The sequence below is a fragment of the Penicillium paradoxum genome (assembly GCF_028828445.1).
Source record: "Penicillium paradoxum strain IBT 22861 chromosome Unknown utg000005l_segment0_segment0, whole genome shotgun sequence".
NCBI lineage: Eukaryota > Fungi > Ascomycota > Eurotiomycetes > Eurotiales > Aspergillaceae > Penicillium > Penicillium paradoxum.
In genome coordinates this window covers 3487943-3971207 of record NW_026643183.1, presented here as the reverse complement: position 1 = coordinate 3971207, position 483265 = coordinate 3487943, and the positions used below count along the sequence as shown (strand labels likewise).

The following is a 483265-nucleotide window of genomic DNA, read 5'->3' as shown; positions in this document are numbered from 1 at the left end:
AGTTTCTATATAATAGGAAAGTGAAGCCTATTAGGGATATAGTATTTAATAAAACTCGTAAATATACCCCTAATTATAATAGATATTAGCTTATTCTAATACTAATATAGTAAGAGCCTTAGGAAATTACTATAGAAGAGTTTAACTAGGTACTTAATCGTGTGATAGCTAGTTAAGAGACTAGCGAAATAGAAGAGAGAGATTATCGAGATCTATAGGAAGCTTAGTCTAATAATCTATAAGAAACTTAGTACTATAATTAGTAAGGATCTTAGTAAGAATCTTAGTAAGGATCTTAATAAGAAAACTAGTAGAATATATAGTAGAACTCTCCGTAGAGGGAGATAGCTAGTAAAGTTAGTTAGCGAGATACTACCCTACTTTAGGGGGTAGACTAGTAAGTAGTCCTACCCTCCCTAAAAACTATAATTATATAGTAAATACCTAAGATCTATAAGCCCCGAGCTCCGCTAGGCGTATTTCCGGACGAACCCCTTCCTCCGCTCCCTATCACGCCGCCGTAAGAACCCTATACGTAGGATCACTATACTACCCCTAGTTAGGGGGTAGATATACTAAAGGATCTAGAGGATCTAGTTAGCGACTAGGCTTAGAATAATAAAGCTATTCCTACTATAGAAGATAAGCTAGAAAATAAGCTAGAAAGATAATTATAGGCGGAACTTCTCGCCCTAAGTAGACAAATTATAGGAGATATTAATACTAGTAATATTATTAGTAGAAAACGAAGACGTTAAGCTAGGTAAGATAAAGACTATATCTATATAATAAGATCTACCGATATAGAGGAAGACCCTTCTATACTACTATATACTTTCGCTATAGGACTATATACTAAGAAACCTAAAATCAAACGTTATTAAGATAATCTCCCCCTAGTCCTAAAATACTATAAAGATATTATAAACTATCTATTTTAGGAAGGCTTTCTCGTAGTAATAAGGAAGGAGATTAACTCTCTAATAGAAAAGGAAACCTATAAGATTATAGAAAGACTAAAGGATAGAGGTAAGTAAATACTACCTCTTATATAGGTATTCACCTATAAATACGATTAGGATAGTTATCTAGTTAAATTTAAAGCTCGTATATACGTACGGGGAGATCTAGAGACTATTTCGCACGAAGAAAAGAGAGCTACTACACTAGTAGTAAGGACTATAAGGATAATCTTCGCCCTTATTACCGTATTTAATCTTAACCTAAGATAGCGGGATACTATCACTACCTTTTTAAATAGTATACTAGAAAAAGAGGTCTATACCTAGATACCTAATAGATTTAGACTACCCGGAAAATACTAGAAACTCCGCCGCGTACTATATAGTCTACGGATCTTACCTAGACTTTAGTAATAGGAAGTAGCTAGTATATTTCGTAAGCTAGGACTATAATAAGCCCTAGAAGACCCCTATATCTTTATTAGAAATAGACTAATAGTCTTTTTCTATATTAATAATATCCTAATTACCTACTATAATAGTAGAGAGGCGCGAGAAAGGGCTATATAGCTAGAACGAGATCTAGAAGTATACTAGGAACTAACCGATTACGGAGAGATAGTATAGTTTCTTAATATCCGTATTATTAGAGATAGGTAGTAAAAGAAACTATAGCTTTATTAAGATAGCTATATAGTAAGTATCGCTATACGATATAATCTTATAGATAGACTAGCGGTATATACCCTAATACCTATCGAAGAGCTAACTCTATATTAGGATATAGCTATAGCCTAAGAGATCCTATTATACTAAAAGAAGGTAGGATCTACTAGATATACTACTACGATTATAAGACTAGATACTATAAAATCGACTACTCGTCTAGTATAATATTTAATAAACCCGGGCCCCTAGCACTATTAAATAGCTAATAGAGTTATTACCTACCTTAATTCTACCCGCTATCTCGCTATTAAATATAGTATAGATTCTAGAATAGACTCTATATAATTTGCTAGTAATACCTTATATAGGGATTATCCCGATAGAAAGAGCTCCGCTAGTTATATCTACTAGGTGTACGGCGGGCTAGTCGACTAGAAGGCTAGTAAGTAGCCTATAGTCACCACCTCTACCACTAAAGCTAAGCTCCTCGGTCTCTTAGAGACTATAAAATAGCTACAATAGTGGCGTAGACTTCTTAATACCCTTAGTTTTGTCCCTTCCTATTAACTAAGCATTGATTGCGATAATTAGCGCACTATCAGTCTTCTAACTAGCGAGGATACGGCGTTCGAGACGAAATTGCGATATATTAATATTTATCGGCACTGGCTTAGATAGGAAGTTAGGGAAGGAAGAATTAAGGTAAAATAGGTGCCGACAGCTAGTATAGCTGTAGACGGACTTACAAAGTTGCTTACTAGGCAAAAGTATGAAGCTTTCCTTAAAATGTTGAGGATGACAGATATAAGCTATCTGATAGTAGGAGCTATTTAACAGTATAGGTCATTTGATTAACAAAGGGAGAGAAATAGTATGCCGACTTAGGTATAGGAAGCAGCTAGACCATACTGGCCTAGCTGAGGGGGTGTGTCGGAGCATGAGATCGGCATACCGGAAGTTTAGTTTATCCTGTCTACGCAGTATTTTTGATATTAGTCAGATAGTCATATTTCCTGCTAGAATAGTGGATACAGAAAGACAGAGATTTCAACTCCCTTGATTGGACCCCTACTATACTGAATACCACGTCAGTTAACATTTGTCATCGGCCTGAGGCATCAGAACGAGAAATCACGGCCACATCGGAGCTCAGCACAGCCACAGAGATCTCAAGATGTCTCTATCTGATGCTTGCTGAAGTTAAGCCGTGTCGCACAGGCTTCGAGCAGAACAAAGATATCACAAACTAGGAGCTATAGAAGCAAGCTAAACCAAGTCCAAACCATAAGCTACCCCTCAAGAATGTCACTTGCTTTCCACAGGTCAAGGCCATCGTTGATCCCATGCTATTTGAATCTCAATTTCTCGGTTTTTCTTCAATTGAACCTTCGAGTCTTCTCAGTTGACGTGTCAGTTGAAGCGTCAATTTAATCAGTGCAATATCTTCTCGACCTCTTCATTCCCGTGTCCTAGCGCTCTTCTCACATAAAGCATCCGTTGCCGTGGTCTTCACCAGTTCGCCTCTCACCAACAATTATCTTGGATTCTGCTCCCTTCCATAATCCTGGAGAAATTCAACAAAGCTCAGCGCCATTTTCATGTGCGAGGTTCCATGCTAGATTCCATCTCGCATCTATCCTCCTTACTCCTCGAAGTTCCGTTACCATTTGACTTGCCAACCAATGCTGAATACGGCTACATCATCTACTGAGCCACGCACCACCTGTTGTTTCTGAAACAATCGAAGGTCAGTACTCTTATGATCTCTCTTCTCGGGATATGGCAGGAGCGCTCGTGCTTTAAATGGCATTCTATCCTAACTTTATCATTGTAGGTATTCTCAAGCGCTCGCTACCATGAAGAACGAGGCCGAGGCTCCTTTGAGCCTTCCAAGCTGGTTTCCAAAGCTTGAGGGTAAATCCAACTGGTCTTCTTGGAGGAAAGGCCTCCAAGAAGCTTTCCAAACTGTGGACCCCATATCCTGGGACATACTCATGAACAAAGCGGGCGACGTCATCAAGCCAGAGCCTATCATTACCACAGATGGGGATAGCTGGAGAGATCAATCCATGGAAAGCTCCATGGGTAGTTCCTTGGACATTGATAGCTCTGATTATTCGGACTCTGAGGTTGTCGAAGTCCACGACGTTGACCAGGCGCTGTTCTCTCAGCGAGGTCCCCGCGTATTCTACCGAGGTCCCACCGAAAATCCACGAATCCTAAATATTCGTGCCCGCGATCTCCTTGTCTCTGGTCTTGGTGAGGGGCCATTGTCAGAGATCCAGCAAGTCACAAATGCACACGAAGCTTATATCAAGCTGGAAAGCCTGTATGGCAAGACTTCGGCTCAGTCCGTGCACATTGCATGGGAGAAGTTCAGCAGAGTTCGTTATTCTACCAGGGGTCTTACCCCGGCTGCATTCGTCGATCGCTTCAAGAAGAGCCTCCAAGATGTCAAAGACCAATGTGTGGAAGTCCCTCCAACCGTGGAGCTTGCCCAGTTTCAACAGGCAATCAAGCCTAATCCGCACTCGACCACATTCATGGCAGATTTGAAAGTGGACATCTACGATCCGAGGCTTATGGAACTGGTCTACCAAAGTTTTTTGAAGAATCAATCGCAATGATGATATTCTCGATTATCTATGTGTACCCCTCTTATGGAGACAGGCCTGTTTAGATGTTCATTATTCATTTTATGATTCCCTACAGCCGTCACCCTGCGTTTTGCTACCTGCATCTGTACTTGTATTCTATCCTCAGTGGCCATTGGTTCACAGAATCCAACAATATCTTTTACCCAAAGTCCTGGGCACGTTTAGCGAAATGGGCGCTATCACCACACTGATCACTGGTTGAGTTTGAACCAGTATCCGCATCATAAAGAATACATAGTTTCTTACTAGATAATCATGGAAATTCCAAATTCTTTACCTTCCAGCATATTGTTTCCTCTCGATTCAAATCTGATGTAGCTGCAATGGCACAGGAGCAAAGTGCTCTACCTTGAATGTCTACCATGTACTCTTAGTTAACCCTACCCCCTCCCAGGTATTATCCAAATACAGCCTAGATGCACACTTGGTGCTGCCAAGCTATTTTATTTATTGATATTATTCAACTACCGTCTATATTAAATCCAGATAACGGGGGAAAGAATAGAAAGGTTGTGTAAAATTCGGTCATTCGCTACAGTATAATGCAGGCAACGCGCTTTGGATAAAATATCCATCCTTTAGAGATCAAGGATCAATGGGAGTCAGGAGATGCCCAGTCGATATATTTAAAGGGGGACTTGGGTTATTTAGAACATATTGTCCTCATAGATCAATTAAATATCTCGCAATTTCTGTTGAGTTTCACTTTCTACTTCTTACCAGATAGATCTGAGATCTTCTGAAATTCCGACCTATCAATGAACAGCCTAAGGATCTTCCTTCTTCATATAACCGTATAGCTTTATTACGGTAGCCCATTGGCATATGCTATCAAGTCTCTTTTTCTTTCTGGAAACCCTCACGTCAACTGCTTAAAAGGCCCAGCCAGAGCATCGTTGATAGTGATAGAAAGGCGAAAACACCATTTGGGACTGATGACTGAGGCTATCTAGTGGACTTTGGTGATTTCCTGCAGTTTGTCTGCAGATCGTCCTCTCCATTGCCAGATTACCCCCCGTCGCTTTGACAAGCCGGTTTATCGACCTGCTACTCCTTTCTATGCGGCAAAAAGCGATCGATATCGATGTGCCAGCTCGAAATCATTTCTGGGACACAGCCTTTTTCCTATCAGCCATCCGATTACAACTACCAAACTCGATAGTTCCTGCTTGTCAACGATCGTCCTCTCCGTACTATCTCGTCACCCAACCATCAAAAACTCGTCGGACTGCGGTTTTTCTTCTCTTCAAATCCACCTTTCCTACGACTACAGGCCTCAGTTTAACTTCTGCTCCCTGTTCTATCGCTTTCCTACCCTCCACTCTCATGGCTATCAAATCAATCATAACAGATGGTGCGTGACACTGACCGTTCTCGTGTAATCTGACGCAGCAACACTGTTTCTAATCATTTCCAAACAGGCAAACTCTCATCCGATTCTCCCACAATGAAGCTCATCCCAAACAGTATCGCCGTGTTTGTCCCAGTCTTGCAAGGTGCTTCGAACTGGAAGACTTGGCAGGAAAAGTTCCAAACTGTCACCCGCACCACCAATCCACTCTACTGGGAAATCTTCATGGGAAATCTGACTGTTCCTGTCTACGATCCATACACTTCAGTCGCGATTGACAAAATGGCTAGCAAACATAAACTTCCAGCAGAAGTCTTCACGCGCCCGGTATTCGAGGCGTACCTAGAACTCGACGATCTAATTAAACAGCAGCTACGTTCCGACTACGATGCCTCGGTAGAAATCTGGAACTGCCATGTCACAGGGGCTCGCGACTACCTGACGTTCGCTCTTGGGGAGAAGCCTGCTCTTCAAATAAAGGAAATTGCTGATCCCCGCACCGCATATCTGAAGTTGGAGGCACTTTACTCCAATTTGCAGATCAAGCCGAACTTCAATGCATGGAAAAAATGGATGAATCTTCGCTATGAGCGTACCCATCCCGTGGCATTCGTTCGTCGATTCAAGAAGCTTGTACGGGATGTCCGAGACCAAGGTATTCAAGTCAGTGGTGATGTTGAGCTAGCTCAATTCAGATCGGTCATCATGCAGAGGCCAAGCTGCTTGCAATTTGCAGCCAACCTGCGTGTCGATTCCCAAATGGATGATCACATGAATTCCGTCTACACTCGGTTTATCCGACAACAGCTCTATCAAAAGTAAGTTTGTTTAAATCCGATAGGCTCAGGTTCTTTGGATTTGTGATGCTGGAAATTTCGCAATGATACCTCGCTCTTTGCTTTTTCTTTGTTCATTTAGATACCCTGTCCCCAGGAAGTACGACAGAGAAATCTTCCATCTTTACACCAAAACGGGTTGTGTTACCTGAAGGCCAGCATTCCATGCAGCCCAACTTGGCTGTCCTATCGAATCATTTGCGGCTTGAAGTCCATCTCTGTGTCTTGACATATCGATCAGCCGTTTTATGGGTATGATTTCAAGGTTAGAATGAATATCATCCAAGATTACTAGAATGAGGTTATCAGCCCGAGGAATGAGATACAACTGCATTCATTGAATTCTGTGTAATATGTCTAATGATTGGTCCATATCAGGGGCTCGTAGACTAGCACCTCTAACGCTCAAGATTATTGGCACTTTTATCATGGATGGCATAAAAAGCTATAATGCAAGATTATTTCAGCTAGAACAACCATTCAAGTCATGCCCATGAGAACAAAAATTCGAGAAAATCCTAATCAAAATACTGTTCCACATATTTGTTCTTACTGCATCAAAAAGATCCATATCAATCTCCTTTCCACAAAGGCAGGTCCTAACCAGCTAGACATTGCGTATGAAACCGCTGCAGGGCTTTCACATGCTCATGACACTGTGATGGTTGATGATCCACTGCTCTCGTATCCCTCAGTGTTAACGATTTGATAGTTATGGGAGCCAAGGCTCATTCCAAGAGAAGCCCAAGCGTTGAAATGGTTGGCGGTTGTGACTGTTCCGCTAGTGCGCTTGGTTCGACGAATTGACCAGTACTGATCGAAGGTTGCAGTTCCGACAATGGAGGGCTGGTTCACCTGCTGGTGGGTGTAGATGTCGTAGACAGATCCGTCGCTGGTCACGGTTCCTTTGTAAGTCAGGCTGCTAGAGGGGTTATAGGTCCCATAACTCTCCAAGATGTAATATTCGACAAGAGGGCTCGTCGTCCAGCCGTAGACAGCGAGGTAAGCGTTACCCGAGGGGTTGAAGGAGCCGGAGAAGTTGATGTTCCTGTAAAATCATATTCTTCAGTAAATAGTCAATCGAAGATTAGATGGGCCTAACAAGCTGAACATACCGAGAAGTGCCAGTAGCCCAGCCTTTACCGGAGGTAAAGGATCCACAGTTTGTCCAGCTTACGCTGTATTGACCCGAAGCACCGTTGGTGTAAGAAACACTGCCACCCCCGTTGGTCCAGAAGGAATAGAAATAGCCATTGTTCGTTCCTTGCTCGCTATCGGTGATGCTTTCTCGCTTTTCCAAGTCGCTGGGGAGCGCAAAAGCGCTCACAGCTGCGCAGGCAGCCACGAAGAGGTTTGAAAGAGAGACCATGATGAAAGCTCAGGTTTTGGGAATAGGTTGAAAAGAAAAAGTGAAGGTTCTTGTCTCTTCATAGGCACCTTCGTTGGGAAAGGATGTTCCTTTTATATTGCCCAGCTCGTGTGGGGCAAGTGGGTTCAAACAGTTTCATGCCTCGAATGTCTTATTTTGATTTATCCAGAAAGCCATTTATCCCAAGCTCGTCTGAATTGAACTGGCTACAGCCTGGTCGAAATTTCTACCAAGTGTCGGCAGTAGTTCATCACATTCTCTGTTACGGGACTGGATCTTCAAATCTTGCAACCAGGCTAAAGCCCGATTCTCCGGTAATTTGAAAGAGGACTGGCATAAACTCCGGAGACGGCTAAACTTCGCAAATATAAACAAGAATGGCTGAAGAATTCAGCCACAAGCGCAGGTCAAAATGCGGGGGAATCAATCCACTACGGTTGTAACGGGTGTAGCATGGCTCAACCCAGGCTAAACCCAACATCAGGCTGTTTGGAAGCCGGAAAATAAAGGGCTACCCCGGATGATTCTGTCCTCAGATTACCAGAGAAGTTGATATAAAGTTGCGGACAAAAGATCCCATTTCCATAACTTCAGGCGGCGGATCCATGGACCAATAAACGCTTATCTTGACATTCGGTGCGGGCCAACCGAGATAAGATTTTAGATGATTCTCCTATGAACTCAGAAGGAAACTTTCGGGAACTATTATGATGAATTTGTTTGATGCACACCTATTACCACGGCCAGACCAGTTGATCTGATCTTCGTATTGCTCGACTTGGTTAGTCCTTGCGAGAGGGCTGCCACTCTTGGAAATTTGTAAAAGGTACACGAACTAACTACCCTCAAAGGCATAATGTGTTGCTTTTTGTAAGCTTCTTCTATTTTATACTCTGCATATTGCTCTAAATCCCCTTAGTTACAATGCAAGTATCCACTGTTGTTTACTATGATAAGAAAATGGATGATGGTGAAAACTCCTCGCCCATGAGTTACGTAGTAGTCACCCCAAATATACTCATTGGCCTATCTCATACTTAAATACAATATTTGTCGAATTTTTGATAGAACATTATGGGCGTATTCAATACTCCGTATAGATTAGTCATTCTAGTGTCAACTATTGGACCTTTGCCCTGCGCGTGGCCTAGCCCTAGAAGCCTTGATGCTTGGCTTTTTTATGAATGAATGCAAGGCCCCAAGTATTAGAACTAGCATGGATAGACAGTCTGGATGCAACTCTAGCCGGAAGCTTTACAGAGTGACAGGGTTTATTTTCCTATGTTCCAAAGGTCATCAGGGCGTTATGAGCTCAGAGATCAGATGCCATCCTCCCCTTGCAGAGTGCCTTTTCGTAAAATATATGTAATTTTCCTTATGTCTCATACATTGCCACCTCACTCCTGCCGGATAAGCCGACTCCTGACTGTGGCGAGTATAACACCGTTGCAACCTCGGCTCTAGCTCCAGTGCGCCTCGATTTTCCCCATACTCGATATTGACGCAAGGAGTGACACCTTGCAACGAACCCCTGTCGGCAATTTCGTCTGAACGAGGGTGTAGTGCTACTGTGACACTTCTTTTCTTAGACTAGCCAGTGCTTGGCCGGCTGTAGGGCCTCAAGCCTTGCAATAACTGCCTGCCGTTCGGTCATCAACACAAGACTCTCTAGCCACATTCCAGACCTTCTGCTGCATGACCGGTACCAAGCTGTGTATTGTTGGTTTTTGTGCACCTTTTCAGCTCCTCTGTATGGCTAATGCGTCTTGGATGCAACCATTAGCACTCAACTAAACACCATCTCCTTTGTGGCTCGGGATTCATATAAATTGAATATAACCTGTCTATTCGGAGATCATCACCGTCGGTCTAAGCTGTTGTTGTCATTCTATATGATATTTTATATCTGTCAGCATGAGATCTGCTTCTTCTATTGCTAAGAAGGTACTTGGCTTACACGATCCTCCTCGTCTACATAATAAAGATACACTACCTCACGAGCTTGATCCGACCGTTTTGGAATGGTTAAGCGATATCCTGCCTTCTGGATCGCAGGTTGGGCAATATTTCACGGGGCTATTGCCTTTCACGCAATGGATTCGACACTATAATTTTCAATGGTTTTTGGGAGATTTAGTCGCAGGTATGTCCTTATCATTGACTTGGCCTTGCACACCATCACTCCTGCTAAATGCTCCAGGTATAACTGTTGGGGCTGTTGTGGTCCCTCAAAGTATGGGATACGCCAAATTGGCTAATCTTCCTGTGCAATATGGGCTCTATACTTCTTTTATGGGAGTACTGATCTACTGGGCCTTTGCAACGTCCAAGGACATCACGATAGGGGTAGGTTAGCTAGCCAACGCCACACTAAATGCATAAGCTAACAAGTCATTAGCCCGTTGCTGTCTTGTCAACGCTTGTCGGAAGCATCATTATGGACGTCCAAAGTGTTCGACCCGACATTCCAGGACCTCAAATTGCTCTATCAATTGCCATGATGTGCGGAAGTGTCGTCACATTCATGGGTCTGGCTCGGCTAGGCTTCATTGTCGACTTTATCCCTCTTCCTGCTATTTCAGCCTTCATGGCTGGCTCCTCCATCACCATATGCTCTGGACAAGTCAAGCAGCTGCTGGGCGAGACAGCAAATTTTAACATCGGTGCTCCTGCATATCGAATAATCATCGACACGCTCAAATCTCTGCCCACAGCTCAAGGATACGATGCTGCAATGGGTGTGACCGCGCTCGCAGCTCTATACATCCTCCGATCAGCGTTTAACTATGCCTCCCGCAAGAATCCACGCTTTGCGAAGCTGTTCTTCTTTCTCGGTGCTTTGCGCACAGTGTTTGTGATCATTCTTTTTACTTTAATCAGCTTCGCCGTCAACGCGCATCGCCGTGAAAATCCCGCCTTTGCTTTGGTCGGAACTGTGCCGCGGGGATTCGGGCACACAGGTGTCCCTATACTGAGCGCCGATGTCATCAAGCTCTTCATCTCCAAATTACCCGCTTGTGTGATCGTGGTCCTCATCGAGCATATTGCAGTTGCCAAATCTTTCGGACGTGTTAATAACTACACGATCAACCCCTCTCAGGAGCTCATCGCCCTCGGCATCACCAACCTCTTGGGTCCGTTCGTTGGCGCTTATGCAGGGACAGGCTCATTCTCACGCTCGGCTATCCAATCCAAGTCAGGCGCACGCTCTCCATTTGCTGGTATCATAACCGCCAGTGTCGTCCTGATTGCCATGTACGCTCTTACTGCTGGGCTATACTATATTCCCAAAGCGACACTATCAGGTGTGATCATCCACGCAGTCGGAGATATGATCGTCCCGCCCAACACCATCTACCAATTCTGGCGCATCTCCCCCTTAGACGCCATCATTTTCGCAGTCGGATTGATCGTAGCCTTAGTGAGCTCAATTCCAAACAGCATCTATGCAACTGTCTGTCTCTCAGTGGCAATCCTATTATTCCGCCACGCAAAGGCCCCAGGCCATTTCCTCGGCCAAACCTGGATAAGCGATGGAACCACTCAACGTCCTCTCTTCTTACCTATCAAGGACGCAGAAACAGACCCATCTATCAAAATTGAGAGACCACGCCCGGGTGTTTTCGTCTACCGCTTTTCCGAAGGGTTCAACTACCCCAACGCAAGCCACTACTCAGATGGCCTTGTCCAGACAATATCCAAGCACACGCGGCGCACGAATGCCGAGGCATACGCCAAAAAGGGTGATCGTCCTTGGAACGATGCGGGCTCTTCTAGCGTGGATGACTCCCATCTTCCGATACTGCGAGCCATCATCCTTGATTTCTCGGCTGTTAACAATGTCGATGTGACTTGTATCCAGAACCTAATTGATGTGCGCACTCAGCTGGATCGCCGATTTGCACCTGCTGTTGTGCAGTGGCATTTTGCAAATATCAAGAATCGGTGGACGAGACGTGCTCTAAATGCCGCGGGATTCGGGTCCATGCCCTTGCATCATGTGGAGAGTGGAAGCACTGATAATGCCCAGGAACCAGATTTGCAAGGCTGCAAGCAACCTTCAGATGAGGAAAAGGGTGGAGTGGAGATACCCAGTGTCTCAGAGGCCAAGCATTGGCCATTGTTCCATCCGGACCTAACAAGTGCGTTACAGACTGTGGATGCATATTTAGGCGCGGATCCTGCAAGTTGAGAGAGATCAGAATACTATAAAAATTGTTGTGTCTCAAAGGAGGATATGTGCATTGCGGTCAGTCATAAATAGTCACTTCATATCTTGTGCACGTACAAATCGAGAGAAAATAATGCCATATGGGTTATCACCCTAACGCCAACCGGAAATATCGCAAGAAACGCCAATATGCAGTGCTGTACAGTGTGGGAAAAAAAAATGAAAAAATCACAAAAGGAGTCCAATATCGAGCACCATCAACGCCTGAGTAGCCAAGTGTCATAGGAAATACCCCGTGGCCGGGTCTTTCCATTCCGATCAGTAGAGAACAAGACCGGCTCGAAATCACAAGCCGCAGCATATTGACGAATCAACTGGCGCCAGTAGCATGACTCCGCAGCAGGAGTCAGGTAACGATCACGGAACGTGCGCACCGCATTATTCGCGATACGCTCCGCAGTCTTGGGGTTATCAATAAGATGATCCATTTTACGCATGAGATCAGACCAATCCCGGTCAACCTCGACGTAATTCGCATCCGGTCCGGTGGCAATGAGTGCCGCGTGATGAGCTTCACGCCATTCAAGCGCATGCGAGATAACAACAGAACGGCAGTTCAGAAGATACTTGCCGCGACCAGAGAAGCTTCGACCCTCAGTGTGCGCGAGAAACATGTACCGGCAGTGGTCCTCGATAGGCAGGAGATTGAAACGAATATCATTTTCATCGTCCCAGTCAATGACACGCACGCTCGCCCAGCCACTACCCTGCACAGACTTGAGCAGCTTGCTCCGCACGGGCGGGTTGGTTGCCAGACTGCCGCGCCACACGAGCTGTTTCTTCTTCTCTTGGAACGGTAACCCTGGGATGTACGTGCCATCTGCCGCAGTATGGCCGTCGTCGATTGCGGCAATGCGGCGCCGGACTTCATGGTACGGCCCGATCTGCACCTCCGGCCAAGCCCAGTATCCGAAGTCTGGCATCAACCAGACTGATGTATCCGAGTCACGTTTTGAGTAGGCCCAGATGGGGCTTGGGCCAGTTGTATCCTCAGCGAAGTCTTCTGTTGTGAAGATGAACTCGATACTCGGTAGGAGGTGACGGTTTGGGAATGCTGTCAGGGCACGGTGAAGAGAGCTTAGGGTAGCCCGTGCGCGAGATGCTGTAACTGGCATGGAGGCGTAGTCGACGATATACAACTTGATAGAAGATGTCAGAACCGGGTGCGCTCAAGATCACGAAGGGCAATGATCTACTTACTTCTCCCTGATCAATGATCCCCCGCACCATGCCATCGTCTACAGTCCGTGAGTCTAGCTCCACATATGAGACACGCTTCTCCGTTCTCAAGGAAGATGACTTGTCAATTTCAGCAAATAGCTTTGGAAACGCAGTACGGCACTGGTCCTCGGAGAGCCCGTGATTGTTGCCATCGCGCTCGACAATGAAATCCCAACCCGCGGACGAGTTCACAGGTGGCGCACAATATTGCGGTCGGGGATGTGTCTTCATTTTATATTGTGATGAAAGCCTGTAGGATGGCCCAGTTGCGAACACAAGGAATGCAAGGATGAATAGAGAGACCGCGGCGCCGGTGGCCAAGAAGCGGAATGAAGGGCGTTGAGTCAACATTCTTTCCAGAACAATTCCGGATTCTCCCTCTTTGTCCAGATTTGTTTAACAGCGGTTTCCGACTTGAGGTTCCATCTGGGTTCAGAGGGTCGAGTATTTCGGTACTTGATGTCACTGATCGCGTTGTGTCAACCCTCGATTGTTCCCATGGCAACGCGGCTCTAGATGCGCCGAGGTTTTGATATCGGGGGCTAGATCTTAGTCCGGTTACGAATGAAATGGATGTCGCTTCTAATTATATCGTCCAATACATCTTCATCTAGCCAACCCCATGCCGCTGGCTCTATGTACATATGTATGTTGTACATTTAAGTATCAAGGAGTGTTCCATCACGCAGACATGTAGGCCAAATCGCATGGAAGTTTTCTTCTTACAGGGCCAAAGCGAGCGAGGCTGTGTACAATCAAATGTTTAGTCCCAACTATATCGGATTAATATGTACATAAGATAGGGAGTGCCACAGCGAGTCGATATATGCAAGGGGTATCTCAACAGGTCATGAAAGGAAATGGGAAAACGAAATGAAAAAGTAGGTAGAATTACACCCGTAGTATCATAAGACGTGAAACAGGCGAAGCACGAAAATTGAGGCCACTGCAGAGACACGTATGGTAGTTCAGAGGAATATTTTATTCCAATTAGTTGCCATTCATGGGTGGACGGGGACTGTTGCTGTTGAAGTAGCTCTCGTCTATCTTCAAGATCCATTCTACCTTCTGTGCCTCAGTGCGTGTAGCGAAGAGGAAGGTGTTCTGGGTTCCATAGACTGCGAAGATATTCGGCCGTCCCTTGGCAGATAGCGAACGGTCGGCTCCAGCTCCTGAGCCGTCTAATAATCTTGCGAAGTCGGGCGCATGATCGACACGCGCATTGCGGAGGTTGATGGCGTTGATCTCGTCTCCCTCTGGGACCGAGTAGATGTGGAGGTACGGCCGGCGGAGCTCCACGAAACGACGCACCCAGACGTTGTTGGTGTCATCGGGAGTAAGCACATAGCCTGTCTTTAAGGCGTCTGGGGCTTTGGGAAGAGTTTGGATGGTTGCTATGAAGCGAGGTTTGAGTGAAAGCCTGTCAGAGAGACCGTTCATATCCGAATTTTGCGGTGCGCCGCTCCATCCGTAGGAGGTTCAGTATTGCTCCGGACGAGAATGGCCTCCGTTGGGTCTTGTTTCAGCGACCACAAATCAAGATACTTCCGCAGCAGTTTGGATTTACGCTCATTGAGATCTGTACCCCGCATTGGAGTCGACCTTCCACTGCGAGCTGGAGAGGGAATCAAACTACCTGCACTGAGAGCACCTCGAGCAGCGTGAAGCTCTGCCACCCGCTGCCGGCGTTTACGGTTGGCAATGTAGTCTCGTACGAGAGAGACCTTTCGAGGAGCCCAGGTGGTCAAAAGCTCCTCTCCTTTGACATAGTCATTTTGCGTATTCATGCGCCACAGATCAGCAGCGCGCTTGGCTGAGATGGGCCGAATGACCAAAGAATACATCCGAGTTGTTGAGTGCACAACACGGATAGAATTCCAGAATTGTTTGAACATCGACTGCTGGCGAACGTAGGTACGACCTTGGATCTGGATCGTCTGGTCTGCCTCGAACACGACGGGATTTTGTAAACGGCTAGAGACAAGATCCCAACGCAGAGTCACCTGAACCCGGTATTTCTCTGCAGTCACTCGGTCAAGCAGCAAAGATCCGTGAAGACTCGAGTCCCATTGGCCCACGATTGTGACGTTGGAGGTTCCATCTGCATTATCTCTGACCATCGGGTCTTGAACAAACTTCAGAGGGACGTCGGGAGTCTGGAAATCTTGATCTGGGATCTTGCCCCAAGGGTCAAGCAGGCGAACAGATCCTACTCGGGCATTGTTGATAGCATCCCACGGAAGGCTTTCCGTCGAGCTGTATGTCATATTGATGGAAATGCGGCGCTGCAATCCCTGATGAAGCTGGGATGTCCCCGCATCAAGGCTGCTACTCTGAACAACCTCCACGGGAAGATATTCACCAGATTCTGCCATTTCCAGTATTTGAATTCTAGCAAATACATCATGACGTTCCTCGGAGTAGAATTCGGATTCGGCAATGCGAGGAGCAGTTCGTTTCTGGGGTAGAGGCTCCGCTGAGTCACGCATGTCGTCCCAGCTAAGCAGCTTGTCGAGGTGAACAGATGTCACACCAGCATAGACACAGACCTTCAAGGCAGCTGTCCGTGGGCTGGACAACGGCAAACTCATGCTGTGTACACTTTCAAATCGGACTGGGCTGTCCTCGAATCCTTTGATCATTTGAGTTGTAGTTGCGCCTCCTTCCTCTGAAATACCTGGGACAAACAACTGCGCGTGTACATCCGACCCTTCCCACTCCGCGAACCCGACCATGTCCCGCATGACAACGTTGAACTTAAGTGTTGAGGAAGGCGCCTGCGCGGAGGATGGTTCAAGCGAGAGTCGAATGATTCCAACAACACTTTGGGTGTATGGAGAGGTTATTTCGACAGAAAAGTCTTGCACACGAGTCTCAAAAACAGCCGTCAAGGGTATGTCGGCGTCACCGACAAGAGAATATTGGGGTGAGCAAGGCTCAGAAAATGGATTATCGAGCTTGAAGTGTTGGATATAGTCGGGGCGGTCAATGTACTGATGCAACTGCCGCATTGCTTGGACACGGCGCTGGAGCTTCTCAATTGACCATAAGTGGATCACGCACTGTTTATAGTCAATGACGCGAACTCCGACACAAGGCTTCTTGGCCTCATCAAGAATGATGTCCTCATCGCCGGCAATTCCGTTCAACACAAGATCATAAGACGATTCCATGTTGTGGCCATGGTCGACAATAGCAAACTGGAAGACCACATGCTTGTCCATGATATGGCTCATAATCTGCGCCTCTTTCAGGAGAGAGGCATGTTGGAGAATCTTTTCGGCCATTCGTACGTAATTGCGCTGAGACCAGTGGGTATACACTGACCGTGCAATCTCAAGTTCATGCTCGTCTAATCGGGCAAAGCCATTCTCGAAGATCTGGGGAACGGGTTTGCCCATGTCTCGGATATGAGATTCGAAGGACTCCTTTTGCTTGCGAAGTTGCTCTTCAAATTCCTCCTTAGCGGCCTGCAGTGCATGTTCCATACGCTCTTTCTCGGTACGTAGCTCCGGCGAGTCTGGGTCGGATGAAGCCTCCACAGTCTTGAGTTTCTCTTGGAACTCTTCCTTGCGGCGATCCAGCTGCCGCTGCATGTCCTGTCGAGCTTGGTTGAGTGATGCGACGCCATCTACTTCATCGTCGTCGTTCTGCCGGGGCGTGCTTGGCATGGTTATCGCGGTGTCTAGTGAAAAATTATCGATGGTCCCGTTGGACATGTACTTGTCTCGAATGGGGAAGGAGCTGATGGAGTCTGAATCCTCTTCTTCCGCAAGTCCACGTCGTCCCGCTCGAACCTTTTGCACATCTTCCAGCAGTGTGTCCAATTCATCATCAGGCAAATTCGAGATTTGGTCCGGTCCAACCATGGCACTGACGGCTTCTCTGCGGGCTAAGAACCAGTCTGACTCACGGCTACGCTGCGAGGGCATAGGTGAGTCCGCCCTGTTAGATTCACCATCGATGTCTGATCCGGCCTTACTTAAATTTCTATCATGCGTTTTGTTTGGCGCTGGTGACCCAAGCTGGCTCGTGGTGACGGAATGGCGAAGTAAACTCTGCTCGACACGTTCTGCCCTGGCTTCTTGGGGATGATTGAAACGGAAGATGTGAAAATCACCAAGGATGATTCGGAAACCACTCTTTAATCGTGTCGGTTTGTCGACTCGCATGCCATTAACCATAATAGCAGCACCTTCGGTCGGTACGATGGTCACGATATTATCAGCATTCTCGAATGTGCAGTGCTTTTCAAGAATCTTAGATCCGTTCAGTCGGATCTCGACAGTTTGATTCTGATCCATATGACCAACCGTAGTGGTTCCAGGTTTGATATTGTAAACCAAACATTCCGCAAGAAGCGGATCATCGCTAAGGTTGACCAAATGTGGCATTTTCTTCGGCGTGCTCATTCCAATAAAGCCTTTCTCAATATTGATTCCCAGTTCCTCCAAAGCTGCTTCACGCTCCTTGTGGATTTGCTCCGTATTCTGCAATTTCTCCTCCCAAGTCTGATTGAGATCTTTGTACAACTTCTCACTCTGGTTAAGCTGTTCTACAATCTCAGCCTTGCTGACTTGGGTAACACTTCCATCCGGCTGCTGAATAGAGACCATTTGCTTCTCTAACGGTGTGTCGGGAGGGTAATATTCCTGGGGTGCACCGCCACCCACGGCACCAGCTGCCCCTCCAGGTCCAGCTCCACCCCCAAGTTTCGATCGCAGCTGTGCGAGCTCCTCCTTGAGTTCGCGAATCATGCGGGCATTCGGATCTTCGTTGACAACAGCATGGTTCTTGATTCGTTTGGCTGAATCGGCATATCGCAGCGTACCAAGAGTTTCGTCAAAATTAATATCTGCAGGAGAAATTGCGGCGATCATAGAGGTCATGGAATTTCCACCCAGGGAATCCTTCAGCAACCATGTCAAGATTGAATCACGATATGGTACCATGGACGCATTCTTCTTCTTGCCGGCAGACACATCAGCCAGCGCGGCGATGACACGACCAAGTGTTGACAACGAACGATTGATCTCTGCACCTTCCTTCAACCGTGCACCAGTGGCTCCAGTTGAGTTGGCTCTTTCTGAACCAGCCAAATCGACCAAACTAATTTTCGAGACCTTCTCGGTATCCATCGAGGTCTCGGCATCATGTCTTTTTTGTGTCAAGGTCAGGGTGAAAACGGCATGCGATCGACTGGAAGTCTCGTTCATGTTGGTAGCGGCCACCGTTCGAGCTTTGTTACCCTCGTCCATCAGGTTCTCGATTTCCTCGAAAGTTCCAACAACAAGCTTCGCTAGATCCTCAACGTATGGGCCCGTTGACGGATGCTCACGGACTTTAAGGTTACCCTTGTTTGACGGGTTGAGCAAATCGCGTACCCGCTCGTTGTAGATCTCGAGGTACGACACCTCAACGGTGCAGTTCAAAGACTTGTCCGCCTGGATCGACTTGATACGCTCGAACATCGACTGGCAGATTCGTGGGATGACACCGTATTCTTTACCATATCCCATCATAGAGTATGATTTTCCTGAACCGGTCTGGCCATAGGCGAAGATACAGTTGTTGTAACCCCCAAAAGCATTGTCAAGAAGGGGAGAACCCAGATCGTCGAACAGGTCATCTTGACCAGCGTAGTTTGGGGACTTCTTATCAAAGGACCAATATGAACGGTCAAAGGCGAAGACCTTATTTCCTTCAATGGCACCCTTCCCGCCCTTCCGTGCTTTCTCCTCTGCGCCTGGTGGGGGTGTGAGGACGGTCTGCGATCCTTTCATAGACACAATACATTTTGCGCCGCGTTCAATCTCTGTGTAAAGACAGGCTAGTCAGCTTCAAGCCCAAAGGAAAGCTCCTCCCTCAATGTCCACTCACCTCGACTATTGAAAGGCCGGACTCGCACCACCACCTTAATGTTTCCACCACCGCCTGGAGCCATATTTTCTCTCTAACCCATGCACGGGGGATCGTTGTCAACAATGGACGTGTGTAGAAACCGAAGTCCGAAAGTGGGACGCAAGTGGTGACAGGGGTACACCGATGCGCAAACTCCGCGAGGAGCGCGGACTGAATGGCTGTCGCAGGGGAATTAGAGTGGGTTTGAGTGTGTCTAGGTCGCTTATGGTGGTTTCGAAGTGGTTTGCAGCGATATTCGAAGCCGTGGGTGTCAACAAAGACGTCATGTATCGGTTCAAGATGAATGTTGCGCGTCCGTGATGTTTTTTTTGTGGGGGACGTCTTGCAAGGTGCGGAGAAGCGTGGATCTTGCAGTTTTGAATGTTTGCCACCGAGAGAAACCAGCCCACAGAGTCGGTTTTCTCGAGGCACAAAGGAGAACAAAATGCGATTGTGGTCGAGGCAACACCATGCGGAAAAGCCACTTGATCCCCCGGGCCCGGAGCGGGAGGTGATGAGTAAGCGCTCCACCGCCACTCGTGGAACCATCCATGGATAGACTGGTCACTGTACTCCGTAAGGGGCTGAGGACTTCAAGGGATTAAAGAACAAAAGGAGGGACAAGAGATATAATACATTTCAATGCAGACTTCTAGCCTTATAAGCTTTTATATATGGTATATCACTAATATGAGATTCTCAACAGGCATCTCCTCGTTCTTTCATATCAGTTCACTGGATATTATCTCATCGGCCAATTTTAGAACGATGTCTTAATATTCCCAATACAGAAGAGAATGAGCTTGGTGTGTTAACCCAGTATTTTCTTCCACAGGTTATGAGGATCTCACAGAGTATAGTCGCTTGGTGCAGATGTTGAAGTTCTCCACCCAAGTTCTTCGGTATTCTCGACGCTCTAGTCAATGAGCAAATGCTTTATGCAATAGCTGAGAATTGGACCATCAACTCTTTATAAAATTCCAACTGAGAATTTTCTGGTGGCTGGTTTATCATGTTTCTCATCAAATGCATCATAGGCGCTCTCTATTGAGGTGATTCGTTGCGGGTATCATTTACGATCATAGAGTTCCGACATAGATATCTCATACTACCTACATGTACTGAGTTGTCCGTGCCCTATTACAACTTCCGGGTCTCTGTATACATGTATGTTGTATATTACCTAGGTATATATCGCAACATGCGAGTAAATAGAATAGTAGGTAAAATACACAGCGCAGTCTTGTTTGGTTCAAAATTCGCTCCAATCTTTGGTTGATAATCAAAAACTCTTACTGAGCGGCTCTGCGATCCTTTGAAGCCTTTCGTCCGAAGAGGGACAAAAACAACTAACTTTTCACCATTCACTTGCCGCATTTCGATCCCTCTCATATTCCGAATCATATTCATTCTCCACTGACAGCTTAGACTATGTGAGCTTGTCGAGATCACCCCGGGCCTGTTCCGTCCACAGGTACCCAGATGTGTCCTCATTTCGACGCGGCCTTATTATTTAATACATTCCCAATATGATACCCCGAGTCTCTTACTTTCAGCCAGTTTTTACTTCCGTACTCTAGGACATTTTTCCCTTGGCCGTCTGAAGAACCACCGCGAAATCGATCCATAGATAATTCATGTTGCTTGGTAACAAGTATGTTCATGTACCTGTGCGCGTATGTCTTGCTCCATGGCTTTTAATAAGATAGATCAGCTCTGCTCAGTTCTAAATTAATAGCGACCTATATGTCCTGTTGTTGTCGTCAATGTCCCTAGGAGAATCGTGCGAGTCCATTGTGCCCGTCACGTGTGAGCAACCAGGATGCTACTGCTATATTCTTGATTGAGCTATTAATCTTAAGCCAATGATGGCTTCTGCCAAAAGGGAAAAGCTGTTCGGCTAGACAATATTCAATTTTTATAGTGTAGCTTACTCGATAGGGCTTGTTCTGTCATTGTGTAAAGGTTACATATATATATCTCGGAGGAATGTAGATTCTTACGCTGCCAAGACCCCAACTAATAGTCAAAATCAACGTTCAAAGAGAGATGAAACGTTTTATGATACCAAGAAAAATATTCCCTTTGAAAGTAGCTATGAACAAATAGAATCTAGAGGTCCCAGACTACAACATAGGTCTCTATCGCTCCGAGGTCGAGCGGTCAAGCTTCTCACACGTGGGTTCACGGTCCGGAGATCAGACCCATCTATTCCTGCGAATCGGGGTTATCGCCTGCGCTGAATGGCCCATGGGAAGCTACTAAAGCCGACTAGAATGCACGTGGGGATTGACCTAGAAGTATATAAAAAGCACAGGACTATATATTAGGTCACAACACATTGTTTGGAATACTGAAAGTTCCATGAGAATAATCATGCTTGAGAGGCCACGGTGAAGGAGAACGACATATCCGAGGTAATAATAACGCAAGGTGGAGATCCCACCCGGAGATATCAAATTTACGGTGAGCTGAAGTGCTTCGACCGCCAGTTGAAATGTTCAAGAATAGCAACAATTCCCTAGAACCTTGGAAGGACGGTGTACTTCTGTTATCAACATGGATACGGAGTACGAACTCGGTTGATGGTGTATTGCGTCATGACCTCGGCTCGACACGAACACTATTGTCACCTTCATTGTGAGGGTCCCTAACCGAGTTACTCCGTACCTACATCAGGGAAGCAAACCTCGTGTTTTTTTTTTTCTTCAGCCTCTACATTTAATTACGCAGTATTTCCTGACCGGCGCCAGATCGACGGTATTGGTGTCAAATAATCCCGTCACTCCCGCCCAGATCACAATATTGCCGCCCAGGGAGGTGATTTCATTGCCGCCACCCAAGATATCTCATCACATTCCCTGGAGGAACGTAAATGGGGTGAATAATTGACTGGACAAGAATTGTCTTCTGTTTTATGGAATGCTCGTTTCCCCAGAATGTACGGAGTACACCGTACTCCGCAAGAGCTTTGAAGCAAGGATTATGGGCGGGATGGTGCATGAAGAGGAAGAGACTTCCCCAAATAGGGCACACGGCCGAGATACGCGGTCCACCGAGAGCAGCGGAAAAAGAAAAGAGAGACCAGACACTTCGGGGATCAGAAGTGATAGCCATGAGCAGAAGGCAAAGCTGACGAAAAGGAGCCAAAAAAGAAAAGAGAGTGGGATTATTAAAATGAGGCGAGTGATAGCGTGGGCAGACATGCAGCCGAAAGCGCGGCATGCTAACCTGAGAAGGCTGAAGGTTTTCACGAAACTGGGAAGGGGTTAATTGTTTGAAGTAGATGGCATACTTCGCCATGCTGGGTACCTAGGTATATATGTTACGGGGATAGGCGACAGATTGCAAGTAAGTAAATTAAGTATCAACGAGTACTCCGTATCCGAGACAAGGACAAGGACAGGCTGTGAAAGAAGAGAAAGGATATGCGTCATGGTCTCGGGTTGCACATGACGAGAGCTCGGGACGACCGGATTTGATTGATTGCTGTATGGTCAGATGGTTACCATTGGGGGCCAGTTGGGCCGTGAGCTAGGCCAATAGGCCAGTCATCTGGCAGAATGAGGAGTAAGTTACGGTAATTTGGTGTAATCCGATGGAAAATCGCAGAAAAGACGGGCTTAGCAGCGGGGAGCAAGGCGGTCGGGCAGTGGGCAGCCAGTCAATCTCCTACAAAACTGCCCCATCCGCCCTTTTTCCTCGCCTTTCTTCCCTCTGCCTCTTCTCGTTGGTTGCCCGCCCTCTCCAGTTCATCCTCCAATCGCACAGTATCATCTCCCCCCTTTTTACATCATTATTGGTGAAACCCTGCATCTCTATTTGGGTAAGTTATACATCTGATTTGGACATTGTATTGCAATTGCAATTGCAATTGCGATCGCCCTTTTTTTTTCTGGTTTGCTGCTATTGCGTTTTCTTTGTTCGATACTGGAGACTCGATCTCTTTCTTTTTTACCTTGATTTCATTCTGCCCCATTCTTGCTGTGTAAACACACGTCACAATTCACTTTATTTTCTTATCCTTTTTTTACCCTACACAATTGTACCCCATATACTTGTTGTACTGTGGCACTACCTGGTCTATACTTCGTGGTGCACGGAACTGCCCGGCTTGACATCAGTGGCTCCGGTTGCGCACAGAACCACCGCCTTCTCTCTCGTTGGCACGATTCCTCGATCTCCCCCTCTCCCCTCCCCAGGCTGGTCAAATCATCGTCTACCCTGGGATCCCTTGATTGCTTGGGATTGGAAAGTCACCCTAATCGGAGATTATCCTCACTTATCCTTTATCCCGTGCCTATTAAGGTAATCCCTAAGCTCCAATCCCACGTTGCGCGCGCTTTTGCCCTATCTCGTGGCAAAACAACGCGTGCTAAAGCAAAACACGCTTCCCTATTTCACTGTCGCAAATTACCTATGATCCTTGCTGCATCTTCTATCATTGGCTCTCCTCCATTTTTGTGTACATGCGATCGCGTTTTATGTTTCGTTTGGTCCAATCTGCACGCGTTCCTGGCATTCATATCATCTTCCCTGGTGGGTATCTAGTCGCATCTAACATTTTGATATCTAGTCGCGCAAGGTGATTCGCTCCCTGGCCTTGACTTGCCTCGCCTCGAATCCTCACTTCATCGGCGCTGCAGAAGTTGATCGACAAGGTATGTTCCCAGCTGCAGCTTAACTCCCGCCTTTGCCAACGCATACATTCTCCCCTCCCAGCCCTGGCCGGTCTAACCCGCCCCGGATTCCCAAACCCCTCCACCTGAAGACTGCTAGGTTGACAGCGCATTGGTTGTTGATACACCACGATGATTGGCTCAAATGTTCAACTGCTAATGTTCCACCCATAGTGTCAGTGCGTGGAGTCTTGAAGGTGCATTCCGACATCAACGCCTAGACGCCTTCTGTGGCAAGTCCAGGCTGTCAGCACCACCCCGGACTCTACCCGGACGTGGCAGAAGACCCTTGGAAATTGCAGGAAGCTTGCCGCCCGTGCTTGAACCATACTACGTAGCCTTCACACCCAGGTCTGGCATCATCAGATCTTTCTGGCTTGACAACGCATCAAGCCGACATCTAGTCGAGGGGTATCCCCGGCATCGCTGCATCACAGCCCAACCACGTTACACCCGACGGCGGGCGTAAACGATTTTGCACAAAAGAGCCAAAACCCTCCGCAGCGCGTTCGAGATTATTTTTGACACAAGAGGTCGACGCGATAGTTTCTATTGAGGAAACACAGAACAATATTGGTCGCTCAGAACGCGCGCCTGCAATTTAAGGTATGTTCCTGGTCCCTGTTGTGTTCCCTTTGGTCCCATACCCCCACCCCCGCCAATCCAGTGACCGCTCGGCGATGCGCTCTGCTGACGCGAAGCCCCGAGCCTGCAGACTATCTCGTCGAATCACCAGTCGCCTACCCCAACGCTTGTGGTGACTCTATCTCCCATTGCGCGCGCTCCGTGTTATTACCTCCGCCCATCTACCAAACAGACAGCGTTTCCGACATTGCGATATTCGGAACGGTTACAACAAATTCAAGCCTGTGCGTCTGATTGGTGACCTCACTTTTTTGAGTCGTCCTTTCAGCTCCCTCCGCTGAAGCTGTCCCGCATCTCGTAGTGTGACAAGATTCACTGTCACAACTCGCTAACATGGAGTACCCACCTCAATATCAACAGCCTCATGGGCAACATCCACATGCTTCCCCTCATATCGCTGGTCCTTATCAGACCGGCCCACCAAACGCTGGCCCTCCTGTTGGTTCGATGGCGTCACCCACCAACGCCCAGGCACCCATCCAACCTCACACCGCCCACCAAACATCTCCCATAGTCCCATCGCAACCTCATTATCAACAAGCACAGAATGGTCCTGGTGCTGTTCACCAACAAATGAACTTCCCCCAGGGCTATGGTGTCCCTGCGCCCATGGCCCAAGGCTATGGTATTTCACCGACTCAAGCTGCCGCAATGGCCACCGCAGCTGCATCTGGGCAGTTCTATCCTCTTCACCAGGACTCTATGGCCGGTCAAATGCCACAGGGTTCCCGAGCCTCACCACGTATGGCAAACATGCAAATGAAGCAGGACCGCGATCCCCGATCACCGCAACAGATGCAAAACCAGATGCCTCCAATGGGAACTCAGGTTCAGATGCCACCAAATCAGCAATTGAACCAACGTCGTATGAGCCATGTCGGCGGTAGCCCTGGTGTTCAGAGTGCACAGCCAGTGATGAGCCACGTCGGCCGACCCACCATAGCTCCTCCGATCCCCCAGGCACCCGTACAACAAAACCAACCTTCGCCGGATATGGTCCCTGGAAGCAACCAAGAAGAATCGCCCTTGTATGTCAATGCCAAACAATTCCATCGCATTCTGAAGCGTCGTGTAGCACGGCAAAAGCTTGAGGAGCAGCTGCGTTTGACATCAAAGGGTCGCAAGCCTTATTTGCACGAATCACGACACAACCACGCCATGCGAAGACCCCGTGGACCTGGTGGACGGTTCTTGACCGCAGATGAAGTGGCCGCTATGGAGAAACGAGCAGAGGTAACAGGCCAGCCAGTAACTTTCGAAGATCTCAGCAAACCATTGCCAACCGAGAACGGTGGTGCGCAGAAGCGTAAGTCTAGCGAAGTCAACGATGATACCTTGAACTCTTCCAAAAAAACGAAGGTTACCGCTAGCGCCGATGGAAGCGAGGGTGATTCTGCCGATCCCTCGGATGAGGATGGCTGATCACTTTCGTCCTCTCTAGTATCTGCAACAAGACCGAGACAAACAGGATCCTGAAAACTACATTAGGTCTTCCTGGGTTGAATTGCGATATTAAGTTTCCTTTGTTTCCCTTTTTTTTTCTTTTGTCGTCACGGCTTTATGGATGGATGTCTTGGACCTTTTCTCTAGCGAGCGATGTGTATGGATGCCCTCTTTCTATGCTCTATGCCCCCTTTGATGTGCTTTTTTTTACCCAACCTCATTTGCCCTTGATGTTTGTTTATACTGCTATGCTGGGACGATTTTTTTTCTTCATTCCCCCTCATGCCCATTTCATCTTCCTCGTATTCCTCTCTCAATGGTGGTTCCCTCGTTATCGAGGGAGATGCCTTGTACAAGAATAACCGTTCCAAGCATCTGCAACTATTCACTCCATTGCAAGTGATCTGCAATCCTGAGGGATCGCATGCTTCCTCAACTCTGCACCGGGCTGTGCATGCCGGTTACCCCTTCTAAATTCATAGGGCCGCAGCCATGGCATAACTGTGTGTTGTATATCACCTCACAACCATGGGCAGTTGGCAACTGGCTGAATATTCAATTCACGGATGCGCCATCACACCTCTCCATACCATCCACATTGATGTTTCTATTATGAATATGCTTCTCACCATTTCTTCTTTTTTTCCACTTCCATGACATCCCAGTTTCACATTTATTTCTTCTCATTCTGCTTCGGTGTCTCGCGGGTTTATGGGTCTCCGGCTGGGAATTTTAGAGAGGGTCTCCATCACTGGAAAAACAGATCGGGATATCGCTTTTCGCAAGACTGGTTTGTCTTATGAATACCATATTGAATTCGAACTTTTCATGTTTTTGCCTTGTTTTTTTGTTTGTTTTTGCTCGCATTTCATATGTTTATGGTTAGGATTTGGCAAGGCGACGCAGGACAAATTTGGAAATTGGATTGTAGATTTTGGAAACTATGGATATATACTGCAGATCTCTTCCAATGTGTTGTCTTATGTCTATATTCCGGCAGTTCATGTCTCACCATATGTACATGCAGTCTCTGGGATGTTTAATCCTGGCAGTGACACTGGTTAAGTGTCAACAAGACGGTTGCGTATAGCGTCTTTGTTTCCTTTCACCAACGAGTCTTGAAGTAGTTTCGCGAGCGAATGGCCAAAAGCAGACAGCGGGAGCCTTTCAGATGCTGCTGTGAGGTCAAGGGACCCAGAAGAAGAGGATGAGACAATATTCCGGAAATGAGGTTTTTGACACCTACTGACTACGGGTATGTAGCGTAGTCTGGCGAGGAGCCATCAATATGGCTGGATCTAAGTGATCATTATTACCCACAGGAGATCTATGGTTACAATTACGATCATGATTCTGATACCCCGAAATGTCCCACTATTTGCAAGAATGAATGATGTGGGCATCGCGCCAATAAGACAAATCAAAGAAGGCCCGCCGACGTACAGACCTAACCATGTCCGTTTAACGCTTTAACTAATTGTGGGTACGGAGTAGACATCTTGAAGTTGTATACATAGCCAATATAGCCGATTCTAGAATGGAAGAACATTCACTGCATCTCCTTTTTCATACATGCCCAACATCTGTCAATTTTCGCAGCGTTCACACTAACTTCCTGGGACCTCCCATGAGTTTTCGGATATTGCTTTCGTTGGCATTATGTCGCAGTAATTTTCAGAAATTACTGGCATGCACATAAAAAACTAGGGGAGTAAGCATTGTACTAGTAACACTGGTTGGGAGCCAGTCGGCCACATCCCAGGTCTTACTAAACCAACCTTGGAAGAATATAGACAGAAGCAGGGATTCTACGCCCCCGACAATCTTCTACTCAATATTTCCAACTAAAGAGAGGTGCCTCAAAGACAGGTCCAATAGAATCAAGCATATGGGAATAAAAAGCCTGAACTAGATCGACTAAACTACAACTCAAGACCTGCCCGGAAGAGGAGGGAAACAACAAAAGCAGAAAGACACTGGCAAAATTAGCCCACGGTCTTTCAATGGCATCCATGGATCAAATTCCACAGGGACACGTGCCAGGGCAAGCGAAGAGCAGAAAAATAAGAGCTCTCTTTCCCCCACAGTCGATGCTCTTTCAACCTGCCAGTTGATACTCCATGCTAGTTGCTGATTGGTTACTTGGAACCACCCGCCCGCCTCAACCGCACGAGCGCAACACGCCGCATTTTAACCTATCGAACGACCATGTCAGGTCTGCTCAACTCTCGTTGGGCACCTGGTACGAGAGGAACACAAGGATATCCGCCGGCGCAGAATGGCTTCAGGTCCTGGCCCTCGAAGAACCCAGCGGAGCGTGGTAATAGCAGTATCCGCCCGGCAACCATCACACCCCAGGATGGCCGTTTGTTACCACCAGCCGAAGAATTGTCTCGCTTTATGAAGATTGTTGCCAGATTACGATGGAAACTGCCATTTCTAGCAGAGGGCTACCGACTCGCGACACTTGGAATCAGCGAGGTCATATCAGCCGAGGATGTCGCGCACGCGGAAATAATGTTCAAGATTGATTTCCACGAATACTATGCTCTGCTCGAGCGTGCCATTGTCCACTTATTGGCGGTATTCAATATTTCTGTCTCATCGTCGCCTCGAGAGCCGCTAAACAACGGGACCGGCATCGGTCGGCCTGCTGGTATGCATCGATACCATGCCAATGTGCTAGAGGCCCTGCGGGAACAATCGACCCCACTATCCCCCGTTCTAGGTGGCGGCCCCGTTTATCTGCAGTTACAGAAAGCCAAGGAACTGCGCAACAGATGGAAAACGGCAGATATGACCTCCGAGGAACGAGAAAAACAAGGCGAAAGGAAGGACGTTCTCGCACTTGCAAGCTTTGACTTCGAGGGTATTATCTCTGACATCTTTGGGGGTCTGGAGGAGTCATATATCCGCGCAAAAGAGCATGTGGATAAATGCATTCGTCCAGATGAGACTACTGAACATGGGCTGAACTCCGAGGCGGACTGGGGGTTCATGGTCGATGCTATGGATTGGGAGGCCGTATGAGAGCTGGCAATCCCAATATCTATTGTCGGTGTTTATTCAACAATGCGATCTATCAGCGATGGCCGATACGGCCGGATGGGATGTGAAAGCTTCTGTGGCATCCAATCCATTGCTGATACGCCGGTCGCTCTCAACTGTCGATGCCCCGTGGCTGCAGGCGACGATTCAGCCATATCATTGTATCGCGAAGGTCTTCTTGCGCATGCGTCTTCCACTTGATATTTCCTGTCGTTCCTGTGGTTTATCGGAAGGCCGCCAGGTTCTACAGGACTAAGGTGATTTATAGAGGAGTCGGACGTCTCTGCAGAGCAAAGAACCGTCATTGGCTAGCGCTGAGCATCAACAAGCAGGACCCGATTTCTTGTCCATCTTCTTGATAATGGGAATCCTGCTTGTTTATACATCCCCATTTTCACAGATGGGCAAAAAGATCCGATACAAATATCCTATGACCCAAAGTATTCTTACATACTCATTTCCTTCCATCTACTTGATCCCTGTCTTTTTCTGTCTCGCTATGATCTCATCCCCGTCTCCAATTCGCACCTTCCACCTCCTAATACCCTATCGAATCCAAGGGCTTTCGTAAGTCAGGTGATCATGCTATTGCCTGTTCGAACAAGAAACAGTGTCTACAAATGCAAAGTCGCGTGTGATCTCACGCCATCCGTGGCCTTTACATTTCAATGTCCTAAAATTGGAGCATATTTAGGTATCGACCTCAATATCTTTGTGCTAGAATCGCAAAATTGGAAAATAGATGGTCAGTTGTATTATTTCCGACCTGTAGTCTCAAATGTCTGCTTAAAGGTCTTTCGATTGTCAAATTGAACGTATCTCTTCCAAGATTCCTTCTCTATATCTGACTATAGCTTTGGGTTATCCACTGGAGTTTCGAGAAAAATTACAGCTTATTTTCCAGGAAAAATCTCCATCAAACCGGCTAGATGACACTCTTAGTCTCTCTTGTCCCGAAAATCCTACCATGCAGATTACCACCTTTCTACATAGATATACTCCACCTCGACTTTGAGTTAAATTGCTCTACGGAGTACTCTACAAAGATGACTGTTTGAGAAGAATTGATCTAAAGGACAACACAACAATTAGGCTTAGGTAGGACCCTGTGCATGCCGAAGTGGATGTATCACTTCGTTTGGCGGTACGGAGTACAGAGTGGTGCCTGTGTAAGTCAAGCGCTAGACGGGAACGTCTACTGCATACGGAGTACATACGAAGTACAGGTCCAGAGAGTAGGCAGCGGTACAGAACAGACTTGATAGCAATATGGACTAGTGTTATGACACAATACCGAAGCAGATGTCCGTGAGGAAATACTCCTAGCAAGATTAAAGCTTCCCAGGATCTTGACCATTGCGCGGAGCTACGTGGGTCACAAGGGAGACCCACAGTCTTGCAATTTTCGCTTTCGCCTCGCTTCTCCCGCGTATTTTCCCCCTTTGCGGTTCATTCCAGACTTGCTTCCAGAAGTAGCGGTGTCCAGCCAGGGCAATTAGTTGTCATTCGGACGGTCCCTGGCGGCGGACCAATCAGGGGTCGCTATATAGCACGTGACCCTGTGCTATCCCAGATTCGGACTAGCTTCGAGCTTGCTCCAGCTTCATCCGCCTCCTCGGCGGCTTCTCCTCATCAACCATCGCGTTTTGATTGAGGCTTCTTGTAGGTGGCCCTCTTCTTTCTCTCGATTCAGTTTCTGTTTTGTACCTTGCCCTGTCTCTTTCTATCAACCTCCGCTCCTCCGGCCCTGGTTTTCCAATCCCCTGCTTCATCTTCTTTTCTAAGCCGTGGTGCCAGCTGCGCATTGCCGGACTCTGCGGGCTATGTCTCTTTGGACGCATAGCAGCATTGGCCTTGGCCAACAGTCTTCTTCATACTCTCTTTTTGCTCTCTGAAATCACCTGCTGCAAACATGTTCCAACCCCTTGCCCATTTTTGGGGCCGGCATGTCACCAGCAGCAGCGTGTCCTTGTCTCTCTCTTTACCCAGAACCCAACCTGCTCGCTATTTCGCTCTATGAACTTGCTTGTTCTGATGTTGACGATCCCGAATTATAGCTTATCCTGCGTTTTCCGACTTCCTGATCGACCATCGCAGATCGCCCCAGCTGCGCTCCGTTCGCTTGTGCTGATTCTTTGGGATTATCGACGTCTTTCCCGCAGCGCTGGCTGTAGAAGTTACCAAAATCAGAGCTTTCGTAACAATGGATTCTTACGATGGTTATGGGTCTCCTGGAAGGAACCGTGAGTCGGATTCCTTCGCAGGACGAAGCACAGGGGATTCGTACAGACGCCGATCTCCAGGTATGGCCAGAGTTCAAGTTTCCCGGGGAGAATCGGACAAAATTGACTTTCAAACAGCCTCGCAGGATCGACGCCGTCCGCGGCCGCGTTCTCGTTCACCTGTGATTGACCGGTACGAGCCTTCGGAGCGACGTTCCCACCGCGAGGACTTTTACAACCACTCCCGGGACCATGCCGCCCGAGACCGCGAGGACCGCAGACGTGCCCCTTCGCCAAACGTTGCCAACATTGACCGCTATGTCCCTGGGCAAGAGAGTGGCGGTGGCAAGCGTCCTATTCCTACCAACCCTATGCCGAATCCCCTTTCACTCGATTTCCAAGTCGGGTTCAATTGGTTCGCTGAATGGTGGAGATTGGAGGAATCTGTCAATGAAGAGAAGGAACGCTCTAAGAACGGTGGTCGTCGAGTCAAGGGAGAGCGCGAGGCGCGCGAGGATCGCGAAAAAGAACGTGCACAAATTCAAGCTGCCTATGACACATACAAGGTTGATTTGCAAATTCGCCTAGCCAGGCTATTTGTTCAGCAGCATCGGAACGAGGAATGGTTCAAAGAACGCTATGTTCCCGAGGTCAGAGACCCTCTCCGCAAGCGCATCATGGCGGTTCGACAGGGTGCATATGACCAGTGGGAACGCGATATCGAAAACAACCTCTTCAAAGATTTTACCCTCGAAGGTATCTACAAAAGCGACAGCGACGGTGCCGGCGGTGTGGTAGAAAAGGAAGAAGGCGAGACTACCGCTCCTGCTGAGACTATGGGCGTGCTTGATTTACTCCCAGCTCGCGGTGGGGATCTCCGCGACGAAGCTCTTGCCCAGCCTGCCCTACTTATCAAAACGCTTGCACCAAACGTCAGCCGCACTAAGATCGAGGAATTCTGCAAGGAGCATCTCGGCGAGGAAGATGGAGGCTTTAAGGGACTGAGTCTCAGCGACCCGAATCCATCAAAGAAGTTCCACCGCATGGGATGGATCATGTTGCATCCTTCCGCGACCACCAGTACCGTGGAGCGGGGAGACGGGCGTGATGAAGAATTGGAGAACATGGATCATGATGGAGCTTCAGCTGGTGATGTCACAATCAACCCGGCCGAAAAAGCTCTTGAGGCTGTGAACGACAAGACAATTCATGACTCCGTCCACGGTGACTTCATTTGCCACGTGGGAGTCCATGTCCCTCCTACTCAACCGCGCAAGAAGGCTCTCTGGGATCTGTTCTCCGCGCCAGAGCGAATTGATCGTGATCTCGATCTGGCTAGACGTTTGACATCCAAGTTGGACTCGGAAATGGAATCCGGCGTGGATGGATTCGCCAAAATTGAGGAATATGTCGACGATCTGCGCGGAAAAGGCGAGCTTCAGCTTCCTGCCACCGGTCCTGTCAATGTTAAGAAGCAGAGGACCGGTTATGGCGATGAAGAGGAAGATGAAGGTGAAATTGAAGAGGGCGAAGAGAAGGAACTCCTCGATGACGAAGAGGTAGATGACGAGGAACTCGCCGTCAAGAAAAAGAAGTTGGACTTGATTGTCGAATACCTCCGACGGGTCTATAACTTCTGCTTCTTCTGTGTCTTCGAGAGCGATTCAGTTCATGAGCTTGGTCGCAAGTGCCCTGGTGGACATCTTCGCCGTCCGCGCACCGGTCTTTCCAGACAGGCCAAGGAAGTAGCTCGAGCAAGCGCTCTTGGCCACCCATTCCCAGCCAAGAAGAAAGAGCCTAGCGAAGAAGGAGAAGATCCCGCTTCGCCTGTCCAGGAGAAACGCGGACAGCGCCATGGTTCGAAATCGGAGCAACAACTGCAGCGTGCTTTCAACTGGGTCAAGACTTTTGAAGACAAGTTGCTACAGATCCTGGAGCCCGAACACGCTGATCTCAGCAAACTCGGCGGTAAGCCGGTCGACGAGGCGCTCGAAGGTGAGCTTCGCAAATACATGAAGCAGGAGGATGACTCCAAGTACCGTTGCAAAGCCCCTGATTGCACAAAGCTTTTCAAGGCCGAAGCCTTCTGGCGCAAGCATGTTGAAAAACGCCACACGGAGTGGTTTGAGGGTATCAAGAAAGACGTAAGCCTGCCAGATTCTATTTTGTGCCCTCTCAGTACTGACAAACATTTTAGCTCGCGTTGGTGAACGCCTATGTCCTCGATCCCGCACGCATTGCCCCATCCCGGTCTGATGCCAACAGCAACGGCCACTTCCCACTTGGCTCCGGACAAGGCCATACTGGCACCCCTCGAGGATTCAGCCTCGCCGGTATGCCCTACGGTGCCAATGGAAATGTACCCAGTTTCTCCCCAGGAATGCCTGGTGGTATGATGGGCTCGCACGCAGGCGGCTGGAATGGTCCCGGCATGGGACTTGATGGCGCTTTGCACCAGCCCGGACCCATGCGCCGTGGCCAAAACCGCAACAACCGACCCGGTCCATATGATCGTCGCCGATTCAATGGTAACGGTCGCCTGAGCCCTCCCCGCGGCATGCCCGGCATGTACGGTGGTGGTCGTCTCCCGCCACCTGGCATGAACGTTCCTGCCGGTCACCCTGCGGCCGGTATGGTTTCCAACAACTTCCCTGATTCTATGGGATCCAACGGAGGACCCATGGCGCCGCGTGAAGCCGTTCAGGGTCGCAGCCTGAAGAGTTACGAGGACCTGGACGCTGTCGACCCCTCCGGTGGCGGCGAGCTGCAGTACTAAGCAGCTCCTCTTTTTGCTCCCTTGACCCCACTTCTTGTTTCTGTGTTTTAATTCTCATTACTGCTTTTATCATCCAATTGGCGACCGGCGCATCGGAGGGATCACTGGAGAATCGTTGATTCCGGCTTGCTCATTTGAACCATTTCCTATGGATCTTTGCCTCGTGAAAACATACTTCTTATGTTTCCGACCTTCAATTTGTTGTTTCCATCCAAAACGGACCATGTCATTTCTTTGTTAATGTACAATATCTATCCTCATTCAATCAGAATATCAATATTTGAAATTATCAATTCGTCTCATTGCCCATGGGGGTATATTGCGTTCACTTTGCAGCCTTTCTAACCGAATACCCAGAATGACCTTCCCCAACTCCAAACCCACGAGAACGCCAACTAAAAGAAAAGCTCCGGGCCAGATTGCCTTACGGCATTTGAATAATCACTTCTTCTTTTGCGTCCCGCCACTGAATCCCCATCCCACGAACCTGCCGCTCACTCGCCAGGAAGAGAAGAAGATAAACATGCATCACAACCTCGCCCCAGGTATAGACCTTCAATGCAACGTGCGTAGCAGATGAGCTCTGCGACGACGGCGCCGCCTCAAGAATACACCACACGCCCCAGCCCGCACGGCCATCTTTGCCAATAAAGTCCTGCAAGAAGGACCAGAAAGCGTGGAAAAGCGAGGCGGGCCAAACATGGATGTCTTTTGATTTCGGTTTGGGTTTATTGGCGTCAATGGTTCCTGGACTTGGAAGCTCGGTTGAATCCCGGGTGCCTTCGTCCTGTGGCTCGATGGCGAAGCGCAGAAGCCAGTATCCGCGCTCTAGCGGGTCGAGAGGGCGGGATTGGCGGGATGGTTTGTATGTGCGGGCTGGTTTTAGACGCTCTGTGAGCATGGATAGGGTTGGAGTTACGTGTGTTGTAAAGCGGGCTGTGGAGATGGGAGGTTTGGGGGGATGGATTTGAAGGGGAAGGGATGTGAGATTGATAGCATTTTGGATGGGCGTAGTAGAGTCTATTGCTGACTCTGGATCTGAGGAAGGTATAAGAATGGGATTTGATGGGAAGCCCGGGCGTGGATCCTGGCAAAGGGGGTTCACGCTATGAGCTGCAGTGGGTTGGTCCGCTGCAGTGGATCTAGATTCCTGGATTGATCCTTGTCCTTCAGGGGAGATTGACGCTGTACGACGTCGTTTCGCGGGTGGATCCTGCGACGAAGACGATAGTTCTGCACGAGATTGGGAGGCGCAGACTAGTTCGCCGATCTCTGGCTGGGAGTCTGGAATCACACTTATGAGACTTTCCAGGGAGTCCAGGTGACTTGAGATCGGACGTAAAGCCGGGCCATCCGTCTCCAGGCAGTTACGATCTGAGGAAGAATCGAGAAGAACGGGTCGGGACGCCTCCCGCAATATTGGCAAGACCTCGTGTTGGGCCGAGGGCGAGGAATGCAAATGCACCCCGGGATTAGCGGAGAAGGAATGCGCGTGATGGTCATCGGGATCTGAGGCCTGCATCAATGGTTGGCGCGAGACGCACTGGAAACCCAATATAGCGGCGACCTGGGCCCTGTAGCGCGCATCGTCCTGGGCAGTGCTGGGTGCGGCGATGTGGACTAGAATTTCGGGAATGTCGGCCATTTGGGCAGTTGGGATGGGCCCATGATACTGTGCCACTAGTGAGATCCAGGCCGATCATTGCAGAGATTGTATTTGTCAGTGAGAATATCTCCAAGGGGAAAAGAGACAGGAGAAAGAGGGCGACTATTGGATGCGCAGTGGATGATTGGCCCTTCCGTTCGACTGATCACACTAGGCCCAGCACGTCCCAGGGTACTTGCAGGGTACCTCCCCGCCCACGCTGGAGTGGTGGCACATGCTGGTACTGTCCAGGTCACGGGGGGTTCGGGGCATATTCATGACTTCAGAACGCGTCAAGTACGCTGTCGGCTATTTTGGTTTTATTTTGCTTGTAGGAAACAGATGCAGAGCTCGCGAGATTCGCCATATTTATGATCCGTATGAATGCCAGGTCGAAGGCCACGATTGGCAGAGTGTGGCCGTTTGGTTAAAGTGCTGAGTGGAGACTTGGACAGATCGAACGCCTTTACATTTTCATTTGAGCAGTTAAATTGGAGAATATCAGACGCAATGGGAGATCGTGTATACTGTTGATCGAGGTCGGAAGTAGCCTACAAAGTTGGTCTCCTCACATCCACTTTCTTTTCGCCTTTTTTTTTTTCTCCTGGAGACCCTGCTTATTTTCGTGCAACTCATACTGATACTCGTGTGATTCTCTTTCCTTTCTGCACTTAACCTTCTCCCCTTACCTCCTCTCTTCCCGCCGATCGCAAACTCTCGTTATGGCTGTCAGTGGCGGGGTGTATCCGATGGACCACGCGATGGGACAATATTCTGGTGAGTCCATCTTGTTCTTTGAAGTCTTTCCCAGAGGTCTCAGTCTGGTTCGTCCTGGGGTTCTGTGTTTCGCGATCGGGGGGTATCCAGCGCCCAGCCACAGCTCTACAACGTGCGAATGGCTGCGGCATAGCCTGGAATGAATGGACGCTGGCCATTATCTTTCATACTCCCTCGATCGCGCACGAGCTAGTGAATCTGGTGAATCTGGTGAATCTGGCGGAAGCTTGGGTCCGGGAATCGACGCCACGACGGGTCTCCCCGGTTCTCGCTACCTTGGAAGCCGTTGGCCGCGGCCTCCCGACCACTGGTCCTGAGCATTCACCACTAGATACAAATACTCATTGTTTGATCGCATTCCGAAGTTTCCTACTTGCTGACTTTATGGCGCCGATGGCTCTCCGGCTCGGCCCACGGCCCACGGCCCGGAGTGCACGGTGCAGCCCATTACAGAGGAACCGCAAACCCCATCAAGTAAAGGTTTTGGATCGGAGATTTTCAAGATATTTGGAGGCGGCGGCAGTGGCAGTGCTCCAATAGGAACTGGACCGAAGAAGACCACGCGAGGTCAGTCACCCCAATCGCTCGATCGGACCACGACTAAACCTGTGCAGATGGACAACAGCCCAAACGTCGCGGTCCTAAGCCGGATAGCAAGCCTGCACTTACTAGACGCCAAGAACTCAACCGTCAGGCCCAGAGGTAGACATCCCACGCATTTGATGATCATCGGACTGGGCTGATCCACGCAGAACACATCGCGAGCGCAAGGAACAATACATGAGATCGCTGGAGACCGAGGTGTCCCGATTACGAGAGGCCTACACCACTGAAATTGCAGAGGCCAACGCAGCACTTCGGCAACATAAGGAGATGATTCACGCGATGCAGGAAGAAAACGAGATTCTGAAAGAAATTCTCGCCGCCAACGGCCTCCAATATGAAGCGGACTTAGAGCGCCGCCGCGCAGAACGCCCACCGATGCCGCTCCAATCGAGCCCCATTACTGCTGCCGGTAGTAGCACGGGATCGCAGACTGCAGCCCTCACGAACACGGCCAGTAATCCCAACACCACTCCTGCAACCACCATCTCATCCGACATGAGCCCACGCGCCAATGGCATGGACCATACCGAGATCTCGCCTCCCATTGGATACGCCCCGCAGCAGGTCTACCAACCGGGCATGGGCGAGCATCCCATGGGCATGGATCATTCCTCATGCGCACCGGTTGATACCATGCAGCCCATGCCGGCCATGGCTATGCAAAGGGGTGTTTTCGAAACCGATCCACAGCTGCAGGTTGACTTTATCCTAACGTAAGTCCTATCCCAAGCTAGCCGAGCAGGCATCATGCTAACGAACACCTTCCCCACAGACTGGAGGGCCCGTGCCGCGAACATACGGACTATCTCTGTCGCCGCTCGATCACAGAAGCCGATGACGAGGACATGCCGTTCTCCGGCCACGCCCTGATGGCAACATGTCCTCCGCCTAGCTACATTGCCAAAACCACACATGAACAACCATACCCGCACAAGGCACCGGATCTCCCTCACGCAAACCTCAGCACACTCCTCAACCTCAGCCGACAGCTCGTCACAGAAGGTCAAATCACACCCATCATGGCATTACAATGTCTCAAAAACCACGAGCTATACAGCACGCTGCGCCGCGAAGACGTCAAGATCATCATGGACACCCTCAACACCAAAGTCCGCTGCTACGGCTTCGGCGCTGTCGTCGAAGACTTCGAATTGATAGACTGTCTAAGCAGCGTGCTCGGCACCAAGGTCGATCTCGGCATGTCCGGCCGAGCCGATGAAACTATGTATGGCTAGGTGGTGTGGGTGACCGAATGAACGAAAATGATTATGACTGATGTTTGGACAAACCCCCGTCTCTTTTGTGTTATGTGTCACGGAGTGACTCGGCGCCTTGCTGCTGGCCTTTCGGTTTTGATTGTGCCTGTGAACTACTTCCTTTTTCTGTTCTTTTTGTGTTTTTCTTCTATGTTTCTACTCTGTTTTATCTTTCATCTTTGTCTTTTTTGACTTGTTTCGAGGTTGTATATATGCGAAAAACCACCGCTGGTGCGGGTGGTTCTGTATGGCATCCTCTCTTTCTCTTCTTTTTGTCTTGGTGCTTGAATTCGAAGGCGGTTATATTACTTGAAATGTTTCAACAGTTTGAATATACTCTACTCCAACAATATTTGGATTTATATCATGGCCCAACTCTATCTGGCCCATCTCTATCAGGCAATAGTTAACCTTTCAGTACGCTACTAGGTACTGAAGCATACAATTCTCCAAATATTCTACAAAGCGAATCCAGATCTACACGAGATAGGGAAAAAGGTTGGAAAATCATCAGTCCTCTCTATAACAAGAGTATAAAAGCATCAAATTTTAGGTAAGAGTACGTATGCACATTCAAAAAGGCCAGAACGTAAGTCATGAACAAGAAATCTACTCATCCGCCTCATCCTCCTTCTCATCCTCCTTCTCCTCAATCTCAGCCTCATCATCCTCCTCGAAAGTAGTAGCAGGAACGCTGTACAGACGCAGAACAGGCTTGTTAGGATCCTTAATGAGGACGTACTTCTTGACAGTCTCAGCAGGCTCCTCGGAGTCGAGAGTGCGGATACGGTCGACGATAGTACGGACAATACCCCATCCGTTGCCGAGGTTCAGGTTCATCTGGCTGGCGAACTCGCGGGGCTTGTAGCCCGCAACACCGAGGACGACGTGTCCGGTGGCGGAGCGGGGGTTGACACGGGAGACGAAGCCGAGCTTCATGCCGTGGGCGTTGGCGAGGATAGCCTGGGTGGTCCAGCGGGCGAGCTTGGCGGAGTTGTTCTTCATCTCGGTGGCGAGGACGGCACCACGCTGGGAGTTGAGCTTGCTGCGCCAGTCGAGGGCACCGCCGGAGCCCTGGGCCTTGGGGTCGAACTCGTTCAGGGCCTTGATGATGAGCTGCTGGTCCTCGCCGCCGGTGGGGCCGCCCTTCATGACGGCGTCGACCTCGGTACGGACAACCATGGAGACGGGCTCCTCGTCGCGCTCGAGGGAGATGTCGAAGCGGCGGTACTTGTAACCCTTGGAGGCGAGGGGCTCGGTCTCCTCGGTCTCGTCGTAGAAGGGGTTGGGCTTGGCGAAGGAGACCTTGTTCTTCTCGGACTCGGTGAGGGTCTGAAGGGCGAAGTTGTGGTTGATGATGGTGGCCTCCATGGCGAGGGCGTTGGGGGTGTTGATCTGGTCCTGCTTGCCGGTGGCCTCGGCGGCCTCGAGAGGAGCGTCGATGGCGTTCTCGTTAACGCTGACCATGTCGAAGGAGGCGCCGTCGCGCTTGTCGAAGTAGATCTTGTCGCCCTGGTGGACGATGACGATATCCCAGGAGTAGACGCTGCGGGTGGCGCACATCAGCATGGACAGGATATCGGAGGTAGCGAAGACGGTAGCGGCGTTCTTCTCGGAGAGCTCGTTGATAACGGGATCCTGGGAGGTGGTGACGTTGTAGGCGGCACGGTCGAGGGCCTGGATGCGGCGCTCGGCGTTCTTGACAGGGGGCTTGTCGTAGGACTTGTCGTAGTAGTGGAGGAAACCGTAGGTCTCGAGATCCTCGCCCTCGGGGGCATCGAGGTTCAGCTTGGACAGACGGGTGAAGTCAACCTCCTCGAGCATGGTCCAGTCGGGGCGAATGTTAACAGAAGCCTCACGAATGCGCTGGGGCTTGTCGTAATCTCTCCAGCCGAAACGGCGACCACCACGGCCACCACGGCCACCGCCACGGTCAGCGTAGTTGTAACCGCTCTGCTGACCACGGCCAGCAGGGCCAGCACGCTGGAAGCCACCACGTCCACCGCGCTGGTTGGCAGCACCACGCTGACCACCACGACCACGGAAAACGGTGCCACCGCCACGGCCGAAAGTGCGCTTCTGGACACGGGTGTTATCGACGACGGAGAACGAGGACTCGTCCTCGGCGGCTGCGACAGTGAACAAGTTGGAGGTGCCGGCGCCGTACACCTGCTGATCTATTTAGACTGTTAGCCATTGCTATTCAATAACAAGAGGTGTTTGGTGGGGGGCAATAGAAAAGCTAGAACATACCTCTGAAACCACGGTTGTACTGAGGACGCTGGTTCTGACGATCCTTGGACTCGGCAGTCCAGTCAGCCATGCGGCCAAGCTTGTCGCCCTTGGAGAAAGGAGCGTATGGGACACCAGCAAGCATGGTGTTAGCAGACACGGAGGGACCCCAGCTGTCCTCCGCAGGGAGGGCAGCCACCAGGTCGGCGAGAGAGGTGGAAGGCATTTTTGTGATGATCTATGGGCAATATGCGCTGGGCAACTGCTCAAAAATCAAAAAGGTAGAGGGGTGGTTGATCGATAACCCCGGGAATATGGTGTGGATTAATTGAGGCAAGTTTTTTGTGTCGCGAGGCGTGTGGCGGTGTGAACAAAGAGCACCGCCACACACCGCCACAGGGTCCCCAGCACCAGTCACTTTGTTTTCATCTTTGCATCTTTCCATCTTTTCATCTTGGTTATGATTGAGAAATACTCCTATTTTTGAGTTCCAGCAAGTTCTCGAATGGTATTTCAGATTCAAATATTAGTCACCATGGCTCAAGATAATCCATATTGCCAGCCCTGGAGACTCCCAAGGTCCCCGGAAGAATACAATCCCTTATCTTTACCGGTCTTTCTCATCACAGCACTAAAATAACCACTCACTTCTCAAAGTCATGACGAGAAGACTTCAACGGAGAGGGGCCGGTCTTATTTTTGAGGTCCTGGGTCAAACCACGGGATCACCGTGATATCCACATACTGATAGGTAGTACCCAGGCAGATACTCCTAACTATGCAATCTGTTCACGTAACTCTTTTCAACTTCACTTATCATGATCGTCATGAACCATGACGACAATCAGGGGAAGTCCATATGCGCGAACGCCAAAGATCAGATGAAGAACAATAGTCTCTCGATTGACTAGCGCCCAGATCGAAGTCTCCCAAGAGCCTGGGGTCGTGACAAACCCGTTCCTGTCGCATTTCTTTGACATCATGCAATCAAAAGTGCGAGGCTTATCTCGAGGTTCTCGATTTGTTCATGGCGTTGGTCCCTGCTCTAGTCTGTGCCGCAGTATGCGCTTGCTGAGAAACGACAAATCGCGAGACAACTGCATGAAACCAGACTATGGAGCCTGTATAAAATACGGATTTGCTTTTGATTCACTATCAATTGAATTTGCGCGGTTGATACAGAGTAGATAGGTCGACTTTAGCTGAGACTCCCGAGGTCCGTACCTTACGGTGGATCGGCATCCGACTCTGATTCGATGCCACAGGGCAGATCATTCTGGCAACCGGGTCCACAGATAAGGACTCCCCCATCCGGAGAGATGAGGGATGACTGGAGTTTTGCCTTGCCGACTATTTGTCTCGTACATCTACGGAGTACTTGGAATCGGCCTGGAGCCAGTAAATGCAGGCCTTCCAATGTTATTGAGCACGGACCAGACATGATCGACCGCCAAGACAGCTCGCTTGGAGTTCGTCTACATCATGATAGTGAACCACATCGACCGAGTGGGCTTCACTATACCTATGGAACCGATTAACTCGTTTAGTACTCTTTCGGTCCGGAGTATTCCTTACCAGGAACGCCGGTTCCTGTGCTCCACGCCCCTGCTTCGGCCCATGGTCTGAGCCTTTCGGGTCACCTCTCGACACTCTGTACTCCGTATTGGACCAAATGCTATCTAAAGTTTTGCTGATCTTCTAGTCCGCCAAGATGGAGAATTCTCAAGTACCCCGTACGGAGTATCAAGGTCCACAGCTGGGAACCAGGTGTCACTGCCATTGGCCAGGAGGATAAGGGCACTCAATTATTGGATGTATACGGAGTAGCAAACGGGTCAACTGGAAGCAACAAGATCCCTCAGTCTCTTCTGAGGAAAGCAAAGTTTATAAGGACCAAGGTATTCCACGCATTTTGGAAATCATCTACAATCGCACTCAACCCATCACAAGAACAGTCTCCTTCTCCTCCTTCCACGTTCTCAGTACACCATAACCTCCCAAAATGAAGTTCTCTATCCTCTCCGTACTTACCCTCGTCGGCGCCGGCATGGTGTCCGCCCGCGCCACTGTCGTGAAGCGTTCGGATTCTCCTACGAGCCATGCTAGCGCTGCTGCCGCCGCTCTCTCTGGGGACAAGGTCAGCGATGAGTCTGCTACCGCAGATTGCGTCGGACCTCTCCTCTGCTGTGGCACTCTCACTACTCCTCTCGATCCCCTTGTCGACCCCCTCTTGTTGGCCCTTGGTATTGATGTCGCCAACATTGTTGGATCCATTGGTCTTCTCTGTATGTCTTATTCTCACCCTAAATCTACAAGCTTTGACCCTGACATATTTCATAGGCCACGGCTACGAGGAAGCCACTTGCGAGACCGAGCCCCAGTGCTGTACCGAGGCCAACCTCCTGGTAAGTGGTGATCTATCATGCAATCTGCCCTGCCGAGGATATCCAACTAACACATGTCTACTCCGTAGGGTGGCACCCTTGCTCTCGGATGCGCGGATCTCAAGAACTAAGCCCCAGTTTATTGGACCTGTTGAGTGTCATTTGCAGACTTGATACGTCTGCTCAATTACTGAAGATGTACATTCTTTTTCACGCGTTGGGAGGCACTTCTGTTTATAATCATGTAATAGCAATATCATCCTATCTTCTTGAAAAATTTACTCGTTAGAACTATTGCTGTTTTATGTAGATTAAAGCTTGATATTCACATGTATCTATCATCTTGTTACTTCTTGTGGAGTGAAATCCCAGCCTTTTACATGTAAAACGTATTCAATATCGCATTCGAATGACACTACGGCCTGAGGCTATTTTCCGAGAGGTATGTCACTTGGAAACTTGACTAGCCCGTCCTGTTCGAGCCATTGTGTGTTCTTTTGTTGACGGTGTCCGGATTTCTGAGATCAGCTGTCACCAAGGAACCGAGGAAAAAGATATAGTTTTGTGTATTTTCTGCCATATTATGCACTTCATCTTGGGAATACTCCAATGAGACATTAAAATGACCTTGGGTGCCCCGTTGCCCCAGCGGGGTGTTGGGCGCTTGGCACCACTTCTATTGCCCGACGATGCAATAGAAGTGATTTCTTCAACATCTCAAGGGTAAAAACAAAGCGTAACCCTTGATTCGTCGCAATGGTTGCAAACTCCCAGTTATATAATCTCCCTGTCGAGCTGCTCGACATGGTATTCCAAAACCTGCGAGGATCGCAACATTCTCTGAACAGTCTAGCGCACACCTGTCGCAAATTCCATGAGCTTACGATCCCAATACTTTATTCCTCGATCTTTCTGACAGATCCAGCCAGCTGTGAGCAGCTGTATCGGACAATTCAGAAATATCCCACATTTTGTTCCTACGTTCTCGAGTTACAAGTACACCGCCATCATGGCTCCGATAACCCCTTTGCCGCAGAAGGGCAAACCAACGAAGCTCTTCTAGATGTTCTTTGGGAACTGCCAAATCTGGAGGCATTGATTCTGAAAAGCTTGCCCTTTCGCTCAGTGTTGGACGATACGAGCCACAGACTGCTGCGTATGTTTATAAAAAGAAGAGGTATTGTTGAGATTGACTCCGACACTCAGTACGTGGGGCAAAAGTTACGCTCCTGTAAGTCTTATTATCTGGTGAGAGACTGAAGAAAAGAATAAGTTCTGACAGTATTTAGTATATCTCGGGTCTAACTTCAGTGACTCCAATCAGAATTCCTGGTTGCTTGGCCCCAACGAGGTTGTGTTTTATATGACCCAGCTCGAGAAGCTCTGCATCCAAGGTGCCAGAATCGAACGTATGCACCACAGGAGCATTGCTGCAGAATGCTTTACCGACAGGACATTTCTGAAAGAACTTGTCTTGCTCGACTGCGATGTTTCACCAAGAACACTCTTCCAAATTCTCAATTTCATTAGGCGTCTTACCCACTTTACCATGAGAGGCCAAGCTCATGCCCTCAGCAGCTTGGATATGAGTGACTATATTCGACAATTCAACTACTGCGCTTCCGTGAATATCGAGCATCTCGAAATCGATATCGTGAATGCAGAAAACTCCTCGGATTTCTACTGGTTGGAGAATCTGAAACATCTTACCCTCTCTCCGGAGGGTCTTCAGGGCTATCAAGCCGATGATTGGGCGGGATATGGTCGAATTCTTCCAGACAATTTGGAGACTCTCACGTTGAAAGATTCCAATCAACTGGGGTTTCCGTTGGAAATACTACTTTCAAAGATCGAGGGGGGAAGTTGCCGAAGCTGCATACTATCACCTACAAGAAGTTCTGTGAGAACGGGAATGGAGACAGCGACATGGACTGGGTGGCGAAAGTCGACAAATTTCAAAAATTAGGCGTGAGGCTCTGTGTTGTATATTATCATGATCTAGCTGCGATGCGCGAGCCCGACAACTGGCCAAGCAAATGCTAGATTAAGCGACATGCGAGCATGTGATAGACAAAGAAGCAGGTTGAACGGTTAATACGGCATCGTTCTACATAAATATGTTAGATTCCTAGAGACAAAGGCCACTCACGCCGAGGATGTTGCCCGTCGGGCGCGATGGCACATTTCGTGTCTCAGAAGACTCTAGTCCACATGACGGGCCATGTCTTGGCCTCGTATTGCGAAATGAAAAACGCCCGAAGCCATCAGCCTTGCCCTGGACTAAGGCTGTGCATAAATCATTTAAAACGCCCGACTTCCCCGCATCGCAGGTCGCAAATCCAATGCAAATGTTCCGACATCCACACATGTTTATTCCTTTGTTGCTCTGGTCTCTTTGCACCGATTTACCACACAGATCCTCGCTACCATGAACGCCCAAGCAGACCCCAACAGCAGCATCCTCACTGGAGACAAGAATACCATAATAGAATGTTCGCTCAAAGGCTCCGCCATCAACAACTGCTGGATGAAGAAATCCTCATTACACGGCTGTGTCGTATCCAACGTGGGTCATATGTCCCGGATCACAGGCAGGGATTCGCAGCTCTATGACATAGCTATTTTCAAGGACTGCGATATTGAAGAAAGCACTGTTCGGAGCATGAGCTTTTTGCAAAACTCGTCAATCAGCAGGTCGGACATTCGTAACAGTAGTACGATATCCCGAAGCCATGCGATCGGGACCAACGTTTCGCGGACTTACCTCTACAAATCGCACTTGACAAATTGTGATGTCACCGATTGCAAGATCATCGACTCCAAGTTCAATGGCATGATACTGAAGAATGGCGTTTGGAAGATGGGGATGCTGGTGGGGAAATTTGGAGTCGGAGGTGGGGAGCCTGTTATAATGAGGAAAGATCAGATACAACCAGGAGTAAGCAAATCACATCTTTCTCATGAAGGTGTACCCGCTGACAGTCATTGATAGCCTTCCACTGCTATGTCTGGTGAAGCCCAGGTTGTGGACTGGGCCCCCACCGACGATATCCAGACGGCTGATGGCCTTCCTGATTACCTTAATGGCCCTGCTTCGGATCGACCCCCAGCATACAAGCCTTAGCAGAATCTGGTTTATTGTTATTAATCGTGGGAGTTGCTTTGGTTGTTCTACTTTTATACCCCTCGAGCTATTGTTTCAGGTTTTCTTTTGTTCGAACTTCGTCCAATTATCAACCACCAAACTAATGGATTGTCTATAATTTGATATTCTCCTAGTAAATCAATCTAATTGCTGGGCCTGGCGACAAGAAGCTGCTTCTCAGTCTTCAGCTTGCTGAGCGTATCATCGCTAAGATTGAGTGTATCCGCAACGATCTGCTTCGGCGTTGATGCAATCCATTGACCAAGTGCCATATCTACTACCGTCAGTATACTAAACCCAAAGTCCAACGAGCGAAAACATACCTGTAAACTCAGATGCCTGAAGCACTTCCAAAAACACCAAATCTTCATCGCCTGTATTCTCAATATAGTGACTGTCCGACTGTGGGAAGTACCCAACATCACCAGCAGCAAAATCAAATGTAGTCGCAGCACTCGGGGCAGTAAAGAGCGTTCCCCGTCCCTGTCCCGAAATGAAGAAAGTCCATTCGTCACTCGTAGTGTGCCAGTGGATCTCCCGCATGCCGCCCGGTTTAACTGTCACAATGGCAGCAGAGAACTTGCTAGCAATGGGGAACGTGAGTGGGTCGACGATCTTGACTGACCCACCCTCGACTTCATGGGCGGGTTGTTCGGAGAAATGATAAGTATAGCTCTCGGTGAAGGGCACAAGACCTGCTTTTGTAGTCACATTTTGTTCCTCGATGTCTTTTGGAGCCGGCGTGCCATTGAAAATCCACAATTGCTTATCGGGGATATTGTCAAAGGCTGAGATCTCAACTCCAAGGTTCTTTGAAAGCACCTCTTTCTGTATGATGAGTTAGTAGATAATTCTGGTATAGATTTAGAATGTAATCTTGGTTACCGGAGTATGAAGGAAGACTTCAGTAGCGAGGAAAGTGTTATCCTCGCTGAAATCCCCATCGTCGAACACCAGAAGGAACTCGACTCCATCATCGAGAGCTTGAATAGAATGAGGGATACCACTAGCGATCAAATCATTAGCACAAGCTCATAAATCATATATTTACAAGCACTCACGGCGGAAAGAACCACACATCGCCGGCTGTAACATCATCGACAAAGGTCTCCCCATTTTCATTGACAGCCTGGCTCCCGAGTCAGTACGTTGTATCTTTCTAGCCAGGCATTCAATACACTTGGGATCAAATACCTGAACTCGACACGACCCATTCAACACCAAAGACCATTCGGCAGCGACGTGCCAGTGAAGTTCCCGGTATCCGGCAGGCGCCAGGCGCATGTTCACGCCCGCCATCCGCGTCGCATCCGGCATCACATTTTTGTTCTCTTGACGACCCCAACCTGCTCCGTTCATTCCAAGTCTTCGGAAATAATGCATCAGTATATCCATATTTATCCTGTGGAAAGGAGTGGTTACCTATTATGGCTCAACCCTAATACGTTATTAGCAACTGAACATGTGCACAGAAAACAGAACTTACCCATCGGCCACTGCGCATTGATAGTCTGTCCATTGTCGGTTCCAGGAGGGGCCAGTTTATCACTATTGATTCTGTCATAGTAATAGTTTCCTGGTCTGAGTGTTAATCTTCTATCCCATGGACTATCTCGGAGTATTGACGGAGAACATACTCGGGCCAGGGTCATCGGTACCAATAGAACCACGGATGGGCTGGGGATTGTCTGCCTTTTCAAAATCAAGATACGATCCGATTCGGGCATCTTCTTTCTGTCCGGGGAGAAGCGTGTACTTGATATCAGGTGGCGAATCACCGCCAACCTCATTCGATGGGGAGTATCCAAGTAGGGATTCGTCTCCTCGAAGACCGGGGTTTGAATCTTTCCCAGTAGGAGCCGCATGCACCAAAGATAGCACGGCAGGAAGTAGAGTAACAAGGGATTGGAGCTTCATATTGCAGCTCTTTTGAGGCACCAGGAAGAAATGTGAAGAGAGTATATTGAATTAGAATGAAAGCCGTCGTCCCATGATGTCCTATCGACCTTTTATATGTCCTTTAACCGCCTTAGCTTGATAATAGATGACTCCAAATTACCAAGCAGAGATCTGTGAGTAACATCTCGTGTTGGAATCATTACTTCGCCCCTCATCAGCCGGGATTCTCCAACAATTCGTACAGTTGAGTCGGGGTTTCCCCTCATGGCGACAGTAGATTTGTAAGGTAGTGGAGTATCAGGCCCGGAGAGTCCGATGTTAACGGTTATCATTTGCTGATGTAGACACGAGGCGGGGATAGTATGCAATTACGGAGAAGACGATGCAATGGGGTATGGGGGCCTTAACGAGACGCCGCCCCTCACCGATGCCAGCCAATACAAGGCCTTTGTCGCTCTTGCAGGCTGGTTACTTCTATAGGAAGGGTGGGAATATCGGAAGTCTCGGGGCGAGGGCTTTATGCATGTCGTGATATCCGGGGCTATTCATAAAGGAGCACGGAATGTGCCCTAGAGACAATTCATTTAGAAAGTTGCAGATCTCGCAGCACTGGGTTCCGCAGGGGCCTGCTGATCAGTAGAAAGTACTGGGCGCTATTTTGGAAGCTGATCCCACTGCTATCAGAGTGAGAGTAGGCCCACTGTGAAGAAGTAAGGACACGCCTCGGATGCGCAAGGTACTCGGGTAATGCACTCTCGACTCAGATCATATCTCTCCAAAGAGGTATTCATGATATGATTGTCTTTGTCGTCTTTGTAAGAAGGTGGAGAAAGGATGTTGACGGATGATCGTCGGTGTCATGAGCAGGAGGCGGAATGAAATCACGACTTCCCGATATGGTATGCAGGTGGGAGTATGGGAGATGAGCTAAGCTTCTACGCCGAGAACATCGCGAAAAGGCTAATTTCGACTCAGTCCATAGAGAGCGAAGTCAGAAAGTTCCACCTTTACTCGCTTTTGCCTATGCCGCGTGGACCAGACGTACTCCTCGTCGGTCCCCGGCGGGGGATCCCGGATTCTCCACTCATCAACATCCATCTGAGTCTCGTGCGCAGAGAGCTTGCCTTTCTCTACTGGATGCCATAGAAAAGACGCATGGAGTTCATCCCATTAGAAAAAGGCTTTCCCGGGTAAGGTTGCACTGCTGCATGTTGCAAAGCCAGGGTAATCACATTTCACCATCTGGTGATTATCTCCGTGTCTCGGTTGATTGGATGTAGATAGCTTTGTGCGGGTCAGGTAGACTGAGAAGGATCCGATGCATTGGAAATGAGGTTGCCTACCACAGCCAAGGAGTCCGTCCCCATATAGAGATTTTAATTTCTAAGCGTAGCCTCTGAGGACAGGATGCCGGCTTTCCGTGACCCCTGTGCAATAAAGATAACCACGGCCGAAGAACCTCCACAAACCCCGCGGCCCAGGAATGTAGGTGGTCAAAGGCCGCATTACAGAGTGAGCTGGTCTCGAAGCGGCCTTACTTGGTAAATTCACCGGACAGTACTTTTGCAACAAATTTGCTCGTCGGGCGGGAGGGAGGGGGTATGTTGGATGTTCTAGGCCATCTAGTCAAGCAGAATATCGTTGTAGCTAGGCTTATACACCTTCGGTTGATCTATATTCATTACGACATTGAAAGTAAGGCCGGACATAATGTTTTGTAATGCATGGCCAATTCATGACTTATAGAAGCACATGGACTTTATGAGGCCAGCCTCCTGAGTCAAATCCAGCCCTACAGTCCAGGGCCACCATGCGAAAGTAAGGAATAGGGGGCTCACCAGGTCACCAGGTCACCAGGTCGTGGTAAAAACTGGTAAGCATTTACTAGTAATAAATAGTAGCTTATAGGGGTTACCTAAGAGGGTTAAATTACCAATAAATTACATAGATATACTGACCAGGTCACTAGGTCACCAGGTCATACCTGAGCTTTATAAAAATATTCGAACTATAAGTTACTAGTCATCACTATTACACTGAAAGTTACTAGTAACGACTATAGGAGGTGCTTAGAAATCCAACCTAGTGACCTAGTGAAACGTGTATTTTATAGTAAAGATACTTTTAAAGTACAATTACTATAGATTATAAGGATTTTACTAATTTCTCTTAGATATAACTAGTAACTATTAAATTCTAGTATTTTATTACCTTATATTATATTAGTATACTTTATAGGAATATATCTATAAGTAACTAGGAGAGACTAGAAGGGAATAGTTCTAGGATCTTAAAATATATATAAAATAGAGCTTAATTAAACGTATTATAACCTAGTGATAGTTAAGATAATATATTAAGAAATAGTAAAAAGGTCCTAATTTACTAATAGTAAGGCTTAGTAATATCTAGTTACTACTATAAATTACTAGGAATTAGTGACTTACTCTTAAAGTTACTAGTAATTACTAGTAGAAGTTAGGCTTATATACTTCTTAGAAAGATTAGCTTAATACTACCTTTCTTATAATATCTTAAAGAAGAAGAATATATTAAGATTAAGACGATATAATTTAAACCTTATATAGGTAGTTTTAATAGGGGTTTACTAGGGATTCCTATTAACTTCTTATTTCTTCCTTTTAATCTAACTTCTTCTTCTTTTCTTTTTAATATTACTATATCTTCTAGTATACTCCTTTTCTTACCCTAAATCTATCTTAATAATACTATTTTTATTATCTTTTTATTAAATCTACTTTATTAGTTATTAATATAATTAGTATATACTATTTATATTATTTCCTATACTAATCTAATATATTAGATAGAGTAGTAATAGGTTAATAGTAGGTATAATAAGATAAGATAAGAAGAACTACTAGATATAACTAATAGTAACTAGTTATATTTAGTAAATATATTTTACTTTTAATTATTAATACTCTTATTTATTATTACTATATTAAATCTATACTCCTAGTTATTAATTTAATTAGGATATACTATTTATATTACTTCCTATATTAATCTAATATATTAAGCGGGGTAATATTAGGTTAATAGTAGATATAATATAAGCTTTATAATAACTATTAGTTTTTACTAGCTTTTACTAATAATTATTAATAATTTTTCTAGAACCTATAGCTATTCTAATCGGAAGTCCTTTTTTCGATTTTTATCTCTAGCGATCTTTTTTATATTACTATATTTTCCTATTACTTACTAGTTTTTACTAGTAATAGCCCCTTTTAAATATTCGGTATAGTTAGTATTATTATCTAGTCTAGACGATCGGAAGAAACCGAATAAGAACGATAAGGATAAGCCTACTCGTATTATAAATAAAGTAGCTATATATACTAATAAGATCGCGATAGTATAGAATAAAATTATATATATAGCTATTACTATTTCTAACTATCTATTACTAATAATTACTAGTCGTAAGGAGATCTATAATTACGATTACTATATTTAAGATCGGCGGTTTACCCGCTTTCCTTTTACTAAAGTAGTAGTAAGTATTTAATAATTAAATACTAGTTATTTTTAAATTTAGCTAATTATTACTAGTAATTACTAGTAGGTAATCCCCCGCTACGTAACTAACTATCCCTATTATATTTACGCCCTATAAGTAATACCCTCTATTCTAAAAATTAAGCTATTTATATCTAGTTACTAATAGTAATTACTAGTAGTAAGAAAACTATAAATAGTAGAAAATAGTACCGTTCGGCCGCTTCTACTATCCGTAAGTATATTACTAATATATATTATATAAGCCCTATATTTACTATTTTTTACTATTTTTTACTAGTTACTAATATCTAATTAGGGTAAAAATCCTTATTTCGGTCTCTATATTATCGGAGATTAGTAACTTAGTACTCTTTTATAGGTTTTACTAGATCCTATTAGTTACTACTAATATTTACTAACTATAAAATTTAGTAATAGTATCTAAGGTAACGCCTCTAATAAGGAGGATAATAATAATAAGGATAAGGAATCGGAGTCTACCGATAAACCTTAGGTAGAACTAGTGGTTACTAGTAAAACCGCTAATAAGAAGAAGACTACGGAGGCCTTTACCGCCTCCTAGGGAGATTAGTGAGTTCGTTTTACTACTTCCTACTATTAATTACTACTAATAATTAATAGACCCCCTCTTCCTCTCCCCGCTACGCCCCCCGCTACCCCCCCCGCTACCCCCCTACTACCCCCCGGCTACCCCCTTAGCTACCCCCCGGCTACCCCTCTAGCTACCCCCCTAGCTACCCCCCTAGCTACCCCCCTAGCTACCCCCCTAGCTACCCCTCTTACTACCCCTCCCTACTACCCCCCGCTATTCTACTTAAAATATATAAAAGGCCTCTAAACTAAAGGCGTAAGGGGTAATATCTTAATAGTAATATCTAGTTACTACTAGTTTTTAATAGTAGTAACTAGTAAAGGATAGATTATATTTTTCTATAATATTAATAAAACTATATTTATCTAAAACCTATATATAATAATATAATAATAAGTCTTATAGTAGTTTCTTAATCTAAGTATATATATTTAAAAGATCTAAAAAGTAGGCGTTTTACTATATCCTACTAGATATTACTAAGAGTTATTAGTAATAAACTCTTATATCTAAATCCGCCTAATTTATTATTTTCTTCCTCTTATTACTATCTTTTCTTAGTATCTTCTCTATCTACTATCCTCTACTATTATCTACTATCTTTAATATCTTCTACTATTCTCTATCTTACTATCTTTATTATTATTATTATTAACTAGTACTTTATTATTATAACTAGTAATCCTTAGTAATAGCCTATTATAGCTAATCTACTTAATAACTAGGATTTAAATTATAAGATCCCTTCTTCCGATCTAGTATAAATTACGTTTACTAAGAAGCTTAACGATAAAGATTACTATCTACTAAGTACTACCGATATCTATATATCCTTACCGGAGGTTACTAATCTTACTAGTATCCTAACTAGTATTAATAAGGGATTTAAGATATTTAATAAGATTATTAATAGTTATAATCGGGTATAATATCTACTTTATATATAGTATATTCCTAAGTTTCTATATACTAATCTTACCGGTTTTACCTATTATATAAATATTAGCTATCTTTTACTAGTAGTAGCTAGTAATCTATATAAAGACGTACTCTATAGGAAAGACTTAAATACTAATAACTTATAAATATAGTAAAAAAAGAAGTTAAGTCTATTTCTTAGAGATATACTATATATATATAAATAGTTTATCTACTCGGGTATTAAGTGCTACTAGAAGACTATAATATCCCTTAGAAATAACTAGTTATATATAGTAATAACTTAGTCCTTTCTATATACTATTAAGGAAGAGTAGATTAAAATTATTACTAATCGTATCTAGTAACGATAGGTAGATACTAGACGTATCTAGATATAGGAATATTATAAATACCTAAAACGTAAGTATATAATAAGATATAGGTAATAGTACCTAAGTAGTATAATAAAATTAGTATAAGGAATTATAAGTTATAACTAGTAATACTTAGTTATAATTAATAATACTAATACCTCTTAGGATTACTAGTTTCTTAGATACTTAGGTTATCGATAGAATAATAGAAAATCCTATTTTATATAGAGTATCCTAGATATATATACTACCGATCTAGATTATTTTTATACTTTAGTTAATAGATCTACCCCGTTACTAGTTACTACTACGAGCGCCTATAAGTTCCTAGTAAACCCTACTAGATATATAATATAATATTATAAGTAATTACTATTAGTAGCTATTAGTAATTATTACTAACTACTAGTTAATAGCGATTTATCTCTCTAAAGGCCTAATTAAAACTATCCCTTATAATATAATTTTTACCTATATTATTCTATAAGATCTTTAAGTAACTCTATTTATTATTTTTATATTATAGGGAGAGTATTAGTACCCTCCCCCCTTCTTATAAAGCTATTAAATTAAATTAAGAGTAAAACCTATTAATTAATATATAAGATATAGCTATTAATATTAATATATAGTATATATATAAAATTAGTAGTAACTAGATTTTACAAATTTTAACTAGACCGCTTTATTCGTAGTAAGATTATCTAGGACTTTCTAAATTAGAGAGAAATACTTAATCTCTTTAAACTTTACCTTTCTCTTATAAACTATAATAAGATCTCTATATAGATTAAAAAAGAGTATATTTTATAAAATCCTCTAGGACTAGGATTTAATAGTAATTATTAATTTTTACTAGTTATAACTAGCTACTAATAATAACTACTAGGTATTATCTAGTACTACCTTATTAAAAGGCGTAAGAACCCTAAAGATATTTAGATCTAAGATTTTTTTAATAATAGGGTTAATCTCCGAATTATCTACTTTATAAAGGATTAAATATATACTTTTATATATATATATTAGTTCTAGATTAATATAACCTTTAAACGAGTTACTAGGCTAATTCTCGAGATTATATTTATAATAAAGGATCTAACTCTTAATCGAAGTAAGTACTAGTTATTATTAGTTATTTTTAAGCTTAACTAATTACTATTAGTTAGTATTTATCCTTATATATACCTTCGTTAATAAGGATTCTACGTAAATATATTACCTTCTATTTAAAGCGCTTTTCTAGAAGCTTTAAGAAGTAACTAGAGAAGAGCTTTATTAGGCCTATATTTATTATACCGGTATTAAAGTAGTGATTATAGATATATATATAAAGTAGGCTTATAGTAACTATTAAACTCTTTTAGTATTAACTAGTTATTACTAATAATCTATAGGACTTAGTAGCTTCTTAGCTAACTAATATCTTAATTAAAATATAGATTAGTAAGAGTATATATAGTATCTCGCGATCTATTACTTAGTCTACTTTAAACGAACTACTAAGCTTTTCCGGGGATTATTAGCGTTTATTATTATAAACTAGATTCTATATACTATAAGTAAAGTAGAGGTTAATTCTCTACTTAATATATTATAATATAATAAAAATCCTAAGGTATAATAATAGATAAGGTATAAAGTAATTAGATAGATTATAAGTAGTCTTAATTACTACTATTTATTAATACCTATCGGTCGTTTCTATAAATACCTAGTAACTACTAATCTTACCGAGGCTTTATATACTTATATTAATTAAGAAATAGGAATTTAGTTATCTCTTCTAAGTATAGTTAAGAGATAAGTAATTATTACTAGCTATAGCTAATTATTACTATCTATTACTAATAAAAATTTAGTACTTTTAAATATAATAATAAGACTATATAGGAAATTTTAACTTATCGAAGATATAGTATTAGCCTTATATTAGCTAGGATACCTTAACTATTAATACTAAGAAAAGATAAGATTACTAACTAGTTACTACTAATAATAACTAGTAGTTACTAATTATATTTAGGTTTATCTACTCCGACTTATAATCGTAGTTAAGGTCGACCTTAAGGTTAACCTCGAGATCGGGGATAGTATACTTTAGTCTATAATATTAATCTAGGTATATCCTTATAGTAATAACTAATAACTACTAAATATATCTACTAATTTAATATAGATTCTAAGAATTTAATCCTAAATATACCCTCCTAAGTACTAATAAATCTAAAAAGGGCTCGAGTTTATAGAGATTAGTAGAGATAGAGTTAAGGTTTATAATCTCTCCCTTCCGAGATTATTAATCTAGATATATCTAATTATAACTAGTATCTATTAGCTATTACTAACTACTAATAATTCTAGTAGATCCTAAGCCTTCTAGCCCTCTATATTAAAGCCTAATAGATTTAAGTTCTAAGATAGATCTAGGTAAGATAAATTACTAGTTTTTACTAACTCCTACTAATTATTAATAGTTAACCCTACTAATCTTTTTTAACCTTATCGCTTAGTCTTTATCTTAGTAATATATTAATAAGAGTAAGTATTTACGAGAGAGGATTTAGGTATATTTAATCCTACCTTAACTCTAACTAGTAGTTACTAACTATTACTAGCTATCGCTAATAATTCTTAGTCTCGTAAGAGAGATATTTAGTAGCTATAGTAGACTATAAAAGAGGAGAAAGTAGAGTTTTAACGTAAAAGAGTAAAGTAGCTAAAGAAGCTATAACGCCTTAAAAGAGAAGAACTTTAAGGATTTAACTATAATTTAATTATATAGAATAAAATTAAGAGTTACTATATATAACTATATCTTAGTAGTTTCTACTAGTAAGATATAATAATTATTCTTAAAAATAGCCTTTATTTTTAGCTACTATCTATTCTTAGTAGTTAATAGTAATTAGTTATAAAGCCCTATATTATATTTAGTTTATTTTTCCTATAAAGTCTAGTTAATTAATTACTATATAATATATTTATAACTATATATCCTAAGATAGACTAAGTAATAAGATTATAAGTCTACTAAATTAGGTATCTACTAATTACTACTAGTTATTACTATTACCTAAGCCTTAGTCTCTTCTAGTCTCTCTTAGTTACCTATAGATATATTCCTATAAAGTATACTAATATAATACGAGGTAATAAAATACTAGAATTTAATAGTTACTAGTTATATCTAAGAGAAATTAGTAAAATCCTTATAATCTATAGTAATTATACTTTAAAAGTATCTTTACTATAAAATACACGTTTCACTAGGTCACTAGGTTAGATTTCTAAGTACCTCCTATAGTCGTTACTAGTAACTTTCAGTGTAATAGTAATGACTAGTAACTTATGGTTCGAATATTTTTATAAAGCTCAGGTATGACCTAGTGACCTAGTGACCTAGTCAGTACATCTATATAATTTATTGGTAATTTAACCCTCTTAGGTAACCCCTATAAGCTACTATTTATTACTAGTAAATGCTTACTAGTTTTTACCACGACCTGGTGACCTGGTGACCTGGTGAGCGATTTGCCTGAAAGTAAGCTTGTGACCTAAGGCGCAAGGGGCTCATCTTCTCGTAAGACACACTAATCTAGGTATGACTGCTCCAGAAAGACAGAAACTCTTGTACACTAAGGCCTTCAATTTTCTGTGTCGCCAGATCTGACCTCAGAGGAAGACCCGACAGAAGCAATATTCGATGGTGGCGTAGTTAGTCCCAGGTACATCTACCCATCGAGATGGATGTTAAAGTAGCGTACACTGACCCTCACAATGATAATTCAGACAAGCAAATCCAACTCGCATTGTTTGAAGCCTTCGCATTGAAATCCGACATTCAACCGAAACCTCCATGCACTTTGTCCTAAAGAACTCATCATGTGTGGATATTGCGCAACGTGCGTGAGATTATGCGCAAATCACCTTAATGTCCAGTTGAGACCGCGTGCTGTCACTAGAGAGACAGATGAAAAAGCAAGTAGTCATATCGCATCAAGGACGGCGACAACACCTGCACCTCTCCAGTCCTGTGCAACAATCATTCCTGGTGCTCAGATGATGTTGGTTTAATTTAAATCCAGCGGAGCAACCTCCTGGAAGGCAAAAAAAGAAATCTCTCCCTCGGGGAATCGAACCCCGGTCTCCCGCGCTTATCGGTGTTAATGACAAGCGGAAATCATCACCACTAGACCAAGGAAGATGTGATGGCTGAGTTACTGCTCGGCCACTTGGCTGGTTGATGGAAGAAACCGCATAATGCCGAACTAAGTTCCATTTTGGGAAGGAATGTTGCTTGGACCACTTTCGCCAGCAACAACAGCATGCTAGCCAATCTGATATTTTTTAGGAAATCCGGCCAATCGAACAGTCTTCTATGTCGTGAGTCACTTCATCTGCCAGCAAGTAAGTGATATGTGAGGTAGGTGATAAGACGCAATGGTCGGCCTGGAGATATATATATTCTGGAGGCCCGCGTTGGGATCCACCTGTTTGCATTGTGCGAAGCGATGATCATGTTGAAAGTGCAGTGAAATTGTAAATGACTCCTCCCCCAGTAGCAATCAATTCGCCTCGTACAAAAACATTTTATAAGTTTGTCCGTGTTCAAACGTCGGATCAGGACGAAGCGTTGATGAAAAAGCTTCCCAGGCCGAGTATTCTGAAGGGCGGATCTTTGGATCTAGACGGAGTACTCTTCCCTCGACCGAGAATACCATGTCGGGCTGAAAGACGGAGAAAAAAAAGCAGCGCAAAGTAGCATCAAACGTTATTGTGATTGCAAGTTGTCCTCTTCACGAAGTTCACCCAGCGGTGTCGAGGTACCGATCCGGCCTAGATGGTGCTATAGCCAAGTCGTACAGGAGACAGTTTCTATTAGACCATTCATCGTTAGGATCAACGAGGCACACACGGCGAAATCCCAAGATATGCCTTGAGACAATCGGCCGGTCAAATTGCACGCCGTGAGAATAAATAGTGCATACGTACATCTCTCCAGTGGATTCGTCAAAGATGATCTTAGAGGAGGCCATATGTGGCCATTTACCCAGACAAGTGGGTAATATATCCACCAGGAACGATACTATCTTGGTCTTGCACACGTTCCGCCCAACAAAGAAGACCAAGGACGACATTGCCGTTCATCCACCGTAGAGTCTTTAATGCTAGTAGCTCGGGATGCGCACAAGGCGGGGCAGCCTGGCTGGCTCGAACTCAGGAGGTCCTGACTTGTGTGCCGATGATAGGTACCTGAAGACAAATCCGCATGAAACTTAGCTTAGTCGGGTCATCTGAACGGCGGGAAATAAGCTTAGCAGCTGTGAATGAAGGCCTACTAGCATCATCGTTCAGCTTCCGCGTCCTCTGGGATACATGCTCCGAGAGCTTCTCGATAATGATCCAGGTCCGAGAGGGGAAAAGAGAGGGCCGGCCAGAGGGCGGAAAAGCCATCTTGCTACCTTCGAGATCGGATAAGAACTCTAGTGGCCGGGAACTGGCCCGAGTGGCCAGTAACTCGTAGTGACATGGAGAATATAAACTTGACAAATAATGACTGGCGTAGAACCCCAAGTGGTGCGTTCACGGAAGAAATGAGGGATGGCCGGGAGCAAAAAATATCGAACAAAGGTGGGACAGTCATTCTTATCATAGCCAATAGAGTATTCTCAGCAAGTGTACTCCGTATAGGCCCGGCATAAAGCAAGAAAAAGGGGACTGGATTGACAGTTAAGGTTGACCCCACCGGAGGTTAAAAGGAAAGCTTGGCGGAAGAGCGTTGCCCCGTGACTTGGAACCATTCTCCCTACATGTACTCCGTGAGACAGATCATGTTAGTACTATATAGTTCAATCACAATAAGGGACCCGAGTCTATCCTTCTACTCTATGATGAGTTTTCCCTCAGCACTAACAGCTCAGTTCTCAATTCCTAGCCAGGCTAGACACGCTTTCTCCTTTCGACAATACCGTGTACTAGGCACCTAATTTATTGATTTCACCGACGGCATGATGAACCAATCATACATTGTTTTTTCCCAGCGCTGCCAGCACACGGTCTTTTGCCAAATTTAAATCCGGAGGGAACTACACTCCCACGATCCCCTGTCCTCTCCTCATATATCTCGCACAAAAGTCAGGCCATGCCTTCAACTTATCCAGTCTTAATACCGATATGAGCAGACACTCACCTACATTCCATCGAACCATCCGAAGGGGATTCCAAAGCAACAGAAACGCGGGGTCGCCAAGCCCCTAGACAGAAACTAACGCATGCACCCATCAGCAATGAGATCATCCTACAGGCTAATCCCAGCGCAGTTACGACGCCCAAATACCCAGGCAAGATATGATAGGCCAATATGTTGTTTACAAGGGTGTCTGCCTGAGGTATCGCGTATCGAATATGGTGGAAGTGAGGGACCGAGCGCGCTCCTGATTCCTTTGGGCGATGGCGGAGTGGAGTAATCGCGGATTCTGGGGGTGGATTCTTCAGCCGAGTGGATCTGTCATTTCTCACTTCACTATGGAAGTACTTCGAGGGACTTGGGTGCCTTGTACTGGTACATAACCTCGAAGGTTGGGGAGGGGGAAAACACATTGGGTATTCATACAGTATGTACTACAATGTTTTACTCCGTACGGAGTATACCCGAGCATGTCCCAGGCTCCTTTGCTTTGTTTACTAGCCCCTGGTTTGAGGTTTGAGGGAGCGTATCGCTCCATGGCTGGGCCCGAGTCTATTATCGCCCTTTTTGCCCAGTTTGTTCATGCAGTCATCATTACCGCGCGCTCTTAAACCGCTATGATCATCACCGGCATTTTCGGCTGAGCGATGTCATTCTGATTATCACATTATGTAGGGCATTAAGTTGCGAGGCCAAGATAGAAAGCTTAGCTCAAGTCACGGATCACGATTTATGTTTACTACACGATGCTGATCAGAGATTACTTGTAAAGATATTCATTGTGATCATATAGGTAGGATGGGTAAAATAGCCCAAAAAGCAAAAACGCCAGGTCTGTCTTGCCATTCTATGGCGAAGATGCAAATGACCGACCAAACAAAAGAAACAAAAGGCCCAGCCCGGGACATAAACGGTCCTCCAGTCACACAGGACTACCGATCAGACACAGCTGTGCTCGGTAGACACATGGTGATAAGTGATAAAGGGGTATGTATGCGAAGTGTAGTAGAAAGTATGCATGTGGTGATTGTAGAATCAAACAGTCCACTCAAGTCAAGTCTCAGCAGCAGCAGGAGCAGCTGGTCGACTCATTTACCGAGCAATGCGTCTCATGTATCGCATGGTGAGGTACACGGCTGCCATGCTGGTGTATAGACCGCCACTGGCAGTGACCCAGACAGGACGGTGGACGCTGAAGGAAGTGCGTAGGAAGTTGCTTTCTTTGGGCTGTCTCTCTCCTGTACGTGGTGTTAGCTACATGACTGTCAAGGGAGAAGTCGATGAGACGGTCGGAGGAGAAGAAGGAAGGACATACCCTGTTGGAAAAGACGTTGGCGCAGGTTGTTCAGACCCTGTCTCGAGCGTGCAGGGAGTGTCTGCAGTTGCTGGAGAATGGGTCCCATAGGTGCCGACATCTTGAATGTAGTGTGTGGGATGAAGTGCTGATGAAAAGATCAAGTTTATGGAGCCAGACTGATGGAAGTTGAAGGAGAGGAGAGGTTCTTTGGGGAGTAGAATACAGTAGGATACACCATCAAGGGGACACAGGATGCTTAAAAGGGCTTATATACATGGCCGTCATCTGACTTAAGGCGGGGTTAAGAGTCAGTCAAGACTGAGCGAAGGGTGACATCCAAGGCACCCCTGTTGGGTGGCAAGCCAATGGTTGCGATGCGTCAGACAGTCGTCGGCTGAGTTTCAAGATCCATGTGCCAGGTCACAGTCTACGAGGTCTGGATCTGACGTTTTGTGGATGATTTGGGTTGACTTGGTCGGTTCCATGGACTGCGATGTTTACGTCTCAGTACATCTTCCCTGCGAGACCCTTGGAAGCATTGGATGCTTGGGCACTTTCTATATCACCCTAGCGCTGTTGACGGCAATAATAATAGTGTCTACAATTGATAATGGGCAGTGCTAGTCAATCATGACGGTGGCGCATAACCAAGTAGCCCTCTTCCCCACATTCTCTCTGTGTCAAAGGGGTCTTGACTGGCCTTGACTGGCTACTATTGGCTAGGTTTGGCGTCACAGATGGCGCAAAAGTACATGAATACTTTTATATTAGGGCCATCTAAGTATATGTGTGCCCTCAATTACTCACGGCCGTGTACATCGTGACACACAGACAGGGGCCCGGATTCATCGCTCGATCATAGGTTAGCTCCCCTGGAGGTTGACATAGGGACGCGGTTAAACTAGTATATGACGTTATTTGTGACTTTGTGTCTATTTCCTGCTATTGCCGTGTATAGGAGGACTCAATGGCAACCCGATCAAAGTGGAATGTTATGGTGGAGTCCGGAAGATTTAGCCCGGTCCCACACGAATCTGGGGGATTGCGGGGTTAGTGGGAGAAGTGGGACTGAGCTTAGATCGACTTGGGATGCCACTCGTTATAGCTGAAAGGGAGTTTTTCAGAGTGAATAGCTCGATTATGGGAGAATTGCGCATTCCAAGCTTACTCATGAGAAGGCAGGCTTTTTGTTTTCAGAAAAACTGATATCTTGTCATCCGCTTCTAGTGTCATGGAAGTCCGAGGCAGGTCTACCTGACAGGTATAGGTACCGATGTACCTGTCCCGAACGGGTATTAGGGCAAGGGCAATGGTAAATGGAGGTGCATATGTACTCCGTACTGTACGAAGTAGAGGGGCTCCAGGTACAAAATACCTAGCGGTGTGATCTGACTATGTAATGTAAGCGGGATACGTGTCCACTGTTCAAGTCTTCTGTAGGTACCCAGGTACTCTGTACGGAGTACGGCGTAAGAGACGAGAGGAATAGCCAACTCTCATTCTACAGATTACCCATCGGTTTCCTTCTACCATCCGGCACGCAACATACTATAATGGCATTTGCTGGTTCGCAGACGGATATCGCTTGCACCTATGACCGTGTCCCACTAAAATACGTAGGTCTACAGCAGTAATTAGGTTGGTCAAAGATCTCTACATATATCTACGTAGATATATCTACACCGGATTTTATACCACTCGAGATGGGTTTCACTTTCCGCTTTAGTGCTCACCCTTTGCCGCTTTTTGCCCATTGAGCACGAAGGTGTAAAGCGCTCAGGGGGCGGTTCTCAATTCAAATCGAATTTGCTAACTAAACATACCTAATTTTAAACTGCTCTTAACACCGCTCATTGCTATCTAACATTCAGTGTTTGACTGACTGTTGCCTTTGAGTGTAAGGTACTCGCATTTGGAAATAGACATTACTAAGACATAACATGTGCATTTATGATCAACTTCAATTCATTGCAGTCAAAAGAAATCAGGGATCTGTCTGCTTCACAGAGCACATCCAAGCCCCGCCATAGCTAATCGCACACACCGCATCCGGACTGCTCCGCCAAACCCCAAGACCTAAGAACTGCCCCTTAACAACATGATAAGTTCCAATAAGGGGGAAGTTCTGAACCCCCTCGTTCTCTCTAAGAAGAACATCATACTTGGCTTGTCTGATCTTGCGTTGGACGATACTGGTGACGCCACGAGGGGATATATGTGGTGATCGCTGGTCTTCGAGACGATCCATCCATGACTCATGAGTCATGTTATCTCCAAAGACGATGCCTTCTCCTTTGCCATCTCTCACAGCCTTGAGAATATACTCATCCTTGTGGTTTGGGTGGAGGCGACACTGTTCAATGAACTGGGTCATTTGATGAGATCCGGGAAGAATCGTGGGGCAGATTCCTTGCTGGAGTAAACCTGCTTCGCTGGGGGAGATGACTTGTCTGGCCACGAGAGAATCAACCTCCTCTAGCATAATCCCCAGCATCCGCTTATCGTGGACCAGAAGCAGAGTACGCATATCGTTGAAACACCGCAAACTGATTTGCTGGAGCATTTCGTAATCAAAGGCGTGGATTTCTCGTTGTTGCAGCTCCAGTCCCATCTGGTGAATCTCCTCAAGGTGTTCACCTTCTTCGTTGACCAGGAAATTTATCTTTGGCGTCTTGAAAAGATCTTTGGGATCGGCCACGCAGCATAATTTGTAGCCGCCTAGTGACCCCTGATGCGGAATCAATCTCAGATCATCAGCTTTGATCATCCGGACGCGCTGATCGAGAACTGTTCGCGCATAATGGGTATATAAATGAATGTCATATCCATGCTCCTCGCCCCTGAGGAGGAAGAGCGGGAGGTCGGGATTGTACAGATTTTGAAGGCCGTCGGTGATCTGTCATACTGGTTAGCCCCATCCTCAATCAGCGGGGATATAATTCATATCGCCACGCCCCTGATAAAACTCACCTTTTGTGAGTCTGTCCCACTGCATATTCCTTCACGATATACCCCCATGTCGGAGAGAGCCTGTTGACCAAGCGCGCTCATCATGAAGCCGTTCCAAGTAAAACGGGCATTGATCTCGCAAATGCGGAAGAACTCCTCTCCCTCACGACCCTGATCTGTGTGTTTTTCGACAAGGAAATCCGGCCTCCAAGATCCACGACACTCCTTGAAGGGCCGTAGCATATCAGTCCCTAGTGTATCCAGCCACTGCATATAATTAGCATTTGCATTATCATGGATTGGGCAATGCGTACTCGGAGAAGCTTCTCCTCGTAGGGAAGCAAAGGCATACGCTCGGGAAACTTTGCAGCGGTATCCTTCCACCATCTTGGAACAATGTCGTCCAGAACCTTCACCACAATCTCATTGAGCTTTTCGATCTCAGCTTGGTGCTTGTTGTTCACCAGAACGGGATAGGGACAGCTGGATAGATGGCAGCTACCGGCCCACGTGTTCGCCGGGCAGACCTTCACCATGCTGGTATGCAAGGCGTTCCGGAGATGCTGGCGGGTGCTCGGCTCGACATCTCCAGGGGAAGCAATTGTTAAATTTCCCTGATCGGTGGGAATGGCGCAGATAGAACGGAGTTCGGCGGTGGGGGGTCTCATGGTCACAGGAACGAAAAATCGCGACTAACTCTGGGATATTCAATCATCTCGCATGGAAATCTTCTCATTTATGGCCGAGAGGTTCAACAACAAAATGCTATATGCGGATTTATTGTTAGATCGGCGACATACTTAGAGGCGGTCTGTTTTACGCAAGGGGGTCGCCACTATGTCATGCATATAACGTTACCACATCTAGGAACAAAGCAGCCATCTATTGTTTATTTGAAGATCAACAGATTTGGAGTATTTTATTTCACATGTCGCTTGGCTCCGATCCCCTTTCCACCGGGGCAACGTCATGGAAACTGTCCATTCGCCTACACAGGGAGCATTTTCTACTCCGTACAGAGTACTTCATACTCGAGCATCAAATACCCTAGTAAGGTTGCAGTTACCTGGTCTATGGCATTTAAAAAGCGAGTATTGCCTCTAAATCAAGCTATTCCTCTCAAGGAACAAGAGATGAAAGCTACATGTATATACTCCGTACTATATTCATAAATCGAACCACCTTCATCAGGATCTGAATAGATATCATCATATTCCTCGGCTTATAGTACATCAATAAGTAACTGTTTAGCCATTAGCAGAATCGAGATAGGATCTTAAGACATCTCAAGCGGCATCGATGGGTATACAGAATTCATCCCACAGAAATGTATCATTTTCTTAGAAGATCTTCCCTTTTTGGGTGCGGTCAAGGAAGCACAGCAAAAACACCGTTGGCGAATTCTTTCAGCCATTCTGAACTATTGCCTGAGGATTCCTTGCAGCGTCTACGCAATCTTCGTGTGATCTATATGTGATGACGTAGCGTTCGATCCTAGGGCTGCAGAATTTCTTGCCAAGCCTGAAGATCGAGGAGTACCAATCAGGGTTGAGGTCGCGATCATCGCTTCAACCATACCCACCCAGCATGGCGAGTAACTTTGTATCTGGGGCTGCTCATTCCTTCCTATGCACTGGAAATGGAAACATGGCATTATGGTAAATACTCCGTATCTACGTGGCTCATTTTGTGGTATGCAAATCTTAGGGGTGTAGACGTAGTGCTCGGTAGGTCGACGTACGTGTCTTACGTGGACCTCATGCACAAGCCTGGGGCAACGCACACTTCTGGGGATCTTGCAACGAAGATGACGAAGATTCTGTATTTCGCATATTTTGAGGTACTCGGGCACTATTGAGGTTGACATCGGAATGTGTAGGTGTTTGGGACGCACGAGGAGTCGTAAAAAACGGCGATTCGTTGACTTGACCGGCCTGGATTCGGGTGTTTTATTCCTGCTGGAAAAAGAGAAGGGAAAAGGTGAAGGGATTTAATCTTGAACAGTCTGTGATCAACAAATATTGCCAGATCGTCGGAGCTGATTTGTTCTTGAGATGGTTGCATACATCCCAGGTGCACATCGATCTCCCAACCTCGGAAGATTGGCAATACCCCTTGCCTGTGTCAAACTCGCAATACCGCTATTATCGCCCAGCATATGTACCCCTTAAGCCCGACATATGGGTGATGATAGTGTCTGGAGCGGCAATTTAGTCAATCAATCTCCCGAGGTCACCTTCAGACTCTTCAGCCGGAGCACACGCCCGGGCGTTCCTAGGGTACATATATTGCTACGCAAATTTTCCAAATGCATTCAGCGGTCCCACTCTTAGACCCCCAACAGGAGTGCGCACTCTTGATCAGAAAGTCATTTATCATATAAGATATACAGAAATTTCGAATAGCATAAGTGACCTAGCTCGTGTCAACCATGTCTGGGTTAACACCGCGAGGACGACGACATGATTGACGTGCGTCTTCAGGCATAGTCGACCAAATGACCTGATTGACTTCCACGCCAACCTGCTCGATAGCATCCATTGCCCAAAGGACATCCAGGTGCTCATATTCTTCTATAACCTTTGAATGCACGAGACGCACATGAGGCTCACGGCCGCTATGAAAGCGGGTGAGAAGCCGACGACCGTCAACAAGCGCATCCGACCCTCCAATCCAAAATGCGAACGGGGGTGTTCTCGGACCAAACCACGGGCTTAAAGTAGGATTACCCAAGCATGCATCTCGGGGATCATCGCCATGGTCGGAAACAGGGTCGCGTCTATCGGGGCTCACATTTGCCTCAAGCAAGAGCTCGTTGTCAGTAGACAGAATGCATTTGTGTTTGGCGAAGCCCTCGCTTCCGAGCCACCAACGCATCGACTCGGCACTAACGTATACAGGGGCGAATTGGAACATTCGGTGGCGGAGATCACGCTCCCAGCGCGTGTCAGACCAGTCGAATAAAAATGAGAACACCCAGTATGCCATAGTCCCATATATCTTAGGCGGAAGCAGACGACGGGCGGTCATCATGAGAGGGATGAAGGAATGGATACCAAAGACGAGTCGGAACATTGCCGGAGAAAGAAGACCCATGAATCGGAAATATGGCCTGCTCACAAGTGGACCGGCATACGCAGCCGGAGCAAGTGCACAGAAAACCGAGATATATCGACCCAACTCAGGACGCTGTTCCTTGGCTAGAGCGACAAAGGTCTGCGTAGTTCCTTGGGAATGGCACACAAGACCCAGCTTCTCGAACCCAGTCTCATAGAGCACACGCGAAGTGAGAGCTGCAAGGTCCAGGGTTCCGAGATGTCGAATATCCCAAGACCACATACGAGGGTCATTAGTCGATAAACTGGTATGCTCTGGGTGTGAACCGCAGCGGTTGTTCCCTAACCAGACATCATAGCCTGCCTTGCAGAGGTAGAACGCCAGGCTATCCTCGTCGTTCGTGCAGAATGCGCCAGCACTTTGCAGCAGCCCATGAACTAGAAGAACAGGGTATCGACGATTCGACTGTGGACGAGACGTATTCGGTATTTTCGGTTTGGTGAAAACATCAGGCCCACGCTCCCGTCTTTCTTCTGGAGACAATGCCGCATACTCCTGAGGATTGTAGACATGCCACAGTGTAATAATGAAACCGTCCTCTGTTTGGACACGGAAAGTTTCCACATCAAGACCAACTCGCCGAGCATAGTATGCAACATCAGCAACCACAGGATCCTTGCCTCCTTCTAACGATGGGCATTCTTGGGATTCTTCTGGCCCTTGTTCTTCGTCCATATCTCTTTTCTGTTGGCGCAAAGCCCATCTACGATCGGCATCGGCCCTCGCTTTCCGGCGTGCTTGTTCCTCGGTATAAAATACCCTCCTGGTATCTGGATTTTGCCCATTCCATCGCGAATGAGCTTCTGAAATTGCGACTCCGGCTGTGCGCAGCACGGCCCCGACAAAAATGACTGCCAAAAATAACAGCGAGAGAACGAACGACGCGACAACGAGCGCGGAGTGTTGGATTCTGCGCACCACAGAAGGAGTACCATATGACGGCATAGGCGGAAAAAGCGGGTGTTCTGCGGTCAGGAAATGAATGCCGGTCGAGGGTTGCTTTTCCCCAGCTAGTCTTTGATCGCTCCCAGGGGAATGCATGACTAGCAAATCGTTATCGTCGTCGCCTTTCATCTTCGAAATCGTTTTCTTCTCGGGTTGTAGTCGGTCGGGGTGAGGATCTCGAGTGGCTGCGCCGGCGTGACTCGTCTCCGCACGTGCCGTTGATATGAGGGGTTCGAGGGGAATGGTTGTGACTGCCATTGTCGTATATCTCAATCGTCATCCAGAATCCAAAGGGGTCATTTTGCTCCTTGCTTCTAGGTCCAGAGAATAGCAATTGGATGACCAGGGTCATATACCCGGATGTGAAAACATCAAGTATCACATCGGCACTCATCCCGGAGCCGTGCATGCCAAGACCCCGGGAGCAGGTTAGATCATGTGACCGTTCCAGGGACACGCATGTGATTGTGGATCCGAGAAAGCCAATCAAAGACGACCTTTGCAAGGCCAATCAAATCAGACTGCGGTGCCCAATATGATGCATGGCGACTGGGATACATACCTAACATCGGACATGGGTCACGGAGTCCGAAGATCAAGATCTAGGAAGCTTGGTGACATATATCTCTATATGCCATCGTTTCAGACCACGAGCTGTAATGTAAGCGAGTAAATGAGTTATTCTTAAATTCTTTTTAGTACTCCGTACGGAGTACAGAAAATCGCTGTCTTGAAATCATATTCAGTTGCATATGTACCTTGAGGTATCTGCTATTCCAGCATTATATTACATGTCACAAGGGACCATTATTTTTGTGGGCTTCTAAATAAAAGGGGTACCAAACGCTTCAGACATCCCCCGTTCTGCCATTTTCCTCGGCTGCCAATGCTTCCCTTTCGTCCAGCGTAAGCTCACTCTTGGCCTCCCGGATCCGCACGAAGAAAAGGACAATCAAAAATCCAAATATAGCCAATCCAGTTTGGTACCAAAAGACAGCTTTGTAGCTACGTCGAGGACCCAAGTTGGACGTCTGCGTGTGAACAATATCGGCAAAACCAAGCAAGACAGCAATTCCCATGTGCAAGGTGCAGTTGATCAACGCACCCGCAAGGCCTTGTCTTGCTTTTGGCAAATTTGTTGTGATGAAGACATTGGCGACATTGAAGCTAATGTCAATGCCGACGGTGCCGCATATCATCGCCGGGAACACGAAAGCCCAGTAGTTGCCACCAAGAGGGATAACGGCGAAGAATAATCCAGATCCCACGTAGCCGAGGCATGATATCAACATCAGGATTGTTCCCGGGACTTTGTGGAAGATCATCCCTCCTCCAACTGAGAGGATGAGACCACCAACTCCCATAGGCACAGCCCATGCCACGATTTGCATCGGAGAAGCACCCATGAACTCGGACATGCTATCGATGTGGTTAGTACTAAGCACGGTCCGGTCCAGGCCACAGTGCATGACTTACTAAAGAACCGCATATAGGAGGAATATGCCCAATGTGCCGTATAGGAAGAACAACGCGATCGTGAGAGGTAGCATATACTTAAGTCGGAAAATATCACCAGGGAGCAGGGGATTCTTCACGACCCATCCTTCCACATAAACCATGCCTCCGAGGCAAATCAGCCCAAGAGCAAGGAAAAGAGGAATATATGGCGTCCTCCATCCTTGTGGGGCATATGAACTGTCCGCGATAGCGAACACAATGAGCACTGCCGCCGGGATGGAAAGACAGACACCAGGCCAATCCATCTGAACGCCTAAATTCCTCGTCTCAGAATAGTCACGCGGAATGGAGAAAAGTGATAGCGCGGATGTTATAGCCGACAGGATCGCTCCGAAAAAGAAGTACCATCTCCAGGTGAGATATTCACCGCAAAGCCCGGAAAAGAAGATACCGACGAAGAAACCCAGTGCGGCACATGCTCCGTAGATACTGAAGATGATGTTCTTCCGGGGCCCCGGTCTGTAGGTACTGCCAAGAACCATGATTCCAGAGGGCAGAAACGCGGCTAGAGCAAAGCCCTGCAACGCTCGGCAGATGATCAACATCAGCCATGTCTGCGAGACACCGCATAGAATCGAGGATATGGTGAGCCAGATAGCGCCCCCGCTGTAGATGAGATATCCGCCGAACATGTCAGTCAGCCTACCGAAAATGAGGAGCGTCGAGGTGACGACCAGCGATAATGCGGTAGACGGCCATATTGCAGAGGCTTCGGGGAGGTCGAGCTCTTTGACGAGCGTTGGAAGGAGAACATTTGAGCCTGAGATGTAGTATTCCTGATCAAATGTCAGAATTTTGCCGCATGGCGTAGGACCATCGTTAACGACTTACTGCAAGGATTTGGGACATGAAAATTGAGAGACAAAATGATATTTCAGTCCAGGCGCTTTGGAAGCATTTTGGGCGTTCTCTTCCTAGCTTTTCGAGATCGAAGATTTCTTCATCTATGCTGGTCGGCCCCGGATCGTGTGGCATGGCCTCATCGCTCTTGCCAGGAGCCTCTGATGCGCCCATGATCCTTGTTCAACGTCTTGTATATGTTCTCTGTGCTGAACTCAAGTGCAGATTGCATCTTTTATGTTCTAAAGATTTTTTCAGCCATGGCGGATGCGTGGCCATTGCTAAGCGATGAGGTACGAATAGCTACGAACCGACCCAGTAAAGTGACGCTATCTGATAATTATTATCCGTTTCCAGAAGGCTAATAGAACTTCGCCCACGAGCGAGGCAAAATGATTTGTGGATGAGAACGGATTCCGGGGCTGCTACCCACGAGCGCCAAGACTTTGACTTTTAGCTTCCTGATTAGGAAGTTGTGAGGAGTGGGGCTATATTAGAGGCGACTTAGTATCGGGCCTCCACGGTTTGAATGTCTTCATGTCAACGCTTTATGTAATGTCTAGTGGTCCGCGCGTATTTGCGGAATATATGAGCTTCGCATTCCGCTCCAAAGCTAAGGACTGTTTCGACGTCCTCCAACGGCCCAACGTCGTCTTCTCTTCTCATGATCACCGAATTATAGTTGGAGTGTAACAATCAACAGCAGGGGGGATGTTATATTTACGGCATCTGACATTGCCAAAATGATTGAGGACAAAACTCACTATCGGCCGCTATACGGCTTGATCGAAGCTATGCTTTGACATTCGCCTGACATTTGCCTCGCATGGACAGGCTCTGAGCTGCTCTCCCAGAGCTTGTAGCGCATCTCACTTCATATGCAATCAAAGTGTGACTTCTCACATTCTCTTCATTACAGACATCTTTGATCGCAACTGAGCTTCAGTAACTTGGCTCACGCACCGTCGACTATCTTTGATTCTCGAAAAGAATTAGGTTCCTTCGTTGTTCAAGCTTCCTCAGCCTATCAAGTACCTAAAAGTGCCTCTCAGATATCCTCCCACCCCCTTAGGGCTGAAGAACCAAAGTGAGATATCCCAATAGCTTTAGATCTCTGTGAATAAGGTTGTTTGGTGACTACTTAGTGTGCTACTCAGTGCAGAGCGTTAATATTTGCTTTCCGTCCAATCTAGAAAACACCCGATAAACAAGAGCTTCCCCTTCCATTCTGATCGCTTCACATCCTGATTCATTATAAGTGCGAGCCCGGCAGCACTGTTCCATCCGGTCTTTATAACAAATATGTAGCGCCCATTCTCCATCAGGCGTTAGAAAAACCATCAAAGCCAAGGTGCTTCTCGCAAGCGTACAAGCATTGCTAGGAAGTTGGGCGTATGCCAAGCTTTACGGGGAGGAGTTCCACCCGTCTGATATTCCCACAACGGACGGTTCGAGAGATAAGACAAATATGTCAGCATTCGGCGCTTCCATCAACAGATTTGAAATACTCCCTCGGTTCAGCAACCCGACTCAACCAACTAGTCCAATCCTTCAAGAAAATCTCGATTAAGAGGTTGATGAAAGCAGAGTCTGTTTGATGAGACATGGGGATAGAGGAAGCCCAGTGCTTGTGTATGACTAGGACATGAAATATCTGAAACTACATCTAGCCTCTGGATAGTAGCCTGAAACCTGAAGCAGAATAGTGTCTGATGAGCGAGAAGAATGCCTGGATGACCGGGAATCATTCAAATATCTATATTGTCTAAAAGGATCAAGGCAGTCTCTCTCAGGATTTGGAGTTGCTTCATCTTTATCCACTTGAAACCTACCGGGATGTTCCACCTTGGGTGCTTTATAGCCCGACAATAAGTGACAAGAAGGGTCAATATATCTAACCCGGACGTGTATTGATTTAACCGAACAACATCCTGCCGATGAAACCTTGAAGTGGCATCATGATGTTCCACTGTACGGGGGAATACAAGGGCAGGGAACACTCGCTGGGCGCAATCGGCCGATACCGCGAGTGTTAGCAATCCTTTCGGATCCTCGGCTCCGGTTAAGTATCTATGGGTTAATTGATACCGAAGGATCCATGTTTTTTTTTCCTTGCAAAAAAAGAATTACTTGCTGCTTTGAGAGACGAGAAAGCAATGTGGGAGGCTATTAGGGAGAGACGATAATAATTGGTTCGATCAGTATAGCTCCTGGGGCTGGAATTATGTAGAATCGAGCCCACCAAACTATAGCTGACAGCACGGAGCAACTAGTCCCTAGTACATATGCGGATGTCACTCAAAGATCAAAGAGCACCCAGTAAATGTTGTGAAGGAAATGCCATGGGCTGGGGATATCAGCAGGAGATCCACAGTGCGGGGTAGAAAAGAACGATGCGATCATGCAATATGCATTCATTCTGAGCATTACCAACGCAGAAAAAGAAAGAATTGCTTGATCAGATCAGCTTTAAAGTCGGCGATATCAATAGAAGCGATTCCTACATATAGATCTTTTAAAAGCTTGGCTTCATTCTGCAGGAACTTTAAATGGATGAGCAAAATCAACTGTCCACGGGTACCCGTGTTTAACGTCAAATGATAAAGCTCACTCCTACTACCTATCATCTGTCAGTTTACACCAAAACACAGACTGAATAGCATTAGCCCCCTTTTCCCTGAAAGAAGTGAGATGAAACAGGCAAATTAAACAACGGAGGACTCGATTGACAGATAGTAACCTCATGCGGGACCTTCCCCTTCCGGGAAGTCTTCAGTGTCGATCGATGTAACACCCCCCTCTACGGCCTCAACAACTCCCCAGATTGAAGACGAACAATCTAGATAATACATGACGATGCTAGTGCTGAAAGGGTGCATAAATTGCGAGAGTCACTATATTATGTAGACAATGGTTACCACCCGGGCAGAGTTGGTTTAAAACAGCAATCATCACAATGAAGTTCTCCACACAATTCCTCGTTCCTCTCTTCCTGTCCCTAGCACCTCATGCCACGGCTGCTTCCTCTGATCTGGAAGTGCAGGTCGGACACCATGTGATCTTTTCTTACGCCGGTCTTGAGCCACCAGCTCAGCTGCTCGACCTGATCACAGCTGGCAAGGTCGGAGGTGTCATCCTCTTTGGCGAAAATGTCGGCGACAACCTTGTCGCCACAGTAGACACTTTGCAGTCAACCTACGCGCAAAGCCCTTACTACTCCGGTAGTCCATTGTTTATCATGACCGACCAGGAGGGTGGAAAAGTCCGTCGGTTGCCCGGCGGACCAGAGCAGAGCGCCAAGCAGATCGGCCAATCGGCCGATCCAGAAGCAGGAGCGACGCAGATGGGCAAAGATGCTGCAGCTGTCCTGAAGACCTACAAGAACAACGTCAACCTTGCGCCAGTGTTGGATGTGTATCACGAGGAAGGCGACTTTGCCGACAGATACGGGCGCTCGTTCGGAAGTTCATCAACCCTTGTTGCAACATGCGGATCGGCATTTATCACCGCGCAACAATCCGCCGGTATCGTTGCTGCTGCCAAGCACTTCCCCGGTCTTGGTGGAGCTGGCACAACTGAGAACACAGATGAGCAACCCGTCACTATTGATCGTACCATCGAGCAGATGCACAAGATCGATATGGCACCCTACCGCAACGCAATTGCCGCGGGTGTGGATATGGTCATGACTTCGTGGGCTATCTACCCCGACATAGACCCCAAATATCCTGCTGGACTGAGCAAAACTATCATTCAGAACGAGCTGCGGGACAGACTTGGCTTCAAGGGTGTCACCATCACCGATGCCATTGAGGCTGGTGCACTGGCTGCCTTTGGAGATAGTGGCAACCGTTCATTGTTGGCTGCGCAGGCTGGTATCGATATCTTGCTTGCAGCTGCGCGGGACGTCACCCAGGGAGAAGCAGTTTTCAATGCTTTGCTTGCTGCGTTGAAGGATGGATCTTTGGACAAGAGTGCATTTTCTGCTGCGACTCAGCGGATTTTGGATGTTCGGAAGAAGCTTGTTTAAATAGATATTTCTATATTGAGGTAGACTGGGGTAGTGTAATCTGGGAAAGTATCAAATTTGAACAAAGAGCATTATTATTGAACTCGCATCGCTTGCCTTGGTGGCTCCCATTAGACCTGTTCTTCGTAATTCCATGACTCAATAGGGTCTTGAACTAATGTCGGGAATGTACTCATTCTTCTATCTTTTCGATGTCGGGTTGAGAGCACTGGCGTCGTCGCACTCGAAGATCTCCACAGCCGAAGACAAAAAAGACCAAGTGAAACAAGCTGTTTAGAGAGAGGAGGTTAGCATTGTAAGTCCAATATTCATCAAGCAGATGAACCTACCCAGTAAGTATCATCAATGCTGCGCTTGCGATTCCAACGGCACGAACGTGGAAGTCATCCCTGTTCGTGGAATTTACCCAAGCAACTGCCACAGAACCAAAGACGGCGATAATCACCGTAATGGCTGCTGCTATGAAGTCAAACACAATGAAGAAAGCAGGATGGAGCTCTTTCTTGGCTAGAAGGAAAATGATATGGATCAATGACCAGAAGACAGCGACAGCAGTCTAAGAAGCTCGGGTTAGACAACTTGTTCTCTCCCAGCATCAGGCGATCCACGTACCACTGCAAGTCCAACACAGTCGACAATTAGACCGAGACAGATTATTGCCACAATCCCAGTAATCAAGCACACAAGTCGTAGAATCAGTCTGGAAGCACCGAGTGGGGATGAAAATGCGCTGGTCATTTTGTAATAAAAGGGCAAAATTAGATGCCTAGGGAGAGTGTGTAGTAGATGAAGTCGAAACAAACTCCACAAAAAGAAAGCATGAAACGAGAGATTGTAGCTTGATATAGGCTACAAATCACAGTTATATTTGAGAGAAGTGGCAGTGCTATCCCAAATGATGCCTCAAGTTTCCAATGGTCCGTATCTACATGTAGATATCAGGCACCAAAGAACCGAATATCAACATCGCCGTCTGGAGCCTCTCAAGAGGCTCTATGTGATCAGCGAATCAGCCCATAATTTGCTTTTGACTATGAGCGCATCTAATATATCGAGCAAATTGACTACACCTATTTTGGGCAGAGCGGCTCAGCCTTGCACTACAGATTAGATTAATAGTAGCATTCTCGAGGGATTCATCGGGGCCTTGAATGCAGATCATCTTCCAAGCCTCTTAGGCACAGCCTTGATACATCTGACGTGGGCAACCGGAAGTTCTTAGGTAATTTAGGTAATTTGTTGATCTGTCCATCGAAAATTGTCAATTCTGTTAGTTGAAGGCAAACAATAACACTATCCTTGTATCCGTAGCTTTCTACCTTTTCTTTTCTATATTCATAGTCTTCTGCTCAGCATTTCTTTGGCGTGGCTCGTCATCACAGGAAGATGGACTCCACTTTCATCATCGCAGCCCTTTTGGCCCCCGATCTTCCCATCTGGCCCCGACTCGCTACCATTGTTTATTTATGGAATACGGGGTAGTTTTCAATGAGCTCAATGGCTGAGGGTCCTCTCTCTGGTCACAATATCTAGAGGTGTATGCAGTACAACGACATACTTTGATATCCTCACTTGGGACTTTATACCCTGAGAGGCACATATAGACAAAATCGGTCTAGCATCTGATAGTCCATGTAGAAGAGAAATCTTAATTTCAAAATTGGCATGCCCATAACATCTGGAGTCTTTCGGATGTCTCATTTTCCGACGATGCATTTTTGGGGCGTTGAGAGGGTTGGTTGTGTTTTCTCGGCACCTGGGAAGTGAGCTACATACGTCTAAATTGAGAATGTGAAGGCGAAAGTCACTTTCTAAACATACATTTAGCCGCAGTAAAGACGACCACTACCGATCTATCCAGGGACTGTCTTTAGGCTATTCGAATAACAGACACTCACACGGATAATCTTACATGCATATGGACTACTTCAGTAGTTGGTTTCGAGATGTGCAAAAATTGTTGGGTACCATTGGTATATTCTCGGGCTTCAAAAAGAGTGGACGTCAACCACCAACATCATGGGTGATCGATGCTTTCCCGTTTACTCTGAAGTAAAAAGAGTAAGCAGGAGATGCAAAAAGTGATGACCGACGCAGGGATCGAACCTGCAATCTCTTGATTCGTAGTCAAGCGCCTTGCCATTGGGCCAGCCGGCCTGGTTGTTGTAAGGGCTCAACAATTTGCCATCAAATTCTTGTGCGGAAATGTGGATCCTACAAGAGACCCTATCCAATCATATCCGCACATTACGTCTACGGAGCTCATGCGGCGGGGTGGAGTACCCACATGTGCAAGTCTGCCATATTAGCATCGTGCATCAACGTTGTGTACACCATATAAAGTAACAAAATAGCGTCTCCATATATCTTGTAGCTGTAGAAAGATATTAAGTCCACTCCTAAATTTCAGAATGTGGAATTGGACTGCTTTTCTAGTAGCCCAATAGCTTGTGGGACAACGAAAGAGGTATGAGTCCATGCACTTTACATATGTCGGCAAATATCTGGTTTGCTGCTCCAACTAATGCTTAGAACCTTGGGCAGTACTCCGTATGTGGCGCCTTGTCCATGGATGTGTATGGGCATGAGGGCCGGGTCTAGCCTACATTATACTGGTTTGAAACTGGTTTCAAACTGGCTTGAGTCTGGTGCATTCGCGCGGTCTATCAAAGCAACTGCTTCATATATCACCCGCTATCTGGGGTTGCTATAAAGAAAACGATACCTTCAATGCGTGCACCTGTAGAAAGATGCTAGATATGCTAGGCTGAAAATTAGGGCATGTAAATTGTGCGATATCCCAATATCAAGGTTCTTTGGAGCTTAGCGAGGCGAGGACCTTAGGAGCTAGTAGTATAAGTGGGTATTGACAGAGCAGAGGTTTGAAATAGCGGTATAGCTGCATTGGTATGTTCCACGGGAACTTGTTCGTTTCGAACTCTTTGTTATACGCGTGTCCGACACACCCAGTCCCTTAGTGTTGTTCTTTCATGGAGCTCAAGGTCTCAAATATATACATATCTAGATCCGGTCAAAGGGAATTTCATTTGGGACATTGAGGATTGGATTTTATTCCAGATGAACATCGGAAGTGCAGCTACTCCGTAGTTGATTCTGAACCACCAAAGCCTCCAAGAATGCAAACAATAAAGTCCGTCCAATGGGAAATTTCCCCCAGGGCTAGGCCGATCGGATGCTCACGAACGCGGTGGGGTCGAGGATCGCCGAGCTGCTACCGAAACAAGGAAATGATTTTGCTCGTTTTTGCAGCGAAATCTCTGCAACACCTGTAGAATAATTGAAAGCCGAGCTGAATCTGAATTAGATGAACAAAAGGTCCTGAAACGTATGTTGTAACTGAAAGAAAGTATCGCCACCACGGACCAGACCGGAGGTGATTCCGCCTGGCCGTTCTGAGCTCCACTGCGTCAGCGGCCTTGACTCTCCCCGATTCTTATTTTTCGTCCTTTAAACCCCTCCTCCGTCTAACTCCCTGTCGCTCCCTTTTTCCTTTTTTTGTCAATTACAGCTTCTCACACACCTACACCCGATCGGAATCCCATCCCTTGCTATCGTGCGGTGTTCTGACTGAACGCGCCGCGAATTTCGAGCCACCGTCATGGGGCTATCCAAGACGAACAGGATCTTGATCCTGCTGGTCATTGATACAGCATTTTTCTTGCTTGAATTAATCACCGGTGAGCGACACTGGAGCTTGAACGACTGCGACCGGAGTGTTCTGACTGTTAGCTAGGTTATGCCGTTCATTCCCTCGCCCTCGTGGCCGATTCCTTCCATATGGTACGCCACTATCTACGCAATTGCCTACCGACTAAAGCTGACACAGCAAATAGCTTAATGATGTACTGTCCCTGTGTGTTGGTCTATGGGCCGTGAAAGTCGCAAACCGGGAGACCACCTCCAACACCTATACCTATGGCGTAAGTTGACGTCAATCCTAGTATTATGGGGCTATCTGACAAATCCGCGCTGTATGCAGTGGCAACGAGCAGAGACACTTGGTGCTCTGGTCAACGGCGTATTTCTAGTTGCTCTTTGCATGTCGATTTTCTTGGAGGCAACTCAGCGATTGGTGGAGCCCCAGGAAGTGCAAAATCCTCGATTTGTCTGCATTGTTGGGTGTTTCGGTCTTGCTTCCAACATCATCGGTTTGGTGCTCTTCCATGATCACTCCCACGGACACGGCGGCGGCCACGATCATGGCCATGATCACGATCACGATGAGCATGAGCACGACCACGATATCGAGGCTGGGGGTTACATCGACCACGAGCACACTGAGATTGCCGCCCATAGCTTAGAGAGGACAATCCCTGGCGCTGGAGGACCCGCAGGCTTGGCACCAAACTCGCTCACCCAAACTACTACAGAGCCATCCAGCCCCCGCAAACGGCGCGACACCCAGACTCGCGGCGCGCGGACATACAGCACCTCAGGACGTGTATTCGTGAGCGCCGACGATATTCCCGTGCTCCCAGAGAGACTCAGACAAGGAATTATTGCGGCCAGCCAATATCGTAATGAGCAATCGTCAGACTCGGAGAATGGCCATGACGAGGACGAGATTCCTTCCGAGCGTTCAGGTCTCCTCAGTCACCGGGATCGCACCACCAACTATACAGACGAGGAGGGCGTCCCAGTTAAAATCCACGATCACCGCGATGATGACGTTCACAAATCCCACAATCATGCACAGCCCAAGCCGAAGGACCAAAAGAAGGGCCACAGTCACGACCTGAACATGCGCGGTGTCTTCCTCCATGTCGTGGGAGATGCGCTTGGAAACATCGGTGTGATTGTGTCTGCGCTTGTCATCTGGTTGACGGACTACGAGTGGCGTTTCTACGTCGACCCGGGCATCTCCCTCGTTATCACGCTCATCATCCTTGCTTCCGCCATCCCGTTGTGCAAAGCCGCTTCTCGTATCCTTTTGCAGGCCGTGCCCCCTGGCATGAGCATCGATCATATCAAGGAGGATATCGAGCGACTTCCCGGTGTCATTGGTTCTCACCACCTACACGTCTGGCAACTGAGCGACACCAAGATTGTGGCTTCGCTTCACCTCCAGGTGGACACCGAGATCAAGGGCGAAGGATCGGAGAGATATATGCGCCTGGCCAGACAGGTGAGACGTTGTCTTCATGCTTACGGTATTCACTCTTCGACCATCCAACCCGAGTTCGCACCCGAGAGTGATGTCGAGGACAATGGCCAAGCATCATCCTCTCGAGGCGATGACCTAGTTCCCAGCCGTGCTGCCAGTGTTAGGGAAGGCGACCCTCAAGCGTGTCTTTTGGAGTGTGACGAGAACTGCGCCCGAGGAGGCCAGTGTTGCCCCAAAAAGTGAACCTAATCCACCCATGAGCAGACTAATCATCCACTTTCTTTTCTCATGTTGTCATACCGATCACCCGCAAACATCTTACCCTCCGGTTCCCCTATTCAGATACCCTATCTCCTATCCTCGCCTACATCTACACAGACTTGCCCTATTCATTCCCCACATTAATCGTCTGCTTTCCTAGAAATGATGGCCTTGATTGGTGAATCATATCGTTTGGATTGATGGCATGGCATGCGGATATATATCCGTTGTATCCTATCGGACTTTCCTTTGCATGTACTTTTACTTATTCTTAATTCAAGACCTGCGAACCTGCTCTCGAAAATGTAGTTCTAAATTTATCCTCCGGACCATGGATCAGCCCAGGGTCTGCACGTGACTGCGCCCCATGTCCGGCAATCGACTCGTCTCGACCCGAAGCTTAAACAATTGTCAAATTCCCCTGTCTCCATGTTGAACATGTTAAGCACTGTCTTCTTTGAATAACTTCGCCATTCATTCATTTGTTTCTTTTTTCTATATTGTATGCGCAGAGCATGACCTGTCATTCCTTTCGTTGAACATCAACCCCGTCTCGTCCGGGGTCGAGCCACCCTGTCACTTTAGCATCGATATCAAGCTAAGCCAAAGATGACATTCGCCTACCCACGAAATACGGGCGCGTCTTCCCTTCCATCCTTCAACCAATATAAGCCGGCAAGATCGCAAAATATTCTCCACCGCGCGTGGGACTCCATTCCTTCAGCAGCTAAACAATGGCTCTCAGTTGGGGCTATCAGTCGACAATTCGGTAGAGACAGTGAAAGTGAAGGGATCAAGACAACTGCGCTCAAACTTGTCAAACGCATATTTACGATCCCTAACGCTATTATTCTACTGTGGATGTTCTCATTCCGGTGGGGCGAACGTACGGTATTCGAGGACAGCATCAACAAATGCCTGTGGGATACCTGGGAGCAGTGGGTAAGTTGACTGCGTGAAATTTGCCGCGATTGAAATTTTTTGCTCTGCATACATTACTGACAGTTGGGTTTTTCCAGCCTCAAGACGCGACACCACATCACATTGCCTTTATCGCCGACCCCCAACTCGTTGATCCCCATACCTACCCAGGTCGGCCATGGCCGTTATCTACATTCACGGTCAAATACACTGACCAATACATGCGCCGATCCTTTTCCATGATACAAGATCACCTCGAGCCGGACTCAGTGCTATTTCTTGGCGACCTCTTTGACGGCGGCAGAGAATGGGCGACAGCTACAAGTAGCAGCCCCGAACCGCGGTGGAAGAAGTACAAGGACTCATTTTGGAAGAAAGAATATGCGCGATTTATCAGGATCTTCTTGGACCCGTGGGAAAAAGCACGATCGCCGCCTGTCGATGGACGAGGCCGGAAAATGCTTGCCAGTCTGCCTGGCAATCATGATCTTGGCTTCGGCAACGGCATTCAGGTACCAGTCCGTAACCGATTCGAGTCCTTCTTTGGGAGCACCAATCGCGTCGATGTGATTGGAAATCATACTTTTGTTTCAGTGGACACGCCCTCGCTGAGCGCGATGGACCAGCCCGATCCATTGACAGGCAGCTCTCCCACTGCCAGCGATGAGAACCACCCTAGCCGCCCGATTTGGAAGGAAGCAGATGACTTCCTGGATAAAATGGCCACCCACAGGGCAAAAGCGGAGACGGACGAGCTACGAATGCTCCAAAATCAGAGTGAGGGACACATGTTTGATTATCGTGTTGTCGATGCTGTCGAGCCTGCCATCCACCACAAGGCGGAGAACGTGAGCCCCGGCTTTCCTACTATTCTTCTTAGCCATGTCCCTCTCTACCGCAAACCAGGGACCCCTTGTGGGCCCCTGCGCGAGCACTACCCACCGTCCTCGTTGGACGAGGAACTGCAAGAGGACGAGCCTAACGCTCTGAGAATTGCCGGTGGCTATCAGTACCAGAATGTTCTGACACAAACCATTTCCACTGAATTGGTCTCCAAGGCCGGACCCAATATCGTTCAGATCTACTCTGGCGATGATCATGACTACTGTGAAGTCTCACACCGGGAATTCAACGGCTCACCCAACGAGATCACAGTGAAGAGCATTTCCTGGGCGATGGGCGTCCGTCATCCAGGCTTTGTTCTCACCAGTCTGTGGAACCCAATTGATCCTAAAACAGGAGCAGCCCTCCAAGACGGATCACCACCTACCATTCAAAACCATCTTTGCATCCTTCCAGACCAGCTAGCGATCTTCATTTACTACCTCAACGTTCTCGGCCTTAGCTTTTGCATCCTCCTTTTCCGTGCCATCTACCGCGCCCTCTACTCCCCAGAACCATCTCCATCCGGTGCCATCCTCCCCCTCTCCGAGCGCCATTCTTTCCCACATCACCAGCATCAAACCTCCGGTGCGTCCAGTTCCACCTTCCCCTCTCTGGGCGGCTTGGCTAGCCGCAACGGCCTGACATCCACCCGCTACGCGGGCACTCCATCCCCGCAAAGTGCTTACCGGGGTGCAGACGACGACTTCGAACCGGCCCCCTCCAAGGACAAAGCTGCATGGCGCCCCGCATCGGGTACCCGCTCCCGCTCAACGGCGTCTCTCGTCGCCCGGGAACTGTACCAGTCCATGAAAAGTGTGGCGCAGGTGGTGCTGATTGTGTATCTCATCCTGATCTGGCGCTGGTAGCTAGTCCGCTGGTATCTCTTTTTTTTTTTTTTCTCTTAGCGAGCATAGACATAATAGACATGCATTCCCATCGGACTTTGCCGTCAATCCAGGTAGTCCTAGCACCTGATGTGATCGTGTGATGTGCTACATAATACTCCGGACTAGCCCCGGACTAAAAACAAATAGAGCTAACTCAAATAAGCTAGCTCCAGAACCGCGCCACTTCTCGCCTAAACCCCCACGTCCTCGGCACATTTTCACCTACGTGTTTCCCGAGTCCGAGACATGGCTAGCCGCGGTCTCTCCGACGATTCTCCGGGAGGGGACGCTCACCCGATAGTTTCGGGTTGTCTGTCCAATCTACGTCTCGGGAAAAATAGCGCATTCGGGCTGGCTTAAGCCAAGAGTTGGGCGTCAGCCGGACAGTCTTAGTTTTTTCTTCTTTTTTTTGCAGGCTTGGTATTGAGCTTGGGGATTTTTTCTAGACCTAGGTGATTAGAGGGTTGTGAATATTCCGCTCTTCTAAAGTGTATTATCACTATATGTGCTGTGTTAAAGCACGATATACTCCGTATCAAATCTCTATTTAGCTTGTAGAGGTACAGAAACCAGGATAGACTGGATACAGAATGGAGCAGGACCATGAAAGGTTTAGTTTGAAAGCCAAACTGAAACTGGTTCGTACATCTGTTCCACGAGTGTATGCTGTATGCTGTATGCTGTATGCTGTAAGCTGTAATTAATGGGGTTTGAGACCTGCCCTACTAAATCAGGCTCCGGTGAACAGCGCACTCTTCTGCAGATCGCTACATCCCTACACCGGTGAACAACATCGACAATGACTTCGTCTGGCATCCCCGGGCCCATAGTCGTCTGGGGAAATTTTGGAGTCTGGAGTAAGGGGAAATCCTGGGAAAAATCTGGAGCATAATTTTCGAAGATTGCGTTCGATCTGAGTCTCCCCTACATGCATGGATGCAAGTATTTTACTTTTACCTAAACTTTTAGTCAACAATAACAAGCCTACGCCACTCTGCTCGCTAAAAAACAACACCTAATTTTGCAATTAAAACAAAAACTCGGGACAAAAATCCCAGTCTCGATGCGGGACGCCGATGCCCATCGGCATTGGCCAATTCCGGAACCCCGTTTTCGGCTTCACCACCAACACTAACAATTTTCCTGTCATGTGGTATGATGCTATTTTCGTCTCTATCTGAACAATACTCCGTACGGGGTACACCGGAAGAAGCTAATGCTTTAGATCGAGTCACCACATTCCTCAACATGTGGCAGTGCTGATCGAGATGAGTCTTGCAGCAAGGGCCAGGGATGCTTCTCGAACAAAGTCGGCTCGGAGCCAATTTCCCACCGATTGACTTGGCCAATAACCAGGCCGGTATACTCCGGCTGAGTCCACACTGCCCAGACGGACATGAAGACCGCATTGGCTCATGTTTCCCCACTTCCGGTCGAAACCCTATCCCCAGGCTCAAAACATCCCCCCAAAACTCGAAGGAATGGGGCGTTGCCTGGGATTTCTGCCTTGGGATTGGATAGCGAGAGTTTGGATTTCAGTTGCCCCCGCGCAGGCTCTATGCTGCTTTCGGGATTTGTTGATTTGCAATTCCCCGGGTCGGGAGCGGACTGGGGATGGCCATGTGGTGCATGTGGTTGAGGGTTGGGGGTCGAGGAGTGTACAAATAGGAGGGATTCTCGCGAAGATTTTTTCCTCTTCTTTTTCTGGTATATTGTCTGACTCGATTTTACATTACTTACTACGCTTGACACTCAACTCCTTTCTCTGCTGTGCAAATTTACTCTTTCATACTCGTTTCACATACACACCTACTCGCATTGAACTTCGATCTCTTGGATCTCATTCACAATGGGCTTCGCTTTGAAGAAGCCAGATGATGCCGTGGGCTCGGCTACCCCGGCCATCCTCATCGGATTGTTTGTTGCTTTTGGTGGTGTGCTCTTTGGGTATGTGCCAATCCGAGTCTATGCATCCTATGTTTGATCACGATCCTAACATTCTTGTCTAGATATGACACAGGTACTATCAGTGGCATCATGGCCATGAAATTCTGGCGGACGATGTTCTCTACTGGATACATTAACGACAAGGATGGCCTTCCCGATGTCACTTCCTCTGAATCCTCCATGATTGTCTCCCTCCTCTCTGCTGGCACTTTCTTCGGTGCCCTCTTCGCCGCTCCTGCTGCTGATTTCCTGGGTCGACGCATGGGAATGGTCGCGGAGTGCGGTGTGTTTGTCTTCGGTGTGATTCTTCAGACCGCTGCTACATCCATCCCTCTCTTCGTGGCCGGTCGTTTCTTCGCTGGTCTCGGTGTTGGTCTCCTTTCGGCTACCATCCCCCTCTACCAGTCCGAGACTGCCCCTAAATGGATCCGTGGTACCATTGTCGGTGCCTACCAGCTTGCTATCACATTCGGTCTGCTGCTCGCTGCCATTGTCAACAACTCCGTCAAGGACCGCAATGACACCGGCTGCTACCGTATCCCCGTTGCCATCCAGTTCGCCTGGGCCATCATCCTCGTCGTCGGCATGCTTATCCTTCCCGAAACTCCCCGTTTCCTGATCAAGCAGGACCGCTACGAGGAAGCCACCAAGTCCCTTGCTCGTCTCCGCCGCATGGACGTCAACGACCCCGCCCTCATCGAGGAGCTTGCCGAAATCCAAGCCAACCACGAGTACGAGATGCGTCTCGGCAACGCTACCTACCTCGAGATCTTCCGCGGGCCCCTCGCCCGACGTCTCGCAACTGGCTGCGCCGTCCAAGGTCTGCAACAGCTCGCCGGCTGCAACTTCATCTGTACGTGCCCTCCCCTTCCTCTAAAATAACTCCCAACTAACAAACCCCACAGTCTACTACGGCACAACCTTCTTCCAAAACTCCGGAATCCAAAACTCCTTCACAATCACCCTAATCACCAACATCATCAACGTCGTCTCCACCTTCCCCGGTCTCTACATGGTCGAGAAATGGGGTCGCCGCCCGCTCCTCATGTTCGGCGCCGTCGGCATGTGCATCTCGCAATTCATTGTCGCAATCGTCGGCACAGCCGTCGACTCCGACGTCTCCAACAAAGTCCTCATCGCCTTCGTCTGCATCTACATCTTCTTCTTCGCCAGTTCCTGGGGTCCAGTAGCCTGGGTCGTCACCGGCGAACTCTTCCCCCTCAAGGCCCGTGCCAAGTGTCTCTCCATCACCACCGCCACAAACTGGCTCCTCAACTGGGCGATCGCCTACGCTACACCCTACATGGTCAACAGCGGCCCAGGAAACGCGAACCTCGAATCCAAGGTCTTCTTCATTTGGGGTGGATGCTGCTTCATCTGCGCTATCTTCGTTTACACTTGCATCTACGAGACCAAGGGTCTTTCCCTGGAGCAGGTTGACGAGCTCTACGCTAAGGTCCCGCGTGCTTGGAACTCTGTTGGATGGGTTCCTTCAGTGAACTTCACTGATGTGCGGGATGTTTCTGATGACAAGAATGCCGATCTGGCTCAGTTGGAGATCGATGCTGGGGAGAAGAGATCGGAGGGTGCTATGCACCTGGAGAGTGTTGCTGCGAAAGCTGATGTTTGAGAAGTTTGATACCATGATTTAATTTGTTTATGATTCTTGATGCTTTTTTTTATTGGGCTGGTTGAGCGAGGCTCTTGATTGAAGGTTCTACTGGATAGTTTGTTATTTTTCGTTGTGATATCTATGGGGTTCTCTTTTGAGCTGGAATATAATCATTATTATTTGATATTTTGTTTATGTGGTAGTTGTGTGTTGGTAATTCTCGGAGTTCTTGGGGCTTTCGTGGCATGTCGGATGACGGTACGGAAGAATGTCCGAGGAACGAAGGCACCCACTCGACATGTTTTAAAAGACTTTTTCGGAGTCCTCAAAGCCCTATACACCTTCGCACAATTTACATGTACACATGCACTTATGAAGTACATCTAGATATAGCAAAATAAGAGATCGAATCGATCAGATTTCCTTTGCATTACGAACACAACTCAAATCTTGGACATCTTTGTACGAAACTGCTCTTTATCTCCACCAACTAGTTTCAATTCCCACATCCATAAGTTGCGCTACATGGCCAAAAAGCTGCATAGCAACGTCCTGTAGCATATGCACATCTTCATATGAAGATCGTTCAACCAGCATTAAGCTAGGTCGAATAAGCCTTTTCGAGTCTGCCTCGGCAAGAAAAACCACAAGTGGAGTATTCTGCTCATCCACTGCTACGAAGGAGATGGTGCTGTAGGTGAAGCGACTCTGTAGCTGGCTAATAATTCTCAGCCCCAGCTCGTCTCGAATAGTTTGACACCCGGGGACTGAGAGAATAGCCGCGTTCGCAATATCCAATACTCGGTCCACATAGACGCTCTGGCATGTAAGATGCTGTGGCGTGACAGGGCGATATAAACAGGTAATTAGTGATTTCCTAAGATATTCAAATACCGTAGCGCAATGGATGTCGATCAGAGACAAATGGCGCGCTAAATGAGTAACTGTTGTAGGTGAAACATGTGGTATGGAAATAAAATGGACCCAAGGACCTTCCAGAGCGAGTTGGAATTCATTGATAAGCCATGATGGTGAACGTTATAGATGCCTCTGACATATTCAACCGTTGCTGAAGACTGGTTTCCAAGGAGTTTGGGCTTGAGTACAACCATAGGAGGAGGGGACACATAAGCATTTGATCCCCTGGCCACAATCGTAGTTGCGAAAATCCCTCCGTCAATGATGTAACCTGGCACTTCAACTTGAGAATAGTGAAGTCTAAGACGATGCAGGTTGGGTTCCCGATGAAGCTCATCAGCCGCTGTAGCCAAGTGATCAAACACACGGCAGGCATCTAGATGGAGAATGACAGGGTATGTTCGAGCAATACCGTCAATGACCTCCATATCCTCGCTTTCTCCCACTGTATTTGCTAGTGTGGCTGCGAAGATGATGAGTCGCTCTTCATTAGAAGTCAGGCGACTGACAGTATCGTTTAACCCTTCCAACTCCCGAAGAACGACCTGATGCCATTCTAGATCAAATAGCCTAGAGTGATATAGTGAGGTTTCGCTACAGAAACGCCTAGTCAAATGCTTGTTTTCCTCATCAGTAATCCTTCTGAACCCGCTAAGGCACCTCACCTGGAGACTGGAGAACGCCCTCTATTCCCTTAGAGTTAAGATATAGTTCCATTTTGTGGACTATGATGCATTCCACTATCCATACGGAATGAGGGGTTTGTGAAATGACCAAACAGAGTAGGAATCATGGAGTACTCCAGCTCATAATTAAGGCGGCTCTGCGAATGTTACATTGAGCGCGAGAATGGCGATCGTTGAGCTCTTCCCCTGTTCCCCGCAGGATGTCCCTGCTCTCCCGTGATCTGCCAACCTTCTCTGGTTTTCCCTTTACATTGCATGACTGCAACCCTCTATACACCCTTCACATAATCTACTCTCACGAGTTCCAAAGGGAACCAAACTGCTTGAGTTACTCGAAGTCGTGCATGGCCTTGTCAACAAAGGTCTCTTCTGAAATTGCCCATGCCGTCATTACAACTGACAGTGACAATGTAAGTGTGGAAGACAGAGAGGACTGGAACGCGTGGCTGCAGGCCCTGGGTGCTTTTCTGGTTTATGTTGCAACATGGTGAGTCGTCACAGAGCCCAATCAAGTCCCTCAAGTCCCTCAAGTCCTTTGGGTCCATTGGCTTATTAACTATCCGTCCAGGGGCCTGCTGAGTGCCTACGGGTCCTATGAAAAGTATTATCAGACCGTCATGTTGGTCTCAACCTCTTCGACGGCGATTGCGTGGATCGGCACCCTCCAAGGCGTCATTCTAATCCGTATGCTATCGTCATCGGTGCGAAAGAGAACAAAGATAGCCCATGTGACTAACTGAGGCCTGGATGAACAGTGGGAGGCGTTGTGACTGGTCCCATCTATGACCGCGGTTATATTCGAGAGCTCATGATCACAGGAACCGTCACCACGGTCTTTGGGGTCATGATGTTGAGTTTATCCCATGAGTACTATCAAATCCTCCTAGCACAGGGCATCTGTCTCGGCATCGGAAGCGCAATACTGTATGTGCCTAGTATCAGCCTTATTGCATCCAGGTTCCAACGACATCGGCCGTTGGCCATGTTTCTAGCCACTTCAGGCACCGCTGTTGGTTCGTCGACTTATGTTTCCTATCAGATTCGATAATACAAACAGCCACTAAAAATTTCAAGGTGGTATCATCTACCCGATTATATTCTCTCAACTGCAGCCTAAACTCGGCTTTGGCTGGGCAACTCGAGTGCTAGGCTTTGTGACGCTGGTAGAATTGCTCATAGCTATGGCGATCATGCTTCCTGCTACCAAAGCTAAGAGGTCTAACAAGTTCCGCTCCCTGCTGGATCCTACCGCATTCCGAGACCCCGCGTTCATGGCCTTCTGTGTCGCACTGTTTCTCATGTGGATTGCCTACTGGGTCCCTTCTTCCTACTCCCAACCTTTTCCCAATTCAAAGCAGGGGCAAGCTCCAGTCTGGCCTTTTACATTCTAGTTATCTGCAATGCTTCTGCTATCCCCGGTCGGTACATTGCGGTGCCATTGTCAAGCCGATTCGGTCCCGCGCCTACCATGGGCGGTTTTGCGTTGGCATCCAGCGCCCTACTCTTTGGTTGGGTCGGAGTCACCTCTGTCGCCTGTACCATCATCTGGGCAGTGCTCATTGCCTTGTTCATGGGACCATTGGCGGTGATGTATCCAATTATCGTGCCTCACCTGTCGCCAGACAAGAATCTAGTTGGTACCCGGATCGGCATCTCATCGGCTGCTGCGGCACTCGGGACCTTGATCGGCTTCCCGGTGACCTTTGCTCTGAATGATCTTGAGACAAGAGTGTTTTGGAAGAGCCAGGTGTTCTGTGGCTGCTGTATGCTCAGTGGGGCTATCCTCATGATATACGTCTATCGAAAGATGACCCGACCATCTTGAGTGGGATTCCGAATCGGTCCTTTGAGCTGGAACCTTTCATCTGTGAGTTGCTTTGGACGTGATCACGATAGCTAAACGAAATATCATAGAGATCAGTTTATGTAAAATAGAGAATGGCATGACTTCTTCTCTCCTTATGTCACATCGTCGTTCAGCGTAAAGGACGCTTCACTCTTGCACCCTCCAGATTTTCAAGGTTCGTAGCTCTCTCCATGTATCCAAACTGGGAAATCAGCAACAAGTGGTTGACTCCCTTGGCAAAAGATAACAGTTGTAATGGGGCCTCGATGCGCAGCTTCGACCTCAGGAGACACTTGATATGAAGTCTGTAAGGTACTTCTCATAATTTCAGACGTGTCGCTTCAAACTGACTGGATCCATCGGAAATGTTGAGGAAGATCATCCTCACTCTTAGCTTGTCCCATGCCCACCTGGGCAGAGACGAAACGGTTCCCAGACTGAGAGCTCCTCGGCTTGTTTTTCTCATCCTCTACATTTTCCCCCGTCTTCATTCCTCCACGTTCACCTATCTCTCACTAACTTCACTTTCTATTAGTTTCTCACTAATGCTCTGTGAGATAACTCCCAATCATCCTTGACTTCACCCACCATCATTTTATCGTGAGTCGACTGCATCGAGTCCTCCCTACATCACCGAGGCAATCTGTGTCTCATCACTTTCCCTAACACTCAAATTTCTGAAGCCACTCTCACCAGCCTTCTCTTCCCTCATTCGTATCGTCAACATGGCTTGCACTGGCTTCGCAGAGCCGATCACCACTCTCGTCCCGGCGCTCAGCAACGAATCGAACTTCAACGTGTGGAACACTTCACTTAGGTGGGCACTTGATGCGCGCGACATCAAGTACTACAGACTTCTCACTGGCTCATACCCAAAACCAGGTGCTGTCGACATGATGAATGCTTCTCCCAGTAGGATCGAGGCTTGCAGAAGCTGGGAGAATACCAGCCGCCAGCTTCTTCCTTTGCTCAACGCGACCGTCCATCCTACAATCAGACATTACATTCTGGATGCCCCTGACGCGCATGCCGCGTATGAGATTCTTTCTCGTGCCTTCGGAGCCCAATCCCACCAGCCCAGCCAGTCCCATCATTCTAACTTGGCGACCTACACCAGATTCGTGAACTTGATATACGACTCCAACAGCCCCCGGGCCTTTGTCAAGGAGTGGCGTCTCGCCCTGGAGGAGCTACAAAAGTCAGTTCCAACCAAGTTCCCACCTGTATTTGTCTTCTACCAGTTCTTTGTGGCTGTGTCAGACAATCCAGCCACCCAGAAGTGGTTCGACCTTGACCAATTTCTGAGCAAGTCAGAAGGATTCACCACGACAGGACTTGAACGAATCTTCAGCCTTTTTATTTCCCTTGAGGAGAAGCGCCTCAATGATGCCAAGCCATCTGAGTGCTGGGGTTCCAGGGAGGACAAGCTGCGGGAGAAGAGTTCCTTTGAGGACTTCGGCAATCCTTTCTTGACAAATTCATCCGGTATGGATCGAACGGGGCGAAACAGTTCTTTGAGCCACGATAACTCTGACAATGTCTCCGTCCGACGTTCCAAGCGCCATAGTAACTCGCATAAAACAGGATGGGACGCTCATCGAGGCTATGGATTTGGTACCTTGTAATCCTCCAATGGTTTCTTCGCGCGTTGGGGTATTCAAATTGCTCTACTGATTCTCACATAGCTTTTCAATTTGCTTTGCTCATGTTGAAATCTACGATTTGCTTTAGCACTTTCTGTCGTAAGTCTTTTTCCAGCAGAGATGATATTATCACATGTGTTTACATCGGAAACTTCCGCACTAGCTTTTCGTTACCATGTGCGAGGTTTGTAAGATGACATAATTGTAGACTCTCGAAGTAGACTATAGTCAACTAACAATCTGTTGACTTCGAGCACCTATGACTGACCCCAGAACTGATTGCGATCCCTCTATAATGTGCCCAATCACGATCCCGAGGTCCACCCCAAACTGGGTTGATCCCGAGACCCGCAGTGAAATGACCCGGGAAGCCGGAAGGTCGGTCTTATGACATCATCGAGTAGAAACTATTTTATTCTCTGCAATTCATTTCTCAATCCCCACATTGCATGCTAGATATTCTGATATCCGAACATACTGATCGCTCTCTCTGTTGTAATATACGGTATTCATCTCGCCGATATTGAAATCGCCTCGCTCTGGTTCGCCACCCTAGGTCGATCTCCCGTGAAGAATGGCCTCGGCAGCACCGACTGTCACGGGGACCAAATCCAGCCAACATGCGTTAATTCAATCAGAAGATTGGCCGCAAGATATTCACCATTCGCACTGTCGGCATGGGGAATGGAAGCAGTTTACTGGGGATGGGCTCAATACCGGAGTCCAAGTCTTAAGTTCGTCATCCAGCGAAGCGTTGCAGACTGTAGCTGACAGAGAGAAATTTCTTTCGCAGGTGATGGACGTCTGGATATAAATATCAACGAACATCGGCCAAGTATTGCTGGACTATTGAATCGCATTCAAAGCAGAACCGCGCCATCTGACCTAAAGGATCTGAAGGGAAAGAAACCCCCAGAGGCGATACCAAAGGATGAAGGAAAGGAGTTCCCACTCAAAATGAACATTGTCATTCAAGTAATCGGATCCCGGGGTGATATTCAACCATTTGTTGCGCTGGGAAAAGAGCTGAAAGCACATGGGCATCGCGTACGACTAGCAACACATCTTGCGTTCCGAGAGTTCGTTCTCGATGGCGGCTTGGAGTTCTTCTGTATAGGTGGAGATCCCGAGGAGTTAATGGCATTCATGGTACAAAATCCCTCACTTCTCCCGGCATTCAGCACAATTCGCAGTGGCGCCATCCAGAAACGCAGACGTGAGATGAAGGAAATTATATACGGTTGTTGGAAGTCCTGTATCGAAACTGGCGATGGTACAAATCTACATCAAATCAAGGAGGATCTTTGGAGCGATACGATGGACTACCGTCGACGACCATTCGTTGCTGATGCGATCATAGCCAATCCGCCTGGGTTGGCTCACATCCATTGTGCTCAACGATTGGGAATTCCACTCCATATGATGTTTACGTGAGTTCCGTTTGAAGGCGGGAGGTTGAATGACGGTCTAATGTGACCTTTTTAGAATGCCCTGGTCGCCTACTCAGTCCTTCCCGCATCCTTTGGCTGTCATCCATCAGTCGGGCTGCAAGCCGACAGTCGCAAACTTCGTATCATATGCCATCGTTGATATGATGATTTGGGAGGGGTTAGGGGATCTTGTTAACTCATGGCGAAAGAAATGCCTCGAACTAGATCCGTTAGATTCAATCACGGGGCCAAGTTTGATACATCGTCTCCACGTTCCCTTCTCATATTTATGGTACAGTTCGCCCAACATCAGCGGGGTTGAATCCATCACTGATTAAAATCCACTTGCAGGTCCCCGGGATTATTACCAAAGCCAGTCGACTGGTCCGATAATATCGATATTTGCGGGTTCAGTGTACTGCCCGCAAAATCAGACTACACTCCACCTAAAGAGATCGTCGATTTTTTGGAAGCAGGCCCCCGTCCAATTTACGTTGGATTTGGCTCTATTGTGGTAGACGACCCGATCAACCTAACTCAAATCGTGTTTGAAGCGATCAAAAGCTCTGGCCAGCGTGCAATCGTTTCAAAAGGCTGGGGTAACCTCGGCGCCGACAGGGTGGATGTGCCGGATAACATTCTCATCGTCGGCAACGTACCTCATGACTGGCTCTTCCAAAATGTCTCATGTGTTGTTCACCACGGTGGTGCTGGCACCACAGCCGCAGGGCTTTCCCTTGGACGACCGACCATTATCATTCCATTTTTCGGAGACCAGCAATTCTGGGGAGGAATTGTTGCGATGGCTGGAGCTGGACCGGCACCTGTCCCGTACAAGCAATTGACGGCTGCTAGTTTGACAGATGCTATCGAGATAGCCCTAGAGCCATCGACCCAAGAAAAGGCACAGGAAATTGCGGACAAGATGCAGGAAGAGTCAGGAGTTCGGGATGGCGTGCGCAGCTTCCATCGGCAACTCGACTTGAAAGCTTTACAATGCGCCATATGCCCGGATCGCCCTGCTGTGTGGCATGTGAAGCAAACTTCAATCGCACTTAGTGCTTTTGCTGCTGCAGTACTAGTCGAAACCGGCAGGCTCAAACCAGAGAATGTCGTTTTGTAAGCTGACCCGCGACAACATTGGAGAACTGACTAACCACTGCTCCAGAAATCGACCATCAGAATACGACACATATCGCGATCCTGTTGGTCCAATAAGCGCAAGTGCGCAAGTACTACTTGGCGCGATTGCACACTTTATCACAGGGATTGGCGAGCTACCTTATGAAATGGCCTCGGACATTGTCTCCGCAGGTCGAGCGATAAGTCATCCACAAGAACACATCGATCCAACATCTTCATTTGCATGGAAAAAGCACCGAAGAAGCCAAGGGTCAAGCTTGGATAGCACTAGGGGGAATTTCACAACCCCGCCAAGCATCATAAACATCGGCAGTCAACCGATGATGAAATAAGTATCGATGGTATCGACGATGAAGTGAACGATAATCTACCAACAAATCATCCCGACCAGCGACAAAGCCTAGAGCTAGAGCTCACCCGAACAATGAGCTCTGTGATTCCACCCGAGCGAAAGGGCGTAGGCTACGAGATCCGGACTCACGGAAGTCGAATGTCGAAGAAGCTTTTGAAAACCATAATCTGGCTCCCAACGGACTTGACACTCAGTCTGTCAAAGGGATTCCACAATGCACCTAAATTGTACCACGACCGGACTGTCAAAGCTACACCGAAGGTAAGCGGATTCCGTAGCGGTTTGACAGCAGCTAGAACGGTATGCCATAATCCAAGCGCACAGGTGCCGAGCGGGCCGTTAATTTGAACATGAACATAGGAATTACGAGACGGCTTTTGCTACGGGATCAAGGGTGTGGTCACGCAACCCCGGACCGGCTTCCAAGAGGAGGGTGCGAAGGGCATGGCCAAGGGCATGGTGAAAGGAGTTAGTGGTCTTTTCTTCAAGCCACCAGCAGGTAAGCTATATGTGATGAGCCACATATGTATTCATTCTCTCTATGTGCACAGATGATCCTAACTTGTATAATCATAGGTCTTTGGGGACTTGCTGGATATCCCTTGGTTGGACTACGCCGAGAGCTTCAAATCTCACTGGGCAAGAACGTGGATGGCGACATCATCACGTCTCGCATAGACCAAGGCCGCCAGGAAATGCAAGAAGCGACAGCTGACGAACGCGCAGAGGTCGCTAGAAAATGGGCTTTGATTCAAGAGGATTTCCGTGTTTCTTATTGATGTTGTGGGCGTTCGGATGATTTAGTGATGACCATGATGCTCTGATGCACATTCACGAATCTTCTTTTTTATGATAATGGCGGGCGGGTTACAATTCTGTACATATAATTTAGTCTAACTGTTTAATAGACAATTCATTGCATTGAATAAACTCGATCATTGAGGTTTTGTTCTTGCTGCTTTGGCAGATAGGGAGTCTCATTGCCTTTGTTTTCACAATTTAGTTTGTCCTGTTTGCACTACTGGCCGGTGTGGCCTTACCTTTCAGGTGGTTAGTCCTCGAGGCGTCCACGACGCCTCGAGGACTGATCTCTAGGGTGGCGTTGCATACTTGGGATGCACCACCATTGGTTATTGTCAAAGTGGCCTCGCGATGCTATCCTGGATAGCAGTATGTATATAAGGCGAGCTATATGGTGTGAATCAGGTCATGATTATCATCGTCAGCAGCATAGAGAGAAACATGCAAGAAGCCATTAAGCTTAAAGTTTATCTGCTCAAAAATGAGGCTCAGCTAATGGCCAGCGACACAATCACAAAGGCCAAAAAAAAGCTATTTCTTTTAGCTCTCCCAATACTCCGTCATCACTCATCTGCCCTGCGTTCACTCAACAAGTACAGACGAATTTGGGCGACGCTCAACTGCGATAGCGATGGAAACAACAAACAATACTAAGGTTATCTGGCCAGTATCAGCTATATCCCCAAGATCAGAACCATTGCACTCACACAGCCCAGCAGTATTCCTACAGATTGCAGCTCCACTCCTCCAGCATAGATCTTACCCCTAGCAATCGCATGCTGCTGTTTCCAGAACCGATACGCCCCAATAAAAGCCACGAAAATACCCACACAATAACAAGAAATCGAAAGCGGCATACCAACCCGCTGAAACCCAAGATGGTCCGTCCAGGATTTGAGTCCCTGCAGACGAAACAGCTGCGCGATCAACACGCCTTGCTGCGTAACAACAACCGAAGTCCGAATATAAGCAAGGAATGTTCTCTCCAAAGCTTCGAACCACATCAACATAACAAAACCCCACATATATGAACAAGACACGTACCAAGATAATCCCGATTACTCTTCAACGGCACAGTCAGAGTAACATTGTGCGTCCAAAACCGAGTAAACTTCCCCCAAACCCCCTGTCTCGCTCTCCGACGCCGCCGCGCCTCAGCCTGTGCTGCTAGAGCCTGCGATGTAGTACGACGCGTTACAATATGATACTCATCGCCGGATGAAGCAGATGGTGTTAAATTTTCAAGTTCGTAGTCTTCGCGAGTTTGGATCTCCTGTAGCTCGTGGGCCTCGGGATCCACATTGTCTTCGCGCGATCGGAAGTCCCGCGAATCGGCCCCCGAGGCTTGTCTGGGTGTACAGACTTGGCTGGATACTTCTGCCATTCTGATAAAGGTGGTGCTTAGCCCGGGACGGGCGGCATGGTTATCTTGAAAGAGGCTTTTGAGGGGTGAAAGGGTCAAAGCAGGGTGTCCGCGGATCGACGTCAGATTTTCCCCGCAATTTCATTGTGGCAGAAGTTGGGAATTTTGTCAACAAGATGGTTAACCTATGGTATACAAGGTTGCAGCAGATCAATGCATTTGCTTAAAATGACGATGGCCAATAAGATGCATGTGGGGTATTGCACCATCACACGCAATCAACCAGGCTGTACTACGTGTGCATCGTAAGTCTATATCGATTTTTGTATAGATTCCGTCTATTGATGCAATCGGCTTAACAGATCCCATCTCTAAATATTCTATCTTCGAGTATCTCTCATGCCTATTTTTCTGCGGGTTTTTGGATAGTTACCCATGGGAATTGTTTCTGGTCAAATACCTCGGCGGTAGGAGGGGAGACCGTCTCGAACAAGGAAGCCTTCAAAAACGCTTTTCCGGGGAGCTTAGGTGTCTTAGTAAACACCGCACTGTAGTGGATGTCAGCTATTGCTATTGAGATACTGATATTCTCACATACCTTCCACAGTTAGAACAGAAATGACGCTATTTTGGAATTATATATTAGTCTTTCGTTCAGTCCGCGAGAAACCTTGCAATATGCGCAGATTGATCAATTCGGGGGTTTTTTACCTTCACAATATTTCCACTGGCAGACTTTTTGTCGTCGTACACCTTCAATGTCGCATTGGGATCCTCAACAGTCATAGCATCCGCATCAACGAGGTAGTTGAGAGAAAATGCTAAGTTGGATATCAGCCAAAGGTACGTGATTTGCTCGAGATAGCATGACCACTTACCACTACCACCGGATCGCTTGCAACAATCGCTATATAAGATTGAGCATATGAACCCTACAGCTTGCGGGGTGGATTTCATACCAATGGCAAACAACCGTGTTGGGAGGTTGCTGGGCGAGAGTGATGCGAATACTCTGGCAATTGCAGTAGCCTTGGTAAGACATGGTTTTTGATTGGCTGGTAGTACTTTCACAGATATTGAAACAAAGCAACCTTGTGAGAATCAACTGCTAAATGTTGGTGAAAATATGCCCAACGTGGATCCATTCGTTCCGCGTTTATTTCCGCGCGTTCCGCCGAATGACGTCATATGAGGTGTGACGATCGTAGATAAAGATGCTTACCTTCTGGATATGTGTGATTGGTTAGCTATATAAGCTTCTTCTTATGCTTTGTGGAGCTCCTCTCTGGCTGACCATTTAACTTTGAGCACCCCTCGATCACCTACGAGACCACCTTCCCGCCTTTTTAGGGTCGGTGAACTAGGCGATTGGATAGATAATGTACTGCTCAAAGCAAACGCCTCTCAACGTCTAGAAAGGTTGAAAATCTAGAGAAGGGGGCTTTTGACTAGGCTAAGGGACATCGAAGATCGACGATGGGATGATTGGCTTCTCGTGCTCCTTCTTTTCGGCCATATCGGCGATCATCCAAGGATCTGGCTTTTCGAAGACGACATAGTGGTCTAAATCCAGGTGGTGAAGACCAAAACGTGATAGACTTCCATTCATAATTTGGGCTTTCTTCAGTGCAAGGCCTCCCACACCCAAGATATATGACTGCGGCAGATTTATCTGATCTTTATATACCATATTAGCTGCATAGACGTGTCGAAGTAGCGGAATTGAGTTGGCTCGAATACTCCACACCATCCACAGTTGCCGCGTATGATCTTTAGATTGATGTCCAACCTTTCAATCATATCCTGTTTGCCGATTCTCGTAAGGGCAGCCACTATTCCTCTAGTGTCGTGACAAAATCCGAGAAATACTCCGGCTTGCCATCTAGTACTAGCCAGTGAAAGCAAGAAAGGCTATAGAAGCACCATGCTTTCGTGGAAGTCCCTTATTATCAAGAGAAGTACTTGGAGGGGTTTCTCGTAAAACTCGATGGAAGTGTATGACATCCCGAATCAACTCTTTATAACCTGTATTAATTCTATATTTATGACTGAACAGTTCTGCGGGCCTCTCTTGAGAAATTGCTTCAATCATGCAAACAGAAGCTCGTTTGGAAAGGTCTGAGTTGCACACGCCTTATTTTCCTTCAATTCGGGCCTGACGGACCTATTCAAACGCGCTCTAAAACCTAATGATAGAGACCACAGGAAGAGCAAGACTTTGTTCCCTTGATGAACAACTGTGAGCAGTGTACTCCGTACCAAGTTGGGAGACGCAAAAAGAAAATTGTTGTTGGAAAAAGAGAAAAAATAAACACAAGAATCAAGAAAAGAGAAGCCGTTCAAACCCAGTAGATCCAATAGTATCCAGGGCAATTGCCCGAGAAAAAGAGAGGAAGGCAACAGAGCCACGAAGCCTAGAGTACTGTTATAGTATTGCTCATTCAGATACTTGATCGGTATTTAGATACGCTATTTATTACCCTGCATGTTAACAGGTATTTTATAAATCGGAGCCATCGTATTTAACTCAATCTCAATGCGAGGGGCCTTCAGGCTCTATTTCCATCAGAAATCGCACTTGGGTCCAGTCAGGTTCCAGTTTGTTGAGCAAACACGACATGATGATCAGTACTCCGTACGGAGTAGCAGGAGACATGTGCATACCAGAAAATCAACAATGCTTTTGAGAATCCACAATACCGTAAGGAGAGATGCCCTCCAGCTAGCCACACGTGTGGATACCGGACTCTGCCCTGTGGGGCGACCGGAGACGATCGGAGTGGGTCGGCGACGATCTCTGTGTTACTGTACCGTATTTATTGCCGGCTTGGCAACGTATGTTTGGCGTGTTACCAGGGGCTTTTCGAGCCCTAAAGCCTACACTAAACTTTGAATTTATCCGCAGATGCCCAGGCTAAGAGATAGCGGTGAGTATACTAAGATGCAACACCACATCTTTGGTATGCGGCATTGACAATAACAATTATGTGGTGCCTTGGCTACTGATCGGTGAGTATAATACATGGATTGAACTGATCTATACTATGTACAAGGAGAACATACAACAACATGACAAGGCCACGACTATAGCGGTCGTGCTCTCGAAGACATAGTCAGTGGTCATTATTAAACATCGGGTTGAGCTCACAAAGCATCGGGTTAAAAAAAAAATACCCGGAGGCCTTCAAACTTTGAACGAGACTGCATTGGAAGTGAAGTCTTATTCAAACATCTTTAGACTCCGTGGTGTTCCCTGGCCCCTTTAATTCTATCTCTTGAGGGATGTTGTCATCCATGTCGCTAGGCCGTAGGTAGATGAATACAGGCACAGCGAGAGCTAGGTTTATGATACCTAGTGGAGGTTAGCTGTGTTTCGCACAAGAGCGACCAATATATTTACCGAAAACCAAAGTCATGTAGGTATAACCTATCGTCTCTTTCAGAATACCTCCGAACATCGGGCCGAGCGTCATCCCAAGACTGGCCGAAACATCAACCATAGAAAACACACGCGAGAGGCCTCCTTGCGGACCAAAAATCCCCGGGGTCCTGGATTGGTACTCTCTCACGATAGCTACAATTCACTATTAGCATGTTGATAAAAAGATAGGACATGGGATCTCACTAGACAACTCGGCCGGTCCGATAGTCGACGTGAAGGGCCTAAATGCACTGCCACCAAGGAGCGAGATAATGTAGAGCGCCGGTCCAACGTGGTTGTGGGTATCCCCCGGGAAGCGAATCTTTCCAGAAACTCCCGCTAGGACAAGCATCACTGCCTGCATGACCAAGGAGACTGTAGCAGGGATTCGTACCCCAACTCTGTCGCGAACCCAGCCCGCGATAGGACTGATGAAAAGGATTGGAAATACGAGGCACCCAAATATGAGTCCAGTCTCGCTGGGGCCCCATCCAAAAGCCTCTTCTACATGGAGAGGAATTGTCGCATGAAAACTCGAACTGACAGCCATGGAAGTGATTCCAACCAGCAACAGTGTCAGGACGCGCTTGTCGCACATCATAACCTTCCAAAAGTTCGATTCAGTTGACAAAGGTTCTTCATGCTCTAGACCAGAAAGCAAGTTTGCTGCTTCTTCTTCATTCTCAGGCTTGTGGTCTTCCTTCGGGGGAGGATCACACATTATCACACGCGCGAGGAGATCCAATGCCAGAACACTGAGCGGTATGGACCACATAATCCACCAGCTTGTGTTCTCTACTAGGAATCCAGAAGCCAAGGGCCCTACCAGCATCCCTGTGTTGATTAACGAGGTTAGAAACCCCATCACTGTACCTATTTGATTTGCATCGACGATCTCGGTCACTGCTGCTAGGCCGACAATCCATACCATAGACTCCGCTACACCTTGCAGTGCCCGGCCAATCAAGAGTATAGTGACTGAATAAGCGCTGGCAACAACCAGAGTACCAATGATACAAACAATTATCGATATAAGGAGTTGGTTCTTGCGGCTTTCAAATTTATCGGCGAAATGTCCGATAACAGGACCCGAGATAACGGCAATCATCCCATGAAAAGCGAGGACGGTGGTAGTGAGACTTTGTGTATGAGAGGGGTCTATATGTAGACGGTTCTCGCTCATGTGCCCTAAAATCGGAACAATGAATGCATAGAGAAATGTCTCTAGATGACTCAAATCAGCATTTGCTTCTTCAAAATATAAACAGCAAAGTATCAACCGACCGCTAAATAAAGCGACAATAATGGTTCCAACGATGAACCATTTGGAAGAGCGCCAATCGGATATGTCTTGAAGAGTCGGCATTTTCAACTGTTAAGAGGTTCTTATTGTCGACGGTCTTGTCAAGGTATCGCTTGTCAATTCCCCGTCGGAGAGATTCGTATTGAATTAGATTGCAATATTCGAGCACCTGGCCGACACAATTGTAAGGCCTGGGTAGAGATCTTCTTTTGCAAGCGAATTCCTGCGAATCGCAAATGATATGTATATACCAAGTAACATAAACCCCTTTAAGTTGCATGCATGTACATGGTTCCTTGCCATTCGAAAGGGTTTCGGTGATCAGATGGATATTGCATAGGCATTGATCTGCGCCACTGTCTCGGAAATATGCACTGCATTCCATAAAAAGTGGAGGGTGGAAAGTCAGTATACATTCCTTGTTAGGTACCTGTATTTTAGACGTAGCTTTACGGGTATATAACGGTATAGATTTAAGTTATCTTTGCTTTTATTTCCGCGCGCTAGAATTAATGTTGTTCCAAAACCGAAGTACAGTGCACTGTCTATCACCTGTGCGTATACACCCATACCAGCAGGGAGTGCGACGATTAAATATCTCCATCTGTTCATTCAAAAATCAGCTATCGGAAAGCGAGGTGAATTTTTCAAATGAGGAACTAACAGTGAATTCTCAATATAAAATATTGCAAGTGAAAATGAGCCCTATGACCAAGCCAAAAAGGTCTTATTGGTGTGAAGACTGGAATGGAGTCGGATTCCATCGGACTCTGCGGAGGTGACGATTGGGATCGTTGATCTCATTTCTTGCATGAAGCCATCGATGGTTGTCCATCATGATAATCGATCCACGAGGCAGGGTCTCCGGCGTCAAATGGATCGCCTGTTCTTGCGCTTCATCTGTATATAGGGTATATTTCAACTCCTCCAATGCTTGTGACGCATCGGCAGTCAAGGGAGTGATGATATCTTCCCGGAATCGCAGTTTGCAGCCGGTTTCGCTCCCTGGTTGTATTGCCAACAAATTACCAACAATGGATCGTTTCTCGGGGTTCTTGATGAACTCTGGAGGAACCTCGATTTGGTATTTTGGGCTTGAGAGCAATTCTTTGGCGAAGGGGGAGAGTAAGCCCAACAGCCGATCAACATTTAATACCGACAATGTTCCGCCACCACAACGATCGGGTTGAATTACTTGAAGGCCGAAGTATTGTGGAGGATGTTCTTCATAACTGCAGTCGGTATGCCAGTCAAAGCGATGCATTGTCTCTGATCGTGCTTGGTGGTTATGGCTCTGAAACTTTTCTGGAGACGGCCGAACATCCCAAAACCATCCGCGTTCTGCACTGTGCGTTATAGGAAGTCCGTGTTGACAGTGTTTGTGAAGGTTCAGAATAAGCTCTTGCATGTATAAGCTTTCGTCATCATCAAAGCCAAGTTGAATTTGAAGAGCTCCTTTCGTCTTGAGGAGAGAGTGGACAGCTCCGACATGGACCGGGTCGTGTGTGAGAGTTCGATTGGGGACATCGATCAGAGGTATTAAGCTGGATACCTTCTGTGAGCCTTTGCACTGTCAGCACTTTAAAATCAATCGGAGATACAAAGAATAAGAAAGGGCAATATTTACGAATTGGCCAAGTAGAATATCGCCTACCCTTTAGCCTAGATGCGCGAAAGCTTTGGAACAAATGCGCCATAATGCAAAAACACGAGACACCAGATTTGAAGAATTTAAAATTGAAGCACAGTCAACAGTTTTCATGGAGGGAATATAACTTGAACAGACAGTCTTCTCCCCGGTGACTCTTGGCTGTCATTTACAGAGCTGGTACCCACCTTGGCCGCTATTTAATAATCTAAACTTCTTCGGCTTCGTACTCCACAGTGTGTACACTAGGAAAATACAGCGGAGCAAAGAAGAAATACACATTCCGCAATACAGGTACCGGCAATCGGAATGCCGAAGTGAACCTACTATGTACCCGTGCTACGCAGCTAAGTGGGTCAATCGATGAGGGATAGCTGACCATTCAGCCGAACCAATTGTGCAAAGAATTGGCAAAGATCGACCAAGGGCAGTGGCTTTCTTCATGAACTTTAAACAATGCCCGTACGGTACTGAAATAAGCTAGCAAAGGCGCAAACATCGGGGTTCACTACTCCGTAATCTACTCAGTCCTAATAGCTTTCTTGTCGCTCGCTTCCCCTTGCAGCTCAGCTGTAAAGTGACTATATGACGGCTCCATCTGTTTAAGAGGGTTCATCATAAGGCCCACTCCACTGACCTAGCCGAAGTCAAGAGTCTTGGGAAACGGGTCAAAAAAGACGATTGGAGGGTAGAAATTGAAGGTGATGAGGCTATTGCTAGGGAGAGAGAGAGAAAGAACAGGGGGGCCAGCTATATTCTCTAAAAGCTAGAGATAGTGGGGACTTTATGGTTCACAGAGAGTAAAAACTAGCAAACGAGCCAACTGCAAAGATCAATCTGTCAAATACATCGGTCTGTCACCCAAGACGCTACCTCAAAGATCAGGCATCAGCAGGCATCTCAACAAAAAGACCTCTAATTAGGAACCGTGGGGCTGCTTGTGGTGACTACGGAGTACTCCGTGCATAGTGCGCAAATTTGGAAGCGGGTCGAGGGATATACCCGAAAGGTGGAGAGACAGGGGTGCATCAACACAAGGGTTATCCAGCGGTCGGGGGGTCATTCGTTATGGCGTACGGAGTAGCCGATGTTGAGAAAGTGGTTGGTGCCTTGGTGCCTCAGACATCACAATTATGGTCACTTATATTTCGACCCCCCCTGTCAGCTATATCGACCCCTCCATTGCCTAAATAGGTTAGCGGATTACCCTAATTAGCTAGCATATTTCAGAGATCATATCAGGCTTAGCGTGAGGGCTATCATTTAAACGCTAGTAATCTTAGCAGTATGCCCCCAGTACTCCGTACGATCTGCGGAGTTGCAGAGGAGTACACAATCATCAGGGGTCCGGAGAAGTCATGATCATAACCTAATCCTTAGTGACGGTCGCAGCGAGCAAAGTGGTACACGGAAGCGTCGGAAGCCTCCTACCCCTAGTAAATACCATAGTATCCGAGATGGACTTACCTTAGTGCAGGGATTTTAATGTAATTAAATGAAAAATGGAGTTCTTTTAGACTGCAATGTTAGCAAATATCAAAGGTAGCGAGGAGGGAGCCAAATAGTTGATTAGCAGTATTTTTGAAAATCAGCATCTGTTTTTGGATCACATGGCTCCATGATGCTTTCAAGATTTTTACCAGATGCACTCCACAGATCATACTGGGGGCATACTGCCAAGATTACTAGCGTTTAAATGATAGCCCTCACGCTAAGCCTGATATGATCTCTGAAATATGCTAGCTAATTAGGGTAATCTGTTAACCTATTTAGGCAATGGAGGGGTCGATATAGGTGGAAGGGGGGTCGATATAGCTGACAGGGGGGGGTCGAAATATAAGTGACCACAATTATACATCAGTCGGGAGCTCCGCCTTCTTTCCCAATACAACTCTCTCCCTCCTCCCGGAGTCCCACATCCGCAGGTCTCAATAACTGTGCTGGAGCCCTGGAATAAGGCTCGTATTAGTTAGGTAGTTGGCGTGTTCATCTTAAGTGAGCACAGTGCAAAAACCCCATAGCGAAGTATGTTGTCCCCATGCATCGGCCCCCCATGTGATCTGGCGCTAATCATCCCAGCACCCCTCAGCCCCCTCAACCCCCGCGATGTCTCTGTCCTTCATATCTCGAGTCCCCCATGGACCCAGTATCCGGGATTGGGCTTGCTTCTGCAATTATTCAGATTCTAGGCGCGCTTACTTCGACTATTCATGACCTCCATGAACTACATGGGAAGTTCAGCGATGCTGACTTTACAATCCATTCGCTTCTCCAGGAGTTGGCCTGTATCGAGACAGCAATCACGGGTCTGAAGGAATGGGAACGGCTCAGTTCTCCCAATACGATGTCATCGGGGGAATTCAAGAAACAGCTCTTTACAGCCATTAATGGCTGCCTAATCATCATGGAAGTTCTGTCTCAGGATGCGAGGACTTTGGTTCACGGCACCCGCAATGGCAGCACCCTTGGATTTAGATCGCGCATTAGAGTCATTTGGAACGAAGATATCATGAAAGGATACCAGGAGAAACTACACGCGCAAGTGATGGCGTTGCAGCTATTACTCCAAGTCTGCCAGTGGTGAGAGTATCCCCTCATGTCTGGAAACCACACAGAAGCTTACAATCCTTCAAGTCATACATCACAAGAGCAGCTCCGCTTGTTGAGACAGGCAACGACTCATCGCATCATGCGCAGGGTTCGCGACGATACCGAAACACTGATATCCGCACGGAGTCAGACGATGTCTAGCGCGGCAAGCATGTCGCAGAACAGCAGTTTCACAGCCAGTGACCGAGTTTACGATTTCAACGATGCTCTAGCAGATTTGTCGGTACATCGCAGTTTACCCCAGGACCTCGTACCATCAACTGGAGCCTTTAGTAGCCAGACCGGCATCGGCAATGGCCAAAGCTCATTCACAGACGACGGCTATACAGACAACCCTACACGCAATAACAGCGTTAAGATGCCGTCACTTGATGCTGCTCCACACCCCCAGAATCAGCTTCTCTTGCCCACAGGTCCATCAGCGCCAGCACATCCAGCTCACAGGAGAGCAAAATCTTACCAAGATGCGCCGCGTCCAGGCTTGCAGAATATGTACCGGAGCAAGTCAGATACCAAGACATCGCAGACACTTGAGAGATCTTCTTCTAAGCTTGAAAGGATATCCTCTTTCCTTCGCTTGAATACCTCTAGTCGTCTAAATATTGCCTCTTCGTCTTCCAAGCCCTCACCCAAATTAGGCAATGGCACACCTTTCACAAGGGTGAAGCCTAGACGAGAGCAAAATCCCCATATCAGCATTGATCTGACCGGCGTGGATGCTGCCTCTATTCCACAGATTGTGAAGGCTGCCCAAGCCGGTTCCGAAGGTGAGGTAGCAAAACTCATCGAATTTGGCGTTAAAATTGAAGAGCGCCATAAAAAGTCAGGTCGAAATGCAATGCTTGTTGCTGCGCACTGCGGAAAAGATGATGTTGTTGAGCTTTTGATTCGGCATCATGCTCGACTAGATGTGACCGATGGGTCTGGCTGGACCGCACTACATCTCGCAGCTTCGCGTGGGCATTGCGGTGTCATAAGCTTACTCATGGAGGAGAGCGACATAGCCGAGGTTCCAAATCATCAAGGTCGTACAGCACTGCGAATTGCTGTTGACCGAAGCCAACACGATGCCCTAAAAATGCTGCTTATGTATAATGCAAAGGTCAACGCTCGTGCTGAGAATCAAATGACTACTTTACACACTGCGGCAAAGCGAGGTGATGCGGAAATTGTGTACATGCTCGTGTCAAACGGCGCTGATATCGAGGCCAAGGACGCTAGCATGATGTCGGCATTGCACTATGCATGTGAAGCAGGCCATGTCGAAGCTATTGCAGTGCTTCTGGCTCACAAAGCTAATATAGAAGCTGCCGGTCGTGATCGCAAGACACCATTGATATGTGCTGCCGAAGCAGGCCGGTCCCAGGCTGTCGAATTCCTATTGAAATCCAAACAAAAGGCTTCGTCAAGTGGCACGGATGACAACGGGATGACTGCCCTGCATTGGGCTGCCTACAATGGCCATGAAGAGACAGTGGAAATCCTGAGTCAGAAGAAAGGATCTCTGACTAGGATTAATGCAATGGGACAGACGGCTTTGCATTTGTCCGTTATTCAGACCCAATTTGCTGTCGTTGAGTCATTACTACGCAAGGGTGGCGGCGTCAACAGCCAATGTGCAATAGGTCTTACTCCGCTTCATTATGCCTGTATGGCAGACAGTATCGAGATAGCAACGCTGTTACTTTTAGAGGGCGCTGATATTGAAGCATTGGAATATCAACATCAGCAAAGACCTTTGCATATCGCAGCAGCGCGGAGCTCAATACGCCTTCTGGCACTTCTTTGTGATAAAGGAGCTTCTTTAGATGCCCGGGACAGCGTTGGAGATCGGCCGCTTAGTGTAGCATGTCGCCATGGACATGTGGCTGCAGTACAAACGCTTTTAGATCGAGGATCCCCTCTCTACCAGAAGAACCAAGCTACGTCACGCAGTGACTCTCCTCTATGCCTGGCTGCCATGGCAGGCCATTTAAATGTGGTCTCGCTGCTACTAGAGCGCGGCGCATCGGCATCCAAAAAGGACGAGGGCGGCTGGCAGCCATTTCGCTATGCGGCATATCATGGCCATCTGGATGTACTTCAGGCGCTCTTGGCTCGCACAATTATACCCGACATAGATGTCCCAGATATCGTTCGCATGCCGGAGACAATTGGGTTCTCGCCAGATCCCATTGTCTCTGAGGAATGCAAGGCGCGGGTGAGAGAACTTCTCAACCAGGCTTTGCCTGGCTCTAGGCTGATGCATCCAAGTCATACTTCAAGTATGCCCCAGAATGTGGATCAGGGGCATTGTCCCACTCAACATTTCGAGTCTCGCGATTCACGAGACCGCGAAAGCTTTTTGCCTCAAGAGCTACCTGCAACCTTAGAGCAGGGTCTGCCTAGCAGCCGTTCAACAACTCCTGAGCGTAGCTATCGGTCTGAGCCTCCACAGTCCATCGATTCCGTTTGGCATATTCGTAGGCGACCCGATAAGAAAATGTCACCGCCAGCAAATGTGGAAAATTCATCCGTTAGCAATGATTCCCGTGGGGTATCTCCTATACGTCAACTTGAACAAGATCCTGCTAGGAGGATTTTTAGTCGGCCTCCACCTAGAGAAAAGCCACTAGTGTCGGCGACCTTCACTCCTTATCAGATCCCAGTCTTTCTTTCTCAAATTACCCAGAGATCTTCGGGGATACTGTCTCGCTCCTCGAGGTCTAGAGGCTCTGCCGCCGATACACCAGTGCAGTCACATGATCCCAATCAAGAGAGTCGCACTCCTAGAACAATTCCTCCTCAGCACGCAAGTGAGCTTCCGACTTGGAGGTCCGAAGAGCCATCTGAACGTGCTCGGGATATCGTTGGTGATCCCTCAGATTCGGATTCGGACTCGACATCTTCAGTATACACGGCACCAGAAGCAAATACGGACGCTTATGTTGTCTCGAGTATGAATCACCAGAACTGGCCGTTTAAATGACTGCATAAATACCATCATAATAATTTCAGATGGTGTATAAAGCATATCTTGTGGATGAATAAATCAGAACGGCAGTTCCATGGTTGCCGAAGAGGCTCAGATAACCTCAAACTGACTATTGTGTCTCGGAAGTGAAATATATCTAGTAGGAATATATCAGTTGAATCTATCCACGAATTTGAGGATTTTGTCCCCAGTGGCACTGCGCACAAAGTCCTTTCTGTCTTCGACCAAGGTAACACATATCCAAGGTTCATTACCGGGACAGACATTGAAGAAATTCATAATCCGCTCTTTCAGATCCGCCTCTGATAGCAATGATGGGTCATGCGATGACCTGAAAACGCGAACCTCGATGGTAGATCTCGGGCAGGAGTCCAGTCGGTCCAAGATGACCTGCCATTGCAACACTCCACATTCCTCATGACCCAGAAGAGCAGCGAGGTTCTCAAATTCAAAATACATTCCGTCCCACTCGAAGCTGAACCGTCGATCACGACCATATAGGCGGAGAACGTGCAAGAATTGCGAATCCGCATCGGACATGCGTGACCGAACACTTTCTGGCAACGGATGAATTGAGCCCATATCTCCCGTGACATATCGGACGAGCGGGTTCCGTAGACGATTTAGAGAGGTCTGGACAATTATCCCACGTTCTCCATCCGGCATTGACTGGGGAGCAATGGAAGAGCCATGATGCGTTTCCATGATTGAAGGGTCCAAAATCTCGACCACCATTGAGCGTGTATCAAAAATGAAATCTTGCGAGACTCCGGAGCCTTGCTCTAGCAGGTCGGGGCTACTGGCCGCCCAAGGGCCGGCTTCAGCGCTGCCATACACGGAGTAAATCTTGACGCTTCCGATGATTTCCCGAATGAATGACCGTTGAGCGGGGGTTAACATCTCCGAGGTATAGATCACCTTTTGGATCTTGATTCGATCTCTCTGTTCTTGGGAAAGGGTTGAGATGTACTGAACTGTATTGATGATTTGGCTGCTTTCTCCAGCTAGGGCATTGACATGGTAGTCAACTAGGGCCTTCACAACCTCGGTGGTAGACATATAACTGCCACCACACAGCACGCTGGCGCCCCCATTTTCAAAGAGCTCGGCCATGAGGTCCATGGATCTTTGAAAGCAACATTAGATCAATGCGTCATTCCGTATTAATTTATCGAAAACTTACCGATAGATATGGCCTTCAAAGTGAGTAGTTAGAATCCAATCCGTTTCCTCGACAATGCCGGTTGCCTTTAGGAATTTGCCAAAATAGGCCCGATGCCTGCGATTTTCATGCACATCTGTTACAAAAAGCAATTGAGCTCCACCCGATCCACCGCCCGTCATGCTTGTGTAGCAGCTTCTACGATAGGTGTTCTCGGGACTTAGGTCATTCACGAGGCGATCAACAGTATGGAAACTTTGGGAACGTTAGACAATTTGATTCATGGGACAGGTATGCATAACATACAGGTCTTTCTTATACAGGAAGCCCTGGGAGCTGAGATCGAACTTCTCGACATTGCGTCTCGCTTGGTCTTGGGCCCTTTTGATGGTCTCTGCATCAGGTGGGTATTTGACTGAAGGGACATAGAAAGGGTGGAGTTGTGCAACAGCCAAAACCTCTGGAATTTGGTAGGTTTCTGAAGCCATGATAGTAGAAAATGAAATAAGGTTCTAAAGATGTCTGTCGTGAGTAAAGGTTCATGTAGGAGGTCTCGGGGATTAATCATACAAGAGAGCAAAGATTAAAATACGAATCATTCCGACTGGGGCTTGTAATTTTTCACAACATACGGAGACATCGCACGCCAGGAAGATATTTGAGCGCCACAACATGATGTTCGCCGATCAATTCCGGATATCATTGCTTGACCCCATTACTAGTTCGTATTGGGGATGGTATACGGAGTACGGAGTATGGGACTCTTCAGCTACTGTCTTACGTGTCTCAGCTTCACCGTGCTTTTGTCCAAATCAAACGTGGCTTTACCGGTACGCCCGGGTGTGAGGACTCGATTTATATGTACTGCCATTCAAAGCTACGGGTACTTCTTACTTCGTATTCAGCTTAAAAGGAAAAGGGGGGAAAAGGAAACCATCGTGAGGCAAGTAAATCACTTTTTTTTGTTCTTTTTGGACACAATTACTGTTCATGTCAAAAATATGACAGCTCCTATTAGATGTCCTATGCCCTTATAATATGGGTACTGGGTCTATCAGCGGGCAGCCAAAGAAAAAAACATCCACGCGAGATCAATCAAAGTGGGGTACATCAGTATACGGAGTACTCGTACGGAGTACATTAGGGACTTCTCCATACCTACTCCGTAATGAGTTTAGTGTTGGGTCTGTGGTGGGCGAGCTGAAAGGGTTTCCCTAAGCTCCCAACACACGGAATACATATCACAATTTTCGGAGCTCACCGACTCCATGATTCCTTGTGCCGATGGCTTTTTGCAGGTACGGACTACATGTACGGAGTACGGAGTACATAAAACATATATACCGTGTACTCCGTACTGTATGTTGTGATAATCAGCTATCACCTGTCTCCTATTTTGCCTTGTTTGCCTTGTTTGCCCCTCTCCTAGATTGCCAGTGTATGGAGTAGTTTGTTTGCTATTCCAAGATTACTAAGCCTAGTTGGGATCCCTTATGGATGTTTGATAGGTCTGCAAAGGGGACAGCGGCAGTTATAAGATCCCCCATCTGCTCTCTCTCTGTCTTTCCTTTCCCCATCTTTGTTTTTCTCGTGTAGATCGACCTGACAGCTGACATATGTAAGGTTTGATCTACAAAGCTTAACACCTTGGCAAGGTTGTTCTAAGCCACCGTGGGTCGCCATGTTTACCCTAGTAAGTAGATGGCAATGTGCATGAACGTGACGGGATCTGTCGTTCGTTTCATAAGTGAACGGAGGCAACTTGAATTGGTGAACACATGCTACGATACACTGGCCCCAATTATCTTCGCATTTGCATCTTTGAACATTTGAAACTCACCCACACATGCTGTGAGAGAATTTCTGATTGGTATACTATGGCTCGTCGTGTTGAGATCCGAGATGATTTTCCACATATTCGAGATGAACAGCGATTTTTGATCAAAGAACTTAAAAGCCTGACTGCATTGTTTCTTTCAAAGTACCATGAGATGGGACTGGGATTGCCGGAGTTCTTGCTTGAACACTTCACGGTCGAGATCAATAAACGATCAGAGGCAGATGCTGAGGAGGCTCGGCGGATGCAAAGCGTTGGTGTTGTTTTGGATGAATGAGATTAAGGGATAAGTGCATATATTGTTTGATCATTCTATACAGTTATTCACTTTTTTCTCAGGTCATGCGTGTCAAATTAATACTATGATTCGAGGGAAACCCTGGCGTTTTCGGCAATATCGGTTAGCAACATTAGATGGACATCACACATCCAAGGAGTCCAATTTCTATTACCACGTTCGGGCTATGAAGGATGCTGCGCCATCGGCCGAGCTAAGAACTGACTAATGTTCTAGATCTTCTCCAGATTCCTATAACTCTTAGCGATGCGAAGTCGCAGACGATGAACGTCTACGGCCGCGGTCCGATATCGGCCTTACTATACCTCATACGACAACCGTTCATTCTATGGAGCAAGCATATAAAAGAGCCCAAAGAACTTTTCAAAGACCAGAGAAACATTCCATATCTCAAGAAATAAGCCTTGAAACCCTCTTCTGTGTCTCTCAAGTCCCAGTTTCGATGAACACTAGACGCCAAGACTACAACTTCTCCGCTTCCCCACACCCCCAGCTTTCAGATACATCATGGCATCCAACGTCGAGGGTCCGAAGGATCACTGGTCAGCTGAAGTATGTATTGATCAGAACATCACATTCAGATATATAGTAACAAGCTCAGGCATATGCTACATCTGCGTCCTTCGTGCACTCAGCCAAAATCACCGGAAAGCTCCTCAGCTCCCTAGACCCCAAGCCAACAGACAAGGTCCTTGATGTGGGCTGCGGCGATGGAAAGTTCACAGCAAATTTCCTTCCTGCTATCGACTCCGTCTTGGGCATCGATTCATCCGCATCGATGATCCAGTCAGCCAACAAAGACTACGCAGGTCCTAAGGCCAGCTTCCGCGTTGTGGATTGCAGATACCTGGAGAAGGAAACCTCCATTGTGAATGGATCATGGGATAAAGTGTATGCCTTGGATGATACTATTTGCCAGAAAGTATACGCAGGCCCATTTCTAACGAGCCGACAGGATCTCTAACGCAGCCCTCCACTGGATCTTGCGCGATGAGTCAACGCGTATGTCAACTCTCCGCGCAATCCATGGATGTCTGAAGTCTGGCGGGTCATATGTGTTCGAGATGGGCGGCCATGGTAATGTTGCCGAGACTAAGACGGCGCTTGTGTACGCACTGGTGCAACAGGGTATCCCTATCGAACAGGCGAGAGAGGCAAGCCCTTGGTTTTTCCCGTCTGATACTTGGATGAGAAATGCCTTGGAAGAGGTTGGGTTCCAGGTTGAGAATGTTGAGCTTGAATATCGCCCAACAAAGCTCACCAGCGATGCGAAGGGAGGTCTAGAGGGATGGGTTAGACTAATGGGAGCCCAGTTCCTAGATGTCCTCCCAGAAGAGAAGCGCGATGCTACGGTTCAGCAGATTTGTGGTGTGCTTCAGGATGTGGTGACTCGTGGTGAGGATGGTAGCCAGTGGCTAGGGTATGTGCGACTAAGGGGTATCGCAAAGAAGATCTAAATGTTCAGAAAGAATTGATTTGGAATTCCTTCGTCCAAAGACTATTACGCATTACGTCGTTAAATAGGTAAATCGCTCATATTAGGACCGGCGTACTAGCGGGTCCTAGCAGGTAATGTAGAACTAGAGTGAAGGAATAGTAGGGTGCTAGTATATTTATAAACTAATCGCTAAAGAGCTAAGTTCCCCTAGTAGTCTATATAGGGATAACCTCTAGCGGGTTATAGGACTAGGTCACCTAACCCGGTAGGACTTAGTCTTTATAATATATTCTCTAGTGGGGGGTTATACTACCCTTACTAGGTCACGGGTCCTAGGTAGACCTGGCAGTGACCCGCGGGTGACCCTTATAACCCTCGGACCGCCCCGCCACTAGGGCGGTTCGAGGGTCTAACCTCCCGACCCTAAGGGTAGTCCACCTAGGGGTTGGACCCTCGGAGGGTGACCCTTAGGGTTACCCGCGGGTCCACAAATAGGACAAATAGGTAAATCTCGTGATATATATAATTTATATAGATTTGCCTTATATTTTTAAGTATCTTAATTATAGTGACTAAACTTCTTTAGGGAATATTTTATAATTATATAATGTTCTAAGGCTATAGAAGTTTTTAAAGTATATTCTTAATTCTATTTTCTATCTACTATATATCTATTAAGCCTTCTTAATACCTTTCGAACTCTTCTAGATAATCGAGGAAGAGGAAGTCTACTATCTTTATCGATATTATTCTCTAGATTAGATTATATCTCATTACCTTCACTTAGTAAGCTACTTCTTTATCTCCTTCCGAGAATAGTATATAGGGATAGTTATAAAATAGGTAGTAATTAGGTTTATTTAACTATATCTTCCTTAGTATTACTAATTAGTTTAAATAAAGTAGTATCTATACTACTTACCTCTATTAAAGCTATAATCTCTTAGGAAGTTAAATACTCTTAGAGAATTAGATACTAGTTCTCCTATAGATTAAATCTTATTATATATATAAATATTATAATATCTTAGATCGTCTTTAGCTTTAAGGAATCTAGTCGATAATAATAAATATTATATATAGAGTTAAATAGCCGCTCTATACTTATATTAATAGCTAGAATAGATATAATATTATAGGTAATACTTATAAGAATAGGCTATTTATATTAGTTATCTTTCTAGAAAGTATAAGATAATAAACGCTATAATATTAAATTTATATAAAAATTAGTTAGATATAATAAATCGAGATAGATATTAAGACTAACTAGTATTAAAATATTAAATTAGCTTATCCCTATTTAGAGTATTAAACTATAGAGAGTTATTTAACTCTAATATAGACTTAAGCTTAGATATTACGACCCTCTACTAGGAGAGTGCCTTATAGGCTAGATCCCGCCTAGTCCTATGATCTAGAACCTATGACCTAGTAGGGGTAGTATAACCCCCCGCTAGAGAGTGCACTAGGAAGACTAAGTCCTACCGGGTTAGGTAACCTAGTCCTATAACCCGCTAGAGGTCATCTATATAGAGACTACTAGGGGAACTTAGCTCTTTAGCGATTAGTTTATAAATATATTAGCACCCTACTATTCCTTCACTCTAGTTCTATATTACCTACTAGGACCCGCTAGCACACCGGTCCTAATATTATAGGACTAGGCGGGATCTAGCCTATAAGGCACTCTCCTAGTAGAGGGTCGTAATATATAAGGAACGATATATTCTACGCGGGGATAGTATAGGGCGCTAAGATATAAGTATTAGTTTAAGCGTCGAGCCTAGAATCGACCTAAGGAACGTTAATAACCGCTAATATAAGCGGAGGTCTATACTTACTATTATATAAGACTACCGCTTCCTTATATAATAGTCGTACCGGGGAGTATTAACGTTAATCCTACTAGGCGGAGGGATATATATATACGCCGGGTTTTATCTAAGACGGTCTATATAACGCTAATACTATATACTCGTAGGGTTAGTAGGGGAGACGACGGCCGGGGGGCGTAATTATTAATAGAGGTATACGTCGTACTCGCGACCTGTTAGGACCGGCGTACTGGCGGGTCCTAGTAGGTAATATAGAACTAGAGTGAAGAAATAGTAGGGTGCTGGTATATTTATAAACTAATCGCTAAAGAGCTAAGTTCCCCTAGTAGTCTCTATATAGATGACCTTTGGCGGGTCACGGGACTAGGTCACCTGACCCGGTAGGACTTAGTCTTCCTAGTGTAGTCTCTAGCGGGGGGTCGTACTACCCCTACTAGGTCACGGGTTCTAGGTTATAGGACTAGGCGGGATCTAGCCTATAAGGCACTCTCCTAGTAGAGGGTCGTAACATTTTCCCCCTCCTTAAAGAGCTACGTCCTCGTAGCTAAGGGTCGGGGGTCGAGGGTCTCTTATAGTCGAGGTAGGGAGGGTTCGAAAATAGTATATATATCTAGCTATCTAAAAGAGGGTAATTTATCTTTATAGTAAAAGGTGTAGATAGACTCGGAGCTTTAAGCGTTATCTCTCTTCGTCGCGTATAATCTAAGTTCTTTATATATTTTTTACTTATCTCTCTTCGAGTTATAGCTTTCTTCTTTCTACACTTCTTTATCCTTTCACTTTTTCTTCTTATAGCTTTTCGTCGCTTTACTTTTCTTCTTATAGCTTTTCGACTTATTATAGTAGCTCCCTTTCCTTTAGTCGTAAGTACGATATATATCTCTATTAATAATTATGCCCCTCCGGCTATTATCTCCTTTATAAACTTTATAAGTATATAGTATCGGCGTTATATAGACTATCTTAGATATAACCTAAGGTATATATATATCCCTCCCTTTAGCGGGATTAATATTAATACTCTTTAGTATAACTATTATATAAAAAAGCGGTAGTTTTATATAATAGTAAGTATAGATCTCTACTTATATTAGCGGTTATTAACGTTTCTTAGGTTAATTCTAGGCTTAACGTTTAAACTAATATTTATATCTTAACGCCCTATATTACCCCTATATAAAATATATCGTTTCTTACGATTATATAGGGTTTTAAGGTATATAGAATACTTTAACTCGGAATATCTATATAGGTATAGTTACGCTTTTTAGTCCTTCTTACGCTATACCTTTTCTATCTTTCTTACTTTTTCCGCCTCTTATAATATAGGTTTTATTAATAAGTTAGGTTATAGGTTAGCTTCGGGCGCCTTCTTAGGTTAGGTTATATATATAGCGGTAAGAATATAGATATATCTTAAAGGTTACTTATCTAATATAGGTAGTTATTATATTATACCTTTAGAGAGTATTTATCATCTACTAGTCGACCTACGAGAGAATCGAGTATAATAACGAGAAAACCAAAGATAGGGAAAGAAGAGAGAAAGATCTAGTAGGAGACAAAGCTTTATACCCTATCTACTATATAAACCAATCAAACCTACATATCCTAAATAGGTTTAGTAATATTACTATTAAATAAGAGACAAAGGAAACTAGCAAACAATCTAGGAGATCGGAAGGTGCAAACAAGACATATGACGTGGATCGTTATATATTCCCCGCGAAAGAATACATCTAGTCCCTAGATATCGGATAAAGACCGGAATTAAAAGTATCGTAGTCGAAAGTACCCTTAACCTTAAGCTCTTTGATAGCGGCGTCCATTTCGTCCTTATCCCTTTACAGTATGCTAACGTTAACACTAGAAATATCTATTTTGTCAGTATAGTTATTTAAAGAAGTTGACTAGAAATTATAACCGGCGAGCTACTATACGATTTTAAGGAATTCGGGATAGGTGCGAGGTAAATTGAGCTATTAAGAAAGTCTATTGCGTAGGAAAGTATTAAGACCTTTGCGGAAAGTAGAGATTTTTATAACGTCGGGCCACTCTTATCCTCGAGCTTCGTAAAGAACTCTTTCGAATTTAGCGATATAAGCGGCGAGAGTATCAGAATCTTGCTTAATTGAAAGAAGTCGATCTTTAGCTTCTTAAGTCTTGTTTAGATTATCGTAAACGCGTCGAAGTTAATCGAGAATGGTAGAAGAAGTGGTAGGGGTAGCTTACTAGACCTCGAGCTATCGAATCTACTGCTGAAGGTTATCGATGATAGCTGTAAACTCGGTATAAAGCTCGGCGCGTAGCTCGGTACGTAGCTATTAAAATTGTTGATATTGATCCATTTTAATAAGGATCGAGGGAAGGAAGCGAGATTTAATAAAAAGACTTACACTAGAAATCTATACCTAGAAATAATAGAAAAGAAGAAAAAATCAAGGAAAGGAAGTCAAGAAAAGAAGGGAATAGTCGGTCTCCGCCTCAGCTTACTAGACTAACCCGGAGCAGCCTAGTCTCTATTCGTCCGAAGCACGATACTAAGCTATCCAAAGGAGAAATCGAAAAACGGGCTTCCACTAAGAATAAGCTTAGTGCACGTGAACTCTCTATATAGTGTTGTGAAGCGGAATAGTGCCCTTCTCAATATAGGCCTTCGTAAAGAGGATCTTTAGTTTTATGTCACCTACTAGTCGATCTACGAGAGAATCGAGTACAATAACGAGAAAACTAAAGATAGGGAAAGAAGAGAGAAAGATCTAGTAGAAGACAAAGCTTTATACCCTATCTACTATGTAAACTAATTAAACCTACACATCCTAAATAGGTTTAGTAATATTGCTATCAAATAAGAGACAAAGGAAACTAGCAAATAATCTAGGAGATCGGAAGGTATAAATAAGATATATGACGTAGATCGTTATAGTATTAACTATATTACTTTTTATCTTATTTTTTAATAATAAGCTTTTATATATCTTTATTATATATCTATAATCTTTTTAGACTATTTTTCGTTTACTTCTTATCTTTATTAGTATTTTAGATCCTCTCTTAATCTATCTATAGTATATACTAATATAGTTAGTTATTTTCTAAAAGTCCGTTTAGTAGTTAGCTATTAAGTTTAGTATTTTTAAGCCTACTCCGGTCCTTCTAATCTTCCTAAGACGTATCTAGCGGTAGATCCTAAGTTATATTAACTTCTTTTTTATAGATCTTCCTCTATAAGTTATATATTCTAGCTATTCTTTTTTCTTATTATAGTAGTTCTTAAATACTAGTATATCTTCTATATTTTCTCTTAGCTTCTAAGTATTTTCCTTATATCTATATCCTCTCTATTTAATAAAATATTTAGCGCTCTTACGGTTATTAGTAAGGATCTCCTTAATCTTCTATTTAGGTTAGTTATCTATTAGTATAAGATTAGGCCGCTTTTAAGCTTTTAGCGGATCTCTATAGTATAGCTCTAGTATTAAAATATATTATATAAAGTAGATCTTATAGTATCTTAGTATAAGGATTAACTAGTATACCTATTATCCTACTATACCTATTATTATAAAAAGTCCTATATAGCGGTTATCTAGCTTTTTATATAGTTATCCTAAGTTAATATACTTATTTCTTAGTATAACCTATTATCTAATTATAAAGGACTTCTCTATATATTTCCTATTATAAACTTATTTTATTATAGTTTTTAACTTTTCTAGGCGCTTTCTTAATATCTCTTATATCTTTAGTATTTCTTTTATATAGCTTTTAGCGTTATTATAGATTTTTATCTTCCTATTTAGTATTAATATTCTTAGTTCCGGTTAGAATCCTAGTAATACTTTAGCTAAGGATATTTTTAGTATATTATAAGTAATAGTATTATAGATAATCTATATAAAAGAGATCTATCTTATTTAGTCGTTCTAGTATTAACTTATTATATTATATAGATAATACTTAATATTCTAGTTTTATCTTTTTATCTACCTATTAGTTTATAGATAATAGATTATTTATAGTTTATATATTATAGTAAAGAGATAGTAGAAATAGCTTTAGAATTTTAATATAAAGATAGTATCTCTATTACTAATAAGATTTTTTAGTATTCCTTATAAGGGTATAACCTTTTTATAAAATAAAGTTATAAGTTCTAGCGAGTCTATATTCTTAGTATAGGAAATATAAAAGGAATATTTTAAAAATAGATTAACTATAACTATAATTACGTTATAAGCCTTCCCCTCCTATTTTAAAGATAGTAGATCTATAATAAAGTCTATACTTATCTACTAGCTTAGTCTTTTTAGTACTAGTAGTAGTTTAAGTAATCTATATAGCTTATAGCGTTTAATAGTATTAGACTAATAAACCTAATATATAAGGATATAGTCCTATATATCTTTAATAAGGCTTTTCTATTAATATTTATATCTAATAGCCTATAGCGTTCTTTTTCTTATATAATAGTCTACCTATAGATCGTTATAGTAGATTCTTATAATTTCCTAGTAGATTATAGGTTCGTCTTTAGGAATATAGATATAGTTATTATATCTTAGTAGTCTATCCTAGCTTCTTATATTTTATTATATCTTCGAGGGTTATTTAAAGTCGCCGGTTTCCTATACCCTTTTAAACGTATTCCTATAGAACTTATTCTTTACCTATATCTTAAGTATAAGTTCTACTATAGTTTCTAACGGCTTATAGATATATATAGTTTCTCCTTTAGCTACTTCGCGTATCTTCTTTTAACTTAGTAGTTTATTTATTAGGGACTTAATAAGGATCTTTATATATACTATAGTTATTATAGCGTCTAGATATATTATATTTTATAAATTCTTTTAGTAAATAGTATCTTTATTAATAGTCTCTTTAAATTTCTATATAAAGATATTATAACTTATAGTATCTAGTAACTTATTTATTATATAGTTAGATTATCTACTAAAAGCGTCTATAGGGTTTATTTTCCTTAGGCGGAATATAATAATAAAGTTAAAATCTATAAGGTATTCTACTTAGTATATTTAGTATCTTATAAGCTTCTTAGTTATTATAAATTAAATAAGATTAGTATAATCTATTATTACTATAATTAGATACTTATTTCTTTTAAGAAAATAGCGTTATTTTTTAAATCTTATAAAGATTACTAGTATTTTCTAGTTACTAATCTAGTAGTTTTTTTTATTATTAGTATTTTCTAGAAGTAGAAGATAATAGGGTACTAATATCTATCTTCCTAGAGTTATAATATAATTATATAGATAATAGCTTCTAATATATCTATTTCTATTATAGTTTTTAATATAGTATTAAAGTATATAAGTATTAGTATAATCTAGAAAATAGTTTTAGTCTTTTTAAAAGCTTCTTATACTTCTTCTATAAAGATAAACCTTTCCTAGCGTTTATTTCTTCCCTTTTTTTATATCTAACCCCTTAATTAGATCGTTAAAAAGAGCGCTAATTATTAACTATTTCCTAATAAAATATTAGTAAAAGTTAGTAAAGTCTATAAACTACTATATATTAAAGATATAGATTAGTTCTAGCTACTAGCTTATTATCTCTATTTAGATAGGGTTTATAGTAACTTTATAGCGGGAGACGATAAAGCCTAAAAAGTCGACTCTCTCTATATAGAATATATATTTATTAAGTTTAATAAATAATCTCTACTTAATTAAGTATTCTAGTACTTCTCGGACGTAGTATATATAAGTCTCCTTATCCTTCGAGAAGATTAGTATATTATTAAGATATACTACTAGGTAGATATTAATAAGTCCTACTAAAGCTCTATTAATATATACTTAGAAAATAGTAGGAGTATTAGCGAGTCTAAACGGTATTACTATATATTTAAAATATCTATAGCGGTATCTAAACGCTATCTTCTACTTATCTTCCTATTTTATATAGATCCTATAGTAAGTATCTTATAGATCTAGTTTAGTATAGATCTATACTCCTAATAATCTTACTAAGGACTTATTAATTAGTAGTAGAGAGTAGCGGTTCTTAATAGTAATTATATTTAACCCTCTATAGTCTATATAGAGTCTAAGCTTACTATCTTTTTTTAGTATAAAGAGGATAGATATATCTAATTAACTCTTTAAGTATCGGATCTAACCTTTTTTAAGGTTCTTTTTAATATACTAATAGAGGACTTCTAACTTCTTAACGGATAGTATATATACTAACTAATCTTTAAAAAGGTATTTTATCTAATATTAGCTTAATTATATAATTATACTTTATATAGATTAGAAAAACTATAATACTTTTTTTACTCGCTATAATAACTAGATCTTAGTATTCTAGCGGGAGTTTAGTTAGGGGTTATACTAAATAGAAAGTCTTATCTAAGCTTTATATTACCCTTAGTATTACTATAAACTTCTTAGTAATCTTATTAATATCTAAGTATAACTCTCTAAGTATACTTTATAGTTTTACTTTTTTCTTAAAGTCTTTTAATAGGAGGGTTTTAACCTCTAATAGAGCTATATTTTTATATACCTACTTACTAATTACTTAGTTAATATCCGGATTTATTAGTCTAAGCTAATCTATTCTTAAAATTATATTATAGATTATTATATCTATAGTTTTATAGATTATTTTAATAACTCTATAGGTTCTATTCCGGTCTATTAGACTAAGCTATATTTCTTAGCTTCTATATAAAGAGATCTTATATCTATCTATAGCTTTTACTAGATAGATACTTATTATATATATTTTTTTTAAGTTCTCTTTTACCTATTTCTAGTTTACGAAGTTCTAGATTATACTACTATCTATTAGCGTCTTAGCTACCCTTATTAGGGCTTTAGTCTTAATATCTAATATTAGTATATTATAGATAAATACTTAGTATACTCTTTTACGTTCTCTAAAGAGAACTATCCCTAATACTATAAGAGTTTATAGTATAAGGTTATTTATTTTTTTAACTCTTCCGCGGTTATAGCGTTTACTATAGCTTTTTTATAGTAGTCCTTTATATAGTAGCCCGGCTTACTATAGAAGTTATAGAATTTACTATCTCTACTCTAATCTTATTTAGACTTTATAGTAGCTTTTCTACTTTTTATAATAGTTATAGCTTATTATATAAAGGAGGCGTTATTTCCCTTAAAGAGTCTTCTATTAGATTCTTATAAGTCTATAATATTTCTTAGTATTATCTTCTTAGTCTTCTTAAGATATAATATCCTACTTAGTATTATTTTCTTAATTTAATTATAGAAGACTACTTAGTTATTCTATTAATCTATAGTAAAGGCTATAAATCTCCTTATTTTATCTTATACCTCCTTAACGATACCTATCTCTAAATAGTCGATTTTTATCTATTTAGTTAGTATATCTTTTAGGTAGTTATAGAGTCCGGTAAGCTTTAAAACGTATTAGTATATATCTTAGTACTTAGCTTATATTATCTACTATTAGTTATATTTAGTTTCTCGCTATATCTCGATAGGGTTAGTAATCTAAGCGAGCGCCTATATTTCGAAGACCGATTAGGTAAACGTTATACCTAGGTTATTCCTATAGTATTCTATCTACGTTATATTAATCTTTAGTACTAAGAACTTAGTTACTTAGTCTATTTTATATATATTACTAATAAACTAATTAAGGTATCTATTCTAAAAGACTTCCTAATTCGATTTAAAAAGATTATATTTATCTAAACTCTTAGCTTTATACGTTATTATATTATAGAGTATATATAGTTCTCTTACTTCCTTTTAATAGAATAGATAGCCTCCGGTATTTTCTTATAATATAATTAAGTTTATATAGGTAGTATCGGATAGTTAGTAGATAGTTTAGCTAGTAGTACTATCTATTAAGGTAAGTGGGCCTAATACTACTATAAAACGTAGGAAGTAATGGTAAGGTAGAGCGTTTACTAAAAGAGCTACTATAACGACTAACTAGTCGTCATATTAGGTTAGTAACCTAAATACCCGATATATACTATAAGATATACGCACTATATTTATACTCCGTATATTAGGTTATAACATTATCTCCCCTCTTTCTAATGCCTTGACCCCGAGGTATAAGGAAAGCATAGAATATCCATAGGTAGCTTGAACGGTATGATTACCGTGCTGATAAGATATCGGTATATATATTTTAAGTTATAGACCCCTAAGTGTATATCTAGATCTAGCGCGGGGCTATTTCTATGATATTCCTTGCAAAGACCGTAGATCCGAATTCGACATCTGTATGTCTCGAACCTAGGGTCTCCGAAGTTGGTCGTCATATTGTTAAGGCAAGTGGGCCTGACACCACTATAAAACGTAGGAAGTAATGGTAAGGTAGAGCGTTTACTAAAAGAGCCACTATGACGACCAACTGGTCGTCATATCAGGTTACTAACCTAAATACCCGACATATGCTATAAGATATACGCACTATATTCATACTGCGTATGTTAGGTTATAACACTATCTAGTAAACCCTAATAAATCCTAGATCTTTATATTCTCGCCTATAGGATTACTACGTTTTCTTCTTTATCCTATAGCTTTACGCGGATCCTATTTTTCTCCTTTACTAGAGCTAGACGTCTTTTAAGAGTCTCTAACTCTCGGAGTTCCGCCTCCTTATCTACCTTAGTCGGGGTTATCGGATCCGGCGGGTTTTCTCCCTAAGGGTTATCGTCGACTCCCTATATCTCTACCTCTTCTAATAGAGGTTATAGGGGTCCCGGGACGTCGTTCGTTTCCGCGATCGGGGCTAAGGCTCCCCTTAGGCGGTCGCTCGTATATTAAGTTGTCGATATTACGTATTCTAACGGTCTATTTTAATTAAGATTTAGCGATTAGAATATTAGGACCGGCGTACTAGCGGGTCCTAGTAGGTAATATAGAATTAGAGTAAAGGAATAGTAGGGTACTAGTATATTTATAAACTAATCGCTAAAGAGCTAAGTTCCCCTAGTAGTCTCTATATAGATAACCTTTAGCGGGTTATAGGACTAGGTTACCTAACCCGGTAGGACTTAGTCTTCCTAGTGTAGTCTCTAGCGGGGGGTCGTGCTACCCCTACTAGGTTATAGGTTCTAGGTCATAGGACTAGGCGGGATCTAGCCTATAAGGCACTCTCTTAGTAGAGGGTCGTAACACGACCGGAGGAAAGGGAGCTACTATAATAATTCGAAATAATCTATAGTAAGAAAAGCGAAACGACGAAAAGCTATAAGAAGAAAAAGCGAAAGGACGAGGAAGTATAGAAAGAAGAAAGTTATAACTCGAAGAGAGATAAGTGAAAAATATATAAAGAACTTATATTATACGCGACGAAGAGAGATAACGCTTAAAGCTCCGAGTCTATCTATACCTTCTACTATAAAGATAAATTACTCCCTTTTAGATAAGCTAGATACGTGCTATTTTCGAACCCTCCCTATCTCGACTATAAGAGACCCTCGACCCCCGACCCTTAGCTACGAGGACATAGCTCTTTAAGGAGGGGGAAAATGTTACGACCCTCTACTAGGAGAGTGCCTTATAGGCTAGATCCCGCCTAGTCCTATAACTTAGAACCTGTGACCTAGTAGGGGTAGTATAACCCCCCGCTAGAGAGTGTACTAGGAAGACTAAGTCCTACCGGGTTAGGTGACCTAGTCCCGTGACCCGCTAAAGGTTATCTATATAGAGACTACTAGGGGAACTTAGCTCTTTAGCGATTAGTTTATAAATATATTAGCACCCTACTATTCCTTCACTCTAGTTCTATATTACCCGCTAGGACCCGCTAGTACACCGGTCCTAATAACCCTACTATTCCTTCACTCTAGTTCTATATTACCTACTAGGACCCGCTAGCACGCCGGTCCTAATATTAGATATTCTAACTCTTAATAATAAACTATTTAATAATAACTAACTCTACCTAATATTAAGCTACTCCTTATAGCGCTTAACTTAGGTCTCAAGACTACCTCTATAAATATCTTTCTAAAAAGTCTTAATAGGATCTTTAGATTCCTATTTCTTTATAGAAAAGAATTAGAGCTTTTAAGCTAGAGATAAAATTATATTAATATTATAAAGATATCTATTAATACTATCTATATCTTTATAGTATTTTAAAAGCTTTTCTAATATAGCTTTAAGTATAGATTATATAAGTTATTTCTAAGGAACTTTCTTCTATCTTAATATAGTAATTATACACTTAAGATAATTAAAAAGACGATTATATATTATAAAAATAAAATAAATACTTAAGTCTTTAGTCTATAATATAAGACTAATAAATCTAAAGAATAGCTCTAAAATAAAAAGTAGATACTTAATCTACCTCTATTCTCCTAAGCTTAGTATAAAATAAGGCTACTCGTACTATAAATAGAAGGTATTAAAGACTAACTATAGCCTCTTTACCCGTTAAAGTATTAGAAATAGGGGATTATTAATCTAACTATCCCTACTCCTAATCTGACTACCCCTACCTGAATTTTTAGGTATTGATGCCTGATGGTGCCTAAACAATCATATGACTTCTGAATATATTTTTTTCTACCACTTAAATATCATATGACCCCTCATTTTCTGCCACCTAAATTCCTAGATCATAGGATTCGAGTTTATATAGTGAAAAATACACATTTTATATTAGAAAAACGCACTGATTTCTAAACTAATAATACCTATTAAGTGGTTAACCTCGCTTCTTTACTTCCCTTTTAGGAAGTTACGCGCCTAAAACTCTTAGGCATTAAGTTTGTAGTTCTATGATTTTAGTACAAAGGCGGTGAGAAAAGCGGTTAGGGAGAGTTTAAAGGACCCTAGAAAATCAGTCATTATTTAGGCATTAACTAGGGACCCAGCCTAAAAATTTAGGTAGGGGTAGTCTATTAACTAACGTGGTATTTAGTATAGTAGGGGTCTAATCAAGGGAGTTAAAATCTCTATATTTCTGTATCCACTCTTCTAGTAGGAAATATAACTATCTAACTAATATCAAAAATACTACGTGGATAGGATAAACTAAACTTCCGGTATACCGATCTTATACTCCGACATACCCCCTTAGCTAGGCTAGTATAGTCTAGCTACTTCCTACACCTAAGTCGGTATACTATTTCTCTCCCTTTGTTAATTAAATGACCTATACTATCAAATAGCTCCTACTATTAGATAGCTTATATCTATTATCCTTAATATTTTAAGGAAAGCTTTATACTTTTGCCTAGTGAGTAACTTTGTAAGTCCGTCTATAGCTATACTAGCTATCGGTACCTATTTCACCTTAATTCTTCCTTCCCTAACTTCCTATCTAAGCTAGTGCCGATAAATATTAATATATCGTAATTTCGTCTCGAACGCTATATCCTCGTTAGTTAGAAGACTAATAGTGCGCTAATTATCGTAATTAATACTTAGTTAATAGGAAGGGATAAAACCGAGGGTATTAAGAAGTCTACGCTACTATTATAGCTATTTTATAGTCTCTAAGAGACCGAGGAGCTTAGCTTTAGTAGTAGAGGTAGTGACTATAGACTACTTACTAGCCTTCTAGTCGACTAGCCCGCTATATACCTAGTAGATATAGCTAATAGAGCTCTTTCTATCGGGGTGATCCCTATATAAAGTATTACTAGCGAATTAGACGGAGTCCCTTTCTATATCTAATTCTACGCTATATTTAATAACGAGATAGCGGGTAGAATTAAGGTAGGTAATAACTCTATTAGCTACCTAATAGTACTAGGGGCCTAGATTTATTAAATATTATACTAGACGAGTAGTCGATTTTATAGTATCTAGTCTTATAATCGTAGTAGTATATCTAGTAGATCCTACCTTCTTTTAGTATAATAGGATCTCTTAGGCTATAGCTATACCCTAATATAGAGTTAGCTCTTCGATAAATATTAGGGTATATACCGCTAGTCTATCTATAAGATTATATTATATAGTAATACTTACTATATAGCTATCTTAATAAAGCTATAGCTTCTTTTACTACCTATCTCTAATAATATAGATATTAAGAAACTATACTACCTCTCCGTAATCTATTAATTCCTAGTATACTTCTAGATCTTACTCTAGTTATATAGCCCTTCTTTATATATCTTTATAATAAGTAATTAGGATATCGTCTATATAAAAAAAGACTATTAGTCTATTTCTAATAAAGATATAAGGGTCTTCTAGGGCTTATTATAGACTTAGCTTACGAAATATACTAGCTACTTCCTATTACTATAGTCTAGGTAAGACTCGTAGACTATATAGTACGCGGCGGAGCTTCTAGTATTTACCTAGTAGTCTAAACCTATTAGGTATCTAGGTATAGACCTCTTTTTCTAGCGTACTATTTAAAAAGGTAGTAATAGTATCCCGCTATCTTAGATCGAGATTAAATACGGTAATAAGGGTAAAGATTATCCTTATAGTCCTTACTACTAGTATAGTAGCTCTCTTTTCTTTATACGAAATAGTCTCTAGATCTCCCCGTATATATATACGAGCTTTAAATTTAACTAGATAACTATCCTAATCGTATTTATAGGTGAATACCTATATAAGAGGTAGTATTTACTTACCTCTATCCTTTAGTCTCTCTATAGTCTTATAGGTTTCCTTTTCTATTAGAGAGTTAATCTCCTTCCTTATTACTATAAGAAAGCCTTCCTAAAATAGATAGTTTATAATATCTTTATAGTATTTTAGGACTAGAGGGAGATTATCTTAATAACGTCTAATTTTAGGTTTCTTAGTATATAGTCCTATAGCGAAAGTATATAGTAGCGTAGGAGGGTCTTCCTTTTCGTCTATAGTTCCTATAATTATTATATCTATAGCTCCTATATTTATTATATAGATATAGTCTTTATCTTACCTAGTTTAACGTCTTCGCTTTCTACTAATAATATTACTAGTATTAATATCTTCTACGATTTATCTACTTAGGGCGAGAAGTTCCGTCTATAGTTATCTTTCTAGCTTATTTTCTAGCTTATCTTCTATAGTGGGAATAGCTTTATTATTCTAAGTCTAGTCGCTAACTAGATCCTCTAGATCCCCTAGTATATCTACCCCCTAACTAGGGGTAGTATAGTGATCCTACGTATAGGGTTCTTATAGCGGTATAATAGGGAGCGGAGGAAGAGGTTTATCCGGAAATATACCTAGCGGGGCTCGGGGTTTATAGATTTTAGGTATTTACTATATAATCGTAGTTTTTAGGGAGGGTAGGACCACTTATTAGTCTACCCCCTAAAGTAGGGTAGTATCTCGCTAACTAACTTCACTAGCTATCTCCCTCTACGGAGAGTTCTACTATATATTCTACTAGTTTTCTTACTAAGATCCTTACTAAGATCCTTACTAAGATCCTTACTAATTATAGTGCTAAGTTTCTTATAGATTATTAGACTAAGCTTCCTATAGATCTCGATAATCTCTCTCTTCTATTTCGCTAGTCTCTTAACTAGCTATTACGTAATTAAGTACCTAGGTAAACTCTTCTATAGTAATTTCCTAAGGTTCTTACTATATTAGTATTAGAATAAGCTAATATCTATTATAATTAGGGATATATTTATAAGTTTTATTAAATACTATATCCCTAATAGGCTTCACTTTCCTATTATATAGAAACTAGATTTTCTAGATATTTAATACTATATAGCTAACTAAGAATCCGATCTTAGCTCGTAGGTTTATTTTATTAGACTAGACCTATTTATCGATCCTATAGTATACTAAACTTCTATATAGTTTAATATTTAATAGGTTAATCTTTAGCGCCTATAGTGCGAACTCTTTCCGTACCTCCTCCTATAGTATAACCTAGTAGTTTTCGGTAGTAATATACGTCGGCGTACGATTTAGTAACTATACTATAGCGTTAGCGGCCTCTAACTATAGATCTTTTAGGAGCTTTCCTTTAAGCACGAGTATACGTATATAAGTAATAATTATACTACCGGATCTTTTAGTATAACTATTTATTTCGGAGTGCCCTAAGGGGTTATAATATATAAGGATACTATTAGAAGTGAGGCTATATTCCGTAGGTTTTCTAGCTAAGAACTTATTATCGTATTAGAAGGCTTTAATTAGTAGATCCTATTAGTTTCTTACTAGTTCTATAAAACGATTAATCGCTAGCTAATACTTAGGCTTTATTTTATAGGTTATTAGCTAATAAAACCTAGGACCTTCTAGGTAAAAATAAGAGATCTAGCGGTATTTATTCTCTACTAGCGGTAGCTAAATAAGATTAAAGTATACTCTTCTAAATCGTCCGAAAGTACGCCCGATAGCTTATCTTAATATCTATCTTAATATACGACCTAGCTAGTAAGTCTAGTATAATACCTACGTTTCCGTAGTCTCCTTTCCTATAGACTCTTTTCCGGTAGACTCTTTTCCTTTATTATTAAAACTAACTCTATCTACTATAGTAGCGAGTTTTACTATACTTCGTTAATTAATATAGGCTAGTCTCCGGTACTAGATATCTAATAAGGCCTTTAATTACTAAGGTTTTACTAACTTTCTCTCTATAAAATAGGCTTACTAAGGCTATATAAGTTCTCCGGGTTAATTAAAGATCTAGAGGTTAAACTAGTCCTAAAGGTTTATATAGATAACTAGTCTATTATTAGGGTCTCTAATATAGTTTATACGCTAATATTATATTCCGCCTTTCCATTTTAGTATAGAATAGGATACTAGGTTTATATAGAAGCTAAAGGAATAGAGGGTATTACTAAGTATAATCTCTATTTTACCTTTTACTAGATATCTACCTACTAGTCTAACCTTCCCCTTTCCTAGTACCTAGGTAGTACTATCTCCTATCGTAAGATCCGAAATCTAGGGTATAAAATCGATAAAAAGGTCTCTATTATTATAGATATAGGTACTAGATCCTATATTAAGGATCTATCTATCTTTTAAGATAGGCTATCTATTTTTAGTAAGTAAGAGGGCGTATTTATAGTTTTATACTAGCCCTCCCTATCTAGTGTAGGGCTTAAGGGTACTAATATACGGTATAGGGGTAGTAGCGAAGCTTACTTAATTTATAAACTCTTCCTTCTAAGGTTACTAAGTTTACTAAGTTTACTATACCTTTTCTACCTTCTTTTCTACCTATTTCTTCTAAGTAGGTTCTTTAGCGAGTTTTTACTTAATCTTTTCTAGCTTTCTAGGGTTAATATAGGTCCCTTTAGGGCGGTTTTCCTTATTAAGATATTAGTATATTACTATTTTATATAAATAATAGGGGTTCCTATATAGATACCTCCTTTTTTTAAATAGGATCGGCTTCTTAGTTTAGGACTTTAATTCTTAGTGCCCCTACTAGGTTAAAAATACCCCTTTTAGGGGTATAGTAGATAATACCTTTTATACCCCTATTTCTCGATTTATTATACGGAACGACTCGAGGAGATTATAGGTTTAGTAGACTTTCTTATCTATAACGATCTCTTAATATCTTCCTTACCACTAAATAGGTAAGACCTCTTTAATAGTATATAGGAAGTCCCTATTTACGTCTCCGTTATTAATACCGAGGCTAATAGCTTACTCTCTTAGAGTATTCTATTATTTAAGCTATTATTCAATATCTCTAGTCGGTTTTTAGATAGCGAAGACCTTCTACTTTATTCGGACTTCCTCCTCGTATATAGTTAATCTCGCGAAGCGATCTCTAAGGTATACTAGTCTCTTATATAGGGTCTAATAGTCGGTAATAGCGGTATAGTAGATTAGGTCTAGGAAGGTATAAATATAGTTATTTATATTAGAAAGTCCTTTTATCTCCCTATCCTATTTCGATTAGTCTACTTTAAAGATATCTATTTTATCTCTCTAGTCTCTTTTATCCGATTTAGTCCCTCCGTAGGGGTATTCCGGCCTAATAGGCTCTTCCTTCCTAACCGGTCTCTCTATCGGGGGGGTGTCTAGGTTATAGTGCTTCTAGACTTATTTTTATATCGTATATAGCTTTACCCGGGCGAACTAGGTGCGCTATTAGGGCGAGTCCTTTAGTTTTTCGCCCTTTATAGCGGAGAGAATTGTTAATACTTCTATTATTAGGGTTAGGTGCTATATAGCCTTAGCGGGCTATTATACAGCTTTAGAGGTTACTATATAGTTTTTAGGTGCTAATAGGCGCTATATCTTATGAATAGCGGCCTTATCTCGTGCGAACCGGGCTTATAACTATCAACTAACGTGGTATTCAGTATAGTAGGGGTCTAATCAAGGGAGTTGAAATCTCTGTATTTCTATATCCACTCTTCTAGCAGGAAATATGACTATCTGACTAATATCAAAAATACTACGTGGACAGGATAAACTAAACTTCCGGTATGCCGATCTCATGCTCCGACATAGTCAGATTAGGAGTAGGGATAGTCAGATTAACAATCCCCTAAATATATCTAATAATACCCTTAAGGCTAGATTCCGATAAGCGTGCGATATTACGCTATTAGATAGCTCTAAATTTAAGTATATCTAAAGGGATTAAAATCCCGAATTCTTTGTCGGTAAGGGAATTAAGCCCGGTATTACCTGGACTTTCATAGAGAATATTCGTGAATAGGTTAAAAACGTAAAGAACGTAATCCTAGTTATTAAAATGGCATAGAAAAACGTTTTAGCGTTCGGTATTAGCATTCTAGGGTACGAGTTGAATATATTTATTATATTCGATAACACAGCCCTACTTCGCGCGATGTATTTGCTTAATTTGTCCATTAATCTTAAACGTTACCCAGCAAATCAAGTGCCTCTTCTGCGGTAAGGCGACTAGACGGTAAAAATCGCATCAATCCTTGGATCACATGAAGTAGAGGTTTAAGTGTTGGATTTGGTACCAAGCCAGCAAACTTCCGTTCAAGCTTTGAGGTTCCGTAATCTTCGAGCAAAATTAGCAACAGTTCTGTGTGTGGATCAATTTTAAAAATTACCTTCTTCTAGTTCCAGATTATGGTTAGACCTCATCATCATTGATTCCCACTTAGACTCCCATTTAGCTGGCAACCCCTCCACAAAGCCAATCATTTGGAAAATCAAAACTTCGTCCTCGCCAAGATACCAGAATGGCCAGGTCGTGAATAAGAAGGAATAAATCTACAGTTCATATCGCCGTAAGTATATTTCCTTCAAAGAAATGAAATGCTGACGTACCATGCAACCTGTGCGCCATAAGTCGACGCGATAATCAAAGCAGTCTGTGAAAATCGTCTCTGGTACCTTCAATGAAGCCGGCTGGGCCAGCTTCGGAGGTTCCTGTCCTTGATAGAAACTCTCTCCAAAATCAAGCAGCCGAATATCTTCGTCGTCCTCGTCTATCCACTCGGTCCATTCTGCTGCCTTTATCAGTTGAGCCGGTAATTCATTCCCTAGAGGCGTGCCATCAATCCGTTTCAGCGGCTCAATTTCCGGGAATCCAAGAACATCAAAGAGCTGCTCTTCAGTTTGTTTGAACAGACGAGTGCAACTGAATGCAATATTCCGACCACTAATGTCTAATAAAAAGTGAGTAAAACAGCGCCAACCAAAAAAAAAAAAAAATAACTGCAGATAGGGAAGCACACTCACCTCCATGGCACATGCCGGCACTATGAATGAATTTGACAGCGTTTAAAAGCTGCGTAGAAATTCGGAGCACGGTTTCCGGGTGGAGCTTATCGTGACTCCCATGGTAGTCCGAGAGGACCTTATCAACTGAAGGACCAAGTAATTCAAATACAAGACATTGGTGGACCCCGTTGGGGCCTTTGTGAGTGAAGGCATCAAGCAGCTGAACAATATAGTTTGAAGTAAGCCCTCTTCGAGAATGCCTCTCTAGAAAGTTTAAATTTTGCAGCTCTCGTGATCCCGACGAATTTGCGGTCATGATTTTCAAGGAGACCCATTGATTTCGGCTGGTGTGAGATTAGCTAGAAATGATAAAGTGGTGCGGGACAAACTGACTCTCTGTCTTTCGCAAGCCATACCGTGGAAAAGCCACCCCATCCTAACTTGTGATGTATCTTGTAACGATCATTTTTAAATGTATCTCCAAGGTTGACGGGATGGTATCCTCCAGGTTGATATTTTAACAATGACTCCTGTGTATGAAGAAGGTTGCTTTGGCAGTACAGAGATAAATCCATTTTAGAACGTAAAGTAGGACAAGAGCAGGGAGGTGTTTGGGGGAGAGTCGAATGTCGCAATTCGAAAAGTCACGCTGTGTCGGGGATAAATTTGCCTGATAAGTTGGGTGACTAATCTGACTTGGTAGCCCTCCATCTATGTCTTGGCACCCTGAATGATTGGATATAGCACACCGCTTTGGGTACTTCTAGCCGCCCGTGTGAAATAACTGTAGCACTGAATATTGAATATTTTTAGAACTGGTTCTTACGGTCTAACGAAATTTGCTTCTTATCTTAAAAATGAAACTCTAAGTGTCATAGTGCTTGATTTAAACGCTTAGTTACCGATTTTGGTTTTTGTGCGCTGTACTAACACAATTTTTGTTTGATCAAGCGCTTACCTAAGTATAACCGGCACTATTTTACCAGCTCCGTTGACTAACACTAAACATATAAAATTACGGGTGTATCACCAAAGTTGAACGTAAGCTATTCTTAAGAAATTTAGCTATTGTCCACCATATAAAAAACAGCGCCGTGTTTAGTATCGCCTAGCATTTACTCCCAATGCCTGTTCAAGTCATTTATGATCCGGACTGTGACTAAAATTTTCCTCGTCTTTATCATAACTAATTCTAATAGTGGATTAACGGGAATCACCGATTTGTGATTCATGACGGAAGTGAACTTGTTTTTGATCAGGCTTATGTTCTGTTGGTGAGAGGCAGGCATAGTGAAAAATCTCCTTTTACTAAATGATTCTACTTAGCAACGGCCTTCATCCCACTACAAGTACCTATGACCCGAGCCCAGTTCCACATGTCACTGTTCGCTTGTCGACCCCATCTCTACGTAGTCAAAGGAGTTAGTACATTCTTCACTGGCGAGTCGGCGGTGGCTCAATCTTTCTTCCGCGACCAGATAATGAGGAATCAAACAGGCGAAGGCAGATAAGGAGAAGGGAGAAGAAGCAGCGGAGACAGGAAAGAAGCCGTGGAGATGACAGTGCTCGAAGCCATGCTACTAGTACAGGGGTTCCTTCTCGTGAGATAGCTCCCCCTTATGGAACAGTCCCCATTCGTGGGACGGCCCCGCCTTATAGAACTGCCCCCGCTTGTGGAACCGCCCCGCCTGGTGGAACTCGGGGAAGTGATCCTAGATAAGGATAGTGTTCCACTCCTGATAGTGTTGGGTCTACCGGTTATGGCCTGGATTGACTGGGGTTTTTTCTGTCGCCTAGGAAGCTATGAACCTAGGGGACAGAGGTAGCAAACAGTTTTATATACTTAAGGCAGAATTTCAATTATCCGATTCTTCAATAGTCAAGCCTGCGTGCCGGAAATGGCCTCTAGCATTAGCTCCTTTTGCACCAACCTAATTGATATACCGCTTGATAAAGGAGGCGAATTCTCGATCAGGATCTTCTGCGTAGTAGCTCTAATTGCATCTTATAAAGGCTTTAAGTTCAGCGACAAACTCTTTAATTGGATTAAAATCTGGCGAATATAGAGGCAAATAAACCAATTTGACTCCCGTATCAGTATATATTTGTGAAATCCGCTCGGAGTGATAGAATGATATATTATCTATAACTAGAACCGACTTCGGCCCCGGCTATCTCCCGTAATAATAAAAGAGTTTATTAACGAAGTCTTTGAATATAGCGGTATCCGTCGAGCCGCGCAAGACCCGAGTTATTAAAATACTATCTTAGGTATACGTAGGTAGGATTTGATAACGCTCGTTATAGTAGAATTAAGATACTTATTAAGGTGCTATACCGAGTGGTAACTAGCCTATTCGTCGGAACCCGATACGTTTATCGTATCTAGACTTATTAATATAAATAAGGTGGTACGACTCAAAATTCGGAGAGTAGACCTGGCAGTGACCCTCCGGGTGGTCCATGACCTTAGACCCTCCACCCGCCCCTCCGAGGTTTAGGGTCGCTTATGAGCGACCCTAACCCTAACCCTAGTTCTATAAGGGTCGTATACGGGTGACCCTTAATAACCCGTAGCGACCCTCGGATATATGAATTTCTAGCGCTAAACCTAATATAGGTAGATAAAACTAATTACTTATCTTAATAAAATACTATTATTTATACCTATTTTATCTATTAGACTATAAATACTAACACTTAACTATTAAAGTTATAGAATGTCTTAAATTATTTTAATAATATTATTTTTCGCTAATAGTTCTATTAGTTTTATACTTTTTTTATATTATACGACCGTAGGAAAGAAGTATAATAGGTAGTAGAAGTTATTAGTCTATAACAAAGTAGATATATATATCTATAATATATATTATATTAATTAAAAGATTTATTAGGGGTCTAAGATTTACTAAGGGTTAGAATAAGGTTTATAGAGGGTTTATAAAGTTCGTTAAGGGTTAGAATAAGGTTCGTTAAGGTTTACTATAAGTAATATATAATAAACTAACTAATAATAATAGCTTATTTAAGAATATAATATATTAACTTAGTAAATTATATATTTATATCTTTTATACTTAACTTTAAGAAAATAATTAACTATAGATTATTTACTCCTTACTATCTTTCTATTTATATATCTATATTAAGTATATTATAATTTTCTAATATTTATACTTCCTTAAACTATAAGGGGGTATTATTAGATACTTTTTAATATCTTATTCTAGATAATACTCTATTTATAACCCTTTATACGTTAGGTAGTTAATAAACCTTAATATCGGGGGTGCCTCTATATAGACCCCCCCACTCCCTCGATCCACCCCCCTTTACACCACTTCCACCCCCCTTATCCCGATACAGTTAGTAGATTACCATAATAGGAATCTTATCATTTATATACAGATAAAGCTTAGCGCTAGGGCTATATTGTTGACGCTAGTATTTCTTAGCGTATGAGTGTAGTATCATATAGTATAGTGTATACCAATTAGCTAGATATCTTCCCTCCTATGTGGTTATATGACCTCAAAACAGATACTAATTTTTAAAGACACCGGCAATAGACTATTTAGCTGCTATCTCGCTACTATAATATCTGTCGATCTTATATCTTAAACCCTTCATTTTTGAACCCTCAAAACCTTCATTTTTTCGATTAAATATATTAGAATTTCTATATAGAGGTAAACCTATCTAGAATACTATAGTATTTACTAGGAGTAGGGGCCTTCCGACGACCTCTTCTACCCTACTAAGATTGATTCCTCTTCTTCCTCTTTACCCCCTCCCCTCCTACTAATGATTATGTACTTCTTTTAGACTCTACGGCTCGCTTAATATTAGCCCTTTCCCTCTCGAGTGTATATTTAAATCCCGATAGATCCCGTCGTACCGACCGCCCTATAATCGCTACTCGCCTATCGCCTCGTTTATACCGTATTAGATTCCGGACTATAGAGATATTATTAATTAGGCGAGGGGGAAGGTAATACTATAAGACCTAGTAGGCGTAGAAGTTAGATACCTAGAAGCTTTACTTTTTCTTAATATAATAGCTAATCCGGTAAATATACGGTATATTATATACTATTATTATACTATACTATAGTTAATAGGTCCTATTATTTAATAATAGAGAAAGTAGTGTTTTCCCTATACTATTTACTAGATAATAGCGCTAGTAAATCTATAATACTATCCTCTATATATATATAGAGACTAAACCCTCTATATTATAAAGTAATAGGGTAGTATAGAGCTATTAGCCGCCTATTTACTAATTAGTATCCTATTAGATAGTAGTAGTTTAGCGAGTAATTACCCGCTTAAAAATATATATAACCTTAAGAAGATCCTTAGTAGAAACCTAGAGATCTCTTTTTAGCTACTAATAGGAAGCCTTATTACGGGATATCGATATTATATTAATACGAAAAAATCGATTAATATAGAAATATAGGAAGTGCTTACTATATATTACCTACTCCTATAGAATATAATTAATAAATCTAGGGAATTAAGTATATATAGTAATAAAGACTTCTTAGTAGATAGTAATATCTTTATTAGTTAGTATAAATATCTATTTCCTTAGTAGCTTTTATATAGTTAGCTATTATTACTAAATATCTTCCTAGTATTATCTATCTACTTTCGTATACCTAGTACGTTATATATTAGCGAGTATATTATCTTAAAGAAATAGGCGGGACTTAGAAAGGATATTCTTCTCGATATACTAGAGGTATATAATAGTATTATAGTCTAGGAAAACCTACTAAAATTAGTAGGATAAACTTAGTATAATCTAGATCTTACTTACCTCCTTAATTATATTAATTAGTCTAACGTCTTTATTAGTAAAAATAGTAATTAGGCCGGTACGGCTAAAATACCGGTAAACCCTTACTAGCTATTTAAGGATAATAGTATAGGTTTCTTATAGTATATTATATATAAATATAAAGCTAATAGTAAATAATTTACTAATTATAGATACCCTAACTATATTTAATAGTAGTATTTAGTACCGATTAGTCTTATATATATAATCTATCTAGAGGACGTAATAATACTTCTATAGTAAGACGAGACTTAATTTATAGATATAAAAAACTATAATAACTAAGTTATTATCGTTAAGTATATAGCGGTAATACTAGTCACTATAGCTTAGTAGCTCTCGAAGAAAGGCTTATATTAGGGTATCGCCTCCTAGGAACCCGACCTAAAGCTTATATTTCTATGAGAACTACTATGGGCACCCAAAATTACTACGGGCACCCAGGGCGCTAAGCCTTTTACGATTTACTTCCCACTGGCCATAATTTATTCACAGCTTGTCGTATTTAATATGGTACTCCCTTAGTATTTCGGACAGTATCCGAATCTTATCTGGGCACCCTATCAGTAATGTAGAATCTCGCACGCCATCTACACTACCATACAAAAATGAAGCTATTCCCAGATGCTGATTTGATCAAGTTCCAGTGCAAAAATGGAGTTTTTTCCTACTGAAAAAGGGTTTGGTGCAAAAATAAAGCTATTCCCAGATGCTGATTTGATCAAGTTTTTTCCTACTGAAAAGGGGTTTGGTGCAAAAATAAGGCTATTCGCAGATGCTAATTTGATCAAGTTTTTTCCTACTGAAAAGGGGTTTAGTACAAAAATGAGGCTATTCGCAGATACTGATTTGATCGAGTTTTTTCCTACTGAAAAGGGGTTTAGTGTAAAAATGAGGCTATTCGTAGATACTGATTTGATCGAGTTTTTTCCTACTGAAAAGGGGTTTAGTGTAAAAATGAGGCTATTCGTAGATACTGATTTGATCGAGTTTTTTCCTACCGAGAAAGGGGTTTAGGGAGATAGGGTTTAATCGGTCACGTGATCGTAAAATAGAGGCTGTTTTTCAAAGATAGTGCCAATCGAGTTTTCTCACTATAGTTGAGATAGTATAGCTGTTAACGCTAGTTTCCTACTATCCTATATAGTAAAACTTCTATCTTTAATAAGTTATTTCGACTGATTTTAGTTATATTTCTAATATACAAACCAGATATTAATATTATTAAGGGCCCCCTCTTCTACGTCTACGTCTACGTCTACGTCTACGTCCCCTTCCCCGCCTAGTTATAACACTACTAACTACGATCTAATTATTAGACTCCGTTATCTCCCCTTATATAGTCTAATTATTATTATACCTCCCACTAGCTATCCTCTACCGACCCGACCGACGAATAGCTACCTCCTCGTCCCTTCGTATAATCTCGAATCGTAATAGCTTACGACGGGTTAAGCTCTTAAAGCGTTAAGATACTCGCGATAATAAGATTATCTACTAAGATAACTACTAAGATAACTATTAAGATAACTATTAAGATAACTATTAAGATAACTATTAAGATAACTATTAAGATAACTACGGTAGGCAACCACGCCCTCGTATAATATAAGGGTTTGCTATACGGAGTTCTATTACCCGGGGGTGATTAATTATATTAGTATATACTAGGTCTCGCTAGATCTAGTAGTGAGGGTGAAAGTCGGCCTAGGTAAGGCTCTTACCCCTTATCTAGGCCTCGTTAATACGGTAAATATATAGATACCCCCGTATTAGTGTTATAATACCTAAGTATAGTAGTGGGATCGGAGGTTTCTCGTTATAGGATAGTAGATAGTAATTAAATACTAATCGTACCTTTTTAATTATATAGTGAGTAACTAGTGTCTCAACTCCTATAAATAGAGGGCTACCGTTAATCTCCCGACTAGCTCTCTACGAGGCGAGCTCCTATTAGATCTTAATACCGAGACGCTTAGTTATATTTCCGAACTAGATATAAAGAGCGAAGAGGTCCTTCGTACCCGATTATATATCGAGTTTAAGGTAACGATAGGTAGATTCTACGCGGGATATAGAGCTTTTATTAAGATAGAGAAACCTACTAGTATAGTATCGTAAAAAATAGGGACCGTAACCGCGGATCTATTCTTTATTAATATATACTAGTAGACCTAGATAGTGCTAATACTTATCCTTAAAGGTAGCCTACCGAGCCTCTATATTATTAACTATATATACGAAGATAATAAAATACTAGTCCTTTTTTATTATTTCCTAGTATATAGTGATTATATATATAATATTATTAACTATAGGGCGTATTTAGGTATCGTCTTCGGCGATATTATTAAGGATATAACGACGGATAAAGGGCCTAGCGTATAACTCGACGTTATAAGTGATATACTAGAGGTATAGGATAGTATTAGTTATAGGAAAAACCTAGTAAAATAGCTAGTAGTTAGTATATAAACTATATAATAGTTAAAATACTAATATTTTTAACTATATTTCGTAAAGCCTACTCCTTATCTATTAAGATAGTATACGGGCTAAAGTGAGAGGTAGTAGCTAGAGTAGCTAGAGTAGTATTCTTAAAGTTATATATTAATATAAAGCTAGATAGATAGCTATTTTCGAGTATACTTTATAGAATATAGGGTATTAGGGGACTAGCTACTAAAGACTCTAACTCTAGAGGATTAGCTATAGTAGTGCGGATAAGTATTAGTATACTCGCACTACTACTAATAGCTATATAGATATCCCGTAGCTAGCTAAGTACCCGATTATAAGTAGCTTCCTTCTTACTACTTAAAAAAGTATAGGTAATATAGAAGGTCTTCCTAATAGAAGATACTCCTACGATATTTAGTAGGGGTATCTTCTATTTATTAGTCTTATACGTATAGTCTATCTATAAAATATACGGATAGATATATAGAAGCTAGAGACTAATTTTATAAACTAAAAAAAGGGAAGTAAGGGAGTTATTAACGGTATTCACCTTATACCTAATAATCTAAGTACTATCTCTTAGGAGATCTATAAGAAGGGCCTATATCGGGGTACGTCTAGCGAGCTATTTTCGCGTTATACTAGCCCTAATATTATTAATATCACGGGTGCGTAGATATAAAGTATACCCCTCGGCCTCGGCCTACCCCCGAACACTACTTATAATATAACGGGTAAAGATACTATCGGTAATCTAGGTTATAATAGTAGGTAGGACTCGCCTTCGCTTACGCCTTCGGGGGATAATTATAGTTAACTCGTTAACTACACTATAATTATAGTAGGAAGTAATAATTTTAACCTACTAGATACCGCCGGTAGTAAGTCGAAGGTTACCTTTAAAGGGGTAGGAAGTTATATAACGAACTCGCTTTCGCTATCTATTTAGGGGGGCCCGATTAGTCCGATAACCCCGACTACGGCTATATTAGAATCGTATCTTATTAGGTGCGCTACGCTAAGTGACGATTGGGAAGCCTAGCGGGAGGGACTATAAGTTAAGGATATCTAACGCTTTAGCTTTTACGGCTTAGATACTAATAGAGGTAGTATTCGTAATTATTTAGAAAGGGGGTATAGTATCGGGAAGGTTAGGGGGTTAGGGGTCTATAGTATCTGGTCTATCTATATCTGTTAGATATAAGTAAAAATTTGCGAAGCTATACGTACTAGGGCTTATAGTTTAGGAGGTAGGCTGAGCTAGGGTGAGAAAACTCGATTAGCACTATCTTTGAAAAATAGCCTCTATTTTACGATTACGTGACCGATTAAACCCTATATCACTAAACCCTCTTTTTTAGTAGGAAAAAACTCGATTAAATTAGTATCTAGGAATAGCCTTATTTTTACACTAAACCCCTTTTTAGTAGGAAAAAACTTAATTAAATTAGTATCTAGGAATAGCTTCATTTTTGCACTAAACCCCCTTTTTAGTAGGAAAAAACTTGATTAAATTAGTATCTAGGAATAGCTTTATTTTTATACTAAACCCCCTTTTTAGTAGGAAAAAACTCTATTTTTGCACTAGAACTCGATTAAATTAGTATCTAGGAATAGCCTTATTTTTACACTAAACCCCTTTTTAGTAGGAAAAAACTTGATTAAATCAGTATCTAGGAATAGCTTCATTTTTGTACCAAACCCCTTTTTAGTAGGAAAAAACTCGATTTTTGCACTAGAACTCGATCAAATTAGTATCTAGGAATAGCCTCATTTTTACACCAAACCCCTTTTTAGTAGGAAAAAACTCGATCAAATTAGTATCTAGGAATAGCTTCGTTTTTATACTAAACCCCTTTTTAGTAGGAAAAAACTTAATTAAATCAGTATCTAGGAATAGCTTTATTTTTATACCAAACCCCTTTTTAGTAGGAAAAAACTCGATTTTTGCACTAGAACTCGATCAAATCAGTATCTAGGAATAGCCTCATTTTTACACTAAACCCCTTTTTAGTAGGAAAAAACTCGATCAAATCAGCATCTGGGAATAGCTTCGTTTTTATATGATAGTATAGATGGCGTATAAGATTCTACATTCGCGATAGGGTGCCCAGATAAGATTCGGGTACTGTCCGAAATACTAAGGGAGTACCATATTAAATACGACAGGCTATGAACAAATTATGGCCAGTGGGAAGTAAATCGTAAAAGGCTTAGCGCCCTGGGTGCCCGTAGTAATTTTGGGTGCCCATAGTAGTTCTCTATTTCTATATCTATATATCTCTACTCCGTATAGTACTCTCTTACTCTTTTTTCTTTATAATTACGGCGAGTCTATTAAGAATAATATAGGTAGGGATATACTACTTAAGTTAGGACTTAATCTAGTCTGTATTATCGGAGTATTTAGTATACCGATAGGAGCGGTAAGTTATAGGGGCGGAAGCTTTATAACTACTATATAGCGGGTTAGTAATCTCGAGAACCTAGTACTAGAGATTGTTACGAGCCAGATCTTTAATAAAAGAGTGCAATTTAACGAAAATACTAAGACAGAGAAGGAAAGGAAAAGAGGAAAAAGAAACTTACTGTCGCCGAGTTTTAGAGAGTCTTTGAGTTATAAACTTCACAAACCTCGGACCCACTCTACGACAGCTATAGTCACGTGACTTAGTTTCCTATCCACGATCGTTATATACTCCCCTATCTAAATTACATTTAGTCTCTAAATACTAGCTTATCGTTATCTTTATAATCCTATAATAACTTCTCGCCTTCTATAGCTTTAATCTAGTAGTGTAGACGTACTAGAGGTCCGGGCTTTATAGGATATTTTTTATAGAATTCCTTAACCTTTTCTAGTGCGTTTTTTAGATTACCTACTAGATACTACTATAGGTCTATATTATATCCTACCTACTCTACTCGGTACTAAAGCTTCCTATAATATATACGAGTATCTAAGATCTTACTAACTTCCTATTCGTTAATTTTATTTATCGTAATAAGTAGTATTAGATCTTTATATTACCCTTATAGTAGCTTAGTTTTCGACGCTTTACGTAGTTTACTAGGATAGAAAATAGGGTATATCTTTATTAATCCCGGGAGATCTAACTTATATAAATTCCTAACCTTCTCTATAATTATATACGGTCTATTTATAGAGTAAGATAACTTCTAACTCGGTCTATTAGGTAACTAATCCTTTATCGTAATAAAAACTCGATCTCTTATCCTAAAATCCTTTTCCTAACGATATTTATTTACTTATTAGATCTAGAGTTTTTAGGACTTATTAATCTACTCCTTCGTCTTAGACTATATATCTTATAATTATAAGAGTATATCTACTATATCTCGTTTATTAGCGGAGATATACTTAGGATCTTTCTAGTTAAAGGTTATTATAGGCTCGTACTCCCTCTTTATAAAGAAAGGAGATTTCTTAGTAGTATCTTATAGTAAAATAGATATTACGAAGTTAATTATAAGTAAAACCTCTAACTAATTATCTTAATTTAGTTCTATATATAGATAAAGACGCTAAACTATATACTAATTTATAATCTTACTCTAGCTATTAGTTTAGGGATAGTATATAGTTAATAGTTTTCTCTTAATTCCTAGTATTTAATAGAACTCTATCTAGAACTTAGAGATAAACTATCTATCTCGATCTAATATAATAGTCTCTAGTATTCCTAAAATACGAATAACGTAGTCTATAAAGAGTTAGGCTATTTACTATATATTTATATCCTTATAATAAGGAATCGAGATTAGTCGCTTACTTAAATAGTCTATAACTATAAATACTATATTAAAGCTATATCGATCCTTTAGAAATAATCTAAAATCTATCGAAATATACTACTAGGGTTAATTAAGGATAGGTAAAAGATAGAGAAGTCTAAGTATCTTATCCCTCTATAACTTTATCCTTTTATATATTAGATAGTTATCTACGTATCGTTATATATTATTAGCCTATCTAGACTAGTAATAATAGACGGAGACTAGCTTCTTTATCTTCTTAACGTTTAGATATATAACTAGAGGCTAGCGATAGACTTTATCTAATAACTAAGTATATAGATCCTCCTAATTAGATACTTCTAGCTTATTATTAAATAGTAAAAGTCCTTCCTCTAACTACTAATAAAGATTCTCTACTTCTTATACCTTTTATCTTAACTCTTTAAGACCTATATTTATATAGTTTACTTATTTTATATAGTTAACGATCTCTTCTATAACTATCTATATTAGCGCTAATAAGGTAGGGTAGATATCTTTCTTAAGATAATTATAAGGAAGTAGAGTAACGAACTTATTCCTATTCTTATATAATATATCCTTCCTTAAGAGAGCGTTAGCGATAATATTTCGCTTCCTAGGACGATATTTAATTACGAAATAGAATTAAGAGAGGAATTCACTCTATTAAATCTATCGTTAATTTAGATATCTTACTATTATAAAATACTCTAGGGACTAATAGTCTATAAGGATTCCGAAACGATCCCCTTAAGTAAGACCTTCTAACTCTATACGTTACTCCTATAAGGTCTATATAATTATAAGTAACTCCTTATTATATACTTTATAGTTAAATTCCGCGGACTATATTAACTTTAAGAAGAAGATAATAGGATACTAGAAACTATCTTTGTAATATTATATTAAGACGCCTCCGAGGATACTATTAGAGGTATTAGTCTCGACTTAGGTAGATAACGCTAGATTATAGTACTATAAGATTAGAGTAGTTATTAGTAGCTCCTTTAGTTTATTAAAAGCTTTTTTATATAGCGGTATCTATTTAAACTAAGTATCTCGTCTAGTTAGATAATAAAGAGACTTTATAATCTTACTATATTTTAGAATAAACCTTCGGTAAAAATTAGAGAAACTAAGGAAAGACTAAACCCCTTTAATAGTAGTAGGGATTTTCTAGTCTTTTATAATACTAATCTTTTCTAGGTTAACCTTAATTCCTTTAGTACTAATAATAAAGCCTAGGAACTTAGTTTCCTAGACCCTAAACTTATACTTATATAGTACTACTTAAAGTCTTACCTTTTATAAGCGATTTAATACCTCCCTTATATATTTTTAGTAGTCTTTAAGGTTCTCGCTATAGATTAGAATATTATTAAGGAATACTATAGTATATTTATCTAAATATTTATATAGTATATTATTTATAAACCTTTAGAAAGTTATAGGTCCGTTAGTTAACCTAAATAGTATTACTTTATACTTAAAAGATCTATAGCGAGTTCGGAAGATAGTTAGTTCCTTAGTAGCTTAAGTTAGATAGATCTAATAGAACCCCTATTAGATATCGAGCTTTATAAAAAACTTTATCTTACTAGTTTATTATAATATCTTATCGATTAGAGATAATAGATAATAGTCTTTTTTTATAATACTATTTAGTTTCCTAAAGCCTATATAGAAATATAAATCTCTATTAGACTTCTTCGCTATTAGTATTAGAGACGTATATAGAGATAAGCTAGGTATAATAAAGTCTTTATTAAGGTTTTCTATAATATACTTCTTTACTATTTATAATTCCTTAATAGAAAGTTTATAAAGTAGATAGTATCTAGGTCTAGCCTTTTCTTCTAGGATTATATTATAATCTATACCTAGACGATAGGGAGGAAGCTTATTAGATCGTCTCTTCGAAAATATAGATACTAGGTTATAGTACTTCTTTAGTAGTTTTTAGAGAATCTTAGAGATTTTAAGATTATTATCCTTCTCTATTCCGGTAGCCTTCTTTTTTATATTAAGAGTATAATCTAAGTTATCGAGAGAGGTTAGAAAGATTTCGATATCCTTTATACCTACTCGTTATCGGACTTTATACCTATTAAATATAGACCTTCTAATTATATAAATATTAATAGTAGTTAGCGTTAGTAGTTCTAGTTCCTTTCTTCTCTCTAACTAGGAAGTAGACTACTTAGTAGCTCTCTTTTTAATATCTTTATTAAGTAACCTATTCCTCTAATCTACGTCTATCTAATAAATTCGGTCGAGATTTCTATCCGGTTAAAGGATAATCTTTAGTATTAGTATTATAATCTTATTTACTACTTTATTAAAAATAGATCTCTCTTTAGGCTAGATTATTCGATATCGCTTATAATCTAGTAAGATATTATATATAATAAACTATATTCTTCTAAGAATTATATTATACTATCTAAGATTAGCTATAAGTATCGGGGCTTAACGTAAAACCCTCCTATTAATAATAAGAGAGAGAAAAGTAATATATATAATAGACGCTATAAGTTTTCTATTAAAACCCTTTACTAGATATTCCTTTAGTAACCGCTCGACTTAGATTCTAAAACGCTTACCTAATAGTAAGATTATTATTTTATTTATAAATATATAACTATTAGCTCTTATATTACTTAGAGTAGAAATATAAAAGGATTATCTATTATATATTAATTATATATTAAAAACTAAACTATCCTTAGGGCTACCTACTAGCTTTTATAAATTTAATAGATAAAGTAATATAGTATTACCGCTTAGGAGGGAGACTTATCCTAAGTATAAGCTTTTCCTTAGTTAGTATCTAATTTAAGAACTTTAATCTCGTTAGTAATAGGTATAACCTTTATAGTAGTTATAGCTAGGTTTATCTTCTTTTTTAGATATTTATAAGTTATATATCCTTACTCCTTATAGTAGAAGTATTATCTTTCCTTTATTAACGTCTCTCGCTTAGTAGTAGATATTAATCCGGTTATAATAGTATTCGATTCTTACTTAATATAAGTTCCCTAAGACTAAGTAGCTATAGTAGTTATAGTATTTCTACTTCCGGTAGTTAAAATTCTAGTTTAGTTCGACTTAGCTTCCTATTATAGATTAATCTTATATAATATACTCTAATAATACTAAGTAAAGGTTTTAAATAGTATATTATCTAAGTTAACTATCTATATAACTTATCCTTAAAGAAGGTAAGAAAGCTTTAAGTATAAATTACGCTTCCTATTTTCTTCTATAATAATAGCTTCCTCTACTAACTATATAAATTCTATAAGGAAATTAGTAAAACTCTTCTTAGGCTTTATCTTAAGCTTATAGTATATAGTATACGCCTCTACTTATCGATTTAGGTTTATAAAAATACTTTATAGATAGTTAATTATATTATTTACGTTAGTATAAGGATTTATAAAGTTAGCGTTTATCTAAGAAGTAATATATAGCTAAGTCTTTCCTTTATAGTAACTCTATATATAGAATTTATAGTAGATAGATAAAGAGTAATAATCTATATTAGCTTTTAGTTTTTAATAGATAATAGTTTCCTAAGTCTCGAATTAGACTTCCTTTCTATTACTAAGTATCGGAGTGTTAGGTATCTTAATAGTCTTATAAATAGAAATCTCTATAGTTAGTATACTCTATTATATATTAATAAAGTAAAAAATAAGGTCTTCCTATTTATAAATAGCGAGATCTCTATAAGTAATAGCTTTATCTCGTTCCTATACTATTTATTCTAAGCGGAGCTCTAGGTTAATCTTATTAGCTCGGAGGAAAGAAACTTTCTCTTTAAGTTATCTATATACCCTCGCTAGTTCTATAAAGCGATCCTTAGTAAGAGTCCTCTATAGATATATACGTATAAAGGAACCTTCTCTAATATCGCCTTCCTCTTCTTTAGTATCTTTAAGTCGGATTATATTGTTAATTAGGGTTATCGGTTAAGAAATATTCTCCTCCTCGGGTTCTTTATTAGAGTTATTTATAGTAACTCACTACTTACTACGATCTTCGGTTCGTTAGGTACCCACTATCTTAATAAGTAGGTATAGTTTTTAGTCGGGGTTCGGGATCTAATCGGGATTAAAGGTTAGTACTAAGAGGCGGAAAGTAGGAATAAGGCGGAGCTAGGATTAATTATAATAATAATCTATATAGCTATTCCGTCTTAAGAAATTAAAGAGTAGTCTTAGTATTATATTACGAGCTAGATCTTTAATAAAAGAGTGTAATTTAACGAAAATACTAAGACAGAGAAGGAAAGGAAAAGAGGAAAAAGAAACTTACTATCGCCGAGTTTTAGAGAGTCTTTAAGTTATAAACTTCACAAACCTCGGACCCACTCTGCGACAGCCATAGTCACGTGACTTAGTTTCCTATCCACGATCGTCACAGAGATAACGTTAGTAGCGAGTAGTAAAGGTAAATAGGTAGTTAGTTATATAGGTTAACGTCCTTCGCACTTTCTATAGTACTAGTTAACCCTATAGAGCCTCCTTAGGCTAGTATTAATAAGATACCCTATAGCGCCTATAGTTATATATAAAAGTGATATTTTTAATATCACCCGAGCTATCGTTAAAATCTCGTGATCGGTAGGTAGAGAGACTATATCTATAACGGCGGGCGAATTCGTTAATCGCCTTAAATAGTATTATCGGGTTTAGGTATTGACTAGGGGGAGGGGCGGGTATCGTATTATTAGGCTCTACTTTATAATTATAATTATTAGTATTATAATTATAGGTATCGAAGTCTAAATCCTTATTAATATCGAACTTAGTATTATTAGCGAAGTCGATAATACGATCGGGGGGGCTTAGTAGCCTATTATCGTCCTTATCGTCGCTAGTAAACGGCGGTAAGGTAGGGGAGAGGCTTATAATATAAAGGACTAGAGAGGAAAATAGAGGCTTTAAGATATAAGATCGATAGATATTGTAGTAGCGAGATAGTAGCTAAATAGTCTATTACCGGTGTCTTTGAAAATTAGTATCTATTTTAAGGTTATATAACTATATAGGAAGATATCTAGCTGATTAGTATACACTATACTATATAATACTACACTTATACGCTAAGAAATACTAGCGTTAATAATATAGCCCTAGCGCTAAGCTTTATCTATATATAAATGATAAGATTCCTATTATAGTAATCTACTAACTGTATCGGGATAAGGGGGGTGGAAGTGGTGTAAAGGGGGGTGGATCGAGGGAGTGGGGGGTCTATATAGAGGCAGCTAAAGCGGTATATAATAATTCTCGATTTACTCCTCTAAGCCTTTTATAATATCTATCTTTACCTCTCTTTATTATAATATTTAATCCTAACTATATTAATTCCTTCGCTTTATATAATAATATAATAAGTAAGAAATTTATTAAATAGTAGTTTTAAATAGAATTTAGGAAGTCTAAATATATTAACTAGGATATATATTATTAAGCTAAATATTAGAAGTCTTTTAATTAAATAGTAAATATAAAAGATAGGAAGCTAAATATAATATATAAATAGTATTAAAAGATTTTTAATTATCTTATAGCTACTTATATAAATACTTTATCTATAAATATATTACGGTATTTCTTTATTATACTATTTTGCCTTAGGCTCCCTTTCTCTTAGACGGAGGAGACCCCTCCGAATACCCTACGATATCGGGATAGAACTAATATGATCCGGTCCTAAGAAGCGGGGAACCTAAATCATAAAAGGAAGATACCTATAGGGATAGGGAAGGCAAGATTTAGTCTTATAACTAATATAGAATCGAATACCCTTCGTTCTAACTACGTATCCCTCTTATATTATTATTTACTTAGTTAATAAGTACTACCTTAATAAATAGTTACCTTAATAATTCTAAATCTTCTTCTTTAACTACCTAAAGAAATAATAACGAGATAGAGTTTACGATCCTAATAGGGTAATAAGAAGATACCTCCCTAAGAAAACCTTACTATCTATAAGATAGAGGAGGGAGAGATCTAATCTTTATTAGGACTCTCGGAAGTATCTACTATTACTAGTAGAGATAACTAATAACCCTCTAAAACTACTCCGAATCCTTAGTGAAATAGGGATAATTCTTAAGTAATCCTTAAGAAAGAAACCTTCTAAGCCCTTATAATAAGGATTAAATAGCTTAAAAGAGTAGCTAAAATACCTATATATTATAGCCGGATCTATAGTAATTCCCTAAACCTACGTAGTTAGGAAATCTATTTTAAAAACTCTAACTTTATAGAAAAATTCTCGATCTAAAAAAGAGAAAACTAATTATTTAGACTACGTCTAAAATTTAAAGAAGTAAGTAAAAAATATAGTACTAAAAAGTAAAAGATTTTTAATACTTTATCCTATATAAATAAGAATTATTAATAACTTTAATATAACTACCTAAATAAAATATCTTTAACTCTAAGCTAAATTATATAGGATTTATAGACTTATTTTAAGAAATAGGACTCTATTTTTAATAAAAAATTTTATAAATATATAAGCTACTATTATTAACTAAATATAAAGAATAATCTAGTAAAATAATTAAGACCTAAAAGACTTTTACTATAAGTTAAATCTTTTAAAAAAATATTTCTTAAAATAAAGTAAGAAATAAAAAGTCTTTATCTTCTTCTTAAAACTTAATTATAGACTCTAAATCTATATCTATAAATATAATCTAACTTTTCTAAAAACTTAAGAGAAGATAGTTTCTATTATATTAAAATTTTAAAAGCTTTAAAACTAGAAAACGAAACCTAAATAAAAAGCGACTAAATTAGGGTAGGGAGACTTAGATATAAAAAAGAAAAAGAGAAAATTCGAAAAATATAATAAAAATAAAAACTCCTCTAAAAAAAGAAATCTAAAGGACTTAAGATTAAAAAGATAAGGAAACCTTATTAATAAAAAGATAGGGAAGAAACTTATCTATTATACCTATTAAAGTAAAGATTATCTTTTAAATAAATATCTAAATAACTCCCTAATAAAAAAAATAAAAGTATAATTAGTAAAAGTAAAAGGATCCTTAATAAAATAATAGGGAAATAAGAGCGGGTCGGAGTAAATTCCCTTACTCTAACTCCTTAGATCGGAATAACAATATACTTCTATACTCTAATCCTAATAGGAAAAATTAAAACCTATATAGACCTAAATAGTTATATAAAAGTCGATCTTATTAGTTATAAGTTTATAAAAACTTAAAAACTTTAAAAAATAAAACTTATACCTCCTATTATTAAAGTAGTAAGATATAAAGAAGTAACTATATATAAGGTATAGAATGTCTTTATAATTATTATAGATAGTAAAGGAATTACTAAAATATTTATATAATCTTATATTACTATTAATAGAGATCTAAGGATTTTAGATAGTTTAGTACTACTATTAATAATAATTTTAGTTAATTAAAAAATTAATCTCTCTCTACTAAACTAAAAATAGTAGTTTAATATTTTAAACTATAAAGCGATAACCCTATACTAGTTTATAAAAAAGTATAGGAACTATATATATATTTATACTATAGTAAAAATATCTAAAGAAGTATAGCTCTTATATAAAGAGAAAGGGGATATAAAAGAATCTCCTAATTTACCTTTAGAACTATAAGAATTTTATAATATCTTCTCTATAAAAAACGTATAAACCTTTCCCTTAAATAAGGCTATAGACTATACTATTAATATATTATTAGAAGAAAATCCTTTTTATAGACTAATCTATCCTTTATCTTAAAAAGAACTAAAAGAACTTTAGGAATATATCGATAAGAATCTAGAAAACGGATAAATCTAACTATCTAAAAGTCCTATAAGAGTACTAATTCTTTTCGTTCTAAAAAAAAATAGCGGATTATATCTCTACGTAAACTACTAAAGGCTAAATAAAATCTTAGTTAAAAACTAATATTTATTATTACTTATTTTAGAAATTCTAGACTGATTAGCGAGAGCTAAATAGTTTAGTAAAGTCGATATCTAAGATATATATTACCGAATTTATATTAAAAAAAGAGATAAGTAGAAGACTATATTTTATACTTAATATAAGTACTATAAGTATATAGTTATACTATTTAGACTAATTAATACCTTTACTATATTCTAAAGTTATATCTATAATATACTAAAAGACTATTTTAATATAATTTATATAGTATATCTTAATAATATACTAATATTTTCTCTAATAAAGGAATCTTATATAAAATACTTCCGAAAAGTCCTTAAAAATCTTAGAAGAGCTAATCTATATATAAAGATCTTAAAATATATATTCTATTAGAAAAAGGTAGAGTTCCTAGGATTTATAGTAGGTTTAAAAGATATTTCTATAGACCCCTAAAAAATAGAATCTATTAGGAACTAGGAACTCCCTAAAAGCTATTATAATATCTAAATATTTATTAGATTTTATAACTTTTACTATTAGTTTATACCGCGGTTTTTATAGATTATACTCTTATTAACTTCTCTACTAAAAGGATTAAAAAATAGAAGAAAACCTAGATAAGTCTAGCTTAATATCTATAAAAGACTTATATTTTACTATCTAATTATAGCGTTTTAGTTACTAATACTATTATACTATTTTAACTTAGAAAAAGATACGCGATTAGAAACTAATACTTTTAATAAAAGTATAGAAAGGATTATATCCTAGAAGGATAAAGATAAGAAATAGTACCCTATAGTTTTTTAGTTCTAAAAGTTTAGTAGGGCTAAACTTAACTATTCTATTCTAGATTAAGAACTATTTACTATTATTTACTTATTTAAATATTAGCGATATTATTTAGAAGGAAGTATCCGACCTATAGAAATTCTATCTAATTATATAAATTTATAGACTTTTATAAAGTAGCTAAAGCTAAATAGAAGATAAATAAGATAGTATATATTCCTATCTCTATATAACTTTTTTATTAAATATAGATTAGAAAAAATAAATCTTATAGATATATTATTCTAAAAAGTAGATCTAAAACTAAAGAACGTCTTAGTAGAAGATCTACTTAGACTATTATATAATAGAATCGTTATTAGAATACTACTAAAATAGAGTATTATTATAGCCGAATCGCTAAGTATTAGCGATTTATATACTAATAAATCCTAGTTTAATCTAGAATAGACTAGTATAAATAGCGATAAAGCTAGTATAGAAATAACTAACTAGACTATATAAGAAGAGTTAGATTATAACTAATAGATATCTTATAAAATAGTTAAATATATATACTAAAACTAATCTATATATATATAAGAAATATAACTAGACCTCTAAAACCTAATTAAGAAAATCTAAGATAGTAATCCTAAGATATACCGCTAAAAACTTATTATTTCCTAGTTAAAACTAGGTAATAAAGATTAGAGTATCGATCTATATAGTATTATAAAATATAAAGAAAGACTCTATATTCTTATAGGGAAGAATTTAAGGAAAAAACTCCTTAGTCTTTATTATAATAATATTCTAATAGGATATTTTAGTAAATATAGAATATTAATATTACTATAAAGATATTTCTACTAATAAAATATATACTAAGATATTATAGAATATATCTCTAAATATATAGTATATTAAGGAAACGTAGCTCCGAGGTATCGGCTATATAGCGTATTTATAATACTACTAATTCTTACTTAACCCTTCGCTAAATTATTAATAGATTTTATTATAGGATTACTATCTATAATTTATAAAAATAATATAGTAGATAATATCTTTATTATTATTAATAGGATAATGAAATAGGCTCTATTTTTTACTATTTCTATATTAATTAACGCCTCTAAGCTTATAAAGCTTTTCTATATAAAAGTAGAACTTCGCTATAGACCCTTATAGGGTATTATATCTAATCGAGGCCTTATATTTACTAATAAATTTTAGTCTTAACTATACTATAAAAGTAAGATAAAACTATATCTTTCTATTACGTTTTATCCCTAAATAGATAGTTAAACTAAATATATAAATTAAATACTAGAATATTATCTTAGATATTTTATTAATATAGAGTAACTTATATAGTTAAAACTACTATTAATAGTATAATATACCTATAATAACTTACTTAATATAACTATAGACTATTTTCTATTTATAGCTCTTATAAGTTATAAGCCTAACTTTCGTATATATTCTAAGGATAAAACGTATAAAAAGAAGGTCCTAGCCGTAACTAAAAGAATTAAGATTTTAAAAAAGTTACGGGAAGATATAATAGAACGATAGTAAAAAGCTTCTAAATTATCTATAAAACGATTTAACTCTATCTATAAACCTATAGTATTTAAAAAAAGTAACTTAGTAGGGTTATTAATAAGAAACCTAAAGTTTAAAGTCTATACTAAAAAACTAGTCTTAAGATATATTAAACTATTATAGGTCCTAAACCTTATTAGATCCTAAACGTACTAATTAAGTCTTCTAAACTAATATAATAAGATATATAATATATTCTATATCTTTCTTCTAAAACTATAAAAAAGAGAAAAGTCCGAAACTTTATTAATACTAGAATTTAAAAAATCTAATAAATAGGAAATTAAAAATATTAAAGATAAAAGACTATTTAATAAGAAGAGATACTTCTTAGTAAAATAAAAAGGTTAGTCTATTAAATATAACTAATAGATCTTAGAAGAAAATATAGGAAATATAAAAAAAGCTATTAAATCCTTTAGAAAACTTAAGGAAAAGAAGAAGAAAACTTAAAATATATAGTTAAATTTAATACCCTATTAATAAAAAGAAGATAATAAATCTAGATTAAAACGAGCCCGTTTTACTATTAAAATACCTCTAAGATATTATAAAAGAAATAACCTTTAAAAAACGAGAAAATAGAATAATTCTAGAACCTATACCGAATATATAATAAACCTATAGTATATCTAATACGATCGGAAAGCTAGCCTAGATACTAAGAGAAAGTATAGGGCTTATATCGGTATCTTAACCACTTATAATAATCGCTATTATTAGATCCCTAATAAACGAATATTTCGCGGCGTTCTATAAGGTATATCCCGAATCTCTATAGCGGATAAAGTAGTGAATAGAACTATTATAGGCCTTCCGCTCGGCTAGTATAGCTAAAAGACTAAGGCGAGGTAAAGGGGTTAGACCTTAAGAAGAGAGGAACTATTTATAAGTATTAGCGATATCCTACCGATTTATTAGAGAAATATACCTAAAAAGGAGAAGATAATACTTACGATAGGAGTCTTCTTTCGAGATAGGGGGAAACTATAAATAGCTCGGTAACTATAGATTAACGCCGAAAAGTTAGAGATTAACTTATAGATCCTACTCTTAATAGTAGCCTAGTGTTAAGGTAAGTGGGCCTAATACTACTATATAAAACGTAGGAAGTAATGGTAAGGTAGAGCGTTTACTAAAAGAGCCACTATGACGACTAACTAGTCGTTATATCAGGTTACTAACCTAAATACCCGATATATACTATAAGATATACGCACTATATTCATACTCCGTATGTTAGGTTATAACATTATCTCCCCTCTTTCTAATGCCTTGACCCCGAGGCATAGAATATCTATAGGTAGCTTAAACGGTATAGATACCGTGCTAGTAAGATATCGGTGTGTGTATTTAAGTTATAGACCCCTAAGTGTATATCTAGATCTAGCGCGGGGCTATTTCTATGATATTCCTTATAAAGACCGTGGACTCGAATTTGATATTGATTTAATATCTATATGTCTCGAACCTAGGGTCTCCGAAGTTAGTCGTCATATTGTTAAGGTAAGTGGGCCTAACACCACTATGTAAAACGTAGGAAGTAATAGTAAGGTAGAGCGTTTACTAAAAGAGCCACTATAACGACTAACTAGTCGTTATATCAGGTTACTAACCTAAATACCCGATATATACTATAAGATATACACACTATATTTATACTCCGTATATTAGGTTATAACACCTAGATAGTAGGCCTATAGAAAAATCGGGACCTATTAACCCTATCCTATTCTATATAGTTAAGGCGATCCTCTAGCTTTTCGAAAAATTAGGTAGACTATTCGATAATTAAAGTTAGATCTATAGCGTTACCGGTAATATTACTTAGAACCTATATAATTAGGGCCCGATACTAATAAGAAAGGCGAACGAATCTATACTAAGTTATATACCTATCGTTTCTCTATATAATATTAGTAAGAGATAGAACTAATAGCCTCGGATTTATACTTAATCTTAAGAGGTTCGTCGGTAACCTACTTCTTCTTAGCTATATATAAATAGATAACGTACTAATTTAGGCGATATTAGATAGGATAATTTTATTTTAGGCGCGTAGAAGAACTAGAGTTTCGAGTATAATAAGTAGTTCTAATAGGACCTATATAAGAAGGAGTTAATAGTAGATCTACGTCGAAATAGTTATAAACCTTAGATATTACCTTAGAAGTAGCTAAAGAAGAAAAGAGTATAGACTAGTCTATAGGCGGGTTATTAATAAGATTTATACTATAACCCTAACTACGACTATAACTATAACCGCGACTATAACCTCGCGCTATAATAAAGGAAGGTTCCTATAGAAATAAATAGGACTTATAAAAGATAAGATAATAAGATATAAGAGGATTATTTATAAAATATATAAAGAACTATATATAAATAATAATAAAATAACGTAAAGAAAGAAAGATTATAGTTAGAAAATTAAAATAAATTCCTTTTTTATTCTAGGCTACCTTTATTATAAGGAAGGAACTATATATATAGTACCTTCTCTTTTATTAAGGAGAATAAGTTATAAACCTCCTATACTTATTAATCTCGAAAGTATTAAGTAGGATTATTTCTATAGCTTCTCCGAATATAGCTATAAAAGTATTAGAAATAGACTCTAAATACTTCTATTTTATAATAGTCTAATAAATATATCCTATATCCCTAAGGAGTAGACTTAAAAGTCTATTTTAATCTAATAGAGTTAAACTACGACTATTAAGTATAGTCTATATATCTATCTAATAACTATTTATAAATTTATTATAATTCGCCTAAAATAGCTAGACTATTATTAGAAGATAAATCGTTAATAAAATAGCTATAAAATATTTATAGCTTATATTTTCTTTATATTTACTAAATTCTAATATAAATAATAACTAATAACCGCTACGTTAAACGTTTAGACTAAATTATATAAACTTTTAGCGATTTCTATATAGATCTACTCTAATAACTCTATTTTATTATCTAGAAGAATCTTTAAAAATTTTAGAATAATAAAAAAATCCTAAATATCCCTTATTATACTAATAGGTATTTATATAAGATAAGTATAAATCTATTATAATAAAGACCTAAAAACGTATTATATTATAAGTCTTTTTATCTATATAATATCACTTATAAAAGATAGATACGATTATATTATACTAATAGAAAATAGAGAAAACCTCCCCTTCGGTAATATTAAAAGACTTTAAGTTAGAATATAAGTAGCCTAGGTACTAGACTAGTTCTAGTTCCGGTACTAGATCGCTAGTATCCCGCCTATTAGCTACTACTATAGCTATACTAACGAGGCTCTAAATAATAGAGAAAGGGATAAACTCGATAGGAACCCTTCTTACCTTATAACTTATACTTCCCTTTATTTAAACCTAAAACCCTAAGACGGGTTTTATAGAGAAAGGGGATAGTTATTACGGTATTTCTTTATTATACTATTTTACCTTAGGCTCCCTTTCTCTTAGATAGAGGAGACCCCTCCGAATACTCTACGATATCGGGATAGAACTAATATAATCCGGTCCCGAGAAGCGGGGAACCTAAATCATAAAAGGAAGACACCTATAGGGATAGGGAAGGTAAGATTCAGTCTTATAACCAATATAGAATCGAATACCCTTCGTTCTAACTACGTATCCCTCTCGTATTATTATTTACCTAGTTAATAAGTACTGCCTTGATAAATAGTTACCTTAACAAAATAAGTACCGGAAAGGAGTTAATTATATAAAATTTATATTAAGAAGACTAAATATTAAGACTTTATTTAAGATAGTTATATATTATTTTTTCTAATATTATCTTTTTTATTAACTAATATATAGATATTAAATATATTAACTCTTATATTCTTATAAGATATTTAAAAGTAGAAGCTATTAAATTTTATTACTATATTATATCTTTTATTTTTATTTTTTAAATATTAGGAGTTTATTAATATTATTAAATATATATATCTTACTCTCACTATACCCGCTATTCCTTTATAATATATTATCTATAAGCGGGTAAAAGGATTTATTAATAAATATTAAAAGAGACTACTTTAAAGTCTATTATTAAAGGTAAAGCTCTCTTTTATATTAGACTATTAGATATTACTATTTTAGTAAGTATTTATAATAGTTATAGACTACTTTTTAGATAAAAAGTAAAAATATTAAAAAGTTCTTTTTAGCTTTAAGTTACTCTTTAGTATCTATTTTAGTATAAATTTTAATAAGATTATTATTTAAATATTATAAAAGTATAATATTTTTAATTAAATACTTATAATTACTATTAATAATATTTTAAATAATATAATACTACTTTAAGCTATAAATAATTTAGTAAGAATAATTTAATTAAATATTAATTCTATTATTATTTATATACTATATATTACTTATATTATCTAAATTAGTCTTATAGATTTACTTAGGAAGATAAAAATATCTCTAAGTAATAATACTACTAAACTAAATTAATCTAATAACTATATAAGAGCGCTATATATATATTAAAAAAAAGTATAAAATTATAGATACTCTTAATAAAGTAAGCTAATTTTTTAATATTATTTTTATATATTAATAGTCTATCTAGATTTATAATCTTACTATTTATATTAATATAAGTCTATAGTATTAAGATATATTCTATACTTTTTAAGATTAAAAGCCTAAACTTATTCTAATCTAGGATATAAGAATATAATAGAACTTAATATTTCTAATACTTTAATAGATAAAAAGGCTATAATTAGTCTTTAATATCTTCTATTTATAGTATAAATAACCTTATTTTATATTAAGCTTAGACGAATAAAGGTAGATTATATATCTACTTTTTATTTTAGAGCTATTCTTTAGATTTATTAGTCTTATATTATAAATTAAAGACTTAAGTATTTATCTTATTTTTATAATATATAATTATCTTTTTAATTATCTTAAGCGTATAATTACTATATTAAGATAGAAGAAAGTTCTTTAAAAATAACTTATATAATCTATATTTAAAGCTATATTAGAAAAGTTTTTAAAATACTATAAAGATATAGATAGTATTAATAGGTATCTTTATATTATTAGTATAATTTTATCTTTAGCTTAAAAGCTCTAATTCTTTTCTATAAAAGAATAGGAATCCGAAGATCCTATTAAGACTTTTTAGAAAGATATTTATAAAGATAGTCTTAAAACCTAAATTAAATATTATAAGAAATAGCTTAATATTAGATAGAGTTAGTTATTATTAAATAGTTTATTATTAAGAGTTAGAATATCTAAGCTTAAGTCTATATTAGAGTTAAATAACTCTCTATAATTTAATACTTTAAATAAAAATAAGCTAACTTAATATTTTAATATTAGTTAGTCTTAATATCTATCTTAATTTATTATATTTAACTAATTTTTATATAAATTTAGTACTATAGTATTTATTACTTTATACTTTTTAGAAAGATAGCTAATATAAATAACTTATTCTTATAAATATTATCTATAATATTATATCTATTCTAGTTATTAGTATAGATATAAAGCGGCTATTTAATTTTATACGCGATATAGTTAAATAAACCTAATTACTACCTATTTTATAACTATCCCTATATACTATTCTTAGAAGGAGATAAAGAAGTAGCTTACTAAGTAAAGGTAATAAGATATAATCTAAACTAGAGAATAATATCGATAAAGATAGTAGACTTCCTCTTCCTCGATTATCTAGAAGAGTTCGAAAGGTATTAAGAAGGCTTAATAGATATATAGTAGATAGAAAATAGAATTAAGAATATACTTTAAAAACTTCTATACCCTTAGAACATTATATAATTATAAAATATTCCCTAAAGAAGTTTAGTCACTATAATTAAGATACTTAAAAATATAAGGTAAATCTATATAAATTATATATATTACGAGATTTACCTATTTATCCTATTTATAGACCCGCGGGTGACCCTAAGGGTCACCCTCCGAGGGTCTAATCCCTAGGTGGACTACCCTTAGGGTCGGGAGGTTAGACCCTCGAACCGCCTTAGTGGCGGGGCGGTCCGAGGGTTATGAGGGTTACCCGCGGGTCACTGCTAGGTCTACCTATAGGTGCCTTCCTTTTATAATTTAGTTTCCCCGCTTCTCGGAACCGGATTATCTTAGTTCCCCCCCGTCATCGTAGGGTATTCGGAAGAGTCTCCTCCGTCTAAGAGAAAGGGGGCCTAAGGCAAAATGATATAACAAAGAAATACCGTAACAGAAAGTAAGATTCAGTCTTATAACTAATATAGAATCGAATACCCTTCGTTCTAATAACATATCCCTCTCGTATTATTATTCACCTAGTTAACAAGTACTACCTTTATTAAGAACCATGCCTAAGGCAGGATTCTCTCATCCGTAGGATTAGCAACGCTACGCCTCTTTTGTCTTTTCTGCCGAAAAGCTCACCTTTAGGGGCTAAATTAAGGACTCCTATCCTCGGCACATAAAGGGGCATAAATAGCAGGAAAAGGCAGATATTATCTAGATCTTCAGACAATTCCATACTTCCATGAGAGATCCTATTCCTAGTATCATTTGAACCCATTGTTGAACCCTACATGCTGTATCATACCTCTGTATCTTCAACAACCTTAACAAACAGTTACCTTAACAGTAAATATATATATTTTATATAGAGAGAAGTCAGTATATCTTTCTATTGATTTACATTCTTCTTAAATTTCATCAATCTTAACTTTATTAATCTTATCTACAGTCAATTTAGTTAATTTAGTTAATTTAGGCATATATAGTCAATTTAGGGGGTAATCTAAATACCTAGAAATACTAGAAAAATCTGCATTACTTATGTATCTACTAAGCATTAGTATGTTTATATTACTTAAAGCCCATTGGGCCCCTATAAAAGCCTAGCGGGCTTCTACCCTAGGCCTATAGCCACCGATGGGCCCAGGAACCGGGCCTAAAGCCCAGCCCATTTGCGGGTTGGGGCGGGTTGGGGCGGGTTGGGCTTTGGGCTTTGCGGGCTGGTGAGGAGGTCTATACGACTTGGAGGCCCATCATTATTCGTGGAAGAACTCGGCTCTTCTGGTATCAATCTAGAGTCCACATACAAATTTCCATCGAAATTGAAGAAGGCCCATGCCGAGAATACAAGATTCACCACAGCCATTCCTAGTGGGATAGCATAGAAATCGCACCATCGAGCTCCCCACGATATCATTGCGGTCGCTATGAGGGGTGAAACGACACCTCCAATCCCGTACGCCCCCCCAAACGTGCCGAGAGCTGTAGTCGAAATCGGGAGGTTTGCACAGAAAACATTATTCAGTGTGAGCGTCAGAGCCATAGCGAACCCGAGGAAGAAGAAAGCAATTGCGACGATTGGAAATGGCGGATAACAAATGATTGTTGTATACCCAGCGATCAAAAGGGTCATAGAGAGCGCATAACTTTTCCAGCGCCCGATCTTTAATTCAATGGCGTGTGTAAATGGTGCAGCGAAAATGAACCCTAGTGCATTTGAGATGACAATCATGGATACAATCGCATACCCAATGTCATAGTCGCGTTCGAGATATGGGATCAAGGCTCCAGGCGCGCTGTCGTTCATGCCGTTGCCAAAGTTCATGACGCATGCGCTCAAAAGTTGCCATTTGGTACTTCTGGCTAGGAATGATTGATCATGCTCCACTGTCGAGCGTCTGCCTGGGGCAGCGGAAGCAGTTGTGGGTAATTCGACCATACTAAATGATGCACCCACCGCAGCAGGTGGCTTATTTTGGGATGACGAGTGCAGAGATTGTTCTTTCTCCAGTACATCATCCTCTCGAGCTAAAGAAGCTGAAGGAATGGTGGAACTTACAGTGGGACCTCGAACCCACAACGGAGGGGACTGGGTCCGCTGCAGATGGTGTGGATCAGATGCCCAAGCCATGATGATATGTAGTAATGTCGAAGAGCTCAAACTAGAGAAATTGGGGAATTGACAACATATGAGGCTCTAGGTGACAGAAAGCTCAAAGCCACCTTCGAAAGGGTTCATTCGAGGGCTTAAGTGACAGATACTAATACCAGACGCTGCCTCCGAGGCTATACACCTGGAGGTGCGTGGGCGGTATCCACGTGATAATATCGCTTCAAATGATTTGTGATGGTTTTAGAACTTGTTTGAACGAGAAAATTCGCAGGGATGCAACGATGAGTACAAAAGAGAGAGGAAGAACAAAAACAGAGGGTGGGGGAGGACAAGCAGCGCGGGCCGGTCTCTGGAGTCGGGGAATTGGGGATTGAGGCGCGAAACCCAAACAGGAATAATTAACCGGCGAACACAACTTTTCCAAGTCCAACTTCATCTCCTTCAACATCTGCAGATTCGAACATTCACCGAATACGAGGCATTGGGATTGTTCACGTAATTTATGGGATTCATTCAATTGAATGCAGCGATTGATTTGTGGTGCTTTGGGCAGTGAGCACCTAACGACAGGGGTGCAGGATGCCGATTGAGGCCCTTCCTGAGAGCACAAGCCGGGCTATTGGCTCCACATCGGCCATCTCCGATCCCTACTCGGTGGTCAAGGAACTCGTGGACAACGCCCTCGATGCATCAGCCACGTCTTTGCAGATTGAAATATCCCAGAATACTGTAGATGTCATACAGCTCAAAGACAACGGTCACGGTATCTCCCCAGAGGACCAGCAGCATGTTTGCAAACGTGCCTTTACCAGCAAAATTCAAACTTTAGACGATCTCAAAAATGTTGGTGGATCAACTCTGGGATTTCGTGGTGAAGCTCTGGCTAGTGTGGCTGAAATGTCGCGGATTCTTGCTGTTACCACCCGGGTAGAGTCCGAGATCGCTGGGGTATGTTTGAAGTACGGAAGAAATGGAGAGCTTACTGGGTATGTCTGCCACAGTGGTTGATCGTTATGTCTACGCTAAGATAATACCCCAGAACACAACGGACGTCCCACCCGGTGGGAACAACTGTCCGCATTACGGACTTTCTCAAACACATTCCTGTTCGGAGGCAGACTGCCTTGAAGGGTGCTACGAGAACTCTCACGAGAATTAAAAAGCTTCTTCAGGCCTATGCTATAGCTCAACCATCCAAGAGGCTCTCGCTCAAAGTACTGAAGGCAAAAAATGAAAACAGCAATTGGACCTATGCACCAAGCTCAAATCCATCGCTATCGGATGCAGCTCTCAAGGTAGCTGGCGCAGAGACATCTTCTTCATGTATCTTGAAGCAATCCTTGCCACAGAAAATAGATAACGCTGGAAATTTACAAGACTCATCTGACCAGAAAGAGTATCAAGCAATCGCGTTCCTTCCGAGAACAGAATTCGGTGAGCTGATCTAACTGTGTATGAACGTCTGGTGAATCTTGTTGCTAACTTTATTAGATGTCTCCAAGATCATCAATGCCGGTCAATATATCAGTGTGGATGGCCGCCCTCTCTCAAGCAACCGAGGGATTGGACACGATATCATCAAAGTTTTCAAAACATATATCCGTGGCGCCGCATCTAAAGGTGAATCATCTAGATCAGTCAATGATCCTTTTCTATGCTTACAAATTCGGTGTCCCCAAGGGACGTACGATGTCAATATCGAACCAGCCAAAGATGACCTCCTATTTGAAGATCGGGGGCTAGTCTTGGCCTTGGTGGAGAATTTGCTTCGCGACCACTACGGAGCACAAGAGAAAACGGAGAGGAGTGGTCCCAAAGGAGTTCAAGAGAATACCTTCAAATCGAAGAAAGCTGTACCTGGGTTTGAACTTTTGATGGCTGATAAATCAACTGTGAGACTTGCCACAGACCCTCAGGATTCTGAAAATCCTTTCAAGGACGCTACACCCTACACACCACTTTCACACAGACCGCTTCAGGGTAAATCTTTGTTTTTACCTGTGGATCATTCCGGAAATGATCTCGAAAGTCCCGATGAATCATCTACCGCCAGAACCAAGCGTTCCAGCTTCGCCAATCCGTGGTCGATCTCCAAAACCAATGCCTCGTTTCAAACTCCGCAGCGCAAAAGAAATTCGGTTAATGCAACAAGCCCGACAGCTCTATCTAGTGGCAGTCTACAGGGCCTGATTCGAAGGGAGAGTGAATCAAGAAGCCTCCAGCATTCCCCCAATATCTCAGATTTGACAAGTCCTCCTACTTCCCGACTTGCGTCTGGTTCACCAGTCAGGAACCGGCGACAGCAGCCGAGAACATCAGCCGAGTCCTCCCCTGAGAGTAATCGAATCTCGAGTGCCCGACGTGCCGAGAGAGAACGTGATCGCGATCGATATGGTAACGGAGCTCTTGACACTTGGTTTCAGAGAACCACACAAGTCTCGCTGCAGCAAATCCCCGTTGAGGGGGCAGCCACTCAAGATTTGAATGAGTCGTCTCTATCTGTTCTTGCTCAGAAACGTTTTGGGTCGTCTGCAAAGAGTTCATCGGCCAATGCGCATATCGACAGACAAAATGATGGCTGTTCAGACAGAGTATCACAGGATGATGTCCCTCTACAATCCTCCGATAATCTCCCGATATCCGACGAGCAAGAAGGTTATATTCCACGATCAATGGATAGTGGTCGAGGATTCCCAGTTCTTGAAAGATGGGCAGCTCAACTTCATGAAGACGGTGATCATGAAGAACCGTCTGATCTGGAGAGAGCATTAGACTTTGAAAGACGGAAGAAAGAGGCCATACAAAACCATCGCATACGATTCAAGAACCACGAAAAACCATCTGGACCACAGCCTAGTTCAGTCTCGCATTCACCTCATCGAAGTCGCTATCTTGCCGCAAAGGCTGCATTGACTTCGTCGCAAACTTCGATTAGAGAGCCAACTTCCACCACAGCTCTCTCCTCCCATGATCCACGTGCCTATCTCATTGGCCAGACAAGGGATCATTCTGTCGGCGAATCTTCAGCGATTGGCGAAAAGGCTCGGAAACCTCCCACTCACCGGCTCCCGTTCGAACGTATACCCGATGGCTCTAAGTTGCATGACCTTGCTATAACCTGCTCGGTTGACTTAGCGTCCAATTCCGACCTTTTCAAGCTGGATATTCCAGGTGATCTACCTGTCACAAGCGATAATCAAGTTACGGCCTTCTCCACATCTAATGTCAAAACATGTTTGCCGTTCTGGAATGAACGGTTGATGCTTATCATGGAACAGCATTATAAAAGCCATGAAATATCGAAGCCAATGAGCATTAGTATCGATCTTGAGGCCAATATCTCTCGGCATTTGAAGGATCTCGATGCAAATGAAAACTAGCAGCCAGATTCTGTCACAATTGTTCTCATTCATTCCCAATATTCTATTGCCTACATCAATATTTGGTCGCATATTATACCCATCCTATATATTATAGCACAACTACTTACATTCCATTCCATTATTATTCTTTTACAAATCGGAATGATGTCCATTAACCAGACCCAAAACCTGCTCGGCACCTCGGGATGCCCACTTACCGTTACCTAATCTTGACATCAACAGCATCAGCAAGCTATAAAACAGCAGAAAGGTCACAATTTATCGTTATCCTAGGTTAGATCCTCAATAACCCAAATAATGTCCTAATATGGCATTTCTCATTCCTCCATCAACCCTGGAAAGTCAGTCTACTAGCTCTCTTCACTCCCCACCCCTCCAAAACAAAATGACACCCAGTGACGTAGGAATCTTCAAATCAACCCTTTTGCCCTCATTCGGACTCTATTCGACGCTCTCACTGGCAACATACGTTGCAGCCGAAGCAACCGACCGAGTCGAACTGAAAGACTGGCTTTGGCCATCCGCACAAGTTCTCAATGCCTGGTGGAGCGCCATCGGCCAACCAATGTGCAAAGACAACATCTCACTCGGAACCGCCTGGGATGCTCTCCCATGGACAGAACGAGTCCTTCTCAGCTGCGTAACTATATGGGGTACACGACTGTTCGCGCGGATCGCAGCGCGGTCTCTATCCCGCGGCCAAGACGATTCGCGATACGACGCAGTGAAAAAGGAGCCTGGTTTTTGGACAACTGCAGCTTTGAAGATCTTTTTGCCTGAAGCTCTTATTTTGAGTGTTATCTCTTTGCCGTTTACGGTTCCATTTACTGTGGGTGGAACTGCTCTCCGGATGGATGATGAAGCGGTGGATCTGGTGCGGGCGCTTGGCGTTGCAGTTTTTGGGGCCGGCTTTGCGATGGAGGTCATGGCTGATACGCAGCTTGGATTGCATCGGCAGGAACGGACGGATTTGTGTAGGCATGGGATTTGGGGATTGGTGCGCCATCCGAAGTAAGTTTTGTGGAGAGATATATATCTCGGTCTATATTATGCGGTATCGGCTAACGAACCTCCAGTTATCTCGGAGACACCCTTGTCCACTGCTCCTTTGCTTTGCTCAACATCGCTGGCTTATTTAATCCCGCTGTGCTACTGGGTCCTCTGGCGAACTATCTATTCCTGCGGGTTGTAGGGGGCGACAAGCAGACTGAAGCTAGCCAAGAAGAGCGCTACAAGTCCGAGGACCCACATAAGTATGCGCAACTGCGACAATGGCAGAAAGAAAAGAACAGTTTCTGGCCTCAGCTACGAGACTTGTTAAATCCATGGGTAATGGCGGTTGCCGGGTGTGGGTTTATTGCTGTGGCGATTGAGGAAGGATTTCGAGGTGCTTATGATATGTAGGAGAACTGTGGAAATATAACTGTCTTTCTTGGACATTTACCTAATCCCAACCCATTTTCAGGTTGAAAAATAAGAACCTGAGCATACCACAATTAAAATGTTTAAATTATGTATCTTTTACTCGACTGTCTGTATTTTGTTTCTCCGCTTATGATGTTCAGATTGAATGATCTGTCATCAAATCAGCCCGCTTGGCGCAGTGGTAGTCGCGCATCACTTGTATACTATTACAAAGATCATGATGAGGTCCCTGGTTCAATCCCGGGAGTGGGCTTTTCTTTTTTGTCCTTTTTTTTTTTCTTCACTTCCATTTTCTTTTTCAATAGCAAAAAACAAAGAAATAATGTGGTTTTTTCTCCCAACGAATTTTTCCACTACTATTGGCATTTTCATGTCTCATATGATCATTCCGTTTGGACAAAACCTTGATAGGTAGGTGTTTATAAGCCAGGCATGTAGTATCTATCATATTGATGCAAACTGAAGTGGCATGGATAATATGGAATATCTAATATTTGAGTGCTGAGATGAACAGATGACCTGCAAATCTAACTAACTAAGCTCAAATCCTTTCTATTTCGATGTGCAACCAGGCCATGTACGGGTCAAGATACCATCCTTCAATCAGTAGAAATGGATCGAACCAGCTTTTGATCAGCGCTTTAAAGGTGCACTGCGACGCCGATGAACTGCGACTTTCAGAGATGCCTTGAGAAAGGTCTGATGGAAATAGTCATGATAGGGACTGATAGTTTGTCTCTCAATGTAGGATATGAATGTATACTATATCATAACGCTAATTGGCGGTAGATCAGGTGCCGCACATGGCCAACCCTTAACGCCATTTGAGTATAACTTCCAAGACAACCTTCCTCCAACGACAGTAGCTATAATTCTAAAGCGGAGAAGCGAGTAAAAACCGACCAGATAGAATGAAACCACCGCACAGGGGTGTAATTGGCTTATGGCTCCCTACCCCACTATCAGGCAATAAAATCCTTCATTAAAAAAAAAGAAAGAAAAAAAAAGCCTAAAAAAACTTGAAGCAAGCACATCAGTATTTGAAAATCAAATAGCTATACATACTCCACTATGGCACCAAAGAAAGCACCAGAAGCGCCGACGAACAATGTCGTTGCCTTTGGGCGCGTCAAGGCCAACCTTAAGATGGGTTGTGTTGGCCTGCCAAACGTGGGCAAGAGTTCGTTGTTTAACCTCATGACGGAACAGAGCGCTGCGGCAGAAAATTACCCATTCTGCACCATCGAGCCAAATGAAGCGCGCTGCGTTGTTCCTGATCCACGATATGTATGTTCTTCCCCTTTTTACCATTTCTGGGGCGGTAATTCCCACGTGATGGATCTGACCCTAGCTTATCCGAGATAGGACTTCCTGTGCAAAGTCTGGAACCCGCCGAGTAAATACCCGGCCTATCTGCAGGTCACGGATATTGCGGGATTGATCAAGGGAGCAAGTGAGGGAGCCGGATTGGGAAATGCCTTCTTGAGTCATATCCAGGCTGTGGATGGCATGTACCACGTTGTCCGGTACGTTAATTGCGGAAATGTAAACGAAGCAGCGACTTACTATTGCACAGGGCGTTTGATAACGATGAGGTTCTTCACGTGGATGACTCTGTTGATCCTGTCCGTGACTTAGGTAAACAACCCCCCGCATGACACAGGAAGAATAGATGCTGATGGTGCTGCGGTGAAGATACAATTCAGAGCGAGTTGTGTAAGAAGGATTTGGATATTCTTGCCAAAGCCAAGGTTGCCGAAGAGGCAATTGTGCGCAAGGCTGGAGGCAAATTCAAGATGTTGCCGTTGTTCGACGAGACGACTGCTAAAATCCAGGCGGTATGCCATATCTCGCAATCTCTCTTTGAAGACATGTGTAGTTTGCTGACTCCCTCATAGCTCCTAGAGCAGGATAAGCCTGTGAGAGATGGAGAATGGACAACTCCGGAAATTGAGTTGATTAACGAGAAGGTTTGTCTAGGCTATTATGATACTGAAGACATAAGGCTGACAATATCAAGTTGCGTCTCATCACTACTAAGCCGGTGATTTACCTCATCAACCTCACAATGAAGGATTACCTCCGCCAAAAGTGCAAATACCTGCCCAAGATCGCGGAGTGGGTAAAGGCTCACGGTGGCCAAGGCACTGATATCATTCCCTTCTCCGTCGAGTTTGAGGAGAAGCTGTGGTCCCTGAGGGATGACAAGCCAGCGCTTGAGGCCTTCATGGCCGATATCAAGGTCCCGAGCCGCTTGGGAAAGATCACCACCGAAGGTATATGTCCCCAATAGTCGCCCCACGTAACACACACTAACAGTCATGGCAGGCTTCACTAAGCTGGGATTGCAGTACTACTTTACTGCCGGCGAGAAGGAGATCCGCTGCTGGCCGATCAAGCGGGGTACCCTCGCTCCACAAGCAGCTGGTGTCATTCACGGCGACTTTGAGCGCGGTTTCATCAAGGCCGAAGTTGTGGCGTACCAGGACTTCCATGATCTCTGCAACGGCGAGAAGTCGATGGCGCCAATCAAGTCTGCTGGTAAGTACAAGCAGGAGGGCAAGACTTATGTTGTCCAAGATGGCGACATTATTCACTTCCAGTTCAATGTTGCACCGCCAAAGAAGAAGTAAGAACTCCTCAGAGCAGCGAGAGACCAACCAGTCCTGTACTTGAGAACATATCGTTTCCCAAGGCCGTCGTATCATTACACGGAAATGGTATGTTCATCCATGGGTGTAGATAGGGCAAGATTATCTGATCGATTTGGTATTAAAAATTTAGAGAAAATGCATTAAGATAATCGTCTGAATAAAGAGACTTCTTAGAGACTGATTCAAATTTATGTTCAATAAAAACGATAAATCAATATGTTGAGGCTACTAGGGAAGAGAGAGAAGAAGAAGGAGAAAGTTCTTACTCTTCTATCTCTGGGACAGCTAGGGGCTTTATAGCCTTCAAGCTAGCAAACAAGTACCAAAGGGCATAGTCTGCACAAAGAGAGTCCTAGCGAAACAGGCACTGGGGAGGCATCTCGACACAATCATAGCTACCGAGATATAATCCCACTACTCCAAGGTTGGAGGTTGGGACCACAGTGGCTTTGTGTATAACCTTGACGATATAACAATATTCGCGAAAATTACGTCTTCTCTCGTAATCATAATGTACATGAACTTTCTTTGAAATTTGCGAGGAGCTGGTTGTTTGGATGGTCATATGACCATCCTCTGTTTGTCTCCCTGATCTCCTTCTAGTCTTCCTCCTTCTTCCATAGCTCATCATCCAGAGAGTGTGTTTTCCTTGATCTGCCTTTCCAGTGTATATCTCTTCCACTGGTTTCATCTACCCGCATGAAATTCTGTTGGGAGATGAGATGACCATGGCTTCCACTGTATCCAGCACTGCATCTTTCCTTCCTCCTTTCCCTATCCATCCAATATCTAATAGCAGTTAGCTAATCTATACTGTAGTACTATCCACTCCTTCTCTTCCTAGAATCTCTCTACCTCCCAAGCTTTGGGAATTCGTTCAATAAAGATAAGATCTTAGCACGTACAAAAGCAATATGTAATGGTATTGATGTAATCAAGTTTGGTCGATGGTCTTTCGGGGTTACCCTGGACCCGAGAATCTCTTAACAAAAAAGATAGCTTCCGAGTTTGATCCCAGACTGGCCAACTCCTTGATACGAAATTTGTCATGAATTAACATGCCTTCCCATCTCTATTGATGTGCTTAGTCGTGATATGATTTCCGTTGGGACCCTTCAGATCGACCGTGAGATGATCCGGTGCGTTGGGGTCAGTACCACCCTTATGCCAAGTCGTCAGTCCTCTTTTCGATTGTTAGCTGCAAGTTAAAAAGAGGAAGAAATGGAACTAATGGAGATTCACATACGCAGGACTTGGAGCTGCTCTCATCTCTGCGAAGGCAATATCCCGGCTGTCCGTCGTGGTGTAATCCATCACTGCTTGATCTGCTGAAGGGGTTCGTTGAAGCGATACTGGATAGATGATATCGGTAGCCTTTGAGATGGCCATAGTTCAGAAAGATATTCAAATATCTCAAAAAGTAGGAAAGATTGAATATCAAACAGCCTATCTCCAAAAGTATTGAGAGACTTGTCTGAAGCACTAGGATAGTGTGTATGGATGAGAGTGTAGTGTTACCGGATCGAACCAGATATTCCGGATCAAATTTGCAGAGCGGATAACTTGAATTGGGAAAGTCGTTTGATCGGTCTAGCTTCGAGGAATCGAACTCATATTTATATGATGTCTTACCCCTCATTTATGCCTTCTAGAGGCAAGAGCCGCAATTCTATCTATCCCCATGTAATATGATGAGTTGGCAACATGCAGTCATACGGGCAAAGTTACGCTATCAGAAATTGAATGCTATACGGGGTATATGGAATGCAGTATATCGTACTGGGCGCTAAAATTCAACACGGGATGCGTGGGCTCCCAGGTAGGCATAGGGTTGATCGCTGGAAGGGCGGATAATTAAGAAAGATCTTGACTATTTGCACATTTAACGCCCAAGGAGAGAATGAAGGAAAACGTCTATATCTGAGCTGTACCATGGGGGTCGGATTTTGTGTTATCAAAGATTACCATCATTTATCAGCCTTTGATTCGGCTAGGAGATACAAGTTGCCTAAAATAGGCAACGAGGGGTCGACTGAAAATAACTCAGGAAAGGATACTCCGTACTCTGAAATGAAAGAGTGGGGTAGGCAGGGATTAAGCAAACATTTGACTGGGGTTATCTTTATCCTTATTCGTTTCAATATTTGGAAGAGGTACTCGGGAAATATGAGGCTCTGGGCTTGATCCTCGCTATAGGCAAACGTCAGCCAGCGCTAGTGGTGTCTGAAACTACCCTCCTATGTACATGGGGATTTAAGCAGATAGAGTACTCCGTATGTATGTCTCACTCTACGTATGCAGCGCCTCACTTTGATAGTACATACTTGATATTTCATGTAGGCAGCCGTTCTGCAACCCTCTGGGCAGACTCTGGCCCACTAATAAAAGACTAAGAATTATTTTGAATTGATGTACCCCGCACAGAGCATGCCTGTTAACGCTAGATAAGTGTCCTCATTTCGTTAGGCTGAGAGGACCAATGAACGAATCCAATTACCTACATGTACGAGGTGATTCGTAATTGGTCCACGATACTAGCGGCATCCATGGATGTTTGGTCGTAAGTGGGACACGCTCAATACATATCGAATGAGCAACATGGAATATGTGAACCTTCTAAGGTTGTATTCTATCCATCCATAGATATCAGAGAGACATATGAAGTGCTTGTATGTAGCTAGGCAAGTATTTCCCCAGGAGTCAGGACCATAGGAAAGCCCTCTATATCCTTATCCGCCGACTTGTTTGATTTTATTTTTTCTCTCTCGTGTTTTAAGGTTTGAAAATATGGAGCACCTATCACCTAGGTAGGGACCTCCAACCGCCTAACCCTACTGTACTTACTTCGTTAGTTCATACATACTCCGTATATGTACTCCGTACATGGGTACTGGGTACTTCTCAACTGTGATCAGATCGCCGACTTGACCGCCTGCCCGAAAACACACGCTAGCCTCATTTGGATGAACCGAATCCAATTCCAATAACAATTCCCCCTTGAGAAGGCATACAAGTGCTGGAACCTTTGTCTACTTTCCTATTTACGTTGCTCTATCTGGCGACTGGGATTGAATTTCTGTCGGGTTGTGACTTGTTCTCTCTCCATAACTACGACTATTGCAAAACATCGATTGAGTTACGACGGCCAATCCTCTAAGATGTCTAATGAGACCAGGAGCAATATCGAAGAAGGCCCGGAAGTGTATCGACCGGGAGGGTTTCACCCTGTTTATATCGGTGATGTGTTCAAAGAACGGTACCAAGTTCTCAACAAGATTGGATATGGAGTCTATTCGACAGTATGGCTTGTACGAGACCTGCAGCCGACACAGTGAGTGAACAGATATAAGAACTTGTCAAAATATCTGGGTCGAGATAACTGATCCCAGCAGGCCTGGCAGCGAGAATGAATTTCGAGCTCTGAAAGTGCTCAGCGCCGAATGCTATGATGGATCACAGACCCCCATCTTCGAGCGAGAGATCTTGACTCATCTCCGGGAAGGGGATCGGGATCAATTGGGCTACGACCAAATTTGCCATCTGCTGGATGATTTTGAGCATTGTGGACCTAACGGAACCCACGTCTGCTTTGTCTTTGAGCTGATGGGTGAGACATTACGAAGCTTTGGCGCTTGGTTCATCGAAAGTAGACTGCCAAACCCCGTGATAAGAAAATTTACTATTCAACTCTTATTGGCGCTTGATTATGCTCACGACCATAATGTGGTCCATACAGGTGTGATATACTCTTCTATGCTTTGGGGCAATTCATAGGTAGCTTGTGCTAATATGTTTCTTATTTACTATCAGATATTAAGCCAGACAACATTTTCGTCAAGTTCAGGGATTTTTCCCTCATAGAGTCCGGCTATCTGAAGGATGTTGGTATACCGCAACAAGACAGATCGGAGGAACAGTACAAAGTCATTATCTCAACACCCTTGCGTCGCTATTACTTCAAGGAGGCCGATAGTAGACGCGTTGCTGAATTTGACATCACCCTTGGAGACTGGGGCGTCTCGAGCTGGATAGACCGCCATCTCAGTGAAAACATCCAGCCCGTCGCACTACGATCTCCCGAAGTCTTGATCAAGGCGCCGTGGGACGCGAGCACGGACTGGTGGAACCTCGGATGCATTCTTCTCGAACTCTTCCGAGCAGTTCGCATGTTCAGCGGATTGGTCCCACCAGACGGTCATTACGAGGTCAGGCAACATTTGGCGGAGATTGTGAATCTCTTTGGGCCTTTCCCCAAGGATCTCTTGGAGAGAGGGGACGAGAAGCTTATTCGGGACCTCTTCGACGAGGATGGTATGATCAAGGACTCGCTGCCGATGGATCGGCCGGAGCTGGCATCAGAAGCATTCATGCCAGGTCTGGATCAAAGTGTCAGAGATGAATTCGCCTCGTTTTTACACGCGATGATGAAGATTAATCCCACTGATCGGATTTCGGCCGAGGATCTTCTGAGACACCCTTGGTTAGGGGCACTCTAGTAGTAAGATTATTTCATAACCTTCTAGTAAAAGATGAATGAAAGATATTCAATGCTTGTCCGACGTCGTGATCTAAATGGTAGCTGTAACTATATATGCAAAATTTAGTATCCCTTACTCCGCCTGTAAGCATTGATCAACGGCTCATCTCTAGCAAGGCGCCCTAGGTTTTCCCTAAGGATATCAAAAGACCGTGGCAGATACTCCACTCCAAGAGCGCTGACATGGGGGCTGATCTGGACATTCGGCGCATCCCAGAGGGGATCATCCGCAGGAAGAGGTTCGGGATCAGCGACATCGAGGGCAGCTCCACCCAAAAGTCCAGACTTGAGGGCATCGACCAACGCCTCCTGATCGATGACCTTTCCACGCGCAATATTGGTCACGTAAGGCTTGCTCGCATGATGGTGGCAGTTCTCAGACAAGATGGCGAATTCCTCAGCGGCGAGGAGACCAGTTGTTTGCGGTGTCAAGGGCAGTGAGATTACTAGATGGTCTAGCCCAAGAGCTAAGAAAGCATGGATAGATTCTCGATCTGTACCATGGTGCCAAGAAGCTGGGATCGAGCCATCTGGATCGCCAGTTCCTGGCACGATATAGCGGGTGTCATGGCGGGATTCGGGCGTTGGGCGTGGGGAGGCCGTGTGGGCGTGGACGGTCATACCCAATGCCTGCGAGACGCGGGCGACTATTGGTGTTCAGCTTGAAGTCTCATTCATTATAAAGCTTTCAGTCCGGGGGCATCCAGTGAAGGTGAAACGTACTTTGCCGCCCGATACTTCCGTATCCCAGGATACCAACCTTCTTTCCCACCTGGTCATGCATACCTCGCATATACGCAGTCTTATTGTCCCATCGGTGCGCCTTCTGTGCCTCGTACGTCTGAACGTATTTACGGGACGCAACCAGCCAGTTCATCACGGTCCATTCGGCAATCGGAGGACCGTGAATACCCGAGCTTGTAGTAATAAGGATATCACTATCCCGCAGGACCGGGTGGGACAACAGGTGATCCAGCCCAGCTGAGACTGTGTGGATCAATTTGAGGCTATTATGGAACGGTCAGTACGCAGAAAATCGAGGTGTAGTGGGACCCTACTTCTTTGCGTCTTTGAGATCAGGAAGATCCGTGAAAGTGACGAGAACGGTCGCATTCTGGTATAATTCTGCAAATTTCTATTAAGCTTCAATAATTTCAAATACCAGAGCGTGGTGTTGACCGACCAGCTGGCACAGGGACATTATCTTGAGATTGATAAATAGTGACCTCGGCATCAGAGAATTTGCGTCGGACATGCTCCTCCAGCGACGCTGGAAATTTCTGGAAGAAAACAATGAGCACCCGCTCTAGCGACAGTCCTGCATCACCCATGATGATGTGGAGCTACTTTTGAAGGTGTGTGCTGGGCTCAAGGATGCTGAGGGTTTAAGTGAGAAATTGTCAATCGGAGGGCGCGCGGATAACGATTTGTCTCCAGTTTCCCCACCTCAGTGGGTTTAAGGCGGTTTGGTATCATGACGTGCAACACGGTGTTGCTGATGGTCCTAGATAACTGCCCAGGTGTTTCTTGGTTGGAATCGGCTCTCATTTTGGCGAATCTAGTTGACTATGCAAAATGGGGTGGAATGGTGACACTTGGGGTCCATATGACCTCATAGCACGTTCCTTGAGTCAGTGCCATTAGAAGTGTGATGATTAACTTGTATGCTCTGTTGACTGATTCATTCAAAGCAAAAGAGCACCAAAATGGCGGAAATAGCGCTGGTTGTCTTCAGGGTCGAGTTTGCAGATGCATGACCCCTCGTGCCTGGGTGCCTTGTTGCCAGATATATCAGGCAGGAATCACGTTTTATCAAGACGGTCAAGGCGGCAACCTGACATTGCCCTAATCTTCTGTCTGTAGTAGGACAGAATTGTTTCACTGGGAATGCCTTCTGATATCAATCCTCGTTACAGAGTATTTCTGTTAATAATTATCTGGCAGACTCCGGTGATGGACCTAAATTATTGATTTGTGCATATGACATGTCGCTAGAACATGTCGCTCCAGCGACCCTCTGCCCGACCATCTTCGAAGACATGATAACCAAACCGAGAGCAAACAATGAGAGAAATCCCACGCACTAGTGAGGCTTTTCCTTGTGTGGCAGACCTACGAAGGTTGGACTGTATTATCAAGATGCATGAAATTCCGACCAATACGGAGTACACTAATTTCAATATTTCCTCTGGGGATATCCGATCAAGCTGATCGGCATCAATCTCAATTCACCGTATTTTCATCTGATGTTTCGGCTCTGGGGATTTGCGAGTCAAAATGCAGCACGGAAAAGCCAATCATGGCCTAGTCTGTTACCCACACAAAACCATATGCAGACCTGCACGAAGCTCCTCAGTCTACTCCGTGGTCGGCAGGATTTTTTTCGACCACAAAAGGACCAACTCACCAAACTTGGGATGAATTGAGCTATGGCATATCTCGGAGTATTCAGTGGATCCGTCGTGTTGGGAACCTTGACGCTTTTATTCGCCAGTGCTAAGATGCCTCACCATCCGGACTTGACACGGCTCGGTAAACCAAAAGGCTCTTTGGAGCTCTAATGGTGTCTTTTTTCTAGACATTGTAACGAAAATCTGTATGGATCGATGGGTCATCGGCAATTCGGACAATTGACATTCTTAGGTACACTGTGCCTGTGGAGTTCCATCCCGTGCAGTAGGGTCCACCAAGCCTAAATGGATATCGGATCGGCAGAGTGCCAACCTCGACTTTCTCACTGCACTCAAGATGCTGCGCCTGTTATGTACAATTGGCAAATCGCCGCGGGGCTTCGGTCAAACTCATAGTTCCGGAGGGTGCACAGGCTCCATTGGTAGCCCATTCTTAGCGCTGCTCGGGGAATTTTGCCTGCTGCACAGGGCAAGTCACAGGGGCAATGCGAAAGATCAGCGCTTTCCACGGGCTCAGATCGAGATAAGTATGGTTTCAATCCGAAGGCCAACCCCACCGTTCTTGACTACTTCCTGCGAGCGCCCCGTGCAGAACTTTACCGAACGAAAGCCAGAACAAGCCGAGAGACACGTCGAACGCAACTCTGGCGAGACTATCGCGGTCGATGCTCCACCCTTGCACCATGCAAGCGGGTCACCACCTGCTGCTCTTCAACCTGTCATAATCTAGATCGGGTCCGTAGAACCCGATAGTCGCTGAACTCTGCAGGTTTTACTACTTAGCCTTTCCTCATCGGGAAGATTAAAATGCATATCTCGCGATGAGGTAGGCTGTTGACCGAAAGAAACCATAGCTCTTCCATACCCATCGGGGGACACTATGATTTAACAATTTGCGTCACCTGTGCGGTGGGGATAGCAAAAACATGGTCACACGAATTTTCAGTCGCTCTTGTGCCTTTGCTACAAATAAAAAGGTCTTCACGCATCCGTGTTGGGCGTGCTTGCCTCCTCTCTACCCCTCCATCTCATAAGCCTATACGGAGTACATCATCATGTCCCAGCAGAAGCCAAACAGAACGCTCCTCAACCGGATAACTGGGGGCGCGCTGGATCGCGAGGAGCAAGGATACCCGCCGATGGCAGCACACGCCGCAACAGCAGCTCAAGGTGTCGAGAATGGCGTATATGGACATGACCTGCGGCCGGCTGGTCCCAAGCGAGTAGAAACTACACGAATGGAGTCTCTCATCCCAATCAACGACAAACTGCTCGTATTCCGGGCCTTGACCGGTATCGATAGTGTCCCTGCCCTCACAGAGGCAGGACATCTTCTCCGCAGCGCTCCCAACATCGGCATCTACACCCGTGTTATTAAGAGCGAAGCCAAGGCGCAGCGAGCATACAAAATCTTCAATTTCTTGATCAATATATGTCTTGGCGTGCAGGTGGTGGTCGCCGCCGCAGTTACTGCTGTCGGCGCAGCCAGCGGTCCACACTCTGCCATCACAGCGTTCGGTGCAATCAATACAATAATGGCCGGTGTCCTGGCCTACCTCCGTGGTTCGGGGCTCCCAGACTGCCTGAAGACATGCCAGAACAAATGGAAGAACATCCGCGAGTACATTGAGCAGCGGGAACGCGAGTTCTGTCTTGTGAGCTGCGATCTCGATGTAGAAGAAGAGGTGTTCATGGTGGAAAGCATGTACCGGAGGGTCAAATCGGAAATGGAGTCGAAAGGCAACGAAGGAAACACAAACCAGCCTGATGATATGCGCAATCGTCGTTCGGTATTTCCTCCCTCGCATGATGGGGGGTACAAAGGACCTGCCGGGGATGCGCGTGCCGATACAATGCCGCATTCTCAGCCACTGAGTGCAAGGCAACATGCTGAGCAACCGCTCAGTCCTATGACCGTTCCTGAGTCTGCACTCGAAATGGAGAAACGGTAAAGCTGCGACTCATCATACATGACAACCTAATCACTGATGATGCTCTGGCTTTGCGCCGTTGACGGGCTTCGCTCTCGCCATTTTGGCTTAATGATAAGGAGAACATGGCTGTCCATGGATCCAAGCTAATGATAATGGTTTTCAATGTGTATGTATCTTCTATTATTGTCCAAGATTTCAATGATGCGAACACTTTTGGATTTTCTCAACCCGGGAGGTTTTGCGTCTACTGTGTGGTGTACTCCACCTTGCCACATGGAGCATCGCGCAATTGATTAGAGCCCCCAAGAGACCACATATCCCAATTCTCCGCACACAACTACCGCCCTGAACACATACACCCTACATTAATATATAAAAACACAACCAAACCAACCAGAATGTCTTTGGATGTCCACCCCGCGTCCCCTTCCGACGCGTCCGAACTTACGCAATTGTTCTACGCCACCTTCGTTGGCCCCGTGAACGAAACCATGTTCCCACGAACACCGGACGTGACGGAATGGTGGGAATATCATTTCCATAGAGACATTACGCGGTCACTCGCCGGCGAGATCCCCGAGATATTCTTCAAAGTGACAGAAGGGTCAAAAGACGGCAAGATTGTCGCGTTCGCGAAATGGAAGCGTCCCGTGTCTGCAGATCGCGATCAGCACGAGAAAAAAGAGCCAATGGTGTGGCCCGTGAGTAGCGATAAGAAGCTTTGCGATCACTTTGTGTATGGCATGGAGGAACAGCATCACGAATTGATGGGCGAGAGGCCTCATTATTGTAAGTTTGATTCCCCTTTCCCCACCTTCGATCTTGGCATTGCATTATCCCGTGGTTTTCATATGCATATTATGTTGCTTGGCAATCGACTGCGAAGGTAACAGTTTATCGCTGACTTGCGCAAAGATCTGGATATGCTCGGTGTTCACCCTGCCTACAATGGCAAAGGATTGGGAACGAGGCTTCTGAAGTGGGGTATTGAGCGTGCTGATGCTCAGGGTGTGGAGACTTACCTGTCGGCATCTCCAGCGGGCAAACCTTTGTATGAGAAGTACGGATTCCGCGGTGTTGATATCTTTTCGCCGTATCCTGATTACGTGCAAACGGCAATGATACGCGCGCCTACCAAACCCTGAAAAGCGTCGCTAGAAGTATGTAATATTTCGTTGATTCTGAATCGCACTTTACTCGTCGAATCTGTTCAATATCTACCGGATTTCACAGCTGCCCAGCAAATTGCCTAACAAAATATCCATCTATATCTCCCAGAAAGATCCCATAGCACTAAGACTATATGTACAAAACGTAGATCGGCCCCATTTCAACGGTATAGAGCGTAGGAAAGGCTAGTCTAACAAAGTGGAAAAAAAGTCAAAACCCACCTGGCCTGGAAGCGAGCGTGAGATTCCTCGACCTGTAGATAGGGCGTGACACGAGGTGAAGTACATGTACCTAACACGCTGCGGAATAATTACAGTCTCACGGTGCCTAGATGTAATTACCCAGGCCCCTGTATTCCTGCAAGTTGTCAGCTATCTAGGTAGGTAGCTATGTAGGTATTCATCTCTCCTTCCTTCTGTAATCACAACCTCGGCCATCAGATGACCCGCAAACCCTATCTGGACACCACTCCTTTCCTCGCAGTCCAGGCCTCCCATTCTCTTCTCCATTTTCATGATCACTGTCCGGAGTTCCCTATCTAAAACTGACGTTTAGTCCAGTCTTATGTATTCTCTTCGCGTTCCTATCCGCAGAAATGATCCAACATCTGCGAGCCTTTTTTTGAAACTCAATGTCGAACATCACTGGTGGGCCTGCAGGATCCTACTGAATTCTATGAGAGCGACAGGGTTGGCTCCATGCCACCTTGGGGACGCCCCAGCTTAACTTGTTGGGGACAGAAGGGTAGAACAGGACCCTTGTAAGGATGAATCGGCGCCCAACAATAATATGAGATGATGTGAGGTATATTCCCAACCATTCATCTGGAGGTTATTCATCACACCTCCTCACGCTAATAATACCTTTGAACCATGTGCAACCAAAGGACACAGCCAAACGAATCGAGGTAAATCTCATATGAACTGATTTTGTGTTATCGCCTAGGGCCTTTGGCTCTTCCCACGAAGAGACTCAAGAAATGGTGCATTCTACTGTCTACATCGGGATCATTGATGATTTCACTATCTACCAAATTGACCAAGTACGTGAAATCCATGCCAATCATGGACTGGGAGACTAATGAAAGCCAGCTTCACATCAGGATCTGATTGCCTCTTCATTGTGGGGGCGAGCCGAATTTGACAAAGCCTTTCTTGGTATTTAACGATACTGGGAGCATTTATCTTCAACGTGATGGGTACATACGACAACAGTGTTGAAATTGGGATGCCATCGACGGTTTTGCGAATCAAGCTCAAGGCAAAGAACAGTCATGTTCCCACTACCTTTCATATGAATTCCCTGCAATCGTCTTCAATGAAGATGCGCTGAGGTGTCTTCGACGATTGAAGAAGCAACGGGAAGCATGTGCGAAAATACTCAACGATGGAGCATATTATCCCGGACACGTCGTTGCTGGAAGTGGGATAAATCGGACCCGACTCAGCGAGGAAACACATCGAGTGGCCGTTAACTGCACTTCGAGATCTCTCTTTTGATGCTGGGTGGTTTCTGTTGAAGCATGTGAATACGTGACTATTTCACGGCAGTTTACAAGCTGTTCACATAGTGTCAATTTGAGATTGTTGAAATTGTTGAAACGCGTCTTTGATATAGCTTTAATCTTCATGCCTGATTGGCTTCCACCTTCGAGACATCTCATTGGCCGCCTTCCAGGTCGCAGCATGTGAAGATGTGTCACTCTCGCGACGATGTTCTCGTAGTTTTCTCGTTTTTTGTGGGTCAATAATTAAGGCTGTCACTATCGAAATCTCTGATTGGTTCTCTTCCAGGTATGAACATGTGAACCTGAAATTAGGTATCTATTTCGCGACGGTTTTCTCGTAGTTTTCTCGTTTTTGTGGGTCCTGCACCAGTTAGGGCTTCTTGTACGCGCGCCTTTAAGTGACTGTCAGTCGCGTTTGGAGATGTGACAACTATGTTGCTTCTATGTAAACTCAGGTTACTAGGTAGGTTCTCTTCTGCTGACCTCCTATGGGGGCAAACGAATTGGACTAGTAGGATACCGGTCTTGTCTTTATTTGGTTTCGAAAAATATCTCACGTCTTACAATGCAGTGCGTCAACCCTTCATATGACCCATCGGAGCAAACAAAGAAGAAACAATGTATCTCAAACATTGGAATTATCCTCAGGTTGTTATCTGTTCATTCATTGCGTCAACCATGACGCTCCTAGGAACTGCTTATACATCTGACATTGGCATGGTCCATACTAGGATTGCGGGGTTAGAACGGGACAGAATGAGGGTCCAACTATAACTTGATTCCTTTTGCTTCCGAGAAGCAATATCAGAAAAGTTCACAACCATCGTGGAACATGATTCATATGCCTACTATCTGAGGATTCCAAGCTTTTGACATCGTGAGCTGTGACGTGACGTTAGCCCCATCTTTCCAAGATTGATACCTGGACTTGGCATCCTGGAAGATACGCAAAAAGAGCAAAGTATTTATGTGAATTTGTGCAATTCGTTTGAAAAACACGGAAGTTCTAATCATTCCCCAGCACCGGCGCCACGGGCTTTATCGGCGGCGATGCATTAGCCACACTCGTTGCCAGCCACCCCAAGATTTCTTATTCCACCCTTATTCGCAGTACCGACAGAATCGAACAAGTGAAAGCTCAGTATCCGTTAATCTGTGTTGTAATTGGAAGGTTGGATGATTCAAAACTTATAGAGCAAGAGAGTGCCGCCGCAGATATCGTGCGGCGTAAGCCTTCCACCCTAATACTCCAATTAGAACACTCAGATAGCTTTACTAACCCAATTAATAGACACTACAGATTTATCCGATCATGTGGGAGCTTCAAAAGCCATCATAGCCGGTTTGGTAGCCGGTCATAGCAAGGAAAACCCAGGCTGGCTCCACACAGGGGGAACAGGCATCCTGACATGGGAGGACAGCGACAAGAACGAATACGGAAATAGAAGCGAGCATGTGTACAGTGACTGGGATGGCGTGGGCGAACTACTCAATCTACCCGACCGTGCCTTCCATCGGAATGTCGACCAGCTCGTCCTCGAAGCTGGGACTAAACACGCCGATGTGCTCAAGACGGCACTTGTGTGTCCGCCTACAATCTATGGTACGTGATTATAGGAATATAAGAAAAAATGTTTACTCATTCTTCAAAAGACAAAGGACGCGGACCAGTTTCCCGGCGCAGACGCCAGGTCTACGAACTGGCGAACGTGACGCTGCGTCCCCAGAAAGCCCCTATCACCGGCGCTGGTCAAGCAATTTGGAACCACATCCACGTTCATGATCTAAGCGATGTCTATGCTCTACTGGTAGATGCGGCAAGTGCAGCTCGAACTGATGACGGGCTTTGGGGTCCCAGGGCCTACTGCCTTACCGAGAATGGGGAACATTGCTGGGGGGAGCTAGCTCAGGCCACAGCAGAGGAAGCCGTGAAACCGGGGTACTTACCCGAGGCCAGAACCTAGTCTTTGGATTTGGAAAGTGCCAAGGCATATGCGGGATTCGAGTCTGTGAGCTGGGGATTGAACTCTCGTGGTCGCTCGCAGCGTGCACGCAAGATCTTGGGCTGGGCTCCCTCGCGGCCCAGTCTGGTGAATGAACTACCTGAAATTCTTCGTAGCGAGGCGCAGCGCCTGCAAGATGCTTCATAAGGTCTGACGTGGGTAGGGTTGTGACATGACTTTGTCCGGTCCTAGGCTTTGGTTAACCTTCGGTGGCTGTGATGTGGAGCGGCGCAGGACGGAGTTACCCAGAGGTCTGTTGCTGGGTCTTATATTCCCGATCAGCAAGAAATTGGGGATTTAGTGCGAGGCACAGCTATTGCGATATCGACCGTGAGTATTCAAACCGGACTAGATGCTAGATCCTCAGAAGCGAGACATGTTTCAACCCTTGCGACGTGCGAGCATTATGACGCGCTGGCGTAGTCCGCATGTAAGCCGTGGAATTAATTCATAAGCCTAAAGCTCAGAGAAGCGAGCCTCATACCAGGCCAGTAAGGTCAAACCAACGTATACGAGCGTGAAATCCGAAGCCAACCGATGGACAGGCAACCGCGACTCAGATTCAACCAAATCGGTCCGGGCCATCGAAATGCCGACCAGCGAGATATCCGAGACACTCAGCGAAAGGAAGTTCACAAATCATGAAAGATGACATCCATAAGAAAAAAGCTAAAAGTCCCCCCGGGCGTCGACTGATGGTGAGCCCACGGCGTCGAGTTCAGCCGACTCTTGGCACGCGGCTTTGCCAATTGGCCTCAGCCACATTGAAACACCAACCAGGGCTGTCATCGAGACCCTTGAATCTCATCTGCTCGTGTCCAACGTCAAGATTACAGTCATAGCCAGCGGAGTCGGTGTTTCTCAATCGCGACCGAACACAACTTTCGTCGTATTCGAAATCTCGCTCGCGATATTGTTAACTCCGCGTGGACTGGACATGTGTTGGGTTCAATGTTCTATATCTTCCTACGATTGCGGGTCTCTAATGCAATTTCTTTTTCTTTGATTAATACTAGAACAAGTGATATTACCACCTAGAAATCTGCTTGTCTTTTGACTGTCTCGAATAACTATCGCCGTTGTTGATATTCGCCATGGCGGACCCGGACTTTCCATTCTATAGACCCGGGAGGTCCGAATATGATGATAGTGCGAGCAGACCGTCGTCAGACGTGAAACGGAACAGGAAAGTCGACGATGAGAAGTTTGCATTGGGGAGAAGGGGAATTCTGGTATTCTTTACATTATCTATCCTCACCTTGATGGCTGCGTTAGATGGGACGTCGCTGTCCGTTGCCTTGCCTGTGAGTGTTGTAGCAAACGGATTTATTCGTGAAAGCCCGAAGCTAACGGTACAGGAAATTGCACAAGCCCTAAAAGGAACGGCCATTGAAGCATTTTGGAGTGGAACTTCGTTCTTACTATGTTCAACAGGTAAGTGATGCTATCCCAGCTATATGAGTATATCTAATACGTTCGCAGTATTCCAACCAAGCTTTGCATCCTTTTCGAATGTATTTGGTCGTCGACCTATGATTATGGTGGCCCTTCTGTTCTTCTGTGTTGGCGCCGTCATCTGCGCAATTGCGAATGACTTTACCTACATGTTGGTCGGCCGATCAATTCAAGGTGTTGGTGGAGGAGGTCTCATTTCGCTCAGCGAAGTCATTATCACCGATCTCGTTCCCCTAAGATGGCGAGGTCAATACTTCGGCTTCCTTAGTGCAATGTGGAGTATTGGATCAGTTACAGGCCCTATCCTCGGAGGTGGATTCTCCGAAAATGTGTCCTGGGTAAGTGGAGTCTCTCGGAAATCCCGAATTTTTCATGCTGACCGTAACCAGAGGTGGATTTTCTATATCAACTTCCCATTCATAGGAGTCGGCGGCATCCTCGTCATCCTATTCTTGAACCTCAAGCTCGTTCATAGCTCGTTTGCCGAGAAGATCCGTCGAATTGATTATTTCGGAACTGTCCTCTTCGTCGGAAGCATGTCTTCTTTCTTGATTCCTCTCAGTTGGGGTGGTGTGTCATACGCCTGGAACTCGTGGCGCACACTTGTTCCGCTCTGCGTTGGATCCGGTGGTCTCATCATTTTCGCGTTCTATGAGTACTATATTGCATCTGATCCGATTATCCCGCCAAAGGTGTTCCAGAACCGCACGGCGATTGCTTCTTTCATTGGAAGTGTTCTGCAAGGTCTGATCCTCTGGTGCGCCCTGTATTATCTACCTCTATACTACGAGGCAGTGAAGGAGTACAGTCCCATCCTCTCGGGTGTCGCTCTCTTCCCTGAGACGTTCACAGTGGCACCGAGTGGGATGGTGGCAGGCATCCTGATCACAGTGACAGGCCGATATAGATGGGCTATTTGGCTTGGATGGACTATTTCGACAGTCGGACTGGGGTTGATGATTCTGATCAAAGTGCATACCAGCGTCGTTGGATGGATCTTCCTCAACGTCGTCCCCGGCCTTGGCCTGGGCATTCTATTCCCTTCTATCGGCTATGCAGTGCAGGCCTCGGCGGAACCCGAGAATCTCGCTATCGCAGTCGCGATGTTCAGTTTCTTCCGTGCTCTCGGCCAAGCCATCGGTGTTGCGGTCGGTGGTGTTGTCTTCCAGAACCGCATGTTTACCAACCTCATGAAGTATCCTGCGCTGGCTCCTATGGCCGACGCGTACAGCAAGGATGCCGCGGGCTTGGTTCAAATCATCAAGGCTATGGCGGATGGTGCTGAAAAGGCGAATCTGAAGGAAGCATACACAGACAGTCTACGCACAGTGTGGATAGTCTGCTGTGGAGTCTCGGGTGTGGCACTGGTGATTAGCTTATTCACTCAACATTATGATCTTGACCGTGCGATGGAGACAGAGCAGGGCCTGCGGGATGATGACGAGACGCTTCGAAGCGAGAAGGATCTGGAGATGCATTCGGACCGGAGAAGGGTCACGGAATCCCAGCCCTGGGCGTGGTAGAGAGTGTTCCAAGATGTATAAACTAATGATGTTAACAGATAATGATAATTGTGATCTCCATTCACTTAGACTGAATTTTTGGTTGAGTTTTCCTGGCTAGGGAATTAATATAGAGTATTTAAAATTCAGCAGAGGTATTGAGCAAAACCAATGAGCTAATGCGAATGAATCAATATCAAAGACGCGTCGCAGAAGAAACCTTAAATGCCCCTGGACCCACAAAAAACGAGAAAACTACAACGGAACCGTCGCGGAATACTCCGTACCTTGTAGACACGTCCTCACATGCTTCGATTAGGAAGGTGGCCAATGAGAGGTCTCGAAAGGGGAAAAGTCCATCAACGGTCTTAAGAAGACCAATCAGAGATTTCGATATCGACAACCTTGATTCTTGAAGACCCACAAAAATGAGTAAACTACGAGAAAAATCGTCGCGAAATTGACACGTCTTCACATGCTTCGACCAGTAAGGGAGCCAATGAGAGGCCTCAAAGGTGGAAAGTCAGGTATCATAGCTCCTGAAGGAACCCAATGAAAGGGTGTAATTAAAGTTAGGTGGAAGACGCGGGACGACAACCTTAAATTAACGATATACATAAAGCACGTAAACAGTCGCGAAACAGTCACACATTCATAAAGAAGAAACCATCCACATGAAACCCATTCAGAAGTTTTCAACGAGAAGAAATGAAACTCAACTCCTCGAACGACGGTCCTAATTATGGCGATCTGCGATATCAGCCTTATCGATCAGCTGTCACCTGCCATGTCTTCTCTGTCTTGTTTGCACCTTCCCTTTCCCAGATTGTTTGCCACTCTTCTAGATTACTACCTAGTTAGGTAGTTTGTTTGATAACTCCTTTGTTTCAATATAGCTAAGCGTAGTTGTGATGTGCAAATTTGATTGGTATGCAGGTAGGGCAGAGGATAAAAACTTTCCCTCATCTGCCCTTCTCTCTCTCCTTTCCCCATGTTTGCTTTGTTTGTTCTTGTATACGGTTTCTCTCGTAGATCGAACTTGCCGCTAATACTAATCCCCCCCCTCCTTCTTCTTTGTCCTCCAACCCTGCGCAACAAGCTCCAGGATAAACCCAACGCTTCGTATATAACCACAGTACAAGTCTTTTATCAGTGCTGCCCCGACATTATCCACTATGCCGAGTACAGCGGGGACAACAGAGCTGACGACTTTGGAGACTACATGGAGTTAAGTCCAGCCTGAGGGGTGTGTTAGGACATCCATAGGTGCCTGAGTACTCAACCTTCCCCCCTTCTAGTAGCTAGTCCCGATAGTCAGAATATCATCTATTTTACACATCCTAAGAGATATGCGTCTAAATGCATGCGAAGAACATAAATGTCTGGATGCTGGATCAGAAGCTCTTTCGGTATGAAGACTGGCTTTATATCTCCCCAGAATCATCACACGGGTATTGTTGGGGAAATTAGAACGTCGGTACTCGACCGATGCATAGCGAAGGAAGCACATACTATCTCTGAACCCGTGGAGTCGTGGGCTCGTGAATAGACGTTTACGCGCAAACATTACAGGAATCGAGGCGAGGGAATCATCCCCGCATGAACAAGAGAACAGCGATGCAGGATAGCGCATGGCATGTAAATTGCTGCAAGTGTCCGAAAAAAAAAACGCAGAGCCGCATTGACCAGAATTATCAACACCGAAGTTTCCCGTATACCCCCACGGGGAAAAACAAAACACCGAACACAAAAAGCAAATAGTCGTGACATCGTAAACGTGATCAATAACAGGGAGATAGCAGAATCAACGGCCCATGGCCCGGAGACGGTCTTTGAGTAAACCCATTTCTTTGTCATAATCCATCCCAGCGCTTTTGAGTCCATCCCCTCGGTCGCTGTCTTTGAGCATGACAGATCGATAGTGTCCGTCGCCATCCGGTGCTCCGACTGTCACCCAGACAAACTTCGTTCCAGGGCTACCAGGCTGAGAACGCTCTTGTGTTCCTTGCCAATATGACTCGTCGGGCATGGACTGTTCAGAGGAGTCGATGGAGGGTGGACGACCGCCGAGTTTTCCGAACTTGATCCAAACTCGGAGGGTATCCTTGATGAATGCGATTTTCTGGATGAAAGAGTTCGCGTCTAGGATTTCCCGAATACGGTCTTCAGTCGAATTCACAGAGTCTCCATTTGCAATGCTGAGGAACGTGGCAGCCTCATCGGATGCGACAGCTCGAGTGTCGAAGCCTGCAGGGTGCATCTTTCCTCTGGCAGCAAAGAACCTAGCGGCGGAGGCGGAGAGATGGTAAAAGTCAATCCAAGGAGACGAGCTGCGAGTGCGACCGGGCGAGATCACCAGCTTCGTGTGGTCGGGAAAGTTGAACTGGAAGGCTCCGTCTCCGAAACCCCAGATCCCGACGTTACCCAGGCGTTGATAGAACTTGACAAACTGGGCACTGTTATGTTGAGGCAAATCTTGATCCAAGATACCCTCGTCGCCATGGCGACCAAGGGCTCCTATCATATACTTGCCAAATTGATCCACAAGCTTCATGCGCTTGATTTTCTCTGCATCGGCTCGTTCAAGATCTGTTCCGGAGACACTCCGAATTTTGATCGCTTTCGGGTTTTTGACATCGAAGAGGGAGGGTGATATCATTGCTCGTCGAATTCCGCGACATCCTAGCAACTCATCATCACGGTTTTCATAGAACTCAACCGGTTGCCCAGTACGAGGGACGAGCTGGTCGGCCTCGGAGTAGTAGATTGGTTCCTGTTTGCCATCCTCGACACTACGGGCTTTGCGGCGGATGTGCCTCTCGCCATCGCGCACCACGACGCTCGTCGCCGGCTGCCCGTTTTCTCCTTTGAACACACATCCGACGCTACCATCATCCAGGACGTACCCAATACCATAACGGTTAGTGTAGTCAACCCATTTGATGACATAGGCATGCGGCTGCTTTCGTGTAGCTCCTCTGCGCCGACTTGGTGCATGGTTGGCCAGGTTTGACAACATGAGACGCAAGTCAGTATTCACCTCAGTCAACGAAGTCCTGGAGAGAAGCTTGCAGGCATCCTCTGTATGGAAGAGAGGGCTCAGCCCCAAGCTAGAGCGTGGCTTGCTAGAGCTCTTGCTGTTAGTCCGAGCAACTCCACTAGAGTTCGACCGGGTAAGTCCGTTGGATTCAGCGAACTTTGACTGAGTCGAAGACCGAGCGATTTCCTCGATGGGGTTGTCTCTCCGTCGCTCAACTCGAGCGACACTAGCATTGAAATCTGCTCTAGATGAAGAGCGCAGAGTTGTTTGACGGGCGAGTACATCCTGGTCCTCGGTCCTGGTAGCTGGCTGCCGTTCCCTAGTTGGGATAGAGGACTGTGGCAACTGCTGGTCAGCGGCTGCTAATCTGCGAGTCTGAGAGCGTGTTTTGCCTACAGTCAAGCCAGATGGCATGCTTATTGACTTGGCTAGCTGTGGCGTGATTTCCCTGTCCTTGGCACGCAATGAAGTTGCTTGGGACGCAGATGCCATTCTTCGTGTCCGGATAGGACGCTCTGCCAGGCCGCCAGCTGGCGCATCCGCAAGGAAAGGACCCTTGGGCTCAGCTTGTGGAATGTCGCGGTATGGCCTGGAGGATAAGGCAGGAGCATCGTTGATTCCAGTAACTTTTCTTGGAGAGATAGTAGGTACTCGGGCCTGTTGACGCAAGGTCGCCGCATGATTTTGACTCTCCATTCGGCGTTGTTGAGCAGCCGCAAGTGCGGCATTGGTGCGTGAGGCTACCATCGGGTTCGGACGAACAGATACACTGCGCTGGGACATAGTGCTGCTGTTAAGCATAGATTCATCACTGCGGATTACCTTGCGGGACGTTTCATGAAGACACCAGTCTCCGTCAATCTCATGGGGCCATCGATAAACATAATCTGGCGACAAGGGGATTACTGGCCGTAGACCTCTGGAATCCTCAACATCACATTCAGAAAAGGCCGACTTCGAGCAGTTCCTTCCAACCGACTTCCGAGCAGTCCCATCAGGCTTGCGTCCTACGCCGCAGAGTGAGTAGAAGGCCGCTTTGCATGAGTGATATCGCTGAGCTGGGTCATCAACCTGATATACATAGGCGCGAAGCTTCTCGTCCGAGTCCAACCCGTAGCCACCAACCACACAATCTCCTTGAGGCGCAGCGTCTTTGAGCCATAGCGGCTTGTTGAATCGGCACGCAGGATCCAGCTGACGAGGAATGCAACCGTCATACATATTGAAAAATGGATGTTCCACAATGTCGTCTGGGTCCGGTCGTTCTTCATCGACAAGATTTAGGCAACGACTGACGAGGTCCTTCGCTTCCTCGGGGATGTAGTTGGTGCTTTCCGAATCCTTGGGCCATACATAATTCAAATTTCGCACTTTCCTGTATACCTCCTCCTGCGTTTTTGACTGAAAAGGTAAATATCCAGCGAGCATGGCAAAGCTAAGATGATAATATTAGTTCAAGATCTCCAGACAAGTTGATGGCGCGGCCTTCATACCATATCACACCTAGGGACCAAATGTCAACCTTTTGTGTATGACCACCTTTGCTTTTGTCCAGAACTTCCGGGGCAATGTAATTGGGCGTTCCGCAAAGCGTATTTCGTCGCTTGGCATCCTTGTCCGACATAATCATAGCCGCCAATCCAAAATCTCCGACCTTGATGTTCATGTTGTGATCGAGGAACAGGTTTCCCATTTTCAAGTCTCGATGTGCCACAAAGCGTTTGTGCAGGTATTTTACTGCCGCGCAAAGTTGAATCATGAACCGGCGCACTTCTGGCAAGCTCAAACACCGCCGTTTCCGAAACATGTCCATCACCGAACCATTCGGACATAACTCTAAGACGACGTATGTGCTGGATTCGAAAGCGAACGCGCGGTGGAACTGTACGATAAAAGGATGGCGCATTTTTGAGTGGATTTGGAGTTCGGTTCGGAACTGCGACAAAAATCAGGCATTGTAAGAAGAGTAGGATCTGAAAGCTCGACATACCTTCTCCTCCATCTTCCTTTGGGGCATCTGGGATTTGACGACCTTCATTGCATATACGCGACCATTGCGAGCCAATGAGCCCTCGTAACAGACAGCAAAACCGCCCTTCCCTAAGAATGCGCCTATTGAATATCGCTCCCCGCCATCTTCCGGCTCTGTTACTACTGGTGGCGGTGGGTCGGCATAGCTTTTTGAGGTTGCGAGCTTTTGCTGCTGATTGCTTGGAGGGGCAAGATTCTTTTCATAAGCTTTCCGATCCATCGCCAGCTTCGGTTTGATCATCTGGTTCGTTGAACGCGGAGAGAGGGCCTCCATCCTTGGTGACTGGTCCTGTCAAAGCTCGGGTTATGATAATGGCAGTGATTGGTGGGCATCTAGCGGAGGGGTATCGGGCGTAAAATTCATCAAAAACAGCAATGAACTGGTGGTGTAAAAGGGTATAAGTTCCGACGAGATTGGTATCCCTGCAAGGGCCATCAGCATTCGCTCCACTGTCGGGTACCCGACGCTGTCTCAGTCGAGAACGGAACACAGTAAATCAGAAGGAGTGCTTACCCAAATGCAAATCGCTAAAGAAACACAACTGTACAGGGCCCAGAACGCAAACGACGGCGCCTCAATCGAGGGTTGGAGGTGGATGGAGAGCCGAAAGAGTTGGGCCATAACAGTTTGCTCAAAACGGTAATCGATAAACACCGCCGTCGGCCCGTGAGGTCACGTGGGGACCCATCGACGTACTGGGTACCTTTTTGTATTTTATTTTTATTTTTGATTATTCTTGGAGTGCCTTATGTAGTCACTGTTCTTATTGGATCTGGAGGGTAAATGCAGGATACTGTTCAAGTTGCGTTGTGATGTATTGACACGGCTTCAAGTAATTGGATGTGTTAGATATTTGCAACCTGATCAACTCCCACCGACTATGCAATTACAGCAGTGCTGCGTGTGGAGTAACCGCACATGGATCAACCTGCTAACCTTCTAAGCCTGGAAATTGAAAGTGCGTGGCCATGTGAAAATTGGGGCCAGAGGTTTTGGCCCTCTCCATCCCAATGTCCTTAACATCACCCAAGTGAGAGCCTTAGGGGAAATAAAGCCTTCACGACTCCGGAGTACTCCCAGTCGGTCTACACACCATGTTAGGTCGGTTCTTTGGATGGATTCCCCTCCTTTTCGACTTCGCCGAGTATTATATCCCTCCAATCCAACCCCAGGAGCGTCTCCAGGCCCAAAATAGACCATGGCACCAAATTATCACCGGTTTATATCACGAGCCGCCCCTCATCAAAATCCACGATCGTAATGGAGATGTCAGTTGGAGCTTCGTACGCGAAGACGTCACGCAATCTCTCCCCGCCGATGTGCGCAAGTGTCTCTATGCCAAGGCCGATGATACCACCGAGCTCAAGTATATGAACAACGGCACCAGCGTCGGCGCCGTCTATAGTGACCTCGTGCTGGTCGTTAACCATACACCCAAAAACCCCACCACCGATAAGTTTATCACGTTTGCACTCTGCAGGAGGAACGAGGTACTGTGGAACGCGCATACGCTGGAACCCTTGCCGGGCGATCTCCTCGCAGTGGGCACTACTGGGCAGCGACCCTGGGATGGTATTCTCGTCTACAATGCTAGCGCCGCAAACTCTCTTATGGCAAACCCTCCAATTCTCCAAAATATCACGGGCTTGCGCGCTATCCACGCCTTGATCTGGGATGAACAGGGGCAGATGCTGTGGGGTGCCGGCACGGACGCTGCAGCGGACGGCTCCGACCCGGTTCCTGCATTTGGGACTATCATCGGGTATCCCTGGGATAGGGAGACAGGTCTACTGAGAAAAGATGATCGATATATCTATAAACTGCCCGAGGCGTACACTATCGAGTCCGAATGGGGCAAGGGATACCCCTGGTGGGCTGGGTTACACGATTTGGTACCTGTCCCTGGCGAGCGGAAATTTTTGGTCTCAGAAGATCGTGGTCTTCACGCGTTCGATATTGAAAAGGGAGAATTCACCGAGCATTATGAAAATGTCACTGAAAAATATATGAAAGGATTTGAGGTGACGACGAATGATCGCCACGGGTACAATGGTGACGGGGAGTGGGAGGAGCTGCCACAATCGGACCTAAAGAGTTTCAATCTTGCGCCCGACGGCAGTTTCATCTACGTGCAATCTCTATGGACTAAGTTCCGTGGATTTCACACGAGTTTGGTGGTGAATGGCAAGCGACGTAAGATCAACATCGGCGATGAGATCTACCGGTCGCGCTGGTTTGGAAATATAGATGGCTGGCCCAAACCATGAACTCCCTCTGCCCAATACATGTAATGAGTGATGAATCCGAATTTCGAACAAATCTTGTTTTTCCGGTTGTCTATACAGTTTTCAATTTGTTGTGCGGTGATTTCTAGAAACGTTTCCATCCAATGCAGATCCTACCTGAATCTCATCCCACCACGTCTTGAAGCCGCACGAAAGCCATGTACGTACTACATTTGATGCTTCCAGGTCACGGAATTACCTTGCAGATACCTATGCCAGCTCCGTTGCGAATCAATATTATTCTTTTCAATGGTACTTAGCGCCTTTTGCAAATAATATAGTGAGAGCCCATGCCTGTAGCACAAAGATATATCTTGAGTTATTGTAGAGTAACTCGGCATTCAGCCAACTGCAATTCGGTGGAACTCTTAATACTTAATTTCTATAGATACCCATTGTCGAAATACGACTAACGATTCACGATTTGGCAAAAGAATTTGTGGAAAACAACCCAACTTCAACTTCACACTGCTTCGGCAGCGGTCGTCCGAATCAGCTCTTTCACCTTCTCCACACTCCATTCCTCCAATCCAGCCAGAGAATTATCATCTTGTTTCCAGGGATGCGTCAGCTCCTTGACAGCCATACAATACTGGATTTGAGTTGTAATAGTCGAATAAGTGACGTTGCCGGTCTTGATATCCTCGAACGCCTTTTGCAAATGGGGTTCCATATCATTATACGTGGCCGACCAGCCGTCATACCCCAGGATCTCTTTTGCGATATCAAAGAGTTGGTTCTGGGTTATGTACACAGAGTGAACATAAACCGGGCGGTTTAGAGTTTCCTGTGGATGCAAAAGAACATTCGCAGTTGCTTTACCGACATCCGCTAACGTGGTCCAGGGAACAACGTTGTTTCCATCACCGCAGATGAAAGCGCTCTTTTCTTGGAAATTGAAACCGAGAAAACCGGAAGATAGAGCCCAGTCGAAGAAGCCACCGCAGGCTATCAGGGTATAGGTCAAGCGGTTATTAGCCGCTTCTTTCTTCACGGCTTCATACGAAACCTTCTTTCGTTCAAAGCAAGGCATATTGTGGATAGCTGGTATTTCGGGATCGAGTCCGAAATCGCTGGTGATACTAGTAGTGGGTGGAAAAAGAGTGTTAGCCAATGATGGATTGTGATATCATTGATGGGTTAACTGACAAGCGATAAACCCCAGCCTTGGCCGCTGCGTCAATCAGTCGGAGGGGTGTTTCAAACTCGAGCGAGGATGTAGCATCAATGACTGCATCATGTCCAGCAACAGCAGCAGTCAACGCTTTCACCGAAGTGAAGTCAACAACCTTCACACGGGCACCGGCCGGGAAGGGTTTGGCACTCCGACTCAGCACCGTTACATTGAATTTGAGATCGAGCAATGCATCAAGGACTCGAGATCCGACATTTCCACTAGCCTGGATGCTTGTTAACCTAGACAATGGAATGATTTTCTTTGACCCTTACCCCGGCAATGGCAACATTCTTGATTGTGTGTGACATTTTTCTTTTGTTAGATCTCTATGCCGTACGACGACGAGGGGTTTCTGGAAGGAAAAAAGGAAATTATGGCTGTAAGATCTGGTTCTTTCAAGTTATTTAACACTCTGCTTACGCCAATCTGGTGAGGGGCTAAGGTTGACTGGGATCCTATGACGGAATTCACGGAAATTAGGGCTTGACAAGCAAGGTTCGCGCCCGGCGCCAAACCCAATTTTAGGATTTGCTCTTATTCCATCTCAAGAAAAACATCCATGTATACCTGAATGGATATAATTTGATGGCAAAACCGGCCTTGAAGCTAGCCAAGCAATTCTCGGCCCGCGATTTACCGTTACTTGGCGCTGTGGTGTAGGGCCTACGTATGCCCATATGATGCTATAATGAAGCTAGAAAAACCAAATTATATACCTTATGGAACATGGGGGACTCGGGAATAGTATATTTTCACCCAATATATTGCAAGGTGGAATGTTTATTAAATTTGTTCTTCCCTATTCGGCTGAAAAGAGCACGTTAACGGCTGCATAGGAGATTGTATGCCCTAGCGCAGGGTTGAGATCTAAGACATCTGCATTGCTGGGAATATTATAATCCACAGCGTTCTCATGAATCCAGGCGGCGTGGATAACGAAGTATATTATACCCTTTCGAAGCCAAGGAGGTCACATTTCAGCCCCAAAGGATGTTCATCTTCGCCCAGAAGGTATCCTTCTTGATCGGCACGTTATCTGGATCATTATTAGCTTCTTCTATTGCCTGCTGAACCGGTACCATGACTAGAGGAAGAATCCTTGTCCGGCGGATCAACTTGTAGCCTCCATATGCAAAGAGAACGAGTGGGATATCCCTTAGACGACGGTCAGTAGGCAAATCTTGAAGCCGCGTCATAGATGATCACTTACAGATATGATGAGACAAACTTGGCGGGATCCCAGTTTCCAGTTGTGAAAACCGTAAAGCCTCCAGTGAGGAGTATGACGACACAGGAAACCAAAGCAAACCAGCTGGTACATCCTGCGTGAGTTTAGCATCAAGGTCATTTTCTATAAGCATAAGACTGTGGCACATACTGGTGATACGGTTATGCCATGGCAGCTCCGTAGGTGAGATGCCCTGATTATCCAGAGCTTGCAATAGACGAATATGGTTCAGTGCGATGATAATCCAAGAGACCAAGGTGCCAGCCGCAGTCAAATCAACGAACCACCAAAAGACATTCATGGCATTATTGGAAACGCACATGTATGCTAGGAGAGAGAAGGAAACCTGCAATAGCACGCACATATACGGCACTCCCCATTTGGTGGTCCGCAAGAAAACCTTCGGGGCATGGCCCTTGATCGCAAGACCATATAATGTTCTTGTTCCTGCCAAGATGCTCTGGTTTGACGCAGACCATGCAGAGGTCAAGCAAACAGCATTCACAACAGAAGGGATAGCTTTGATTCCCGCATCGCCAGCAGCGATAACAAAAGGACTTGTAGCGGCTGTGCCAGAATCCGTACCGAGACGTTTATCACTGCTAGAAACCAACATGCCAACCACCAAAACTGCGGCAAGATAGAAGATAGAAACACGCGCAAACACTCTCTTACAGGCCTTTGGGATATTTTGCCGCGGGTTCCTTGTTTCAGCAGCGGCCATGGCCAAAGATTCGACACCGGCAAATGAGTAGACTGCATTGGTCATCACAGCCCAGAAGCCGAGAAATCGACCGAGAGACCCAGTCGCAATGTATTCGACAAACGGACCGGGATCTTTCCAGTAATCGAAGCCCCGTCGTGGTACACCCGGCACACCTCCAAGATCAATGACGAGGCCCAAAATGACCACGAAAACGACCAACAGAATCTTGAGAATGGCGAAGATGAATTCGATTTCACCATAGACGCGAATGAAGGATATTGCGACAACCACGGACAACACGATTAGAAGAGTCACCCATAATGCGGCACTGATATCGGTCCAGTATTGAATCAGAACAACACTAGCGGAGATCTCACTGGGAACGCTGATAAAGCATCCATAGACAACATTCCAGCCGACTGCAAATGCAAGGGCGGGATCGATCAGAATTTCTGTATGTCGCACGAAAGATCCGGTGACTGGAAGTAGGGCTGAGACTTCCCCAAGTGCAAATTGAATGCTACAGACGACCAGGCCGATGAACATGTAACCTAGTAATGCACCGAGCGGACCACCTGCGGCTATTGAGCCACCTAAACCGAGGAAAAGACCTGTGCCCTATGATAGTTTAATGAGAGGTCGTTGTTTCCGCGGCGAGTGACATACAATTGCGCCCGCGATGGCAATCATCTGGATATGACGTTGTCCCAGGCCTCGGATCAAGCTTTCGCGTTCATACTGGGTAACGATGTGTCCATCGTCGGGGATCACGGCGTTGGAGGGACCCGAATGTGGGATGTGATGCTGATCTTCTACATCCTCCACATCTTGTATGATGTACCGACCTCCCGTTTTAGTCGAGCGTTCTTGGTCCTCAAGTATCCCTGCCATGGCGCTGTAGGATCAAAAGCTTTTCAAGCCAAGAAAGAGAGAAGAAAAGGGCATTGGGGCGCCGAGGAAGTAAGCAGATTGATCACACCATTTGAGTGGCCGATGAGGAAAGGCTATTTTTGCTTAATTGGGTTAAGACCAGAGATTATATGGAGGAATCAACGCCTGATGTTAGGGGCCGAGGGGTAAATAATAACACGAGGTGATTGGCTCACGGTTGCTAGGGATGGAAGTACATCGTAAAAGCAATATCACAAATTCATATTGAAGATAACATCATGTGCAACCTTGAATATGCACGAGCACTCGGAGATCTCCGAAGTGCCCGGTCGCTTTCTTGGCTTTGACACACCAAGCTGATCGGCCGCCATGTAATCTTTCAGCCATGTATATATAGCAATTCGCCATTGGTTGAAAGAGGTCGTCACTATATAAGTCTCTCCTTGTCGAGATTATGATAGTGAACATGGACGGATCAACTTCAAGATATACACCGTAAGCGTATACGACATGAGTAACCCAATTGCGTATTTTGATGCATCTAGTCCAACAAAGAGAGAGCGACAGAGCTTATCTGAGTGCAATACGGGGGATAATATTGCATATTGGCTGTGGGCAGTTTCCTCAATGGAGAAATGTCATTTCCATTGTATCAATTATGGTGCCTGATAGGCTCCCTCCCTGCTGGGTACATAGCTTCTATGTTGAAGCTTGTGGAGATGTCATTGTCTCGTGATAGTGTATAGGCTTCTTGTTCTGGAGTCAATTTAAGAGGTTCGAGACGCGTCTTCCGTATGACTTGAATCACCCCCTATCATTGGTTTTCTTCAGGAGCTCTGATGGACTTCCCACCTTGGAGACCTCTCATTGGCTCCGTTTTAATCGAAGCATGTGAGGACGTGGCTATTTCGCGACAGTTTTGTCGTTTTTTGTCGGTTCCCGAGCGTTTGTGGTTGTTGAGACGCGTCTTTCACATGGCTTCAATCGTGAGCTCTAGTTAGTTTTCTTAAGAGCCTGATGAGGTTTCACCCTCGAGACTTCTCGCTGGCTGCGTTCCCGTCGACTCCCTTCCGGCTGGATTCGTTTGAGGCCCGGAGGCATGTAAATCTGCGCTTATCCCGCGACATTTTATATGGTCTTTGTATGGACTCGAGAATTTAAGGTTGTTACGAAGGGTGTTTCAAGCTTTCGCCAGACCCACCCGGGCCGAGGTCGCCGATGGTGCTGAGTCATCTAACATGGGCCCGGGCTTCACCGCCCGATATCACATCCGCGGAGGTAAGAAAGTGACTCTAGCTTTGTGCATACTCGCTTCGGTCCTCAACCATGTCGCTAACACTAAAGCTCTCTTCTCTGGCAATCAGGACTCTGTCCAAGCCCATTGCCGTAAGATCTCGCCCCAAGCGCGATTCTGCCCAACACGTAAGCTGACCTGGACAGTCTCAAATTAAAGCCCAGGCTCGTGAACATGAGCGGTTTCGCAGGATCTGTGTCTCCATGGCCCAGGCCCTTCACCGATTCGATATGCGTCTCCGGTTAGGATCTCTTCGCGACACTGCCGCCTCCCAACGACAAGCTGCAGCCGAAGCCGAAGTCCGGAAACATAAACCATCAATGCCTACCGTTCTAACCGCCGCTGACACAAGAGCTGCCGAAGAAGCAGAAGCTAAGGCCAAGGCGGCCGCAGAAGAAGCAGCCAAGCCTCATCACATCCGTATCCGTCCTCTATCCGAATCCAAGGCCATCGAGTCAGGCGCCAACTTTATCTCTGAGTCCTTTCTTTTCCTCGTTGCCGGCAGCCTGATCCTCTTCGAATCCTGGCGGTCACGAAACAAGGAAAGCACGCGTCGGGAAGGCGTGGAGGGAAGACTTGCGGAGTTGGAACAGTCAGAACTGGCAGCACGGGTTGCTCTAGTTGCCCTGGAGAAAGAGGTCCTTCAGTTAAGAGCGAAGCACGGCGACTTGCCCAAGTTGCCCTCGCAGAGGATTCTTTCCCGTGAGATCTATGAACAGGCCCCAGAGTTGGATACCGAAGAAGTTGCACAGGGATGGCTCTCCCGCATTTCCTCGTACATCTCATTTGGTCAAAGTGCCGAGACCTCATCTGAGCCTACGGCTAGTACCCAGCCCGCAGCAGAAAAAGCAAACCCAAAGTCGGATGGGTCTGCTGCCCCAGTGAACAAGCTTTCGTTGCATGCGTCAAAAAGCTCGTGAGCGCTATCTGATTGGTTCCATTAAAGCCAGAGATATCCTATTATAGAAGGTTGGGAGTGCATTTGCTTTTATTTTGTTCAGTCAAGATACCCCGATACTCATTGGAAAGACAAGGAGTTCTGTTTTCGAGAGCAGGGGCTTTGAGGGGAGATCCATTTGTTTGGATATTTGTAGATACCATCTCCGCTCCTTCCCTGAAATGTACATATACACACATCCATAGAACCACCCAATCTTCATCCTCTCCCGACATTCATCTTCCTTTCAACGTCATCAGCTTCTTACCTTTATGTTGCCATTCCATCTTTTCTGAAGCTGGGTTGTCCTGTCACTCTCTTTACTATGTCGACCACGTCTCAACCTTCTGATAAGTCGTCTCCCACGGCTCGCTCCCTCAGGAGCCCACTTGACACCTCGGTTCTCTTCCCCTCGATATCCACCCTTTCCCCTCATGGTACTGCCATCACTCCATCGCCGTCATTCAAATCCACACCCAGCGAAGCAATGATGCCGCCACTGCTCGGCCTTCGGGTGGAATACAACCCGGAGCTTCGGAAGCGCGATGAATGGGCTAGACTAGCTCCCACTCTCACCACCCTAGGCTCCTTCAAAGGAGGTACATATCTCCCATTTATTCATCCAAATCTGGAGCTTACTTTATCGCCTAGCGGTGCCCCAACATTCACAAAAAACAAACTTCAATTGTTAGTCCTCTTGAATCCGTAACAAAGCACTCAAACCCTAACCCAGCTTCAAGCCCCGTGGGATGCCTGGAATGCTGATTTCAGCATCGAACTTGTTTATGAGAGGCAGATGCTACAGGCCTTCGACACCCACAATCACACCCATCTCCTGAAGCGCAATGCTCTGCTGCTAACTCCTACTCGACTGGATGTTCACAATAGGCACCAGACTGCAGTCACAATCCGGAAGTTTACAGAAGCAAATAGAAGCTCGCTCGGAGTAATTATCTACTTGATGGATACAGCAGTCCTGGGCAATGAACAGATCAATGCAGTGCAGTCTCTTGGGGCACTTCATCATTATCTGTCAATGGGCTTTGCCGAGCCACCTCAGGTTCTTGTCGTTTCCGATCCTTCTTATCTTCTCGATTGCATTAGCGCTTACATGAAGGGTATTTCGCGTGCGAATCCGGTAAAATATAGCCCTAGATCTATCTGCTTTCGGTTGGTCGTTGACTTATCTATCAATAACTAGACCACAGTCAAGATCGCTGGCGGCAAGCCGTTGCTGTTTGATACGCCTGGACCTTCGCCGTTTGTTTCCACTATCAAAGACAAACAATGATTTCCGAAGCCAGCGAATTCCTGAGCCGAGTGGCGTTTTCGGGAGAGGGCGGGCATTCTCTTGAGCTAGGTGGCTTGAAGTGGATAGAACATGATCACATTCTAGGGAAGGACCAGGAGGTATGGATCCTTTGTGTTGCTCTTGATATGCGGCATATGTTTATTGTGCTGGGTCAACACCGTTTCCATCGTGGAAATGCATTGAAATGCAGACAGGTTGACCTTCGTCGTGAACGGACTGTTATACATCTGTTAATTGTGATCACTGTTCCCCAAGTTATCATTTTAATCGTGGATTCCATGCATCGATATCAAATGGCTTTTATAGATACCACCTATCGTCTGGATTTCACCTATCATCCCAGAGTTTTCAGAGAAGTCTCCCCTATATCTTTCTTTTACGATAACTGTCTGACTACTATATATGGATGCAATTGATTTAATAAAAAGGACTGAATTAATGCATGGTCTCGGAAATCTCGGACAGAGAGGAAACAAACCGCCTGGTGTTTCTCCAAGAGGGATACATCGTATGTGGCAAAGTGTATTCTAACTATCTTTCTTCCCATCAAACGCCGCAATTGTACAACCCAGTGCGTGTACTGAGCGAAGGTTATGGACTAGCGGACATGTCCAGGGTTCAAACGCAAAGGCATTCCAAGATTAAATTCAGCGGTTGGTCATAAAAGAGACCCCTCAAATCGTCTTAGACTCGCTTGAAACTCCAACACCCCGGGAAATGGTTTCCCATACCATATGCCACGCACTTATAAGGTAGATCCATGTTATGGACATCCCAGTAAAGGGAAATGGTCGAAGACTCTGTCTACTCAGTCCCAGCAAGAGTGGGCTCACTCGATGACCCATGAAGTATGTAAAACCGATACACCCGAGTTCTATCATCCGCGCCCTAAACGAATCTCGCCTGCCATGTCCGACTATACATTTAGATGATAAAAACAAGCCAAATCATCCAGAAAAATGGAACATCTCATGCTCCGCACGCACCTCCAGATCCGTCGATATCGGCAACTGAGAGTTCGGCGTAACATCGACAGTCCCCGGAGCAAGACTTAACGATGCCTCCGAGCTAAACAACCCCGGATTCACAAGTTGCCATGCCCAAGCACTAGATGGAGACAGAGAGAACGATGCTGGTGCGAATCCTGCTATATTCGTTGCGAATCGATCAGTGATTTGAGATTGGTGTAAGGGTTGGATAATCGCTTACCGTCGAAATCAAATGCAGTGATAAGTCTTGTTAGAGTATCCCGACACCGCATGACGGTTTCACTGCCTTTGTTTAGTCCGCGGAGAATTTCCATTGCTGTTTCGAGGAGGCCGCGTAGCTCGGCGATGGAGAATGTGGATAGTTGGCCTGAATAAGCTGGGATTCGTTTTATCAGGAGGATTCCTAGGACTGCGAGCGAGGAGTTGAACGCTGCGACCTTTGTTAGTCTCAATCACAAGCAATGAATAAGACGGGAGTTGCTTACTATAATAACAAGAGAACCACCAAGCACCGAGCAAGTTCTGATCGTTCCTAGAACCAGCTAGGATATTCTTACTGATTTGCAGGACATCGCCGCAAGTGCGGACTAGATCTGCTAGTAAGACGGCGCCGGAATTCCGGAGCCATTCAGATTGATATTCGTTTGAGGTTGTCATGCCTGGCAAATCCAGGAATTGACTGAGAACCGGTCGGAGAATGAGGATTCTTGCTCCGAGGAAGCGGAGAGAAAGGAGGACGCGGAGTCTGGTGGTTCCGACTGTCAGTGGGACATCGTCCAGCGTGTCCTGGGAGGTTATGATTCGTAAACAGGATGGGAGACGATCCTGCCATTGGGCTAGTTCCCAGCGAAGTTTGGAGATCTGGTTGAGGCTTTCGCTCATGGGGAGACGGGTGCGGAGACCGAGGTTTTGGTCATAGAGGCGTTCTAGGGCATCGCCCATGATGTGAGTGACGGATCTAGATTGAAGTTAGGTAATGTTATAGTTTATACTGAGAGCATCTCACATCAAGGAATCGAAATATGCCAGGCTGGATATGGTGATACCACTTGGGACATTGCTGAATGCTAGAAACGAGCTGGGCTCGAATCTCACATGGGATAAAGGGATTAAGGGAGGGCGACCGTAAGTCACGCTCAGAAATCTGAGTCTATTAGTAGGGGTTCGGATTTAGGAAGTAATGGACACATACCGATCATTCATAACGCACCAATACCATGATCTCCTTCGGACTTCTCGATCGGTTGGCGAGAGGCTCTTCGAGTCCATAACATGGAGTCCAAGTTGGTATGCCCTTTGACAGCCAGGCCATGTAGTGTCCAGGCAAGTGAAGAAGAGGTAGTTCCTTCGAGGTATGCCTCCATCAAAAGAAACAATTGCACTAAGCATGTCAGTAATGTTGGAACGCAAACTATCACGAATATGCCATACCCATTTCCAATGAAAGACGCCCTAGAATATCCGATTTGACCAATTCCATGGCCCGCTCAAAATACATACTGGCCCTCGTGGCTCGTTCAATATTCGGCGAAGTTGCCGTCATGACATTTGTGGCGAGAGCAAACACGACATTCAAGGTCGCGAGCCAGGATCTCCGCACACTCCGGATCCCATCAGTGTGCAACTTCCTGTACGTGTCTCGAAATGAGCACTCGTGAATGCAGGGGATCATTAGATTGACTGTGGTGAAAAACAAATGCAATAAGGCGTCGGATTCCATTTCAGCGGGAAGCCCAAACGCATTCACGCGAGTTCTGCCCTGACCCTCAATTTCACTGCTGACACCCGATGGTCTTCTCAAGAACGCATCGAAATGGTCATCACTCGGCGGCCGAAGCCCACTGGAAGAATCTATGGTTGAGGGAGGTAAGTTTTCTGCCGAGTTGGCACCGACAGCATGAATAATAAAGCGCAGGAAGGCCACATTGGACGAAGCGCCTATCAATGATTAGATCCCGTGCTATCAAATGGTTTGCAGCGATAAATTGAACTGTACCGAAATATTCGTCTTCATCGGCTCCATCTTTGAGTGCCACAGAGCCCATGCCATCGACTTCATCGTCTTGATCCAATGGGCCCTTCATCCCAGGACTGTGCTGCGGGTCCTGGCTCTCCGGCATAGCGGGAGAGGCCGCCATGTTCGTTTCCGGGCTATCGAAGGCCTTGTCCAGCCCGGATAGCCGCAGTCTTTTTTCTATTGCCTGCAATCGCTGCTCAAGCTGACTCTCATCTTGTCTATTCCAATAACATTAGATAGTGTTCACATGTTCAGCAGATTCCACCCACCGCTCAGAGCTGCTGGGGTTAGTGATTGCCACAGGCTGACTGTACGGCTGTTCATATCGACACTCCGTCTCCATATCTTCACATGATGAGCACGGTATCGCACCGTCGCACTGTGATACCGGAACACTTAGACATCAACTCTAGCAGATCACAATAATATCACATACACGAGACTTGCGGACGCGACATGACCGACATGCCACTGATACTCTCTTCCGCTTCCGACCCTGTTGCTTGGATCGGACGCGATCGGAATCGTCCAATAAGGGGTTCGGAGATTGATCCATGAGATTATTGTCGGACGAACTGTGAGAATGGAGGGAGCCCCAGAGTAATATGCGACTTCGGGAGTTGCGCTAGTGAAAGACCCGGGGGATCCACGTCGACCAATCAGCGGAGGCTCTCGGCTGTGAAAACTGGGGAATTGGAGAGTCTCGTGAAGCGGACATTTGCCCCTTTTCCCTGTCTTTTCATTGCTGGTGTTTTAGGTCTTTTTGGAGGAAAAAGCTAGCTCGAGGGGGCTTTTACAAATAAACTGATTTGATTTGGTGTTCGGTGTTCGGAGCCTTCCGATTATATATGGGGTACCCCGTACATATGTTTTAGGTGTGTGCGCCTATCTGCCCCCCACGTAGATTAATGTCCGATCATTCAGTCGCCAAGCCAAGTCGAACATCAACATTATCGTCAAGTGCTATAGTAATGCCTTCCTGTACATTGATCGTCTTCCTCATAACTTCTCGGGGGTTGAAGCGGCGAACAAACATCGATAGCACGATTTTCTGCTCAATGAGTGATAAACTGTATATTATCAGTACCAGGATTTCACCATGGTGGAAGGGATCCCTACTTTTGTCCAACACATTGTCGTGTTCCTCTCGAGAAAGGATGGAAATAGGTCGACATCTCTCGCTTCTGATCCTCGTCTACCAACCATCGTGCTGGGTTGAAGGTGCTGGGAGAAGGGAACATGACCTCATCGTGGAGGGCATATAAAGGCGTAGTGCTCACGATTGTCTGCAAATCGTCAGTCACAGTCCCGGTCATTAGCGAAGCAGAATACATGGATCAAACTTACTCCGGCTGGGAAATAATGTCCTTTGAAGCTCCATCCATTGGCAGGGACCGTCCGAGGAAGTCGGGTTCGGCTGGGACAGGATACCCGGAGACCTTCTTTGACGCACGCATTGAGGAACGGCAAGGCATCCAGTTCGGGCACGGTCGGTCGAGAATCAAGTGTAGGCATGACAGTCCGTACTTCGTCCTGAAGTCTCTGGTATGTCTTCGGGTCTTGAAGGAGATGGTGCAAAGTAACTGCGAGCGCTGCTGCAGTTGTGTCCGTTCCGGCCACAAACATCACAATAGCTTCAGAGATCAAGTGCTCTTTAGTCAATTCCCGGGACTTCTTTTCGGCGGATGACATCATGTTCTTGAACATCGTCCAAGTGTCGCTGGTATGCATATGCTGGAACCCGGACTCGGCTCTCTGTCCTAGCTCTAGAAATCCATTCGGGACAGCGCTGAGGTTGTAGTAGCTCGCCCATCGGAGTAGCTCTCGGAGAAAGGGGAAATGTTGAAACTGGGTTTGTTAGTGTCTCTTGTTGCTTGATAGATGGGAAGACGATACTCACGAATGGCACGGAGTGAGTCGCCTTATCGATGGCTTCAAATATGGCAGACTTATAATTATCCAAATTGAGTGCTCCAGTAGACTTTCCAAATGCGAACTCGGAGATAGTATCCAAGGTCATGCAACGGAATGCTGGGAAAAGTGGAATGATTTGTCCGTTCTTTGCACTTTTTGTAAACCGATCCATCAACAAATAACCCTTCTCGTAGATTGACCCTTCATGTTGAATAATATTCGCCCTGGAGAATGCATGGGAAATGAGACTCTTGTCCTGGGCGTGCTCTTGACGGTCGCGGATAGTGAAGAGATTGGGAGCCTGATCTTCGAACGCGCGATAGAAGTAATAGGACTTTTCAAATTTCGATGTTTGTGCATAAACAATGCTGGAGGCTTCCACGTCGTTGAATGAGACTTCGTTGGGTGAGATCCTTAAGAACGGTCCTATTCTGTGTTAATAGATACTCGGTAGTAGTATTTCAGTTGTAAGGACTTACCGTATTTTCGGTGCAAGTCAAGTATTTCGACATGAGGATTTCCTCTCATCTCGAGTGTAAAAATCCACCATCGAGTTATCTTGGCCATAAAAGGGCCTGGGATGGCCTTCAGAGGGTGGAAGAATACATTGTACACGGTACTTCCAACGAGCCACAACAGCACTACAATGGCTCCATACGCCAGATAGGACATAGTGATAGACTGGAATGGGTTGATAAATTCTTATCCTACCCCGTATCTCAGTAGATTTCTTGTCATATAGGCAAAGCTTTCATTTATTTGCCTCGTATCCACCAGCACTAAGCCCCGGAAACCCGGGGTTAAGCTACCCGGCACGATCGAACCTTGGGAAATGAGTTATACCCAAGCGAAATGATCGCCAGCGTTCCAAGGGTTTCTCTGGACAGATTCCACCAAGTGAAACGTAAGCGGAAGTTGAGCGAGTGGATATTCCGAAGAGTTGGTGTCTTCGCCGGGGATACCGGGGGTAGACAAGTTGCTTCCCCGTCGTGTCGCCGAGGAACAAGATATGGACCCACAGGGATGGAGCAGCTCCCCTCACCATATTTGAGGCCGGCGACGATCAAATAAAAAGTTGGGTCTTGCCTGGACTATCGTCGCCTAACTTGTTTGAGAATCCTCTTCGCTGAACACGGTGCTTTCTCACTCCGAACAATCACAATGTCTGTTCTATCTCAGGAGCCCCGGAAGGACTTCCCCAACCGCCCTCAATTCTCGGGGTTCATGAAGCCATGCCGAGTAGAGGGCGAAGTTTTGAACCTGGAGGTCTATGGCGACATCCCAAAGGACATTGATGGCACATTCTACCGCGTGATGCCGGATCCCCAATTCTCACCTTTCATCGAAGATGACCCGGTAAGACGGCGGATGCGGAGAATACACTTGGAGATGACAAGATAGCTGATGTAGCAACAGTGGTTCAATGGCGATGGCAGCATCAGCGCCTTCAAGATCAAGAACGGCCAAGTCTCCTTCAAGCAGCGCTATGTCCGAACGGAGAAGTTTGTCCGAGAGCGAGAGGCTCAACGGGCATTGCTTGGTAGGCTGTTTCGTTTGTTCAGAAGTCCAGAGTGCATCAACTGACTATGTTTATCCGATAGGCAAATATCGCAACAAGTTCACTGATGCCGTGGATTTCAAGATCCGCACCACAGCTAACACAAACGTCGTTCACTTCAACGGCAAATTGTTGGCTCTCAAGGAAGATGCCCCCCCATATGCATTGGATCCTCACACCCTCGAGACAAGCGGTCTGTACGACTTCGATGGCCAGCTGCCCAGTTTGACATTCACCGCACACCCCAAGTTTGATCCCAAGACCGGAGAGATGCTTTGCTTCGGATATGAAGCCAAGGGCGATGGAACTCCTGATGTCTGCTACTACCGCATTGGTGCGGATGGAAAGTTCCTGGAGACTGTTTGGTTGTCTGCTCCTGTTGTAGCTATGATTCACGATTTCGCTGTGACAGAGAACTGGGTAAGTTGCTGTGTATTGTGTTGCCAACAGAACCTGTCTGACATTCTTCTCTCTTCCTATTTTAGGTCCTCTTTCCTATCATTCCCCAACTCTGTGATATTGAAAGAATGAAGCAGGGTGGTGAACACTGGCAATGGAGCCCCGAAACTCCATTCTACATTGGAGTCCTTCCAAGACGCGGCGCAAAACCATTTGATATCAAGGTATGTACCTTATCCCTCTATCATCCATCTTCCAGCATCTAATGATTCCTCACCTCATACAGTGGTTCCGCTACCAAAACTCCTTCCCCGGTCACGTATCCAATGCGTATGAAGACGACTCCGGTAATATCCTTCTCGACCTCGCCCTGAGCGAGAAGAACGTGTTCTTCTGGTGGCCCGATGCGCAAGGCAACTCCCCCGAGCCCAGCTCCATCAGCTCGCAGCTCACCCGATTCACAATCGACCCCAAGTCCGATGACCTAGACCTGAAGAACTTGGAGGTCCTCCAAAGCGACAACTCAGAATTCTACCGCATTGACGACCGCTTCGCCACCCAGTCATACAAGCACTGCTTCTTCGATCTAATGAATCCGGCCCTGGGAACTGACTTCCCCACCATTATGCCCCAGCTGGGCGGCGGCCACCCGCTGTACAACTCTCTCGCACACTTGAACATTGAAACTGGTGTGACAGAGACATATCTCCCTGGAAAGACGCATATGGTGCAAGAACCGATTTTCATTCCCCGACGCGGATCTACCGTTGAGGGCGATGGATATGTCATGGCGTTGGTGAATAACTATGTTTCCATGTGCAGTGAGGTGCACTTGCTGGATACTAAGGAGTTCACAAAGGCCAAGGCTGTTATTCTGTTGCCGCTTCGGTTGAGACATGGTTTGCATGGTAACTGGGTTGATGCCGATGAGCTGGAGGCTAAAGTATAAGGGATAACTTGGGATGCAACATGGACCTATCATATTCTATTAGTATAATCTGAGAAATTATAGTTATCATACTAAGTGACGTCGATTGAATACTTACTGGCTTCAAATTCGTATTTCTGATTTTTTGTGTGGATGAGTCAATCACCTGTAGGACCTCCATCACTGTGACGAAAGGTAGTAGGATGTGTAAGAGGTTATGGAAACGTGAATGCTGATAGCCATGTGTGCTATGGCGTAAATCATAGGGCATCAGTGTTCGCAATATCGGATCTTTTTGTCTGAGATTTCACATTTGATCCCTTAAATATAAGAATTGAATCTAATTTCTCGTTGCCCTTTGGCGTCAGTCTACCTGGTAGATTGACGGCAAAGGGTAACGCATCCTTTTTTGCGATTCGAAGGTCTGTTCGTCGTTCCCGGCCGCTGTCATTTTTCGTTATTTATTTTCCCTCCACCAGGGATACCTACTCTCTTGCCTTTCATTGCTCTTTACAGCTGTCCTGTCATCCCTTTGTGTTTAGTCACACAAAAAAGAGCCCTGCGGTCCGGAGTGGTTCCGAAGATGTTCGGTTATGCGATGATATATAGCGGCCTCTGTTCAGTTTCAATTGAAAGATGCATTGCTTGATCAAAATACCCGCATCATGCCTGATTCTAGACCACCTTTGCTACAGCTTTACTCAGTGCATTGTAAATAACTAATTTGTTCAAAGGAGCCCGCTATACACATTCGCAGCCAAGGCAGCACTATGCTCAATATTCCGTATATGACGTTGATCTGGATCTTCCCCGCTTTTTACTCCATTCCCCGGAGTCTCAGTCTCAGTCTTTCCCCGGTATCCCCGATGGCAGAGACCCAAAAAGGAGTCGGCGATGGTTGCTCTGGCCATGGCAAAGGGGCGGAGCGCGAGTGGATTCGGTGGAAATGTGGGGGAGCTGACTTGCAATGGGCTTTCCCCGGTATCCCCGGTGGCAACCTTTCCCCGGAAAAGAGCTGTTGAAGTGATCACCATGGCGAGCGGTAAAGGAGGTGCATACAATAAATATCTCTGTAGCGCCATTGTAGACATAGCATAATCTTCAATTTGTACCAATAACACAATGTCGCCTCAGAGGTCTCCAGCTCCCAATCCGCAGGCACTGGGCAGCTTCTTCAACGATGTCGCTCAAGTCATCGGAGAAGCCAACGTCTCGCGTACTCCTCAGGCTGGTGCGCTTGAAGATCCCCAGGGTCGGACCGCATATGGCGATCCGTTCTCAACGGCTGGTACTCATACTCCCAGCGGTGCCGTTCGACCAGGGACCGTCGAAGAGGTCCAGGAGGTCGTGAAGCTTGCAAACAAGCACAAGGTCTCGTTGTGGACTGTGTCGCGCGGAAAAAACCTGGGGTAGGTTGGGAATTCCATCTTTCATTCCGTCGCCATTTCCATGTTGCTAACAGTCACAGATACGGTGGATCTAGCTCCGTCGTCAAAGGATGCGTGGTTCTTGACCTGCACCGAATGAACAAGATTGTCGAGGTCAATGAGGAATACGGATACGCAATAGTCGAGCCCGGTGTGTCCTTCTTCGACCTCTATGAGGAAATCCAACGCCGCGGCCTGAACCTCTGGCCATCGGTGCCGGCCATCGGATGGGGATCTGTGTTGGGAAATACCATGGACCGCGGATTTGGATACACACCCAACGGAGAGCACTCGCAGTCTCAGTGCGGCATGGAAGTTGTTCTTCCCAATGGCGAAGTACTTCGCACTGGTATGGGAGCTATGAAGGATAACAAGACTTGGGCGCTATACAAGGGGTAGGTTCACTACTCTCAGAGTCGCGAATATTCCTTTTCACATGGGACCTTGACTGACCATCTAACAGAGGCTTTGGACCTACCCTTGACGGTCTATTCTACCAATCCAACCTGGGTAAGATTGAAATCCCCTGCCATATCACCCAATCCAATCACTAACAAAACCAGGTATCGTCACCAAAATCGGCATGCACATCACTCCCGCCCCGGAAGCCTACGCCACCGTCGAAGTCAGCGTCCCCAAAGAAGCAGACCTCGTCCCCCTCATCGGCGCCCTCTCAGACCTCATGCGCCGCTCCATCATCCTCAACTCCCCCTCCATCGCCAACATCTTCCGCATCGCGCTCACCTCCAAAGTCCCCGAAGTACACGCCGTCCTCGCCGAATACATGAAACCCAACTCCTACGTCCCCTACAACATCCTCGAGAAGATCCGCGCCGAACAAGACTGGGGATTCTGGCGAGCCTACTTCTCCCTCTACGGCTCAGTGGAGATGCTCCCGGCGCTCCTCAAAACCGTCCAGCGCGCCTTCTCCAGCATCCCAGGCGCGAAGGTCGAATGGCGCGAGTTCCCCGGCGTCCCAGGCCGCAGCATCACCACCGCCGAAATCAAAGAAGAGGAAATCCCACACAGTGGCATCCCCACTCTCGCCCCGCTGGGCATCATCGACAGCCGATCCGAGAAGGGCGGCGCACACGTCGATTTCTCACCCATCATCCCCCCTCCGGACGCGAGCTGTACGAGTGGTACCTCACCGCCAAGCAGCGTACGATCGATGCCAAGTTCGACTTCTTCGCTGATTTCCATGTCTACCCCCGCTACGTGGTCGGTATTGAGTTGATTATCTATACGATTCGGGAGGAGGCTCGTGTCAACGAGCTTTGCAAGAACCTCCTGCATGATGGTGCGAAGCTTGGGTATATGGAGTACCGTACTCATGTGCGTTATATGGACCAGATTGCGGGCAAGCTGGACTTCAATGACTTTGCGTTTAACAAGTTTACTACACTTCTGAAGGATGTGCTCGATCCGAATGGAGTGCTTTCTCCTGGTAAGTCTGGGATTTGGAATGGGGGCGCTTCGCTGTTGAAGCCCAGTGCGCAGATTTGAGGTTCTGTGGATATGTACTAGGTAGTGATGTATTTCTTCTCTATAACCACTCAAGGATTTGTATTTTGCTGTTCGGGGATTTCAGACTGCATGTAAGCTAAGTATTCGCTGGGCTTTGCCCTGCTTGTATTGTTGCTAGTTGATTTCATTATTATTGCTGTAGGGAACAGGATAGCGAGATCAGTGATGCTAAGTTAGATATGTGGACTTCTAGACAATACAAGAGCTCTGTCTTATCAGACTGAATGACACCGTCATTTTCAAGGGATATGTCTCTTGTGAGGGATTTGAGCTAGGTAGTATTGGAGTGGACCATTTAGCCTCTACACTGCAGCAGCCTTGTCCATGTAAGTACAGCTTGTAGATGGTAATGCAAGTGCCTTTTGAGGCTCTGAGGGGAGACAAAAGATAAATCCAGAACTCGAGGTTAAGCCAACGCCATTTTCGGGACAGATAGTTGCGAAGGATATATACGGCCAAGAACAGAGCATCAGCCAGGTGATATTGCCGATATGTTAGCCAAAGTTCCGCACCCGTGCATGCCAATAGCGACCACGCGGATTACTTCTGGCGATCAACGAGATCCATACCGGTTATGATGCCTCTGATGATATGGCTCTTCCTTGGTTACAGGTCATCAGTGAATAATGTTCGAGATATTATATTTGCCTAGCCAAACTCAGAAAGAAGAAAACAGTAAAATATAAACAAATTATTCCGCCCATAGGAGAAGATGAGCAGCCCACCTAAATTGGCGCGATCGAAGCTTCCATATCATCCATGTACCACGCCAAATCACCTGCACCATGCTGATCATGAGCGCTTTCGCCGTTACCCAGGAATCGGAAACGGTTCTTCGAGCGGTAGTCAATATTGAAGTGCTCCCCACCGATGTTTTCAAGACATTCCTTGAAGTGCAGAACCGAGCCGGGATACACACCGGTGACGTGACCTTCGCGTTTTCCATTCTTGTACCAGCTTCGGCATTTGTCTGACCAGACCATGCGCTTGAGGAATTCTTGGCAGTAAACATTGTAGTCATCCATCGCTTCTTTCTTGACATCGATTGATCTGTTTCAGACGGATTAGTTAAATGTTGAAAGGACTAGTGAGGACTGTAATGATTTACTTGATATCTTCTCCAGCGATCTTCTTGGCCCAGCGAAGAATGTAATCGCAAGTCCAAGAGACCTGTGTCAGAAGCGAGCCGTGGGAGATAGGGCAATTAGGCCCGTTGAAGACAAAGTAGTTCGGCATTCCCTCCACTTGGACCGCAAAGAAAGCCTCAGGGTTAACCTTCCATCGCTCTTCCAGTGTGGTCCCGTGGCGACCGACCATTTTCCACGATGGAATAAAGGACGTGTCGAACCCTGTGGCGCAGACGATCAGATCAAATTCTTGCTCGTCGCCCGTGATTGTTTTGATGCCCTGTTCTGTGATACGCTCAATGGGATCGAAAGTAAGAGTGGCATTGGGTTCAGCAAACGCCTCCAGATACCCATCCCCGGGTGTCAAACGACGACAGCCTGGCTGGAAGTCGTGAGAGAGCAATTTCGATACAAGCTCTGGGTCAGGGATATCCTTCATTCGCTCCTGCATCTGCTGCTCACAGGCCTGCGTCAAGCCCCGTTGCATCGGATGGTCTCGATACATGCCGTAGAAGAAGGCATTGACACTTTACTCGCAGTTGAGTTAGTTTCAGCGAGCTGTTAGTAGGGGAGAGGGTGTGTGAACTTGCCTGGCCTCTAGCTCTCTGCGGTAGCTGAAATGAGCCTTGGGATCATTCGCGAACTGCGCTTTCTGTTCTTCTGTGTAGGCAAAATTCTTACCGTCTTGTGTCTTTTCCGCACAGAAGTTGACGGAAACCCAGGTTGGGTTACGCACAAAGTTAACAAGTTTGGTGACTTTCGGCTGCATTGCAGCCACACATTGAATTCCCGAGGAGCCATTGCCAATCACTGCAACGCGTTTGTTCGACCAGTCATAGTCGTTATCCCTAAGTTATCCCCATTAACAATCATGGCGGAGAGTTTGTAGATAATGGCACTGGCTCACCAAGCCGCAGTGTGAAGCAATTTGCCTTTGAAACTCGACAGGCCATCAATCGCAGGCCAGCTGATCTTGCTAGTGAACGAACGACCGTTAGTAAAAGAGAATGTTGGGGATAATTTATCTTCGGTAATCTCACTTCAGGAAACCGGCTGCATTGACCAGAATGTCAGCCTCATCATGAGTGATGGTGCCTTCTTGATCTACCACCTCCACCTTCCACCTTCCCAATTCCTCATCCCACGTAGTCCCAGCAACCTTCGTGTTAAACTGAACGTCCTTGTCGAGATTCCATTTCCTCGTCGTTTTTTGGATATACTCCTCAATCTCGGGACCGGGGGCGTAGAAGTGAGACCAGTTTGGGTTGGGTTCGAATAAAAATGTATAAGAGTCTAAGTGCATGTCAATTCACGTTTTTCAAAGAGAGATGGAAGGACCGTACGGGCAGGAATATCACTGATAGGAAAGTCAGCAAATGATGTCACTTGTCTACGCCAGACAGATACATAAGACTACTCACCAGGCGACGCCAGGATAGGTGTTCTCAAACCACGTTCCGCCGACCTTAGGATTCTTCTCGTAGATCTTCAATTCCACAAAATCGCCAAGCTTGAGCTCATGCTCGATCTTATGCGCCAGGGTCAAACCCGAGTATCCTGCGCCAATACAAATTATCTTAAGCTTTCGTCGCTCATAGACAGGTTGGTCGGCACAGGGGATCCAGTTGGGAGGGGTTTCGCCGTTCGCAACACGGGTAGCAGGCGTTGGGAGATGGGCAGAGCCGTTGTGCGACCCATTAGTTCCATTTGTGCCATTTGTGCCATTCGAACCGCTTGTCGCCGGTGTAGTAAACCACTTGTACATAGTGAGGGGAGTTTGTCAGAAAGTTTGAGCCTCGGGTTGTCCATCGGGATTGAAGCCTTCTTATAATACTGGGATAGCTCCGTGCCGCGGAGACGGTTATTCTCAGACCACCGCGTAGAAGCAAAGTCAGTTTCTCCACTTCCTGAGTGCCCTCTAGGCAAGACCGGCAATTTTTAGCCGTTGCAGATCCCAGGGCTCGGAAGGGGCTATTCGTACTCCGTACGGAGCATGGAGAACTCTAACCCCAATTCTTGAAAGGTAAAATGGCATCCATTTGGCGTGGATCGTTTGCCTTTTGTTCCATATTCCTTTTGGGGAATGCAATCGGCTGAGACCAGCACTGGGTTGTAACACTGTTCGTGCTCATTAAGCTCAGCAGTTCTGCGTAACATGCGACCTCTGCACACAGCAGAAGACTAGCTTAGCCCACGTGTATGTATGTCTCAGACGGCGATAATGCGGGGCATAAAAAGGCGAACCTGCGGCGTCCGCAAAACGGGGGATGATCGCAGCCAAGTGATAGTGGCCCTTCTTGCGACGAGAATATACTCCTGTTGGCTGGGAAAGAGATCACCGTCATCAATAGCGTCCGATAGTCGAAAAGAAGGTGGCCACAAACTCTCTTGGGCAAGTCATCTCCGCACTGATACGGGGCGGGGAACGCGGGAGCGACTCGAGTATCACGGCATAGCGACGTTCTGCATAATTGTAAACCATGCTAGTCACAACGGCAAATGGAGTCCCGTTGATCAAGCCAGGGTCTTGGGGCGAAGTGAAACCCCAAACGCACGCACGGAATAGCCAAGAACTTGGGCGCAAGCCTCATCGGAACTCATCTTGCGTAATGTAAATGGAATCCAAACAACGATAAGAGATGTCGTATACGCAGCGCATTGGATTAAGAGGCTTAGATCTATCCATCCCCTGGGATGTACGATGCTTCTTACAGCCACGTACTCCGTAGGGAGGACGGAGTACGGAGTAGACTGTGGAACAATAACCCGCCCCCAACGTACCTAGTCGCTACTGAAACCGCTAAAATCAGCCCAAAGCTAACGATGCTCCACTAGTGTTGGCCAGGGGGCTTTTACCGTCGAAAATAAGAAAGCAACAGTCAAGCCTCCTCGGAAGGAATGTGACCGTTTGTAATTCCAAATTGTCAAAACAAAGGGATCAGCAATAATACGAAGCCTCACATTCTCGGTTGCGAGTTGACCTTGTTATCTCAATCCAACAATTGACCCCTCATGTCCAGTCAATGCATGAGACTCATCATATGCACATCGATGAGATCCGAGGCGTTGAATGCTCCGGATCGTTGAAAAGAGGGCCCGATGCCCCGTCTCCCCGTCTCCATCACAGTGACCCGCCGTGCATCCAGGTCAGACCAGGCGAAGTGACGGCCACCAATAGGTTCATTGCCCCATTTTACTACGTCGTACTCCGTACTCCGTACAATAAAATGCATGCAACCTAAGGGGTGCTTCTGTATTTGTTTCTTTCCATAAAATCGATACGCGATCATCTCTATTCCAAATTGACGCCCCATGTCGCGAGGACATATTTTTGCTCTATATTATACACAAAAGAAATTATATCTATAAATGTAATCTGTGAGACACCTGCAAGAAACAAAAGCCCAGTAGAGTATTCATCTCCTGAAAGCCTTTGTGATAGCTGAAGACCACATCAGTAGTCCCTGCCCTTGGCAGGCTTGCCCCACGTGACATCTACATCTTGCTTGACGGTGATAGCACCCAGAGAGTCACCTCGTTCCACATCAGGGTCGTCACTCACTGCCTCTTCCCTTACTGATCGAGGAGCACTGATGTCGTTCATTAGTTGAACTTCATCCACACAGCCGAAGTCATTGATACTGAATAATGAGGCATCCACTGGTCTTCTCGCTCGGGGTTTGCGAGGCCAGGCGGCAGCAGCAGGTGAACGATCATTGCGTGAATTCGTGCCGTGACCGGAGCTTGAATTGGCTTGGCCACCCGAACCCGAGGAGATTCCCATCCGAACTTTCGCCCACCACCGACGAAAGAATGGCCCAAATGTAGGGAGGCACGCGCAGATAATCCCAACGAAAGGTTCCACCGACGACCAGATAAACACAGGTGCCATGGTCCATGAAGCGTCTGTTCCCTGGGTATTGTCTTGAAGCGCGATGATCCGGCAGATACTCGCCACGCAAACGCTGAGGGCAATTAGCCATGATCGATCCGAGAGGGGAGTAAAACATACAAACTTCCCAATAGCAAAATGCACACCACCGCCACCTTCTGTGACAATGGCATCTGCAACTTGTAGATGACTGGGATTGGCATACACAGGATTATCACATCGATCAACATGGCACCGATGCCGTTTCCGAAAAAGAATGTGGGCACATCAATGCATACACCGGTGGCTGTTGGATCTGTATAAACTAGCCAGAAATACGGCAGTGGACGACAGGCCACGGCAACTGTGACGATAATGGTGATCCAGTATCCGATGACCAGGAACATGGAGACGCAGATGCTGATGGACCACTGAAAGTTGAAGATACGGCTGTAGAAGAGGACGATGGAGGATTTGGTGCAAGTGACGGCTGTAGCATAAATCATGACATATGCAAACAGGATCTGATTGTATTGTCAGTGTTGACCCAGACAACCCGTCCCGGTATTTCCGTTACCTTCCAAACAATAATAAACTCGCCCTTAGTCAACGATTGTAAATGGTAGCCGTTTCCATATGGAATACCTGGAGGAGCCGGGTGTCAGTGTTATGTCCATGCATTGAACATGTCGCGACTCGCTCGCGACTCACTTATGAAACACGCTATGGCTGTGCCCCATGAGAATAAAAGAGCTGCAATGATTAGGTAGTCGTCCATAGCTAGCTTTCCGATCTCTTTCGTCTTCATTCGCGCAACCAACCGGAGTATAACTGCAATGGTCCCGAGGACCGCCACAGGAATCACCGATCCCAGCAAACTGCCAGTCTGATTTTTGGACAGATTCATGCCAGGCGGCGCTGGGCCAAAGTCACCCGTAGCAATGGTGCTGGGCATTCTGGTGGTCTTGTGATGGATGAAAATGAAGGAGAGAAATGCCACAAGTCCACGGATTTGAGGATGCGGAATGTGGCAATTCGGGTGACTTATTCCATATATACCCTTATTTCCAAAGCCAAGGGGGACCGTTGGCGATGAGGGCTGTTTTAGGGCAGAGATCTTCAGTATTTACCTGTCTAAGGTGCTTAGGCTCAGAACCATACTCGGACGGCACACGGGAACAAATGGATTGTGTCTATTGTGATTCTTTCGATCTGCGTGGATGCATATACGAATAGGGGGTGTGAGTATTGAAGACACCACAGCTAACCCTAGAGAAAAAGTACCTTTAGACGTGCAGGCTCGGGGAATGACTCGCGAATGTCGGTTGACAGGGCGGTCTGTACGGAGTACTCCGTAACGATCCATGAAATACGGACCTCGGAGTATGGAGTAGAGCGCGGTCAATGAGCCGGGGCCCCCACAATCCTTGTTTCTGACAGCGGCCTAGATCCATCTCAGGCTTCAGAGCTGGTTGGCAGATATTGGGTGGAGCTAGTGCAGGGGCTAATGTCTGGTGGCGCCGGTCTATCTTCCCGAAGGCAAACAACGATCTTTTCTTAGTATGGATCACCGGGTGAAAATCTCCTCCACACTCGGGGCTGTCACAAGTCGACAGGGCAGTACGGAGTACTCCGCAGAGAAGGATTCATTGGGGCCGTTATTATTAGTGACGAGTCTAGTTCCTGAGCTCACTGCCGGGTTCCAAAATGTCCCAAAGAGGCAATCCGAGATGATATCTGTCCCGGGTAAAGGGGGACCTCGGGCTCTGCCGCTGTGTGTACTCCGTATGAGAAAAGGAAATACAGAACACGGTGAGCGGCCGTCCGTCCAAACCATTTGAGCTGGGCATGAAGAGCGACCATCGGAGCGAGTCTATACAACATACGGACTACAATCCTCATTTCTACCCCGGAGCTATCCCTTGTACGCATGTCACCTACCTATTGGCATTCTTCAAACCACTACCCTGCGTAAGGAAACCGGATGGCGGGCCTCGGCGGATACTCTGCCGACCAGCCGGCGTCGGAGATTTGCCACCTGGTAGATCACCCTTCCCAGTGATTACATGGATCTAGTTGATTTATGTTCCTCGCTGCATAAAGATTACTTAACGCAATTACTTTAAAGGAGTGATCGACAGTAAGAGCTGTGGTAACCGCGCACAAAGTACGGAGTACTTCCTCGTACCCGCGAACGGACGTTTACATATCATATGTACGAATAAACTTCCTTGATACTGTACCTTTTCCTCCCTCTTCCTACGAATGAACATAAATAGCGTGATGTCACATACGAAAAGTTATTACCGCACAGCTTCTCAAGATGTGAAAGACACGTCTCAAAAACGCCGAAATCCCCTAGTCCCTGCGAACAAGGTATGAACTGTCAACAGATGGTCGCGTATTCACATTCCTGGGCCTACAAGTCACGAAATAAGCGAACGATGGAAGTTCATCAGAGCTCTCTAAGAGAACCAACTAGAGGGAGCGACCTCATATGTGAAGGACGCGTACCGGAAACCTTGAATGGCCCTGGACCCGCCAAAAACGAGAAAACTACAAAGAGCACCGTCGCGAAATAGTCGCGTCTTCACATGCTTGCCACCGGGAAGGGGGCCAATGAGAGGTCTGGAATGTGCAAGTCCAGCAAAGGTATTGAGAGGAACAACCGGAGATAGCGAGCGAATGGCAAAGCTGGAGACGCGTCTGAATAACCTTAACTCTTCCCCACAAAAAAGTGGCAACTGTCGGAAAAAAGTGACGTCTTCACGTGTACTGAACACATCATCTACAAGGGAGGCGATCGGAGGTCTCAAAAGAGGGTTAACAGGCCAAACGGGATAGCATCATTCCAAGGCTGGAATGGGCTCAAGGTAGTGTACTCCAACCCACTGTATGCTTCAAGTGGTAAGTTGTCCAAGCGCTCGCAACAATCGAGGGCTTCAGAGTCGCCGCAAATTGCCTTAATCCGCAAAGCCACTCGAACGATATAATGGGAGCTTCAGCGCAGTTCAATAGTGCGGGTTCTATACTTGGAATATGTTAATAACCTTAGGTCAGAACTGGCGGGGCACGGACACCCTGATCGTTTAGAAGTACCGGGACGCGATCTACCTTTAGATGGTCTAATGCATACTCAAGCTTGATTAGGCTGACCAATATATTGGGGAAATGTAAGCATATCGAGAGGCTAAAGTAGACCTCCTTGTTTATGCATATGGCTGTCAAGACTATATAGTAAGATACATCATTATAGCACTCCTTTGAGACATCTATATCCAATTCCCACATTCAATAGCGAATAATGGCACCCTCACCTACTAGGATCTAGTTCTTTCCCGCCCGTGAAAGCAACCACCCCCCATTCTGCAGCACCTGGAAGACTTCCTCCGGGTCATACTTAGCCGCTATCTCACGCAACGCCGCCAAATTCTCCTCCCCATAACTCGCCAGCGGATCCTGATCGCGGGACGAATAGTTCGAGTATTTGAACGGCAACCACGCGTTCTCCTTCTTTGCCGTCTCCTCGACAACATCGACGATCTTCTTGACGGATGCACGCACGCGCTCCTCGTCTGCGATGTTCAAGTAGTCCGCCATGACGAGGAACCACTGGTGGCCTACGCTCTTGAGGCCTAGTGGATTTCCGCCCTTTTCTTCGCCGACCTTGATGGCGAGCGAGGACATGGGCTGGATGACCATCGTTAGATCTGCTCGCTCGAGGTCGGAGAGCGCGGCCATTTCTTCCAGACGCGCCTTTTCGGCGGCTTCGTAGACGGTGAGTGACGGGAGAGTGGTGGTTGTGCGCATGTCGTGGCTATTTCTGCGTCAGGTCATTTTATTCACTATGGCAAAAACAGCAAGAAAACAGCAGAGGAAAGACGGAAGGGAAGACATACTTCAACTGCTCCGCAGAAAGGACATTACTAACAGCTTCCACCATCTCAAAGACTGTGCGCTTTGCAGGCGGGACAATGTTCATGAGGAAGGGGATGTCATAGAACGGGGCGAACACGTCGGGCTTCTCAATGGGCGCGCAGTAGAAGAAGATTACCAGTGTGGTCTGGTTGATTGTGTGCCAGATTAGGGTTGCTTTGTTGTCGGTCTCGATGAGCTCGTGGTAGACCATCAAGGCTTCGTGGAGCTGCGTGCTTGCGGTCGCTGGATACACGCGAGCCTCAGCCCAGATGTTGTTGGGGAGGGTGTTCATGGTCAGTGTGGTGACAATTCCTAGTTGATCGTTAGATGGATATACATATTAGGCAATGATGTGGCAGGAAAAGAAGGTACCGTAGTTAGTGCCGCCGCCCTTGAGGGCCCAGAAGAGGTCCTTGTTCTCGGTTGCGTTGGCATGGACTATTGATGAGTCTGCAAGGACGACCTGTATAGCACATCAGTCAACTGGCATATTATCAACGACTGTCACCATGAGCGTACCTCGTAGTCAACAATATTCATACATCCCAGCGCATGCTCACTATTCTGAAATGAAAGTCCACCGCCAAGCAAGAGGCCCGGGACACCGACATGTGGAACCCGGCCGCCGGCAACGGTGACCCCATGCACATCTAATCCCTTATAGACATCCAGCCAGCGGTGACCGGGCCCGACCTTGACGGTCTTCTTGTCGTCCGACAGATCCAGCTGCGTGAACCTGTTGAGGGAGATCACTACACCACCGTCATTGCTTGTGAAACCGGGGTTCTGAAGATGGCCACCGCTGCGGATGGAAAAGGTTGCGCCGACAAAACGGATAAGAGCTAAGATCTGCGAGACTTCGGCGGCATTTGATGGAGTGACAATTACTTTGGGGGAAAGCCAGCAGTTGGTGGACCTACACCATATTAGCCTTTCTTTGCTCGAGTAAATTGAAGTGAGAAGAGGTGTAGTAGGATTACCAAGCTTGTGACCGGCTCTCTTCGTAGGTAGGAGATCCCTCGACCAGGGCATTATCCCCAAACACGAGAGGAAAGATCGCCGCAAGGAGGGCGGCCCGAGCTGAGCTTTTGTCATCCTCGGGCAGCGCAGTAAAGTTCGTCAGGAGAGCCTCGGCCTCGGCCCGGATCGAGGGTGCCACCGGCAGGAAGTCCAGAAGGGACGGGACATTGCTGAGGTGGGACATTGTGGCACGATTTACGATGCGCTTCAGATCGCGAACAAATCAACTGAACTTGTTTGCATCAAAATCAGTAGGAGACGCAAATGTGGCCATCCGAGGCTTCTTAAGTGCCCCTCAGCGTGAAATCCGCTGAAGAACGCGCTAAACCCCTGACATTGCCGAAGTGGCATGGTGCTTTTCCTAACGAGTCAACGGCTGAAGTTAAATTACTTCCCCGGGGGCCATTTTGCGCTGTTCGGAACGCAGTGGCAGGTTACTGGGCCACGAGACGGCCCGTTAGATCCACTCCGGGCGATAGTGCGGCAGTAGCCCGCTTCCCCCCGGTCGTGCTTCCTTCTGTACTCCGTACGGAGTATTGAGGCATGTCATCTGAAGTTGGGGGCCGCCAGGAGTCAATAAGAATGAACGGCGCACTTACCTGAGCCCTAGGACTGTCACGGAAACTCAATGCGCTTCTCGTCTTCCATTATTTTTCACTCGTTCACTTCCGCCAAGGTAGAACTGTAGTTGAACACCTACATGCTATGGGCGCAACTCCCATGGTTGATGCCGTTCGCGGTATCACCCTCTGTGTGGCTATCTTGTGCACAACGGTCTGTTGTATTCGGGTCAGTGGATCTATCTCTTGTAGGGAAGGAATTTTGCTGAAAGGTGCAGTTATATATCCGACGGTTTGTGGTGAAGTCATTTGGCCTTGATGACTACCTCGTGATTCTCTCTTTGGTATATCTACCTCCTCAGACCACCCTGCGCACAAAGCTCTGACAATACAGATCCTGGTCAACGGCTTCTCTGCCCTCGCATACACAATCACCTACTATGGCCTGGGCGACCACCAACGCAACGTTATAGCAAGGGGAGACCTGGTCGTATGGCTCAAGGTACCTGTCTCCCTCTTGTCCTCAAAATTCCCCGCTAATCAATGACCGCTAACATCACAGATATACTATGCCGCCCTCTGCAGCTACCTCGTCGTAGCGGCAGCCGTAAAGCTCAGCCTCATAGCTTTCATAATGCGCGTCTTCCCCCAGCGCTACGTCCAGCGCATAGGCTACGGCATCATCGCCTTCATAGTCGCCTTCACGCTCTCCGGCGAACTTTTACTGGCCTTTCAGTGCAAGCCCGTACACGCCTTCTGGGACAAGACAATCCTCACAGCGGAATGCTTCACGAACGATACACTCTTCGCAATCACAATGTATCAAGGCGTGCTCATGTTCATCTGCGACGTTGTCATCATTGTGCTCCCCATGCCGGCAATCTGGCGCCTGCACATGGCCTTGAAGAAGCGGCTTCTGATATTTTTCTTGTTTAGTTTTGGCTTCATCGCCTGTGCTGCCGCGCTGGTGCGCTTCACAACCCTGGTGTATACCAAGGATGCGACCGATATGACTTGTATATTCCCCCCGTCCTCCTTTCCCTCCTATTTCCCTCGCTACCACCACCTGTTCGTATACCTAGGCTGACAAAAAAACTTTTTTTCAATGAAATAAGACTCAGCAGCAATGTCGCTAATCTGGATGGAAATCGAATTCAACTTTGGGCTTCTCGCGGGCTCGCTCGGCTCAATCCGGCAGCTCTTCAAGATAAAGTCTATCTTCAGCAGCCAGGAGCAATACGGGTCCTCGCGCCGGTACGAGCTGCAGGATATTGGTGCAAGCGGTGGGTCCGCATCGGCGAATTACCCCAGCAAGAACAATCGGCACACCTGGAGAAAGGGCGAGGGGATCCTCAAGTCCTTGGAGGTTACAACGACAGTTGATGAGTATCGCCCCGACGATGGATCTGAGGGGAGAATTGTGGGGAGCTCCGATAGCCAGGAGCATATTGTCCCGGTAAATGGGGGAAGTGGAAATGGGATGATATATGGCCAGGGGGATTCAATAAGGGTTGATGTTAGGAGTGGGGGGATGATCAGACTTTGAGTGTTCTACATTGCCTGGGCAACTGGCGTAAACTTGTACATATAGCGGCAACTAGAGCATGTCACCCAAAAGGGTAGAAGACTTTGTGTCTCCAGTTCCATTAGTTCTCCCATATGAGCTGGTCCTACTTGTTGTCGCTCGCTTGGACTACGAGTATGAGCTCAACGCATTATGTCGCACCAAACGATGGCTGTATCGGAATATATATAACTCCAATTTGACCATTTTAATAAATTTGTAACCTAAGATCTTGCTGATATATATCGATGCCCGCTGCAGCTACTTGTAGGCCGAGGCATTGTATGGTAGTAGAGGTGAACAATACACAACGAGTCTAAGCGAAAGACTTTGTGGTGGGTGGCACAAACCATGGTTTCAGGTATCCATGAAAGAAAGCGATAGTAGCTCGGCAGGTGAAACGATAGTAGGCAAGACAGCACATGGTTGATGTTTCAACACTGCAACATAATTATAATTCTAAAAGGAAGCCCATAACAGAGAGGAGTGCTCGATGAGGCACTGACATACAGTCCCTATTCCGTTCGCATGAAGGGCGACTTCCACAATATAGACTGGCAGATAATTTATTAGACCAGTTCATGCGCAAAGGAAGACGATAGCTTGAATGAGAGTGGTCATCAACAAAAAAGGCAAATATATAAGCATAGATCAGAAAGGGACAGTCCAGAAGCACAAAAGAAAAGACCCAATATAAGGATATAAATCCACATCAAGACAAGGGTCTCATACATATCGCCAATAACACACCACTTTTGGCCGGAAGGTAGCTACAAAAGTCTGATAGAAACACTCCTTCGGAGCCCATCCCAGTCATACTCTTCACAAGCCACCGCATCGTCTAGATCAGGACAGTGCAGTTGGCCTGCAGAGCCTGAGGTGCCTTGGTAGTAACAGTCATCCATATCCGAAACTGGCCAGGGGAACTCGAGTTTTCCATCAGGGAACGGCGGGTTAAGCAACAATGTCATCGTCGGTCGGTATACCGCCGACTTCGTCCTTGCAAAGATTCTACTCGTCTTTCATGCCGGAGTTAAAGACACCCCAACGGTTGGGGCTGAATGAGCCGGCCTCGTGTTCGAGCACGAGGATGACGCGGTGCGTAGGGTCGGGGCTGCCTCCATCACTACCGCCATCTCCGCCGCCATCGCCGCCATCATCACCACCGTCTCCAGGGAGGGTGCAGGCGTCGTCGATGTCGCGCTTCACACCACGCTTGCTGACTGTGTTCAAGTCCCAGGTCAGGGTGATACGCTTAGCGCAATAATTGTTATCCCCCAGGTATTTGTCTCCCAGATCATAGAAAGCCTTTCGCATGCCCTTGGAGCCTCAATTCCCTCAATGGGGTCCCCTCAGGCGCGGTATCCAGGTTCGCTTCAATGCGGGTGAGGTACAGCCTCGCCTAAGTCTCGGTGGTTTCCATCATATCCGTGAGGCGCCTCTCTTTGTACATCTTAAACGATGCGGCATAATCAGTGTCATCAAGCTCATTGTTCTCCTTGGAGTAGCTGTCTGTCTTCTGCAGCGTTTGTAGATCTTGTTACTCGTATTGATTAACGGCTTCGTCACCTCATCTATGGTGTTGAGCTGACAACCCAGCGCGATCTTGCCCAGGAAAGTCAATCTCATCTGGACTTTGGGCTTGATAGTCTTCTAAGGAAGTGTGCCCTTCACCGGCGCTCGGTTGTTCTGTGCCTGCTTGAGGAAGTCTTCTTTGCTATCGGCGAGGAGGCCCTTGTACTGGTCGTTAATTTCCCCCGTCATACCGACGAAATCCCACTCCTTATTGTTGGCAACCTTGTTGAACAACTGCTGGAGAATTGGCGTGGAGCAGGGATTTGGATTCATCTGCTTGTTGAATTTCTCGCCAGTCCAACCCTTCTTCTGCATATAGTCCATCTAGAAGTCGAAGAACCAGCTGCGCTCCTACGCATGGTCGATAGTCGGCTTTTGCAACGTCGCTTGGAGCGCCCCATAGCTCTTGCGATCCGCGGCCTGCTACGCCTTAAACGCGTCCCAGTTCTCTTTTAGCTTGCTGTTGTGAACTGTCGTGGCAATTGGGACGCACCCGTCCGTTGCCTTGGAGAACTATCGTTTCATTTCCTGCTGGTTCTGTCGCAAGTTGCTTACCAGTGCCGAAGAGAGGTACTTAGGTCCGCCATTCCACTCTAGCGTAAGTTCCGTCTTGAAGTTGCAGCACCCAATTTTCGCCTCTATGATTGTGACTGCTGGTGGGTCATCACGCTTCCGCATCCGCATACCAGCATAAGTGGGCTCTACGGGTTCAACGGAGATAGCCGCCAATTAGCACGGCTCGCAGCCCCCGTAAGGGTCCAGACTGATAGTAGATGAGGGGACGGTGATGAACGTGGGATATGGTTCAGGGTCGGAGGTCGAGGTGATAGCCTCGGTGCTAGCGGTGGTATTACAGCCAGCGGTGGGGATACAAGTAGTGGATGTACAGGAGATGGTGTTGATGGCAACTTCATTAGTCGTGACGGTATAGTACTCGAAGCACTGGCTTACGGTCTTGGTTTTGCACTCGCCATCGTCATCGCCATCGCTGCAGTCACCGTCGAGGCATCCATCAGAGCCACAGTTCCCAATAGAACAGCCCCCGCCGCCGCACTACCAAAGTGGACAGGGTTTAGGAGAAGAGCCACTCCCTCCCCCACCGCATCTATGGAAGGGTAAATTGATATTGGCCGAATAGAGGATGCTTCAGCTGCTGTGGCCTGGCAATCGTTTAATACGCACCCCACACTCGGCGTGCAAGAGATGAGAACTTGACAACTATATATGGAATTGTGAGATTGTGAAACAATTATTACTTCAGGTGATCTAGGGCCTACAGATGTTATCCCAGTGTCAGAGTCTACTGAGAGAGACGTCGAGATGCATCATGAAGATGGTTGATTGAAGTAGAAGACTAGCTGAGCTATGGAAGGAGGGAGAGATCTGATATCTGACACCCAGACTACTCCGTAGCCAAGTTTAAGATCTGAAAATCCTAGGAATGTCTATAGAAAATATGGCGTAAGTAAAATATCCACACCCATACTCTACAACTTCTATAGCCTTAATGTATAAGATAGTCTTTAGTGCGAACACCTACAGCCTGAAAGCCCTAAACCTCCAATAAACTAGCACCGAACATATCACTCAAACGGATACGTACATGATCAACATTTCTACAGCGGGGAAAAGAGTACAATTGACAAGCAATTGATAAGCAATCAGCCGGAACAACATTAGGACCTAGAGATTCACGCAAAGTATAAACATCTAGGGCCTAAAGAAGGCCAAGGAATTGACCACGGCTCCATCGGTGTAAGACGAGACGATGAGCCTCTCTTCGCAGATCCTGCCAACACCACTTACTGGAGGCCCGAAAGACGAAGAATCCCTGGATCCCTAGGTGATATGGTGTACAACTCGGTGTGGCTTCTCTCCAGCGTTAAGAACTTGTATTCTTATTGGTTCAATCCGGCCCTGTACACGTGGGCGGCTCTAGAGGCTTGGGAATCGATCAGCTTTCCCCGCTTCCAAGGTTGGTTGAGATGGATCGAACTTCATCAATCTCATAACGAAAACTTGATCAATATCGAGCTCACGTACAGAGAATATTCTGACCAAATTCCCAGTATTTAATCACGATGGGTGACCCGTTCTCGATTTTGTCCGGGGCTGCGGGGATAATCTCCCTTGGCATTCAAACCACCCAAGGTCTGATCGACTTTTACTCCGCCTACAAGGATCAGGATGCCAATCTGGCGAGGACTACAAAGAATTTGGAGACCCTTCAGACAGTCTTTCAATCCCTGAAGGCTGCCTTGACGACTCGCCTGTCTCGCGCGCACCCCGAGGAGCTCGAGAAACAAGTCGATGAGGCCATACAGAGATGCGAGGAAATCATCTTGGAGCTCAAAACTGACTGTCAGAAATTTGTCAAAGATCCAAATGCCAACCTCAAAGGTCGAATTCAAATTGCCGGTCGTCGTGCAGCTTACCCATTTCGAAAAAGCACTCTGGAAAAGCTTGAGGAAGCCATTGCCGAGATACGCGAGGATTTGTCGATTGCACTCGATGTCCTACAGCTGAAGGGCCAGAATGAAATTCAAGATGGTATATCGGATCTTAAGTCCCTGCTCGAGCGCACAACCGCTAGCCAGGTGTCGTTCATGGTTCGCGCATGGCTGGCAGCACCGGACGCATCTCTCAATCATAACGCTGCTTCTGCCAAACGTCGTGCAGATACTGGACTCTGGCTCGTCAATGGCCCTCGGTTCGCTGACTGGCTAGTGGGACAAAATTCCTTCCTTTGGCTGAACGGCTTTGCTGGATGTGGCAAGTCTGTCCTGTGCTCAACTGCAATCGAATATACATTCAAGAGGATGAAGCATAGCCAGGGGGTAGGAATCGGGTATTTCTACTTTTCCTTCACCGATGAGGCGAAGCAAGATGATAGTGGCATGTTACGCACATTGCTATTGCAACTGTCAGCGCAAGTCCAAGATGGCGAGCAGCATCTGGAGCAACTATACCAGCTGCACAAGTCCAGTAGCCCCCCAGTGAACGTGCTTCTCAACTCACTTTACAAATTTCTTGGTCAACTGCGTGATTGCTATATTTTAGTCGATGCATTGGATGAAAGCCCACGGGACAGCAAGAGGGAAAGTGTTTTGAGCACGATCCAGACGATACGGGATTGGGCCTTGCCAAGCGTTCATCTCCTGATAACCAGTCGTGATGAATTCCATATCCGTCAATCTCTAGAGCCCTCTCGTGACGAAGATCTCTTGATGAGAAATCCCGAACTTGACGAAGACATAGAAAACTTCATCTCTTACCAACTCGACAATGACCCCAAACGCCATAAGTGGGAACGCCGTAGGAAAGAAATTCAACAGAAGTTGACTCAGAACGCGCAAGGAGTGTAAGTGAGCAATCATCGGAGCACATGCTTCTTTGTCTAACTGTTTCTCTAGGTTCCGATATGTTGAGTGTCAGTTCAATGCTCTCAGGAAAGTGCACACTGGAAACCAGCTTGATAAATGCCTCCAGTCATTGCCCCGTGACTTGGATCAAACGTACGCGCGCATCCTATGCAATATCGATGAAGACTATGTCGAAGACGTGCGGCGGATTTTGACTATCCTTTCGGTCTCCACCCGACCACTGGCAGTCGAAGAGCTGATTGATGCTCATGCTGTTGATCTTACCGATCCACCGCGTCTTGACCGTGATGGCCGTTCATACGACCAAGAAGGCCTTATTGACATCTGCCTTGGTCTTGTTGAAATCGCGACCGGGAAAGATATTGCTGGTAGAACCAACTCCATTGCACGCATAGCACATTTCTCTGTTCAAGAGTACCTTCAATCGGATCGTATCTTGAAAGAAACATGCAAAGCATTCGCTATTCTAAGTGGGCCGGCACACACAGAAGCCGCCAGGATCTGCCTTTGCTACTTGCTGGAACCAAGTCTTGTCACAGGGGACCTTGATATAGCGAAAGTCAAAAAATTTCCACTTGCTCAATTCGCTGCGCAAAATTGGGCTCATCACTTTTTACGTTCTGATGAACAGCAGATTGTGGAAGAACTCGTTTTAAGGCTTCTCGAAGATCAAAGCGATGCTCTGGTGACGTGGGTGAGGTTACATGATCCGGATCAAGCATTTGAAGGATTTATGGTATTTAATGTGAGGAAGCAGGATTTAGCCTCCCCTATATATTACGCAACAGTGATGGGGCTACAGTCAATACTCGGGCGGTTACTCACAGGCAGCTATCACGGCGCGTCTTTGTCAAAGGCAATCAACGCCCGGCGAAGGCGGTCCGGAACTGCCCTCCAGGCTGCTGCGAGGATCAAAGATAATACATCTATCGTGCAGATGCTGCTAGATAAAGGTGCCGATGTCAACGTCCAGGGAGGGAAGTACGGAACTGCCCTCCAGGCTGCTGCGAGGATCAAAGATAATACATCTATCGTGCAGATGCTGCTAGATAAAGGTGCCGATGTTAACGCCCAGGGAGGGCCATCCGGAAGTGCCCTCCAGGCTGCTGCGAGCATCGAAGATAATACATCTATCGTGCAGATGCTGCTAGATAAAGGTGCCGATGTCAACGCCCAGGGAGGGCCATCCGGAAGTGCCCTCCAGGCTGCTGCGAGCATCGAAGGTAATACATCTATCGTGCAGATGCTGCTGGATAAAGGTGCCGATGTCAATGCCCAGGGAGGGGAGTACGGAACTACCCTCCAGGATGTTGTGCGCTTCAAACAAAATACATCTATCGTGCAGATGCTGCTAGATAAAGGTGCCGATGTCAATGCCCAGGGAGGGGAGTACGGAACTGCCCTCCAGGCCGCTGCGAGCATCAAAGATAATACATCTATCGTGCAGATGCTGCTAGATAAAGGTGCTAATGTCAATGTCCAGGGAGGGCGCTTCGGAAATGCTCTCGGGGCTGCTGTGCGTAGTGAAGATCCATGTCTCGTGCAGATGCTGCTAGATAAAGGTGCCAATGTCAACGCCCAGGGAGGGCGCTTCGGAGATGCCCTCCAGAGTGCTGCGCGCGTCAAAGATAATACATCTATCGTGCAGATGCTGCTAGATAAAGGTGCCGATGTCAACGCCCAGGGAGGGCTCTTCGGAGATGCGCTCCAGGCTGCTGCGAGGAACAAAGATAATACATCTATCATGCAGATGCTACTAGATAAGGGTGCCGATATCAACGCCCAGGGAGGGCCATCCGGAAGTGCCCTCCAGGCTGCTGCGAGCATCGAAGGTAATACATCTATCGTGCAGATGCTGCTGGATAAAGGTGTCGATGTTAACGCCCAGGGAGGGGACTTCGGAAATGCCCTCCAGGCTGTTGCATTCACCAAAGATAATACATCTATCGTGCAGATGCTACTAGATAAGGGGGCCGATATCAACGCCCAGGGAGGGGACTTCGGAAATGCCCTCCAGGCTGCTGCATTCACCAAAGATAATACATCTATCGTGCAGATGCTGTTAGATAAGGGGGCCGATGTCAACGCCCAGGGAGGGTACTTCGGAAATGCCCTCCAGGCTGCTGCACTCACCGAAGATAATACATCTATCGTGCAGATGCTACTAGATAAGGGGGCCGATGTCAACGCCCAGCGAGGGGAGTACGGAAATGCCCTCCAGGCTGCTGTGCGTAGTGAAGATCCATGTATCGTGCAGATGCTGCTAGATAAAGGTGCCGATGTCAACGCCCAGGGAGGCTTCTACGGCAATTCGCTCCAAGCTGCCACATCAGCCCGGGGTGGCGAGCCTCTAGTGCAGACTCTGCTAGACAGTGGCGCCGATGTCAATGCCGAAGGCGGAGTTTATGGTAATGCACTTCAGGCAGCATTGCTACGCGGAGCCAGCGAAACGCTGGTACAAACACTGTTAGACCATGGTGCCAACTCTGATGTGGTCCAGATTGTATCCGGTGGAGGGAAAAAGGCTTCGGTGCAGATGCTCTTGGACCAAGGTGTTGATCGAGAAGACCTCCTGAAAGCTGCAAATCAAGGCTCTAACTGGGAGCTGCAGGAAATCATCGAGTCTTAACTTCAGCTGCGGGTCAACCTAGATATTTAGTTGAAGCCATTCCTTATGATTTGACGTGGGTTGATCAATACATTGGTTCCATCCAAAATCGCCATGAAGGTCGCTCTGTAGATACAGACATTACGACCACTCTTAGTACTCGCTTGGACACATCACTAGATTCTGGTACTAGGATGCATAATTTCCTTTCACGTCAACATTTTATAGTAATTGGCAGCCACAGTGCTCGGCTCACATGGCTCTATTTCGAAAGCACATATGCTTTTGATGCCGCTCCTATTATTCGCCAGCTGTAGATAGAAAACCGTCGCATTAACAAGCCAAAGACTGAAACACTAGAAGGGAATTATGAGCCTGGTATCTCAGCACGCGAACCTCCCCGTAAACCCCATTTCCGTCCGACCTAAAACAGCTAACCACCTTTCAAATTCGCCATTGTTTCAATGAGCCTCCAAGGTAAATATTTGCCATCCGATACATATTTGAATAGCTCTATGAGAACCTCGACATAAGCAAAATGCACTGACTTACAAGGAGGATCTAATGTACAGGTCCCATGGAATGCAGATTTCGTTCTCCGTGATCCATTGATATATTTTCCTCCAATAGGCTTGAAGCAACAATACTCAGGATCATCACCACTGGCGTTAACAGGCGGAGTATCCCATGCCAATACTTGTACCCCGCAAAGCCTTCAGCTAGAGCCTGGATAGTGCGGGGGCAGTGAGGTTCAGCGCAGGGCACTGAGGCGCTAGCAAAGCGCCACAGTGTTGGCAGGTTGATTCATGGTCCCCGCTCTATCCGAACTACGCTGAATCAGGGCGTAAGCCGGCTTTTATGGATATTCTAGCACCTGGGCACAGCTGTGATTCGAAGGATTCGAACGGGTTGTCTAGCTGTATACATACCGTGCTCATAGTCTGCATTGAAGCGGGGAAATACAGATGCTATATTTGGAGATCAAAAATGCGACTTCAGACCTTCGACATACCCTCTGTGCCCGTTGTCCAATTCTACCAGGTCACCAGTATCACATGTATAGAACAAAATGCCTTTAAATTCATTCCTAATGATTGATTGATGACCTCAGGACATTACATCTTCCTTCCGAGGACTTACAGATGTCTAACCATTGATAATCAACCCCGACGGCATCCAAGCGACCGAGTACGCTTGGCAGGAGCTGACTTGCGTAGAGCTTGCAGTAGACCAGGCCAGATGCCTAGCTAGATGGTGATAGCTATGCGCCAAATGCGGGGAATTCCCCAGAATTCTTGATCAGAGCCATCAGGAATGTGTATCGTCTTTTTGTCCAGCATCTGACATCATGACTCCCATTATTGAATACAGGGACTCTGAATTGCTCATATATAGCTAGATAATAAATTTCTACTTCTGTGCCTCATCGAATCCATAAGAGACATTGAGTGAATGAGAAAAGCGCATAAGTCGCCTGAACATGGGTGATGGAGGTACTCCCCATACATCAGAATCATTGATATATTTCGATGGTACACCCAACGGCTTGAACTCTGTCTCCGCATGAGGGGTTGAAACACGGGGTTCAATGGGGATATCGTGGAGATATTGTGGATTGCTGTTTTGATACTATAGCCGGTGGGCCGAAAGGCGAGGCTATATAAAGAGTTCCGGAAACCCTGTCTCGTGTCTCTAGTCTTTTACCAGGGCAATTCATTGAAAATATTCCAAATTCTGGCCTTGCACAATCAATAACTATGACTATTCCTGAGGAAGTCGATATCATCATTTGTGGTGGCGGCAGTTCAGGATGTGTTCCTGCTGGTCGTCTCGCCAATCTCGATCACAACCTCTCAGTGTTGTTGATCGAGGCAGGTGAAGACAATCTAAACAATCCATGGTAAGAGCCATGCTGATCAGCCTTATGAACTTGGTTCTGACTACAATTTAGGGTGTATCGCCCTGGTATCTACCCTAATAACATGAAACTCGACTCCAAGACCGCGTCCTTCTATCATTCCAGACCTTCCGAGCATCTGGATGGACGCCAGGCTATTGTTCCATGTGCCAATATTCTCGGAGGGGGTAGTTCAATCAACTTCATGGTAAGTATCTTCCATGTTGATCACTCTTCGGCCTCCTTGCTGACGCGTAATACAGATGTATACCAGAGCCTCGGCCTCGGACTACGATGACTTCCAGGCAAAGGGCTGGACAACCAAAGAGCTTTTGCCATTGATGAGAAAGCATGAGACATATCAGCGCGCTAGCAACAACCCTGAACTGCATGGGTCTGACGGTCCCATCAAAGTCTCCTTCGGCAATTATACCTACCCAATCAAGGATGACTTCCTTCGCGCTGCGGAGTCCCAAGGAATCCCATTCACAGATGATTTGCAGGACTTGAAGACTGGGTAAGAGCTCCGAATGGAAGGCTTCTTTGCACCTGGCTAACAATAATATGTATCAGTCATGGCGCGGAACACTGGCTGAAATGGATCAACCGCGACACAGGTATATACCACAGTCCCTCTATCTGCATTGGCAATGACTAACAGTCATCCTACCAGGACGACGAAGCGATGCCGCCCACGCCTACGTCCACAGCACCCGAGCCAAACACACCAACCTCCACCTCCAATGCAACACCAAAGTCGAAAAGGTGATCGTTGAGAATGGCCGTGCCGTCGGAGTCGTCACGGTCCCCACCAAGCCCCTCAACGGCGGCGAGCCAGTGCGCAGAATCTTCAAAGCCCGCAAGCAGATCATCATCAGCTCTGGCACAATGAGCTCACCACTCATTCTCCAGCGGTCGGGCTTCGGTGACCCTGAGAAGCTGCGCCGGGCGGGCGTCAAGCCTCTTGTCAATCTGCCTGGAGTGGGTCGAAACTTCCAAGATCACTATCTTACCTTCTCGGTCTATCGTGCGAAGCCTGAGGTCGAGTCATTTGATGACTTCCTACGTGGCGATCCGAAGATTCAAAAGAAGATTTTCCAAGAGTGGGACAAGAAGGGCACTGGTCCATTGGCGACTAATGGCATCGATGCTGGTGTCAAGATTCGTCCCACACCGGAGGAATTGGGAGAGATGAAGAAGTGGCCGACGCCAGACTTTGTTGAGGGATATGAGTCGTATTTCAAGAACAAGCCCGATAAGCCTGTTATGCACTATTCGATCATCTCAGGGTAAGCACGGTTTCCCATCCACCTCTTAATGAATGTATCAGATCGCTAACTGATCGATAGTTTCTTTGGCGACCACATGCATATGCCGCCCGGCAAGTTCTTCACCATGTTCCACTTCTTAGTATGACACCCTTTTCGTCAGTCAATACCCATCGTTACTAAATGAATAATAGGAATACCCCTTCTCTCGTGGCTTCACCCACATCAACTCAGCCGATCCATATGAGGTTCCCGACTTTGACGCAGGCTTCATGAACGATAAGCGCGACATGGCTCCCATGGTGTGGGGATACATCAAATCCCGCGAGACAGCTCGACGCATGGGCGCGTACGCCGGCGAAGTGACCTCAATGCACCCTCAATTCGCGTTCAACTCATCCGCTCGCGCAAGCGACATGGATCTTGCAACTACGAAGGCATACGCCGGTCGCAACCATATTTCTGCGGGCATCCAGCACGGTAGGACTTAAACGCCCCACATCACGGCTGACAAGGACTAACACCATGGCATAGGATCCTGGACACAGCCGTTGGAGGCAGGCAAGCAGCCTTCGACATCGACTCTCAGCTCCAACAGACACGAAACTCGTCCACCCCTGGAGTACAGTGATGAGGATATCAAGCACATTGAGAAATGGAGTAAGAGTCCAATATCGCACTCATTGATAGTATTGTCACTAACGACCATCGTGCAGTTCAACGTCACGTCGAGACAACATGGCACTGCCTTGGAACCTGCAGCATGGCTCCACGAGAAGGCAACTCCATTGCTCCACACGGAGGTGTTGTCGATGAGCGGCTGAATGTTCACGGCGTGAAGGGCCTTAAGGTTTGTGATCTGTCGATTTGTCCTGACAATGTGGGCTGTAACACGTTCAGCGTAAGTATTGCCTGTTTTTCTGTCTTTGTGGGGGTGACCCTGATGCTAATGCAACGTATAGACCGCTCTTCTTATTGGCGAAAAGTGTGCCATGCTTGTGGCGGAGGATCTGGGTTATTCCGGCGCTGCGCTTGATATGAAGGTTCCTACCTATCATGCCCCGGGAGAATTCTCCAATCTTTCTCGTCTCTGATGGATCTGTTGTATCGGGTTGGTAATACTTGGGTTTGCATGAGATTGATTTTTGCTGTATCCGGGGGATTGCTATGTTCCACTTGTGCGAGAAGTTAGCTGCACGTCGAAAGTCATTTTCTTAAACCATATCGCTCACATAATCTTGCTTATGTGTAATTCATCTTGTCAATAGCAGTGAACAACAAAGTAGATTGCGCTCCAATGCTGTATCGGTGGGAAAGAACCAGGGACAGTGAGCCCAATTCAGCTCCGAATCAAGTACATCTATGGAGTCTTACTTGTGCGAAGACAATGATTTTCTTCAACTATGTGAGCGAATTTCAGCTTACTGCCAGCTGCAAGCGTATGCATCCAAAGCTACCGCTTGACATGCAGCGGCAGAGATTTGTGAGGACATTCTGCATCTTGGACTCGAGCCAGACGTGCAGTTCAGCACACCCAATAGCCAATGAGAACGCCCAAACGCCTCTCTCCACGAACCCCAGAGCCACCAGCCAATCAGAGGCTTCAGGGTTTGATGGCCGACGAACTGCAGATGCGTAAGCTGTGCAGGAACTAGCGATCACAACCAGCGAGGGATTCCATGGCGCAGCTGTCGTGAAACATCGCGCCCTCGTCGAGTTTGCAATTTCTGCAACTTCAGGCCGCCACTACCACGCCATGATGAGTAACTACTGGAACCCCGTACGGAAGCCATTGTTATCGACAGCATGGTCGCGCATTCGCTCCTCATATCCGCTCCATCATGCAGATCCTTCCGAGTCAACGCAAGAGTCTGGTGATCAATATGATTGATCAAAGTATGTCGCGTTGACGTCAATGCATTACATGTGCTCAGTGGATGTCACTGGCGAGGTTTGATCCATCGCCCGTGCTATAAGAAGACCGGAGGAATCATTGATTCATCTTTCTCTCCAGATTATCAACACTGAGCTTGCACATCCGAACACTCAAAAACCTCCAGATAACGCAGCTTTGATAATGGACAACCTGCACAGCAATGCAAAGAACGGAACCCTTGCACGGTCCAGCTTGGATGAGCATCTCGTCTCACAGCTGATCGACGACACGGATGATTACGGCGACACCGCACTATTCCTGGCCATCCGAGGCGGACATGTGGGAGCTGTAAAGCTCCTCCTTCAAAGAGGAGCAGACGCGAACAGAACGACCGAGGATGGAAAGACGCCCCTCTACCTGGCCACTCAAGCACCTGCCAACAGCGGACGTATCGTCGAACTTTTACTGGAGTACGGAGCCAAAGTTGACGAGCCGGTCGCGCTATCGGGGGATACCCCCTGATCGCGGCAGTCCGACAAGGAACCAGTCCAGAGGCTATCAGTGCACTCCTCGACGCGGGGGCGTCTTTGACGAAGCCCAATCGCATTGGGGAAACACCCCGTAGCCTCGCAAATAAGTCTACTAACTCTGCCATCCACAAGGCTATCTCTCCCAAGGACCAACGACCAGATTGGAAGCCTGAGTTGGAGAATTGGCTTGTCAGCTCGGGACTCTTTGCTCTTGCATATTTCAGCAATTGGTCCGATGTGGGCAAAAATGCCATTGATCGGATTTCTGCTCTTTCTAAGTACCCCCAGAAGGTATTTCCATTTCCATCGGTCTTTGACGATTCTCCTGATAGACCGTTCATCTGACACGCGAGTAGGATGTTGATAGCCCCCGCACAGCAGAGGACTTTGAGCACAATCTTGGAAACTATGTCTCAGGCAATGGGCTGGAGGATTTCTTCCCCAAGGGCAATGATTACATACCTCAGGTAGCAGAAAGGGCAGCCGAGATTCTTCGGGATGGCACTGTCCCAGGCGCGACACCCGAGAACGTCACTATCATGTCGCGGCAGGCTCTCTACCAGCCAATCTTTTATTGCGGTGGGTGCAATTTCAAATCCAATCAAGGAATTCTCAGCCTAACATCAATTTTCCATAGATGATAGCGGGTCCATGAAGACAGATGATCGGATGAACAGGCAATCCATCATGGTGCAACGCATGGCCGATCTTATAACCAAAGCCGCCCCCAACGGCCGGGTGCATCTTCGCTTTATTAACAAGACTGATGGCCAGGCCAACAATCTCCGACCCAGTGACCTCCCAGACAAAATGAACTTTACCCCCGATGGATCGACCAGACTGGGAACGAATCTGAAGTCCAAGATCGTCCAGGAGTTCCTTTATGATCCTGTTGACCGCGGGTTTGAGTTGAGACGACCACTTCTCATTTTGACGATTACCGATGGGTGCCCCAATGAGGAGGATAAAGATACTTTTGCCAATGTCATTGAGGAATCTATGAAGTATCTAGCTTCGAATGGCTACGGACCTCAAGGTAGGTGACTCCGTGTCTTACTCTACTACTCGGGACTGATCTTGTATAGCTATCCGGTACGATCTGAGCCAGATTGGCAATGCTCCTGAGGCGACTGGATTCTTGGAGAGCTGGCAACAACACCCTCTCGTTCCTGTGCCGCTCTTTGTCACTGCAGGTAGGTTATCAAATCCCATCAAATTACAGGGAAGTTTTCTTGCTGACATTTCCATGAAGAGCACTTGGACGCGCAGTTTGAGAATCTCAGGACTAACGACGCCGATCTGAACACCTGGGTACGTTACTATACAATTAAACCGGCATTCGAATTATGACTAACTAGTATACCACAGCTTCTGGCGAGACTTGACGCAAAGAACAAGCCTAGGTATTAAATACCCTCTGGGCCGAGGAGCTCTGCTTGAACTGGCAGGGTGTGACAGGTTCTCGAAATCGAAGGGTTTCAGGGATGAGAATGATTGGCAGGAACCTCGTGTTATTGATGGCCAGCCAGCTATAGTTTCACTCTTTGAGTAGGAATGAGAATCTTGTTAAGGGAAAAAGTTCATGCGAAGGAGTCAGGTAATAAGGTCTAGGCTCGATAGTCGAAGTTTTGCTGCTCCACAGATCTTGTACTTTGCAGGTTAAATAAGAGGCCGGTAAAGCCCTCCAGCGTGGAAGAAAGGGGAGACTACTTTGCACCTTTGAGGACGTACATCTTTCTTTTGTCTTGTTTGCACTGCCAGTTTGTGCCTTACCCTTCAGGCAGACAGACCTCGAGGACCTGCAGAGCAGGCTCATGGACAACGCGGGGACCGATCTTCATCGCCGACCACTCAGATCCACCTCGCGAAAAATACGAATCATCACCCGCCAATAGGAGATTTTCATACCATTTTTCTTTGGATTCGGGATTCAGTGCGACTATAACACAGACTGACCACCTACGGACTGCAGGCTGAGTTCGAATTCATTTCTAACATGTGAAGACGCACGCCATATAGTCATCGTCTATTGAGCTGGAACTGACTCATTTGCTTTCCTTTGCGTCACTCGACTACGAGGAGTATGCATTAGGAACAAGAATTCAGATGCCCCGAATGCCTAATGATTTTATAACCCACTAGTGAGTAACATAGAGGCAAAGGGCCCACCGGTTTGGACTGAGAAAGGCGCATTCACAATCAGAAACGGGGAAGGTCAACATCTTGTCTCCTCGATCTGCAATGAGGAATCTACTCTTGCTGTATTGATTTTCTGGACTAGCTCCTATGGTCTGAAGCTGAATGCTTCAGGGATATTGCTATTATAATTTATGCAGAGGTCGCTCTTCCCTTTCATCAACGCTTAGCTATCTACACACTTCGACATTCTCCACCAACCTACCTCTAAGGCAGTCTTCATTTCCCAGATGGTAACTGCGATTGACATATCATCACCCTTTCATCTTTATCTTTCCATCCTCATTGTCCTACTTCACTCGATCTCTTGGTTTCACTCCCAGTTCGTGCTTCTCACCAAAGCCCTCTCCATCCCTCGCGATGGCTGATCCCCTCAGTCCCTTCTCGGAACCGACACTTCGGGACATTGGCCCCATTCTCTATGCTACTCGACCTGAGACCTGTAGAAGCGACCCGTGCAGGTAGCTTTGCGGGCAAATGAACCTTCCCTCTGGGGTATCATGACCGGCATCGAGCCGCGTCCACTCGGCCTCTCCGATCTCACTGATAAAATGGGCTATCCCGCGACTGCTCTCTCCGTGTCCCCAACAACTGGCTTGACTGATAGACCATCTGCGACTGCGATTCTCACTCGGGTGAAATTGCAAGCGGAGTGGTAGGAGTGGGATGAAAAGGAAACGACAGTCTTGATGAGCATGATTGTCACCATCGATTCCAATATCTCTGATCATATTACAATGACCAAAACCTCCATGCAAGTTTATGATTCCCTGCGGAGCAAATATGAAATATCGCCTTCCGCTACGCCCACCATGGGCGTTGTCAATAAGGTTTCTAAGTGGCAATGCTGCAAGTATAACCCCGGGATTAAGCCAGGAGACTCCGTCGGCGAATGGCGGCAGCATTTGATGGAGACGCAGCATGTCTATCCTATTGATGAGCCGGTGCGCTGCCGCCATGCCTTCTATGTGCTTTTGCATGCAGTTCGAGATAGTCCTGCTTGTGAATCTTGGATCAACATAGTCGAATGGGCTGATTTCTGGGGCTCGGTGTGGAATTTTGACAATTTGTACGAGCAATTCATCACTGCAGAGCATTGGGGCGTTGCTGGCCATGTTAACACCTCGTAACAAACATCATCGGGCTTTCTGACAGTGAAAGTCCCTGGCGAGGGAAGGCGGAAGCAGCATAAAGAAGAAAATGTGCCGTAATAGGATCAATCAAGGACTTTGTTTCATCGCGCTTTGTTCCCTTTGTTCCCTCGTCATTATTTTCTTTTATTATTGTAACTCGCTCCCAGCGAGGCTTATGGCTAGCAACTCAAGCAAACTTTCCTCTATGCGTTAGCTTGAAATATTCATGTCATATAGTAAAGGCTTCTTTTGTCAACTGAGCTAGCCATAGAACTCGAAGAAATTCAAATCCTCCGCAGTTGTAAAGCCAGTATGTCTCTCTCCATGCAATGCATGACAACTTTAGGGCCTAATCTGTCTTATACAACTGGCATAATATTCCCGGACTGTTAGCACTAAACTCCATAGACTGCGTTTCCTCGAGTATGTAAAGATCCCTTCTTTAATCGGCCCGAACAATTCTAGAATAAGCATGGGTAAGTCCAGTATTTTGATCCTGTCTCAGTCTAGACGATGGCATGGTATTATAAACTCCAACCCTTTGTTAACCCGAAAGCGAGGGGAAATGGAATCACTCCAAGGATCCACATAAATATCGAGGTTAAGGAAGTACTTGGGCGTCTGTTATCTCGGGTTAGTGGGAGTCATGCTATGATCAGCCAATCTGATATATAAGGTGGAGTAGGCGCTAGTTTGGCTTCTTTGTACGATCTCACGTCGCTGGTAGTCGAGGCTAATGGATCAGACTGTTTCAATTAGTATCATCTGCCCGTCAAGCAAGGTCTTTCGCTATAAAAGTAGCTATGTATGCATAAGCTTCAAAATTCATGCTTTTCTGGGTCAGGCGTCGGGATGTTCACTATTTATCTCGCAAAGTTAGTACTTTAAGCAGGATAATAATGAGCCATGCAGTTTCAAGTAGCTCGTTTTACTATGACGAGGCTCGGCCTGGCCTTCACGGGGCTGATGCAGTGCATCTCGACTCTCGGTACTGAAATTTGGCACCGTAACACTGTCATTTTCGCTGAATATTCCAGCCTTACTACCTTAGCACACTGGCCTTATAGATAAATCACCGGCTCACTCACTTTATGGGTCCAAAATTAACCCTACATCATCAGTTGCATTGATGGTCAAAGTCTTTGTAACACTCTTTGTTGCATTATTGGTATTATCCAACAGCCGGATTCTATTGCTTAGTTCGAGTAATAAAGAAAGTCCATGAAAACAATAACCTTCTTTGTCCATTGACAAGTTTCTTTATTGTGCCCTTTGTGAGTAAATATAGTCCCTTGTTTACTTCGACCATTAGATTGGACCCCAGAGACATATATCAATCTCGAGACTAAAAACAGCTCAATTTATTCTCTTAAGAATTTTCTCATTGCCGTTCATCAGATAGACAATCGAGGTTTGTTAATTGTCATTTATTATTGATCAACTACACCCATCAAATTGGACCCACGACTGCACTCAGCACATCATCATCTATCAATATCCCTAGACCTTTCCATCCACAGAATAACCATGTCGAGACGTAGCCCATCCGAGGAGTTCGAGACAGAGCGTGCTAACTTCTGGGCTCTCCTCGAAGGGATTATTCATGATCTCAGAAACAACTACCCAGCGGATCGTGATCTCATCATCGGACGGATCGGCCATCTTTCTGTACGCCTCGCCAGCTATCGCCAAGCTGGGGAGTTGATGGGAGTGAGCCATCCGCCTAGCCAGATCGTCTGCCACGCACCTCCCGGTTTCTTCACTAATCGCGCTCAACAGCATCAAAATTACTTTGGCACAGAATTTGGATATGCCTGTTGGTTCACCCAGTCTCATTTGGGCTATGCCACAGAGGATCTCCTCAACTACAGAAGTCCCACTCGCGTTGCCGATCTACTTGAGGATGTGTCCATGACTTGGCTCTTGACTGAGATGAGAGCCTTTCCTCAAAGCCCTCACATTAGGGTTCCTCCACAGTCCTTACCAGCACTGCCATCGTCACCTTCCAATTCACCAGATACAGATACACCCGACTTTCCAAGAAAGGCCACCGAGACAAGAAGTCCTACGGGACCACTCGGCTCCGATGCACGTGTCCACTTTGTTCTTCCCACTGTAACCAACACTCTTTGGGGACAAGCAAGAGGGAAACGCCATCGCCCGGCTTCTCCATACCCTGGAAGAGATCATCGCGGCAAAAAGGTCAAGAGAAGACCATTGCCGCCGACTTTAGAAGATGACGTCCTACTTCCACCTATTTTGGATAGTAGCCATAAATTTCCATTGCCAACTCCCACCTTACCCGGTACTCAATCACTCTTTACCCCACTCACTCTCCCCAGTGGACATATCCTCCCCAGTGCACCGAGCACTTCGGCGCCACCTCCAGTTGGACTGAACATACAACACTGTTTCGAACCACCGGCACCATCAACCTGCATTTCAATCTTGAATTCAAACATTGGAGAGACTTTACATGGAGCTCGACCCTGGCAACTGATGAAACCACCCTCATCCCCTAAATCTGACTGCCGCCGCTCGGGATCAACAGTGAAAGAAGAACTAGTCGAATGATGCCTATCCGATATCTCAGTTTTTTCTCGCTTTCGTATTGGTTTTCTATTACTTATGGCTTGGCGTTAACGACTAATTTGGTTCGCGATAGTCCTTGTGGGCTTTGGTTATTTCTTATACTGACTTGAGATTTATAGGCTTCTGCGCGCCATGCTCTTTATAATTTTTAATTCATACTTGCTTCTTTGCTACCTACTTGCTAGATTTTACTGAACTTACTTTTCTAATAAATCAAATTTTGACTCGCTTTCTGATCTAAATCTTCACATGTAGGAGGTTGAATGGTTTGTGATAGCCTGCAATTTTCACCACGGTCTATCCCTAGAACCTAGAGAGATGCGATATTAAGCAGCAAACCCACCCTGAGAGCAAGATACATGTAGGCCTCTTCTGCTATGTATAGCGGTATTTTCTCGGCATATAGTATATGGTGTATAGAGTGGGATGGAATTATAGAAGGTAAGCCGAGTGTGTAACTGAGGTCAATGATCTTTGTATCCATATTGAAGTCCACATCAAACTGTATTGTCCTTATTTTAGGCCGACCTTGAAAAGTTTTCTATCAATGTGGACCTGCCGACGCTAAGCTAATTATCGATTATACGCTGTAATAAATTCAGTACTTTGATAATGTGCGATTCAGTAGGTGTTTTGAAGCCCACTCAAAGACCTTCTATAAGAATTCAATATGGATATGTTGCATTTTACACTCCTCTCAGCGAGGCATGAACAATATTCGACCACTCTTAGTCAGTGGTTTATTCTACTTAATTGTGCAAAACACACTAAATTACTAGTTGGATAAGGATCGTCGTGATTTACATTGACTGAACACGTTTCCCTCCAATCACCTCAAAATCTATGCGTACAAAATACACACCAGGGACACATCCCAGGCACATACGACAGCACCTTCTCTTGCCAATTCTGCCTTTTTCGTGTAGTTCAGAGGCTGGGTACGGAGTATATCAACACTTACGCTATTCATAGCTGGTGCTTCCTACGAAACTCACGGTTTCCAACCCGTGAATCTTGGATATGCCCATCTATAACAACCACAAACAAACACCCTTGATCGTTCAGATCCGCGTCCGTAACGTTTTACTATTTCTATTGTTCTCAAAACAGCCATTCTGACGTATTGAGTGGCCTAATATTATGCTGTAATCCACTACTCTGTACCGAGAGGCTTAGCCAGTTCCCACTCTCCACAGCCACACACAGACATCTTTCACCAGTCGATCCAGGACCCTTGGAGGGTCTGCTGTATCATGGCCAATCACACAGGAGCCTATTGATTCCTGACAGGCTGGATACGCACACTTGAATAAATTACCTTAATACACGGCCCCCACTTGAGCCCCTGAACAATGAGCGTAGCCTTGTGCACTGGGCACCGCGAGTGAACATTCATGGCAAATATTAAGTGCGCGGTAAACCCCAGCCAGACTGGGGTGTGGAGGTACCAAGATGCGATCTCTTCAGCCAGGAAGTGAGCATAGTGCCAGATACGAGTCGGTTGACTCGGCAACTGGCGAGTCAGACGGTCCGGATGCCATCGCACAAGAAGAAAATGTCGAGGATAGGCAAATGTGGACGTCCCGGATCTTGACCAAATCATGCTTTGTGGCTTTTGGGGCTACATTTGCCACATTTATTGTCGTCTTGGTGGTCTTATATGTATGGTCTAGCCAGCATCAAGGTCTCACAGCCACTCGGGAAAGTTTACATTATTTGTGGACATATGGACCAACTGCCAGTAGGATATTGCACGCTGGAAGTTATAAGTGAAATAATTGACATGGACAGTTCTTACAATCTTGGCGGCGTTTTGGAGTCTGGTTGAGTTCCGAACGAAGCAGCTGGCACCGTGGAAAGTGATGCTAGATGGGCCGGCCACCGCACAGAATACTATTTGTCTGGATTATCTGTCGCCCTGGAATGTAACGGTGTTGTGGTCCTCGCTACGGCAGAGGAATTTTCCAGTCTCAATAGCAGTGGCGGGATCATTGCTCCTGAAGCTCCTTATTGTTGTATCAACGGGCCTTTTCGCTCTACAGCCCATGGTGCTCCAAGACAAGGCGGCTTCTTTGATCACACTGGATAGTTTTGACGGACAGGGATTTCAGAATGCGAGTATTGACTCTCGACCGACGACCATGGATTATGCGATCAAGGCCTACGGCGCGGAGTATCCCTTGGGCACAACAGCGCATTATGCGTATCAGACTTTCAACTCCTCGCATTCTGAAGTCTCGTCGAACGTGTCACTGACTGGCGAGGTGGATGTATTTCACGGCGGTCTTTCCTGCAATGTTTTGCTTGATAACGTCACGATGCCTCTTGAGACCCAGTCTAACCACACATTCCAAGTAGACTCTTCCACCCGGGTCACAATCAGTGCAGCGCATGATGGAGTCGATCTACACATTGATCGTCGTGGCTGCCAAATATCAGCGGTCCTTAGAGAGGATTCATGGAGGACTTTATTACCTGACTGTGACAGCGAGACACTCATCAACTTCACCTCGGACGGAGATCTTTCAGTGAAGAATACGCAAGAGCTATTTCTGCAGACCAGCAAGGTTTTTCGACACCGGAATTCCAGAAGTAGAGTGCTTACAATTGTCCACTGTGCTGTGGACTACGGCATCTACCGCAGTAACTTGACAATTCAAAATCAATTGGATCCGGTGGTACATTTGGATGTTCCACAGTCCCCCGAGCGCACTAAAAGGAAGCTCGCGGGTATATCCAATTCGGACATTCTCACGAGTGTCCGGAAGGCAACACACGAGATGCCACAAGAAGAAGTTCCAAAAACTGGATTTGTTTCGCAGAACAGCATGTTTTTTAACTTGATGAATGTCTCCAGCTCTGAGCCATTTTCTTCAGCCATGCTGGGTGGTGAGGTGGTCAAGACGAGCGCTGAGGATGCTTTCAATTCCATTTCTGCCCAGGTGGCCAGAAATTATCTCTTGAAGCCATCTCATGACCCGTTGACCGGAACGAGTATAAGCTCTGAAAATCGGCTGGTTATGCAGTCCTTGTCGTTTGGGCTCATGGTGGGAATTCTGGGGCTCCTGCTCGCTGCTAGTGTTGGGCTGTTCTTCACTGCGCCCCGAGCGGTTTGTTCAAGAGATCCAAGCTCCATCGGTGGATTGGCAACAGTAGTCGCGACAAGCAAGGGACTGCAAGCTTCATTTGAGGATACCGGGTCGTGGGACAATGACAGCATTGATCGCGCCACCGCTTCGAGACTATATCGTACAGAAGTTGTCCCTGGCCCATCTGGGGATGCGCAGTTCAGCATTTGTGGCAGCGATGAGGAGCCACTACTCAAGGCGGGCGATCATGACAAGACGGAAACTGGAGTGCAAGAATGGTGGAGACCGTTTTCCGTGACTATTCCGGCTCAGGTGATCTGGTTCCTTCTTCCAGCTGGGATGATTGTCGCCCTTGAGGTTCTTCTTCAGCATTCCAAAGCTTCCCAGGGTATCGCAGACATCAGTGTCAGTCCTTATACACTATGCATGGACATACGTGCCAGCCTTCACTATGTTTGGCGTGAATGTGATGTACGGCATGATGGACTTCGGAGCACGGGTCTTCCAACCGTACAGCTTACTGCGGCGACAAGCGGTGCCAGCATCCGTGGGCATTCTGAACCAGCAGCTCGGAAAGTTAAGCTTGTCCAGCCTGTACGAGTCCGTAAGGCAGGGCCAAGCTGCCACCGCAGCCACTAGCATTGCCGTGGTTGCCGGTGTCTTGCTCCCAATCGCTGTCAGTGGTCTGTATACCGCGCAGGCGACCACACACCTGACACCCATCACTGCTTATCAGGTGGACTCTTTCAACTTCAGTGTTCTGGGTGGGTTGGGTGACCCTCTTTCGAGGCCCTCTCTTATCCTGCATTCCAACATGTCATCCCCGCAGTGGACCTACGAAGATTTGGCGCTGAGCGCTATAAAGCTCCCAAATGGTAGTGGGAGTGGTGAGCAGCAGAACAAAAGCATCTCTTACACGGTCACTTTGAAGATACCTGCGGCCCGAACACAGACAAATTGCACGGCTCTCGAGGGGTATCAACACAGGTTCAGTGAATCTTCTTACGAAGAGGGAGTGAAACTCGATATCTCACTCCCAGAGCATTGTCTATATTCCAAAAACAGCCTGAACCGACAGGAGTTGTTCTCCTTCGACTTCCCGTACTCCTATTTTGGCCGCATGGATTACATGCTTGATCTTCAATGGTCGGTCGACATCGACAACTGCGGTACATACATTGCCACCACGGGGTTTGCTGACGAGGAGATGAATACCACCGCGACTATACTGCTGTGTAACCCCTACTTCGAGACCGTGGATGTAGAAGCTACCTTCGAGCTTCCCAACCTTGCAACTGACCGCAGAAATCCCCCCAGGATCGATGAAAAGTCTTCACGGGTCCACAAAGAGGCAAAATTGTCCATCGAGTTTGACGGCTCCTTGTGGAAGAATTTCATGCCGGAAATCCACATCCGCGACTACCCATACCCAACAAACTACGACGGGATCTTCAGCGCCGTCGTGCACGGAGTAGACGGTATCCTGCCCCCCGAGCTCCTCGACCTGCACAACATCCCCCGCCTCCAAGACAGCGTGCAACGAGTCTATGGTATCATGGAGGCACAACGTGCCAATTTCCAGTACCGGCAGAAATCACCGCAACCACCAGTGGCCGGAACACTGCGCGACCCGAACCGCATCCGCCTTGTGCAAAGCGAAGTCTCTACACGGATCCTCGAAGCGCTCCTGGGCATTATGCTTTTGTGTGCAATTGTCACGTTTTTTGCTATCGACACGAAGGAAACCTTACCTAAAAACCCGTGCAGTATCGCTGCCCAGGTGAGTTTGCTTGCTGGGTCGGAGATTTTGAGTACCGGGGTCACTCCACCGGGGTCGGAGTGGTGTAGCGATGCCCAACTCCGGGAGAAAGGGGTGTGGGAGGGATTAATGATATCTTTTGGATGGTGGAATGTGGATGAGAAAAGAAGGTTCGGCATTGGGATTGGTGATGCGTGTGGTGGTGAGGAGAGTGACTATGCATAGGGGTGACCCCGAACTATACTGACAATGCTGCCCGCAAGAAGGGACATCAACCGCACAAATTGGATTGCTAAAGCGCAATTTCTACTACCTAAGACCAAAATAGAACTGTAGGTCCTAAACTGGTTGAGTAGAGAGTGAGAGGTCGAAGCGATCAAAGACAGGAGTAACCGAAGGAGGAAGGATATGGTCTTAGCTGGTAGCTAAGACATGTGTCTCAGCAGGGTTGAGATGGTCTCCCGGAAATATATTTTGCAGACAAGCACTATCATCTCATCCATCAACAGGCTAACTGCTTAAAACTCTATGATTATTTGCCTTTCGCTTATTATAAGCTTCTGTTCAACCCCTTTCCATGTGCATTTGTACTCTGAAGTGTTTGTTGAACTACTCCGGCCATGCTCTTTGTTCATTCTTTGTTCAACCGCATAACAGCCCGTGAAGCATACAGGTAGTTAGACAGTCTGTTTCAACTATAATAAGATACAGAGACTATGGTACGTTGTCAATCATTTTGCTCATTTTCCAGCCAAATTGGTCTATCTGTTTCATGCAAGACCTCAACGAATAAGCTTTGTTCTGTGGCAAGAACCGTAGGCTGGAGTTTGACCGGAGCGTAGATATACTGTGATACCCTCATACAGTACCCCATATGGCACTATTCTGTGGCACCATATCAGCCCATTTCTCTCCTCTTCTGCCCATCTCCCCACTCGTTATTTCGACGGTTGGAGGGAGCTGCAGTTTAATAGATCCTCCAGCCAATCAGAGGCCGTCCTGAATCAGGCCATTGTCATTTCTTGGCGATCGGCCGATCTTCCGAGCATTTCGAGGCCAGCTTGTCCACTTTACTTCTCAGATCCTGACATTTTTGGTCTTTATTTATCGCCTATGTCTTGTTGACATTTCATTCTCTTCAACTATCCTTGCGCAAACCCCACAACCTACAATCGCTACGGAACAGCGCCTCCCAGTTGAATTTGGTCTTTGCGCCACCTTGCATGTACAACATCTACCTAGGTGACCCTGCTCGCTCCAATAGAGAAAACTGAAGGGCAAGATGCGAGCTACAGCGAGGCTGTTCTATGCAGCAGCGCTCGCTTTTGCGGGCCTCAGCCATGCCGGCGAACAAGATCCTTCGCTGGATCCGACCAAGTGTGCTGTGAGTCCTGTCAAGGATCCCCGGACCTGAAATCCAGATGACTGACAGTGCGATTTGCCTCCAGCTTGAACCCTCTGCCATGGTATCAGACGCGTGTGTCTCGTATGGCGAGATCAACGGCATAAACGACCTGATTTTCACGACCCTTAACTCCCTCACGCAAGAAACAGACTTCTTCTCCTACTACCGCCTCAACCTATTCAACAAAGAATGTCCTTTCTGGTCCGATGCCAACAGTATGTGCGGGAACATTGCCTGTGCCGTTAACACCATTGATTCGGAGGAGGATATCCCACTCACGTGGCGCGCGGAAGAATTGAGCAAGCTCGAGGGCCCCAAGGCGAACCACCCACCACGCAAAATTCAAGCTGAGCGCCCGAAGGAACGACCCCTACAAGGAGAACTGGGTGACGACGTTGGCGAGAGTTGTGTTATGGAATACGATGACGAATGTGACGAACGAGACTACTGTATCCCCGAGGATGAGGGTTCCGCTGGGAAGGGAGACTATGTGAGCTTAGTGGATAACCCAGAGCGATTCACCGGATACACTGGATCCGGCGCGAACCAAGTCTGGAACGCAATCTACAGCGAGAACTGTTTCATGAAAACTGTGGCTCATGAGCTTGAGGAGCAATCGCAGAACGTCCCCATGGGCGGTCTGCAGGCAGCCTCTGACTTCCGCAATGTGCTCCAGAAAGAGGCAAAGCGAGTAGAAGGTCTGCCTTTGGATAATGAGTGTTTGGAGAAGCGAGTGTTCCACCGGCTCCTCAGTGGCATGCACGCATCCATTTCCACACATCTTTGCTGGGACTACCTCAACCAGACGACCGGCCTGTGGCACCCCAACGTGCAGTGCTTCAAGGAACGCCTCCTTGACCACCCCGAACGCATCTCGAATATGTACTTCAACTACGCATTGGTTTCACGCGCCGTGGCCAAGCTCCGCAAGCATCTGGACGGATACACTTTCTGCACCAGTGATCCGGTGCAAGACCGCGAGACTAAAGAGCGCGTCAACAAGTTGACCGAGACTCTAACAACACTGCCCAAAATCTTCGATGAGAAGATCATGTTCCAAGATGCCAACGGCATCAGCTTGAAGGAGGATTTCCGCAACCGCTTCCGCAATGTCAGCCGACTGATGGACTGCGTGGGCTGTGATAAGTGTCGCCTTTGGGGTAAGCTCCAGGTGAACGGCTACGGAACAGCCCTCAAGGTGTTGTTCGAGTACGACGAAACCAAGAACGGCGAGAACCCACCCTTGCGTCGCACTGAGCTGGTCGCTCTCATCAACACCCTCGGCCGTATTTCGCACAGCTTAGCTGCTTCGCGTAGTATGCAGCGAGCCCTGCTCACTGGGACGACTCACATGTTCCCGGTCCACGGCGCTGTGCCTTCTTCCCACCACGCCAATGCCCTCGGCAACAACAAGCGGGTGTTCAGAGACGGCAACAACAACTTCTACTACGAAGGTGAAGGAGAGGATGATGGGTATGTCTACGGCCAAGGTGAAGCGCCAGAACGCTACCCCTGGGAGCGTAAACTGCGTAACCCAGACGACAACTTCATCGATGATTTCAAATCCGAATGGGAGATGGTTTGGGGTATGGTCGGGTTTATCTTGCGAGCCTGGATGGATATCCCGCGCACACTGTAAGTTCAAACACCGGATACCTGGTCTTTGTATTTTTCTCCAGATTCATCGCTGACACTGACTCTTTCAGGTACCAAATTGGCGCCTCGGAATCTGTCCGATTGTACAACTACTGGCTCGGGCTGCCGGTGCCTCCACGTATGTGGAAGTTGAAGGTGCCCACGCCGCGCCCACATACCCAGCCTAATGCTCAGCGCTCTCATGACGAGTTATGAGTTTACCTATATCTTGCATTAGCCTCTGTACATATATGGCTCTGTGTTATGGCGTTGATAGATCTGGTCTGGGTTATTTTCGGTGTTTTTGATTCGAAGTATTCTGGTTAATATATCCTCTTCTCGCATGTTCAAATTGGATTTGACTATCATACGAATGTTTCTTGACGTATATCGCCAAGCATTTTCTATAATGCCGACTTGTTGTACAAGAGAAGATGCGGTCCGAGTGGCACATCAGGGCCACAGACCTCAGGTACACTGAGCTAGATATAGACCTACATACGCTTGGGCATGCTTAACATATGTTGTATTTATGAACACTCCACTATACTTCAGATCTACTTTGCTCATCTTAACCTGAAATTTACCTCGGTTGGCCCAGAGGTACATGCATTTGCCACCGAGGAGATTTTGCCGAACAGGTCGGATAGGGCCAACAGGAGAGCAGATTGGACAGGAAAAGAACAACATGATCAATAGGACTCATCTGATCTTTAGATCTTTAATTTAAAAGACAGGTCCGATCGACCTAGGTCCGTATAGTTCGGTGCACAATATAAGTACCCCGTATTTTGCCCGGCAAACCCCGACCTCGGTATCTCCACTGCCGGCCACATGCGACCTTTTCTGTTTCTCCTCTTCTCTCTTCGTCAACGCCCTTTTACGCTTCAACGCCCTGAACGACTAAACACTATCTAAATATCTCGATGCCAGTTCGCTAATATCTAACTCCATGGCGACGCCTTCGCCACCAAAACCGTGGGAGAGAGCAGGCGCAGGTGGGTGTTTTCTTCCGATTACCGATATTCTAGCGCCACATTCACCAGCGCGACCCCCAGTTTATCATCTTAGACTAATTCTCTTCGTCTTTCTTCCCTACAGGAAACGCATTATCAACAGCTCCTATGGCCGGTAGTCCCGCTGCCTCTACCGCGATGACTACCACAGTGGCCAACCCCGCAGCCTCAACGGCATCCACTGCCCCCGATCTTCCCTCCCGTCCCAGTGCCCTCAACTCCGTGGTCAACAGTACTGCCTCAAATTACTCACCCTACGGTGCCTCGCGCCTTGGAACAAACGCTTACGGCTCCACCTATGGTGGTATGGGCGGCATGGGCAGCTACTCATCACCGTACTCGCGCTTCGGCGGCATGGGCGGTATGGGCTCCATGTATGGCGGCGGATATGGAGGCTACGGAGGTGGCATGTACGGAGGAATGGGCGGTATGGGGGGCATGGGAGGGATGTACGGTGGCATGCCCGGCCAAGATCCCAATGATCCTAACAGCCTGACCAACTCGTTTGGACAGAGCACCCAGGCCACCTTTCACATGATTGAGAGTATCGTCGGTGCATTTGGAGGCTTTGCTCAGATGCTCGAGAGCACATACATGGCCACGCACAGTTCATTCTTTGGTAAGTATCTGGTTTTATTTTGGAATACATGAGTGCCCGCTGACTCGTTTTGATAGCAATGGTCTCGGTCGCAGAACAATTCGGTAATCTGCGCAATACCCTCGGCTCGGCTCTGGGAATTTTCACCCTGATTAGATGGTTCCGCACATTGCTGGCGAAACTCACAGGACGTCCACCGCCAGCTGATGCGACTTCGTTGACCCCGGCTGCATTTGCGGCGTTCATGGGCAAGCGCTCGGTAGGAGCCACACTTCCCGATGGCTCGCCAGCTCCCGCCAAGCCATCCAAGAAGCCCTTCTTCATGTTCCTGATTGCGCTCTTTGGTCTTCCATATCTCATGGGCAAGCTCATTAAGACAATGGCCCGGTCCCAGGAGGAAGAGGCCAAGCGTCGCCAGCAGCTCCTCGGGCCCAACGGTGAGCCTGGCTCAGCATCGCTCGACCCGACTAAGCTGGACTTCTGCCGTCTGATGTACGACTATACCCCTGAGACACAGGAGAGCAACGGCATTGATCTTGCCGTGAAGAAGGGCGACATTGTCGCTGTCCTTAGCAAGTCTGACCCTATGGGCAATGCCTCCGAGTGGTGGCGCTGCCGTGCCCGTGATGGCCGTGTGGGATATCTCCCCGGGTCCTTATCTGGAGACTATCCAGCGCCGGCCCGCTCAGCAGGCCATCACAGCCGGCAGCGAGCCCGCCACTCGCACCGTCACAATGAAGGGTGATCCTGTGGCCGAAGGCCGCACGCAGAGCCTGTCATCTCTTACCAAGCCCGAGCTCACAAGCAAGATGGGCGATATCTCGCCCGAAAGCTTCCAGAAGAGCACTTTCTACTCATGAGCCAAGAGCCATGAGATATAGACTTTCCCCGCTCTCTTTAGGCTTCTCTTTGCCTTTCTCCTTGCGGTTCCTAGACGGGTTGGAGTGTGTGATTTTCCGTGATAGTTGATGTTGGCTGGCCAAAAGCACTTTGTGCTTCTTTTTCTATATCCCCACAAGCGTGCCGTTGGAGCTCCCTGGCTTCTTTCTTTTGCGACCTTTGACCCTCTATTTAGGCGACAGCATAGCCTGTTGCCCTGGTTTTTCCCCCTCTACCCCGGGTTCATACCATTATCATGACCGTGTATTCTCCCACCGTCCTTCTCCATCTCCCTCATGTTTCCCTCCATCTCATTTCATCTCGGCTTTCCTTTCTATTGGTCCCGTTGGATTGGAGTTCATTTTAGCGAGTCCCTCCGATCCCATTTGGCTTATGTATTTAGTACTTATTAGTGCAATCCGTCCGAACCTCTAAACCCACCTTCTTTCCCCTCCTATCCCCCCCCAAATCACCAATCACCAAGTCATAAAAAGTACTCCCAATCCCACCTCCAAACCCGGAACCCTCGTGCTGGCCCACAGTGGATCCCATCCGCTCCCGCCTCCCCACTCCATCGAACATCAACTCGCCTCTCATCTTTTATCTTTCTATTTATATCCACCTTGTACATAAACACTCTGCATGTCCGGACTCCTCCGTACATGTATCCATCGGCAAACTCCACAAAAAAAGACAAAATGTCATGTGCTGCATATATCCGGCCCTCAACTCGCTTACCCTTGCAAGCCTCAATCCGGCTGCGTGCAGATTGGTCCACACCTGTCTCGGAGTGTGCGCTGTGCATCCGAATGGCGTTTTGGCGTTTTGGCGGGGGTCTTTTTGCTTACGGGGTTCTGTTTCTGCACTCCGTATGCAGTATTCTGGAGGTACGGGGCTTGTTGGGCTGGAATGTGGATTTGGTGGGGGTTTGCCGAGATAGGTAGGAGTTAGGACTTGGTGGAGGACGAAGTACGAAGTACGCAGTTTGCAGTTCGCAGGACGGTGGAATTGGTATTGGCAGCGGGGCTTTTTTGCTTGGATGGTGTGCCGGGAAGGCACTATACTCCGACGGGGATGTTGTTTTTCGAGGTTGGTTTCGAGGAATCCGGTTTTGGGATGTAGATTCGTTGGTGGCGTTGCGTTGGTTTTCGTGGATGCGCCTTCGTCAACCTTGTTCTACATGATTAGCCTCGTCTGCGCTGGTTCTTTTGGTATTTGCTCTTGCTGGATGGTGTATGTTCGAGGCGAAGGCTCGGACATCTTTGATTCTAGACTGCGGGCTCGAGTCATTCCTGTACGTAACTCTTGGTCTGATCATGTGGATGGAGGGGATGGGTAATGGGTTCTTAGTCACGAGGTGAGACTGGTGGGTGGTGGATGGGCTATATTTATGAATAACGAGAATTTCAAGGTTCGCAGGTATGGAGTTGGAAGTCAACTGGAGTCGAATTTGGATTATGCGCGTGTCCGGGCTTCACTCGTGGATGCATCTTTACTTTCCTATTTCCTTTCTCGGATTTCTGAATGCCTAGGTCTTGTTCATTAGTTCCTTCGACTCCAGTGTTGACCTGGTATGGCTAGTCCCTAGAGGATCATCGCCAGCGCTCTGATCTCTTTACTAAACACTGCAGATCTAGTTGACATATAGTAAGTGAGGTTGACTTGATCCAAGTGGCCAAGGAGATAGAACGAGCCGGCTCACGCGATATTGTGCACGAAATAGGAAAAGAACAAGTAGCGTTCTTGACGTATAAGCACAGACAATACCTTGACCATTATTCTGACAACTTTGGGACTACCGGACAAATAGATAATCATTCACTGACCCTACATCCAACCCTATAGATCTTACTTCAACCCACTTAGAACGCTCACTATGCTATATGAGAATCAAAGGTCAAGCATAAACCTACCCGCTGATACTATTGCTATTGCGGTAACAAGCAAAGTTATATTCTTCCCTGAATAGTCATTGCGTCTTATAGATCCATTTCCTTGAAGTACTATGATATCGACGATTTTGATATATATGCTCCCTTCGATACTGGAGCTATGAACGTATGATATTCAACCAATTGGCTAATTCGGTGTTGGATTCTTCGTTGATGGCTATGTGCGTATTGGATAGAATAGCATTAGATATAGTTGCGTTGATTTACTGATAGATGTCTATTCAGATAAGGACTGCATTCCATATAGCCCACTAGCAAACATTGATTCAAGTCTAAGTAACTTGCTAATATACTCGGTACTAACAGAAGGATTGACTGTCATAAGTACCTAAGTAGATACAATCTAGTCAAGAGAAGTACCGAGTACCCAATCTTTGTCTCTGATACCTCTATATGTATTTCAGTGTGGACGTGCATGGCAATGAATATATCATTACATACTCTACGCCACCTCTGTCCCCTATCTGGATAGTATCACGCCTCATTACATCCATATAGGATTACCGGGTATAATAAGGCTATATCCGCAGTAGCAGAAGAAGACAGTCTTGCTATCCCACCAGACCGCGTCTACCGGGATCGCGCAAACGCAGTAAAAATGACCCTCGACGGGATCCAAGGACCATCCCCGCTCCCTGCTGTCGCGGTGAATGTCGCGCAGAAACCCAGAGCAACACAAGCGTGGGGGTGATGCCAGCGCATCCAGGGAGCGGGGTGCAAAAGACCCTCGCGTGCGAACGTGGGAGTCGATGATAGGGCTGTGTTGGGTGGCACATTTGCAAAAAGAAACGTCATGCTGAGATCGGACGGTTGCAATGGAGTATTGCTGGGTTCGGGTTCGCTCTGGTGGGACATGGGCTGGAACGGGGATTCGATGCTGGGATTGTCGGTCGAGCGGAGAGAGAGACGAAAGATGTGTATACCTCGAGATATCCTCGTGCGACCCATACTTGATAGAGCACGATGTACAGAAGATTCAGATGGCATAATGCGTGAGCAATCTAGAACGCGGATGAAGAAAAACGCCCTTGCTATGAGTTTTCCTCCCCGGGCGGGCTATTTGGGGATTGGGGGATGGGGTTGAAAAAAGGGGGGGGGGGGGAAACCATGTACATAGAGAAGAAAAGATGAAAGGCTCGCGCGCTGGTTGATGGGAATGTGTGGGGAATAGAGACATAATTGAATGAAAAAAAAAAAAAAAAATGGAAGAAAAAGAAGTCAAGAGCAAGAATCAGAAGAGCAAAATATCTGGAATTGTCACAATTCACATCCCCAGTCCTTCATGGTTACCTTGAATCTCCGAGTTCGGATCCTGCTGACTAGCCCACTTCGACATCGACTGCGTAAGCGTATAATCCAGATCCTGGAGTCGGGTCTGGAACGATTCCACCGTGTTCCAATCAGATGGGTGGGTGTCGTCTTCACCGGGTGCATCCTCCAAATCCCGTGGTGCTGGTCCCGGTTGCCCGTGAGCGTGAGTGTGAGCATTGTGGGCATTGTGGGCGTTGAGAGCGTTGTGAGCATTGTGGACATTGTGGACATTGTGAGCATTATGGGCACCGTGGGGGTGAGCGACAGCGTGAGTCCCATGGGCATTGTGGGCATTGTGGGCGCCATGAGAAAGATGGTTCCCTATTGAGTGGTGGTAGGAGTGGGGATGGCGAGGTTGGGAATGCATGGCCAGCGGCATACCGGGGCCTTCGTCCAGTTCCAGGTCGGGCAGATTTTCGATATGATTGGGGTCTAGAGCGGGACATCTTCCATCAATATCATTCGGTATACGCACACTCACCGGAACGACCGTGGATTTACCGTATGAGCCGAGCGGGAAGGGCGGCATTTCGCGAGTGGGCGACTGCATGTCGGGCAATGGTGAGATTGGCGTGGTGCTGTGTTCATCTGTGGGTTCCGGGGTGTAGCAGGTCATGTCGGACGGGGTTTCTGGTAGTGGTTAGTGATGTTGGTTTGATATCGGTGATCGACTATATAATCCATGGGATAGGCGACTATATAGTCGACAACATGTCGACTCACGGGGCTCGGGACTTTGGGGTTCGGCTTCGGGCTCTTTGCCGCGGTTGGAATCCCACGAGGTGCCGTAGCGACGCACGAAGCGGGCGATACGTTTTGGATCGACGTTCTGTCCGTTTACGCGGAAGGCCGTCTGTTTGCCCTGGGCGGCGCGCTTCTGCTGCTTGCGAAGCATCAGGTGGACCTCTTTGGCTTTAATATTCTTTCGCACATGCCATGCGGCGAGCCGATCTTTGTATTGCTTTTCTCTGGATTCCGACGTTAGGGGATATTGCCAGAAAGGTGGGGGGGAGGATCTATAACGGGGACCGAGGATGGGGCAGATAACGACAGAGAAGAAGAAAGGAAAAAGGGGATAGTAGTACGAGGCAAAGAACTTATAATCTCGTTCCATGATGCGTTTAACATCACGCAGTTTCAACTGATCATTGCGGTAGAGCTGCTCGATGATTTCTCGATATTCGTGCCAGTCGTCCGATCGGCGGGGTCGAAAGACATTGGAAGGGGAGGCCGAGTAATTATCCATGATGAAGGTCAAAAGGAAGTTATCATACTGGTCTCATGGGATGCAAAGTAATAAAGAGGAATGCAAACCATATGTATTCTAAATAAAAGAAAAAAATCCCTAAAAAAGCGCAACAGGCAAGAGATCAGGGCCAAGGGAATCTCTTCTCTTTGCGGCGACGTGCACGCGGAGAGAGGCCCCCCCTGTTTCCCCGGGCAAATCATCGTCGCTGCCGGGATCCTCCTGCCCACAGCCAACTTGTCATGATCGACCGTTGTCAGGAGAATATCTCCGGATGAGGGAGGAGTTGGCTGTTGTGCGTTCTCGTTGGGGCCTCAGTTGGGGGCTATTGCTACTGAGATTCTCGCCATTCTGCTAGCTTTTTCCCCTTGTCTGGGTATCCATGCCCGAGTGGAGCTCCCAAAAGGGTACTTTTGGCCCTACTGTACAGCCTAAGCGAACTATTACATGCAGTGCACTGGCCGCAAATTGGATGCATTTTCCGTTGCCTTTTCTTTTTTTCTACGGAGTCCGTCTGGAGTTGGGACGGAGGATATTAGATTCATATTGTTATATATATATGTATATATATATATATATCTTCCTTCACTCGAGACTCCTTTAATCTGCAGACCCGAGCAAAACAGACCCCGGGAGCGGGCCGAAACTTCCCTTTGTCTTCCCCGAGGCTAAACAGCTCCGGTGCAATTTGTCTCCTTCTCATTTGCTCGTTCCAAGCCACGTCGGATCTGAATATACTACAGCTTTCATCCTCCCCGAGACTGTCAAACCCACATCACGCAAGGAGAAACAAAAAAGAAAATTAAGCGTAGGAGCAAAACCGTTGTCATCCCCACGATCCAAGGGCTCCACGCGTGCAGGTTGCGCTTTGGGCTCCGGACAAGGTTACCCTGTCAGCTCCAATCTCCGTATTTCCGTATTTATATAGCTATGAGGCCGTATTCTTGGTATTCGCTTCGTATGCTGCTCCGGCCGAAACTTATCTTTTTTTTGTTTTGTTCGAGTCGTGCCATGCACGGTCCGTGCTATCTGGGACCTTCGTGCCGTACATAGTACGGGTACCTCGTACGGGTACGAAGTACTGGTATGAAGTACTGGTACCAAGGTACGAGGACCTCTTTGGTTACTCCGTACTGGTGTACTGGTGTACTGGTTCCTTCGGTTTGACCGTTGTTCCCATGTGCGTTCGGAAATAGTCCCATGTATGGAATACTCCATACTCCGTACTCCGTACATAACACGGGACTTTCATTGTGACCTCCAGAATTATGGTTGTCTCCTGGGTGGATTATGATCATTGAATTTTTGATCTACTCGCCTCGATCCCACTCTCATATACCCCGGTGGACCCCGGTGCGCAGCTGCACGGGTTGGCCCATATCCCAAGGGCTAGAACTCCCAGCACAAAACTCAAGAACTTGTCGGGTGAAGAGACGCAGTGATCTACGTTTTTCTTTCGGGGAGGAGCATTCCTAGTCCCCGAGAAGGGAGGGGGTATTTTTGCTTTGATATCCGCGGCTCAGGAAGTACACCCGTCCCTGTGTATACCCATGGAGAAAAAAAAAAAGGGGCGAAAAAAAAAGGACATTCACAACGACACAAAGGCGAAATAAAAAAAAAAAGAGAGGAAAAAGGACAACCCCCCTAAATCGGGTACCCGTCTTGGTGGCCAGAACTAGTCCTCGAAGGGAGATGATGTGAGGCTTTTGTCAAAAGTGCGGGGAGTACTTTTTTCAGATTACCGTCCCAACCGCGCCAGTCAGACCTAGACCTAGACGATCCCAGACAATCCCAGAAAAGGCAAGAAAAACCCAAGACCCAAGTGGACAGTGCAACGGCCAGATCCCGCGTGGAGCGCCTCCACTGGAACGGAGAAATCTGCCGCCGAAACGCTCATAGGTCCACGGACCATCGTTCACCGGCTCGGATCGCATGCAGGTACTAGGATGTAGCGCGCAGACTGGATAGTCCGTCTATTCAACGGACTTTGGTTCTCAAAAGGCTCTGTTCCCGGCCCACGCGCCAGTGCTGCACCAAGCCGACATATGCCAGGGGGCGGATTGGTTGGCATGTCTTGTCGATCCAGTATTGTTGTGATGCGCCAATCAGAACGGGGTTTAGTGTGTTGGTTGAAACAGCCAGATGCTAGGCACGTCATGGTCATCCTCAATCGCCCCTAATACTCCGTACTCCACACTGGTATTCAAAGGTACTCCGTATTGATGGTGTATTCATGGGCTGAGCGCAAAAGTACGAAAGTGATGCGCTGTGCAGGCTTTCGATTTCATCAAGGATCTGCGCGATTTTCCTGCCACATGACTAGCATTTGGATCCTGTACTGCAGCCTCAACCTTTTTTTTTATGTTCATTCCAAGTCCTTTGGTCGGTTTCACGGTCGGTTCTTGGCGGGACTGCTCGTCTGTCGGACTTGGTCGGCGGCTGCGATGGCCGCAGCCGCGACGGCAGCTGAGTTGCTAGACCCCGTGCTCGCTAAATTGCTGGCATGCGCAAGGAGGAACTTGCAGCATGTGAGCGTGTACTTGCAGGCACGAGTCCACGTCTCATCATTCTGGTTGAAGCCCAACTTGATGCTCGCGTCACCGATGCGGTCCCGCTTGATCTCGTAGGGCAATTTCAACCCGGGTGCAGTGGCGCCGGTCTGGCCCCGGCGGGGATTCGCGATGGGGGTAGGGGTCTTCTCAACGAACTTGCCTAGCTGCCGAAGACACTCGAGGAACGCCACCATACCCGAGTCAAAGCGACGGTGAAGCCAAGGAAGATTCAAAGGGAGATCGCCGGATGAGAACAAGTCGTATTGGCTGACCTTGGGTGCAGCGCCCTCGACAGGCTGACCGGATGGCTGCACCGGATATTCAATCTTCTCAATGCGCGAGTTCGACCCCAGCGGCCTGAGACGGTACCCCTGGAATTGGAATCCGAGTTTTTCAGCCATGGTGGCGAGGAGCAGCACTGTTTGTCCCCACGCAGCATTGATCTCAGGCCAATCGACGGAAGGATTGGCTAGCCGGCCCAAGCGTAGTCCATTGATAGTACCGAAGTATCCATCATGACCAATACAGAACGCGTCATTGTAGACGTTTGTCCTTTGTAGTCGCTCGAGCTGCTGTGAGTCGTGATCATAGCGCATATTGAGCGCATCCCGCTCGTTTTGGAACTCTGTTAGCGTCAAGGCAAACGCATTGCGAGACCGCCAGAAGTTCTCTTCGTCCTCATCCAGACGTTGCGAGTCGATCTCCAGACCCGCAATTTCTGCATCCAAGGTAGCCTTTTCTTTCTCAAGAGACTGCAGCTCTGCAAATGTGGCACGCTCCGCTTCGAGACTTGCATTCAATGATCTCTCTGCTGCCTGCAGCTCTTCGTCGGTCGGGATCGACTCACTCAAGTTCCGGAGAAACGATATGTAGGCATCTCGCTCCTTCGTAGATCCCGTTAAGCGTTTTTGCAGCCCTTCCACAAGCAGCTCCGTACATTCCACACAAATCGGATGATCAATATCGGAGCGCGCCGAGACTATCTCAAACAGCCGTGTCGTCTTCTCCACCTGATCAACGAATGATCCGTCCTCCTGGCCACGGGGTTGGACCTGTGTATGAGTTCGCTTGCTCCGAGCAGCTGAACTAGTATCGGCGACCGGTGGCGCGACTTGAGACTCGGTCAACATCACGAATGACATGTTCCCGCTGTCGCCCCGTGGTATTGACGGCGGGTTGGGTTGCCCTCCTGCACGCGGGGCAGGGATAGACCTTCTGTAAACTGGCGGGGTGACATTCTTGGAAGACTGGTCATACTTGTCGCGGTGTTCGGGCGGATATGACGATCGCGCTGACGAGGAGGTAGCTCCAGTGTCTGACAGCGTCTTGCCAGTAGAGTCTAGACCGTAGCTTTGATTAGCGGGATCGAAACAACACCCCCAGTATAAACCCACGAGATAGTAAGTCAAAGGCAGCTGGGTTGAGGGACTCTATTGAGCCATCCAGCTTCAACGGTGTGCGACACTTCTGGCAATACATGGCCTAGTGACTATGGTCGGGGGTGTGGGGGTGGTGGAAGTCGGGGAGCTGGAGCTTCGGGAACGTCATTTTGGTTTGTTTTGCCTCTGCCATCCGCATATTTGCTCGCGTCTGCGCTTGCGCGTTCTGGCAGTGGACTTCTAGACTCTGCTTGCTACGAAGCTCAATCATGCCATATTCAAACTATGTTCTCGGCATCTAACCATTTTTAAGGCACCCGCCCGATCGATCCTTATCCGCAATCGTGAACAGCAGCATGGACCAGTCCATGCAGGATAATACCGAACGACCAGCCAAAAGACCATGTCTATCATACACCCCTGCTGATGAGGGAGAAGCTCTTCCCGACTTTGATTTATCAGCTGCACGCGCCCAGAATGACTCGCGGCTCAAATCTTTGTTTGAGGGAATTTTCGCGAAATATAGTCACGACTTCACCGATGTGGGTGATGAGATTGACCTGGCGACGGGGGATATCGTGGTAGACAATGGACATCTCCTCGGCCTGCGAGCCGAGGATGACAATGGCAAGGAGCCGCGATCATGGCTCCTGCCGGCTGGCTCCGACAATTCTGAAGACATGGATGGCCCTGACGGCGACGACACGAAGGGAGAGGAATTTTTTTCATTGCCAGCCTCTCCCCGTGATCGTTCCCCGGCTGCTTTCCATGAATCGTCGCCATCAATTGAACAAAACACAACCGCGGATACATCTCTGGACTTTGTATTTACTTTCAAAGCATCTGGAGCTACTGGACTCAGTCCTACTACCAAGGAGGGACATATCTCCCGTCCTACGAACCCTATCGCAGTTTCCAAACCACAAGATCCACTCTGGGAAGTCCCGGATTTACCACAATCCTTTTCAACCCCCACTGCCGAGACCCGGAAAACAAATGTATTCCTCCCATCCGCCAGGTCTCCGTCTCCGCCTGGAAGCGGCTCCGTCTGGGCTGTCCGCCAACCTGGCAGACCTCGGACAGAGGCCAAACCCAAGGCCACGCCGAGTAAGCGTCGGCTAGCTGCGAAGCGTAATTACAACTCAAGTCCTTTGACGCGCGACTGGTCTTTTGCGGAGATACCAGACGGCAATGAATCAGACGACCCGTTGCAGGACTGTGAGCCATCACTGACGCCATCGAAACTGAGGATCATCCGGGGAAAGCACAAGGTGCCGACCAAAGATCACGATGGTCCATCAACTCCGCACGAGCAACGCCTTATGAAACAGCCAGACCTCGTCGTTGAGGAAGACCATGACGATTGCGAAGGAGGGAACGCCACAACGAACTATCAAGAGTATGACGCGTCTATCAATGAAAAGGACGACACACCCGAAGTCAACGCACCAAACGATATGCCGCTTGGTTCCATGTTCCAGAACAACTTGACACCAAAGGCCAGCATCGAGGCTTATTCCCCACAACCCTCAGAAAGTACACCAAGCAAGAAACAGCTCATCACTCCCGATGAGGGGAAATTGATCGTGTGTATGATGCACAAAGACGGGAAGAAGGCGAATGATGTGCTACCCATGTTACCGGGTCGCGATTACCAAGGGGTTTGGCATTGGTTCTACTATCACTGGACCCGCCGTCTGGCTAACCCGCCTCCCCTCTCTGCGGCTTGGTCGGAGCCTGAGCTAGCATCTTTGTCCCGTCTCAGCATCCAATCGGGTCTTACCTGGGCTCAGATACAACATGAGTTCAAGGGCCGAACTCGACATGAGGTTGAATTTGAACTGCTACGTGCTTTCGTCGGGGAAGGCTTTTCCTCTACAACTGCCGTAGAGATAGAAGAACCTATGGAATCAAAAGTGCATGAGGAGAAAGAGTACGAAGAGTCGTCGGACGATAGTATAAAGGAGGAGTCGGAATCTGACACATTCGAGGAAGTCGACGAGGAAGAAAATGGCACATCCTCGCCCAAAGACACCCAGGAAGAGCATGGCATTCAAGAGGGTAATACCAGGACTGACAGTAAGGCATCTAATCCCAACGATTTTTTGGGCATTTTTATAAATTCTTATAAATGATTACTGAGTACATTTATACTAATGGGGCGTCAGTTATTCACGATTGATGAATCCATCTGCATCCATATCCATGACCACATCCATATCCATATCCATCAATGCCATACCTCAATTCCAGGACCAATCTATTCAAAATCCTCATCCCGTGCATTCATAACATCCTCAAGCTTCGTGTCCACGGCCCCACCAACATCACCCGCCTTGGCCCAGAACCGGGACAAATGTCGCGAGCCAGAGTCCGAAAGTACGGTGACAATTCGGTGACCGGGGCCAAGTTTCCTCGCTGTCTTGACAGCAGCGATACCTGGAATCCAGCGTTAGCAAACCAGACCAGACGTAAAATAAATAAAAACCCACAATTCACTGCACTACTGCTCCCAATGAAAATCCCATCCTTCTCAACAAGCCACCGAGCCATAGCCAGGGCCTGCGCATCGGTAACACGCACCGCGTCATCAATCATCTCCTTCCCAGCCTCGAAATTGGCCGTCACGCGGTTAATCCCGATGCCCTCAACAATCGTATCAACCTGACGACGCCTCCGCGTCCCCTCCCTCTCCTTAACATCAAACATAACACCATACACGACACGGTTAAAAAGTCCACTTCCCTGTGGATCAGCCAGAACCACCGTAAGCTTAGGCAACAGAGGCTTCAAGTATCGCGCCACACCAGAGATAGTCCCGCCGGTTCCCGCACCCGCCACGAAGGCATCCATGCGGCCCCCACATTGGGCGTACAGTTCTGGGCCGGTACCTTCGTAGTGGGCGCGCCAGTTAGACTCGTTCTCGAATTGGTCGGCGAAAAAGCCTCTGCCACGGGTCATGCGAGCATCTGGCGCGGGGAGATCGGAGTTCTCTTCCGTCGAGACACCCGATGAGGCCGTGTGCGTCTTTGCGAGCGCTCGAGCGCGGTTGACAAAGTTGTCTTTCTCGACGATTGGTGCTGGAGGCACTCTGTCGACAATTGCGCCGAGTTTCAGCAGGAGATTGGATTTTTCAATTGCCTGGTCTGACGGCAGGCAGCTGGGTTGCATGCATTAGTTTCAATATTAAGGCCTTTTGCGATTGGTTGAGGGATTTGGGACGGCATACATGTGTGCTAGGTAGCCCTTTGCCCGGGCTAGTGTTGCTAGTGAGATGCCCGTGGATCCGGAGGTGCCTTCGTAGATGGTGTCGCCTGAATGGGGCGTAAGGATACCTTGTTCCTCTGCCTAGTTTGGGTGTCAGTGAGCTGGACTAGTCCAGCCGGTGGTCTCGATTTTTTTGGCGTTGGCGGCGTACTATTTCAATCATGCTTAATGCAACTCGGTCTTTTGAGCTCTGGCCAGCGCCATTCAAAAACTACGGGGCATCGTTAGCTCTGGTCTGACGTGGTATGGACCCCGGGCTACATACCTCGGCCTTGCCTAGAATTTCACATCCTGTTTCGTCTGAAAGGGATTTGATCCGGAAAAGGGGGGTATTTCCAATACAGCCTTCAATGCCGTCCACAATAGTGGGTGGACCGGGTCGGGCGACTAGGGCATTTTTTGAAAGCGGTTGTTCTGTTGCATTCTCCTCTTGCTTAGGACGTGTGAGTTCTTGATATGTAAGTGCCAAAAAGACACCAGCCACAAAGGCCGTGCCTATGTATGCCGTTGAATGATCCGGCATTATCCAAAGCAGTTTTATGTCTTCGAGATAGAGGTGATGTGCATAGACGGGAGATATGAAGCTCGGACCACCGGCGTTTTGATGGAAGATGAGAAGCTCAGCCTGCGATGTCTCGATGAAGAGGAATATCTAGTATGCAAACTCAATCAAAGGCTAAGCTTTATATCGGATATGTGAAATTGAGCTTCAAGGACCTAAAGAGCGATCCCCACAGCACAGAAATTCAAAGTATGGATTTTGCCTGAGGCACGTGTTGTCCCGCCTGAGGCAACCAAAGTTGTGCGGAAGCACCGTTCTTCTTCCCCGGAACAACCTCGAGCTTAGCTGTTCAATCACAATGGACTCGCCAGCCCTGACCCAGCTGTTTAGGCAGCTCTTCCGCCGTCCAGCATGTCAATCATTACGGCGGTCGCCTTCAGGACTTGCTCGATCACAATCTCGTACATTCCTCACACGACGCACACCCGTCACCGTCAAGCGCAAACCGCAAGATGATACCCAGCTCTGGACAAAACGAGGGGATAACCCCAAGAACATCGATGAAGAGTACAGAACATATCCAACCGTGACAGCGAAGGAGCTACGCAACCGACGCGAACGCCCGCGACAGGTCAAGATGTTGACGCGCGAGTTTATCGATGGTGAGTTCGGCGGCCGAATCATGGGGAACCAATATCTGACATTGTGTTTTTAGACAGTCTCTACAACCCACACTACGGATACTTCTCCAAACACGCGACCATTTTCAGCCCCGGAGAGCCATTCGACTTCACCAACATTGAAGATGGGCCCGCTTTCCACAAACTCCTTGGTGAACGCTACACGGAGTTTGAGGACAAGCTCGACGAGACGAACCCAGATATCGCAAGGCAGCTGTGGCACACACCAACGGAGCTCTTTCGACCATACTATGGCGAGACAATTGCGCGGTATTTGGTGTCAAACTACAAGTTGACCCTATACCCGTACCACGACCTGATCATCTACGAAATGGGTGCAGGAAACGGTACAATGATGTTGAACATTCTGGATTTCATCCGTGACACCGACTACGAGGTATATCAGCGAACGAAGTTCAAGATTATTGAGATTTCGCCCGCGCTCGCGGATCTCCAGTTCAAGAATTTGACCGACAAGCTCACGGCTAAGGGCCACCGGGACCACGTCGAGATCGTGAACAAGTCAATTTTCGACTGGGATACCTACGTGCACTCGCCCTGCTTCTTCCTTGCTCTGGAAGTCTTCGATAACTTCTCTCACGACACCATCCGCTACAAGCAAGGCAGCGAAATGCCCCAGCAGGGCGGCGTTCTGATTGATGCCCAGGGCGAATTCCACGAGTACTACAACAACCAGCTCGACCCGGTCGCTGCTCGCTTCCTGCGCGTCCGCCAAGCGGCTGCCCGCCGTCCTTTCCCGAGTCCCCTGGGCCCACCACTCCTTCGCGGCCTCCGCTCCGCCGCACCTTTCCAGAAAGAGTACACACTGCCAGAGTACATCCCCACCCGCCTGATGCAGTTCTTCGATGTCCTGAACCAGTACTTCCCCGCCCACCGTCTGGTCTCCAGTGACTTCAGCTCCTTGCCGGACGCCGTGCCCGGGATCAACGCACCTGTCGTGCAGACTCGGTACCAACGACGCACGGTGCCGGTGTCAACTCCTTTTGTATGTGCAACGCTCAACAACTTTACGAATCCAGCTAATTGTCTCGCAGGTCCACCAAGGCTACTTTGATATCTTCTTCCCGACAGACTTCAATGTCATCGAGGATATGTACCGTGCTGTCACGGGCAAGTTGACCCAGGTCACGAGCCATGAGGAGTTCGTCCACCGCTGGGCTTACATTGAGGATACGGAGACGCGCAACGGAGAGAACCCGCTGCTGAGCTGGTACAAGAACGCCAGCATGTTGATGACTGTGTAGATAGCGATATCAATGTACCAATTACATATGAACTATAGGCCTTCCCTGCGTCCATTGCTTCCTCTACAAGATACTCTCACATATTATATCTAGGAGGAATTTTCTACATTTTGATCCGGGCACGCAATAAATAATTGACGTCTCTCATTGAGTCCCCATCATACAAATCACCCACGGCCATCAAGCTCTATGTATGATCTTCTGCTGGCTCCGATATGGCGCCATATCGTGAGATCCTGCTGTACACTGAGATTCGGACCGACCTCGCTCCCATCCACCTATCACCTGCACGCCTCCTCTCGGCGATCCTGGCTTCAAATGTACTCTCGCAGCGTCCGGGATTGTGGAACGCGAGGGTAATCCATCACTATCAGTCCACGTATCAATCGCATTTTTGAACCGCGACAATAACCACATGAATCCTCGAGGCCGGGAGCTTTTCGAGGATCTCCGGGAAGTCATATCAAATCTCCGGTATCCATGCAGGGAGAAGCGCGTCACCCACAAATCCCCAGTCATTAACTCCACAGGTTGCCAGACAAATAATGCGTTGGACTTTCCACTTTAAGTAGAGATGCAAAGTAGTCGAAGAAGCTAAACCCCACTCTCCCCCCATTTCTCTCCCCATCTTAGCTCTCCCGCCAATCTTGAGTTGGAACCTGCTTGTCTCCGACCTTTGCGTCCCTTCTTTGGGGGATCTTTGACCTCTGACGCGTTTCCCGGGTTAAGCAGCATGTCGCGGCTTTTCGATGTGGATTGATTGGTCCCGGGACGGGGGGTTTTATCGTTGGTCACTATTGCCATGTTGGGTTGTGTGTTTGTAATATCCAGCTGAAGCCGTTCGGCGTGGTGTCTCCTTGATCGCCTGCGCAAAGGTACCAGGTTGGGAGAGGCCGCGTATCATGGCTGAGTAAGGAGGGGGTTCTATATGCTAAGGGTCAGCATGTAGAAGGCGATATGGACCGATGTGCTGATCAGGAGTGTAGTGGACTTACCCGAGGATTAAGGGAGGTGCCGGATGTTGTAGGCTCCTTTTCATCAATCTTTAGGCGATTATAACTCAGGGGAACGAGGGAGATAATCATCCTCAAATTCGTAACAGGATTCTTTGTGATATATCCAAGTTATAGTCACGGGTTCGATGGTATCTCCTCTTGGCTTGAACAGGATGTGAAGTGCGTATTGAGGAGTTCTCGACGGTTGTTGAAGCAGTCTTGATAAATGCGAGATTGTCCCAAATTGGGGTGTATATATATTGAGGATGGCCAGGAATAGATAGAGTTCTCCCTCCCTCCCCCCGACCGATGAAGATAGATGCCTGTTAGAACGATGCTGGCAAGAGATAGATATATTGTGTAGTCAATAGGATCAATATCAAACAAGGAAAACACGATGGAGTGACACAAATTCCCAAATTGAAAGGAGATGGGCATCCCAACTCCAGAAGACAATCTAATAGCGAACACATGAACAAACAACGTAATTCCAGATTCTAGTTCTGTGGGATCTCAAATATCCCATTCACAAGATCGGTAATATCCTTGATACCAAGCTCCTTAAGGGCATTAAGTATCTGGTCAACAGTGGTCTGGGAAAGCCCCTCCTTATTCCGGGAATAGACATCAATACCAGCAGGAGTAAAGAGTGTTTTGGCAAAGTACGTAACAACCCACTGGTTATCATCCACATCGCCGAACCCAAGGCACTCCCAATGTGAGCTTGCGATCATCAGCCAACCTCTGCCACGCCAATCCCAGGCGCCGGGATTATCTGGGGCCGGGGTGTCCACGCCATGGACAGATTTGATTTTTTCAGAGTCAATGGCTTGGTATTGGACAAGATCGTCAATTTTCTGGATCCCAGCTGCATCTGCTGGGAGAAGCTTGTAGGTGATGTTGACGTTGCGCTTGCCCTTCCACAGGGGGAGACTGGAGTGGGTAACGTGCCAAGTCCCGATGATAAAGTCATTCGTGGGTGGACACTGGTCTACCTCGCTGGTGTAGACTTTCGGGGGTCTGACTGGGATTGGATTCATCTTGGTGAAATGGGCCTCCAGATGCATGTTGTGATTTCAGAAGGCGTGAGGGTTTGATGATAAACGAGGGTGATCGCTACCCGATGTGGTGCTATCGTGGCTATCGACCAGGATGGATACATGTAGGCCACTCTACCCTGACGGCATTCCCCATATTAATTGGAATTTCCCCCTGTGACGTTATTGTGTAGAGTCGCAAAATCACTGTGTGAAAACTTCTTATCGTTCTAAGAACTGCCCATTGATCTTTGGCCCTGCGATCACCAGTGTAGACTGATCTTGCGTATACCCAGTTCATAGAACCCGCCCTTACGAGAGGTTTTGTTAGCTTGTTTTCTAGAGCTGATTATACTGACGATTGGCTCTCTATATGGGACTTGGCTGATTGATAACCATATTGTAGTGCCTATTCTAAACATTCATCTGGGGTATGTTCCGAGCTATGTTTTGGGCTATCCTCCAAGCTGTCTATTTTCAAGGGTCTGCTCTGATCTCTCTTTTCACTAGAAAGTCCGTAAGGAATCTATAGACTTGAATAATCATACTAAGAGAGAGGAGCTTGACGATGAAATATGGTACAATGCGAGCAGATTTAGGTATTTGGATATACAGCAAGATGGCTAGTTTGTGCCTTCTTCTAGCTGCAGCTAAATTTGGATCATGTCTGAAAACATATGCCGATACCCAGGACCTGCCCTTTACGTATCAGCATTGATATCGCTTTAAACGAAGAGCCCCGGCCGTTTCCCCGAGAACACCATCGAGCTTTCTATCGAGAAGGATTCGGGTATCGGTGGTCCACACATGCATATCGTGAGCGTTTAATATCGTGGGAACACCGCGCCCATCATTTGTTGTATAGTCATTTTCAAACTTGTATAGAAGCGACGGTTTTCGCAGCCATCGCTCGCTCACAATAGAACCCTGGAAAGCTAATGTTTAGTCTGAGGGTGAATCTGTTCGAGTACTTTGATAGATAACCAACCCATGTCGCATAACAGATACACCTGGACGAGATTCCCCACAGACGACTCATGTGGGATGTTGTTTCCTTAGATGGAGTTCCTCGCTGTTACCCTAATAGTGTGTTATCAGATTCCCCTGACCCCCTCACGCCCAATTGCCGAGATGAGGGGGTATGAAGAAACATCCTCGGCTTCCTTCTATCTCAAGACATAAGTTCTCCTAGTTATTCCCCTCTATCACCCAACCATACATATTCATCATGACAAACGAGATATTCCCAAAGCCACCCCAAGAGCAAAATAGACCCCCATGGAAAGATCGCGTCCTTGAAAAGCGGGCTGCCCAGTCAGCCCTGATTCCCCCGCCCTGGCGTCTCCCAGAATCAGTCCTTGCAGATCCCCCATTATCAAGCGTGGATGTCATCAGGTCCTGTGGAATCTTGTCTACGGACGAGCTTGCCTGGACCGAGACGGCGGATATCCGCGAACTGGTCGAGCTGGTCAAAACCCAGCGCGTAACAAGCGAAGCTCTGACAACGGCATTCTGTAAACGAGCTTCAATTGCACAGCAGCTGACTAAATGCTTGACGGAGGCTTTCTTTGACAAGGCTCTTGTGCGCGCGAGGGAACTTGATGAGCATCTACTGCGTACTGGTGAGGTTGTTGGGCCTTTGCATGGGATTCCAGTCTCAGTGAAGGATCGATTTGATGTTGAGGGGTTTGATACTACTGTTGGTGAGTTTAATTTTCTGATTCGGCTTTTGAAGGTGATGTTGGATTGCGCTAATGTGGATATGCAGGCTGGGTTGGCTTGACCAATATACCGGCCAAATCGGATAGTTCCATCGTTCAGTTGCTTGAGTCTATGGGTGCGGTGTTGTATGTCAAGACGAATGTGCCGCAGTCTCTGATGGTAAGGGGTCTAGTTTGTTGGGTTTATTCGCCCTGTTGATCGAATCGATTCACTGACCATCTTGGCTAGATGGCCGACTCATACAACCATGTATTCGGCCAGTCCGTGAACGCTTTCAATCGCGCCTTGATCTCAGGCGGTAGCTCCGGTGGCGAAGGCGCACTTATCGGCGCCAGAGGTAGTGTGTTGGGAATTGGCACTGACATTGGTGGTTCAATCAGAATACCCTCTACGCTACAGGGTCTATACTCGATCTCTCCAACGACGGGACGTGTACCATGGGACTGCTCCTCGTAGGTCATCAATCTCCAAATCTACCTAGTAAGTTGTGTTTCTATGCTGAACTGTGTTGAAAGTCTACACCAACGGTACCTCGTTCCACCCGTCGCCGGACCGATGGCCACATCTCTAGCTACGACAGAGTACTTTATGGAGAGCCTTCTTGCGTCTCATCCATGGACCGTAGATCCAAATGCCATCCCCATCCCATGGCGCAAAGAGCTTGCAGTACCTTCGACAGATCGCAAGATGAGACTAGGTGTTATATTCGACGATGGATGTGTCAAACCCCAGCCACCTATTGCGAGAGCAATGCGGGAGACGGTGGACGCATTGACAGCTGCTGGACATGAAGGTTTGAATATCTTTTTTTTTTTTTTAAACTTCTTCCCTTATCTATCTTGAGCACCGCCATGCTAACCATCCGAAGTCATCGAATGGGACCCCTGCCTCCACGTCACCGCAGCCAATCTCTGGACAAAAGGTATCCTTGCCGACGGCGGAAGCCACTGCCGCTCCTTGTGCGAAATAGTCGACGAGCCTTTACTCGAGGGCATGCTCGTTGGAAAAGAAGTGGATCTTCTATCATACGATGAGCGAGGAGAGGTAAGTCAAAAGAGTAGAAATCTGGAATAGCAAACCCGCTTCGACACTAAATGCATTTCTAAATCTAACACAATCCAGTTCGAAGTAACGAAACGCACCCTCCAAACCGCCTTCCTCAAACAATGGGTATCCTCCGGAATCGACGCCCTGATCATGCCCGTTTCTCCGTGGGTCGGTTACAGGCCCAAGACATGGGTCAAGAGTAAGCAGTGGATGGGGTATACGGCCATCTGGAATCTCCTAGATTACGCGGCTGTTACTGTTCCTGTTGCGAGGGCGCATCGGGAAATCGATCTTGTCGGTGAGGGGGTTAATGTTGGTTGGGAAGGGCATTCGATTAGGAATGAGTCGGATGCTTTTAATTATTCGCAATGTAAGTGGTTTCTGGGCTTTCATATGGGAGAAGGGTTTTGGCGCATGCTAATTGGTCTTTTTATCAGATGATGCCGATCTCGTGCATGGAATGCCTATCTGCGTGCAGATTGTTGGTGGTCGATTTGGAGAGGAGAAGGCTGTGGCTGTTGGTAAAGTAATTGACGAGTTGATGAATCCGACTCCCTTCCATCCTTAAACAGCAGATTCATTTTAGTGAAGATTTAGAGAGAAACAATGCGTTCATGAAACATATGTATGAGGAAATACTTTTGTTCCCTCTTACGGCTGTAGATCCTCTCTAAGCAGCCATCAAATGATATATAAACAAAAGGATAGATACAATATAGCCAGCTCTTGCCAGCCCTGAATCCAGAAAGAAAACCCCTAGATATCCCCGTAACCATTTACGCAATTCACGCAAAACTAGAATTCGAATTCCTTGCGGAAGATGTTCACATCCATACCGGCGACAACCTGGTCAGCCAAGTCCCGACGACCCATCTGGCTGAATACACGACGCAGCGTATCATACAGATTCGTGCTCTGGTTCTGGCTGATGTGCAGCATACGCTCGAGACGCTCGTCATCCAGACCATCCGGGATAGCTCCGTCGTTGATGATCTCCCGTGCACGCTCGCGACCCTCCTGCTCCACGACGCGGTGCATGGATAAAGCACCGAGCAGGTGCTGTGCGGCTTCGGGGAAGCAGCCGATATTGATGCAGGAGACGCCGAGGTTGTAGCGGGCGCGGACGAAGTTGGGGTTGATGGTGAGGGCTTGTTCGTAGGCTTCGATGGCTTCCTCGGAGCGGCCCGAGTTGGCGAGGGTGGCGCCGAGTCGGTTCCAGAGGAGGTGGAGTTGTTCTTGTTGGTTTGTGCTGCCGGATTCTGTGGATGCGAGGGCTGCGGAGAAGCAGTCGACGGCCTTTTCGTATTCCTCGGCGCAGTAGAAGAGCACGCCGAGGCCGACTTGTACGTCTGGGTCCATCTGGGCGCCTGAGGGGGAGAGCTGGGCGGCTTGGATGAAGAGTTCTGTTACGCGGTCGTGGAGGAGCTGGCGGTCTGTGAAGCCGAGATCGGCGTCGCCGGATACTTCCTTCGGGTCGATGATTGTGGGGTATTTGTTGGAGAGCCAGCGTTCGAGGGTGCGGTAGGCGGTTGAGTCATAGCCTTCGTTCGTGTATGAGACTGCTAGGCCCATTAGTGCATCGGTGTTACCGGGGCTGACCTTCAGCGCTTGTTCCAATGCACGGATAGCGGGTAGCTCCTTTTCGTTCTGCGCCTGCGCAGAACCCAGCATCGTCCAAGCTTGTACGTGCTGCGGGTCCTTTTGGACAGCAGCCTCGAAAGCCAGTGCTGCTAGCGACAAGTTACCACCCTCGCGCATGATCTTCATTCCCTCTTCGAAGGGATTGCCCACAGCCTGGTAGACGTTATCTTCCTCGAACATGTAGTCGCCGAGCTGGGGATCCCGGAAGCGCGAATTAAGACTGTCGAAGCCATCCCAGTCGCCCAAATCACCAACATGCACATTATCGGTGACCTCGAAGTTATCTTCCTCGGCCAGTTTCCTGCTCGTCGTGGTCTCAGCCTGAATCCGCTGCCATACAGACTCAAAGGCATCATTGGAGGGCACTGACCTGTCCAAATCATTCAGTTCCGCCTCTATGGCCGCATTAGCCTCCGCATCCGTCTTGGCCTCGTTCCCGACAGTCGCAGTCTCCATCTCCGCGAACTGAGCCTCCCAATTCTCATCGTCAAGCTCCACCATTCGCCCCTTGCCCTTATCCTGTGTCTGCGCATCCATAGGACCCTGCTGCATCCCCATCTGCCCACCCATCATGGGCCTCATCATCCCCATGCCGCCCATACCACCCATATACCCACCGCCCATCGCCATCGGCCGCTGGTACCCAGACATCATCGGCGAGGCAGTCACAGCAGCGGGGCTAGACGTCTGCGGCATACCCATCCGGCTCTGCTGCTGAAAATGAGCAAACTCCGCAGGGCTAAAACCGGAGGCATTATTCATCTGGCCAGGGAAGGCGGCCTCCATGCGCGCCTGCTCACCCGAGTCGAACTCCCCCGCCCACCCAGGCGACCCCGTGCGTGCCGGCGCAGTCTGGAAATTATCCAGCTCGCGACGCATGTGCTCCATCGCAAAGGGCTGTGGTGAGGGTCCATTAAGCTGTTGTCCTGGTTGTTGCATGAATTCGTCCATCATCTACGGTGCCCATTAGCTCCCCGCTATTTCTGTGCGGAGGGATTCGATGGCGATTGTGCCGCTTACCTGGTCTTGTCCGCCCATCATGTTGTGTGAGCGCATGCCTTCTTGCATGCCTGGTCCGCGGCCGACCAGGCGGTCGCGCTGTAGTGACTTGTCATCTTGGACGTGCTTGGTGAATTGGGTGAGGGGGTTCCCCGCGGTTGAACATTCTGCGCCACCGAGGAATGACATGGTGGAGATGTGAGTAGGGGAATGTAGACTCTGTAAATGCAAAGCAGGAAGAGGAAGCAAGACAAGAGTGGTAGATGGTGTGTTTCCCCGGGATCTGTCTGATCACATCGAGTGGGGTTCAGGATCTTTCCGCCCTGCACTCAGCCGAGGTCCCACGACGGCAGTTTGAGTCTTACCAATCCGCTCGATCGGGCGTTGGATTTCACAAGCTGACTGTCCTGGAGTCCAAGACAGAATTAACAATATCTAGACTTATTGTGTGAATTGTACTCCGTGTGGATTGTGGGAGTTGGATCAAGGCGTCTGATTTGATTGCCCTTAGGTGTCTATTTTGGATGCTTTTATGTCTGCTTTACGGGAATTTGTTGGATTTATGAGAATTGAATTGTTCATTTTCTGGTCTTCTATATGTATACCAGTTTATCATTCTTTCGTTATTAGTAGCATGTGTTTTCCTACATGTCGTGTCGTCGCCAAGCCGGTCCAAATCTCCCTGTGGCGCATTTAAAGCCAGGTGCCGAGGTTGACTAAACGATCATCAGCATGTCGATCACAACGAAAAATCGATGAAGCAGAGAAGATAAGTACTCACCGTGAATTGCCTTGACCTGAGTGTAAGCAGAAAGAGCATATTCGCCAAGTTCCCGGCCAATACCACTCTGCTTGTATCCGCCGAATGGAATGGCGAAGTGGGAATCTTGTGAGCTGTTGATCTATGGAAGGGTTAGCATTTTGCACAACTTATAAGATAGTTGAGATTACTTACCCAGACCATACCAGCTTGAATCTTCGAAGCAACCTTGTGAGCACGGGTAATGTTCTCGGAGAACAGAGCAGCGCCGAGTCCGTACTCGGTGTCGTTAGCCTTCTCAATGGCGTCCTTCTCATCCTTGAAGGATGCAATGACAACGAAGGGACCGAAGACCTCCTCGCGGACGGGAGTCATATCACGGTTGGTATCCTTAAAGATAATGGGGTTGACGAAGTAACCCTTGGCATCAGCGGAAGGCTGATCCTCACCAAGAACAAGCTGTGCGCCCTCGCGCTTGCCAGCCTCGAGATATGAGAGAATGCGCTGCTTTTGCGCGGCGGAAACTTGGGGTCCGTGGTTGACCTTGGGGTCGAACTGGTTTCCAATGATGGAGTTCTCAATGGTGTACTGCTTGAACTGCTCAACGAACTTCTCGTAGATGCTCTCTTGCACGTAGATGCGAGACGTGGTGGTGCAAATCTGGCCCATGTTGCTCATGATACCGACGTGGGCCCACTTGACGGCCTGGTCGAGGTTGGCGTCATCGAAGACGAGAAGGGGGCTCTTGCCACCGGTCTCGAGGGTGATGGTCTTCAGGTTGCTAGCGGCGGCCTTCATGATAGCCTTGCCGGTGTTGGTGCTGCCGGTGAAGGCGATCTTATCAATATCCAAGTGGGATGCCATAGCAGCACCGGCGACAGCGCCGGGGCCGTTAACAATGTTGACCACACCAGCGGGGAAGCCGGCTTCCTTGATCAAAGTAGCGAGATAAAGGATGGAGAGGGGGGTTTGTTCGGCGGCTTTGATGACAACGGTGTTACCGCAGGCAAGAGCAGGCCCGAGCTTCCAAGCCGCCATCTACTATGTATTAGCAGTGCATCAACAGATGAAGAGAAATATTTTGTTGTCGCGTACCATAAGAGGATAGTTCCAGGGAATAATCTGACCACAGACACCAAGAGGCTCGTTCCTGGTGTAGGCCAACTTGGCCTCGCTGGTGGGGATAGTCTGTCCGTGGATCTTGTCGGCCCAGCCGCCATAGTAACGGAAGACGGAGATAGCCTCAGCAAGGTCCTCGCCCAATGCCTGCTCATAAGGCTTGCCGTTATCCCATGCGTCAATGGTGGCAAGAACGTGCTTCTCGCGGTCGCAGATATCGGCCAAGCGAGTCAAGAGCACACCGCGATCATAGCCGGTCAGGGATTGCCATTCCTCAGACTTGAAAGCGTTTCGTGCAGCAGTAACGGCGAGGTCAATGTCCTCGGCGCCAGCAGATGCGACGCTGGCGATGAGAGATTCGTCGTAGGGATTGACAGTGGAAAGAGTCTCGCCGGAGATAGCAGGAACGAATTCGTTGTTAATGAACAGTCCTGTTTTAGACAATTAGTTCCTGAAACTGAGCTTGAGAAGTAATTCTTGCTCACCAATAGGCTGGAGGTAGGTGGTCTCGTTAGGAGCCGTCAATTGGATAGATTGCGCCATTGTGAAGAAATGTGTTTTGAGGATTCTGGGGGTTTGCGCAAGTCCAGACTTGAGAGCTTTATGTTTTACCCTCCGTGGAGCTTTGGATCCTTCTCCGAGGGCAACGTTCTGCGGGGGAAAGCCAAGGCCAGGCGATTTGGGTATGGCCTATCTTCTTGCCTAATCGGGAAGTGGGTCTTCATACATGGGCGCGTGACCAATCTTCTGAACGGAGAGGCGACAGAGAGCCTCCGACGCTGAAGATGTCTTTCCGATCATCTCTTGGCCCCAAAACTTACTTCTTCAGTGCATCTGCATGCCATATGGCAGAAAACCTACTCTTTGGGGCGAAACACTAGCAGATTTGGCCCCCATGCAATGCCCCGCTTCAAGTCGATGGTCGAATGCTTGGCTATTCACTCCAATCTCCCCGATGATAACGAGAAGATTCCAGAGATCATGTCTTTTTTAGGCAACTCCAAGGGCAGGGTCATTACTATTACCAATTTCAACATGTCCCATATTTGCGTACCTTCGTTGGGCGCGTGTCTCGGAATGGTTGCTTAAATAGATTAGCCATTACCGTCCTCTTCCTTCATCAACGAAACCCTCTCGATCTCCTCTACTCCGTGCTCCTATCATCTCAGCCTCCACATCCACAAACCCAAAATGCAGTTCTACAACTACCCCGGCACCGAGGCCAACTCGGAATCCTTCCACTACTCCCAAACCGTCCGCATCGGAAACACCCTCAAGACCTCCGGCCAAGGTGGCTGGTACGAGGATGGCACCGTTGAAGCCGATGTCGAGAAGCAAGTGGCTATAGCCTTCGAGAATGTTGAGAAGGCCCTGAAGAGCGTTGACGAGCGTCTCTCATGGGAAAACGTTTACGCCGTGCGCAGTTACCACATCAATGTGGATCAGACCTTCGAAATGGTCACCGGCAACTTCAAGAAGCGTTTCCCTAACCACCGCCCCATCTGGACTTGCGTTGAGATTGGAAAGCTTGGCATCGAAGGAATGGTCATTGAAATCGAGGTTGAGGCTCACTGCCCCTACTAAACACTAGAGGCTGGGCTCTAGCACGCTTTGTGTGAACCGCTGTATATAATTATGACCACCATTATGCCATCATTGAACCATGAATAGATTCTATCTGTCTTCATTGTTTTCACAATCAAAGAATTAGAATAAAATAAAATCAATAGATAACAAGGCACCTCGTAAGGCCCCCACGAGTACCGAGAAATGTAAAGCCGAGGTCGGAGGTGAAGCCGGCGCTCTGCTCTGACGGACTGTCAATCGCCCGTTCAACGCAGAACATCCGAAACACGTTAAACTGCTTTAGGCAAATATTTGGGCACGCCTCCAAAGGAGCCCAACTGAGTCCAATCAACCCCACCTACACACCGACAAATGACACTGATAAGACCCATTCAGCGATTCCGATGGGCTCCATAGTGGTTCCCCGCAAAACCCCGTTGCCGAATGCACTATAGCTCTCCCACGTGGATCCCTGGGGTAGACCCCCAGTGAAGATAGCAATCGACCAGAGATACGTGTGGCTCCTATCTACGGCATCGACCGGCCTGGTCAGTAAGCTGGATGGCGAAATTCAAAAATATGGCCCAATTGATTTCCCTTGCCGGACTAGGACAGAGCTTACTAGCTGCCCAATGTATGTCGGTGGGGGAAACCGTATAAAGACCAATGCTGCATACCCAACGAAAATGAGTCTGCAAGCTCTGTTATTTCGACGATTCCGAATTGGGGCAAACAATGGAGAAATCAGAACCCAGCATCGGCTCACTCGAGAACACCCAGCTCGGCACGTACCAGGATGAACAGCTGTACCGATTGGGATACGCACCTCAGCTGCGCCGCACGCGCAAGCTGTCGACGATGATCTTCATGTCCCTGTCGATTGCGTCTATTCCCTATGGAGTCGGTAGCGCCCTCATGAACGCCGTCTATGGCGGCGGCCAATTATCCCTGTTTATCGGACTCTTGGTGGTGTTAGTGTTGGATGGTTGTGTCGCTTTATCTCTTTCAGAACTCGCTTCGAGATACCCTACCTCATCTGGAATCTATCACTGGTCATTCCAGCTCATGAAGAATAGCGGCAGCAGGAAGTTAATCTCATTTGTCACGGGCTGGATCTGGCTGATTGGAAATTGGACTATATCCCTCTCAGTCAACTTCGGTATTGCATCTCTAGTTGTCGCTACAGTCTCTATCTTCTATCCCGACTGGACAGCCTCATCCTGGCAATTGCTTCTCATCTTCTACGCCATCTGCCTGCTCGTCTTCGTGGTCTGCTTCTTCCTCGACCACCTCCTCGCTCTCATCGACACCATCTCCGCCGCCCTCACCGTCGTGACTTGCACCGCAGTCGCCGTCACCCTCCTCGTCCTCGCAGAGACCGGTCGTCACGATGCCTACACGGGCTTTTTGGGTTATGATCCCAGCTTCTCGGGTTGGGAAGAAAACTTCACCTTCTTCATCGGCCTATTGCCACCCGCATACGCATTCTCCGCACTCGGTATGGTGACTTCTATGGCCGAGGAATGCACAGACCCAGAGATCCAGATTCCCATGGCAATGAGTCTGGTACCCGTAGTTGCCGGTATTGCAGCTCTAGTTTTCGTGGTACCGATTTGCTTCACACTCCCACCGCTACAGGACATCATCAATGCTCCATATGGCCAGGCGTTGCCATATATCATTCACGTGGTGACAGGTTCACCCGCCGCATCAATCGTCCTCATGGTTCTTATTCTGTTCGTTGCATTCTTCTGCTCCGTCAGTATCACAACCACCGCCGGACGATGCACCTGGGCCTTCTCCCGCGACGACGCAGTCCCCATGTCCCGCATCTGGTCCTCTACATTCAGAGACAGCCCACTAGCCGCACTGTGCTTGGTGACCGGTATTGAGATGCTGCTGGGACTCGTCTACCTCGGCAGCAGCAGTGCATTCACGGCGTTCGCGTCTGTGGGCGTGATCGCTTTGGCTGTGGCATATGCGATCCCCATCGCGATCAGCTTGTTCATCGATCGCCGGACGGAGATCAGCCAGGCCCGGTGGAAATTGAACCCTATCATTGGGACTACAGCCAATATCATTGGAATCTTATGGATCGCTTTCCAAGTGGTTCTATTCAGCATGCCTGTGACGCTGCCCATCACCAGTGAAACGATGACCTACGCATCGGTGGTGTTTGTGGGGTGTGTTTCTTTAAGTTTGGCATGGTATATAGCCTATGGGCGTAAACGTAAGCAATCTCTTCGCCCTCAGCATGAAGGCAAATTACTAACTTGGACGCCAGATTACAAAGGGCCTGTAGAAGAAGTTAGAAGTTGATCCTCGGGAGGCTTCGCAACTTGGGAATTTGAATTTTTGATAGCGTGTCTTTATTTGCTTTTATCTGATATACAACCTAGTATCATTCAATATATTATATTTTTTTTAGTGATTGAATCATCCTAAATCTGGACCCATTCTCGGTGTGTAGCAGCGTGGGACAGCAAGGGCCAATTTTCGCGAGCACACCGCCGGATCCACCTGGACACTGCCCCCCGCAAAAGCCTGGAAAGCCCCGATGGGTACGGACAGGCACCAGGGCCAAACCCATCGAGGATTACGCCATTCTCCGCCGATTGATCGGATTAGGAAGGCCGGGGAGATACGAGAGGACCCGAGGACCACGTTCCGGGGAACAGACAGCCAATCAGACACCACCGACTGCAGGTCCACTCCTGCCCTAAGACATTTCTAACGGGAATTCCAATGTTGACTCTTATCGGCTTCGTCTGGGCAAAAACGGACGATCTAAGGTGCAAGTTGGCCAAAAATTTTACCTAAACGGGCTTAGAGCCACACTTGGTGATCTGCGCCTTTGCAAGTGTAGCTATGAGCTGTTGTACGTAGTAGATATGCATCGCAGTTTATTTAAAGTCATTTTCATTCCCCCAATGGCAATTGTATAATAGTGTGCCAGTCAATTTGGATATTGGACTGCGAAGAAAAAGTTCAGAATGGATTTCACCGATCTCGGGCTTTCCTCCGACGCCCTGCCCTTCCTGGGTCTACTGGCGTCCGTTCTCGTGTGGATATTCGTTAAATGGCCCTTGCGGCGTCAATTGAAAGTCCCCGAAATACAGGAAAAGGAGCCTGAACCTTTCGTCAAACCACTTCCAAATCCTCATCCTGAGGATCCGAATTCCAAATCGCCCAAGTTGTACCGTCCGTTCCGCCATGGACCTAACTTCGTCACTATGGGGATCCGCAAACTCAACTGGGATAACTGGATTGAGATGGATTCTTATTTCCTGCGTTACCACGATATGAAAGCATCGGAATTGAAGAAGAATTTCAAGGAACATGTCAAATACGTCGATAATGCTGTTACCAGAGATGCTTGTTTCGAGCTCAATGAGGAATTGGTCCGGCACCTTACACATCGGTATCCCGAGACATACCGATTGGAAGGTGGAAAGGTGCACAACAGTCTTACTGGAGAGGCCTTCACATACCCTGCAGGTAAGCTTGAGAACCAATTCCTGCGACGAATCTATTCGACTAACAGATGCAGCAACACCGGACGATGCCATGGCAATGTCAGCACTTCTGGTGCAGGATGATCTAGTTCTCATGATCAAGAATGACGGTATGTTTCTTTCTGGAATTCGTCCGTTGACATTGCTAACCCCGATACAGACGGAGAATACCACCTCGACGCGGCCGCAGTCTGCCTCCCCGGCTTCTGGCGTCTAAAGGAAAAGTTCAACATGTCTCTCGATACACTTCACTTCGAAGCCGGCGTTCCCCACTACGCGGCCAAATTGCAAAAGTCCATGAACAGATTCATGCTAAGACTCACCCCCGACAAGCCAGTCGAGCGCAACAACGTACGTTTCCCTCTCCCCAAATACCCGAACAATTCTAACCATTCCATACAGTTCTTCATCCAACTCGATGACGGCCTCCACTGGTCTCACCGCATGGGCGACCAACAAGGAACAGAAGTAGCCTGTTAGTTCCCCCTCTCTTCCCTTCTTCGATCTAAGACTAACTTATTTTCAGCCTGGGCAACAGCAAACAGCAGAGGTCTTAGCATCGACGAAATCCACCTCCGCTCCGAGCGCCAGACTCTCCGTCGCCTGCCCCGCTCCGGCGCAATCCTTTTCACCATCCGCACGTATTTCGAGCCCGTGACCAAGATCGCGCAGGAACCTCATATCCCCGGGCGTCTAGCGGAGGCGATCCGCGCTTGGGATGAAACAGTTTCTTTCTACAAGGGTAGGTCCCACTGGGAGAAGATCCTGTTGCCGTATCTTGATGAGCAGGACCGGTTGCAGAAGGAGAAGGGGATCGTGGAGGAGGCTGTGGAGGGGGAGTTCCCGTATTAGAGAAGCTTTTGGGATGTTTGGGAGTGTGGGAATTTGGAATTTCTTTTCGGTCCTGGGAATAGCGGGTTTATTAGTTTACGTGAACATGTTAGATATGGATGTACCAAAGTAGGTACTTGGTTTTTCTTTTCTTTGTTGTTGCGTTTTTCCTCTTTTGGTTAGATAGTCACATGTTGGGCATCTTCTTAGCACGAAGGATGGCGGGTTAGTCTGAGCTTAAAATACCTTATTCGTACCTGTTAAAGCGGAAGCATATGGATAAATTTTCGATAAAATTAGATAAACTACTTTTTTATAAACGTCCCGGAATGGTTATCCCATCGGCTTTCACCAATGATACCGATGTTTCCGTCCCTTGGTGTCAATGTACGCGATCTCCGATTCCAGCTCTGGGTTGTTGGCCAGCTTCCTTGAGAAACGACGGTTGGCCCACTGGAAACCGAATGTTTGTGCAATGATACCGGCGAGCCACACTGCTCCTAACGATATACACGCAATCCATGCGGTGCGATATAGAGGGGCATCACTCTGTGTTTGATGTTAGACAATTTTCAACTGAAAGGAAGGCTGACATACTGCTCTGAATACTTGGTTGCCGTACGTGCCGCCTAGGTGAGAGCATCCAACTGCGGTGTGTGTCAGTAATCGATTCTCAAAATCAGCAAGGATACCCGTTTCTTACTGTATACTGCATATGCAATCGCACGCTTCTGGGGTGTCTTGAAGTTCAATGATAACCAGGTTACATTGATTGGTTGCCAGTTTCTGAAACGAGTTAGTTCAATCGTCTAACCGGTAACTTGACTGATCACTCACGGGGCTGATTGGGTGACCAGGTAGGCTGCGTAGAAAGACCACGAAGCTTTAGATGTGATGGGTAGGCACTGCCATGAGAATTTCAGTAAGAACGCACACCGGAGTAGTCTATGAGCCTTACATAAAGTGCAACTAATCCTGCAAGAGTCCACACGGCCGAAAATATAATCGCATATCCAAATCGGCTATATCTATCCACGTATGCAGACAGCGCGATGCCAAAGATTGCACACAGCAGGTTACCCGGTGCATTGAGCAGGTTAGCGCGAATGGCGCTGAAGTTAAGCGACGTGATAATCGATGCACCCCAGGTGCCTAGCCCGTTCACAGATTGGAGACCTGTCAGGCACACGATGAGATATGGCCATGTAGCCCAGTGGAAAAGGACATCAGTTCTGCAGTGGCTACATATTAGTGCCTATTTTGGTGCCTGTCAAGCAAGGAGAGCACGTACATGTCTTTCCAGCCGATCTTGAGAGTATCCCCGGCTACCTGATAGTCTTCTCGTCGGGCTTGGCGCGCAATGAGAATATCAGCTTCATGCTCGCTGAGCCAGCCCTTTACGCGGATGAGTCCGCCAAAGAGATAGCCTGTATGATAGGGAGATTTTGGCACGATGGCAAAAGCCAAGACTCCAGCAGCTGTATTGGACATTTTGTTAGCTATGCAGTTAACACGGGCCAGGGAATGTTTATCACTTACCTATCGTAGAAACGCCACAGATGATAAATATCCTATACAATTTGATCACACGTTAGCAACACTCAGATTGATATAAAGCAATATCTGAACTAACCATTGCCATCCAGTTAATCCCCCTTCCAGATGTAACGATAACGCTCCCGCACAAATCAGCGACCCAAAAGCCGCAGCCAATGCCGGTCCAAGGAAGAATATCGCCGTGCGCTTTGCGAGCTCGTTTGGCACGTACCATCTTGACAAGGTGTATAGACCGCCGGGGATGAATCCGCTCTCTGTAAGTCCGAGGAATAGTCGTGCGGCGTACCAGCCACTGGCATTGGTGACGAACATGTGCAGTACCTCTACCAGGCCCCAGACGACGACTTGGGCGGGAAGCCAGTAGTGAGGGCCAATGCGGTGAAGAACAATCTATTCAAATAGTCAATTGGGGATTGATCTTCGAAAATCTAGAGGGATATTGAATGAATACATTTGATGGGATCTCGAGCAAGACGATTCCCAGCCAGAGGATGGAAATGCCTGCATTGGCTTCATCGGGGGTTATAGATGTATCGGACAGGAAGGTGGACGTGAGTACACTGGAGACGTTGGTTCGATCAATGGCCATCCAGGTAAATAGTAGCTAGGAGAGTTTCAGCAGGGGAGTAACATGGGAGAGACCATACTGATAGGGATACAAACGGAGAAGATGGGGAGGAAAAGAAAGTCAATTTTCCGAACAATAGCAGCTTCTTCTTCTGGAGTCCAGGTGACGAGAATTTGCTGGCCATTTTTAGAGATGGGATGAGAAAGAGTGCCTTGTTCTTCCAGGTCTGATTTGTTGATTGAGGGAGTATTTGTGCCGCTATTGAGTTGATGAACATTTAGATCAATGCTGGTTTTTTCATTGTCGAGGCTTTCCTCGGCAGTAGAATGAGACTGCATCTCTGTTATGTCGCGCTACGGTCGATGTAGTTAGAGTCGCAGGTAAGCCGGATGGCAACGCTGGAGTAGAACGATGCGTCAGAGGGCTGGTATCTCAATTGTACCGGGATCATGCATACCTAATATAGAAGTGCAGATTGCTGATATATTATAGCGATCATTAAACTCAGTATCAGTTTCCGACTAGCACTGTCCGGTCCAATCTATACCATTAAACCTATACGGAAATAGCGATAAGTTTTATAGGTCTATAATTCGACCTAGGATGTCGTCGTAGATCGAATTATGTCGTGACTTGTTTTGAGTAGAGGCTAATTCTTACTGGTCTTGATTGAGTCCTTCGAGTATGTGTGTGTCTCTTGTTTACCAATGAGATGATACTAGATGCAACCAACCCATAGCGGAATAATAGTATCTACCTACCTGGCCTTTCCTATTCAACTCTAGCATGGAATTATAAAAATATTATCTCGCATATTGTCCGAGAAACGGGACTATTGTTCTTTCGGTCTGATGAAAAACGCCCAAGCCTGTAAACCATGCTGCACATCTTTCTACATAGCCCATAATCTGTATATACCTCAAGGGAAGCGAAAAGTATTCGTATGCAGCTCAAATTTTTCGTTTATTTTATTTGGCTACTACCTTTCCGTGCTCAAATTCCTCTGTTGACGCCATAGATAGTTGATACACGCCATCACAGGGCTCTTGTACTAGCGCTTGATACTCGGGTACGCAGTATACAGCCAAAAGTTCGATGTCGGGAAATTTCTCCTTATTTCTGTTCCGCGCTTCAGATTTTCTGTAAGCCCGTTGACGCCATATATCGAAATCTTCACGCAATTTCAGGGGTCTAAATCTAGCATTTTGATGTTGAATATGCTGTCTATTGTGGGTAAATGTCATTGACGGGCTTATTCCGCACTTTAACTCCGTTCCGCACTGTTCCTCGACATACATGAATCATGTATGTATATGAGGCACATTTCATACGGATGATACATACACAGCTAAATTCACGCCATCCTAGAAATATTAAACTAGCGTCTCGATCTCCGGAGCCTTGCATGTACTATGGCGCATAGGACAGATATAATAAGCGGATTATTTTCACACTGGTCTCTTTTTTCCGTGGACCCTTAAAGAAACAACCCATGCACTAGGCCATAGCTGCTCTCGTCCACCGTTACACTTTTGCTTCACCATGTCTCCTACCCTCGGGTCTAACCAAACCTTTCCCACCTATTTCATAGGCCATGCCGGTGTGGGTCTCCTTTTTGAGGAGGGACCTCGAAATAAAATTGCACAGGCCAACTTGAGGGAGATTGGTGAAGAAATTCTAGCCCTGTCGCCGCGTCCCAAAGCCATTGTTGTCTTCAGCGGTCACTTTGAAGCAGGCGAGATCCATGGGCCCGGTGTACTTGAAGGTAAGCACATGAGTCTCAGTAAGGCTAGGCCAACATGTATATAGTGAATGTCAAACGAGGAACACACATTCAAGTGAGCAAGCCTAATTACCATATCCTGTTTGATGATTGGGCTTATGGTGGATATGACACTAATCATCCTTCCAGCATGACTTCGTCGGCGATTTACACGACTCTCATCCATTCGTCTATGAATACGACTGGCCGCATCAGGATGCGCCCGAGCTAGCGGTACAACTATGGGAGCATCTCCGCAAAGCAGGATTCAAGACGAAACGAGTGGAGCGAGGAGTAGATCACGGTGTCTGGGTACCTTTCAAGGTCATGTTTCCGGAAGAGAACCCACTTGATATACCCGTAATCCAAATCTCTACATTCCATGGGTATGATCTCGCGAGCCAGATTCGGTTGGGTCAGGCCTTACAGTCGTTACGGTACGTTTGAGGCTGGATCATTCATGTACAACGCTCACCAACTAACTTGTGACCAATAATATCTAGGCATGACGGTTATCTCATCATAGGCTCAGGCATGGCTGTTCATTCGTTCGCGTCCCTCGATGAGATTATAGATGCTTCAACAGAAGAGGAGAGAGAAGTTATCCGGGCCAAGGTTCTTACCGAGTCGAGAAATTTCGATACCAGTCTGAGAGAAGCAGTGACAAAGAAAGACGCAAAGGAGAGAAATGAAGCACTGCTGAAGCTGGAGGACTTGTATGAGTTCAAGCGCTCCCATCCAACTGTCGAGGTATGTTTTGTTGAACTTTTGTTAGAATATATTGAAATATATCTAACACTTATCTTACGTTTTAGCACTTTACACCACTTCTGGTTGCTGCGGCTGCAGCTGGAGATGCACAGGTCGAAGCCCTAGGTGTAGACTTGGTCGACCCAGGCTTCTCCTATCTCAATCTACGTTTCACTTAGGAAGTCATGATAAGAGATGTGTTTATTTTAATACCACCTTGGTGGATAATCCATGATCCTTGTCTGGCCCTGCGTATTGTAAAATACGATCGACCACACCATGCTAAGTGATTTTTCGATACTAGGTCAAAGAAGACGAGATTCCCAATGGTCTTAAACGCGTTTTCTCGGGAGGGAATGTCGCTTGAAGCAAGATGACAACTTTGACTGAGATCTCATCGAGAAATCAGAGTGCTTGCTGCAAGCTCCGGCCTTGGTTTTGGATCTGGGAGACTCAGAATGAAGCGATTCCGAGTCACTTTCCCTTGTTTCTGTGGGTTCTTTCGTCTCAAGCTTTCTGCTGTTCTTGACCACGCATTCGAGGTTCTCCAGCCCGTATATCCTTGAAGAAGTGGTTAGATGAGTCAATATGGGTATTGTAAGAATCTGGCTGCTAATTATAGGGTAAGATTGAATTGAAATACCTGGGTATTAATTAAGTGTAGCTAGATACTCACAGAGAAGAGAAATTCTCGGTATCCCAGAAAGGCGTGTGACCGAAATGCGGTTTCATGAAAGAATGTGGCACAGCAATATGACGAAGAGTCATATTGTATGCTAGGTTACTCCAAGGGAGGATTTCTCAACTAGGATATTGGATATTTGTGAGGCGATGCTTTCCCTCCGATGCTCTTGGAACTTTGGCAAAGAAGATTAAAGAGGATTAAGAGGAAGACCAAGGGATTAGAAGAGTTTGGTATAGGTATACATCACCAGCCTCCGTCCAGAAGGAGGAGTAAAACTAGATGATGATATATTAACTTATCAAAAATAGGAAGTGAAAACAGATGAGATATCTAAGAGAGAGGGAAAGATAACTCAATGAACCTAAGACTTGTATAGCGACAGCCGTTTTAAAAAGCGAAGTATAGAGTAATAGCGTGACTAGGGGCTCTGATACGCACCCGTCTTATATTGACCTTACTTTAGTATCATACGATGTATTATCTCATATAAAGAGAGTAATATCTGGACAAAAAGAATGATACACTCCTGATGGCTGAACCCTGTAATTTCAATATGTTTGACAAACTAGACATCTTGTTTGTTAGGTAGTTTGTTGGTTTCTAGGGACTATCAAGTGCCCTGTTTCCCCAAACCTAGAGCCTCCCCTCTAGCAGTGCCCTCATCAATAACTTCATCGTCTGCGATCCACTTCCATAACAATCACCGAGAGAAAGACTGCCTACTCTGAGGATCTTCACATTTGCCGCGACGCCCAGGCAACCCTTAAAGATACTCCCGACTATGGGTATAGCCGATCTTGCTGCCATCAGCAATAAAAATTGCGAACATGTGAGTTATGTTCTTGGGCATAGACTAATTTGATAATTTGCGACTTGAAGATACCATCAAAGACTGAAACAGCTTCGCTACAGGCTGGTGATTTTTGCCGCTTATTAGTACGACTTTCAATAATCGAAAAGCAGTATCATCGGTGCTCACTTTGTTGGGGCTTTGGTTTGGCTGCAACAAGTCGACTCTTAAAGTAAATAGCCTATCAAGCGATTATGACGCATGTCTGTCTGTCCGCAGCCTATTTCTCGACATTCATCAGGATACAGTTCCACTAGCCGGCAGAGCCCATGCCCACCTCGCTGTTTGCCTCGTCGATAAAACGGACGAGAATGTCAAGAATGCCGCCTGCGCCTCTTCCGTTGGACCAATTGCCGCCTCTCTTTCTTTCCTCGACGTGGAACGTGCAATTCCGATAAACGATGCGAAAACCCTCTGAAACACAGTATCATTGAACTACGATGGTTTAGATCAAACCAACACATAGGGATCTGGTAGACAGTTTATATAGTCAAGACTTCTCTAACACCACTCATATGTACGGGTTACAACGAGGTCTCGAATATCATAATGACAAGAATGAAAATAAAATTAAATGATAAAACTGAACTCAATCCACCATAGCATCCCCCACGCCAAAAGTCCACTGAACAGCCCACTATCTATCCACAGGAAGAAATGCACCCGGTTCTATTAACCACCTAGCATCCACCACCTCCGTCTCCTCCACCACCACCTCCGCCACCTCCATCTCCGCAGCTTCCAGAACTTCCACCACCAGAATCACTGCTACTAAAACCGCCAGAATAACCACCGCCCGAGGAGCTGCCACCACCCCCGGAACTTCGGTGCCTACTGCCAGACCCGGCGTAGTAATTGGTTCTAGCACGGGTAGTGGACGGTGCCTGCCTAGCCGGAGCGATGTTCGCTGGAACAGAAAGCGGCTTGAGCGCAGCTGGCTGAATCCTTGGCTCTTCTGGCTGTCCCAGGCCAGCTGTATTGTCTCCTTCTTTGCCTTTCAGGGTTTCAGCGGTACTAGATGGCGCATAGCTAGACGAGGCGGCATCCCATGGAACGTAGGCTGGCTTGGATGCTGCGGGTATAGCTTGCTGAGCTGCTTGTTCTTCCTGTTGTCGTCTTCGCCTACTCTCTCTGGACCGAAAGAGTTTGAAAAACATCTCTGGGGCTGAGATCTGGATCAAATGACTGCTGGATTCTTAGATTGCTTCGATGGTCTTTTCGCGGGAGACGAACCTTGTGTTTTCAAGAGCTCGCAGTATTGAACTTGTGGGATGAGGGTGAATAGGAAAAGAAATGGTGAACTTGATCGGATTTATAGATCATTGTTAGTGCATCTGTCGCGGTGTTCTAATATTATCTATTCCGTAGCTACCCTTCGATTCAGCCTCGGGCAACCGGGCAACACACTCTACATCCCTCCACTCGTTTTATAGTTTATGCAGAAGGTTTAGATCTTTCGAGCTCAATGACTCCGTTTTGACAAATATGGTGCTGGTATTGTTCGGAATCATCACATGCCTCGCTTCATCAAGTGTTATCGTACCGTTCACGGTGGCTTACGGGTGCATAGCCCGAATGACAGCATAGTCCAAAACGCAAGTGACAATGATATTCCCAAGCCTACATCCAAGGCTGACGAGCTCTTTGGCGAATCGCAAAGCAAGGGATCCTCGTATCTTGATTTAGGATGTTAGGCGTTCTCGGTATACCTCGATTTGACAAGATGATGCGGACAATACGAGTTCACGGATCGCCCGGCATGAAGGATGATATTCACTGGACACAGGAACAAGTGGATTACCACTCTCTCGGGAAAGGAAAACAAAATGATTAAACCATTTCTGTCAGGGAACATGTAGATCGTGATAACACTAGACATGAAGCGATCAGTCAGCAACTGATGGCCTATCCGCACGTGGGGAACCCATGACCCAATGACATGTTTGGGAGGCTATAAGCCCCTGGGTCGTTGCCCTGATCTACGTGGGGAGACAGCAGGTAGCCTGTGGAATTGATGGGCACCAAGGAGAAGTGGGAAAAATATCGGTATTATGCTTGTTTATGCCGCGGGTTGGACTCTTAGATTACCGTATGTGCCGATGCGGTCTTCATGCCAGCATTCGAGACAATATCACTTAGCATCCTCTAATCATATCTAGGTACTGAGTACATGTATGGATGTTGTGAAATACCAAGTAGAACCCTGGGCACCCTCATAACCCTGGAAAGCAGTGAACGCCAATTGAGAAAGGCGCAACCCCTAAAACATGTTCAGCCAAATATGTCTACTGATCGACATGGCATTTACACGCGTAGGTTGACTCTTAATCAAGTATGAACATATACTACATCAAATTGCCAGGTTTGTGGGACTATCGTACACATATAATTATTTACAACTATTCACACCACTCTCTACTCCTTTTGGGAAATCTCCCCAACCTCTCTCACCTCCCTGACCTCCCTGACGCCCGAACCCGCCTCACTGTTGCGCTGTTGCTGGACCTGGTGCTTCTTAGCCAGCTTCTTCTGCTGGTGGCGCTCGTGGTCCTCAGGCGAGAGCACCTTGCGCTTAGCAAAGCTGACATTCAACTTGCGGCCGTAAGGCGCCTTGCGGGCGAGGACCTCCTTAGCGTGGGTAGCGCTGTTCTGGTTGGCGAAATCGACGTGTCCGAATCCACGGGGCAAGCCCGTGCGACGGTCGACGGGAATACGGATATCGGTAACATCGGGGATGTCCTCAAACAGCTCCTGCAGATCCTGGTCTGTCAACTCGTAGGGGATGTTGCCGATGAAGAGGGTCTTGCTGGGCTTGCGGTCGGCCTGGGACTTGTATGTGGTGTTGGCGAACTGGACGACCACCTCGCGGCCTTCGAGGATGCCGCCGTGCTGCTGCGTGATGGCGCTTGTGGCTTCCTCGACGGTGCTGAATGTAATGTAGCCGAAACTGTGAGGAGATTGATTAGTCGATGGATCTCCATGTTGCTATGTAGAGTTTCCGGATTGGAACTTACCCTTTGCTCAGTCCGCGAGCATCGTGCACGATCAGTGCATTCTCCACGGCGCCGAATTTCTCAAACTGCTTGCGCAGGTCCTCGGCGGTAACGTCGAAGAAGAGATTACCGACGTACAGAGTGGTCTTAGGCACGGGGCCTTCGCTCACATATTGGCGTCGGCGCTCCTGCTTCTCCAGGCGCAATCCCTCTGGTGTGACGGATTCAACGTATCGGACTGGAGCCTTTTGTTCACCGTCTTCGGTGGAGTTCCATCGTGCCTGGGTGATTGATGGATAGGCGATACGCGAAGCGGCGAGCATCGAAGTGGGACATGTTGAGCGCAACACTGCACGAGAAGTGATATTTGATGAAGTGGCAACGACTGAGGACAATTGAAGCCGAGAAACGGCCCGGCGGAAGCAATGCCTAGAGAAAGGATGGGGTTAGCGATTGGCAATCTTCAAATGTTGTAAGCACCAGCGAGCGCCGAGGTTCGTCGGGGGTCGAACAGGACAAAACAATGGAATAGGCTCGCTTTGCTGTTGCTCACATCTTGAAATTTAATAACAGGCACAAATTTCGTAACCTCGTGTCGGAAAAAAAAAATAAAAGCTGGCTTGAGAAAAACACATGGAGCCTGGAACTTTTCCCCGGCACTGAGTACCGATAACGTCACGTGGCCTGTATACTCCGACGGAGATGAGAGAGCGCTCATTCACGAATGTTGCAGTAGATGAAGACAAACTAGTCAAACATATGGTTTTGATATATCAAAGGGCAATATTTGACTATAACCTCATATTATGATACAGTGAATAGTAACCCAGCAGCAGAATCAACCCAAACCCCCGCTTTTTCCCAAATAGTCTCGAGTTCCTCGGCCAAAAGCTATCTCACCCGACACAAAAGCGAGACACGCCTCATTTCTTCAATTCATTTGATCAATGGTCCAATAAAATGGTTCCAGGTATAAGAAAGGCCAGTATAGACCATATTCTAGCCAAAAGGAAGTACAGACAACATCATATAGTATGCACACTTTGTTCAAAGTGGACCTTGGCCCCGACCATTGTTTTGTTGAGACATTGATGTTGTGCCGTACGCTGTTAGTGGCACACCTGCACTGTCCGGACTGCTGGATGGTGGTGAGAACATCGTAGGTAGTCGCGGGAGAGCACTAGACACTGATGATACCCGCGTCGAGGCGAGGGGACTGGATATCGAAGTTTGTGACATGCTTCCAGACGGTGGAATCTGTGGGCGCTGTGTATCGATCATAGGCCAGAATTGATTTGATGTGTCAAAGGTAGGGTTTTGGATGTATGTGTCCCAAGCATCCTAATATCAACACGTCAGCATCCAGATCGAATGGCAAAAGGAGAGAGTTCAAACTTACCCAATCAAGATTGACCTGCGTATCCGGCATCTGTCCAAACATGCTGCTAAACGGCGAAAGCGCACCCGGCATTTCGGCCGAGCCGCCTAGGCCATTTGCCCCTGTTCTCATTGGCGAATCTCCCATTTTGAACATGGAATCAGTGAATGACGGCGGGCCCGGGTTCAGCGGACTCATCCCGCTACTCAGTAAACCGAGAGTCATGGCCGCATTTTGCTTCTCGTCTTGTGGCTCGAATGGAGCAGCTCCAGCGCTATTTTCAAGGCTTGGGACCGTCATGCGCAACTTGCTGAGCATCACCCCGAGGACGCTGGATCCCTTCCAGGCCTCCATGTTCTCATCGCGCGACTCATCCCAGATCTCTTTCGAGAGTTGGATTGCAGCGATCATTTCGTCGCGCCGCTCTCGACCCCAGGTGTAGGTGTCACCGGATGGTCGTCCACTCACCTGAAGTGACAGACCATGGTACAAGTCGAGACTGACAATGGTGGCTGCGAGTAAGAAATCGGCTGAAGTGAGGGAACTGATTCGAGTCCCACGACTTCTTAGACGTCCATTGCGTGATTCCTCGTGCATGAGCGCCTGGGTATGCAATAACTCCATTGCCGAGTCGATGCATGTCCTTCGAGAATAGACAAACCTAGGATTCTCTCGAGCGCGAACAAGGTATGGGCGATGAAGCACGCATTGAGCTTTGTTGTATATAGACATTATCTGCATGCGCGGTTAGTGTCGATGGGAGTTGCGGTGGCCTTCGAGCAACTTACAGAAAATCGCGACATGATGAGACTCGCAGAATCTGACTGGCACTGATCCATAGGCCGAATGCGCAGGTGGTCAGGAATCAAGTCCCTCGCTTCTCGAAGTTCCGCGTCAGTTTCCATGACCTTCTCGTACGGGGCTGACGAGATAGCAGAGTTCTGTTCGTTCACACGACCGAAGGCATACGTCAGGCGTCCCTTGGTAATCAAATATGATATCGTGGTTGGTTCACTCAATGGACGAGGTAGCGGGAGCTCCTTGCAGTCTTCGTCGAAATCTTCATCGTACAAATTGCATGGTAGCTCAGTATCGCTATCTGTAGAGCGGATCATACTCGGCAAGCCGACCTGGAATGAGAACAGAAGATCGGCTTGGCGCACAAAAGTCCACACTCGCCGTCGCATTTCACCCTGGAAAGGTGTGATGTTTGAGAACATTTTAGAGTCACGGTGATATCCTGAGCGCATTGCCAAGCGGGCAATGACGCCCGTCATGACCCAGATCGAGACGTCCGCCTCTCGAGCCTGAGAGAAGTCGGCCATCAAGTGGAATATGAGCGCTTCAATCAAAAATGGGTGAGGTTTTGTGTAATCCGCCAATGTTAAACACTGTGCTACATGATTTCGGAATCCCCCTGCCATATCGATGGACTTGCCTCGGAATTCAGGCGGCTCGTCATTTTCTTGATGGTAAGATAGCATTGCTAATCTCATCATTCCGAAGAGCATGGCAATCCACACAAGTTCTGTTTTGGCAGGATCTTCCCAGTGTTTATTGTACTAGCCAAGTCAGTTCGACTTCATGATTGCTTTCGTCGATGAACCTACCTGTGCTTGGAATGAGGGGCTATGAAGAATACCTGAAGAGAGTCAGAACCATCATGGGCTGAAAGACTGGATGATACTCACCGGTTGCCGGGTCACGGAAATTGAAGTAGCGAGCTACGAGGATATCAGTTGTATACTTAGATGGCAAGCCAGTCATGATCTCGGCACGGCTCATCGGCTTGCTTGCACCAAACAACAAAGTCGAGCCTGGTACATCATGATCCGGCTGAGCTGCTTTTACTTTCAGTAGCTGCTCGTCGAGCTGCTTCTTGTGTGTTGTGAAGAAACTTCGCACTTCAGAGATCTACTCAACGGATTAGAGGGATCAAACCTTAGTGAAACCTCACAAACTTACATCATTCAAGACAGAAGCCCAATGAGCATCACTGATGTAGTAGGATTTGTTATTATCCATTTTCATGATACCAAATGACTTGGTCACTTGATCTGTATCACTCTCATCAGCACCCTCCATGCCCTCTTCCTCCATCTCGTGCTCATGGGAAAACCGAGTTGATCCCGCACTGCTCTCCTCCGAGAGGGCTGCCATGGCAGCAGCCGGACCAGCAGATTGAGACCCATTTGTCATCAAGGACAGAACCAAGCCTTCTAACCGATCGATGCGATTCTGCATATCATCAGGGGTATTAGACGACTGCTGGGCCGAGTTCTTCTTGCGTGAGTTGGCTTGCGCATAGTTACATGAGGCGGCGTCGCCTCGTTTGATACAGTTTTCGCAGGGGTTTGAACGATTGCATTTCAGTCTAAGACCCGTTAGAAAAAAAAAAACCTAAACATGTCTTAAATGCTTACTTCCTGTGCCGACAAGGCCCACATGACAGAGGTACCCGGTTTCGTTTGCGAATGATTCTATAATCTGGCGAGTGGCCAGCACTCGACGGGTTTGTAGAAGGAGGTGTCGGGGTCATTTTATTGGGGAGTGGCATGATCAGAGGTTAAGATAGGTGAGTGATCGAACGGTCTCAAAGTCCAAATTTCGGCAAACCCGTTGGCATAAGCACTACAGCTGTGCTTCTGATCAGCGGCCCAGCTGGGCGGGGTGCTTCAACCACCTCCCGTTGTTTGCACGACGCTAAGGTCGAATCAAACGTGCCCTCGTTTATTCCACAAGCTGATCCAAACAGCTTTCTCGGTATAACTGAGAGCAAAATTTCCAAGTATGTGGGCTAGCCCAGTTCCAGATGCGACGCCGTTTTCTTTCCAGGACGTGGCGCAAGGTTTTGAGCCAATATCTGAGGACTTGGTGTCGTATCGCTAGGCAACCGCGCCAGGTCTGGGGCTTCGAATATAGATGTTCTTTGCGGGCAATTCAAGCGAGCGGGGTGGTCGCCGAGTACCTAATTTTGGCGCAATGCGATGGATACAAGTGCGCAGTCGAAGCTTGCGCTGGCGTTTGAGGAGGGGTGTGAGATGGCGGATAAGCGTGGTCGGGGGCCAAAACTGACTCGGAAAGCTGCTCCAATCTCCTGATTCAAATCTCGCGATTTTTAGGGTTCTCGGGTTAGAATCCCTGACAAACGCAAGGAAGAGGTGATCAGGAGAAAGATGAAGCCTTCAGGTCGCGATGATGATTAATCCGCTATCTCCGTTGGAACCTCAGAAGGCTTATCACCAGATGATCTCACGCCGACATCTCCTTGACACATCCTTATATGCATTCATACTCCGTACATACATCGTGATCAAGGATTAACTTTACGTTGGGGAACTCTTCTATTCTCCCTCATAGCCCCCTCGGAAGGCTGCTGGATCAAAGTCATATGCGGTCTCTGAGACGGGTAACTCTCATTGACGTTTCGTTCTATGTCCCTGTTGATTTAAGGCCTGCCGATTGGCTCCACGAAATCAGTGACTCATAAAAAGATATTCGAATCCATTACTCTATACGGAGTACAAACGAATAAGGAAGTACGGAGTACTCTGTACTCCGTACGGAGTACCTCGTATGGGTATGCATCTCGAATCTCGGACGACCTATCGACATCTCCATACGTGATGCCTCTGATCTGCTGGGTGATAGATCAAGAAATATGACCAAGTCCTCCGCATTCGAGTTGAGATGTGCATACAATGTCACCTGTAAGTCTAAAGATCTTTACCTACCTACATGTACTCTGTTTACATCTCATGTACTCCGTACTCGTACTTCGTACATACAATTACCTCCCTAACACACCTAGCAACAAGGACGATGCTCAATGTTGATAAATAATCCCCCATCGACGTCCGCATATGCTGTACGGAGGACTCCGTATGGAGTCTACCTTGCCTATAGCACGCATCCTCACACCGCATGTCCTACAAACAGCACACATTATCCAAACGCCTAGGATCAGGGGTAACCCAAGATATCCGTGTCATGGTCACATCATTCATCCAACAACCAACAACGACGGAAGATTGGCCGTGGTTTCATGGCCAATTATCATTCTAGTCACGCCAAAGGCTATCACACAAGACCCCTGTGCCAGCACAGCAAACAAAGAACCCGAGCAAACGAACGAACATGTACTCTGTACTCCGTGCATCGCAAGTACTCCGTACTAGAGGCCCATCCACTTAATAAGCCGGCTCCTGCCCATTCCCCACTGTAGCTTTATTTTATTTTGACTTCAATTTCCTGGATAGATAGCCCATCTAGCCATCTTTATCTGAGCATCCCTTATCATGAGTGATAATCGTGGTCGTGGTCGTGGAGATCGTGGCCGTGGAGATCGTGGTCGCGGTGATCGTGGTCGTGGTGGAGATCGAGGCGGTCGCGGTCGCGGAGAAAGTCGTGGTGATCTAGCTTTCCGCCCAGCTGGTAGAGGTGATGGCAATCGTGGCGATTTCCGAGGTGATTATCGAGGCCGAGGTGGTGACAGGGGTCGTGGAGGTGATTTTCGAGGGGATCGAGGTCGTGGCAGAGGTGATTTCCGTGGCCGCGGTGACTTTCGCGGTAGGGGTGACTTCCGCGGTGGCCGGGGTGGACGTGGTGGTGTTGTGAACATCGGTCCCCCTATTTTCAGGTTGGCGTTCCACTCGTTGCTGTCCATCGGCCAAATCTAACCATCGGCCTATAGACAAGGCGAAGCTATCCCACCACCCAACGCCAACGTCACCAAGACCGAGAATGAGCTCGCCAAAGCCCTCGCCGTGAGCGGCCAAAAGACACCCAGACAAGCGAAATACCCCGAGAGACCTGGTTATGGTACCGCTGGCAGGCCTGTCACTTTGTATGCCAACTACCTGCCCCTGAGCCTGCCAAACAAGGAGCTGTACCGGTACCATATTACCATCGCAGCCGACTCTGCAGGCCGAGCTGCTCCCGTGGGCAAGAAAGCTCGGCACATTGTGCGTCTGCTGTTGGAGGAGCACTTTGCGGAGCAGAAGGGTAGCATTGCGTCGGACTTCCGCTCAACCCTCGTTTCGTGTGTCAAATTGACCGAGGGTAAATTCGATGTGCGCTATAAGGAATACCTGGACGATGACTACCCCGAGTCTCCCCGTGTGCATCAAGTTACCTGTCAGTATACTGGCCATGTCAATCCGGCTGACTTGTTGAATTATTTGACTTCCACCAACGCTGGCACCATGCTTGAATCCAAGGCTGAGGTTGTGGCTGCTCTCAACATGATCATGGGACACCACCCCAAGACGGACGATCAGGTTGTCTCTGTCGGAGCTAACAGACACTTCAGTCTCCGCCAGGAAACCATGGAATCGTACAACCTCGGCGGTGGTCTTTCTGTTCTGCGTGGATTCTTTGTCAGTGTACGGGCCGCAACTGCTCGTGTGCTGTTGAATGTCCAGGTCAAATACGTGGCTTGTTACGATGAAGGACCTTTGAGCAACTTGATCCAGGCTTTCGGCAGCCATAACAACTATCGTTTGGAAAAGTTCCTCAAGAGCATTCGCGTCCGTGTTACCCACATCACCCGCAAGAACAGTCGCGGCCAGCCTCGGCCTCGCATCAAGCCTATCCATGGCTTTGCCAACCGGGGTGATGGCGGCTCGTCTCCTAACCCTCCGAAAGTTCCTCGCCATGGTGCTGGTCCCCAAGATGTGCAGTTCTTCCTGTCTGAGGCTAGCCCCCAGCCTGTCGCCGCGCCTGCCGCCGTTCCTGGTGCGCCGGAGCCCAAGGGAAAGAAGGGAAAGAAGGCACCTAGGGCCGGTCCTGCGGAAGCTGGCCGCTACATTACCGTTGCGGACTTCTTCAAGAAGGGTTAGTTTTGTCTTGACTTTCTCTTCGCTTTATGCTGAGTTTACGCTGACTTTCCTATTAGAGTACAACCTCTCTTTGAACCCAAACTTCCCAGTGGTGAATGTTGGGACTCGCGATAGACCTGTCTATCTGCCCGTTGAGGTCTGCGAAGTGGAGCCTGGCCAGCCAGCTAAATCAAAGCTCACTGGCGACCAAACTGGGCAAATGCTTCGATTTGCCGTGATGGGTCGGAAGCCAGGTCAGAACGCCCAGTCAATTGTCACCAAGGGTGTTGGTGTTCTGGGACTAGGCGAACCATTGAATGCCACTCTTGTAAGATTTCCCCGTCTCCAAAGCTCTTGTCAAGATATCTAACCATCGTTTCACAGTCTGCCTTTGGTGTTAGTTCCTCCACTGAGCTGATCACCGTTCCTGGACGTGTTCTCCCCGCCCCAAATGTCTACTATAAAGAGGGGAACAGAACCAAGGAAATCAGGACCTCATATGGCAGCTGGAACATGCGTCAAATTCAGTTCTCCAAGGCTGCATCCATGAGAACCTGGACTTATCTCTATGTTGATCAGGAGGGCGCCCGCCCTATTTTCCAGAACCCAGATCAACTCAACGCATCCCTGAGAGGTTTCACCAAGACACTCAAGGATATGGGAATGCCCGTTGACCCCCACAAGCCCGGCAAGCGTGTCGTCCTGACCGGAAAGAACGATGCCGCGGATGTGGAGGCCGCCGTCCTCGAACTGCAAAAGCAATACAACCCAGTCTTCATCATGGGTATCTTCTACACCAAAGACACTGGCATCTACAACTGCGTCAAGCAAGTCTGCGACGTCCGCTGCGGAATCCGCAACGTTAACGTCCTCGCAGAAAAGCTAATCAACTCCAACGACCAGTACAACGCCAATGTGGGCCTGAAAATCAACCTCAAACTAGGCGGCGCTAATCAGGCCCTACGCACCGCCGACCTTGGCATCATCTCCGAAGGAAAGACCATGCTCGTCGGCATCGACGTAACCCACCCTTCCCCCGGCTCCGCCATCACAGCACCCAGTGTAGCCGGCATCGTGGCCTCCGTCGACGCAAACCTGGCCCAATGGCCCGCCGAAATCCGCGTCCAAGGCGCACGCCAGGAAATGGTCGCCGACCTGGAAATCCTCCTCGCCTCCCGTCTCCAATACTGGCGCAAGATGAACAAAGCCCTCCCGGAGAACATCATCGTCTACCGCGACGGTGTCTCCGAAGGCCAATACAACAAAGTCATCGACGAAGAGCTTCCCCTCCTCCAAGCCGCCTGCAAAAAGACCTACCCAGCCGACCAAACCAAAAAGGGCTTCCCCAAGCTCGCAATCATCGTCGTCGGCAAACGCCACAACACCCGCTTCTACCCAACAACCGAGCAAGACTCGAACCGCGAGAACCCCATCCCAGGAACCGTCGTCGACCGCGGCGTCTCCGAGGCCCGCGACTGGGACTTCTTCCTGCAGGCTCACTCCGCTTTGCAAGGCACCGCCCGTCCAGCCCACTACTTCACCGTCTGGGACGAGATCTTCTACCCGCGCCACCCGGCGAACTCAAAGGGCCCCGGCGCAGCGGATGTCCTGCAGGATCTCACGCACAAGATGTGCTACCTGTTCGGACGCGCCACGAAGGCAGTCAGTGTGTGTCCCCCGGCCTACTATGCGGATCTGGTATGCACGCGTGCTCGCTGCTTCTTGAGCGACTTGTTCGATCCTCTCGATATCTCTGGTGGAAGTGTGAGCGGGACCGAGGCGACTGATGTGGCGCGTACGGCGGATGTGGTTATCCATCCCAATATTGCGGACACTATGTTCTACATTTAAGTGAGTCTTTTGGTGGGGTGTGGTGTTGCCTTGTTCACTTCAACATGACTTGGTTCGATGAATTGGAGACGCATATTTTGGACTTGGATTGGAATAATTTGGTGGAGGGTCATTTACAGATGTGATATGTTTGGATCAGGGAAACTTACTCATATTCGCTCGCTCATTCTTCGTCTTGGAAAAGCATCGTTTGGGATTTTTATTCTCGGTTATCAGCAATCCTTGGATATTGGGGACTGAAGAACTTTGGAATGTGCCTAGTTTTAGATACCTTGGATGTCACCATAGCTGTGAGCCTGAATAGAAATTACAAATTAGACTGCATAGTACCTTTCTTTCGACGCCTCTAGATATGTGAGATTGTTCTACTCGAATGGATGAGGGCTACAGGTTGAAGTCTAGGAGTCAAAATATAACATCGTACAATTGATCAAATAATTGGAAAATAAAGTTGTACACTGGGAGCATCTTTGGGTCAAAGTACAAGAAACCTGAAAAGCAGAAAGTAGTAAAAAAAAAAGATAAAGAAAGCACATACTGTGCAAGAGGAATAATGGACAAGAAGGTAAGGTAGAAGGTAATACACGCAGACCAGGCTTTCGACTTGCTCTTTCCACTCGAGAGACCAAGTAGAAGGCAACTTAGAGGCCTTGGACCACTTGTTTTTGTTTTTTTTTGCACTTTGAGGACAATGTCCAAGATTCATGCGGGTATCGGTACATATTGCTCGTGATCAGATTGAATAGGCTGTGCATTGTCGTACGGTGGGAAGACGGAGCTTGAGCGACTTCACGGACAAAAGATACATATCAAGTATCAAACTACATGTAAGCACTGTGATGACTGGCTTACTCTTCTCCGTGGTTCCAGCTAGGCTGGTTGTGGGTGAGAGGATTGCGCAATGCAGTGGCAGTCCTCTTCGGCTCAGGGGATGGCTCGTCATAGTTGTCCCAGTGAGATTCCATCATCTTAACAGCCTTATCGTGTTTCTCGGTGGGCTCGGTGTTCTCTTTGAAAACAGGCGAGTCCGCCAACTCGAACTGGGAAACAAAGTTCTTCTTGCGGTTAGCGGCATGGCCAGTTGTTGACGAAGAGGAGAGCTGGGGCTGTTCGCCATCATCGAAAAGGCGGTTCTCGTAAAGACGCTGGCCGCGGCCTCCAAACGAGCTGATAATGCGGCCGTCATCCTCCTCATCCTCATCACTCATGTCGAAATGACGATCCGCATCGCGGCGCGGCTTGGTCACGTTCAGCTTAGCTGGGGGAGAGCCATCATTTTCATCTCCAAAGGCAAAGTGGCACACTTCCTGTCCGCGCGCGGGACGCGTACTCTTCACGGGAGTCTCGACGTCATCGAACTCCCAATGAGATGTGTGGTGAGAGACAGCGTCCTTGACTTCCGCCTTGATCTCGCGCTGAGAATTGTCGCCACCAATCTCGAAGTGGTTGTACTTTCGGGGATCGCTCTTGTAGAAATGGCGATCTTCGTCCACGGGCCCGGTGGCAGCCTTCTCCTCCTTTTCCTCTTCTTCGACCTGGGGAGCCCTGCGCTGCGGCTTCGAAGGTGAGTCTGGCATATGGTCGTCCTTCATGAAGATATCGCTAAAGTTGCGTGTGGGAGGTCGTCCAGGCGATGGTGCGTAGGGTGCCACAGGTGCAGGGGCTTGTCTAGTGGGGGACAGAATCTCGTTCAATGAACCTGCGCCATAGGGGTCTTTTATATATCTCTTGCTGGAAGAAGCGGGTCTGGGTGTCTCCTCTCGGCACTCGAGTTCAGCCAACTCCTTGTTAGGCGAGAGGAGATCGGTAAGGGATTCAGCAGAGTAAGGATCCTTAATGCGACGCTTTCCTGGGGATGCGGAGCGGTTAGGGAGCTTGGTGGTTGTTTGCTGAGACACAGGCTGCGAGGGTCCCGAACGCGCTGTCTCAGCAGTCTTCAGGAACCGAACTTGGTCCTTTCCATCGCGGATGGGCCATTGACGTCCGCGCGCTCCAATGACCTCCACTTGTTTCAGCAATGAGGCCTGCTCCCAGTGGATCTGGATCTGCTTGATCTGTTGATCGGCGTCAAAGTGGACGATATGAATCTGCAAGGAGGTGCATTAGCTTTGGATACGCGACGCGCGTCGGGAGATTTACCGTGGGGAAGGTCGCGACACGGTCGGCCAGGAAATTATCGTCGAGATGGGGAAGATAGGCCCCGCCACCCTCCGTGAACTCAAGAGTTGTTTCCATCTGCAAACATAGCGACTCGGACCCTTCAATGGCGCTGATGATCTGGTTTGACTTGGTCTTGACCACATGAACCTGCTTCAGCACATGGGTAATCACATTGTCGGCCCGTTCAAACTTGGTAGTCGTAGGAACATAGATCAAGGACACATCATCGGCCAATTTCGCAGACCTGGGACTAGCCAGGAAACGCTGATATTCAGTCTTGAAGTAAGACATCACCGTTTTCAAGGGGGACAGGGATGGGTGAAGGAAGGAAACCCAAGGAGGCACAAAAGAGCTATTCTTAGAGTGGGCTAGGTGGAGATGTGTAGTTACAACTACAAAAAGAAGGAAAAAGGAGAGCTGTTTGTGCAGGTACGAGGCTGAGTACAGAATACCCCAAGTTCGCACAGGGGGCCACTAGAACGGTTTTGTACTTGGTACCTTGCATATGCAGCTGCAAATACTGACCGGATGGAGTAAACAATCCTCAATCGAAATTGCCATTGAAACGCGCACGGTGAAATCCTGAGGCGCCAGTGTTTCACTTTTTGGGCCCTGAGCCACGGGCCTAGGCTTGGGGCCACTGGGTTTCTTTGCCGCGTCCCTCCGGCAACTGGAGAATGAGATGGAACCTTGGAAGGTTTGAACTACAAATTCCGGTATGGCACAGGGTTGGACATGTAACATAGTGCATGTACAATGGACATTTCAGATGGTGTATTCTAGCAAATTGGCCCCAGCCGTTTACACCGACGATCTTTAGCGGGTCGGAAGAGCGTCATTTCACCTGGGGTCTGCAATGCCCGGGGAACACTCGAATCAAGCAGTCTCATGTGGAAGACACGATCAATTGGTCTCTCCTGGAACGCTCAAAAGCGGGCTATCATTGCATCATAGCCATTTATTTCGAAGCATGGCATGTGTACGGAGTACCGAGCAGGGCCTTCTCAACCTCCAGCTCCTGACCGGCCAATTCTTCTTTTTTTTCTTGATAGGCAGTCACGCCCTTCCAGGCACCCACCGTAATATCGAGAAACGGTAGATAGCATGGTAAATTATCGTATCGGTGGGAAAGATGGGTATGTGTTGCAATCGCGTGTCATTACAGAGGTCTGTTGCGGTTATTGTCAGAAAATACACATGTGTTAGATCGCGTGAATCGCTTACCCAAGATAATCCTCCTTGATTGTGCCAATCGCATTGATTGCAGCCACGTCGGGCTTGACACCGAGGATCTTAAGCCGCAAACTGGTACCTTTCTCAATCACTTGGTCGGCATGGTCAGTGTATTGCGGCGGTACGGTGTTCGGCTCCCATTTAATATCGGAGGGGATATTCTTGCAAACTGTCAGCCCAGTATCTCAAAATCCATGTTCAGGGAGAAAACCGATTCATACCTTTCGCGCAATGAAGACGGACAATGGGCCAGCGAGGGTGAAGATTCCCGTGGGCTTGACAGAGGTTACAATGGCATCGACCTAGACTCAATCAGCAGAAATTCAAAGGCGACAACCGCGAGTTCCAAGCGCATACCGTCTCGCCACGGAACGGCTTCCAGATGATCGCACGATATCTGATGGTATATTCCGCCTGTCCGATTCCAGGCATCACCCGGCCCTCGCCAATATCAACCATGTCCATGACACAGATCACAAAGTGATCACCTGTACACCGTCCCTCTTCCTCCTCGTTGAGTCGGCCGATGAGGTATTCTCGCATGTTGGGTCCGAAATAAGATGGGTGCATGGAGATCACCTTGGTCTCTTCTTTGAGGAAGAACATCGTCGCGGTTGTAGATGGGAAGAAATGCGCTAATATCGGATTGTGGATGTGAAAAGAGTGCAGTCGCGTTCAAGAAAGTGGTGCTGATACTGTCAATCGAGGTCGAGGGACGGCGTTTTCGACCACAAGCTCATGACCTGCAGCGGTGAGGCACAAACAAAATGCGATCGCCAGAAATGAGCGAAGGGATATCCGAGTGGCCGTGTTGGTGACAGAGAGTGTATCTGCCTTGGATCTTGAACGAGGAGGCAGATACAGTTGCTGCAGGCGCAAGCTTTCCCTTCTCAAGAGCATCTCCGGTCTGGTGGGCCAAGTTTGGGTGCCTGCGGTCACGTGGTGTGACTCTTGACTGGTGCATTGAAGCAGAGTTGACATTTGCAGTGTAAAAATTAAATATACTGGTTTTGGATCTTGTGTTATAGTTTCTGTAAAAGCTATTTAATAATGTGCTGTACGTTATCTCGGGCTCGATTGGCGGAGGATTGCTTTCTCTAGGATGATTCGGATGAAGTATATCAAACCATAGATATTGGACAATATGTACAACTCACATGAGTCAATAATGGGTTTTCCTAGGTTCCTTATGTTGTTATGAGCATTTGATATGTTGTTTAGGGCTATACATAGCTCTCATTTTTGAATATCTCTAGTAGTGCCTTCTGAGATATAACTTCAGTGTGCGGAGTGAGGCTATATATATCCGGTTCACTCTATCTTGACGATCCAAGCTTTATCATATGACCAATGTTTATATCAACATCTGTCGAGTTTCCAAGATTATATTAGGCCCCAGGCCTAGCAGCAAAAAGACCAGTATAAAAAAAATAGAATACATGAAACAATAGGTATGAATTGAACCCTCGTTGGAGCATCCCATCCATTGGGTAGATGCACTAAAAGCCGAAGAGTTAATATGACCATTACACTCTTACTTAATTTAAAAACCTTAGCTCGACAGTAGATCTATAATGCACGTCCTTGTATCTATGTTCAATGTACAACATAGATAGTATGATAGGTCTTGTGTGCATGGTTCCCCAGGTATACCACCGTTGCGCTGCCAAGACCACCTGGGCACGCCTTCCTCGGCTTAAGCACATGACGCCAGGACCGTGAAGAGGGATCGCACCACTCAACGTTTTCCGATAAAGATGATGCCACTGACCTGATCCCATCACCCCGCCACACCTTTCCCCAGGATTCCCCAATATCTCGTTCCCCACCTAGCAAGATGGCGCTTAACCTCGAGAAACAGCTGCTCTTCGTACGCATTCACAGCGAATCCCCAGACGAACAACGGCTGACTGTGATATAGTACGGAGCCTACCATAGCAATCCCGTACACACGCCTCCCTATAGCTAGCACCGCACAAGAGTCACTGACAGCGCAGGTCAACGTCGCAATTCACGTCACTTGCGTCCCGATTCTATTGTTTACCGGCATCATCCTCGTACGTGAACCTCGACTAAGCCTCAAATCTCAACAAGTTATTACGAACAGGACATACATACTAACAGTGATCTACCCGAAGGCTTGTAACTGCCCACCCCTCTTCAGTTTGCCGGACGCTCTCCAAATCGAATACCTGCCCGCAAATGCCGGAACAATCGGCGCCCTCATTTACGCCACATTTTATGTGCTCTTAGAGCCTATCGCCGGTGGCCTCTTCGCGCCTGCCGTGATCGCGGCTGCATATTACGGAAACTACTTCCTCAGCACCTACGGTACCATCGTGAACTACTGGGCCGGGGGCATCCACGTCGTGTCGTGGTTGGCACAGTTTGTCGGACACGGCGCATTTGAGAAGCGTGCCCCTGCATTGCTGGATAACCTTGTTCAAGCTTTGTTACTTGCGCCGCTATTTGTGTGGATGGAGATCCTGTTCTTCTTCGGCTATCGCCCGGAACTCAAGGAGCGTTTCGAGAAAGGCGTTGAGCTTGAGATTCTGAAGTTCCGGAACCAGGGGAAGACTGATGGTAAAGGCCAGGCGACGCAATGAGTGAGTGTTGGCTTGAGTATTCAGGATGCAGTAAGGGGAGTTAATGCCGGCCAAGATCGGGAGCTATGCGTTGTCGGGTTGTCTTGGTTGGACATGGGAAATTTCAGCGGGTTCACGGACGAGTTGCTTCGTATGGCTGTTATTAGCAGAGCGCTTGATTCTGTCTTTTATTGTTTTTGTCTTCTTGTTTTTTTTTTCCTTCTTCCTCTGCTGGCAGGTTTCCTTCCGAATTGTGTTAGGGTCTTTTGGCCAACCCTGGGATGTACCTGACCTTTCCCGTAAAGTGGGCGTTCCCTCTTTCTCAGCCAATTGATGAATGTATTCAACGTATAATAGTATCATATTGCTGTAGAAATGTACGGACTCGGGAACAAGGAAATCAAGCATAAGAGCCCCAAACACGCATATACAATGCAGTAGAGGTCTCAAGAACCTCTGGTTGCCGTGACGAAAGCCATGACATAAGCGATTCACCTGACCAAGAATTCCGCCGATCCGAGAAGAGAAAAAAACGGAAGGGTCGTGGCCCGTGGCACACGCTTCCGGTCGGCAATGCAAATGTTGGAAGTAACACACTATGAGTTATAGAATTTTTTTTTAGAAGAGAGAGAATTTAGAGAATGAGAAATTAAACAAATACTTTCTAGTATTGTAGTCACAAAAAAAGCGTAGGAGGTACAAGCGTGTCCTCGCACTAGGGCCACCTCGGAGGGCCCAGTGTCCGAAACGGTTTAGCGCGAGTCCTGAGAATCCAATCCTCCCCCCGACGACAAAGCTCTCCCTCCCGTCCACAATCCTCTCTCCTCTCCCGTTCTCTCTCCCCAATTACATCTCTCCCTCAGAGAATTCATCCTCCCATACTCTGAACCCCCCATTCACAATGTTCAGAAACGCTCTGCGGTCGTCCAGCCGCTCCGTCGCGGCCGTTTCGGCCACTGGCCGCATCGCTTCGGTGAGTCCATCCCATCCCAGCCGCCTTCGTCCATCGCCAGTTCGACATCCTTCATCTCAATGTCGAGCTCGATCGATGCTTAGACCTCATCATATCTCGACTACAACACCTCTATGATGACTCGGATACGTTGTCGTTTGCTGTGGTGGTCATTAACAGGTTTTTTCGTTCGATATAGGTCCGCGCGGCTGCTGCCGGTCCTCTCAACGGCGTTCGCTCCTACGCTTCCGAGGCCAAGGCTACCCCTACCGAGGTCTCCTCCATTCTTGAGCAGCGTATTCGTGGTGTCTCTGAGGAGGCTGGTCTCGCTGAGACCGGTCGTGTTCTGTCGGTCGGGTACGTCAATTCTCGGGCGGCTGGGGGCGCGAAGAAAAATTCGGTCCTCGGCCACAATCCCATCGAATCCGCCATTATTTATCAGCATTCGACAATATACGAACACAGAAACTGATTGAGCTTTAAATAGTGATGGTATCGCCCGTGTCCACGGCATGTCCAACGTCCAGGCTGAGGAGCTGGTCGAGTATGTGAACCCCCAAAGTCTTGGCATTATCCATACCGGAAAACTAACCCATCTCCAGGTTCGCCTCCGGCGTTAAGGGTATGTGCATGAACCTCGAGGCCGGCCAGGTCGGTGTTGTGCTTTTCGGTTCCGACCGTCTCGTCAAGGAGGGTGAGACTGTCAAGCGTACCGGCGAGATTGTAAGCATCCCAATTCATCCCTGCGTTCATTTTGATATTGGAACCCGAATCTATCAACCCCCTAGCAACATCCCTAACACCAAATTTAGGTTGAGGTCCCCGTCGGCCCTGAGCTGCTCGGCCGTGTCGTCGACGCTCTCGGTAACCCCATTGATGGCAAGGGTCCCCTTAACACCAAGGCCAAGAGCCGTGCTCAGGTCAAGGCCCCCGGTATTCTGCCCCGTCAGTCCGTCAACCAGCCCGTGCAGACTGGTATGAAGTGTGTCGACTCCATGGTCCCCATTGGCCGTGGTCAGCGTGAGTTGATCATTGGTGATCGTCAGACCGGTAAGACCGCTGTCGCTCTCGACACCATGCTCAACCAGAAGCGTTGGAACACCGCCAGCGCCGCTGAGGCCGACAAGCTCTACTGTATCTACGTCGCCGTTGGTCAGAAGCGTTCCACCGTCGCTCAGCTCGTCAAGACCCTTGAGGAGCAGGATGCCATGAAGTACTCCGTCATCGTTGCTGCCACCGCTTCCGAGGCCGCTCCTCTGCAGTACATTGCTCCCTTCACTGGCTGCGCCATGGGTGAGTGGTTCCGTGACAACGGCCGCCACGCCGTTATCATCTACGACGATCTCTCCAAGCAGGCCGTCGCCTACCGTCAGATGTCTCTGCTCCTCCGCCGTCCCCCCGGACGTGAGGCCTACCCCGGTGACGTTTTCTACCTCCACTCTCGTCTCCTCGAGCGTGCCGCCAAGATGAACAAGACCCACGGTGCTGGTTCCCTCACTGCCCTTCCCATCATTGAGACCCAGGGTGGTGATGTGTCCGCTTACATTCCCACCAACGTCATTTCCATCACTGACGGTCAGATCTTCTTGGAGTCCGAGCTGTTCTACAAGGGTATCCGTCCCGCCATTAACGTCGGTCTGTCCGTGTCCCGCGTCGGTTCCGCCGCCCAGGTCAAGGCCATGAAGCAGGTCGCCGGTTCCCTGAAGCTCTTCCTTGCTCAGTACCGTGAGGTCGCCGCCTTCGCTCAGTTCGGTTCCGATCTTGATGCCTCCACCAAGCAGACCCTTGCCCGTGGTGAGCGTCTGACTGAGCTCCTCAAGCAGAAGCAGTACTCCCCCATGGCCGTTTCCGACATGGTTCCCCTGATCTTCGCCGGTGTCAACGGTCTCCTCGACACCATCCCCGTCGACAAGATCCTCACCTGGGAGGCTGACCTCCTTGCTCACCTCAAGAGCTCCCACCCCGAGATCCAGGCCGCTATCGAGAAGGACGGCCAGGTCACCAAGGAGTCTGAGGCCAATCTCAAGAAGGTCATCTCTGCCTTCAACTCCACCTTCAACGCATAAGTGAAGAAATAAGATGATCCTTCGTGGTCGGCTTTGTTTTCTTGACTCTATGTGGATAGACAAGATAGCCTGTACAATTTTGAGCCCATTGTTTTTCTGTTCTTCTTGGTGCCGGTGCTTGGCAGGAGATCCCAGTCTGCCCCTGGATGTAGCGATGTAATTATCTGCATGATCCTGGGGGGCGGACCAAGGATTTCCCGTAGTGCTGTACGAGACAGAACTAAAATGACTTTGGACTGCCAAAATGTGATTATATCCTGTACGTTTAGATTTTATCCGCGCATCGAGGCGCGAGATGGGTGGACGACCGCTCTAATTCCGTCTGGTCTCCTTATGCTCTCCATGTTGGACCGCAATTTATTTCCTTTGTTCAACTCGATTCTCCTGTAAATGTAGATTGTAGTTGAATATCTCCCATAACTGCCAAGACATGTACTCGTACACATCGGATGAAGACGGGTCCTCGGTATTCAAGATATTGGACAATAACATGAAATTCTATCTATGCCAATCGAACGAGAGCAGCGATTGCACGATCTGAACATTGCTATTTATATCATCAATCCTATTTCACCATGTACCTAGACATCCGGTCTAAACGCTTGGACCCATCCAAAGGACACGACTCGGGAAGTGACGCCGAAACCGGCAGCCAATCTGTTATCGATAAGCGATCAAGCTTTTTTGAGTCAGAAGCGAAATGCCCAAGTCTCCCTGCAAATAACTTCTTTTTTTTCTCTTGTTATTCATTCTATTGATATCGCCCGTCATGTCTGCTCCTACCGATAAGCCCGCTTCCTCTTGCAAGGTGATGTTGAGCAAGAATGTTGCCAACCGCCTCCTCGCTGAAGTCGAAGAGGGGCTCAAGACTCTGGAGAAGCCGCCTCACTTGGTCGGCCTGCTGGCCAACAATGACCCTGCCGCATTGACTTATGCTCAAATGACACAGAAGACCTGCGAAGAGAAGTGAGTCTTACACTTTTCTCTGATTTTTCACTTCCAATGGCTCCATTAGTCTGAACGGTGGGATGGATGGTGGGGGTATCTAGTATGATTCATACTTGCCCCTCCGCCGCGCAACAAAAAAAAAAGACCGGAAGCCCACCACGACCAGTCCTAAAAATGAACTTACAGTTCAATTGGCACAGTCCGACTAATATAATGTCTCTCACAGTGGATTCAAATACTCACTGCGTCAAGTGTCCCGCGACGAGATCGAAGAAGCCATCCTGAACGCGAACACTGACAACAACGTCGATGGCATTATCGTCTACTACCCGATCTTCAACAATCGCCAGGATCAGTACCTGCAGCAAATCGTGGACATGACAAAGGATGTGGAGGGCCTGAGCCACCGTTATATCTTCAACATGTACCAGAACATCCGCTTCCTGGATGGCGAGGCCAAGCGCCAGAAGTCCATCCTGCCTTGCACCCCGCTGGCCAACATCAAGATCCTCGAGTACCTCAACATCTACAACACCATCCTGCCCTATGGTAACCGCCTGTTCGGCCACACGATTTGCGTCGTGAACCGCTCCGAGGTCGTTGGCCGCCCGCTTGCTGCTTTGTTGGCCAATGATGGTGCTTGCGTTTACTCGGTTGATGTTACCGGTGTGCAGAAGTTTACTCGTGGTGAGGGCTTGAAGCACAAGACTCACGAGGTTGTTGATCTTGAGGGAAAGACTATGAAGGATGTTGTGCCGCTTTGTGATGTGGTTATTACCGGTGTCCCTGGTGAGAAGTACAAGTTCGACACTAGCCTTCTGCGTGAGGGTGCTGTTTGTGTCAACTTCTCCAGCGAGAAGGTATGTTTGTCTTGGGCTGTACCGCTCAAGCGATTGTTGCTAATACATCCTACAGAACTTCCCCTACGAGGTCCGGGAGAAGGCCTCTCTCTTCGTTCCCTCCATTGGAAAGGTCACCATTGTTGTCCTTCTGCGGAACCTCCTGGTACGTTCCATCTCCCTATCCTCCTTTCCATGTCCTGTGGTTCTTTGGAAACACCATCTAACATGGCCGCATTACAGAGACTCATTCAGAACAAGCGAATGGATGATGTCAAGCCTGCCGAGGCCACTGAGCGCCCTGGCACCCTTGAGGCATCCTCGTAAGCTGCTCATGATTGATTGACGTCCCAACATGCATGGCTATGCCCCGAGCTGGCCATATCGTAAAAACCTATAGATATTTTGTTTGTTATTAGCCATTTCGATTATACTTCGAGACCTTGTTTTTCCCCTTTTCGGTACTTTGATATCTCCCAGTTGCATTCCATATTTGGAATTAGCATTGCCCCTTGTTTTAATGTCTTTTTTTTACACACGCCAAACCCCCATCTTGTTTATGACTATTGTCTAGTGCGGCGGGTTCACGCACGATTATATGAATGTACATACATGCTCGAAATTTCTTGATTCCCTTCAGCGAGACTCTTCTTGATTTTTGTCACTGTCTTTTTAGACTGGTAAAAAACTTACTGTATTCCAAAAAGGTGGAAGGTTCAAGCCAAGTTGGACCTTTGGAGTCTAGAAAATGCAGTAGGGCTCCTTCCTAATGAATAGAGAGATCCACGTGAGACCAGTAGCCCTACCCGTGATACTTCACCAGGAATATTGAGGTAAGATAGACATATTTTATAGTAAGGTTGCCGGTATATCAAATTTATTGGATTGTCATGGTAGGCAAAACGAAATGTCCAGCAGGCACTTCACTGCCTAACTCAAATTGCTATGGACATACCTGAAGTATGGATGTTGTCAACTCAGAACGATTCTCGCTCGCTGATGGCTCACATAAACATAGGTTAGAGTGTTCCCACTCTATTTGTCTATTTGTTGAAGCCTCTTAATATCATGTAGCCAACCCCAAGTCTTGAAGCAAAATACAGAAAGCATGTTGCCTGACTAGCTCTTTTTTCGCTAGTTCAATTTGCTATAAAATGCGCCCTTCTTAATGTTTTTTGTAGATTGAAAAAGCTTTCTGTTCCATAGCTCCCAAAACATGACCCAGATACCCGATGGTGGAAGATATTCCAGAGAGTTCAACCGGATTTCTTCTCATTCTCCTTAGCCGCCAGTCTCAAAACATCAATTTCGCTGGCCACCCAGCGGCGGAAAGGCTCGGGGTGGAATACACCTTCTGCCGAGAACCAAGTTGTGAAGGGCGCTTCGCACCACTTGTCCTGGAGGACTTTCCCTGAGGCAGACTTATATGTGACGTGCAGCTTGTAGAGACTCGAGAACTTTTTGGCTGATGATGAGACGGATATCTACAGACACGTAGGTTAGTGACTCGTCGCAAGAGAAACCGTGAGTCGTCTTAAGACCGATTGACATACCGTTTCTCCAGTCTTCCTCTTCCCGGAGTATACCTCTCCCCCCTCGACGGCCCAGATCCAGTATGTCAGAATGCTGTTCAGAACAAAATAGGATACAACCGCCGCAATGATCCAGGGCGATTTAGTTGCTTCCCAGCCAAGCTTGCGGTCTGCATAGAAAGTGAACCCTGCAATCGCGACAGCGCTATATCCGAGCAAGAAGCGAATGTTTGTCTTGGTGTGGTCAGGTGTGAAAGCGTATGGCGCGGGAAGATTGGTCAAGTAGGGAAGGAGAGCATCATCGCTGGTAGATTTGAGATCTGTAGTTCACATTTGTTAGTGTTATTGCTGTATAGAGTAGATCGGGATTACGGACCACTAGTCGAGTAGACTGGCACCTTGTTCGAAGCCATGGTGAAGGGGATAGAATATAAGAGTCAAGATTCTCGTGAATACCAGAAAAACGAGTGCGACTTAGTATTCAGAGGTCAAGACAGGGCAAGTTGTTTATCGCAGGACAAAGATGCGGCGTGGCCCTTGGAGCAAGCTGGAGCTAACGCGGGCCAATGACATCTCTCTCCGCCTGGCAACCTCTCCTTCGCGGCCCCTTCAACTTTCCATCCCCCACCTGCACCACCGACTTGTCGCCTGGTTCGAAACAGATTGTCTTTTGATTCTGTATTCTGCCTCCATAATGGCAATTCAAGGGGCTGAGCAGACCATCCTTAGGGATCCGGCGCTATTGTGAGCGAATCTGCTTCGATCGACTCGGGGAAGCTGGACTGACCATTTCCCTATAGCTATTGGATTTTGTTCCCAATTTCGATTGTTATGGTAAGGATTTCCACCTGCGCGTGAAATTTGATTACTCGCGATGGCCCAGAACACGAAACTAACCCCTCTTGAACAGATCTTGACCGGAATCCTTCGCCACTATGCCACCGTTTTGATGAACTCGGGCCCCAGATCGGCAACCAGCCTTGCCGAATCTCGCGAACGCCTTGCTCTACTCCGCGGTGTGAATCTTCGCAACAATGCCTGCTCTGTCCTCGACCGCGAGTCTTTCGAGATGCGCAAGAACTACATGGTTACGGGATTCCGCAACGGCTCATTTTTGAAGGACCCCAACAACCGTGGCCAGCCTCCCGCGAACCCTATGACCGACCCTGCCGGCATGGAAGCTATGATGGGCATGCTTAAGGGAAATATGATGATGATGATTCCTCAAACTTTGATCATGAGTTGGATCAATGCCTTCTTCTCTGGCTTTGTGATCTGTATGTTGCAGTTTGGTACAGCCGGGCGTGATCAATGAGCTTACAAATTCTGCAGTGAAATTGCCTTTCCCGCTTACCATCCGTTTCAAGTCGATGCTCCAGTCTGGTGTCATGACTCGTGACCTTGATGTGCAATGGGTCTCCAGTCTTTCGTGGTACTTCCTCAACCTGATGGGTCTGCAGTCCGTTTTTGGATTCATCCTCGGTAGTGATAACGGTATGTACTAATATGAAACTTCGCAAGAGACCGTTACTGATGATTCATAGCTGCCAACCAAATGGCGCAGCAGATGGGCATGGCCAACCCTGCCGCAATGGTCAACCCGCTCCAGCCTGGCCAAGATCCCGACAAGCTGTACCTGAACGAGGCAGAGAACTTGGAGGTGATGGAGCACTTCTGCATTCTTGATGGAGTTGAGGAGAGAATTTTGCAAAACTTTGCGCCTGCTGGAATCTAATTTCCCTTTGGCTTGCATGTTGCGTCTTGCGTTGGTGTATATACCTGTATTGGGGTCATTGCTACCTTTAAACAGCATGAAGAATAGAATGTGTCATGTCTCAAAAGCGGCTATATTCTTGTGGGTCTACATTTACTCTCCATTTTCCGACATATTGCACAGTTTACATAACTCGTATTTTCTCATAACCTATAACAGATAACACCCGTCACTCTTGACGGTAATTAATAACCTCATTCAGAACCCAGACTTCCCCGTTATGGACCTTCTCTGCAACTGCATCAACCTCAATATTTCCAGGTTGGATCTATAGACAGTCAGTTATCAGATCAACCTTGCAACGTCTCGGAAAGGACAAAAACCTACAAAGATCTTATCACCCTCCTTCGTCCATTTCAACTTCTCTCCTGCTAGTGTCTCAACCTCTTCCCCAATTCTCCAGGGACTAGCAGGGATGAGATGGGCCTCGACAAAGCGCTGCAGATTCCGCTTTGCCCGATCTTGACCGTCCTGACCCTCATATGCATTTACCTCACCAAACTTCTTGTAGTCCTCTGGATTTTCCCAAGGTTTCCGTGGAAGAGCCTGAATTGCACTGTTGCGTGGCGCGAGGACTGTGATATTCTTGGATGCATCGTTAAGACGAGAGGCGATTGGCTCGAAGTCACGGGTCAACCGCGCAAAGATATTGATGCCCTTGGTCTTGGGCAGGACATCTGAGATGATGGGACTACCATTATCTTTCGAGTTCACGTCCTCCTCTGGAGCGGTCTTCTGTGTCTGGACGATACCAGGTAGGATCTTGTCCATTATTGATTGGTGCGCCTTGTGCTCAAGAGCTAGCGGCTGTTGGCTTGAAGGAATAGGGTATGGTAGTCCCCAGAGTGCAGATGCGGAGCTAGCAAAAATAAATGTAAACAGAATAGATGTCTTTAGTCGACTAACTCTCATGCGGCGTGTTGAAGCCATCTTGCTGCCAATGACGCCGAGCAGAGAAGCAGGTCTCACCAGGGCCATGACGCAACGTGCCTTGACACGTGACGTGGGGAGATAACGCCATCACCTGATCCTTATCGATAAGGGTATTCGGCCACAAGAAATTGGCCGCCGATGCGGTCTTGACCTTGCCCCTGTAATCTACTTATCTCGGCTTTCCTGGTTGATCGATTGGTATAATGTCGGCCCTGCAGACCTTTATGCTGGTCGTGGACCATGACAAAGAAGAAGCCAAGCGCATTGCCGAGGGAATCGCGCAAGGTAGGCCTGATTCGCCCCGCACTTGAGACTATTTAAAACCATTGCATTACTAACGTAGGTTCTTATAGATGTTGAGACCAAGAAGGCGACTTTGATTGATACCGTCCAATCTCTCGGCGAATACATTAATGATGAAGACCCAATTCTGCGCGGAAAAGCGGTTTCCTACCTTACGGCTGTTATCCAAGCTCTGTCGCCGAAATACCTTTCAAGACAACAGATTCAAGTCTTGACTTCATTCTTCTGCGATAGAATTGAGGATGGAGGTGCTGTTGCTGGATTGCAGGTCTTGCAAGGTCTGGACCGATTTAATAAGTTCTTGGCTACCGAAGTAGCACAAGCGTAAGTTCTATACTTTTTGGTTACATATGAGATCCTTGTATTTGCCGGGTATAAAGCTTGTCTTAATGATTGCCCAAAGCTGACCTTTCTTTTTTTGATATAGGCTTTTTTCCAACTTTCAAGATCTCCAATCTCGGTCTCAAACACAGCGATTCCACGTCTATCAATTGCTCAATGAGTTGATGTCATCACACCGCGGAGCTTTGCGTGATATGGGGGATATCTCGCTTCTAGGTGTTGTTGATATCATGACTGGAGAGAAAGACCCGAGAAATTTGATGATTGTCTTCTCTATCCTGAAAGTGATTATGGTGGAATGGGACATCTCGAATCACGTTGAGGTATGTGTAGCTTCTCAACCGACTTGGAATTACCTTCTAACGTTAGGCAGACCCTGTTCGATTCAGTATACAACTATTTCCCCATTACCTTCCGACCCCCACCCAATGATCCTTATGGAATCACCGCACAGGATCTGAAGGGTCGTCTGCAAGATTGCATCTCTTCGACAAGGCATTTCGCACCTCACGCTATTCCCGCACTATTGGACAAGCTTGATTCCACTTCTCCCAATGTTAAGGTAAAAGTTTTCAACATTCTGTGATATCGAGACAGTGCTAACAGCTCTATAGAAAGATGCACTCAACGCATTGATCGCTTGTATTCACTCGTATGATCCCAACACGGTGTCCAAGTTTTCCGTCACCGTATGGGAGGTCCTTAAGTTTGAAATTCTCAATGCCCAAGAGGAATTCCTTTCTGAAAGCTCTCTTGAGGTTCTCCAGGCAATCGCCAAACGGCTCTCTGAAGGCGTTACCGAGGTGTCACAGGAATTGCCTCTTGCAAAGTATCTCCAGCCAATTACCAAGGAGTGCAATGAGCAACTCCAGGAGCCTCAAAACAAGAAGGCCAAGCCGGCCCAGTCAATTCTCAGCTGCGTATCCGCTGCTTCACCCGTTTCCTTCGTCCTTATTGTGCAGACAGTTGTTGCCCCTATCTTCACACTTTATCAAGAGGCAGATGGCATTGTCAAGCAGAGAGCACTTCTAGAGACTCTGAACGTCTTGTTCGAAGCTGCTACGAATGTTTTCGGAAAGTGGACCACCCGAGGCGGCGAGGTTGCCATCGAAAACCCGCTCCTCGAATTCAAGGACCAATTTTCGGATCTCTTTGGCCAGGCTTTGATGGGTGCAGCCAAGGAAGAAGTCTCCTTCCGTGTGACTGCCCTCAAGGGCTTCTTGCGCCTGTCGACTTTGCGCGACTTCTTCCAGGAGAATGAGATTGGGCTTTTCGTGCAATACCTCGACGAAATTCTTCTGAAGGAGGAATCTGTGGGACGGGATGATTTGAAGAAAGAAGCAATTTCTGCTCTTGCTGAGATTTCTAAGCACAAGCCCCGGCTCATTGTGGATATTACCTTCCCTGCATTTGTGGCTACTCTGCCAGAGGAAGATGAAGGATCCGAGGCGTCGTATCTGCCTACACTCGAGACACTTGCCCAGATCAGCGTTGAAAGGGACATTTTCGAGACGCTTTTCCGTCGTCTATTCAGTAAACTGTCTATCTTGCTACTAAAAGAGCAGCCTGGATCAGTTGCTTATCCCCGAGCTATCCTCGTCACATTGCTTTATGTGATGCAGCAGAGGAACATGGCACAGGATCAGAGTATCGATTTGTACTTTGACAAGATTGTGGTCGGACTTTGCCGCGATGTTGCAGCGTCTGCTTCTGGCAAGGCAAAGAACCGAATTCTCAATGACCCTACTGTGCTTGATACTTTAGGCCGACTTTGCAACCTTATCGTGCTATCGGTTTCAGCTCAGAAGCAGGAACAAGTTGCCCAAAATGTTTACAGCCTCTTTTCTGCAGCTGAAGATTTTGCTCCCATTCCATTCGCTCAGACTACGAGCGCGGATCAAGAGCGTACGATCATCGTCTCGACATATCTCCTCGCAGGAATATCAAAGGAGTGCAGCAACCAGATTCCGCACACCGACCCAAACATGTCGGGTTTGCTATTGGATCTAGTCCACCGTTCTGTTTCGAGCACAGAGCCAGCGACACACCAAGCATACCTGCGTCACCTGGCATTGCTTGTTAACAAGTTCTTATCGAAGCAGGATCTCGCAATCGCCGAGAAACTCTTTGATTCTCTCCTCCAAAGCAAGGACACAGAATCCCAAAGTCTCAGCCCTGCCACCATCCGCACCATATTCTGGCTATCCAAAGCTCTGGTCCTTCGCCTAGCCCCCACAACCACCCAAGTTGTGACCTCCCTCCTCACCCTCCTATCCTCCCCAGACCAGCAAACCAGCGTGACAACAGCCCAAGCCTTCTCCATAATCCTCGGCGAAGACGATATCCTCTCCGCAACCAACGGCGCCACAATCCGCCTTCTCTGCAGACAACGCCTCTTCACAACCGTAATCCCCCTGATCTCATCTCGCATCCGCGAAGTCAACATCGCCGGCACAGACGACTCAGCTACCACAAAAGTGCCAGGCCACATCAAACCAGCCCACCTCACAGCCCTCGCCGGCATCCTCTCCACCATCCCCACGGCCCTCGTCATGCCAGAACTCCCCACCCTCCTCCCCCTCCTCCTGCAATCCCTCGACCTCCAAACCGCAGACTCCGTCGCCGTCCGCACAGCAACCCTCGATACCCTCGCCGTGATCATCCGCGACAACGGCGTCGTAGTCATCGACCAGTGCGGCCACGTCCAGAGTCTTGTCACCAGACTCCTGAAGACAACAGTGAACAGCACTGCCGCCGTGAACACTCCCCGCCTCCGCGCAGACGCCCTGAAATGTCTCAATCTGCTCGCCACGCACCAACTCCCCGGCGCCGCTGCCACCAGTGCTCCGCCAACTATCTCGCCCCTTTTGCCAGTCAAGAACCAAGTTTTGAGGTCCTTGCGCGCGGTGCTTGATGACCCGAAGCGTGATGTGCGCAAGGCAGCAGTCGATGCTCGAGGTGCTTGGCTACGCGGTGTGGATGATGCTCCGGAAGAAGAAGATTGATTGTTTCCCGAGGTTGTATCAGGAAAGAATATAGGAATATACTTGCATTACAGTTAAAGGTTGCATTTTATTATATATCGAGCATAAATTTAAGTTTTTCGGTTATCTCCGTTCGCTTTGGACTACTTCAAGGCTGATACTAAAAGAACCGGTTAGAGCACGTCTGTCCAAGTCTCCCAAGGAACAATAACAAGACAGGTTCCCCAATCCTGATATCGAAGCCCAATTGTCTGGCGTTAGATAGCAGGTACCTAAATTCATAGCTGTAACCTTGTACATGGTTTAAATCGCAATCTTATGACAAACCATAAAGCAGGGTACCCAGTCAACGATGAAGTTAGAGCTATCTGTATTCACCAAACTACAAGAATCTTGAATGTTACAACAGATTATAAGGCACTATCTGGCAGCTCAGATATCTTTCTTCTTTTTTGGGGGATTTTGTGTTTTCTCGAAAAGCAATATTAACCCTACGTACATGATAAGAATTCCACCTCGAACGTTCTTATTTGTTTGTTTCTTGAAAAATAGCAAGATCATCGCTTGCTCAGTCCCATTGATTACCACTTGCGCTTGGTATTTATCCTGACCGGCGCACCCCAAGGCACCAACGCTAGGTCACTCGAGTCAGTGGGCTGCTCCTGGAGTGTGGTGCTCAGATCAACTGTGCTGAGGGACTTCGATGAACTAATGCGCCCGACAGAAGAGCTATCAGCGGAGACATAAGCGGGACCTTTGTTCCAAAAGCCAATGGCATCGATGTTCTCGACAACGGTTTTGGCGAGTTGGAACATCTCCCCAATGCCCGAACTACCGACTTCGGCGCCCTGGGGACTCAGATCTTGATCCTCAGTACGAACAGCATAGGCCCCGATGTTTGTACCGAGCAGGTCTGGTGGATACCAGGATTTGTTGCATTCGCCTGGTCTGATGGCCTCGTTTGTTCCGATAATCTCCTCAATTTTGCTGCTGCCGATTGAAGCTTGCCACCACTGCTTCCCATCCTTCACCATTTGCTCGATCGGGGCATTCCGAACTACCATTATCCCTGGGTCTAGAATAGAGGGAATAACCGAGAGCTCTTGGAATTCGATGATGTGTAGAAACAAGTCCTTGCTCCTGTTTGAAAGGTAAGGGTGACGGCTCCACCGTTTCATGATAACTTGATCAATTTTGATCTTCGAGGTGAGAGGGAAACGGACGAGCATTCGAAGTTGTTCATTGTTTGGTTCAACGTAGATGCTGTTTACCATGGCCTGTACAGCTTCGTCAAGTTCCAGATCAATACCAGTAGTGTGTTCAAGAAAGCCTCGTACCCTGGCGGCGGCATCCCAGATTTGCGAAGGGAAACTCAAGTGGACCGTACCCAGGGAGACTTCAGGATAATGAACTAAAGCATGTCCATGCTCACTAACTGAGATGACAAAGGAATTATTGGAATCGTCGACACACCAAAACTCGTATTTGATGCCTCTGTCGCTGTAGTCTGATTCAAACAGACGCCGTTGGTTGACCTTTAGATCTATCAGATAATCAATATCCACAGCAGCAGCTGTTATGCGCTCAAACATCGAGACTGAAGGTGGTGGCAAGGCATGGTCAGGGGAAAATATTTGCTGAACTTCCCTGTAGCTCATCTCCCTTGTTCGCGTCGAATATGGCAGGCTGGGTATGAACATGAGACCGAATTGGATTTCCAGACTCAAAGTACCAGGAAAGCTGCGAGCTGCATCAAGAACTGGCCTCAAGAAATGAAAGAGATCGATTGATGAATTCAGAATGGGTTTCTTCTTCTTTGAAGATTTGGCGGCTGCTTCCGTGGGTAAATCGGTGCTTTTCTGACTCTGTTGCTCAGTTGGCTTGGTCTCAGTTGGCTTGGAATGTACCTTTTGCTTCCAGTAGCTAGCAGTGATGGTGTCAATCCTTCTCTTCCAGGGTGTAGCAGGAACCGTTTTGGTTCTTCCCGTTGCGAGGTCAAGATCAGTGGCTTGAGACTTCCCGTTACTTTCTGTCCCATACTCTGGATCCAAGAAACGAGAGCCTCTTTCACAAGGTCGTTGATGGAACATTGTCTTGTGCAATTTCCGGGTTTGGACTTCCTCTGTTGCAGCCAGTTCCTCTTGAATATCTGGCGTCGCAACTTGGTTCTCATTTTTGAAACTGGATTGTTGTGAATAGCCCCGAGCTAAGTGAGAAGAGACACTTTGGAGTGAGATATCAATGAGATCTTCACGAAGAATAGGCACATTCCCTTCACGTTTGGGAGAGGATTGCCCTCGTTGAACACTGGGCAGAGCGCTGCCAAGCAAGCTAGTAGATAGACCTCTAGCTGCAATGTCACCATAACTACCACTAGAGTCTGGCGCGCTTTGCCCAGTGTCGGAAATTCCTTGGTGAAGACCCTCTTTGTGGCCAAGACTCTCCTCAATATGACGGTGTAGATATTCCATGGCAACTTTTTTGAATTTCTCAGTGGATCCTTGTCCCTGGTGATGCGAATCTTCGCTTGTCGTGTCATGGCTCTCATGCACATAGTCAAAAATAGCCTGACCTGGTCCTAAAGATGAATTTGCAGCGAGGTCCATACAAGCAGGCTCACTGGCAAGCGAGGTCAGAGTCGATGAATGGAGGACACTCGAATTTGGGATTCCTTGAGGTGAAGGAGCATCGCTTTGAGCAGAGTAAGATTGGAGAGTTGAATTCTCCTCATTGGGCTGATCAAGGATATAATCGGCTTCATTACGAGTGAGGGCCTTTCCTATCTGACGTTGGTCATGACGAGTGTTGACAGATTTCCCTGGAACATTTCCGGGGGCTGGCACAAGCGGTTTAAACCGAGAAAGTAGCTGAAGATCACTAGTGGGATTGTTTATTTCACAATCAAGATTGGACAGCGGATTGGGATTCGCATTTTCTTCTGCAATAGTCTCTAACCGCCTGGGTCTAATGCCTGGCTGTGTTTGGGTTGTACTTTGCCTGCGTGAGATGTTGCTCTTTTTGCTGCGGTTCTTGGATATCTCCATCATTTCTTTGAGCTCCTCGATCACTGAATCAACGGTTCTTCCACCTTGAGGTACTATTTGCGTCCTATCGGCTGCAGGAGGAAGAGGGCGAGACAGGCGAGGACGATGAGTTGATACGTCAGGTGTGTCAGCCAGCTCTTGTGTTTGAGGAGATGTAGAGAAAGCTACAGAAGGTCTGCCTGAAGGACTCTGTTGCTGTTTGGAGTCATTTTCACTGCGAAGGATGCTGGTTGGTTGTTTCAATTCTCGATCGGTATGATATGATGCAGAAAGATTGGTGAGTTTTGAAAGACGAGAGATTTTCTTCATGCGCATGACCCCTTCTCGTCGAGCCTGATGAAAAGGTACTTGTCTTCCATCCGGTTCAACTACCAGATAGCGTGTTCCACTCGTAGACATGGAGAGGTCCGACGGTCCCTGGCTCCATCGCGTGGAATTGCTGGATCCTCCAGGTGGAGGCTTGGGCATAGCAGGTTCTCGGGAGGCAGGGCTCTGCGTCGGTGACCCTTGTCGATCATCCACAGTAAGCAAATTACGTTGAAAGACATCAGTGGAGATCCAGTTGTCAACGCTTCTTGCTTGTCCAGCCGATTGAGCATCGCTTTTCCGATCAGAGTTTTTAACTTCGGGTGCGAGATGCTGGTCAATATCCTCAAGAATCACATTTCTTCCTCGACTAATCTCTGGAAATTGATAGTATTTCCAGTCTTTAGTACTGCTCGCCTCGGGGCTTGGGTTCACAGATTGTGGTAGACGAATTTTGTGGATTGGACGGAACTCATTAGTATGGTCGTCAAATTGACAGACTACCAGAGTCATTATTTCTCGGAGAGAAACAGAAGTACATCGCCCAATCAAGATTCGCCACACGGCCGTTTCGCTGATCTTTGAATAGGGCATGATGCGAAAAGTAGCGCTATCCTTGTCCGGAGTCGAGATGATCAGCCCTAGATTGGGGCTTTCGATATAGTCCTAGAGAGGTATTAGCGTGATACATGTCAAGAAATATAATTCAGCATCATACAAAGCATTTATCAAGAGACGTGAGTAGCTGAATTGCGTTATCGTTGTTTTCCTGTTGGCGCGCAGAAACATAAAGACCCCCCTCTTTTCCCGCCGTGATTGTGGTCTCTGTCATTTCAGAAACGCGGACGAACAGGGGTCTAAAATCAGAGGAAATGGGGCCGATGCTTTCCCGGTTGGGAAACCAGGGCGTGGTAATGGGTTCATCAGCGGTTGGTTTTGATATCATGGCATCCACCAGACTTCCCGCATATAAATCCTGTGGGGGGGAAGATGACGCGATCGGAGAGAGACCAATTCTCGGTATCTAGATATGTGCAGGCACGTTAGCATAATGTAGCTTCGGGGACGAGGCATCAGTATCGGTGTTAACATCAATCTCGCAGAAAAGGCTAGTACGTTGATCCGAACGAACTCAACACCGGTTTACAACATACCTCAAGCAAATCATCGTGACGATGCTCTTCAATGTAATTCTGGAACAGGGAAGTGACTTGAATCTCAAAATCCCCATCGAATTGACCACTGAGGACTAGGAGCTAGATCAGATTAGCATAGCCATCATCATAGAATATAGGAAAACTTACATGGCCGTCCCGATCGTATTCGATATTACTCAGAGGAACGCTGGAATTGAGCTCACTGAGAATGAGGGTCAGTCGTGATCTAAACAAGAAGTAAACAGAGGGGACATGATACTTAATCTTGTCTCGGAGTTCTCTGACCTATATGGAGGCTCGTTAGTGCCAGTCCACGTATAACAGAAATTAGTATGATGCGATCGTATAGTCTTACCCCCTCAGTCTCTAGTTCCCAGGGTGAAGCCAACAGTAAAGTCCGTCTGTCGGCCATCTTAAACAGAGCGGTTGGAGAGATGATTTGTATCTGGCACGGCAGATGACGACCCGAAAACGTGGCAATCGACCGTGGCAATCGAAAGTGCGACTATTGCGAATGGATCACAGACAGTTGTGAGCCACTTGGCCAAGGCCGTAAGTAGACTGCGGACTGTTGTAAGCCAACCAATGTAGCTAGATGCAAACTGGAGACTCCTATGTAAGGAATTTTGTCTTTTGTGTGTAGAATTCTGACTTCTGCGAGTAGATGCAAAGTTGATGTGAGTATATGGGTGATTTATATAGTAAATGGGAACTTACCGACGGGAGTAGACCGGATATTGCTGTAAGTAGATAGATAAGTGCTGCGAGGAGGATGAAAGTCGCTGTAAGTTGATTGATGATCTCGCCGCGTTTGAAGTGAAGCCAAACTAACGAGTATGGGATAGTAGTCGGTCTCAAACTAGAATAACGGTTGAGCGATGAGAGTAAACAAGCAACCTAGGTATTCTAAACTGGCGATTGGGCTCTGGGTGGATGTAGATAAGTTCACAACAAATGGAACTCGAATCGTGGCTGGGAGTTGGATTGTGATGGTTGAAACTTGAGTTATGACACCTGGAAGGTGAAAAACGACGCTTAGAAGACGGGGAATTGAATCAAAACGTCAAAAGGACAACCATGATAGAGTAGAATAGGAGCCGAGGAAAGAGTAACGGAAATAAGGGTAGATGAGGGTATGGGATGAAGGTGTGAGGAGCGCCGATATTCGAGCACCGATTATAACCACAGAATGAAGTGGAAGGAGCAATCTAGGACCAGAGTAAGTCACAAGGCATAACACTCGGTTTCCTATACAGAGGCATCAGTCCAGGCTGCTTATTGTATCGTATGGGCGTAAAGATCCGTATGATTATCATAATCACGAAGAATCATCCTGTATACGATATAGGTAAGGATTTTGTATTAAGTCATGACAGCAGCGCACCCATTGTATATAGTCTTTTTCTTTTCGTCGATGCCTAGCGGCAGAAGCCGATAGACAGGGTGTTATGGCTCCTAAAGAGGCTGTCCTGATTAGTGAGTAAACGGAGAACTGGTAAGGAGTAAAGCATACTGGGACTTCTCTAATCAGTATTAACCAGGCGATCTAGGGCTATGAAGCGCACGTGGCAGATAAAGCAGCATAGAAGCTAGAATCGTAGGAATTTGGACTATGCTTCACCTTAATACAATGTTTTGTATTCAAGACTCAGGCCTCTGGGTGGCAGAAAAAACATGTGCAATAACAGACTGGGGGTGTTGGAAAAGCCTAGAAATAGAGTTGCCTATTTGCAATAAGAAGTTCTATCCAGCATGTCACTCTATAAAGGAAAACATTCATATATGCACTATGGGTCTCTAAAGAAAGCAATGGAAGAACTACATATCTTATAGAAACCCAAGGAAGCCGAATTACAGGGGAAGCTTGATATGGAAGAGAGAGCAAAGACGTAGGAAATCTAATACCAAGAAAATCAAGCCTCTAGTATCAGGTAAGACAGTAGCACCCAAAGTACAGAGAGAACAAAAGCAGTAAAGAATGGAAACAGTATAAATGTCCGGAAAGCTAACCGTAATAACACGCACAATGAACTCTAGGCAGAAGGGAGGAACTATGTAAGCACTCTTTGAAGATCTTTTGCACACTAGCAAGCAGCACAGACTTGCCCTCAGGTTCATCACGGTGTAATCGTAACCAGGTAAAAATATGCAGGTCATCAAACGTCATATGTAACAGGGCCAACAAGAGGACAGGGCAAAGAGGCGAGGAACAGGGTTGAGACGAGAGGAAAATGCAAATGCAGAAGAATAGAAATTGAAACAGGTATGCAAACATCGAAAGGTACATGGCCGAATTGAACTCTGCCACGACGGGTATCTGCTGCGAAGGGAAACGAAACGCCATGCAACGGGGAATGGTCTATGAGAATTGAGCGGGAGTGGTAGGTAGAGGGTAGATTGGCTTCGGACACGGGTGGAATCAATCGACGAGGTTGAAAGAAGGGCAGGGGTATTTGGACGGCAGTCTGGGGTTAGTTTGGCGGTATGGTTGAATTTTGAGCAGGGAAGAGAAGAGAAGAGGGGATATCGATAGACTAGTAGTTGAAGGTGTTGAAGGTTGAATTTTGAAACGAAAGAGGGCCGATTGAGTAGTTGACCCAGACACAGCTTGGATCAATCATGGCTCTCTTGTCCCTCCCGGCTTTTATGGAGTCGGATCGCCCATTTCATTTCGGTCTCCGTCTCCTTGAGCTGGGCGAGAATCTCGGCAATATTGGCATTGTGGGACTTGGCAGAGTCAAGGGTATCGCGGAATTCATTCTCTTTCACCTCCTTATACGTGGTGTGTGTGGCAAGAAGCTTCTCATAAGTCTCCTTGAGTGTGTCGAATTCCCTGTTCTTCTGATCTGCAAGCACCTCCAGCCGCTCAGTGGAATGTATATGTGTTTTCTGCGCTTCAGCAATAGTCTCGAACTCAGCCCAGATGGCATCGATGCGTTTCGTGAGTTCCGCCTTATCGCGTTTGGCCGTGCTAGATAGCACGTCGTATTGTGTCTCGTAGTGCTTGGCAATCTCCACTGACCGGGCTTGTTCTCGATTGTGGGTTTCACGCTCCTCGCGCATGGTCTGGTTGGTTTGGGTTGCGCCCATCTCCGCTTCCTGACGCTTCCTGCGCTCGTTCTGGAGTTCTATCCGCATTTCTTCCATCTTCCGGTCTTTCCGTGCAATCGAGTTGAGGTTGGTCTCGTTGACCTGCTCAAGATTCCGTAAGCGCTCGTTCATGTTCTGTTGCTGGATCTTGTAGGCTTCGTTGGTTCTTTGGTACTCCTCCGACCGAGACTTGTATAGCGTGCATTCGCGCGTTAGGCGGGCTATCTCCTCCTGGAGATTGTGGATCACACGACCTGATTTCCCTGTTGCTGCATGGCCGACGGCGGACCACTCCGTTGTGGGGGCGTCGCCATTGGTTGTATCGGCGATGGACGCAGAAAGGATCGAAGGCTGCGACGGAGAAGAGGGGGCATGGTCGTAGTTGCCTGGAGGTCGGAGACTGTAAGCTTGGGAGGCATGAGGCATTGGATCGGAATCACCCACCATTCTGGCCTTCGGAGACCGATTCGTCGTCGCGTAATCCGGCGTGCTGGTGCATATTCAATTGTGTGTCCACATGTGGGAGATTTACTTGTGGCGCTTCTGCACGGATAGGGGGGTCAGCAGCAATCGGTATAAGACTTTTGCTTGGGCTGAGACGCATCATGACCCGTTTGAAGCCCCCCATGGTGAACGCCAGCGCTTGTCATGAGGAAATAGGGCCACGGGATGGGATCAAAAGCAAAACTAATGGGCCTGTGGGAGGAAGGCTCATACCAGTATTTGAGGTTGTTAGAGCTGGAGGTGAGATTGTATGATCTTGCTTAATCATCTAGACATCGCAAGGGAGCCCTTTGAGCAATAAAGGCAGTGTCTCGTGAGATCATCAAAGATCATCGAGACAATCTAGATTCAAAGCTGCAGAATCTTCCGAAAGAACAATGAAATAGCGGTAAAGATGAAGTTGAGAAATAAACAGTTGACCAGTCGATCATGGTTGTTTGTGTTCCACCAGCTCCGCTAAAACGCCACGGCGCTAGAACAGGGGTAAGCGCTGAACAGGTCCGATGTTTCAGTTTCAGTTAGTTCTGATTAGTTTCCTTTTTAATTTTGACGGATCGGTTGGTCTTGGAAAGTGCTTCGTATATGGTATTGATTGTGATTCTACTCCGTAGATATAATTTATTGCTTCCTTTACGCCCGGGTGACCCTATATATCGGCGATATTCAAGGGGTTATTTATTCTATATACAGGAAGGTATGCCCATTTTGCGTGAATGCATGACTGATTCCTTTGCACCAAACACCGACTTCAGAACTCAAACGAAAGACCCCAAACAACTACACAAGATAGGCCAACAGACCAACGACACCCATCACTAATTGCACAGAGTATGTGGCTGTCGAAACCGCACCACTCTGCGCACCGTCGGTAGCTGATGCCTCCTTGTGGTTGATGATTTCAGTTCCGGTAGGCCCTGAGGTCTCTGTGGAGGTGGCACTGGCCGAACGAGATGGGCTGCCAGAAGGGCTGCCGGATGGAGGTGCAGAGGAACCGATCAGAGCCTTGCTACCGGTACTGGTCAGGGTGGTTGGCGGTGTTGGGGTCGTTTGGGTACTTTGTTCGGTCGTCTGGGTGTTGGGAGGAGGGGTAGTATCAGTGCCAGTAGTTGTGTCAGCAGTAGTTGTGCCAGCAGTAGTTGTACCAGTAGTAGTCGTGTCGGCAGTAGTTGTGCCAGCAGTAGTCGTGCCGGCAGTAGTGGTGGTGCCACCAGTAGTGGTGCCAGTGCTCGGGATGGTCTCATTCTCTTTAGGCTCGTCGACCATTGGCTTGCCACCTGATTTCAAGAGGGCAGTGTAGTTGGTCTGGTCACCCTGTGTGATTTGGAATGCATAGGTTTGTCCTTCTTTGATGTCGCTATCAGGGGTCCAGGTGAAGGAACCGTCCTTGCCCTGATCGGTGATGGCCTTCATGTCCTTCAAGTTACCTGAGCTTCCTTGGCGGAGGAGGATGATCACAGGCTGGAAGAGGTCAGCTTGATTACTTGAAGAGAGGTAAGGAATAGGAATATCTAACTTTATCTTCAGCGGCACCAGTCCATGTTAGAGTCACAGGCTTTCCAGCTTCGAGGGGATCCTTGGGCCAGGAAGTGAAAGACAGAGGGTCGGCGGCGAGGCCCAAGGTCATTAAAGAAGCCATGACGGCAATAGTCTTGTAGGAGAAGTACATTGTGTCAAAAGCTCGTCAATCTGGGGTTGGGTGTTAATGAAAGTGAGGCTGTATTAGACACAGAGAGAGAGCCGTATTGAGAACTTGGACAGGTTAGCAACGGGCGAAGGAGCAAGTCCCAGGTGGCGCATCGCGATTCTTATCTGGCGGCAAGAATTGCCTGGATCTATTCCAGTCCCACAAAATTGAGCTTGAACGTCTCTGGTTGGAATTCGAACTTGGAGATCCAAGGGCATTTTGGTGGAATGTTGCATTCCTATAGTCCGGAGGATGAGGCATCAACCTGTGGCATCAGAAAAGCATGTCCCTTACAATGTTTGTGGAATGCCTCCCCGTGACTATTGGAAATCAGATTGTTCAGACCAGGCTACATCGATTCTTTGTCCGGCCTGACGATCGTCGGTTCAATGGCGAGGGTGTGAAATCTCATGCTGTCATTCGGAAGATTCGATCTCAACGACCAGGTGGCTGCGGGATGGCTCCTATTTTCCCATATGGCTCAGCTCCATGAGGAGGATTCGGCCAGACATCATGGCGTACATAGCTTGCCGATGAACAGGCTGAAGTCTGGTGGCCCAATGGTACAAGTTGCGCGAGTATGTTGGAATGCCATCCCTTCCCGAATTGTTTGGGTGGGGTTCGGCCTGTAGGGCTCTGGGAGACTCCAAGAATCAGTTTCTGAAGGCTGTCAGGAATTTCTCGAGCCTTGATAGAACAGAAAGTTCATACCAAGGGGTTTCGCATAGCGTGGTAGAGTTCTGGGGAGATTGAGGTGGCTTGATCGCCATTCAAACAGACAGGCCCAGGGAATACTACCTAATGCATCCAGTCTCTGCAAATACTTAACCTCAGTATTGATCTGAGTATATGAGTACAGTCCAAGTATGGCAAAATCTATGGAAAAAAAAAAACCCAAAATCTGCCCTAATATGAGGATATGTGGAGCTAAAAGGATGCAATATACCGATATCAAGGATCGAGATAACCCATATATATCATAAGGTACGGGTTATCATTCTCAAAGCGAAATCTTCGCAATATTTCCTTTGGCTACACAATCATCACATTTCGAAATCGAGGTCAATCTTTGGCAAATGTTGGCCTTCCAATTTTGTGTCAGTTGGCATTGCGATTATTGTTGCGAAGGGCCATACCTCATGTTTAGTCTTTGTTCCGTGGACTCTAGGGTTGGATCCGCAACCAGGGGCTTGTTTACGTAGGTGATCGTTTCTTGTCACAGTATTAATCTATGTAGATATCTCTATACCCCGCAATGTCTGGGAGCTACGACCCTTGGAAGAGATTTATTGTCAAACAAATTGAATTGGTATACGCTGGAAAATAACAACACTTAGAACTCCCACAATCCCCGCATGAAACACCCAGGACCAGAGTCCACACCGCCATCCTCCTCTAATAGACGATCTGTGAAGATGCGCTTGGGGATCTGGTACTCAACAACAGGAATCTTTTTCAGGTTTCTCTCCTCCACTCCAAGGTCTGCAGTCACCATGCCCTGATACGTGTGATCGAGGAAATCTTCCAGACTATATGCTTGCTTTGTGAACTGTTCGGAAATGATGCGTGCAATGGATGCAACATTGGGATGGAAGTGAGACTGGAGAGTCTCGATTTCCCAAAGACTGCTCTCAATGGCGTCGGTCAGGTTGGGGTCGGTTTCATTGGGATCGAAGGGATCATCCATGCCTTCCCTTTCCACTTCCTCGAGGAGGTCCTTGTCGCGAATCGATCGGTGAAGCATGAATGTCGTTGTGGGGTGGCTTTTGAAAAAGTTGTACATGAAAGGAACAATCACCACAATGGCGGAGGGAGGGGCGTTCAACGAGAGACGAGCGAGACGCTTGATAAAGCTGGCAACCAGTGTGGCAGGAAGATGGCTCGAGGACAAAAAGGTGTTAAGCAGTCGGAAGAATCGTGACCGGTGCTTGGAGTGCAGCAGCTCGGCATCCAAGAGAGAGTACAGCTTTGCGTAGAACTGTGGATAGTCCAAATTCTTTTCCTGGATCAGGTAGAAGAGACCAGACAATGCGAGGAGAGATGTCGCACCGCCGACATTGTATGAGTCCGTCAAGAAATCCATCAGTAGCTCCGGTCGGTTAAACCATGGCTCAATGTTGTGCACCATCATGCGCAGCAGGCTCTTGCGCTGCGATTGCGAGAGGTTGTTTCGTAGGATGGCCAGCCACGCCTCCTGTGCCTGCTTTCTGTGGGAGGTTGCCGACACTAGACGCTTATTCTTGGTATCTCGTTTCGCATAGAAGTTTTCGAACTTGTGGTCCGCCCCGGGTACCTCATCGCATGCTTGAAGGATCTTGATCAGGATTTCAAGGGTTTCGGGGGATCGTTTCGTAGAGGCATAGTCACTGATACGGGTTAGCAATGAAACGGGATGATGGAAGAAAGCTAGACGTACGTCATCTGTGTGAATGTATAGTATCTCACATCCTCGTATTCCTTCACGAACTTGGTGACAGCCTCGAACTGTAGATCATCGCCATTGTGTGCCTCAATGATGGCCGCAAAGATATCCTTGAAGAAACCCGTCGACCACACGCTGTTCTCGGTACCGGGGATATGGGCGAGGCGTTCTTTGACAATGCGCATACTAAGTGTCAAAGCAGCAATCTAGAATCGTCAGTGAAAAGAACCACCGGCAAAACAGAGCATCATTACCTGAGAGGAAGTATCTGCCTCGCGCATGATAGCTACGAGAGCATTCTGATAATCAATGCATCTTTCCTTCAGCCATGCCACAACGATTTTCTCGTTCTCAGCGGCGCGGCTTGACTCGGTCAAATGTCCTCCGGCGATCAATCGACTGAAAACACGGCAGAGAGACACGGCCGCAGCCATCTCAGGTTTTTCAGCCGACTTTGCGACATTTAGCATCGAGAGCAGAGTTGCAATATTGTTATAACCCTTTCGCGACTCCGCAATCTGATCCTCTAGCTCTTGAATAGTAGAAAGTGTCTCGGCGAACTTGTCCTCAGCAACAGCTCGGCGCTTGGAGGATGGGGCGCTGGCATTCTTGCCACTCTTGCGCTTCTTGGAGCTTGAATCCGTCACAGGTGCAGGCATTTTGTCCAGGCGTCTTGTAGCGTACTGTGAATAGATTCACTATCTGCAACTTTTTTTTATCGTTTGGACCATCTCGGAGGGGGAGTTTTTCCGAGGCACGGAACCACCACCCGAAACGGCTAGCGTCTTCACCTCCTAGCCATCCCGAACCTCAAGTCTCCTCAGTTCCATTCACCCACCCCGTTGACCAAGATTCTTTCATCTGCAACAATGGCTTCACGTCTCGCTAAGAGCGCCATTGGTACGCTTTATACGATCTCCGACCGTCTGATCGACTCGATCCCTCTGGTTACTAACTTACCCTAGGCGCATCCCGACTCCGACCGGCTCTTCCCGCCCGTGGTGTCCCTGCCGTCACTGCCAACCTGACCTCCTCTCGTCAGGCTTCTAATGTTCCCGCCGAGGATCCCGCCAAGAAGGCGCAGTCGATTCTGAACGCCATCCCCGGCAACTCTCTGGTCACCAAGACCGCTACCCTGTCTGCCGCCGCCGGTCTGTCCATTGCCGCCATCAGCAACGAGCTGTACGTCATGAACGAGGAGACTGTCGCTGCTTTCTGTCTGCTGTCTGTCTTCACCGCCGTTGGCAAGTACGGTGGTCCCGCTTACCGCGAGTGGGCCGAGGGTCAGGTCCAGAAGCACAAGGATATCTTGAACGCTGCCCGTGCCGACCACACCAACGCTGTTCAGCAGCGCATCGACAACGTCTCCCAGATGTCCGGCGTTGTTGAGGTCACCAAGCAGCTGTTCGCTGTTTCCAAGGTACGAATAATCGGTTATTCACGTTGAGACTAGGGTCGGTTGTTGACAGTACGTTGCAGGAAACCGCCCAGCTCGAGGCCCAGGCCTACGAGCTTCAGCAGCGCACTGCCCTCGCTGCCGAGGCCAAGCAGGTCCTCGACTCGTGGGTTCGCTACGAGAACCAGGTCAAGCAGCGCCAGCAGCGTGAGCTTGCCCAGTCTGTTATTGCCAAGATCCAGAAGGAGCTCGAGAGCCCCAAGGTTCTGCAGCAGATTCTCCAGCAGAGCGTTGCTGATGTTGAGCGTAAGTGATCTACCAAATGATCGATATATTGACGAATGCTAACGATTTCTAGGCATCATGGCTGCCAAGGCCTAAATAATAGGCTCAGTAGCTCACTGCATTCGGCATTGTGTACAAAACTATAAGGGCTATTTGCATACGCCGAGTTAGATCTTGCAATACCATTTTTTGATCCTTGATAAATCTGGGCAGACATGGACGACATGTTCTCAAGCGAGTTGAGCTCGGAAATACCCTGAGACTGATTGATGTCTGGCATATCACATTGCTTGGGATCTTTTCACTCTTTTCGTAGAACAGTTTGACTCAGATATGATACAACGACCGTGCTTCAGAGTGTTTTCCAGAATGTCTCTACCTAATGGCACCTTAGAGCCACCTAAATGTAAACATTGCACTGCATACCATCTCTATTCCCCGAACGAACGATATGCCCATGTGGCACCCATAGCGCCTTATGATATGCAGGGACCAATGCAGCCCGCCACCCGTGGAGAATGCGATTAGATCTATATACTCATGTTTCTTCAGGAACTGGTCTTTTCCTATTCACGCCGTCCGATAATGTATTCAATATTCAATCTATTGTGTGCGACCCATAGGCGCCAGCCAAGACTCGGACCCCAGTCAGCAGAGCGATCAGCACCACAGCCGCCCTGATCCGTACACAGCCACGGTTGTTGTTCAGATTTATTTTTAAAATCTACATCTTATGCTCAGCCCTACAAATCGTCCCCTTAAAGACCCTGGAAGGCAACCCTCACATCCACCCAAACCACCTGGATCCACCCCGGCCGCGATCCGATAAGTAGATACGCATCATGCCCTCGCTCCGCAACATCCTACACAAACGCGACGGGCTCAGCACTGAACACCCAGCCCAAAATGTCCCAACAACACCCCCAGCACCGGAGCTCAAGCTCGTCCGCTCAGACACACATACACAGGAGATAATCATCCCCCCAGCTTACCCAGCTGACTCTAACACATACCTCACATCACCAACCCAGGAGGACGGTTGTCTCTCCCCCCAGTCTCCCCATTCACCACGACGCAGTTTCCAGTTCTTCCATCGCTCCCCGGCTAGGCCATCCTCGGCATCTTCCCAGTCGCCGCCCCATCGCGAGCGCCGTCTCTCGAATCTCCTCCACCTCGACCACCGCAGTCGTAGTAACTCCCGAGACTCCTCGGCTAACATACCCGCGGATCTGCCGCAGATCGAAGACAATCACGGTGCCAGTAAACAGGAGCGCGAGGCGCAATGGGAACAGAGAGCTACGGTGCTTGTGCAGTGGAATCCGCAATTCGCGCATTCAGGCTCGTCATTGGCTGGGCAGCAGGGTGAGAGAGAGGCGATGGGCTTGGGGCTGGGACTGGAGCCACAAGCTCGACCGAGAAGTTCGAGTCAAACTCGCATTATCGCGGGTCCGACGGAAGATGTAGGTGTTTGATATAATGCATATATTTTCGCGTGGTGCGCTTGGAATGTGCAACTAACTTGAATACAGGTCAATATTCAAGAGGCGATTCGACTGCATGAATCTGGTGGTGGGTTTATGTCTCTTTGATGTAGATTGAGGATGCATTTTGACGTGGAACATAGATCTCGAGCGATCAACTCAGATGTTCGGACAACTCGCTGATCCCAATGGCGCAAATAACCCATTGAGTCAGGTACTCTTTGGCCTAGCTTTACGGTAATAACACGCTCGGCGCTTTTACTGTTGGCGATATACTAATGGCTATCTATCTAGACATGGATGGGGTTGTCCTCAAGATACAGCACGTGCCGTTACTTACCTCTCCGCCGCAGCATCCAACTCAGCCGCCGTCGAGGCAGAGGCGTTGCATGCCGGAGTTAAGAAAGGCGGATCTGCTAAAGGCGAGCTCGTTCTGGCCATGTACGAGCTAGCAAACTGCTTCCGCAATGGATGGGGACTGGCCAAGGATCCTGCTGCTGCTAGACAGTATTACGAGACTGCGGCCAACTTGGGTGACACTGATGCCATGAATGAAGTTGGATGGTGTTACCTCGAGGGCTTTGGGGGAAAGAAAGATAAGGTGCGTGCAATGTTTACTCTTGCGTTGGCCATATATTTTGTAGCCATGCTGACCAGATTTATAGTTCAAAGCAGCCAAGTATTACAGACTTGCTGAGGAGAACGGATGTCCTACTATTGGGAATTCATGGTATGTCCAGACAACGATGAGAGTATGAACTTCAAATCTAACAGACACCATAGGATCTGGAAAGACAAGTACAATCCGAAATAATTGATCTGCTTCTGAAACGATAGTCAACGACTCTACGATTGATATGTTTCACCTTGCGTTGACTAATACATCTTTGCCTTTCTTACATGCGACGTGTAAGATCGAGCCACGATGACTTTATGTTCCAGAGCTTGTATATTTACCTCACAGCTCTTCATGTACAATCCCTCCGGGGCTGCTTTGCTTGCGCAACCACATTAGGAATAATTCCATCAGTTACACCAGCTTTCTCTCCGTCAAAAATAACCGCAATCTCCTCAAGCGATCTCCCCCTAGTCTCGGGATACGTCTTCCAAACAACAATCAAGACAATAAGCAACACAACCAAAAACACGAAATAGTACTTCCAAGAAATACTCTCAAACGCAATAGGATTAATCAACTGATTGAAGACCAATGCCAAATAATTCGAGATCGTCGAGATAGCCACGCCCTTAGCCCGCAACTCGGTCGTCCAGATCTCAGCAGGGTATGCGAGAAGCAGCGGCGTGAAGGCAATGTCGTAGCCTGCATAATAGATGAACAGGAACGGGATAACGGCTGTTCCCACACCGCTGGTACGCGACGTAGCGAAGCTACCTGACAACGCGGTGATAAGGATGTAACTGATCAGCATTATCACAGTTGACGTGAGGAACAGGGCACGCCGGCCGGCGCGGTCGACAAGACAGGCGCCAACTATGCTCATGATCAGATTCCAGAGTTGGAGGAAGCCGTTTATCAGAGTTTGTTCGGTCGTTGAAGTGATGCCGATTGTGTTGAGGATCATAGTTAGGTAGTATGAGACGACTCCACTGGAATCATTCAATTAGCAACCTTGCCCTCCAGTAATCCCGCGTCACAAAGGTAGAAGCGAAATCAAGCCAGGACTTACCCCCCATTCCACTGGGCAAAGACACCGAGAGAAACACTCAAGAACAACCGGTATCGATTTCCGGGCGTTTTCACACAATCGATCCACCGCGATTCGTACTGAGTCTTGCGTTCCAGCGCCAGACCTTGGCTAATCTCATCGATCTCAAAAGCCACCAACTTAGAGTCCTCGTCACCCCCAGCATGGAATGCAACCAAAATGCTCCTCGCCTCATCAGCCCGCCCGCGCCTGATCAGCCAACGCGGGGACTCGGGCACAAGTAACGTCCCCGGCAAAGCAAGCAGCGGCAACGCAATCTGCATAACCACAGGAAGGCGCCACGCCCAGCTACTCTGCACATTCCTCATTCCGAAGGAAATCCACGCCGACAGCAAAGACCCCACATAGTACTGACACATATAGATAGCAGTAACCAGCGAGCGATGAGAAGGATACGCGATCTCCGTGACAAGGATAACCGCGCACTGGAACCAGGCTCCAGCAATACCGATCAACAGCCGGGAGTAGATGAAACTATTAGCATTCGGAGCTGCAGTCTGCAAACTCACACCGACGACCATGAAGAGATACCCGGCGAGAATGGTGGGCTTACGGCCAAAGCGGTTAGCGGACCAAGCCTGTATAGGCAGAAAGAGCATGCTGCCGATGTTTTGCAGGGCATTTATGAAGCCGAGCTTTATGCCTGTTGGTTGGGACATGAAGGTTTGCCATTGGGACAGGGATTGCAGGCTGTTCATTAGGGAGATGTCATAGCCGACTGTACTGGAGAACAGGATTAGGCTTGCGATTAGGCTATTTAGGTGGATGAGGTGGGTGGTTTTCCACCATGGTTTGGTGTTCTGGGGGAGGACCTTAGAATTTTGTTAGTTTCTTGGACCTTCAATGGTTATATATTCATACCGATGCGAGTCCGGAGACTGCTTTTGTGGACTTGTCTTTCATAGTGAGTCACTTGGAAATTAGAATTCAAAAAGGAGGCGGCGAGCACCTGTATCCCGCGCTGCTTTCTGAGATTGATGGAACTGCTCTAGAAGGCATCAATGCAAGGTTTCTCCATTTTGTTCAGCTCGGTATGCCGGCATTCCGGGGGTTATGAGGATGGATCTTCTCAGGAGATCTTTGCCTCGGCGCGGGGATTTGGGTTGTGGAGAGGCCCAGTGGGCCTGGACCGGGCTCTGCGCGATCATGACATAGATGTCAGTGAAGAGAATTATCTTCGTGTGGGATGGACTCTTCATACAATATAGGTTTGTGCTCATTTATATGCCAAGGGCTGCCGCAAATTTGGGGGATGCAGCCAAGTCGAAGAGCTGGGCGCAGAGGGCGCTCAAACTCAAGGAAACGTCTTATTTGGATACTCACGCCTTTTCCTCAGTGGTTTCTGAGCAGCCAAGTCTCCATGAGCTCATGTGAGTCTACTCCGTAGTGCTGTCTACGTTGCATATAATGTGTTGTTGCAGATGTGGTCCCTTGGAGACGAACAAGGGATGGATGTCTGCGACCTCAGTTCTCAACTTGGCTTCCTCAACCCCCGAGAGCTTGGATTCGCATCTCACGGTTATTTACTTAGTGCGGTACAACTTCGGTTGTCACGATTGTGTTTCGCAGGATCTCGGTCTTCTTCGCCTCGAGTTCTGCGGGTACCTTCTCTTGCTCTTTCCTTTCAGCCTCCTCTTCTTCTTCAATGTCACTGCTGCTCACACCAACGGTTTCGACATCAAAACCAAGCTCTTCCACGACCTCGCCTCTTTCTCGTAGGAAGCTGTTGGCTTTGGATTGTTTAAGGGGCTAGGGTGATTAGCGTAGAGCAACAGAGGGACACAGCCCATTGATCAAATATAACTCACATCGCGTCGGAATCTATGGAATGTGCGCGGTTTATAGTGGGATCCGCTGAATGAGACGACCAGTCCACCATCATCCTGAATGGCGTTAGCAACATAAACAAGGGTGTCGCAAAAAGAAAGAGGCAGATGGCACTCACTCCTTGAGCTTGGTACGTCGTCCAACCCTCGTTCTTCAGCTTCTCGAAGGTACCACCTCCACCACCAGCCTTCCCAACACCAGTGGCCGCAATATCCAGTCCAACATCAACATCCTTATCCTTGCTATTGGTCATGTGTATAGCACATTCATCAGTCACCCAAACAGACTGAATAATCCAAAGCCCATTCTTCTCAATATCCGTGGAGAAGTCTGATGCAAGAAGTGTCTTAGCATTGGATGATGCCCAAGCTGTAACAGGCTTGCCAAACGGAGCCAGGATCTTCTCCCGCTTAACAATGCTGCCCGTGACAAGACCCGCCTTCCCAGAAGCACTGGTCTTGTGTTTGCCTTCGCCTTTGACATCGACAGGCACGGCAGCCGCTGCCGCAGCTGACACGCCACCAGAGAGTCGGACGTGCTGGCCGTCTTCACTCTCGGAGGAGCGAGTCTTCCATATCGATGTCTTGGGCTCGTCGCGGTTCAGTGTCCGACCCAGCGCCGTGAAACCGTCGGCTGTAGATTGCCCTTCCTTGCAGAGGTCGGTGACTTGGTTCCAGCCACCGTTCTCATCGAAGAAACCTACGGAGCCTGGATGAAACTTCTTAAAGGTAGGCGGGATATATAGGAAGGTGCCTTCGGGGTTGCGGGCCATGAGGCTGGCATATTCGATATCCAGGGTTGTGGCTTTACCCATGGTGGTGATATTTATTGATGATAGGTTGTATTGACTAAAGCCGAAGAATGACACGGGCGACCAAGGCATGGGTTAAATACATAGCTCTCCGGTGGGCTGTGCGCTGATCAGATTGCAGGACCTTCTGCATGATCTCATCGTGGACCCCAGATAGGAATGTGTCGAAGCATCGCCCCGCTTTTGTGATATCTTCTCAGCTCGCTTTACCTGGAATTAGGCAAGGATCAGGGTTTCTGTCGAATTATCGTCAAAGCGTGGTTGAAGTATCACTCACAGTCACGACTATTTTGATATCTGGTATCTAACCTATCTCAGATCTACACATCTCCAGGGAAATTGAACAAAATTAGAATCCGATGCAGTCATGTTGATTGGGCACTCCTGATACGAGGCACCTGCGATCATAGCACGACCATCAGTGGAGTACGTGGGCCAAGAAGTGCCTTTCCAGTGCTCTGGTACGAACTATCAGATTATTAGTGTCAGGCTAATCCCCACCTTCGGCACACCAATTGGGAGTGTTGTGATTGATGTCATAGATGGTGGCTAGCGATACTGCGAGGGGCCCATGCGAACCCATGTCTACCCACAAGTCCAGCACTTCAGGAACCTTTGCGCAAAAGCCATCCAATTCCTAGCTTGAACTGTATAAATGCGTTGTGCTCTGAGATTCTATCATTCTATCGCATGTCCCCTTTTGTCACTCTGATTATTTACATCGTCAACTTTGCGCGGTCATCTACGATGTCCACATCTCTCACATCACAACTAGATCCACCTTCCCCAAGATCTTGGGCTTGCAGCTTGTGACGTGTGATGTATCATATCACATCTATCTCGAAACATAGCTAACAAGCCCCGCGATTATTGTTGGTGGCCGTACTGCCATCTTTAGGCACTCTCGGAAGACAATTCCATAGGACTAACATAGCACCCGAAAGTGCAATGATAAACGGCATCAGGACCTCAACACCCCTAGCTTGCGCAAGCACACCAACAATAAACGGAAGCACAGCAGCACCCCCGCCTCCAAACGCCGCAGCAAACCCAATAGCGCTGACGTGTAAGTGTTTTGGTAGGAGTTTTGTGGTAACAATGATAACCGCTGGGAACAGCGGGCCGAGAAAGAAACCCTGCAGTGATACTGCGACTGCGCCGGCGTAGAAGTTTGGAACGAGGTAAAGAATCAAACAGAATGCGATCTCGAGCGAAATATAGGCCTATTCAATGATGAGCCTGTCGACTGCAAAACGCAAAATACGATGGCAGAACTTACCGTGATAGCGACTTTCTCACCAATCAAAGGAGTCACAAACCCAAGGATGACTCGTCCAATGGTTATCCCAAGCCAGAAACCCGTGGATGTCATGCTACTAGAAAACGGTGCCGCGTGTCGTACCTCTTTCATGAACGTCACGATCCATCCTCCCAAAGCAACCTCGACACCAACGTATCCCAGCAGGAAGATTGCACAGACCCAGGTGATCCGAGCAGAAGGCATTTTAAACAACACCTTCCGCAACCCTCCTTTCCCAGCGCCATCACCGGGATGTTGCTTCTTCGCAAGTCGAAAGGAAGCTCCCGTCGCATCCCAAAAACAGGCAACACAGACAACGATCTCGATCACGGCACCTCCAATCTGCACACAATCACATTAAGCCTTCCAGCACGACATATTCAATAGGAAATATAACATACCATGATATAATAGAAATAAAACCACGGCAAGCCCGCATCCGCAACAAGCAGCGAAGCAATCAGCGGACTAATGACAGCACCGACACCATACGAGCCATGCAGCAGACCAAGTAACTGATTCGCGTTATCAAGGTTCCCGATCCAGGCATTCCATGCTGAATCCGCGAGGCCATTACCCAGACCTGCAAATATGAATGATACGACGAGGACTGGGTAAGGCGGGTGGACGCAGTTCAGAATGTAGGCTATTAGATGGCAGGCTGATGAAACGAAGGCCACGCCTCGTTGACCTATGGCGCAGTGTGCGCGCTCGTTTACGACTGCGGCGGTGGCATAGCCGAGTAATGGAGAGAGGAAGACGAGAGAGACGATCGTGTAAGTGAGGTTGTAGTATTTTTCGAGCTGGGATTGGGTTAGAAGAGGAATATGGGGTGGAGGGGTTGGGACTACTGTACGTATGGAAGAAGTGGCTGTGTGGTGATGGTTAATTAGCTTTATATCTGAGGACGCTATATCGATGGAAGTTCTTACCCCGTATGCGGAGTCGTTGGCTCCCATGATCAGGAAGCTCCAAAATGTTGCTAGTGTCTTTGCTATGTTGGATCGGGGATGATTCCATTTTTCGTGGTCGGACGATTGGCAAGATGATTCAGTCGAGGATGGCTGTTTCTCATGTTGGAAGTTCTCAGATTTATAGATGTCGGTCGGTGGGCTAGCTTGTTCAATAGACATGGCTTTGCCTGTTGACTTGAGGGTCGCAGGAGGTGGAAACGAGAGTTTGATTAAAAAAAACAAGCACTTAGACCAGAGAGCTTCTATATATCCACCGAAAGTACTCCGTATATGTCGGGTGTCTCTAGCGAATATCATCCAGCTCCCCCGCAACCCACGTCAAAGTTGAGTGAATTTCCTATTTCGGCAACGGAGCGGGTACTCGCCCAAATAGGCAAGTGTGCCAGCACCCCCTCCAAAAACCATATCGATATACCTGACTGGGGAATACATTTGTTTCTTCAGGATATAAGATCCGCTGAAACCAATGCTATTTACTGACAGAGACTATGGTATTTCAAACCAGCCTTATTCTAGAATTAGTCTCCGTGGCACCGCTGATGACTACCTTGCAGATTCCAATTTTCCAGAAACCACACAACCTTTGGAAATTACACTACTAGATTTGAATCCGAGTCCTCTGAGCTGTATTCAGCAAGGTCTGGGTTGGCCAGCAGACTCTTGAGGTAGATATCACACAGCCAATCCAGTGGACCGCAATTTATGACTCCATTTATGTTTTGCTCGTTAGCTCAAGGCTGATAGGTTCAAATAATTCTTTACTGGCTGGGGAAAATTTGATCCTATTACTCACGCTAGTCTGCCCAGCTGTTGTTTAGAGAATTATACACGCATAATCGAAAAAGTAAAGTCGAAATCAATGAGACAGTAGACCGATCGTATTGTGAATAGAGATCAAAGCACGGCTAGCTGCATCCATAGAATGGCTCATACGATTATATTGTTTAATTTTGTATTCTTTTATTCAAGAAGAAGATGGTAGAGCTTTTGGTCTTGTTGTATAGATAGTAGGGAGAAATTTCGGAATTGATACCCCGTGAGCGAGTACTTCAAACTATATTTTGGCGTTTTCCCTTAAATGTTATGTTTTAAGGCCCAACTATAGAAGTTGAATCTTGCCAGAAGTGATGTCGAGCAGTAACGGGAATTCAATTTCGTAAGGTATCCTATAAAAGACAGGTTATAACTTTCACCTTTCCCGCTCATCTGTTTCTTCTGCCACCCCAAAAGAAGATCGGAGTTCAAGGTCAACAACCCAGGGTAGCTGCATCGATATATTGTCCTTCCGGTCATCCAGGGGTTGGGGTGTCCCCTCAATGGCAGCATTCACAAACAGCGTTTGAGAACCCCAGTTCAGTGGATGAGCATCCTCAGAACAATGGCTGGTAGCAAAGTACATTCCAGGCGCACCGTTGGAGTTCAATCCTGGTCCAATTCCATCTTTCATGTCCGAGAGCTTCGCTATAGGATAACACTGTCCATTATCGATATCTGTTAGGTGGGAGGGCATAGCGGTAGTTCTGTCACGCCACGTAACAAGTTTCGCACCCCAGCCTTCATGAATGTGACCGAAGCAATGCATTCGTGGTCGTGGTCGGGCGCGAGCTAGGGCGCGGAAGAGGTCCGGGGAGCCTGCCCGTTCACCGGATTGAGTGTAGTCCATGATACCCTTCGGCGGCCCGTGTGTCATCACCACATCCACGGCATTAGTACCACTGCCATTCTCAATTATAAAGTCATGGCCTTTATCGGGGTGGTACTGAAAACCCCAATCTCCAAATGAAGGTGTGTATGGACTGGCATAAACAGTCAACAAAGCGCCATTCTGTAAATGGAAGGTGTGTACGCCTTCGTCCAGGAAAGTGATTCCTGTGCCTTCAAACAATCCTCTAGCCTCGCCGTGATATCCATACGCTTCCTCAACGAGCTCACGCTCCAACGACTGGGCCTCTGCGATCTTTTTTCGAAACATTGGTATGTCCATTGTGAAATCGTGGTTCCCGGCTATGACAAGCTTTAAAGGTGCATTGATGGTCTGGAGCAAGCGGATTGACGCTTTGTATTCATGGAGTTGAGATTGGGTGGTGAGATCTCCGCAGTGAATAGCAACGTCTGCATGTTGCTTCGCGGACGGAACGAAGCCGGGTAAACTGTCGATTCCATGGGTGTCCGAGCAAATCAGGAAGCGTGTCTTGATATTTGTTGTGAAACTGGCATTATTTGGTGTCATTTTGATAAGGTGTTAGTCGATATATTTCCCGACGTTGAAAATGGAGCTTGGACGCAATGAAAAGCAGCGGAGTGACTGATTGGGCACGGAAGGTTGCCACGTTTTCTCCAGTTAAGCGGGAGGGAATTCCAGGGGCCTCAGGCATAGTTATAGTTGAGGTCATGGCGTGTCCTTATAAATAAGTTTGGCTGTAACCCGGTACTTCCGAAACAGTTTATAGGTGCATTCTAAAATGAAAACGCTTTCTTTCAATGAATCAGATGAAGAAAATCTACATGGTGATCCTGGTCCAGATGCCTGGTCTTAAAGACCAAACGAACAACCTTAAGCAAAGTCGCGCCGTGTGACTCGCCTTAGCGGCTAGCATGTCACTGATAGGGGGATCAATCATCTAAGGTTGCTGAATATAGCAGCGACAGCCTCCCTCAGCTAAACAGGCGCAGTTACCAGGGTCCGCAACACATGTGCAAACTACTGTCCAGTGTCTTCTCTGATGCTCATCAAGAACCTAATTCTATAGCTCTCGTAGTTATAGCTCATTAACGGACAACTCGTTCTAAACGTCAACTTCTCATACCAAGGGTGGGATATCAAAAGCAAGACAGAGCACAAATACAGCGATATGGTCACACGAAAAAGAAACCCAACGCCCCAAATGTAGCTATCAGGCATGATATGCCAACCACAGCCAGTTGTTGCCCGGCATTCTTCTTATCCTCCGGGCAATTGGATGGCGGGTTCAACCCCGCACACAACCTGGCGAGCAAAGAGGCCTCCATGCTTTCGACAGTGGTCTTGTCAATTTGGACTCGACAGGGATCCGGTAGGTGAGTCGCGGTTGAGTTTGCCGCCACCACCGCGCATGTGTCATTGGTGTAGTCACCGCCAGACCATTTCACATTCCAGGGGACCTTCATTGTTTTGTCGGTTACATCGATCACCACACCGAATTCCTCGGGGCATGACTTGTTGGCTGTAGCAGCAACGAGATCCACCTTTTGGGCGGACTCCTGAATGGTGAACCAGGTTGACCAAGTCGTCATGTTATGGATCATGCCGGTGGTGGGCCCTTTTTCATAAGCCGACTTGTCGCAACTCTCCCAAGTCACGGTCCAGACCACTCTGTAGTGGCCCTCTTTCTTGAAACGGGAGTAATATGAATAGGCAAGGTAGGTGTTTTCGGCAGTCCAATTGTGCCCTCTCAGATCATGGTCACCGGTCAGAGCGTCATTATCGTCTTGCAAATTCCATAGCGTAAATTCAACAGAAGGGTTCAGGTATTGCGCACTCGAAGCATTCTGAAAAGCAAAGACAAGAGGGAACCAGTCAGTGGGCGCATATGTTTCATTGCGTGGGAAAACTAGGTCCACTTCCAGTATTTGAGAAGCATTGATCATAGTCCCCATGCAGGCAGCGAGCAACCAGCTCGCCTTAGGAAGGTGCATGCTGAGCGTGAGTCAGGCCTTCAGGCATAGAGCAAGAAAGGAAAGAGGGTACAAAAGGCGGGTATTTTCCTTCAGACAATAGGTTTGTGAAGGATAATAGATAAAAACTACAGGGAAGAGAGGGGATGGCGAAGGCAAGATTGCACAACACGAAAATGGGGGTACGCGCTAAGATAGACTACGGAGGCAACCAGATGAAGGCGAGGATTGAAAGAACAAGTGAGACCCTAAATCCCTGTCCGCATAAGGTCGCGCCTTGGCGGCTGGGCAAACTGGTAAGGCTTAAGACCCTAGAAGTTCCCCCCAATGATGAGGTGCGGGCGTTGGTGTTCCCCCCTGCCAAGGTTTTGGCTTCGCATTTTGTGGCCAGTTGAGTTCAGCGTTACAACGCTCAGACGCTAGTCACCAACGCTAGCATTGACTCGATGCCTTTGAAATTGCCCATTCCGAAATTAATTCTCTTGGAATATCCTTGTTCACGTGTGCGGTCCTATGGGTCGACCCCGTCGGCTAAGTTCCCCCGAGGTCCTTCTCAAATCTATACATTCATTCTTGGCACTTTTACCCGTTTCAACTTTCAGATATCAGATATCTTCTTCGTACGGAGTAATCCGTAATGAGTACAATCTTCCATTTTGCCCTATATGGCCCCATCTGCAACTTCCTACGCTAATCGTTTACACCGTATAGTAACAAGCGTAGTAATATAACAATAAACTAAGGGCTTTCGGGCTTCCAGTCCTAAGTGGTTACAGAGTAAATGAAGAAGTACAGGGTACTCAGTAGATATCCTTGGATGTAGGCTTAGCTAGGATGATGTATCTTGGGAACTATTAGGATCTCGGACTTCTATTCAGAGGCCTATGATGGTCATGCCTGAAGCTCAAGCATTCCCATATCCAGATTGAGTCTTGAAGTATGTCTCCTTCACGTTTCTGGGCAGCGAATCATCGCTGACGCTTTTATTTTTTTTTCCTGGTTCAATTGAAAGTCTACCATAATATACTTGACAACTCTTCTTGTCGTCTGAGAGTCGGGCTAGTCTCCTTTCCCTCCCCTTTCCCCTTTTACAATTTGATAACTAGAAAACTGGTGCATTCCGCAAGGCCCAAATCTAATATCTGTAGCATGTTCAGACCTTTAGCTGGACTACTATGTTTGTATATATGTTCCCGGCGCAACCACCACCTCGGCACCCAAGCCAATGGCCGAGCCCACGGGCCCCACGCCCTAGATGCCTGGCATCGTTAGCAACTGTAAGACTTACCATCTAATCGAGGACGATGGCAGATAATACACATTTAATACGCCTCCAGGGATCACTTTGGCTCAGTTCCGCACTTAGAACACCCAGATTAGCGCGACATACAGCAACCTATGGCTGGGATACTATTTCTGTGTTGCTGTTTAAACTGATTTGTAACAAGGGAAGTTACATATTAACCACAAATGAGAGCAATTGATCAACAGTTGGACATGGGTGAAAGCAAAGCCGGTCTGGACTTCATTTGATACTCAGCTATCATGGTTCTTGAAAACAACATCTACTCTATTGGTTCGGACTCAGTGAGTGTGAAATCAGCAGAAATACCCTTTTTAGATTTTACGTAAGAAGTAGGTACATATGCGTCACCCAAGGATTAAACCCCTGATCTTGTGGCTAGCTACGGAGTATACCTAGGTATTTGTTGCTGATGCGTAAGACAGATGAACTCTGCAAACGCTGCAAACATCGTTGACGACACACGAGTTCCAAGGTTCTGACAAGCGGGAACGATACCGGGTGGGACTCTCTAAGCCCTATTATTGGCCCACGGCCCACATGTTCTCCGTGGCCGCAAAGCTTGGCATAGCCTGGTTTTCAGGGCATCGTCATTTATACCAAAATACAGCTGCTAAAGAACCCGACGACAAAGATATTCAGCCACATTCCGATTCACAGATCACGTCAGAAATTGATTTGAAATTACCCCCTCCTAATTGCTAATAATTAATAATGGCTATGGTCAACCTCCCCTCAGCTTCCACGTCCACGCCATTCGCGTGTCTCTGAAATGCTTTAACTTGACTTCTTTAGGCCTTTGTTACCCCCTTTCCTTCTTGGACATCCTCTTTTATGGGCCCATTTGGTAGTCTTAGAACACCTTATGGGATATCCGGAGAAGTTTCTGAAAGCAGTGCCATTGCCCTTCATCAGTTCCATCCGAACCTTCGGTCATACTATTTATTTGCCCGCATCCAGGATTTGAAGAAAATCCCGAACCATGGCCAACACTGAAAATACCAGAGAGCGTTTGCACATTCCACTCTATCAGCTTGTTCTTTCTCAAGACATTATTACCGAGGATGTTCTTCGACACAAATGGGAAGGCAATGGTACAGAGCGAGACCCATACCTAGTCGACTGGCTTCATGAAGATGCTCGCGATCCTCATCAGATGCCAGATTGGCTAAAGTGGTCCATCACACTACTCCAAGCAGCCTCCTTTTTGTCTATCACGTTCGCTTCGTCCTCTCTGTCAGCAGCCAATCCCCAAATCCAGGAAGAGTTTGGTGCCAGCACTGAACTAGTTGTCGCCGACACCTCCCTTTTCGTGCTTGCCTTCGCCATTGGGCCGGCTATCTGGGCACCACTATCCGAGCTGTGGGGTCGTCAGATCATTTACTTTATCACGTATGGATTGACTACACTCTTCGCCGGAGCAACAATAGCAAGCCCGAATATTGCGACGCTGCTCGTCTTGCGCTTCCTCGCAGGTGCATTCGGCTCTTCAGCAATCTCGAATGCCGGCGGCGTGGTTTCGGACATGTATACAGCTCGGGATCGAGGATTGGCCACAATTGCCTTCATTGGCGCCCCATTCCTAGGTCCTAGCCTTGGACCAATCAGTTGTGCTTTTTTGGCGGTCTCCAACGGCTGGAGGTGGGTGCAGGGACTTACAACTATATTCAACGCCGTGGTGTTCTTTGTCGGAATCGCGTTTATACCTGAGACTTATGCCCCAGTTCTCCTACAGAAGCGCGCTGCCAAGCTTACTAGACTGACTGGAGCCGTCCACAAAAGTCGGTTGGACGTTGGCAATGCAAACCGAACAGCTGGTCAAATTTTCACTAAGACCATGGTGCGACCTTGGGTATTACTCCTTTTAGAGCCTATTGTGCTTCTTTTGTCTATTTACATGGCCATAAGTAAGCCCCATTAATTTCCCATTTCTCTTGCTCATAAGCTGATATAATCATCGCAGTCTACGGCACAATGTACATGGAGTTTGCCGCCTTCCCTATTGTTTTCGAAGACAATCTGAAATGGCCACAGAGTACCTCTGGCCTCTCCTTCCTTGGAATGATGATTGGGCAAATCATTGGCTGTGCATATTCGATTCTTGACGATGGCCGCTATAAGAAAGTATCCGATCGCACTGCCTACGGTCGCCCACCCCCGAAGCTCGACTCATTCCAGCCATGGTTGGGGCAGTAACGCTTCCCATCGGGCTGTTCTGGTTTGCCTGGACCAATTTCCCACATATACACTGGATTGTCTGCGAGATTGGCACTGTGTTGTTTGGCTTCTCCCACGTTTCCATCTTTCTAAGTGTAGTAAACTATTTGGTCGATGGATATACTCTTTATGCAGCATCGGCACTGGCCGGTAATGCTGTTATTCGCGCCCTCTTCGGCGCTGCATTGTTTGTCTCACATCTGGTCCGTCATTTGATTCTTTCGAAAAGCTAATAAGAAACATCAATAGTCCGCTATTTACAACGCCAATGTATGAGAACCTCGGGGTTCACTGGGCCTCATCCATATCAGCCTTTCTCGCTTTCGCTTGTCTGCCGTTCCCGTGGATTTTCTATAAATATGGACCCGCTATTCGCCAGCATTGTCAGTATGCTGCTGAATCTGCACGGCAATTAGATGCCATGGCCGACCGCATGCGTGAACAGGTTGAGCAAAAAGCAGGAAACGAAAAGCCGGCGGTTCAAATAGATGCTGCCACAGACTCGAATGCGTTTGCCGTTGAAAATGCTATCGAGAAACCCAAAACATTGAGCTAAGTTGGGCAAAGTCATCTTTGACACAACGTTGCTCTGGTCAAAGATAATACCTGTTTGGATTCTCGATCTCCGTATTTGAGGACCAGTTAACGCTGGTAGTTCATAATGCCCGCGAGCGGACTGTCGGTGATTTTGCTCGGTCGTTTGAGGCGGCCAGCTCGAGGCCCCGTCTAGTGAGCGTTGCATCTAGTGCTGAGGCAGGGGAGTTTCAATCTTTATTGAAGTTTGAGTTTCAGTGAGACAGCATTATAACAATGGATTGGGAAATCAAAGGGGCAATACGTTGCACATGCAGATGCTCTGTATACGAGGACAAATTGTGAGATCCAGTGCTTTGGGCCAGTCCATAGAAAGTGCTTGCCGCCAATTCGCGTGCCAGGATTGGAATGGAGATCTCAATGTCTCGGAGTCTTCTGTTTTACTATTCAAGTATCGGATTCCCTTTCTGTAATGCCATCTCCATCCCTACTATCACATGTGGGAATGCTCCTAGACCTCCCCATATTCGCGCTGTTCTTGGTGGCCAGCAATGCAGCCTACGATTCAAACATATTCGACATTACAGCCAAAGGTGCAGGCCCGTTAATGACGGTATACACACCTCCAGTATCATGCGGCACACCGCACACTGTAGCAAACTAAGGGCGTGGGTGGTGCTGTGTGGAAGATAAGATATAAGCAGATGATATCCCTAGGGCTGTAGGAGACACCACAAGATAGACTAGGGACATGTAGCTATGTCAATACTAAAAAGAAAAAGAAAAAGAAAAAAAAGGTGCAAATCCACAAACCACTCACCTCAGGACCGCCACCCCCTCGGATCGGGACTCGCATACCCTATAGGTGTGGAATCTACTCGGTATTGCTACAAGATATTTGTTATTGATCCACCCTAAGGCCACACAGGGATCCTCGAGTATTGCTTGGGTTCATGACTCCCAAGGGCCACTCAAAGTATGCGCGTCCAGGCTTCAAGTACCAAATACCCCTAGACCCAGCTATTGAGCTAATCGAGGTGGATTTGCAGGTAGGACCTCTTTCCGACTTCCTATAAGGGAACCAATTTCCTCTTTCGGACAGGTCAACAATGCTCAGTGTTCAATCCCCCTTCGGATTTGATTTTCTTTTTTTACGCCTCTTGCTCTTGCTGCCTCTTGCCTCTCACCTCTGATTCCTTTTCACACTGAAGCTAACACTCGACCTTGTCAGGCTGAACTTCGTTTCCGCTCGGCTCTTATACAAGGCTGTGAGAGTCCAGACGGAGGCAAGTGCTACCCTGACGGATGGAGGTACAATACATACTTTAGTCCGGGCAGGTATCCGCTAGGAAATAAGACGTGCACGCTACCAACATTGTCACAAAGCGCAGAAATGACGGATTACTACTCCCCCGATTGATCTGTCACCTATCATTTTGCGATATTACAGAGGTAAGTCACCAACAAACATTCGATCTTATAGCAGCTTCACAGGCCACAGGAGTTGAGAAGAGGAAGCCTATCACAAAACCATCCCACCTTGGGTATCATTTGTCTTCAATCTAAATTAACCAATTAAGTCCGGAATCCATCAAATATCACGATCGTACAATTCACCACCTGTCACAAAAGGTCCAAAAGAGCTCTGCATAAACCCAGGTGTCTCACCACTCAAGCCCACTTCCCAAGCAAGGCCATGATACCAGCACCAAGAAGTAAAGTCAACACCATAAAGGCCAACCGCTTATTATCCTGCGTGCGGTGAGGATCAAACAGGAAGTCCCGAGCAAGCAGCTCAACAAGCCCAGTATACAGCAAAATACCCGCAGAGATCGAATCCAGCACACCAGAGACAACGCTCGCAGTGAACGAACCGGGGTTATACGTCGTGCGCACACCAAGTCCAATAGCAATAGCAATGGGAGTCGTCAACCCATACGCCGCACACAAGAACCAGGGCAACCAACTGCCCTTCTTAAACGGAATACTAGACATCCGCGCTCCAATACCCAACCCCTCAAATGACTGATGGAATACCAGAACGGGATAAAGAGTCGCAAATTCATCGCCAGCAACACCAAGATTCAACCCGATAATCACAGAGTGGAAAATAACCCCGAACTCAAGAATCAGCAGCGCAGCAATCTGCTGCTTAAACGAGCGCTCGATAGCCATCTCCTCAACCTGTGACTCAATCTCCTTGACGTGCTTGTCATCAGAGTGACGTGCCGAAACGCGCGAGTCACGACGGGCTTCGCCATTCGCCATCATGGGCTCCGGGTCCTCGCGACAAATACCATATTTGATCTCGACCCAGCGCTCAGCGCCGAAGTCTAGCAGGAACACGACCATTAATGAGGTCAGCACAATTGCTGGACACCATGAGTAGTCTCCCCAGTGGCCTGTTAGACCGACACAGGAGTTGCCGCCGATTTCGTCGTAGGCGGGATCGAGGAGGTGGATGAAGGCTGTTGCGATGATGACGCCAGCGCCGAAGTATTTTGCGAAGAGGTAGACGTAGAGGGGGATTCGGAGACGTGGCGCGCGCTGGGCTAGGACGGGGAAGAATGTTGCTGCTGAGGAGACGACTAGGATGACGAAGATGGAGGAGATGCGGGCGCCGAGTTGGCCGTTGTATTCGTTGCCTTCGGCATTGAGATAGCAAACGATCTGGGCGGGGTCTGCTGTTTCCAGATCGACATTGTGAGGGTCGAAGGACATTTCGATGGTCATTTTGTGTGCGGCTTTGTCGTAGACTGCTCTTTTGGGTTGAAAGAAAGGTGGAAATGTGGCTTTTTATATTCCACGGCCAGAAGCAAAGCTCGAAGAGGGGAGGGAAATTAGGCCGACGACGATTTTCTAAGGCTATGACAGAAACTTATGCGCTGTTTTATATCAGAGAGCGAACTCTGGGTCTATTCCGGTCCTTTCGTTGCATTGAGGACCTTGGGACGTTTCGGCCGCAGATGATATGAAGTAGGTAATTAACTCGCAATGCTAGTCACCGGTTGCATTGACTGGGATATTAGGTCTCATGAGATCTATTGCATGGCTGTTTCCATTAGTTAGTATCGGAGCGTCCAAATTGTTGTTTTATGCTGATGCTATACTGTCAATCTAGAGTTCGTATGTCTTCGCTGGGCATCGAATGCCTGAACGAGAGCAACCATAAACCCTCCACGTAAAAAAGCAGTTAAGACTCGGGACATTTCTTGTCAAAAGCTTGGAACGATGTAAGCCTTGACGCAACTCTTGTCAGTGGACCATCGCCCGGGGTGGTGATTGGGTCAATTGGCACCGCGAGTTGTCCCCAAGGTCCTTCGGCTAAGATTGCGCGTGGATCAACCCCTGCCATGACGAGATTTCGATCGAGGAGATGTTACTGAATGAGGCAGGTGGTCTATAGTAGCTTGAACTCAGATATTAGACCATGGACGAAAACAAAAGCATGGAGTGTGGATAGTGTCAATACGCTGATCTGATATTCCGACTTTGGAGAGCAATCTAGGGACCACCGTTGAATATGCTAAGGAAGGCGCTGATTCGGCTGGAGCCGAGCCAATTATTAATAAATTAATGCTAATCAAACAGTGATAGTGGTTCGTGTTGGGTGTGATATCACTTTGTGGTTTCTTCATGCCCCGTTCGGCGTCACCGCCATTCGTGGGATGAGTACGAATGAGAATGAAAGTCTCTCCGGCTAGAGCAACCTTGCGAGCTTAGTGTATTGTCTAGGCTTCAGCTGATACATCTCTAAGAGGTCTAAGAGCAAACAGAAAGAGAAAAGGAAGTTCATCCGGCCCGAAACCACCGGCCGTCCCATTTTGCAAATGACATTGTCCCAGCCCAAACCGCTAAATAAAAACATAAGAAGTAACATAGAAAACATCATAATAAGCACAGTTGAATGCAATCGTCATATGCAAGGTTTCTTCATAACTCGTTTCGTTTCTCGTATCCCCCTGAGAGGATCCCGTGTCTGTACACATCAACACATCAACACATGATTCAGGTTCCCACCCTGTTGTTCGTATAATATAAGTCCTCCTCCAAAGAAACAGAAACACGCTCCGAAGCCAATCGCTAAAAATCATCACATCGCTAAACAAAGCCCGCGCCCGAGTAAACAACACCCTAAAAACCGAATTTCACAAGAAGGACATTGAAAATTATGCCAAAAAAGATACACAAGTAACAGAATAAAAGTGTTGCGTGATCTATCGTTGCACGCTAGAATTTCAAGGGCCATTGCTGGTCCATATTTTTGAAGAAGAAAAGAAGAAGAAGGGAGGAAGAGAAGAAGAAGAAGAAGAAGAAGAAGAAGAGAAAAGAAAAGGAAAGGAAAAAAGAGGGCAGATCAAACAACAATCCTAAATGAGGACGTGATAAGAAATGCAAGAAAGGTAGAAGGAAAAAAAAAATCACAAGAAATACTGTCGGCGTCGAAAAAATCGCAAGACTAATTCCAAAAGGAAAAAAGCTTAGGCATGGAAAATACCTTCCTCTTTTACGGGGATAGCATAGTCCTGCACCATACGGCGGAAGTCACGGATAACCTTGTCAGGCACACGGTCCCACATCAGCGATCTGGAATACACATCCGAAGACGCAGCCGAGTGCATACGACTCTGCTGCGCGGCAGTATCGCGCATGGCGGCAAGCGCCTGCTGCAGCGTCGAGGGCTGCTGCGGCTTGAACGCGCCGCTATCGTCTTCAAACGTTGTTAGAGAGTGATACTGGTTAGCATTCAGTGAGAAAGCCTGTTCACGCTCCTGTTCCTCTGTCGGCATGACCAGCGTGCTGTGCAGCTGGTCAAGACTCGAGGGCACGGCCTGCCCGGAGCTCATCTGCGCCATCTCCATGCCGCTGATTGTTGCCGGCGCCGGGCCGGTAACTGTCGCATGGCTAGAGTGGGGATGGGTCAGCTCGCCCGATGAGGCAAGAACTGCCTTGAGAACGTTGGCTGACTCAGCACGGTACTCTTCGGAGAGTTGAGGCAAAGAGCGGCCGGGGAGGGAAGTGCCGTTGGAGGCGATGAAGGCGCCGAAGAGCAGGCACATGTAGAAGGCATTCCAGCTGATCTCTGACCCGTTGGATTTCTCCGGGGCCTTGGCCTGCTGTCCGACTTGGGGACGAGGGACTGGAACACATTCTGATTGCAAAGGGAGTCCGTTGGACAGGGAGAAGTCGTCCCATGGCTGGCCTTCCATGGTCAAGTTCTCAAAGCCGGTGAAGTCGCCAGGAAGGTTTTCCTGGACGGGCTTGACACCACGCTCCAACTTGTCGACGGTCTCCATCAGAATGTTGTTCTTCTTCCGCAGTTCGGCTGTTTCCAGCGTGTGCACACGGATGATCTCGTCTTTTTCCATGTGCAGGCCTTCGATATACTGGTTCATCTGCCCATGGGTGACGATCCAGTCGTTCTTCTCGCGCATCAGCTCTGCTTCTCTCATTTTCATGTTTTGCAGTGCTTCTTCGAGATCCCCGATTCTGGCGGTAAACCGCTTCTTTTCATCTTCTAGTTTCTCGGTGTGCAATTTCTTGCGTTGCCGAGAATCCAGTCTATAACAAACAAGTTAGCATTCATCCCATCAACAGAAGAATAATGATGTAATCAACTTACGCTGCCTGCCGATTTCGCAGCAGTCGCTTTTGCTGCTTGAGTTCCTTGATCTCATCCTCATTGGTGGACTGGCTGATCAAGTGATCGATATTGCTGAGAGTCCGCTCAGCGGGGATCTCAAAGCGGGCGTTCTTCTTTCGAATTCCGTCCCGTCGAACAGTCAACGGCGAGTCATTTCTATACGTCGGACTCTTGTTCGAGTGTGAGGCTGCTTCGGCCAAATCCATCGGCGCCGGCATCCAGCCCTGACTTGACTGCGGTGACATGGCAACACTGCCAGGCGGCGCAAAGGCCATACCACCGCGATAAGACATATGGTTCATGGGAATGGCGCCGACGGGGCCAACAGCCCCACCAGAGAAAGGAGCGGTGGTGTTCTGGTCTCCATCCGCAGCGTACTGGTCATAGCCCACGGTCGGGGTACATGACCCGGAATCCGTGCGTGGCATAGACCAAGATGTCTGTGGGTAGGAGGTTGATTGAGGGCCATCAACAGGCATGAATGAGGCAGTCGAGTTCATCATGGCATGTCCAAGATGCGAATGAGAATTTGAACGGGACTGGTTGGAACTGGTATTTGAGTAGTTGGACCAGATGGAATCACGATGTGAGTAGGCATCTGGAGCGTCGTAGGAAGAGCGGCGGTTGTCGGAAAGGTCTTCGGAACTGGGGTCCAGAATCTTATCGTCCAACACGCTCATCTCGTCGTCTTCTGGGGCCACGTCTAATGTTGATGGTGAATGTTGGTAGAATTCAGATTGGAAATATCGTGCCATCATGAAGAGGCGGTGTGTGAGAGAAAGAGGGGTGGGGCGGGAAAAGATGATGATTTATAGAGAATCAAGAAGAGTGAAATTGTCAAAGTGGGAGTTGGATGGAAGCGTCGAAGTGAATATAAGATGTTGATAGAAACTGTGAAGAGGGGAATATGTTGTGATCTAGTTCCGGGGGGGAAAAGAAGCAGCCTATGTAGCAGACGCAGTGCTCGTGCGGTTGACACTGTACCCACAGGTACCGAGTACCGATTCGGGTGATGCAGCATAGGCTGTCGATCAAGTACCCAGTACTAATCCAGCGGTCTGCGCGGGAGTGCAAGTGTGGCCCCGGGGACAGCATCTCCGTTATTGGCTGCATCGTTTCTGCTTGGGCAGACCTGCATTTGGTGTTTGATTATTTTGGTTCGGGTCTGATTTTATTTTATTTTATTCTTCTTTTATTTTTAATTATTCCGTTAATTGTGTTTTAGATTTAGATTTGTTGTTTATGACCCAGTCTCGATGCTAATGCTGGAATTATGTACTCCATACTTCACTCCCACATGATAGGCAGATACAGCAGGCATTGATGTACACAATAATCCCGGCGATGCCCATTTTTTCTCTCTTCCGATCAGCCAAAGCCGCCCTCTCAAGTGGGGGGAGAATCAGACGTTGGGCTTATCGATAAACGATAGCCTATCGATCGATCCTCGTTCCGCCGGCTTGAGGCAACCCCTGTCGTGGGGGAGTATATGGTCTGTGCTATACCTTGTTTACAGCGCTTAAGTAGAATACTACCTGCTACATCTCACTCTACCTATGCATGTATTACCGATCAAGTACTCTGGCGTATCTCGGAGTAACTTTTATGTACTAATATCATAACTCGTGAGTGGTCAGATGTCCAGTCTAGATGTCATCCCTTCCTTCTATCCGCCGCTAACAGCCAATCGTTCCCGAGTCAGTGTGACGATCCCTTTGGGCTGCGTTGAATGTTTTGGTCTCTTTTTCCCTTTGTCTTCTTTATTTTGGGATGTCCTCTCGTCCTCATGAGGTTTTTGGTCTCCGTAGAATGAATCTCTGGTACGGGTTCGGCCCGCTGATCCACTGTTGGGCCGACCACGGATGTGAGCAAAGACAAAGAAGGGAAAAATAATAGAAAAAGCACGGATATCATGCACTGATCACTCGTGCCATCCAGATGACGACCTCACCCCTCCAAAATAAAATACCTAGATAGGGATTACCCTGGGGTTAAGGCTCTAGCTGAGGCGAGAGCTTGGGTCGAAAATCACACACGCCTGATCTCGTCTTTGCCGTGATCTGCTTGCAGCTCTCCCTGCACCTCCCATATGGCTGAAGCAGCCATCTTTCCAACATTTTCAGGCTCACAGACCACATGTACACCGTGATCTGCTATGCGGAGTGCAGGGAATATGATGCCACTGTATTTGACGGATGCTTTCCGGTATATTTCTGCATTGCCGCGGGGTGAACACCCTATAATTGACCTATTATTTTGCCTCACCCAGGATACCAAGATCTAAATCATACCCGAATTAAACTCAGCCTGTCAATCTCCATTTTTGCTTTTTTTTTCGCGTACTCCGTACATCCCCCATAATTCAGTAGGCCCCATACCTACCTAGTATTTCCGCCCAAAGCGCAAACCCGGTACCTGTTCCTGTCAACTTGTCTTAACAATTCCCCGGAGCACAAACCTCCTCAGCAGCAGCCCCTGAGTCTGTTCACGGGCTATACATAGTACATACGCATAAGCGGGAAATGATAGGCCTGTCATCTGGGCGGCAGCTCCGTGAGTGGGAAAGTTAACTCGGATAAGATCTGGCGGTGAAAAAGCCGAGTCTGTCCAATCGAGATCCAGTCCCTCCATCGGTCATCCCGTCCGCTGCTACCTTACTAATGGGACATGCAATTCATTTCCCGTGCAAGGTACCCGATCATGGTTTCATCTCGGTTCATCGATGACGTTTCTCCAATGCGGTAAATCCAATCCGGGAGCAATATCATTGTAGTACCTTTGTCTGACGACCACGACACTTAGCGCCCCCCATACTCCCTCCAATGCAAGACTATACCGGAGCAAATTCATGCGGTGAAGCTGAAACCGCCATTTTGCCATATGACTCAGAATGAAACTGGCGATCTACCTTCCGTGAACGAGCTAGAAGGTCATGGCAGGTCCCACGGGTCCACCTTCACTCGAATACTTATGCAGTCAATGGCCCACCACTTCGGAAGGATCCATACAATCCTCCCATATCTTGTACACCGTATGTGCCCAAGTTTTTCTCAAACATATCCCCGATGCAGGCTATGCCAAATGTGATCTCAAAGCCTCACTTTGAACCGGTACCTGCCTGATTTGCCGTGCGTCGGGATACATTGGGCACATTAGATGGGGGCGACCCTGTGCGTGGGATTGGATGCGAATGGGCCACTAGGTGGTCACTACTGTAGTTCCAGTGCGCTCCACATGCCGCATTCGGGAATCGTCGACGTTCTGCGTCTTTGGAGGCTACCTATCGGGGAATCCTGTCGTTGACTGGGGACCCATCGCAGAAGACCACTTGATCTCTGTGCCGAGGGCCCTCGCTCACCGATTCAATGACTCATTTCTGTAGCAGGGCGAGAAGTAGGCATGGGACGTTGTGAGGGGTTTCTGTCGCTTTCTGCGCTTATGGCCAACACGCTGGCGAGATGGATTCAGTACAGGTGGTTAATGGTGATCGCAATTTCAGGAATTGATGCGATTATTCAGTCTCATGGACTAAGTGAGTCACTATCTTTCTGATTTGGTGCTCTCGTCCGAAACACTGATCTCCCTGTGTTGCTATTCTCGTCCGACATGGAATACCTTCATGTCCTCCAACTCGATGACGTCTCTAGTATTCTTTTGGGGTAGTCTTTCTATCTATGACTTAGTATCCAATAAACTATGCAAACGTAGCACGACGCGTAGCCTCATGGTCCATTCAATCTCAAACGCGAATCCCAACATAACCGAGGGTTGGCATACCATCATGTCCCTGACCCGATGTAGCCGCCGATGCTTGCAAGAGATTTGAGTCTGGTAGGTTACGGGAAAGTTCAGGGCCCTGGATAAGTTCCAAGTATAGATCATCAACTATACATCACTCGATACCCAAGTACCTACTTCCTCAGTATACAACCCTTCCGATGGGTGTTCCCCATTCGGACAAGATGTTTGATATGGTTCCTCAGTCACCATCTCGACTTTCTCAATACACAACGGGGCGCTGATCACAATGTCACATATCAGTGGATGTTTGCAATCTGGACAGCAGATAATTTCTATGGCGTTATTCTTCGTAGTACTTGAAGTGTATAACTGTACCAGCACGTTGTATAGGAAGAACGATATCTGATATACCCCCACCAAGGTCCGTGCTTGGACAACTTCACTGAGGTTAGCATATCAACCAGATATTCTGAATACTACACATCTACACATCTCTATTAATCCATAAACAAGATTCTAGGTCTTTGCTTTGTCTTTCTCGGTCTATCTCCCATATTGTTTTGGCTTCAACAAGTTTCACAGTCTGGGGTTCATGCTTGTAGGGTCTCGGAAGGATATCCTGGAGCGCCGATTTCAATATTGTGCTCTCCACGAGTCCATTTAACTTTCAAACATCACGCAATAGGGAGGCTTATCCATACTTCTACGGTCACACAACTTCCTACTCTATGCCACCAGTCAGCAGGACATACCTAAGACCCTGGAGTTGGTCCTATCGCAATCACATGGTCCGGCGGGGAGGATCGTCCGATATACCGAACATCCCCGCCAAGTACAACAAGTGACCAAGAAACAACCCAAGAGACTGTCTACATGAGCAGAATGTTCAAATTATTCAATTTCATTTTCTTTCTCCATTTTTTTCTCAGCTGAGTGGTATCAACATGTCATCGGGGTATGGGCAGAAACGAAAAGAAAGCGCCAGCTATCCAATCAACTACAGAGTGCAGGATTTAGGAATTAGAAGCTAATAAAGTCCTGCTGCTGCGACATCTCGCCGCTATCCACGCCCTCGATAATTTCTTCGGGGGAATCGTCGAACTCGTCGGAGTCAACATCGTCCGAATCGATGGCATCGTAGTTCTCTTCCTCGCTAGACGGGTCAGACTCATCATCTCCCAAATCAGCCTTACTAGCAGCAGCCGCGGCAGCTTTTCGGATCTGGCCCGCGCGGTCAACATGGGGCAGTTGACACCGCTTCTTGTGGCAGGCACCGGTATTGGCGTAGTCTGGGCACTCGTGGACGTGCTTTTCTTCGCAGGTGTCGCCTTTCTCGCAATAACCTAGTGTTGCAAACGCGCGACAAACGGGGGCGCCAGGGGTCACGCGGACGTGGGTATAACGACATTCCGGGTTGGCGCAGCGCCCTCTAAGGAAATGCATACAGGTGGGGGAGCGGTGAGGCGAGGGCTCATGGGATAGATCACAGCTAGTACCTGCGGCACATTGGCCTGTTTGAAGGAAATCCTTGCAAATGGCAACCTTGCTGGGGTCATGAACGAAGAGGCAGGTTGGGCCTTTGTAACATGTACCTAAAAAACAAGAAAGATTAGATTTTGGGCGTGCTGAGAGGGCGGAACTGAGCAGTATGGCCCGTGGAAAACAAAATACCGGTTGTTGTAAATCTCTTGCAAAGCTCGTCGCGTTTCTTGACGAGGTCATTTCTGTGGCAAGGGTCAATATGGGTGTAGATATTTGTGGGACGAAGACTCACTTCTTCAAGGCCACGGCGCCAAGGCGGTGCAAGTTTCCGTTTTTGCTGCGCACAAACGAGACGCCGGCCACCGTAACACGCTTAGGGGTATTGTTGGCAGTACTGGGGTCATCTATGAAGGGTAAGCCAATTCAATGTGAAAGGAAGGAAAAACACGCACTTGAGACTCGAATCAGTTTACTTCCGCCCCGTGCGACCTTGAAGGCAACATCGTTGACGAGAATCTGATGGCCGGCTGTAGGGTGTGCAGAGGTAGAGACCATCGCAGTAGCACCAGGGCCTTGCGCATATCGAAGTACTTTTGCTTGTTCGCGCTCTGCTCGTTTCCGTTCTCTAAATTTGCGCGTTTCTTCCATAGCCTTTGCCCTAGCCTGGGCTTCCTTATCGTAAACGGCAGAGTTGATCAACTGCATGTGGCGATCGTGCCTTGCAACCCAGCCATTGCTCGAAGTTGGTGTGGGAAGCGTGGCGCCATTGTGGTCGCCTGTTGGTGCAGGGGAGGGGGTGGTACTAGTAGTTGAACCAACACCTGTGTTGTTCAATATAAGCGTGCGATGCCGATGGGGAGCAACAGCTCCTCCACGTCCTCGTCCTCGTCCGCGACCTCCTCTGTAATAAGGTGCCCATCCTTGGTGAGATGGGACATGACGAGACACATATTGAGACTGGTGATTAGTAGACTGGGTCTCTTGTGTCTTGTGGCGGTTGATTTGACCTGCTATGGTTAGCTCTATGTTGAGAGTGAGCTGATGTCGAGCTGAGTGTACCTGCAAGCTGACCGATCTTGGCCAGGAGATCCTCATTTTCGGTCATGATTACCAGCTAGAGCTAGATGGGGTTAGTGAATGGCAGATATAAATATCTGAATTTTCTTTCAGATCAAGAGCAAAAGCTGGTGGGTTTGCAAAAAGTCTGAGTTGGGGATGTGGAGGAAGCAAAGACGCGCTCATTTACCGCTGGTGGCGTATCGATCCCAGCACGTGATGGGGACTATGGCGCGTACGAGGATCTACAAACCCACAACTTGGGTATCACATTTGACTATAATTACATGTAGTTTTGAGACCAGGTCAGTAAATCATTTGTTCATTCTATGGCTATTTTCGTAATTCGATGCGGACTCCGCCCTCCCCTTGAAAGCCACAACGCCAAGACCCTGCTTATGCTACATATCGAAGGCATTATTTGTGATAATTTATCAAACGTTCTCAAACTGAATGTCATCCTGGTCTGTGACCATCCCAGATGCAGGATCATCCTCTGATTCGAAAGCATCATCGGCTCCCGGTGGCAACTCTGCCCTGGCATTATCCATCGCATTCGAGTACTGACTGTGTGTCGCCTCAGGCTTCAGTTCCCAGGTCATAGCGAAGTCACCAGCCTTAACAAGGTGCGCAACCATCTCCAGGGTCTGTTTGAGATAGGCCTCAGGCTGTGCCAATCTGGCCTTGAGCGTCTTAAAAGGCCAGTATTTGAATTCGCGGAAGCACTGGAAGATAAGATCCAAAAGCTCGTTTTGTGGCATACGGGTGGACTTGTTCTCTTGGGATTTTCCCTTGGAAGTTCTCGTTGCTTGCTATAAACAACGTGAGTAAGTGGCTCTCGAAATAGGGAGAACAAATGTGAAGACATACCACGAACTGGCCCCTCTCGGTAGGAAGAGCATGGCGTGCCTGGATGATCTTGCCGGGAATTTTATCGATGAAGACGGTTTCCTTTCGGGGTTTCAGAGCTTCCAGCGCTCGCTTCTCAGAGATCCGTCGGAATTCCTCATTCTCCACAGGGAGGCAATTGAACTCTTCACTGACCGCGCCAGCGAGGGCAGTATGTTCTGGAAATTGTCAGAGAATACCACTCGTCATGCCTGCAAGGTAACATACTTGGTATAGTCTTCCGCACATAAGGTTCCCATCGCTTGCCCTGCTCCCGCCGCTTCGCTTCACGTTTTTGGGATTCGTACAGCACTGAGCGAGTTTCGCCAAACGTAGCCATGCGGTTCTCAACGCCTGGGATATCCTTCTCCGTGAAAACGTAAGTGTTGTGTGTGAGATGCGATCCAGTACCCGATGGATCGACCGTTTGGCGCTGAAGTGTGTAGTCTTTGGGAATTTCTCGATTATCTGGGCGGTCATGTAAACGCAAGCTGACCTGGGAAACGAATGGATGTCAGGATGCGTCAAAAGGAGATATGCATGCGCGTTTCAATATACTCACTCTTTTGATATCATCTGGTGTTCCCTCCACTCTCATAGTGCCAATCTCAATCTCTTCGTCATCGTCGAGGTGGGCCCAGTGCTCCCACAGCTGCCGAGGCAGGCGAGAAAGCCACACATTTTGTCCTGCTTGTGTGAAGTCTAGATCCCCAGCATCTTCATAAAGGTCTTCTTCGTCTATGTCTCCGAGGACAGTATCTTTGCTGTCGGGGTCCTGCTTGATGTACTCTTGCTTGATGTACGCGCGATCCGGGTCTTGCTTGACCTGGGCCATGGTGGGTGCGGGGAAGCTCGAGGACGGTCGAAATTGAAAGAAATTGAGCTCAGGGCAGATGCGACCGTCGACACGTATCGATATGTATGCGGAGATAAAAAAAAAGGATGGGGTGAGAAGTGTGTTTGAGTGATGAAGTTCGCGCCACCCAAGTCTGGATGGAGCTATTCAGTCACCAGAAGAGGCAGGCGGTGAGAGCTAGTTATCTCTTTGAATGATGACTTCTTTTTCGCTCATGAAGATGACCACTAGTTGGTCAAGCAGAAAACTTCCGAGTCAATGCCTCGATTAGAATTTCCTGCTGTGTTTATTTTGGGTACGACTGGGGGAGGGACGTGGTACAGGTAGTCGAAAAGCAAAGAGACCAATTATTAGCAAACGACCTCAAGCGCAAGGCACAGCCCATTCCCTCATGTAAGCTCAAGCCGCGTTTTGCACTCGGCATATATTGCTTCAATTTTCATTGGGATTCATTAAGTCAAAGTCCTGCGGTAGCCCGAGAAACCCCTTCTTTTCCCAATTTCCCACTCTAGAGTTCTCGCTCATCGTTCACTTTGGCTGTGATCTCTCTGTCGTCTCGCCTCCTCGAGACCCAAACCTCAAGTCACCATCACTCCATTCCAAGGTTACTGTCACAAGCTCCACATTGATACAGATTCTTTTCCGCGCGTAGACAGACTGCGTAGACATAGTTCAAAGGCAGATCTACGATATTACCCCCGCCAATTCAGGCATCCTTCTACTTCACTGAACGCCACTCCATAAGCAAGCTCCCAAGCAATGTTGCGCATGTCAACCCAACAGCCAGGTACCAGGTTTCACCAAAACTCATATCTGCATCCTCCAGAACATCTCCATGCCGAGGCGCTGGTGCATATTCAACGATTTTCAACAGCCCAGTAGATTCAACAGCTGCGGGATCGAGGCCCGGGACTACTCTAGCCAAGTTAGATGAGAGCTTACACGTAAAAATGACCTGAACTATGGCGATGGAGACAGCAAGACCAAGTTGCCGTGCGAAAAGCACAATAGACAGACTTCTATTCTACTAGGGAAGCCAAATGCACCAGAGAACAGGATAAGTCGCACAAAGCTCGTATCGACTCCCAGAGTTGTTATGAGACCCGCAAAGATAGGCAGAAGCGTAGAGGAACAAAGCTTCAATGGCGTATAGTAACCGATCTTACTAGTTCCGGATTTGCAGAGAAGCATTCCAATGCTGACACCAATGGCTATTGGGACCATCATATATCCGCCTCCAATAGGTGAGTTAACGCGGACGATTTGATGGAAGGTGGTAAGTAATACTCCAGCGCATTGTTAAGATTGTGCCGGCAATGACGTTGCGACTTTTCAGAAGACGTGGCGATAGAGCAGATCAATAATCCTACCAGGAATACAACCTGGGCGAGCAAGAATATATGCTTGATAGAGAATAGCCTGTATGGGTTGCCAAGACAAATTGGAACACGCAAGAACAGAGCTAGAATACAGAAGAGTACCAGCCCACCGGCAACGACGTGGAAATCATCGGTTGTACCTACTGCCACGTCGAGAAGTAGTAGATGTTCGGAGTGTTTAATCTCAGATAAGATCATGGCATCCGAATAGACACGTAGGGACAGCGGTAGCGACAATGTCCGTGTCCAATCCAATGGGAGCAACCGAAGAGCTTGTGGTCAGGATGGTGAGCGAGAATTCCAGACTGGTCGGGTACTCATGCAGTTCTTGGACTGAAGGAGTCTCTGGATCTATAAAATCCCGAGTTGAGCTTGAACTGGGTCCCTCAATGACCGTTCCATTTCCTCCCAATCTACGCATTTGAACGGTATATTCGGGCACACCTATTGTGATCTGCGGAATTGCCGTCTCTATCACCAGAGTATCAGGTATGAGCTAGAGCGATAATTCTTCTGTAAGATGGAGAGCAAAAATCACTCTATGGAGTTCTATTAATGGCTGACTGGAGTGACTTTCGCAAGTATAGGTGCCTAGGTACATATATATGCCCATGCAGTTGTGTAGTCCAATAAATGAAAACATTGGAAGCCCAGGTACGGGATGGACCCCAACGGCAATTGCAGCCTCAAAACATGAAAAGTGATCTGGTTGGGCTAAACCTCATCAGAAGAGTCATATTGCGTACTTCGATGTCATGAAGACTCCGCTCTGTTGATGGAACAAGATCCAGCTCTTATCGATAAGAGTATCTGGGCTCCAAATCACTCTTCCCCCCATCACCACTCCACATCCAACACAATCCGCTCTACCACTATTTCCTCAAACTTCCTGTTGACCAGCATGGCCTCCCAAAAGATAACCAATGCCCTAGCGGCCATCGAATCCAACACACATCAAGCAACAAAGCTACAACAATACAAAGAACTGCTCAATGACATGGTAACAACCTCAACCGGTCACGAACTCGCACAAGACCTAGTCTACTTCCTCGACTCAATCCTCAGCGAGGAAGTGAGCATTGTCGCCGCCCGCCCCCTCCTCGATATATTCATCACAGTCCTCCAAACCCTCACCCCAGAAACAAAAATCAAAGTCGGCCAACACGCCATCACCCTCCTCCAAACACGCTCCGCCTCGGTCGAAGAACAAGACTCTCAGATCCGCGAGATCCTCGCCGACGCCTACGAATCTCAAGAGGAATACACCGCCGCAGCGCGCGCCCTTCAGGGCATCCACATCGATAGTTCGCAACGACTAGTCTCGGACGCCGCCAAAGCCCGTCTCTGGATCCGCATCGTGCGCTACTACCTCGAAGACGACGACACCACCAACGCCGAAGCCTTCCTCAACCGGATTAAGAATCTGCCCTCTAAAATCGAAGATCACGATGCAAAGCTGTATTTCCAGCTCTCCCAGGCCCGCATCCTCGACGCCCGTCGCCGCTTCCTGGACGCCGCCCAGGAGTACTTCAACGTGAGTCTAGCGCCGGGCGTCGACGAAGAAGACCGTCTTACAGCGCTGTCCGCGGCTATTCGCTGCGCTGTCCTCGCGCCCGCAGGCCCACAGCGCTCCCGCTCGCTTGCCCGTCTGTACAAAGACGATCGCACGCCCTCTGTCGAAGAATTCGCCATCTTGGAGAAGATGTTCCTCGACAGACTCCTGACTTCCGAGGAAGTCTCTGCGTTCGCGAAGAAGCTCGCCCCGCACCAGCTTGCTCTCACTTCGGATGGCACGACCGTCCTCGATAAAGCGGTTATCGAGCACAACCTCGTTGCAGCGAGTAAATTATATGAGAATATCCATGTCGATGCCCTGGGCTTGATTCTGGGTCTGCAGGCCTCCGGTGATTTGTCTGCTGGCGAAAAGGCAGAGGCCTATGCGGCGCGTATGGTTGAGCAGAAACGTCTGCGTGGCCGTATAGATCAAATTGACGGGATTATCTCTTTTGATGCTGAGATTATCGGAGGCTCCTCTGCGGGTACTTCAAATGGAACTAAGTTGAGGCAGTGGGATCTTGGTGTGCAGGATCTTGCGGAGGATGTGGAGCGTGTTGCGGCTAGTATCTCTGATCAGTTCCCGGTATGTACTGGCCTTTGCTTGTGAAAGCGTGCTTTTCTCACATTGCTAACTCTTGACTAAAGGAATTTGCTACGAGCCAGATGGTGCATTGAAACTCTACTTTGTCTCCGTGCCTCATTTGATGAAATAGCTACGAATTGATGCCTAATTACTTTTGTATATCCGTTTAGCCAGTCTGAGAGCTAAAAGTCAAGCTCATTTTGTTGATCTTGGTGACTTGTATATCATTAAAACCTGCTGAGTAAAGATATCCATGGCGTTAGAACTGGCTGTTATGAAGCAAGGTGTGAATCACCGTCAAGTAAATTGATCAAATAGAAAGAATGTTGCTCAATTTAATATAGGATACAACCTTCCAACTTCATCCCAAGGCCAAAAGGACCGATGACAGTACAGCTACTCTAATATAAGAATAGTACATGAGATGTATATAGCATGGTATGGACAAAGCCAAAGAGCGTTGTTGTGTAAATAGGCAAATCACTTGTAAGTCAACATATCAATATCACGAATGAAATGTGGCAAAGATGGGGAGGGTACGCAACTGCCGTGGCAAGTCGTGGTTCTATGAACATAAAATGGAGGTAAGAATGTACAAAGTAGGAGGTGGATAAATGGGATTGTTGGCATGGCACATTAGTATGCCGGCTGTGTGGGAGGCCGTGTCTCTTTTCGATCTCTCTGATAGAATCCAGTAGGTCGGTTTGGTCTTGGCCTTAGCTGCGTGCAGCGATGGCCGAGATGAGTCTCTGGGAGAGATATTGGGTCTTTTTGCCACGTTTTGAGTCTGGCACCATGTACTTGGTCGGGAAAAGTATTTCTAGACCCTGGTTGACCGTGAGCATTGGGCATGAGCTCAATAGACTTTATAGGCTTATAGTCTTTCCCTCGAAGACAGCCCCGTTGGATCCAATCCCGTTTCAGGACAAAATATCATCATATCATAACATCATCAATCGACAACACACTGTCTCAAGTGTTCAGCTTAGCAGTCGAATCATTGCTCGGGAGGATGGAAATATCCGTTTGAACATTGATATTCCGCGGATGGAGATCATCACCGAGATAACCGGGCGCTTTACTCTCAATCTGCGCATTGTACATCTTGATGTACTCGAGATCCGGCGAGCGGGGACTAGACTTCGACAAAAACAAAGAATTCGTGTAGTCGGTATTGATATACCCAGGCCCGGTTCCATTTCGGGAGCTCTTGAGCTTGAGGGCGGGGAACAGGCCACGGATGACCGGCAGATTAGAGCAGATCAAGCCAACGGCGGGCTCGATGTGCGTCCACAGAGTCGCCTGGTAGACGGTGAATGTTGGGTCTGTCGGGTTGATCCAGAAGAGCGCGATGATGCGGTAGATACTGGCGAAACAGACGAACGCACCGAGGGCGAATACACCATTCAGCGCGAGCTTGTCTTGCCAGGCGCGGTGAAGGTTCCAGATCATTGGGACTGGAAGTAGGAGGATGACGAAGTCCATTAGTACATTGAAGGCTTGGTTGACGATGATGAATTCTTGTGCATTGAAGCATTTCCCCTCAACGCTGTGGTCCCAGTAGGCCCGTAGGGGTCGACATTGCCCCGCGCATGCGAGGAAGATTCCTGTAGCCCAGGCGGCAATCAAGCAGTTTAAGCCGAAGCTGACCCATTGGAATTTTGGGGTTGCGAAGATGCGTCGATAGAAGCAGATGATCGAGATCTTGATGCAGGGGCAGAGGACGAAGTATGTAAATTGGTTGGCGAGGAAGATCTGGATGGTGTTAGGATAGGGTTATTGAAGACTGAGGCTGCTGGGCATCTACCTTCCAATAGTTCTTGATGGTGTGCGCAGAAAGATCTGCAATGTGAGCTCCATTGCCTCCAATCGTACACCCTATGATGGCAGTTAGTACCTAGGCATTGGATGTCGTTGCCAATGAGAAGAACAAATACTCACAGAGAACCAGCTCGGCCAACATGCCAATGAGTAGCACCATGGACACAATACTCAGATAATCATCGACATCGAACCCGACTCTCCTCCGAATGCGAGCAATGACTCGTAGCGCCACCGAGACTAGGCACAGAAAGACCAAGACCGAAACAATCTCAATCATGTGCCAACCTTTTCTGCTAGGCTCCATGGCTATGCAGCGTACTTCTCAACATGTAATATAATTGTAATCTCCAAAGGAATGTGGGGGTGCAATAGAACAGAAATAGCAGACAAAAAACGAATGAGTGGGAAACAATACTTCGGGGCACCCACCGATATAAGACAGGGACGTGAATATTGAGATCCAACCAGAGCCGTGGTACCCTAAACCGGCTCAAAATTCAATATTCCACTACTCAACCCACTCATATCCAGCCCCTCGTGGCCGATCGCTGTCCGGATAAGGCACCTGGTTTGTGCGCGAGATGCGAGCCTTGAGCCACGTGGAATGACACGATCGGAATACTCTATACTCCGTCTCGTTGCAAAAGTGCACAGAGAGGAGTGTACGGAGTAGATTAACAAGTCAGAGGTTGACTCCCCGGCTCTTTCGGTTTCTGTATATTCTAGGTCGTCAAACAGTTTAAAGCACCACCTTGCTTATTGTCTACAGCACAGAGGACCTTGAAGGTTACACCCGGAATTACACATGCTTTCTCACGCTCACACAATAGGCCAGTGGATCCTGCAGAGTGGCTTGGGGTGGAGCTGAAAATTCAATGCTGTATTAGGAAGGATATACCTACGATCGCCATCTGATACGAGCTAGATCCGACTGGTTCATGCACACTCTCAGAAGGATGAGAAGCCCGCATCGACTATTGCCGACACTGCATTAACACATGCCCTGTGCTTTGTATCTGTGCGAAGTGCATGTACTTCATAGTGGACTGCAACATATATTCCTTGCTCTATCAATTATGTTATACATGACAGTATAACCCTCCAGAAGCACAGAATGTGTCACGGGAAAAGCCACCCGCACGCCACCATGGGCTGATCCGTGGTTCAGCAATTCTCCCGGCGCTTCCCAATGCTCTTAACGGTTAACCGAGTGACATGCAGATCTCCAATAGTGTGGGACGAGCTGCGCTATTAAATGCCAAGTAGAGTTAAACCAGGGTCGACACGCTACTGGGAACACATCCCGATACAGAAGTATACCTTGTAGAGCACGACTCTGCCGGAGCACGCGTGGGGGCGCTTCAGATAAACGGTTAAAGGCCCCTCTTCCAAGCCCAATTGCACACAGTGGGGCATTTTGAATACGGCCTTTGATCGACCTCATCACTCTGCCGATCATTGCCCGGGCATCCCCCTAAACGAGCCAATTTTTTGTGCAACTGGCCGCCAAAGTTGAGACATGTACGAATCTTAATTGCCCAATAACCTCCGAGGGATCGTGCCTTGAAAATCTAGCCCGCATGAACCGTGGAAAGCACAGAACGGCAAAATTGGACTTGAGACACTCAAATAGTCGTCGCGTAGCGCGGAATAGTGCGACAGATCGTAGGGCTTTCGCATGATTCCTGGTAAAGATCGTCCTTCAGAAGGCGATCCTGAATTCGACAAATTCAATTGTCAGTGGAACCGAGAGGGAATATGGAGTATTCCGTATATTCCGTACGGAGTAGAGTAAAGCACACTTTAGCCCGAGGTTCAATTAATTCCCCTCTATGTTCCCCTCATATTGTACCTACGTACATCCCACGCCGTATACCTGCTACTCACTAACCCACCTCCCACATCTCACATCTCACCATGACGACCCAACCCGACACTGGGTTCACAGTGCCCCTGCTAATAAACGGCCGTGAAGAAACAACGCCTAAAACATTCCCTGTAACAAGCCCCTACACTAACACAACCATCTGGAACGCCTCCGCCGCCACACCCGAAGATGCAATCCGCGCCGTCGAAGCCGCCGACGCCGCCTTCCCCTCCTGGTCGCAGACAAAACCAACAGTGAGACGCGACATCCTTCTCAAGGCTGCCGACCTTCTCGAGGCGCGTCTCGAGACCAATGCCGAGTACATGCGTCAAGAGATGGGCGCGGACGTCGGCGCCTCTGCGGGGTTCGTCGTCCCGCTTGCAGTGCGTATGCTCCGCGAGGTCGCAAGTCGCATCACCTCGATCTGTGGCAGCGTGCCAGTCGTCGAGATGGAGGGCCAGAGTGCAATGGTCTTTAAAGAGGCTATGGGTGTGATTCTGGGAATCGTCCCGTGGTAGGTCCGAACCTTGGTTTTCAGATCCCGCGGTTCTGCTGGGAAATTTGTTTTTATTTTCTGTACAATCGCAATGCTAATTGATATTTTCATAGGAATGCTCCCTACGTATTCGGTATTCGCTCTGCGGCTTGCGCCCTCGCCGCTGGTAACACTACGATCCTTAAGTCGTCTGACCTCACCCCACGCTGCTACTGGGCTATCGGCCGTGCGTTCGAAGATGCCGGTCTTCCCGCTGGGTGTCTGAATATCATTCACTGCGCGCCGCAGGATGCTCCTGAGATTGTGAATACCATGATTGAGCATGAGGCTGTGCGCAAGATTAATTTCACTGGTAGCACGGTTGTGGGTCGGAAGATCGCGCGCGCCTGTGGTCAAAATCTCAAGCCCTGTCTGATGGAGCTGGGTGGGAAGAACAGCTCGATCGTGTGTGCGGATGCTAATTTGCAGACTGCCGTAAATGGCGTTTTGGCTGGTGCTTTCTTGAATGTGAGTTTGCTATACTGCGCGTGGCGCAAGTTGAACCTCCGTATTCCATACTGGTTTTTTCGGAACCCAATTGCTCACTCTCATCTTTCTGCATCTAGTCCGGCCAGATCTGTATGGCAACCGATCGCATTCTCGTTCACACCTCGATCCTCTCAGCCTTCACGGAAGCTCTGCAAAAGGCCCTTGCAGCTGGCGCCGCAGCCTCAGCCTTGCCCCCAACGCTAGTCAACACTGCCTCGAAGACTCGCGTCGAAGCTCTCATTGCCAGCGCCATCTCAGCAGGTGCCCATTTCATTTCTGGGTCTGCGGACAGCGTGCCCACCGATTCCGGGGTGCGCATGGCGCCCGCTGTGTTGGGCGGAGTTAAAGAGGATATGGCACTATGGCAAGAGGAGTCCTTCGCCTCAGTTGCGGCGTGTATGCCATTTGACAGCGATGACGAGGCGATCCGTCTCGCTAATAGCAGTGGATACGGGCTCTCGGCGTCAGTGTTCACGGAGGATCTGCGGAAGGGCTTGGCGATGGCCAGACGGATTCAATCTGGGTAAGTTGGATGTTCCAGACCCAACTTCCCCAATTTTCATGTTCCGATTTCGCATCAGTGGATCGGTGGACCGGTGGATTTGATATGCTGACGCGTTTTTAGGGCGGTTCATATTAATAGCATGACGATCCACGATGAGCCTGCTCTTCCTCATGGCGGTGTGAAGAATAGTGGCTGGGGGCGATTTAACACCGATGAGGGCTTGAATGAGTTTTTGGTGACGAAAAGTGTAACTTGGATGGATTGAGCATTATGATTTGTTCTTCCCCTGGCCTCGGCGTTTTGATTTGGTATTTTGGATTAGCCCCCACGGCCTTCCTCCACCTTGTTAGATTATGTTACATTCACTATACCCAGCGAGGCATGAAGCTATTTCACGTCCATTTCGGTGCTATATCTCCCATCTCGTGCAAGATGTACCAACTTCGACAGCCTTTTCATCAGTGCTTGAATTCTCCGCGTATGTTGTACCTACATACATACGGTCAGTAGGTACTTACCTCGGTTGCTGTTGACCCGAGCGCCCGTATGGGGATTTGCCTAGACCAACGCGAGGATCGAGGCCAAGGAGGATAGGGAAGAAAACAGACCTGTGGTGATCGTGAAGCTTCCGCACGAGATGATATGTTAAGCAAGCGCCGTCGCAAAACACGGGCCGTGGAGCGATGAGATCATCCGGCCCACTGAGGCAATTCCCGTCCCCGGATTAGATCCACCCCGTTTCTGCAGCCAATCAGAGGCCTCACATTCTTCAGCCGGCGACTGCTTTTACCTGTTTCTCTGCGCGTGATGTTCCTGTTGGAGTGACTTATCGAATCCATATTGTGTACGGAGTATTGTGTATGGAGTACTCCGTCTGCGAAGTACATCTGTCAGTGAACAGATAAAATCGGAATCAACAGCTGGAATGTCTCATTCTCTAACATATGTTGTAGTACGTTGTCATCATGCCACTACCGACTCGGTAATTTCGGACCGTGATTACCCAGGTGTCTTATTCCGAGGTTCACAGTGTGTTCTGTCAAGACCGAGGAAACCGGAATTCACAGTACCGGTCTCAAAAACACCGTGAGTATGCAGATTCCGTATGTTTTCCGTAATTTCCGTTGTACTTTCCGAGTTCAGCTCTGCCTGTTTCCCCCTCAGGGACCTCCAGCCCTGAAGGGACTGGAATGCGCAGATGACATGTGAAAATGCACGTAACATGATTCTAGGCTATATCTGTCTGTTACTTAAATATATCGCATGTGATCCCCTTTCTGCTTCCCCAGATCCTGTACGGAGTAACTGAAAGACAAACCAGCGTTGGCCAATTAGTATTACAGCGGGTACCCCGTCCACTTTCCCCACGCTCATTGTGCCTCGGCCGATAGAACGTCGGCTTCTGACCTGGACTTGCCCCGGATTCCCCTTTAAGACCCTCTTTCTCTCCTTTTCTTTTCTCCATCATCTAACTTCTCCCCCTTTGCCTCTACACATCACATAATGGCAGCACCTCAAGTAATTGTGGTCGGTGGTGGCCGTAAGGATCCCTTTCTCCCCGCATTCCCAACTGCCCAGCTAACCCTTCCCAGTCTCCGGCCTCAGCGCCGCCCACACCGTTTATCTCAACGGTGGCAATGTCGTCGTTTTGGATAAGCAGGCCTTCTTCGGTGGTAACTCTACCAAGGCCACATCCGGTATCAACGGTGCCCTCACCCGCACCCAGACCGATCTGGGCATCCAGGACAGTGTCAAGCAGTTCTACGAGGATACCCTCAAGTCCGCTCGTGACAAGGCCCGTCCCGACCTTATCAAGGTCCTGACCTATAAGTCCGCCTCGGCCGTCGAGTGGCTGCAGGATGTCTTCAACCTCGACCTCACCCTCGTCTCTCGTCTTGGAGGCCACACTCACCCCCGAACACACCGTGGCCACGATGCCAAGTTCCCCGGTATGGCCATCACCTACGCCCTGATGCAGCGATTGGAAGAACTCGCCGAGAAGGAGCCCGGTCGTGTCCAGATCATCAAGAAGGCCAACGTCACTGCTGTCAACAAGTCCGGTAACAATGTTACTGGTGTCACCTACTCAGTCAACGGCGAGCAGAAGTCCATCGATGGCGTTGTTGTCCTCGCTACCGGTGGTTACGCCGCTGACTTCACCGAGACCTCTCTCCTCAAGCAACACCGTCCTGACACCTACAACCTGTCCTCCACCAACGGCACCCACGCTACTGGTGATGGTCAGAAGATGCTGATGGCCATCGGTGCCAACGGCATCGACATGGACAAGGTTCAGGTCCACCCCACTGGTCTCGTCGACCCCAAGGATCCTCAGGCCAAGTTCAAGTTCCTGGCTGCCGAGGCTCTCCGTGGTGAGGGTGGTCTTCTCCTCAACTCGGACGGTCAGCGCTTCTCCGATGAGCTCGGTCACCGTGATTACGTGTCCGGCAAGATGTGGGAGGAGAAGGAGAAGGGCAAGTGGCCCATCCGCCTCGTCCTCAACAGCAAGGCCTCCAATGTTCTGGACTTCCACACTCGCCACTACTCCGGCCGTGGTCTGATGAAGAAGATGACCGGTGCCGAGCTCGTGGCCGAGATTGGCTGCGGCGAGGCTGCCCTCAAGAAGACCTTCGACGAGTACAACCTCATCGCCGATGGCAAGAAGAAGGACCCCTGGAACAAGCGCTTCTTCCACAACATGCCCTTCAAGCTCGACGATGAGTTCCACGTTTCTCTCATGGAGCCCGTCCTCCACTTCACCATGGGTGGTATCGAGATCAACGAGCACGCCCAGGTTCTCAACAGCGAACAGAAGCCCTTCGAAGGCCTCTATGCCTGCGGTGAGTTGGCTGGTGGTGTCCACGGCGCCAACCGTCTCGGTGGTTCCTCCCTGCTCGGCTGTGTCGTCTACGGCCGCGTTGCTGGCGATTCCGCCTCCCAGCACCTCTTCCAGAAGGTGATCAACAACGGCTCCGCTGCTTCCCAGCGTCTTGGCCAGATCTCTCTCCACATCGACCCCTCCACCCCCGGCAAGATCTCTGTCGAGTGGAGCGGTGCCGCCGCCGGCGGAAGCCTGCCCGCCCTCGCCGCCCCGGCCGCTGCCCCCGCCGCTGAGGAGACCGCCGCCAAGCCTGATCCCGCCGCCTTCAAGATCCCCGAGACCGAGTACACCATGGAGGAAATCGCCAAGCACAACACCAAGGAGGATCTCTGGATCGTCGTCAAGGGCGTTGTTCTGGATGTCACAAACTGGACCGAGGAGCACCCCGGCGGCGCCAACGCTCTGTTCAACTTCATGGGCCGTGACGCAACCGAGGAGTTCGCTATGCTCCACGACGACGAGGTCATCCCCAAGTATGCTGGCCACATCGTGATTGGCCGTGTCAAGGGCCAGACCCCCAGCCTGGAGCTGTAAAAGGTTATCGCATATACCCTTGTTTCTCCCCGCCTTCATGCCTCTTCTCTTGACGACTCCTCCGATGAAATAAGATCCTCCAGCGTGTGATCTTCCATACCCCCGTTTCATCTCTTTTTTCTTTTCGTGCTTGGTTTATGCACGCCTGACATGATTTGGGATCTAGAGTCCCGGTTGGGTCGACTTTTCGAATGTAACATACATATCTTAACTTATTCTGGAATATATCTGAAATCATGAATTTGGTATAGAACGTAGATTGCATAGATTGGGTGTGGCTAAGTCAAGTAAGAGTAGATTAATAGTTCTTAGGTTGGTTTCTCTGTTCTTAGTCTGGGATGTTCGTATGTGGCCGTTGTGCCGTCAACCTGCCCAGGTGGTCGCCGATTATTGCCGAGGTAGATTCGGTGCCAGCATAATCGACCTGTTTATACCCAGTGTGCCTCACCTCTACCAATCTGACAATCGTCTTCTCCTTTCTCGCTATCTAATATAGTATATCTCTCACCATTTCAGCAGTAGAAATTACATATCCAACCTCATAATTATGGGTATAGCATCTTAATATCTATAACACAATCAGGGTATATCACCAAACCTCTAAACCCCCAACTCACCCCTTCATATGCATCAAAATCATCTTCAATCGCCTAACAGCCGGCCCATCCTCATTCTCCCCAATCCCCTCCCCCTTCCCCTCAATCTCCTCCCTCGCCGCCTCAAGCACAGGCTGCAAAAACCCCCAAACTTCATCATGATACCTCTCCTGCACCCCAACCCAATCACTCGCCCCAGCCAGCCGCATCAGCACATCATCCCGCAGGATAGTCGGCGCCGTACCCGTAGCCGTACCCGCCCCATACCCCTCCTGACTCAGGAACGTGTCTATATCCGGCACCAGGCTCGCATGCGTTAGCCGAGGCGTCGCGCTCTCCTCGACCATCCCCAGTCCCTTGCGGAAGGAATCGAGCGCTTCCCGCTCGCTCGCAGAGAGCGGTGCCGGGGCCGCGGCGATGTCTAACTCTGTGTCTGGGACGGCGGTCGGGTCTTCGAAGTTAGGGTCGAAGGTTGCGTCGGAGAGCAGGGCGATGACGGCTGCGCCGTCCGTGGGATCGAGAGAGGGTTGTGTTTGGGTGGGCGCTTCGCGCTGCCACGCGGTTTCGAATTGCAGTTGCGTGGGATCTTGGCGGGCTTTTCCTTTCCACGGTCCGGTTTGCGTTTGGAGGTCTGAGTGCAGTGGTTGGTCGGTTTGCGCCAGTGTCGTTGCTTGTAACAATTTGTTGTCGGCGTGTTCCTGGAACTCGTCTTCTGTTAGGGCGGGGAGGGCGATTCCGCCCTGGGTGGGTTCGCGGAAGGTTTGCGGTGCCGCGCTTGGTCCTCCATGTGCGGTGGCGGTGGATGGGGTTGAGAGATCCCTTGCGGCGTGGAGGGGGTTTGAGGATGGGCCGGCGGGTTTGCTGCTCGTGCTGGATGCTAGGGTGGAGGCGGTGTCGGTGCTGGGTTGGAAGGCGCTTTTTGCTAGGCCGGCGGCGGAGCTTTGGATGCGGCTTGCTAGGGAGGGTTGTGGGGGTTGCTGCGAGGGGGTTGAGGGTGTGGTTGAGGTTGATGGGTTGGAGCTTTGGGTTTCGGGGTTGGGATTGGGGTTGGGATTGCCCCGCATGTTCTTGTCGGTCATGGTTTGGGTATGGATTGGGCTTTTGGGGTTAGACGGTGCGAGGTCCTAGGGGGTTTGGGTCGAAGTTGAGGTTTGGGATTGGGCGTTGGGGGTGAGCTGTTGTCGGGTTGATGTTCGGGTTTGGTTATGCCCTTGGGCCGGGGAAGCATGTGAAGGTCGAGCCACGTTGGATAGTGTTGAATTGGATGGGAAGAAATGGGATTGGATGTTGGAGTATTAGGGTATTTTTTTTGGTTTGTTTCTGTGGTCTAGAAAGGTAGATTGGTAAGTGCAGGTCGATTTCGAGAAATTGGCTCCTTTGGGGAGCAAATAACGCTTGGACTGGGGGGGGTTGAGTCTGATATATACTTCTGTCGTTATACTCTCCAATGAAGCTTCCACACGCAGGAACAAACCGGATGAAAAAACCAAATAAACAGCTCCAATTGCCCTCAGTTCTTTGCTCCCCTGACAGATCAATCAATTCACCTAAGATACGCCAATGCTTAAAATTCTGGGGGACTTGCTTGGGCCTCAAGGATGACGACAGAGGCGTGCATGATACAGCTCCCGGCATGGACGGTATAGATGATGAGACACTTGAGAAGGGTACAAAATAGTGGTCTCTCAACCCATGAAGCAAAAGGCTAGACGATATCGCAAGATTCTACGTTTTCTAACCTCAACCTCCGTGGTCGGTTGTATACGGGTTGCAAGGCCGGGGGAGGGGCCATGTTACAGTTGCTGGCAGTGTTGATGTCAGCGTCTTTTCAGGTGCCCGACCCGAATTAGTCGAGCAGATTCAATCTCATTTCTGTAGTTTTCAATTTTCCCTTCTGTGCCTACCGTTCTCAAATCACATCACTCGCTGGGCGTTCATATTGACGGAGCAGAGTCACCTCAGGGTATCTCCGTAACTCTCCCCACCACCGCCTCAACTCAACTTCACCTCGCAACTCTTTTCCTTGTCTTTCCTCATCGCCCAGACCCCAGTACGCAACCATCCCACCCCTCACCAAGTTTTGGATTTCCGGACTCTCTTTCTAACGGGCGCTTCTCTTCCACATAGAAACTTTTCTCTTATCCCCTCTCAAGCTCTTTTGCTGCGGGCCCACTCATAACAAGCACGTTCACTGTGTTCCATCGGCCATCAGCTCAGTTGCCATCTCATCCGGCAACAGCGCTTCCATAGCTATCAGCTCTCCTTTCCGACTTGGATTGTAGCTGTCCCCCCTCCTCACCTGCCCCTCTTTTCGCCTTACCGCCATCCGTTCTCGAAACCCCTCGCACACCAACTCTGGTGACCGACTGTTCTCTCCATTTCCGCTTTCTGCAATCGTGATTTCCATCCGACCGAATTTCTTTCGTGTCGGCTATCGCGCCTACGTTGTTTCACTAGTGATTCTTTGCCTTGACACTAGAGCTTTCGGAGGCATTTGCCATCCCGCCTTTCCGTCCTTCCTATCTTGGTCCTCGCCCTTGTCGCGCTCAAGGGCCAGCTAGAACGAGAAAATGGTAGACAGAGATCCAGGCACACCTACCTGGAAGTTCACACAGTAAGTCGGCTGATACATCCTTTGAGATCTCGTTGCTTTTATGCTTTTTCAATTTTCCTTGTGCGAATTCAAGTGGTCGATGCAACGTCACCACATACAGTCATTGAGCTGGCAGCTAACTTACTTTCAGATGCTTCGGCGATAAAGGCGATGTAGAAGATATTACAGAAGGTAATTGCCAACATCCCTCGCACCCCTCGGCCGAACCTGGTCCATTTCCACAGAGTGCATCGACTGACACGCGCTCTCCAGCGGACATCATCTCGACCGTCGAATTTGATCATACCGGTAACTATTTGGCGACTGGTGACAAGGGAGGACGAGTGGTACTATTCGAGCGAAATGAGACGGTAGCTACTCCCCTGCTCATTTTTAAGTTTTTTTTTTTTTTTTTTTTGACGCCCGCTTGCCTGAGCTAATGACTGCATAACACAGAAAAAAACCTGCGAATATAAGTTTCACACCGAGTTCCAGTCACACGAGCCGGAGTTCGATTATCTCAAGTCGCTAGAGATCGAAGAGAAGATCAACAAGATAAAATGGTGCCGACGACAGAATGCATCCCACTTCCTCCTCTCCACAAACGACAAGACAATAAAACTTTGGAAGGTGTTCGACAAGTCCCTGAAAGTGGTCGCAGAGAACAACTTATCGAATGAACTCACTCCTGCAAACCCCGTTGGAGGTGGGGGCATGGCTCGCGCACCCCGCGTTTCTTTCAAGGACCCCTCTGCGCTTAAGCTGCCTCGTCTGACACACCATGACACAGTGGTTGCCGCTGTGCCGCGGAGAACATACGCCAATGCCCACGCGTATCATATAAATAGCATCTCTGTTAACAGCGATGGTGAAACCTTTATCAGCAGTGACGACCTCCGTGTGAACCTATGGAACCTCAACATCCAGGATCAGAGCTTCAACATTGTGGATATCAAGCCAGCGAATATGGAGGAGCTTACTGAGGTCATCACAGCAGCCGAGTTCCACCCAGTCAGCTGCAATTGGTTCATGTATGCCAGCTCCAAGGGCACAATCAAGCTTGCCGATATGCGACAACGGGCCCTGTGCGACGAACATTCCAAGTGTATGTGTTATTGGGTGATTGTTGTATTGTGTTTGATTGCTATACTGACCATCTCGTATAGTGTTCGAACAAGAAGAGGATGCTTCATCTCGTTCCTTCTTCTCTGAGATTATTTCCTCCATCTCCGATGTGCGATTCTCCAACGACGGGCGGTACATCGTGTCAAGAGACTACTTGACAGTAAAGATTTGGGATGTCAACATGGAACGCCAGCCAGTCAAGACCATTCCTATCCACGAGCACCTACGACCCCGTCTTTGCGATACGTACGAGAATGATAGCATCTTCGACAAGTTCGAGGTAGTCTTTTCTGGCGACGCGGAGAATGTTATGACCGGCAGCTACAACAACAACTTCATGATCTACCCCACAGAAGAACAAAAGGATACAGAGATTGTGCTGCAGGCTGACAAGTCGGCATTCAAGGCAAAGAAGGTTGGTGTACCAACGCCTATGAGCAAGGGTAACGGAAAGAAGGCCGGATCGCGATCCGGTAGCCCTGCAGGCCCCGGAAGTCGCATGAAGAAGGAGACCGATGCCGACCAGATCGACTTCAACAAGAAGATCTTGCACATGAGCTGGCATCCATTCGAAGACAGCATTGCAATTGCGGCGACAAACAACGTGAGTTTCCTGTCTCTGACCCATGCTTCACATTGCTAATTTGACTGTAGCTGTTTGTGTTCTCCGCTCTCTAATCGCTAAATACTTTCGTACCGTGCCATCACGAGGTCATTATCATTTTCCATGGACAGGCGTATCTGGGGTTTGGATTGGGTGGCTGGAGTGCCTCGGTGAACAGGCAAGATATGAAGGATGAAAAACCAGAAAATAATGATAGCAGCAAGCCGCAGGTTCCATAATCTCAGGACTTTCCCCCATTCCCTCCCTCCCTCTCTCTGCCCTCATTGTGGAACTCGTCTTGAGTTTGGAGACCTAGTTTTTCTTTACTTTTGCCCCTGTCTCCTTTCCCTATCTGCTAGGTAGGCAGTGGGGTTGCCAAAGGCGTTTATATGGGGTGTCAATTCATGATCGAGAATGTCATGCCTGTTCGAGGCCCTTTCCATAGTTATTGCTGAAAGACGTCTATAGATTTGGTAGCTACATAACGAGTATTGAGATGCTGGAATATTAGGTAGCTTTGTGTATGCACACATTGTGTTCATTATATTCCTAGTGCTGATAAGAACAAGGACACTAGGAAAAGTACAAGAGGAGAACTTGGCTTAAATGCGTTTAACGAGATGCTAAATAGAGGCCACTCACGAAGGCATTGTTGGGCAGCCCTCGCCCTCCGCCCCTTTCCGAGGCTTGACAAGCGAGAGATGCCTCTTACCATCAAGACGGTGCCTCGTTATGTAGGCTGATGCAGAAGGATAGCTGCACAATAGTCAATAGGCTGTAGCTTCATTTAGGCCATTCACCCCCATTCATGACTCGTATTATTCACACTATTCACTTGTTCAGTTAATGCCATCATGTTTTTCTGCCGGCAATGGCGGGCGATGACGAAGGCGGACTGAAATTGACCTATCGCACAATACCGCGCATGACCAATGTGCTGCCTGCCATTGACCGATTTGCCGCCTATCGATGACAAGTGATACCGTAATCAATGAAATCTCAATACATTTCGGACAATCAAAATTCCGATTGACGCCCGCTAAGCTCCAATAGGTTAGTGCCGCTCAAGGAAAGCCTCCACTGGAGCCCGCGATCGGTTGCGCGCAATTCCATCACCCCAGTCTGTTTCTTCTCCATAAACCACCTCGCTTCTTCTCTGTCGGTTCTTTCTTGCAGTTCTGTGTGGTCTCGGTATTTGTTCTTCGTTCTTGCAAGCAGGTCATGCTGTGACCCTAGTGCAACCTGAGCGTTGCCAGTCGAATACTACCCCCAAAAGCAAAAGAGACAATCAGCTTCAGCACTCGATTACGAGACCCTTGTTTTTACCCCCCCTCGACCTTTCTTATCCGCCAAACCCAACCTCTTCTTTCATCCTCTACACCGGTTCGTGAATCCACCATGAACTCCGGAAACGATAGCTGGCACTCCTCCGGTGGGCCGCCGTCGCATCCTGGCATGGACCAAATGAACCAGCAGCCTCGGCCCCTGGGGTCTTTCAGGTATGAATATTCGTTGAGAGTTCAAGATGGCTTGATATCACAGACTAATCAAGTATTTTTCTTGCGCTCCAACAGTCAGAATCCCTCTCAGCAAGGTCAGACCTCACAGCCCTCGGGCCCAGTACTTCCCCCTCCAGGCGGTTAGTCCCTGCGAATGCACCATGGGTTTTCTCATGGAACTTTAAGTCGAAAAAAAATCGTTCATACTGACTCCTTATCTTACTGAAGGTCCCTACCACCCAAGTCAGTCAGGTGGACACTCTCTCCCCGGGCTGGCAGAATTGAGCCAGACCCACGGAGGTCCACACCAGCCATCTGCTTACGGCCAGCACCCAGCAGGCCCGTCGCACAACAGCGGCCATTCCCTCCCTGGAATCGGCCAAGCTATGCAGCATGCATCTCCACAGCTGAACCGCGAACGGGAGCGGGACTCCCGGGAGCGCGAAATTATTGAGCGTCAACGCCAGGAAGAAATGGCCCACCGCGAGCGCGAGCGCGATCACCGTGAGCAAATCGAGCGCCAGTTAGATCGCCGCGAACAATCTCATCACCCTGTTCAGAGTCACACTGGCTCGATTCCTCTTCACCAACCTGTCGCCAACAAAGTCCCTAACTCCATCCACGGTCCGGGCGGACTCCTTTCCACCCTCGGCGGAAACCCACAGAACGGCCACCAAGGCGGTCCCCAGTCCGCTGCTGGCTTGTTCGGTCCTCAGATGCAGCACGGTGAAGGTACCCCTCGCTCATACATGCAACACCCCGGTGGTCCTCCAGGACAGCCTATGATGGGATACAATGCCGCCGGACAACAAATCCCTGGCAATGTTGCAGCGCTTGCGCAGGGCCAGCAACCCATTCTCAATGATGCTCTGAGCTATCTCGACCAGGTCAAGGTACGTTTCGTTGATCAGCCTGATGTTTACAACCGATTCTTGGACATCATGAAAGATTTCAAGAGCCAGGCTATCGATACGCCTGGAGTGATTCAGCGTGTGTCAACTCTTTTTAATGGCCATCCTGCTCTCATTCAAGGTTTCAATACCTTTTTGCCACCCGGTTATCGCATTGAGTGTGGTACTGAGGATAATCCTGATGCTATTCGGGTGACCACTCCATCCGGCACAAACACGCTTAGCATGCCACGTGCAGGTCGCCCCTTTGAGACAATTACCAACCCTCCCCCCTCCAATGATCCTCACGGTCGGTCTGACTTCTATCGTGACCAGTCTCGACCTGGTTGGCAACAAGGGCAGCAGCAAGATCAACAGCAAGGCGCTACCTCTGGGTCATACTCTCCTGGCTCACGGATGATGAGCAGCATGTACCCACAGGATGGACCGGGATCTGCCCAGGATCACCACTATGGCTATCCTACTCAGCAGGAACAACAAGCTGCATCTGCCATGACGCACCAGCAAGACCACCGTGGAGTGGCGCAGCTTCAAGGCGCTGCCTCAGCTGCATCCGCTGGTCTTGGCAGAGGGTCCCTCATGGGAGTTTCCGCTGCTGCGCAGAATGCTAGTCTCACTCAGCCCATGAACAACCTGGCTGGTGTCGGAACTGGTATGCTCCAAGGCGCTCAGGATCTGAACAAGCGTGGTCCCGTGGAGTTCAACCATGCTATCAGCTATGTGAACAAGATCAAGAACCGCTTTTCGAGTGCCCCGGAAATCTACAAACAATTCCTTGAGATACTCCAGACTTACCAACGGGAGTCGAAGCCTATCCAGGATGTCTATGGACAGGTCACCCAATTGTTTAATACCGCGCCTGATCTCTTGGAAGATTTCAAACAATTTCTGCCTGAATCTGCCGCGCATGCCAAACAAGTCGCTGCGCAGCGCCAAGCTGAAGAGCAAGCGCCTCTCAGCAATCTTCGTGGTGAACCGGCGGGCTTCACCTCCCAGACACCCAACCGCGACGTCAAGATGCCTCCACTTGGACAGTTCAATGTCAAGGATCCCAAAGAAAACAAGAAGCGTCGTGGTGGCCCAGGTGGTGTCGGCTCTTCTATCTCAGGACCTGCCGGCGCGGAAGCTGCCCGCCTGTCTGAGGCAAGCAGAGGTGGCCAGGGCTCCCAGTTCGGCGCCAGCAAGCGACCTAAATATCACCACGGAAAGCCCTCTGTTGACATGGCAAATGTTTCGCCTACTCTGATTCCCGCTCTCCCAGAGCCTCTTCCTCCCTCTGTTTCCATGACCCCCAGCCAAGAAGAGATTGCGTTCTTCGATCGCGTGAAGAAATTCATTGCCAACAAGCAAGTGTTCAGCGACTTCTTGAAGCTTTGCAACCTGTACACTACTGATCTTCTTGACCGTCACATCTTGGTCAAGAGGGCTGAGGGATACATCGGATCCAATGCTGAGTTGATGAACTGGTTCAGACGTTTTATGAGCGCCGAAGAACCCGAGGATAAGATCATCGACCCCAAGGCAAACCCGGAAACTGGAATCGTCAACCTGGCTCACTGCCGTGCTCTCGGACCCAGTTATCGACTTCTTCCAAAGCGTGAACGCCAAAAGCCTTGCAGTGGTCGCGACCATCTTTGCAACAGTGTTCTTAATGATGACTGGGCCTCACACCCTACCTGGGCCTCAGAGGATTCCGGATTTGTTGCGCACCGCAAGAACCAGTTTGAAGACGCTTTGCATCGCATTGAAGAAGACCGTCATGATTATGATCACCACATCGAAGCTTGCGTTCGAACCATTCAGCTCGTCGAGCCCATTTGCCAGCAATTCTTGTACATGAGTGATGCCGAAAGGATGGCATTTGAATTGCCCGAAGGTCTCGGTGGCCAAAGCGTGGCCATCTACCAGCGTGTCATCAAAAAGATTTACGATCGCCAGCGTGGTGAGAAGGTTCTTCAAGACATGTTTGCACGTCCCTGCCACGTCCTGCCAATTGTTCTTTACCGCTGCAAGCAAAAGCTCGAGGAGTGGAAGGCCTGCCAGCGTGAGTGGGACAAAGTCTGGCGCGAACAGATGCAGCGAGCATACTGGCGCAGTCTTGATCACCAAGCCATCGCAACCAAGCAGTCTGACAAGAAGCTTTTCGTCGCGAAGAACATTCAGCAAGATCTGCAAACCAAGTTCGAGGCTGCACAGACTAGCCGCAAGAGTGGCTGGAACCCGCCTAAGCACCAGGCTGAGTTCCAGTTCAGTGATACCCAGGTCCTCCTGGACGCTGTTTACTTGCTCATCGTGTACTTTGATCGCAACACTAATGGCTTCGGCGCTGATCCTCAGCGACTTATGAACTTTATCAAGGATTTCATTCCTACTTTCTTCGGCCTGGACCGGTTTACTTTCAACAGCTTCGTTGAGGAGGTTTACATCGCTATCGCCGAGGAGGATGACACTTACACCAATGATGACGCCTCGAATGAGAGCCGCAAGGCCAACACGCAGAAGCTGGATCTCCTGCGTGAGACCCTTGAACGCGGAAATGGGATCGAGAAGCGCGCGAAGAAGGATATTGAGTTGGATAACATTGATGAACCCCCTGTTGTCCGAGCTCGTTCCCACGTCTCTGAACCCGAGGAGACCTTTGACGTCGCTGAATTGAGATGGATGGAGCACCCTGGCAAAGGAAACTTCAACCTCGAGCACGAATACACACTCAACGAGAAGTACAAGAAGAAGGAGCACCACATGTACAGCAACTTGAACATCCTTTGCTTCTTGCGCACTTTCGAGATCCTTTACTCCCGCCTTTTGCGCATCAAGGAGCAGGAGGACACTGCCCGCGAACAGGTTCGACGTGGTCAACTGCACAAGGCTGCTCACGATTTGTGCCTGATCGACCGCTTCCCCAGCGATTTCTTCTATGATGTCGATCCCAAGGTCAACCTTTACAAGCAGATCGTGCGCATGTGTGAGGAAGTCATCAAGGGTGACATTGACCAAATTCATCTGGAAGAGACCCTGCGTCGCTTCTACATGCAGAGCGGATACCTCCTTTACAACCTGGAGCGAATTTTCTCCTCGATCTCCAAATTTGTTTCTTCTATCTTCACTGGTGATGCTCGGGACCGCAGCTCCGACATCGTCAACCTCTTCTTCAAGGAGCGTGAGAAGGATGTGACTACGCACCACCAAGAAATCCAGTACCGCAAGCAAGTTGAGCGACTGGTCAAGGATGGTGACATCTACCGCATCACCTTCGTGAGTTTCCCCAACCCCCATGTCTGACCCCACACGAGCTAACATATTTAATTCAGCATCCTGTTGATCGCCGCGTCACCATCCAGATCATGACCAGCGAAGACTCCACCCTCAACAACGAGGACCTCACCTCTGAGGAGCGCTGGTCCTACTACGTGACCGCGTACTCAATGCGCGACCCCACCGAGGGCGTGCAATTCTCGAAGATGAAGATGCCCCTCCTCAAGCGCAACCTTCCCCCAAAGCTGGAAGAAGACGAAGAATACGAGCGCTACTACCGCACCCTCCAGCACCACGACGGCCTGACCATCCGGATCTGCGCAAACAACTACACCATGTTGTACCAGCCGCCAACCCACGACTGGTTCTGGCGATCCAGCGCACCGATCCCTGAGAAGGATGCCGATCCCGAGGCCATCAAGGCCCAGATTGACGAGGTCGAGAAAGAGAAGGTTACTCTTCGCGAGCGACGGGCCGATCGGTTCAAGGAAAAGTTCGTCAACAACCCCGCCTGGGCCCGTGGGCTCAGCAAGGACCAGGTCGACGAGTCCAACCAGCGTTTCCGCTCTTGGGTTGATGGCACTCTGTCTGATTCCCCTCGTCCTGGCCCTGAGGAATCTGCATCTGGCTCTTTGGCTGAGGCTAAGGATGCTGATGTTGAGATGGCTGAGGCTGAGTCCGCAGAGGCTTAGATGGAGTTATCGACGTCGAGGTGGTAATTTGTTCTTTTTTTTATCTATTTTTGATTAGGTGGTGGTAGGGAGGGGACAGGCGTAAATGATCCGACGAGATGACCTTTCACGGGTACGCACTTTGTATTTGTATTTTTTTTTCTAAACAATTATTCTTATTCTTATTTTGCTTTGGCGTATTACTTTGTCTTTCTTAACTTCTTTCTTAGAAGTGAGGCATTGGTCTCTGAGTCTTTTCTCTGACTACTTGTACTTCTCGCGTTTAGGGGGAAGTTTTTTCGAGGCTTCTATGGAAGACGACGGACTATTAACAAAAGAGCCCAGAATATGGAGTACTTACTGGAAATATCAATGTCTTTGGCTTAGAGTGTGAATCGTACCAGTCTACGGAGTATATTCCCCCCTATCATGTTGAAAACTGACTTATCTCATATTAGTGACTGGCTGGAAGGCATATGGTCAGATGCGAGGGTTCACATCCGGTTATCATATGAATTTACGCAGCAGAGACCCGCGCTTCCCTCTATGGTATCCATTAATGCCAATCCACGAGGACTATAAATTTCAGTCGCATAAGCTCTATTGATCTACTCCCAAATTCCTTCGCTGCAGGTCACCTTCTGCCGATGTTCAAATCCTTTCCTACAGAGACATTGCCAGACCCCGAATTTTGCACCCCTTGACCGCGAAATATGGACTGCGTAGGTAGAGAGCTGCCAGTTGACAACTCAGACCTATACCGGCCATGAGCCTCTGTCGTGGCAGAAGGCTGCGACGGATCCACGTATGAAAGGAGCTCCTTGGCGCACCCTGCAGCCGCAGCCGCAGCATAATGCTGCCATGCGTCGTTCTTGTGAGAGTCTGCATAGTCGGAGATGCCCCGGATGGCGATACACGAGTACCCCGTCGCGATGCCTGCCGCTTCCATCTCAAAGCACAAGATATCCCCCATCACCCTCCCATCCACTTCTGCTGCATTCGATGCGCTCCTTATGACTTGATCTCCAGAAGCAATGAGTCCATAATGAATCTTGGGAATCGGCTTCCGGGTCCGACGAGAGACCAGTTCTTTATTGTCACAGCGCTGACAGGTTGCTTGGTGAGAAACATGACGATAGTCCGACTTGAAAAGCTCATCTAGCTCCGTAGGTCGCTGATACGCATCTCGAAGATTCTCGCTTTTCTCAAACATAGCTGACATGAACTCGGGAATCTTGCTCTGCGAAACCCGCTGATCAGACCGCATGATATCCACAGCACTTCTCAGAATCTCGGATGGCGGCCAGAGATATCCTTTCAGGACGATGCCTTCATCCGTGCTCTTACCCAAGTCGTATTGGACCACACCGCCGTGCTGGCCATCAGGCATACTGACAACAACGTCCCCCAAGCGGATATCATTCTTTGCGCTTGGAACGCCTCCCCCGATCCCGACCATCAAGCGTAGCTCGATCGATGGAAACGTACGCGCCATGTCCTTCGCAACCACGGCTGCCGCGCTCTTCCCCTGGCTTCCTGGAAGGCTAGCGAGGATCACATTGTGGCCGCTGAGCTCTCCTAGGATATATAGAGTCGAGTCGCCCGGCTTTCTGGGTAAACGGGAATGTTCCTTGTCCAGCATGTAGCGGACGGCGCTCATCTCAAATTCCAGAGCGCACACGATCCCAACGGTGTATGCTTCGTAGCTAAGTTCTGCACGGTTGGTTAGATAATGGTGTTTCCTGGTTGAGCTGATATGGCTCGTTTACCTGCCATCTTGGTGGTTTTTAGTAGTCGTATGACTGAGGTTATAGGGTAGTTGAGGACTTCAGACAGAATGATATCCTCTGGCGATAACAAAGATATGTGAGACAGTACGATGTAAGCGTGCCAGCGCACTAACCCTCTCCAGGGGTTAGTTAGTGCGCTGGCACGATTAGCTGCTGCTGTAGTCTGTAGGTGTGGCACTTAGCCGCCTTCCAGCCTCATTCAGAGGAGGGGGCGGTTTATTCCAATGTAGATGTTGAAGAAGTAGGTCACTTTGGTACTGCATCGCCATACAAAAGGTACCTGAATTGAGGCTAGATTTCAAGGTTTCTGCCCCCTCGGACTAGTAGGCAGAGATCAGAATATCAGCATAAAATCAAAGCATTCTTCGATCTATAAATAGTATATGTGTAAAACGCGGAGTAAAATAGCAGGAGAGTTCCTTAAGTCTTACCATGGTCAATTAATGTATGTGGAAATTTCAATGGCCTATATTATATTATTTTAGTCATTCATTCTTTTGTACTCGTAGTCATACAAAGTCGATATGTACTTACATATCTCAAATGAAATGGGCGCTTAGAAGTTACAACGATCATTTAATCGACATCTTCAATCGAGGTACGTTTTGTATGGCGATGCAGTACAAAAGTGACCTGTTTCCTCGGCATCTACGTTATCCAACCTACGGGAATCGACGGGGGCGGAGTCAGACAAGAGGATGTGACTGGACTCAAGGCGGCTAATTGGAGTTTCAGCTCGTGCGGGGTAGCGAGAGACAAGTGCACAGCCTTGCTACCTACCTCACCGTCAGGTTCAGCCTACCTACTCCGTATAAGTCTTCCCAATAGCAGATAGCCTTAAGGAAAACCACGATCAACAGAGTGATGAAGCGCCAGGCTAAGAAGGAAATACCGCCAGAGACAAACACCGCTCAATCCTCTTTTCATGGGGATGGCTTACAAAACAGCGGAAATGGACATATCACAGTGGGACGGGATATAAACATAGGTATGGTGTATACTCTTACATACCTTAATAAGCTCTGCTGACAGACTGCTAGGAAATTCGAGTGATGGCTCCTCGGACTGTCAACGAGCCCTCTTTGTGACGGATCCCCATGAAGACAAGAACGCATTAAAGCGCAAGAAAGGAGGCCATGCTCCTGGGACCTGCCAGTGGATACTCCGTACGAAAGAGCTTACTGCCTGGCTTAGTTCTGGAACGGCAATGGATCCCCAGCGTCAGGCGAACCAAGTCCTTTGGCTTCACGGGAACCCTGGAACTGGCAAATCGATCATGGCTATATACCTCACAGAAGAGCTACCGACAGCTTCATCCAACATGGACGGGGCAACGCTAGCCTACTTTTTCTGTGACTCTGGGTTTCACACACGTAATAATGCGACTTCCATTGTTAGAGGGCTGCTTTACCAGCTCGTTGGACAGCACCGGCATCTTCTGGATTACATCTTGCCAAATTACCTTACGCGTGGGGCAGAACTATTCACGTCGTTCGACGCTCTCTGGAACATATTCATGGCTATGGTGGCGGATCGGAGTATAGGTCGAACATACTGTATCATTGACGCGCTGGATGAATGCGACCAAGAATCGCAACAGAGCCTATTGTATCAGCTTGAAGAAACCTTTCAGAGTGGAAATGTGTCGCCTAATGTTCGGATATTGGTGACTAGCAGGCCATATCCGGAGATACGCGAACGTCTGGAAAGGTTCCCGAATAAAGATTTGGCTTCTTTCTCCGAGGGTCAGGGGGATATTGATCTTTGCATCAAGGAGAGAGTGAATCATCTGGCCGAAAGAAAAAGGTACACCAACAAGCTCCAAGAACAAGTCCGCAAGATTCTCCGAGACAAAGCCGAAGGCACTTTCCTCTGGGTTGGTTTGGCGTGTGACGAACTGAAGGATATCCCTTCAAACCGTGTCATCAGTGCCTTGCAAAACATACCGAAAGGGCTTAATGCAATCTACAAGAAGCTTCTCGAGACGGCCTCGGAACGGAATGAGACCAGCGGCGAAGATCTCCGACGTCTCCTGGGTTACATGGTTGTAAGCTTGCGACCACTGACTGTCTCAGAGCTATGTGAAGCATGCCAGCTGCATCAGGAGGAAGAAGACTTTGAGACAAGAATCCAGTTCACACACGATAGCATTGATTCGTGCCGCTTGTTGATCATCGTTCAAGACGAAAGAGTCCTTCTATTACATCAATCAGTGAAGGACTACCTCGCCGGGGCTAGCTCGAGCTATTTTATCGGAGAGCTCGAGGCACATGCTCGCCTTGCATATCGGTGTGTTGATCTTCTTATTGCGCAGTTCCACAGCGTGGATCAAGCACATACTAGTTTCTCAGATTATGCAACTTCTGAATGGACTAATCATGCACGGATGGCCAAGTCAAGTTTCAAAGTTCAATCTGCACAAACGGAGTTTTTTCAACTCATTTCTCCTTGTCGCGAGCAGTGGCTAAAGCGAGCCAGGTCACCGACGGGATTGCGGATTCCAAGCAAGTCCTCCATCTTTCACGTAGCTGCACGGTGGGGTATCTCTGCTTTAGTGGATCATGCGTCCGACTTGGGATTTCAAGAATCCCACACAGACAGGTCGACTCAAATTGTTCATATCAATTGCTTGGATCGTACTGGTAAAACGCCTCTCGAACAAGCTGTTGGGTCAAGACATGCGAATGCTGTTGGTGCCCTTCTGAGCCGAGGTGGGAAGGTTACTACACAGGTCGTGGAGGCTGCAGCTGAAAACCATTGGAATGGTAAAGAAGTGATGACATTGCTGCTCGACCGCTGCGGAGACCAGATCACTATCACGGACAAGGTGATGAAGGCTGCGGCTAGAAATGGCGGACAGGGTGAGAAAGTGATGGCACTACTCCTCGACCGCCGCGGAGACCAGATCACCATCACCGAAGAGGTGATGAAGACTGCGGCTAAAAGCTGGCAGAGTGGAGAAAAAGTGATAGCACTACTACTCGACCGCCGTGGAGACCAGATTACTATTACTGAAGAGGTGGTGAAGACTGCGATTGAGAACTGGCAGAGTGGGGAAAGAGTGATAGCACTACTACTCGACCACCGTGGAGACCAGATCATCATCACCGAAGAGGTGGTGAAGACAGCAGCTAGAAACTGGGGGAGTGAAAAAGTGATGGCACTACTACTCGACCGCTGCGGAAACCAGATCACCATCACCGACGAGGTGGTGAAGACTGCGGCTGGAAACTGGTAGAGTGAAAAGTGATGGCACTACTACCGGACGGGGCCACGATCATTCTCAAGGCAATAGAAGCCTCCATTTCATCTGGAAATCGTTAGGTCACGATTCTATGGCCATCAATTTACTTTCACGCTCCTTGACTAAAAAGAAACAAACACGGCGACTATCTAATTGCATTTACTGCCTCATGTCTCTACCTAGGTACTCCCCAAAATAATCTTCCGGTGCATGTAATTCACTGATTCGTTATAGGGCCCAGGAGACAACCTCTAGGAACAAAGTGGTGAAACTGATTTCGATCCATCATGTATGATCTGATGGTATAGTTCGTGCGTCAACTGCCCCGGGCTATCGAATGCCTGTGACCATTGAAATATTGCATTATCAACACTATCCATTCGAAGCCGTGTTCTCTGCCTACCTCATATGGCATTGTGGAGAACATTTCAGGCTCGTCGACCTACGGTATTCTTTGTAAACCGTTCCCCAGCCTTATCCAAAGTTACAACTCCAAAAGCACCAAACATCTGGCACCTACCTCGAATTCGCATGCGTATTAGAGATTCTTGCCGGAGACAATTGCACCCCTTGAAGACTAGCCTCGCAGGGTGCCAAAGGAGGCAGCGGTCTGGCGCCTTGTTGGACTGCCCACTGCCTGGCATTCGAAGAAAGAGACCCTTATCGCTGGTGCATTGGGCAACATGGCAGTTGATTTTGATCTTCTAACGGGTCCTGTGGGGAGATGCAATTGCTAGTGGGGCCGAGAGCACATGAGCGATGAATTTCTACCGATGAGTTTATATTATCTACACGAATTGTGTTTCTTATATACTCTTTGCGTATAAGTGAAACACCACCAAGATACTGGCGTGTCTATTATTAACCTTGGCTGAGCTATTTTGTCCCAATGAATACTAGAGCAGTGGTTTAGCGACCTTATTTATCCTAAGCCATCTCAGGTTTAATCCCACAGAATTATGAGGGTTGAGGATAAAATGAAACGTAATGGATGTGGAGTCCTGACATAGCGCTTAGTCAAAAGTGCCCTTTTGGTTGCAATTGGCATTTGCTACGGAGTACACAACCCATAATTTGTTCAAAAAGACTAGAGAAAAATGGCTGCATTTGTCACCCTTGCCACAGCTACCAACCTGGTTCAAGAGACAAGTACGTCAAGGAATTAGGGCTTTTCAGTACACCTTAGATCGCCTAGTGCTTGCTGATAATGCCTGCCATGCGGCTCGATCGGCTCAGTTCTGGGGTAAAAGGATAGAAATCCCGGATCATCGGCTTCTTTGACTGAAAGCGGCTCCACTAGCCGCCATATATCTCCAATGGTGGCTATCGGTGAAGCCAGGATTAGCCAATTTGGCGTAGTGCGAAAAATTCCGTGCGGCCGAGCTGGGATAACCGACAACGTCCCGAGACGTGGAGTCGGGGGAAACTCGGGGAGATCGACGATCTCCTTTTTCTCCTATCGGTGGTTTACTTGTGCTTCATGAATTTGGTGATGTTTGGGAACTGCTATTCGAACGCCGAAAAAGACCGACGATACTTGCTTCATGGCTGGATGCACCGAGCCTATCGACTCCGGGAAGCATGGAAGGTAACTGGTTGCAGGACAAGGATTCCGCGGGCCCGCCGAGTTGAGGCCGAGACCCGCCGAGTCAACACCGGTGGTGACGTCAGGATGAAACTGTCGAAGAGCATCATCGAGTGCGAGAGTTGGAACAACTGGGGAAACAGAATAAAAATGGGGATAGAAAGAAGATATCAGATCGAAATTGAGAGCCGCAGGGTCTGGCTTTGTCTTATAGATGCGCTCTCTGAAGCGTTCACTTCCCCAGAAGTAGAGCTGTATCAGACACACACATTCCAAACTTTGCCTTCTTCCGGAGACATCGGCCTCGAATTCCTCTGTGGGGACCTATAATCCTGGTTGCCCGTGGGGTTGAAGAAATTACTTATACCCCCAAGCTCCCCTTTTCTCTCTTCTTCTTTTTCCTACTTTTTTTGAATCTCTCCCCTCTTCCCCATATTATATTATAATCATGGCGGCTTCTGCCCTCCTGAAGAGCCGTGTGCGGCGGCCATCGTACTTGAGCAAGCTTGCCAAGGCTGAGGATCTCATCCACCACTTCCCCCATGGCGCGTACATCGGCTGGTCCGGATTCACCGGTGTTGGTTACCCTAAGTATGTGTGACCCGGGATTGCAGAGTAGAAGAGCAGCACTCTAACATCCATTCAGGGCCATTCCCGTTGCTCTTGCCGATCACGTCGAGAAGAACAACCTCCAGGGAAAGCTGAAGTACAACCTGTTCGTGGGTGCCTCTTCCGGTGCCGACACCGAGAGCCGCTGGGCCCGCTTGAACATGATTGAGCGCCGCACTCCTCACCAGGTCGGAAAGGAGATTGCCAAGGGAATCAACAATGGTCAGATCAAGTTTTTCGATAAACATCTGAGCATGTTCCCCTCGGATTTGGTCTATGTAAGTCTTGATGATCGACGAGTTGCAGAAAGAAAAAGAAAAAAAAAAAGGATCGACGCGCTAACCTTACCGCTTTCGGGTTTAGGGCTGGTATACTCTGAACAGAGAAAGACCTACTATCGATGTCGCTGTCATTGAGGCCACCGCCATCACCGAATGTGGTGGCATTATTCCCGGTGCCTCCGTGGGTGCCTCCCCCGAGTTGATCCAGATGGCCGACAAGGTCATCATCGAGGTCAACACCTCCATGCCTTCCTTCGAGGGTCTGCACGATATCACTTCCGCCGAGCTGCCCCCTGGACGCAAGCCCTACCTCGTCGTGAACCCCGAGGATCGCATCGGAACCAAGCACATTCCCATTGACCCCGAGAAGGTCATTGCCATCGTCGAGTCCACCACCCCCGACGTGACCCTCCCCAACTCCCCCGAGGACGAGGGCTCCCAGGCCATCGCTACCAACCTCATCGAGTTCCTCAAGCACGAGGTCAACCACGGCCGTCTTCCTCCCAGCCTTCTCCCCATCCAGTCCGGTATTGGCAACATCGCCAACGCCGTCGTTGGTGGTCTCAGCAAGGGTGGTGCCGACTTCAAGAACATGAAGGTGTGGACTGAGGTTCTCCAGGATTCCTTCCTGGACCTCTTCGACAGCGGCAACCTCGACTTCGCCACTGCCACCTCCATCCGTCTCTCCCCTGATGGATTCAAGCGCTTCTACGAGAACTGGGACAGCTACGCCCCCAAGATCCTCCTCCGCTCGCAGCAGGTCTCCAACTCCCCCGAGATCATTCGTCGTCTCGGCTGCATTGGCATGAACACCCCCGTCGAAGTCGACATCTACGCTCACGCCAACAGCACCTGTGTCATGGGCTCCCGCATGCTGAACGGTCTCGGTGGTTCCGCCGATTTCCTGCGCAACTCCAAGTACAGTATCATGCACACCCCCAGTGCCCGTCCCACCAAGACCGATCCCACCGGTGTCAGCTGCATCGTTCCCTTCGCCACCCACATCGATCAGACCGAGCACGACCTCGACGTGATCGTCACCGAGCAGGGTCTCGCCGATGTCCGCGGTCTCTGCCCCCGTGAGCGTGCCCGTGTCATCATCAAGAACTGCTCCCACCCCGACTACACCCCCATCCTGACTGACTACCTCGACCGTGCCGAGTTCGAGTGTCTGCGCAAGGGTATGGGCCACGAGCCCCACCTGCTCTTCCAGGCCTTCAACATGCACAAGAACCTCCAGGAGAAGGGTACCATGAAGATCGACTCTTGGGAGTAAATCTTCTAGACTCTTGATTCAGGGCTCTTGAAACCCTTGTTATTCTAAAACTTGTGGCGAAGCGCCACATTATAGGCGTTTGGTATATCTCATTAGCGGTTTCTGTAAATATTATACTTGGAATATATCATTCTTTTCCCTTTGTCAGCTTTGATTCTAGTAGGATGTAGATGGTTAGTCCGTGGTAGTTATCTCTCACTTGGTTAGCGTATTCTCACCTTGAAGTCCAATTAAAGTATTGATCTACCAAGGTGCATAGGAAGCGTACATATTCCCCAGATCCGGCCATTCACATCCTCCATGTGCACATCATAATGCCGTGTTACAAGACTAACAACTAAAGCTTATCTCAAGATCTACCACAAAGCATAAAGAATAGGAATAAACCATATATGATATTCAGGAATCTCCCAACAAAAACTGTACAGCCATAGTTCGGCTCACCAAAACTCCCATTCCAACTATGGTATAATCACAATGCTCAAAAACCCACAACTCCAAAGCAAAGCCATGCAATCATCACAATCCTGATCTTTTCAAAAAAAGCAGGCGCAAGACAAAACGTCTAAGGAAGGATAGAGGTATCAAGCACCGGTGAGTCTATAAAAGGTCAGCCCCGCATTCCGGAAGATATCATAAGCATTGAGCGAGGTAGAACATACCGAGTCCAGAGCGATGCTAGGAAACCGGGCTGCTCGCCGGGGCGGCGAGCCGCCCAGCCAGATTCGACGTTGTAGTGCTTCACATCTTGTAACCCGGCGAAGAGGCCACGGCCGGCGGTTGCGCGCTGGAGGAGGTGTTAGTATGTACGGATGCGTGGTAGATATGGGATGGTACATACGCGATGTTGTTGAGCAGATTGGCGAACCCAGTAATCAGCGCCGTAGTCGTTCTGCAGACGGGCGTGCTCGCTGTCATTGGCTTTGTTGGCAGGCATGTTGATTGGTAGTACAGTATGTACAGTTGAGGTATAGAGGGATCGAGTGATCGAGTGTCCGAGATGTATATGAGAAGATGCTGTGGACAAGATCCGTGTAACGCACTTTCCTTATATACAACGAAGGATCTTCACTGCCACGCACCCGACCGTATGGCCTGACAGTCGGCATTGAAGCACATCTCTGGTTTCCGAGATAGACTCGGGACCTGAGCCGTGAGTCTGTTTGTGGGGGGCGACGATCGGATAGCATGATCTGTGGTTCGCGTTGGATTGGCTACGGGCGTGGATGTTTGGGAATCGTGACGCTGTTAGAGGTCGAACCATACGGGAATGGCCGTTTCCGGGGGATCAGTGCCATAGAGCTGGATGTGGTTTTTTGCTTATTTGCCGATTGTTATTCGACATCAGATGATGGGGATGGGGGTTTGGTTGGCTGGGAGGGACTTTTGGGGTGTGGCATGATCGGGGTGGCACGGTGATGGGCAGATCGAGGAAAAAAAAATAGGAATGGGCTCGTGAGTGGGCTCGTGAGGATATGTAATTCTACGTCTTTTATTGGAGCTTTTGAGTTATTTTGATCTATGGGATAAAGATTTTGGGTGTTATGTTGCTGTCGTTCATGTCGCTACTTCGTGAGACTCCTTTTCGTTGTCGCGCACCATAGCGCCTCCATCGGATTCATCAGAGCGACCGTCTATAGGTGGAGCTGGACCTGGAAACAGGTAATCCGTAGTTAGGGAGGAATTACTCACCAAAGCTAACAATTGGGTGTTAGCCAGAACATCCGGTGGGTTATAGATCGAACCTACCAGAAGGGGGTAGGTAGGCTTGACCCCTTGCGCTCAATGTTGCCGCCCAGCCAGTCCTCAAAAAGACACAGGAAGACTCCAAACGCAATGCGACATCAGTGAGCATTTCACTGCTGAAATTGCTTCAAGCTAGGGATGACCAAGGTAGAGGAGTGCAAAATCCCAGCCTCATTTTCCGCTGCGTAAATCACGCACGTCTTGATCCCGGGGGCGCGATATGAAATCCATTTCCGTGTCTTCTGAAGCCCTTGAGTCAATATTGAGACTCATATCGGTGCTTATATCGATACTAAGTAGCCATTGTAGGTCTGATGGCGTGGATGTTCCTGTGTTGGAAGCTGTTCTGGATGGTGATCTCTTCCAGATCCTTGTTTGTGACGACACCGTCGACCCTGAAGTTTTGACCGATGTCCATTTGATCACTGATCACACGCATCTGGTTGCCCTTTGAATTGCGTGTGAGGAAGGTAGTTGGAAATTTATACCCGAGGCTATCGAGTTCAATAGTTCGTGGGAGGAATTCGCCATCCTTCAGATATGCTTAGTTAGCTGAGCCACATAGAAATTTACGATTGAACACTCGATTTTTCATCATTTCCGGGCTATTTTGTCTCCGCAGTGCCTCTCTCTCTCGGTTTGAATGGACTTGGGCTCACTGTTCAGCTTGTTTCCGGGCTCGGGATGGACATACCCTAATTTAGGGTATTGACCCCGTCATCAAGGCTGTCTATCAAGTCCCCACCAATATCTTTATAATGATCGCTTTCGACCTATCAATTGGGTTCTCTCATTGTCTCGCCAATATCGTTAAGAGACGATGATGTTGAATTGAACTGGTTCCACGGTAAGACATGCTGGAGGTTTCTGGTGCCATCAACGGGGCTCGGGAGTTTGATAAAGAGAGGACATGTTTCGAGGGAAAGCTGAATGGAGGCAGAATTATAAATGGGATGAGCTCTTTATATATAGAAGGGGTACGAGGGGTACGAAGGGCCCAGGGGCGAGCAAGCATATGAAGCTTCATGGAAAATAGAGACAAGCTGGGCTCATGACATAGGGAAATATATAGATGATGGTCCCGTGCGAGGGTACTAAGAAGAAAGAGAAGGAGAAGGAGAAGAACAAACCAATTCTCTGATTCTGGGAAAACAGGGCTATTTATATGTGCAACAACCAGCACCAGCAAACAATCTATCAAAGAGCCAGCTAGTACAAACACGGAGGTCTGGGCAATCAGACAGAAACTGAGAGGCAGAGCCATGTCAATAGGCCTGTATACAACATTTCTGGGGTAATAAGAGCCCGGAGATATTAGTCACGGATGGAAAGGCGGGTACTATGAATCTCCAAATGGTACAGCCTCTCGTCTTCCTAATCGCCGGTAACTGAGTTCATACTTATGGACCTCATTCTTGCTCCGGTTTCCTGACCTTGAGACCCATTGACTTGGTTGCGCTTTCGTTGTAGCACTACTAGACTGGCGTTAGACCGCAGCCACGTGGAAATAACGAATACTGTGAAGAGTGAGTAGCCTGAAGACCAGCACTGTGGTTTCCATGGCCTGTTGCTGTCATTGCTTGGTGGGACCATTTCAATGCGCTGGCAGGCGGCCCTCACGGATATTATTCAGCCCCCCCAAACAAGCCCGAGCATGAAGATAGGATTATAATTTACTTCTAGTGAGAATCTCTATATGTTTCCTCAGTAACCTGGAGAGCTTTGTAAGAAAGCAAACTACAGCTAATCATGAAGTTGAGGTTCGAACTTATCAGGACCAAAAATGTTGTCACCAAACGGGAGCAAGTTGAAGCAAGGTGCTATGCCAGTGGCTACTACGGAGTAGATTCCGGGACAGCAGTATTGCTTCGGTCATCTTCGGTGTTACGTGCTGCAGTTCTCTTTTGGTTGTACCAAGTACTTCGTACTCCGTAATCGAAGCGGAATTAAATAAAATGGAAACCAAAATGTGTTTCATGATATGTCGCCGTGACGTTGATATATATCGGCAGTGATGAAACATGATGATATAGAACTGCTGCGTGCGTTGGGATGATATGTAGTATGCATAGATGAAATTGTTTACTCCGTACAATTATATGGATTAGAGTAAAAGAGCCGACGAAAAAGAATGACAGGAAGTATACTCCGTACTCCGTACGGAATAATGACCGAGCAGTTATCAGCGAATCTAGAACGTTTCTGCCTGAAGATGGAGGCACACATTCCACCAACTGACACTCTCCATGTGGCCTGTGTAATACAGATCTCTTTTTCCAGAATATCTGAGCTGTGGAATGCCACAATTTAGGTTCACATTTGACACATCAGAAAGAGCCCGATCTCCAAGTCACGAAACACCAGACAAGATCGGGCGCCCAAACATAAGGCACCACTCAAACGCAGAAATTTCCCCGGAACATAAGCCCACCCTGTGAGGACCCTTGGAACCGTTTATATGATGAAACCAAAATGTAGACCTAATAGATCCATTCCCAGAAAAATTACACTGGACTCTTCACGAATAGAACTCATTTCCCAGACCCCCAATCCACAAGTCCACACGCCGACCCCTGGAAGCCCCTGAATAGCCTCAAAAAACGGCACCGCCAAGGCGCCGACCTGAATACCGACTCCGATGATTCCAGAGGTGTAGAAAGCCCAGATCCGCTCTCATTCTTGGCTGTGAGTCCATTGGAATCCTGAGAGGAGCCAAGAGTGTTTTCGGCGGTCTGGATCGTTGGGTTTGTCTCTTTGTGTTGGACTCCGTATTATTCGTGTTATTTATTCAAGGATTTACACGTGAATCTGTACTCCGTACCAGAAATGGTAGTCGAGGTTAATGGAAGTCTGTTATTCAAAATACTGGGTCTCGGTACACAATCGTATCATTCAACCACGAATTCATTGACATGATTCGCGGACACTGCCAATAGCCCAAGCCAATGCCGGTGGTACACACTTATCGACTGTAAACAAAGCAGCCTAAGCGCACAATACACCTTGCATTCAGGAGCCGGACACTAGCTTTGCTGTACTCCGTACGGAGTACTTTCGTTAGAGAATACATAGCGGTAATCTCCACACGAGAGTTGCGCCGGCACACACCGTGATCTACTCCGTACCCCGTGGACGAGTTACGATCGTCGCTCGAAGAGATCCAGAATCTCGCCCACCTTGTGATCAGCAATGAGGACATGGAGACTTGCATTGACTTCCTCGCGGGGGCCTTGCTTCAGTAGTTCTACGTGATACTCCGTATATGCAGATACGACAGCAATGCAGCATGGATGGATGTCACTCGTATCAGTTAGTCAGACCGGTTTGAATATCCCCGATATACTAGACCAATGCTATGCTATGAGTAGCAGGTGGTTTGTCGACGAACACGCGCTCTTCCTTGTTTACGGTTAGGTAAATTAATTGAAGTACACAAGCTTCCTGGACTGTCTGATAACTGCTTTTTGACTTTGTTTTGGGCGGATGATCGGCTCTTGGGGAGTGTGTGTGCCTCGGTGACTGGGGATCGTCAGGGGCGGGGCAGAAAACAGCGCATATTGAAGTACAACAAACAAGTTGTGTGTTGTTCCCATGCAAACAGCAATGGATGAAGCATGACGTGAGGGCGATAGAAGTGACTGCAATTGCAGATGAACACATGGGGGTATGAAACACTTCAGTTGCTCTCTTGGCGTGTATGTTGTATGTGCTCCGGGACCGTACGGGTAAGGAGAAGAAGAAATGGAGAAACGGTAATGGGCGTGATACAGCTGTACTGGGAGAGAATCAAGATCGGCGGCGCGGAAATTAGAGGTCCCCTTTCGACCAATCAGAAGACGTAGGAGGTCCGAATTCAGCTGCCACCTTGCCCTTTCGGGACTGGCCGAGGACGCTAGGATATCGGGCCCCACTTGGCGCAGGAAGAGAATTTCGTGTTTTCGGTTTCCTGTTTTCTGTTTTCTGTTTTCTGCTTGTTGCTCTACCCTTGGGGATTGCTTATGCCAGTCTGTTTCAATGAGATGGCTGCATGTGAGTTAGTCAATCTAGTCAATCTACTCCACAATCCTTGGAAGTATCTAGATCTTTGTTTTGAACAAACCTTCTCGGGTAAGCAAGAGTCGCACGGGGGCAAGTTTGCCACCAAGTAAGCCACAGAGGGGCGGTAGCAGTGCCTTACGTTGTCTGACAGGATGTTTGAAACCCCGGCCTCGTTTAGGTATAATGTGGCTTTACACGCGGCTAGGAGTTGGGAAGAGACAAGCTACAAGACCCTCACGGCGGTAAGGGGAAGACTATTCTTGGTGTGAGACAGTATCACTATTTGGGAGAGTGCTAGTCCCGAAGGCTGAGCAGGAGAAAAAAAGGAGAGGAGGACAGTCGACGATCCGTGCGGGGACTGTTGTATTGACCAGAGTAACATTGGAATACGAAGGTATTAGGTCTGGTCGAAATGGCCGTTGGGCGATATAATTTCGAGATGCATCTGAGCGGTGTACCTGCATATCAAACTCGGTCTGGACGAGTACTCTCCGTACGGAGTACCTGCACGCCTGAGATGCGAATCTGATAAATACGAAGATGAACACAACGAATAAACGACTGCATACCAGACACACTCCGTACAACATACACTCTCTCCACTCCTGCCCGAGCCGTGCGGGCCAACCAGAGACAGCCAGCACTCGGAACTACAGTCGACGGCCAATGAGAGGTATGCTGTCCCTGAATACACATCTAGACTCGTCCAGGGGTAATTTTAGGGTAATTAAATGAATGGAAATTCACGATCGGTGGACCTGTATCTATGCAGGTTAGCGTACTGGGGCCTTTTTATGGTGTTTTTCTCCTTTTCGCTCTGCCCCCCCCTAACTCTCCCCGGTAACGATTTCTCCAACAAAAGGCCTTGCGTGCCCCCGAAGACTCTCCTTTTACCTTCACAACCCACGTTCCTTTGATTCTATCACTGACCACCGCTTCACTCGTTCAGCGGGCATTCATTCTTTGGTGTGGTTGATATCATCTATCCATCATGAAGGGAGCTCTTTTCGCCGCCGCCGCCATGGTGGGCTCTGCCATGGCCGACGGTGTTCACCGTCGCCATGAGGCTTTCCACCAGCGTCGCGAGGCCGCTTCCAACTGGGTCTCCGCCCCTGCTGTCCCCGAGGAGACCTGCGGCTGCACCACCAAGGTCATCACCTACTACGGCGACGCTACTCTGGTCCCCTTTGAGACTCCTGCTCCTGCTCCCCCCGCCTCTTCTTCTCTCTCTACCTCTTCTCTCTCTACCTCTTCTCTCTCGACCTCGACCATTGTCGCCATCCCGACTCCCGTCCCCGAGTCCACCACCACTTCGACCAGCACCGTGCACTCCACTAGCACCAGCACTTTGACTGTGACTGTGTCTGCTTCTTCTTCCCCGGCTCCCGCTCCCTCGAGCACTCCTGCCAACACGCCCGCTGTGGAGCTGCCTACCCCCGGTGTCAGCACCTTCTCGACCACCGGTGTCTACACCATCCCGGCCACTACCATTACTGTGACCGATTACACCACTGTCTGCGGTGCCACCTCCACTGATGTCCCTAGCGGCACTCACACCTACGGTGGTGTCACTACCATTGTCGAGACTGCCACCACTGTCACCTGCCCCTACGCCACTGTCAAGCCCTCCGGCAGCACTGTGACCAGCGTCATTGAGACCACCACCTACGTCTGCCCCTCGGCTGGTACCTACACCATCGTCCCCCCTACCACCACCTCTGTGCCCACCAGCACCGTCCTGGTCTACCCCACCCCTCAGACCATCGTCCCTGGTACCTACACTCAGGATGAGTCCGTTGTGACCGTCACCCGCACCGACTACACCTATGTCTGCCCCGCTCCCACTGATGCCCTCGTCTCGACCACCGCTCCTGCTCCTACTGTCCCTGCCATCACCAGTGCTGAGCCCACTCAAGCTCCTGAGCCCACTCAAGCTCCTGAGCCCACTGAAGCTCCTGAGCCCACTCAAGCCCCCGAGCCCACTGAAGCCCCTGAGCCCACTACCAGCGCTGAGTCCACCAAGCCCGCTGCCTCCAGCAGCACCAGCTCCGCCCCCACCAGCTCCGGTACCCACACTCCTGTCGTCCTCGGTGGAGGTCAGTACGGTATGACCTACTCTCCCTACACCGCCGGTGGTGACTGCAAGACCAAGCAGGAGGTTTCCAAGGATCTCACCGATATTCAGGGCAAGGGCTTCAACCTGGTCCGTGTCTATGGCACTGACTGCAGCTCTCTTGAGTTCATTGGCGAGTCCTGCAAGGAGCTCGGTCTCAGGATGATCATTGGTGTCTTCATTGACGGTTCCGGCACTGCTGGCGCCCAGGCACAGGTCGACTCTATCGTCCAATGGGCCGAGTGGAGCATGGTCGAGCTCATCGTTGTCGGTAACGAGGCCGTCCACTCCGGTGCTATGGACGCTCCCGGTCTTGCCGCCTTCGTCCGGTCCTCTGCCTCCACCTTCAAGAGTGCTGGCTACAGCGGCAAGGTCACCACCACTGAGCCCATTGATGTCTGGAAGAACTACGGTGCTTCCGCCCTCTGCAGCGCTGTCGACATCGTCGGTGCTAACATCCACCCCTTCTTCAACCCCGATGTCTCCGCCGAGAAGGCCGGTGACTTCGCCAAGCAGGAGTTCGAGCTCCTCGACAAGGTCTGCGGTGGCAAGGAGGTCGTCAACCTCGAGACTGGTTGGCCCAACGCTGGTAACTCCAACGGTGCTGCCATTCCCGGTAAGGCCGAGCAGGCTACTGCTATCAAGGCCATCGCCGAGGCCGTTGGTTCCAAGTCCATCTTCTTCTCCTACTCCGACGACACCTGGAAGAACCCCGGTGACTTCAACGTCGAGCAGCACTGGGGATGCTCTGAAGTCTTCTAAGCGCCACGCCTGACGGTTTTCTGAAATATTGTTTTTTTTTTTAGTTCTGCAAATGCAATGCAAAACTTGTACAGGAGGACTAGGAGTTTTACCTTTCTCTGGCCTGGTGGTGTCTTCGGACTGCGACTGGGCCCTTTCTTCCCCTTCTTGGTTCCTATTTTAAATTTTTGACTCCTACGTGGTAGATACACCTTTTATTTGACGTTGTCTACTGACCTTGGTTGCACCATTTGATCTCTTTGTCCATGTTCCTAGTCGTGTATATTTGTTCATTTATGCCTTCTTACGAGTTCGATATCGGTAGCTTTGATCTTGTAGTCTGTATACTCCGTATTAGCTGAGCTGTGTATCTCGATTCGCTAACAGCCTTTCACTGTTTCAGTCTATTTGTCGGTGTTCTGCCTTTTGACTCGCTTATAATTCGTTTAGATTGCTATGAGGTCATTGCAACGCCCTGCGCCCGAGTGGTTGAGGCTGTGTGTTTCGGCCCCATGCAGCTCTCCCGCAGAATCCCCGAACTCGTATTAAAACCACTCCAGGCCCCGCAGCAAAGAGTGTCGAAGAAATCAAAAACTACCAATTCCGTCGAAAACAACCAGAACCGAGTTATCCTCCAACTTCGACCCCTCCAAATTCAAACCCAATCCATACCCTATATGCACCATGGGCATCCCACCAGAATACGAGGCTTTCTACAATGATCCCGCGTTCTTCCTTGGAAAACTCTGCGGGAACTCTCTCGACTACCTGATCTACGTCTACATCCCCATCATCATAGCGATGATCCTGATCCTCGGAATCGCATTCCTGACCTTTATCAAACTTTCATCGATCCTCCAATGGGATTTGGGTTTTACTAAGAAGGAGAAGACCAGTGTTGCGATTTCTTCGAGGTCGGCGTCAGGCTTGATCAACACCTCAGAGCTGAAGAAGAGGCTTGAGATTGAGCTCGAACTTCTTGGGGAGATGGTCGCAGCGAGGGAGGAGAGATTGGAGGCTTTGAAGGACGTGAATGATGATGGCTCGTTTTTGGAGGTGGAGAATGTGGACTCGGAGTAGTTCGAGACCATTGCAGATCATGTTACTAATTATTGGAACATGAAATGTACATGTATCCAGAGGTTGATTTTAGATACATGTAGTTGAGGCTATACCTCCCGATTGGGAATGGTATACACATCCGGACCAAGGTTCCTGCAACTTTAAAGGGACTTCACTATGACGAGATGTAGACCTTTCTACTTCTGTAATGTGTTCCTCCCTCCTTTTTCATCTAACGGTTATATGAAAACAAGTTATCTTCTCTGCTATCAAATACCCACGTTACTGTCCTCCACAATGGAAATTGACACACTCCTCAATTGCATCCTTATATTCAGTCTTATCATTCTGGTGCCCGTCGTTATCCTGGCGGTGGCCTTTAGACTCGGATACTACATGTACGAAGTGCTCGACCACCGCAGGGCATATCATCAAGATAAAGAAGTGGAGCTGGAGACGATTATCTGAGAATGTGTGTGATGTTGGTATCCGATTCTCGGGCTGGGTTGAGGTTCAGATGGACTTGGGATTTGATATGAGCTCACCAGAGATAAGATGCAAGTGGGAAGGAATGTTATAGAGTCATCGTGCAGATATAACACTACAAACATTGGTGCGTCTTTGCTTTCTGTTTTAGATGGGATGGGCCATCGTCTGTTTAAGAATGAATCCGGTCTGTGTTTTGTTAGTGCAATGTATACCCGAGAGGAACCAAAGACTCGCAGGACAGTTATACTTCTATCTGTAAGGCGTAACCGTGCAGTCTCCATAGATATTTCTAGCCTCTCTATAATGCTCAAAGGTGGTTAAGCTCTCCAAATCAAAGTTTACTCAACCATGGAAGCCCAACTCCCGCGTCCGATATAGATCACCGGAGCCTCTGTCCTGGCTTCAAGTCTAGTATTCCACCCCTCTACCATCCACATTAACCAGTCCCTTCTACCACCCTACTTTGAACACCCAACAACCTCTCAAAATGAATCTTACTTTCCGTGATATTTACGGCGTCGACGCCGAACAATACCATTTCCTCCTACAGCCACTGATCGCGATAATCATCCTGTCCATGTTACTCCTATTCTTGACCGCTTATGTTAGAATGGCGAGAGTCTTTGTTGCAATCATTACTGGGATTGTCCTCCCTTCCAAACAAACGCAGAGCCGTCGTGGGACAAAGGACAGGGATACATAAGACAAGCTGTTGATTTATATTGTTGAAGCTGACTTGGAGGCTTAAACCTGAGAGATTTGGTCGTGGATGCTCCAACAACATTTCTGGAATCTAAAACATGGAGAGTGTGGCTGGGGACTTATGATGCAATGAATCCCTTGGGGGTTGTTTTGTTCGCTGTCTGCTATCGCTGTCAACTATTGTGGAGTGTGTGCGTTCATGAGACGTTTTACCGGTTCTTGCTTGGCGTGGATAATGCTGATTGTTACTACAACTATATACCGAACCAAATCAATTTGGATAACTTGGGAGAATGATATTTCCACTGTCGTAGATGATAGGAGAGCGAAGCAGGTTCAGATACAAGGAGCTGTAGTAGATAAGAACAAGGCCAGCAAAAGCTCATGTATCGTGCGATTGGCGTAAAGCGTCAGAATTTGTATCATTCCAGAATTATATACCATTAACGAGTGGTTAAATACAATTGATGGCGTTGGGAATGAACCCAGAATGGGATAGCACTGTATTTTGTCACATTGAAACCCAAGAGAAAGGCACCTCAAAGTGTAGTGCAAGTCTATGATTATCATTAGTATATTGACGAAAAATCCACCAAGCTACATTGTCATGCTTGGGACTTCTTCCCTTGGGATTGAAAGATACTTACACCATTGGATGAACAAGTAAGTCCTTGGCAGCAGCATCCCTCGTGACCACAGTTGGCAGCAATACAGGCCATGGTAGTCTGTCAATTGTCTTAGCAAATACCTCGTGATTTCATCCGAAATATCGAGCAGACTCACAGATCCGCATGCCATCGCAGCCTCGGGGAAAGCATTAGGAAGCGCAACGGTAAGAGTCGCAAGGAAGCCAAGGATCATGATAGAAGCGCGCATTTTGGGATGGAGAAACTGGAAAGATGTGGAAATAGAGTATCTGGGACAAACAAAAGAGGTATTAGCGACCGAGTCGAGCATGACAACAAACGAGGCGGGGAGAAAACGCACAGTATGCAAGGGAAAAAAACAAACGGTGTAGAACCAACCTTGGTAGCTGAACCGAAGGCCTAGAAGGGGAAACTGGATGGGTATCTAGATATTGAAATCAGAAAAAGAAACTCAACCGGATATTAGGCTCCATCAATGTCTTATAGCTTCATGGACGTGGGGAATTGCATTAGTACAGACGCGCGAGCCAGGATCTATTCTTGACTCGCTTGTAAGTAGGATAATGGAGGATCTACAGGGCAAGTGTGGGATCGATCGGCACTGATTGGATGATGGCTGGGTGGGCTTGTCAGTATCACACGCGGATGCCCTATAGCGGGCATTTTTGATATTGGCTGGGGTAACCCTGAATGCAAAGATAACATATGAAGTAACGGGTTGAGCTGTCCAGTGTTGATTCATGAATATCTAATTTGAGGGGGTTGGGCGATCCATCTTCGTTGTCGCTCGGCGAGGAACCGGTGTGGTAGAACAGGAACGTCGATTTGGCCACCCACTGACTTCATTGCGGAGTACGAAGTTGTTGCGAGAAGGGAGAAGCCGGATAAAGAAGTTGCTTGTGTCACTTGGGAAGTGTCCAGGGAATGTGAGTATCGCCATCGCAATGTTTCGGAGGATACAAGCATCCGGCCCCCCGTTGTGACTCGAATGCAGGTTAGCGACGCGACTGGCGTTGTCATTCAGGTCTTGGCACAGCAATCGGAAGGGGTTCGCGTGTAGCCGCTGGAGTTTGCGCTCCTGCAGGCTTGGCAGTGGCACACGGAGCTTGCGTGGGCTCCCCAGATGGGAAGGGATATACGGAGTACTGCCTCATCGGTCGTGGAGGCTAAGCGGCTGGGGCTATTGGGCGGATGAGAGGGAGAATGCAAGATATCGTTTCAAAATAATAGGAAATTGAAAGAATAACACACGGTTGATGGTCCAAACAGTTTCAACAACTAACACTTGAGAGTGAACTAACAGATGTGATATCATTCAGGCAGGAAGATGATCTTCAGGCATCAATATCGACTCTGTTCTGAAATAATGAGCTAGGCAATCCCGTACCGAGTCTAATTGACTTTGTAGCTGTCACTCCTAAATGCTTGTTTCAAGTCAGCCACTGCGTAGTATATTGCAGGTCACCACTGGTGCCGTCTGGAAATGTCAACCGCAGAAACTCGCTCCTTCAAGCGATTGTCCGGTGTGTTTCTGATCCTTATCGAAAGCAGGGCCTAAGGGAAGCAGAATATTATCACATCTACGGAGTAGAATTTCACTGGATGATGATCCGTCACTTGAAAGTGCCTGTGAAGAATATCTAGTAGGTTCGGGGGAAATCATCTTTTCGAATATTGGAGTTAGCTTGGGATCATGATACTGGTCTTCTGATTGCATATCTAAACAATTTAATTTGGAAGAAAGGATTACAGGGAGCGATATGCGTACGGTATACCATATACGGCATGAAACGGCCTCGGATCGAGGGATTGCTGTGGGCAATGCAGAAAAGACCGAGGCTAACGACCTCACAACAGAAGCACACCAGATAGTGCCCAAGGTTCATACCCGGACAGACACTCGCTTTTCCAAATCCTCACGAGATCCCACTTGAAGGCCTTAGAGCACCGGACGACTGCTCTTAGACTGTTTCAAATCGCTATAAAGTAGGGATTCGTCAAATTAGTCAATGATGCATAGGCTTCTTATAGCCCATAGGTAGTAGTACCTGGCTAGAACTTCCAGTGGTGAATCGATTGTCTCCATTCACTCCTGCACTCAATTTAGATGACATGTATCCAGATGAAAAAGGTCGAGAGTATGTCTCTTCAAGGCCAAACCAAGTCCAGAGCATTCCTGGGGAGTCGGAAAAAATATATAAGTTCACACTGAAGCGATAGGGACAGAGATCCAGTCCTCTTGCGACCTCACAGATCGACTCTATATAACCGAGGCTCGGAAGTCTAAGCCCAAAGCAGCTGGGTTAGTAGCATCTTCGACACTTTGATTCGTCCTTTGAATGGCTGGTGGGGTCAGCGCGGGGGATTGGCCTCGGGGAACTAGCGCTTACAATGCCAGCTACTTCGTTCCCCATATACCTTCTTGATCAGACAAAGATTCAATACTCTGAATTCCTCTAGCTCAACTCTCCGAACATATTTGACTATTGTGAATATTGACGACAGACATGGAACCGGGAATGTCCCCAGCGGCCTCCGAGCCACTCAGGATCCTTTCGCTTGGTTCGTATATCCATTCCTCGGGTAAGCGCGAACACAGTAGAGACCAGCTAACGATATTTGATTCTAGATGGTGGTGGGATCCGTGGAATTTCAAGTCTCCTCATCTTAGAACGGATCATGGAAACCATCCGCGATATTCATCAGCTCGATCATGTCCCTCTCCCGTGTGAGCATTTCGACTTAATTGGGGGTACAAGCACCGGAGGGTAAATACTCGACATCCTCTTTACCAGCTAAGGATGTTAACGAACTATAAGCATCATTGCCATCATGTTAGGTCGACTGAGAATGAGCGTGGACGAATGCATTCGGGCGTATAAAAAGGTTGCGCGACAGGCCTTCACACCCAAACGAAATGCCATTTTGCCTGCACGGTCAAAGGGGGCATTCTCTGCCCAAGCCCTGGAGGAGGCCATCAAACAGACCGTAAGAGATTTCTGCACGGATAAAGAATGTGTAGCTCGACGGAGCGAGGGACTTCCAAAAGGCTCGTGCCAGCACTCCAATCTGCCATTCCGCGACCAAGCCTGTACAAAAACGTAGGTATGTCTTATTGACTGTGTTGAAAATCACTAAGGGATATAGTGTTGTTTTTGCCATCACAAAATCTAACGTCGACACTGGACCTACACTCTTCAAGACATACGACACATCGATAGCTTTCAACGGCTGCGCTATTTGGGAGGTGGCTCGGGCTACATCGGCTGCGACAACCTTTTTCAAGCCGATAAAAGTTGGCCGGGATGAGATCGAGTTCATTGACGCTGGATTCGGGTACAACAATCCATGTGATAAGCTCATAGCGGAGGCTAAACAGGCATTTCCTGGACGCCAAAGGCTTCGGATTCTAAGCATCGGGACTGGCCTTGGGGATGTGGTTGAAATTAAAGACACGCGGATGTCAATCCTCAATGCATTGAAACAAATGGCTACGTCATCTCGCAAGGTAGCCGCCAGCTTGGACGAACAGTTCGGCGACGATGACCAGTATTTTCGATTCAATGTGGAGCGCGGTCTTGAGGATATCACTTTATCAGATTGGGAGAAGGCCAGCAAGATCTCTGCCCACACAAGCAATTATCTTTCTGAGAAGTCGAGGCTGATTGAGAAATTTGTCAAGAGTTTTACGGCGACAGCAGGTGAGGATAGTGAGCCACATACTAGTTAGTTCAACAGAATTTGCATAAAGAATATTGATCAAATTACTGACTCGACTTCAGACCGGCCCAAGGTCTACTACATGATTCCCTTTCTTGCAAATGCTGAATTCACTGGACGGAACACCATACTGCTTGAGCTCCAACAAAAGTTATTTCTCCAGAAGAGTACCTCTAAAGTGGCACTTTACGGGCTAGGAGGCATTGGCAAGTCGCAGGTTGCCTTGCAATATGCCTATTGGGTAAAGAACCACTTCCAAGGGCATTCGGTCTTTTGGGTCCCTGCATTCAGCGAAGCTAGCTTCCAACAGGCCTGTACAGGCATTGTGAAGGAACTTGCCATTCTCAAGACCTCAAACAGCGAAACCGATATGGAGGCAGTTCACCGATACCTTAGTTCCAAGCAAGCTGGACCCTGGATCTTCATTGTGGACAATGCAGATGATATAGACCTTGTTTTTGGAAATCCCGATACGCCAGGAAAACTGTGCAAGTATTTTCCGGCCAACGAGTCCGGTGTGCTCTTACTCACCACCCGTTTCCGGCGGGTGGCGCAGTCCTTCACGAGAGCTAGAGATGTCATTGAAGTCCCACAGATGCAGATGGAGGAAGCGACTGCATTCTTCGAGAAGATTGTCACAGATGACCTGCTCGAAGACCGAGAAATGACAAAGAGTCTCCTCGAAGAACTGAACTTTTTGCCTTTGGCCATTCAACAGGCTGCCTCGTACATTTCTAGCGCGGATATATCGATTTCGCGTTACCTTGAGCTTATGCAGGGCACTGACAAAGACAAATCAAGTCTTGCGAGCTGGCACTTCCATGATGACACCCGTTACCCCCAACTGCAGAATGCCATTGCAATCACATGGCGTATAACATTTGAAAAGATCAAGAGTTTGGACCCGATAGCTGCTGAAATACTACAATTCATGTCTTGCATTGAGCCTAAGGCAATCCCACGGTCTTTGCTGCCGTTGGGGGAATCGGAAGCGCAAGTAGAATCTGCAATTGGCACACTGTGTGGATACTCATTCGTGACCAAACAAAAGGACAAACATATCCTTGATATCCACGTTCTTGTGCAGCTAGCGACGAGATTATGGGTTCAGAAGGAAGGCAATGAATTGCAGACTATTGAGAGGGCAACTCGGACTGTGGATAGGATTTTCCCGTTCAGTCACGATGGAGACCGAGAAATATGGAGACCATACTTACCACATGCTCTGGAGATTCTTCGAAAGAAGGACGCGCGAGACATGGATGAGAGGTATAACCTCTTTTGGAAAATTGGTCTATGCTTTCTGACCGATGGTCGGCCCAAGAAGGGTGTTGAATTCTTGGAAAAGGCAGCCAGCTGGGGAGAACTTCATCATTCCGGAAATGATCGATGGCAAGAAGTTTGGAATGATCTCGCAGGGGCATATCAAGATGAAGGCCAGACCAAAAAGGGAGTGGAGCTACTCGAGCGTGTAGTCATGGTGCAAGCGAGCAAATTCGACGAAGGAGATCGTCGTCGAGTAATGTCTGAACACGAGCTTGCAGATGCGTACAGGGCAAACGGGCAGACAAAGGAGGAAATACAGCAACTCGAAAAGATTGTAGCAAGAAACGAAGACACACTCAATGAAGGCCACACAAATCGACTGTGGTCTCTGAGTATACTTGCGTCAGCATATGAAAGAGATGGCCAGAAGATGCGGGCAATGAGGCTCCTTGAGTATGTGGTTCAAGTGAGCGAGAGCACACTTGATGAAAAGAACTTTACGCGACTAAAATTCGAGAATGATCTCGCGACTTCGTATGGATCAAACGGACAAATGGAACAGGCGGTGAAGTTACTCGAGCATGTGGTTGAAGTGAGCGCGAGCACGCGTAACGAAGAAAACAGCGCACGGCTGGCGCTTGAAGAAAGCCTCGCAGAATTGTATTACGCGGACAGACAGATTAAGCGGGCCTTGAATATAATGGAGGGCATCGTCGCTACAAGAGCAAGAACACAGGGCGAAAGGCACCAATCCCGACTACAATCTCAACATCTCCTGGCGACGCTGTATGGAGCGGATGGTCAGACCACGCGGGCAGTGAAGTTGCTCCAGCAGATACTTGCAATACAAGAGGAGGAAGAAGGACAGCCCAATAAACTACAGGTGGCCCAGCTTGCACTCGCGGAGGCATATGAAGCAGATGGACAGATTAAGCGGGGAGTAAAGCTGCTTGAGCATGCGCTTGAAAGACAAGCGAGTATTTCCGACGAAAAGCATCCCGCTCGACTACAAATGCAACGTTCACTTGCACGGATGAAGATGGCGTGCGAGGAGATCTAGTTTCCTCTTGAGATTGCCTTGGTCGGACCAACTGTCCAAAAGCAGCAGGGTGATGATGGTGAACTGACGAGCACTAAGGATGGAGAGTCGCCAAGGAGAGAAAGAGATCATCGCAGAGACGCGTGATCGGAAGAAAGAATAATCCTGATGACCTGAGGGGACCCGAGGCACTGTAAAGTCCCGGGAAAGATTCAAAGACGGTCATCCTTTGGCTTCTGCGCACAAATAAAGGTGGAAAGCCCCTCGATGCAGCTGTCAAGTGATCATAAGTACCTTTATCTCTGTTGTCTTTCCTCTCGCAGCGAGAATTAGCGTCAAAGGCGACGGAGGATAGCTGGATGGACATATGCGACGAAGCAATGTGCTGATTTCATTTGTACGATGCGATCATGCAACTAAATGAACGGCATTTTATGATGAATAGAGAGACTCATTTGCCGAGCCAAGATGCTTCAAGCTCTCTCAAGACACCACAGAGCAATTTCATCAGCTTGAGATATTCCTCAGTAGAGGATAAAGTATCGAAGGAAGTGGCCGTGATAGATACACCTCAATAGGTCCAGATTTTGGCAAACAGACCAGTATCTCAGGAGAAGATTAATGACCAGAGCTTTATTCAATGCGCCAACCCTCGATTCTCATTGCCACCAAAGGTATGTATCAGTGCTATATCAAATTACAACTGCCCTGCAGCAGATTAGGTAGCACGTTGGTCATACTTCTCCCTCAGTCCCTTCAAGACCACCTTCACCAAGCCTCCCAGTGTCCCTGCCCGGTTAATTTCAACCGTAGGGATTTCCACGCCCAGCGACCTTCGAAGCCAATTTCTAACCTCGATGGCCATGAGAGAATCCACCGCCATGGCAGCAATCGCTTCGGTATCATCTCCCGAATCCTGTTCCTGCTCCTGCGTCTGTCCTGTGAGATTATGATTGATGAACTTCCCTAGTTCTACAATCAAGGCGATCTCGGTCTCCCTCTTGCTCGTCAGCGAGGGATCTGCCTGGATCTGAGCGAGAAGGATCTTCAACCCATTTGCCTGAGACGATTGATCTCCACCAATGCCCGCATCGGCAGACTCGAGGTTGGGATAAATCGAAAATCGGGCGTCCCGCGACCCAAGGAAAATTGTTTTTGGAAGATCGGCACGGCGTCTGGTGTGCGATAGTCCCATTGAAATGGCCCCTGTAATACTAGAAGACCTGACTGATGATATTTTGATTGCTGCAGCGAGTCCGTCAATCACTTCAGCTTCATGAAGTACGTGAAGCGCGATTGATTGTACTCTCTGAAGGAAGCGAGTGTTCCGACTTGCAGCACCCACGTCTCCAACTACTCCGAGGTGCAAGATAGAAGAAGGCAGGCCTAGTTGCCGTCGATATCGGGTAAATGCTTCCAAAAATGTGGTTGCTGCGGCATAATTTGCTTGACCAGTATTGCCACACACCCCGGCAACGGAGCCAAAAACGACGAAGAAATCCAGTGTGTGTTGTGATGTGACATGATGCAGGTTCCAGGTTCCCGCTACTTTTGGAGCCAGTGCATCCTCCCATTCTTGGTGGCTCATCTGCAGGAATAAACGGTCCTATCGTGATATGTGAGATTAATCGATGGGCCTCATATAGTGGTGTAGGTGAACTCCGATCAATTTCCTCACCTTCAAATCAACTGCCATCTGAAGGACACCAGCCAGGCGCCTAGTACATGCAGAAGCGGCCTCCCTCACGTCCTTGATATTGGTGACATTACCTGCCACGCAAATGACATGACAGCCTTGCGCTTCAAGTTCGGAGATGAATGCTTGATCCTCTTCGGACTTACCAGCCGATCGGGAGAGGAAGATGAGCTCTCGCGCATTCTGCTCGACCATCCAGGTTGAGACAGACCGTCCAATGCCACCGAGCCCACCAATGAGCAGATAGGCAGCGTCAGATCGGAACGATGGATGTGCTTTTACCATTGGGGATGGCAACTTGTCCACGGTGGGCGGCATATGAACTAATATCTTGCCTAGGTGGGTGCCAGCTTGCATATATCGGAACGCGCTGACAACGTCGACCGCGTCAAATGTTTTGACAGGTGTGATAGGTGCAATTTTGCCTTGACGACACCAGTCTGAAAATATTGCCAAGGTGCTGTAATGTGTTAGTTACCCCGTGTAACTGAGAGTTTCAATTGCAACACACCTCGTAAGGATCTCTGGAGTCTCCTTGCAAACCTGTGCGAGGTCAACACCGAAAAATGCTCGATTATCCTCGAACATGCTCATATTCAGCATGCCATGACTGATGAAGTCACGTTTCCCCAATTCAACCATCCGTCCGAACTTTGCAACGCATTCCCAAGAAGCGTGTAATAGGTTCCCTGACAGTGAATTAAGCACTATATCAACCCCCCTTCCAGCTGTCGCACGCATGAGATCTGGTTGGAAGGAGGTGTTGCGAGAGTGGAAGATATGTTCCCGCGGTAAGCCAAAATTCTCGATCAAATACGCCACCTTTTTATCGTTGCCGACAGTAGCATAAATCTAGATTGACATATCATTAGCCAAAACGTCCCTGGCAGCAATGGAAGTTGGGTGTTACCTCGGCACCAACAGCCCGGCATACTTGAAGAGCGGCTAGTCCAACACCTCCACAAGCGGAGTGGATGAGAACAGACTGCAATCCTATTAGTCACTATCTTCAGCTGAGAAAGTGAATATTAACTTGCCTGGCCCTTCTTCAAAGCACCGATTTCAATCAGGGAATAGAGCACAGTGACATAGGCTGTCAGCATCGTGGCAGCGTCTGCCATCGACAACCCCTCTGGTAGCTTGATACACGCTTCTCGAGGCACCACGACGTTCGAGGCCAGTACCCCAGAATGCATCAGCACAACACGGTCTCCGATTGTGATGTCCGTCACGTCATGTCCAACTTGAAGCACGATACCAGTGCCCTCAAGACCAAGATCTTCTTTATTTCCAAAGAAGCCCATTGCGACCATCATGTCCTGGAATCCCTTAGCTGGGCTTTCGAAATAAAACTGGAAAGAAGAACGGAAGAACACCAACTTTAAAATTTAGCCCTATGTAGTCCATCTCAACTTCAACCTGTCCAGCACTCAGATCATAGCACGGATCTTTCTCAGCCCAATATAGTGTATCCAGAAGGCCGTATGATGTGAGAGTTAGCTTTCGAGATGCTTCAGGTCGAGATGGACTTGCGAGTTGCTCGATAAGTGGTGTCCAATGATACCGACCGACCTTTATCTCTCCATCGTGAAGTGCGAATTCGTACTCTGGGTCAGGAAGGGAGTTCGCTCTGGATCTTTGTATCTTCTCGTAGACCTGTATTACTGCCTTTGCACTCGCCGCGTCCCATGCAGGAAGCTCAAGGACTGAGATATCAAGTAGCAGTTCTGCTCGTAGGGTACGTGCGAGTCCATGAATGAAAGCAAACGAAGGATCCAAGCAGGTATGGGAAGTTGACTGCGTGATCCAGAGAATCCGGCATTCTTGTGCTTGCTCTATGTAGCGTTGAAATACCTCGTAGTCGTCCTTGGATAGAGCACCTATTGGAGGTTGTTCAAGATCTACCAATGAGAGGACGAATTTGCCCTGAGGTGGCGCTTGGTGTAAGGTAGTCCAGTTAGTGATGTAGCCTTGACTGCGGAACAAGGACTCAACATCACTCGCCCACTGGCATGGGGTAGGACCCCGAGTGAGTAACCAGATATCAGTAGGAATGGAGATCTGGTCTACCGGTCGCGACAACATGGTCGCGGATACATGGTACGGAGGTTTGTTATCATAAGCCGACACATCCGTGCCAGTGAACCCTGCAGCTCGCAGCTCGCGATCCCATCTCTCTGGTGAGATGTACGGTTTCTCTGCTCGATCACTATCCTCGCCAAGCCACCAGCCGCTGAATACGCCCTGTAAAATATATAAGAAAAATAGATACCGGGGGGTGAAAGGGACTGGTAATTACCATCGTGAAATCTGCAGCCAAGATTTCTATAGCCCAGTCAGTCTAATGATCCAATTCTGAGGTTTGAAACATACCTGGGCTAATCTCATGGAGTAAGAAACGCCCGGTGGGCTTGAGTAGACGATGCACATGACATAGTGTTACTTGTAAACGGGGAGTGGTGTGGAGAACCTGTTGGAAAAAGACATGTCAAACAATGTCGTGCGCAGATAATATAGCAAAAAACTCACATTTGACGCGATGATCAAGTCAAAGCTCTGAGCTTCAAACCCTTGCTCGAGTGGATCTAGAGTTATATCAAGGACTTTGTATTCCATGCATTGCTCATTGGAAAATTCCTCCATTGCCGCGGTCATGAAACCCGAAGAGATATCAGTGAAAACATATTGGTGATACATACGTGCCCCACTGGCGGATTTGAGAAGCTTTAGGGCCATGGCTGTTGCAGAGCCAGTACCTGCACCGATCTCAAGTATTCGTAGGCTTGGGTTAGCATGGCATAGTAACGGTAGAAACGGCCTCCAATCAGCATATTGTGTGTGTGCCGCATGGAATCGATACAAAAGATTGTCCTTCATAAGGACTTCGAGCGAATTGCTTTCTCCGGATAGGAATGCGGTGCAGTTTTCGAAGACAACCTGCATGCAGTCCGCGATTGGAGCGTCGAAGGTGAACTTCGTTTCGCTTAGAACCTTCCCTATAAGGTCCTGTCTCTCCTGGGAGCTCATAAATGCCCATTTTGACGACTCAGGATATATAGACTGTTGTCCACTTGTTTTCATACTGTGAGCAGCCTGCAATACAAAGTTCTTCCATTTTGCAATGTGTGCTGATGATGAGTCGATGTGTCGAATTTTGTCAGCTGTCTCCAGAATATAAAGCGCACTCAGTTGGCCCACGGCTTTGATATTCATGGCTTGTGAAGTGAAGTCTTGTGGCGTTGATAGGAGGGCTGCCAAGGGCAAAAGCTCAATGTCCGGTATCCATTCAAGATGGCTCAACGAGGACGCAGTCCCAGCACCGGAATCTATGTGGTCATTTTCTAAGGCGAAAAGATAGGTTCCTTGAAGAGATAGAACGACGCGATCGTCGATCATGGCGATGGCTTCTCCCATCTGCCCATCGCGTGCACCGCTAGTGGTTCGGGCGCTCGCTAGCATAGGTGAGCCTCCTGATCCGACGAACAAGGAATCTATCACTGCCGGAACATAAATAGTTGTGAGATGGCGCAATAAGCCCTGAGAGCAAGCAACGCCCATAAGTTGAAGACATTGATCTATTGCAGTTGGATGTAAGGAGTACCTGCTCCCAGGGAGCCCGCGATTACCCAAAACAGTCGCGGTAGCTCTCGGCCCAGTGGGATCTGCTGTAACCCGCTCCAGCCCCTGGAACTGAGTACCATACTCTATCCCGCTCCTATGGAGCACACGGTATAGCCCTTCAGATGGCACATTCCGCTCATAGGAGGAGATTGGGACGGCCTCTGGGGGATGGTCAATCCCGGGTCTTACTTGACCCTGACAGTGGATCGTCCATCGTTCTCCGTCATGAACCATGATTTTGAAACCATACCAACCGGATGAAACCCTGTCCGCGACTTCTATTGGACTGAGGCTGGTAACTATCTCGATCTGATCGCCCTCGTGAAACAGGAGTGGCGTCAAAAACGTCGTGTGCCGCACGGAATAACTATCGTTGTCTGGGTATAACTGTTGAACCGCCTCGCCCGCCATTGCGACAAATGCGGCACCGGGGAATGTGACGGTTCCTTGAATTACATGATCCAATAGCCATGGTACGTTGTCCAATGTCACTAAGTTGCGCCAATAAGGTTGATGGTCGGTTGTGTCAACCACTCGAGAACCGAGGATTTCATGATGCGGAAATTTGCGTTGCCTCCATTCCCGGCTCAATCGACTCTCGCTCCAGTACGCTCGGTCATGTTGCCAAGGATAAGGAGGAAGATCTGTCAACGTCTTGGCTGGCTCCGTTATGCTTGGCCAGTCGAGAGCTACGCCGCAGGCATAGGTTTGTCCGACTGTTCTTAGAAGCTGGCTCTGAACATCCTCGTCGTATCTGAACAATGTGGGGATATAGACTGGCGATCTCCCGGCCAAAGTCCGGAAGATTTGTCGCAGAGGGGCACCGAGAGCTGAGTGTGGCCCGATCTCTAGGAAAACGGGAGTTCCATTCGCAGGGACACTTTGAATGGCCTCTGTAAACAGAACTGGGGATTCCAGATTTTGTCGCCAGTACGATGCATCCAGTTGGCGAGGGTCGGTAATTGTCTGACCGGTGACGCTAGAGAGGAACGGGAGCATATCTTGATGATGTTCAATATGACTAGAGATACATTTCTCATACTCGGATCCAATATCTTTCATGTGGTCTTATCACTGTAAGCCTAAGCGTACCAGAACAGGATGGGAAAGGCCAGCTTACCCGAGTGATAGGCTATTTTGACTGGAAGGCGTCGACAGAGTGTATCTGAACTCGCTGTTTTAATGTTTTTGACTGCACAGTCAATCGAGTCCTTGTTCCCTGACAGGGTGACACTATGTGGACTGTTGTGGCAAGCAATAACCACTCCAGGGGCCAGGTACGGCGTCGCTTCATCCGGAGTGAGGCCGACCGCCACCATAGCACCTAAACCCTCTAGTGGCTTTGCGACCTTCCCTCGATAATATGCTAAAATGATGGCAGTTTTCATTGAGATGGCCCGGGCGGCATATGCGGCGACGATTTCTCCGCTGGAATGCCCGACAACTGTGGATGGCTCAATACCCCAGCCCCTGAGGATAGTGGCCACACCAATCTGAAGCGCGACACACAGCGGCTGAGAAAATTCGGCTTCATGTATCCGAGAGACTGAAGTCTCCTGGCTCAATTCATCTAGCACATACGTTAGTCAAGGTGGTCCCACAATTCCAGGGGTAGGAGTCATTGCTCTGACCATGCAATAGCCAATTTGGGCTGTCGGGTAGTTGCTGCAGAGTTTCGTCCATTTCTTTAATATCCTGTTTAAATTGTGGGAAGCATCGCAGAAGCCATTGGCCCATCCCGGGCCATTGGGCTCCCTGGCCCGTAAACACAAAAATGATGTTCGGGGCCGTGACGTTGAAGCTTGAGAATGCTGCATCATCTGAAACGGAGCTATTTGGTTGCAGAACCGCGAAAGCTCGGTGGGTAAAATGCGATCTTCGCACAGCAAGAGTATGTGCAAGGTCATGTAGGCGGTCTGGATGAGTCTTAGCATAGTTGGTGATCTGGCCTATACGTTTGCGAAGGGCATCTGCAGTATGTGCAGACACAACCAAAAGCTGGGGATTGGAGGTGCTTGATGATCTTATATGGTATGTTGAACTAATTTTTGGTGCGGACTCTAGAATGGCATGGGCGTTGGATCCGCCAATACCGAACGAGTTGACACTGATCCTTTCGGGCCTGTTGATAGGCCATGGAGTCGGCTCTATGGGAACATGCAGGTTCCCTTCTGTGAATGGAATACTGGGGTTGGGGGTCTTGAAGTGGATGTTGGGTGGGATGGTCTTGTGTTCAAGTGCCAAGATGGATTTGATGATGCTGGTGATCCCTGAGGCCCCCTCCGAGTGACCAACATTTGGTTTGACCTATGAATGTGAGTACGAGCTTGATCAAAGCACTATAAGTGGTGATAAACTGACCGCAGTGATGTATGTCTCTTCTTTCTGTGTCATCTTTGCAACAACTGTTGCTTCAATCACATCTCCGACGGCTGTCCCAGTCCCATGACACTCAAAAACAGGTGTGTCGTGGATAGCGTCAATCCCCGCAAATTGATATGCTTGTCGAATCAGCCTTTCTTGAGATGTAGGACATGGCTGAGAAAAGTTTGGCGTCTTGCCGTCATGATTTGTGACTGTCGAGCGGATGACAGCGCGGACAGGGTCATTATCTCGAAGAGCATCTCCCAACGGTTTGAGATATAGGCAGTTGATCCCTTCGCCCCGACCATAACCATCTGCCTCGGCATCAAAGGTATGAGAGATACCACTCGGTGACAGGACCATGTTTTTTGTCATGGCATCTGTCATGGTTGGGCTCCATATAAGGCTTGTTCCGCCCACCAGGGCTGTCGAGCACTCTCCAGATCGAAGTGCTTGACAGGCCTCGTGCAGGCACACCAGAGACGAAGAGCAAGCTGTTTGAAGGGTCATACTAAAAAAAGGTCAGGGTTTCTTCTTTCAACATAAAAAGAGCGATCCGCACTCACCTCGGGCCCATGAGATCAAACCGATACGACACTTGGTTTGCTAGAGCAAACCCACCGGTGCCAATGGGATAAACCTGGTTAAGATGCTGCGGGTCTTTATGCGACATCTCCAGCCAATCCTCTCCAAAGACACCAACGAAGCAACCAATCTTTTTACCGCGCCACTTCGTTTCCCCGGAGTTCTCAAGACATTCCCAGACCACTTCTAGCAAGAGTCGCTGCTGGGGGTCTAGGCGTGCCGCCTCGTGGGGAGGAGTGGCGAAGAAAGCAGTATCAAAATAAGCTGGGTCCTCTTGCAGAAAGAAGCCTTTCCTCGCTTCGCCCAAATTTCCGCAATCAGAGCTACTCGATGCCTCTCTAGTGCAGCGCGAGGGAGGCGCCTCGCAAAAACCATCTCGCTTGTTCACGAGCATTTCCCAAAACTCATCACCACATCGAACACCGCCTGGTAGCCGCATTGCCATACCAATGACAGCAATGGGCTCCGCTGACTCCTCGCCGCTCCTGCATGATGGTTGTCCTTGGCCAGTTGTCGAGTTCATTTTTGGTCGAATGATGGAAAACTGGCACAAGATCAAGATGGCTGCAGAGTGGGTCAATCTACCATGGAGCTAGTGCTTGAGCTTTGATATTACAAGATTGGATTTGATCGGGAGCTATCAAATTGACGAGCAAATTGGTGATTTTGATCAAAGCTACACATAATATGTACCTCCAAACACCGGTTCTCCGACCTGCAGGGGCCCCATTCCCTCCGCGATCTGCCGCTATCGGATGAATGGGATGTACCCAAAGACCCCTCGTAGTATTGCTAAATATCGTAAAGAGAGATAACGACGAACTATCTCCAGCGTGCCGAGGGAAAGCCATTGGCCTGTCAAGATTGTTCAACACTACTCCAACCCAGGCCCGCATGTGTGTAACTGCAACACAACTAGTCGTTGAGCTAGAATGAATCTATTCATTGCCAAATAGAAAGAGTTTATTTGCTGTCATATACGAAATGAGCGGGACATGTTCATACGAGCTCTAATGGAACTGATATTCTTATTGTAAGATATTTCCTTGCAATGCAAGGGAGAATCCAAAGCCCAGCACAGATGTCTTCAACGGATCCCTCGAATGCCTTCTATTCCGATTTTCAGACAAGATAATATAGGAATCAAGTATAAAAGCCAAGACAGCTCGGCTCAAAACGATCCACAACCCTCCGGGTGTCCAACCCAATCTACTACCCGTGGACCATTTAGGTGTCCAAAGTAACCCACCCCTGCTCACACACTGAGTCTCGATGCGGTATATAAAAAGTACATTTGGCTGTAGAATGCTCTGGGCCATAGTGCACTGCGACCCAAAACCTCTCCCAAGATAGCCTTTAAGCCGATTGAGCCGTTGCAACCCGATACTCGTAGTCCGAGCGGAGCCATGGTGCTATGAGCGATGCCTCTGCACTTAACGATGCAGCCGTATGGAGGAAATCACATCTTCTTCAGCGCATAGACCGGTCGAATTTCCATCTCCGTTTGCACATATCCATATAAGGATGTCGGCTTCTTCGCGCTTAATAGTACCTGAGAAATCAAGAGCAAAAGCGAGAATAACCAGAAACCATTAGACCTGATTTAAGATCAGTAATACAGAGGGCCATACTCGGTAAACATTGCTTAATAGTTTTATTATTCAGCTCTGCATTAATAACGACTGATTTACACCTGGCCTCATTCAACCCTCCTTGCCGATATTCGTCGATACTACTCTTTCTACGTTACAAGAATTATTACAAATTTCGATTAAGAAGAGACACACGGCCCTTCCATGATGGCAGACAGCGAATGGTATAGAGGACAAATTGTGTTCCTTACAGGAGCAACCGGCAATCTCGGCGGCTGCTTGTTATACAAGCTAGCTATCCAGCTTCCAACGGCAAAAATATTCGTGCTAGCGCGAGGGTCCGTCCAAAGGGCAATTGAAGCATGGGAACAGTCAATGCCAGAGCAAGTGGAAGAAATTATCGCAACTTGCAAGATACAGTTTGTCCTTGGTGATATGACCCAGCCTAACCTCGGTTTATCATGTGCCAACCTATCACGCCTTCAGAATGAGGTCACCGCGGTGATCAATGCTGCTGGAGACATCGCTTTGTCCCGAAATCTCGCAGAAACAATACCAATCAATTGCACTGCCCACTTAACGTTAACTGCTCTACTGGATACCTTCCTTAAGTTGGAGCGCTTCCTCCATGTATCAACAACATTTGTCACCAGCTTCCTCCCGGACGGGGTGGTCAAAGAGCAAGTCTATGCGTTATACGAAGATCCAGTCCAGGAACTAGGGAAGATTCTTGTTACAGGAGAGTCTTCTTATACCAGACAATTCGCAGCCCCCTATGCATTGGCTAAGCACCTGGCGGAATGTTTGCTTGTGGGTGGAGACCATAAATTTCCCATTCTGATAGTGCGCCCGTGTCTCATCTCCCCTGCTATTGAGGAACCTTTCCCGTTATACGGCAGTGATGGTGCAATACCGGTACACTCGTTTTTCCAGATTCTCATGGGCGACTCGGAGTATGGACCCCTCAAGCTCGAGCCGAAACTACCCTCAAATGTTGCCTGCAATGAGATCCCCGTTGATCTTGTAGCGCGTACTTGTCTAGCCCATCTCGCCGAAGGAACCACTGGTATAGTCCATGCCAGTGCCGAACTATATGTTCACTGGACAATTGGGGAACTTCTGGAACGCATGCGCCGCGACGCGCCCGAAGGAGCAGCTGAGCAAGTAAGAAAGGCCGGTATCGACCATGGAGAAGTCACGGCGCCGGAATTCTTCAGCATGATCCAGCAATTTGCACGCGATTGGCAGATTGAATGCACGAGATCTGCACACCTGAAACAAGTTTCGGGTCCTTTGGGACTTGATATTGGCGGTCATGATCCAGAGGGCTTTTTCAAACAACGCATCGAGCGGTTGGCTAAATCTCTGCTGGGAAAGCTGGAAAGTGCCAATCTGACAGCCAACAAGATGTATCCCAACCTGTCTTCCAATTTTTTGCACCGAGCTTAATGGTGATTGTGGCTTAGCTATTTGGATGATTGTGCAGATTGTGTTAGAATTACCTCTTCTACGTGCTATACTTTGAATTACCAAAGAAATAAATCCTATTTGAACATATTCAGGCTGTCTATGAGGTTAAAACACGCAGCCCTTATACAGTCGATCAGGTACCCAGGCTTATAGCAATAGAATCCCTATACGGAGTACTCCGTAAATACCGTCAGCATGCATGTAGCCGGTGTGAGGCCTCTTTTCCAACCATGTACTGAAGTGTATCAAAAAAGGGAGCCTTAGAGTCAGTTGGCGGATCCACTCAACGGATTGCCTTACTAAATTCTAGTTGGACATGTGAGGGATCTCATCGCTGTCCTTCTAAGAGACTCAACAACGTATGTAGGTATTCCGTAAGGAGTGATGTATTGTCCACAGCTGCGCCACACGCAAACATTTTCAGCTCCTGTGATCCACAAAGACGCCGAGAAAGAGGAAATAATGGCCAACTGCAGAGCCATGATTTGTGAAGAGCAGAAAAGAGAACTAGTGGGGTGGGCTGAGCATACGAGTCGAAAGAACAGACGATAGGGAGGATTAGCCGATGCAAGCCCATCCCAATGTAGACTAGCCCCTCGGAATGGCCGTAGTGCATGTAGCTGGCAAAAATCTGGCGAATAACCACTCTCATACAAGGGCTTCAACCTGTTGCCGAGTCGGTAGCGGGCACACCGACATAGGGCATTTCACGTCGAGTACTCCGTACTCCCTACGGAGTACCCCGAAAAGGCGAGGGTGGAGCTGAGGTCAAGATCCAAAATAACAAACGGAGCTGATGGCCTTACAGTAGTCCGTCAGTATGATGGGTAAAGACTCGATGGATGTGAGAGAGAAGATAAATATCTTGCGACCACCTCTTCTGGGTCCTGATTTGTTTCTAGTTAACCCAGCTGCGATAATCAATTTGAACCAATGATCTCAAAAGGACTGCCATCATCCTTTCAGCCGACACTATTGCAAGTCTATCTTGCATGGGTAGACGGCTGGCTTTTCGTGTCAAACGGCCACGACCCAGTTCCAAAGGAACTCATCTGCTTGGATGAATTGGCATCTCTCTTTCACGATGATAACCTGTGTCAATTGATGGATCATGGGCGTCTGATGCAAGCCATCCACTCACTTAATCGGCACTTTGAGAATGGAAGGATCAACTTCGGGGGACGAAATCCCCCTTTGGGTCAAGAGACGAATCTTCTTTCCGAACAATATAATCCGCAAGTTGAATGCAAATGCGAGGATGGCAGATCTGCTATGGAGGAACAGACAGAAACGTGTGATGCCCTTCAAAAGATGAGAACAATTATGGAGACAGTCATGGGTCAAAAGGATCAATGGCACAACACCGGCCTATTCACACCAGCAAAACTCAGACTCGCGGTCGAGGAGTTGATACACTCAAACGAAGACATCCAAGACACTCCAGAGACATGTCAGGGACTAGGAATCTTCTCAACCATCCCAAAAATTCAAGCACCAGACCGGCGCCCAAATCCATCTGTCGACAGCAACCCCCGAATCAGTAATCAACTCTTCCCAAGCGCTGAACAACTCAAGATCTGCACAGACGCAAAGTACTTTGGCGTAATAGCCTGCGGCGGAAGTCTCTGTGACGAGGGTCTCGCACGCGCCGTAGCAGACTCCTGCAACGACATCTTAATCGGCGACTACTGCGAAGCCGCAGATGCACAAGGCCTCAGGCTGCTCCAGCAGGTCGGCGCCGCAGCCATGTCATTCTTGAAACTTTGCAATATGGCCGGTCGGGTCACCGACTGGCAGTTTGATAACTTGGCTGCATACATCATCCAGTGCCGGGTTCTCGGATATTATCGTGACCATGCCCGATCTCGGCTGCCGGATGGGATCTATGGTAGTCGCATGACTGGACTTACGGTACATCGGCACATTGACGTTGCTGCATTTCATGGAGTCATGACTGCTTCGCTTGGTACTGATCAGGAGTTGACTGAGGAAGGGTTTTCGCGAATTGTCGAAGCGACGGTTTATATCAATGATTTTGTTGATTTCCGCGGCGACACCATGCGCAAGCAGCGGGAGAATGTTATACTCCGTGGTATCCGAGGGAATCTTTGCACATATCTCGATGAGATGATTGGGAGATGTCTGGATTCAGTGGCTGGTGTGATTGAGTCGGGTGAATTAGGAGCACTGGTTGCCATGGGTTATTGCAATTGGGCTATCATGTCGGCTCATCACAAAGTGTATGAGTTGCTCAAGGGGATTCGACCCATTGAAAATTACCCGGCTTGCGAATATGTGTCAGTTTCAAATACCAAACGGTATGAACGGTTGATTGAGGCGTTGGAGCCCTATGGTACTCTTGGCAATGATGGGCCGACAGTGGGGAAGAAGAGGATTGAGATGGATAAGTGGTATAGCCTCTGCCAGGGAGCACCAGAGAAACACATCCCGTGGCTTGCCGACGCTACTCGAAGTTTGTTAGAGCCGACGACACTAAGGCGGATTGTGGATGTGGTTCATTTTGAGTGGAGAGGCGATGTGGGCGCTATTGATTATTGCCCCTGAAAGACTATACCCGAAATCGAATCCTTTGGTCAGCTTTTGATGAGACACGGGGCTCAATGAGTATGTAGGAATGATTACAATCAAGTTATATGATCAAATTGAGATACATAAGAAATGGTTCCCACGAAATATTAAGATAGAATATAATTTAGAAAGATGCATTGCCACCAGCAGATGGGACTTGAAACTAACCATCGACGCCAATGGGAATCCTGTGAGATAGCAAGCTCGCTCGTTGGCCAGGTATCGAGCGAGTGGTGAGATGCAGGGAGCTTCTTGAGATTTACGGAGTATTTTTGATTGATATATGTGAATAGAAAGTCCTTGGAAATAGTGCAGCCCTATATGTATCGGGTCTCATCGTTTTGCCAGCACGCAAGCAACGTGAAGTTCAGATGCAGATGGCGCGCCCAGTGGCAAGCAAGAATATGAGGTTATTAGGGCAATTGAGGCAAGCCAGGCTCATAACCTGTTAATAAAACATAGTAGTTGATGAGCACTTGCGCATTTAGGGATATTCATGATAAAGTTATCTGATCGAGATAGACTACAAGATGAAAGTCAAAATGGTAGTACCAAAAGTCGAACCGGGAAATCGTCTACCTACCATTATGTCCGGAACTCAGTCCTTCATCTATATTTGTCGTTGCCAATCAAGTAGAGCACCTTACATTGCACACCATAACCATGATCTAAATTCCAATTTCTCAGCCAGGTCAGTGTGTAGTTGAGTCTTTGCAGTATCAAACTGCGTACAAACCGCAGGGCTTGGCACGTTCCCAGAACCCAGTTGGGCGTAGGGTTGGTCACGAAGGACGAACCACACCATCATAGTCAACATTCTGGATATTTAGATATTTAATTATTTTTGCTATAATGCATAGCATCTGCCGGTTTTAGCTAGGCTGTTCTAAGCCACCTATAGCGAATCTAATTTACTCACTTTCGTTGGCTGCTAGATCTGAACATGCTGTTAGAAATATATACCTGACTCCAAGGAAAAGAATTCTCACACCCACACATCCGCTGAACTCCTCTCAACAAAATTGAAAATCAATAAACAAGAACCACGAAAAATTGCGCGGTTGAATGAAATTGAATGGATCCAAATGTTTTTGTGACTAAGTGGCTTCGCCATTCGCCTGAACCGCCCCCCAAGGCTCGAGGGAGGCATTTTCCGAACATTCTCCGCGTTTTTCCTTCCTCCGTCTACCCCAGACATCCCCAGACTCTCCAAACTGCACACAATCATCCGCCATGGAGGAACCAGTCCCCCCAGTACGGCCCGAATCAAGGATTCAGGAGGGCGCATTTAACAGCGCCACGCCGCTTATCGAAGAAGAGGCCTTCTTATCGCCGGGAACATTCTCCAGCGCGGACGACTACGCCGCCAACCCCAGGTTCCTGGAATTACAAGAAGAACTTCGCTGCGTGCTCTTTTCCGCAGTCGCAAGCCTCGAGCCTTCAAATTACGCATCCCCAGCACCCTTAGAGCCAACAGAAGGGCCGCAACCGCGAGCTCCACGCCAAAGCCTAGATTTCACCCGCGTCATCTCCATCCCCAAAATCCGACTAATCTTCTACCTCAAAAACTGGATAACTGAATGCGCACCGTACCTCGATAAATTCGATGAGGCGCGACATTTCGGTGTGCACATTCCGATTCTCGCACAAGGTTCACCGGCCCTTTTCTATGCGATCCTGGCTTTCTCCGCACGGCAAACAGAGCGAAAAGCCTGTCTGGACAAAGCCTATGACAGCCTCGAGCTGTACCAAGAGTCTATCCGCCTTCTGGCACCATGTCTCCAAGCCAAAGACCCCAATGTCCTCGTGACAGTCTGCATCCTAGCTGTGATGGAACTAATGTCCGTAAGTCCGCGCGACTGGCGACGACACGTTGAGGGTTGCGCAGCATTATTCGAGTCATTCAACGTGAACGGGCTCTCAGGCGGCCATCTACAAGCCGTGTTCTGGTGCTACGCGCGGATGGAGCTATGCGGAGCGATCATCTCCAACGGCGTGGAAAGCACCGTCCTCCCGCTCGAGAAATGGGTTCCGGCCATGCCGCAAGCCAGCTCGAAAGAGGCAGAGGAAGATATGATCCGTGACTCATTCTGCGAGAAAGGTCGTGCATCAGCAGATATGCACGCCAACTGGGCTGTATATCTGTGCGCGAAAGCATGCGACCTTTCCTGTCGTCGTACACGATTCTTGGAATTGGGGGAGGCGACTGACGACACGCGACCGTTCTCGGAGCAGTGGAGTCGGCTCTGGGAGGAGTTACAGTATTGGCTTGAGCAGCGGCCACCTGCTATGCTGCCCATCAAGACTACGGGGATGAGCAGTGGGCAGACTTTCCCGGAGATTTTGTTTGCGCATTGGGCGGCGATTTCAGGCAATCAGTTGTATCATGCTGCGTCCATTATGATGTTGGATATGAGGCCTGTTGAGAGGAGGACGCCTGCTTCCAAGCCGCATTTTTCGGCGATCTGGCATGCGCGTCGGGTTTGTGGGATTTCGTTGACGAATCCCCATTCGGGGAATTTGATCAATGCTATTCAGCCGCTTTATATTGCTGGGAAGTTGCTCAGTCATCATAGTGAGCATATTGAGGTTGCGAGGTTGTTCAAGCTTATTGAGCGCACGACTGGATGGGGTGCATTGTGGCGACTCAAAGATCTTGAAAGAGCTTGGGGGTATGAACCGGGGGAGATTCTGGGCGCTATTTGAGAGCCATTTTGTGAGATGGATACAATCTCAAGTCCGTTGCGGTTCGGTGCCTTGCATCGAATTCGACGTGAGTCCAACACTAAATGTGAAGCCCGAATGCATTCCACCCACTGGCAAGAGAGTCTGAAATGAGGATTTCTCGAAACGTCCACTAAGTGACATGCATTGTATGCCATCGATACAATTGTCTCAGGCGCTCGGGGCTCTATGCGGTCCAAAATGATCGTGAAACAAGAACTGTTTACCAAAGGGCAATCATTTGAGTGTACCCCAAGTCCGCACAAGACTTGGGACACTACGGAGCATGTTTGATGTGCTGCCTGAGCTTCTCCGCATCAACCTCGAACACAAGGCTCACCTGCTGAATACCCGGAGGGGCAACCGTCTTCTGGTACACATGGATGTTTCCGTAGCTGGGACTTCCATATGAGATGTCAACGTCTCGCAACACTTGAGAAGGAAGGATTGTTAGCCACTACCAAGTCCAATGCGATGCACCTCCTTTCACCTACCTGAAGTCTGATTGACCGAGAGTGCTGGGTCGACCATCAGGGCAGCAGCTGTCTCATCCGAGAAGGGCAATGAAAGTCCGTAATACTTAAACAATAGTGTGCGGTACGGGTTAGGGATGGAGGGTACCTCTTCCTTGAACTGCTGACTTGGGAACACCCGGTTCGCAACATTTCCTGCGATGGTGATGTTAGGAAAGTCAGCTGTCAGAGCAATCTTCGAGGCTTCGGGGTCGATCATCAGATTGATATATCCCAATACTTATGTTAGCGATTGAAGAATTACAAATCCAATCAAGCTGTCGGGATCCTAGGTCCGACTGATAATTAGCAAGTGTGATACTGCCGGTGGCCTCCAGCATATGTATTCAAATCGATATATCCACCCATAATGACAAGATGCTTGGCATGTGACGCAAACTGCGGATCCATACGCACCGCAAGCGCGACGTTAGTCAACGCTCCGGCGGAGTTAATGGATCCCTGGCCGGGATACTTGTGGACCGTCTGCACTATGAAGTTGCCTGCCGAAGTTGAGCTATCCGGTCGGCCCTTAAGAAAACCTTCTTTGGAAGCTTCCTTAATGATCCGATTTAGATTACCCGATGTGGGATTGGTTAGCCTCACCTTCCAAGGTCTTGTTCTCGGGTGCGAACGCGCCCCTCCCACGGTAATTTGCCGTGGATCATCTTCCATGCTTGGAAGCGAATGGGTGTATTCATCAATGGCCATGTTGCACTCCCATGAACAGGGATACAGCCTAGATTTCCAGTTTTTAGAGTTGCGATAGTGTGCAGTGCCATCCGGGGCTGCTAGCTGTTGGCCGTGTCTGGGGTTTCATGTTAAGAAATTTCGTCATTGTACATATCCTCCTGCAGGATTGTCGGTCACCATGTCACACTCACCAGCAGCCAAGCCCAGGATTTGCACATCGGCGTCTAGTCGGCAGCTACCAGGTACGGAACGAAGCCGGCTGTGTACCAATGATTGTCCATTGAGGCATAGTGCTTATCGGCCCCGATATGGGGAACCGGCAAGCCCACTCGTGACGAAAGTGAGCAATGAGCTGCAAAACAGCGGAAGTGATGTGGAGCAGATCATTTATAGGGCTTGCGAAGAGCGAAAAAGAAAAGATCGGAGTTCCGAGTACGGAGCCAACTCTATTGAGTCGATTTCAACGGCTGAAACATTTTTTTTATACTTCACAAGAAAATTGACAGTCTAACCTGATCGTAGACTACATCAAGGTTCAAGGGCCTTGTAGCGACATACAAGGAACATCAATAATGGCGTCAAATGTTAAGTCAGCATGAACCTAAGCGACGGTGGCTCTGTACGCCCCGAAAGGATGTGGGCCCTCCACATTCGCCCACACTTTTTTTTTTCTCGGGGCCCCGAGTGAAACCGCGAGACCGAGTTAAACCCTTGTGGGAGTCGGCTAGCCCGTTCAGGGCCCGAGTTTCCCCTCGGCCAGGGCCAATTCGTCCCGAAAGCTCCACTTTTTACGGGGTCTGAATTGCCCCTTTAGGCGAACAGAGGCTACAGTCCGCCCAAACGGGTTAGCCATCGGATTCCTCCACAGTGTTTGCCTCCACAAAAATCAACAGAATTTGGGGTTCCGGGGGTGCTGGCCCATGTGAGCGAGTCGGGACGCCGAAAAACTGGAGATGCGAAGAAAGAATGGGGTTGAGGGCTTTTTTTTTTTCTCTGCACGTGGTGCCACTTTGACTAACAATGACAGAACTAAATCAAAGTCCACGATCAAACACGTCTATATATGAGACCCTCTTTCCCCCATGTTTTCGATTCCCCAGATTTCATCTCTACCTTAGCGGTACTTCCTGAGCAATTCGGAATTCACTTACTCATATCCAATTGCCCATCATGGCTCGACCTTCATCAGACTTGGAGTCTGCTCCCCGGCGCCTTGAAGCCCCCAAGCAATCTATCTGGCAGTCTATCTATGACAACCCTAAAGTCATTGCCATTGCCTTCTTTGCCTCGTAAGAATGTCTCGGCAGATGCATTGAAAAACTCCAAATGCTAACATCCTCAGATTCGGTGGTTTCGAATATGGCTACCAACAAGGTGTTCTCGGCCAGTCTCTGGTCATGCACCGTTTCATGGAGAACTTCCCCACAGTAGTTGCCTCATCCACATCAACAGGTTGGTTGACCTCCATTCTGCAATTGGGTGGTGTGGTTGGCTCTCTGTCTGCCGGTGTCTTGGGCGAGATCTACTCGCGCAAGTACACTATGTTCTTCGCCTGCTGCTGGGCCATTCTCGGCAGTTATCTGTACATCGGCGCCACATCCGGTAACCCCGCTCTTCTGTACGCTGGTCGATTCTTCACTGGTATCGGTGTCGGTCTGTTCAGTGGTGTAGGTCCTCTTTACAACGCCGAATTGGCTGCGCCCGAGATGCGTGGTCTGCTCGTCTCGTTCTACCAGTTCGCTACTATTCTCGGTATCATGATTTCCTTCTGGGTTGGCTACGGCTGCAACAACATTGGCGGCACTGGTGACGGCCAGAGCGATCTTGCCTGGCGTTTGCCTTCCATCATTCAGGGTATCCCTGCTGTTGTGCTGGCTTGCGGAATCTGGTTCATGCCTTTCTCCCCCCGCTGGCTGGTTAAGCAGGGTCGTGATCAGGAGGCCCTGGATACTATTGCTTGGATGCGCAAGCTCACCACTGACGATGACCTCGTTCAGATGGAGTACCTCGAGATCAAGGCCGAAGCTGTCTTTGAGCAGCGCGCGTTTGCTATTGCTTCCCCTAAGCTCGCCGACAAGGAGAAGAGCAGTGTTTTCATGAACCAGATCGCTCAGTACGCCAACTGCTTCCGCACTATGGATAACTTCAAGCGTGTCTGCATTGCCTGGACCATTATGTTCTTCCAGCAGTGGAGTGGTGTTGATGCTAGTAAGTTGATCATGATTCAAGAGTTTGAGAGTTTCCTAGCTAACCGCTCTTTTAGTTATTTACTACGCCTCCAACGTCTTCGTCAGTCTTGGTCTGACCGGTGGTACCATTGCTCTGTTGGCCACCGGTGTGACCGGCGTCGTCTTCCTGATCAGTACCATCCCCGGAATGTTGGTCATTGACAAACTCGGCCGCAAGCCCATGCTTCTCGGCGGATCTCTCCTCATGTTGGTCAGCATGGTCATTGTCGGTGTCATTGTTGCCAACTTCCAACACGACTGGCCTAGTCACGTCGCAGCTGGCTGGACCGCAGTTGGTAAGCAAACATCTAATCCAAAACTCTTCCAAAAATGAAAGACTAACCCAATCTCTCTAGCTCTCATCTGGCTGTATATCGCAGGCTTCGGTGCCACCTGGGGCCCCGTCTCATGGACTCTCGTTTCCGAGATCTTCCCCCTCTCCATCCGTGCCAAGGGTGCCTCCATCGGCGCCTTCAGTAACTGGATCAACAACTTCGCCATCGCCTTCTTCGTCCCTCCCATGCTCGAGGACTGGGAGTGGGGTACCTACATCTTCTTCGCTGGCTTCCTTGCCGTCGGCATGGTCTGGGTGTGGTTCTTCCTGCCCGAGACCAAGGGCGCCTCCCTTGAGGACATGGACCGTGTCTTCAAGAGTAAGGCTGGCGAGCAGGACGCTGAGCTCCTCCGTGAGGCTCAGCGCGATGTTGGTCTGACTGCTTTCCTTGAGCGTATGAATTCTACCAGTGGTAGTGATACTGAGAAGCACGAAACTTCGCAGTATATTGAGAAGCTTTGAATGTCTGTTTATGGTTTAAAAATACCCTTGTGAGGTTTATTGTCAAGTTTTAATTTTATCAATGTTTACGAAGTCACATTTTTTCACGTGAACCGATCTTGATCCATTCCTTTCGTAGTGCCTGATATACATCGGTATATTTAGTCTTCAGAGTTTAACGGTGGTTCTTTGCCGTCCAGCCTTCTTTCCAAGGAAGGTGCGACCTACTCCCAGTTGTTACCTGTTTGGGAAGGTCCCAAGGTACCGTCAAAACAAACACAAGGTGTCGATAGCTTTCCTCGCCTTTCTAGCTCTCACTTCCTTCATGCCCCTCTTCTAAATCCCAGCACCTTTCCCATCTCTCGCTAGCCGTTAGCAAGCCGCTTCTGCGCGATGTCTGAAGAATACTCAGAAAACGAAAGCTACAAACTATTCCAAGAGTGCAAAAAGCTCGATAAGGGACCCTGGGTCTCAATTGGTCGGTGAAGTCGAATAGACACGGACGAGGAAAAGAGAATTCTCGAAACTGCTTGGTATCGACCCCTATGAAATCGGGGTTTACCATCATGCCTACCTCGCAGAAGTCCAACAAAGGAATTCATCCTTTATCGATCGGCCGTGTTACTGGTGGGTCACGCCAGAGAGGTGAATTGGAATGGGGATTGTTCTCCCAAATGAGCTTGATGAGACTTTACCGTGGTGTCTTCTTTCCCTTCTTCCAAACCAGCAATCACCATGTCTCCACACAACTGCGATGCGTACTACCGAAAGGGGGCGGAAAAATCATAATTCCCCCAAACGGCGTCACATACGTCCCGGCCAAGGTCAAAACCCACCTACTGCAGAACCGTGATTTCATCTTGAATCCTACAGATGACCACGTCACTATGCCATAAAGTGGATGGTCTACCAAGAAAAACTGCAGCTCCTGGCAAGCACGCGATCTGGATCAGCTTGGCAGTTTGAGGAAACTTTCCGCAAAGAACCCGTTCTGCCAATGTCTCTGGGACCCTGGATCTCTTCTCTCACTCTTCTTTCAATTTCACAGTGGTGACCGACGCAAAGCATCTTGGTGACGTCCTGCGTAGATGGGACTGGCTACCGGGGCCATTAAGTCGTTCATATTACCTGGCAATGATAAGGAGAAAACACAAAATGACCTGGCGTTCTTGTAAAGCTCACAATCATTAAACTGCAAATTCTCCGTGTCTTCGGAGAACGACGAAAAGCACTGGAATTGGCAAGACGGGGATCCGTCTTCGCCCATAAAAGATTCACCAATCAAGCCATCAGAGCCTTGGTGTCTTACTGAGCAAATATCTGGCAAAGTGCGAAAAAATCCCCTTTCATCTGATCGTCGATGGAATTGATCAAGAGCTGTTGGACCACGAGGTTCCCTTACAAACTTGGCATTTGCTTCCGAGTTCCTATCTAGGCGGGACCCTAACATCATGGAAGTTAGTGCTGATGCGATCATGTGCGGTGATAGTATGGCGAATCCAGATCCATAAGCCTGCGACTCTAGCGACTTGCTCATCAGTGGTTGTTTTGAGCGCTGTTTGAAATGGCTCTTAGAAAGAACAACTATGAGTAGGCAATCTACACAGCTCAATTCCTGATTGGATATTTCGCAACCTCTACAGGTTTACTATTGTGGAAGGAGTTGGATATACTGGAACTGCCAACTACACGTACCTCACGTGTATAAGCTACCGCTTCGATGCGCTGCCGTTGGTCCTAGTGCTAAAATCGCCTACTCTTCACTGCGTCTACAAACGTCCAATTTTCCGAAAGGTGTTTGCCCCTGACTGGGATCACAGGAATCGCTGCAGATGCTCACTGTGGACTGAAACGCAAGGATGCACAGGCAATAATATTTTGCTCTATACAACACAGTCTCTACAGCCATAACCATTCCTCGAAGAAGAAAACACCACAATCATTACAGTCATCCTTATTAACAATCGCACTGTCTTTACAGAGTCAGGCCGAGGCCGGCCGTCGATTTTCGACAGGGGCAGATGGAGCCATCTCTTAGGCTAGGGTCACGAGTGTAACTATATGATCACGCCACTCCCCTTATGGGAGCGGGACTCCATTCCAGAATCGATTATCTCCCTCTTTCCCTGCTTCCAGGGTAACAGCTACATATGACTGGATGGTACTTTGTGGGCTGACATGAATTTGGTGCCAAGAGAAATCTCTCAGCTGTCTCCAATGGTCAATATCAATGATGTGAAGCTTTTGGTGATATCCAACTTGGTTGGGTGTTACTGGCCGCGAACTGGCAAACTGCAAAGCACCTGAATTGGCACCACCGAGAATAGAACCTCTCTCGTTTGAGTGCCCTACCTACTCATAACCAGATACAAGTTAATAAACCACATAGTCATGAAACGAAAATGACAGCTAAGACCACCTAGGCAAGTCTATACGAAACTGACGTTGTAGATCACCACACCCGCAGGATCTCGGCTCGACTCTCCGGATTAGTGCGCGCCCCACCCAAATCATCGCCTCGGGCAATTGAGCACATTTCGGGACTGCGGAGCCTCCGTTCATTTTGTTCTGCGCCAACATCTGGGGTAATGCAGTCTACTCTCTCAACATGCCTAGGAAACCCACACCGGCGGCTAAGCAGCGGGTGCGAACTGGCTGCTTGACGTGTCGAAAGAGGCGAAGAAAATGTACGCGTCACGTGTTCGCTTTTTTCCGTCATGTTTTTCCTCTCTCTTAAGCACAACTAACGAATTGAGCGGGATATAGGCGATGAGCAGAAACCGAGCTGTGCAAACTGCCAGGTCAAGGGGTTTGCGTGTAAATATGGCTCCGATCTGGCCTTTGTGGCACCGCGTTCGGGGATTGTTTCCGGTGGGAAACAGGGGTATAGCAGTATCACAGTAAGTACGGGGTAGTCGATTCGAGGTGATGATCAACTTGATTCAGAAGTCTAAGACTGACTTTGAGTAGTTTGTCGATGATTCGCCTCTTGCAGCGGCCAGTAAATCAAAGGCCCAGCAGAAGTCGGCAGATGAGTCACAGAGCAATGCTGGGTTCTCTCTAGATGGGCTGCAGTCGGCAGATGATCAGGATAATGCTGGGGATACGCGGCGTGCGTTTGAATTCCAGAGCATTTTATCACCGACTGTCCCCAGTGTCGATTTCTCTGAGCCTCCGATTCCTTATGTTGGGGGACCGAGTGTGCCTGATACTCGGTATATGAGTGGTGCTCCATATCCTGCCTACAGATCTGTCGCAAATGATCGAACTGAGAAACCAGCGCTCTTTACAAATGGCAACCTTGAGACTGACTTGCTTCGACATTTCCGGTACCACGTTGGTCCGTGGATTGACACTGGGGACCCCGAGCTTCCGTTCGGGCTGCAAGTTCTGCTTCTTTCGCGGACGAACAGGGCTCTACAAGCTGCTGTTCTTGCACTGTCTGCCGGGCAAAGACTTGTCGTGACATCCACGAACAGTCAGGACCTGGAAAGCAGTCGACAGTTCCGGAAAGAGGCAGAAGAGAGTCTTGCGCTTGAATATGACCTGGCTAGATATGCTGGTCACACTCTTTTAATGCTTCAAGATGTTCTTCCTGCTGGGCCACAGCAGTGGAGGAACCTTTTGATCCATAGAATAGAGAATGTCAGTGATTTCGCCTCGCGGGCAGTTGGGGAAGAAGTTGGGGAGGCTTTGTTATGGCTTTACCTTCGACTGGGTAGGAACTCACCTCAAATCTCAAATAACTCAGATGTCAGACTAACCAGACCGTGGGTTGATAGATCTCGCGAGCTCAATATCCTGTTCAAAACCACCGCTAATGCCCTTCCGATCATTGCTACGACGAGATGGCACCTTGTTACACCACCAAACCATGAGGCCCCAAACAGTCAATTCTGTGTACAAACACATATTGTCTCTCTTGGCACATTGCCTTGCCCTAGTACATGGCGGCCCAGAAATGTCCTCACCCCACACATCTACATCCCCAGACCTAGGGAGATTCCCCTCATTACGGCAATCCCACTCCTTATCACAATGGACGTACCTATGGTCAGACTGCCAGAAATGGTACAACGAGCGACCAGTGAACGTGCAGCAAATAGTCGACATCCGCGGCAGTGAAGCTGACCAGATCGACCCAGACCACGACTCCTCCTTCCCTATCCTCATCTACACGACACCAATGGCGCTGGTCGCTAACGCCGTCTACCACATCATCTCCCTCTTATTGCTTACGCATAAGCCACGGCTTCTGAAATCACTGCCTGGACCAAGATCAGTGACATCACATATCTGGCACGCGCAGTCAATTGCCGGAATTGCAGCAAGCAATGACTCCCCCGAGCAATGGGATCCGATCTTAGTGGCGAGCCTTCTCACTATTGCCAAAGAGATGACGCATGCATCACAACAAACGGTATTATTAGAGCGTTTCGCCCGAATAACAGCTACAACGGGGATCAAACTAGACAGGGAGATCGAAGCTCTACAATCAGCCTGGAACTTAGCACGATACGAGGAGGAATTTGACGATGAAGCAGACATGATATCATAATACCCAAAACGCCATCTATTATTGCTTTTGCATCATCCCGTATTCGCATTCCATCATTTCTTCCTTTTCCATTTATTACAAGTCATATGCAAAGGGAATGCTCTGCATAGCCCCACGACGCTGCACACACATCGCAGCCGCCGAATTGGCCTTGGAAACTGCACCCTCGATCTCCTCATCAAAAGCCTCCAGAGTCTTTCCAGTAGCGAAGAAACGCGCCACAGCCGTAGCGAAATATCCAACAAAGGTATCGCCCGCAGCAGTGGTATCAAGGACCTTAGCAACCTTCACACCAGCAACAGTTCCCGTGCGACCGGTCTTGGTAGAGAAGTAGACACCCTTCGCGCCAAGCGTGATAAGAACAATCTCCACACCAGCACGCTCATGGAATCGCGGCGCCAATTCCTCAGGTCGCAAATCATCCTGCTCCACAGCATCACCAACAGGAAGGCCATCAATCGATCTAGCCATCTGCACAACCTCAGTCTCATTCATAATCAACACCGATGTGCCGTTAAGCGCCGGGAGAGGAATTCCCTCTGGGAAAACCGGCGCAGGATTGAAAACCACTTTCGTGGACTCAGTCGAGCGGTTGAAATATTCCAGTAGAGCGAGTGTCGTGCTGCGGGGAATCTCACCCTGCAGAACGATGATATCAGGGAACGAAGACTGGGCCTTCAGAGTTGCGATAATGGATTCGGCATCGCTGAGCAGACCGGCGTGGTTTGCGCCGGGGACGACAAGAATGCGGTTTTCGCCGCCAATAGCTTCTTCGACAATGATAGTTGCCGACCCGGTCTGCGCGACGGTCGATTGTTCAATAGAAGCTGTGTTGACACCGGAGGTTTCAAGCGCGGGCTTGAGCAGGGAACCATAGTAAGGGTCCTCGGCGCCGACGGCGCCGATCATGCTAACCGCGACATCTTGCTCCGTTTGCGATGTGAAAGAAGCGCGACCGCAGGCGACGGCCTGGTTACCGCCTTTTCCGCCAGCGGAGACAGTGAGGGAAGTTGCAGTGAGAGTTTCGCCGGCGCCGGGACAGCGGGGGGGTGGCAGTGACGAAATCGATATTGAGGGAGCCGATAATGCTAATTTGCGGCTTTCCGGTGGATTGAGTTGTAGTCATTTTGCGCGTGTGTGGGGAGTTTTTTTTCCTGAATGTTCGGAATATTTAGGATGTGAGATATCGTGGGATTAAATGTTTTTGCAATAACGGGGGCTCAGTCTTTTAATTGCTAATGGATGTCCCGCATGACCTTTCAAATCTTGGTTCGGTCGGGATCTCGCCCGTCGGTATCCAGGAACCCGTGTCTCCATGTCCCGAAACTACACGGGCTTCCCGATCGGGGGTGCGTAGGCTGTGCCCGCCCGAATTGGTTAGTCCCGCTTACCCTTGCGCCCAATGCGGACTAGCGCAGGGACAGCATTGACCAAAGTGGAAGCATGAGGTCGAACTGGGCGGGGGAACTACAATACATATCCATGGATATTTTCTTTACCCCGGAATTTGATAAATAGATTAAATGGCTGCCGTTTTTAGCCTGAATGACATAGCCGTTGCCTAGGTGACTAGGTGCGGAAGAGTAATCAACTCCGTGCTATGTGCAACCTCTAATTGGTTTACGTCTGGGTAGCTGGGATATATGCCAGGTGACTATGCACATAACTATTTCGCGACGTTTTCTGGAAGGTCGCTCAGATTCTGCGGGTCTTCACCAATTAAGTTGTATATATCGGAATGTCTGATTGGTTCTCTTCAGGAGTGGTGATGAACTTGCACCTTCGAGACTTCTCATTGGCCGTCTTTCAGGTATAAAGAACTCAAGATGTGACTCTTCGCGACGATTCTCTTTGTAGTTTTCTCCTTTTTTGCGGGTCCTGCACCTTCCAGACCTCTCATTGGCCCTCCCTTTAGGTATAAACAAGTGACGACCGACTCTTCGCGACGATTCTCCTTGTAGTTTGTCGTTTTTTGCGGGTCCTTCGCCATTTAATCTGATCCGCGTCTTTGATATATCAAGCTTCTATCGTGGTCTCTGGTTGGTTGTCTTCCAAATATCTTATAAGCATCTACCTTTGAGGTCCCTAATTGGCTTTCTTTGAAAACTTCAAATGAACTTCCACTTTTGAGACTTCCTATTGGCTCCCTTCTTGGTTCAAGCATGTGAAGACGTGACCCTTCGCGACGATTCTCCTTGTAGTCTGCTCGTTTTTGTGGGTTCCCTACAATCCAAGTTTCCTAGACGTGACTTTCTCATAGCTTTGATCGTACTTAAATAACTGATGAACTTTCACCTAGAGATCTGCGGGTCTGATTACGTACCTATTCTGTCCGTGTTTACATGCGAGGTTTTTATATGTTCTGAATGATTTAAGGGGGATTGACATGCGATTTTTAATATGCTAGGGAGTTCTGAGGCGATGATTTGCCTATGTTGCTCAGTAGCTGAATGATCTCAAGCTTTCATTACATTTAACTTGCAATGTGGGGTGCGAGGGTCAGACAGGACTTTGATATCTATTTTGCTGTGGAAGATAGTATGTTTCAACGTTTCCTAGAATGTGGAAGTCATTCAAGTTCGAGATACTCCAATCTAGAGTCCAAAATAATAAAATGCAATAAAGGCTTTGGTAGATATACATAACATAAGATACAAAAGGAGAAGTAATTCTAGCCCAAGATCTCCCCCATAGCTAATCCCAGACTCCAATAATATGCAAAAGCAATGATTCAGTTCATCTTCACTTGGAACAGATACCGCTGTCGGATCTGTGCAATATCGTAGACAATGTACTCATTGTAGAACAGACAGCGTCTCTGGTTATCATCGGTATTTCCAAGCGCCGCATCGGGCATCTTCACACCCTTCAAAGAAGGGGTCAAGCATCCGGCATCCTTCCATCCACCCGGAACGTTCGAACCCATTCCAAGAGTCGCAATCTTGCCCGCTTGAAGGGCTACCGTACCGGCACTGTAGTCGCTACTGTTGAGTTCTAGCATAGGAGCGCCGAGCTCGGCGTCGCAGAGAAGAAGCAATCCCATGCCGCCGCTGTTAGAAGAGCAACAGTAGCCTGCAGATTTGCTCGATGTATCTGCTAGATACACACCCTTGCCGAACATGTATCCGTTGACGGGTGCCTCGGGGGGAGCAATGCGCAGACCTTGACTTAGGATACCACCGAAGTTGGTACTGCGGGAGCCGTGCCAGAGCAAACGGCGGTCGCTGTTCGGGATGCTGGAGTAGGCGGATGCGTTGAAACGGTCATTTTCGCCTTGACGCTCAATGCGGAAGATGTTGATGACTTTATACTTCATACCATGGGTCTTGCCGCGTGAACCCTGCAGATAGTTCTCGAGCTCTTTGAACTCGGATGATTGGTGGTCCACTGTCAGTTGTTAGCTTCGGTCGACAGGCTGGAACAGAGGTGGGAATTGATACTCACGTTCTGTCATTTCCTTCATGCCAAGACTCTGGAATTGGCGATCCAACGCGTTCATATCGCTGTCCTCCTTGGACGATTTCATGATCTCATTTGCAACATCCATGTCTGTCAGTGCCTCCAAGAGATCAACCTCTCGCTTGATCAATGCGTTTGTGCTCAAGGTCGGAGGCCGATTTCGGCCAAAGACGTGGGGAATCAAGCTGTAGTATCGGTTGCTCAGGGACTCAATGGCGGCATGATGCGTTTGGCCGTACCTTTGCTGTGCCAGGGTTGGTGTAGCCATGACTTCAGAGATTTCTTTGAGAACGAGGAATCCATTTTTCAGAGTTCTGTCGCTTAGTTTGCCCAGTGGCATTTTGTTGGCATCGTATGCCATTGCAGCCAATGTCTCGAGAACATGGTTGGGGTTGAAGATGAAGGACATGAGATTTTGAAGTCCTTTTGAGAGTGAGCTGTCTGGCGGAGGTGTGCATTCCTTTTCTTCCTTGACGGCCTTCTCTTTCTTCACTGGGGCTTCATCTTCATCGTCCTCTTCGTAATTGCGCTCAAGGAACGTGTACTTGTTGTTCTTGGGAGGATCCAGCCGATTCTGCCATTTTAGGCCTGACTTGTCCCTGAACTTCTTCTCATACCACGATATTGCGTCTGGCAGGCTGCCATCTCCAAGACAGGCTGACTGACCATGCTCCCCGACCCGACCCCAGCGGGTCCAGGTCATGAACTTCGAGTTTGCACCGGCCAACAACTGGACACGGTAGAACTTATTGGCGTTACTCGATGACACAGTCTGGCTCAGCGTGGCATCCCAGATTAAGCCTGCCGCATCGATGTGCACTTTGGGATCTGTCGAAAGGCGGGTCAGCATGCAGATGAATTGATGTTTGCATTGCGGACCTACCACTCAGTTTGCCAGTCTTGATAAAGCCCTCATCGACGGGAATGTTGAGAGACTTTGCGGCTGTTTTTTGAACGTCCTTGGTCTTTTTGTTCGACCCATTCTGAATAGAATCTGCGTCCGAGCCTCGCTTTTTGCTTGCTGACTTCTTGTCTGCAGGGGGTGCGAGTTTGCTCCCTACGACATTCTTTTGGTCATCGGCTGCCTTTTTGTCCGATTTATCAACAGAATCCGCAACCGCGCCTCTGTTCCTAGTCACACGCGTGTTATGCATGGGAATTGAGGCGCTACCATCTGAATTTGCCTGCTGGGTCGCTTGATCTGCTTGAGATGTTCCGTCGACCAGTTTAAATGAATAACGTGACTCTGGCAATGGTTTGTTCGCCTTATCCGAATCCGTAAGCCACGAAAGTGAGACAATGTGGCAATTGGGCAGCGCGGAAGCTTGTTTGTCTAGGCAAGCAATCAATAAGAAAGTCCTGTAATAGTACAATGGAGGCTCCGAAGCTTGAAACCCCGACGTTCTCATTCTTCCGTCCTAGTGGACGAACTTTCCGTTCCAATTTTGAGCCTCAAGGCAAGCAAGTGAAAGATCGGCACGGGCTGTTCTCACTGCTGGCTACCCGCCAGTTGAACCGTACAAGAACGATATATTGGGCTGAATGAGCCAATCCAAGAGACGAGAGTTTCAAGCTTCGAAGATCGCCTTAGGCCATGCATGTACTCACATTTGGTAGTCTGTTTCTCTACATCCTTGTCGGTGGTCACCAGGTGTGTGCAATCGCCCGTGACCGAAGGACTGAAAGTCGCTCCATTGTCTTCGACTATTGCTTTCAAGTCCGCTGCAGCCAGTTTACTTGTCAGCGTGCAAAACGCAGGTGACGTAGATCGAGATAGCCGGCGGAGCGAATAGGGGCTCATACCTTGTCTAAAATTGGGGAAAGTCCCACCCACGGCGATCACAAACTTCTTAAAATTCGGGACCGACATGACGTGGCTCAATCGCAATTCAAGACGGGTATCAACGAAAGGAAGGATACTCCGTGCAGAAAGCGAAGGCTAGAGGCGACAGGGGTGCGAAGCGAGTACGGAGGTGGTGCCGTATGAGGGGAAGAGATGTTCAACAACAACACAAGTCAACAGAACGTGAAATGCCTTGGAAATTAAACCTGTTGAATCGGAGGAACCATGAAGTCTTTAAATAAAAAGAATAACCTCTCTATGACCCTCACAGAAGAAGTTGGCCTGAGGAACGAGGCACCAACGAGGCTGCTGCCTGGCGCTAATCCAGGCAGCACACCCTTTTGGTGGAGTCACGCATTCTCCGTCGACACGCACATTTCTTCTTTAGTTCTCACCCTGGTGCCTACTTTCTTGCGCTCATCGGATAAAAATACCGGTTTACATGTCCTCTTCATTTGTTCCCACCCCACAGCACAATCATTGGAGAAACAGAATGTGAGCTGGTAGATTTGACTTGCAATGTGTGGGGGGTTCCCCAGTCACGGTGCTCAGATCACCCGTAGATGCACACATTGAGTACAACATCAATCGAAAATGGGATACCCAGAACGGTGTCAATGCAGCGTTGGAGTGTGGTGAGGTCTACCGATCAGTTAGAGCAGACACAAGCCCGGCAACTTGTCCATGCACACCGATAATGCTGCAAGGGGTGCTCGGGATGTTCGGTGTGGGATCTCTTTCTTTTGTATTCGGTTACGCTGTCTATCCACCGAGAGAGCCACTCATTTCAACAAGCAGTCATTACTGTCGCATCGAGGCGAGATAAAAGATGACGGTGGAAGCAACAGAGGGGGCTTTCATCGCGGAACAAGAAATTATGAATGAGCTATCAACACGTCCTACTCGTGCTCATCGTACCAATAACTGAGCGAATGACTGATGGGCTTGACCTGCCGGGGACACCTCCGGTCTCTGCCAGATCAAGCGACCAGTAGTATCATGAAGTGCAATGAACTCTGCGCTTCAGGCCCGGCTGGAATGATGCTCTCGACGGATCGATGTGTATCGGACGTCCTTCATCTCTGGGCTCTTCTGATACTCAGGGGAACACTGCTGACCAACCTGGGGCCGTCCTATTAGATTGAGCAGAATATGTTGCAGATAGTCATTGCCCGCGTAGACCAATATCAATATTATCCATGGGCAATCTATATCAGCCAGGAGATGATTTCATCCACAGTACTCCGTACATGTTCATCGCCGGATTAACCTCGGAAGTCTTCCACCTCGGCCTCACCAGATGCCATGTACCTTTGTTCGACCAATGTTGATATAAATTCGGACTTTCCGTTTTGAGACGGTCGCCGCTCCGACGGCTGCCTCTATATAGACCCCCCCACTCCCTCGATCCACCCCCCTTTACACCACTTCCACCCCCCTTATCCCGATACAGTTAGCAGATTACCATAATAGGAATCTCATCATTTGTATACAGATGAAGCTTAGCGCCAGGGCTATATTGTTGACGCTAGTATTTCTTGGCGTATGAGTGTAGTATCATATAGCATAGTGCATACCAATCAGCTGAATATCTTCCTATGTGGTCATATGACCTCAAAACAGATGCTGATTTTTAAAGACACCGGCAATGGACTATTTGGCTGCTATCTCGCTACCACAATATCTATCGATCTTATATCTCAAACCCTTCATTTTTGAACCCTTAAAACCTTCATTTTTTCGATTAAATATATTAGAATTTCTGTATAGAGGTAAACCTATCTAGAATACCGTGGTATTTATTAGGAGTAGGGGCCTTCCGACGACCTCTTCTACCCTACTAAGATTGATTCCTCTTCTTCCTCTTTACCCCCTCCCCTCCTACTAATGATTGTGTACTTCTTTTAGACTCTACGGCTCGCTTAATATTAGCCCTTTCCCTCTCGAGTGTATATTTAAATCCCGATAGATCCCGTCGTACCGACCGCCCTATAATCGCTGCTCGCCCGTCGCCTCGTTTATACCGTATTAGATTCCGGACTATAGAGATATTATCGATTAGGCGAGGGGGAAGGTGATACTATAAGACCTAGTAGGCGTAGAAGTTAGATACCTAGAAGCTTTGCTTTTTCTTAATATAATAGCTAATCCGGTAAATATACGGTATATATACTATATACTACTATCGTACTATACTATAGTTAATAGGTCCTATTATTTAATAATAGAGGAAGTAGTGTTTTCCCCGTACTATTTACTAGGTAGTAACGCTAGTAAATCTATAATACTATCCTCCGTATATATATAGAGACTAAACCCTCTATATTATAAAGTAACGGGGTAGTATAGAGCTATTAGCCGCCTATTTACTAATTAGTATCCTATCAGATAGTAGTGGTTTAGTGAGTAATTACCCGCTTAAAAATATATATAACCTTAAGAAGATCCTTAGTAGAAACCTAGAGATCTCTCTTTAGCTACTAATAGGAAGCCTTATTATAGGACGTCGACGTCGTATTAATACGAAAAAATCGATTAATATAGAAATATAGGAAGTGCTTACTATATATTACCTACTCCCGTAGAATATAATTAATAAATCTAGGGAATTAAGTATATATAGTAATAAAGGCTTCCTAGTAGGTAGCGATATCCTTATTAGTTAGCGTAAATATCTATTTCCTTAGTAGCTTTTATATAGCTAGCTATTATTATTAGATATCTTCTTAGTATCGTCTATCCGCTTTCGTATACCTAGTACGTTATATATTAGCGAGTATATTATCTTAAAGAAATAGGCGGGACTTAGAAAGGATATTCTTCTCGATATACTAGAGGTATATAATAGTATTATAGTCTAGGAAAACCTACTAAAATTAGTAGGATAAACTTAGTATAATCTAGATCTTACTTACCTCCTTAATTATATTAATTAGTCTAACGTCTTTATTAGTAAAGATAGTAATTAGGCCGGTACGGCTAAAACGCCGGTAAACCCTTACTAGCTATTTAAGGATAATAGTATAGGTTTCTTATAGTATATTCTATATAAATACGAAGCTAATAGTAAATAATTTACTAATTATAGATACCCCGACTATATTTAATAGTAGTATTTAGTACCGATTAGTCTTATATATATAATCTATCTAGAGGACGTAGTGATATTTCCGTAGTAAGGCGAGACTTAATTTATAGATATAAAAAACTATAGTAACTAAGTTATTATCGTTAAGTATATAGCGGTAATACTAGTTACTATAGCTTAGTAGCTCTCGAAGGAGGGCTTATATTAGGGTATCGCCTCCTAGGAACCCGACCTAAAGCTTATATTTCTATATCTATATATCCCTACTCCGTATAGCACTCTCTTACCCTTTTTTCCTTATAATTATAGCGAGTCCGTTAAGAATAATACGGGTAGGGATATACTACTCGAGTTAGGACTTAATCTAGTCCGTATTATCGGAGTATTTAGTATACCGATAGAAGCGGTAAGTTATAGAGGCGGAAGCTTTATAACTACTATATAGCGGGTTAGTGATCTCGAGAACCTAGTGCTAGAGATAACGCCGGTAGCGAGTAGTAAGAGTAAATAGGTAGTCGGTTATACGGGTTAACGTCCTTCGTACTTTCTATAGTATTAGTTAACCCTATAGAGCCTCCTTAGGCTAGTGTTAATAAGATACCCTATAGCGCCTATAGTTATATATAAAAGTGATATTTTTAATATTACCCGAGCCGTCGTTAAAATCTCGTGATTAGCGGGTAGAGAGACTATATCTATAACGGCGGGCGAATTCGTTAATCGCCTTAAATAGTATTATCGGGTTTAGGTATTAACTAGGGGGAGGGGCGGGTATCGTATTATTAGGCTCTGCTTTATAATTATGATTATCGGTATTATAATTATAGGTATCGAAGTCTAAATCCTTATTAACGTCGAACTTAGTATTATTAGCGAAGTCGATAATACGATCGGGGGGGCTTAGTAGCCCGTTATCGTCCTTATCGTCGCTAGTAAACGGCGGTAAGATAGGGGAGAGGCTTATAATATAGAGGACTAGAGAGGAAAATGGAGGCTTTGAGATGTAAGATCGACAGATATTGTAGTAGCGAGATAGCAGCCAAATAGTCCATTGCCGGTGTCTTTGAAAATCAGCATCTGTTTTGAGGTCATATGACCACACAGGAGGGAAGATATCTAGCTGATTAGTATGCACTATGCTATATGATACTACACTCATACGCCAAGAAATACTAGCGTCAACAATATAGCCCTAGCGCTAAGCTTCATCTGTATACAAATGATGAGATTCCTATTATGGTAATCTGCTAACTGTATCGGGATAAGGGGGGGTGGAAGTGGTGTAAAGGGGGGTGGATCGAGGGAGTGGGGGGTCTGTATAGAGGCACCCGCTCCGACGGCTTCGTCTTTCCGCCCCCAAAAGGGCAGATCCCCGCAGTATCGTGTCAGCGAGACGAACCTTCCACATGGAGAGCATCCTCAATGGAGCTAACATTTTTGGTTAGTCGTGATGGCGCAAATGTCAAGAGAGTCCAGACTAGGCGGGCATGTAACTCTTGTCGTCACAAAAAGGTGTCTTCCTCTGTCCGGGTTTGATAGCCCGACCGTATTCGGCGCTACAGGCTGACTCAACTAGAAACGATGTTATCATAACGCTTCCCAGGGCCATTCAGGTATTGAAGCTGCTTCGTCTGACGTCTTGGGTCTTTCGGATAGCCACAGTCCTGCATCCCAGGCCTCAAGGCGAGATCCAGCCGTGCGATGTAGATCTGCATCTCCCCGCAGTGAAAGATTAAGTCGCTCACCGGTTCACATGCCGCCGGGAAATGAAGCTGAATTTTTGGGTATCACCGATTCAGGCACAGTTGCCGACGTTGAACAAGAGTCTCGTCGTTTCGCGTGCGACTCAAACCCCATGGCGACTCTCATGGAACAGAAGGAATCAAGGTTGCAGAAAGGTCAATCCCGAAAAGGCGACGTGGGAGCATGGTTGTGCACTGAAGAAAACACCATTGGGCAAGGTGAAACGACTAGTGCCTTGTCCCGGGAAACACCTGGTATCCATGTTCGTGAGGACAGGCTACCCCCGAAATGGTGCCAAGAGGCCTTGATGGGTATCTATTTTCGTCGGATACATCCGATACTGCCTCTCCTTGATGAGGACAAAGTCCGAGCTCAGTATCGAGAGGGTAGTCTTTCTCAACGGCTTGTACAGACATTATGTCTTGTTGCATCGAAAGACAGCAGCGCAGCTCCTTTCCTATGTCTTGGTTCTGACTCCGGACGACTTCCACTAGAGAGATTCAGCAATATTCTCTATGACGATGTTATGCAAAGTATATCGAGGAGAGCCGGGAAGAAAATCCTCACGATTCAGATCTTGGCGCTTTTGTCACTCCACGAATGGCGCTCCACTGGAACTGAGGATTGTTCTTTGAACCTGGCCCAGGCTATTCACCATGCTCATACTATTGGGTTGCATTTGATGAGGGTAGATCAGCACTCCCATCCACCATCAAACGGTTTGTTCTGGTGTCTGTGGAGCCTAGACCGATGGAACGCTGCTATGAACGGACGACCGCTAATGATACACGACGGAGACATGGGTCAAAGGGTGGATGAAGTTGTGTCAACGTTTCAATCGCCGTTTCGTATCTGGCTGCGAATTGCCGACAGGCTCGGGGAAGCGATCAAATATTACCGACCGATCATGAAAGATGTTGATCAGCATGAACTCGATCTTCCCAGCTTTCAAGAACTTGTAGAACACAGCGAAGCCTGGGACATGGCGCCAGAGCTTCTTGGTATGAGACGCCCCTGCCATTCACTTTCCAAACTATCTAACGCCCAGACCAACAGAAACTCTCGATCTTGTTTATCATTCAGTAATAATTCTCTCGACATACTCCAGTGGCTTACAAGGCCGCTCACGCACACGACTATCCAACATCCGACAGAGCCATTCAATCCTGAGCATCGCGTCAGTCAGTTGCAATCAGGATATTCGGACCTTGCTGCCGGTTCCCATGATCGGTTACACCATCGCACTCGCTTTCTCGGTCACCTACAAACAACTACGAGAAAGCAAATTACCAAGTGCACGCCGCACAGCCATTTCCCAAATCCGCCTCTTTCATCAATGTCTGAAGAAAATCGGTGATACATGGTGGTCGGCAGCTGTGATGACCCGTCTAGGCCAACGAGTGTTGAACAACCTCCAACCCACCATAGATCAGACATGTTCCACAGATCCTGCAATCGATATCACCCGACCAAACTCTCGGCCTGAATTGAGCCATATATCTCCACACTCACTTACCTCGACTGATCAGCTGCAGTTGTCCTCGGGTGTCGACAGTGCGCAGGTGGGAAGACAGGTAGATGTTGAATATCAGAGCGCACATCTTCCCTATGGTCGGCTGGGATCGGACAACCCTTCTGACTTGAATGGCGCAAGCACACCATTTCTGACGGCGACAGAGATTGAGGACTTTGACACATTTTTTGGGAATTTCTTGGATGTCGGGTTGCCAAGCTGTGCAAATGATCAGTTATTGCTGGATCTGGATCTGCCAGACTTTGGGTTCGGCCAAACCAGTCTGGCTTGATAGATGTGGCAAAAAGCCAAAGAACAAATTTAGAGCACAGGTCAGTCACATATATGTTTTCATGCAATGCCAATTTTGTCTTTCTGCAGTTTCATGTTTCTTGTGGCGTAGTGGAATGGATATGTCAAGTTGTATATTCCATGAAATTTCATTCTTGCACAACTAACAACTAAGTTAGCACCTTTCATACAATTTTAAACCATATACTTTAAGATATTAAGTTAAAGTGCATCTACTCTGATCGACCTCTGCGCATTCCCAAGTAGTAGTCATATGATTGTGGGAAGACGCACCTTTATAGATCAAGGATCACCCCTAGCAACTTGGCAAGAAACATCATAACAAGGCATGAAACCTGTTCCTATCTGTAACATACGTAGACAGCATCACAAGAATGTCGGTATTTCCCTGCGTGGCGAAGAGCTGCACTGTCAAAGTCCAATGACCTAGGAAGTAGCCTCCCCGACCCCGTTTAGGAATGTCCGCCCAGGCGCGCCGACATTATAAAGGCGAACAATGCACCATGATCCCATTAGATAGTCGGAACGGAATCAATCCAATCTTCAATTCTAACCTATTTATTTAAATCATTATTGTACTTTCTTTCGATCATGTTCCGCACGCCCATTACCAGCTCTGAGTTAAGGTAGGAGTGGTTCGGCCTGTTCATTTCTTCTCTCCCATACATTTGACACATATTTCATCTAGACTCGATCAATCGTGCATTTTCATATCACAAGACAGGCATCCATTGTCGGTGACTGGGAGATTCAATCTCTCTCTCGCGCAGGATGCCACGGTCAAGAGTATCAAAGTGAGATTGCGCGGAACAATGGCAATGTGAGAAAAATTCCACTTCAGCGTTCGATAAATACCTTCTTACGCCTGATTCCAGTCCTCTTGATGGAATCATGGGACCAGAGAGTCGTGAACTTATCACGTTCGCGCGAGACCAGGCTCTAGCCTCGTCAAGAACTCTCAATGCGTTTCGAATGCCAGCAGGCGACCACGCATTCCTATTCGACATCCCAATACCAAATAAGATCTTCGAAACAGTTACTGGTCCAAGACACCAATACCACACATATTGTGTCCAGGCTGTGATCGAACGACGCCTCAAGAGCGATTTCGTGGTGTCACAGCCTATTAGGATTTACCAGGTTTCCGACTTGGAAACGACCTATTTAAGACCTCATTGTCCACTAGTTAGTTCATTTTCTTGGAAACGTTGAATGACTGATGACTGAGGTTATTTAGACAATCGAGGGTCACTCGGCTCAAGATATCCAGTATTGCATCTCAATCCCTGACCGCAATGTTCCCTTCGGGTCTACATTTCCGGTGGAATGCTGGTTTGCACCGTTAATGAAAGACACGAAGCTCAGCAGTGTTACGATCAAAGTTGTTGAGAAACAGACTGCACGGTTAGAAGCTACTGCTTCGGAATCAGTGCGACATAATGTACGGTTTCTCACTACAGCGCACAGTGAATCGGTTTTCCGCAAGGCGATCGACTTCTCGCAGAGGGATGAGTCGGTTGATGATTTTGCAGAACTTGAATGGCGCTTTAGTACGCCTGTCAGTCTGCCAAAGAACTTCGATGCCTGCTCGCAGAGTATCGCAAGCAAATATATCAAGATCACCCATGAGTTGATCGTCACAGCTGAATTCGGGAATGAGGCAGGACATGTAACAGCCAAGGTATGTGAAAAGAAACTCCCTAGCAATTGTTCGTCGGTAGCTGACTAGAACTCAGATCACAGAAACCCTGCCTTTTAAGGTACACATGACGCTGAATCTACCTGGAGCTGAAGCGGCTGGTCGTAGGCCAAACCATGAATGCATACAGGGCAACCAAAATCCTCCTCCAGCTTACAACGAGCATTTCTCAGACCTCGTTGTGTTGGCATCTACTCAGCTGTCTCTATGCGAACATCCAATGCTCGCAGAGATTACCTCCGCACGGTCTTCTAGTGAACAAAGTGCCACTGACCAAAGTGTGGACCCTTCCCCCGATACGAGGAAGCCATATCGTGTAGCTGAACACCTACCGTTTTGCTGCTTTATTGGCATTCATTCTGTGTTCTTTGGACTGAATCGCAGGCCTAGCAGACAGATATGGTCCAACGCGACGCGCTGGGCTCTATCACAAAATATCTCGCATTCGTTCTGTTATGTACTTTGTTCGAACTAATCAACATCAATTATTGCATCTTGTAGACCAAGCCCTCCTCAGGTCCCACTTGTCCATTGCACAATTTCTCCCAACCGCCCTCAACACCATCATCACCAGAAACACCATGGCCAAACGAAATCTGCATCCCCGGCACGCTCAAGTGTCGGTCGTCTAACCATTTCTTCCATTCTGCATCCCGGATTGCAAAGTAAGCCGCCACATCTTTAGACTCAAGAATGGTGTCCTGAACACTAGATGTATTGTATTGGACCTTCCCAAGCTTCGCCATCGCCGCTCTCCCAGCAAGCAACTCCTCAGTCGAGTAAACTTTCTGCTCATTACCAACCTGGACGATAACAACCTTGCAAGCCTCCAACTCCAAACGACCCTTAATCATAGAAAGCACATCATCAAGCGCATTCCCCCGGCCACCAAAATCAACAATAACAATCTTCTCAGGCTTCCGACTAACCAACCACTCCGCCGACTCCTCAGACCCAATATCCCCATACCCCACAGCCTTCGACGGAACAGAAGTGGCCAGATTCCGATCCGCCTCCGCAATACGTGACACAGATGATGTCACCTGGAACAGACCCAGGGGAGCCGATGCACCCGGTTTTCGCGAGACGTAGTACGAAAAGACACGGGCCGTTTTCGTCGACGCGGCCAGGTTGACAACGACAGCAGATGACAAGTCCCCGTCAGCCAGGGTCCACTGCAACCCCGCGCCATCACCGAGTGGATGGATAGGCTTTGTGTCTGTACTAGACGAGAAGACATAATCGCTCAGCACGAACCCGGCCACTCCGCCGAGGAACAGCGCGGTCCAGGCCATGCGGTCCAGCTCGTCCCGCGCAGCGTCTGAGCGGGGTTTGGGCTCGGAGGTGAGCGCGGAAATCGGGGTTGAGGTTGGGGTTACTGTGTAGCGGTTGTACAGTGGCATGAGGTTCTGGCGATGATCGCTGGTTTCAATCCAGTGGCCTTCTGGGGTGCCGCGTTGGAGTTTCAAATCGGTCGCTGTGCTGGTTGTCGGCCAGAAGCCCCAGAGCAGAGTACCTTGGGCGAGTTCGGGGATTGTGCTCTCTTCTACTGTTGCATAGCCCCATGCTGGTACGATTCCCCATGCTGAGGGGTCGTTGTATGGAGCGGGATAGTTTTCAGAGACCGGGTATGCATCCCACCTGCGAGGAATTAATGTGATGTTCATGTCTTATCTTTGGGTAACAGTTTTGGATTTCGGTTCAGATTGATGTCAGCATACCAACGTAAAAACCCGCCCATTAAGGCATAGGTCAAATTGTTCGACGTGAGGCTGATCAGCGTGGTGCGGATTCGCACGGAGGAATCTGCCAGTTCGCCCGGGGCAGCGGCTTCGACGTTGAAGCTTGCATGCTGGCGATTATCCAGCTTCGAGACAACATGAACACCCATGGTTTTATGAGCTGAGTGAGAAAGCGACTGATCAGAAGAAGCTGATGGTTTCTTTTAAGTCCACTGATTACTGATCAGCCGCGACGATCATCCGGCGGCGAACCCCGCCAACTGTGACAATCTGACCGGCTGATGAACGGTGCTTTTCGTATGTTTGGTCGAATAATGATGCTCGCTGCGGGGAACGTCAAACCAGTATTCTGTAACTACTCACCCTTTGTATAATATGATGTCGAGGTATTCGTGCCTCTATACAAATTGAGCGGGCGTTGGAGGGGTCTATCTACTTTGAGACGAATACTCAACATGACTATATGGATCTCTCTGCTCAAGTCCCGGTTTGTATTTAGAGACCTAACTAAGGACATGAAAAGAGGATCCCTGATTTTCCACATCCTGTCAGATGCCTCGCAGTCGAGCATCTTGTCTTATGCGCGGTCCTTCATCATATTCTTTGTCATGAATGCTGCCTGTGTTCCCCCAGTACCAGTCATGTCTTGATCTTCCTCATCTTCTTCGAACATCTAATTTGGGTGAGTCCTGTTCACAGATACCGTAAGTCATTTGTAACAATCGAGGGCTCACAGGTGCCACTTACTCACAGCTATCAGTAATCCCTGCTGCAATCCGAAGATTTGGCGGCACCGTTTCCATTCATTCCCTTCAGGGTATTTAATAGGAATGATCTAGAGGTCTTGAGAGAGCGCAATTACTCACGAATGGCAGCACGTTGATGAAGCATCTCGTTCTGGCTGCGGTTTTCATTGGGGATCGAAACATGTAGCATAGAAATCTTATGAAACGCTTTAGGGCGTTCTGGTTAGAATATAGTTAGTAGTTGGTAGTCGCTATGGGTGATGTGTGGAATTCACTATACTCGAGTCTCCTATGAGGCATCTCATGCCTAGTGTCTCTTCTCCGGACGTGTCCAAGACTTCAAGTTCCCAGCAGAAAGCATTGGTCAGTACCAATAAGTGATATAGGTTCAACGAAGAAGGTTTGTTCGCTTCGATCCATTTATATAGAGAATCACTTCGTCAAAAGTAGACATTTTTGTCGCGACCGTAGCTGAGAGGGAGGGTTAGAGTCTGGTGTATAAGGTGGTAACCTGTCATGACAATCACTGAGTTGTTATAGTGAGCTTTTGGGAAATGTTTAGTGGATTAAGATACTTGTTTTGTGTAAGCAGTGCTAAGCTCACTTGCCCTCACATCGGGAGACGTTATCCTGCTATGGGATGTGGTGTGACTCAAAAATGCTGTTTGTGAAAGAGCGATCTGCTGGTTTATATACCAGGGGGTAGTACGGAGAAGCCGAACAGGTACAGTGACCAAGTTAAAGAGGTTATTGATAGGGAAACAGAGGTTCCTCCACGGGTACAAAACCGCATAGCGCTCAGGGGAATATATAATAAGTAGATCTCCAAAGGATGAAGAAGAGAATATTAACAAACTTATCCTCCAACTCATCGGTGCTTGAATCATGTGCCAACTGACAGATATATAACTGGAGCATCCGCCTTTCCTTGCTCCATTCATCTATCTCCCACTTCAACACTTCTTATTATACCACTCACCCTAATTATAAAATTTATCTGGATATATCCCGATTCAATCAACCGCATTTCGCAGAAGATGTATTCAAACACCAACCTACGCCATCTCAATTATCACCTCATCGCGACCCCAAACCTTGACGGTTACAAGGCAACAAGAACCAACGGACCCCAAAATGTCGCCAGATATATAATATCCGAGGTAAACTTCGCACGTGTATGGGTAATATTGCAGCTAACAACAAAAATCGCGCTTCAGTTCACACAATAGACCGCTTCTCGAGGAGATTCCATCTCGCACGGCAGAAGAGGTTCAAAGCTCGTTTTTATTACGTATTGCCTCATGAACTGGGGAGCATGGCCAATACAATGCCGCTATAACGGAAATCGAGCTTTTCTTTACCACAAACAAGCGATTTATCGATGGCGATCAAGCCTCATTGCTGGGAGTCCTTGTGCTGAGGTTGTCGAGATCAAATTGACAAGAGCGAGCGGGAAAGGGAGTGAAGAAAACCGATCCAACAGATCAGTGGGCTGGTGGATGGTTGTGAGTTTGTTTTATTCTCCGGTTACGATCTGTGGTAACCGATGGCTTCTAGAGAAAGAGTTCATTTACGTCCACGAGGGCAATCGGCAGGTGTAAATGGCTTCATCATGGTCCTGGGATCCCTTTTGAGCTTGTTTCAATTTCCTGGAGATCTGACACGCCAAGATATGGCCGTCATGGGTCCATTGAACCGCGATGGGATGTCCCAAATTCTTCGGTGTGTACGATTACCATGCGACAGATAGATCTACCCACACTTACAAGCTGTTAAGTAGAGCGACCGAAGACATATGATATGCGAAAACTGGGATTGAAAGTGATGATATTTCAGCAAGCTAGCTAGCTAATGAAGCGGTTGAACTTGGTCCCGGCGACAAAGACCGCTCCGGAACGACCATAGGTAAAAACACCAGAGTCCACTCTTCGCTTGACCCGAAACTGAAGACAAGTAGACGGACAACCAGAAATATTGAGGAAGCAAGTGTGAAACTCTTGTGAAAGATTTCAGCTGGAACCCCCCCCCATCACATGTTGGGCCTTCCCGTTCATCGCTGGCACATGACGGATATAATTCTCGGGCAGAACGGCTTTGTCCCAGAATACTAGCTGGTGTTTTCCATCGCACGGGAAGCGCTCTGAGGAACGCCGAGAGGTATTGCGAGATGTGTCTCGCCGGTAGAAGAAAGAAGGAAGAGAATGGGAGGTAGAGAACTGAGATTCCCGGTGCCTTCAAATTCTTGATTCCGTATCGAGAATTTGGGTTTCCGTCCATTTCCTGTGCATTCACTTCTCTGACTGGTGGCTAGTTTTGCCCTCATTAATCTATCCCTATTCTTTAGTAGGCATATTGGCTCGTGAACCGCAGTATGTTCATGCCTAACGATTGAATCAAGACTGGGTGAGCATTGGGAACTTTTGTCATAAAGCTTTCCAGGGTTGGGGATTGAGTCTTCCAGTCTGCCTCCATGCCAAGAAGCAAGTTGAGTCGAAGTAGTGAAATGTAGGGACTCTTCTTTTAAGTGACCAGTAAATGTGTAACCATTTAGCAAATGCCACGTTCTCTTCCTCTAGCTTTTCCTTGCGCGGTTCAATCGCTCAAAACTGCTTCTTTGGATGAGTTGTTATGTTGACTCGGTAGATGATCTGTTCCAAGCATCTGAGCATATCGTAGTCCGATATCGCTGGTAACTGCTCATATGCGACGTCGATCATCATCACCGGCCCGCCGCTTCATTCTCACTTAGCAATCTCCTTTCTCCATCAAGAGTATGGGAGCGGGACCTGGTCCGCTTGATATAGATTGCTAGCACCTGGAAACAACAGAGCCCCAGGGATGGGTGTTATGAAGGCAGTGACAGACCTCAGTCGGAAACTCATGTCAATGAGGCATTCGGCCATCATTTTGTCGTAGCCTCTGCGTCAACAGAGCAGCCCCCGTTGATATCCCACCGCGCCTGGAGAGTTTGGCTGGTAGATTTCTCCTCGCCTTTTTCAAGAGACAGCAATTTTGACGGACGTTTGGCAGTTGTGGGAACAAAGTGCTCGAACCTTGATCAATTCACATTCCAGCTAAGAAGCACCAGGAGTGCAAGGAACGTTTTCACAGATAGAGCTCAACCCCTAGATAGTAGGCGAGGGACATGGAGACACGTGAGTCATGCTCGGGGCCTACTTGTACATAGGGAGATGAAGCAGGTAGATCGGATTCATGTCGTTTGATCATAGTTGCATCTGGGTTCCGATTCCAGATCTCCTTCGTCTCATCATTTCAGAGAAAGCGAAGGTGCTCCATAGCTAGCAGCTCTTTGGGTAGATGAGCAGCTGCTGGCAGCTTGCTGGTATCTCTTGTCCAATCCAGTGGCTCGATGTGTGTCCATGGCGGTAATGAATGCTCAACATTCCAGTTGAGAGATATCCGCCTATCCCTCGCAATATCTAGATAATTGGTGATTGCCTGCCTTCTGGGCAACTTTTGATGATGTAGCATGCAGCTGCCTCTCCAAGATATGATGGTATCGATGATAACAGGGCAATTGAGGCGAGAGTCTGTTAGATCCCTTCTGCGGACCAGCAAATTTTCGTTGGGTTTAGACAATGGGTTTTGTAGCTTCATCAGCTCGTATGTCGACGCGTGGACTAGCGAGGAACTGCCCAAACTCCATATTCATTTTAGTGGTCTTAATCAGCAGCCACCTTCGGGTTCAATCTCCATTTTGAAATCTCGACAGACATCACCGTGCCAGTCGCTATGGTATGCATGTTCACCATCACTGTGCCAGTCACTATGGTATGCATGTTCACCACCACAGATCCCATGTCATATGGTGATGATAAAGTAAATGAACACAGAAGATTAATATTGATTCAGCATCATGGGACGTGTTGTATCGGTCCCCTAGTCCAGTAGGGGAAGGCTTTTGTAGGTTTTTTGTCAGACCCGCCCCCCTTCTGGGGCACAATTTCCCAAGATTTGAGAATGAATCTTTGTTGATAGCTCTCTCATCCGATCGATGTCTCTCATTACTCTCTCCATTTCCTTGTTTAGCCCTCAGTCTCGAGGATAGCATCTCTCTTCTCATCTAGATCGTCATTTCAGATTCAATGGATCCATTTCGCGGAAATGCAACAGGTCTCGGTCTTGCCGTGCTACCAGAGATGGACATTCATGTCTGCGAGCCATATGCGAGATATAGGCTCTTTTCAATACTCATGCCACGTATGAACCGGATATGCTTCCTCTGCGTGACTCTCGCTGTGGATGGTTCTGTTTGTGTGTAATTCCGGCAACTATATCCCATCTCGATGAGATGAAGAACGAATTTTCACCTCGGATCAGCGCTTGATTATTGGCTTCGCCTGATTCCACCTTTCTGAGGACCTCAGCAATTCCCTCCCTGCTGCAATCTAGCCACATGAGGGCAAACTTTACCCAGACAAAACATGTCTCGTAACAGAGTCCAGTCAAGAAAGCAATTCCAGAGGCGTGTTTGCTTTTCTGTACTGAATGTGCGATTTGAAGAGGAAATGAGAGCATCCAATGCTGAGCACCTCCAAACAACGCATCTCCATGTGGAGCTGCTAGCATCGAGTTGTTTTGTTGAGTTTCAATTGCCCTTATTGGTCTTATTGTGTCGAATCCACTCAGACGGCTCGGATAAGAGTTGTCAAGAAAGTAGATTGGGATTATAACGGGTCCAGCAACGGAACTGGATTGACAGTAACCATCCAGCCTTTTCGGAGCCATATGATATGTCATTGATTCCCAAATTGGAAGTAATATGACCAATAACAGAAACGGTCAAGGAGAAGATAATTAGCTAGCTGGGCCACGGCGGGCCCATCGGCATGGTAGTCACCTGAGAGTGATTGGCGGTGTTCATCGTCCAGAAATCGCTCTTGATGTGGCATGCAATGTTTTGTGGCCGGTGGTTTTTGTTTCGGCCCGAGCGACCACTTTAAAGATTGTCACGCCAAGTACAAGCCAGTTTTGGAGATTTCTCATCTTCCTCACTTTGCCACGCGCAAGGTGATACAGTCAGCAAGATTTCTCATGTGGAGATGCTCAGTTAAGTCATTACATTTATGCAGCAAACAGCTCTGATAGGTCAGGCAGCCCATATGATGGTTTGATGAGAGAGGTAGATTGATGTGAGCTCAATTTGGCACATGATTCTAGCCCTGAAACCGTGTAAATTAGCATCTGATCTTTACAAGGATATCCCGATCTCATGTCTTACAATCTCTTCAAACAGCTCCATACACATATTGAGCGGCGATGAGGTGGGCAGATTGGACGCGGCCAACATGACCAGTGTGTCACGCATCGAACGCAAAGCCCCGAAAATAGCGTAGGCAATGGAAAGCATCCCCCCAGAATCCGTGTCACGGTCAAAAATAAACTGCATGAATCCAAACTCAGATTTGAACTTCCGACTTGGAAACTATCAGCTTTTCCGAAGCAGCCAGCACATGGGGGCGCTGTATTGAAAGCTGAGCGAAGGCGACGCTCCATATGGATAGTCACCTTGTACTCCAGCTTAGACAAGGGTTGGCAAGCGGCCACCGTAGGGATGTTTGTGAAAAGGTGACTTGACTTGGGCAAGTTAGAAGGTACCCGTTGATGCATACTTTTCTGTTGACGTTTGAGGTCGTGGAGAGACCGACGCAGGGTGGATATTGCCGCTGTGTATGTCTGTCACCCGGCTGGCGAGTCAGGGTCCGATAGCCTTAGGGTAAAATCCGAACAGGATGAGAAAGATGACCGTGGGGCTATAGACAATGGTTTCCCACTAAACAGAGAAGTCAGACATGAGCCAAATGAAGTGAGACGCAGGATAAATTCCAGGTACATACATACCTAGACAAGGGACAATTTGTAGGGTTTTTTCCAGACCCGTGGAACCTCCCGAAACTTAGAAGACGAAGTACGGCGGGACACCGGCGCCATGGGCAACAAGGAAACAGCCCCGTTGTACATGGGGAATTGAAGCCTAAGCCACCATTTGTTTTTGGCAAGTGAGAGGAATCACGCCACGCAAAAGCCCAGTCCCACGTCGTATGACTCTAACTTTCATTTTGTGCGTGTAAGAAGGCCCAGTAGGATGGAAACGGACATCCTTTGGCTTTTTATCAAGCAGAGGGAAAGGATAGGAACGTTGATGAAATGGGGCACCGGGATGATGATAGGAAGGAATCTCTGAAATACCCTCTCGTTTCCTTTTGATGGGATAGAAGGAAAAGCATGAGGACTTTAACAAAAGAGGTCCCCGGGAATACGAAGGAGACGGCCTCTGTATCGCCCTTTTGCTTTCTTATGATGCGATAGGAAGGGAAAGCATGAGGACTTTAACAAATGGGGGCCCCGGGAGGATGAGGAAGACGGCCTCTGTATCGCCCTTTTGCTTTCTTATGATGCGATAGGAAGGGAAAGCATGAGGACTTTAACAAATGGGGGCCCCGGGAGGATGAGGAAGACGGCCTCTGTATCGTCTTTTGCTTTCTTATGATGCGATAGGAAGGGAAAGCATGAGGACTTTAACAAATGGGGGCCCCGTTGGGGATAAAGTGAAGGGGGGCGAGAGGCGACGAAGGGAAGAGCGAAGGGGCCCTTCATCTGGTATTTAAGTCACGCCAAACGCTGCAAACAATGGCAGGATCCGTCTCTTGTTTGATAAATGAGGAAGGCGCGTCTTGGTGGTTGTAGTTTCCGCTTTGGGACATTGGCCAACTCTATATTCCCAAGATCTGACATCCCTCACGAGACGGTGCAATTTGAACTTGAAAGGTTCGGACTAAAATGTACCATGTTCAACTGGAAGTGCTCTTTCTCTATATCATGAGATCTACGAACTACGAATACACAAAGTAATGAAAGGTGAAAATGATATCTATAAACCTAGAATGATATTCGAGAGATGTCACGTGACCGCATTTTCCGTCAAAACTCAGCAACATTAAGAGATAACACACTATAATATGCAAAGATAGACACTATGATAGTAATAGAATGAAACATGAGACTCAAAGTAGAAAATGGTACCACAAAAGCACCTGAAATAAGATAAACATTGTAAGCAAGAATCCCCACTAACACAAACATAGCGCATTGTATAACGCCGCCGAGAAGGAAGGAGTGAAGTTCAGACCCATGGAAAATTAGCATCAGAACGCAGAAGAAGGAATGCAGGAACAAAAATAGCCACGCAGATGGCTGACACGAGATGCAAGATGAGGCGCGAAAGGACAGTGGTATGAACAAGTCGAAATGCAGGAAGATAGCGCGGGGATTTCAATATGGCATGTTAGATGGAGATCAGATCGCTGGTGGAGAAACGGATAAGTTCACGCTCGTGCTGAAGCTGCGCATGAGTGTATGCAGGAGGTAGGAGGTGGAGTGAGATTATGTATGTATTAGCGTCGTAGCCTGGTTTGATGATTGGTAGTGCAGTGTGTGCATTTGCGGTTCGTTTTGCTTGGGAAGAGAAGGGCCAGGCTGGGTGAGAGTGCAAATATGCGTCCCGTAGATCGTGGGAACAAATCAGGTCATAAATGGTGTTTGAGGCGAGACTAGAAAATGACAAAGCGTTTCTGTTTGACGGGCTTGTCGGCTTCCGTTTCTGGGGAATCGTAAAATTAGCCTTGGGAACCTGGAGTGATTCAAAATAGCGGGAGTATGAAAAACTAGATGGCTGTCACTTACCCTGGCCTTGAGCTGGATTCTGGTCCTTGCGATCAGATTTCCTGAGCCGGCCATTGCGAGCCGCTCCATTACGCCCAGTCTGCAAGGGATGCGAACCCTCTGCTGCAGCCCGAATTGTCGCAATGCGATGCTTAGCCCGCTCATCGCCTTGGTCGGCGGCCTTGACGTACCAGACATTGGACTGGAGGGGATCACGGCGGCAGCCAATGCCCATTTCAGTAAAGTAACCGACAGCATACTCAGCCTTCGCAAGACCAAGATTCGCTGCACGAAGGGCCCACTCATACGCCTCGTTTTCATCCTTTTCGAGAACAGGCTCCGCACCGACGAGATACCACGCACAGAGCGCCATCATGGCAACTGGATGTTCCTTTTGCGCAGCAGTGGTGTAGAAATGAATACTGAGGGCGGGATCACGCGGACAATTAAGCTTGCCGTGCTCGTAGGCATCGCCAAGACGATAGCAAGCTTCGGCATGGCCCAGTTCCGCGGACTTGGTGAATAGTTGAGCTGCGTACGTAGCATCAGGGAAGACATCATCTCCAAAACCATTCTCGTGCAACACACCGAGCTCGTATGGCCCCGAGTTGTACTGCGTATCTGCGGATTCAGTCGCACGCTTCAGCCACTTGATGCCCTCGCGGTACCGCTTGCCAAGTCCCATATCGCCGGCAAGACAAGCGTTAGCCATACGCATCATAGCACCAGGATGGTTCTTCGACGCTGCCTGGCGGTAGAACTGCACCGCGCGGCCGCCATCGGCGCGAGTGCCCCAGCCGAACTCGTAGCACAATGCTGTGCGGTAGCAAGCCTCGACATGGCCGTGTTTGCTGGCTGCGAGGAAAAGCGGGAAAGACCGGTCATGGTCTTCAACGCCTTTGTTAAACAGGCCTGACGCGTAACCATCGCCCAGGTAGTATTGTGCGAATGGATAGCTACGATCTGCAAGACGCTGTAAAATAGCCTTTGATTCACGGAGGAGACGGGCGCGGGTGATGGGGCTGGAGTCTTCGAGGTCCACAGCGGGCATCTCGCGCATTGAGTTGATCATGAACACAGCAAATTCGTACAGCACTGTTGGCTCGTCGGTCTTCTTTACGTTCGCTAGATACATCTCGAATGTCTCTTTATGACTGAGCAGGGATGCATTGTTGCCAACGACGGCCTTCAGGCGCGAGTTGTCAAATTGCGCTGTTGGGCCCGGTTGTGGGTATGATGTGTTGAGCAGATTTAGGAAGGAGGTAGACCGATTCTCAGGGGTTCCACCTGAGTTGCGTGAAGAGGGTCGCGCATGCAGGTACGGCGATGCAGATAGGTTTCTTCGGTGGCCCTGGCCTCCGAGATCCGAGTTTGATGAGTATGCCGAGAGAGGGCGCGCAAGCCTTGATCGGCGCATGGCCAGCTTATCGGTCGAGCCAGGTGTGGTATCCCCAACATTGAGGGCCTGTTTACCGGCCGATTTTGCGGTGGGTTGTTGCTGATGGTGATATGCCAAAGGTTCATAGCCGTCCGACGCGTGCGCCGCGCTATCTAAGCTTCCCCGCGAAGAGCTGTTATAGCTCTGAGCCCCGTGCTCCAAAGAGGAGCCGCTCTTTTTTGGGTTATCTTGTGCATCATCTTTCAGCGGCTCTACCACGGGCCACGTTCCACTGCCCGCCGGCGTATGACCGTATGAATGTGCCCGTATGTGCTGCGAAGCCCGCATTGAGTCTCGCCGTGGCGGATAGGCAGGATTCCAGCTCTGCTGAGGTGGCTGGACGGGGTCATCGAGCGATATGTCTGCGAACTCGGTGAGCTCAAATTGTGGCGTGGTGGGACCACTGTATGCGCCGTCAATCCGGGCGGTCGATGCCGGCGGAAGTTCTGCGCCATAGTCAAATTTGACTGTTGAGCGCGGCGAGTTTTGAATCCCCGAGGTTTCGGATTGCAATGCAGGAGATGAGACGACCTTGCGGCTGAGCTGCAAGCTCTGCGGCCGCTTCGGGATAGTCCGGGGTGTTGTTTCGTGCGCTGGGGTGAATTGGGGTGAAGATCGGAGGTAAGCTGGTGGGGGAGAAGGCAGCGCCTGGCGGTATACTGGGGCAGGACTCGCCATGGTGGAGTAACGCGTCACGTCGTGCGCGGATGGGGAAGATCAGCGTGTTGATTCAATAACGAGCGACAAGTCAAGAAGTGTTCATACAATAGCGACCAATACGGCACTTGTATGGAGAAGCCGAGTTTCGGACCTGGAGAAAGCGAGGGTTGAGTTGGGGATGGCCCCGTTCAAAGAGTGGACCACACGGGGACGCTATTGAACATCAGACAACTGTCAAGCAAACAGGTGGCCACGACTCACGAGAAGACTCAAAAATCAGGAAAAGCGAAAGACTATTAAGAGATGAGGCGAGGGGCAAGAGAAACAGTTTCAAAGACACCGGTAGAAAAAGTAGGGTCCCACTTACTCCGTACAGTCGTCGCTAGTTCCTTTCAAATAGTACTTTCTGTTTATTTTTTCTTCTTTCTTCTTTATTGTTTAATGGCTATTCTTTGTTTTTTTTATGAGCATTATTCTATACCTCGATTCGATCAGACAAATGAGAACGCATCTGGTGGAGTGGAGTATGAATCTATTCTTATGGTCTGCACAGAGATCTGATGTCCTCGTATAACCTACCCAAAGCCCAACCCAATAAACAAAAGGGATGCCTATAGGAACCGCTGCTGTGTCCATTGGCGTCCCACCAGGTCTGACATTCTCCACTTCTCTTGGTGCGGAGGCCGAACAGTCCTTCCGAGACATGCCATAGTCTATCTAAGAATACCCTCCTGCGTCCGTAGCATTCATGACTTGGCCGCGCATAAGACATAGGCTGGTCCAGTCCAATACATTCTACACGGTGAAGACACAATGCAAATTCCTGGAGAAGAAAATGTGGAGACGGTAGGCTGGGGCATAACTCTAAGTGCATTTTGTGTTAGGCGCATATTTAGAGTCCGACCTTTCCGGGGCTCCGTGCGTGGCAAGAGGCACTTAAAACAGCCGGACGGAGTACTCCGTACGAGTTGAATGAGCCTCTTGAAGTATCCCGTATAGACCATGTCCTCTGTAGACGCCCCCAGAGCCTCCATACTCGTACCTGGAACTTCATAAGAAACCGTAGAGTCAATTGGCATGGTCTCAGCACTGTCTCCTAGTTCGAAACAGAGCGGCTTAAGGCAAGCCTAACCGAGATTAACGATATAACGCCTATCATTCCTATTTCCAGTTGGTCTTAGTCTCTGCCGAACGGGAGAAAAGGAGAAAACAGCCGCCAATGGAGTCCACCGTAACGCATCCGGGTACAGAGTACGGAGTACTCTGTACCTCGTACCTTGATTCCATGAGTCTTGAGCAGTAGGAAACTCTCGCACGGCCCGATCAGTTCGATGGCTGTGTACATCGTACTCCTTGCGCTGGCGCATGCATCGAGCTGAACAGTCCACCACACCGTCAATGCACAGACCAGGGCCAAAGATATGTGTCCATGTTGACTCGAGCTTCTCATCTCCCACCCGTATGACGAGATTCCATTCACGGTGACTCCGGACGCTGAATGGTGTAAACCCCCTAGCGTGACTGGGACACGGTACTTGATGGTGGGGATGTACTCCGTACTCCGTACGAAGTACTTCGATGCTGACATCTCCGATAATCGCCTACCAAGCTACGGTCAGCGTTCCAGTAAGAGCCGAAGAACGTGGCCCGACAAGGATCTCGGACTCCACCGTCGAGAGCCCCCAAGCTCCGCGCGATTCCTAGCAGATCCGAAGCCAGGTCGATTTTGGAATTGGCGAACAATTCAAATCACATCGAATCGCCATGGAAAAAGGGGAGCAATTAGCCATTCGTGCGACGTCATACATCCCTTTTCCTGGTCAGTGGTGGCGTGATTGGTTGAACAGAATCGTCGATGGAAAATGTGTCTTCGGAATCGACAAGCATTGGCGCATATGTACATATTATGGGGCCAAGTCCTGTACGGGGTATGGATCCTGGGGATAGCCGTGGTGATCAGCCGCAAGTGGTCGATCATTGTGGTCGCATTGGCATTGAGTGTTTTGACATGAGGATTCGGAATGGTTATAGCATAGCTAGCCAGTATTCCTACTTCCATCGATATTCTTGTCAGCTGCGACTCGGTTTTGGGACATCGTATAACGCGTTCGGTGCTGGCAAGGCGCTAGACAGGTCGCACAAATCCGCCGCACGCCACGTCCTGAGATAGTGTTTCGTCAAGGCTTCGCACATATATGGCGTGCATCGTCTATCGATTAGTATATCCTCGTTCTGCAATGCAGAATCTAGATCCCCCACACCGACTCCAGCTATCCAATATTGTTGGGGTTGAGATGCTGAAGGACCTTCCACAGAACATAGAGCTCACATTCGAGATGTATCACACAGCGGTGTTATAGTGTTTACCGCAGGGGCTAGAAGAGCTTGACAGTCTTATTTTTCTTGTGTGCTTTTGATCAGACTATTGAGTATGCTGCGTCCGAGCCCATGCTCCATGATATAGATCGGAGTGGAACGAGGTGGCAATTTGAACATTCCGCGTGGCATTTAGGTCGGGGAACTCGAGACCCCACAGACCTCGCCAAACAGTTTGGCCCAGAATAGAAACGACCCCGTGATCAAAAGAGAAAAACACACCCTCGGCTGGGGTTCCCCCATCTCGCCATCTTCGCAAGGCGCCATTTGCCAATGCAGGCAATTTGGAGCACGGGTTAACGGTGGAAATGAGGGGCGATGATTGGCCTGCTGGATGTGATTGGTAGGGGTATTGCCCCTAGCGACAAGGAAATAGATTATTTATTTTGGGGGACACATAATAGCAAAGTGATAATATGGCCTTGGGTACTTTGGAGTAAAACAAGCTAATCCCATCTTAGCAAAGTCCCGTGTACAGCGTCTTTGTTCACTTTCCCTTTCTCCCTCCGAGGTTGACTCTGGCGTTCAACACATTCGTTCCTGCTTCATCGTTTTGTGTTTGGGGTTGATCATTCGATTGCTTGCATAGTGACGTCTGGGTGGGACTTTATTTACTCTGCTCCACTTGAGCACCCACGAGGCACTCGTTGCATAGCGACCGTGTCGCTTTCGCCGCGGTGAATTTGCAGACCACAACACACTCTACTTGCTGGTCAATGGGGAGACTGGGAAATTGAAAGAGCGTTGATTTTGAGCGAAATACGAGTCAACTAGGTTGCATTTCTCCAGGAGAGACCGGGTCAGCGCATTTGACATGTTTCAGACGGCAACCCGCAGATCCATTTATTGAGCAGTTTTCTCGATTCACCCAGCTGTGCATGATTAGGAAATAATAAAAGTGAGTGCGACGGCTCTAACATGCAAAACCGGCCCCCATGGTACGGTGGGGTGTTAGGAAGAGTGGGCTGACATTGGGAACTCTTGTAGGAGCAAGATGTCTTTGCCGCAGAGGCCAGGCAAGCCCTCACCTCGGCGCGACGAAGCCCGCGCATTTCGTGAACCATCTCGGCGCCGTCGCCGCGACGACGACCCGGGCACTTACAGTGACGACCCCACCTCCCCCTCTTCCCATCGACACCGTCGTCGACGCTCTCAAAGCCATCGAAGAACGACTGATATAGACGAGGAGCGCATGGAGCGGGGCGGCGATGGGAGACGCAAAAGGAGCATGGTCAAACCCGAGCGCCGGCAGGATGACCGTGACCAGCCAAACTACCATTATCGTCAGCGATCGCAGCATATGCCCACTTTTCCCTCGGCAACTGGAAACGAGCCATTGTCAGATAACAGGGATGGCGAGGCGGAAACAAACAGCTCGCGCAGCATGGACATGAAGAGCAAGGAGGGTCTGTACGGAGCGCGAGGTAATATTAACAAACCCATGGAGCGGGTTCCCAGCAGACATCGGTCAAAGAAAAAGAAGAGAGGCTCACGACGGTCATCCAAGGGTGCTTCGAGTGATGAAAAAAGACGTCGGAGGGCTATTGAACCAAGTGGTCCACCGGAACTCTGGCCTACATATTGTGCCGTGATCACTTTCTTTATTCCGGACTTTGTGATGAAATGGTTCGGCATGCCCGAGAAGGAACAGCGTACTGCCTGGCGAGAGAAGATTGGTCTTATCAGCATTATTTTGATGATCGGTGCTTTCGTTGGTTTCTTGACCTTTGGTTTCACAGCAACAGTTTGCGGCTCGCCCCCGGTTCGGTTGAAGGTTAACAAAGTCAATTCCAACTACATGATCTTCCACGGAAAGGCATATGACTTAAGCGGGTCCAAGCACGCTGCCGCGGCTGGCATCCCCGAGGATTCAGATGTCATCTATGACTTGCCTCATAAGTATGGGGGACAGGATGGCAGTTTCATGTTCCAGCAGGTCAATGGTGCATGCAAAGGATTGATCAAAGCCCGGCCTGATGGTGGTGTTCCAACCAACGCCAATGGAGACTTGGGATGGTACTTTCCCTGCGCACCTTTCAACCAGGATGGATCATCCTCGCCGAATTTGACTGTTGAGTACTATACCGGCTGGGCTTGCCACACCAGCCGCGAGGCTCGGGAACCTTTTTACACGCTGCGAAGCGACGGAGATGTGTACTACACATGGGAGGATACAAAGAACAAGAGCCGGAATCTGGCAGTTTATTCTGGAAATGTACTTGATCTTAACCTTCTTGCCTGGTTCAACAACAGCCAGGTGTCATATCCCGCCCAATTTGACCAAATCCGCAAGAATCCTCATGTTCGGGGCGTTGATCTGACGTACTACTTCCAGAGTGGAGAGGACAAGAAGATTGGCAAGTGCTTGGCGCAGATCATCAAAGTCGGCAGCATCGATACCGATACCGTTGGCTGCATTGCATCGAAAGTAGTCCTCTACGTGTCCCTGATATTCATTCTCTCCATCGTCGGTGTGAAGTTCGGTTTCGCCCTGATCTTCCAATGGTTCCTGGCACCCAGATTTGCTGCGCAGAGTACGAGCATGGCTTCCGATGCCAGGACTCGCAATCAACAAATCGAAGACTGGTCCAACGACATCTACCGACCTGCGCCACGAATCACTGATCCTGTCGTTTCCGATCGCGTCAATAAGCGCGCGAGTTTCCTTCCCACCACATCACGTTTCTCCAGCCCGTACAATGTCAGCAGCAGTACTGGCAGTAAGCAAAAGCCGCTGTATGTTACCATGGCCAGCCAAAACTCGACCTCTCGTCTCATGCCCACCTCGAACCCGGAGGCTATGTACAAATTAAGCCACAATGGAAGTGGAGGCACTTTAAGCGCCGACCACACTCGCCATAACCCTGGTGCTAGTCGGACTAGCCTGATCCCACCAGCCCAGCAGCAAGATCAGGGCTACTCAACGCTTGCAACGGACTATGAGGGTCCAGGTCCTGCTGGTTTCATCCACGAGGCCGTCGTTCCTCAACCCCCGCCTGAATGGCAGCCATTCGGCTATCCTCTGGCTCATTCTCTTTGCTTGGTCACTTGTTACTCTGAAGGTGAAGAAGGTATTCGATCGACTCTGGATTCACTTGCTATGACCGACTACCCGAACAGCCACAAGACTATCCTAGTCATCTGTGATGGTATCATCAAGGGTAAAGGAGAAGAGTTCTCCACACCTGACATCGTGTTGGGTATGCTCAAGGATCCTGTTATTCCTATCGATGAAGTCCAGCCTTATTCCTATGTGGCTGTGGCTACTGGATCCAAGCGCCACAACATGGCCAAGGTTTACACTGGATTTTATGATTATGGCGTCAATTCAATCATCCCGCTCGAGAAGCAACAGCGCGTTCCTATGATGGTTGTTGTCAAGTCTGGAACTCCTCAGGAGTCAACCCAGTCAAAGCCCGGTAATCGTGGCAAGCGTGACAGCCAGATCATTCTCATGTCCTTCCTCCAAAAGGTTATGTTCGACGAGCGCATGACGGAACTTGAGTTTGAAATGTTCAATGGCATGTGGAACGTTACAGGCATCCCGCCAGATTTCTACGAGCTTGTCCTCATGGTTGACGCCGATACCAAAGTATTCCCTGACAGTCTGACCCACATGGTCTCGGCCATGGTGAAGGACCCAGAAATCATGGGTCTCTGTGGAGAAACCAAGATTGCCAACAAGACCGACAGTTGGGTAACGATGATCCAGGTCTTCGAGTAAGTGATTCCCGTTCCTTGTGTAACCAGCACAATAACTAATTGCACGACAGATACTTCATTTCTCACCACCAAGCCAAATCCTTCGAATCCATCTTCGGTGGTGTGACCTGTCTGCCAGGATGTTTCACCATGTACAGAATCAAAGCTCCCAAGGGCGGCCAGAACTACTGGGTGCCTATCCTTGCGAACCCGGATATTGTTGAGCACTACTCCGAAAACGTTGTTGATACCCTCCACAAGAAGAATCTGCTCCTCCTCGGTGAGGATCGTTACCTGACCACTCTGATGCTCAAGACTTTCCCGAAACGCAAGCAGATTTTCGTCCCACAAGCTGTCTGCAAAACTGTCGTCCCCGATGCATTCATGGTCCTGCTTTCTCAGCGTCGCCGCTGGATTAACAGTACCGTCCACAACCTGTTCGAGCTCGTCCTCGTCCGTGACTTGTGCGGAACTTTCTGCTTCAGTATGCAATTCGTCATCTTCATCGAGCTCATCGGAACCCTCGTTTTGCCCGCTGCTATCTCGTTCACCATCTACGTCGTCATCTCTTCCATTGTCAAGAAACCCGTCCAGGTCATTCCGCTGGTCCTTCTCGGTTTGATTCTGGGTCTACCTGGTGTTCTGATTGTGGTCACTGCGCACAAATTAGTCTACGTGCTGTGGATGTTGATCTACCTGCTTTCCTTGCCGATCTGGAACTTCGTTCTACCGATGTACGCGTTCTGGAAGTTCGATGACTTCAGTTGGGGCGATACCCGCAAGACTGCTGGTGAGCAGGATAAGGGACACGGTGATGCCGAGGGCGAGTTCGACAGTACGAAGATCACGATGAAGAGGTGGCGTGATTTTGAAAAAGGTTAGTTTTGTACTCATGTTTCCGATGTCAATCCACATGCTAACATTGTCGCCAGAACGTCGCCTACGCAGTGCTTGGTCACAGCCCAATGCCTCGACGGATCCCTATCCGTCGCACTACGAGACCTATTCCCATTATTAACGAAAGCGATAGCGCTGGTTTTTTTTTCTTATTTTTTTTCTTTCTTCATGATTTCTTGCCATTTTTGATCCTCATTTCGTTCCGGATGCATCTGGTTTCGATGTGATTTGTTGTACCATTTACATACCTTCCGGCGTTCAACGCATTTTTGTAATACAGTTCAGAGCGGGCTTGATGGTATTGCACGACTGACGAGTTGATTGGTATTTTTTTTCTGACGTGTGCCCATATCTTGATCATTTCCTGCTTCTTCGATCTTCGTTTCCATTTCAGGCATTTTTCTCAGGTCCGGTCAAATCGGCCACAGTGCCTCTGTTTTTGGTAGTCAAGTCTAATCTGGTGTGATGAGCCTTGTCAAATATAAGCTCCAAGTTAGTCTCTGCAGTGATTTCTCACAGGTCAAATAGCACCCCCTTGTAGACTCGTCAGCCCAAACTGTGCCCAACAGGATCAAAGCGCCGGTCACCGGGTTTGGCCGGCTTGGATCTGCAGTGCGTTACTCCCTGCATTATTATTTACATATGCGAGGATATAATGTAAGCGTCAAGATCAAGAGCGCGTTAATATTTCTAAGGATTACCTCACATGCTTAAGCCACTAGAAGTATATCCTGTTCTTTATCTCTCTCACGATGTAGACGTTGAAACGCATCGGCTCCGGACTCGGCCGGTGGACTGTGAACCCTGAGAGTCTCCCTGAATCCCTGCATGTGTGTGATTCTATCTATCGATTTTGGCCTGATTTTGCCCTTTGCATGCATACTGAATATACGTTCTCTCTATAAACCCGATGGCCTGGCAGCCCCGCATATCTAATCGCGATCAACTGACTCGAAAAGGCGGAAGGGCGGAATTGCCCTTCTCCACGTTCTCCTCCTCGCCACGTTCGCTATGCACCTGCGAATTAATATCTGACCTTGCGTCCGACCCTCGCATCATATCTGAAGTACTCTTGGGTTGGGCCACTCCCTGAAATTAATCAGCCCACTAGCACATCTAGCGTGTCGATGATCTCGAAACCTGGGAACTTTCGATCTTAGCTCCAACCTCTCATCTTCAGCTGCTGACCTTACCCCTCGATTCTCCATCTCTCCGTGGCTGACTCGACATTTCCATCTCGCCCGCTCTCCGCTTTCCGCCATCCTGTTCGCCTTATAAGCGGACTTGAAGCGAGTGCGCCACACATCTCACCGTGCAGTACTCTGTACGCGGGGGAGAAGTCCACCGATCGGGATTCTGCGAACTCAGTCAGCTGCCAGGCGACTGCTCACTGCATACACCCCATACAGACAACACACCCAGGATTCGAATTCCAGTGATTAGGCGGTACCTGTAGGGACTGGATCTAAGTTATTGGTGACTGGACTGTTCCTCCGCTTGTGCGACCGCCGCTGCCCGCCATCCCTGCGGTTCGACCTGATTTGGGACTTGATCAGCCGGCGCCTTGCTGCACGGTGCCTGGAAGAGAGAGCAAAAACTTGAGACATCTAGGTCAGCATCCCTCGGTGGGATTGTTTGCTACTATTTTGCTTTTTTCTTGACTCGATCGGTCCATGGCGGGCGATGCTTCATCCCAGCTCCTGTAACTCTGGCCCGAATCGCCCGTCATCCGACTACGCTGTCTTGCGAGATTCCGCTGCATCGCCGCGCTATGTGTCATGTGATATGGATGGTCTGTCTCAACCGCGAGTCATGAATCCTTCGCATTCTTTTGGTGGATTGTCCAGTCGGGAGGACGATGCAGCTTTGAATTCGTCCCTCGATTCGGAAGTATTTTCCAGATCCGACAATACGCCTGCTTCGGCTCCGACCAATATGACCGAGGTTGATCGCCGTTTACATGACGTGGGGGTCGCAGCTCTGGCCGCTGTAGCCCAGTTTCCCCATGCCGTCAATAGCCACAGTGATTCCTTTCTTGTGCCAGAAATCGTCAACGCTGTGACGAGTACTGGTAGTCCTCCACACTTCTCGGGGCCTTCTTTGCAGCCAGCAAACCAGCATTTTCATGAGCCACCGGCAGCGCCTACCTTATCTGACCCGGCATTCGTCTTTGGATCGGATTTAGGCGGAGATGTGAATATGGAATCCAGTGTTCAGAACTTTATTCATCGCACCGCAGGACGGCACAGCATCTCTATTGCACCAGATAGTAATATTGACGATTATCAGAAGGATATGCTTATGGATTACGAGTCGCCTACCATGGAGGACAACCCAGCGGCGTTACTTGCAACTAGCGTTGAACTCGAGGATTTCCTTCGGTTCTATCCAGACGAAGAAGAGTACTACTACAAGCGCAAGGAACGCCCGACACACGAAGCTGACGTGGTAGAGTACGATCTCGATGATTTCTACAACACTATCAACTACGAAGACCTTGAAGTGGATCCACAACCAACTGGAGCGTCTGTCCCAGATCCCTTTGAGAATCATTTCGCCGATCCCCTGGAACTCCCTGGTCCACACCCGGCATCCATAATTCACACATCCAGTAAGATACCATATCTTTTGATACGTGAACTAGGCTAACAAACCTCTAGCATACGAGCGTAATCTTACGATTGATGAATTCGTCCAACATTGGATGGTCTCAATAAACACCATCCCGCAGGGTTTCCACACTGAAAGTCGAATTCCACCACAGCTGCGCCCGCTGTCCAAAATGATTAGTTGGCAACCTCCACGGGAGACTGTGCGGCCGCGTAACTGGAGACGTGATTTCTATGATCTGCAGCAGATCCCATGGACAGAGACTTTGCGAGTGACGCGGTCCGATGCACGTGCGGTGCGTGATGCTTGGTACACTTCATATCATAATCTGGACTACTCGCAGATCGGTCATGCAAAGCGTCTTTCACAGCATGAAACGTTTTTCCGAGAAAGCTCCATGCACACTTCACACAAAGCTACCATTGAGCACTTTCAGCTGCGTAATCTGATGTCGACTCCTGGATCTAATACTGTGCATTTCGCCTCCAGCTCAAAAGTGCTTTCGTGGACCCCGACTATCGGCGACGCTCATTGCCTGATCGACATGAGCCAGGCAGACCCAGAATCTGGATTCCTTGGACCCGTCAAGATCTCCACGATGAAAACAGCGCACGGCTTAACCATCGCAGGCGGGTTCTGCGGTGAATATGCTGTTTGTGACTCGAGCGGATCGGGCGCCGGCATCAAGGGCCTCGTTACCCCGGACTTCAACGATGGTATCACAAATCACGTTGACATAGTCCCCAACCGCACCGGCCCCTCTCCCACCGGTGTCTTCGCCTCCAACGACAAACACCTCCGCATCCTAGACACAGAAACAAACACTTTTACCTCGGATCAAGAACTGTCCCAACCAATAAATTGCACCGCCACATCCCCCGACGGCCGTCTCCGCGTCGTAATCGGCGACTCTCCAGACGCATGGGTCATCGAATCCGACACCGGCCGACCAGTCCACCCGCTCCGAGGCCATCGAGACTTCGGCTTTGCCTGCGCCTGGTCACCCGACATGCGCCACATCGCAACCTCCAACCAAGACAAAACTGTCATCATCTGGGACGCACGCACGTGGCGTCCACTCGAAACCATCGACTCCGATGTTGCCGGCTACCGATCGCTACGCTTTTCACCGGTCGGCGGCGGCCCACGCACACTTCTCTGCACGGAGCCGGCCGACCGCATCTCGATCGTCGACGCACAGATGTACCGCTCGCGGCAGGTGCACGATTTCTTCGGCGAGATTGGCGGTGCAGATTACTCGCCGGACGGTGGGGAGATCTGGGTTGCAAATACCGACCGTCACTTTGGTGGCTTTATGCAGTACGAACGCCGGCAGTGGGGGCGGCGCGTCGGACTGACCGATTTGCCGAGCGAGTGGCTTACGCAGCAGCAGTTGGCGTCGGATCCAAGGTGTGTTTTGAGCAAAAGGGAGCGAGGATTGAGGTTTTTGAGGAATATGTCGGATGCGGAGCATGATGCTTTGATTCTTTGAGTCTGTACTTTCTTTTATCTCTGCGATGACTCTCTTCTCTTTTTTTTTGTCCTCTTGGGTTGGTATTTTTTGCGCCTTTTATCTGCATCTGATACCCTGGGCTATGGCGTTGGAGGCTATTTGTATTCATTTTTTTTTTGTTTGATAGAGTATTGGATGTGGATTCATGATTTGTGTAGGATGTAAATGCACCATAATTCGCGCGACGAATCCCATCGCGACTGGTTCTTCAGCCCTGTTCCTTTCAACTACAGCCCTAACTGCTTCAACATGCATCTATACACCGTTGTATTGCTCGACTCACTCAACTCCCTCAGCTCCCTCTAACACCAAACACCCAAAAATGAAGAAACTCGCCACCCAATAAGAACCCTACTACTCAGCCCACTGACCTGGTCCACTGCCCCGCAACCCCTCGTCCAACCTCAGAGCTCTTCCATTCCATTCTGTTCTTCCACTTTAAATCAGTTCCACATCCTCCATCTCCAACACACATCTATCTCACTGGACAAATTTGTACCTAAACAACCACCCAAAATGTCCTACCGCGAGAACCAAGGCAACAGTGGCGCTAGCAGCAGCTACTACGACACCACCCAGGATTTCAACCGTAACAACAACAACAGCAACAACAACAACAACAACAACAACAACAACAACAACTCCTACGGCTCCGGCCACGAAGGTCGCTCTGAGTACAACCAGAACCAAGGCCAAGGCAACTACGGCCAGCAATCTCACGGCGGTGGCTACGGCAACAACTCCGGTAATAGCTCTGGCTACAACAACCAGGGCCAGAACCAGGGCAACTACGGCAACAACTCCGGCTTCAACCAGAACCAGAACCAGAACCAGAACCAGGGCCAGGGCAACTACGGCCGCCAGGACTCCCAGGGCGGTGGTTACGGTAACAACTCCGGCTTCAACCAGAACCAAAACCAGAACCAGGGTCAGGGCAACTACGGCCGCCAGGACTCTCAGGGCGGTGGCTACGGTAACAACTCTGGCAACAACTCCGGCTTCAACCAGAACCAGAACCAGGGCAACTACGGCAACAACTCTGGTAACTCGGGGTACAACCAGAACCAGAACCAGAACCAGGGCAACTACGGCTCCAACCAAAGCCAGCACGGCCGTCAGGATTCCCACCACAACTCCAGCAACAGCAACAGCAACTACAACAACGAAGACTTCAGCAGCGCAGCCAGCCACGCCGCCGAGGAAAAGAGCGACGATAAGTCGTTTTTCAGTAGTGCGCTGAAGTTCCTCGCTGACCGGAAGAACAAGCAGTCCGACGATGACGTCGACGAGCAGGAGGCTGTGAACTCGCACCAGGCGATGTACGGGTCCGGATCCGGATCTGGATCTGGATCTGGGTCTGGAGGACATGATTCGAAGACTGTTGGTGCGGGGGCGGCGATGGAGGCGTTGAAGATGTTTACTAGTGGTGGGAAGAGTGATGGGGGCATGGATAAGAATAAGCTGATTGGGCTTGCGATGGCTCAGGCGGGGAAGTTGTGGGATGAGAAGTCTGGGTCTGGGGGTAATATGGTATGTGTTTGATATGTTTGATATCTGGTGTTTGGATTTTGCTAACAGGGTATAGACTGGTGATAAGCAGTCTGCTGTGAACTCTGCTGCGGAGGTGGCGTTGAAGATGTACCTGAAGAGTCAGGGTGGTGGTGTTGGGGGCACTGGTGGTCCGAGTGGATTGATGAGTCTGGCGAGCAAGTTCTTGTAAATTTGATGTGACTATACGAGGGATATGTGTATTCAGAATGAGACAACTTTGAACATTTCTTTTTGATTCATGCGACAAACGGTATATAATGGAAAACTCGGCTCTACCGGGGAATGGTAGAGGAAGAAAAGCCCAGTGATGGGAGAAAAATAAAAGACAATGACTCGCTGACCTGCAGATGCATATGCATATGCGATGGTCAAAGTAATAATAAATCGCAAAAACAAAAAGGTCAACGCTAAGCGCAGAAATGTCCAACTCGGCGACCGACCATGAAACTATCCGTATCGACTTTACACTCTACCACTCGTCGTCGTCGTCTTGCTTGCCCTGCATTGCGCTCTGTCGTGCCCGCAGCGCTTCGGCCAAGCCGCCTGCTAGGCTGGCGTTAGATGCGCTGTTGGGTGTGCCACGGCCGCTGGCGCCTGATGAGTCGCCCGAGTTCATGCTCACGGCACTATCTCGGGGAGCAGGCGGTGGGGCGGGTTTGCGACCGGCCATGTTGGGTCGCTTGGCGGGGGGAGCAGGAGGGGCGGGTTTGCTCTTTGCAGCAGCGGCAACTCCAGCACCATTCGGGATAGGGCTAGGGCTTGCGCGTGCTACCGCGGGGGGTGGAGGTGGAGCAGGCTTTGGCGTAGGAGCAACAACAACCTCTTCAAGGTATGCTTCAGGAGTCCAACCTTGCGTCGATGTCGTTGTGTTCATGCAAAGCCACCATCCTAAGACAAATTAGTCATAATCAAACTGTAGCATACTCAATCACGTACCATTTCCTTCTTTAGACACAATTTCTACAACTTCACCCGTGCGGATGGAAAGTTCGTTAGCCCGGTCGCTATTAAAGTCATACTTGACCTTCGCGGTGGGTGTCTTTGATGCTGGGCGAGGTGCTGCAGGGGGAGGCGGTGGTGGAGCCCTCACGGAGCTACTAGACACGGTCCGGGTGTGTATAGCATTGGCAACAGCAGCCACGGGCTGAGGCACTATACGCGATTGCACTGCTGGTTGTGGCACTGCAGCTGGTTGTGGGGTAGACCGGGGAAGAGGTTGAGCGGCTGGGGCAGGTCTGCGAGCAGCCTGGGAGAGTTTCGAAGGGCCGCCACCAGGGCCACCAGGACGAAGTAGCTTGCCCTTTGTTACAGGGCGAGCAGCAACCGCCTTCGGTCGGGGAGTAGGCTTCGAGACGGAGCTAGCAGGCTCACCAGCACTGGTGTGGATTGTGCTGCTCTTGTAGCTGTCGACTTTTCCAGCACCCGGATCTTTGACTGCCTTGACTGTTGCCAGTTTACCGGGCTTCTTATTGTATTCAATGCTCTCGGCAACCTTCAAATTCAAAGAGCCACGCAGGACAGTATTCAGGTGAGTGAAGAATTCGGTCTTGAAGACGCAGTTGATAAGCGGATCAGGCTCTTGGGCGCCAATAATCAACGAGAACCAGTCGTCCTTGAGTGTTGAGGTGCTGACACTCTTGATGGCTCCAACGGGAACAGTCCGTTCTGACGAAATAACGAGTTGATTGTTGACGATATTTTGTGCCACTATGAAGACATGTCGAGTCGTCAAGACAAGAATACGGGGGAAAGGCTTGCTGGATCGACCAAATTTGGAGACCAAGACCTCAGCACGGCAAGAGAATACAATATCCTCTGAGCCGCTGATGCCTGCACCACTGCGGATCATTTCACCAGGGCCACCAGTATTTCCTACGCCGAGATAATCACCCAAGAAGCGACGAGAGCCGAGAAGACTCATTCTCCGACGTTCCTTGCGACCCTGCAGCAATTTGTGACCCTGATCACGAACCTTGATGAACTCGAGTCCACCGGTCATGCGACGCCAGAAGCGCTGGATACGAATCGCACATTCAATACGGTACCGGAGGTAGTTTCTCCAAGCACGCTGAATGCGAATGGCCATGTTGTGCCAGTATTTGTCACGCATGGCTTCCAGTGCGAAAAGTGTTTCGGGAGTCTTGACAAAGACCTTGGTGATACCCATCTGGTATTCCTCGGCAGGAATTCGGGTATCCTTCAAGATCTGCCTCGCGCCAGATTCCACGTCACCGGTCCATGTGTAATCACCAGCATATGAAGTCTTGGGAGACAGCAAATAGAATCGCTCGGTGAACTTGTCGAAAGTCTGACGGTACGCAAAGCCGGCACGACGAATGCGAACGTTTTCTTGGAGACCCAGGTACTTGATCTGGTGCAGAACGTTGCCAACATTGTATTCCTTGGGAGCCTTGTTGTCGTTGGGCTTGATGGTACGAATGTAAGATGGCTGCGCTTTCATGAGCGTGGCCACAAGGTCATTCGCGGATGCCTTGATCTTGTCACCAGCAGTAGGTGGGCGACGTTTGTCATCCTGATTGACCTGGTTGGGGAACAACGTATGAACAAATTCGTTGCTACTAGATTGGGCGAGATTCAACAAGTCTTTCAATAGCTGATCCTTGTTTTTATCCGTCATTCCTTCCACGGCGTAGCTGACATCACCAGCGTAGTGCTTGATGATGAACTGACCTTGGCGATTTTCGAAGTTCGGGTTCTGGCCCAGGAAGTTGAGTCTACCAACGAAAGTCTGATCAGCCGCACCGGAATCAGCGTGAGCTGTGGCGCAAGCATCGTTCAAGGCAGCGAAAACGCCAGGAGGACGCTTATCCTCAATCAACGAGCAGACAACCTTGTTATCAAAGTACTCGATCGGAGTCCACTTGATCTGCTCACGGGCATACTCATCCTGCTCTGCCTTGAGAGTCAATTGAATGAAGATCTGCTGTAACTTCTCATTGACATAGTTGATACACAGCTGCTCAAAAGAGTTCTTCTCGAAGATTTCGAATCCGTAAATATCCAGAATACCGATCGAGTTGGCGATGGAACCTCGAGCAGCTAGTGACTGATTGACGCGCTCTACAATCCAGTCGAACAGGTTGAAATATATTCCCTTGGACAAAGCGTCCCGAACAGCCGATGCTTGGACTCTGTTCAGTGGCACCTCGTAGACAGAACCCCTGCGCCCTCCGCGAGCGGTCTCCATCAGACGAATTGTTAGGGCCTTGTTCACTTGCGCAGCATCAACCTCCAACAGGTAGGCGACGAAATCGACAACTGACTGATCGCTAATGGTAGCGTTGCCAGAATCATCCTCAGTGAATTGGACATTACCAATCCAGAGAATAGCCGCCAGCATGCGGAACACATTGTCCTGCTCGACATCGCTCATTCCAATCACCTGCATCGCATTCAATGTATCCTTGAATTCGGCAACATCATCGATTCCTGGCACATCGTAACACTTCGATCGGCTCGTATAAAGGTATGACTGGGGTTGTTGAAGACCGAAGTTGTCGCGGTACTTCTGTGGGGCTCCCTTTGTGAGTTGGTAGAAGATGTGGAAGTTTCGCTCGTTCGTGATTTGGCCCACGACTCGAGACTTCTCAAGCAAATAGTTCGTAATATTTGCTCCCACCGGCTCACCATTTGAGTTAAACTCCAATTCGAGGTACTTTCCGAATCGGGACGAGTTGTTGTTGCGCAGGGTCTTCGCATTACCAAATGATTCTAGCAACGGATTCGTCGCCAATACCATGTCCTTGGTCTGTTGAATAGAGGAATCGCCACCACCAGAAACACTGGCAATATATTGCATGATCCGCTTGGCGGCCTCCGTCTTTCCTGCACCAGACTCTCCCGAGATGATGACACACTGGTTGTCCTTGTAGGATTTCATGTTGTAGTATGCTGACTCGGCGACTCCGAATACATGTGGAGGGACTTCGAGACGGTTCTTACCGCGATATGAATCGAGGACAGTATCGGTGTAGATACCCACTGTAGTGATCACATGTCTGTCAGCCAAAACAGCAACGTTTTCTGTTCGCAGAGCAACTCACAGTCTCGGAAAGGGTTCACCGAGACCAACACGTGGCCAATGTATGTCTAATGGCATCCTGTCAGTCTGTACTCATGTTCGCGCACAACCCCGCAGTCCGCATGTGAGGATATCTTACATAGATCTCGTCATGCTCGAACCGGAGCTTCAAATTGTCATTGATTGCCTCATTGGAGATCTTGCTGAGCAGTGTAAGATCTGATACACCAATCTCCTTTTTCTTGCTGCTCTCAAATGCAGCCTTCTTGACCTGCTTGTTGCCCCCCGCTTGCCGGCCGTCGCCAACATCGGCAACTGCTTTGGAGCGCCCGAAGCGGCTCTTCTTTTCTCCTCCAACGGGGCGTCGTGACTGACCCTATAGCGCAATTCCGGGGTCAGTTTGGTCCTTATCTGCTGCGCAACGTAGTAGGCCACCTACCATCTTGCGTCAACCTTTCGGGATCCCGCGCCCAGGCGACAAATGTAAATCTGACCTGTCAGTTGAATCGCAAGTAGACTCGAGTGACGAGCTGCGAGTCAGGAATTAAAACAGAGAGTAGGAAATAGTCTAGAAGCAATTCTAGCAAGGGAGTAATTGTAAGTGGAATGGGGGAATGACTGGGCGGACTTACGTACGACGAGTCAAACGGAAGCAAACAGCTGCGCCACACGGGGGCCTCTTTCTGCCTCAGGGGGCGAACTGGACATCAGTGACCCGGTTACTAATGACCTCCTCGGTGCCAAGAGTGGGATCTGGGCATCCTTATTGCTCCATTTCGTTTTGTTCCATCGGACTTCTTTTTTTCTCTCCGCCACACGTGTCGAGACTTGTGGCTCGTGCAGTTAAGAATAGAAGCACCGACGTCATTGGGCATGTCCCTCAAGGCAAATGCCTTGGTATACTCCTGCCTAACTGCCCATTCTCGCAAGGTTGTTGGCCCAACTCATCGGAGATTACTTCAGGCTATTGAATCAATGGTTTATTAACGTGCTCTTCCATGCAATCCCGGTGATTCATGTGGGGCCTTGTAGCCCCTATACTATAGTGCCTAGACCAGCACCCGTTGCAATCCGGCCATACCTTGATGGTATATGAAACATGCCTCGTCAGATCCGAAATGTACATGCAGATATCGTAAAAACTTGCCAGGTTGTTAGGGATTGTAATTCTCTCGGGCTTTCCATGATGTTTGTGAAATATATATTTCAAGTCATCTGCTTGGGTAACTTTCTGTTCTGGCTATTAATCGCCATATTCACTGTGAAGAACTTTTTGAGAAACCACTATTCTATGTTTGTCTCTTCTAATTATCATATTCTCCTAGTACAAAATATAAAACACCCTGTGGAGGCTCCCTGAGAACAGAAGCGACACAAGCTTAACCCTACGCTCAAGCTTGTGACCATCCCCACATGAAAGGGATAGTTATTGGTAGCAATGGCCATTGGACGGACTGTTCGTATCGGCTACAGATTGGTTAGATTCTATCCGAGAAATGGCTTAAAGGACCTAAATACGAACATGATAATTATAGCACTTAATGCGCAGAAGAGTGGATTCAGATACTATGTTGCCCTCATCGGTATCATAGTAAACGACCTGGGACTGGGATCTTCATTCTTCGGCGAAATTGTTCGGCTCTTATTCTAATTCACATTTGAGCTGTCTTAGGTCTGCTTTTCGATCATATGCGGATCATAACCCGGGTCATCGGACTCTCCGATGAGCTTTACGCCACAGTTTGGACAGCTTCTACCTATTGGAATATTGTATCTTCCAATCCTCGCAGCCCTCGATGCTTATATACGCAAGAAAAGATGTTTAGATCAACATGATATCTTGATTTACACTTCGCGTTTATAGGACTGACAGCTGACAAGGACAGTTCAAATGCGAGAACCTCATAGCGCAGTCATTCACAGAAAAGTGGCCAAAGTGCTATCACAGGGACACCGCACCCAGCTCAAGTCCTCCAAATACCATTGGAAATATTGCAAACCGAAGAAAATATTGGAGTTGCTTCCTCTACTGCCGTATGCCAGTCAAATATCTCAACACTGAATATGTACTTCCTCCATCTCACACAGCGAATACTTCTCAAGACACCACGAATCAAGCCACTACAGGGGTTGCAATCGTTGAAAGCTAGGTCTTTGAGACGCGAAGACCATCAGGTCGGCCCGACTCCGTACTGTAGGTTTCCTTGAATGTCTCGTCTTCCCCGATGCAAGCCAGATAGCTTATCCTGGCATACTCCTCTGATTGGGCCACAAGCCAGGGGTACCTCTTCCGATAGACACCGGCGAGACACATCCAGCAGCCCACGAGACCATCCATCATCAAACCCCATTTCTTGACAAGAAGGGGCGCGGTAGGAGGAAAGGGAGGCCTTCCGCCCTCAATGACATAGCCAAGTGATTCTAGCGTTCTAAAAGCCGACTCAATGGCTTTCTCAGGCCGGTCATACACGGCATAGATCATCGCAAGTGCCAAATACGCATCCCAAATACCGAGCTGAGGAACTTCAGAGAGTGGGCGATGATATGTGTCCTCCAAGGAAGCGATGGTGGCTTCTATCTTGATTGTGTCGGGCTTACCAGGAGACTCAAAGGCTTCCATCAAATCGGCCTTGAGTTTCTTTCTCTTTGCCAAGGCAGTGCCCGGGGTCTCGTCGGTGTTATGGCATATGACGCAAGTGCACTTGAAGCCCCAGTGCGCTAGGTCCACTTGTTCGTCCGTGGACCCGCCTTCGACAGGAGATTTGTACCAGAAGGTAATTTCACTGTCTGGAGGAAGATTCCTCGTCGCACGGATTATCATCATATCTCCAATAAATGCACGTCTCGCATTACTGTTGCAAGAGTGGTTGGTGTAGGATGCCAGGCGCCATATCCCACATGCCTGATATTGGTCTCCCTCGCTTTGGGGACCCCTCGCACATGCCGTAGCATTGATATGAGATTCATGAGAGAGGATAGGGCAGCCGAATGCATTCAAAGAGATGATACACTCTGAGAGGAAACTAAAGTTTGTTAGCTAGTTGAGTAATTGAGATATCATTAACTACTCACGTATCCACGACTGGAATACCATCTACCTCTACGATCTCAACGGGCTTGTACGAGCCATGGT

General features: G+C 47.1%; 160 protein-coding genes across 160 annotated transcripts in view; 84 read left to right on the top strand and 76 right to left on the bottom strand.

The window, feature by feature from the left end:
* Nucleotides 1-3487: 3487 nt before the first annotated feature.
* Nucleotides 3488-4258, top strand: N7457_006409 (uncharacterized protein; the record flags this gene model as incomplete). The annotated part of the gene is made up of 1 exon (XM_057177453.1): nucleotides 3488-4258. The coding sequence occupies one exon, from the start codon at nucleotides 3488-3490 to the stop codon at nucleotides 4256-4258; it is 771 nt and encodes a 256-aa protein (XP_057031755.1).
* Nucleotides 4259-5735: 1477 nt separating this feature from the next.
* Nucleotides 5736-6461, top strand: N7457_006408 (uncharacterized protein; the record flags this gene model as incomplete). Its single annotated transcript, XM_057177452.1, has 1 exon — nucleotides 5736-6461. One exon carries the CDS (start codon nucleotides 5736-5738, stop codon nucleotides 6459-6461), a length of 726 nt encoding a protein of 241 aa, XP_057031754.1.
* Nucleotides 6462-7123: 662 nt separating this feature from the next.
* On the bottom strand, nucleotides 7124-7844 carry N7457_006407 (glycoside hydrolase family 11 protein; the record flags this gene model as incomplete). Its single annotated transcript, XM_057177451.1, has 2 exons — nucleotides 7124-7523; nucleotides 7591-7844. The coding sequence occupies 2 exons, from the start codon at nucleotides 7842-7844 to the stop codon at nucleotides 7124-7126; spliced, it is 654 nt and encodes a 217-aa protein (XP_057031753.1).
* A 1914-nt stretch (nucleotides 7845-9758) lies between these two features.
* Nucleotides 9759-12036, top strand: N7457_006406 (SLC26/SulP family anion transporter; the record flags this gene model as incomplete). Its single annotated transcript, XM_057177450.1, has 3 exons — nucleotides 9759-9987; nucleotides 10045-10190; nucleotides 10243-12036. The coding sequence occupies 3 exons, from the start codon at nucleotides 9759-9761 to the stop codon at nucleotides 12034-12036; spliced, it is 2169 nt and encodes a 722-aa protein (XP_057031752.1).
* Nucleotides 12037-12272: 236 nt separating this feature from the next.
* On the bottom strand, nucleotides 12273-13647 carry N7457_006405 (uncharacterized protein; the record flags this gene model as incomplete). The annotated part of the gene is made up of 2 exons (XM_057177449.1): nucleotides 12273-13214; nucleotides 13276-13647. The coding sequence occupies 2 exons, from the start codon at nucleotides 13645-13647 to the stop codon at nucleotides 12273-12275; spliced, it is 1314 nt and encodes a 437-aa protein (XP_057031751.1).
* Nucleotides 13648-14286: 639 nt separating this feature from the next.
* N7457_006404 (kinesin-3 motor protein uncA) lies at nucleotides 14287-19240 on the bottom strand (the record flags this gene model as incomplete). Its single annotated transcript, XM_057177448.1, has 3 exons — nucleotides 14287-14758; nucleotides 14842-19111; nucleotides 19177-19240. The coding sequence occupies 3 exons, from the start codon at nucleotides 19238-19240 to the stop codon at nucleotides 14287-14289; spliced, it is 4806 nt and encodes a 1601-aa protein (XP_057031750.1).
* A 5614-nt stretch (nucleotides 19241-24854) lies between these two features.
* On the top strand, nucleotides 24855-25943 carry hapB (CCAAT-binding transcription factor subunit HAPB; the record flags this gene model as incomplete). The annotated part of the gene is made up of 1 exon (XM_057177447.1): nucleotides 24855-25943. One exon carries the CDS (start codon nucleotides 24855-24857, stop codon nucleotides 25941-25943), a length of 1089 nt encoding a protein of 362 aa, XP_057031749.1.
* Nucleotides 25944-28172: 2229 nt separating this feature from the next.
* On the top strand, nucleotides 28173-28994 carry N7457_006402 (uncharacterized protein; the record flags this gene model as incomplete). The annotated part of the gene is made up of 1 exon (XM_057177446.1): nucleotides 28173-28994. One exon carries the CDS (start codon nucleotides 28173-28175, stop codon nucleotides 28992-28994), a length of 822 nt encoding a protein of 273 aa, XP_057031748.1.
* Nucleotides 28995-29052: 58 nt separating this feature from the next.
* Nucleotides 29053-29268, top strand: N7457_006401 (uncharacterized protein; the record flags this gene model as incomplete). The annotated part of the gene is made up of 1 exon (XM_057177445.1): nucleotides 29053-29268. The coding sequence occupies one exon, from the start codon at nucleotides 29053-29055 to the stop codon at nucleotides 29266-29268; it is 216 nt and encodes a 71-aa protein (XP_057031747.1).
* Nucleotides 29269-31215: 1947 nt separating this feature from the next.
* Nucleotides 31216-34010, top strand: N7457_006400 (putative arsenite resistance protein Ars2; the record flags this gene model as incomplete). Its single annotated transcript, XM_057177444.1, has 3 exons — nucleotides 31216-31315; nucleotides 31373-33378; nucleotides 33432-34010. 3 exons carry the CDS (start codon nucleotides 31216-31218, stop codon nucleotides 34008-34010), a joined length of 2685 nt encoding a protein of 894 aa, XP_057031746.1.
* A 424-nt stretch (nucleotides 34011-34434) lies between these two features.
* On the bottom strand, nucleotides 34435-35655 carry N7457_006399 (uncharacterized protein; the record flags this gene model as incomplete). The annotated part of the gene is made up of 1 exon (XM_057177443.1): nucleotides 34435-35655. The coding sequence occupies one exon, from the start codon at nucleotides 35653-35655 to the stop codon at nucleotides 34435-34437; it is 1221 nt and encodes a 406-aa protein (XP_057031745.1).
* A 1557-nt stretch (nucleotides 35656-37212) lies between these two features.
* Nucleotides 37213-38273, top strand: flbB (the record flags this gene model as incomplete). The annotated part of the gene is made up of 2 exons (XM_057177442.1): nucleotides 37213-37751; nucleotides 37811-38273. The coding sequence occupies 2 exons, from the start codon at nucleotides 37213-37215 to the stop codon at nucleotides 38271-38273; spliced, it is 1002 nt and encodes a 333-aa protein (XP_057031744.1).
* A 630-nt stretch (nucleotides 38274-38903) lies between these two features.
* Nucleotides 38904-40752, bottom strand: N7457_006397 (eukaryotic translation initiation factor 3 subunit D; the record flags this gene model as incomplete). Its single annotated transcript, XM_057177441.1, has 2 exons — nucleotides 38904-40471; nucleotides 40548-40752. 2 exons carry the CDS (start codon nucleotides 40750-40752, stop codon nucleotides 38904-38906), a joined length of 1773 nt encoding a protein of 590 aa, XP_057031743.1.
* A 1776-nt stretch (nucleotides 40753-42528) lies between these two features.
* Nucleotides 42529-43041, top strand: N7457_006396 (hydrophobin family protein; the record flags this gene model as incomplete). Its single annotated transcript, XM_057177440.1, has 3 exons — nucleotides 42529-42811; nucleotides 42867-42931; nucleotides 43000-43041. The coding sequence occupies 3 exons, from the start codon at nucleotides 42529-42531 to the stop codon at nucleotides 43039-43041; spliced, it is 390 nt and encodes a 129-aa protein (XP_057031742.1).
* Nucleotides 43042-43666: 625 nt separating this feature from the next.
* On the top strand, nucleotides 43667-46034 carry N7457_006395 (uncharacterized protein; the record flags this gene model as incomplete). The annotated part of the gene is made up of 4 exons (XM_057177439.1): nucleotides 43667-44141; nucleotides 44200-44772; nucleotides 45241-45848; nucleotides 45903-46034. The coding sequence occupies 4 exons, from the start codon at nucleotides 43667-43669 to the stop codon at nucleotides 46032-46034; spliced, it is 1788 nt and encodes a 595-aa protein (XP_057031741.1).
* Nucleotides 46035-46198: 164 nt separating this feature from the next.
* On the bottom strand, nucleotides 46199-47981 carry N7457_006394 (putative oxalate decarboxylase; the record flags this gene model as incomplete). Its single annotated transcript, XM_057177438.1, has 8 exons — nucleotides 46199-46329; nucleotides 46379-46883; nucleotides 46941-47061; nucleotides 47117-47184; nucleotides 47250-47421; nucleotides 47478-47493; nucleotides 47542-47631; nucleotides 47693-47981. Coding segments are annotated over 8 exons (1392 nt in total), but the record flags the coding sequence as incomplete, so codon positions are not given.
* Nucleotides 47982-58561: 10580 nt separating this feature from the next.
* N7457_006393 (uncharacterized protein) lies at nucleotides 58562-58847 on the bottom strand (the record flags this gene model as incomplete). Its single annotated transcript, XM_057177437.1, has 2 exons — nucleotides 58562-58624; nucleotides 58647-58847. 2 exons carry the CDS (start codon nucleotides 58845-58847, stop codon nucleotides 58562-58564), a joined length of 264 nt encoding a protein of 87 aa, XP_057031739.1.
* Nucleotides 58848-60672: 1825 nt separating this feature from the next.
* N7457_006392 (uncharacterized protein) lies at nucleotides 60673-60995 on the bottom strand (the record flags this gene model as incomplete). Its single annotated transcript, XM_057177436.1, has 2 exons — nucleotides 60673-60818; nucleotides 60896-60995. 2 exons carry the CDS (start codon nucleotides 60993-60995, stop codon nucleotides 60673-60675), a joined length of 246 nt encoding a protein of 81 aa, XP_057031738.1.
* Nucleotides 60996-62861: 1866 nt separating this feature from the next.
* N7457_006391 (uncharacterized protein) lies at nucleotides 62862-64494 on the bottom strand (the record flags this gene model as incomplete). The annotated part of the gene is made up of 3 exons (XM_057177435.1): nucleotides 62862-63773; nucleotides 63848-64093; nucleotides 64141-64494. 3 exons carry the CDS (start codon nucleotides 64492-64494, stop codon nucleotides 62862-62864), a joined length of 1512 nt encoding a protein of 503 aa, XP_057031737.1.
* Nucleotides 64495-66241: 1747 nt separating this feature from the next.
* N7457_006390 (putative ab-hydrolase associated lipase) lies at nucleotides 66242-68146 on the bottom strand (the record flags this gene model as incomplete). Its single annotated transcript, XM_057177434.1, has 1 exon — nucleotides 66242-68146. One exon carries the CDS (start codon nucleotides 68144-68146, stop codon nucleotides 66242-66244), a length of 1905 nt encoding a protein of 634 aa, XP_057031736.1.
* Nucleotides 68147-68736: 590 nt separating this feature from the next.
* Nucleotides 68737-70420, bottom strand: N7457_006389 (putative MFS multidrug transporter; the record flags this gene model as incomplete). Its single annotated transcript, XM_057177433.1, has 3 exons — nucleotides 68737-69307; nucleotides 69365-70182; nucleotides 70238-70420. 3 exons carry the CDS (start codon nucleotides 70418-70420, stop codon nucleotides 68737-68739), a joined length of 1572 nt encoding a protein of 523 aa, XP_057031735.1.
* Nucleotides 70421-73202: 2782 nt separating this feature from the next.
* On the top strand, nucleotides 73203-74276 carry N7457_006388 (putative glycosyl hydrolase; the record flags this gene model as incomplete). The annotated part of the gene is made up of 1 exon (XM_057177432.1): nucleotides 73203-74276. One exon carries the CDS (start codon nucleotides 73203-73205, stop codon nucleotides 74274-74276), a length of 1074 nt encoding a protein of 357 aa, XP_057031734.1.
* A 325-nt stretch (nucleotides 74277-74601) lies between these two features.
* Nucleotides 74602-75014, bottom strand: N7457_006387 (uncharacterized protein; the record flags this gene model as incomplete). The annotated part of the gene is made up of 2 exons (XM_057177431.1): nucleotides 74602-74832; nucleotides 74889-75014. 2 exons carry the CDS (start codon nucleotides 75012-75014, stop codon nucleotides 74602-74604), a joined length of 357 nt encoding a protein of 118 aa, XP_057031733.1.
* Nucleotides 75015-77895: 2881 nt separating this feature from the next.
* Nucleotides 77896-79644, top strand: N7457_006386 (cation diffusion facilitator family transporter; the record flags this gene model as incomplete). The annotated part of the gene is made up of 4 exons (XM_057177430.1): nucleotides 77896-77974; nucleotides 78031-78077; nucleotides 78131-78217; nucleotides 78277-79644. The coding sequence occupies 4 exons, from the start codon at nucleotides 77896-77898 to the stop codon at nucleotides 79642-79644; spliced, it is 1581 nt and encodes a 526-aa protein (XP_057031732.1).
* A 627-nt stretch (nucleotides 79645-80271) lies between these two features.
* N7457_006385 (putative manganese ion homeostasis (Fr)) lies at nucleotides 80272-82334 on the top strand (the record flags this gene model as incomplete). The annotated part of the gene is made up of 2 exons (XM_057177429.1): nucleotides 80272-80604; nucleotides 80682-82334. 2 exons carry the CDS (start codon nucleotides 80272-80274, stop codon nucleotides 82332-82334), a joined length of 1986 nt encoding a protein of 661 aa, XP_057031731.1.
* Nucleotides 82335-84204: 1870 nt separating this feature from the next.
* On the top strand, nucleotides 84205-85932 carry N7457_006384 (sugar porter family MFS transporter; the record flags this gene model as incomplete). Its single annotated transcript, XM_057177428.1, has 3 exons — nucleotides 84205-84302; nucleotides 84365-85155; nucleotides 85208-85932. 3 exons carry the CDS (start codon nucleotides 84205-84207, stop codon nucleotides 85930-85932), a joined length of 1614 nt encoding a protein of 537 aa, XP_057031730.1.
* Nucleotides 85933-86391: 459 nt separating this feature from the next.
* Nucleotides 86392-87549, bottom strand: N7457_006383 (uncharacterized protein; the record flags this gene model as incomplete). Its single annotated transcript, XM_057177427.1, has 3 exons — nucleotides 86392-86733; nucleotides 86970-87388; nucleotides 87498-87549. The coding sequence occupies 3 exons, from the start codon at nucleotides 87547-87549 to the stop codon at nucleotides 86392-86394; spliced, it is 813 nt and encodes a 270-aa protein (XP_057031729.1).
* Nucleotides 87550-87862: 313 nt separating this feature from the next.
* Nucleotides 87863-88909, top strand: N7457_006382 (monocarboxylate permease; the record flags this gene model as incomplete). Its single annotated transcript, XM_057177426.1, has 4 exons — nucleotides 87863-88005; nucleotides 88087-88202; nucleotides 88274-88531; nucleotides 88593-88909. The coding sequence occupies 4 exons, from the start codon at nucleotides 87863-87865 to the stop codon at nucleotides 88907-88909; spliced, it is 834 nt and encodes a 277-aa protein (XP_057031728.1).
* A 77-nt stretch (nucleotides 88910-88986) lies between these two features.
* Nucleotides 88987-89343, top strand: N7457_006381 (monocarboxylate permease; the record flags this gene model as incomplete). The annotated part of the gene is made up of 1 exon (XM_057177425.1): nucleotides 88987-89343. The coding sequence occupies one exon, from the start codon at nucleotides 88987-88989 to the stop codon at nucleotides 89341-89343; it is 357 nt and encodes a 118-aa protein (XP_057031727.1).
* Nucleotides 89344-90089: 746 nt separating this feature from the next.
* Nucleotides 90090-90989, top strand: N7457_006380 (uncharacterized protein; the record flags this gene model as incomplete). Its single annotated transcript, XM_057177424.1, has 1 exon — nucleotides 90090-90989. One exon carries the CDS (start codon nucleotides 90090-90092, stop codon nucleotides 90987-90989), a length of 900 nt encoding a protein of 299 aa, XP_057031726.1.
* A 592-nt stretch (nucleotides 90990-91581) lies between these two features.
* Nucleotides 91582-94711, top strand: N7457_006379 (putative UDP-glucose,sterol transferase; the record flags this gene model as incomplete). Its single annotated transcript, XM_057177423.1, has 8 exons — nucleotides 91582-91741; nucleotides 91801-92437; nucleotides 92493-92615; nucleotides 92789-93556; nucleotides 93606-93741; nucleotides 93894-94232; nucleotides 94293-94431; nucleotides 94509-94711. The coding sequence occupies 8 exons, from the start codon at nucleotides 91582-91584 to the stop codon at nucleotides 94709-94711; spliced, it is 2505 nt and encodes an 834-aa protein (XP_057031725.1).
* A 604-nt stretch (nucleotides 94712-95315) lies between these two features.
* Nucleotides 95316-96117, bottom strand: N7457_006378 (DUF202 domain-containing protein; the record flags this gene model as incomplete). Its single annotated transcript, XM_057177422.1, has 3 exons — nucleotides 95316-95393; nucleotides 95441-95724; nucleotides 95778-96117. The coding sequence occupies 3 exons, from the start codon at nucleotides 96115-96117 to the stop codon at nucleotides 95316-95318; spliced, it is 702 nt and encodes a 233-aa protein (XP_057031724.1).
* Nucleotides 96118-96499: 382 nt separating this feature from the next.
* Nucleotides 96500-97138, bottom strand: N7457_006377 (GFA family protein; the record flags this gene model as incomplete). The annotated part of the gene is made up of 4 exons (XM_057177421.1): nucleotides 96500-96644; nucleotides 96695-96720; nucleotides 96808-97003; nucleotides 97056-97138. The coding sequence occupies 4 exons, from the start codon at nucleotides 97136-97138 to the stop codon at nucleotides 96500-96502; spliced, it is 450 nt and encodes a 149-aa protein (XP_057031723.1).
* Nucleotides 97139-99320: 2182 nt separating this feature from the next.
* Nucleotides 99321-100883, bottom strand: N7457_006376 (uncharacterized protein; the record flags this gene model as incomplete). Its single annotated transcript, XM_057177420.1, has 4 exons — nucleotides 99321-99448; nucleotides 99497-99670; nucleotides 99722-100741; nucleotides 100802-100883. 4 exons carry the CDS (start codon nucleotides 100881-100883, stop codon nucleotides 99321-99323), a joined length of 1404 nt encoding a protein of 467 aa, XP_057031722.1.
* A 664-nt stretch (nucleotides 100884-101547) lies between these two features.
* On the bottom strand, nucleotides 101548-102517 carry N7457_006375 (uncharacterized protein; the record flags this gene model as incomplete). Its single annotated transcript, XM_057177419.1, has 2 exons — nucleotides 101548-102383; nucleotides 102475-102517. 2 exons carry the CDS (start codon nucleotides 102515-102517, stop codon nucleotides 101548-101550), a joined length of 879 nt encoding a protein of 292 aa, XP_057031721.1.
* Nucleotides 102518-104605: 2088 nt separating this feature from the next.
* N7457_006374 (ankyrin repeat protein) lies at nucleotides 104606-108046 on the top strand (the record flags this gene model as incomplete). The annotated part of the gene is made up of 2 exons (XM_057177418.1): nucleotides 104606-105048; nucleotides 105103-108046. 2 exons carry the CDS (start codon nucleotides 104606-104608, stop codon nucleotides 108044-108046), a joined length of 3387 nt encoding a protein of 1128 aa, XP_057031720.1.
* Nucleotides 108047-108202: 156 nt separating this feature from the next.
* On the bottom strand, nucleotides 108203-109702 carry N7457_006373 (uncharacterized protein; the record flags this gene model as incomplete). The annotated part of the gene is made up of 3 exons (XM_057177417.1): nucleotides 108203-109178; nucleotides 109236-109469; nucleotides 109521-109702. 3 exons carry the CDS (start codon nucleotides 109700-109702, stop codon nucleotides 108203-108205), a joined length of 1392 nt encoding a protein of 463 aa, XP_057031719.1.
* Nucleotides 109703-111091: 1389 nt separating this feature from the next.
* On the top strand, nucleotides 111092-111328 carry N7457_006372 (uncharacterized protein; the record flags this gene model as incomplete). Its single annotated transcript, XM_057177416.1, has 1 exon — nucleotides 111092-111328. The coding sequence occupies one exon, from the start codon at nucleotides 111092-111094 to the stop codon at nucleotides 111326-111328; it is 237 nt and encodes a 78-aa protein (XP_057031718.1).
* A 528-nt stretch (nucleotides 111329-111856) lies between these two features.
* N7457_006371 (class I SAM-dependent methyltransferase) lies at nucleotides 111857-112806 on the top strand (the record flags this gene model as incomplete). Its single annotated transcript, XM_057177415.1, has 3 exons — nucleotides 111857-111901; nucleotides 111951-112240; nucleotides 112305-112806. 3 exons carry the CDS (start codon nucleotides 111857-111859, stop codon nucleotides 112804-112806), a joined length of 837 nt encoding a protein of 278 aa, XP_057031717.1.
* An 18605-nt stretch (nucleotides 112807-131411) lies between these two features.
* Nucleotides 131412-132550, bottom strand: N7457_006370 (uncharacterized protein; the record flags this gene model as incomplete). The annotated part of the gene is made up of 4 exons (XM_057177414.1): nucleotides 131412-131566; nucleotides 131619-131781; nucleotides 131839-132179; nucleotides 132253-132550. The coding sequence occupies 4 exons, from the start codon at nucleotides 132548-132550 to the stop codon at nucleotides 131412-131414; spliced, it is 957 nt and encodes a 318-aa protein (XP_057031716.1).
* A 5-nt stretch (nucleotides 132551-132555) lies between these two features.
* N7457_006369 (uncharacterized protein) lies at nucleotides 132556-132809 on the bottom strand (the record flags this gene model as incomplete). The annotated part of the gene is made up of 2 exons (XM_057177413.1): nucleotides 132556-132630; nucleotides 132651-132809. 2 exons carry the CDS (start codon nucleotides 132807-132809, stop codon nucleotides 132556-132558), a joined length of 234 nt encoding a protein of 77 aa, XP_057031715.1.
* A 27812-nt stretch (nucleotides 132810-160621) lies between these two features.
* N7457_006368 (uncharacterized protein) lies at nucleotides 160622-161596 on the bottom strand (the record flags this gene model as incomplete). Its single annotated transcript, XM_057177412.1, has 1 exon — nucleotides 160622-161596. The coding sequence occupies one exon, from the start codon at nucleotides 161594-161596 to the stop codon at nucleotides 160622-160624; it is 975 nt and encodes a 324-aa protein (XP_057031714.1).
* A 561-nt stretch (nucleotides 161597-162157) lies between these two features.
* N7457_006367 (putative DNA mismatch repair protein) lies at nucleotides 162158-164958 on the top strand (the record flags this gene model as incomplete). The annotated part of the gene is made up of 3 exons (XM_057177411.1): nucleotides 162158-162564; nucleotides 162618-163012; nucleotides 163070-164958. The coding sequence occupies 3 exons, from the start codon at nucleotides 162158-162160 to the stop codon at nucleotides 164956-164958; spliced, it is 2691 nt and encodes an 896-aa protein (XP_057031713.1).
* A 310-nt stretch (nucleotides 164959-165268) lies between these two features.
* Nucleotides 165269-166365, top strand: N7457_006366 (DUF1295 domain protein; the record flags this gene model as incomplete). The annotated part of the gene is made up of 2 exons (XM_057177410.1): nucleotides 165269-165972; nucleotides 166038-166365. 2 exons carry the CDS (start codon nucleotides 165269-165271, stop codon nucleotides 166363-166365), a joined length of 1032 nt encoding a protein of 343 aa, XP_057031712.1.
* A 1092-nt stretch (nucleotides 166366-167457) lies between these two features.
* N7457_006365 (YchF/Obg family ATPase) lies at nucleotides 167458-169019 on the top strand (the record flags this gene model as incomplete). The annotated part of the gene is made up of 7 exons (XM_057177409.1): nucleotides 167458-167673; nucleotides 167752-167912; nucleotides 167963-168024; nucleotides 168082-168224; nucleotides 168285-168356; nucleotides 168407-168662; nucleotides 168715-169019. 7 exons carry the CDS (start codon nucleotides 167458-167460, stop codon nucleotides 169017-169019), a joined length of 1215 nt encoding a protein of 404 aa, XP_057031711.1.
* A 1074-nt stretch (nucleotides 169020-170093) lies between these two features.
* On the bottom strand, nucleotides 170094-170429 carry N7457_006364 (uncharacterized protein; the record flags this gene model as incomplete). The annotated part of the gene is made up of 2 exons (XM_057177408.1): nucleotides 170094-170223; nucleotides 170287-170429. The coding sequence occupies 2 exons, from the start codon at nucleotides 170427-170429 to the stop codon at nucleotides 170094-170096; spliced, it is 273 nt and encodes a 90-aa protein (XP_057031710.1).
* A 1893-nt stretch (nucleotides 170430-172322) lies between these two features.
* N7457_006363 (serine/threonine-protein kinase) lies at nucleotides 172323-173536 on the top strand (the record flags this gene model as incomplete). Its single annotated transcript, XM_057177407.1, has 3 exons — nucleotides 172323-172339; nucleotides 172433-172776; nucleotides 172851-173536. 3 exons carry the CDS (start codon nucleotides 172323-172325, stop codon nucleotides 173534-173536), a joined length of 1047 nt encoding a protein of 348 aa, XP_057031709.1.
* Nucleotides 173537-173640: 104 nt separating this feature from the next.
* Nucleotides 173641-174908, bottom strand: N7457_006362 (D-isomer specific 2-hydroxyacid dehydrogenase family protein; the record flags this gene model as incomplete). Its single annotated transcript, XM_057177406.1, has 4 exons — nucleotides 173641-174224; nucleotides 174301-174584; nucleotides 174636-174702; nucleotides 174761-174908. The coding sequence occupies 4 exons, from the start codon at nucleotides 174906-174908 to the stop codon at nucleotides 173641-173643; spliced, it is 1083 nt and encodes a 360-aa protein (XP_057031708.1).
* Nucleotides 174909-176517: 1609 nt separating this feature from the next.
* N7457_006361 (uncharacterized protein) lies at nucleotides 176518-176718 on the top strand (the record flags this gene model as incomplete). The annotated part of the gene is made up of 1 exon (XM_057177405.1): nucleotides 176518-176718. The coding sequence occupies one exon, from the start codon at nucleotides 176518-176520 to the stop codon at nucleotides 176716-176718; it is 201 nt and encodes a 66-aa protein (XP_057031707.1).
* A 325-nt stretch (nucleotides 176719-177043) lies between these two features.
* Nucleotides 177044-177940, top strand: N7457_006360 (uncharacterized protein; the record flags this gene model as incomplete). Its single annotated transcript, XM_057177404.1, has 1 exon — nucleotides 177044-177940. The coding sequence occupies one exon, from the start codon at nucleotides 177044-177046 to the stop codon at nucleotides 177938-177940; it is 897 nt and encodes a 298-aa protein (XP_057031706.1).
* A 380-nt stretch (nucleotides 177941-178320) lies between these two features.
* N7457_006359 (GNAT family N-acetyltransferase) lies at nucleotides 178321-179067 on the top strand (the record flags this gene model as incomplete). The annotated part of the gene is made up of 2 exons (XM_057177403.1): nucleotides 178321-178711; nucleotides 178838-179067. The coding sequence occupies 2 exons, from the start codon at nucleotides 178321-178323 to the stop codon at nucleotides 179065-179067; spliced, it is 621 nt and encodes a 206-aa protein (XP_057031705.1).
* Nucleotides 179068-181277: 2210 nt separating this feature from the next.
* Nucleotides 181278-182749, top strand: N7457_006358 (uncharacterized protein; the record flags this gene model as incomplete). Its single annotated transcript, XM_057177402.1, has 5 exons — nucleotides 181278-181339; nucleotides 181621-181826; nucleotides 181891-182202; nucleotides 182253-182538; nucleotides 182581-182749. The coding sequence occupies 5 exons, from the start codon at nucleotides 181278-181280 to the stop codon at nucleotides 182747-182749; spliced, it is 1035 nt and encodes a 344-aa protein (XP_057031704.1).
* A 947-nt stretch (nucleotides 182750-183696) lies between these two features.
* On the top strand, nucleotides 183697-185580 carry N7457_006357 (MDR family MFS transporter; the record flags this gene model as incomplete). Its single annotated transcript, XM_057177401.1, has 4 exons — nucleotides 183697-183906; nucleotides 183961-184036; nucleotides 184085-184395; nucleotides 184447-185580. 4 exons carry the CDS (start codon nucleotides 183697-183699, stop codon nucleotides 185578-185580), a joined length of 1731 nt encoding a protein of 576 aa, XP_057031703.1.
* Nucleotides 185581-187363: 1783 nt separating this feature from the next.
* Nucleotides 187364-190904, bottom strand: N7457_006356 (CDC5/polo family serine/threonine-protein kinase; the record flags this gene model as incomplete). Its single annotated transcript, XM_057177400.1, has 3 exons — nucleotides 187364-190034; nucleotides 190093-190535; nucleotides 190590-190904. 3 exons carry the CDS (start codon nucleotides 190902-190904, stop codon nucleotides 187364-187366), a joined length of 3429 nt encoding a protein of 1142 aa, XP_057031702.1.
* Nucleotides 190905-191725: 821 nt separating this feature from the next.
* Nucleotides 191726-192898, top strand: N7457_006355 (uncharacterized protein; the record flags this gene model as incomplete). The annotated part of the gene is made up of 1 exon (XM_057177399.1): nucleotides 191726-192898. The coding sequence occupies one exon, from the start codon at nucleotides 191726-191728 to the stop codon at nucleotides 192896-192898; it is 1173 nt and encodes a 390-aa protein (XP_057031701.1).
* A 481-nt stretch (nucleotides 192899-193379) lies between these two features.
* On the bottom strand, nucleotides 193380-194401 carry N7457_006354 (aromatic alcohol reductase; the record flags this gene model as incomplete). Its single annotated transcript, XM_057177398.1, has 3 exons — nucleotides 193380-193998; nucleotides 194066-194316; nucleotides 194366-194401. 3 exons carry the CDS (start codon nucleotides 194399-194401, stop codon nucleotides 193380-193382), a joined length of 906 nt encoding a protein of 301 aa, XP_057031700.1.
* Nucleotides 194402-195070: 669 nt separating this feature from the next.
* N7457_006353 (uncharacterized protein) lies at nucleotides 195071-196918 on the bottom strand (the record flags this gene model as incomplete). The annotated part of the gene is made up of 4 exons (XM_057177397.1): nucleotides 195071-195248; nucleotides 195304-195415; nucleotides 195472-196645; nucleotides 196694-196918. The coding sequence occupies 4 exons, from the start codon at nucleotides 196916-196918 to the stop codon at nucleotides 195071-195073; spliced, it is 1689 nt and encodes a 562-aa protein (XP_057031699.1).
* Nucleotides 196919-198244: 1326 nt separating this feature from the next.
* N7457_006352 (OPA3 family protein) lies at nucleotides 198245-199132 on the top strand (the record flags this gene model as incomplete). The annotated part of the gene is made up of 2 exons (XM_057177396.1): nucleotides 198245-198304; nucleotides 198359-199132. 2 exons carry the CDS (start codon nucleotides 198245-198247, stop codon nucleotides 199130-199132), a joined length of 834 nt encoding a protein of 277 aa, XP_057031698.1.
* Nucleotides 199133-199636: 504 nt separating this feature from the next.
* Nucleotides 199637-200440, top strand: N7457_006351 (uncharacterized protein; the record flags this gene model as incomplete). Its single annotated transcript, XM_057177395.1, has 3 exons — nucleotides 199637-199748; nucleotides 199890-200287; nucleotides 200351-200440. The coding sequence occupies 3 exons, from the start codon at nucleotides 199637-199639 to the stop codon at nucleotides 200438-200440; spliced, it is 600 nt and encodes a 199-aa protein (XP_057031697.1).
* An 898-nt stretch (nucleotides 200441-201338) lies between these two features.
* Nucleotides 201339-204023, bottom strand: N7457_006350 (Zn(II)2Cys6 transcription factor; the record flags this gene model as incomplete). Its single annotated transcript, XM_057177394.1, has 10 exons — nucleotides 201339-201377; nucleotides 201448-201608; nucleotides 201671-201880; nucleotides 201936-202408; nucleotides 202457-202517; nucleotides 202661-202831; nucleotides 202882-203388; nucleotides 203447-203685; nucleotides 203737-203846; nucleotides 203904-204023. 10 exons carry the CDS (start codon nucleotides 204021-204023, stop codon nucleotides 201339-201341), a joined length of 2091 nt encoding a protein of 696 aa, XP_057031696.1.
* A 360-nt stretch (nucleotides 204024-204383) lies between these two features.
* On the bottom strand, nucleotides 204384-206053 carry N7457_006349 (cytochrome P450; the record flags this gene model as incomplete). The annotated part of the gene is made up of 5 exons (XM_057177393.1): nucleotides 204384-204537; nucleotides 204587-204753; nucleotides 204815-205315; nucleotides 205368-205807; nucleotides 205861-206053. 5 exons carry the CDS (start codon nucleotides 206051-206053, stop codon nucleotides 204384-204386), a joined length of 1455 nt encoding a protein of 484 aa, XP_057031695.1.
* A 489-nt stretch (nucleotides 206054-206542) lies between these two features.
* N7457_006348 (carotenoid oxygenase family protein) lies at nucleotides 206543-208287 on the top strand (the record flags this gene model as incomplete). The annotated part of the gene is made up of 5 exons (XM_057177392.1): nucleotides 206543-206737; nucleotides 206798-206921; nucleotides 206983-207359; nucleotides 207425-207562; nucleotides 207625-208287. 5 exons carry the CDS (start codon nucleotides 206543-206545, stop codon nucleotides 208285-208287), a joined length of 1497 nt encoding a protein of 498 aa, XP_057031694.1.
* A 1101-nt stretch (nucleotides 208288-209388) lies between these two features.
* Nucleotides 209389-211199, top strand: N7457_006347 (FAD-binding oxidoreductase; the record flags this gene model as incomplete). Its single annotated transcript, XM_057177391.1, has 5 exons — nucleotides 209389-209675; nucleotides 209735-210088; nucleotides 210157-210203; nucleotides 210257-210786; nucleotides 210855-211199. The coding sequence occupies 5 exons, from the start codon at nucleotides 209389-209391 to the stop codon at nucleotides 211197-211199; spliced, it is 1563 nt and encodes a 520-aa protein (XP_057031693.1).
* A 746-nt stretch (nucleotides 211200-211945) lies between these two features.
* N7457_006346 (flavin-containing monooxygenase) lies at nucleotides 211946-214112 on the bottom strand (the record flags this gene model as incomplete). Its single annotated transcript, XM_057177390.1, has 7 exons — nucleotides 211946-212270; nucleotides 212329-212874; nucleotides 212938-213195; nucleotides 213255-213323; nucleotides 213388-213640; nucleotides 213691-213704; nucleotides 213769-214112. The coding sequence occupies 7 exons, from the start codon at nucleotides 214110-214112 to the stop codon at nucleotides 211946-211948; spliced, it is 1809 nt and encodes a 602-aa protein (XP_057031692.1).
* A 1689-nt stretch (nucleotides 214113-215801) lies between these two features.
* N7457_006345 (uncharacterized protein) lies at nucleotides 215802-217173 on the bottom strand (the record flags this gene model as incomplete). Its single annotated transcript, XM_057177389.1, has 4 exons — nucleotides 215802-216312; nucleotides 216360-216742; nucleotides 216796-216863; nucleotides 216930-217173. 4 exons carry the CDS (start codon nucleotides 217171-217173, stop codon nucleotides 215802-215804), a joined length of 1206 nt encoding a protein of 401 aa, XP_057031691.1.
* Nucleotides 217174-219545: 2372 nt separating this feature from the next.
* N7457_006344 (FAD-binding oxidoreductase) lies at nucleotides 219546-221340 on the bottom strand (the record flags this gene model as incomplete). The annotated part of the gene is made up of 5 exons (XM_057177388.1): nucleotides 219546-220035; nucleotides 220118-220448; nucleotides 220509-220599; nucleotides 220656-221052; nucleotides 221117-221340. The coding sequence occupies 5 exons, from the start codon at nucleotides 221338-221340 to the stop codon at nucleotides 219546-219548; spliced, it is 1533 nt and encodes a 510-aa protein (XP_057031690.1).
* Nucleotides 221341-221861: 521 nt separating this feature from the next.
* On the top strand, nucleotides 221862-223262 carry N7457_006343 (uncharacterized protein; the record flags this gene model as incomplete). The annotated part of the gene is made up of 5 exons (XM_057177387.1): nucleotides 221862-221930; nucleotides 221995-222060; nucleotides 222111-222218; nucleotides 222279-222732; nucleotides 222841-223262. 5 exons carry the CDS (start codon nucleotides 221862-221864, stop codon nucleotides 223260-223262), a joined length of 1119 nt encoding a protein of 372 aa, XP_057031689.1.
* Nucleotides 223263-224291: 1029 nt separating this feature from the next.
* Nucleotides 224292-224597, bottom strand: N7457_006342 (uncharacterized protein; the record flags this gene model as incomplete). Its single annotated transcript, XM_057177386.1, has 1 exon — nucleotides 224292-224597. One exon carries the CDS (start codon nucleotides 224595-224597, stop codon nucleotides 224292-224294), a length of 306 nt encoding a protein of 101 aa, XP_057031688.1.
* Nucleotides 224598-224933: 336 nt separating this feature from the next.
* On the bottom strand, nucleotides 224934-225539 carry N7457_006341 (uncharacterized protein; the record flags this gene model as incomplete). Its single annotated transcript, XM_057177385.1, has 2 exons — nucleotides 224934-225179; nucleotides 225411-225539. 2 exons carry the CDS (start codon nucleotides 225537-225539, stop codon nucleotides 224934-224936), a joined length of 375 nt encoding a protein of 124 aa, XP_057031687.1.
* A 1397-nt stretch (nucleotides 225540-226936) lies between these two features.
* Nucleotides 226937-230867, top strand: N7457_006340 (uncharacterized protein; the record flags this gene model as incomplete). Its single annotated transcript, XM_057177384.1, has 2 exons — nucleotides 226937-228216; nucleotides 228269-230867. The coding sequence occupies 2 exons, from the start codon at nucleotides 226937-226939 to the stop codon at nucleotides 230865-230867; spliced, it is 3879 nt and encodes a 1292-aa protein (XP_057031686.1).
* A 1736-nt stretch (nucleotides 230868-232603) lies between these two features.
* N7457_006339 (GMC family oxidoreductase) lies at nucleotides 232604-235105 on the top strand (the record flags this gene model as incomplete). Its single annotated transcript, XM_057177383.1, has 10 exons — nucleotides 232604-232746; nucleotides 232798-232951; nucleotides 233007-233260; nucleotides 233317-233360; nucleotides 233417-234032; nucleotides 234093-234153; nucleotides 234206-234491; nucleotides 234546-234671; nucleotides 234728-234912; nucleotides 234974-235105. 10 exons carry the CDS (start codon nucleotides 232604-232606, stop codon nucleotides 235103-235105), a joined length of 2001 nt encoding a protein of 666 aa, XP_057031685.1.
* Nucleotides 235106-236088: 983 nt separating this feature from the next.
* N7457_006338 (ankyrin repeat protein) lies at nucleotides 236089-237827 on the top strand (the record flags this gene model as incomplete). The annotated part of the gene is made up of 7 exons (XM_057177382.1): nucleotides 236089-236335; nucleotides 236380-236708; nucleotides 236774-236996; nucleotides 237055-237453; nucleotides 237503-237610; nucleotides 237670-237728; nucleotides 237786-237827. 7 exons carry the CDS (start codon nucleotides 236089-236091, stop codon nucleotides 237825-237827), a joined length of 1407 nt encoding a protein of 468 aa, XP_057031684.1.
* A 1523-nt stretch (nucleotides 237828-239350) lies between these two features.
* N7457_006337 (uncharacterized protein) lies at nucleotides 239351-239743 on the top strand (the record flags this gene model as incomplete). Its single annotated transcript, XM_057177381.1, has 1 exon — nucleotides 239351-239743. One exon carries the CDS (start codon nucleotides 239351-239353, stop codon nucleotides 239741-239743), a length of 393 nt encoding a protein of 130 aa, XP_057031683.1.
* Nucleotides 239744-241273: 1530 nt separating this feature from the next.
* N7457_006336 (uncharacterized protein) lies at nucleotides 241274-242320 on the top strand (the record flags this gene model as incomplete). The annotated part of the gene is made up of 1 exon (XM_057177380.1): nucleotides 241274-242320. One exon carries the CDS (start codon nucleotides 241274-241276, stop codon nucleotides 242318-242320), a length of 1047 nt encoding a protein of 348 aa, XP_057031682.1.
* A 1470-nt stretch (nucleotides 242321-243790) lies between these two features.
* N7457_006335 (DUF3433 domain-containing protein) lies at nucleotides 243791-247411 on the top strand (the record flags this gene model as incomplete). The annotated part of the gene is made up of 3 exons (XM_057177379.1): nucleotides 243791-244079; nucleotides 244130-245815; nucleotides 245871-247411. 3 exons carry the CDS (start codon nucleotides 243791-243793, stop codon nucleotides 247409-247411), a joined length of 3516 nt encoding a protein of 1171 aa, XP_057031681.1.
* Nucleotides 247412-248468: 1057 nt separating this feature from the next.
* N7457_006334 (ER oxidoreductin) lies at nucleotides 248469-250442 on the top strand (the record flags this gene model as incomplete). Its single annotated transcript, XM_057177378.1, has 3 exons — nucleotides 248469-248570; nucleotides 248635-250226; nucleotides 250298-250442. 3 exons carry the CDS (start codon nucleotides 248469-248471, stop codon nucleotides 250440-250442), a joined length of 1839 nt encoding a protein of 612 aa, XP_057031680.1.
* A 736-nt stretch (nucleotides 250443-251178) lies between these two features.
* pex13 (peroxin PEX13) lies at nucleotides 251179-252700 on the top strand (the record flags this gene model as incomplete). Its single annotated transcript, XM_057177377.1, has 4 exons — nucleotides 251179-251224; nucleotides 251328-251861; nucleotides 251918-252474; nucleotides 252515-252700. 4 exons carry the CDS (start codon nucleotides 251179-251181, stop codon nucleotides 252698-252700), a joined length of 1323 nt encoding a protein of 440 aa, XP_057031679.1.
* A 3235-nt stretch (nucleotides 252701-255935) lies between these two features.
* N7457_006332 (uncharacterized protein) lies at nucleotides 255936-257228 on the bottom strand (the record flags this gene model as incomplete). The annotated part of the gene is made up of 2 exons (XM_057177376.1): nucleotides 255936-256612; nucleotides 256706-257228. 2 exons carry the CDS (start codon nucleotides 257226-257228, stop codon nucleotides 255936-255938), a joined length of 1200 nt encoding a protein of 399 aa, XP_057031678.1.
* Nucleotides 257229-259617: 2389 nt separating this feature from the next.
* On the bottom strand, nucleotides 259618-261262 carry N7457_006331 (beclin 1; the record flags this gene model as incomplete). The annotated part of the gene is made up of 2 exons (XM_057177375.1): nucleotides 259618-261119; nucleotides 261175-261262. Coding segments are annotated over 2 exons (1590 nt in total), but the record flags the coding sequence as incomplete, so codon positions are not given.
* A 253-nt stretch (nucleotides 261263-261515) lies between these two features.
* N7457_006330 (Myb-like DNA-binding domain protein) lies at nucleotides 261516-263294 on the top strand (the record flags this gene model as incomplete). Its single annotated transcript, XM_057177374.1, has 1 exon — nucleotides 261516-263294. The coding sequence occupies one exon, from the start codon at nucleotides 261516-261518 to the stop codon at nucleotides 263292-263294; it is 1779 nt and encodes a 592-aa protein (XP_057031676.1).
* A 125-nt stretch (nucleotides 263295-263419) lies between these two features.
* On the bottom strand, nucleotides 263420-264949 carry N7457_006329 (putative cysteine synthase; the record flags this gene model as incomplete). The annotated part of the gene is made up of 5 exons (XM_057177373.1): nucleotides 263420-263598; nucleotides 263652-264319; nucleotides 264389-264507; nucleotides 264578-264637; nucleotides 264692-264949. The coding sequence occupies 5 exons, from the start codon at nucleotides 264947-264949 to the stop codon at nucleotides 263420-263422; spliced, it is 1284 nt and encodes a 427-aa protein (XP_057031675.1).
* A 337-nt stretch (nucleotides 264950-265286) lies between these two features.
* On the top strand, nucleotides 265287-266873 carry N7457_006328 (class I SAM-dependent methyltransferase; the record flags this gene model as incomplete). The annotated part of the gene is made up of 3 exons (XM_057177372.1): nucleotides 265287-265590; nucleotides 265644-266614; nucleotides 266664-266873. The coding sequence occupies 3 exons, from the start codon at nucleotides 265287-265289 to the stop codon at nucleotides 266871-266873; spliced, it is 1485 nt and encodes a 494-aa protein (XP_057031674.1).
* A 594-nt stretch (nucleotides 266874-267467) lies between these two features.
* Nucleotides 267468-267677, bottom strand: N7457_006327 (uncharacterized protein; the record flags this gene model as incomplete). The annotated part of the gene is made up of 1 exon (XM_057177371.1): nucleotides 267468-267677. The coding sequence occupies one exon, from the start codon at nucleotides 267675-267677 to the stop codon at nucleotides 267468-267470; it is 210 nt and encodes a 69-aa protein (XP_057031673.1).
* Nucleotides 267678-268365: 688 nt separating this feature from the next.
* On the bottom strand, nucleotides 268366-268935 carry N7457_006326 (uncharacterized protein; the record flags this gene model as incomplete). Its single annotated transcript, XM_057177370.1, has 1 exon — nucleotides 268366-268935. One exon carries the CDS (start codon nucleotides 268933-268935, stop codon nucleotides 268366-268368), a length of 570 nt encoding a protein of 189 aa, XP_057031672.1.
* A 1198-nt stretch (nucleotides 268936-270133) lies between these two features.
* On the top strand, nucleotides 270134-272242 carry N7457_006325 (uncharacterized protein; the record flags this gene model as incomplete). Its single annotated transcript, XM_057177369.1, has 7 exons — nucleotides 270134-270608; nucleotides 270674-270786; nucleotides 270856-271079; nucleotides 271143-271420; nucleotides 271496-271671; nucleotides 271750-272044; nucleotides 272112-272242. The coding sequence occupies 7 exons, from the start codon at nucleotides 270134-270136 to the stop codon at nucleotides 272240-272242; spliced, it is 1692 nt and encodes a 563-aa protein (XP_057031671.1).
* Nucleotides 272243-272469: 227 nt separating this feature from the next.
* On the bottom strand, nucleotides 272470-274503 carry N7457_006324 (tetratricopeptide repeat protein; the record flags this gene model as incomplete). Its single annotated transcript, XM_057177368.1, has 2 exons — nucleotides 272470-274269; nucleotides 274336-274503. The coding sequence occupies 2 exons, from the start codon at nucleotides 274501-274503 to the stop codon at nucleotides 272470-272472; spliced, it is 1968 nt and encodes a 655-aa protein (XP_057031670.1).
* A 504-nt stretch (nucleotides 274504-275007) lies between these two features.
* On the bottom strand, nucleotides 275008-276736 carry N7457_006323 (Aldehyde/histidinol dehydrogenase; the record flags this gene model as incomplete). Its single annotated transcript, XM_057177367.1, has 5 exons — nucleotides 275008-275030; nucleotides 275096-275216; nucleotides 275270-276112; nucleotides 276170-276624; nucleotides 276679-276736. 5 exons carry the CDS (start codon nucleotides 276734-276736, stop codon nucleotides 275008-275010), a joined length of 1500 nt encoding a protein of 499 aa, XP_057031669.1.
* A 648-nt stretch (nucleotides 276737-277384) lies between these two features.
* N7457_006322 (uncharacterized protein) lies at nucleotides 277385-277777 on the top strand (the record flags this gene model as incomplete). Its single annotated transcript, XM_057177366.1, has 1 exon — nucleotides 277385-277777. One exon carries the CDS (start codon nucleotides 277385-277387, stop codon nucleotides 277775-277777), a length of 393 nt encoding a protein of 130 aa, XP_057031668.1.
* A 717-nt stretch (nucleotides 277778-278494) lies between these two features.
* N7457_006321 (uncharacterized protein) lies at nucleotides 278495-280078 on the top strand (the record flags this gene model as incomplete). The annotated part of the gene is made up of 2 exons (XM_057177365.1): nucleotides 278495-279989; nucleotides 280044-280078. The coding sequence occupies 2 exons, from the start codon at nucleotides 278495-278497 to the stop codon at nucleotides 280076-280078; spliced, it is 1530 nt and encodes a 509-aa protein (XP_057031667.1).
* A 674-nt stretch (nucleotides 280079-280752) lies between these two features.
* On the top strand, nucleotides 280753-282126 carry N7457_006320 (heme-dependent oxidative N-demethylase family protein; the record flags this gene model as incomplete). Its single annotated transcript, XM_057177364.1, has 5 exons — nucleotides 280753-281257; nucleotides 281304-281384; nucleotides 281435-281625; nucleotides 281677-281749; nucleotides 281801-282126. The coding sequence occupies 5 exons, from the start codon at nucleotides 280753-280755 to the stop codon at nucleotides 282124-282126; spliced, it is 1176 nt and encodes a 391-aa protein (XP_057031666.1).
* A 327-nt stretch (nucleotides 282127-282453) lies between these two features.
* Nucleotides 282454-284568, bottom strand: N7457_006319 (Major facilitator superfamily domain general substrate transporter; the record flags this gene model as incomplete). The annotated part of the gene is made up of 10 exons (XM_057177363.1): nucleotides 282454-282654; nucleotides 282703-282752; nucleotides 282809-282891; nucleotides 282943-283010; nucleotides 283064-283337; nucleotides 283397-283583; nucleotides 283645-283676; nucleotides 283739-284052; nucleotides 284114-284266; nucleotides 284326-284568. 10 exons carry the CDS (start codon nucleotides 284566-284568, stop codon nucleotides 282454-282456), a joined length of 1605 nt encoding a protein of 534 aa, XP_057031665.1.
* Nucleotides 284569-285772: 1204 nt separating this feature from the next.
* On the top strand, nucleotides 285773-286921 carry N7457_006318 (DODA-type extradiol aromatic ring-opening family dioxygenase; the record flags this gene model as incomplete). The annotated part of the gene is made up of 5 exons (XM_057177362.1): nucleotides 285773-285995; nucleotides 286040-286068; nucleotides 286143-286429; nucleotides 286496-286742; nucleotides 286808-286921. 5 exons carry the CDS (start codon nucleotides 285773-285775, stop codon nucleotides 286919-286921), a joined length of 900 nt encoding a protein of 299 aa, XP_057031664.1.
* A 2036-nt stretch (nucleotides 286922-288957) lies between these two features.
* N7457_006317 (uncharacterized protein) lies at nucleotides 288958-289434 on the bottom strand (the record flags this gene model as incomplete). Its single annotated transcript, XM_057177361.1, has 1 exon — nucleotides 288958-289434. The coding sequence occupies one exon, from the start codon at nucleotides 289432-289434 to the stop codon at nucleotides 288958-288960; it is 477 nt and encodes a 158-aa protein (XP_057031663.1).
* Nucleotides 289435-290692: 1258 nt separating this feature from the next.
* On the bottom strand, nucleotides 290693-295205 carry N7457_006316 (uncharacterized protein; the record flags this gene model as incomplete). Its single annotated transcript, XM_057177360.1, has 9 exons — nucleotides 290693-291224; nucleotides 291292-291699; nucleotides 292376-292611; nucleotides 292670-293383; nucleotides 293437-294210; nucleotides 294259-294290; nucleotides 294340-294562; nucleotides 294614-295022; nucleotides 295072-295205. The coding sequence occupies 9 exons, from the start codon at nucleotides 295203-295205 to the stop codon at nucleotides 290693-290695; spliced, it is 3462 nt and encodes a 1153-aa protein (XP_057031662.1).
* Nucleotides 295206-297091: 1886 nt separating this feature from the next.
* On the top strand, nucleotides 297092-300318 carry N7457_006315 (putative RNA interference and gene silencing protein (Qde2); the record flags this gene model as incomplete). Its single annotated transcript, XM_057177359.1, has 4 exons — nucleotides 297092-297261; nucleotides 297342-298483; nucleotides 298545-298795; nucleotides 298852-300318. The coding sequence occupies 4 exons, from the start codon at nucleotides 297092-297094 to the stop codon at nucleotides 300316-300318; spliced, it is 3030 nt and encodes a 1009-aa protein (XP_057031661.1).
* An 848-nt stretch (nucleotides 300319-301166) lies between these two features.
* Nucleotides 301167-302769, bottom strand: N7457_006314 (uncharacterized protein; the record flags this gene model as incomplete). Its single annotated transcript, XM_057177358.1, has 2 exons — nucleotides 301167-302405; nucleotides 302458-302769. 2 exons carry the CDS (start codon nucleotides 302767-302769, stop codon nucleotides 301167-301169), a joined length of 1551 nt encoding a protein of 516 aa, XP_057031660.1.
* Nucleotides 302770-303637: 868 nt separating this feature from the next.
* On the bottom strand, nucleotides 303638-304317 carry N7457_006313 (DNA-directed RNA polymerase II subunit RPB7; the record flags this gene model as incomplete). Its single annotated transcript, XM_057177357.1, has 4 exons — nucleotides 303638-303647; nucleotides 303703-303872; nucleotides 303933-304013; nucleotides 304069-304317. 4 exons carry the CDS (start codon nucleotides 304315-304317, stop codon nucleotides 303638-303640), a joined length of 510 nt encoding a protein of 169 aa, XP_057031659.1.
* Nucleotides 304318-305548: 1231 nt separating this feature from the next.
* N7457_006312 (2-hydroxy-palmitic acid dioxygenase MPO1) lies at nucleotides 305549-306317 on the top strand (the record flags this gene model as incomplete). Its single annotated transcript, XM_057177356.1, has 2 exons — nucleotides 305549-305631; nucleotides 305681-306317. The coding sequence occupies 2 exons, from the start codon at nucleotides 305549-305551 to the stop codon at nucleotides 306315-306317; spliced, it is 720 nt and encodes a 239-aa protein (XP_057031658.1).
* An 880-nt stretch (nucleotides 306318-307197) lies between these two features.
* On the top strand, nucleotides 307198-309314 carry N7457_006311 (F1F0 ATP synthase subunit alpha; the record flags this gene model as incomplete). Its single annotated transcript, XM_057177355.1, has 5 exons — nucleotides 307198-307269; nucleotides 307448-307605; nucleotides 307736-307792; nucleotides 307851-307971; nucleotides 308061-309314. The coding sequence occupies 5 exons, from the start codon at nucleotides 307198-307200 to the stop codon at nucleotides 309312-309314; spliced, it is 1662 nt and encodes a 553-aa protein (XP_057031657.1).
* A 769-nt stretch (nucleotides 309315-310083) lies between these two features.
* On the top strand, nucleotides 310084-311428 carry N7457_006310 (methylenetetrahydrofolate dehydrogenase (NAD(+)); the record flags this gene model as incomplete). The annotated part of the gene is made up of 4 exons (XM_057177354.1): nucleotides 310084-310280; nucleotides 310489-311122; nucleotides 311178-311267; nucleotides 311345-311428. 4 exons carry the CDS (start codon nucleotides 310084-310086, stop codon nucleotides 311426-311428), a joined length of 1005 nt encoding a protein of 334 aa, XP_057031656.1.
* Nucleotides 311429-312357: 929 nt separating this feature from the next.
* Nucleotides 312358-313046, bottom strand: N7457_006309 (signal peptidase complex subunit 2; the record flags this gene model as incomplete). The annotated part of the gene is made up of 3 exons (XM_057177353.1): nucleotides 312358-312585; nucleotides 312655-312953; nucleotides 313010-313046. 3 exons carry the CDS (start codon nucleotides 313044-313046, stop codon nucleotides 312358-312360), a joined length of 564 nt encoding a protein of 187 aa, XP_057031655.1.
* A 110-nt stretch (nucleotides 313047-313156) lies between these two features.
* N7457_006308 (ER membrane complex subunit EMC3) lies at nucleotides 313157-314368 on the top strand (the record flags this gene model as incomplete). Its single annotated transcript, XM_057177352.1, has 5 exons — nucleotides 313157-313377; nucleotides 313434-313467; nucleotides 313544-313910; nucleotides 313966-314127; nucleotides 314178-314368. The coding sequence occupies 5 exons, from the start codon at nucleotides 313157-313159 to the stop codon at nucleotides 314366-314368; spliced, it is 975 nt and encodes a 324-aa protein (XP_057031654.1).
* A 208-nt stretch (nucleotides 314369-314576) lies between these two features.
* On the bottom strand, nucleotides 314577-315385 carry N7457_006307 (uncharacterized protein; the record flags this gene model as incomplete). The annotated part of the gene is made up of 2 exons (XM_057177351.1): nucleotides 314577-314675; nucleotides 314735-315385. The coding sequence occupies 2 exons, from the start codon at nucleotides 315383-315385 to the stop codon at nucleotides 314577-314579; spliced, it is 750 nt and encodes a 249-aa protein (XP_057031653.1).
* A 158-nt stretch (nucleotides 315386-315543) lies between these two features.
* N7457_006306 (MET18/MMS19 family protein) lies at nucleotides 315544-318990 on the top strand (the record flags this gene model as incomplete). The annotated part of the gene is made up of 5 exons (XM_057177350.1): nucleotides 315544-315625; nucleotides 315694-315967; nucleotides 316071-316308; nucleotides 316359-316547; nucleotides 316600-318990. The coding sequence occupies 5 exons, from the start codon at nucleotides 315544-315546 to the stop codon at nucleotides 318988-318990; spliced, it is 3174 nt and encodes a 1057-aa protein (XP_057031652.1).
* Nucleotides 318991-319550: 560 nt separating this feature from the next.
* Nucleotides 319551-323888, bottom strand: N7457_006305 (uncharacterized protein; the record flags this gene model as incomplete). Its single annotated transcript, XM_057177349.1, has 5 exons — nucleotides 319551-322985; nucleotides 323038-323343; nucleotides 323474-323575; nucleotides 323624-323761; nucleotides 323832-323888. The coding sequence occupies 5 exons, from the start codon at nucleotides 323886-323888 to the stop codon at nucleotides 319551-319553; spliced, it is 4038 nt and encodes a 1345-aa protein (XP_057031651.1).
* A 2201-nt stretch (nucleotides 323889-326089) lies between these two features.
* N7457_006304 (uncharacterized protein) lies at nucleotides 326090-327194 on the bottom strand (the record flags this gene model as incomplete). Its single annotated transcript, XM_057177348.1, has 2 exons — nucleotides 326090-326952; nucleotides 327011-327194. 2 exons carry the CDS (start codon nucleotides 327192-327194, stop codon nucleotides 326090-326092), a joined length of 1047 nt encoding a protein of 348 aa, XP_057031650.1.
* Nucleotides 327195-327847: 653 nt separating this feature from the next.
* N7457_006303 (GPI anchored serine-threonine rich family protein) lies at nucleotides 327848-328736 on the bottom strand (the record flags this gene model as incomplete). Its single annotated transcript, XM_057177347.1, has 2 exons — nucleotides 327848-328528; nucleotides 328584-328736. The coding sequence occupies 2 exons, from the start codon at nucleotides 328734-328736 to the stop codon at nucleotides 327848-327850; spliced, it is 834 nt and encodes a 277-aa protein (XP_057031649.1).
* Nucleotides 328737-329049: 313 nt separating this feature from the next.
* On the top strand, nucleotides 329050-329247 carry N7457_006302 (uncharacterized protein; the record flags this gene model as incomplete). The annotated part of the gene is made up of 1 exon (XM_057177346.1): nucleotides 329050-329247. One exon carries the CDS (start codon nucleotides 329050-329052, stop codon nucleotides 329245-329247), a length of 198 nt encoding a protein of 65 aa, XP_057031648.1.
* Nucleotides 329248-330087: 840 nt separating this feature from the next.
* On the bottom strand, nucleotides 330088-331835 carry noc4 (ribosome biosynthesis protein NOC4; the record flags this gene model as incomplete). The annotated part of the gene is made up of 3 exons (XM_057177345.1): nucleotides 330088-331120; nucleotides 331171-331382; nucleotides 331431-331835. 3 exons carry the CDS (start codon nucleotides 331833-331835, stop codon nucleotides 330088-330090), a joined length of 1650 nt encoding a protein of 549 aa, XP_057031647.1.
* Nucleotides 331836-332045: 210 nt separating this feature from the next.
* atp4 (F1F0 ATP synthase subunit 4) lies at nucleotides 332046-332953 on the top strand (the record flags this gene model as incomplete). The annotated part of the gene is made up of 4 exons (XM_057177344.1): nucleotides 332046-332076; nucleotides 332142-332596; nucleotides 332656-332878; nucleotides 332931-332953. The coding sequence occupies 4 exons, from the start codon at nucleotides 332046-332048 to the stop codon at nucleotides 332951-332953; spliced, it is 732 nt and encodes a 243-aa protein (XP_057031646.1).
* Nucleotides 332954-333699: 746 nt separating this feature from the next.
* N7457_006299 (tetratricopeptide repeat protein) lies at nucleotides 333700-335152 on the top strand (the record flags this gene model as incomplete). The annotated part of the gene is made up of 6 exons (XM_057177343.1): nucleotides 333700-334317; nucleotides 334387-334426; nucleotides 334482-334575; nucleotides 334633-334939; nucleotides 335004-335068; nucleotides 335122-335152. The coding sequence occupies 6 exons, from the start codon at nucleotides 333700-333702 to the stop codon at nucleotides 335150-335152; spliced, it is 1155 nt and encodes a 384-aa protein (XP_057031645.1).
* A 154-nt stretch (nucleotides 335153-335306) lies between these two features.
* N7457_006298 (Major facilitator superfamily domain general substrate transporter) lies at nucleotides 335307-336968 on the bottom strand (the record flags this gene model as incomplete). The annotated part of the gene is made up of 3 exons (XM_057177342.1): nucleotides 335307-335946; nucleotides 336027-336877; nucleotides 336927-336968. The coding sequence occupies 3 exons, from the start codon at nucleotides 336966-336968 to the stop codon at nucleotides 335307-335309; spliced, it is 1533 nt and encodes a 510-aa protein (XP_057031644.1).
* A 624-nt stretch (nucleotides 336969-337592) lies between these two features.
* On the bottom strand, nucleotides 337593-338706 carry N7457_006297 (uncharacterized protein; the record flags this gene model as incomplete). Its single annotated transcript, XM_057177341.1, has 3 exons — nucleotides 337593-337814; nucleotides 337874-337948; nucleotides 338011-338706. 3 exons carry the CDS (start codon nucleotides 338704-338706, stop codon nucleotides 337593-337595), a joined length of 993 nt encoding a protein of 330 aa, XP_057031643.1.
* Nucleotides 338707-339554: 848 nt separating this feature from the next.
* N7457_006296 (uncharacterized protein) lies at nucleotides 339555-341142 on the bottom strand (the record flags this gene model as incomplete). Its single annotated transcript, XM_057177340.1, has 4 exons — nucleotides 339555-339926; nucleotides 339983-340345; nucleotides 340405-340806; nucleotides 340936-341142. Coding segments are annotated over 4 exons (1344 nt in total), but the record flags the coding sequence as incomplete, so codon positions are not given.
* Nucleotides 341143-342166: 1024 nt separating this feature from the next.
* On the bottom strand, nucleotides 342167-343207 carry N7457_006295 (metallophosphatase domain-containing protein; the record flags this gene model as incomplete). Its single annotated transcript, XM_057177339.1, has 1 exon — nucleotides 342167-343207. One exon carries the CDS (start codon nucleotides 343205-343207, stop codon nucleotides 342167-342169), a length of 1041 nt encoding a protein of 346 aa, XP_057031641.1.
* A 626-nt stretch (nucleotides 343208-343833) lies between these two features.
* Nucleotides 343834-344652, bottom strand: N7457_006294 (uncharacterized protein; the record flags this gene model as incomplete). Its single annotated transcript, XM_057177338.1, has 1 exon — nucleotides 343834-344652. One exon carries the CDS (start codon nucleotides 344650-344652, stop codon nucleotides 343834-343836), a length of 819 nt encoding a protein of 272 aa, XP_057031640.1.
* Nucleotides 344653-346916: 2264 nt separating this feature from the next.
* On the top strand, nucleotides 346917-348707 carry N7457_006293 (MFS transporter; the record flags this gene model as incomplete). Its single annotated transcript, XM_057177337.1, has 4 exons — nucleotides 346917-347841; nucleotides 347898-348080; nucleotides 348113-348338; nucleotides 348401-348707. The coding sequence occupies 4 exons, from the start codon at nucleotides 346917-346919 to the stop codon at nucleotides 348705-348707; spliced, it is 1641 nt and encodes a 546-aa protein (XP_057031639.1).
* Nucleotides 348708-350356: 1649 nt separating this feature from the next.
* Nucleotides 350357-351418, bottom strand: zrfA (high-affinity Zn(2+) transporter ZRT1; the record flags this gene model as incomplete). The annotated part of the gene is made up of 1 exon (XM_057177336.1): nucleotides 350357-351418. One exon carries the CDS (start codon nucleotides 351416-351418, stop codon nucleotides 350357-350359), a length of 1062 nt encoding a protein of 353 aa, XP_057031638.1.
* A 1748-nt stretch (nucleotides 351419-353166) lies between these two features.
* On the bottom strand, nucleotides 353167-355087 carry N7457_006291 (putative bZIP transcription factor; the record flags this gene model as incomplete). The annotated part of the gene is made up of 2 exons (XM_057177335.1): nucleotides 353167-354247; nucleotides 354309-355087. The coding sequence occupies 2 exons, from the start codon at nucleotides 355085-355087 to the stop codon at nucleotides 353167-353169; spliced, it is 1860 nt and encodes a 619-aa protein (XP_057031637.1).
* A 4003-nt stretch (nucleotides 355088-359090) lies between these two features.
* N7457_006290 (CCCH zinc finger protein) lies at nucleotides 359091-360657 on the bottom strand (the record flags this gene model as incomplete). Its single annotated transcript, XM_057177334.1, has 5 exons — nucleotides 359091-359662; nucleotides 359742-359778; nucleotides 359859-359956; nucleotides 360005-360559; nucleotides 360612-360657. 5 exons carry the CDS (start codon nucleotides 360655-360657, stop codon nucleotides 359091-359093), a joined length of 1308 nt encoding a protein of 435 aa, XP_057031636.1.
* Nucleotides 360658-361042: 385 nt separating this feature from the next.
* On the bottom strand, nucleotides 361043-362331 carry N7457_006289 (transcription factor IIF subunit TFG2; the record flags this gene model as incomplete). Its single annotated transcript, XM_057177333.1, has 4 exons — nucleotides 361043-361420; nucleotides 361479-361675; nucleotides 361725-361992; nucleotides 362059-362331. 4 exons carry the CDS (start codon nucleotides 362329-362331, stop codon nucleotides 361043-361045), a joined length of 1116 nt encoding a protein of 371 aa, XP_057031635.1.
* Nucleotides 362332-363070: 739 nt separating this feature from the next.
* N7457_006288 (uncharacterized protein) lies at nucleotides 363071-363576 on the bottom strand (the record flags this gene model as incomplete). The annotated part of the gene is made up of 2 exons (XM_057177332.1): nucleotides 363071-363376; nucleotides 363421-363576. 2 exons carry the CDS (start codon nucleotides 363574-363576, stop codon nucleotides 363071-363073), a joined length of 462 nt encoding a protein of 153 aa, XP_057031634.1.
* A 1056-nt stretch (nucleotides 363577-364632) lies between these two features.
* Nucleotides 364633-365963, top strand: N7457_006287 (PCI domain-containing protein; the record flags this gene model as incomplete). Its single annotated transcript, XM_057177331.1, has 2 exons — nucleotides 364633-365871; nucleotides 365934-365963. The coding sequence occupies 2 exons, from the start codon at nucleotides 364633-364635 to the stop codon at nucleotides 365961-365963; spliced, it is 1269 nt and encodes a 422-aa protein (XP_057031633.1).
* Nucleotides 365964-366843: 880 nt separating this feature from the next.
* On the bottom strand, nucleotides 366844-367999 carry N7457_006286 (uncharacterized protein; the record flags this gene model as incomplete). The annotated part of the gene is made up of 3 exons (XM_057177330.1): nucleotides 366844-367626; nucleotides 367679-367749; nucleotides 367813-367999. 3 exons carry the CDS (start codon nucleotides 367997-367999, stop codon nucleotides 366844-366846), a joined length of 1041 nt encoding a protein of 346 aa, XP_057031632.1.
* Nucleotides 368000-369612: 1613 nt separating this feature from the next.
* On the top strand, nucleotides 369613-371356 carry N7457_006285 (aldehyde dehydrogenase; the record flags this gene model as incomplete). The annotated part of the gene is made up of 4 exons (XM_057177329.1): nucleotides 369613-370076; nucleotides 370172-370565; nucleotides 370664-371109; nucleotides 371212-371356. The coding sequence occupies 4 exons, from the start codon at nucleotides 369613-369615 to the stop codon at nucleotides 371354-371356; spliced, it is 1449 nt and encodes a 482-aa protein (XP_057031631.1).
* A 1238-nt stretch (nucleotides 371357-372594) lies between these two features.
* osm1 (putative fumarate reductase Osm1) lies at nucleotides 372595-374506 on the top strand (the record flags this gene model as incomplete). The annotated part of the gene is made up of 2 exons (XM_057177328.1): nucleotides 372595-372631; nucleotides 372684-374506. 2 exons carry the CDS (start codon nucleotides 372595-372597, stop codon nucleotides 374504-374506), a joined length of 1860 nt encoding a protein of 619 aa, XP_057031630.1.
* Nucleotides 374507-375119: 613 nt separating this feature from the next.
* On the bottom strand, nucleotides 375120-376181 carry N7457_006283 (uncharacterized protein; the record flags this gene model as incomplete). The annotated part of the gene is made up of 1 exon (XM_057177327.1): nucleotides 375120-376181. The coding sequence occupies one exon, from the start codon at nucleotides 376179-376181 to the stop codon at nucleotides 375120-375122; it is 1062 nt and encodes a 353-aa protein (XP_057031629.1).
* Nucleotides 376182-377672: 1491 nt separating this feature from the next.
* N7457_006282 (protein phosphatase 2A regulatory subunit CDC55) lies at nucleotides 377673-379498 on the top strand (the record flags this gene model as incomplete). The annotated part of the gene is made up of 5 exons (XM_057177326.1): nucleotides 377673-377716; nucleotides 377847-378066; nucleotides 378152-378800; nucleotides 378862-379424; nucleotides 379475-379498. 5 exons carry the CDS (start codon nucleotides 377673-377675, stop codon nucleotides 379496-379498), a joined length of 1500 nt encoding a protein of 499 aa, XP_057031628.1.
* Nucleotides 379499-380295: 797 nt separating this feature from the next.
* N7457_006281 (uncharacterized protein) lies at nucleotides 380296-380654 on the top strand (the record flags this gene model as incomplete). The annotated part of the gene is made up of 2 exons (XM_057177325.1): nucleotides 380296-380358; nucleotides 380478-380654. 2 exons carry the CDS (start codon nucleotides 380296-380298, stop codon nucleotides 380652-380654), a joined length of 240 nt encoding a protein of 79 aa, XP_057031627.1.
* Nucleotides 380655-380822: 168 nt separating this feature from the next.
* N7457_006280 (transcriptional regulator SIN3) lies at nucleotides 380823-385781 on the top strand (the record flags this gene model as incomplete). The annotated part of the gene is made up of 4 exons (XM_057177324.1): nucleotides 380823-380923; nucleotides 380999-381063; nucleotides 381152-385089; nucleotides 385146-385781. The coding sequence occupies 4 exons, from the start codon at nucleotides 380823-380825 to the stop codon at nucleotides 385779-385781; spliced, it is 4740 nt and encodes a 1579-aa protein (XP_057031626.1).
* Nucleotides 385782-386394: 613 nt separating this feature from the next.
* N7457_006279 (5'-methylthioadenosine/S-adenosylhomocysteine nucleosidase family protein) lies at nucleotides 386395-387536 on the bottom strand (the record flags this gene model as incomplete). The annotated part of the gene is made up of 2 exons (XM_057177323.1): nucleotides 386395-387473; nucleotides 387530-387536. 2 exons carry the CDS (start codon nucleotides 387534-387536, stop codon nucleotides 386395-386397), a joined length of 1086 nt encoding a protein of 361 aa, XP_057031625.1.
* An 878-nt stretch (nucleotides 387537-388414) lies between these two features.
* On the top strand, nucleotides 388415-390788 carry N7457_006278 (uncharacterized protein; the record flags this gene model as incomplete). Its single annotated transcript, XM_057177322.1, has 2 exons — nucleotides 388415-388538; nucleotides 388591-390788. 2 exons carry the CDS (start codon nucleotides 388415-388417, stop codon nucleotides 390786-390788), a joined length of 2322 nt encoding a protein of 773 aa, XP_057031624.1.
* A 2039-nt stretch (nucleotides 390789-392827) lies between these two features.
* coaT (acetyl-CoA hydrolase ACH1) lies at nucleotides 392828-394545 on the top strand (the record flags this gene model as incomplete). Its single annotated transcript, XM_057177321.1, has 3 exons — nucleotides 392828-392970; nucleotides 393026-393266; nucleotides 393352-394545. 3 exons carry the CDS (start codon nucleotides 392828-392830, stop codon nucleotides 394543-394545), a joined length of 1578 nt encoding a protein of 525 aa, XP_057031623.1.
* Nucleotides 394546-395129: 584 nt separating this feature from the next.
* Nucleotides 395130-395482, bottom strand: N7457_006276 (uncharacterized protein; the record flags this gene model as incomplete). The annotated part of the gene is made up of 3 exons (XM_057177320.1): nucleotides 395130-395145; nucleotides 395208-395332; nucleotides 395387-395482. 3 exons carry the CDS (start codon nucleotides 395480-395482, stop codon nucleotides 395130-395132), a joined length of 237 nt encoding a protein of 78 aa, XP_057031622.1.
* A 620-nt stretch (nucleotides 395483-396102) lies between these two features.
* N7457_006275 (uncharacterized protein) lies at nucleotides 396103-396400 on the bottom strand (the record flags this gene model as incomplete). Its single annotated transcript, XM_057177319.1, has 2 exons — nucleotides 396103-396197; nucleotides 396295-396400. The coding sequence occupies 2 exons, from the start codon at nucleotides 396398-396400 to the stop codon at nucleotides 396103-396105; spliced, it is 201 nt and encodes a 66-aa protein (XP_057031621.1).
* A 183-nt stretch (nucleotides 396401-396583) lies between these two features.
* On the bottom strand, nucleotides 396584-396886 carry N7457_006274 (uncharacterized protein; the record flags this gene model as incomplete). The annotated part of the gene is made up of 2 exons (XM_057177318.1): nucleotides 396584-396834; nucleotides 396865-396886. 2 exons carry the CDS (start codon nucleotides 396884-396886, stop codon nucleotides 396584-396586), a joined length of 273 nt encoding a protein of 90 aa, XP_057031620.1.
* A 4434-nt stretch (nucleotides 396887-401320) lies between these two features.
* On the top strand, nucleotides 401321-403204 carry btgE (putative cell wall glucanase (Scw11); the record flags this gene model as incomplete). The annotated part of the gene is made up of 1 exon (XM_057177317.1): nucleotides 401321-403204. One exon carries the CDS (start codon nucleotides 401321-401323, stop codon nucleotides 403202-403204), a length of 1884 nt encoding a protein of 627 aa, XP_057031619.1.
* A 663-nt stretch (nucleotides 403205-403867) lies between these two features.
* Nucleotides 403868-404263, top strand: N7457_006272 (uncharacterized protein; the record flags this gene model as incomplete). Its single annotated transcript, XM_057177316.1, has 1 exon — nucleotides 403868-404263. One exon carries the CDS (start codon nucleotides 403868-403870, stop codon nucleotides 404261-404263), a length of 396 nt encoding a protein of 131 aa, XP_057031618.1.
* Nucleotides 404264-405975: 1712 nt separating this feature from the next.
* On the bottom strand, nucleotides 405976-406312 carry N7457_006271 (uncharacterized protein; the record flags this gene model as incomplete). The annotated part of the gene is made up of 3 exons (XM_057177315.1): nucleotides 405976-405993; nucleotides 406084-406161; nucleotides 406220-406312. The coding sequence occupies 3 exons, from the start codon at nucleotides 406310-406312 to the stop codon at nucleotides 405976-405978; spliced, it is 189 nt and encodes a 62-aa protein (XP_057031617.1).
* Nucleotides 406313-408590: 2278 nt separating this feature from the next.
* N7457_006270 (uncharacterized protein) lies at nucleotides 408591-412129 on the top strand (the record flags this gene model as incomplete). The annotated part of the gene is made up of 5 exons (XM_057177314.1): nucleotides 408591-408666; nucleotides 408713-408851; nucleotides 408903-409184; nucleotides 409231-409793; nucleotides 409866-412129. The coding sequence occupies 5 exons, from the start codon at nucleotides 408591-408593 to the stop codon at nucleotides 412127-412129; spliced, it is 3324 nt and encodes a 1107-aa protein (XP_057031616.1).
* A 697-nt stretch (nucleotides 412130-412826) lies between these two features.
* On the bottom strand, nucleotides 412827-420897 carry N7457_006269 (uncharacterized protein; the record flags this gene model as incomplete). The annotated part of the gene is made up of 13 exons (XM_057177313.1): nucleotides 412827-413714; nucleotides 413787-414264; nucleotides 414316-414656; nucleotides 414715-414797; nucleotides 414838-415123; nucleotides 415185-416048; nucleotides 416104-416129; nucleotides 416178-416274; nucleotides 416334-418492; nucleotides 418546-418995; nucleotides 419057-419732; nucleotides 419787-420300; nucleotides 420356-420897. 13 exons carry the CDS (start codon nucleotides 420895-420897, stop codon nucleotides 412827-412829), a joined length of 7404 nt encoding a protein of 2467 aa, XP_057031615.1.
* Nucleotides 420898-422173: 1276 nt separating this feature from the next.
* N7457_006268 (Male sterility NAD-binding) lies at nucleotides 422174-423415 on the top strand (the record flags this gene model as incomplete). The annotated part of the gene is made up of 1 exon (XM_057177312.1): nucleotides 422174-423415. The coding sequence occupies one exon, from the start codon at nucleotides 422174-422176 to the stop codon at nucleotides 423413-423415; it is 1242 nt and encodes a 413-aa protein (XP_057031614.1).
* A 1344-nt stretch (nucleotides 423416-424759) lies between these two features.
* On the top strand, nucleotides 424760-426001 carry N7457_006267 (uncharacterized protein; the record flags this gene model as incomplete). Its single annotated transcript, XM_057177311.1, has 1 exon — nucleotides 424760-426001. One exon carries the CDS (start codon nucleotides 424760-424762, stop codon nucleotides 425999-426001), a length of 1242 nt encoding a protein of 413 aa, XP_057031613.1.
* Nucleotides 426002-427258: 1257 nt separating this feature from the next.
* On the top strand, nucleotides 427259-428731 carry N7457_006266 (putative C6 transcription factor; the record flags this gene model as incomplete). Its single annotated transcript, XM_057177310.1, has 1 exon — nucleotides 427259-428731. One exon carries the CDS (start codon nucleotides 427259-427261, stop codon nucleotides 428729-428731), a length of 1473 nt encoding a protein of 490 aa, XP_057031612.1.
* A 295-nt stretch (nucleotides 428732-429026) lies between these two features.
* On the bottom strand, nucleotides 429027-429936 carry N7457_006265 (uncharacterized protein; the record flags this gene model as incomplete). Its single annotated transcript, XM_057177309.1, has 3 exons — nucleotides 429027-429181; nucleotides 429244-429501; nucleotides 429675-429936. The coding sequence occupies 3 exons, from the start codon at nucleotides 429934-429936 to the stop codon at nucleotides 429027-429029; spliced, it is 675 nt and encodes a 224-aa protein (XP_057031611.1).
* Nucleotides 429937-431124: 1188 nt separating this feature from the next.
* Nucleotides 431125-432978, top strand: N7457_006264 (sugar porter family MFS transporter; the record flags this gene model as incomplete). The annotated part of the gene is made up of 4 exons (XM_057177308.1): nucleotides 431125-431243; nucleotides 431297-432162; nucleotides 432218-432478; nucleotides 432539-432978. 4 exons carry the CDS (start codon nucleotides 431125-431127, stop codon nucleotides 432976-432978), a joined length of 1686 nt encoding a protein of 561 aa, XP_057031610.1.
* A 545-nt stretch (nucleotides 432979-433523) lies between these two features.
* On the top strand, nucleotides 433524-433853 carry N7457_006263 (uncharacterized protein; the record flags this gene model as incomplete). Its single annotated transcript, XM_057177307.1, has 1 exon — nucleotides 433524-433853. One exon carries the CDS (start codon nucleotides 433524-433526, stop codon nucleotides 433851-433853), a length of 330 nt encoding a protein of 109 aa, XP_057031609.1.
* Nucleotides 433854-435565: 1712 nt separating this feature from the next.
* N7457_006262 (uncharacterized protein) lies at nucleotides 435566-437515 on the top strand (the record flags this gene model as incomplete). The annotated part of the gene is made up of 4 exons (XM_057177306.1): nucleotides 435566-435644; nucleotides 435724-435857; nucleotides 435928-436675; nucleotides 436740-437515. The coding sequence occupies 4 exons, from the start codon at nucleotides 435566-435568 to the stop codon at nucleotides 437513-437515; spliced, it is 1737 nt and encodes a 578-aa protein (XP_057031608.1).
* A 75-nt stretch (nucleotides 437516-437590) lies between these two features.
* Nucleotides 437591-438641, bottom strand: N7457_006261 (ribokinase; the record flags this gene model as incomplete). Its single annotated transcript, XM_057177305.1, has 2 exons — nucleotides 437591-438425; nucleotides 438493-438641. The coding sequence occupies 2 exons, from the start codon at nucleotides 438639-438641 to the stop codon at nucleotides 437591-437593; spliced, it is 984 nt and encodes a 327-aa protein (XP_057031607.1).
* A 1605-nt stretch (nucleotides 438642-440246) lies between these two features.
* N7457_006260 (putative poly(ADP)-ribose polymerase PARP) lies at nucleotides 440247-442844 on the bottom strand (the record flags this gene model as incomplete). The annotated part of the gene is made up of 5 exons (XM_057177304.1): nucleotides 440247-440902; nucleotides 440960-441802; nucleotides 441858-442307; nucleotides 442583-442696; nucleotides 442778-442844. 5 exons carry the CDS (start codon nucleotides 442842-442844, stop codon nucleotides 440247-440249), a joined length of 2130 nt encoding a protein of 709 aa, XP_057031606.1.
* Nucleotides 442845-447327: 4483 nt separating this feature from the next.
* Nucleotides 447328-449453, top strand: N7457_006259 (fungal specific transcription factor domain-containing protein; the record flags this gene model as incomplete). The annotated part of the gene is made up of 3 exons (XM_057177303.1): nucleotides 447328-447435; nucleotides 447482-448649; nucleotides 448705-449453. The coding sequence occupies 3 exons, from the start codon at nucleotides 447328-447330 to the stop codon at nucleotides 449451-449453; spliced, it is 2025 nt and encodes a 674-aa protein (XP_057031605.1).
* Nucleotides 449454-450064: 611 nt separating this feature from the next.
* N7457_006258 (arrestin family protein) lies at nucleotides 450065-451488 on the top strand (the record flags this gene model as incomplete). Its single annotated transcript, XM_057177302.1, has 5 exons — nucleotides 450065-450099; nucleotides 450194-450267; nucleotides 450315-450658; nucleotides 450711-451154; nucleotides 451210-451488. Coding segments are annotated over 5 exons (1176 nt in total), but the record flags the coding sequence as incomplete, so codon positions are not given.
* A 169-nt stretch (nucleotides 451489-451657) lies between these two features.
* N7457_006257 (DUF2855 family protein) lies at nucleotides 451658-453063 on the bottom strand (the record flags this gene model as incomplete). Its single annotated transcript, XM_057177301.1, has 2 exons — nucleotides 451658-452813; nucleotides 452894-453063. 2 exons carry the CDS (start codon nucleotides 453061-453063, stop codon nucleotides 451658-451660), a joined length of 1326 nt encoding a protein of 441 aa, XP_057031603.1.
* Nucleotides 453064-460885: 7822 nt separating this feature from the next.
* N7457_006256 (uncharacterized protein) lies at nucleotides 460886-461165 on the top strand (the record flags this gene model as incomplete). Its single annotated transcript, XM_057177300.1, has 2 exons — nucleotides 460886-461035; nucleotides 461088-461165. The coding sequence occupies 2 exons, from the start codon at nucleotides 460886-460888 to the stop codon at nucleotides 461163-461165; spliced, it is 228 nt and encodes a 75-aa protein (XP_057031602.1).
* Nucleotides 461166-461356: 191 nt separating this feature from the next.
* chs3 (putative chitin synthase activator (Chs3)) lies at nucleotides 461357-463459 on the bottom strand (the record flags this gene model as incomplete). The annotated part of the gene is made up of 1 exon (XM_057177299.1): nucleotides 461357-463459. The coding sequence occupies one exon, from the start codon at nucleotides 463457-463459 to the stop codon at nucleotides 461357-461359; it is 2103 nt and encodes a 700-aa protein (XP_057031601.1).
* A 3352-nt stretch (nucleotides 463460-466811) lies between these two features.
* chsF (chitin synthase CHS3) lies at nucleotides 466812-470537 on the top strand (the record flags this gene model as incomplete). Its single annotated transcript, XM_057177298.1, has 3 exons — nucleotides 466812-469537; nucleotides 469591-470396; nucleotides 470452-470537. The coding sequence occupies 3 exons, from the start codon at nucleotides 466812-466814 to the stop codon at nucleotides 470535-470537; spliced, it is 3618 nt and encodes a 1205-aa protein (XP_057031600.1).
* A 1562-nt stretch (nucleotides 470538-472099) lies between these two features.
* Nucleotides 472100-474518, top strand: N7457_006253 (WD40 repeat domain-containing protein; the record flags this gene model as incomplete). The annotated part of the gene is made up of 2 exons (XM_057177297.1): nucleotides 472100-473027; nucleotides 473077-474518. The coding sequence occupies 2 exons, from the start codon at nucleotides 472100-472102 to the stop codon at nucleotides 474516-474518; spliced, it is 2370 nt and encodes a 789-aa protein (XP_057031599.1).
* A 537-nt stretch (nucleotides 474519-475055) lies between these two features.
* Nucleotides 475056-476259, top strand: N7457_006252 (uncharacterized protein; the record flags this gene model as incomplete). Its single annotated transcript, XM_057177296.1, has 2 exons — nucleotides 475056-476069; nucleotides 476125-476259. 2 exons carry the CDS (start codon nucleotides 475056-475058, stop codon nucleotides 476257-476259), a joined length of 1149 nt encoding a protein of 382 aa, XP_057031598.1.
* Nucleotides 476260-476559: 300 nt separating this feature from the next.
* N7457_006251 (class I myosin myoA) lies at nucleotides 476560-480574 on the bottom strand (the record flags this gene model as incomplete). The annotated part of the gene is made up of 5 exons (XM_057177295.1): nucleotides 476560-476978; nucleotides 477027-480092; nucleotides 480155-480200; nucleotides 480272-480508; nucleotides 480572-480574. The coding sequence occupies 5 exons, from the start codon at nucleotides 480572-480574 to the stop codon at nucleotides 476560-476562; spliced, it is 3771 nt and encodes a 1256-aa protein (XP_057031597.1).
* Nucleotides 480575-482278: 1704 nt separating this feature from the next.
* The window catches only part of N7457_006250 (TPR domain protein), a gene marked incomplete at both ends in the record, with an annotated part of 2351 nt that continues 1364 nt past the window's right edge, over nucleotides 482279-483265 (bottom strand). Inside the window, 2 exons of the mRNA XM_057177294.1 lie at nucleotides 482279-483155; nucleotides 483205-483265. The exon at nucleotides 483205-483265 is cut by the window's right edge and continues 478 nt beyond it. Coding sequence (XP_057031596.1) covers nucleotides 482279-483155; nucleotides 483205-483265 — 938 coding nt within the window. The remainder of the gene's footprint in view (nucleotides 483156-483204) is intronic.